Source organism: Dipodomys merriami, unplaced genomic scaffold (genome assembly GCF_024711535.1).
Source record: "Dipodomys merriami isolate MVZ:Mamm:240054 unplaced genomic scaffold, mDipMer1.0.p SCAF_71, whole genome shotgun sequence".
NCBI classification, from domain to species: Eukaryota; Metazoa; Chordata; class Mammalia; order Rodentia; family Heteromyidae; genus Dipodomys; species Dipodomys merriami.
In genome coordinates, this window is record NW_027206302.1 from 3,727,355 (window position 1) to 4,304,070 (window position 576,716).

Below are 576,716 nucleotides of genomic sequence, written 5' to 3' on the forward strand. Positions count from 1 at the left end.
GTATATTATGTATGGATGTTTTTGTACTGCAAGTGCAGAGTAGTGGCCACAATGGGGGGTGGGGGGGAATGAGGGCTGGGAAGGTGGCTCAGTGGTAGAGTGCTTGCCTTGCATGCATGAGGGCCTGGATTCGATTCCTCAGTACCACATAGGCAGACAAAGCTGGAAGTGGCGCTATGGCTCAAGTGGGTAGAGCGCTAGCCTTGAGCTGAAGAGCTGAGGGTCAGCGCAGTGCGCAGGCCCAGAGTTCAGACCCCAGGACAAACAAAAAACAAAACAAGTCTAAAATATTTACTATCTGGTCCTTTATGAAAAATTTTTGCCAAGTACTAGTCTAGCAGGTCTTCCTGGAAAGTCTCAAACATTTATGCTGTTTCCATCTGTGGGATGTCAGGGACTGGCGAGAGAATGAAATTCCCCTTCCCTCCTTGTGTGTGCCTGAAATGGGATTTGAACTCAGGGCCCGGTTGTTTGTTATCCCTTGGCTTTTTCACTCAAGGCTGGAGTTTTACCACTTAAGCCACACTGCCACTTCCAGCTTTTATTTATTTTACTGGGTAATTAGAGATAATCTCACAAGACTTTTCTGCCTAGGCTGTCTTTGAACTGGGATCTCCTAATCCCAGCCTCCTGAGTAGCTAGGATTACAGGCATGAGCCACCTGTGTCCAGCTTCCTATGTACTTTCTAAATGTACTGTTTAAACATCCAGGGGCTGGGAAGGTAGCTTAGTGGTAGAGTGCTTGCCTTGCATGCATGAGGCCCTGGTTTCGATTCCTCAGTACTACATAAGCAAAAAAGCCAGAAGTGTTGCTGTGGCTCAAGTGGTAGAGTGCTAGCCTTCAGCTGAAGAGTTGAGGGACAGCACCCAGGCCGAGTTCAGGCCCCACAACTGACCGAAAGAAAAAAAATCCAGGTAGGGCTATTACAAACTAGGTCTTTAATTACCTTCAATCTTGGTCATCAACCCAAGTTTATTAGCTAATATTAGCTAAATTTTCTACCTTGTATTAAAATTACACATAATTATGTATAAATGTACAATTACCAAGTCTCTACACAAAGAAAAATTATTAAAGTCTTTAATTATTGAAAACACAAATCCACACTAGGAAATTATATTGTAGGATACTTATACAAAATTTCACACAAAATTATAGACTCTAATGATAAGCAATATGCAGGTTGCTATTCTTTCTCCTTCACTAACTTTTCTACTCTTGGAATTAAGGATGTGACTGCCAGTCGTAGAGCAGGGCCAGAAATCAACAAGCTTCTCTGTTTTGACTCAGCCAAAGCTGAAAAGGTAGCATCACACAAGTAAACAGTAGAAAAGGGCAATAAAAATTTCATTGCCTTTTCATGGAGTTTTGGATAATCTGCCTTTGCATTTATCCAAAACTGAGTTACAGACACTGATTTAAATACTGATTGCAATCCTAAATCTGAAGATAACTTTGTCAGTTCTTCTTCTTCCACAACAGTAAAATTATTATTTTGGTGATTCATAAAAGGATTAACTATCCACAAATTTCCTGAACGCAAGTCTCTTTCTGGTGGGTAACAGTCATGGAACAGTTGAGAAAGTCCTTGCAGATGCTCAAAAATGACGCTTGTAATGCTTTTCACATTTAAGTCTGTTGATTTCACAAACTCAGATAATGAAGGAAGCATGTCATAATCACTCTCCTGTGTGTACTTCAAGCACAATTTTAACTTTTCCTTAAATATGTCCATTTTGTTATACAAACTGAAGAAAGTCGTCATGCTTCCTTGGAGACCTGAATGTAATTCGTTTATAAGCGAAAATATATCTGCTAAATAGGCCAACTTTGCAACCCATTCCTCATCATGAAAATAAGAAGCCAAATCTGAATGTTTCTGATTTAAAAATATTTCAACTTCATTTCTCAATTCAAACAATCTCGTTAAAACTCTCCCTCTTGATATCTGACGAACCTCAGCATGAAGTGGTAGATTCACATGCTCAGACCCTGGCTCTTCACACAATATCGTTAACATTCGTGAGTTTGATGCATTGCTTTTTATGAAACTTAAAATTTGTGCTGACTGTAAAAGAATTTCTTGTAAGCATGCAGATACCGTTGCAGCTGTCAGATGTTCCCGGTGAATAAAACAATGTGTGAATGCCATTGTATTCATGGCCACTTCCTCAATTTTTGACCTTAAACCAGAATACCTGCCAGTCATGCTGGTAGCTCCATCAGTACAGAGACCAACACAATATTTCCAACTCAGGGATTTGCTATCAATGTATTTATTTATTACTTCGAAGATCTCAGTACCAGAGACTGGAGAAGGCATTTCAATGCAAAATAATAATTCTTCTTTTACATCACTACAATCATAGTCAATGAAACGAATATAGCACAAGAGAAGGGTGACGTCTGAGATTTCGGATGACTCATCTATCTGAAGGGCAAACCACTTCGACTCTCTGACCTTCTGAATCAGCTGATCTTCAACATCTGCAGAGAGCTCTTCAATCCTATAGCCAATTGTATTATTAGAAAGAGGAATGGTTTTCATTTTGTCTCCTGCACTTGAACCCAAAACTTCTGAACACATTTCTACTAAATATGGTTTAATTAATTCTTCAGCAATGGAGAATGGCTTCTTGCTGGCAGCAATTTGGAAAGCAATTAAATAAGAAGCTTTCACAAGTGACTTTTCAACTAATAAACATTTTTTTAAAGAACTGTTTTGACGTTCCATTTCAAGAGATTTTTGTTCAAAAAAATCTATTGGCTTGTTTTCCAATTCTGAATGTTTTGTCTTCAAGTGATGAGAAAGGCTTGCTGGCCTCATGCTTTCACTGGGCAAGATCTCTCCACAAATGACACACTGTGGCCTTGGTGAACTCTCTTTTGATCCAGGACAGATGATAAAACCGACTTTTAAATATTCTGCATCATAAGTCTGGAAAAACCCTATTCTATTTTTCTTTGCAGGTGGAGAATCGGGTTGTGCATCATTTCTCTCATTAGGCATAGGTAAATCTGAAGGAAACATGTGAATCACTGTTACATTCAAGAACAAGTGAGCAATGTTTTTCACATCTACTATCTGTATTTTCAAAGAATACACTACTCAAGAGGCAGAAATAAAGATTCATGTTCTGAAGTTAGCCCAGGAAAAATTAACTCAAGATCTTTTTTTTTTTTTTTGGGGGGGGGGGGGTCGGGGGGTCCGGTCATGGGGCCTGAACTCTGGGCCTGGGCACTGTCCCTCAGCTCTTCAGCTCAAGGCTAGTGCTCTACCACTTGAGCCACAGCGCCACTTCTGGCTTTTTCTTTTTGCTTATGTGGTGCTGAGGAATCGAACCCAGGGCCTCAGGCATGCAAGGCAAGCGCTCTACCACTGAGCCACCTTCCCAGCCCCTAACTCAAGATCTTATCTTACACTAAAAGCAAAAGGACTGGAGGTATGGCTCAAATGGTAAAGTGCTTATCTAGCAAGCAAGCGAAGGGCCCTAAGTTCAATCACAAAAGTTTAAAAACAAATGATAATACCTTCAAGATGCCATTAATTTAGCTTAATGCTTAGTCAATAACAATACGTTATTTTATGTGTGTGGCTTTTTTTTAAAACAGCCTCTCACTATATGTGATATAGTTATATTATAGAGTTATGTTAGTTTTGAACCTGCAATCCTCTTGTTCTAGCCTCCCAAGTGCTAGGATTATAGGAATATGACATGATGTCCAGCCAATTATTATTTTACTTTATTTGACTCTGTGGTGGTACATAGGCTCAGAGCCTCATACTCTCAGTTACTTTCAAAGAGTTCAGAAAAAGGAAAAAGAGGAAAGAAACATTGGAAAGTTAACCCTTGGTAAACAGACATAAAAGATGTAGCCAGGCAGTGGTGGCTCATGCCTGCAATTTTAGCTCCTTGGGAGGTGAAGATCTGAGGATCAAGACTCAAAGTCAGCCCAGGAAGGAAAGGCCATGAGACTCATCTCTAATTAACCACCAGAAAAACCACAAGTGGTGCTGTGGCTCAAAGTGGTAGAGCACTAGCTTTGAGCAAAAAAGCTCAGGGACAGCACCCAGGTCCTGAGTTCAAGCCCCACAACTGACAAAAAAAAAAAGATGTACTGGAATTTGTTATGCTGCATTATTAACATATTTGAATCTTAAAATTTTTCATACTTAGGATTAGGAAAAATATGAGTAACTGATTTTAATAGCACCAGTGAGGGTGCAGAAAAATGGATCCTCTTGAACACTGATAGTTGAAATACAAACTCATAGAACTTTTCAGAAGAACACTACAGCAACAGATCTTCAAAAGCCTTAAAAATCTATAGTAGGGGCTAGGAATGTGGCTTAGTAGTACAGTGCTTGCCTAGCATGCACAAAGCTCTGGGTTTGATACCTAGTATCACCTAAACAGAAAAAGCTAGAAGCTCTGGCTCAAGTGGTAGAGTGCTAGCTTTGAACAAAAGTAGCTAGGGACAGTGCCTGAGCCCTGAGTTTGATCCCCAGTGCCAAAAAAAGTCAACAAAAACAAATAAGTAAATAAATATCTAAATATCCAATCTTAGGATGATGGTTATGTCACATATAACTGCAACCTATATGGGGTTTTGGGTTTTTTGTGTTTTTTTTTGTCGGTTGTGGGCCTGAACTCTGGGCCTGGGCACTTTCCCTTAGCTCTTCAGCTCAAGGCTAGAACTCTACCACTTGAGCCATAGCACCACTTCCAGCTTTTTCTGCTTATGAGCCTCATGCATGCAAGGCAAGCACTCTACCACTGAGCCACCTTCCCAGCCCCAACCTATTTGTTTTATGAACCCCGAATACATAAACTTATATTGATGCAAAATGTTTTCATTGTAACACCAAGTGACAAAGAAACTGACAATAGTACACAGAAAACAATCCAATGTTTAATCTAGAAATTTTTAAAAAATATATAAGCACACACATATCACACATATTGGTGTCCACAGACCCTTTACTATCTTGCATACAAGGTAGTATATACACAAATAGTATATAATTTCAACACGATTATAAAATAATCAAATTTCCTGTCAAAAATTAGATTCGCTTTGACTCCAACCAAAGGAAAGGCACCATATTTTATCAATAATTACTAACAAACTACGCTTTTTTTTGAGACAGGTTCTCACTATGTAACCCAAACTAACCTTAACTCAAGATCTTCCTGCCTCAGCCTTTCAATACCATGACACCACACCCAGGCTCCAGAGGTTTTGTTTTTTATCGTCACTCCTAGGGACTGAACTTAAGGGCTTCACCCATGCTAGACGGGTACTTCTAGTCAGGAGTTCTATAAGACTAAGATTTTCAGTCTAATACTTTTTTAAGACTAGGTTTACTCTAGGACGGAAAATTAATATTTTAAAAAAGAAAAAAAGACTGACACCAGTGATTACCACCTGTAAACCTAGCTATTCAGGATCTGGAAGATCAAATTTTGAGGCCAGCCAGAACAAAAAAGTTCACTAGATTTTATCTCTAAAATCAACAGCGAAAAGCAGAGCTAGAGGGAGGCCTGGCTCAATGATAGAGCACCAACTTAGCAAGCATGAGGCTTTGAGTTCAGTACCACCAAAAAACAAAGTGCAAGGCACCAGTGGCTCAAACCTGTAATCCTAGCTACTCAGGAGGCTGAGATCTGAGGATGGCAGTTCAAAGCTAGCCTGGGCAGGAAAGTCCATGAGACTCTTATCTCCAATAAACCACCAGAAAACCGAAGTGGTGCTGTAGCTCAAGTGGTAGGGCGCTAGCCTTGAGCTGAAGAGCTGAGGGACAGTGCTCAGGCCCAGAGTTCAAGCCCCACGAAAAGACAAAAAAAAAAAAAAAAAAAAGAGTAAAGGTTTGAACAGTAATTGCTTTAACTTTTTTTTTTTTTTGTCGTGGGGCTTAAACTCTGGGCCTGGGCGCTGTCCCTCAGCTCTTCAGCTCAAGGCTAGCACCCTACCACTTGAGCTACATCACCACTTCCGGTTTTCTGGTGGTTTATTGGAGATAAGAGTCTCACGGACTTTGCTGCCCAGGCTGCTTTGTACTGTGATCCTCAGATCTCAGCCTCCTGAGTAGTCAAGATTACAGGCCTGAGCCACCAGCACTTGGCTATTTTTATTTTTTTTTGGTCAGCCATGGGGCTTGAACTCTGGGTCTAGGCACTGTTTCTCAGCTCTTCACTCAAGGCTAGTGCTCTACCACTTCAGCCATAGCACCACTTCCTGCTTTAACTTTCTTACAAAAGCAAACCAAAAAACAAACTTTCTACAAGGGAAAGCACAAGGAAACATACCTGTCTGACATTCTATGTGCTGCAAATGTGGTTTGCAAGAGGTGGCCTTGGTCTGTGTGACCGGCTTACACAATATGCCTTTGTTCTTCTGAAGCTTGGGAGGCTGAGAACACTGGGGAGGCAGAAGTTTCAGGGTCATTGTTGGCGTAGATTCCTAGTTAAAAATAACAAAGAGTGGTTTTAGTACCTTACCACTAAGTATATTTGCTATCACTTGAAAGGTAGCACTCTGAAAATATACACTGATTCCTCCTTCTCTTGATCAGTATCAGTCCCATTTGATTTAAAAAATGTTCTGGGAGATCAGGGATGTGACATGATAATAAAGTGTGTTCTGGGAGATCAGGGATGTGACATGATAATAAAGTGTGTGCATGCCTGGCATGAGTGAGGCTTAGGCTCAATCCCCAGCAGAATGCACACACACACACACACACACACACACACACACACACACACACACACACACACACACACACACACACACACACACACACACACACACACACACACACACACACACACACACACACACACACACACACACCCCTGAGACCATACACAAAAAACATATTCGGTATCAATTAAACTGAGGCTTAGGCTCAATCCCCAGCAGAATGCGCACACACACACACACACACACACACACACACACACACACACACACACACACACACACACACACACACACACACACACACACACACACACACACACACACACACACACACACACACACACACACACACACCTGAGACCATACACAAAAAACATATTCGGTATCAATTAAACACCTCAATGTGGAAAAAAGAAAAAGTACTGTACAACTTCAAATGATGAAGAAAGAACTTTAATTGAAAAAGAGTAAAAGGAAAAGATGAACACATTGACTAGAACTTCAGACTTTTGAAATGAAGGTCTTTATAAAACCAAGCTAAAATATAAACAGAAGACTGTATTTAAAACAGATTTATTCATTCAGTACATATTTACTGAATGTTTACCATGAGTTATATACTGTTCTGGGAATACAGAAGAAAATAAAACAAGAGTCCTGCTCTAATGGACCTTGCATTCTATGGGGAGACAAAGAAAGCAAACAAAAAGGACAAACATAATGTATAATTCAGGTGGTGAATAGAGATGTGAAGAAAAAAAATCAAGCAGGAGCCGGGTGCTGCTGGCTTACACTTGATCTAAAGATCACGGTTCAAAGCCAGCCCAGGAAAGAAAGTCCATGAGACTCTAAGCTCCAATTAACCACCAGTAAACCAGAAATGGCGCTGTGGGTCAAGTGGTAGTTAGCTTGAACTGAAGAGCTCTGGGATAGCGCCCAGGCCCAGAGTTCAAGCCCCACAACTGACACACAAAACAAAAAACAAAAAAACTTTTCCATTTCTATATTAAAACTTTTTCGTGAGATATATTGGTGCTTTTATAAATTTCTTATATTATTTTCTTGTATTATATAAATATAAGAAATTATGGTGGGGAAGGTGGCTCAGTGGTAGAGTGCTTGCCTCGCATGCATGAGGCCCTCGGTTTGATTCCTCAGCACCACATAAGCAGAAAAAGCTGGAAGTGGCGCTGTGGCTCCAGTGGTAGAGCGCTAGCCTTGAGCTGAAGAGCTGAGGGACAGCGCCCAAGCCCAGAGTTCAGGCCCACTGACTGGCAAAAAAATAAAAATAAATTATGTTAAATATTTCTTTAAGTATTTTTTCCATCTGACCTACATTTTGGTCTAAATTAGCTGGAGAATTCCAACTAAATTTTCTTCCATTTGTTTACTCGGCTGTCATACTCTTTATTAATTATCCATGTTTCTCCTGTTGATCTAAAATGATAACTATCATTACTAGATTTATATACTACATATATAGTAACTATGTATGTGTGTCTTATTTCTGAGTTTCTGTTGTTTTAACAATGTACATGGTTTTATAATACCTGTAGTCTCCCTATAACTTTAATAAAACAGACACTCTTCTCCCCCCCCCACCCCAAACCTGCTTTTTTTTTTGCCAGGTCTGGAGCTTGAACTCAGGGCCTGGGCAATGTCCCTGAGCCTCTCTGTGCTCAAGGCTAATGCTCTAGCACTTGAGCCACAGTACCATTTCCAGCCTTTTCTGTGTATGTGGTACTGAGAAATTGAACCCAGGACTTCATGCATGCTAGGCAAGCACTTTACCACTGAGCCACATTACCAGTCCTCTTCTCCCCTTCTTTGTCTTCTTTCCCAGGAAGGAATTGAAGGTGTGTAAGCAGAGGAATAACATGATCTATTTTGTTTTTATCAAAGATCATTCTAGCAACAATGTAGAGAAAAAAATGTGAAGGGTAAGAATGGATACGGGAAGATAGGGAAGGGTAACAGCAATCCAGAAGAAAGACAAATGGTTTCTTACTATGAGGGTTAAGAAGCAGAAAAGAGCTAGACACTGGTATATCTTAACTGCTCAGAGGCTGAGATCTTGAGATCAAGGTTCAAAGCCAGTAAGGGAAGAAAAGTCCATCAGACTCTTATCCCAATTAACAAACAAAAAGATAAAAATGGAGGTGTGGTTCAGGTGGTTGAGCACTAAAGTTCAATGCCTGGAGTCCAAACCCTATAACCAGTACAAAAAAAAAAAAAAAAAGAAAGAAAGAAAGGAAAAGAAAAGGAAGAGAAGGAGAAAGAAGACAAAAGAGAGGAAGGAGCACTGGAGAGAAGTCTAGAGAGAATATAAACATTCTAGATATATTTGAGACAACTATTAAGCATCCAAGTATAAATGTTAAGTAGGCAGTTAGATACATGAATCTGGATTTCAAAGGTCAGGGCCAGAGAAATGTATCTGGGAATCAACCATCACCTAAGTAGTATTTAAAACTATCAGGCTGTTGGAAGTGGCGCTAGTAGAGCGCTCGCCTTGAGCTGAAGAGCTGAGGGACAGCGCCCAGGCCCAGAGTTCAAGCCCCCCAATCGACCAAAAAACAAACGACAAAAAAAACTATCAGGCTGGGAAGGTGGATCAGTGGTAGAGTGCTTGCCTTGCATGCATGAGGCCCTGGGTTCAATTCCTCAGCACCACCTAAGCAGAAAAAGCCAGAAGTGGCACTGTGGCTCAAGTGGTAGAGTGCTAGCCTTGAGGTGAAGAGCTCAGGGACAACATCCAGGCCCAGAATTCAGTCCCCACAATGAACAAAAAAAAAAAACCTATCTAAGGACATATGGGATTATGCAAGATTTTATAAATACTACTTAGAATGGTGTATGGTTTAAAATGTATGAATTATTTATTTATGGAATTTTCCATTTAATATATTTAAACTGCAGTTGATTGTGAATAACTGAAACTACAAAAACAAAAAATATGCCAGGAGCCAAGTACCAGTGGCTCACGTCTATAATTCTAGCTACTCAGGAGGCTGAGATCTGAAGGATCGCGGTTCAAAACCAGCTCAGACAGGAAAGTCCCTGAGATGCTTACTTCCAATTTACCACCTAAAAACTGGACGTGGAGCTGTGGTTCAAAGTGGCAGAGCACTACCTTAAGCAAAAAATCTTAGGGACAGAGTTTAGGCCCTGAATTCAAGCCCCAAGAGAAACAATCAACCAACAAACAAAAGCATCAGTGACAGTGGCTTGGAGTATATATAAGCCCCAGGACCAGCATTAAAAAATAAAACTGGAGCCGGGTGCTGGTGGCTCACGCCTGTAATCCTAGCTACTCAGGAGGCTGAGATCTGAGGATCACGGTTCAAAGCCAGCCCGGGCAGGAGAGACCGTGAGACTCCTATCTCCAATAAATCACCAGAAAACCGGAAGTGGCGCTGTAGCTCAAGTGGTAGAGTGCTCGCCTTGAGCTGAAGAGCTGAGGGACAGCGCCCAGGCCCAGAGTTCAAGCCCCATGACCGACAAAAAAAAAAATAAAAAAAATAAAAAAAATAAAAAATAAAACTGGGGCTGGGAAGGTGGCTCAGTGGTAGAGCACTTGCCTTGCATGCATTAGGCCCTGGGTTCAATTCCTCAGCACCACATAAGCACAAAGAAAAAAAGCCTGAAGTGGCGCCGTGGCTCAAGTGGTAGAGCACTAACCTTGAGCTGAAGAGCTGAGGGACAGCGCCCAAGCCCAGAATTCAGGCCCCATGACCGGACCCAAATAAATAAAAATAAAACTATGGATAAAAGCAAACTGCTTCATACAAGACATTGTAGAAACTAGGAAAAAAAATTCAACAGGAAAACAAAAGCAAATAAAAGCAGAAAAAAATTTCAAAGCAGGGGCTGGGAAGGTGGCTAAGTAGTAGAGTGCTTGCCTTGCATGCATGAGGCCCTCGGTTCGATTCATCAGCACCACATAAGCAAAAAGAAAAAAGCCGGAAGTGGCGCTGTGGCTCAAATGGTAGAGCGCTAGCCTTGAGCTGAAGAGCTGAAGGACAGCGCCCAGGCCCAGAGTTCAAGCCCCACAACCACACCCCAAAAAACCAAAAACAAAAACATTTCAAAGTAATGAAAATCCAAGATGGACAATGGTGGCTCACGCCTGTAATCCTAGCTACTCAGGAGGCTGAGATCTGAGGATCCAGGTTCAAAGCCAGACTGGGCAAAAAACTAAGTGAGACTTTTTTTTTTTGTCCGTCGTGGGGCTTGAACTCTGGGATTGGGCACTGTCCCAGCTCAAGGCAAGTGTTCTACTACTTGAGCTACAATGCTACTTCCGGTTTTCTAGTGGTTTATTGGAGACAAAAGTCTCACATACTTTCCTGCCCGGGCTGGCTTTGAACTGTGATCATCAGATCTCAGCCTCCTGAGTAGCTAGGATTACAGGCATGAGCCACCAGCACCCAGCTCCCTATTGGGTTCTTCCGTGAGACTCTTATGTCCAATAAACAACTCAGAAAACCCGAAGTGGCACTATGGCTCAAGTAGTAGAGTGCTTACCTTGAGCTGAAGAGCTGAGGGGCAATGCCTAGGCCCAGAGTTCAAGCCCTATGACCAACAACAAAAAATGTTCAAGCCTTATGACCAACAACAACAATAACAAAAGAAAATGAAAATCCAAATGACAAAATATATATATAAGTAAATTTACAAATAATCAGTGACATACAAATTAAGAAAATAGCCAGACCCTATCAAACAGAATGACAAAATAAAAAAATTTAAATATCACAGTATTAAATGATGGTGAGACTGCAGAAATGGGTAAAAACTAAAACAGCCAATATGTAAGGCAATTAAAAACCTAAATATCCAATTACTTTGACTCAACCATTCCAAACAAGAAATACCTGCATAGATACACAAATAATATACTTGTGTATATACATAAATATATCCTTCTAATAGTGAAAACCTAGAAAGAGTCTGGTGTTTAAATATGGTACCTACAGACAATACTATATACCAATCAATAGGAATGTACCCAAAATACTATGTCACATATTAACATAAATATAGGAAAGATAATATTAAAATTTTTTTCATGCAGGGCTGGGAAGGTAGCTCAGTGGTAGAGTGCTTGCCTTGCATGCATGAGGCCCTGGGTTCAATTTCTCAGCACCACAAAAGCAGAAAAATCTGGAAGTGGTGCTGTGGCTCAAGTGGTAGAGTGCTAGCCTTGAACTGAAGAGCTGAGGGACAGTGCCCAAGCCCAGAGTTCAGACCCCACCACCGACCAAAAAAAAAAAATAAACAACAACAACAAAAAATATTCGGTTGTGGGGATTGTGAAAGAAGGAGTGGAGTCCCTGCTGAGCAAGCCTGAGTAAAAACCCTAAATTAAACATTAATACCATGAAGAAAAATAAATAAATAACTTTGCCATAGGGGCTTGAGCATGGGGCCATCAAGCCTGAGGTGAGAAAAATGAAAAAAAGAAAAAAATAGAAAATGAGAACTGGAGGCTTGGTTCAAGTGGTACAATATGAATAAGAAAGCTGAATGAAAATTCAAGGCATGACTTCAAGCCCTAATCCTGCCAAAGCAAACAAACACACAAAAACATAAAGTAAAAGAGGGTTACATTCTCAGGGTTACATAAATCCACAACCAATGTTTTAGATTGTATAGGATGCTTACATAAACATGTTAATACCTAATAATATGTAACACATTAGTACCTTAATTGAATAATTGTGTAGTTAATACAATTATTAATGGTGTAGCAATTTACTAGCCATGTAATTTTAAAGTATAATTTAATGCACAACATATAATATGCAATTAAATACAAGTTAATTTAATGTCATTTCATTAACTTAATTTGCTCTGTTGCCTGAAAAAAGTTAAGCAGAAATTATCATTTCCATGACAAATAAAAGGAAAGTTAGGATATACTAAATTCAGGTAAGTAATCTTTCCACATTACAGTGAGAGCCAATCTAACTTGTGCAAGACTCTTACTGAAAAATAAATGTAATGTAGTTCAAGATTTTTCTCATTTTCCCCAGCTAAGCATTTCTTGATATGCAGCCATATTTTCCATCTTTTGCCTTGCTACCTTAGAACAGAAATCTACATGTAGATGCTCTTCAAAAATACTAAGTGCCAAGCCTGGCACTGGTGGCTCACGCCTGTAATCCTAGCTACTCAGGAGGCTGAGATATGAAGATCATGGTTCAAAGCTAGCCCGGGCAGGAAAGTCCATGAAACTCTTAAGTCCAATTAACCACCAGAAAACCAGAAGTGACACTGTAGCGCAAGTGGTAGAGCGCCAGCCTTGAGCTGAAGAGTTGAGGGACAGCACTCATGCCCAGAGTTCAAGCCCCAGGACCAACAAAAAAAAAATAAAATACTAAGTGCCACCAGGCACTAGTGGCTCGTGCCTATAATCCTAGCAACTCAGGAGGCTAAGATCTGAGGATCACAGTTCAAAGATAGCCTAAAGAGTAAAGTCAGTGAGACTCTAGTCTCCAATTAACGACCAAAAAGGTGGTATTGGAGCTGTGAACCAAATGAGAGAGCACTAGCCTTGAACAAAAAAGCTCAGCAACAGCACCCAGGCCCTGAGTTCAAGCCTAATGACTGGCACCAAGTCCTTCATCCCCACCCCCTCAAAAAACCTAACTGTTGCTAAAATGTGGTCAAAACTAAATCCCACGTTAGTGTTGGTTGTGTTGAAAGTCTAGGCTAATTAACCACTGTGTCCCACATCAAGCTGTTTTCCAATTCTAGCCCAAGAAATTTTCAATCCTTTCATCTGTGCAAAGCTGCATTTTGCATCACTTTCACAATTTTAATTTTTTTTGGTGGGTTGTGGGGCTTGAACTCTGGGCATAGGCACTGTTCCCTGCGCTCTTTAGCTCAGAGCGAGCGCTCTACTGCTTGAGCCACAACACCACTTCCAGTTTTCTAGTGGTTTATTGGAGATAGGAGTCTCATGCACTTTCCTGCCCAGGCTGGCTTTGAATCATGATCCTCAGATCTCAGCCTCCTGATTAGCTAGGATTACAGGTGTGAGTCACCAGTGCCTGGCTACTTTCACAAATTTCTTTTTTTTTTTTTTTTGGGTCCGGTTGTGGGGCCTGAACTCTGGGCTTGGGCACTGTCCCTCAGCTCTTCAGCTCAAGGCTAGCACTCTACCACTTGCGCCACAGCGCCACTTCCGGCTTTTTTCTTATGTGGTGCTGAGGAATCGAACCCAGGGCCTCATGCATGCAAGGCAAGTGCTCTACCACTGAGCCACCTTCCCAGCCCCATACTTTCACAAATTTCTTACAGCAAGCATTGTCTTCCCAGAGAAGTCTCTTTAAGTTAAAGCCTGGATAGCATCAGATGTAGCACACACAATTTCTTACTCTTTTTTTTTTGGTCAGTCATGGGTCTTCAACTCTGGGCCCGGGCACTGTGTCTGAGCTCTTCAGCTCAAGGTGAGCACTCTACCACCTGAGCCAGAGCCACTTGCAGTTTTCTGGTGTTTAATTGGAGATCAGAGTCTCACAGACGTTCCTGCCCAGGCTGGCTTTAAACCACAATCGTCAGATCTCCGCCTCCTGAATAGTTAGGACTACAGATGTGAGCCAGCCATCAGTGCCCAGCTCTTGCTCACGCGCACACACACACACACACACACACACAAATATATACTATATATATAATATACACACAATATAATAACATGTATAATATATATATAGCGTGTATGTGCGTGTATATGTGAAGGTGCACCTGCATACTAGTCTTACGGCTTGAACTCAGGGCCTGGGAACTGTCCCTGTGTTTTTCTTTTTCTTTCTTTCTTTTTTTTTTTTTGGTCAGTCATGGGGCTTGAACTCTGGCTTGGGCGGTGTCCCTGTGCTCTTCAGCTCAAGGTGAGCACTGTACTGCTTGAGCCACAGTGCCACCTCCAGTTTTCAGGTGTCTACCTACAAATAAGAGTGTCACAAAAGCTGGGCCCTGGTGGCTCACACCTGTAATCCTAGCTACTCAAGAGGTTGAGATCTGAGGACCTTGGTTCAAAACTAGCCCAGGCAGGAAAGTCTGTGAGACTCTTATCTCCAATAAAAAACACTAGAAAGGGGCTGGGAAGATGGCTCAGTGGTAGAGCGCTTGCCTTGCATGCCTGAGGCCCTGGGTTCGATTCCTCAGCACCACATAAGCAAAAAGAAAAAGCCAGAAGTGGCGCTGTGGCTCAAGTGGTAGAGTACTAGCCTTGAGCTGAAGAGCTGAAGGACAGAGCCCAGGCCCAGAGTTCAGGCCCTATAACCGGACCAAAAAACAAACAAACAAACAAAAAAAAAAAAACACTAGAAAAGTGGAAGTGGCGCTGTGGCTCAACGGTAAGCACTCGCCTTGGGCTGAAGAGCACAAGCACAGTGTCCAAGCCCAGAGTTCAAGCTACACGACCAACAAAAAAAATAAATAAAAAATAAAAATATAAAAAAAATAAAAACTCACGCTGGGCGCTGGTGGCTCACGCCTGTAATCCTAGCTACTCAGGAGGCTGAGATCTGAGGATCGCGGTTCAAAGCCAGCCCGGGCAGGAGAGACCGTGAGACTCCTATCTCCAATAAACCACCAGAAAACCGGAAGTGGCGCTGTAGCTCAAGTGGTAGAGCGCTCGCCTTGAGCTGAAGAGCTGAAGGACAGCGCCCAGGCCCAGAGTTCAAGCCCCACGACCGACAAAAAAAAAAAAAATAAAAAAATAAAAAAATAAAAAAATAAAAAAAAAAAAATAAAAAAATAAAAACTCTGGGGCTGGGAAGGTGGCTCAGTGGTAGAGTGCTTGTCTTGCATGCAAGAGGCCCTGGGTTTGATTCCTCAGCACCACATAACCAAAAAGAAAAAAAGCCGGAAGTGGCACTGTGGCTCAAGTGGTAGAGCGCTAGCCTTGAGCTGAAGAGCTGAGGGACAGTGCTCAGGCCCAGAGTTCAGGCCCCACAACGGGACCAAAAAAAAAAAAAAAAAAAAAACTCAGATGTGATTTTTAAAAAAAAAAGAGTATCTTTATGCTGGTAGTTTAAGAGTATACCCTAGCCAGGCGCCAGTGACTCACACCTGTAATCCTAGCTAATCAGGAGGCTGAGATCTGAGAATCAGGTTCAAAGCCAGCCGAGGCAGGAAAGTCTGTGAAACTCTTATCTCCAGAAAACCAGAAGTGGCGCTGTAGCTCAAGTGGTAGAGTGCTAGCCTTGAGCTGAAGAGGGCAGGGATAGTACTCAGGGCCAGAGTTGCAGCCCCACAACTGACTAAAAAATAAAAAAGAGTACACCCTGTCTGGGCACCAGTGGCTCACACCTATAATCCTAGCTATTCAGGAGGCTGAGATCTAAGGATCTCAGTTCAAAGCTAGCCTGGACAGGAAACTCTGTGAGACTCTTTGTTTGGGTTTTTTTTTTTTTTTTTTTTTTTTTTTTGTCGGCCGTGGGGCTTGAACTCTGGGCCTGGGCGCTGTCCCTCAGCTCTTCAGCTCAAGGCGAGCGCTCTACCACTTGAGCTACAGCGCCACTTCCGGTTTTCTGGTGGTTTATTGGAGATAGGAGTCTCACGGTCTCTCCTGCCCGGGCTGGCTTTGAACCGCGATCCTCAGATCTCAGCCTCCTGAGTAGCTAGGATTACAGGCGTGAGCCACCAGCGCCCGGCTTGGGTTTGTTTTTTTAACCGTATTTTTTTGTCTTTTCTTTTTTTTTGTTTTTTGGGTCCGGTTTGGGGCCTGAACTCTGGACCTGGGTGCTGTCCCTCAGCTCTTCAGCTCAAGGCTAGCGCTCTACCACTTGAGCTACAGGGTCACTTTCTGTGAGACTCTTATCTCCAATAAACCACTCAGAAAACCACAATTGGCGCTGTGGCTCAAGTGGTAGAGCACTAACCTTGAGCTGAAGAGCTGAGGGACAGCACTCAGGCCTAGAATTCAAGCCCCATAATCGACAAAAAAAGAAAGTTAAAGCCAGCCTGAGCAGGAAAATCTATGACTCTTGTTTTTTGTGTTTCTTTTTTTTTTTTTCAGTCGTGGGGTTTGAACTCTGGCCTGAGTGATGTCCCTCAGCTCTTGTTCTCAAGGCTAGCGCTCTACCACTTGAGCTACAGCGCCACTTCCGGTTTTCTGATGGTTTATTGGAGGTAAGAGTTTCACCGACTTTCCTGCCCAGGCTGGCTTTGAACCGCGATCCTCATATCTCAGCCTCCTGAGTAGCTCCAGTACCCGACTATTCTATGACTCTTATCTCCAACTAACCACCAAAAACTGAGAGGCAGACCTATAGCACAAGTAGTAGATCACCAGCCTTGAGTAAAAAAGCTAAGGAACAGTGCCCAGAACCTGAGTTCAATCTACAGTATTGGCTGGTACATACACACAGACACACATGCACACACTGACATGCACACACACATATACACATCAAAGACTTGAATGTAGATGTGAAAAATAAACAACCAGATAGAACTAGTAAGCACTAAAGAAACTAATAAATTTAGCTACTAGTGGCTTATACCTGTAATCCTAGCTAATCAGGAGGCTGAGATCTGAGGATCCCAGTTCAAAGCCAGCCCAGGTAGGAAAGTTTGTGAGACTCTTATCTCCAATAAACCACCAGAAAACCGGAAATGGCGCTGTAGCTCAAGTGGTAGAGGGCTCCTCTTGAGCTAAAGAGCTGAGGGACAGCGCCCAGGCCCAGAGTTCAAGCCCCACGACTGACAAAACACAAAAAGAAAAAGAAAAACTAAACTAATAAATTTAAACATAAACAGTAAAATAAATCAGGAATATATCCTTATTAATGACTTACAGTTAAATAGTAAAATTCAAAATAAAAAGTTACTACATATTACCACACATTTTGAAGGTAGGCTGCAAACAGCAAAGTATTCAGATATATTAAATACTATATCCAAATGAAAATAAACGCAGGTGGTATTATCAGCAAAAAAAATTAATAAAACTTACATCTTTAATTATCTTGGCTGCCTCACTGGTAGTAGTACCTGTTATAAATTAAAGCATACATTGTAAATCCCAGAAAATACTTAAGTGAAAACTGAAACCAAGAAGGTAATTTCCTTAGGTGGATTAGAGCCTACACCAGAACTTCTCAAAAAGATGGTACAAAGGAAGTTCATCGGTTCATCAGTTCATCAGTGCATCAGCTACAAGTCCTGGTAAAGGTCTAAGGCTCCCCATCCCCAGCCTATTCTACTGTATCCCAATCTCCAGTGGCAAGTATCTCCAGAACAAGCATATTGCTATCATTTGGGTTCTTTTTTTTTTTTTTGGGTCCGGTCGTGGGGCCTGAACTCTGGGCCTGGGTGCTGTCCCTCAGCTCTTCAGCTCAAGGCTAGGGCTCTACCACTTGAGCCACAGCGCCACTTCCCGCTTTTTTTCTTTTTGCTTATGTGGTGTTGGGGAATCGAACCCAGGGCCTCATGCATGCAAGGCAAGGGCTCTACCACTGAGCCACCTTCCCAGCCCCTCATCTGGGTTCTTAAAGAAGTGAACTTCAGCCGGATGCCAGTAATCCTACCTACTCAGGAGGCTGAGATCTGAGGATCACAGTTCAAAGCCAGCCCAGGCAAGAAAGTCCATGACACTCTTATCTCCAATAAACCACTAGAAAACTGGAAGTGGCGCTGTGGCTCAAGTGGTAGAGTGCTCACCTTGAGGTGAAGAGCGCAGGGACAGCACCCAAGCCCAGAGTTCAAGCCCCACAACCAACAAAAAAAAGAAGTGAACTTCACATACTCCCTCCTTTCCCACCCACATACCTTGCTTAATATCCACTCACTCTCCAGACGCAGAGGAGTATATTTCCCTATACAGTATAAGGTAGAGGAAGATACTACCAGTAAGAATAGTTAGGCAACACTTACCTTACCAGCTAGCTAATGCCTTTACACCAAATCATACCTTTTAAAACACGGTTAGTGTTTCCTGTGGGTTGGGTAGGAGGTATTTTTGCCAATGACACCACACTGGTTATAACTGGTATTGTAGCTTTCCTTGTAGAAGGGTGCTTGATCAACGCAGCTATTGTCTTGGGAGCACCCACTGGTTAAAATTTAAAAAAAGGTGAGACCTGATGTAAACAAAAGGGTCACTCTAACACACACAAACATCTATTTGACAACTAAATTTTCAAGAAGTGGTAGAAATATCTAACTGTATAATTACAGGTTGGGTGGTTTGGGCCAGATTAGTGCTTACTGGGTTTTAAAAAAGACTGCTTATGTAAAATTATAAACTTCAAATGACATTTAACAGGTTAATATAGTTACTAACTCTGGAATTAATTGGTTTGTTCTATAAGTTTCCTTTAAGCCGGGCGCCAGTGGCTCACACCTGTAATCCTAGCTACTCAGGAGGCTGAGATCTGAGGATCACGGTTCAAAGCCAGCCCGGGCAGGAAAGTCCATGAGACTCTTCTCTTCAATAAACCACTACTAAGCCAGAAGTAGCGCTGTGGCTCAAGCGGTAGAGCGCTCGCCTTGAGCTGAAGAGCGCAGGGACAGCGCCCCAGCCCAGAGTTCAAGCCCCATGACTGATTAAAAAAAAAAAAAGAAGCTTCCTTCAAATAAAAATTTAACAATTTTTATAAAATTTTTAAAAATCTGGCAATCTTATAAGTAAATTGATAAAAGAGCTATCCATCCATCTTACAACATGAATTGCCCACCACCACGACTGGTTCTAAAAACTACAAGGCTACACAAAGGCATAATGCCTTTGTGCTCTAAACACATAAAGTAATATTTATTGAATAAAAATAAATAAATAAATATTTATTGAAATGAACTCCAAGAAATGGAAACATCTTTGCTGCTTTTGTTTTCTTTTTTTCTTTCCTTTTATTTATTTTTTTTGCCGGTTGTGGGGCCTGAATTCTGGGCCTAGGCACTGTCCCTTAGCTCTTCAGCTCAAGGTTAGCACTCTACCACTTGAGCCACAGCGCCACTTCCAGCTTTTTCTGTTTATGTGGTGCTGAGGAATCGAACCCAGGGCCTCATGCATGCAAGGCAAGCACTCTACTACTGAGCCACCTTCCAGCCCAGTTTTTGTTTTCTTTTTGTCTTCTTTGTTTATCTGTGTTTGGGAAGGTAAGAGGGACAAACAAATGGAGGGACAGAAAGTAAACAAATGCATCAGTGGTACTCACCAGCCACTATGTTGAAAGTAAACTATACAATTTATAGATGAAATGGGAGGAAAAAACTGGGAGACAGCGAGGGAAGGGGACACTGTCAAAAAGACACTTGGGCATTACCTAACTTCTATAACTGTAACTCTTCTTTTTTTTTTGGTCCGGTTGTGGGGCCTGAACTCTGGGCCTGGGCTCTGTCCCTCAGCTCTTCAGCTCAAGGCTAGCACTCTACCACTTGAGCCACAGTGCCACTTCTGGCTTTTTTTCTTTTTGCTTATGTGGTGCTGGGGAATTGAACCCAGGGCCTCATGCATGCAAGGCAAGCGCTCTACCACTGAGCCACCTTCCCAGTCCAACTGTAACTCTTCTGCACATCACCTTTATAATAATAATTTGTAAAAAAATGGACAGCTAATACAAAAGTCAGCATGAGGCATGTGCAGTTATGAAATTGTTACGGTGGGCAAGAACATATTGCAAACAGCCATAGGTTCTGCCAGTTAAGTAGCATTCCAGGCAGGCTTTAATCAGATTATATCATCAGTGTTTTTTTTTAATCTAATACTTGAAATATACCACATATCTATCTATTTATTCTTTGGAGTGTTTTGACCACATTAACTGTCCTACTTGTAAAACTATTTTATTCTTAGCCAGGAAAAAACTTTGCTACCTATGAAGAATTGGTCTACTTTATTTTCTGAGATAATTAATGTGCTGTCCTTTCTTCCTTGGCTATGAGCAAGTCCTAGATCATATTTTACACCAGTCACAATTATATTAATAAACAAATCTCCCTTTTCTTTGCCCTAATTTTCTATTTTTATTTATAATTTATTAACTTATGTTCACATAAATTCAATGAAAAGCAATCACAATAGCTGGATGTGGTGGCTGACCCCTGTGGTTTCTGCTACTCAGGAGGCAGAGATCAAGAAGACTGCAGTTCAAGTATAGTTCTTGATAAAAAGTTCGTAAGACCCTATGTCAAAAGTTCACAGACAAGGCTGGGAAGATGGCTCAGTGGTGGAGTGCTTGCCTTGCATGCATGAGGCTCTGGGTTCAATTCCTCAGTACCACATAAGCAGAAAAAGCTGGAAGTGGAGCTGTAGCTCAAGTGGTAGAGCACTAGCCTTGAGCTGAATCGCTGAGGGACAGTGCCCAGGCCCAGAGTTCAGGCCCCACAACTGGCAAAAAAAAAAGTTCACAGACGCTAAGTTCAAAGATGGGCTGGGAAGGTGGCTCCAGATGGGTTGGGAAGGTGGCTCCGTGGTAGAGCGCTTGCCTTGCATGCCTGAGGCCCTGGGTTCGATTCCTCAGCACCACATAAGCAAAAAGAAAAAAGCCGGAAGTGGCGCTGTGGCTCAAGTGGTAGAGTGCTAGCCTTGAGCTGAATAGCTGAGGGACAGCACCCAGGCCCAGAGTTCAGGCCCCATGACCGGACCCAAAAAAAAAAAAGAAAATTCACAGTCCCTCACAGAGGTCACATCTATAATTCCAGCTACATATAAGGCCTAGGTAAGAGAACTTTGGCCTGAGGCTAGTCCAGGGCAAAATCATGAGGCCGTATCTAGGGGGGGAAAAAAAAGGGTTAGGGAAGAGGCTAAAATATTAGAGTACCTGCCTACCAAACAAACATGAATCCCTGAGTTCAAACCCCAATACTATAAAGTAAAAAAATTAAAGTTTAGTAGTTATATGTTTATTAATGTCCTGGTGTATTTAATTATGACATCAAAAAGCAATCAGAATTAATTTTCCAGGCTGGGAAGGTGGCTCAGTGGTAGAGTGCTTGCCTTGCATGCATGAGGCCCTGGGTTCGATTCCTCAGCACCACATAAGCAAAAAAAAAGAAAAAAAGCCCAAAGTGGCGCTATGGCTCAAGTGGTAGAGCTGAGGGACAGTGCCCAGGCGCAGAGTTCAGGACCCACGACCAGACCCCCCCCAAAAAAGAATTAATTTTCCTACAAGTGTCATTACAGATTCTTCAAAGAAATTTAGACTATTTAAATGCACTGAAATATGTTCTTAAATTCTTTAAAACTGTATGTTGCTGACATAAAAACCTCATTAGCCTAGTTTAATTTTACCTTTATTTTGTGGAATAGGTTCATTCATACTTTGCTGATGGCAGAACTTCAGGACACAGAACAGGTTACAGAAATGCTTGATGTTGCCTCGCCACTTGATGGACTCACTCAGCTTACCCTGTCGTTTACAACTATCACACTTGGCCATCTGTCAAAGAAATGTAAAGTAAGACAAGGTTGTAGCTATAAAATTAGGACAGCTGAGCATGGTGGTGATGCCTGTAATTCTAACACATGGGAAGTAAAGGCAAGAGGATCACACATTCAAGGAGAATATGGGCTACATAGGAGGTTCTAGGCCAAGCTGCATTATGATATTCTGACTTTAAAAAACCAAAAATTGAACTGGGAAGGTGGCTCGGTGGCAGAGTGCTTGCCTTGCATACATGAGGCCCTGGGTTCGCTTCCTCAGTATCACATACGCAGAAAAAGCTGGAAGTGGCACTGTGGCTCAAGTGGTAGAATGCTAGACTTGAGCTAAAGAGTTGAGGGACAGCACTTAGGCCCAGAGTTCAGGCCCCACGACCAACCAAAACCAAAACCAAAAACAAAAAAACGAAATTCAATTGTGGGGATTGTGAAAGGAGTGGAGTCGCTGCTGAGCAAGCCTGAGTAAAACCCTAAATTAAACATTAATACCATGAAGAAAAATAAATAAATAACTTTGTGATAGGGGCTTGAATATGGGCCAATCAAGTTAGAGGTGAGACCCTGAGTTAAACTCCAATACTATACATAAAAGAGATTTAAAGGGGCTGGGAAGGGCTGGGAAGGTGGCTCAGTGGAGGAGCGCTTGCTTTGCATGCCTGAGGCCCTGGGTTCGATTCCTCAGCACCACATAAGCAAAAAGAAAAAAAAAAGCTGGAAGTGGCGCTGTGGCTCAAATAGTAGAGCGCTAGCCTTGAGCTGAAGAGCTGAGGGACAGCGCCCAGGCCCAGAGTTCAGGCCCCACGACCGGAACCAAAAAAAATAAATAAATAAAGGGGCTGGGAAGGTGGCTCAGTGGTAGAATACTTGTCTTGCATGCATGAGGCCCTGGGTTCGATTCCTCAGCACCACATAAGCAGAAAAAGCTGGAAGTGGCGCTGTGGCTCAGGTGGTAGAGCACTAGCCTTGAGCTGAAGAGCTCAAGGACAGTCCCCAGGCCCAGAGTTCAGGCCCCACAAGTGACAGGAAAAAAAAAAAAGAGATTTAAAAATATTAAAAATCAACAAACAAAAGTATTATAAAGTTATGAAAAGATAGCAAAAATAAATCAGAGATATTTTGAAAAAAGATGAGACAGTTCAGACTACAAAATAAAGTTTCTACCTTAAAATACTGCAGTGAAAAATACATCTGCAGGGTGCCAATGGCTCCTACCTGTAATCTTAGTTCCCCTGGAAGCTAAGATCTGAGGATTGTGGTTCAAAGCAACCCAGGTAAGAAAATCTATGAGTCTCTTATCTCTAATTAACAACCAGAAGTGAAGCTGTGGCTCAAATGATGGAGCATTACTCATTGTTTTTGTTTTTGGTTTTTTGTTGGTTGTGGGGCTTGAACTCTGGGCCTGGGCGCTGTCCCTCAGCTCTTCAGCTCAAGGATAGCACTCTACCACTTGAGCCACTTGCGGCTTTTCCTGCTTATGTGGTGTTGAGGAATCAAACCCAGGGCCTCAGGCATGCGAGACAAGCACTCTACCACTGAGCCACCTTCCCAGCCCCCGGAGCACTACTCTTGAGCAAAAAATGCTCAGGGATGGTACCCAGATGCTAACACTCCTACCCCCCCCAAAAAAAATGAGGGGGTAAAAAAGAAGCTGCATATTATAATAGAAAGAATATGAGCTTGGAACTATAAGGACTTCAGTTCATTCAACAATTATCTAATCAGCCTCATTGGTCTTAAGCTATGTGATTGGACCTAGTCCTGTTCTGGTGATCAGAAGACACCACTTTCCTCACTAAGAATTACTTGTGGGTAGCCAGGCATCAGTGGCTGGCGCCTGTAATCCTACCTTCTTAGGAGGCTGAGATCTGAGGATCACAGTTCAAACCCAGCCTGGGCAGGGTTTGAACTTATCTCTAATAAACCACTAGAAAACCAGAAGTGGCGCTGTGGTTCAAGCAGTAGAGCACTCGCCTTCAGTTGAAGAGCTGAGGGACAGTGCCCAAGCCCAGAGTTCAAGCCCCACAACTGACAAAACAAAAAACAAGAATCATTTGTAGGTGATGCAGGCAAGTAAACATGAGTTCTCTAGAATGCCATAGGTACTGCCTAGTCATTCATCACCTACCAGAATGCTCAAGGGCACGTTAGTTAAGCTGCATAGACTTTCTTCCTCATCCTGAATTGAAACCTAGCAATAATGCACCCATCTGTTGACCCAGTGCTAAGCATTAAATGAAACCACACTTAGGGGGCACCACCTATGTATTACTGGTTCAATTAATTGTAGCTATCACACTGGCCTTTCAAAAATGTATATTTTGAAGCCGGGAGCGGGGGCTCACACCTGTAATCCTACCTACTCAGGAGGCTGAGATCTGAAGATCACAGTTCAAAGCCAGCCAGGGCAGGAAAGTCCATGAGACTCTCATTTTCAATAAACCACTAGAAAACCAGAAGTGGCGCTGTGGCTCAAGCGGTAGAGTACTCGCCCAGGCCCAGAGTTCAAGCTCCACAACCAACATAAAAAAATAAAAAAATAAAAAAGTAGGTAAGGTTGTCAGTTATTGTCATTTGCATCTATGAAGAGAGAACAGGGCCTGACTTCAAATTCCTCACAGAATTCTGAATGTGAGAGCCACATAAAGGCAACACTACCTCAAATTCATTCAAGAACATCCTCTCACCCAAAAAAAGCACATTCCTCAACAACAAAATCTCCAGAAATCCTAAACTTCATGTTAATATTAAACCAAATTTTCTTGTAGGACGCTCATAATTTTCTTAAGCAAGCTCTAAGCATTATTTTTTCACACAATATAACACTTTTTTTGTTGTTGTTGTTGTTCGTGGGGCTTGAACTCCGGGCCTGGGCACTGTCCCTCAGCTCTTCAGCTCAAGGCTAGAGCTCTACCACTTGAGCCATAGCGCCACTTCTGGTTTTCTGAGTGGTTTATTGGAGATAAGAGTCTCACACGGACTTTCCTGCATGAGCTGACTTTGAACTGGATCCTCAGATCTCAGCCTCGTGAGTAGCTACGATTACAGGCATGATCCACCAGCACTAGCCCCATATTTCTTTTTGTCGAATGTAGAACATTGCACTTGCTAAACTAGCACTTTGCCACTGCACTACATACCAGCCCATGACCTTATTTAAAATAGAATCTAATTTGCACCAACCTCAGAATCCAAAACAAAAAACATTATTTACCTGATAAAATAGAACTGTGAATTTGGACATGCACTCCTCACAACAAAACTCTTCTAACTTGCCCTCCAATCGATTTTCTACCAAATTTGGTGATACTTGTGAACAATAGCTGCACATCTTACAGTAGTTTCCCCATCGTTCTCCAAAGTCTCGAACAGACAGGAACTTGCAAACTGAGTATCAAAAAAGAGAAAGAAACATAAAATTTACATAGCTTCAAGGAGGTAGAATGACTTTTTGTAGACTTAGATAGAAACTTGAAGCTAATTTCTAAATATTTGATATACTTACTTGCTTTTAGGTTATAGGATAGTCTCTTTATATTCTAAACAAACACAGAACAACTTCTAAATATACTCTAAATACTTGATCTCTCATAAGATAGATTAACAAAATTTTTCTATGTTAGCCGGTGCCAATGGCTCACACCTGTAATCCTAGCTACTCAGGAGGCTAAGATCTGAGGATCACGTTCAAAGCCAGCCCAGGCAGGAAAAGTCCATAAGACTCTTATCTCCAATAAACCACTAGAAAACCAGAAGTGGTGCTGTGGCTCAAGCGGTAGAGCTAGAGCGCTCGCCTTGAGCTATAGAGCTGAGGGACAGCACCCAAGCCCAGAGTTGAAGCCCCACGACCGACCAAAAAAAAAAAATTTTTTTTCTATTCTAATACTACTGACTTAAGTTATTTTAATAGTTTTTCTTTGCTAAAATTATTCAAAACATTTAAAATACAGAATGTAACCAGGTACAGTGATTTATTGCTTTATTATTACAGTGGTTTATTGGTGATGATACAAAGGATCACAGTTCAGTCAGTGTCTGGCACTAGTAAAAAAGTAAAAACAACAACAAAATACCTGGAAAAAAAATTTTAAAAAACGTAGAGGCATGGCTCAAGTAGTGGAGTACCTGCCTACTAGGCAAAGGCCCTGAGACCACCAAAAAAAAAAAAAAAAAGGCCAGATGTTAGCGTGAACTAAATATAAATTCATTGAAGATCACACTATACATCATTAAAAAGAAATTACAGTTGAGCATGATCGTGCATGCCTGTAATCCTAGTATTTGGGAGCCTGAGGCAGAATATCAGTAAGGTCAAGGCCAGCCTAAGCCAGAAATTGAGATGCTGCCTCAAGTCCCACCCCTTAAGTGAAAAATTACTTGGATTAATTGCCCAACTTATAATGAATTATTTCACGATAACAGCACTGTGTGAACACGAGGCTTCATTACCTTCACTACAGAATGGCTTGTCAACTCCTGAGAATCGCACAGTTTCCTTTATGATTTTCTGCAGTTTACAGTAGTCACACATTGCCATGACTTTATTTCTTCTCTTGTATTCCTCAGAGCAAGTTGTGCCACAAAACAGAAACATTCTACCCTGCAAAGACATAGCAATCATTAAGATCAAACTAAGCAGTGGCTTTCTCTTTAAAGATATCCTTTACCTTGTCTTTTTTTTTCTTTTCTCTTAATCAGTCATGGGGCTTGAACTCAGGAACTGGGTGCTGTCCCTGAGCTTTTTCACTTAAGGCTAGTGCTCTACTACTTTGAGCCACAGCACCACTTCTGATTTTCTGGTAGTTATTTGGAGATAAGAGTCTCATGGACTTTCCTGCCCAGGCTGGCATCAAACCACAATCCTCAGATCTTCTGAGTAGCTAAGATTATAGGCATGAGTCATCAGTACCCAGCTTTCTTTGTCTTTTAAAAGCAAACCTAACACAACCATGGAAGATGAAAAGCCAGAAGGGCTTTAGTGGATGAGTTTATCTTCAACCCCTTTCACAATCTCTTTACCTTGTAGAAAAGCAGCTCTGGTTTTGTGGCAAATTGATGGGTACAGTAGTGGCATATGAGTTTCATAAATGTATTGGTTAAAGCAATCTGCTGGGATTGTTCAGCAAGAGTCTGGAGGGCAGCTGCAGCGGGGCCGCTGACTGGACTACTGAAGGGGTTGGTGGAGGCAGCTGTGGATACTGCTGACCCTGAAGGCACACTCACGACCACTTGGCCCTGGGACAGGGTTGCTACTGAAGAGTTTGTTCCCTTTGGCTTGTTAAATACATTCTGAATGAACACAAAACAAAGATTTCATCAACTGAGAAAATAACTTAGCAACTTTCATTTCCTCATTTTTAACAAATTAATTCCACTATATGGTTCTCTTTCAAATCTTACATCTCACCAAAAGTGCTTCACATGTATACTTCTAGAATAGGACTGAAAAACTGAAATGTCTCCAGGACATGCCTTTAATACATTACAGCAGGCTTGTCCTTTCCACAAAGGTACCCTCCACCCATACTATCACTGCTAACCAATTCTTGGTGGCTATTAAGACACAGAAACACCTAGTAGCTCATGCCTCTAACCCTAGCTACTAAAGAGGCTGAGATCTGAAAATTCAAACCCTGCCCAGGCAGGAATGTCCATGAGACTCTAATCTCCAATTAACACCAGAAAACTGGAAGTGGCACTGAGGCTCAAGTGGTAGAACACTATCCTTGAGCTGAAGAGCTGTGGGACAGCACCCAGGCCCAGACCACCACCACCACCAACAACAACAACAACAACAAAAAGTCACAGTAAAAACAAAGGCACAGGGGCTGGGAAGGTGGCTCCGTGGTAGAGCGCTTGCCTTGCATGCATGAGGCCCTGGGTTCGATTCCTCAGCACCACATAAGAAAAAAGAAAAACGCCGGAAGTGGCGCTGTGGCTCAAGTGGTAGAGCGCCAGCCTTGAGCTGAAAGACAGCGCCCTGGCCCAGAGTTCAGGCCCCACAACCAGACCCAAAACAAACAAACAAACAAAAACAAAGGCGCAGTAGCAACTAGCTGTCTTTCTTCTTGGAGCCAAGGATATCAAATCAGGCCTCCATTGAGGGATTAAAATATTACTCACTCTTCCTGCATTATGCTGAGTGTAGAGGGAATGGGACCATTGGCTTCTTCTCATTCCTTGACAGGAATTACTAGGCTTGACCCATGACAAGAAGGGGTACAGGAGCCTCCACAGGCTACAGTTCTTCACTATACAACCTCTCAAAACATGTGGGAAGCTTGAAAGGGAAAAGAGCCAAGGGAACAATGGGAGAAATGGGTAGGTTAGGCCCCTGAATAAGGAAGCCTCACATCTGGACTCAAAACATTTTATAAAAAAGCCAGGCGCCGGTGGCTCACGCTTGTAATCCTAGCTATTCAGGAGGCTGAGATCTGAGCCAGCCTGAGCAGGAAAGTCCATGAGACTCTTATCTCCAGTAAATCACTAAAAAACTGGAAGTGGTGCAGTAGCTCAAGCGGTAGAGCGCTAGCCTTGAGCTGAAGAGTGCAGGCACAGCGCCCAAGCCCAGAGTTCAAGCCCCACGACCAACAACAACAACAAAAAAAACATTTTATAAAAATGACATCTTGGGCTGGGAAGGTGGCTCAGTGGTAGAGCGCTTGCCTTGCATGCATGAGGCCCTGGGTTTGATTCCTCAGCACCACATAAGCAAAAAGAAAAAAGCCAGAAGTGGCGCTGTGGCTCAAGTGGTAGAGCCCTAGCCTTGAGCTGAAGAGCTGAGGGACAGCGCCCAGGCCCAGAGTTCAGGCCCCACAACTGGACCAAAAAACAATCAAACAAACAAACTTAAAAATAAAAATAAAAGCCGGGCGCTGGTGGCTCACGCCTGTAATCCTAGCTACTCAGGAGGCTGAGATCTGAGGATCGCGGTTCAAAGCCAGCCCAGGCAGGAGAGACCGTGAGACTCCTATCTCCAATAAACCACCAGAAAACCGGAAGTGGCGCTGTAGCTCAAGTGGTAGAGTGCTCGCCTTGAGCTGAAGAGCTGAGGGACAGCGCCCAGGCCCAGAGTTCAAGCCCCACGACCGACAAAAAAAAAAAAAAATAAAATAAAAATAAAAATAAAAATAAAAATAAAAATGACATTTTGGGGGCTGGGAAGGAGGCCCAGTGGTAGAGCACTTGCCTTGCATGCATGAGGCCCTGGGTTTGATTCCTCAGCACCACATTAGCAAAAAGAAAAAAGCCGGAAGTGGCGCTGTGGCTCAAGTAGTAGAGCGCTAGCCTTGAGCTGAACTGCTGAGGGAAAGCGCCCAGACCCAGAGTTCAGGCCCCAGGACCGGACCCAAAAAAAAAAAAAAGACACCTTGGGACTGGGAAGGTGGCTCAGTGGTAGAGTGCTTGCCTTGCATCCATGAGGCCCTGGGTTCTATTTCTCAGCACCACATAAGCAGAAAAAGCCAGAAGTGGTGCTGTGGCTCAAGTGGTAGAACACCAGCTTTGAGCTGAAGAGCTCAGGGACAGTTCCCAGGGCCCAGAGTTCAGGTCCTACAACCGACCAGGAAAAAAAAAAATGACATCTGGAACCCTACATGAGCCCAGCTTTGTTTTGTTTTTTCCTTTTTAGCTTAAACTTAAGACTGAACCTCTATAATCAACATACTGGCTTAGATAAGTACCTAAGAAGCACTGCTGGGATGAACTACCTTGGATCATACCTGGAAAGCCATCACACAGCTGGAGCTACAGAAGCTATATATGGTTCCATTTGACATGGCTAAGTGATACTGGGGGATTGCTGAGGTCTTACAACTGTGACAGGAAACCTTAAGACCTTATGACAGAAAATAAAAAACAATGAGTTTGTTATACAAATGAACAGTAATCTAGTATTAGGAAAAAGAAAGTAAAACACTCAGCTTCTGTTGGTATCCTCAGGGGACTGATATCCTCAGGACTCTCCAAGAACACCAAGTTTCTTACATAAAATGGTACAGTGCTTATATGTAATCATGTGCAGCCTCCCAAACGTCCTATCAGGTACTTTAAATCATCTCTACAGTACATATAATATATAACAAAATGTAAATATTACGTGAACAACTACTGTTGTTCTCTATTGTGACAATGCTTATACATATGCATATTATTTTCCTAAATAATTTTATTCATAGTTTATTGAAATGTATGGATATGAATCCACTGATGTGAAAAAAAAAAACTGTAATCTATGAAAAGTATCTAGGAGCTTTACAGCACTCTATGAATCTAATACAACTAACATTAACTCCCAATAATAAAAAAAAAACTAGCTTAAATTATAATTGTTCTTTCTTCTCACATATGAAATGATAAACTTGTGTTTCACAATTTGAAAACCAGTGAAAAACTATTGACACTTAAAAGTCAATTCATGGGTCTTTAACCATATAGGGAGAAATTCAGGTTATAACACAATGAAAGAAAAACAGTTATAGTCTTCCTCAACAGTCTTAAATTTGTAAATTTATCAAATGTAAGTATTACCTGAAGAAGTAACAGTCTTAACTCTGTAGGCAGATAAGCAGTTAACAGAGCAGAAAAGCTCAGTTTTCCCTGAGTCATTTGTAGTCTCAATCATTTCAGCAGAGGGCCTCAATGATTTCCCCAAGGCATAGGGAGGCTTCTGCACTGAATTCTATTAAGAAAATAAAATTACATTTAGATGTGTACAAGAATACATAATTACATTAGTGTTTCAAAAAGGAGACGAAAAGCTACCCACAACTTCTGCCTATGTTTGAAATCTGTGAGCATGATAAGCATGAAGGTACACTAAATAAACTTCTCTGAGAATTGGGATATGGGAAAAATAATTTCTTTCAGATAATAAAACATAAAATAAAAACTGAAAATACTGAGATATTTTAATAACCAAACACACTACAAGTAATAATTGTGTTAATAATAACTGTCTTCTCATCACAAATAACCAGAAAAGATCATGTAAACCCTGAACCAAAAGGTTACCTCTATATAGACCAGGATCTCGGACTAAGTGACTCTACCACATTTAAAGCTATCTAATTTGAAAGAGCCTTCAGCAAGAAACCAAAATGAAGCTTACTGAATATCAGGAGATCCAAAAGTACTGCATACTTTTCAAGCTGAGTTTTATACTCATGCTTTAAGAATTGTATATAAGGGCTGGGAAGGTGGCTCAGTGGAGTGGTAGAGCGCTTGCCTTGCATGCATGAGGCCCTGGGTTCGATTCTTCAGCACCACATAAGCAAAAAGAAAAAAGCCAGAAGTGGTGCTGTGGCTCAAGTGGTAGAGCGCTAGCCTTTAGCTGAAGAGCTGAGGGACAGCACCCAGTCCCAGAGTTCAGGCCCCACAACCGGACCCCCCCAAAAAAATTGTATATAATTCTTATATAACAGCATATAACTGTAATATGACAAAATGATCATAGTGGCTGCTATTACATCACTAATAGTATTAGTTATTGAATGTTTTCCATGACTTTCTAGAATTCATGCAAAGCCATGTTTATACACTGTATCAGAAGATTCTTTCAACAACATAGTGAAGTGCTTTCAAAAATTAAAACGGGGCTGGGAAGGTGGCTCAGTGGTAGAGCGCTTGCCTTGCATGCAAGAGGCCCTGGGTTCGCTTCCTCAGCACCACATAAGCAGAAAAAGCCAGAAGTGGCACTGTGGGCTCAAGTGGTAGAGCACTAACCTTGAGCTGAAGAGCTCAGGGACAGGGCCTAGGCCCAGAGTTCAAGCCCCACGACCAACCAAAAAAAATATATATATATATATAACGGAGTTAGGCACCAGTGGTTCATGTATTTAATCCTAGCTACTCAGGAAGCTGAGATATGAAGATCACAATTCAAAGCTACCAAGACAGGAAAGTCCATGAGACACTTATCTCCAATTAGCCACCAAAAAGCCCAAAGTAGAGCCGTATTTCTCAAGTGGTACAGCACTAGCCTTGAGCAAAAATGCTCAGGAACAGTGCCTAGGTCCTGAGTTTAAGCCCCATGACTGGACAAAAAAAAAAGTGGTCCATTTCAGCTGGGTATTGGTGGCACTTAGCTTTAATCCTAGCTATCTACGAAGTCAAGATAGGATCACAGTTCCCTAGAATAGATAAAAAGTTTGAGAGACCTAAGGCTGGTTGAAACCAAAGGCTGGATACATCCTATCTCAAAGTATAACCAGAGCAAAAGGGGCTAGAAGAGATAACTCAAGCAGTGGAGTGCTTGCCTACAAAGTGCAAAACCCTAGCACAACCTCCCCTTACCCCCTGCAGAAAACAAGTATCCTATTTCACTGTTACCATTTCATTCCACAATCATTCTGAATATATTTTTCTCAACAAGTAATTTCATATCAGGTTAAACATCAGCATGAACTCTTGTTTTGAACTTCATACCTTGTAGCCAGTTCAGGACTGAGCCTAACTATTTCCAACAGGTTGGTATTCATACCTGCTTGTATGCTGTGATGCTTGTTGAACTAAAAACCTTCTGTGATTGGTAAGAGCTACTATAGCAATAGCTCCCACAGTTTTCACAACAGTTCATGGTGAGGTTGTTGGTAGTGTGAAATTTTGAAAAACAGGCATCACTACAAAGACCATGTACCACATTTTGGTATTTAACTTCAAATCGAATCTAGGAAATAAAAACAGACATACACAAAGTGAAACAAAACCTGTTTTTAAAAGAGACTGGGATGCCAAGTACTGGTGGCTGACGCCTGTAATCCTAGCTACTCAGGAGGCTGAGATCTGAGGATAGTAGTTCAAAGCCAGCCCGGGCAGGAAAATCCATGAAACTCTTATCTCCAATAAACCACCAGAAAACTGAAAGTGGTGTTGTGGCTCAAGTGGTAGTGTTAGCCTTGAGCTGAAGAGCTGAGAGATAGCACCCAGGCCCAGAGTTCAAGCCCCACGACCAACAACAGCAACAACAAAATATATATGGGGGGGGGGGGGGCGGGGAGGAAGGGGAAGACAAAGAGAAAGAGAAAGAGAGACAGGGACTAGGAGGAGGGCACAGAATCAGAGGGAAACAGGAAAATATCCAACAAAGGGGCCAGCTGCACTGGACATTGGTGAAAACGAACTAAGCAACTCAAGGGCATCAATGGGAGGGAGAGAATGAGAGGGAAAGAAGAAACAGCTTACAGTAAATGGAAAGAAATGTACATATCACCTGATGTGGAAGAAATAGCTATATTGTCAAAGCTCATAGAATTCACAAACTTCATAGACCATGATTATGACAATGTGCCTCATGAAGATTAATCTGTGTTTGTGATTTAACCAAATATCACTATCCCACAATTAAAGAAAAAAATAGACTGGGACTGTGATTCAGTGGTACAGTGCCTGCCTACAACACATGAGGTCCCATGTTCATTTCTCAGCAACTACAACACCAAAACACAAAACTGATCTTTCAGCACAATCTCAATGAAAGTAAAATTTAACTTACATAAGCATTTTTCTGACACATACTACACTTAGTCGAAATCCCATTGGTATATATAGTTACAACAGGTTTTTTCTTCAGTTCATAAGAAGACAAGCATGATTGGCTGCAGAAATCTTTGCTAGAAGAGGAATTTTCAAACTGGGTTGTGATCACATTCTTTGGATTTAAAATGGCTCTAAAAAGAAATAACAAAAGCAAAATGAAATATATATAAATTGTAAATTCCCCCTTTTTTTTTTTGGTCATGAGGCTTGAACTGAGCCTGAGCACTATCCTTGAGCACTTTAGCTCAAGGCTAGCGCTCTACACTTGAGCCACAGTGCATTCCAGTTTTCAGGTGGTTAACTGGAGATAAGTCTCACAGACTTTCCTGCCCTGGCTGGCTTTGAACCAGGATCCTCAGATCTCAGCCTCCTGAGTAGCTAGGATTATAGGCATGAGTCACCAGGGCCAGTCCTAAATTCCTATTTTATGAGCAAAAATAACAATGACTAGAGGCAGTCCTTGTGCAGAAAAAGCTTTGGATAAAGCATCTGTAAACTTGGATTTGAGGATTACTTGTTACTGATCAATAAGTGATAATGAGTAAGATAACTACTATCTCAACTTCCTCATTCCTAAAATAGGATTTATAGCTGAGGCAGATGGCTTACAGTTCTAACCCTAGCTACTGAGGAGGCTGAGATCTGAAGGATCTCAGATAAAAGTTAGGTGGGACAGAAAAGCTTAAGAGACTCCTAAAAGCTTGGTTGGAGGTTTGGATCCAGTCAGTGCTTGAACACCATCTGAACAAATGTAGGCCCTGAGTTTAAACCCTGATACCAGAAAAAAAGAAAGGCAGCTGGGCACTGGTGGCTCACGCCTGTAATCCTAGCTACTCAGGAGGCTGAGATCTGGGCTGAGATCTGAGGACTGCGGTTCAAAGCCAGCCCAGGCAAGAAAGTTCGTGAGACTCTGATCTCCAATAAACCACTTAGTAAACCAGAAGTGGTGCTGAGGCTCAAGCAGTAAGCACTAGCCTTGAGCTGAAGAGCACAGGGACAGCACCCAAGCCCAGAGTTCAAGCCCCACGACCGGCAAAAAAAAAAAAAAAAAAACAAAGAAAGGCAAAAACGGAATTAGATACCTAATTCCTAGATATATAGAGGGAGAATTACAACAAAAGTAATGACTGAAAGAGAGTGAAGGAAGGAGTAATACTACCCAAAAAAATGTACTCATTACCTCACATTGCCTTAATAATTAACAATAAAAACTAAAAAAAAAAAAAAAAAAAAAAAACTAGTGAAATTTCCAACTCCAAGCAAGTTTCATCTGAGCCAGAGGAATCTGAGACTAGGTTTAATGGGCATTCCACAACTGTTCTCTCCAGGCTTTTTAGCTCAAGGCTGATACTCTACCATTTGAGCCATAGCACCACTTCCAGCGTTTTGCTGGTTAACTGGAGATAAGTCCCATGTACTTCTCTGCTTGGGGTGAACCACAATCCTCAGATCTCAGCCTACCAGGTAGCAGAATTAAAATCTTTCACTCAGGGTCATTCAGTAGTAACCAGGATAATTTTTTTTTCTTTGATAGGTTGTATGGCTTGAACTCTGGGCCTGAGCACTGTCCTTCAGCTCTTTAGCTCAAGGCTAGCACTCTACCACTTGAGCCACACTGCCACTTCTGGTTTCCTGAGTAGTTTATTGAAGACAAAAGTCTCATGAGGGGCTGGAAAGGTGGCTGAGTGGTAGAGCGCTTGCCTTGCATGCCTGAGACCCTGGGTTGGATTCCTCAGCACCACATAAGCAAAAAGAAAAAAGCCAGAAGTGGCACTGTGGCTCAAGTGGTAGAGCACTAGCCTTGAGCTGAAGAGCTGAGTGACAGCGCTCAAGCCCAGAGTTCAGGCCCCATGACCGGACCCAAAAAAAAAAAAAAAAAAAAGTCTCATGAACTTTCCCTCCCTGGCTGGCTTTGAGCCAGGATCCTCAGATCTCAGCCTCTTAAGCAGGATTACAGGTGTGATCACCAGTGCCCGGCATTTTTTTTTTTTTTTTGGTGGATCATGGGGCTTGAACTCTGGCCCTGGGCACTGTCCCTAAGCTCTAGTTCAAGGTGAGCACTCTACCACTAGAGCCACAGCGCCACTTCTGGTTTTCTGGTGGTTTATTGGAGATAAGAGTCTCACAGACTTTCCTGCCTGGGCTGGCTTTGAACCGTGATCCTCAGATCTCAGCCTCTTGAATAGCTAGGATTACAGACGTGAGCCACCATCACCCAACCAAGATAAGAAAAGTTTTTAGTGCTGGGATGGGATCCAGGATCTTGTACTTGCCAGGCAACCACTTCTCACTAAGCTACATTCCTAGCTTTAAAAATAAGCTTTTAACTGTTATTACTCTACATAAATAATAGCATACATTTTTAAAAATTTCATTTGCTGTCTCATTCATGTTTCTGTGGCAGCTTCTGGCTGTAAGAGGATATGAGGATATGTGTCTTGTGGTCTGGAGTTGTAGAGTGGCTGAATTTAATCCCACTAGCTCTAGTGGATGAAACACCATTGGAGATGGAAGTCTCACACTACATTCCTGGAAGTACTATCAGGAAAACAGGCAAAACACACCAAGTTTATCAAATGCAGTAAAGTAAGAGAAATGTTTATGTGACTTTGATATTTCTTCTTCTGTCTGAATCTAAACATTATTGTAAAGCAACAATAATCCCAGAAAAGCTTACAAGGATATTAGATGTACACAATTATTTTTGTAACAATTTATACATACTATTAAGAGTGCTATTAGCTGGGTATTGGTGGCTCATGTCTGTAATCCTAGATACTCAGAAGGCTGAGATCTGAAGATTATGTTTTGAAGCTAGCCTAGGTAGTAACGTTCCTGAGACTGTATCCAATTAACCACCAAAAAAGCCAGAAGTGGAAGTGTATCTCAGCTCAAGAGGTAGAGCTTTCAGATTTTTTTGTTTTTGTTTTTGTTTTTTTTTGGTCGGTCGTGGGGCTTGAACTCTGGGCTTGGGCGCTGTCCCCGAGCTCTTCAGCTCAAGGCGAGTGCTCGACCGCTTGTCAGCTTTGAGCTGAATGAAAAGCTCCAGGACAGTTCCCAGGACCTGAGGTCAAGCCCCAAGGACTCACACACACACAAGTATATATATATATATATATATATATATATATAGAGAGAGAGAGAGAGAGAGAGAGAGAGAGAGAGAGAGAGAGCATGATATTATTTTATCCCCCACTGTTTTTTTTTTGTTGTTGTTGTTTGTTTTTTTGTCGGTTGTGGGTCTTGAGCGCCACCAGAGCACTGTCACTGAGCTCTTCAGCTCAAAGCCAGCACTCTACCACTTGAGTTACAACACCACTTCCAGTTTTCTGGTGGTTAACTGGAGGTAAGAGTCTCACAGCCTTTCCTGCTCCGGTTGGCTTTGAACCATGATCCTCAGATCTCAGCCTCCTGAGTAGCTAGAATCCTAGCTACTCAGTTATGAGCCACTGACACCCGGCTTATCCCACACTTTAATAACTAAAAAAGCATTGTTAAGGCCAGTGGCAGAGGCTCATGCCCATAATATTAGCTACTCAGGAGGCTGAGATTTGAGGATGGCAGTTCAAAGACAGCCCAGGCAAGAGAGTCCCTCAGCTCTTATCTTCAATTAACTACCAGAAAACCAGAAGTGGTACAGTGGCTCAAGGAGATAAGAGTGTTAGCCTTGTGCATAAGAGCTCAGGGACAGTACCCAGGCCCTGTGTTCAAGCCCCACAACAGATCAAAAAACAAAACAAAACAAAAAAAACCCACATACACATACACCTAAAAGAATTATTAAATATCTTAAATAGTTTTGTCCACAATTTCAGGATACATGATTGGTCCTACAACCCCACAAATAATTTATTTCTTTCCATAGTAAAATTTAAACTAAGAAACAGATACTTCTAATAATGAGTCATTTGTTTCTTTAATGCTGCAAAATTTGTTCAGCATGTTTGAACTAAACTATATATAAACCTTAAAAACTAAAGTGACATGGATACCAGTAGGAATTTCATACTTTGAGCAGTTTGTGCAGGTTTTCTTGGGAGGAGGTGGTAGGCAGACAGATGAAGAATATTCAGTAATACATCGTGTAGAACAGAAGAACTGAGTAGATCCTGTCTTGTGATAGGCAGTTTGGCCCTTATAAAGCATTCTTTTACAAGCAGAACAATAAACCTGAGGAGCTACAGCTGGAACTGAAGGAAGAGATGTGTTTGGGCCAGACTGTGCAAGCTGAAAGCCCGGGGTCAACTGTTGGACTAGCAAAACAAAATAAGAAAAAAAAAATTGTAATATCAATACTAAAGCACATATATTCTTGATGACCAAAATTTTTGTTTCGAAATCCAACACCAAAGAGGTAATAAGCTCTCCAAAACAAGAAGTGTCAAGCTTTTTTTAAAAAAATCATGACCCATAGGCAACATTACATTTTAATTATAACCCAGGTCTCATAAATTTGTGTGTGTGTGTGCATGTACACACGCAACTTATAACTGAAACAGAAGTTTCATGAAACAAAGTTCTTTACTTACATATACCACCTTCTGATATAACTGCACTGTTTCCTTTATTTAAATGCTGGTGATGAACAGTTCCTGCAGTTTGAGCAACGTGCTCTAAAGAAGAAGAAAGGCTTACACGAGGAGATGCTCTCCCTTAAGTCCATTAGACAGAATAAATAAGTATTATTCATTGTAATTAACTTACACACTTTTATTTCTTACCAAGAGGACTGTCGCTAACTGAAAATACTGCACTAATTTTCAGTTCATTTTCTTCAGTTTTTGGCGGTGGAACCTGTTCATATTCCTTTTCAAACAGAGAGAAATAGAAATGGAGGGGAAAAGAGAGGAATGAGTACAGTATACTTAAGTAAACTAAAAATTCAAGCAAAATCTAATTGTTACTACATTCATCTTTTTTTTTTTTTTTGGGCTCCGGTCGCGGGGCCTGAACTCTGGGCCTGGGCACTGTCCCTCAGCTCTTCAGCTCAAGGCTAGCACTCTACCACTTGAGCCACAGCGCCACTTCCGGCATTTTTCTTTTTTGCTATGTGGTGCTGAGGAATCGAACCCAGGGCCTCAGGCATGCAAGGCAAGCGCTTTACCACTGAGCCACTTTCCCAGCCCCTACATTCATCTCTTGTATGTCCTAATTTCAATCACTTCACAAACATCTCAAATGTCCAAACTAACTTATCAGACTAAATTTAATGTTTACAAAGAACCTTTCAGAATTGGAGAACATTTCCTTTTTTTTTTTTTTTTTTTTGTCTCTCATGGGGCTTAAACTCTGGGCCTGGGTGCTGTCCCTGAGCTCTTCAGCTCAAGGCAAGTGAGCCACAGCGCCACTTCTGGTTTTCTGGTGTTAACTGGAAATAAGAATGGTGTCACGAAGCCAGCACCTGTGGCTCATGCCTATAATCCTAGCTACTCAGGAGGCTGAGATCTGAGGATCACGGTTCAAAGTCAGCCCGGGCAGAAAAGTCCGTAAGACTCTGATCTCCCATAAACCACTAGAAAACTGGAAGTGGTGCTGTGGCTCAAGAGGTAGAGCGCTTGCCTTGAGCTGAAGAGCGCAGGGACAGCACCCAGGCCCAGCTTTCAAGCCCCACAACCGACAAAAAAAAGTGTGTCACAGACATTCCGGCCCAGATTGGCTTTGAACCACAATCCTCAGATCTCAGATTACAGGCGTGACCCACCAGCTTCTGGCAGAACATAACTTTTTTTTTTTTTTTTTTGCCAGTCATGGAGCCTGAACTCTGGGCCTGGGCACTATCCCTCAGCTCTTCAGCTCAAGACTAGAGCTCTACTACTTGAGCCACAGCGCCACTTCTGGCTTTTTCTGTTTTTGTGGTACTGGGGAATTGAACCCAGGGCCTCATGCATGCAAGGCAAGCGCTCTACCACTGAGTCACCTTCCCAGCCCCTTAAAATATAATCTTGATATATGAGAATAATACATATCCATATCATCCCCACTTTTTTTTTTTTTTTGGTGCCAGTGTGGAGCTTGAACTCATGGCCTGAATGCTGTTCCTAAGCTCTTTTGCTCAAAGCTAGTACTCTACCATTTCAGCCACAGCTCCACTGCCTTTTTTGGGTACTTAGTTGGAGATAACATTCTTACTGATTTCCTGCTAGCTTCAAACCATGATCTTCAGATCTCAACCTCCCAAGTAGACAGGAGTAGATATGAGGCACCAGTGCTGACCCACTTCTTGTTCTCTAGGATGTATTTACAAGGGAATGATAAATAAAATTAAATCTGAAGGATGTAAAGTTTAAATCCAAATTAATACTTTTAAGATAATAGATTTACTAAACTGTCACATCTGTTATTGATATCACAGCTTAAATGAGACTTATCCTTAATGTACTATTTTAAGTGTTGTAAAAAGAAAATGTAATCATTAACATTTTTTTTTAATATTTGGAAAAGAATTGCTCTTGGGCTGGGGCCATCCTTCAACTAGTAGAGTACCTGCCTAGTAATTATGACACAGAGTTCAAACCCCAATAATACACTCCCTCCAAAACAAATTCTCAGAAAAAGAACTGCTCTTTATTCTTAAATCCCCTCCCTGGTATTACAATAGCTTTCCATGTTTCAAAAAGGAAGTTTTTTAGAAAGTCTTACTTCTCTGAAAAAAAAAAGATAATCAATTACAGCTGTTTACAGCTGTGCTTTTACCTTCCCTACATTTAGCAAAATAAAACTGACAAAAGCAGTTCCAAAATTAGTTTTGAATTTTCTTGGTTCCATCTCAACCAACAAGACAGGCATGCTAGTATGTACTTGTGATCCCAGCTATACATGAGGACTGTGGTCTAACACCAGCTGCAAACAAAAACATAAAACCCTACCTGAAAAACAACTGAAGAAGAAAGTGTTGTGGTTATGGTTGAAGTGGTAGAGCATCTGCCTAATAAGTTTTGAGTTCAAACTACAATACCACCAAAGGGACAGGGAAGATCAAGAGGAAGCTGAACTGTATAGAACAGTGACATGAATCCATTCATGAGAGAAGAGCCTTCATAACCTAACATATCTTATTAAGCCCTTCCCTCCAACAATGTTGAATTGGGAATTACATTTCCAACACATGAACTATGAGAACATATTCAAACCACCAGGCCCCTTTAACAGGAAAAAAAGTAATAGTTTGAGTTATTTTATCTTATAAGCAATAAACCGCTAAACTAATGTTTTCAATTCAACAGACTGAAAAGGTAACTTCAAAAAAAATCAGGAAGTGCTTACTTGAGCATCATGCGGTTCTTCTTTAATTTTGTCCAAAAGCCTCTGTGGTACTTTGGCTTTGTCACATCCACCATCCAAAGATTCTTTCATTCTAAGTTTTTATATGGAAAGTTTCCCTAGTTTAAACAGATTTCCTGGCAATGGATAGTTGGACTCCTAAAACATAACATAAAAGATTGGCATTCAATTATTTGTTACGTTTTCCTTCATATTTATAGTAGAAGCTTTAGGATTGAGCATTTGAAAAAGATCCCTTCTGGAACTATAACTAACTCTGTTCTTTCTTCCTACTTTCTGTTCCTTTAATAAGTTCGTTTACTTATGATACTTCAGCAAAAGCTCACACTTCCCTAGTACTTTTAAAGACAAGCACTGTAGCTCTAATATGGGGAAGGCTGTTGAGTGGAATTAGATTGACAGATCAAGCCAAAGGAGGAAGTTACCAAGCCTCAGTGGGACAGATGCCAGGTACAGTTCCGGATACCATGAGTTTTATGACTTGAAAGCTCATATCAGCTTTTGTTTTGTTTTGTTTTCTCTCTTTTCAGTTGGGAAATCTCTAGATAGCTCTGAAGTGCCGGGAGTACAGACAGGCATGAGCCCATCATGCTCAGCCTCCATGTCAGCTTTCATTTCCCAAAGTGGAATAAAGCAATCGCCATTCACATTTAAACTCACTCTTCTCTAGGATCCTGCAAAGGCACTGTTTTGAAGCCTGACACTAGATCGGAGCTCAAGATCCCATTCACAAGTTAATAGGTATGAGTTCTTAATTTTTGAAAACTGAAGTTTATTGTATTTATTTGTTCATTTATTTAGCAATTTTGAGGATTGATCTGTGCTCTATCACATGAGTCACACCTCACACACAAGTGAGTGACCTATACCTTCCAGGGTGTCGAAGGAGGTCTAAGCTCCTCTGAGTCCCAATTCCCAAATGACATTCTGTAAACAAGGCTTTAAGATGAGTAAACACACATGGGAAAGCTGAAGCAAAATAGGAAACTCTGCTCAAGCCATCAATCCAAACTGGCAAGCCGGGCATGGAAATGGACAACCAGATTAACAGTCCGTTCGGAAGAAGGGACAATTTCTGACTACGTGCCACAGCTGGAGCAATCTACCTGGGATCATCCCCGTGTCGCTCGCGTTCCGAAGTTCGCATTCCCACCAACTCCCAACACCAGTCACTTGAAGACTAAAGCCGAAGCGCAGGAGCGAACGCTGGTGACCACCGAGTCCCATTGGCAAACCCCGTCGTTCCCACTTCCCTAGCCTCCCAAGGCTTCACCGAAGCCGCAAAAGCGAGTGCAGCCGCCGCCACGCAGCCCGCCCGGAGTCTACGGGTCACGTGGCTCGGCCCACTCGTCCACCCCATCCCCCACAGCCGCCACCTCCGCCGCGGCCACCACCACCACCAAGCGCACTCCTGCTTACACCTCCCTCCCAGACGGGCGTGGACACAAAAAGTGCAATAGGACCTAGGCTCCCCGGCCACACCGGGGCAAGTTTTCTTCTCACACAGGAATTCCACCCGAAAGACCGCAACGCAATCCCCCGCCGGCCGAGCGGGTGGAACCTTAGTCTCCGCCCTCTTTTCCCGACATGCTCCAGACCTGAGAGTACTTGGCCTTCCCAGCTCTTTCCCGTCATGCCCTAGGCCTGATCTGATTGGCTATCCACGACCTACTCTCCGCCCTCTTCTCCCGTCATGCCTTAGTAATGGGGGAGGGAACTGGACCTTCCCAGCCTGCTCTCTGCCTCTCTTTCCCATCATGCCCCCTGCCTGAGTTCCGTGGACCTTCCCAGACAGCACTCTGCCCTCCTTTCCCATCATGCCCCAGGCTTGAACCTAGTGACTTCCCCGCCCCCCCCCATCCCTGTGACTTCCCAGTACCCCTGTCTCCTCAGTGATGATTGACTTCTTAAAGAGACCTAGACTCAAATATGAAAAAGTAGAAAGCAGCTTTGGGGAAGGGCTATGGGAGGTGTTAGATGTTGCTGTAAGTTCTCCGCTTCAGTTTGGCGGGAAGGCGTGGTGGAGCTGAAGGGCTCACCTTGGAGGAGGCAGCTGCCCACGCACTCTGCCCCATGTGTTCATGGCTGCTCCAAGAAATAGGGGCTGGGAAAGTGGCTCAGTGGTAGAGCGTTTGCCTTGCATGCATGAGGCCCTGGGTTCGAGTCCTCAGTACCACATAAGCAAAAAAAAAAGCCGGAAGTGGCGCTGTGGCTCAAGTGGCAGAGCGCTAGCCTTGAGCTGAAGAGCTGAGGAACAACGCCCAGGCCCAGAGTTCAGTTCAGGCCCCACGACCAGACCTCCCCCCCAAAAAAATGGGGGCTGCCGAGAGAATACGAGAAATGATCCTTATATTTGTGAGGCCATATTCTTTTTTTTTCCCTTGGAGGGGGAGGGTCCACTCGTGGGGCCTGAACTCTGGGCCTGGGCTCTGTCCCTCAGCTCTTCAGCTCAAGGTGAGCATTCTGCCACTTGAGCCACAGCGCCACTCCGGTTTTCTAGTGGTTTATTAGAGATAAGAGTCTCACGGACTTTCTGGCCCGGTCTGGCTTTGAACTTCTATCCTCAGATCTCAGTCTCCTGAGTAACTAGGATTACAGGCGTGAGCCACTGGCGCCTGGCTTATGGCCTTTTCTTCCTTCAATATCATTCCAGTATGCAATATAAATGTGGAGATGTTATAATGAAGACCCCCCCCTTGTAACTGATATAAGCAAAAATTTTTTTTGATCAGTCATGGGGCTTGAACTCTGGCTCTGGGCGCTGTCCCTCAGCTCTTCTGCTCAAGGCCAGCGCTCTACCACTTAAGCCACAGTGCCACTTCCGGTTTTCTAGTGGTTTATTGGAGATGAGTCTCAGAGTTTCCTGCCTGGATTGGCTTTGACCCATGATCTTCAGATCTCAGCCTCCTGAGTAGCTAGGATTACAGGTGTGAGGCACCAGCACCAGGCCCACTTCCAGCTTTTTCTGCTTATGTGGTGCTGAGGGAATCAACCCCAGGGCCTCATGCATGCAAGGCAAGCACTCTACCACTCAGCCATCTTCCCAGCCCTGGAATAAGCCCCTTTAAAAAGAGGCTTCACATAATACTTGCCTTCCTGTTTTGCTCTTTCTATCCATTTACCATATGGAAGATACAGCTTTATTCCCCATTTAGGAGAAACAACAAGGAGCCATTTGGAGCCATAGAGTGAGTCCTTACAAAACATCAACTCTGGGCTGGGAAGGTGGCTCAGTGGTAGAGCGCTTGCCTTGCATGCTTGAGACCCTGGGTTTGATTCCTCAGCACCACATAAGCAAAAAGCCAGATGTGGCGCTGTGGCTCAAGTGGTAGAGTGCTAGCCTTGAGCTGAAGAGCTGAGGGATAGTGCCCAGGCCCAGAGTTCAGGCCCACGAACTGGACCCAAAAAACAACAACAAAAAAAAATTAACTGTTGTCACCTGATCATGAACTACCTAGCCTCCAGTTCTGTGAGAAATAAATTTCTGTTATTCACTTGGTGGTATTTTGTTGTGGCAGCAGAACACAATTTTCTTAATATATGCATTATAAATATATTATCTCTGTGTTATGTTGTGTTTTGATGAACATAAAAAATCTTTTTGCTAGCCGGGCACTGGTGGCTCACGCCTGTAATCCTAGCTACTCAGGAGGCTGAGATCTGAGGATCACGGTTCAAAGCCAGCCTGGGCAGGAGAGACCATGAGACTCCTATCTCCAATAAACCACCAGAAAACCGGAAGTGGCGCTGTGGCTCAAGTGGTAAAGCACTTGCCTTGAGCTGAAGAGCTGAGGGACAGCGCCCAGGCCCAGAGTTCAAGCCCCACGACCGACAAAAAAAAAAAAAAAAAAAAAATCTTTTTGCCTACTGCTTCGGCTGTCTTGTTATTTTCCCACCAAGTGCTGGTAGCTCAAACTTGCAAACCTAGTTCCTCAGGACTCTGAGATCAGAGAATTGCAATTGAAAACCAAAAAAATGAACAAACAAAAAACACCAGAATACCTTTCTATCCGAAGTTGGAAATTCTTGGCAAGATATTTTGTCTTTCAATTTTAGATACATTAATCTCTTGGAGTTAGATTTTGTATATGGTGTAAGATATTTATCTTCTTTAAGCACTGTTTTTGTTTTTTGTTTTTTTATTTTTTTTGGGTCCGGTTGTGGGGCCTGAACTCTGGGCCTGGGCACTGTCCCTCAGCCCTTAAGCTCAAGGCTAGTTAAGCACTGTTTTTGAAAAGCCTGTCTTTTCCCACCTGCTGTATATTGTCATCATTGTCATATGTTAATTGTATGCACAGATTTGTTTCAAGACCATGTAGTCTGTTCTTTGTGTCTTTTCTTGTACAAAGAAAGACCACATTATATCAATTGCTGCAAAAGCTTTATAAATCATAATATTGGATATGAAAAACCTCCCCACTATGTTCCTGAAAATTGATTTAGCTTTTATATAAGTGCAAATTGTAGAGCTGGGTGCCGGTGACTCATGCTTGTAATCCTAGCTACTCAGGAGGCTGAGATCTGAGGATCGCAGTTCAAAGCCAGCCCGGGCAGGAAAGTCCGTCAGATTCTTTATTTAATAAACCACTCAAAAACCAGGAGTGGTGCTGTGGCTCAAGCGGTAGAGTGCTCACCTTGAGCTGAAGAGCTGAGGGACAGTGCCCAGGCCCAGAGTTCAAGCCCCACGACTGACCAAAAAAAAAAAAAAGTGAAAATTGTAGACTCCAACTCTGCTATTTATGACAAAATTTCTCTTAAAACTTTTAGAATCACTGTAATATTTCCTACTCATGAGGCTGAGCCTCTGGATCAAAGTTCTAAGCCAGCTCAGCAGAAAAGCACATGAAACTCCCTATCTCCAATTACCCTCACAAAATGCTGCTCTGGAGTTGTTGTTCAAGTGATGGAGCACCAGCCATGAGCAAGAAAGCTGAATGAGCACAAACCCTAAGTGTAAGATTAGTACCAGTGTGCAGACATACACACACACACACATACACACACACACAGAGTTGCAGTTTTGTTTACTATTACACTGAAGCTATATGCCTCATGCCTCATTTGGAAAACCAGTATTATTATTCATTATATTGAATTATGTTCCCCAAAATATGTTGGAGTCTGTCTGTCTGTCTGTCCCTCTCTCCCCCCCCCTTTATGTTGCCAGTACTAGAGCTTAAACTCATGCTATACCACTTGAGTCATAGCTCCACCTATGGCTTTTGATAGTTAATTAAAGATAAGAGTCTCACAGACTTTTCTGGCCAAGCTGGCTTCAAACGTGATCCTCAGCTATCAACCTCCTAAGTAGCTAGGATTACAGGAATGTACCACCAGTACCTTGCTCAATAATATTAATGAATCTCATGGGATTTGAGCAATCTTAATGACTTCGATACAAAAAGAAACAGTTTTAGACCAGAATCTGTGATATTAAGTAATTCTTTTTCCTTTTTTTGTAGTATTAGCCCTTTTTTGTTTGATTTTTTGTCATTTGTGGGTCTTGGACCATGGGCCTGGGCACTGTCCCTGAGCTCTTCAGTTCAAGGCAAGTGCTCTACCCCTTGAACCACATTGCCACATATGTTTTTTTGGTGATTAATTGGCGATAAGAGTATTACAGACTTTCCTGCCCAGTCTGACTTTAACCGGTGATCCTCAGATCTCAGCCCTCCTGATTAGATGGGATTACAGACATGAGCCACCAGCACTCAGCAAGACTTTTAAACAGTTACTCTACTACTTAAACCACACCTCCAATAATTCTTTTCTACATACACATTTGTTTTTGGCAGTTCTGAGGTCTGAACTCAGAGCTATATGCTGCTAAGGAAACATTCTACTGCTTATGCTATGCCCCCAGCCTGCAAGTAATTCCTTATTTTGCTGTGCAAGGTAATTTAGACTGGGAATATAAAATTTGTCTTGTTTAATGTTTTAAACCACAGGACTTATAAATCTTCGTGTGTGTGTGTGTGTGTGTGTGTGTGTGTGTGTGTGTGTGTGTGTGTGTATGTGTGTGTGCATCCTGGGGCTTGAACACCTACACGCTGTCCCTGAGTTTCTTTTTGCTTAAGGCTAGTACTCTACCACTTGAGCCACAGCACCACTTTCAGGTTTTTCTCTTTTTAATGAAGAATAAAACCCAGGGCTTCATGCATGCTAAGCAAGCATTCTACCACTAAGCCACATTCCCAGCCCTCCCCCTGAGCTTTTGTGCTCAAGACTAGTGTTCTACCATTTGATCCCCAACTCAACTTCCAGTTTTTTGTTTGTGGAGATAAGAGTCTTATGGGCTGGCTTTGAACCAAGATCCTCAGATCTCAGCCTCTTGAGTAGCTAAGATTATAGGTGTGAGCCACCAGCATCTGGCAATCTCCAGTTTCTTGTTTTGGGGTGGGTTTTTTTGTTTGTTTTTGTCAGTCATGGGGCTTGAACTCTGGGGCTGGGTACTGTCCCTGAGCTCCTTTTGCTCAAAGTTAGCACCCTACCACTTGAGTCACAGTGTCACTTCTAGCTTTTTCTGTGATTAATTGGCAATTTGAGTCTCATAGCCTTTTCAAACCTCAGTCCTCAGATTTCAGCATCTTGAATAGCTAGAATTACAGGTGGGAGCCACCAGCACCTGGCCAATCTCTGTCTTTTTTTTAAATAATCTTTTTGTCTTTTTTGGGGGGAGAATGTTACTGGGACTTGAACTCAAATCTCATGCTCAGTCAATTTACTTGCTCACAGCTGGCAATATATAACACTTGAACCATGCTTTGATGCTGAAATTTTCCTACTTAATTAGAGATGGAGTTTTTCTGACCAGGCTGGTTTTGAACTTTGATCTTCAGCTTCCTGAGACCTGAAGGTTCCCCATTTTCTGCCCTGGATCTTATTCTGGTAAAAATCACAGGGCCTAGCTAACAGGATAGATGAATGCCCTTGGGAGGGCTCTTCTCAGTAATCTTATCCACCCCCCCAAGGCAATCCCAGTCACTGAATCAGATTCCTGGGTATATCACCCTTGTGTCAAGAGCTAGAAACCTTCGGATGACCCAAAGATTTCCTCACCAGCTCCAGCCCAAGATTTCTCCCTCTCCTGAGAACCACTAGAAGACTTAAAACTATTATTGTTTGAAAGAAAATATAATCTAGGATAAATATATAGCAGACGTCTTTCTGGTCTTCTTGATACTTTTCTTAGTGGTGGACTTTGCAGAATGGTTCCCCTGCCAATGCTAATTTTCATCATTCTCCAGGCTTAGGTCATATTGCCCTGCCTGCACCAAGTACATCCCTGTATGCCTGGGTTTTTGCCTGATGTCCATAGGGTGGAGGTCACTGTTAGGTTTTTAAAAAGAGGTAGCTGAGTAAGAACAGCACCACGCACGTGGTATTTAGGTAAGGGGTAGGTTTATTTTGTAGACCTGCTGGAACCAGGCAAGGTTGGCACTCCACGTGGCTGGCAAAGACCTGGGAAAAAGAGCTGGAAAATAGCTGGGAAAGAGCTAGAAAAAAGAAGAGAGAGCTGGGAACGAGCTGGGAAAGAGAGGTGGGAAAGAGAGAGCTAGGAAAGAGGGCGTCTGGGCCTGGGCTAGGCCTTATCTAGGGTATGGGCAGAGAAAGGTGTGGCTACATCAAATTCAGAAGTGACCTCAGAGGATGCAGATGTGACCTCTTCCAGGTGTGCCAGTTGCCTAGGTAACGCAGGTACTGGGTGGAGACTTTGCTGTGAGGAGGGTGGAGTCTGCTCTCCATCCAGGAGAGTACCTTACAGTCAGTCCTTCAGGTATGGTCCTCAATAACTGACTCACTCTAGACTTCTGTTGGCAAAGCAAGAAGGAGTGTGTGCTATAACCAATACCTCTTGTTGCAGTTACAGGCCAAATGGTTACAGGAACAGTCTTTGCAGGTCTAGCTGAGCTCTGAGGTATGGAAATAAATTAAAACACAGCTCCCATCAACCACTCAGCTCCAGACATTATTGGGACCACTAATAGGGATCCTCATACTTCTCATGCTTGGACCCTATGTGTTGAAATTACTAACAAAGTTTGTGCTCTCTCACCTAGATCAATTAAAACTAGAAATGATCATGGATATAAAACTAATCACAACTGGGCACCAGTGGCTCACGCCTGTAATCCTAACTACTCAGGAGGCTGAGATCTGGGAATTGCAGTTCAAAGCCAGCCTGGGCAAGAAAATCCATGAGACTCTTATCTCCAGTAAGCCACCAGAAAACTGGAAGTGGCACTGTAGCTCAAGTGACACACTGCTAGCCTGATCTGAAGAGCTGAGGGACAGCACTTAGGCCAAGAGTTCAAGCCACATAACCGACAATAAAAAAAAAAAAGATACAGATACAAGCCAGGTGCCAGTGAGTCACCTGTAATTCTGGCTACTCAGGAGGCTGAGATCTGAGGATCACATTCCAAGCCAGCCAAGGGAGAAAAGTCTGTGAGACTCTTTTTGTTGTTGTTGTTGTTTGGTTGTGGGGCTTGAACTCGGGGCTTGGGCGCTGTCCCTCAGCTCTTCAGCTCAAGGTGAGCGCTCTACCACTTGAGCCACAGTGCCACTTCTGGTTTTTCTAGTGGTTTTATTTTTTTATTTTTTATTTGCCAATTGTGGGGCTTGAACTCTGGGCCTGAGCACTTTCCCTCAGCTCTTCAGCTCAAGGTGAGCACTCTACCACTTGAGCCACAGCACCACTTCCGGTTTTCTAGTGGTTTGTTTATTTGTTTATTTATTTATTTTATTTATTTGGATCCAGTTGTGGGGCCTAAACTCTGGGCCTGGGCGCTGTCCCTCAGCTCTTCAGCTCAAGGCTAGTGCTCTACCACTTGAGTCAAAGTGCCACTTCTGGCTTTTTTCTTTTTGCTTATTGTGGTGCTGAGGAATCGAACCCAGGGCCTCAGGCATGCAAGGCAAGCACTCTACCATTGAGCTACCTTCCCAGCCCCGTTTATTGGAGATAAGAGTCTCATGGAGTTTCCTGCCTGGGCTGGCTTTGAACCTTGATCCTCCTGAGTAAGTAGGATTACAGGCATAAACCATTGGTGCCAGGCCTTTTTTTTTTTTTTGCAAAAAGCTAGCACTCCACCACTTTGGGCCATGGGTAGACTTTTGTTTTGTTTGTTTGGTGGTTAATTAAAGATAAGAATCTCATAGATAGCTGGGCACGGGTGGCTCACGCCTGTAATCCTAGCTACTCAGGAGGCTGAGATCTGAGGATCTCGGTTCAAAGCCAGCCCAGGTAGGAAAGACCATGAGACTCCTATCTCCAATAAACCACCAGAAAACCGGAAGTGGCGCTGTAGCTCAAGTGGTAGAGCGCTGGCCTTGAGCTGAAGAGCTGAGGGACAGTGCCCAGACCCAGAGTTCAAACCCCACGACCGACAAAAAAAAAGAATCTCACAGACATTCTTTTTTAGGCTGGGTTTGAACTGCAATCCTCACATCTCAGCCTCCTCAATGGCTAGCATTACAGATCTAATGCTAAGCGCCCGGTTTATAATCAGAAACTTTCTTTTGTTTGTTTTTTTGCCAGTTATGGGGCCTGAACTCTGGGCCTGGGCGCTGTCCCTCAGCTCTTCAGCTCAAGGCTAGTGTTCTACCACTTGAGCCACAGTGCCACTTCTGGCTTTTTCTGCTTATGTGGTGCTGAGGAATCGAACCCAGGACCTCATGCATGCAAGGTAAGTGCTCTACCACTGAGCCACCTTCCCAGCCCCATCAGAAACTTTCTGATTGCAGAGTTGTCCACTCTAGAAGGCTCTGCCAAGGAGGAATTAACTACTTATGCTGAAAATGTGCAGACCAAGACTGCAAACTCTTCTTGAAATGTCACAGCAGGGATTAAAACAAGCAAATCCTCATACTGTAACCTCCAAGCTGTGCTCCAGCTGTAAAGGCTAAGAATATGGGAGGATATAAGACTGAACCTGAAAGGCCTACAGATTTCTTGTCATTCACACTTCACAGATACATGTTAAATCCTATGCTCAAGGCAGAAAAAAATAAAATAAAATTTACACACATCTCTAATTTCATCCACTACCCCCAGGCTCAAGGACTTGTGAAGATACTTCCTCTTGGAATTGGCCAGTCTCTAGAAAGGAGTACAAGGGAAGAAGACTCAGCCTGCCTGTGATGGATGGAATTAATCTACCAAGCTGGAGAGACTAAATAATTAAATTCCTAATCACTCCCTAAGCCAGTGAGGCCAATATGGTGGATAGTGGGAGAGGGAGCATAGGCCCAAACCAATAACCTTGAAAGCAAGAAAGGCATGAAAAGCAAAGCAGGAAAAGAATTCTTTAGAACAAGGAGACTTTATTCCATGAAGTCTGGTTGTAATACTTGAAAACTAACCAATATAAGTCATATAATAGTACCAAAGATTGGGGATGTAACTTAGGTAGAGCACTTACCTAGCATGCACGAGGACCTGTGTTCAATCTCCAACACAGGAAAAAAAATAGCTTAAAATAAAAAATCACATCATTGAGCTGGGAATGTGGCTTAGTGGTAGAGTACATGCCTAGCATTCATGAAGCCCTGGATTCAATTCTTTAGTACCACAGAAACAGAAAAAGCTGGAGGTGATGCTGTGGCTCAAGTGGTAGAGTGCTGGCCTTGAGCAAAAGGAGACTCAGGAACAGTTTCAAGACTTTGAGTTCAAGCCCCAGGACTGGCAAAAAATAAAAATTAAAAAAAAAAATCATATGAGCCAAGGGCTGGTGGCATATGCCTATAATCCTACTCAGGAGTTTGAGATCTGAGGATAGCAGTTCAAAGCCAGCCTAAGCAGGAAAGTCCATGAGATTCTATTTTTTTTTTTTTGGGGTCCACTTGTGGGGCCTGAACTCTGGGCCTGGGCGCTGTCCCTCAGCTCTTCAGTTCAAGGCTAGCATTCTACCACTTGAGCCACAGTGCCACTTCTGGCTTTTTTTTTCTTTTTTCTTATTTGGTGCTGGGGAATCAAACCCCAGGGCCTCATGCATGCAAGGCAAGCACTCTACCACTGAGCCACCTTCCCAGCCCGTCCATGAGATTCTTATCTCCATGAGATTCTTATCTCCAATAAACCACTAGAGAACGAGAAGTGGTCCTGGGGCTCAAGTGGTAGAGTGCTTGCCTTGAGCTGAAGAGCACTGGGACTGTGCCCAATTCCATTGTTCAAGCCCCACAACCAACAAAAACAACAACAACAAAGTCTATGAAGCCAAGGCACGCAGGTAGCTCACACTTGTAATCCTAGCTACTCAGGAGGCTGAGATCTGAGGATCACGGTTCAAAGCCAGCCCGGGCAGGAAAGTCCATGAGATTCTCATCTCCAATAAACCACTCAAAAACTGGAACTGGTGTTGTGGTTCAAGTGGTAGAGCGCTTGCCTTGAGCAGAAGAGCTAAGGGATAGCACCTAAGCCCAGAGTTCAAGCCCCACAGCCCACACACAAAAAAAAAGTCTATGAAACTCATATTAGTTAACCATCAAAAAATTTAGAAGTAGAGGTATGGCTCAAGTGGTAGAGCACCAGCCTTCATAGAAAAAACTAAGCCTGAGCTCAAGATCCCAAGTTTAAGCCCTAGTATTGGAACAATAAATAAACAAATAATTGTTTAGGCAAGCACCAGTGGCTTTTGTGTGTAATCCTATCTACTTAGAAAGTCGATATCTAAGGATCACAATTTGATGCCAGCTCAGGCAAGAAATTCCAAGTCCATGAAATTCGTTTGTTTTTTTTTTTTATGATACAGCTAAAACCTATATTTTAGTGCCCCCCCCCCCACGCATGCACGCCTTTGTACAGGTTAGGCAAGAGAGCTCTATTACTTGAGCCCTGCCCCCAGCCCTTTTGTGCTTTAGTGTGTTTTTCAGGTGGGAAGTTAGCGAAATGAGTCCCTTCCCATAGCTTAGTCCACTCCTTCCCTTCTTCTTCTTCTTCTTCTTTTTTTTTTTTTTTTGCCAGTCATAGGGCCTGAACTCTGGGCCTGGGCTCTGTCCCTCAGCTGAATAGCTGAGGGACACAGCACCATTTCTGGCTTTTTCTGCTTATGTGGTACTGAGGAATCAAACCCAGGGCCTCATGCATGCAAGGCAAGCACTCTACCACTGAGCCACCTCCCCAGCCCAGATATTTACAATTCTTAGAAGATCATAAATCCTCCTTTATCAACTCCCTAGGAAGTTAGTGATGGGAAGTTAGTGATAGGAAGTCCATTGATCCAGCACTCATTACTGGGCTCTAGTTTAATCCCAATCACCAAATCACTTTGTGGATCTGAGTAAATTACCTTTTGTTCTCTTAAACTTCCCTGATAATAAAGTGGCTGCAAGAGAAGAGATCACTTCAGTGAATAACCTTCTATTTCTTTTTGCTTATGTGGTGCTGAAGAATCGAACCCAGGGCCTCAGGCATGAAATGCAAGCGCTCTACCACTGAGCCACCTTCCCAGCCCAACCTTCTATTTCTAATAGTTCAAATAGATCATAATAAATATTAGAAAGTCATGGGGCTAAGAATGTGGATTAGTGGTATAGTGCTTGTTTCTATTTATTTATTTTTTTTTATTTTTTATTTTATTTATTTTTTTTTTTTGTCGGTCGTGGGGCTTGAACTCTGGGCCTGGACGCTGTCCCTCAGCTCTTCAGCTCAAGGCGAGCGCTCTACCACTTGAGCTACAGCGCCACTTCCGGTTTTCTGGTGGTTTATTGGAGATAGGAGTCTCACAGTCTCTCCTGCCCGGGCTGGCTTTGAACCGCGATCCTCAGATCTCAGCCTCCTGAGTAGCTAGGATTACAGGCGTGAGCCACCGGCGCCCGGCCGCTTGTTTCTATTCCTAAGTACCACATAAAGAGACAAAGCTGGAAGTGGTGCTGTGGCTCAACTGGTAGAGTGCTAGTCTTGAGCAAAAGTAGCTTAGGGACAGTACGCAGGACCTGAGTTCAAGCCCCAGAACTGGCAAAAAAAAAAAGCGTTAGCATTATACCACTTCAGCCACCACAGTGCCATTCCAGGGCTTCATGCATGCTAGCAAGCACTCTACCACTAAACCACATTCACACCCATTTCTTAATGCAAAATGACAGATAAACTGGACTGTACTCTACAGAATAAAGTACAAAAAGGCGTAATTAAAATTCAAAAGAAAAAGCCAGGTTCACCCCTACAATCCTAACTACACAGGAGGCTGAGATCTGAGGATCGTGGTTTAAAGCCAACCACCGCAGGAAAGTCCATGAGACTCTTATCTCCAATAAACCACCAGAAAACCAGAAGTGGCGCTGTGGTTCAGGGAGTAGAATGTGAGTCTCCAGCTGAAGAGCTGAGGGACAGCACTCAGACCCCTTGACTGACAAAATAATAATAATGCTTCTGAAACACCTTTTGGTCTGGACTTCATCTTCACAAAGGGCCTCAATTTATTATTATTTCAGGTTAGAGGTTGGGGAGTGCTTTGCATCACTCATGGTAGAACAAACGTATATCTTCTGCCCTGAAATTTAGCTTCTGAAATTAGTCTTTCCATCCAAAGAAGTGGAAAAAGAAACAAAGGAAAAAAGATACGGTGAAAAGCAAGACTGCAGTAAGATGCTTTTACCCCATATTTTTGTAATCCTATTGTGGTTTGAAAAATATCACAAGTCTTTATATGCTCTTTCTTTGCTCCTTTTCTGTGGATGCGAAAAGTCTCAATGTATTAAACATGAGCATTTTAAATATACTGTAATTTTTTTTTGGCCACACACTTTTAGGACTCTTTCACTGTATTCAAAAGGTGCCCAATGGTGCTGGGAAGGTGGCTCAGTGGTAGAGCACTTGCCTTGCATGCATGAGGCCCTGGGTTCGATTCCTCAGTACCACATAAGCAGAAAAAGCCAGAAGTGGCGCTGTGGCTGGAGTGGTAGAGCGCTCGCCTGGAGCACTGAGAGGCTCAAGGACAGTGCAGGGCCCTGACTTCAAGTTCCAGAACTGGCAAAAGAAAAAAAAAGGCGCCCAAACGGAAGAAGTTCCTAGTCAGCTGCGCCCTAGGACTATCTAGTCAGTACTGGACACACCTCTTAAATCCGTGAAATCGGATCGACCAGCAAAAGTGCTGAGTCACGATGGCGCGGCAGTTTTTTTTTTCCTTGCTGGAGTTAACCTCGGTGGGCAACTCCAGACCCAAGTCAATCTTGTGGGCCTTCACCGCTGAAAGCCTCAATCCTGCCCCCCTCCCACTTCAGCCAGCCAGAAATGCTGAGTCACGGTGACTCGGCACTTTCCTTGCCCGACTCAAAGTTGGCGGGCAATTCTAGACCACGTCAATCACGCCTCTTTCCCGCCCCCTCTTGCACATCGTAGCCTATCACAACTTAGGAAGGCGTCGTCGCTCCAGGTCTGCTGCTTTGTGCGCATGCTCCGTCGCAAAGGACGGTGGGAAAGGGGCGGGCCTCTAGGGCGGTTCCAAGCCGAAGAAGTTTGGAGCCTTTCCCTTTTGGCGAGCGTCCCGGAGAAGAGTCAGTAAGGTTTACGCAGCTCCCCCCACCCCCCCTTTTTTTTTCTTTTCTTTTTTTTCTTTCTCTTGGGCGCGTTACCGGGAGGGGCAGAGACCGGGTATCTTCTCTAGAAGAGAGGCTCAAGTGCCGGGTGGGGTGGAGCTTCCAGAAACCGAGTCCTGAGTACCGGTTCTGGTTCCTTGGCCTCGCTAGCGCCGCGGGAGGTCCGGCCTCGGTTGCTGGGCGCCTCCAGTCAGCCTGGGGGAGGGGGAAGTTATTTCCTTGTCGTTACTGGAGTTTGAAATCGGACTCTCTGGCCTACAGCTGGGGCTCTTCCTCTTGAGCAATACTTCCAGTCCAGCATTTTGTTGGTTAATTGGAAATGGAGCCTCGCGGGCTTTTCTACCCAGTCTCACTACATACCGCCATCCTCTAGGTCTCGGCCTCCAAAGCAGTTAGGAGTTTCAAAAGTGAGGCGGGGTAGGGGGGGGAGGTCTTGGATTTGTCACAGCTTCCCCACTCCCTCCAGCTGGTGTGGACTCAAGTTATTCCTGCGTCGTAACTGGGCTGCCTTTGATTGGGAAGGGGGTGTGTTTGTAAAGCATTTACTTGGTAACACCAGAGTCAGGAAGCAGTGGTATTTTGTGTTTTGTTTTCTTCAAACATGGAGGTGAGGACGAATTTGCATGGTAGTTCACACGGGTAATCCCAGTACCAGGCACATACACGTACACATATACACTATTATGTATACACACACATATATAAAATACAGTGGGTGTGTGTGAGCAAGAGCTGGGCACTGGTGGCTGTCTCACGCCTGTAATCTTAGCTACTCCAGAGGCTGAGATCTGAGGCTCAAGAGGTAGAGTGTGCTTGCCTTGAGCTGAAGAGTGCAGGGACAGCGCTCAAGCCCACAGTTCAAGCCCCACAACTGACCAAACAAAAGCATAATGAGGGCGCCAGTGGCTGATTTGTAATCCTAGCTGCTCAAGAGGCAGAGATCTAAAGATCAAGGTAGCAAGTCAGGCAGAAAAGTCTGAGGGTTTTGTATAATTAACCAGTAAAAAGTTGAGAAGAGGTGTAGTTCAAATGGTAGAGCACTGTCCTTAAATTGAAACTGCGCCTGTGGCTCATGCGTGCCTGTAATCCTACTTAGGATGCTTAGATCTGAGGATTGAGGTTTGAAGCCAGTCTGGTCAGACTCCCATTGCCCATCAAAACAGTGTACCCTTGAGGGCTGGGAATGTGGCTTAGTGGTAGAGTGCTTACCCAACATGCATGAAGCCCTGGGTTCTATTCCTCAGTTACCACATCAGGAGAAAAGCCAGAAGTGGTGCTGTGGTTCAAGTGGTATAGTGCACCCTTGAGCAAAATCAGCTCAGGTACAGTGCCCAGGCTGAGTTCAAGCCTAGAACTGTTTTAAAAAAAAAAAAAGAAAAGAAAAATAGTGTATCCTTGAGCACAGAACCTCAGGGAGAAGTATCCAGGCCTTCAATTTAAGCCCCAGGACCAGCACAAAAAAAAAAGTGTAAATTTGTTCACCAGTGTTCTAGGAACTCGGGAACTTTGCAGAAAGAAGATCATTAATTTGCAACTGGAGTATTACTTTGCATCAGATACTAAAATGAAAGAACCTCCACTGGAAGATGAGTGTGACAAAGCAATGGCACTACAGCTGGAGCAGCTGGATAAAATTGAGACAGAAAACAGCAATGCTCAGGTAAATATTTAACCTTATTCTAGAATAACACTTCATTACCCATTTAGTACAAAATAATTTATTGGTTAAAAAATATAAATCCTTATCTCCACAGACACACCCCATCCCACTACAAGGTATATGTTGGTTTAGTTTGTTTTTTGACACAGGGTAGTGAGACCCTGGCTTCACACTTTTCTTCCTGATGCTGATGCCTTGGATTTTAGGTATACACTATGGTGCCTTCCAGGTATATTTTTAAGTGCCCAGTGTCTGTAAGGAAGTTATTTGATGGAAGAGAATGTTTGGTAAATGAAATGATTGGTTAATGTTAATAGATATTATAGAGTTGACAATTATTTATAACTTGAAATACAACTAACTACAGCAAGTGCACCTTGTTTATGAATTTAATACATATGGTTTTGACCAGGCGTGGTATATAAAAATTTTAAAATTTTGTACTCCTTAGGCTACTCAGTTGATGCACAGAATTACAATAGTCTTTAAATTGTGTGTTCCTTTTGAATCTTGTATACTATAATTTTTGTTACTGCCTCTATGAAGTAGATGAGTATTTACTTTTTTTGGGGGGGGGGCGGTCCGGTCGTGGGGCCTGAACTCTGGGCCTGGGCGCTGTCCCTCAGCTCTTCAGCTTAAGGCTAATGCTCTACCACTTGAGCCACAGCGCCACTTCCGGCTTTTTTCTTTTTGCTTATGTGGTGCTGAGGAATTGAACCCAGGGCCTCAGGCATGCAAAGCAGGCCCTCAACCACTGAGCCATCTTCCCAGCCCTACTTTTTTTTTTTTTTTTTGCCAATTTTGGGGCTTGAACTCGGTGCCTAGGCACTGTCCCTGAGCTTTTTGTGCTCTAGGTTACCACTCTGCCACTTGAGCCACACCTCCACTTCCAGCTTTTGGGTTGATTAGAGATAAGAATTTCCTCCTGGGGCTGTCTTCAAACAACTGTCCTCAGATTTCATTCTCCTGAGTATAACTAGGATTACAGATGTGGCCTAGTTACTGTTTTTGTTTTTATTTTGGCAGGTCAAGGGGCCTGAACTCTGGGCCTGGGCACTGTCCCTCACCTCTTCAGCTCAAGGCTAGTGCTCTACCACTCGAGCCATAGCATCACTTGTGGCTTTTTCTGCTTATGTGAAGCTGAAGGATGGAACCCAGGGCCTCATGCATGCAAGGCTAGCACTCCACCACTGAGCCACCTTCCCAGCCTGCCTAGTTACTGTTTAAACTCTTAATATTCTTTTTCTTGATTCTTTTTATCCAAGTTAGGTCCCCTCTAGTATTGGGTATTGATTTTAGGGTGTTTTGTTTTGTTTTTGTTTTGTCGGTTGTGGGGTCTGAACTTGTCTTGGGCGCTATCCCTCAGCTCTTCAGCTCAAGGTGAGCTCTACCGCTTGAGCCACAGCACCACTTCTGGTTTTCTAGTGGTTTATTGGAGATAAGAGTCTCATGGACTTTCCTGCCTGGGCTGCCTCAGATCTCAGCCTCCTGAGTAGCTAGGATTACAGGCGTGCACCACTGGCACCCAGCTTTAGGGCGTTTTATTTGGAGGGGAGGAGGTTGGTCATAGGACTTGAACTAGTCCTGGACGGTGTGTGTCCCTGAGCTTTTCGGCTCAGTGTTAATCCTCTACCACTTTGAGTCACAGCTCCACTTCCTTCTCTGGTGATTAATTGAAGATGAGCCTCTTGGATAATCCCAGGCTGGCTTTGAACCAAGATCATCAGATCTCAGCCTCCTGAGTAGCTAGGGTTACAGGTATGGGCCAACAGTTCCCTGTGAATTTGGCCTTTACAAGTTTTTTTTTTTTTTTTTTTAACTGTATTTTTTTTGTCTTTTCTTTTTTGGTACTGGGGATCGAACCCAGGACGTTGCACTTGCTAGGCAAGTGCTTTGCCACTGAGCTACATCCCAGCCCTGGCCTTTACAAGTTTTGATTGATTGATTATTTATTTATTTATTTATTGTTGGTCCTGGGGCCTGAACTCTGGACCTGGGCACTGGCCCTCAGTTCTTCAGCTTAAGGCTAGCCTTCTACCACAGGGCCACTTCCGGCTTTTTCTGCTTATATGATGTTGAATCGAACCCAGGGCCTCATGCATGCAAGGCAAGCACTCTACCACTGAGCCACCTTCCCAGGCCCTCCCCCTTTTTTTATTATCTTGAAGTAGTTTTACATGTCAATTAAGTTTTGATTCTTTAGATACAGCACATACTAAAGAACCTGTTAAAAGTAAACAGCTATTTCTACTGAGGTTAAACCAGAAGCACTGGCATGTACTGGCGGATTAACTATTTGGGAGGATGAGAAACTGGCTTGAGCCCAGAAGTTCTGGACCAGACAAAGCAACATAGATCCCCATCTCTTATTTTGTGTGTGTGATTCACAGTAGAGCAATATAAAGTAGCGTGATTCCCATTGATTTGGAGACACTGGTGAATACTGTGTATCTAGCAGTTAACTTACATTCAAATATACATCAAATTTAGGGGCTGGGAAGGTGGCTCAGTGGTAGAGCGCTTGCCTTGCACGCCAGAGGCCCTGGGTTCGATTCCTCAGCACCACATAAGCAAAAAAAAAAAAACATTCTACAAATATACATCAAATTTAGACTTAGTTGCCATGAAATTGCCTACTGAATCATGTAGCACAATCCAGCAATTCTGAACTAAGGCCTTTTTTTTTTGTTGTTGGTCGTGGGGCTTGAACTCTGGGCTTGGGTGCTGTCCCTGTGCTCTTCAGCTCAAGGTGAGCGCTCTACCGCTTGAGCCACAGCGCCACTTCCGGCTTTTTTCTTTTTTGCATATGTGGTGCTGAGGAATCGAACCCAGGGCCTCATGCATGCAAGGCAAGCGCTCTACCACTGAGCCACCTTCCCAGCCCCCCCCCCCCCCAGGTGTTTTTGAACTGATACTCTTGCCCAGTTCTGGAATCATCACACCCAACTAAATAGCTATTAGTTATTTTTGATTAGAACAAGTAGTAAAAATAAGTATTTCTTATATCAATACTGGCATAAGTCAAGAGACTTTTTTTTTTCCTAATCTACAGCATTTGGCCCCAACAAACCAGACTAAAATTAAAAATAGTCACAAAAAAAACTACCTGACCACCTCAGAAATTGGATTAGATGGAAAACAGGTCAAATTTCCCCCAAATAGGCCAGGTCCAGTTAGCATGATAGCAAATTTCTCTTAATCTATACAGCAAAAGGTAACTTGAAATGGGGAGATATGATTAGCACATTTGTAATCCCACCTATTAAGGGTAATGTAGGAGGATGAGGCCAGTATTAGCTATGTAGCAAGCTTCTATCCTCAAATATAACTTGATGTTAACTCATCAGTTATTTTTCTGTTTGGTCTGCACTTTACAAGGAAAGTAATATTGATGATTATTCATTTGTTTGTTTTTGTTTTGGATTGCTTGATTTTTGTGCCAGTACTAGGGCTTGAACTTTGCTTCAGCTCTTAAGTGGGTTTTTCCACTTAAGACTGGTAATCTACCACTTGAGCTACTCCTCCTTGTTCATTTTTTTGGTTGGTCGTGGGGCTTGAACTAGGCTCCTCTTAAGCTGAAAAGGAGCACTCTACCTCTTGAGCAAGAGGAGCACCATTTCTGGTTTTCTGAGGGTTTATTGGAGATTGAGAGTATCACAGACTTTCCTACCGGGGCTAGCTTTGAACCATAATCCTCAGATCTAAGCCTCCTGAGTAGCTAGGATTACAGGCTTGAGCTACCAGTGCCCATCTTGTTCATTCTTTAACCCTTCTCCGTCTATAAACCCAACCTCTTTTTTACTCATTGAAATATTTTCATGGAATAAAATGTACCCAATTCTAGAATTAAACAGTGTGTGAGTGTGGAATGTTTTTGTGTCCAGCAGTATAGGAATAAAACCAGCACCGGAGCAGAGCTTATATAGTAAGCTAACATAGTTTATTTAACAAACATCATGTAAAGACCCATCAGAAAAATGAGTGGTCTCAGGACCAGAAAACTGATTTAGGTTACTCATTATACCCTTCCTCAGCTCCCTTCAGGAAGTTTGTCTGATCATGACTGGTGTATTTGTTACAGGCAAGACCCACTCTTGGGCAGTGACCACAGGATGGTGCGTTTGGCCTGGCTATCTTGCTTCTTTTTTCCCTCAGAAATATAAAGCTAATTTGCTAGGTGTCTGGGGTTTAAACCTATAATACTAGTTACATAGGAGGCTGAGACATGAGGATTGTGGTTTAAAGCTAGGCTAAGCAGAAAATTCCAGGAGACTTTTTTTTTTTTTTTTTTTTTTGGTGGTCGTGGGGCTTGAACTCTGGGCCTGGGCGCTGTCCCTCAGCTCTTCAGCTCAAGGCGAGCACTCTACCACTTGAGCTACAGCGCCACTTCCGGTTTTCTGGTGGTTTATTGGAGATAGGAGTCTCACGGTTTCTCCTGCCCGGGCTGGCTTTGAACCGCGATCCTCAGATCTCAGCCTCCTGAGTAGCTAGGATTACAGGCGTGAGCCACCAGCCCCCGGCTCCAGGAGACTTTTAACTACCAGAAAAAGCTGAAGTGGAGCTGTGGCTCAAGTAGTAGACTGCAAGCCTTCGGCAGAAAAGCTAAGGGACACCACCCAAAGACCTGAGTTCAAACCCTAGAACTGGCATAAAATGAAGCCAATTAAATGACTAGATTTGTCCTTTCTGACACAAAGTAACTTGATAAAGATCTAAAGTCACATTTTGGTAAATGTGCAAATTGGTGTAATCAGACACAGGACATAAGGAAATGGTAACATGGCTTAATTCATTCAGTTGTACAGTTTATGGAATAATTGCATTTATCACTTTCAATGGAATGACTCATATACTACATTAATCACTTTTTAATTTCTTTTAGGAATCTTGTCAAGCCCACCACCCCAAAACTCAGGAGAGTGAACTGAAAAACACTACATTTTCAGACAATGGTAATAACATTGTTATAGGCTTATCAATAGGATAGGCTTTTTTTTTTTTTTTTTGGTTGGTCGTGGCGCTTGAACTCTGGGCCTGAGCTCTGTCCCAGTGCTCTTCAGCTCAAGGGGAGGAGCACTCTACCACTTGAGCTACAGTGCCACTTCCCGTTTTCTAGTGGTTTATTGCAGATAAGAGTCTCAAGGACTGGCTTTAAACCTGGATCCTCAGATCTCAGCCTCCTGAGTAGCTAGGAGCCACCAGCTCCCGGCTTTTTGTTTTGTTTTGTTACATTTTGCATGTGTATATACTAGTTTTGCAGTTTGAACTCAGGGCCTGGGTGCTGTCCTTGAGATTTTTTGCTCCAGGCTCTACCATTTGAGCCATAGTTGGACTTCTGGCTTTTAGGGTAGTTAATTGGAGATCGGTGTGTCATGGGCTGACTTTGAACTGTCATCCTCAGGTCTCTGCTTCATGTGTAGCTAGGATTAAAGGCCTGAGCTAACAGCACCCAACATGTTCTGCATTTTAAAAGCATCTGTTAGCCAGATTCTATAGTTTATACCTGTAATCCTAGTTACTCAGAAAGCTGAATCCTGTTTTAGAATCAGCTGGGTTAGGAAATCTATGAGATTATTTTGTCCATCCAATCCCAGCAAAAAAAATTACAAGTGGGGGTATGGAACAATGATAGAGCATCAGCCTTGAGCAGAAATGCTAATGGACAGTACCCATGCCCTGAGTTCAAGCCCTAGTAGTGGTCCCCCCCAAAAAAAACAAGAAAATGAATCAATGCTTAGCTATAAGATGAAAATACAAATTTCTTGCACATTTGTTTGTTTGTTTGTTTGTTTATTTATTTGGGTCCGGTTATGGGGCCTGAACTCTGGGCCTGGGCGCTGTCCCTCAGCTCTTCAGCTCAAGGCTAGCTCTCTACCACTTGAGCCACAGTGCCACTTCCAGCTTTTTCTGCTTATGTGGTGCTGAGGAATCGAACCCAGGGCCTCATGCATGCAAGGCAAGCACTCTACCACTGAGCCACCTTCCCAGCCCTTCTTGCACTTTTAATACCTTCACAGTTAACTAAGCTATAAGGTTTCTCTAGCATAATTAAAATTTTGCTTTTTCAACTACAGCTATTCAAGCTTCCTGCTCTGGTTGTAAAAAAATCCTCCAGATGGGGCAAACTGCCTATCAGAGGAAAGGTTCTACTCAGCTTTTCTGTTCTACATTATGCATCACTGAATACATTACATCTGCCAATTCTTCACTTCCTACCAAGAGAACTTGCTCAAACTGCTCAAAGTATGTAATTTTAAATTGTTTTTATTTCATTACATACCTTTGCTTAAAGTCTTGGTTACAATATTCTGTATTTCCATTTTTTCTGAAGTTGTGTTACTTAGAAGCACCTTTGTCTTATTAAGAGGCTTGTAGACAACACAGAAGGAATCCTGTTTGTTTTTTAATGTGATTTCCAAAGTTTATGTTCCTACTCTAATCAAAATTCCCTATAAATGAGATTATTGGTATGATTGTTCTGTTTGCACTGTCACATCTGCCACAAAAATAAGCCTGTATTATGTTAATATGTCTTTCAAGATTACATTTCTTACAATTTATGTTTCTCTCTTTTTGGTCAGTTGTAGAGCCTGAACTCTCTGGGCCTGGGCGCTGTCCCTGAGCTCTTCAGCTCAAGGCTAGCGCACTAACACTTGAGCTACAGCACCACTTCCAATAGGGTTCCTTTTTTCCCACATCTTGCCAACATTCGTTGTTGGAATTTACCCATTGAGGGATTAGAGTCGGTGGCTCATGCCTGTAATCTTAGCTACTTAGGAGGCTGAGATCTGAGGATTGCTGTTCAAAGCCAGTCCAGGTAGTAAAGTGCATGAGACTCTTCAATTAACCACCAGAAAATCGGAAGTGGTAAAGTGGCTCTGTAGCTCAAGTGGTAGAGTGCTAGCCTTGAGCAGAAAAAACAAATCTTGGGGCTGGGAAGGTGGCTCAGTGGTAGAGCACTTGCCTTGCATGTATGAGGCCCTGGGTTCGATTCCTCAGCACCACATGTTCAGGCCCCACGACTGGACCCCCCCAAAAAAAAACAAAAAAAAAACCCCAAAAACTCAAGAATTGTTTGATTTGCTTTTTTTTTTCTTTTTGGTCAGTCATAGGACTTGAACTCTGAGCCTGGTGCTGTCTTTCAGCTCTTCAACTCCAGGCTAGCTTTCTATCACTTGAGCCACTGTGCTACTTTTGGTTTTCTTTTTCTTTTTTGGCCTGGGACTATCCCTCAGTTCTTCAGCTCAAGGCTTGAGCCCTACCACTTGAGCCACAGTGCCACTTCTGGCTTTTTTTTTTTGTTTATGTGGTGCTGAGGAATGGAACCCAGGGCTTCATGAATGCAAGGCAAGCACTCTACCACTGGGCCAACTTCCCAACACTTGTTTTTTGGTTAGTTGTGGGGACTGAACTCTGGGCCTGGGCACTGTCCCTCAGATCTTCAGCTCAAGGCTAGCGCTCTACCACTTGAGCCACTTCCGGCTTTTTCTGGATATGTAGTGCTGAGAAATGGAACCCAAGGCTTCATGCACTCTACCACTGAGCCACCTTCCCATCACCACTTCTGGTTTTCTCAGTGGTTAATTGGAGATAAGAGTCTCATGACCTTTTCTGTTTGGGCTGGCTTTGAACCAGGATCCTCAGGTCTCAGCCTCCTGAGTAACAGGATTAGGAGTGAGCCTTGGGCACCAGTCCTAATTTGTACTTTCTTTATGTCCTGGGATGATGAGCATTTCCTCATATGTTTCTTTTCGTTCTTTTCCTTCTGAGAAGTCTCTTCTTAGCCCCATTGTCCATTTGAGAGTGATTGGTTTATTAGCTTTGGGTGGGGTTGATTTTTTTTTTTTTCCTTTGGGCCTGTTGTGGGGCTTGAACTCTGGGCCATGGCGCTGTCCCTCAGCTCTTCAGCTCAAGGCTAACGCTGTACCACTTGAGCCTTAACACCACTTCCTCTTTTCTGGCGGTTTATTGGCGATAAGTTTCATGGACTTTCCTGCTGGGGCTGGCTTTTGAACCTTGATCATCCTTAGATCTTACTTAGCCTTCTGAGTAGCCAGGATTACAGGCATGAGCCACCAATGCCTGGCAAATTCCTTGTTCTTTTTAAGTCCAAGCTTTCCACTGTAATGTGTCTAGAGGTATTCTCATGTCCTGTCATACTAAGAGTCTGTATACCTCCTGTCAGTAGGTAAGCTTCTCATTTGAGATTGGGGAAGTTTTCTGTAATTCTGTTTTCAATGGTTGGTTTTGAAGTCTTCTCCCTCATCTGTCCCAATAAGGAGTAATTTGATCTTTTTGGCAGAATCTGCCAACTCTTGAATGCTCCTTTGGTATGTAGGTGTTTCAGCCCTGAGGGCTGAGCTCAAGGGCTGGACTCTAGTTTGGAGCACTGCCCATTCTTTGGTCCCACTCTGGATTCCTGGTGCTCCCTGTAGGGCTCAGCTGAAAACTCTTCCTCCCAGGCCAGCAGGAGGTTAAGGCTTCAGGCTTGAGTGTGAGCCTAGGCTGATGAAATGTTTGTGTTGAAGCCCGAGGTTTTGTCCTTTGTTCAAGGTTCACCCAAGCTCAATCTCTGAAATGATGCAATTGCCAGAGGCTAAATTTCCTTGTACAAGCTGAGACTTAGGTAGTCTCTGGGAACGGAGCTCAGAACTTTGTCTCAATTATGCTTCCTCCCCCATCTTTCTATGTCTCAGGCCTTCATCTTTTTTTTGTTTGTTTTGCCAATCCTAGGGCTTGAACTCAGTGCCCACTCACTGTCCTTGAACTTCATTTGCTCAAGGCTATCACTCTACCACTTGAGCCACAGTGCCACTTCTGACTTTTTCTGTTTATGTGGTACTGAGGAATTAAACCCAGGGCTTCATGCATGCTAGGCAAGCACTTTACCACTAGGCCACATCCCAGCCCCTGATACCTATTTTGATGCAAGTTATTATCCTTTAACCTCTTGGTCAATTGTCTATCCTTTCTTTGTTCTGGACTATGTCCTGACAAGGCTGGCCCCTCCGGCCTTTGTATATCAGTTAACAGGTCAATATTTTCTGTAAGGCAACATCTTAAATAGTATTTTTGGTAATTTTGATCTTAGAGTCCTCAGAGTATTTGTGAAATAACTTCTTCCCTAGAATTTACAAACCATACTTGGAAATGTTCTTTTTAAAAAAAATAGATTCCAGATGATGGGGGGGAGAGTGTATTTTTTGTTGTTGGGTCATGGGCTCAATCTGGACCTGGGCCCTATCCCTGAACTCTTCATCTCAAGGCAAGTGTTCCATCACTTGAACCATGTACCACTTCCGGTGGTTGATTGTAGATAAGAGTCTTATGGACTTTCCTGCCTGGGCTGGCTTTGAACCACGATCCTCAGATCTCAGCCTCCTGAGTAGCTAGGATTACAGGTGTGAGCCACCAGCACCCGGCTTTTATATATATATATATATATATATATATTTTTTTTTTTTTTTTTTTTTTTTTTTTTGGTCGGTCCTGGGGCTTGATCTCTAGGCTTGGGCCCTGTCCCTGCGCTCTTCAGCTAAAGGCAAGCACTCTACTGCTTGAGCCACAGTGCCACTTCCAGTTTTCTGGTGGTTAATTAGAGATAAGAGTTTCATGGACTTTCTTGCCTGAAGTGGCTTTGAACCATGATCCTCAGATCTCAGCCTCCTGAATAACTAGGATTACAGGCATGTGACACTGGTACCCGACTACACACACATACACACACACACATACACACACACACACGTACGTTATCTTTTTGTTATCACCATCAACAATTCGTAAAAGTTAGATTATGGGGCTGGGAAGGTGGCTTAGTGGTAGGGTGCTTGCCTTACATGCATGAGGCCCTGGGTTCGATTCCTCAGCACCACATAAGCAGAAAAAGCCAGAGTTGGCGCTGTGGCTCAAGTGGTAGAGCATTAGTCTTGAGCTGAAGAGCTGAGGGACAGCGCCCAGGCCCAGAGTTCAGGCCCCAAGACCAAAAAAAGAAAGTTACATTATCCTTGAAAGTACACATTCCAATATGTTTATAATTCCTATTACAGATAGGAATGGAAATTTTTTTAGGGAGTATGTTATCCAAAGTTACTTGATAGAAGTGATAGTACTGTATATTTAGTTTTCTCTTTCAGGGCTGATGATTTTAACTGTTATGTCAGTGAAACAGCAAGACAAAGTTTCTAGGGGTTAACTATGGTGAAAATGCTTAATGGTATCCTTTTATTTTTAGAGAAATTTTAAACCCAGAAGATGTGATCACTGTCCAGATAGAAGACAATGTTACTGCCAAAAATTACTGCAGCCAATCTTGTTTTTCATCATATGAAGAAAAAAGAAAGCCATGTGTTACCATGTGTACCAATAGAATTTTGGCCAAGTGCAGCATATGTCAAAAGACAGCTATTGTAAGTTATAATTTTTAACATTTACAAAGATTCTGATTATTAATTGCCAAAAAATTTTAATCATGTTTCTTTAATCTTAGATTAAATATGAACTAAAATACCAGAGCATGAAACACAGTCTTTGCAGTAACACCTGCTTTTCAAAGTTTCACTCTGTCAACAATTTCATCATGAACTGTTGTAAGAACTGTGGAGCTTATTGTTATACCAGTTCTAGTCTGTTGCGTCTGTTTCAAATGGAAGGACAGCCTCATAATTTGAGTAATTTGAAGAATATTTCAGCATTTAAGCAGCAGGTATGTTGAAAGATCCAGTTTTCTTTCATTAGTCTGTGAATGCTTCTTGGAAATGTGAGAGTACAGTTTTTAGTGCCATTGGGGAAATTTTTCAGTTGGTAACCTGATTGAATTGGAAGACTTTCTTCTCAACAGTTGTAGCTAGGAATTGATGATAAATGCTGTATGTTGGTTTTCCTAAAGGAAGAAGCCATTACAAACTACAGTTAAAAGCAAGTATAGCTGAGCGCTGGTGGCTCACTCCTGTAATCCTAGCTACTCAGGAGGCTGAGATCTGAGGATCGAGGTTCAAAGCCAGCCCGGGCAGGAAAGTCCATGAGACTCTTATCTCCAATAAACCACTAGAAAACCGAAAGTGGCACTGTGGCTCAAGTGGTAGAGTGCTCGCCTTTAGCTGAAGAGTGCAGGGGACAGCTCCGAAGCCCAGAGTTCAAGCCCCACTACCAACCCCCCCCCAAAAAAAAAGCAAGTATAAGCCAGATGCTGGTGGCTCATACCTGTAATCTTTTAATCTTTGTTATTCAGAAGGCTGAGAATCATAGTTTGCAGCTAACTGGGCCAGGAAACTCTATGAGACTCTTTCATCTCCATACTCGAGAAAGCTGGAAATGGCACTGTGGCTCATGTGTTAGAGCACTAGCCTTGAGCACAAAGAAGCTCAGGAACAACGCCCAGAGTTCAAACCCCAGGTCTGGCCAAAAAAATATAGACAGCAAGAATAATTATAATATACTGTTTATTAGTAAGACCCAAACAAAAAAATGCTATTTTGAATTCAGTAAATTCACTCCTTTGACCTATTTTGAAGATCATCTAGAGGATGGCATGCTTTCCTTGTAGTTGGTTATAGAAAGAAAATGACACAATGAAAAATCTGAAAGTGGAAAAGCTAGACAGGATAGGCAAAAAATTAATGAAAATCTCCATCTCAAAGAGTTGAGTATGCCTGTCATCACATCTGCCTAGGAAGTTATGATAAATAGGCTCAATGGCCCAGGTCCATCTTGACATAAATAGTACATAGTAAAGCTATGTTCGGGGCTCATGCCTATAATCACATCTGCCTAGGAAGTTATGATAAATAGGCTCAATGGCCCAGGTCCATCTTGACATAAATAGTACATAGTAAAGCTATGTTCGGGGCTCATGCCTATAATTCTAGCCACTCGGGAGGCTGAGATCTGAGAATCATAGTTCTAAGCCAGCCCAAGCAGGAAAATCTACGGGACTTTTTCCAATTAACTAGCAAAAAAAGCAGAAATGATACTGGCTTAAGTGGTAGAGTGCTAGACTTAAGTGAAAAAGACATGAGAGCAGCTGGCCCTGAGTTCAAATCCTAGGACCTACACCAAAAAAATAGTTTTAAAAACTTAGAAAAAAAAAGTCTAGGCTGGGAAGTTGGCTCAGTGGTAGAGTGCTTGCCTCACATACATTAGGCCCTAGGTTCGATTCCTCAGCACCACATAAGCAGAAAAAGCCGGAAGTGGCACTGTGGCTCAAGTGGTAGAGCACTAGCCTTGAGCTAAAGAGCTGAGGGACAGCGCCCAGGCCCAGAGTTCAGCCCCCACAACTGACCAAAAAAAAAAAAAAAAGCCTAAGCAGAAAGCTTGTCCCATAAATATAATAAGCCTCTGAGTTTGAACTCCATGGAGATTTCCTTTATCTTCCACAAAAAGGGTAAAATTTACTTCATTATTAATTGTGTTGTTTGGCCTCAGTCATACTTGAGTTTGTTACATGCTAGGACTTAAGAGTATCATTTTTAATCTCTTAAGCAGAAACCAGCCAAAACATTTTGTATGTCATCAAAACCATCTTATGAAGTAATTGAAATTACTAATCACTCCGGGGAGAAAGAGATATTCTGCTCTCTTAATTGTTTATCTGCACACAAAACTGTGGTGGAATCTTCTACAGGTATTGTTTTATTTATTAACTTCAGTTTTACTTAACTATTCATAATGCACGCAGTTCAAGCCCACAGTCATCTTGACTGTGGCTAAGAAGGTACAGAATAATTATGTAGTTTAAGCAAAAAAAAATATGTAAGATTCCCTCAAAGCCAGAAACAGTGTAAAATTTGGTGCTAATGACTTTTATGTCAAAGGAACGTTATTAAGCCACTAGAGATTAAATACTTACATTTAAGAATTATATTAGATTAACACAATCGGATCTACTTTTTTTTTTTTTTTTGGTTGGTCATGGGCTTGAAATCTGGGTCTTGTTGTCCCTCAGCTGTTCATCTCAAGGCATGTGCTCTACCACTTGAGCCACAGCGCACTTCCACATATTTCATTTTAATAGAAGATATATGAGGGGCTGGGAAGGTGGCTCAGTGGTAGAGCACTTGCCTTGCATGCATGAGGCCCTGGGTTCAATTCATCAGCACCACATAAACAAAAAGAAAAAAGCCGGAAGTGGTGCTGTGGCTCAAGTGGTAGAGCGCTAGCCTTGAGCTGAAGAGCTGAGGGATAGTGCCCAGGCCCAGAGTTCAGGCCCCACGACTGACAAAAAATAAAGTCTAAATAATAACATAAAAACATGTATCACTAATTTATTCATATATCTTCTATTTTTTTTTTGGGGGGGGTCCAGTCATGGGGCCTGAACTCTGGGCCTGGGCTCTGTCCCTCAGCTCTTCAGCTCAAGGCTAGTGCTCTACCACTTGAGCCACAGTGCCACTTCTGGCTTTTTCTGCATATGTGGTGCTAAGGAATTGAACTCAGGGCCGGCCTCATGCATGCAAGGCAAGCACTCTACCACTGAGCCACCTTTCCAGCTTATAGACTTAATTTTTTTGTGTATGCCAGTTGTGGGGTGTGAACTCAGGGTCTGGGTGGTATCCCTGAGCTTTTGTACTTAAGGCTAGCATTATTATCACTTTGAGCCACAGCTCCACTTCCAGCTTAAAAAGTTTTAATAGTTTATTGGAGACATAAGTCTCATGGATATTGCTCAGACCTCAGCCTCTTGAGTAGCTGGGATTACAGGCCTGAGCCACCAGCACCTGGCTTAGATTTTTTTTTATGCATTTTATTCTATCATTAGAAATGCTAGGGTTTGGGGCTGGGAAGGTGGCTCAGTGGTAGAGTGCTTGCCTTGCATGCATGAGGCCCTGGGTTTGATTCCTTAGTACCACATAAGCAGAAAAAGCCGGAATTGGCATTGTGGCTCAAGTGGTAGAGTGCTAGCCTTGAGCTGAAGAGCTTAGGGACAGCACCCAGGCCCAGAGTTCAGGCCCCATGACTGACCAAAAAAAAAAAAAGGACTAGGGTTTGAACTTAGTACTTCATACGATAAGTAGACACTTGAAGTCATAACTCCAGCCTACGTAAATATTTAGCTAAATACATTAGTACAGTTTTGTTTTCACTAGTATATATTAACAACCTATTTTAGGGCTTAGGAATCACTTGGTCCATGTTTAGCTTATTCAATACATTGTAATAAGAATGGTTTTGGTAAAAAGATATAATTATTCTGCTTTGTGAAAACAAGACTTTAATTTAGATTTTCATATAAAGTGTAGTATAGTTTGAAATATTTTAATAACAATGATGAAGGACTGAGAATTTAGCCCAGTATGACTATAGTTCTTACTAGTGTACAAGATTCAAATTCTAGTACCAAGTAGGTGTTCTGTCAAAGAGCCTGATAAAGGGTCAGCAGTGCTTACTATATAGACAACCTAGTGAATAATAGTTCCTTTACTGTTGATGTTTATGAACCCTGAAAGAGTTGAAAATGTTACCAAATAGTGTAAAACTACTGAGAAACTATGTGCAGAGACAAAAGTTAACCAATTTAATGTTATTGACTTATTAAGGAATCTTGCTATTTCTAAGCCCAAATAAAAATTTTACCCTTTAAATACCTTAAGATTGTTTATTTTGAAACAAAATAATCAGTGTTGGGGATCATATAACAGGTTTCATAAGAAGCAAGGGAGCCAGGTGCTGGTGGCTCACGCCTGTAGTCCTAGCTACTCAGGAGGCTGACATCTGAGGATTGTGGTTCAAAGCCAGCCCGGGCAGGAAAATACTTGGGACTTTTGTGTGTGTGTGTGTGTGTGTGTGTGTGTGTGTGTCCATTGTGGGCCTTGAACTCCAGGTTGGGCTCTGTCCCTGAGCTCTTCAGCTCAAGGCTTAGCGCTCAATCACTTGAGCCATAGCATTATTTTTGGCCTTTTCTGCTTATATGGTGCTGAGGAGTTGAACCCAGGGCCTCATGCATTCAAAGCGAGCACTCTACCACTGAGTCACCTTCCAAGCCCCTGTGAGACTTATAAGTGTCGCTGTGGATCAAGTTAGAACACTAGCCTTGAGCTGAAGAGCTCAGGGACAGCACCCAGGCCCAGAGTTCAAGCCCTATGACCAACCAAACAAAAAAAAACCAGTAAGGGCCCAATCACTGAATTATAACCGTAGCCCAGTCTAATTTTTAACGTGTTTTCCAATTGGTTCTACCTAGTTTTTAACAAATATTTTTGTTTTTAATCACAAAAGATGTTGCCATGGTGCAAGATGCTGCAACAGATCCTCTTTCTCCAAAGAAAGAATCTATTCCAGTTATAAGCAACATAGTGTCATTAGCAGATACTCCGGTTTCCCAGCCCATCATGAACAGTGATCTCTTAGAAGGTAAAGTTGACATGAAAACATTTGTCATAAACACTGTTTTGTCATACTTTATGAAGGTGTCTATAATAAAATTTCCTGTTCTTTTTTGATAAGGAATGAATTGTAGGGCTGGGAAGGTGGCTCATTGATAGAGTGCTTGCCTCGTATGCATAAGGCCCTGGGTTCAATTCCTCAGCACCACATAAGCAGAAAAAGCTGGAAGTGGTGCTGTGGCGTAGGTGGTAAAGTGCTAGCCTTGAGCTGAAGAGCTGAGGGACAGCGCCCAGGCCCAGAGTTCAAGCCCCAGGACTGGCAAAAAATACAGCAGTTTATAGATTGTAGTATGAGATCTTTAATATATGCTTTAATTTGTTTTGAAGGTACAGATTCTTCAGTTGGGACAAATGAGATCACAGATGTAAGTCTTAAAATTTTTGGCTTTGTTCGCTTTCATGAGTAAATTACATATGTCCATATATAAAAATACTAGCTTCTCAGGAGGTCAAGATCATAGAATCCAGGTTTAGCCAGCCTGGGCAGGAAAATCCATGAGACTCTTATCTCCGGTTAACTACTAAAAAGCCAGAAGTAGAGCTATGACTCAAGTGGTAGAGTGCTAGCCTCGAGCAAATAGGCTCAGAGACAGTGCCTAGGCCCTGAGTTCAAGCCCCAGGACCATTATGCACATTAAGCACAGAAAAGACATAGTCATATTTCTATCCTTCTTAGTGTACTTGTGTTTTAACCAGCAGTTCTAATCATCTATAAGTACTATTTTTCTATAATGTACTATAACATGTACTCATTTAAACATTTAATGCTGAATCTAGATCTAGATTACAAGTCAGTGATAATTAATTATTAATGTTTCACCTTAAAGAAAGCTCTCATATACTTTACTGTGTTAGAATACAGATTTTCAATGTTTCGATAATTTGAAAGCTTATTTTAAAAGCAAGTTTTATCCCTTTTTCCAAAGATCTGTAAGAACTCGCCCAATGAATCAAGTGATGGTGTTGGTAATAGTTTGGAACAGCCAAGCCTTTTACCGTCTTCATCAGTACTCAATCAGCATACAGTTGATTCCAGTACTGAAGTGCAGATAGACAAAGTTTCCAGCCAGGGTCCTACATACACTGGGAAATCTGTGAAAGGAAGTGATGGTCTCTGTCACCCAAAATTTACACCCAAAGTACAAAAAGTTGAAGATAAACCACAAGGTATTAAAAAATCCCGGCGTTTGGATTTCCAGCATTTGGAGAACAGTATTAAAAAAGATGTGCCGTTTTGTTATTTTTGCCATTTATTCTACCAGAAAAATTTTACCTGTAGGGAAGAATCATTTATAACGCAAAGAGCTTGTAATTTGAAAAGACCTCTGGAAAATTTCAGGAAGCATGAAGAAAGTGAAATGCATTTGAAAGCAGTTCAACTTTGGAGGCAATACCAGCTTTGTGATGAAGCTATCCATGATAATTCAAAACAAATTGAAGATAGTCATAAAAAGTACCTAAAGCTTATAATTGAAAATATTTTATTTCTTGGAAAGCAGTGTTTACCACTAAGAGGAAATAGCCAGTCTATTTCATCTGTAAATAAAGGCAATTTTTTAGAATTGTTAGAAATGAGAACGAAAGATAAAAAAGAAATGTTTCAACTTGGGAATTCAGAAGTTGACTTCTATAATAGTACACAGACACAAATAGATATCATTGAAATAATAAAGACTGAAATGTTGCAGGATATTGTGAATGAGATCAATGTCTCTCCTGCTTTTTCAGTAATATGTGATGAGACAACTGGCAGTTCCATTAAAGGACAATTTTCAGTTTGTGTAAGATACGCACAGAAAACATCAATGGCTGTCTTAATTAAGGAACGGTTTTTGGGTTTTGTTGATATTGAAGAGCTGACTGAGACCCACTTACATAAGAATATCAAAACATACCTACAGCAGCTTGGAGTTGACTTGAGTAAAATATCTGGCCAGGCCTATGAAAGTACTACTAATTTGAGGCTAAAATTTAATAAAATGGCTACAGAATTCAAGAAGGAAGAGCCAAGAGCTTTATACATGCATTGTTATGCACATTTTTTTGAGTTTGCAGTAACTGGGTTTTGTAAGGAAATAAAAGAACTTAGAGGTGCTCTAAATACTCTCAGTTCTTTGTTTAACATTATTCATGTATCTGGAGAAATGTTCACAAAGTTTCAAAACATTTGCAAACTTGGTCAAGATAAAACATGCAAGAAACATATGTCACAAACATGTTACATAGTTCATGATGATGTGTTACTATCTGTGATTGATGGTCTTCCAGAGATTATTGAAACACTGGCCTTTATATCATGCCATTCTAACAGAAGTCTGGCTGGTGAATTGAGCGACTTGCTGATATTGATTTCCAAATTTGAATTTATCTTTTGTTTGAAATTTCTTTATCGAGTCCTCAGTGTTACAAGAATTCTTTCCAGAGAGCTGCAAAGTGAAACCATGGACATTTTTTCTTTGTCTTCAAAAATAGAAACAGTTTTGGAATGTTTAACCTCTGAAAGAAGTGATGCATTTTTTAAAATAATCTGGGATGGAGCAGAGGAAATACGTAAAAAAGTAACCAATAAAGGTTTTGAAGTTGAAAAACCTTCACTTCAAAAAAGAAGAAAAATTCAAAAAACTGTAGATCCTGGCAATTCAGATAGTATGCTTTTTTCTACTTCAACAGACGAACAGTATAAAATTAGTATTTATTACCAAGGATTGGATACTGTATTACACAATTTAAAGTTATATTTTTCAGAGTTTGATTATTGCAAAATGAAGCAAATTTCACAGCTATTACTGAAGTGGAATGAGCCATTAAATGAAACAACAGCCAAATATGTTCAAGAATTTTGTAACCTTGATACAGACATTATCCCTGAACTTAGATTTTATCAGCAGTATGCAAAGCTTAACTTCGTCTCACATTCTGATTCCATCAACTTCATCAACTTGGGTTATCTGTTTATTCAGCATGGTCTTTACAATAATATTCCTTCAATCTCCAAGCTGTTACATATTGCTTTATCTTGGCCTATTACCTCACTGAGTGCTGAAAATTTATTTTCTACACTTCCTCGTCTTAAAAGATATTTATTTCATACCATCGGACAAGAGAAGCATAGTGGCCTAGCCCTGATGGCTGTTGAGCAGGAATTAGTAAGTAAATTGATAGAGTCTGAAGGACTCAGTGGAATTGTAGAAAAGTTTATCAGTCAGAAGAAAGGTACATAACACCTGAAGCTGAATTTGTGTTGTCCTAGTGAGGTTTGTAAGTTTGTTGCCTAGACTGGTGTGCATTTTGTGAGCTTAAATAATTATCCCACCTCAGCCTCCTATGTAGTTGAACTGTAGAGTCTCATCAATACTCTAGTCTTGAGATCCTAGTTTTTATTTCAAAATTACGTCTCCTTTTTATTTCCTGTTTTTATTATAATTTTACCTTTTATATTTTTATATCTTTTTTAAGAAAGTATCTTCCCTAGACAATATAGCACAAATTTAATTAAAAAATTCAAAAGTTACAGAATGACAGTGAATTCTCCATTCCTTCTTTAGTACTCAGTTCCACACCTTGAATTTGTATGTTTCTTAAATATATTTAGAGGTACTTGCAGTAATAAGGTAGATTATACAGGGTTTTTTTCTATGTAATGTATAATGGGTGTTACTAAACTTGAAGGTTTTTTGTTCTTGATATTAGGTCTCATGTGTTGCTGAGGCTGACCTTAAACTCAGACTCAATCAGTCTTGCTTCAGCCCCTTGAGTGCTAAGACTAGGCATGATGCACTACTGTGCCCAGATTGTGCTTTGTGTGTGTGTGAGTGAGTGTGTGAGTGTGAGACATGGCTTCATTACTATGTAAACCAGTCATGGACTTAAGCAGTCCTGCCCTAACCTGGAGTGCTGAAACTATAGTGGTACTACTGGGTATCTTTTTTTTCTTCATGTGTGAGACCAAAGTTTCATTTTGTACCTCTAATCTTAAACTTAGGGGCGCAGGCAGACCTTAAGCTCGAGTGCCAAGACTACAGCACTATCATGCCCAGATTGTGGGTTCTTTTTGTGTGTGTGTGTTTATGTGTGTGACAGGGACTTTCAGTATTGCTCAGGCTGACCCACAACTCACTATTACAATATACAAGTTGTGGGGCTTTTGTTTTTCATTTTTATGACAAGGTCTCATTTCCAGCCCAAGCTAGCCTTAAACTCTTAAGCTTAAGCAGTCCTTCCTTAAGCTTGAGTGCTGAGACTGCAGCACTATCGTGCCCAGGTGGTGGGGTTTTTTCTTTTTCTTTCTATGACAAGGCCTTTGTTTTGTGTATAGGCTGCCCTTAAATTCATAGGCTTAGACATGTGTACTATTGGGATGCCCAACTTGGGGGCTCAAGCAGTTCCAGAGGCCTCATATGTGGTGAGACTATATGCACATACTATTACTATTCCCAAATGGTGTGTGTGTGTGTGTTGGGGGGTGGCAGTAACAGGTGTTATTTTTATGACAAGGTCTTGTTTTGCAGCTCAGGCCACCTTTAAATTCCTGGGCTCAAACAGTCCAGCCTCAAGCTCAAGTGCTGAGATTACAGCACTACTATGCCCATATTGTGGGTGTTTTTTTTTCTTTTTCTTTTTCTTTTTGTGTATGACAGGGCCTTGTTATGTTGTCCAGGCTGCTCTCAAACTCACCGTTTAATAACACAGGCATGTATTATGGCCATACCCACTTAGTGTGTGTGATTTTTCTGTTATTTGTTTGTATGAAACAGGGTCTTCTGTTGTCTACACTGGCCTTAAACTAATGGGCTCAAGCAGTCCTACCTTAATCTCTTGGGTGCTGCAACTATAGGCATGTACTACCATACCCAGCTTTTGTACATTCATTGTGGGTAGGGGTTTTTTGGTTGTTGTTGTTAAGTTGGTAACAGGGTCTCATGTAGCCCAGACTGGCCTCAAACTCAGAATCATTAGCCCTGATCTTCCTAATTATCAACATGTACACTTTTCTTTCTGACACTGACAGATTGCTTTCTTTAAGGATTGGCCAATTTATATTCCCAACAAAAATGCAAGAATTAGTGTTTCCTCGTCTTCAGTCTCAGTAGAATTTGGATTGGATTAACTGTCCATTTGGGTCATTTGTATTTATTTGAACTGTTAAATTTCTCATTAATATTATATTTTGGGTGTTTATACTTTTCAACTGGATGATGTTCATGTTATGAAAACCTGACTACTTTTCAAATAACTACAACAGATGGGCCTCTTGTTAAATTTTGTAAAAAAGTTTAAATAAAGGAAATCTGTTCTTTAGAGATTCGTCTGGGCCTTTTTTTAAAAAAAAAAAAACAAAAAACATTTCTCTGGTAACCTTATCCTTTCTGTTTCTCTACCTTTAAGGTGATACAGAGGGATTACCATTTCATAAGTCAGGTAATAAGTTCATTGCACCCCACCCCTTTGCTTTCTCCATTTTTTAGGCCCTACCCATAAATGGTATAATTCTCTTCAATGTCTACTGAGTACCACTGCTGCATTTGTGGTAGCACAGCTCTCCTTTGCCCCCCCCCAACACATAAATGCGCAAATGGGGGAGGGGAGCAAAAATCCATCTCCATTGTTTTTCTTTTGGCTTGGGCACTATCCCTCCCTCAGCTCTTCAGCTCAAGGTGAGTGCTCTACCGCTTGAGCTACATTGCCACTTCCGGTTTTCTAGTGGTTTATTGAAGAGTCTCAGACTTTCCTGCCTGAGCTGGCTATGAACCTCAGCTCCTCAGATCTCAGCCTCCTGAGTAGCTAGGATTACAGCCGAGAGCCACCAGCACCTGGCTCCACCATTGTTTTGGGGCCATTCTTGAACGAGCAGTCCCTAAACTTTTTTCCCCAAAAGTAGTGCTTTGCCACTGAAATATATAGCTCTGCTTAGTTGGAGACGAGTCTCAGCCTACTGCCTGGATTGCCTTTGAACTTTGACCCTCATCTCAACCTTAGAAGCTAAGGTTTGAACCATATCTCTATACTGGTTAGAGCTTGAACAACAAATCCCTAGCCCTTTTTCAAGTAGGATATCCAGTTTGTGCCCAGCTGTAGTGTAGATCCTCATACTATACCTAGAATAATGGGAATGTACCACAATACCTAGCATTTTGTGATGGGATATTGGCCTTGCCATAGGCTGGCCTCACACCAGCATTCTGGTTTTTTTGTTGTTGTTGGCTGTGGGGCTTGAACTCTGGACCTAGGTGCTGTCCCTGAGCTCAAGACGCACTCTTGTCACTTAAGCCACAGCACCAATCCCCACACCAGCATTCTGATCTCTCCCAGGTACCTAGGATTATAGGCATCATCAGTGCCTGGCAGTTCTGTTTTTGTTGTTTGTGGGCTTGAATTCTGGGCTTGGGTGTTGTCCCTGCACTCTTCAGCTCAAGAGCACTCTACCACTTGAGCCACAGCACCACTTCTGTTTTCTAGTGGTTTATTGGAGATAAGTCTCACGGACTTTCCTGCCCAGGTTGGCTTTGAACCGTGATCCTCAGATCTCAGCCTCCTGAGTAGGATTATAGGCATGAGCCACTGGGGCCTGGTAATTTCCTAAGAGTTGTGGAGAGTATTGTAAGATGAGGTCGGTTATTACTATTAGGATAAATTGTAAATATTTGAACCATGGCCATTTAAACAGCCAACAATTCCCACATATTAACTTATTCCAGATTAAGGTTAATTGCTTTTCCCCTGATTTTTTTCAAGTAGAAGGCAGGACCTAGAATGGTTATTTTGAATTTACTTTTTTTTTGTAATTATCTGAAATCAGCTTTGTCTTTTGTTGTCCTCCCCAATCTGTGTGAATTTGAACTCTAAATCACATTTCTACTCTTGCTGGATCTTTGTAGAGCCTTTCCTGTTTGCCTCACTCCTGATTCGATTCTTGGGAGCATCATTTTTTTCTTTTTTGCTTTGCCCTGGCAGCAGTACTTTGTTCCTTAGCAGCAGCTGAATCCACAATGCACTTTGTAGCACTTTGCATCATGCTTTCTTCAGAAACAACAGCACCACATACATCATCCACACGTTTTTAAGTATTCTGGATCTTAAGCCAAGCCTGCAGATCAGCATGTTTGTGAGTGTAACAAGCTCAAGACCTGGGTTCTGCTCAAGGATAGCTCTCCACCACTTGAGCCACCTTTGTAGAGGAGTCTCACAGACTTAACTACCCAAAATGGCTTCAAACTACCATCCTCAGGTATCAGCCCTAGGAACAGGATAACAGGCAGGAGCCACTAAGGCCCAGCTCTAGAGCAGAGCCTTTCAAAGGTCTATTTAGCTCTGTAACACGCTCTAGCCGGGTTCTGGTGGTTCATGCCTGTAATCCTCAAGATGCTGAGATCTGAGGATCTCAGTTCAGGCAGGGAAGTGTGAGACTTTTCAGTTAACCACCAGAAAACAGGAAGTGGTGCTTGCCTTGAGCTGAAGAGCTCAGGATCAGCTCCCAGGGCAGTGTTCAAGCCCCCACGACCAACAACAAAGACCTAGATTACAATTCACTTGTCCTTTTGTTCAGTTTTGCATTGTCCTCAATGTAGTCAGTGACACCTAATTTGCATTTTCTCAATTCCAGTAGTAGGCTCTTGTAACTAATCACTACCTGGTGAGCTATATTTCAAAATAATTTCCTTGGAATTATCAAGACTTCATGTGTGGTTCAGAAGCAGTACATGTATTTATTTGTCCAGTGCAAGGCCTTCTGTCCAAAGACCAAGTACCCGCTGGGTGCTGGTGGCTTGCACCTGTAGTCCTAGCTACTCAGGAGGCTAGATATGTGGATCTTGGTTCAAAGCCAGCCCAGACCTATCTCTTGGCCTCAAAATAGTGGGTAGAAGATTCTCACAATGCTAACGTGCTCATCACCTGAGGCATGCCTCTACTTCCAGCTTCTTTTCTTTTTGCTGGTCATGGGGCCTGAACTCAGCCTGGGCACTGTCCCTCAGCACTTCAGCTCGACTAGTGCTCTACCACTTGAGCCACAGCAGCACTTCTGGCTTATTCTGCTTATGTAGTGATGGGGAATCGAACCCAGGGCCTCATGCATGCGAGGCAAGGCAGCCCATCCAACTTTTTAATAGAGTCCGATGGACTTTCCTGCCCAGGTTGGTTTTAAACTGCAACCCTCTGCTATCAGCCACCTGAGTAGCTAGGATTATAGACATAAGCCACTGGTGCTAGGCTCTTAATTTTTTGAGCCACAGCCCCACTTCCAGTTTTTGAGTGGTTAATTGGAGACGAGTTTCATTGAGACTTTTCTGTTAGGCTGCCTTTTAATTGTGATGCTCAGTATCTACGATCATCTTAATATAAGAAACAGTCTTTATTAGACTCATTCACTCAAAAGTATAATTTACCCATTGTTTTCAAACTTACTGTATAAAAACTTGTTCCTGGTTTCATATTCAAATTGGCTTTCAAATATAAAATCCACAAGCAAGTTATCAATAAAGTCATTGTAATACATTCTATGACCCCTACACCTCAGTAAATCTGTACCAAGAGAGAGAATACATAAACTATACTGACTGGAAAGGCATTAATCTACAGAATGATAAAAGTGCTTTATCTGTCTGGAAAGTTGCTCATACCTGTAAACCTAGCTGCTACATTTCACAGATCTGATGGAATATGAGGAAATCTTGGTTCAAAGCCAGCCCAAGCGGGCTGGGAAGGTAGCTCAGTGGTAGAGCGCTTGCATTGCATGCATGAGGCCCTGGGTCGATTCCTCAGTACTACATAAGCAAAAAAGCCAGAAGTGGTACTGTGGCTCAAGTGGCAGAGCACATGCCTTGAGATGAAGAGCTGAGGGACAGTACCCAAGCCCAGAGCCCAGGCCCCTGACTGGCAAAAAAAAAAAAAAGAAAAAAGAAAAAAAGGCAGCCCAGGCAATAAGTCTGTAAAATATTTATCTCCCAACTAGGCAGAACACCTGAAGTGGAGCAGTGGCTCAAATGGTATCTTCTAGTGTTAAAATCTAAGGGAGGGTGCCAGGCCAAGTTCGAGATCCAGTACTGGCACAGGTGCGCGCGCGTGCGTGCACATGCACGCACGCGCGCGCGCACACACACACACACCACCACCCTAAGTGAGCAACCCACAACCAATAAAGTACTCAGGGTCAAGGAATGCACTTACACACATTTTAGACTTTTCCTTTTTTTGACTTTGACTTTTTAAAGTAGTTGTACAAAGGGGTTATTCAACCTGTCAGCTTATGAGTGACACCATATTAATAAAAAAAAAAAAAACAGAACAAAAGGGATTAGCTACCCTGAGGTCCTGAATTCAAATCTTAGCATTGCCTCCAAGTCTTAAAGAGACATTCACATTGAGATTACCAATGGCTCACTCCTACAATAATCTGAAGATCCTGGTTCAATACCAGGTACACCAATTTGACTCTTCTCCCACCAGCAATAAACCAGTAGAGGTGTGGCTCCTAGTGGTAGGCCAGTCTTTTGTGAAAAAGCTAATAGAAAGCACCCAGGCTCCGAGTTCAAGGCCCAGTACTACATACACACAATGCTCACCTCATAGAAAACACTTCAAACTCTTTTTGAGTAAAAACTTCCAATCAAGAAATGGGTTCCATTTATCCTTTAAAAAAGTTGTTTGAGGGCTGGGAAGGTGGCTCAGTGGTAGAGCGCTTGCCTTGCATGCTCGAGGCCCTGGGTTCGATTCCTCAGCACCACATAAGCAAAAATAAAAAAGCCAGAAGTGGCACTGTGGCTCAAGTGGTAGAGCACTAGCCTTGAGCTGAAGAGCTGAGGGACAGCGCCCAGGCCCAGAGTTCAGGCCCCATGACCGGACCAAAAAAAAAAAAAAAAAAAGTTGTTTGGGGCCAGGTGTCTGTGGCTCACACCTGTAATCCTAACTACTCAGGAGGCTGAGATCTGAGGATTGCGGTTCAAAGCCAGCCCCGGAAGGAAAGTCTTTGAGACTTTTTTTTTCTTTGGGTCCGGTCGTGGGGCCTGAACTGTCCCTCAGCTCTTCAGCTCAAGGCTAGCGCTCTACAACTTGGGCCACAGCACCACTTCCGGCTTTTTTTCTTTTTGCTTATGTGGTGCTTGCTGGGGAATCAAACCCAGGGCGCCTCAGGCATGCAAGGTAAGCACTCTACCACTGAGCCAACTTCCCAGCCCCATCTTTTGAGACTCTTATCTCCAATAAATCTCTCAGAAAACCTCAAGTGGCGCAGTGGCTCAAGTGGTAGAGCGCTCAACCTTGAGCTGAAGAGCGCAAGGGAAGTGTCCAGGCGGAGTTCAAGCCCACGACCGACCAAAAAAAAAAAAAAAAAAAAGAATGGGGAAGCTTAAGTTGACTAGTTCAAGCCAAACTGCTATATAAGGTTCCCTTGTTTCCCATCCTACTTGAGCTCTTGGGGAGCTCAAGCTTAGGCAGAAAAATACTGGAGATTCAATAACCAGCAAAGCATTGGTAGAGTGAAGCTTCCATCAACCAAGCTGAGCAAATACTCAAACTGAAGCCCTGGTACTGGTATACACACAAAAAAACAGAATCTTGAGTCTCTCTCACACGGTACATGTGTAAAACAATACTTTAACCTAGAGTAATAAGGAAAATAAAGACTTGGTTATAAGCAAAAACAAAAGTTCAATCAAACTTTAAAATATTTATTAATTGAAGCATTATTTATTCCTTCTTTATAGTCATCTTCACTGGTTTTCTGGACAGCTCACCTGACCCTGCCAATTAAAAGGAAATCAACATTATGTAATATAATATTAACCACTATTTTTGTAACCACCAAAAGCAATTTCTGAAGACAGTTTCAAAGTATTCATTGAGATGAAGATTCAAAGCCAGTCTAGGCAGACTATCTCCAATTAACTCCCCCCAAATTAAGTGGAACGGTTGTATAGCACACAGGCCCCAGGACTGGCATAAAAAAAAAAAAAAAAAAAGAGAGAGAGAAAAGAAGTCCACAGCCATTGACTGCTTGCTCACGTCTATAATCCTAGCTACTCAGGAGGCTGAGATCTGAGGATGGGGGTGGCAAAGCCAGCCCAGGCAGGAAAGTTTGAGACTCTTAATTTCCACGTAATTGACAGAAAACTGGAAAGTGGCAGCACTGTGGCTCAAAGTGGTAAAGCACTAGCCTTGCGCAGTTCAGGGACAGCACCCAAACCCCACACCGACCCAAAGACAGAAAAAAAAAAAATTCACCTTACCTAGACTCTTATACTCAGTCTAGCAACTTGTGACTTTCTTTCACGGGTGGCCCATGCTGAGTGGCTTCTTGAAGAGTACCTTTATCCATCTGTAATTGGTATTAAAAATTACCTTAGTTTTATGTAGAACTGTATACTATTTTATTCCAACAGGTAATTTGATGTCCACATATATACACACATCCCTATAGAAACATTTTATATATAGCTGTAGTCAAGACCTAGAACATTGTTCCAAATATGGTTGATGCAGCACCAGTGGGAGTGAGGTGAACTGCCAAGGAGGATCTTTTTAGTCTTTTCCATCTTATCTATGGAACTGTCCTCCTCCTAACTCCTAGTTACTGTTCTATTTTCTGCATAAAACAAACTACAATTTTTTTTTTGTCGGTCATGAGGCTTGAACTCTGGGCCTGAGCGCTGTCCTCAGTTCAAGGCGAGTGCTCTACCACTTGAACTACAGGGCCACTTCCGGTTTTCTGGTGGTTTATTGGAGATAGGAGTCTCACAGTCTTTCCTGCCCAGGCTGGCTTTGAACCTTGATCCTCAGGTCTCAGCCTCCTGAGTAGATAGGATTACAGGAGTGAGCCACCAGCACCCAGCAACAAACTACAGTTTTATGGACTTACATCAGGAATAAAATACTGAAAATATAGGTTTTCTTATTTAACTCAAGCTTTCTTTCCTGCTAAGTTTCATATATATATATAAACCTGTTCAAGTTGCTTGAAGGGGATGTCTGGGTGAAGGAGTGATGATGGGTAGTTTGTTAGGAATACACTATATACAACGTATGAAAATTCACAAGGAATATATCCTTGGTCCCTGACAATTAAAGCAGTTTTAAAAAAGTTATTGTTGCCAGGTGCTGGATTGTGGTTTGGAGCCTAGAGCAAGCAGCTTGGGCAGGAAAGTCTGTCAGACTCTTATTTCCAATTAAGCACCAAAAAGTCAGAAGTAGAGCTGTTGCTTACTCAAGCACTAAGAGTGCTATCCTTGAGCACAAAAGCTCAGGGACTGTCTCTAGCCCCTGAGTTCAAGCCCCAGTTAGTTCTAGCACCAATTATAGTTCTTATTTTTTCAAATAATAAATATGCTCTACTTGCTGTATTGTCTGCTAGCTAGTCACTCTCTTCACTGAGCTACCCTACATGCCCAATCCTTGCACAACTTTCAAAAACAAAAAATAGGGTTTGGCAGGACAGTGGTGCCCCACACCTGCAATCCTTATCTCCAATTAACCATTAAAAAGCCAAGAGTGAAGGTGTGATCTCCAGTGGTAGAGTGCCAGCCCAAAGCAAAAAATGCTGAGACATTGCCCAGGCCTTGAGTTCAAGCCCCAGTACTAGCACAAAATAAATAAATAAATAAATGGGTTATTTTCTTAAGAAAAGTACATATCAACAACACACATTTCACTTTAGTTAACTCAAATTATTTTTACTGAATAGAAGAAAAATCAAGTCTAAAATGTGCTATCCTTTAGGATTTCTAAAGACACTTACTTGAAGTGAATGAGCACTCCTGTATCAGCCAACATCAATCATTCTCACCTAGAGAATAATAAGGAAAAGTTAAAATGAAAAGACAAAGGTAGAGAATAAAGGCCTGAAAATGCTACTTCAAAATTTAAAGAGTAAAATTCCAGAGACAAAGACTGGGATAAGTTACAGCATAAAAAAATAGAAAGAAACTTCACGGGGAAAAAAAATCTAAAATTATTCTTCATGTAAGTATTAAAGACACTAAAATGAGAATGAAAACTGTCTTCTTTAAAATGTAAAAGCCTAACTCCTATTTTCACCAATCTGAGCACGAGGAAGTTTGTCTGCAACTCAAAATATACTATCCCTTATGTGAAGGTGTGTGACAACGTTTACCTTTCTAAGTGAGTTTTATCAGCTCTTTTCATATGAAAGCACATATTCCCTACTCCCTTATTCAAGCATGTCTTCCATTCTCAGGTGGGCTAACCACCTTCAGCAGGAGTCTTCCAAGAGTTTCACCCCCTTCCCATAGCACACAGCACTGCAGTTCTTTCCCTGCAATCCTATGCATTTGCACCTTACCCTCCAAGTCCTGAGTTTTAAGCCTAGAGTAGGGAAGCTATACCTTACTGGAACAGCAAGGAACCCACGTGTTTACGTGTATATGAGGGAGAAGACATTTACTTTCACTATACACACCTGGCACAGTGCAAAAGAAACAGAAAGATCAGCCTTAAGAGTTCCAGGTTTCTCTTCCTCCCTATATCATTACTGCCACCAGTAAAAGTGAAATACAATTTCCTGTTGCACATGTACCATCCATAAGGGATACTATATCGTTTTGCATTTTCCCCCATTCTTCAGATTAAACCTATTCTATGTCCAGCCCCTTTTTCATCCTCAAAGGAAAAAAAAAAGAAAAAAGAGAACCACCCCCCAAACCCTCCTTTTCAGCACTGGTGTTCAAAAGCGACATTTTTATGGTTGATGCTTTATCAGCAACTGTGAAATTCTCACAGTTGAATCTTAAAAATTGCCAATCATTATCTAGCAGCAATGACAGATGATTAAGAGCAATCAAATCCTCGGAATTCTTTCCTTATAGGCAGCCATTTAAAAACTGCACTAAGCTGACAGCCCTGAATCATGATCAGATAAAGCCAAAACCAAGTGAAGGTCCAGAACAAACACCCCAGCTATCTACAAACCTGTCCAAAATCATTAAGAAGGCAGTGAATGCAGGACTGTGGATCATGTCACTGCAGCTGACAATGATTAACAATGAGACATGCACCCCCATTAAGGTTAAAAGTCCAAAACTAGTCACACGCATCTCTTTATTAGGGAAGTGAGACTCTTGTGCATACTTTGTAGGTTTGCAACCTTGCATGAATACCCATCGCATTTTTTAAATCTTTCATAAAGCACTGGTTTATGTTCCAAGGGCCTAACAGTACGAGAATACATTCTGGCATCACACCTCTGAACTTAAAGACTAATTCTCAATGAAAATTAATTGTTTATTTAACAAGAAAAATTATGAAATACAATGCAAGCACCTCAGCATATAGCATCATTACTGAAACCCACTTAATTCCCAGCTTTTTGATTGAGTGGTTTTTAAAAAAAAACCATTGTTACGCTAAGATTTACAATTTATAGCTACACACAAAAAAGTCAATGGTTTTCATCTTCATGTGCAAGCTTATAAGCTTAAAGCAGAACAAAAGCAAAATCACTCCCACACCCCAATTATGTTCCTTTTGTCCTTGTATTTATTGTGCCAAGTACATTCTCTAAAAAGAAATGAACCTGACTAGTAAGAAATAAACCTGAACTTTTATTTCTGAACACAAACTAAACCACGGAAGCAAGCACTAGCACCGATTTAATGGATTATACACAGGAAATCCCCACCCATCAGGGTCCTATGCAGGTTAGTGAATATTCATGTCACTAATACTGAGCATTGTTTGATCTACATTATATTTATGGAGAAGCTAGACTAGTCACCATTTGCTTCTTTCATCTATGAAAAGACAAAAGTTGTTTCCTTGAATGGACTACATAATCAAGTACAAATCTGCCCCCACCCTGTGACTTGGTTGCCAAAGAGCAAGCTACTTTTCTTGCACAGTGAAAGAAAAATCATATAGTCAGGAAGTTTTCACCAGCATTTATGCGAAGTAAAAGCAAACTTTCCAGCTATATAGAGAGCAGGAAGCATTGTAAGTGAATGTCATTTCTCATGCATGCTAACTAAAAAACAGTTCGAAGACCAAAGTTGAATTGAGGTCTGCAACAACAATTGATGCAAAGCTTAAAAGTTCTAAGCAACAAAAGATGCTTTTCAAGACTTGTTTTCCTGTCATTAAACATTCATTTTGGGACTGTAGTATCACATCCCTAAAGGTAAGGGAAGCAGTTTCAAAAGGCTACTCTCAACAAATGCAGTCACTACACAGTACGACGAAGTGTTGTTTGGGAATCATTCCCAACTGTTGGCCAAGTCCATGTTTCACACGACTTCCCCAAGTTTAGTGTATAAACATCTTTAGACAAGTCTTCCCATCTAATCCCAAGTTAGTAAGTAACCAAGATATTCCCATGAAGACCATGTTTGAAAAAAAAAATTTCCTATTACAAAAAAACCCTGTCAATTCACTCAACCTGACAATAAACCAAGTTTGTATAATAAAATTAGACATTGCTGACCTACATGAGGTCAGTTTGCTACACTAGGAACTAATTATCACATTATACATCCCATTATCAAGGTGTTAAGAGCACCCTAGTTCCAAGTATGGTTTGGTTCCCTTGCCCCCATACACCACTGGTGTATACCATGTTATTTTCACATACAATGCAACTGAAAGAAAACCACACAACTCAAGATATACCAAAGAATCAAGTTTGTACTTTGTCTCAGAACTGCAACAGCACCACATTCTACCTAATCAATTACAGCTCTACCCCAGACCCACACAGTTTTTGATAAGCTAAGCTTTATCATACAAGTGTTAGGTGCTGCACTGTAATTTCATGGTCAGAAGTGTGATGTCAGAATGCCCACGGAATAAAAGTACATAGCAAGTCACCAAGTTAGATTATATTGCTTGTTACCTACCTGTATGCAGTCGGCAATGAGAATCTTGGAGCAAGCAGGAATACTACATCCGGGTCCTAATGTCCATTGCCATTTGCGGTACTACGTTCCTCACAGTTACGCACTGCAGAAATGCTGGCTAAATGCAGTTATGTAGCAGGCCACTACTTTTAATAGTGCATTATTGCAGTCCAAGAACACCACAAAACATTCCGCCACAACTTTATGGCTTACCCAAGCCAAGTATCTACATTTTTATATGCCATAATATGCCACTTAAAAAAATTTCACAGGCGTAACATTACAATTTCCCAAAATTATCTTTATATTAGTGCTATAACACAACTTATTGTGGTGGATTTTATAGCACTTAGGCATTTAATTTTCTAGGCAGAATAAGACTATGGTTTTACTAATGTGAGCCAATAGATTAAGCTTGTAAGATACCTATTTAATACAATAGTTTCTTAGAGAATGCAATATGTAAAGATTAGGAGAAATGTTTTAAAAGTGTTCCTCTTAAATCAAAATTATGAGAGAAAGTAAAGAAGAGGAAATAGGGGCAGCTGGTTTCTTCAAATGAGAAAAGTAACTAAAACACTTCCAATTATTCCCTTCCCTTTCCCACCCTAAGTTTCATTATCAACTTTTAGGAAACTATGATTAAAATTCATATTACACTAAACACTATCATATGCAAAACTGTCATATATACATTGCGAGACTTGTTCAAAGCTTATCTGAATAGCTTACAACCCTTGGAATACTGTTTCAGTGATGAAGGTAAATGTTGTGTTGAAACTAAGCATTATTTGCTAAACAAAGTTTAGCATTTCTACAGCCCACAGTGAGGCTATCAAAAGCCACAACTTTTCAGTAGATTATCCATTAGCTTCCTTCACCTCTCTTCAAAGGTACAGTACTACCAAAAGAGCTTATTTTAGGGGTCTGTGCCAGCATCCCTTATAAAGAAAGGCATGTAATCTGAAAAATAAACTGAAACATTAATTTTATAGGCAGATTTTCCCATCTCCCCTCCAGCCCCCCACCCACATACATTCCAAGTTCACCCTGTGGGTGTCCCATGAACACCCATGGTCTCATCATTAGAGTCCCTATCATACAATTCAACCAAATTGTAATGGACTCCTTTCAAATCATGACCCTCGTTTCCATATAGAAAATGTATCACCAGTCGATAACTTGGGGCCAAACTTTTCTTATTGAAATACTTAGGGTAAAATTGACTTTTAAGTGTGTTGGTGAGTAGAAATGAGTGTACCTGATAAGGAAATTCTCTCCCTTACTTAGCACACCATGTACCTGCCAGTCATACAACTAGAATTTGGATATATGCTTTATATTCCACTAGTGTTTTACTTAAATGATCCTTTTCCTATTCAGAAAAGAACTCAATTATTTCCTTTTGTAGTCAGGCACAATACTAAACTTCAGCATGTTAGCAAAGATTTTAGAATTTTTCCATTTGCCAATTCGTACCACAAACAGGTGAAAAGGATGAAGTCATTCCATAGTCAACATTCTATAATGTACAGACTTGAATGGAAACGTAACTAAAAACAAAGCCAAAGCATTCAATTACTTTGCCTACTGAGGGAAGTTGTTTCTCTAACTGGGAAGGAAATCAAGCTCCCATTGCACTAACAGACCAACAGTAAGCAATCTAATGTTGAGTCAAAAAGTCTTTGTTCTAATGCAAGGATATTCAATGAGGTTGACAATTAACTGACAACACCATCGAAACATTCCAAAGCTTTATGGTGGGAAGAAAGGGTATTTGTACTACATACCATTAACAAATCTCCCCAGATTCAGCACTACATCTAAAAGAAATGATTTAAACAAGGGAACAAAAATTTTTAAGGATGATTACCTGCACTATTAAATCACCACTGCCTCTTAAGAATCATTTTCATAGTTCCACAGATTTTTGCCCAACAAAAGTAGCCTGAGTAAATATAAGTTAGAATACAAATGTGAAGAGCTAAACCTACTTTATAGGTATCTAAACCTTACTTTCAAGTTGAGTTTTTCACCGTCTTTTTATAAATCACTTGAATACATGAAAAGGCTTCCATGTTTAACAATCTTTAATTCAAATGCAAAAGTTCAGTACAAGCCATTTTGTAGGGCTTGGGAATTTGTTCTTTTAAAAACAAGAATAGGGGAAATGCAACAAAATGATATTTCTACTTTTCAAAAACTTTCAAAGAAAGGGTAGATCACAGGGCCATGAAAGATCCATTTAACCAAACCCACTTTCTCCCCCTACCAATAGCTTACACCCATTCCATACACATTCCTGAATGAAGATTTACAGTTCAGCTTTGCTTACATAACCATTAAAAAATTACTTAGCACCAGCTTGCTTCCTATAATGCCAAACAAATCGTGAACTACTTTGAGATGCATTTCTTTTTAAAACAAGAGGGCAGTTCTTTGTAGAAAGCAATGCTTACTTAAGCTTCCAGATACATTTCCCAGAAACGGCATATATGCCATTCAAAGGCCTAGACACTCTCATGCTTTCAAAGTGGAATACCTAGCCTAATGTGCATAGAAGCATGAATGGCAAAATTGAAGATCAGTATTAACTATGTTTTCTATTTATTTGAAGCACAGTAAAAAAAAAATTGGTACACTTTGGAAATTCAGTGGCACAAGGTACACTGCCATTAACTTGAGGAACATTATACAGTTTAAAAAAAGAAATAAAAGGAAAAAATTTTCTCCTGTTTTGAACACTGCATTACATAATTTTACCTGCCCAAACAGACCATTTACAAATTTCAGGTCAATAAACTGCTAACATCCATAAAAAGGTAGCTTTCTTACTAAAATGCAAGAATTTAAAAGTGGTATCTAAACAAGAAAAGACAAAAACAAACTGGAATGAAAGCCTAGATATCACATCTAAAATCGGGGCTTTTTGTTTGGACCTTCATACTCTTCTCTCCCTCTACCATATCCTGCTGGAGTTCCAGGACCCATTCCTCTAGGACCCTGTCCACCCACAGGCCCCGCACCTCCCTGCCCAAAGCGCTCAGTACGCTATTGGAACAGTAATGAACAGTTCATTATATGTAGTTGATGTCCATGTGTGTTAAGTAAATATTTTAGAAGGTTCCGTAGTCAACGTTCGTCGATACAATCACCAATGAGTCGATCCACAGGTACCGGGAACATAGAAAGGAAAAAAGGGTAATTTGAAAATTAGTTTACGATAATACATGCCTTGTGGTATGTTCCCACTTGAGCCATTCTCATACACCTGTTTCAAAGAATAGATCTTCCCTGTAGTGCTAAAAAATTTAAGAATTAGTGCAGATGTGAAAATCCATTCCAAAATGAGTTCTAAGAAATTTCACATCAGATTAATCCACTGAATCACTTGCAAACTCACTTTCAAGATCTCAACCAAAAATTTTAATCTCCAGATAAGCCTAACAAGCCCAACCAGACCAGTCAATTCACTGAAGTGACAAAGACCTACTCACCAGTTAGTGTCATGTGCTGCATAAGAAACCTTGTGCTTGTTCAAGAACTTAAGACACATCTGCAAAGTTGCAGCAACCTTAAAAGGTTCAAACTTTTTAGTAAAATGCTATTGACTACAAAAAAGAAAAGGTATAAAAATCTAATAGATTTCGGCACAGTAACTTTTGATCATAAAACTTGTACTGCCAAAGTATCTCACAAGTGTATCACACCTTCAGAGCCATCACTATAAAGCCAGAGACAATTTATGTTCACAGTACTATTCCTGCAAACTGACTGAATATACAGCCCATCTTTAACAGTCCAACTTTTTCTGATTTTAAAAAAGTGCACTAACAGTTCATTATGGTTCTATTTTTTAGGTATCTCCCCCAACGGCCTAATACCAAGCTGAAGTGACTGCAAATAAGCTGTGCACTTCATTATTCCAGCTAGTTTCAGTTATTTCTACATGTAAACTAGAAATACATTTACCTGAACAGAACCCTATAGATATACAAAAGCAGAGCAATCTACACTATCATTTCAATTTCCATTTAAAATAATCCAGCTACTTGAGTATGATTCCAAAGAAAAATCTAGAATGGCATCAAGATTTAACTGTTCCTATACATTATTTCAGCACTTTTTTGAACAAAATACTATAGGAATTACTGGGAGATTAAACTTCTATCTTAAAAATCCTCTGTTTTTGATATTATTTACATCTCAAAGAGCTAAAAATAGAAAATTCGAAGCCTTCAGGATTAACAGCTGAGAAAGGACTGTTAAGACTACAAACCTGTCTAGACAGATATAGAACCTAACTGTGTAGGAACATGTTAAACTAGTTTAGAAATCTGATATATACCTAACAATCTCTAATCTGCAGGAAGCACATAAACCATGTTACCCACATTAAAAATTCAATTTGATGAAGGCTAATCAATAGTACATTTAACCCAACCAGCTATTTACAACACTAAGTTTTAATACTCATAAGGCTTTAGGTCAATTTTAGTCTCATAGTAAACCCTCATGTTTCTATTGCTGCTCCTTTGAGCCAAAGCCTTTAGTTGAACTAATATTCAATTCAGCTGTAAAAATGCATTCAACCCACCAAAATTCAGTCCTAAAAAATTTTAAAGCTCTAATACAGCCACTCATAACAAAATTCACTCAATTGTTCCTATAGCACCTGACAGGCTATCTGTACAGCTAAAACACTATAGCATCAAGAAAGTTCAGATCAAATGCACACAATTAGTATGCTTTAAATTATTGTCTTTTGCTACACTGTAGCATAATACAGATGTCCATTTATTTTAGAAAGTGTACCTACAGACAGGCCCAACAGGTGGAAAACGACGGAGTCAAAACACTAACCAGTTCCCTTTTCATTGGATAGAAGCCACACCAAATATAGGTCAAAGTCCTTTACAGCACTAAAACATGCCTAAAGCTACAGATCTGATTCCTACTATGGCAAATACCAGCTTTAAAAAAAAAAAAGAGACAGTTTGCCATTTCATTACTTTCATTTGGGTGTAGAAAACTCATACAATATCTAACACCTCAAATTTGGATTTGCCATGCACTAGAGATTCAATAGTGCACAAGCAATAAAATGAAAAAAAAACTTCAATCTTCTTATTGCCCAAGATAACTCCACATACTAACAGCATTGACTCCTCACTGGTAACCAGGTCTGTTTAGGTTACCACACAGTTCTACATTGCCAAAGTATACCTCAGTCATTATGTTTACATGATAGGGGGAACCAAGAGGTCCAGTCACCTACTTAAAAAAAAAGAAAAAACAAACAAACAAAAAATAAGACGTGTGAGTCATGAAATTGAGAATTTCCTTTTGACTACGTCCCACAGGATACATTACCATGTCGCTTCCCATCATGGAACCACTCATGGTTGCTGGTGGAACGCCAGGGTTAGCTTCATAACCTATGCCACCACCACCACCTAGAGGTGGAAATTTCTGGCCTCCTGAACCATAGGGATCTAGAAAACAAAAGTGGTGGTTAAAATTCCAATTGAATATTGTTCTCTATGATGATACTGTTAATTTAATTTTCACACTCACCTCCCATGTTCATTGCTCCTCCACCACCCATTCTCATGTCTCTTTCTCTCTGGGAAAAACAAGAAATTCCTTTCGTTACCTTGTACAAGCCATATTATTTTTAAGACTTTAAAAGTTTTTTATAAGGCTTAAAGTAAACCTAATTAAGCTGGGCACTGATGTCTTACACCTGTAATCCTAGCTCCTCAGGAGGTTGAGGCCTGAGGATCGTGATTCCAAGCCAGCCCAAGAAGTCAAGAGCCATCGATTTCCAATACAGTACACCAAAAGAAGCTGGAAGTAGAGCTGTGGCTCAAGTAGTAGAGCACTACTAGCCTTGAGCACAAATGCTCAGCAACAGTACTCAGGACCTGAGGTCAAACCACAGGACTAGCACAAAATAAACCTTTAAAAAAAAATTTTTTTTTGGCCAGTCATGAGACCTGAACTCTGGGCCTGGGCACTGTCCCTCAGCTCTTCAGCTCAAGGCTACCGCTATACCACTGGAGCCACAGCGCCACCTCCGGCTTTTTCTGCTTAGGTGGTGCTGAGGAATCAAACCCAGGGCCCTCGTGAATGTGAGGTAATCACTCTACCACTGAGCCACCTTCCCAGCCCAACCTCTTAAATTTTTGATGCAATTAAATATCAACTCATATAGGAAAATAAAACCTACGGCAGTCAAATACAATACACTAAGGGAAAAAGTAATGACTGTGCTGGGGTTTGAACTCAAGAATTTTGAGCTTCCTTGCTCAGTTGGTATCAACCACTTGAGCAATACATTGGTCCTGAACTTTCCTGCCCAAATTGGCTCGCAACACTACGCAAGCCTCTAAAACCTTAGCCTGAGTAGCTAATAACAGGAGTGACACCCCTCCCGCTGCTAGTGTCTAGCAAGACTTTACAATTACCAGTAGAATTTCATTCTAGATACCTCCAAGTTCTGTAGGTAACTTGTTAAACTGCAATAAAACCTAACTTACTGGATCCATGTAGCCCATCCGGCTATAACTTTCCTCTCTTTGACGTCTCATTTGTTCTTCCATCTCACGTTGGCGAATCATCATCTCTTCTTCCCTTCTACGTCGTTCCTCCTCTTGCCTAGGAGTATTTATTAGGCATTTAAGTCAAACTTTCATTCACATCTTTTAAAATTTGTCTTGAAAAAAGAATCTTTGAAAGTCTAAGAACTTCTTGGCCCTGACAAAAGGCCTAAAGTCTAGAAACACAGTGCTGTAGAGTACATCTGGCAAATAAATTAATATCTACTACTGAAAATTACATGTGTATCTTTTTTCTGTACCCATACTGGGGCTTGAACTCAGGGCCTTGCATTCTAACTCAAGTCTTTTCACTGAAGGCCAGCAATCTACCATCTTCAGTTCCTACATTACATGGATACTAGCACACAGGTGTTTTGTTTTGTTTACCTTAATTGCATTTCTTTACGTTTCTGCATTTCTTGATTGTGAAGTTCTTCCATGCGTCTTAACTCTTCCTGGCGTCTCATCAGATCTGGAAATCATGTTGATTTTGTTAAGAGGTTCTGATGAATTCAAAAGCAACTGATCATAATTATGAAATTCAGTTTCTTTTACCTTGGCGCAAAAGATTTGCCTGATGTTCATGATAAGCATCTTCCATTTCACTTTCCAATTTGTCTTTTGCATCCTTCATGTTTTTTTCAACTTGTTCCCTTTGTTGCTTTTCCATCTCATCCAAAGACTTCCATCGCTGAGAATATTCATATTCAAATGTGCCATGCTGAGCAAATCGAGGAGGTGTTTCTCTCTCCCTGTCAACATACAAAATTTAAACGTAAACTACTATGTAGATGCAATACTACCTGATTCCACTGGGGGGAAAAGAGAAAACAAAATCCTAATCATTTTCCTGGTGGCCTAGGGTCTCACTATGTGGTTCACACAAGCCTTCAACTTCCTGTCCTCCTGCCTATGCCTCTAAACCCTGGGATTACAGATGTGTACTACTATGCTTGGGTTCTAGACTATAACTTGTTCATATAAAGAGCACAAAAGGTAAATAACCACCTTGGCTCACATGAAATAACTCCGTAGTAAAAACAATATTCCAAGAATGATTTATGAATTATGAACAAATCACACCCCTTGATTGTAGTCTCAGATTACCAGATTACCTCTGTAAACAACCCATATCTTGTCAATTTAAACACTTATTAGGGCTGGGAGGTTGGGTCAGTGGTAGAGTGCTTGCCTTGCATGCATGAGGCCCTAGGTTCGATTCCTCAGCACCACATAAGCAGAAAAAAAAAAAGCCAGAAGTGGTGCTGTGGCTCAAGTGGTATAGAGTGCTAGCCTTGAATTGAAGAGCTGAGGGACAGTGCCCAGTTCCAGAGTTCAGGCCCCACGACCGGACAAAAAAATAAATAAAAAAAATAAAAACCCACTTATGACCTCTTCAACCTCATCTGTCCACACTTTATAAGCCTTACACCTTTGTGCCTATTTTCCCATATTGTTCTTCCTACTTTTTAAATACATACAACCAAAAAAAATGTATGTAACCTAAACCACACCAACTTAAAAAGGAATATTCACTAAGAAGGAATGACATCTTCGTAAGAAATCAGGATGTAGTTTCAAATAAACAATACAGTGCTGGAGGGTTGGGCTCAAGGGGTACTTGCTTGCCCAGTAGCACCAAAATAAAAAACAAAATTAAGACACAGTGACAAACTAAGGGAGGATAAATTCTACCTTCTTTATTTTCTCTAACCCAACTCCCTACCGAGGCAAATCTCCGATCCATAAAAAGCACATCTCATGCAACTGTTAAAGCATTTAACGGGACACATGTGATATACCTGGCTCTATTTCAGAAAGTCCCTTGAATGATACCCATAAATTCTAACTTTCTGAGCTTGAGGCTTTTTCTTTGCTTTTGGTGGCAAAGTTGAAGCTTGACCTCAGGGCCTGGGTACATAATGTCATTGAATTTTGTGGGTTAATTTGGGGGGGGGGAGGTGGGGCCTCAAGATTAGCATTCTACCACTTGAGCTACAACTCCACTTCCAATTCATTTGGGGGGAGCGGGAAGGAATCTCAAGATTAGCATCCATCACGGTTGGTCAAAGAGCAAGAACTCAGAGCCTGGGTACTGTCCCTGAGCTCTTTGCTCAAGGGTAATACTTTACCATTAGAGGTACAGCACCACTTTCAGCTGAGTAATTCATTGGAAGAGTCTCTCTTAAGACTTTCCTGCCTGGGCTGGCTTTGAACCATGATCCTCACATCTCAGCCTCCTGTGTAGCTAGGATTGCAGGACCGTGCCAGCAGTGCCTGACATACTTGCTGCTTTTTTGGTAGTTAGAGATAATGGACTTTCCTGCCCAGGCTGGCTTCAAATTGTGATCCTCAGATCGCAACCTCTAAGCAGCTAGGCTATCACCATGAGCACCAGAGACAAGCTTAAGATTTTTACTAAGCATGTATAAAAATAAATTTTAAGGAATATTCATATAAAGAATTGCAGTAATATAAGCAAAATTGTACAACTACTACAGTGAGTTCTTTGCATGCACATTAAAAGCTACCAGAAAGTTTAATCAATCTTACTTCTGATACATTGGATTCTTCTGTGCAAGTTTTTCAGGAAGACCGTCTTCATCATCTAGTTGTTCAAGTGGTTCCACAATGACTGGACGAGGAGTTCTAATAACAAAAATGGTTCCAACCTTAACTTTGTTCTAGTTTTATTGCAACATCTTCAAATTAATAAGAAATTATTAGAATCAACTAAAGACAACTTACGTTGTCAGTAGGAAAACACCTTCACTGCATCTTTCAAATGCTTTTCTTGCTGCTGGCTTAGAAGCAAATTCAACAATGCCTTTCCCTGTAGATCTTCCGCGGTCATCCACAATTACAACAGCCCTTTCAATCGGACCAAATTGGCTAAAGGCTTCTTCCAACAGTTCATTGGAAACATAAGGTGAAAGATTTCGAACAGAAAGGGCAGCAGCATGAGTAGCAAAGCGAACCCGAAGCTGTCTACCTCTCATGGGTGTATCATCAAGTTCAGCTTTGGCAATTTCAGCCAAGGCTCTCGATTCCTGTAAACATTGGACACTCACATTAATTAACAACTCCAAAACTGCCTAATAGTATTATAAATTACCACCTCCTCCCCTATACTAGGTATATCAACTACCTCCCCCATCCCCACACAGTATAATCTCCTACCTCTACACTCACTCTCTTATTGGGTTATTTACAATTACAAACTATGTAGCAGGCATAATTTTCTCTAAGAATGACTAAAAGTTTGAATACCATTTTATCCTTCCTGGTTTAAAGCCAAGCCTTTGCAAAAGACAAAAAACCAGACTCTCGCTTTTTAGTTGTGTATAAAACCAAACAATTGCACTCACAAGTTTAATAAACCCGAATCCTTTGCCTTTATTGATAAAAACTTCTCCTGGTTCTCCGTATTTAGCAAACAGTCTTTTGAACTCATCCTCTGTGATATCAGCAGGTAGATTCCCAACAAACAATCGACAGCGCTGTGTGTACGTTTTTTCTCCAGGTCTCCTCAAGAGAGACAAGTTGGCTTTGAATCCCTAAAGGGAGGAAGAGAATTTTCAGACACCAACGACAAGTTCAAAACCCAAAACTCATTTTTGCCTTTCTAGAACATCGACTGCTTTTCTGTTCCATTTAAAGTCAAAAACCAGGTTTGCTGAGTTTGGGAAATTTCCATCATCACTAAGCCAATCACCAAAAAAGAAGCCTAATCGTCCAAAACGCTCTTGAAAATACACACAAATGACTACTCGGTAGAATTTATTACCATCGGCTATGAACTGTTTGCACGATCGAATTCCTCACAAGCACCAACAGGAGTCAAAAAAAAATAAGTAAATAAGGCCGGAATTACCCGGTCCTCTCGTACCAAACATCATCTCCACCGGCCCGAGTTCCGGTTTCCAAGGCCTTCCCCGAGGTTCGGCGCTCCGGACCCGCCAGCCGCCAGCCGCTAGCCCCAAAGCCCGGGGCGCCGGCGGCCAATCCCGGGCTGCCTGGAGGCCCCCGCCACCCGCCCCACCCCCGCAAGCACGCGAGCACGCGCAGCCGCCTTCCGGCCGCCGACAAAATGGAAGCCCGCGCGGCGCCCGGGGGGGATGGGGGCGCCGCCATCTTAGGGGAACGGACGACCGCGTCGCTCCGGGAGACACTCACCTCCGAGTCGGAGATCTTCTCTTCGCTGCGGCCGCCGGGCCCGCCGGGAGGGGGGCCCTGGTGGTGCTGCTGGTGGTAGGGGGGGTGGTGCTGGCGGCCGCCACGGGGCTCCCCGCCGCCTCGGTGCGGAGGCTTAGGGTGGCCGCCAGGCGTGCTCAGGCCCGGGCCACCGCCGGGCTTCGGCCCACCAGGCATTTTGCCGCCTTTGGGGCCGCCAGGTCCTGGACCCTGTTTAGGCACTGGGCCCGGACCCCCTGCGGGAGGCGGCGGCGGGCCCCCGGCCTGAGGAGGAGTGGTCGGGACCCCGCTGCTCGGCGGCGCGGGCGGAGGCGCCCCGGGAGGGGCCGAGGTGACCGCAGGCGGCGGGGTCGGGGTAGGGCCAGGCCCTGGCGGGGCGCCGGTAGTCGGAGGAGTGGCTGGCGGGGCCGAGCCCGCGGCCGGCGGGGCGCTGCTTACTCCCGGCGCGGGGCCGGGCCCCTGTGGACCGACCGGTTTAGAGGCGTCCGGTGGCGGCGGCGGCGGCTGGTGCGGCGGCGGCTGCTGGTGCGGCGGTGGCTGCTGGGGCGGCGGCTGCTGCTGGGGCGGCGGCTGCTGTTGCTGCTGGTGCGGAGGCGGCGGCGGGATCGGAGGTTTGGGGCCTCCTGGGCCCGGGCCCATTGGGCCGCGGTTCTTGTTCAGGCCCATGCCTGGCGGCGGGGAGCGGAAGTCGTGAAGGCCTCCACGACCGCCGCCTCCTCCGCGCCGGTGGAAGCCGCCACCGCCACCGCCGCGACTCCGGAACCGATCCCGAGACATGTCTGTGGTCAAGGGGCGGTCGAGGCAGAAGCGGAGAAGACGTGCAGGGAACGTGGAGGCCACCTTGTCTCACACAAAATGGCGGATGACACAAGCGGCGCGCCGCCTTTGTCCTCTCCTTATATAGGCCAGCTTGGTACGGTCCCGCCTACTACTCGATGGACAACTCCATGAGCCAATTGCAAGTACCGTACTTGATGACATTTAGTCACGAACTGCAAGCCTTTCCTATTGGCTCCCTAGTAAGAGGTGGGCGGTGAGGCGGAGCTGAAGTTTCCCGTTAACCAATGAGCGGAGAAGGAATTGAGTATAGGCCACTGTGATTTGCTGGGAGAAATTTGAATGGGCACACCAGGGCAATTTTTCCCGTGGGAGCAAATAGCCAAAACCCCATCAGCTCTGGGAGGCTAGAGGAGCTCTCCTACTTTTTTTTTTTAAGTTATTGTTTTGTTAATTGCCTTTGGGAGCATTATACTATTTCTGCCCAGATGTTCTCCATTTCAAAGGTACTTTTTTTTTTTTTTGGTCGGTTGTGGGGCTTGAACTCTGGGTCTGGGCGCTGTCCCTCAGCTCTTCAGCTCAAGGCCAGCGCTCTACCACTTGAGCCACAACACCACTTAGGGCTTTCTGAGTGGTTTATTGATTAGAGTCTCACGGAGTTTCCTGCCTGGGCGGTCCTTAGATGTCAGCTTCCTGAGTAGCTAGGATTACAGTCGAGAGCCACCGACGACCGGCCAAAGTTACAAATTTAACGCCTGACATTTTACCCTACTTCATGATAGGTCAATGAAATTAGAGAAAAGTTACTCCGCTTTCCCATACACTGGTACTGATTTTATTTAGAAAGCCCAAAGGAGCACATTTGTTGTACTAGTTGTATAAACTTAGTATTAGGCTTGAATGAGTACACTCTGTTGAAAACAAAAGAACTTTTTTTTTTTTTTTTGCCTGAGCTCAGACCTTGGGGCACTGTCCCTGAGCCTTTTCGCTCAAGGCTAGAGCTCTTCCACTTTGAGCTGTAGTGCCACTGGAGGTTTTCTAATGGCTAACTGGAAATAAGAGTCTCATGGAGTTTTCTGCTCCGGGCTGGCTTCGAACTGCTATCCTCGATCTCAGCCTCCTTTAGCTAGGATTAAAGTTATGAGTCATCTGTGCCTGGCTGAAAAATCTTTTTTTATATATTAAAACCTAAACCAAGCCAGGTGCCGGTGGCTCATGCCTGTAATCCTAGCTACTCAGAAGGCTGAGATCTGAGGAGCTCGGTTCAAAGCCAGCCCGGGCAGGAAACTCAGTGAGACTCTTATTTCCAATAAATCACTAGAAAACCAGAAGTGGCATCGTGGCTCAAATGGTAGAGTGCTCGCCTTGAGCTGAAGAGCACGGGGACAGTGCCCAGGCTCAGAGTTCAAGCCCCATGACGGACAACAACAACAACAAAAAAGAACAAAACAACAGCAACAAAACAACCTAAACCATGGGCTGGGAAGGTGGCTCAGTGGTAGAGCGCTTGCCTTGCATGCCTGAGGCCCTGAGTTCGATTCCTCAGCACCACATAAGCAAAGAGAAAAAAGCCGGAAGTGGCGCTGTGGCTCAAGTGGTAGAGCGCTAGCCTTGAGCTGAAGAGCTGAGGGACAGCGCCCAGGCCCAGAGTTCAGGCCCCACGACCGGACCCAAAAAAAAAAAAGAGGGAAGTGAAAAGACTAATTGGTCAATTATCAAATTATATGTATTTATGGGAAATCACAGGGAAACCCTTTTGTACAATTAATTTGCAATAGTAAAAACAGGAGGGGAAAAAGCCTACGCCATTAAATGTTATTACTTTTTCACTATTTCTCAATTTTTTTTTAACTTGAAGATCTTACTGTACAACCCAGGCTAGCTTCAGACTCAAGATCCTTGTCTCAGATCTGCTAGTGCTAATATTGCAGGTATGAGCCACCACATCCAGCTTATTTATCACATTCTTATATTCATACTTTGTCTCATTCATTTTATGTTACGATTGCTTACAAACACACACAAAATTAATTTTCTATTTCTTATTTCCCTAGCCTTTGTATCCTATTTTTAGTCTTCCTAACTAGTTAGATCCAACTTGGCTTTGCTTGAATCCAACAATTCACTATTGTTAATGGAGCCTGAAGACTCTGAATTTTTATTCATTCACTCATTCATTCACAAGTAGGTCCTGACTATGTAGCCTAGGCTGGCCTTGAACTCAGAATTCTCCTGCCTCAGATTCCCTGTAGGAGGCCTTAATAGTTGCTTTTATTGAGAAACACTGACTCCTTACTTGGAACTGTAATTTAACTAAAAACAGGATAAAATGCAGGCCTCGCCGGGCGCTGGTGGCTCACGCCTGTAATCCTAGCTACTCAGGAGGCTGAGATCTGAGGATCGCGGTTCAAAGCCAGCCCAGGCAGGAGAGACCGTGAGACTCCTATCTCCAATAAACCACCAGAAAACCGGAAGTGGCGCTGTAGCTCAAGTGGTAGAGCGCTCGCCTTGAGCTGAAGAGCTGAGGGACAGCGCCCAGGCCCAGAGTTCAAGCCCCACGACCGACAGAAGAAAAAAAAAAAATGCAAGCCTCACAGCCTCCTTGATTTTGTATTTATGTCCTTTAGCCTCAGCCGTCCTTTACCTCCAGCACTAAATAGCCATCTTGGAAGCCAGGAAGACCAGACCACCCGCCAAGTGCCAACGATGCTGATAACAAATGAGTGGAAAGTGGAGGAACACTCTTTTTTGTTCTGTTTGTTTGGTCGTGGAGCTTGAACTCTGCGCCTGGGCACTGTCCCTGAGCTTTTCAGCTTAAGGCTAGCGCTCTACCACATGAGCCACAGCACCACTTCCTTTTTCTGCTTATGTGGTGCTAAGGAATCAAACCCAGGGCCTCATGCATGCAAGGCAAGCACTCTACTGCTGAGCCACCTTCTCAGCCCATAAGAATGAAGGGCTTTTGTTGTTTTGTTTTTTTGTTTTGTTTGTCATGGGGCTTGAACTCTGGGCCTGAGCACTGTCCCTCAGCTCTTCAGCTCAAGGCTAGCGCTCTACCACTTGAGCCACAGTGCCACTTCCTGGAGGAACATTCTTATAACATGGCCCCACCTGACCAATCTTGAGGAGAGAGACTGTCAGACCACCTCTGATGCTACTCACCTAGTACACTCTCGAACCACCACTGAAAATACCGTGATTGTGACTATTTAACTATGCATTGCTTTCATCCCCTGCCCCTAATTTTTTGTGTATTTAAACCTGTAGCCCATGTCTGTACCAAAGGTGACTAAACTGAGTGCTCATAATCTCACACATAATAAATCTCCTTTTTCTGCCCTCCATGTCTCTTTAATTGTCCTAGATGATTGACTGGACAATGGATTTTGCCTGTCAATCCTAATAAATTTCCCTAGGAAGTTCACTTTTGCACTTCTAAAAAAAAGATTTTTCTTCATGCCTTTTCAAAACCCTGCTATAACTAATGAACTCTTCTCATAAGTGCATAAGGACATAGAAATTCTAGGGCTGGGGGATATCTCAATGTGAAGAGTATTTACCACAGTATGCACAAGGCTATACATTCAATCCCCAAAAACACAAAAGAAGAGTAGCTGGGCCTGTGGCTCACACCTGTAATCCTAGCTACTCAGGAAGCTGAGATCTGAGGATCACAGTTCAAAGCCAGCCCAGGCAGGAAAGTCCATGAGACTCTAATCTCCAATAAATCACCAGAAAACTGGAAGTGGCACTGTGGTTCAAGTGGTAGAGAGCTATCCTTGAGCTGAAGAGGTGAGGGGCAGTGCCCAGGCCCAGAGTTCAAGCCCCATGACCAACAACAACAAAACAGAGAGAGAGAGAAAGAGAGAGAGAGAGAGAGAGAGAGGGAAGGAAGGAAGGAAGGAAGGGAGGGAAGAAACTCAGAAATTTCCAGGGTTAGACTCTTACATTTTTCTATTTTCTCAAACTTCTTTCTGAATTTTGTGAAAGATTCGTCTCTGTCCCTATCAGAGCAAACCATATATTGTGCTGTGGATTATGCCCTCTCAAGCTTCTTCTTTTTTTTTTTTTTTTTTTTTTGTCTGAGACCAGCACTGGAATTCTGTACCTAATGTTTTCACTCATTGGCTAGCACTCTACCAACTGAGCCATGCCTTCAATCCTATTCTTTTTTTTTATTCTAGTACTGGGGCTTGACTCAGGCCCCCAAGATCTTGCTGTCAACTAATAAAAAAAAAATGTCTGGGGGGCTGGGAAGGTAGCTCAGTGGTAGAGTGCTTGCCTTGCATGCATGAGGCCCTGGGTTCAATTCGTCAGCACCACATAAGCAGAAAAAGCTGGAAGTGGCGCTGTGGCTCAAGTAGTAGAGCACTAGCCTTGAGCTGAAGAGCTGAGGGACAGTGCCCAGGCCCAGAGTTCAGGCCCTATGACCAACCAAAAAAAAAATAAGTTTGGATGCGGTGGTACATGTCTATCATCTTAGTAGCTACTCAATGAGTATAAATAGGATTGAGTCCAATCTGTCCTGAGCCTAAGTCAAGAACCTATTCAAAAAGTAAAGATAAAAGGTCTAGGGTCATGACTCAAGAGATAGGATGCCTCCTTAGCAAGCTAGAGGCCTTGAGTTCAAATTTCAGTGTTACTACACACACACACACACACACACACACACACACACACACACACACACACAACTGAGTTTTTAATGTATTTTAAATTTGGAATGGGAAGGTAATTCTTTTTTAGAAATTTTTATTGTTTTAGGGTATGATGGCTCCTGCCTGTAATCCCAGCACTCAGAAAGTAGAGCAGGGGAGGCAAGAGGATCTGGAGTTCAAGGCCAGTCTGGATTATATGTTGAGTTCAAGGTCAGCCTGAGCTATATATTGAACTCAAGGTCAGTCTGAGCTATAGAGAGAACTTGTATTAAAAAAACTAAGGGCTGCCGGGCGCTGGTGGCTCACGCCTGTAATCCTAGCTACTCAGGAGGCTGAGATCTGAGGATCGCGGTTCAAAGCCAGCCCGGGCAGGAGAGACCGTGAGACTCCTATCTCCAATAAACCACCAGAAAACCGGAAGTGGCGCTGTAGCTCAAGTGGTAGAGCACTCGCCTTGAGCTGAAGAGCTGAGGGACAGCGCCCAGGCCCGGAGTTCAAGCCCCATGACCGACAAAAAAAAAAAAAAAAAAAAAAAAAAAAACAAACTAAGGGCTGGGGATGTGTCTTAATTGTACAGCATGCTTGCCTAGCATATATAAGACCCTGGGTTAAATACTCAGCACTATAAACAAAGATTATTGTATTGAGTCAAAAATACTTATATTGGTGGAGTGTGGTGGTACCACTGCCTACTAGAATTACAATTCCAGTATTTGGGAGGCTGAGGCAGGAAGATCAAGAACATTTGAGGCCATCCTGGGCTACAACTTGGGACCCTTTGTCAAAAATAAACGTTCAGCCAGGTGTCAGTAGCTCACGCCTGTAATCCTAGCTACTCAGGAAGCTGAGATCTGAGGATCGCTGTTCAAAGCCAGCCCAGGCAGGAAAGAAAATCTGTGATACTCTTTTTGTTGTTGTTGTTCAGTCATGGGGCTTGAACTCCGGGCCTGGGCGTTGCCCCTCAGCTCTTCAGCTCAAGGCTAGCGCTGTACCACTTGAGCCACAGCACCACTTCCAGCTTTTTCTGCTTATGTGGTGCTGAGGAATAGAATCCAGGGCCTCATGCATGCAAGGCAAGCACTCTACCAATGAGCTATCTTCCCATCCCCTCTGTGAGACTCTTATCTCTGATTAACTACCAGAAAACCAGAAGTGGCAACTGACTCAAGTGGTAAAGTATTGACCTTGAGCTGAAGAGCCCAGGGACAATGCCCAGGCCCAGAGTTCAAGCCTCACAACTGACAAAAAAAACATAAATAAATAAAATAATAAATAAAATAAAAATAAACCCATGGTATAACCCCTGTTTTCACTGTATTTGATTCTGGTGCCCTGCATCTTGTATATAATATACATTTTTCTAATTTCAGGATGGGAAGGGAAAAACAAAATGCTTAAATAGGGACACAGGTTGACCCATTGTAACAATGAGATGTACAAGACACTATGTTGAAAATGAACTTTACAACTTTAGATGCGGGGTGGAGGGGGGTGGAGGGGTTGAGGAAGGAGGAGGTGGGAAGGGAAGAGAAAGTAGGGGATAAACAAAGGAGGGGGTAACAATGCTCAATAGGAAATGTACTTATTACCTTACTCATATAACTGTAACCCCTCTGTACAGTATCTTTACAATAAAAAATAATATATATATCATGTAATTGTAATCCCTTTGTACATCACCTTTGTAATAACAATTATAAATTAATAGAAGCTAATATAATATAAAAAATAAAAATAAAAATTAGGTTGTGCTAGCCCTTCAAGTCTTTGTGATGTTTGGTGCCAGGCTGCAGAAAAATGTGAGACATGCCAATTTGAGAGCAAATTCGATTTCAGGTCATGCAACATTACCACTAGTTAATTAATTAATTAGCTAATTAATTAGTTAAGTGAAATTTACATTGATTCAGCATGCCTTGCATGATTGCAGCTGTTTTATGAGGAAGCTACCATTGTAGAGATTTTTCTAGCCTTGCGTTCCAGAAAACCCAGAACAGCATCACAGCATAGGATCCTTAACCATGCCAGATAGCTACATAACGGATATGATGTAATCATAATCGATATGCATAGTCAGTGAAACTCAAGGTTATCATGGAGTTCCATGAGATGTTCTTATTTTTATTTATTTATTTGTTGGTCGTGGGGCTTGAACTCTGGGCTTGGGTGCTATCCCTGTGCTCTTCAGCTCAAGGGGAGCACTCTACTACTTGAGCCACAGCACCACTTTGGGTTTTCTAGTGGTTAATTGGAGATAAGAGTCTCACGGGCAGGCTGGGAATGTGGCTCAGTGGTAGAGCACTTGCCTTGCATGCCTGAGGCCCTGGGTTCGATTCCTCAGCACCACATAAGCAAAAAGAAAAAAGCCGGAAGTGGCACTGTGGCTCAAGTGGTAGAGCGCTAGCCTTGAGCTGAAGAGCTCAGGGACAGCACCCAGGCCCAGAGTTCAGGCTCCATGACCAGACCCCCAAAAAAAAAGAGTCTCACAGGCTTTTCTGCCCAGGCTGGCTTTGAACCGTGATCCTCAGATCTCAGCTTCCTGAGAGCTAGGATTACAGGTGTGAGCCATCAATGCCCGGCCTCTTATTTTATTAAAAAATAATAATAATAACTGAAACTAGGTATCAATGGTTCACACCTGTAATTCTAGCTACCTAAAGTCTCAAATTCAAGGATTGTGGATGGAGGCCGGACCAGAGAAGTTCACAAGGCCCTCTGCTCAACACAAATCTAGATGCAGCAGACATGCCTGTCATTCTAGCTACAACAGAAAGCCTAAAATAGGCAGATAAAGGCCCCAGTAGTTGAGACCCTACATGCAAAACAATCAGTTATAAAAGGTGGTGGAGGTGTGGCTCTGCAATAGAGCAATAGCCTAGCAAATACAAGTCCCTGAGTTCAAACCCCAGTAGTATGAGAAAGAATCAATAATGAAAGGAGAGGGCTGGGAAGATGGCTCAGTGGTAGAGCGCTTGCCTTGCATGCATGAGGCCCTGGGTTTGATTCCTTAGCACCACATAAGCAGAAAAAGCTGGAAGTGGCGCTGTGGCTCAAGTGGTAGAGCGCCAGCCTTGAGCTAAAGAGATGAGGAACAGTGCCCAGGCCCAGAGTTCAGGCCCCCCGCTACATCCCCCCCCAAAAAAAAAGAAAGGAGGAAGGAAAGAAAATGGAAGACACGAAGAAACACCAACAATGCTTTGGGTTTGGGGTTTGTACCAATGCATGTTCAGACCTATCCTGTACAATTTCAACTTGCTTCCTCTCCATCAGGCACTCAAACTGTTTCTCCTACCTTCCTATCCTGATGCTATTATACTCCTTAACATGCTCCAAATATCATACATTAATGAGCAGAGCCAGAGTGGACGTATAGGCTGCACATTTCAGCCACCAAGGTTCTGTGCATGAGGTTTGGGTACTGGACTACTTGCATCTGACAAAAATTTGTATTGTACCAGTGTATGCAGTAGAAAGACCTAAATAACACAAAAATTTATCCTTCTAATTTTTTTTGCCAGTCCTGGGGTTTGAACTTAGGGCCTGGACACTGTCCGTGAACTTCTTTCACTCACATCTAGCACTCTACCACTTGAGCCACAGTGCCCCTTCCAGCCTTTTCTGTTTATGTGGTACTAAAGAATTGAACCCAGGGCTTCATGCATGCTAGGCAAGCACTCTACAACTAAACCACATTCCCAGTTCCTGTCCTTCTTAGGGCTTGAACACTGGGCTTTGTGTTCTTGTTCAGTTTTTTTCTACTTATGACTGGCTCTTTACCACTAGAACCACTCCTCTAGTTCTGGGTTGTTTTTTTTTTTTATTGTAAAGATACTATACAGAGGGTTACAGTTAGATGAGTGAGGTAATGAGTACACTTGCTATTGAACATTGTTACCCCCTCCATTGTTTTCCCCTACCAACCCCTCCCTCCCTCCCTTCCCCAAGGTTCTTCTTTTTTTTTTTTATTGTGATTAAGTGATTACATAATTTCCCAAATTTCACAGTATTGTGGAATAATGATGCTCATTTAAAGTCACAAGTTCATTCTGACTTTCCTGGAGCAAATTGTCTATCACAGTCTATAACATATAACGATGTTCACATGTTATACACCGTACATGTGATCAGCAACATGGGGATATTTAGTAGTGGTTCGACCAGATGAGTGGGAGTTCTTTGTTTCTTAAGTCCTGTTAGTTTTGTCGTATCACCTAACATTTTGGATTTAGCATCCACTTATCAGAGAGACCATGTACCATTTGTCTCTTTGCTCTTGGCTTACCTCGCTCAACATGATTCCTTCTAGCTCCATCCATTTCCCTGCAAATGTCATTATTTTGTCATTTCTAATGGCTACATAATATTCCATTGTGTATAGATACCAAAATTTTTGGATCCATTCATCTGTGGTGGGACATCTGGATTGTTTCCATATCCTAGCTATTGTGTAGTTCTGGGTTTTCTTTTGCTGGGTAACAGGCAATAAGAGTCTTGAGGATTTGTCTGCCAGGGGTGGCTGGCTTTAAATTTTGATTCTCAGATCTCAGCCTCTTGAGTAGCTAGGATTCTGGTGTAAGCTATTGGCCTGGCTAATTTTTTTTTTTTGGCCGGTCATGGGGCCTGAACTCTGGGCCTGGACACTGTCCCTCAGCTCTTCAGCTCAAGGCTAGGGCTCTACCACTTGAGCCACAGCGCCACTCCCAGCTTTTTCTGCTTATGTAGTGCTGAGGAATCGAACTCAGGACCTCATGCATACAAGGCAAGCACTGAGCCACCTTTCCAGCCCCATGGGCTGGCAAATTTTTTTTTGGGGGGGGGGGTCTGGTCGTGGGACCTGAACTCTGGGCCTGGGCGCTGTCCCTCAGCTCTTCAGCTCAAGGCTAACGCTCTACCACTTGAGCCACAGTGCCATTTCCGGCTTTTTTCTTTTTGCTTATGTGGTGCTGAGGAATCGAACCCAGGGCCTCATGCATGCAAGGCAAGCGCTCTACCACTGAGCCAACTTCCCGGCCCCTGGCTAATTTTTTAATAGAAGTATCTAATTTTTTTTGCAGATTTTAGAAATGAAAAGGCTGCCACTGCTATAATTCAAGCTAACTTGGGTATCATTTCTTATCTAAACTAGTTACTACAAAAGCTTCCGCACTGGTCATTACAATTATTTACCTTTTTCTTTTCCAGGCAACCAAAAATCATGGCAAAAGGTGAATCTGATGTTTCCATCCCCCTTTTAAAACTCCTTATTGGTTGAACTTGTGCTTGTAATCCCAGTTACTCAAGAAGCTGAGTCAAGAGGATCATTAGGGTTTGGGAGTTCAAGGCCAACCTATCCAACATAGGAAGAAAAATAAGATTCCTAAAATTTACCTCTTGGGAGGCATTAAAAAGGTAAAATCAGGGGCTGGGAAGTTGGCTCAGTGGTAGAGCACTTGCCTTGCATGCATGAGGCCCTGGGTTCGATTCCTCAGCACCACATAAGCAAAAAGAAAAAAGCTGGAAGTGGTGCTGTGGCTCAAGTGGTAGAGCGCTAGCCTTGAGCTGAAGAGCTGAGGGACAGTGCTCAGGCCCAGAGTTCAGGCCCCACAACCGGACCAAAACAAAAAGGTAAAATCATTGTATTTCCATTTCCTTAATAGAAAATACAACCTGCTAAACTGAGATGATCCTCCACTCCCTGGCCACCTCCTTTCTTTCTTGCTTGCTTGCTTCCTTACTTGCTTGCTTGCTTGCCTGCCTGCCTGCCTGCCTTCTTCTTGTCAGTCATGGGGCTTGAACTCAGGGCCTAGACATTGTCCCTGAGCCTTTTTGCTCAAGGCTAGCACTCTACCACTTTGAGCCACAATGTCACTTCAGGTTTTCTGGTGGTTAATTGGAAGTAAGAGTCTCATGGTGACTTTTCAGCCAGGGCTATCTTTGAACTGCAATCCTCAGATCTCAGCCTCATAAGTAAAATAGGATTATAGATGTGAACCACCAGCTCCCTGCGTGACTGGATTTTAGTTCCTTTAACCTATCATTCTCACCTGAAAAGTTTCACTGTGACCACTGTCTTTGCTTTATTTTTTCCTTTTTTTTTTTTTAAAGTCATGGGGTTTGAACTCTGGGTCCCTCAGCTCTTCAGCTCAAGGTTAGTGTTCTACCAACTTGAGCCACAGCACCACTGCCTGTTTTCTGGGTTTATTGGAGATAAGAGTCTCATAGACTTTCCTGCCCAGGCTGGCTTTGAGCCGAGATTCTCAGATCTCAGCCTCCTGAGTAGCTAGGATTGCAGGAGTGAGCCACTAGCACCCACCTCCTTTTTTCTTTTTTAACCATTTTTATTTGTAATGTTTACATGTCTGACATTTTAGCAGAAAATAAATGCAACTTGAATAAATTGCATAAATATAGGTATGACAGATATCTTCAAAAGTTCCATTTTAATTGTTTGATTGTGTTTTGTGCTAGTACTGGGGTTCAATTCAAGGCTTGAGCACTATCCCTCAGCTTTTTTTTGCTAGTCCTGGGGCTTGAACTCAGGACCTGGGCACTGTCCCTTCTTTTGCTCAAGTCCAGCATTCTTCCACTTGAGCCACAGCGCCACTTCCAGCTTTTTCTGTTTATGTGGTACTGAGGAATGGAGTCCAGGGCTTCATGCCTGCTGGGCAAGCACTCTACCACTAAGCCACATTCACAGCCCTCCATCAGCTTTTTACTCAAGGCTGATGCGCTACCACTTGAGCCACAGCTCTACTTCTAGCCTTTTTGGTGGTTCACTGGAAATAAGAGTTTCAAGGACTTTCCTGCACAACATGGCTTTGAACTTTGATCCCCTGATCTCAGCCTTCTGGGTAACTAGGATTACAAGTGTGAGCCACCAGTGCTCACTGTCACTTGTTTTTGGTTAGCTCTTATTCATCTTTCAGGACTAAGGATCAAGTTCATTCAGAACTCAGATTCTTTTTTTTTGGGTCCGGTCGTGGGGCCTGAACTCTGGGCCTGGGCACTGTCCCTCAGCTCTTCAGCTCAAGGCTAGCGCTCTACCACTTGAGCCATAACACCACCTCCGGCTTTTTTCTTTTTGCTTATGTGGTGCTGAGGAATCGAACCCAGGGCCTCATGCATGCAAGGCAAGCACTCTACCACTGAGCCATCTTCCCAGCCCAGAACTCAGATTCTTATAACACTTATCCCAGTGATGAGTATTGTAGAAATTTGCTGAATTATATACTCAGCACTCTGCGATGATGAACACAAGATACATTCTCTTTTAATCACCAAGTCCCAGATCCCAAGGTCCCAAAGCTCAGTATGTACTTGAATGAATGAATGAATGAATGAATGAGTGAATCCATCAATCTTTTCTTTTCTGAATCATTGATTGATGTCCCCAAAAAGAAACAATTAATTTTAGTTATTAAAACACAACTCTGTAGTTCAAATGTGTGGTCAGTTATTATGCTTGAATGGCATGTAGAACAATCTTCACCTTGTAGTACTCTGAATGTGGCTGAACTAAACATTCAAATGCTGTAATTACAAGAAATGAAAGTTATAATTATCCTCTGGTTAGAGTTTTTATGAGGCCTAGAAGGGAAGGAATGAGGATAACATAGTTTAACCACATCACTGTTCCCTGATAAGTATTAATGGGCTTGACTACATCTACATCTTCAACTGTACACTCATGTGTAGTCAGCATGTGTTAATTTAGCTTTACACTTCTCCCTTCCAACTTTGCTGAGGCTGTTTTCAGGATGCTCATCTCTGTAGCTTCATTCACACAAGCAGACTTGAAATTATTTTGCCTTGAGACAGAAAAATGGAAATTGAAGGACATCTAAGTTCCCCAAACTTGCCCCCTTCTGTCACTTTCCAGGAAGAACTTCCTAGATGGGATCAACTGGCACCATCTCTTAATGATGCAGTGAAGATCCTCACCACTAGGTGGCTCAGTGGCGTGCCACTTCCTCTCCTTGGAAAGCAGCTCTCTGCACACAACTCCATTCCTCCATTGTTACTGAGCTACCAAGCAAATAACCTTTCTGAAGAGTTGATTTCAATGTCCAGGGTGGAGTGATAGTGGTAAATTTTTCCAAGAGATTTAATTAGTTTCTAATCAGTTTCTCTATTACTAACAGAAACATTAAATTAACAGCAGTCTTTCTCAAATTGCTTTCATTTAAGGATGAAATGCTGTGTGGATAGTACATTTATTTATTTAATTATTCCTCTATCTATATAATTCTTCATCATGGGAGAGGGGCTGGGAGAGGTCTTTATTATAGTCTTAGCCTGGGCTGATCACAATGAGCAACATGAGTTCTGTTTTCTCTTGCCAACAGTGAACTAAATGTCCTTCCAGGCTTTTTGCACACCATTATGGTACTTTAATCTTCAAGGCATTTACCACTCTTAAACTGCCACTAAGTTTACCACTTGCATTGATTTTAAAGGTTAAAAAAATAAGCTAAAGCATAACCCAACAATGATAAATAAATAAATAAATAAATAAAAGAAAAATAGCTATCGTATGGGAAAGTAAAAATCAGCAAATGCACTCAGAGGCAGATCCTATAGATATGCAGTTTTATTGTACGAGGACATCAGAAATAGTGAGAAGGGAAAGAAATATTAAATAATGTTAGATTGGTTGAATATATATTAGACACATATCATTCTAGATATATTAAAAAGATAGACATTTTTAAGTAATCCAGAAATAATGAGAAAATAGAAATACATGTTAGATGTTTGTCAGAAAAAGGATTTTCCAAGATTTAATGAAAGAGGGGCTAGGAAGGTGGCTGAGTGGTAGAGTGCTTGCCTTGCATGCATTAGACCCTGGGTTTGATTCCTCAGCACCACATAAGCAAAAAGAAAAAAACTGGAAGTGTTGTCGTGGCTCAAGTGGTAGAGCACTAGCCTTGAGCTGAAGAGCTGAGGGACAGTGCCCAGGCCCCAAGACCAACAAAAAAAGAAAAAAAAAAGAAAAAGATTTAATGAAAGAATAAATTACAACATATATTAAAATTTTATTTTATTAATTTTGTAAATTTTCCTGCATGAAGATTAGAAATCACCACACCAAAGGAAAGTAAGCTATAAGAAAAATAAAAGTCAAACTGAACACACAGTTACAAGGAAAAAATGAACTATTAATATCCTTAACATACAACAAATTCATACATATTTACAATAATAATAATAAAATTCCAATAAATGGCCAAAATACATGAGCAAACAGATGGACAATAATAACATCACTGAAAATTATAGAAACAAATTAAAATGAGACACTATCTTTTTTTCAAGCAAATTAAAACAGCCACTACTGATATAATGCTTAAGAGAAATAAATTTAGCACTCTTGTGAGCAAATTCATTGTCTCCTTGTTCCCCTACTCACTATCCTTCATTCATTATTCAGCAGATACCCTCCGTGTGCCTGTTAGGTCCTGGAATCTAGCCTAAATTCTAAGAACAGAAGAAATCTAATGGATAATTTGTCATTTCAACATGATTAGTAGCAGCCTGGAATTGAAAACAAACAGCGTTGTTCTCCATAGACAAAGTGATTAAATGTTTTGCCCTGTAGTGCAGGCTTGACCGGGACCTCTGATCCTCCTGCTTCAGCTCTCCAGGATGGGGATTTCAGACATGTGCTACCATACCAAGCTTTCCTGTTTTGCTCAGAACAATATGTGTTTAGACCTTATGTCTTTGTGTGATTACTTGAGTGTGCTCCCCTTTTAAGACAGTTTTGCGGCTGAGATAGAAAAACTTCTTGAGGACAGACCAGCTTTTCTAAATTATACAAAGGTGCATTAGAATTAGGCACTGTCTACAAGTTACTGAGGTTGACTAATTTCTGATTTCTGGGTCTGATTTTCAGATTGTTGTTGGGATTTATGATTATTTTTTGTTTGTGTTTGTTTTTTAAGGTAAAGCTTTACTATGAAACCCAGACTGGCCTTAAACTCTGAACCTCCTACTTCTTTAGTGCTAGGATTACAGGTAGGCACTACTTTACCTGGCTTTAGATTTTCTAAAATAGACTTTACATTCAGTGACTCATTTAATTTTCTTTTTTCTTTTCTTTCTTTTTTTTTTTTTGGTCAGTCTTGAGGCCTGAACTCTGTTTTGTTTTTGTTTTTTTGTCGGCCGTGGGGCTTGAACTCTGGGCCTGGGCGCTGTCCCTCTGCTCTTCAGCTCAAGGCGAGCGCTCTACCACTTGAGCTACAGCGCCACTTCCGGTTTTCTGGTGGTTTATTGGAGATAGGAGTCTCACGGTCTCTCCTGCCCGGGCTGGCTTTGAACCGCGATCCTCAGATCTCAGCCTCCTGAGTAGCTAGGATTACAGGCGTGAGCCACCAGCGCCCGGCTAGGGTTGTTTTTTTTTTTGTTTGGGTTTTTTTTTAACTGTGTTTTTTTTTGTCTTTTCTTTTTTGGTACTGGGGATCGAACCCAGGACGTTGCACTTGCTAAGCAAGCGCTTTGCCACTGAGCTACATCCCAGCCCGAGGCCTGAACTCTGGGCCTGGGCACTGTCCCTCAGCTCTTCAGCTCAAGGCTAACACTCTATCACTTGAGCCACAGTACACTTCTGGCTTTTTCTTTTTTGTTTGAGTTTTTTTTTTTTTTTAACTGTATTTTTTTTTTTGTCTTTTCTTTTTTTGGTACTGGGGATCCAACCCAGGACGTTGCACTTGCTAGGCAAGCGCTTTGCCACTGAGCTACATCCCAGCCCTGGTTTTTTTTTTTGTTTGTTTGAGTTTTTTTTTTTAAACTGTATTTTTTTTGTCTTTTCTTTTTTTGGTACTGGGGATCGAACCCAGGACGTTGCACTTGCTAGGCAAGCGACTTCTGGCTTTTTCTGCTTATGTGATGCTGAGGAATTGAACGGAGGGCCTCATGCTTGCAAGGCAAGCACTCTACTATCTTCTGAGCCATCTTCTCAGCCCCTCACTTAATTTTCATAACCCAATAATTGCTTACTTTTTTCTTATTTCACCTTTTTTTTTTTTTTTGTTGGTCGTGGGGCTTGAACTCTGGGCCTGGGCGCTGTCCCTCAGCTCTTCAGCTCAAGGCGAGCGCTCTACCACTTGAGCTACAGCGCCACTTCCGGTTTTCTGGTGGTTTATTGGAGATAGGAGTCTCACGGTTTCTCCTGCCCGGGCTGGCTTTGAACCGCGATCCTCAGATCTCAGCCTCCTGAGTAGCTAGGATTACAGGCGTGAGCCACCAGCGCCCGGCTACCTTTTTTTAAGGTAGAGAAATTGAAGGACTGAGAGATTAAGCAATACACTGGCTTATAGCTAGTAAGTGGTGGGGCCAGAATCAGTATCTACAACCTATATCCAGATCTGTAAATACTAAGTTATCCTGCACAACTATATTCAGTTGGGCTTTTTCTCTCTTTATGGGGAGTAAGGATTACCTGTGAGACTAAGGTATATCTCAGTGGTGCAGAACACGACTACATGCATTGGGTGCTGGGTTCCATCGGTAGCAGCACAAAAATTATATATGCATATATCTATATATAAACTATGCACACATTATTAAAGTATATACATAGATTTTTTTTGGTCCATTCGTGGGGCCTGAACTCTGGGCCTGGGCGCTGTCCCTCAGCTCTTCAGCTCAAGGGTAGCGCTCTACCACTTGAGTCACAGCTCCACTTCCGGCTTTTTTTCTTTTTGCTTATGTGGTGCTGAGGAATGGAACCCAGGGCCTCAGGCATGCAAGGCAAGTGCTCTACCACTGAGCCACCTTCCCAGCCCTATTAAAGTATATTATTTATTATTTGAAGCATGCATAGAAATTGGAGCTCAATTAGTCTATCACTTAGAAATAAAAGCTTAGGGGCTGGGCTCAAGTGGTAGAGTGCTAGCCTTGAGCTGAAGAGCTGAGGGACAGCACCCAGGCCCAGAGTTCAGGCCCCATGACCGGACCCCCCCCCCAAAAAAAATAAAAGCTTAGCCATGTGTGATATCACACACCTGTAATCCCAACTACTCTGGAGCTTGAGGCAAGAAAATCTAAAATTAAGGGGCTGGGAAGGTGGCTCAGTGGTAGAGAGCTTGCCTTGCATGCCTGAGGCCCTGGGTTCGATTCCTCAGCACCACATAAGCAAAGAGAAAAAAGCCGGAAGTGGCACTGTGGCTCAAGTGGTAGAGCACTAGCCTTGAGATGAAGAGCTCAGGGACAGCACCCAGGCCCAGAGTTCAGGCTCCATGACCTGACCCAAAAAAAAAAAAAAAGAAAAAAGAAAAAAGAAAATCTCAGGGACAGTGCCCAGGTCCTGAGTTCAAGGCCCAGGCCTGGCAGAAGGAGAAGAGGAGGAGGAGGAGAGGAAGAAGAATTTGTTGTTAACCTGGAGCTGGGTGCTGATGGCTCATGCCTATAATCCTAGCTACTGAGGAGGCTGAAATCTGAGGAGAATCATGGTTTGAAGCCAGCCTGGGCAGAAAAGTCCCTTTGAAACTCTTATCCCCAGGGCTGGGAAGGTGGCTCAGTGGTAGAGCGCTTGCCTTGCATGCATGAGGCCCTGGGTTTGATTCCTCAGTACCACATAAGCAAAAAGAAAAAAGCCGGAAGTGGCGCTGTGGCTCAAGTGGTAGAGTGCTAGCCTTGAGCTGAAGAGCTGAGGGACAGCACCCAGGCCCAGAGTTCAGGCCCCACAACTGGACCCAAAAAAAAAAAAAAAAAGAAAGAAAGAAACTCTTATCCCCAAAAACTGCTCAAAAAAGGCAGAAGTAGCACTATGGCTCAAGTGATAGTGCCCAGGCCAGAAGTTCAAGCATCAGGACCAGTATAAGAAAGAAAAAAAAAAGCCTGGGAGCCAAGAGCCAGTAGCTCATACTTGCAATCCTAGTTACTTGGAAGGCTGAGATCTGAGGATCAAGCCAAGGCAGGAAAATCCAAGAGACTCTTATCTCCAATGAATCACCAACAAATTGAAGTAGAGTTGTGGCTCGTAGAGCACTAGGCTTGGGTGAAAAAGCTCAGAGACCATGTCCAGGCTCTGAGTTCAAACCCTACGATCAGCACACACATACACACACACACACACACACACACACACACACACACACACACACACACGAAAAGTTAGAAGGGGTTACATAGTGAGAGTTTGGTACTTGCTTAGATAAAACAGTGAGACCTGGTCTCATTATAAATACAAAGGATGAACAAATGCAGCAGTGATACTGTCTAGACACTCTGCGAAGATGGGAGGGAAAAACTGGGGGGAACGAGAGAAAGGATGACATTGTCCAAAAAAAAAATGTACTCTTGGGGCTGGGAAGGTGGCTCAGTGGTAGAGTGCTTGCCTTGCATGCCTGAGGCCCTGGGTTCCATTCCTCAGTACCACATAAGCAAAAAGAAAAAAGCCGGAAGTGGCGCTGTGGCTCAAGTGGTAGAACGCTAGCCTTCAGCTGAAGAGCTGAGGGACAGCGCCCAGGCCCAGAGTTCAGGCCCCACGACCAGACCCCCCCAAAAAAAGAAATGTACTCTTGCTGGGTGCCGGTGGCTCATGCCTGTAATCCTAACTACTCAGGAGGCTGAGATCTGAGGATCATGGTTCAAAACCAGTGTGGGCAGGAAAATTCATGAGATTCTTTTTTTTTTTTTTAAAGCTTAAATGGTTTTTATTGCACTTCCATAGATTGTTCAGAAGAGGAAGATTGCAGTGTATATAACTCATTTGAACAACATACAGTTTATCAAAATGAACACTAGGAAGCTGAAGCATGTGTTGTCAAAGGGAAAAAGAAAGGGAGCGCAAGAAGAAGTGGGGCAGATAAATGGAGAGTAGAAGGGTGGGCAAATACAGTCATCATATATATATATATATATATATATATATATATATATATATATATATCTGTGAAAATGTAAACAAGTAACTTGAAGGGATGGATGAGGTTAGGAGAGATGAGAGATAATAACAGAAGGAGTGAGAGCTGGGAAGGTGGCTCAGTGGTAGAGCGCTTGCCTTGCATGCTCAAGGCCCTGGGTTCGATTCCTCAGCACCACATAAGCAAAAAGAAAAAAGCCGGAAGTGGCGCTGTGGCTCAAGTGGTAGAGCGCTAGCCTTGAGCTGAAGAGCTGAGGGACAGCACCCAGGCCCAGAGTTCTGGCCCCACGACTGGAAAAAAAAAAAAAAAGAAAAAGAAAAAAGCCGGAAGTGGCACTGTGGCTCAAGTGGTAGAGTGCTAGCCTTGAGCTGAAGAGCTGAGGGACAGCACCCAGGCCCAGAGTTCAGGCCCCACGACCGGACCCAAAAAAAAAACAAAAAAAAAACAGAAGGAGTGACATAGATCACGATGCATTACAGTCATAAACTGACATGTTGAATTGAAACCTCATTGTCCAACTACTTAAAAGTAATAAACATTTTTAAATTTTTTATTATTATCTTTAAGTAGTTGTACAAAGAAGTTCCCATTCTACAACACAGTATATGAATACAAGGTGTCTGACAACATTGTCACTCATGGCTCCTAACCCATCCCTTCTCTCACTTTTTTTTAAAAATTGAGATTAGGTGATTCCATAAATTTCACATATTTCACAGTATTGTAGAGTAGTGATACTTAAAGTCACAAACACATTTTAATTTTCACAAGGCAAATTATCATTGTCATGGTCTATACAGTTTGTGAATTCTATGAGCTTTGTCAATGCAAATTATTTTTTCCACATCAGGTGATGTTTACATTTCTTTCCTTTTGCTTAGAGTGGGCTGTTCCCTCTTTCCCTCTCATTCCTCCCTTCCTGTTGCTGTGTTTGGGTTGCTTAGTTCTTTTTCTTCTATGTCCAGTGCAGCTGATGGGCCCCTTTGTTGTGTGTTGTTCGTTTCCCACTTATTCTGTGTCTTCCTCCTGGCTTTCCTCCATTGTTCAGGAGGCTGAGATCTGAGGATCACGGTTCAAAACCAGCATAGCAGGAAAGTTCATGAGACTCTTATCTCCAATTAACCACCAGAAAACCGGAAGTGGTGCTGTGGCTCAAATGGTAGAGAGCTCACCTTGAACTGAAGAGCTCAGGGACAGCACCCAGGCCCAGAGTTCAAGCCCCACACCTACAAAAAAAAAAAAAGAAATGTACTCTTTACCTGACTTATGTACCTGTAACCCCTTTATACATAACCTTTATAATAATAAAAAAGCTAAATAAAAATTTTAAATGAATAGATCATAGATTGTAAGATAAAAATATAAATAATTTTTAAAGGTGAAAGAAAATTAAGTCTTTTAAGAGTTCACTAATTAGAATAAATGTGTAGTTAATTTTTCATAAAATAGTTAATTTTAATCATAACATGAAAGATTAATAAATAAAATTTAGGAATCACAAATACCAAGTTACAATTATCTCTTTTTGATAGCATTGTAGTTTGGTGTCAGTTTTAACATGTTACAAATATACAATAATAAATACCATCTTTTGTGTGTTGGTCTTGGAGCTTGAACACAGGGCCTAGGCGCTGACCTGAGCATTTTTGCTCAAGAATAGTGCTCTACCACTTAAGCCACAGCTCCACTTCCAGCTTTTTGATAGTTAAGGAGAGAGAAGAGTCTTATGTACTTTCCTGTCCATTCTGGCTTTGAGCTATAATCCTCAGATCCTAGCCGCTGAATAGCTAGGATTACAGGTTGAGCCACCAGTGTGCAGCCAGTTAAATGATTTTTTTTTTGTCAGTCTTGGGGCTTGAACTTAGGGCCTGGCACTGTCTCTGAGCTGCTTTTGCTCAAGGCTAACACTCTACCACCTGAGCCACAGCTCCATTTCTGGATTTTTCTGTTTATGTGGTACTGAGGAATCGAACCCAGGGCTTCATGTGTGGCTAGGCAAGTACTCTACCACTAATCCATAGTCTCAGTTCCAGTTAACTGATCTTAACTGAGCTGTGAATGTAGCTCAGAGGTAAAGCAGTATCTATCATGCTTGAAGCTCTGGGTCTAATCTCTAGCTCTACTAAAAATAAAATATATTAACTTAAATCACTGTATCATATACGAGAAAACATAAAGTAAGTTACCTAGAGATCTAGTGTGGGCAAGTATTTACTCACCTGTCTGAATTATATTTTGCTAGTACCAAGTAAGTTTCCTTTAAGGGAGTTAAGTATCCCAAGTCTCCCCAACTATAATGAGGCGAAGACTGTAAATGTCACATCCCATCCATTATGTCTAGATATTTCCTACTTTCATTCTCAGACACTGACTCAGCACAGGTTAATTGTGGTATGAAACATTCAGATTTCCATCCCAGCTCTAGTAGGCCATTTGTTCCTGGGAGTTTCTGAACTCTCCTGAGCTTCATTGTCCTTATTTGTAAAATGATGAAATAGTAATACCTCTTATGTTAGCTGGAGGATTAGGTAGGTAACCTAAAGTAATGGAAGATCTACTTTCTAAGTTCTCAATTAAAGTTTCTTATTATCACTGTATCATCCAACTTCTGGGAAACCCTAACTGGGCCTACTTGTAAGAAAAGAAAAAGAGAAATGGAGAACTCAACAGACTGATAGGTTTTACTTGGGAAGAAAGCTTGTGAAGGGCAACGAAGTCTCCTTCAGCCTGGCTGAAGGGGAAATGGCATACTGCCCCTAGGGTCTCTTTAAATATTAGGCAGAAAGAGTGGAGTTGGGGGTGGGAGAGGGGGCAGATGGAAAGGTGAGATGTAGGCAGGGTAGGTGAGTGATGTTATTTTGACTTAGGAGTTTCAAAGTCTCAACAGCATCTGTGTCCACCAGGGGCGTCAGCCTCAGACATGGCCTTAGTCTCAGGCTATCTTCCAAGACCGCAGGGTATGTTTGTTCAGGGGGAAGGGGAGAGGAGATAACTTAGTGGGGCCAGCAGCAAGGACAGTTCTAAGATACAGCCTTCTGGGAGAAGGTGAGTGCTTTCAGTTTAAGTCATTTTCTATCACTACTCATGTGGTATCAATATGAAATAAATGATATATTAAATGATATAAATATGAAATACCTCCTACCTACAGGCACCTGCATTGACAGTGCTATTTGCAGTGCTATTTGGTGCTATTTTGGGAGGAGGTAGAAAGTTTGGGATGAGATCTAGCTGAGGTAGTAGGACTGAGCTTGTGTGTGAATTTTTAGATTAGCTAACTGGTCCCAGAACCCTTCCCTCACTCGGCTTCCTATCTGCCATGAGGTAAACAGGCTCTTCCACAAGCTCCAGTCACAATGACTGCTCTGTTTACCACCAACCCAGAATGGAGAGCCATGGGCTATGGACTGAAACCCTTGAAAGCTGACCCAAAATAAACCATTCCTCCCTTTAGTCATACCTGCCAGGTAAGTAAGTGACAATAAACCCTAACACATATTATGAAGCTGATTGGACAGGGTCTGGTTTGAAAATAACACCACTGGAGCCGGGCGTTGGTGGCTCACGCCTGTAATCCTAGCTACTCAGGAGGCTGAGATCTGAGGATCGCGGTTCAAAGCCAGCCCGGGCAGGAGAGACCGTGAGACTCCTATCTCCAATAAATCACCAGAAAAGCGGAAGTGGCGCTGTAGCTCAAGTGGTAGAGCGCTCGCCTTGAGCTGAAGAGCTGAGGGACAGCTCCCAGGCCCAGAGTTCAAGCCTCATGACCGACAAAAAAAAAAAAAAAAAAAAAAGAAAATAACACCACTGGCTTGAGCATGAAAGAACACCACGGAAACTCCATTTGAGTGAAATTGCCTAAAAGAATGTAAAGGAACAACCAGGCACTGGTAGCTCATACCTGTAACGCTGCTGCTTGGAAAGCTGTGACCAGGAGGATCATGGTTCCAAACTAGTCCAGGCAAAAAGTTCCTGAGATCTCATCTCAATAGGAAAAGCTGGATAGGATGGTGTATGTTTATCTGTCATCCCAGCTATATTCAGCAACATAAAGGGTAGGATCTCAGTACAGGCTAACCAGGGGGAAAAATAAGATCCTATCTCAAAAATAGCCAGAGCAAAAGGTCTGGGTTCTGGTGGCTCGTACCTATAATCCTAGTCACCCAGAAGGCTGAGATCTAAGTATCCCAGTTCAAAGCCAGGCAGGAAAGTGTATGAGACTCTTATCTTCAATTAACTGCCAGAAAACCAAAATGGAGCTGTGGCTCAAAGTGATAGAGTACTAGCCTTGAGCAAAAAGGCTCAGGGACAGTGTCTAGGCCTTGAGTTCAAGCCCCACAACTGAAAAAGGTGTGTGTGGGGTGGCTGGAGGCTGGAGGCATGGCTCAAGGCCTAATCCCAGAAACCATCAAGCCTAGAGTTCAAATCCAAATCTCATTACTGAAGAGAGAGAGAGAGAGAGAGAGAGAGAGAGAGAGAAAGAAGAGAAGGAGGGGACAATCTGGAAGGGTAAGGCCAAGCCAACAAGATCATCAAGGCTAGTTGGTTTAGGGCAGGCAATCTTTGCACTGCTGGTTAGTTTGGGATAGGCAAAACTAACATTCAATATTTTTCAGAGAACAAATGTGATAAGGCCCTGTACTTCTGACAGTGTGAAAGCCTGGGCCCTGGCCCTCTTCTCCTTTTCACTGGACTATAGCAAGCACAGCAAGTTAACTTCTGTGTCACCTATCTCCTTCTCAGATCCAGAATCGTGGCCACAACTCCAGGCATAGTGACACTATTCAAGACTCTCTTTATCAGAATATAGTACCATACAGGGAGCTATAGTGCTGAAGCAGCATGCCTGGAAATCCCTTTAGCCTACTGGAAATCAAAGGTGTGAGAATTAGATAACACATATTAAATAGAGAACCCACCCAAAATGGTAGTTGTCATTCTTCTGCAGCCCCATGCTTCACATGGGCAGAAATGGAGTAGGTATTGATTGATTAAGGGCTACTTTCCCTCATCTTCCTCAATTAGGACCCATCATTTGACTCTTCTGGGCTCATATCTGCCCTGTTCCTGGATTTTCATTGTACTTTTCTCTTGTTCTTCAGTTGTCTACTAATTTCACATTTCCTCCAAAAGCCTTTGAGTTCTTCGATGGCAGAGGCCAGGCATGTGCATCCTTAAATTCAACCCATGCATCTCAGTTGCTTATGAATGTCTTGTGACTATTAAATAAAACAAAGCATGTTGGGGACAAAAAAATACTTTAGAATGTTTATAGGCCTTCATTTGATTCCCAACCTCCCTACAAGAGCTCTGAAGAGTTACTTCTCTCGGGAAAATAGGAGTGACAAACTCAGCAGTGCCTGTGAAGATTAAATACAATCATAAAGCCAAGGATGTGGACAATTTTAGGTGCTCAGTGAATGAGTTCCCTTCCTCTTCTAGGAGCTTATAGCAATAAGCAAAAGAAAGGAAAAGACAAATCTGAAGGCTAAGGTTCCTTCATCTGTAAAATCCTCATGTTGTTAAAAACACACGAGGGAGTGGGAAGGTGGCTCAGTGGTAGAGTGTTTGCCTTGCATGCATGAGGCCCTGGGTTCGATTCCTTAGCATCACATAAGCAGAAAAAGCCAGAAGTGGCGCTGTGGCTCAAGTGGTAGAGTGCTAGCCTTGAGCTGAAGAGCTGAGGGACAGCGCCCAGGCCCAGAGTTCAGACCCCATGACTGACAAAAACCAAAACCAAAAACATGAGAATAGCAGTGACTGTGATGTTTTTGGCCAAGGCAAAAGCTGTATTCTCTCAAGGAAAGCCTGATGTGATAATACTGGGCTTAATTAAGACCTTTCTGGTGATCTACCATTGTGGATGAAAATATGACCCCTTTGAGGTCATTCCAGGCTCACTATTCAGGGAAGGAAAGAGCTTCTGTGTCTCAGGCAGATGTGCTCTTCCTGAAACTTCCCCCTTCCCGCCTCCTTACCCCCACTTTTCTTGGTGCCAGTACTGGGCCTTGAACTCAGGGCTTGAGCATTGTCCCTTAGCTCCCCACCAATCCTAAGGCTGATTATCTTATACTTGAGCCACAGCTCCACTTCCAGCTTTTTAGTGATTAATTGGAGACAGGAGTCTCAGGGACTTTCCTGCCTGGTAGAATTTTTTTTTTAATAATTTTTGTTGGTTGTGGGGTCTTAACCTGGGTCTGGGCACTGTACCTTAGCTCTTCAGCTCAAGGCTAGTGCTCTACCACTTGAGCAGCGCCACTTCCATCTTTTTTCTGCTTATGTGGTGCTGAGGAATCAAACCCAGGGCCTCATACATGCAAGGCAAACACTATACCACTGAGCCACCTTCTGAGATCCTCAGATCTCAGCCTCCTGAACAAGGAAGGTCATAGGTGTGAGCTGCTGGCACTGGGCCTGTACTTGTCCTGGGACTGTTTTGTGACAACACCCCCTCCCCCATCTACCCATCCAGGCTAGAAACAGCCCTCAGGATTCATCAGACTTGGTTGGTGGGCAGACAGAGGAGGGCCTGAGTCCAAACGAACGGACAGAGGTGAAGATGATGAGAAGAAAAACGAACCAGAGCAATGGAGAGATTTTCCTAAGAATATTCCTGCAAGCCAGATCCCAAGGTTGCAAGTGCCTCCCTCTCCCTCCCTCCCCCATCCCCCCTCTCTTTCTGTCTCTCTCTGCCTCTCTCTCTCTGCCTCTCTCTGCCTGTCTCTCTGCCTCTCTCTGCAGTCCTGCCGTCCTTACCCTGTCCCTTCCCCCACTGCCTTCCACCTAGCTGAATTTAGACCCCGAGCCACGTGCCTGCTCCTCGGCAGAGCCCTCCTGGGACCGGGAATCTGATGCTGGGGAAGCAGGCAGGCAGCCAGCTGCACAAAGTCTAATCGCCTACTCATTCAGTTTCTCACAGTTGGCTTCCCTTTTTCTTTCATAGGAAAAAATACAAACAAGTCACACAAGAGATACCCCTAGGGGTCGATGGCCTAAAACTCAAAATAGCATATTCATAAAACTGGATCCAGTCTAGTCGCACCACCAGCCCTTTGTGTGACCATTTCCACACTGGTCCATCCTGCCCTGCCCCCTTCCCTTTCTCACTGCCTTCCTTTCCCACTGACCCCTCCCCCCCCAGGCCCACTCCTGTGCCTGATCAATAGAGAATGGCCTATCTCCTTGCTTGTTGTTGATGATGTTTTCGCAGAAAAATGACCTCAACAAATCTGAGCCCTTAACTCAGAAAAAGTTGGAAAAAAAATCCATTCCTAAAACATGAGCACTTACTTCCAACTCGTTTTTCTTGGGCTGTGTATTATCCAATTTCATAAGAAAATGGCTTTGGGCTATGTTTCTCATCCAGTTAGAATTCTCAAGGAATTACCCTAGATATCTGAAGTCAGTTTTTCATAATAGAAAAAAAATTGATGTTTTAAGAAATGGAAACAAACTCACTAGATCTCTCCTTTCCTTGTTCTTTCTTCCGTCCTTCCTTCTTTCCTTTTCCTTCCCTTCCTCCCTCCCACCCTCTCCCTCTCTATTTCTTTTTTCTTTTTTGAGATAGGGTCTTACTGTGTAGCCCAGGATCATCTTGCCTCTATCTCCCAAACGCTGGAATTACAAATGTGCATAACCAAGCCCAATTATAAATTCACCCTTTTTGTTTCTTTGGTTTTTGTCAGTCGTAGGGCTTGAACTGTGGGCCTGGGTGTGTCTCTGAGCTCTTCACCTCAAGACAAGTGTTCTACCACTTGAGGCACAGTACTACTTCTGGTTTTCTGGTATGCAATTGGAGATAAGAGACTCATACACTTTCCTGCCTGGGCTGGCTTTGAAGCACCATCCCCAGATCTAAGCCTTTTGAATAGCTAGGATTACAGGTGTGAGCCACCAGCGCCTGGCTCATATAATTCTTGGGTATACTGCTTCTTAAGAGTGAATTTACAGGGGCTGGGAAGGTGGCTCAGTGGTAGAGCACTTGCCTTGCATGCCTGAGACCCTGGGTTCGATTCCTCAGCACCACATAAGGAAAAAGCCGGAAGTGGCGCTGTGGCTCAAGTGGTAGAGTGCTATCTTTGAGCTGAAGAGCTGAGGGACAGCGCCCAGGCCCAGAGTTCAGGCCCCACAACTGGACCCCCCCCCCAAAAAAAAAAAAGAGTGAATTTACAGCCAAGCACCAGTGGCTCACCGCTATAATCCTAGCTACTCAGGAGGCTGAGCTCTCAGGATGGCGGTTCAAAGCCAGCCCAGGCAAGAAAGTCCATGAGACTCGTTTTTTTTTTTTTTTTTTTTTTTTTTTTTGTCGGTCCTGGGGCTTGAACTCTGGGCCTGGGCGCTGTCCCTCAGCTCTTCAGCTCAAGGCGAGCGCTCTACCACTTGAGCTACAGCGCCACTTCCGGTTTTCTGGTGGTTTATTGGAGATAGGAGTCTCACGGAGTTTCCTGCCCGGACTGGCTTTGAACCGTGATCCTCAGATCTCAGCCTCCTGAGTAGCTAGGATTACAGGCGTGAGCCACCAGCGCCCGGCTTCCGTGAGACTCTTATATCCAATAAACTACCAGAAAACCAGAAGTGGTGCTGTGGCTCAAGTGATACAGCACTAGCCTTGAGCTGAGAGCTGAGGGAAAGTGCTCAGGCCCAGAGTTCAAGCCCCACAACCGATTAAAAAAAAAAAAGTGAATTTACATAGTTGGGCACTGGTGGCTCACGCCTGTAATCCTAGCTATTCAAAAGGCTTAGATCTGGGGATCGTGATTCAAAGCCAGCCTGGGCAGGAAAGTCCGTGAGACTCTTATCTCCAATTAACCACCAGAAAACCAGAAGTGGTACTGTGGCTCAAGTGGTAGAGCACTGGCCTTGAGCTGAAGAGCTCAGGGACAGCACCCAGGCCCAGAGTTCAAGCCCCATGACCAAAAAAAAAAAAAAAAAAAGTGTATGAGCTATGTGCTGGTGGCTCAAGCCTATAATCCTAGCTACTCAGGAGACTGAGATATGAGGATCATGGTTCAAAGCAGCCAAGACAGAAAAGTCTGTAAGACCCATCTCCAATAAACTACTAAAAAGCCAGAAGTAGAGTTTATGTCTCAAATTTTGTAGAGTACTAGCCTTGAACAAAGTACAAAAAAGCTCAGGGACAACTCACAAAGCAAGTATATGAGGCTGAGAATGTAGCTCACTGATAAAGTATTTTCCTAATGCTCACAAGGCTAGATCCCAGGAGGCGGGAGGTGGGGAGAAGAAAATACTACTACTACTAACAATGGTGATGATGATAGTCCTAAGGGCTTTTTCTTTATTGCGCTATTTCTTAAAATTATTTTTATCTTTAAGTAGTTGTACAAAGAGGTTTCAATTCAACATGTTCAGTTTCTTGCTTTTTTTTAATTTTTTTTTTTTGGGGGGGGGTCCGGTTGTGGGGCCTGAACTCTGGGCCTGGGCGCTGTCCCTCAGCTCTTCAGCTTAAGGCTAGCACTCTACCACCTGAGCCACAGCGCCACTTCCGGCTTTTTTTTGTCTGCTCATGTGGTGCTGAAGAATCAAACCCAGGGCCTCATGCATGCAAGGCAAGCACTCTACCACTGAACTACCTTCCCAGCCCCAACATGTTCAGTTTCTATGTACAAAGAATCTTGACCAATGTCACCCCTCTCATTATTCTCTCCCATCTCTCTCCAGGCCTCTGTTTCCTCAAAATATACTATGGGAATGATAGTAATAGTACTTACCTCTAGCATCCATAAAATTTACTGAGTATATCAAGCAAGTATATAGACTAGCCCATGAGATATACCCTCAAAGTATTTGCTGTTTCACTAATAGATTGGAAATCATAGGTAGGTGGGTAGATAGATAGATAGATAGATAGATAGAAAGATAGATAGATAGATAGATAGATAGATAGATAGATAGATAGATAGATTGATAGATTGATAGATAGATAGATGACAACTAGTACTTATATCTCAGATCTGTAGCAGTTCAGCCACCCTGGTTTATGCTTATATGCCACCATTCCCAGGCTGTTCAAACCCTGTTGCCAGCTCGATACTTGAATGCTGATTCTTACCAGAATCAAAATATATAACCCTACTGCCATCCCAGAGAGAGGGGAAATGAATTCTCTGGTCAGAACTCTTCTTTGGTAAAGCTGTAGATGCTCTATGTCTTAAGGTTTTTTTTTTTTTTTTTTTTTTTTTTTTTAATTGGGCTTGAACCTAGGGCTTGGGTACTGTCTCTTGAGCTCTTTTGTTCAGGGCTAGAGCTCTAACCATGAGTCACAGCTCCACTTGCAGTTTTTTTTTTTTTTTTTTTTTTTTTTTTTGGTCGGTCGTGGGGCCTGAACTCTGGGTCTGGGCACCATCCCTGAGCTCTTCAGCTCAAGGTTAGCGCTCTACCACTTGAGACACAGTGCCACTTCCAGCTTTTTCTGCTTATGTGGTGCTGAGGAATCGAACCCAGGGCCTCATGCATGCAAGGCAAGCATTCTAACCACTGAGCCACCTTCCCAGCCCCTTTTGTTTGTTTTTTGTGGGTCATGGGGCCTGACCTCTGGGCCTGGGCGCTGTCCCTCAGGTCTTCAGCTCAAGGCTAGCACTCTACCACTTGAGCCACAGCACCACTTCCGGCTTTTTCTGCTTATGTGATACTGAGGAATCGAACCTAGGGCCTCATGCATACAAGGCAAGCACTCTACCACTGAGCCACCTTCCCAGCCTATGTCTTAACTTTGAAGAGATTTTAACTCATGGAAATCAGATTATGGAGTGGTTGGATGGAAGAATCTTAAAGAGTAAGTCAGTAGCTAAGTGCCTGTAATCCAAGCTACTTAGGAGGCTGAGATCTAAGAATGACAGTTCAAAGCTAGCCCAGGCAGGAAAGTCCCTGAGACTCTTTATTTCCAATTAACTACCAAAAAAGCAGGAAATGGGGCTATGGCTCAAGTAGTAGAACCCTAACCGTGAGCACAAAAACTCTGGGACAATGCCTAGGCCCTGAGTTCAGGTCCCAGGACTAGCACAAGAAAAATAAAGAAAAAAAAAATAAGTCCTAGGGCTGGGAAGGTGGCTCAGTGGTAGAGCGCTTGCCTTGCATGCCTGACGCCCTGGGTTCGATTCCCCAACACCACATAAGCAAAAAGGAAAAAGCCGGAAGTGGCGCTATGGCTCAAGTGGTAGAGTGCTAGCCTTGAGCTGAAGAGCTGAGGGACAGCGTGCAGGCCCAGAGTTCAGGTCCCACAACCGGACCAAAAAAAAAAAAAAAAAAAAGTCCTAGTGGCACATTCCTGAATCCCAGTACTCAGGAGCCTGAAGCAGGAGGTATCCAAGTTCCAGACCACCTAAGCTATTTGAGGAGATCCTTATCTCAACAATCAAAGGAGGGATATTTAGAAAACAAGGACAATTATTAGCACACTTGAAAGTGAGTCCCTACAGTGTCAGTATCCATTAATGTTAGTTTCCTTTGAAAAAAAGTGATCCTTCCGAGAGCCATGAAATCAAAACACATTTGCAGTGACAGGAAGATTGGCAGAGATCAGGAATAATAGCAGTTAGTGGTTTGGTCAGATAGAGTTTTTGTTGTTGTTATTGTTGTAAGCTACTTGATTTCCAATGACCTTATGTGGTATCTAAGTACAAAGGAGTTAAATTTGCAGCAATTTAAAACCATGTGCCAGTTAATATTTATAGAGGCCCATTAAATGTAATTACACAGCACATCAAATATAGAGGAGACAGCTAGATGAAAGACATTCCAGTGGGAAAAGCAAAGAATTCTTTTACCTCTGAGCTTGACCACTGTGGCCCTGGCTAGGCCTCTTGGGTTTCAGATCTTGACTGCTGGGCACCTGGCATGGCATCTTAGATTCCTAACCCCAGTAGTATTTGTCTCAGAAATAATTGTGTTTTGAAAAGTAATACACAAAAGCAAAGAGAATATTTAATCCCTGGGAAGAAATAACTGTTGATTTTGGTATATACCATTTCAGAGTTTTGTATATATGTGGTTGTTTTGTGTGTGTGTGTGTGTGTGTGTGTGTGTGTGTGTGTGTGTGTGTGTGTGTGTGTGTGTGTGCTCAAGGCTAGCACTCTACCACTTTGAGCCACAGCTCCACTTGCAGTTTTTTTTTGTTTTTGCCAATCTGGGGCTTGAACTCAGGACCTGGGCACTGTCCCTGAGATTTTCTGTTCAAGGCTAGCATTCTAACACTTGAGCCACATTGCCACTTCTGGCTTTTTCTGTTCATTTGGTACTGAGGAATCAAACCCAAGGCTTCATGCATGCTAGGCCAGCACTCTACCACTAAGCCATATTCCCAGCCTCCACTTCCAGTTTTCAGGTTGCTAATTGAAGAAAAATGTCTCATAGACTTTCCTGCCCAGGTTGACTTTGAACCAAACACAATCCTCAGATCTCAGCCTCCTGGTGTCTAGGATTAGAGGCATAAGCCACCAACACCTGGCTGGCTGTTATTTTTATTTATTTTTTTAAGTTAAAGATGAAGTTGCTCTGTATTTCACCTCTATAATAACTTTTTATTTTTTTTTTGTCGGTTGTAGGGCTTGAATTCTGGGCCTGGGTGCTGTCCCTGGTCTCTTCAGCTCAGACTAGCACTCTACCATTTGAGCCACAGCACCACTTCCATTTCTCTAGTGGCTTATTGGGGATAAGAGTCTCAGGGACTGGCTTTGAACCTCAATCCTTAGGTCTCAGCCTCCTGAGTAGCTAGGATTACAGGCGTGAGCCACCAGCGCCCGTCTATAACAATTTTTTAAAATTAAAAACATTTTTTTATTTAATTTTTTAAAATTGGTTGTGGGGCTTGAACTCTGGGCCTGGGCGTTGTCCCTCAGCTCTTCACCTCAAGGCAAGTGCTCTACCACTCGAGCCACAGCACTACTTCCAGCTTTATTTTTTTCCCTGCTTATGTGGTGCTAAGGAATTGAACCCAGGGCCTTGTGCATGCAAGACAAGCACTCTACCACTGAGCCACCTTCCCAGCCCCATAACAATTTTTTTTTTTTTTTTTTTGCTGGTCATGGGGCCTGAACTCTGGGTCTGGGCGCTGTCCCTTAGCTCTTCAGCTCAAGGCTAGCGCTCTACCACTGGAGCCACAGCGCCATTTCCGGTTTTTCTGTTTATGTGGTGCTGAGGAATAGAACCCAGGGCCTCCTGCTTGCAAGGCATGCACTCTACCACTGAGCTACCTTCCCGGCCCCCCCATAACAATTTTTTAAGGTGCAGTTTTAAATTTTTTTATTGTAAAGATACTGTACAGGGAGGTTACAGGTACATGAATAAGGTAAGGAGTACATTTCCTATAGAGCTACCCCCTCCTTCGTTTTTTCCCTTCCCACCTCTACAACTCCCCCCCTCTCCCCTTGCAAGTTGTAAAGTTCCTTTTCAACATAGTGTCTTGGAAGTCTCATTGTTACAGTGGGTCAACCTGTATCCTTGTTTCAGCATTTTGTTATTTCTCTTCCCCTAAAGGTTCAGTTTTCATTGGTTCCAGGTGAGAGTCTGTGAAATTTCCCTAAGTAGTAGGGACCTTTGCACCTACGGATTTAGTCTCAGGGCCTTGACTTCAATGACAATAAGAAGTTCAGGACAAGTCAAAATGGTAATATAACTTGGCAGAGCTTTATTGAGTAAGCAAGCAAACAAACAAGAAGAAAGAAAAAGGCACACTCTCACAGAGTTTGGGTGCTCAAAAGGAGTCACTCTGAGCTCTCTGACATCTGGGGTACATATGATAAAAAGTAGGGTTTGGGCCAGCCTCCAGTGGCTCATGCCTGTAATCTTAGCTATTTAGGAGGCTGAGATCTGAGGATACAAAGCCAGCCCAGGCAAGGAAAGTCCGTGAGTCTCTTATCTCCAGTAAACCACCAGAAAACCAGAAGTGGTGCTGTGGCTCAAGTGGTAGAGCTCTAGCCTTGAGCTGAAAAGATCAGGGATAGAGCCCAGGCCCAGAGTTCAAGCTCCATGACTGCCCCCACCCCCGAAAAAAAAAAGTAGGGTTTGACTTGAAGTTATTCTAGGATAAGTGCTTTTCTTTGTTTTCACTCTTGGCACATTTAATCACTCTTGGTCTTACACTGTCATCGCTTGGTCTCAGGGGCTCTACGACTTGCTTATTAAATTTTGATCATTGATGTTTGGGCTTCTCTTCAAAAAAGGATGTGTTCTGTCAGAGTTTTTTTCCCCCAAGGCAGATAAGTACTTCATACCAAGAGAAGTCATTTTCCCAACTCTTTGCTTTTCGAGGATACATGTCTTTCTTTATAATGTCCTTGCTAGTTTAAACAGCATATTAATTATTTGCGGCCAGTAGGCAAGGTCAGATAAGGAAAACTGCTCTTCCTGTGTGAAGACTACAGTTTCTGAAGGAATATAAATGTTAAAGCAAAGAAGATAGTGCTTCTGGGTTTCTAACAGAACTACTTGTTAAATATAATGTTCATTTCTGAATTCCTGGCTGCTGTGTACCATGTTTCTTTCTTTCTTCTCTTTTTTCTTTTTGTCGGTCATAGGGCTTGAACTCTGGGCCTGGGCGTCGTCCCTCGGCTCTTCAGCTGAAAGGCTAGGGCTCTACTACTTGAGCTATGGTGCCACTTCTGGTTTTCTGAGTGGTTTATTGGAGATAAGAGTCTCACAGACTTTGCTGCCCAGGCTGGCTTTGAACTTTGATCCTCAGATCTCAGCTTCCTGAGTAGCTAGGATTACAGGCGTGAGCCACCAGCGCCCAGCTTGTACCTTGTTTCATTTTCCCTACACTATCCTGCCTCAGAGTCAGAGTTGGGTGATAGAAGTGCACACCTCTAATCTTTTCTACTCTGTAGGCTAAGATCTGAGAGATCTGAGGACTCAGGTTCAAAGCCAGTCATTTGGGTAGAAAAGTCTGTAAGACTCTTATCTCCAACTTAACCAGCAAAAATTCAGAAGTAGAAGTATGGTTCAAGTGATAGAGCACCAGCCTTGAGGAAAAATCAGAAAAACAAAACAAAACCAAAACCAAAACCAAAAACAATCAAGCCAAATGAAAGCTTGAGGCCCTGAGTTCCAACCCCAGTAAAGGCACAAATTAGTTAATAAAGAAGCAAGGGAAAAGAAAATTTTCTGTCTAGCCAAACTGGGTCCCTTTGTGGTGAGTCTTAAGAAATAGAGAAATAGTCCACAATTAGAATCATCAGGGATCCTTAATTAAAAACAAAGCAAAAAAGAGAGAGAGCGAGAGAGTGAGATCTCTACAAGTATGAGGAGGTAAATCAATGGTAGTTTGCTTTTCAAGCAAGCAGAAGGAAGCTGGAAGCTCTGGTTTCTATCCCAAGCCCTGGGCAAGGGGGGGGGGGGGGGCGGGGAAGTAGCCTCCTGAATGCATTTCCAGATTACTGAATCTGACATTTGGAGGAGGCAGTCTATGAATTTGCATTCTAAATAAGACTCTGACAAGTATGCTAAGGTTTCGAATCACCGGATTAGTGAATAAACAGCAAAGAAGAGCTGTCATCCTCCTTCCTACGACTGCCCATATTTTTGTAATTTTTATAACTTGTTAGCACTTTTGTCAGAGGCTGGGAACCAGAAAGGCTAAAATTCATTCTTCTAAATTATTCATTTAACAATTATATATTGCATGCTGTCAAATGTGCCAGGCATAGGAAAGCAGATGCATTACTTCAGAAGGGAGGGCAATAGACTGGAAAGAGGATGATTTGAAAGCAGTAGTCAATAAAAAAATTTTTTTTGAATGGCTCTTCATACCACATAGACTCAAAGTGTCCCCAGAGCGATCACTGAAATAATCTGGAAGTGCACAGAAATTGCTGGTTATATGCGTACTATCATGTGACAGGATTAGAGCATGCCTGCCTAGATATTCTGATCAAAGATGAAGAGGCAAGAGACTAAATTCTTCTCTGCTAGCAACAAGATAAAACAGATCTCTATGTCTCCCTTCTTGGGAAAGGATGAAAATCAATGTATGGAGCAGTTTTAGGTTTTGTAGGGACTGAACTTTTGTAATTTTAGATGTACTCTTCTTCAAAAACTGAAAACAAAAAAAGATTGCAAATTATTATTACAGTAAAATATAGATGTGAATATTTGTGTAAAATGAGAACAGTAATCAAGACAGGAAGTGGAGCTGTGGCTCAAGTGGTGGAGCCCAGCCTTGAGCAGAAAGTACCAACTACGAGCAGGAGGCCCTGAGTTCAACCTCTTTACTGGCACTACACACAGAAAAAAAAAACAAAACTAAGCAAGTATAAGTAAGGGAACAGCTGCAGGAAATAATAACTAAACAAAAACTACATTGTAAATTGCAAGCATAATAATATTCATTAACATGCAAGCAGAACATGCTTATGAAATCATAATAAGACCAATACTGAGTTAACAATTAACAATTACTGATTTAACAATTAATTGTGATACTGGAAGAATGAGGAGAGGAAGTGGAAATGGGGGATGTTAGGAGCTAAATTCTCACTTAGCATAGTAAGTCAAATAATATCTGAAATCCAAGCAAATCAAGGAATCTCAGTATGTTTATGATTAAGATATGAAAGTAGCTGGGTTCCGGTGGCTCATGCCTGTAATTCTAGCTACTCAGGAGGCTGAGATCTGAGGATCTCAGTTCAACGCCTGCCTGGGAAAGACAATCTGAGAGACTCTTTTTTTTTTTTTTTCTTTTTTTGATCGGTTGTGGGGCTTGAACTCTGGGCCTGGGCGCTGTCCCTCAGCTCTTCAGCTCAAGGCGAGCGCTCTACCACTTGAGCTACAGCGCCACTTCCGGTTTCCTGGTGGTTTATTGGAGATAGGAGTCTCACGGCTCTCCTGCCCGGGCTGGCTTTGAACGGTGATCCTCAGATCTCAGCCTCCTGAGTAGCTAGGATTACAGGAGTGAGCCACCAGCGCCCGGCTTCTGAGAGACTCTTATCCTCAATAAACCACTAAGAAAGCTAGAAGTGGTACTGTGGCTCAAGTGGTAGAGCACTAGCCTTGAGCTGAAGAGCTGAGGGGCAGTGCCCAGGCCCAGAGTTCAAGCCCCATGACTGACAAAGTATAAAAAAATACAGTTCATGAATATAGCTGACAGTCTGAGGAATGAAACTGATGAAAGCTGGTAGGGAAAAAATTACTGGGGGAAAAAATTCCTGTCTCAACCTTCTGAGTGTTGGGATTAGAGGGATGTGCTGTTATGCCCAGTTTTTATTAAAAATTTTAATTAGAGGAGCTGGGAATGTGGCTTAGTGGTAGAGTGCTTGCCTAGTATGCATGAAGCCTTGGGTTCAATTCTTCAGTACCACATAAACAGAAAAATCCAGAAGTGGTGCTGTGGCTCAAGTGGTAGAGTACTAGCCTGGAGCAAAAGAAGCTCAGGGACAGTGCACAGGCCTAAGTTCAAGTGCCAGGACTGGCAAAAAATTTTTTTTTTCTTTTTAAAATTAGACATGATGGTGCAAAATTGGGTGCTGGTGGCTCATAACTGTAATCCTAACTACTCAGGAGGTTGAGATTTGAGGATTGTGGTTTGAAGCCAGCTCTGACGGAAGACTCTTATCTCTAATTAACCTCCTAAAAACTGGAAGTGAAGCTGTGGCTCAAGTCAGGGAGAACATCTAGCAATCCTCAGGTCTCAACCTCCTGAGTAGCTAAGATTACAGGTTTGAGCCACTGGTGCCCAGCTTTCTTCTAGCTTTTTTGCTGGTTAATTAGAGATAAAAGTCTCACAGACTTCTTTTCTGAGCTAACTTTAAACCTTGATCCTCTTGGTCTCAGCCTTTTGAGGAGCTAGGATTATAGTCATAAGCTACTGGTATCTTGCTATTTTTAATTTCTTTGAGGACCCATGACACTGTTTTCCATAGCAGCTGCACCATTTTCCATTCAGTTATTTGCCTTCTTCCCTGTGTTAACATTTGCATTGATGCTGCAAACAATAGAAGTTTAATCTGTTGACTCAGTACAGTGGTCCTCGAATGTCTCTGACTTTCATGCTTTTTTCCATCACCCGACCAAATATGCCTGATGGAGTAGTGAAAATTATTCATTTTAATTTGATTAAATCTCATCCCTCAAAGGTTATTCTTTTTAATATTCTGTATCACTAAATGAGATGAATGCATATAGCACTTCTGAACAGCCAAGTATAAAGATTATTTCAAGGAAGTGCCCTTGTGGGGTTGGCTGTAATCCAAAAAAGCAAGTAGTTGCTTTTTTTTTTTTTTTCATGGAACACTATTTGTATTTTTAAAAAAAAATGAGAAACTACGGCTATATAGACTTGGATATTTAGCAGACATGTCTTAATGCTGAAATGAGACTCTTACTACAAGGCAAACAATTGACAGGATTTGTTGCCAATAATAAAATCCAAATTTTCATGTGAAATTCATGTTTTGGGCAACTTGTATCAGCCAGGATGAGCTTGACAGCTTTTCAACACTGGATATACTTATGATATGATTGGGTGGTGACATTAATGAATGAGATTTTTAATATTTTACAATGAAACATCAACATCTAGAAGATTGGCATTAGTGTTTCTGTGTGTGTGTGTGTGTGTGTGTGTGTGTGTGAGAGAGAGAGAGAGAGAGAGAGAGAGAGAGAGAGAGAGAGAAGGAGAGAGAGAGAGAGAAAGAGAGAGAGAAAGAGAGAGAGATGGTCCTGGGGATTGAACTCAGGGCTTGGTTGCATTCCTTGAGCTTTTTTGCTCAAGACTAGTGCTCTAACACTTGAGCTACAGCTTCATTTTCAGTTTTTTTGATGGTTCTTTGGAGATAAGAGTCTTGGCCTGGACTTTCCTTCCCAGGATGACTTTCAACCTTGATCCTCAGATCTTAGCCTCCTGAATTGCTAGGATTACACATGTGAGCCACAGGTGCCCAACTTTTTATTTGTTTGTTTTTCAGTGTGAGGATTGAACCCAGACCCTTGTACCTTGTAGGCAAGTGCTTTAACAATGTAGCTATATAGCCATAATCCTAAACCAATGTGTGTGTGTGTGTGTGTGTGTGTGTGTGTGTGTGTGTGTGTGTGTGGTATTGGGGTAGGACTCAGCCTTGTGCATGTTGAGCAAGTACTTTACTACTGAGCTATAACTTCAGCTTTTTTTTTTTTTTTTTTTTTTTTTTTTGTGGGTCCGGTCGTGGGGCCTGAACTCTGGGCCTGGGCACTGTCCCTCAGCTCTTCAGCTCAAGGCTAGCACTCTACTACTTGAGCCATAGCGCCACTTCTGACTTCTTTTTTTTCTTTTTGCTTATGTGGTGCTGAGGAATCGAACCCAGGGCCTCAGGCATGCAAGGCAAGTGCTCTACCACTGAGCCATCTTCCCAGCCCCAGCTTTTTTTTTTTTTTTTTTTGCCAGTCCTGGAGTTTGAACTCAGGGCCTGAGCACTGTCCCTGAGCTTCTTTTGTACAAGGCTAGTGCTCTACCATTTGAGCCACAGCACCACTTCTGGCTTTTTCTTTTTCTTTTCTTTTAATTTGTCCATCATGGGGCTTGAACTCTGGGCCTGAATGCTGTCCCTCAGCTCTTCAGCTCAAAGCTAGTGCTCTACCACTGGAGCCACAGCGCCACTTCTGGTTTTCTAGTGGTTTATTGGAGATAAGAGTCTCACAGATTTTCATGCCCTGGCTGGCTTTGAACTGTAATCCTCAAATCTCAGCCTCCCGAGTAGCTAGGATTACAGGTGTGAGCCTGGCGCCCAGATTCTTCTGACTTTTTCTGTTTATATGGCACTGAGGAATCGAACCCAGAGCTTCATGCCTGCTAGGCAAGTACTCTACCACTAAGCTACATTCAGAACCCTAAACCAATGTTTTTTAAATGACCAATGCATAGTGTTACAAAATTATTCATGGGTAGAATACCCAATCAAATTACAAGATGAACCAATAGATTTTAGTTTAGTTTAGTCTCGATATTGATAATTTAATATCTAAATAATGTAGTGTCTGATTTCTTAATAAGCTGGGGGAGGTGGGAGGGGTGGAAATTATAATGTGCAAATGAATAGCAATCTCTACATTCATTTCCAACTTAACATAAAACTGCTAATCGTAATACATTGTTACTTTAATATATGTATAAAGAAGTATTACTGTTTGCAAAGCTGTTTGCTTAAAAAATCTTATCATGTAAGTATTTTCTGTACATTGTGCCAACAGATGAGGACACAAATCTGCTAAAAACAAAATATCATCTTTTTTATTTTAAATTTTTTCTCTAAATAATTTATTTACTGACATCTTCCTTCTCCCTGTCCTTACAACCTGTAACCTCACAGGAATCAGCCAGGCTGTTCACCTGTGAAATCTGAGCTCTTTAAATTTTTTTTTAATTTAATTTTTATTTATTTAATTTAATTTATTTTTTTCAAATTCTTTATTGTGATTAAGTGATTACATAATTTCCCAAATTTCACAGTATTGTGGGATAGTGATGCTTAGTTAAAGTCACAAACACATTCTAACTTTCATAGGGCGAATTGTCTATCGTGGTCTATAACATTTATGAGTTCTATGAGCTTTGCAATACAGTTACTTCTACCACATTGGGTGATATGTACATTTCTTTTGTTTTGCATAGCATCAGCTGTTCCCTCTTTCCCACTTGTTCCCTCCCTCCCATCACTGCCATTGAGTTGCTTAGTTCATTTTGATCAACGTCCAGTGTAGCTGATGGTTCCCGCTGTTGTATATTTTTCCCTGATTCCCTCTAGTTCTGTGTCATCCTCCTGGTTTCCCTCTGGTGTGTACATATATACCATATATGTGATCAGCATCATGGGGTTATTTAGGAACCAATAGATTTTAAATGTAACAGAATACAAAAAGTTCATTGAATTGGCTTTAATTTCTACATTAAAACCAATATTTACTAGGTACTGATGGCTCATGTCTGTAATACTAGCTACTCAAGAGGCTGAGATTTGAGGATTGCAGTTCAAAGCCAGCCCAGGCAGGAAAGTCTATGAGACTCTTATTTCCAATGAAATACCAGAAAACTAGAAGTGGAGTTGTGGCTCTAAGTGATAAAGTGCTAGCTTTGAGCAAAAAGAGCTCAGGGACAGCACCCAAACCTTGAGTCCAAGCCCCACGACCCACAAAAATAAATAAAACCAACCTTTAAGAACCTATTATTTTGGCTTGGGTTTGTGGTTCAGTGGTAGAGTGCTTACCTAGAATATGTGAGACTCTATATTCAATTCTCAGAACTTCTTGATATATTTTTTTAAAAAAAGAAGAAATTGTTATTTGTTGTTTGTTGGACCAAAGAAGAATATCTACAGTTATCAATAATCCATAAAAAATACTCTGTTAGGAGACACTTGAACTTAAAGGCATAAGCAGGAACTTCCTGAACAGAGTTCCAGGGTCACAACAAATTGGAGAGAGACTTGACAAATGGGACTACCATAAAATAAAAAGCTTCTGCACAGCTAAAGACATAGCAACCAGGGGGGTTGGGGGGAGGATGGGAAGGGATGGGAAGGGGAAACAAAGGAGGAGGCTACAATGCTTAATAAGAAATGTACTCATTATCTTGCCCATGTAATTGTAACCCCTCTGTACAGTATTTTCACAATAAAAAATAAATAAAAATTTAAAAAAGACACAGCAACCAAACTAGAAAGACAGCCAACTAACTGGGGGAAAATGTTTACCAGCAATATATCAGACAAGGGGCTAATATCCAGTATATACAGGGAACTCAAGAAACGAATCCCTCCCAAACCCAACAAACCAATTACTAAATGGGCAAGGGAACTAAAGAGAGACTTCTCAGAAGAAGAGATAAAAATGGCAAAGAAACACATGAGGAAATGTTCACCACCCCTGGTTATAAAGGAAATGCAAATAAAGACAACCCTGAGATACCACTTTACCCCAGTCAGAATGGTCCACATCCTAAATTCAGCCAATGACAAAGGCTGGAGGGGATGTGGAGAAAGAGGAACCCTACTGCATTGCTGGTGGGAATGTACACTAATATAACCACTTTGGAAAGCAATCTGGAGGGCCCTCAGAAAGCTAAATATAGACCTCTCCTATGACCCAGCCATACCACTCCTAGGTATCTATCCTGAACAACAGGAACCAGGATACAAGGACACATGCACCTCCATGTTTATTGCAGCACTGTTTACAATAGCCAGGATATGGAAACAACCCAGATGCTCCACTACAGATGCATGGATCCAAAAATTGTGATAAATATATACAATGGAATATTATGCAACCATTAGAAAGGATAAAACAATGGCATTCACAGGGAAATGGATGGAACTAGAAGAAATCATGTTGAGTGAAGTAAGCAAAGAGTAGAGACAAACGGCACATGTTCTCCCTGATAAGTGGATGTTAAATCCAAAACGTAAAGAGATACAACAAAGTAAACAAGACTCAAGAAACAAAGGACCTTCACTCATCTGGTTGAATCATTACTAAATGACCCCATGCTGCTGACCACATATATGGTATATCTGTGCACATCAGAAGGAAACTAGGAGGAGGACACAGAACTAGAGGGAAACGGGAAAACATACAACAGCAGGACCCATCAACTGCACTGGACATTGATCAGAATGAACTAAGCAACTCAATGACAGCAATGGGAGGGAGGGAATGAGCGGGAAAGAGGGAACGGCTGACATTAAGCAAAAGGAAAGAAATGTACATATCATCCAATGTGGAAGAAATAACTGTATTGTCAAAACTCATAGAACTCATAAACTTTGTAGACCATGATAAAGACTATTTGTCCCATGAAGGTTAGAATGTGTTTGTGACTTTAACTAAGTATCACTATCCCACAATACTGTGAAATTTGTGAAATTTATGTAATCACTTATCACAATTAAAAAAATTCTAAAAAAAAAAACACCAAAAAACTTTCTTAGCTGGGAGTTGATAGCTTATCCCAGTTATCCTAGCTATTTAGGAGCCTGAAACTAAGAGGATCATGGTTTTAGGCTAGCCCTAACAGAAACATTCAAGAGACCATTTCTCAGCAGAAAGTTGGACATGGTGACACACACCTGTTGTTACCCTCCCTATGACAAATAGCCTAACAGAAACAGATCAAGTGAGCTCCCATCTCACAAATAACTAGATGAAAACAAGATTGGCAGTGTGGCCCAGTGGTAAAAGCATTTGCATAGCATGAGTCCCAGAGTTCAAAACCCAATAGTTATTGAAGAAAAAAAAAAGATTAAGGCCACCAAAGTGGGAGATAGGCAGAGCAGAAAATTTTGCTTTTGTAACTTTGATAATCATGATATGATTGAGATATTGCTCAGAAATGCCACACTATTCACAGGTATAATTGTGGAATGATAAAAGGCCATTCATACTGGGTGCCAGTGACATACATGAGCCACCAGTGTTGAGGTTCAAGTCTAGCCCAGGCAGAAAGTACCACCAGTTACTTAGGAAATAAAAGCTAGATTGGAGGCATGGCTCAAGTGATATAGTAACACCTGAGAGCAAGAAAGCCAAGCAAGAAACTGTAAGATCCTGAGTTTAAGTCTCAGTATTGGTAAAAACAACAACAACAACAAAACAACAAAACAAAAAACAACTTATCCCAGCAATGAACAAGTGGACAAGGCCCTGAGTTCAAGTCCCAGTACCGTACAACAAAAAAGTAAGATACAATACCTCTTTTGCCCAGTCGTAGGTCCTAAAACATATTCTGTTTCCTGTATCTATCAAATTGGTCCAGCTTGGAAGCTTATTAACTGCAATCATAAAAAATTTTCTCCATTGTATGCATAGTTCTTTGAAGATTCGTCCATGTTGCAGTCAAAATTTCTTTCCTTTTTTTATGGTATTGGAGATCAATCCCAGGAGATTAAACCTAGAGCCTGCATAGCTTTACAACTGCTGTATTCTAGATAATACAGCCCATAAAATGCATAAATCCATGTTGTTTCTCTTAGCCATCCAAGGAACATGGAGTTAGGTCTACTTGTTGATTATTATAAACAATGGTGCTATTAGTAAGGTGTACCAATATTACTTTCATATTTGCACTTTTTTTTGGTGTGTACCCAGAAGTAATACACTGGATCACATAGTAATTCAAGGTAAACATTTTTGAGGAGTCATTATATACTATTCCATGATAACTGCATTGTTTTACATTCCCATAAGCATGGCACAAAGGTTTCAGTTTCTCTACATCCTTGTCCACATCTACTAGTTTTTCTTTTCTTTTGTTTTTTTGTTTTGCTTTAACAATAGCCATTGTAATGTGAAATGATATCTTTTTTTCTTTTTGAAGTGGTATCTCTTATGGTTTTGGTTTTCATTCCCATAGTTATTAATGAGGTTGACCATCTCTTTTTATTGGCCATGTTAATTTCTTTGGAGAAATGTCTATTATTTAGTCCTTTGTCCACTTTTTATCATTGTTTTTTGTTGTTCAGTTTTTTTTTAACAATTTATTTATTTTTTAATTTATTTTTGAAACAGTCTCCCAAGATGGCCTGGGACACAGTAATGTAGGCGAGGCTGGTCTCAAACTCTATATTTTCCTGCCTCTTACTAGTGAAAGGAGTTATATGTATCTCTCTATACCTCTTTCTCTCTAGATATGCACACATACATTCTTACTAGTCTTTATATATACATATAAATACACATGCATGCATGTGCATATACATATGCATATATATGTATATATGAATAAACACTATATATGGGGCTGGAGGAGGCTTAAGAGTGCCTGCTTGGTAAGCACATAGCCTAGTGTTCAAACACCAGTATTGCCAAAAAAGAATATATATTATATATATGTATATACATGTATACTATACATGCAATAAATATACACATATATACATATAATATTTACTATATACCAAAGTTTGAACACAATTCACACATTTTTTCCATTTTGTGATCTGCCTTTACAATTTATTGACAGGTATGTGCCATTTTACCTGGCTTATGGATAGTATTCTTTGATGTGCAAAAATTTTAATTTTGATAGAGTTCATCAAATTGGCCAGGCCAGCAGACACACACCACCACATCTAGCTATTGATTAAAGGGGGTTTTGTGAACTCAAGCTAGTCTTGAGCCTTATTCCTCACAATCTCAGGCTGTCTAGCTAAGATTTAGATGAATCAGTGGCACCTAGCTACCTAATTTTTATTGTCTTGTGTGTGTATATGTGTGTGTGTCCTAAGGTTTGAACTCAGGGCATTGTGATCTTGCTTGGCTTTTCTTGCTCATACCTGGTAGTTTACCACTTGAGCCATGGCTCAAGCACCTCATAGCATCATCATTTTAAAGTAAAATCTGAAATCAGCAAATATGAACGCTCCAACTTTGTTCTTCTGTTTCAAGGTTCTTTTTTTGTTCTTTCTCTCTCTTGTTTTTTATTTTATTGGTTGAGGGGCTTGAATTCAGGATGTGAGTGCTGTCTCTGATCTATTGTTCTCAAGGCTAGAGCACCACCACTTTGAGACACAGCTCCATTTCCAGTTTTCTAGTGGTTATTTGGAGATAAGAGTGTTACAGACTTTCCTTCTTTGGCTGGCTCTAATCACGATCCTCAGATCTCAGCCTCCCAACTACCTAGGTGTGAGCCACCAGCACCTAACCTTTCTCAAGGTTGTTTTTTTTGGGGGGGAAGGGTTATTTTGGTTCTTTGGAAATCATTTTGGGTTTTTAGGATATTTTTTTATTTTTTGCTTGAAGTTCTGGGGATTGAACACAGGGTCCATCTGCAAAGCAAGTACTCTACCACTAAGATATATCCCCAGACTATAAGATATCTGTCTATATTTCTGTAAAATGTTGTTGGAATATCTATAGGCATTGAATTAAATAAGTATATTACATTGGTAATGTTTCATATTCATGAGCATGTTATCTTCCCATTTACTTGCATTGTCTCGTTTCTTTTAGTATACCCTGGTGAAATATATTCCTAAGTAATTTCCTGCCTGCCTTCCTTCCCTTCCCTTCCCTTCCCTTCCCTTCCCTTCCCTTCCCTTCCCTTCCCTTCTCTTCTCCTTCCTTCCTTCCTTCCTTCCTTCCTTCCTTCCTTCCTTCCTTCCTTTCTTTTCTTTTCTTTCTTTCTTTCTTCTTTCTTTCTTTCTTTCTTTCTTTCTTTCTTTCTTTCTTTCTTTCTTTCTTTCTTTTCTTTCTTTTTCTTTTTTGTTGGTCCTGGGACTTGAACTCAGAGCCTAGGCACTGTCCCTGAGCTTCTTTTGCACTACCATTTCAGTCACAGTGCTACTTCTAACCTTTTTTGGATAGTTTCATTGGAGACAAGAGTCTTACAGACTTTCCTGCCCAGGATAGCTAGGCACAATCCTCAGATCACAGCCTCCTGAGTAGCTAGGATTACAAGTGTGAGCCAGTGGCACCTGGCTCATTTTATTGAATCAGATGATTGAGTCTGATTTTAATGAATCAGATGTTCATTAGAATTTTCCCCTTCATTCTATAGTAGATTAATTTTCAAACATAATTCTTTAAATATGCTGCCAAATTTGGTTGCTTAGTATCTTGTTGAGAACTTTGAGTCAATATTCAGAGGGAATATTTATTTATCGTTTTCTTGGATAGTATGTCTAGTGTAAGTATTAGGCTAATGCTTGCTTCATAGAAGGAATTTAGATGTAATCCTATTTTTTTGGAAGAGTTTGAGCAGGCTAGCTATTAATTTCTCTAAAAATGTTTTGTAAAATTCACCAATATAGACATCTGGTCCTGAGCTTTTCTTTGTTGGAAGGTTTTGATTATTGATTTAATTCCCATACTAGTTATATGTCTGTTCAAATTTTCTATTTGCTTATGATTCAGTCTTGCTAAGTTATGCATTTCTGGGAACTTGTCCAATTTCTCTAGGGTATCTAAATTATTGACATCTATATTACTTAGTTTCTCTTACTTTTTATTTATGTAAAACTGTTAATAGTGTCTCCTTCATTTAGGATTTTCCTTATTTTAATCATGTCTTTTTCATTTGGTCAATCTAGCCAATGTTAGTGAATTTTGTTTAAGTTTGTTTTTAGTACTGGGGCTTTAAACCGGGGCCTTGTGCATAATAAGTACAAACTTTACCACTGAGCTATTTCTCTAGCCTCTCAATTTTATTGATCTTTTTAAAGAAGCAGTCAAGTGTGGTGGCTCATGCCTATAATCCTTGTACTAGGGAGGCTGTGTTGGGAGACTCATTTGACTTCAGGTATTCAAAACCAGCCTACACAACATAGCAAGATGCTGTCTTTTTTATAAAAAGAAGGAAGGGCTGGGAAGGTGGCTCAGTGGTAGAGTGCTTGCCTTGCATTCATGAGGTCCTGGATTCAATTCCTCAGCACCACATAAACAGAAAAGCTGGAAGTGGTGCTGTGGCTCAAGTGGTAGAGCACTAGTCTTAAGCTGAAATGTTGAGGGACAGCACCCAGGCCCAGAGTTCAAGCACCTGGACCAACACCCCCTTCCCACCCCGCCCCTGCTAAAAAAAAAAAAAAAAAAAGAAATAAAAAAAGAAAGAAATTGGAAGCTGGTGGCTCACACCTGTAATCCCAGCTACTCAGGAGGCTGAGATCTAAGGATCACCATTCAAAGCCAGCTCAGGCAGGAAAGTCCATGAGACTCTTACCTCCAATAAACCACTAGAAAACTGGAAATGGTGTTGTGGCTCAGGCGGTAGAGTGCTTACCTTGAGCTGAAGGGTGCAGGGACAGCGCCCAAGCCCAGAGTTCAAGCCCCATGACTGACAAAATAAATAAATAAGAAAGAAAGAAACTCAGAGACATAAATATTGATTTAATTAATTTTCTTCCCCTCCAGGATTAAATATTAAATAAAATAATGAGATGTCACTTTGTAAAGAAGCTGAGTGCAGTGGTTCAATCACACAAAAATAGGAAAATTTGGGACTGGGAATGTGGCTTAGTGGTAGAGTGTTTGCCTAGCAGGCATGAAGTCCTGGGTTCGATTCCTCAGTACCACATAAACAGAAAAAGCCAGAAGTGGTACTGTGGCTTAAGTGGTAAGAGTGCTAGCCTTGAGTAAAAAGAAGTTTAGGGACAGTGCCCAGGCCCTGAGTTCAAGCCCCAGGACTGGCAAAACAAAACAAAAATAGGAAAATTTTGTGGCATATTATAAAATGAAGTATTATGAAACCACAACATGGAGTAAAGTACTGATTATGTTTATAACATGGCTAACCCTTGAAAATTGAACAACATGAAGGAAATCATTTACAAATCCATGTATCATGTATTTCCACCCACATCAAATGTTTGTAATGGGCAAGCTGCTATTGTCTCACACCCCTAACCCTACTTGGGAGGCTGAGGTCTGAGTGCTATACTTTGAAGCCAGTTTAGACAGACAAATCTGAGACTCTTCCCCCCACACTTTTCTTTTCTTTCTCTCACTCTTTCTTACTTTCTCTCTTTTTCTTTCTTACTTTCCCTCTCTGTTTCTCTCACCCTCCCTCTCTCTTTTTTCCTTTCTTTTTTTTTTGGGGGGGGGGTCTGGTCATGGGGCCTGAACTCTGGGCCTGGGCGCTGTCCCTCAGCTCTTCAGCTCAAGGCTAGCGCTCTACCACTTGAGCCACAGCGCCACTTCCAGCTTTTTTGTTTTTTCTGCTTATGTGGTGCTGAGGAATCAAACCCAGGGCCTCATGCATGCAAGGCAAGCGCTTTACCACTGAGCTACCTTCTCAGCCCCCTTTCTTCCTTTCTTTTGTTATTGAGAAACTTTTATCTTCAATTAACCACCACTTGAGCTGTGGCTCAAGTGCTAGAGCATCAACTATGAGCAAAAGAACCCAGTAAGAGCGTGAGGTCCTGAATTCTAGCCCCAGTACTGTGCATACACAAGTAAGAAGTCCAAAATAGGAAATTTATTGTGATAGAAAGTAATTAGTGATTGCTTAGGGCTGCAAGTTGGAGAAAAAAAGAACAATAGCTAATGGACAACTTTTTCCACTCCTCGTTCATGTTTCTTCCTCTCTCCTCTCCTCCCCTCTCTTCTCCTATCTTCTTTTCTTCTCTCCTTCCATACTCTTCCTTTCCTTTCCTGTCATCATATATCTTTCTCTTTTCTTCCTTTTTTTCCCTTAAGATACAGGGTCTTACTATGTTGTCCAGATTGGCCTCAAGTTCCTGGGATCTCCCTGCAATCTCCCTGTCTCAGCCTCTAAGTAATTGGGACTGCATATGCACATGCCTGTGTCTGGCTGAAAGGGCATCGATTTGTGGTAATGCAAGTGTTCTAAAAGTGGCCATGTAGATATGAAAGTCTGAACTGTACACTTTACATGAGCGAGCTGGGTGGTATATAAGTTATATTTCACCAAAGTTTTTCTTAAGTAAACTGGATTTTGGGTATTCAAAAGAAGTGAATAGCTAGGTTCCAGTGGCTCACACCTGTAATCCTAGCTCCACAGGAGGCTGAGATCTGAGGATTGATGTTTGAAGCCAGCCCGGGGAAGGAAAGTCTGTGAAACTCTTATCTTGAATTAAATCACAGAAAATGCTGGAAGTAGTGCTATGGCTTAGGTGGTAGAGTGGTAGCCTTGAGCAAAAGAAGCTCAGGGACAGAGCCCTGGTCCTGAGTTCAAGTCCCAGGATTGGGAAAAGAAATATCATTGTAAGAACTGAATTTGGGAAGGTGGCTGGGAAGTGGCTCAGTGGTAGAGCGCTTGTCTTGCATGCATCAGGCCCTGGGTTCGATTCCTCAGCATCACATAAACAAAAAAAAAAAAAAAAGAAAAAAGCCGGAAGTGGCGCTGTGGCTCAAGTAGTAGAGCACTAGCCTTGAGCTGAAGAGCTGAGGGACAGTGCCAGGCCCAGAGTTCAGGCCCCATGACTAGACCCAAAAACAAAACAAAACAAACAAACAAACAAAAAAACCCACTGAATTTTATCTTATCCAGTAGGACCTGAAAAACAGGGTTCATAGAAGTACAATGACATTCACCTTCTTCAGCACATAATTATGTGCCATAATTATGGCAATTCTAAGGAGCATTTTTCAGAGATTATATACTAGATGGAACATTGGCTTCTTAAATTGGCTCAATCCCAAGATGCATGGTTTCTTCTTCTTTTTTTTTTTTTTTTTTGCCAATTGTGGGGCCTGAACTCTGGGCCTGGGTGCTGTCCCTCAGCTCTTCAGCTCAAGGCTAGTACTCTACCACTTGAGCTACAGTGCCACTTTCGGCTTCTTCTGCTTATGTGGTGCTGAGGAATTGAACCGAGGGCCTCATGCATGCATGGCAAGCGCTCTACCACTGAGCTACCTTCCCTGCAGTTTCCTCTTTTTAAATTCACTCTTGTCATCTACTTCCTTGGTTTTTTTTTTTCTTACCCTTACAGATTCACACATAGCTTGTGCCAGCTTAGAGGTCTTTGAGGCCATGTCACCTTTGAGGCCATTTCACCTTTCCAATATATTTAGAGATACTTTATTATTTTTAATGTGCTTTAGTGATTTCCATCTTAAAAACAAAATAAAAGCAAAACAAAACAGAACCAAAAGAGTCAATAAACTTTTGAGCTACAGTCTCCTCAGTTATTTTTTTGTCAGTCCTGGGGCTTGAACTCTGGGTCTGGGCTCTGTACTTGAGCTTCTTTTGCTCAAGGCTAGTGTTGCATTACTTTAACCATGTTGCCACTTCCCGCTTTTCCTTCTTTCTTTTTTTCTCTCCCCCCCCATCCCCCCCCCCCCCCGTCTCTTTTTCTTTTTGTCGGTCGTGGGGCTTGAACTGTGGGCCTGGATGCTATCCCTCAGCTCTTCAGCTCAAGGCAAGCACTCTACAACTTGAGACACAGCTCCACTTCCTGGTTTTCTGAGTGGTTTATTGAAGACAAGAGTCTTGGGGGGGGGGGGGGAGGATGGGAAGGGATGCGAAGGGGAAACAAAGGAGGAGGCTACAATGCTTGATAAGAAATGTACTCATGATCTTGCCCATGTAATTGTAACCCCTCTGTACAGTATTTTCACAATAAAAGACAAAAAAAAAAGAGTCTTGCACTTTGAACCTCGATCCTCAGGTGCTGTACCACTTGAGCCACAGCGCCACGTCCGGCTTTTTTCTTTTTGCTTATGTGGTGCTGAGAAATCGAACCCAGGGCCTCATGCATGCAAGGCAAGCTCTCTACCACTGAGCCACCTTCCCAGCCCGCTACTTCCAGTTTTCTGCTGGTTAATTGGAGGTAAGTCTCACGGACTTTCCTGCCTGGGCTGGCTTTGTACCGTGATCCTCAGATCTCAGCCTCCTGAGTAGCTAGGATTAAAGGCATGCGCCACCGGTGCCCAGCTGCTTCCCACATTTTCTGAGTAGTTTATTGGAGATAAGAGTCTCAACGACTTTCCTGGCTAGACTGACTTCCAACCATGATCCTCAGATCTCAGCCTCCTGAGTAGCTAAGGGTTACAGGTATGAGCCACCAGCTCCTGGCTTTCTCCCTTTCCCTTTCCTTTTCTTTCTTTCTTTTTATTTATTTATTTATTTTTTATTGTTAAAATACTGTATAGAGGGGTTACAATTACATGGGCAAGATAATGAGTACATTTCTTATCAAGCATTGTAGCCTCCTCCTTTGTTTCCCCTTCCCTCCTTTCCTTTTCAATCGGAAAACGTCTTGAAGAATTTTCCATATTCTTTGTCTCTATTTCTTCATCCAATCCACTGAAATAGCTTCTCAATTATCTTTTTTTTTTTGGGTCCGGTTGTGGGGCCTGAACTCAGCCTGGGCGCTGTCCCTCAGCTCTTCAGCTCAAGGCTAGCGCTCTACCACCTGAGCCACAGTGCCACTTCTGACTTTTTTCTTTTTGCTTATGTGGTGCTGGGGAATCGAACCCAGGGCCTCAGGCATGCAAGGCAAGCGCTCTACCACTGAACCACCTTCCCAGCTCTCAATTATCTTTTGATTCTTGGACCTCATCTTACTTGTCCTCTCAGTGACATCTGACAAATTGGTAGTGATTCTCTTTCTTAAAACATTGTTTACTTGGTTTCTGAAACCATACACTTTCTTCCTTCCTTTCTCTTTCTTTCTTTATTTCTTTCCTTCCTTCTTTCTTTCTTTTCTCTTTTTCTTCTCTTTCCCTTCATTCCTTCTCTCTCTCCCTTCCTTCCTCCCTCCCTCCTCCCTTCCTTCCTCCTTCCTTCCTTCCTTTCTTTCTTTCTTTCTTTCTTTCTTTCTTTCTTTCTTTCTTTCTTTCTTTCTTTCTTTCTTTCTTTCTTTCTTTCTTTCTTTCTTTCTTTCTTTCTTTCTTTCTTGTCCTGGGGCTTGAACTCAGGACCTGGGCACTGTCTCTGAGCTTCTTTTGCTCAAGGCTAGCACTCTATCACTTGAGCCATAGTTCCACTTCTGGATTTTTCTGCTTATGTGGTCCTGAGGAATCAAACCCAGGGCTTCATGCCTGCTAGACAAGCACTCTACCACTAAGCCACATTCCCAACCCCTCTATTTCTATCTCTGTTATCTCTCCTGAGTGTTGAAATAGTATATCCAACTGTTTGACATTTCCACCTGGATGTTTACGAGGTGTGTGAAATTTAACATATCCCAGTTGTTACTCTTGCTTCTTTCTCTGTCCAGTCCCTTAAATCTTCTCAATTATTCTCCATTTCAGATACTAGCTAACAGCATTCATCATTATCCTGAAGTCAATTTTATCTACATCCCTCCTTCCTTCTCTCTCTCCCTTTTTTCTTCCCTCTCCCTTCCCAACCTGCAATTCATTCACAATTTTATTTGCTAAGCCTTGAAAACATGACTCTGGATTCAACTAGATATTTCATGATCTCCATTGCCAATGCCCTAGCTTTAGTCATTGTTCACCCTTGCTCTCTTAGGGAACATCCTGAACTTGCCATTTGAGAAAGTTCATATTGTTCCATCCTCCATCTCCTCAAACCTCCAATTGCTTTCCATCATACACAAAAGGGGAAAAAACAGCAACAACCCACAAATCGTTACCACGGCCTATAGGTTCTTCATTTGTCTTTGTTTTTCTCTGATTTCATCTTCCTCCCTTTCTGTTTTAGTGACATTGGCACTTGGCTGATTTTGCTTTTTGCAGTGCTAGGGATTGAACTCTGGCCTTAACACATTACTAGGCAAGGACTCTCCCACCAAGTTACAGCCCCATCTCACCCTTCTCTTCTTGAGCACTACAAATTTGCTCCTGCTTAGGGATTTTTCTTTGTACTCCCTTTGCTTAGAACCCTTCTTCCCCAGACATTTGCTACCGTATCTAAAGTAGCTTTACTCTGGAAATGTATATCTCAATGCTGTTTTACATTTTTCTTAACATTCTCCTAGTTTGTCTCTTCTATATACATGTCCAATTTGGACTAAAACATATTTGAATCTAATGAATGGTTAGGATTCTTTTAGGTAATAACCCCCTTTGGAAGGAAACACTAAGTCTTTTGTGTAACTATTCTATACCTCTTTGTGTGTCCCTAAAATGGTGTCTGGTGTAAGAAGTGCTACAGTTGGGAATGTTGGAGACCTTGTATCCATTTGGAGTCCCTGTATATTCCCTCTCTTCTCAGAAGCTCAGCAACCTACTTCTTCCTTTCAATTGGAAGAGCCAGGCCTTTCTCCTAGCCTGGCCTCTGTAAGCTTGCTCGGGGCCTGGAGGCAAACCAAAGTTCTTCCTGAGGTCTGACTGTTAATGCCTTTTTAGAGCTACTTCCACCCCCCACTTGCCAGTATTCTTGGCTACATCCCTTGTTCTGGATGCTTTATGAATCACATAGGAGTGAAGGGCCACTATTTGCAGAGCTCTTTCCAAGATTCTGTATCCAGTTTTGTTTCTATAACCCCTTGTTCTTTTTCCTTAAAAATCTCTCTCTGATTTCCTCAAATAAGCTACAAGATCCATAAAATCAGGTAATTCTGGAGAAGCTTAAGGCAGGCCTTTTCTCGTTATCCACCTATATACTAGGCAATCACTTTCAGTTATAGGTGGCTGACTGGCTGTTGGCTGGTATGACAAACTGTTATTATCCAGAATCCCAAACAGGAGCAGAGCAGGAATTAGGATTTCTACCAAGGGTTTCATGTCTCTCAACTAACTCTACTCTGACATCTTTCTATCTCGTTCCGTCTGCTTCACGTTACAAGTCAGGCTTTGCTTTACTTGCTCTGTGCCACAGACTCCTGGCTTAACTGTCCTGGATGGAAGACACATGTACTCTGGTGTGAGGTAGAACTCTGTGTGATTCTATTGAACGCTGACATTCACAGATAAAGTAGAATCAAGGAAACTTAGCAAATTTGCTTTCTACCCACTCTGTTAAGCCTATCCTCTCCTGACTAGAGTAAGATATTTCAATACTTCAAACAAGGGTCAATAATGGAGCATGATTTTAGACAATTAAAATAATATTTGCAAAATATTGCCCCAAATGTAGTTCAGTTCTATTTTTTTTTTAGTCAGAAAGCTGGAATTATAGGTGAGTTCTCCCATTTGAAATGTTGGCATTCAATCTAAAAATCACAAAGAAATAAAATGGTAATACTCTTGGTGCTAGTAACCAAAAGCATTTTGGGTACTTACATTTGTTAACTAATTAATTCTCCCATTAACTCAATTTCAGATGCAGAAACTGAATCATAAGTCAAGGAACTTGACCATGATCACATGGCTATACTCAGTACAATCCCAATACATATATCTGTAGGGCAGACTGGGCCACAAGCCCAATTTGCAACCAGCCTCTAATTTATGATTATTTCAAATAACCCAGGAAAATTATGTCTTTGAATTCTAGTTTGTCTTCTCTGTTTAATGATCTTGAACGAGTCACTGATCTCTATGAATCCCTCGGGGTAAAATTATGATTAACTTTGGAGTGCTCAATGAATTTTTTTTCTTTCTGCTTTCTCCATATGAAGGATTAATTTTGCTGAATATTCCTGTGTGCTTGAATATTTTCTGGAATGTAATATCCAACACAATCCTAAAACACATCTTTTAAAAGTCTATGTAGCCAGGTGCTGGTGGCTCATGCCTGTAATGCTACTAAGGAGGCTGAGATATGAGGATCATGGTTCAAAGCCAGCTTAGGCAGGAAAGTCTGTGAGACTCTCATCTGCAATAAACCACTCAGAAAGCCAGAAGTGGTGCTGTGGCTCAAGTGATAGAGCCCTAGCCTTGAGTTGAACAGCCAAGGGACAGTACCCAGGCCCAGAGTTCAAACCCCACGACCAAAAACAAAAAAAGCCTGATATGACAGCCCTAGTCTGAGTGTCAAGATGCTGGATCTAGGCTGATGCTGTTACTAATCCTTGGTATGATTTCAAGCATATCTCTGGGCCTGTGGTTCATCTTGTGTGTAAGTGTGTGAGTGCTGGTCCTGGGGCTTGGCACTGGGCTTTTTTGCTCAAGGCTAGTTTTTACAACCTGAACCCCAATTTCACTTCCAGCTTATTTGGCTATCATTGAAAAGTCTCATGGACTTTCCTGCTAAGGTTGGCTCTGAACTGAAGTCCTCAGACCTCAGCTCCTGAGTAGCTAAGATTACAGGCATGAGCCACTGGTGTTTGGCTCTATCTTTAGAAATGAGGCTGGGAGGGCTGGGATGTAGCTCAGTGGCAAAGCGCTTGCCTAGCAAGTGCAACATCATGGGTTCGATCCCCAGTACCAAAAAAGAAAAGACAAAAAAAAAAAAAAGAAAGAAAGAAATGAGGCTGGGAGTGTGGTAAGCACTCAGTAGTAGAGTGCTTTCCTAGAATGGGTGGGGCCTTGAGTTTGATACCCAGCATCATATAAAAGAAGAGTAACTGGACTAAATCAATGGCATTCATTATATTCTGAGAAGCTCACAGTTTTATTGGTAAGGAACACATGAAGGAAGAGGACAAGTTAGATTGGGGTTGGGTGAAGAAGTTTGATGGTTTCCCACTTTCAGTTTAAATTTTGCAGCTCCATTTCAAACTGTCATATTTTTTTTCTTTGTGAAAAGGTCTTTATTTTTTTATGGTGAAAATACTGTACAGAGGGGTTACAATTACATGGGCAAGATAATGAGTACATTTCTTATCAAGCATTGTAGCCTCCTCCTTTGTTTCCCCTTCCCATCCCTTCCCATCCTCCTCCCCCTACCCCCACCAAAGTTGTAAAGTTCGTTTTCAACATAACGACTTGTACATCTCATTGTTGCAATGGGTCCACCTGTATCCCTATTTAAATGATTTGTTTTTTCCCTTCCCCTCCACAAATTATACCGACATCAAATACAGTGAAAGCAGGGGTTATATGGTGGGGGAGGGACATACAAAGCAACAAAGAAATAATCTTATAAATGTCAAACTGTCATATTTTATTAGAAGGGATTATTTCATTGTCAGTAAAAACAGGTAGGAACTACTAGATATACTTTCATTTTTCTATACTTACTGGAAATACCTTTCTTTCTTTTTTGACAGTCCTGGGGCTTGAACTCAGGGCCTGGGCACTGTCCCTGAGCCTCTCTGTGCTCAAGGCTAGCACTCTACCACTTGAGCCACATTACTATTTCTGGTGTTTTCTGTGTGTGTTATACTGAGGAGTCAAACCCAGGGCTTCATGCATGGCTAAGCAAGCACTTACCAGTAAGCCACATTTCCAGCCCATATATATATATATATATATATATATATATTTTTTTTTTTTTTTTTAAAGGCATCTTTTTTTTTCTTCTCCTTGACATAGAACTAAAACTATAGGGATGATACACTTTAAAACATTCTGGCTGAAAATAGTTTTTCTTTCTTTTCTTCTACCCAGATAGTGCTTAGTGATCAGTGAAACATCACAGATTAAACAAACTTTGCAGGCTCAGAAAGCTACCAAGTGGCCCATAAGAGAAGTTACACCGCAGTACCTTGTGACTTTAAGAATCACTCAATCACATTTGACTTTGTCACATTATAGGGAAGGAATGATCTTCAAGAGGAAACTTCATTGGATTTCTTGCAGTTGTCACTAAACTATCATAAATGTTCCTCTACCTGAATAAAGAAGAATGAGTCAAGCTCTCATTCTCCTCAGTCACTGCAGTACAGAATCCAAGAATAGAATCTGAAGGCGAGCTAGATCTAAGTCTTTTTCTTTCTTCTTAGTACGATTCTGTCAGCTTCTTGAGCTCTATAGATAGATGGTGGTCAATGAGAACACTGAACAGTTGCAAGTCACTTGAAATATCATAGCACGTTGATTTTTAATGTTCTCTATTGCCTTGAAGACAGCTTGGTACATTGAAAATTCTGGAGGACTGTGCCTCAAATCTTGATTGTACTCAAGGGTAGGTTACTTCCTGTGGCCAGACTTGAAGTTACACCGTTGAGAACAATGGAGTAGACGACTCCTAAGATCCCTCTTTTTGATGCTTCAATGACAAACTACTATTGAGGAGACTATCTTCATCGTTGGTTCAGTCTTCAAAATCATCAGTGGCTCTGATTTTGGGGTTAGGCCATGGGAGTCGGTCCTTCACACTGCATGTGTTAGGCTGCGGAAAGGCAGAAGAGTTGGTTTTCCTTGAGATGACTGTCTTGTTCCCTTATTGGATGGGACGGTTTCATGTTCAGAGAGGTCCACTGAGAACTTCGGCTCATCACCATTTTCTTTTCAAAGGTTATCTTGGCAGTCAGGTGTAAGATGGTGGTGTAGACCCCCTCATTGACATTTCGCCCAGCCGTCCAGATTGTCTTTTTTATTCATTTCTTTCATCATTGTGTCATGGGCCCTTTAAGGAAGCGGCCATAGTTGAGTGGTGGGAGCAGCTGCTGGCAGCAGAGAGACTCACAGGATTTGGCCTACCCCGGGCCACTCACCGCGCACGCTCCGGCCGGGGGCTTGGTGGGAAAGAGGGGCGGGGCCTGCGGTGCGCCTGCGCACCAGGGGCGCGCGCAAGGGGCTGGTTTGGTGATCCCTTTAAGAAACCACAGGCGGAGGAATTTCTCTTAGAGAAAATAATCCTACTCACGGGGCCCCTTGGAGGCCATTAACCCCCCGAGTCCCGGCCCCCCCCTTTCCCGGGCAGGCCCTCCCGCCCACGCGCACGCCCGCGGGACCCCGGGAGCCGCGGCCGGCGCGCGGCATCCGCCCCCCTCGTCATTCCCGCGCCGAGGCCCGGCCGGGCTCCGGGGCCGCCGCCGCCACCGCGAGGCCGCCGTGTCTGCAGTGTGGGCGGGGGCCGGGGGCCGAGCGGGGCCGGGAGGGGCCGAGAGGGGCCGCGGCGGGGCCGTGCGGGGCCCAACATGGCGGAGAGAGAGGTGGAGTCCGGCCCCCGAAAGAGGGTAGGTGAGGTGAGGTGAGGCCGAAATCGGGCGGCGGCGGTAGCGGGTGGCGGGGGCGGGGCGCGGCCCGCGCGGAGCCCGGCCGGCGCGGCGGACCTCTAAGTGGAGGGCTGGGGGGAAGGGGTCTGGGGTGCGCCGGATCGAAGCCCACCTGGGGTCTGGGCGCTTTGGCGAGTGGTCCCTGGGCAGGTGGGACAAAGATTTGTTGTTGGTGGGGGGTGCTGAAGAGAGGGGGAAGGGCAGGGGCTGTGGGCTTCCTCCCCCTCCTCAGCCTTGGGGGTGTGCTCTGAAGCGGCCTGGGGAGTGAAGGTGTCACATTCCCAACTGTATCTTTAGTAAAGCGGAGTCTTTGGAAGTTTAACTGGGGTGAGGTCAGGAGGGGGGTTAAAGTGGTGGCGGGAACGACTCGAGGCGTGTGCGGGGGGTCTCCTGAGGAATAGCCTGGGGGTTCCTCTAGAAGGAACACCCGTGGGAATTCGTTTTCCTGCCTCTGCTGCCTCCCCCTCCCCCATAATCCTATAACTGTTATCCAGACCCAAATGGAGGTGGTACTCTTTTTACCTGGGAGGTTAAAAAAAAAAAAAAAAAAGGGAGGATCGTTGTCCTGATGGAGGAGGAAGATTTAGGCAATTGCAAATGGCCTGTTCTAGTCTGGCTTCTTTACCTGCTCTGAGGGACCTGGAAGACACGTTCTATCATACACAACAAGGATATGCGTATATAACAAGGATATGCCTGTCCTGCATGGGAGTTGTTAAATACCTTTAAAAGTTTGTCTTGAAACTTTTCTTATTTAATTCGGAGTGGTTTCCTTTAGTTGGGGAGCAATACTGTGAATTGAATAATGTTTTTTCAGACATTTCTTCTCCTCCCCCCAGATGTTAAGCAGTGAGTTTTCCTATTTGGAAGTGGTCTGAGAGGAAGGATCAGTTAGTATTAAGTTACCGGAGTAAAAAATTGCTAATCTTTACTGAGAATGCCCTTTGTTTTAGCATACATTCACAATCTCATAAAGATCATTGCCAACATTTTTAGTGCTTACTGGATGTCATACTTTGTGAGGGACTTTCATGTGAAGAATTTAACCGTACAGTGTACAGTGACTTTATAAATCACATTTGCTGATGAGGAAATGAAGGTATAGATTGGTTTGAGAACTAAGATGATTTGGCTTGAAGTCAAGAGGTTTGAGCTAGGATTTGAATCTGGTTTTGTCCCAACTAAAGTGTCTGTTTGGGTTCGGTTGTGGGGCTTGAACTCAGGACCTGGGCGCTGTCCCTGAGCTCTTTTGCTCAAGACTATAGCACTCTAGGTCTTTGAGCCATGTGCCACTTCCGGTTTCTGGTGGTTAACTGGAGGTAAGAGTTTCATGGGCTTGCTTACGCAGGCCGGCTTTGAACCTCAATTCTCAAATCTCAGCCTCCTGAATGGAATGACAGGCATCAGCCACCTGCACTCAGCACACATAGTGTTTTTTACAATTGGTTCTGGGCTTGAACTCAGGGCTTGGGCGCTGTCCCTGAGTTTTTTCACTGAAGCTAGCAGGCTACCACTTTGAGCCACTTGTGGTTTTCTCCTTGTTAATTGGAGATAAGAATCTCTAGGACTTTTCTGCCCAGGCTGTTTTCCTACAGTGTTCCTCAGATCTCAGCCACCTAAGGATTACAGGCGTGAGCCCCTGGCACCCTGCTCCCTTAGGAGTTTTTGTCTCTTCTTAAAAGTTTTAAGTGAGGAGCCAGGCGCAGGTGCCTTACGCCTGTAATCTGCCCAGGAGGCTGAGATCTGAGGATCACAGTTCAAAGCCAGCCCGGGCAGGAAAGTCCGTGAGACTCTTATCTCCAATAAACCATTAGAAAACTGAAAGTGGCGCTGTGGCTCAAGTGGTAGAAGCCCTAGCCTTGAGCTGAAGAGGCCAGGCTCAGAGTTCAGTCCCCACAACTGGAAAAAAAAAAAAAGAATAAGTGATAACCAAAGAAGTGTCAAATTATTTTTCCCCAACAATTCTAGATTCTACCATTTAAATATTACAAGACATTTGTTTCTGTCATATATTTATCCCTTCTATTCCTTCAGCATCATGTTTTAGTAAATTTTCATTGTATTTTTAAAATTTTTTTCTTTTTCGTTGTAGGGCTTGAACTCAGAGCCTGGGTGCTGTGCCTGAGCTTTTCACTGAAGGCTAGCACTTTACCACTTGAGCCACAGCTCCATTTCTGGCTTTTAATTGGAGGTAACAGTCTTACAGACTTTCCTTCCTGGGCTGGCTTTGAACCATGATCCTCATATCTCAGTTTTCTGCATATTTTAGGATTATAGATGTGAGCCACTGCCACTTGGCCTCAGCTTTTTTTTTTTTTTGGCCAGTCCTGGGGCTTGAACTCAGTGCCTGGGCACTGTCCCTAAGCTTCTTTTGCTCAAGGCTAGCACTCTACCACTTGAGCCACAGCACTACTTCCAGCCTTTTCAGTTTATGTGGTGCTGAGGAATTGAACCCAGGGCCTCATGCATGTGAGGCAAGCACTCTACCACTGAGCCACATTCCTAGCCCAAGCTTTTTTTTCTTTTTTAATTAAGAAAGATATATCTATAAGTAATGTACAAAGGTATGCTAGTCTATAAGTACAGTGCATCTTGATTAATGTCATCCTTTACATTGTTCACCATCTCTCAGCCCCAATCCTTTCAAGTTATCTGTTTCCATTTTCACGTATGTACATTGAATACATAATTCATCTTGTTGCTACTTGTTTAGAAGGCTTAGTAGATTTTGTGTGTGTGTGTGTGTGTGTGTGTGTGTGTGTGTGTGTGCGTGTGTGTGTGCGTGCACGCACGTGCTAGTACTGTGTCTTGAACTCAGGGCCTGGCACTCTAGCTTAGCTTTTTTTGTTTTGTCGGTTGTGGTAGGGCTAGAACTTTGGGCCTAGGCTCTGTCCTTCAGCTCTTCAGCTCAAGGAGATAGTGCTCTACCACTTGAGCCACAGCGCCACTTTTGGTTTTCTGAGTGGTTTATTGGAGATAAGAGTCTCATGGACTTTCTTGCCTGGGCTGGCTTTGAACCGCGATTCTCAGATCTCAGCCTCCTGAGTAACTAGGATTATAGGTGTGAGCCACCAGAGCCTGGCTTGCTTAGCTTTTTTGCTCAAGGCTGAGGTTGGAGGCATGGCTCAGGTGGTAGAGGGTCAGCCAATGAGTGAAAGTGTCACATGGCTTTGAACTGTGATCCTCAGATCAGGCTCCTGAGTAACTGCATTAGAGGCGTGAGCCACTGGTGCCTGACTTCAGTAGAATTATTTTACAAGGTTTTGTGTGTGTGTGTTTGCCAAGTTCCATGTGAGTTACATATGTGTAATCTCAGAAAATTAGTTATATTGTATTATTTTAAAATAATTTGTGGTTTGAAACAGTTAAGCTATTTACATAGACATGGATAATACATTGATGCTATTTTAATCTGAAATTACATTGATGATATGTTATTTATGATTATTGCCCTTGACCTATATCATGAGTATTGCTGGCTGGAGTGGTGAGGAGACTATATGCTTGCTTGCCCTTGTGCAGTGATATTTATGGACTTTTAGGGTCTACTTTGCTGGTTTTTCTGCTGAATTTAGTGTAGAGCTTATTTAAAACCTTTGGAATTTTTTTATTTTTATTTTTTTGTCAATCATGGGGCTTGAATTTGGGACTTGGGTGCAGTTCCTGAACTCTTTTTGCTCAGTGCTAGTGCTCTCCCACTTTGAGCCACAGTGCCACTTCTGGTTTTCTGGTGGTTAATTGGAGATAAGAGTCTCATGGAATTTCTTGCCTGGGCTGGCTTTGAACTGAGATCCTCAGATCTTAGCCTCCTGAGTAGTTAGGATTACAGGAGTGAGCCAACAACTTTTTATTGTTTTTATAAAGGAGATGTACAAAGTGGTTACAGTTGTATAAGTCAGGTATTACTACTACTACTATTGCTACTACTACTACTACTACTACTACTACTACTACTACTACTATCCATCTTGAGACATAAACTCAGGCACTGTCTTTGAGCTTTTTTGCTCAATGTTACCACTCAACCACTTGAGCCACAGCTCCACTTATAGATTTTTGGTGGTTAATTGGAAATATGAGTTTCTCAGACTTTCTAGCCTTGGCTGGCTTTGAACTGTGGTCCTCAGATTTCAGCCTCCTGAGTAGCTAGGATTACAGATGTGAGCCACTGGTACCCAGAAATCTTGTTTCTATTTATACCTCCAATTCTTAGGAGCTCCACATAATGGGAGTTCAGCTAGCTCTTATTGAGTTTTATAGCAAGAAAAGTTTACCTGTTAACAGTAGGTTATCTCTGGCTTGGGTAGCAAGTTATGTGGTTTGTAATTTTGTGGGGCTTCTGTAAATTTTCCACACCATAATCACTACAAAGTTCTCTCCTCTGGGTCTTTGTGTAGTTAAGTATGGAACATGAACCTAACTAAGGTATTCCTTAGGAGGAGAAGGGGAGGGGAGAGGGAAATGAAAGATAAGGATGAGAAAGTGGTACTGTGGCTCAAGTGGTAGAGCGCTAGCCTTGAGCTGAAGAGCTGAGGGATAGCGCCCAGGCCCAGAGTTCAAGCCCCACGACCAACCAAAAAAAAAAAAAAGATGAATGATTTTGAAGTACATTGTGTTTGTAGTATATGTGAAAATAGCATGAAGAATCTTAGTGAAAGTGGTTGACCAAAAGGGGGTTGAAGGGTGCGTAAAGAGAAACAGACTCTGTGAGAGGTGCTGTCTGAGGGAGTGGCTTGGGCTAACAAGGAGGATGAAAGGGGATGAATATGGTTGAAGTAGATGGTTTGCATCTATGAACATAGAACAGTGCAAACTTGATTTCAACCTCTGTGCTTCAGTATCTTCCCAGTACACTCACCCTAATGCAACATCTTTCATTCTTTTCCTCTCTCTCTCTTCCTTCTTCGCTGCTGAGAATGGAACTTGTGATCTCAGGCATGCTAAGCAAGCACTCAACCTCTTAGCTACGTTCCCATCCACGAACTCTCATTTTCTGGGGGCATTTAGAAAGTTTTTTGTTTTTTTTTTTGGGTCCGGTCATGGGGCCTGAACTCTGGGCCTGGGCGCTGTCCCTCAGCTCTTCAGCTCAAGGCTAGTGCTCTACCACTTGAGCCACAGTGCCACTTCCGGCTTTTTTCTTTTTGCTTATGTGGTGCTGAGGAATCGAACCCAGGGCCTCAGGCATGCAAGGCAAGCGCTCTACCACTGAGCCACCTTCCCAGCCCTAGAAAGTATTTTTGAGTTTTTTTTGTTTGTTTGTTTTTTGGTTAATCTTAGGGCTTCACCTCAGGGCCTGGGCTCGCTGTCTCTAGCTTTTCTGCTCAAGGCTAACACCTTACCACTTTGAGCGACAGTGTCACTCCTGGTGTTCTGGTGGTTAATTGGACATAAGAATCCCATGCTGGGTGCTGGTGGCTTATGCCTGTAATCCTAGCTACTAAGGAGGCTGAGATCTTAGGAACGTGGTTCAAAGCCAATCTGGGCAGGAAAGCCCATGAGACTCTTATTTCCAATAAACCACCAGAAAACTCGAAGTGGCTCAGTGGCTCAAGTGATAGAGTGCTTGCCTTGAGCTGAAGAGGTGAGGGACAGCGTCCAGGCCCAGAGTTCAGGCCCCACGACTGGACCCCTCCAAAAAAAAATTAGGTGCGTAATATTCTTTTTTTTTTTTGGATCCGGTCATGGGGCCTGAACTCTGGGCCTGGGCGCTGTCCCTCAGCTCTTCAGCTCAAGGCTAGCGCTCTACCACTTGAGCCACAGCACCACTTCTGGCTTTTTTCTTTTTGCTTATGTGGTGCTGAGGAATCGAACCCAGGGCCTCATGCATGCAAGGCAAGCACTCTACCACTGAGCCACCTTCCCAGCCCCATGGTGCATAATATTCTTAAAGAATGATATATCCTTTAACAATCCTGTTATACTATGAACTAAATATGCAAGTGACTTTGAAAAGGAAAGAGAAACAAAATATTATTGAATGGTATTAAATTTAATTACATAGATTTGGTCAGGCTTTTTTACATGTCTCTACCAACTAGTAAGCCTGGCTTTTCAGTTTATATACAGTCTGGTATTTAGCAATTGGGAAGTAGTAACAGGTTTAACAGTTATCTGCTTAGCCCATACCCCAACACACTTTCCTCTACTTAGACAGTACTTCTAATTTTATTTTAATACTATTCATTCTTTGCCTTTTTCTATCTACCCAGAAACTTTGACCAAAGATAGCACCTTTTCCCCCCCACATAGAAGGATGTAGTATATACTGTACTCTGAGATTAAGGATAATATATATTCATTTTTCTTCATATCTTCCAATATGTCTTACAAATTAGAAATAGAAGGGAATTTGTCAAGGTTACATACAAGAAATTGTAGCTAATGCTTAGTAATGGAAGACTGAAAACAAACCAATCAATCTTACCTTTTTTCTTTTCTTTTTTTTTTTTTTTGTCGGCCGTGGGGCTTGAACTCTGGGCCTGGGCGCTGTCCCTCAGCTCTTCAGCTCGAGGCGAGCGCTCTACCACTTGAGCTACAGCGCCACTTCCGGTTTTCTGGTGGTTTATTGGAGATAGGAGTCTCACGGTCTCTCCTGCCCGGGCTGGCTTTGAACCGCGATCCTCAGATCTCAGCCTCCAGAGTAGCTAGGATTACAGGCGTAAGCCACCAGCGCCCGGCTCAATCTTACCTTTTTTCTCTTCTCTTCTCCCTCCCTCCGTCCCTCCGTCCCTCCGTCCCTCCGTCCCTCCGTCCCTCCGTCCCTCCCTCCCTCCCTCCCTCCCTCCCTCCCTCCCTTCCTTCCTTCCTTCCTTCCTTCCTTCCTTCCTTCCTTGCTTTCTCCCTTCCTTCTTTTTGCCAGTCTGGGCTTAAACTCAGGGCCTGGGCACTGTCCCTGACTGAGCCTCTTTGTGCTCAAGGCTAGCGCTCTACCACTTGAACCACAGCACCACTTCCAGTTTTCTAAGTAGTTTATTGGAGATAAGAGTCTCATGGACTTTTCTGCTAAGGCTGGCTTTGAACTATGATCCTCATATCTCAACCTCTTGAGTATCTAGGATTACGGTGTGAACTCCTGGTGCCCAGCTGAGAATTTTTTCTTTTAGATTAGGAATAAGAGTGCTGAGGAGGCTAAGATAATGAAGATCATGGTTGGAATCCAGCCCTGGCAGGAAAGTGTGTGAGATTCTTATGTTTAATTAACTGGTAAAGAGTTGAAAGTGAAGCTGTGGCTTAAGTGATGAGTGTCTGTCTTGAGTGAAAAAGCTAAACCAGAGTACACCCCAAGTTCAAGCCCTAGTACTGGTACCAAAAAAAAAAAATCAATGTCTTTTGCCATTTTCACTCCATAAAGTAATTGAACTTCTAGTCAAAACAGAAAGAGTAAAAACGAAACATATCCAAATTGGAAAGAAATAAGTAAAATTATCTATCTTTAAAGATACTATGACCTTTTTTTTTGTCAGTCATAGGGCTTGAACTCTGGGCATGGGTGCTGTCCCTGAGCTCTTCAGTTCAAGGTGAGGCTGTACCACTTGAGCCACAGTGCCACTTCTGGTTTTCTGTTGGTTACTTGGAGATAGGAGTCTCAAGGACTTTCCTGCTGGTTTTGAACCAGGATCCTCAGATCTCAGCCTCCTGAGTAGCTAGGATTACTGGCGTGAGCCACCAGTGCCTTGTGATAATATGATCTTAGATGTGGCAACCCCTAAAAGTCCTCCTGCCTTCCCAGAGCTCAGCATATAGGAAAGAGACTTGACAATGTGATTACATCAAAATAAAGAGTTGTGGGGCTAGGAATGTGGCTTAGTGGTAGCTTGCTTGGCTAGTGTGCATGAAACCCTGGGTTCAATTCCTTAGTACCACATAAACAGAAAAAGCTGGAAGTGACGCTGTGACTCAAGTGGTAGAGTGCAAGCCTTGAGCAAAAAGAAGCTCAGGACAGTGCCCAGGCCCTGAGTTCAAGCCCCATAACTGGCAAAAAAAAGTTTCTGCACAGCAAAATACATAGCTACTGAACTAAAAAGACAGCCAACAGACTGGTAGATCTTTACTATCATTAAATCCAACAAGGGCCTAATATCCAAAATACATATGAAGGTCAAGAAATTACTCCCCTCCCCAAACTATTAAGCCAATCAATAAATGAGCAAAGGAGTTAGACTTCTCAGAAGACTCTCAGAAGACGTAAGAATGGTAAATAAGCACAGGAGGAAATATTTAACATCTCTGGCCATAAAGAAAATGCAAATCAAAACACCCCCCTCCCCCCCTTTTTTTTGGTCTGTTGTGGGGCTTGAACTCTAGGCCTGGGCACTGTCCCTGTGCTCTTCAGCTCAAGGCAAGCGCTCTACTAGCTTTGAGCACAAAAACTTAGGGATAGTGAGTGCCCAGGCCCTTAGTTCAAGCTCCAAGATTGGGAAAAATGTAGTACGTATACACAATGACATTTTATTCATCCACCAGAAAGAATAAAATTATATCATTTGCAGGGAAATGGAAGGACCTAGAACAAAGCATGTTAAGGGAGGTAAGCCAAGCTCAGAAAGACAAACAGCACATGTTTTCTCTCATATGGGAAAGCTACTTCTAAAATACAATGAACATGATAACTTATATAGGACTCTAGGCATAAAGGAGGATACCTTTAGGGGAGGGGAGGAGCTCAAATGCTTAAGTAACTCCTCTGAAGATTTAAAATACTATTTATTGAAACAAATTCCAGGAAATGGAAGTGTGGGTTTTTTGGTTGTTGCTGTTAGTGGTGGCATTTGTTTTTGCTTTGGGGCTTTTCTTTCTTTCTTTTTTTTTTTTTTTTTCTTTAGTGGGGATACAAAGGGAACACAGAAAGGGCAAGAGGAAGGGTAAACAAATGCAGTGATGGTATTCAATATACACTGTGTGGAAAATGAACTATGCAATTTGTGGGCAAGGATGGGAGGGGGAAACAGTGGGAGGGAGAAAAGAAGGGTGACAATGTCCAAAAAAGAAATGTACTCAGTTTCTGGACTTATGAAATGGCAACTCCTCTGTATAACACCTTACTAATTAAAATTATATTAAAAAGTAGCCAGAAAAAAAAAATCTCCCTGCCTGCATCTTCCTGCCTTCATGCATGTGAACAGTCCCAAGAGGAAATTGAGAAAGCCATTTTATTTATATTAGCCTCAAAAAGAATGAAATACTCAAGCACCTGGGCTCCTTTGATTTACTTTCATTACTTCTTGTATTACTAGTATTCTTTCCTTTCTGGACAAAAAGATGTTCCCAGGCTCATCTTATACATTAATATATCAGACTTGAAATTAACTAGTTCTTCAGGAAGCCTTGATATCTTTCAATGGGAAATAGTGTTTAGGGACCACAGTTGAACTCAAGCTTTTCAAGTTGGAGTTGATGAACTTTTGTTGCCCAAAGTTGGCACTCTGACGCACGCCACAGCTCTACTCTTTTTTTTTTTTTTTTTTTGGTAGTTTAATAAGACTTTCATGGGGCTGGGAAGGTGGCTCAGTGGTAGAGCGCTTACCTTGCATGCATGAGGCCCTGGGTTTGATTCCTCAGCACCACATAAGCGAAAAGAAAAAGCCGGAAGTGGTATTGTGGCTCAAGTGGCAGAGCGCTAGCCTTGAGCTGAAGAGTTGAGGGACAGCGTCCAGGCCCAGAGTTCAGGCCCCAGGACCGGACCCCCCCCAAAAAAAAAATTTCATGGACTTTCTTGTCCAGACTTGCTTCAAACCATGATCCTCAGATCTCAGCTTACTGAGTAGCTAACATTACAGGTGTGAGCCACCAGCACCCCGCTGAAGTCTTTTTTTCTTTTCTTTTTTGCTGGTCCTGGGTCTTGAATTTGATCTGGGTACTGTTGCTGAGCTTTTTTTGTGTTCAAGGCTAGCATTTTACCATTTGAGCCACATCTCCACTTCCACCTTTTTTTTTTTTTTTTTCCAGGGCTGAGGACCTTGCGCAAGCCGGGCAGGCACCCTGCCGCTGGGCTAAGCCCCTAGCCCCTTCCACCTTTTTTTGTAGTTTATTAGATATAGGGCTCTCACTGAACTTTACTGTCCCATGTGGCTTCAAACCAAGATCCTTAGTTCTCAGTCTCCTCTGAGTAGTTTAGGATTTCGGGCATGAACCACCAGTACCGGCTCAGACTAAAATCTTTGAGATAGTGTCAGTTGCTTCCAATGTACTTTTCAACCACTTCTGACTTCTTTTTCCCTTTTGTTATTGAAATTCTTCTCTTTAAGATTACCCAAAATCTGGGTGCTGTGGCTCACACTATAATCCTAGCTACTCATGAGGCTAAGATTTGTGGATCACTGTTCGAAGTCAGCCTGGAAAGGAAAGTATGTGAAAAATCTTTTTTCCAATTAACCACCAGAAAACCAGAAGTGGAGCTGTGTCTCAAAGTGGTAGAATGCTAGCTTTGGGCAAAGAAGCTCAGGGACAGCACCAGGCCCTGAGTTCAAGCCCCATGACCAATGAAGATTACTCAGATGACCTAATAATCACCAAATTTGTGGATCTTTTCCAGAGATACTCTTTGAAAAAAGTTTTGAACCTAACAAAAAGCAGTAGTATAGCCTACAGACTGATGTTAATTTTAGATGTTGGGCAGTACAAAACTATATTCCAATATAGTTGCCAGAGGAGAGAGCTCTTGTTGGTCTTATATCATCAGTCAGGCAAAAAAATGTTTTTCCCCCAAGTATTGGGCTTCAAGCTGTTAGGTGAGTGCTCTACCACTTGTGCCATACTCGCTGTTCAGAGACATTGTTATTTAATTTTTCTTAGACATCTGTCTCCATTGCTGTTTCTCTCTTTGAAATGTTTATATTTTTCATAAGATGTCATTCTCATGGCTCACAGCTGAGACCAGAGGCTCCTTGCTTTACTACTCTCTCTCTTCCTCCTTTCCTTTCCCTCCCCCCCCTCCTTCTTCCCCTTCCCTTCTTCCTCCTCTTTTTTGGCAATATTGAGGTTTAAACTCGAGCTTACAAGAGAGGTGCTCTACTGCTTAGCCAAGCCTACAGCTGTTTTTTTTTTACTGCTCTCTCTCTCTCTCTCTTTCGATAAGGTCTTATTTTCTGCCTGGGGTGACTTTGCAAACAAAATCCTTTTAGTGTTAGCCTACAGGTAGCTAGGATGAGGGCATGGTGGTACAGCCTTTAGGTAACTGGGATGACAGGCATGCGCCACCATGGTTGAAAAAGGGTCTTGTGCATTTTTCTGCCTGAGTTGGCCTCAGGGCCTGGGACAGTGATCCTCTCAGCTCCAAGTAGATACATTAACAGGTATGAGCCACCAGCACCTGGCTCTTTTTATCTCTTGCTGCATGCATATTTTCCCCAGCCTGTGTTTTTCTTTTCTTTTTCTTTTCTTGGTCCTGGGGCTTGAACTTTGGGCTTGGGCGCTATGAGCTCTTCAGGTCAAGGTGAGTGCTCTACCGCTTGAGCCACAGTGTCACTTCTGGTTTTCTAGTGGTTTATTGAAGATAAGAGTCTCACGGACTTTCCTGCCCAGGCTGGCTTTGAACTGTGAGGCTGGTTTTGAACTGTGATCCTCAGATCTTAGCCTCCTGAGTAGCTAGGATTACAGGCTTGAGCCACTGGCACCTGGCTCCCAACCTGTATTCTTCTTAGGCAATCTCTTTCTTTCTATATTAGTGTTTTTACCATCTACCCATTAAATTTACTAGGTGAGTTCCTTTTCATTTCTTTTGTTCTGTTTGTCTTAGTCTCTAAAGTTTTATTTCCACATTATGCTTTGAGCTCTTTTGGTGTCTTACAAATATTGAATATTAACTGCCTGAAGTTGAATTCCTATTCCCTTTTCTCTACCAATTACTTCTTTTTCTCATTAGAGCTTTCTTATTTGCAACCTATTGTGCCGCCTCCCCCCCGCCCCCCATGGGTTTGAATACATGACTTTCTGTTTGCTAGACAGACCCTTTGCCTTTTGAGCCATACCTCTCCACACCTCTATCCCTCTCAACTTGCTTTTCTTTATTGATTTCCTCTTTTTTTAAATTGGCTTATAGTCACCCAAGTTAGAAAAACTTCTTGATTCACCTTTGCTTCTAACTTTCAGTCTAGTTTAAATTGCTAAGTCTTGTTGAAACTCTAAGACTTGGTTTTAGATTTTTTTTTTTGTGTGTGTGTGTGTCAATCGTGGGGTTTGAACTCTGGACCTGGGTGCTGTCTCTGAGTTCTTCAGCTTAAGGTGAGCACTCTACCACTTGAGGCACATCACCACTTCTGGTTTTCTGGTGGTTAATTGGAGATAAGTCTCACGGACTTTCTTGCTTGGGCTAGCTTTGAACCGAGATCCTCAGATCTCAGCCTCCTGAGTAGCTAGGATTACAGGTATGAGCCACCAGTGCCTGGCAATTTTAGAAATATTTTTATATGTTTATGACTATTGCCCTACTTTGAATACTCATGTGTTTTTTCTTTCAGCTTTCTTTGCCCTTAGAACTCACTGACTGACTCTCACTCGTTCAGTCCTACTCTGTCTCTGTCTGCACATGTGTTTTCCCGTCCCACCATGAATGGTTTTATCAGACATATCTCCTTGGCCTTATAACTTTTTCTTTTCTTTTCTTTTTTTTCTTAGTCCAGGGTTGAACTCAAGGTCTGGGCACTGTTACTGAGCTTCTTTTGTTCAAGGCTAGCACTCTACCACTTGAGCCACAGCGCCACGTCAGGCTTTTTCTGTTTATGTGGAACTGAGGAATCAAACCCAGGGCTTCATACATGCGAGGCAAGCACTCTGCCACTAAGCCACATTCCCAGCCTGATTTCTTTTTTCTTTTGAAAAGACTTGCCTTACTAAAACTTAGTGTAACAGGGATAGAACAAATGTGACTGGCTCTTACATATGGCTCACCTGTGAGAACAGGCATCAGCTGCACCTTCATTCTGTTTCTTGGTGAGCATAGGGCAGTTTTCCTATGCAACTTGGAAGCAAGTTGAAAACTAGGGGAAAGAATCATTTGTTACCATTTTTCCAATAACCTTATTTCCTACCTGACTCCTGACTAACATTGATAGTATAAGCTAATGTTTGGAGGTTCAGTCTCTTTCCTGCAGAGATAGATTGTTACTCTGGCTCCAGTAGAGCAAATCCATCAGACTGGACAGATCCTTTCATTCAACAAATATTTAGGACATGGGTCAGGCTTGATTCCAAGCTCTGGACAAATAGTAATGAACAAGAAAGACAGGTTGTGTTAGTGGTGGGAGCAAGATAGTAAACAAAGGAAAGGATTTTAGGTAGTGAAGTAAAGAATATTATGTAGAATAATATGATAGTGGTTGGGGTAGAGAGATATGTCTCTTAGAAGCCTGTTGGTGAATGTATCTTGTTGTTGTTGTTGGTGGTGGTGGTGGTGGGGCTGAACTCTGGGCCTGGGCGCTGTCCCTCAGCTCTTCATCTCAAAGGAACCTCTGGTTCCTTTGCAGGAAATGAACTTCAGAAAGCAAGATGGGACATTAATAATACCATTGTGGTAATCTGAAAGTAATCAGAGTAGGATGGAGATGATGGTTGGGATATTTTATGTTTTTTTTTTTTTGTCAGTTGTGGGGCCTGAACTCTGGGCCTGGGCGCTGTCCCTCAGCTCTTCAGCTCAAGGCTAGCGCTCACCACTTGAGCCACAGCTCCACTACTGGCTTTTTCTGCTTATGTGGTGCTGAGGAATTGAACCCAGGGCCTCATGCATGGAAGGCAAGCGCTCTACCACTGAGCCACCTTCCCAGCCCCATATAGTTGGGATATTTTAGAGACTCACTAGCACTTGTGGATGAATAGTAAAATGAAGACCACTGATGGCTAGGTTTTCAGCTTGAAGAACTTTGCCCCTTCTATACTTGTCCTTCCCAGTCAGTGCTAAGGGTAGAGCCCCACGTTACGCCCATGCTCTGACACTGAGCTGTGGCTCCTCATACCTGAAAAACTAGATAGTTGATGGTACCATAACCAAGATAGCAAGATAGGGGATAGGAATATGCGCAATAATGGGTGAAGGACAGAACTTTACAAGCCCCTGTCTTGGAGCTTGAACTCATGGCTTGGGCACTATCACTGAGCTTCTTTTTGCTTAAGGCTAGCACTCTGCTAGTTGAGCCACAGGTCCACTTCTGGCTTTTTAGTAGTTTATTGTCTCATGGACTTTTCCTGCCTGGGCTGGCTTCAAACTGAAACCCTCAGATCTCAGCTTCCTGAGGAGTTACAACTACAGGTGTGAGCCACTGTCACTGGCTTAAATAGTTTTGCTTACTTAAAAATTGCTAATATCGGGGGCTGGGAAAGTGGCTAGGGTTAGGCCCTGGGTTCGATTCCTCAGCATCACATAAACAGAAAAAGCTGGAAGTGGCACTGTGGCTCATGTCATAGAGCACTAGCCTTGAGCTGAAGACCTAAGCGACAGTGCCCAGGCCCAGAGTCAGGACTTATGACCACTAAAAAAAAGAAAAAAAGAAAAAAATCGCTAATAATGTAGGGTGCTAGCATCATGTGGCATCATGCTTATAATCCTAGCTACTCAGGAGGTTTAGATCTGAGGATTATGGTTTAAAGCCAGCTTAGGCAGGAAATTCAGTAACTCTTACCTCCATTGAACTTTTCAGAAAAAGCCCAGAAGTAGCACTATGGCTTAAGTGGCAGAGCGCTAGCCTTGAGCACATAGAGGCTCAAGGACAGCACCCAGGCCCTGAGTTCAAGCCTCAGGACTGACCCCCCAAAATTGCTAATGAATACTTAACACCTACAGTGTAGTCTATGTCATTTTAGATTGAAATCTTGACATTTAGTATCATTTTGGATGAGGTAATTTTTGTTGTTGTTGTTGTTGGTCGTGGGGCTTGAACTCTGGGCCTGGGCACTGTCCCTCAGCTCTTCAGCTCAAGGCTAGTGCTCTACCACTTGAGCCACAGCTTTTTGTGCTTATGTGCTAACAGGAATCAAACCAGGGCCTTATGCATGCGAGACAAACAATCTACCACAGCCACCTTCCCAGCCCCAAGGATGAGGTAATTCTTTTTGGGGGTTCTATGTGCTTTGGGATAAAGAGCAGCATACTTGCCTTCTATCAACTAAGATATGTTAGTAATACTGTAACTTCACCTTTTTAAGTTTTGGCAACTGAAATCTAAGTATCTTCTTGGTGGCAAAAGTGCTCCTGTGTAACTATTACTAAATTTTTTTTTTTTTTTTTTGGTCCCATCATGGGGCCTGAACTCAGCCTGGGTGCTGTCCCTCAGCTCTTCAGCTCAAGGCTAGCACTCTACCACTTGAGCCACAGTGCCACTTCTGACTTTTTCTGCTTATGTGGTGCTGAGGAATTGAACCCAGCGCCTCAAGCATGCAAGGCGAGTGCTCTACCACTGAGCCACCTTCCCAGCCCCCTAGATTTTTTTTTTTTAACCATATACCTTTAAGTCTTTTCCAAGTGTTCTGTTCTGTTTGGCTGATTTCCATACCATTTTCTTAAGTAGATTCTGATAATATAGCATGTTGACTGACTTGTTAGTTTTCTTTGTGCCTTTTAAAAATTCATAATAGAAGCTGGGATTGGGCTTAGTGGTAGAGTGCTTGCCTTGCATTCATGAAGCCCTGGGTTTGATTCTTCAGTACCACATATACAGAAAAAGCTGTGGCTCAAGTGGTAGAGTGCTAGCCTTGAGCAAAAGGAGCTCAAGGACAATGGCCAGGCCCTGAGTTCAAGCCCCAGGACTGGCAAAAAAATAAATAAAAATTCATAGTTTCAGTTGTAACTATTACTTATTATTTTATTCATTCATTCATTCTTTCATTCTATTTGTGCCAGTCTTGGTGCTTTAAGTGAGGGCCTGGGTGCTGTCCTTGAGCTTGAGCTTTTGTGCTCAAGGCTACCACTTGAGTCACAGCTCCATTTCTGGCTTTTTGGTGGTTAATTACAGATAATAGTCTCATGCACTTTCCTGCTGGGCTGGCTTTGAACTGTAGTCCTCAGACCTGAGCCTCTGCAGTAGCTAGGATGGATTATAGGGATGAGGTACTAGAGCCTGGCTTTACTGTTTATATTGAGCATATTTAGTTTCAGGATATTTCTGTGTGCAATGTATCTCTATATATATGTGTTGTATGCTCTGTATTTGTATATGAATATATTGTAACATGATTGATACCATGCAGTGTTTTGGCTTTTTTTTTTTTTTTTTTTGCCAATTCTGAGGCTTGAACTCTGACCTAGGTACTGTCCTTGAGCTTTTGTGTTCAAGATAAATGCTCTCCCGCTTGAGTCACAGCTCCACTTTGGGCTTCTTGATGGACTTTGCCTGAACTGGTTTTGAATTGCTATCCTCAGATCTCAGCCTCCTGAGTAGCTAGGATTACAGATATGAGCCACCAGCACTTGGCAATCTTTCCCTCCCTCACTTCCTCCCTCCCTTCCTTCTTCCATCCCTCCCTCCCTCTTCTGGTTTTTTAGTGGTTTATTGGAGATAAGAGTCTCAGATTTTCCTGTCTCGGCTGGCTTTGAACTGTGATTCTCAGATCTCAGCCTCCTGATTAGCTAGAATTACAGGCGTGAGCCACTGGTGCTCCGCAGTTCTAGACTTTTTGATGGAGTCTGTAAGATCTGTTAAGAATAAGATTGTATCATCAGCAAATAGGAATTATTTGACTTCTTTGTTTGATGCCTTTTGTTTCCTTCTCCTGTCTTATTGCTCTGGCTAGCAATTGGAGTGGAAGATTGTTTCTGATTTTAGGGAAAATGATTTTAGTTTTTCTCTATTGTCATATATAGTCTTTATAAAGTGCAGGTACATTCCTTCTACTACTGTTTTCTTGGAGCTTTTGACATAAAAGAATGCTGGATTTTGTTGAGCTTTTTGTGAATCTCCATTTGAGATGATAATGTGATTTTTGCTTTTGGTTCTGTTTATGTGATTTATTGTGTTTATTGATATATACATATATGTATATATATCTTTTTGTCGGTCGTGGGGCTTGAACTCTGGGCTTGGGCACTATCCCTGCACTCTTCAGCTCAAGGCAAGCACTGTACCGCTTGAGCCATAGCACCACTTCCGGTTTTCTAGTGGTTAATGGGAGATAAGAGTCTCACTGACTTTTCTGCCCAGGCTGGTTTTGAATCGTGATCCTCAGATCTCAGCCTCCTGAGTAGCTAGGATTACAGATGTGAGCCACTGGCAGCCAGCCTGATTTATATATTCATTGATTTACATGTCAAACCATCCTTGCATGCCTATGATGAAACCAACTTGATCCTGGTGTGATGATATTTTTGATGTGTTGTTGAATTTGGTTTCTAGGGATTTTATTGAGAATTTTTGCTCAGTTTTTTTTTTTTTTTTTTTGGGTCCGGTCGTGGGTCTGAACTCTGGGCCTGGGCGCTGTCCCTCAGCTCTTCAGCTCAAGGCTAGTGCTCTACCACTTGAGCCACAATGCCACTTCCGGCTTTTTTTTTCTGCTTATGTGGTGCTGAGGAATCAAACCAGGGCCTCATGCATGCAAGGCAAGCGCTCTACCACTGACCCACCTTCTCAGCCCCTTTTTGCCTCAGTGTTTATCAGTGAGATTGGGTTATAATTTCTTGTTAATATTAGTGTATGTATCCTAGTATACTCTTTTGGAGAAAGTTTCATGGGCTATTGAGAAGAATATGTGTTGTACAACTACTGGATGAAATCCTCTAGCTGTCTGTTGACTCCATTTGTTCTACAGTGTTACTTAATTCTGGGATTTTTTTTTGTTGTTGATTTTTCTGTTTAGATGATTTATCTATTGGTGAGAGTGCTGTATTGAAGTCTCCCACTATTATTGTGCTGGGATCTGACAGTGCTTATAAGTCCAGAAGTGTTTGTTTAACGTGAGTATAAACCTATTGTGTATACTTGTTAATCACTATAATTTCTTCTTCATGCATCATTACTTAATTAATATGAAGTGTTCTTTGTCTTTTCTGACTCATTTTAATTTGAAATCTATTTTATAATGTGTAAGTATAGACTCTTGCTTTTGGGATTCATTTGGTTAGAAGTTTTGTTTTCATTCTTTGATTCTAAACCTACATCTTTGTTGTATTTGTTGGTGACTTGTTTCTCTTAAGGAGCAAATGATTGGTTCTCCCCCCCCCCCCCCCCCCCCCCCCCGCCCCATGTGGCTTGAATTCAGGGTTTGGGCATGGTCCTTGAGCTTCTTTTGCTCAAAGCTAGCACTCTATGAGCCACAGCGCCACTTAAGGCTTTTTTGTTTATGTGGGCTGAGGAATGGAACCTAGTGCTTCAGGCATGCTAGACAGGCACTCTACCACTAAGCACATCCTGGTGTCTTTTTTGTAATACAGGTGTCTATGTCTTTATTTTTTGTGCTGGTACTAAGGCTTGAGTTGAGGGTTTGCATACTGTCCCTTAGCTTTTTTTGTTCAAGGTTAGCGCTCTACCACTTTGAGCCACAGTGCCACTTCTGGTCTTCTAGTGGTTAATTGGAGATAAGAGTCTCATAGACTTTCCTGCCCAGGCTGGCTTTGAGCCACAATCTTCGGATCTCAGCCTCCTGAGTAGCTAGGATTACAAGTGTGAGACACTGGTAACTAGCAACAGTTGTTATAATAATAATTATAATTATTTTTGTGCTGTTCTGGGGCTTGAACTCAGGGCCAGAATTTTGTCCCTGAGCTTTTTTGCTCAAGATTAGTGCTCTGTCATTAGAGCCACACCTCTACTTCCCCCGTTTTTGATGGTTAATAGGAGATGAGTCTTTTTTTTTTTTTTTTTGCCAGTCATGGTGCCTGAACTCTGGGCCTGGGCACTGTCCCTCAGCTCTTCAGCTCAAGGCTAGTGCTCTACCACTTGAGCCACAGCACCACTTCCAGCTTTTTGTGCTTATGTGGTGCTGAGAAATTGAACCCAGGGCCTCATGCATGCAAGGCAAGCATTCTACCACTGAGCCACCTTCCCAGCCCCTCCTTTTTTTTTTTTTTTGCCAGTCCTGTGGCTTGATCTCAGGGCCTGAGCTTCTTTTGCTCAAGGCTAGTACTCTACCACTTGAGACACAGCCCCACTTATGGCTTTTTCTGTTTATGTGTTACTGAGGAATTGAACCCAGGGCTTCATGAATGCTAGGTGAGCCCTCAAATACTGAACCACATTCCTAGCTCCCTCTCCTGTCTCCCTTCTTATTCAGATCTTCATTGAGTTTTCTTTCTTTTGGGTCCCGTCATGGGGCCTGAACTCTGGGCCTGGGCGCTGTCCCTCAGCTCTTCAGCTGAAGGCTAGCACTCTTACCACTTGAGCCACAGTGCCACTTCCGGCTTTTTTTTCTGTTTGCTTATGTGGTGCTGAGGAATCAAACCCAGGGCCTCATGCATGCAAGGCAAGCGATCTACCACTGAGCCACCTTCCCAGCTCCTCATTGAGTTTTCTTTTTTGTTTTTTTTTTTTTTTTGAGTTGTGTCATGGGGTCTGAACTCTGGGCCTGGGCGCTGTCCCTCAGCTCCTCAGCTCAAGGCTAGCGCTCTACCACTTGAGCCACAGCGCCACGTCCGGCTTTTTTCTTTTTGCTTATGTGGTGCTGGGGAATCGAACCCAGGGCCTCATGCATGCAAGCCAAGAGCTCTACCACTGAGCCACCTTCCCAGCCCTCATTGAGTTTTCTTATGCCATCTTGGTACACATATACAACATAGTTTGATAATTTTTTCTTACTGTCATCCGTCTCTTTTTCTCTCCCTTTTCTCTCTAATTCCCTCTTTACCACAATTACAAACGTGTTCTATACATAGATGATCCTATATATATTTATGATGTATTTATCTTCTGGATCTAGCTTTACATATATGAGGAAAAGTGATCCCTGTTTTTCTGAACTTTGCTTATTTTGCTTAAAATGATGACTTGCAGTTTCATCTAGTTGCAAATGATATAATTTAGTTAATCTTTTTTGGAAGAATAATACTCCATGTGTGTATATACCACATTTTCTTTTTTTTTTTTTCCTTTCTCTTTTTTGGAGTGTGCTGGGGTTTGAACTCAGGGGCTTGTGCTTGCTTGCTTGACTTGTCTCTTAGTTTGTGCTCTGGCACTCTTCCAATAAGGCCTTTAAAAGTATACATTTTATTTTTTGTTATTATAAAGGTGATGTAGAGAGTCGTTGTAATTTCATAAGTCAGGTAATGAGTACATTTCTTTTTGGAACGGTGTCCCCTTTTGTCTCCCAGTTTTCCCTCCCATTCCCACTTACAAGTTGTATAGTTCATTTCCAACATAGTATATAGTCAGTACCACTGCTGCATTTGTTCACCCTTTGTCCCTCTGTTTCTGTGACCCCCTTTCCTCCTAAAGACAGATAAATGAACAAATAAGGCAAAATAAAACAAAAACAACAAACCTCTTATTTCCATTTCCTGAAGTTTATCTTGGTAAATATGTGATCAGAGGCACAGAGGCATTGCACCTTTGTGTTCTTCCCTTAAGAGTATTCTTCTTTCTGTGAATGTGTAGTCTTGTATAATTTATCATGTCCTTTTGTATTTTAGATCTAGCTTCCATATATGAGAGAAAATATGTACCATTTGTCTCTGTGCTTGATTTGTTCTAGGTCCATCCAGCTCCCTGCAAATGATACAATTATATTCTTTCTGATGGCTGTGTAAAATTCCACTGTGTATGGGTACCACATTTGTTTGGATCCACTTATGTATTGTAGGGCATCTGGACCATTTCCATAACTTGGCTGTTGTGAATAGTGCAGCAGTGAACATGGATGTGCAAGTGTCTTTACAGTACACTGGCTCATGTTGTTCTGGGTAGAAGCCCAGTAGGGGTATGGGTGGGTTGTAAGGAAGATCTATGTTTAGTTTTTTGAGGAACCTCCAGATTACTGTCCAGAATGCCAACTAGGCTTTTTGTTGCTTATTTTACAGATAGTTTTGTAGACTTTGCTGCACAGGCCATTTTTGAACTACAGTTCTCTGGATCTCAGCCTTATGAGTAGCTAGGATTAATGGTGTGAGCAATTGGCATTCATCTTCTACCACATTTTCATAATCTATGGGTTGCGAATAATGCTGCAAAACATGCAGTGCATACAGGTGTTTCTATTTTATCCTGACTTATGTTCCCTTGGATACATGCTCATGAGTAGATGGCTAGATCATATCAAAATTCATTTTTAGGCTTTTTTTTGGTCCGGTCATGGGGCCTGAACTCTGGGCCTGGGTGCTGTCCCTCAGCTCTTCAGCTTAAGGCTAGTGTTTTACCTCTTGGGCCACAGCGCCACTTCTGGCTTTTTTCTTTTTGCTTATGTGGTACTGAGGAATCGAACCCAGGGCCTCATGCATGCAAGGCAAGCGCTCTACCACTGAGCCACCTTCCCAGCCCTCATTTTTAGGATTTTGTTTGGAACCTCCACACTACCTTCCATAATGGTTGCAAACATTTACATTTCCTTCAGTGGTTTATAAGGATTCCTTTTTCTTTGTTACCTCACCAGCATTTGTTATTTGTGTTCTTAATGATGGGCATTCTTACTGAAGTGAGATTTCTTTTTGTTTGTGCATTTCTTCCTCTATTTGTTGGTCCATGTACATCTTTTGAGAATTGTCTGGAATGATTAGAAGATGATTTATTGAGAGATTTTGGAGTTCCTATATATTCTTTCATCATTCTCTTTGTTAGATGTGTAACTACTGGAGAGTCTCCCATTAAAAGACTCTATTAAAAGATCTTTGATCCAGTTTCACTTGGTATTAGTACATATAAATGGGTATCTAGTTTCAGTCTTTTACATGTAGATGGCTAGTTTTCTGAGCACCATTTGTTGAAGACACTAGATTGTCTGTTCTCCAATATAAGTTTTGAAGTACTTTATTCAAAAGTCAGGTGGCTCTACATGATTCATTTCTCAATGTTATGTTCCATTGCTTTGTTCTTTGTGTCTATGCTTTTCTGTGTCTGTATAATGTTGTTTCTTTCTGTAGTATTGTTTGAAACACGGTTAGAGGTTGGCATTGCTTTTTTTTTTTTTTTTTTTTGTCGGCCCTGGGCTTGAACTCTGGGCCTGGGTACTGTCTCTCAGCTAAAGGCAAGCACTCTACCACTTGAGCCACAGCACCACTTAAGGTTTTCTAGTGGTTTATTGAAGATGAGAGTCTCATGGATTTTCCTGCCTGGGCTGGCTTTGAACCGTGATCCTTAGATCTTAGCCTCCTGAGTAGCTAGGATTACAGGTGTGAGCCACTGGCACCCAGATATACATTTTTTAAATCTTCTTGTTTTAGAATTTAAATTTTTAAATTTCACCAGAATGTATTCCCCTGTTCCCATTACTTCTTTGGTATTGAGTGGGCTCATTCAATCTAAAATATTCATATTTTTATTTTTAGAGAATTTGTTTTTCTATTTCATTTTCTCCCCTCCCCCGTCTTTTTTTGGTGCAGGTTATTGGGCTTAAACTCAAGGCCTTGTGCTCTTGTTTAGCATTTTTCTGCTCAAGGTTGGTATTCTACTATTGAGCCACATCTTCATATCTAGCTTTTGATAGTTAATGGAGATAAGAATCTCCCAGATTTGTCTGCTTTCTTTGCCTTGCTTCCAACTGGCATCTTCAGATTTTCATCCTCCTGAGTAGTTAGGAGTGAGCCACCAGTACCTGCCATTGTTTTCTTCTTTTAAGGTACTTTTGAGGTTGCTATTACACCTTTTGTTTCATTCTTTTATGTCACATAAATTATCTTTTTATCTTTTTGCTTAGTTTTCACATTGGTCAAGAATTTTGTCATTATCCTAGTTAATACTTTTGTTTTCAAATACTTTCTCATATCCCCCTTTCATGGCCACATGTACTTTCTTTTCATCTGTACCTGTCACATTTCTCAGATATGTTTAAATACTTTCCTTGAAATTTCTTTTCTGTAAATTACCTGTTTATTTCTGGGATGGTTTGTTGTTTGTTCATCTTAAACTTTCTCTTTCATAACATTGGTTTATTTCAGAAACCTGGGATTTGGGATTTAGTGTTAATATTTGTATCAGATACTGTTGATCACTAAAAGTCACTTTTGTTTCCTCTGAAGATCAGTAGATAACTAATTTTTCCCTTAAAACTTTCTCTCTTGCTTAGAGAGACTGACTGTGTCATAGTCATAGTAAGCAGTGTCTGGATCAAGAAGCCGTAGTTCTGTGTTTTTGTGTCATTAGTGTGTAGTAGGCATGGAAGCAAGAGGCTAGAATATTTAGACATGTATTCTGAGGTTTGTAAGGGTAGATAGAGTTCTTTGATAGAGTTGCCTGTGCTTTACTGTATATCTCCATTCTTGGTTCTGTTTCTCTGTTAGGCCCTAACTTAGTAGGAACCTTCCCTGTAATACAGCTTTAAAGAAGGGCAAATTACTCGCAGTAGCCTAAGCTATCACTGTCAAATGTTCTGCTAATTTTGATGAAAAACTTTACATAGTAGTTTTTCATTAATGTTGTTAGTCACTGGTTAAGCATTGGCTGTATTTTATTTTTACAAATGTTTGTGGTCACCCTTTTGTCATGTAAGAATGACAAAAAAGGATGAAATTTATCTCATAGATGTATTTGTTGGAAGGCTTTGATCTGTGTAGTTTTTACTTATCTAAAGTTTGTATTTTATTCTGTTTGGAAGTATTTTTGTTGATCTTGTACATGTGCATAATTTGACTTGAAAATTATAGCTCCTTGGGGAACAGGGTGGGACACCAAAAATTAAGATTAAGAATTTGAGAGTGACATTACTTTTCTCTTTCTTTTTTTTGCCTTTTCAGTTTGAAAAGAAAAATGGTGCAGGTTTTGATGAAATTGTAGAGAACTGTAAGTACTATTTGAGAAAAAAAAAATCATGTCTTTAGGTAGATGTAATTCTGGATAAAGCATGTAATTGTTAGACTGCTTAGTTAGGGCTGACTTACATGATAATTAGTTCAGTTTGATAGTTTAGATCTCATTATTTGTATTAGTACTAATAGGTTCATTTGAATTGTGAATCTTAGTATTTTTCAGTAAATGTTTTCTTCTCAGCTATTAGTGTATTAAATACAGTAAAACTTTGTGATAGTATTAATCATATAGAAAGTTATGTTTATCATTTCCAAAGGTTTCTGCTTCATTTACCGTCTCTTTTCTCCTTGGAGTCTATGTTATAGCAGTTAAAAAGTAACTTTTGTTTCTATGATTATAAAAGTAATACATTTAATTTACAGTATAGAAATGAATAAAGTAGAAAGTTAAAGTCTTTGCTATTATCCTTCTTCAGAAATAACCAGTTATAACAACAGATTAATATATATCTTTCCAGACTTTTTTTCTATGAGTATACAGAGTTGTATGGTATATGGGATTTACATGTCTGTGGATGAATCATGTGAATATTATTACTGCATAGATATCTTTCTGTGCCAATGAATATTGACCTATTATATTCTTTTTAATGGTCATTGAGTTATTTTATAGTACGATTGTAATTTAACCAGCCTCTTATATGCAAGGGTAAACTATTTACAGATTTTTATTACTATAAACAACACTAAATGTTTATATCTTTTTATGCTTGTTGAAATATTTGTGGAGAGTTAAGTTCAACGAATAACACTGATAAATTATTAAAGCTTTTTTTTTTTTTTTTTGGTTGTGGGGCTTGAACTCTGGGCCTGGGCGCTGTCTCTCAGCTCTTCAGCTCAAGGCGAGTGCTCTACTGCTTGAGCCACAGCGTCACTTCTGGTTTTCTAATGGTTTATTGGATATGAGTCACATGGACTTTTCTGCCCGGGCTGGCTTTGAAATCATCAGATCTCAGCCTCCTGAATAGTTAGGATTACAGGCGTGAGCCACTGGTGCCCAGTCTTAAAGGAGGTTTATGTGCTTGGTTAAAAAGGGTACAGTTTGTCAGCTGAATTTAAGGGAAAATCAATCCCTACCCTTCCCCTTTCCCTCTTCTTTCCATCTCTGTCTCTGTCTCCCTCTGCCCCTCTCTCTGCCTTCCCCACCAATAAGATCTGTGAATACCTCCTTTTTTTTGGAATTAGGTTGGTAATATTTTTGAATGCTAACAAGTTTTTTAGACTACATTCTAACCTGTTACTTGATGTATTGAAAAATGTTCAGTGGATTTAGTTATTCAGTGCCCTTTCAGTAGAAGGCTACAAAATAAGAGTCTAGCTAGCTTATCCAAAAGAAACACTTTAACAGAAATTAGGGTAGAGATGAAAAACCTTACTTCTTTCATATACTCAGCAAAAGCTTGTGGATGGACCTGTTTCCTACTGTGCTTACAGAAAACAGTTCTAGTTGGGCACTGGTGGTTTATGTCTGTAATCCTGACTACTTAGTAGGCTGAGATCTGAGGGTCAAGGTTCAAAGCCAAGCTGGCGCTGGTAGCTCATGCCTGTAATTCTAGCCACTCAGGAGGCTGAGATCTGAGGATCATGGTTCAAAGCCAGCCTGGCCAGGAAAGTGTGAGACTCTTATCTCCAATTAACTACCGGATAACCAGATGTGGTGCTGTGGCTCCAAAAGGTAGAACACTAACCTTCAGCTCAAGGACAGTGCTCAGGCCCAGAGTTCAAGCCCCATGACTGACCCCCCCCAAAAAAAAAAAAAGCTTCAAAGCCAGCCCAGCTAGGAAAGACCGTGAGACTCTTAATCTTCAATAAACTACTAAAAAAGCTGCAAATGTCACTGTGGCTCAAGTGGTAGAACACTAGCTTGAGCAAAAGAAGCTCAGGGACAGCACCCAGAAAAAAAGCAGTTCTGTTCCAGTGGTTTTCAGTTTTTCTGAGTACTATTTTTAAATTTCAAGTTCTTAGGAGAAAAGTTTCAAGTAACTTGATGATCTATGTACTGGAATATATCCTTCTGCCATTGCTTCTTGTTTTCATGAAATAATTTTTGAGTACTTACTCTGTACATACCTTTGCTCAAGTTTCTATTTCTTCTTTTTCTTTTTTATGGTTGGTTGTGGGGCCTGATCTCTGGGCCTGGGCGCTGTCTCTCAGCTCCTCAGCTCAAGGCTATTACTCTACCACTTTGAGCCACAGTGCCACTTCCGGCTTTTAGTGCATATGTGGTGCTGAGGAATCGAACCCGGGGTCTCATCCATGCAAGGCAAGCACTCTACCACTGAGCCACCTTCCCAGCCCCTCAAATCTGAATATTAGTAATAAAAAATGAACTAAATGACTTCTTACAAAGTTTTTAGTCTGACACTTTAAGTTGACTTGGTCCTTTTATCTTATTTTTTGCTTTTGTAGAAACAATTTTAAAAAGCAATCAGGAATCTGAAGGCTTTAAGTTATTGTAGTTGTGCTCTGTTCCTAATATTGGGTTCTTTCTTTCTTTCTTTCTTTCTTTCTTTCTTTCTTTCTTTCTTTCTTTCTTTCTTTCTTTCTTTCTTTCTTTCTTTCTCTTTTCCTTTTTCTTTTTCTTTTTTCTTTCTTTTTTGTTGGTCGTGGAGCTTGAACTCTGGGCCCGGGCACTGTTCTGAGCTCAAGGCTAGCGCTCTACCACTTGAGCCATAGCACCCACTTCCAGCTTTTTCTGTGTATGTGGTGCTCAGCTTTTTTCTGTGTATGGGGTGCTGAGGAATCGAACCCAGGGCCTCATGCATGCAAGGCAAGCACTCTACCACTGAGCCACCTTCCCAGCCCCGGGATTTATATTTCTGATACACTGTGGGGTTTTGCTCTACTCTCTCAACTGCTATTAAGCTGGAAAAAGAAGCTCAGTGGTAAACTGCTTTCTTAGCAAGTGGGAGGCCCTGGGCTTGATTCCTACCACCACAGGACAAAGAGAAGGAAAAAAAATGCTGGAGGTTAATAAAGGTTTTTATATCAAATGTTGTATGCAAATAGTCTGATAAAGATTACCCTTTACTTCTCCTTTTCTTATATCTTAAAACATGAAAGGAATATTGAAAGCTTTGGAGGTAAAGAAGTGACTAGTTTGGCCATTTTCCAGGGAAGGATTTCAGTATCTATCCAGGAATGATAAGGCAGACTACTGTGTACCTAATGTTTACAATGTCTTGGTGGTTATTCAGGGCCTTTGATTTTGTCTTAGAATTCATGTCCAGGAAAAAAAAATGGTTACATTTCTCTTCAGTATTTCAAACTGACCATTGTAGTGATAGACTTAGGAAGTATCCAGAAGCATACCATGGTAAGGGCTGTAGTTACAACTTAGATCCTTGCACTTGTTAGGCAGATACTCTTATCACTTGAGTCACACTCCCATCCCTTTTTGCTTTAGTTATTTTTGGGATTGGGTTTCCTATTTATGCCCCTGCTGGCTTGGACTGTGATTCTTCTTTTTTTTACGTCTGGCATAGCTGTGATGATAGCTACACAGAGCAGTTGCATCAGGCAGGGGTTTGCTAATATTGATCTTGAATTATGATCCTTTGCCTCCCTAGTAGCTAGGATTACAAGTGTGAGGCATCATACCCAATTTAAAGACAGCTTTTTTCATAGGTGGAGGGATGAGTATAGCCTAACCTCAGCCTTCTGAACTTTTTCATTCTCCCTTTTAGTCTACATTGACCTTTTTTGGAGATAGCATTAGCTAATAAAAATGGTATATCTTATGTTTGATGAACTCATGAGAATAACAAAATGCTGTTATAAATAAAAATAAATTTACAATGACTATTGTGTGAAAATACAATTATGCAACCTTTTTTAAAAAATATATTTTGTTACGGGTCCTGAGGCTTGGACTTAGGTCCTGGGCATTCTTCTTGAGCTGCTTTGCTCAAGGGGATAGCACTCTTAACACTTAAGCCACATCTCCACTTCTGGCTTTTTTAGTGCTTAATTGGAAATAGGAGTCTCACTGGATTTTCCTGCCCTGGCTGGCTTTGAACCACAATCCTCAGATCTCAAGTCTCCTGAATAGCTAGGATTATAGTCATGAGACACTGGCGGCTGGCTACAAAGATACTTTAACAGTACTTGTTTTCTGGATTATATAAAGTATGAAATTAAAAATTAGATTGATGATTTGAAGACGAACCTGTTTATTTGAATAGGCTTTTTTTTTTTTTCTTTTGGTCCGATCGTGGGGTCTGAACTCCGGGCCTGGGCACTGTCCCTCAGCTCTTCAGCTCAAGGCTAGCGCTCTACCACTTGAGCCACAGCGCCACTTCTGGCTTTTTTCATTTTGCTTATGTGGTGCTGAGGAATTGAACCCTGGGCCTCATGCATGCAAGGCAAGCGCTCTACCACTGAGCCACCTTCCCAGCCCCAATGCAACGTACAGTAGGCGCTGTATTGCTCACCAGCAGTGCACCAAAAAAAAAGGATAGGTCTTATTCCACAAAGTTTATGATTCTGTATTGTACATGCTCTAATGTGTTTCAGTTTGAACAGGACAGTGAAGGTTTTTAGGTACATGCTGAGTATTTGTGAGTATAAGCATCATTAATCTTGCTCATTGCTTCTGTAGTGCTACAATTTTCAAAAAACTGAAGTCTGTTGTCTTGTTAAAAAATGAAGAACAGGGGCTGGAAATGTGGCTTAGAGGTAGAGTGCTTGCCTAGCATGCATGGAGCTCTGGGTTTGATTCCTCAGTACCATATAAACAGAAAAGCCAGAAATGGCACTGTGGCTCAAGTGGTAGAGTGTTAGACTTGAGCAAAAGAAGCTCAGGGACAGTGCCCAGGCCCTGAGTAAAAAAAAAACCCAAAAAATAAAAAACAAAAAAATAAAAATGAAGGAACAAATGGTTGGTTTCTAGAGTTTTTTGTTTTTTGTTTTTTTTTGGTATTTGGGTCTGAAATTACATATATATTTTTTCTGTAGTGAGGCTTAAACTTTGGGCTTTGAACTTGCTCAGTTTGCTTGCTCATGGCTAGCACCCTATCACTTGAGCTACTGCAGTCCTTTGTTGGTTAACTGGAAATGGAGTCTCTTAGACTTTCTGCTTAGGCTGTGTTGTTGACAGCTGCAATTTGAAAGAAGACTGAGATGTATTCTAGGTATAACCTAATTTTTATGAAAAGTTGTTCTATGGATATTAGCCTTTTCAGTTTAGGATTATAAATAGGAATTAGTGTTCTTTTTATCGCAGTTAATGTTCATTGATGGGAATCAGAATTTTAGAGTAGTTCTAGAAGAGTATCTTTTTTTTTTTAAGACACAGAATTTGATATGATTACCAAGAAGAGTCAGTTATGTTTGTTCCCAAATTTGTTTGTTCTAGTAGTGTTTGTCATTGTGAGTATGTAATTTTAATTTTGCCCTCTTAAACTAGTGGAGTCTTTCTTTGAAAAGTAAGCTGTTGTGTGAAAATTGGAATGGTTCAGAAAGAGTAGGTAAGCCAACGTGCTTATATGTGTCTAACTTTTATTCTACTTTAAAGAAACCACTTTCATTTGTGAAAATGGCTTCAACATTTATGATCTATTCAAGAAAGAAATGAAATTAGCATAGCCATTAGTTTTGACCAATCATCACATGATTGACAGATGTACTTCTGTGAAACTCAAGTAAAAACAAATGTTTAAAGCATGTTTAGATGTTTAATGGTTTCTAGCTTCATTTGAGTATTGATTAACAAACTACATTTGTGGTTCTATCATTTAAAGTAGCTTTTATTATTTAGGAAGTTGTATTATATAGAATAGCAATAAGAAATTATCGTAAATATTTCTGTGACAAAATACGCTTTTATTTAAAATGTGCAATTTCACTTCATTTTGTGTATATCATTTGTTTTTAGATTCTAAGGAGTTTGCTTGTACTTTTATTTCTCTGTTCCTTTATATAACAGGGAAAAGTAACAACTGCAGGAAATTTTTATAGACCCATGATCTCTAAAGTTAAAATCACAATTGATACTACTTTATTTCTGAGAAATCATAGTTTGATAACAAGAGTGTAAAGAAGAAATTAAATAACATGTTACAAATAAAAAGAATAGCTCTTTCACAGTGTTCATTTATGTGGTAGTTGGATTCTTAATTGATGGTTTTACCTTAAAATGAAGTGATTCTTAGATGTAATTTAGAAATGTTAGTATGCCAGTAGAGTAAGAGCCAAGCATAAAAAACTGGAGTAAAAGTCAATTTTATTTGGCATAGTGAAATTTGCTGTTATTACCAAACATTGTACTTAAATTATTAAAGAATCCTTTTACAAAATCTTAACCATCTAAGCTTAGCTCACACCTGTAATCTCAGCTGTTTACGAAGCTGAGATCTGAGGATCAATAATTGAAGCTATCCTGGGCTGACAAATCCATGAGACAAATGAGAAATAAAAATACTGTTCTTACCAAAAAAAAAAAAAATCCCAAAAAACAAAACAAACAAAACACAAAGTGAAAATGCCTGTATTGACTTTGGATTTTAGTTTCTGTGTATTTTCTTTATTTTTTTTGCTAGTCATGGGGCTTGAACTCAGGCCTAGGCACTATCCCTGAGCTGCTTTTGCTCAAGGCTAGCACTCTACTACTTGAGCCACAGTGCCACATCTAGTCTTTTCTGTTTATGTGGTACTGAGGAATTGAATCTAGGGCTTCATGTGTGCTAGGCAAGTACTCTACCACTGAGCTACATTGCCAGTCCCTATTTTCTTTAATTTTGATAATTTCTTGAAGAATTATCTGTACTTATGGTTTCAAAGCTAACTCTTCTCAACTTCTTTTTTTTTTTTTTTGGTGGTCGTGGGGCTTGAACTCTGGGCCTGGGTGCTGTCCCTCAGCTCTTCAGTTCAAGGCGAGCGCTCTACCACTTGAGCTACAGCGCCACTTCCGGTTTTCTGGTGGTTTATTGGAGATAGGAGTCTCACGGTCTCTCCTGCCCGGGCTGGCTTTGAACCGCGATCCTCAGATCTCAGCCTCCTGAGTAGCTAGGATTACAGGCGTGAGACACCGGCGCCCTGCTTCTTCTCAACTTCTATTGCGATTACTCCACTGGTTTGTACCCTCATTTTCCAATGGTAAATAGCTCTTTGTCAAATTAGAAGTATGTTAGTATTCATTATCATTAGTCACTCCTTTTTCTCTCTTCTTTTTTTTTGGTTGTGGGCTTGAACTCTGGGCCTGGGCTCAGCTCTTCAGCTCAGCTCTTCAGTCCCTCAGCTCCTCAGCTCTAGGTGAGCATTCTATCACTTGAGCCATAGTGCCACTTCCCGTTTACTGGTGGTTAATTAGAGATAAGATTCTCAAGGATTTTTCTGCCCAGGCTGGCTTTGAACTAACTGCAATCATCAGATCTCAGTCTTCTGAGTAGCAAGGATCACAGGTGTGAGCCCTCAGAGCCCAGCTTAAAAGGAAAAAAAACCCCAAAACATATATTATTTTGTTTTGTTTCGTTTTTTTCAGAGTTGGGGACTGAACTCAGGGTCTTGCACTTACCAGGCACGTGTTCCTGAATTGAGCTACCCAACCCCTCTTTATTCTTCATTCTCTATTTGTAGTAAATAAACTTAATATGTAATCTTATCTAGTCTTTATGATTTTTGTTTTGGTCTTTTTTGGACATGGGGCTTGAACTCTGGGCTTGGATGCTGTCCCTGAGTTCTTCAACTCAAGGCTACCACTCTACTGCTTGAGCTACAGTGCACTTCGGTTTTCTGGTGGTTAATTGGAGATAAGAGTCTCGTGAACTTTCCTGCCAGGGCTGGCTTTGAACCGCTATCCTCAGAACTCAGCTGAGTAGCTAGGATTATAGATAGGATTATAGATGTGAGCCACTGGTGCCCGTGTCTTCATGAGTATTAGGTATCAGCTCTTCATTGATAAACCTAAATTTCTTTAACAGTATCATCTTCACCTATAGACTAATATATCCAACTGTCTTCTGAGATCTTGATTCAGAAATTTAATGGTGATACCAAAATGAAAGGTCTAAAAACAAAGTGTGTGTTCTACTCTTTACAATTTGGTTTTCCTTTAACTTTCCTGTCTCATGAAATGGCATATTATTGTGTATTCCTTGATTCCTTTTGTACCTAGCACTTCAGCGTATTGGAAAATGACATGCAAATCTAACCATTTCTCATACTTAGTTTTTACTGCTCTATCCTACTCTACTAGTTTTTTTTTCTTGGATTATAACAAATGGATTTCTAACTGGGCTTTCTGGTTCTATTCTTTGCCTTAAATGCAACACATTTATAGTATACAGAAATTTTATGGAAAATACATGATCCTTGTAAGGCATAAATCACATTAATCCATACCCAGGATCTTTTAATTACTTCCTTTCATATTTAAATGCATAAAAATTGTCTATTGCTTTCAAATACTTGATAGATCAATTTTTTTCTTTCTGCCTTTTTTTCCTCCCTGGTGGTTGTGGGGCTTGAACTTAAGGCCCAGGTCCTGTCCCTAAGCTTTTTCACTTAAGGCTAATGCTCTACCACTTTGAGCCACAGCGCCACTTCCAGTTTTCTGGTGGTTAATTGGAGATAAGAGTCTCATGGACTTTCCTGCCAGGGCTAGCTTTGAACTGAGATCCTCAGATCTCAGCCTCCTGAGTGGCTAGGATTACAGGCGTGAGCCACTGGTGCACTACTTGAAGCCTATATATATATATTTTTTTTGGTCGGTCGTGGGGCTTGAACTCTGGGCCTGGGTGCTGTCCCACGGCTCTTCTTCTCAAGCTTAGTGCTCTACCACTTGAACTACAGTGCCATTTCTGGTTTTCTAGTGGTTTATTGGAGATAAGAGTTCCATGGACTTTCCTGCCCTGGCTGGCTTTGAACCGCCGTCCTCAGATCTCAGCCTCCTGAGTAGCTAGGATTACAGGCGTGAGCCTCCGGCGCCTGGCTGAAGCATATAATTTTTAATAATTTTTCATGTACCCTGGGGACATTCACAAGAGAATGAAGTCTGAGTAATCAAAGCAGAGCATCGTGTAATGCACACCTATAATTTAGGATTGCCATTGAGGTCATCACTGTGACACCTCATCTGAAGCAGATTGAAAGCAACACTGTTGTAGGGGTGGAAGGAGTTTCAGCTCAAGTAATATAGCACTTGCCTAGTAAGTGTATGACCTGAATTCAACTTGCAGTACCATAAAGAAGGGAAGTTTGACAAGAGGGGAGGGGGGATAGAGAGGGAGGAAGCCAAACCAAAGTGCTTTTATAATAACTGTGAACATGGAACAATGTATTTGTGAAGGAATGTCAGATTAAATGTTTTTTTGGACAATGGTAGTGAGTTCCAGAAATATCAGTCGGAGATACATAGGAAGAGTGTAATGGTAGTGGAACATTCAGGGTTAGTCCAGAGAGTTTACTTCAGTGGTTTGTGGAGCCCCATTTTCTAGTCCTGATGAGTCTTTTATCCTGGTCCTTTTGATACAGTGAGGCTGTCCCCTCACCTTCACATGCATACAAAAGAATCTTTACATGTTTTATTAGAAATCAACATCTCTAAGACAGATTTTAGATCTCCAATGTGTTTTCAAGTTGACTTAAATTTTTTTTTAGTAGACATTAGTACTTGTGCTTGAAACTCAAAGAAAAGAATGGTTATTTGGGAAGTATTTTTGTCTTCCAGCCACCTGATTTTGCTGTTGGTAGCAAATTAATGTAAAGTTTCTTAAATGTAGTGATAGTTCTTATATTGTATTTGTAATATTTTTTTTTTTTTTTGGTCCAGTCGTGGGGACTGAACTCTGGGCCTGGGTGCTGTCCCTCAGCTCTTCAGCTCAAGGCTAGCGCTCTACCACTTGAGCCAGAGCGCCACTTCCGGCTTTTTTCTTTTTTTGCTTATGTGGTGCTGAGGAATCGAACCCAGGGCCTCGAGCATGCAAGGCAAGCGCTCTACCACTGAGCCACCTTCCCAGCCCTGTATTTGTAATATTATGCATGTATATTCGTATTTTCCCTGAATAAATCTTGAAAGCTAATATAATACTGCCTCATTTTCTTTATAACTATAATGTGCTATGGTAGGTAAATTAGTAATAAACTTACCTCATTGTTAACAGAGTTCCCAATAATTTGCTCATATACATACTCCCTTTCATAGATTGTGTGTGTGTGTGCACATGTGTGTGCATATGCCTCTTTGGTGGTTATTTGAAGATATGAGTCTCACAGACTTTCCTGCCCCAGCTGGCTTTGATCCCCGATCCTCAGGTCTCAGCCTCCTCAGTAGCTAAGATTACAGATGTGAACCACCAGTGCTCAGTTTTAGATCTCTTTTGAGATTATACCTGCATTATTCTTTTTTTTCTTTCCTTCTCTCCTTCCTTCCTTCCCTTTCTTTCCTTTCTCTCTCCTTTCTTTCTGCTTTTCTTTTCTTTCTCTGGGGCTTGAACTCAGGGCCTGAGAGCTGTCCATAAGCTTCTTCGGCTCAAGGCTAGAGCTCTACCACTGAGTCACAGCACCACTTCCGGCTTTTTTCTTTTTTGCTTATGTGGTGCTGAGGAATCGAACCCAGAGCCTCAACCATGCAAGGCAAGCGCTCTACCACTGGGCCACCTTCCCAGCCCCCTTTTCTGAATAGTTTATTGGAGATAAGAGTCTCATAGACTTCCCTGCCCAGGCTGACTTTGAACTGCTATCCTCAGGTCTCAGCCTCCTGAGTTGCTAGGATTATAGGTGTGGGCCATCACACCTGCCCAGCTGGAATAAATTCTTTTTTTTGGGGTGGGGGGTCCGGTTGTGGGGCCTGAACTCTGGGCCTGGGTGCTGTCCCTCAGCTCTTCAGCTCAAGGCTAGCGCTCTACCACTTGAGCCACAGCGCCACTTCCGGCTTTTTTTCTTTTTGCTTATGTGGTGCTGAGGAATCGAACCCAGGGCCTCGTGCATGCAAGGCAAGCGCTTTACCACTGAGCCATCTTCCCAGCCCCCGGAATAAATTCTTAATAAATTCTTAACAGTAATGTTGTGTCAAGAAAGCTTATATAGGGCTGGGAAGGTGGCTCAGTGGTAGAGTGCTTGCCTTGCATGCATGAGGCCCTGGGTTCGATTCCTCAGCACAACATAAATAGAAAAGGCCAGAAGTGGCACTGTGGCTCAAGTGGTAGAGCGCTAGCCTTGAGCTTAGGGACAGGGCCCAGGCCCAGAGTTCAGGCCCCACGACCGACCCCGAAAAAAAAAAAAAAAAAAAAAAAAGGAAGCTTATATATTTCTGGCTTCATTGGGTCACACCTGTAATCCCAGCCACTCAGGAGGCTGAGATCTGAGGGTCACAGTTCAAAGCCAGCCTGGCAGGAAAATTTATGAGACTTTTATCTCAATTTAACTACCAGGTATGTCTGGTAGGCTCAAGGTGTGGCTCAAGTGGTAAAGCTCTAGCTTTGAGAATATGAAAGCTCAGGGTCAGCACCAATTCCCTTGAGTTCAAGCCCCAAGACTGGCAAAAGAGATAAAGAGGAAGGAAGACAGGAAGGTAGGAAGATTTTTTTTATTCTGGATTTTGTGTTATCATTAAAAAGTCTTATTCTTACCTTAAGACTTAATAATCCTACCATCATAGTTACTTTATCTCCCTCCCTCCCTCCTTTGTTCCTTCCCTGAGGTTTGAACTTTGAGCTTGCTTGGCTAGTGTTCTGTTATTTGGGCCATGCCTCAAGCCCCCTCTTTGATGGTTATTTTAGAGATGGAATCTTGTGGATCTTTCTGCCTAGGCTGGCCTTGATCATCTTGATCTCAGCTTCCTAAGTAGCTAGGAATATAGGCATGAACCATCAGTGCCTGACTTAATTTTCTTACACCACTGGGACTTATTTTGGTGTGAGTTAAAGATATGGTTTCCACCAGCCCCACTACCGTGAGAGATACTGGTTCTGGTAAAGTTAAGCCCCTTCACCCCAGCTGGCATTCGTTCCTCCACTGTGCTGTCCCAAGCTGCCACCAACATTGCCCTCTTGTTCTTTTCAGTAAAGAGAAATGCAGTGAAGATTAAGTCCTATCTATTGAGCTTTGGGATTTTATGTTGTTTTCTACACTTATTTCAGTAGAGAAACTGGCTTTATCACCAGGTTTTTTTTTACACATATTTTAAATTCCCACATGAGCATACGGTCCAACTTGTGTTTTTCATAAAATCAAACATTTCTTTCTTTCTTTTTTTTTTTTTTTTTTTTTGTCGGTAGTAGGGCTTGGCGCTATCCCTGTGCTCTTCAGCTTGAGGGGAGCGCTCTATCACTTGAACTACAGTGCCACTTCTGGTTTTCTAGTGGTTTAATGGAGATAAGAGTCTCACGGACTTTCCTGCCTGGGCTGGCTTTGAACTGTGATCCTCAGATCTCAGCCTCCTGAATAGCTAGAATTACAGGTGTGAGCCACTGGCGCCTGGCTTAAAAATCAAATATTTCTTAAGGTCAAATTTGTCTTGTAGTGATGTGGTAAGTTGCCAAATAATCGAGATTATTTTAAAATGTTTTGTTCAAACTCTTGTTTTTTAATTAAAATTTACTTTCAGTGTATATAGGGTTGGTTTTTTTTGTGGGGGGTATTTTTTGTTTTTATTTGGCTTTTAATGTAAGATGGATATTCCTGTCATTTTACATGATTTCATACTGAGATTTTATATATAAATTATAAAATGTTTCCCTAAAAAAAAAAATCTGGTTTTTCCCAGGGGCTGCCTCTTTCTCAATATACTATATCCTGAAATTAAATGTAAAGATGTTGAAAGTTGCTTTCAACATTACTTTTCAGTATTGATTGCTCATCTGGAACTTAAACTGCTGGCCCTTTAAAATGCACTTGATTCATGAAAACAGTTACAGAACACATGCTATGTGGCTTGCTAGTAAAGATTAAGTATTGAATAGAAAAGGTTCTTAATTTTTACCTTTAGGTGCTTACTGTGTAGGCAGTAGATCTGTTCATCAGTACACTTTGACAACCTGTTTCTTTAACAGGTGTTTAAAAACTGCTTTTGTTGAAAAGCACTGACTCCCTACTTTTATCCTTTGCCATGAACAGTTCTCTCCTCCAATCACTTTGAAGCCAACTTGAAAGCCAGAGGAATAGACTTATTCTTATGAGAATTTTCAAATAAAGGGAAAACTGAAAGAATAGTATATTAAGACCAGTCCCAGTAGCTCACTCCTGTAATCCTAGCTACTCAGGAGGCTGAGATCTGAGGATTGTGGTTCAAAACCAGCCCTGTCAGGAAAGTCCATGAGACTCTTATCTTCAGTTAACCACCAGAAAACTGGAAGAATGCTGTGGCTCAAAATAGTCATTGCTTTGAGCTAAAGAGCTCAGAGCCAGCGCCCAGGCCCAGCGTTTAAGGCCTATGACTGACCAAAAAAAAAAGAATAGTATATGAAATAATTGTAATACTCCCTGTCTCCCGTTTGTCATGCTTTTTTCTCTGTGTCATGCTAGCAGGGAGTAAGTATCAGGCATGTTGATAACTCACCTGTAAATGTGCGTGTGTGCATATGTGTTCGTGCGAGCGCGCTGCTATTGGGCCTTGAACTTTGAGCCTACGCAGGGACCTTGAGCATATTCAGTAGCTCTGCTACTTGAGCCACAGTTTCACTTCTGGTTTTTGCTGGTTAATTGGTGATAAGAGTCTCATGGACTTTCCTTCCTGGGCTGGCTTTGAACCTTGTTCCTCACATCTTAACCTTCTGAGAGGCTAGAATGACAAGCATGACATACCAGTGCTGGGCCAGTAAATTTTGTAGTGTGTATTTCCCCAAGATTTTAGCATCTGTTTTACCATCTGTTGTCTTAATTTATTTTAGGAAATATAAGTGATTTTATAATAAAATCATAAATTATTAAGTAATTTAAAAATAAATTTTATTAAAATAAAGTTATTGTTAAAAATAGTAACATAAATGATCTATAATATCAAGCATGTTCCTTAATATTAAGAAAAGCTTTTTTTCCTATATATAACATCACCATGAACTCAAATTTTTATTTACCATAATACTATTTCTGATTTTCTTTTACTTTTATATCATCTTTACAACCTAGCACAGTACTTTCTAACTATAGAACATGTGCTGGATGAATGACTCTATATTTTATGCACTGAGAGCTATTGAAGGATCTTTTTTATTTTATTTTTTGTCCATCATAGGGCTTGAACTCTGGGCCTGGGTGCTGTCCCTGAGCTCTTCAGCTCAAGGCTAGCGCTCTACCACTTGAGCCACAGCGCCACTTCCAGCTTTTTCTGTGCATATGGTACTGAGGAATCAAACCCAGCCCTATTGAAGGATCTTAAGAGAGGGTTTTAATATGGAACGATTTATGTTGTAGAAAGACACTTCTAGTGTCTATGGAGAGGGCAACTTGAGGTCAACTTTCATTTGGGTTCTGGACAGTTTGGACTTAGTTACAAATAGGGAATTTATAGGATCATGGAGTCCAGGTAAGGGTTGAAAAATCAAACAAATGGGCTTCAAGAATAGATAAAAACAAAGATGCTATTTTCAGTCTTTGGTTTGTGTCCCTCTAATTTTTACCAGTTTTTGTTTGCCTTCTTTAGAACATTAAACTTGGTTTGAGCATGGTGTTTGTAAGAATATAGTTGCTTCCTGGATATTTATGTGACTTGAGTTAGTGTATTATATGATATATAAGGTGGTGTGTGTGTGTGTGTGTGTGTGTGTGTGTGTGTGTGTGTGTGTGTGTGTGTGTGTGTGTGTGTGTGTGTGTGTGTGTGTGTGTGTGTGTGTGTGTGTGTGTGTGTGTGTGTGTTTTACAGGCTATTGAACTCAGGGCTTTGTTAATATACTATTGAGAATGTTACTATAGTAAGGAAGAAATTCAGAGTATTAGAACTAGGTGCTGAGTGGAAGAAATAGATTTGAGAATTATAATGGATAGAATTTGTCAGCAGAAAGGAAAATTGGAGCAGTTTCTTTCCTCTTGAATGACTGCTGGTTTGGTATGTCTATTATTGAAGTGTAGGAAACAGTATTTTCTTTGAGTGAATACATGATATGTTGAATTAGAAGTGGATTTAGAGATCTGAATTTTGAAGAATAGGTAAGCTAAAGTGACTAGAGTCAGTGGGAAAATTCAAGGTTTTACAGGTAAATAAAATAGTTTGAGTTTATGAAATGAGAGATCTGGAATCCTAAAAAAAAAGCATGAACAGAGAAGGAAGAGTCCAAAATAAATCAATAGGCTAATTAGAAAGGCAAGAAGAAGTATAGTGTCAAAAGAAGTCAAAAAAAAATTTTTTTATCCAGGATAAAATAAAACAACTAAGGGGGCTGGGAAGGTGGCTCAGTGGTAGAGCGCTTGCCTTACATGCCTGAGGCCCTGGGTTGGATTCCTCAGCACCACATAAGCAAAAAGAAAAAAGCCGGAAGTGGTATTGTGGCTCAGGTGGTAGAGCGCTAGCCTTGAGCTGAATTGCTGAGGGACAGCACCCAGGCCCAGAGTTAAGGCCCCACGACCGGACCCAAAAAATAAATAAATAAAAATAAATAAATAAATAAAACAACTAAAAGAACATAAGATCTGAAAAAATGTGCACTAGATTTGGCAATGACATTAGTGAGATTAGTTGCGGGGAAAGTTGGGAGCAAATTACATTGAGTTCAAAGGACTGATTATTGAGAGAGGAAATAGAAACAAACTAATGTAGAGATTGTACAAGCTTGTGATAAAAAGCTGGCAAATGATGGCAGTGTAAGGTGGGCAGTTTTGGAATGCAAAGATAGTAACATTTGGTTATGAACAGTGAACAGGTCCTTAAAAATTTAGGGTAGCTAAATTTTATTTTTGTATAAATACTTATCATTTTAAACTTCAGCTGCATCAAGTCTGTATAAGTGTTAGTGCAGAGAAAATGGGAATCTGAAACCAAAGATCTGGCTTCTATTAGAAATATTCAGGGTCCAACTTCCCTACATGAACTATAAAAATCATAATTACGACTTTCATTTTCCTTTCTCTGTTCTAGTCACTGTGCTAGTAATCCTCACCACAAATTATTTTTCAAGGTGAGTATTAAGCTATTTTGTACAGATTCAGAGTTTACTTCTGAGGACCACAGCTTTTCAGGATCCTACTAGATCCTGAAACACAAATGTGTCTTGATTCTGAACTTGGTGGTCTTTCCTCTAAATCAAATTGTTTCTAAAGTTTTCTTATTTTTTTAAACTCTCAGGTAGGGATAGTAAAATTTTTTATACCTATATCAAAATGTTAAATTAATACCATGATAATAATAGTATCTATAGTGTCTGAAAAGAAAAATATTGGTTACATACCAGAAAGACCTTATAATTGTGGCCATTTTTAGCATTGTCACTTGTCTAAACAGTATTTTACTTTTTAAGGTGGTGGTATCATGGATACAGAAATGTCTGAAGATATAGATCACAACCTAACTCCTACCCTTGACAGCATGTCTTATGGAATGCCGAATCAAACGGGATCTGAAAATTCATTGCTGGATGAAGATGATTATTTTTTGAACTCTGGGGATCTTGCAGGAATTCCAGTCGTTGGTAGTGACAATGAGGATGAACAGGATTTTAGTTCAAAGGACAATCTTGTTTCTTCAGTTCATACTGATGATAGCTTGGAAGTAGAGAGAAGAGCTACACAGCATGAATCAGACAATGAAAATGAAATACAAATTCAAAATAAATTAAAAAAAGACTTTCCTAAACAGTTTGATCAGGTTTCTGTCTTTAAATCAATACGGAAAGATTTTAGTTTAGTAAGAGAAAACAGCAAAGAGACATTTTCTGGGAAGGAGAAAAATAGAGACCTAACTTATCATGAACGTGAAAAACGGTTGGATAAATCCCATAAAGATTTGGATTCAAGGTTGAAAAGCAGTTTTTTTGATAAAGCAGGTAATAATTGTTGGCATAGAACCATAAAACATAATAAAAAGTACTGGTAATACAGCTTTTATTACTTTTGATATTAAGCGAAATGTGAACAGTTAATTCACTTATGTAAGCCTGTCTTTTTCATTTATCATTGTTTTCTGTAGAATGATTGAATCCCACCCACCCCCAGTAACTTTTGATAACAGTATAAATGGTTGAAAATAGCTCTAAACCTCATTTCTCTTTGGTTGTAATATTTTGATTAGAAGGCAAGATATTTTAATCATTAGTTTATTTTCTTTGGTTGACTATTGGAACCTGAAGTTGGATTTGTTTGTGCTGTAAGCCCTAATTTAAACTATTATACCTCTAATTGATCTAAATTAGGGGAATTTACTTTTTTTGTTCCTTCTATTTCATTTTTTGAAGCTTCTTTTAGCCTGTTTATCCAGTGTACCCTTATGCTTTAACTCTAGTTCCATTTAGTGTGTGTTTAAATGTATATATATATATATATATATATATATGTATATATGTATATATATATATATATATTTCTCTGCCCTACTCTCCTATTCTATTTGCCTGTATGCTATTCTCTCTCTTAGTATATATGCTTATAAAAGTACTTCATATTCAGCGATGCCTAGTTCCTAAATCTCTTGCATTCTGTAGTCTTCATCACCACTGTACATTAAGAATTGTTTTCTTCATTGTATTTCCACAGCATTTTGTCTTTGCCTCATTATTTATGGTACTTATTACATAATAAAGCTCTGATTTGTTTTGTTTCTTTCTGCCTTACTGCTAGTACAGGAATTTCTTGAGGACCAGATTGTTTCTTACTCATCTTTGTGTTCTTGGGACTTAACCTGGTGCAGCGAAAATTGTAATCCTTCCACAAATCTCAGTGATGTGGAGGAGAATAAGTGCACTATACCAATCACTGTAATTCTTTCCTTTCTCCCTCCCTTCCTTCCATCCTTCTTTTCCCTCCTTTTCCCTGCCCCCACTGCCAATCCTAGGGCTTGAACTCAGGTCCTAAGCATTGTCCCTGAGCTTCTTTTGCTCAAGGCTAGCACTCTGTCACTTGAGCCACAGAGCCACTTCCGACTTTTTCTGTTTATGTGGTACTGAGGAATCGAACCCAAGGCTTCATGCATGCTAGGCAAGCACTCTACCACCAAGCTGCATTCCCAGCCCTTATTGTAATTCTTCTGACAGAATATAATAGATATAATAATTATACCTGAAAGATAATAATAGAACAAACCAGTGCTATGAAAAACAACAGTTATTTTGAGTGTTCATTATATGCAAGGCTATGTGAAGGTATACTATGTTTTTCAATATACATAATTTAGTGTCCATTTTCAGTATCCTTTTAGAGGATATGGAAAATTAGATTTTTTTTTTTTTTGGTCGGCCGTGGGGCTTGAACTCTGGGGCTGGGTGCTGTCCCTCAGCTCTTCAGCTCAAGGCAAGTGCTCTACCACTTGAGCTACAGCGCCACTTCCAGTTTTCTGGTGGTTTATTGGAGACAGGAATCTCACGGTCTCTCCTGCCTGGGCTGGCTTTGAACCGCGATCCTCAGCTCTCAGCCTCCTGAGTAGCTAGGATTACAGGCGTGAGCCACCAGCGCCCGGCGAAAATTAGATTTTTTGTTTTGTTTTGTTTTTGGGTCCAGTCGTGGGGCCTGAACTCTGGGCCTGGGCGCTGTCCCTCAGCAATTCAGCTCAAGGCTAGCGCTCTACCACTTGAGCCACAGCGCCACTTCCGGCTTTTTTCTTTTTGCTTATGTGGTGCTGAGGAATCGAACCCAGGGCCTCATGCATGCAAGGCTAGCACTCTACCTCTGAGCCACCTTCCCAGCCGGAAAATTAGACTTTTTGAAGGAGCATAATTTCTACTAGTAGAAGGGACAGATAAGACAAATAGAAATATCAGTGCCCAATTGAATAACGTGAGATTTAGTTTATAATTAAAAACAATGATAGAAGAGTTTACCACAGGGAGTACTAGCTTTCTTTCAAGTAACTGAAACAGTATGTTTTAGTGACTTTTTAATAGAGAGATATTTTTTAACTTTTATAGAGATGAGATGAATTTTGAACTGAGCAGAGTCTGGAAAAGTATAAACATTAAGATAGGGAAGATTTGGAAAGGGATTAGCAGAAGTAAGGGGTCAGCAAACAGTTTCATAGCATGATGTTTGAGCAAGGGAAAGGTTTTAGGTAAGAATGAAAGGTAGGTGAGTAGGTGAGGCTAGGTTGTGCAGAACTTGAGGAACACTATCTTCTTGGGGTGGTTTTGGGATCTAGTTCACTTTGATGAATCTCTTTGGAGAAGAGTGGTAATGATTAAAATGATAGTTTTTTAGATCATTCTTATATAAGATTTGTTATTCATATACATGTGTTTGTTTGTTTGTTTTCTTTCAATAGCTAATCAAGTTGAAGAAACATTACATACTCATTTACCACAAACCCCAGAAACAAACTTTAGGGTAAGTTTTCAGTGTATATGTAGATTGCTGTCAAAGTTTTCTTTATGTCTTTAACTATATGTTAGGTAGAGCACTGGTTATTTTTAAAATTTACTTATTATTTGGTTAAGGACATCTTTGGAGACAGTCTAAGAAGCCTGAGCTCCTAGGTTCTTTATCTGTATTTGATAATTTTAACTGGTAACACATTTACTTTTAGGCATAGGAACGCTAATGTATGTCCATAAAATTCTTCATTTCCCTTGAGCTTTTCTTTGGGCGTTGGACCTGAAGAGGAATAGTATTAAAATTTGAATATTTATTAATCCTTTATATTGTGTTTTAGGATTCCAGCTACCCATTTGCCAATAAAGAACCCATTGGTTCCGAACTGGGGAATTCCTTTGCATCAAATATTAGAATTAAAGAAGAACCTTTGGATGATGAGTATGACAAAGCAATGGCACCACAGCAGGGACTTCTAGACAAAATTAAAGATGAACCTGAAAATGCTCAAGTAATCATTTCATCTTTTTAATCCTCTTTCTTTTAATCCACACATTACATTATTTATTTGAGAGAGGAAATTCTTAAAAAGTGAAGTAGAATAGGCACACATCTGAGAATGGCCCATCTCTGTAATCCTAGGTATTCAGGAGGCTGAGATCTGGAGAATTGTGGTTCAAAGCCAGCTCAGGCAGAGAAGTCTTTGAGGCTACATCTCCAAAGTAACGAGCAAAAAGCTGGGGTAGAGGCCTTGTTCAAGTGGTAGAGCAGCAGCTAAGCAAACATGAGACCCAAATGGGGATTTGGGAAGTGGTTGGTTGACAGGGATGAAAAGAGACTTATGGAGGTTGAGGCAGTTCGAGTTATCTTGTAAGGCAATTACATGAAAATTTTCTTGAATAGTAATTAAGGCTTTTATCATCTTTGTTCTTTAATACTACTCTCATTTTTGCAATGCATTCCAGTACAAGATTAGGGAACCAGTGAGTTTGAAGGTGAGTCTCAGAAGAACCAGTGAGTTTCAGAAGGTGAAAAGTAAAGACAGCCTGAATTAGCTATTTTTTAGAATTATTTGATCTGAAGAAAGCTTAACTTTTCTATCTTTCTGTTAGATTAGGGAGTCTGAGAATATAAGATTTGTGTGAAAGAGAACTTTTTGTTCAGATTTTTAAAAATTTCTCACCACCACCACTGACAAGATGTCTACCCTGTATATCACAGGATCTTTAGCAAGATTCTTTGCCTCTTATCTTCTAGATGTCATTAGCATCCCCTTTCCCTCCAACTTGTAACAAGCAGAAATGTCTTCAGATGTTACCAAATGTTTCCTGTAGAGTTGGGCACTGGTGGATCACAGCTATAATCCTAGCTGCTAAGGAGGCTGAGATCTGAGGATTGGAGTCAAAGCCAGTCCAGGCAAAAATATCCTTACCTCCAATTAACCACCAGAAAACTGGAAGTGGAGCTGTGTCGAAAAGTGGTAGAGGGCTGGGAAGGTGGCTCAGTGGTAGAGCACTTGCCTTGGATGCATGAGGCCCTGGGTTCGATTCCTCAGCACCACATATGCAAAAAGAAAAAAAAGCCGGAAGTGGCGCTGTAGCTCAAGTGGTAGAGTGCTAGCCTTGAGCTGAAGAGCTGAAGGACAGCACCCAGGCCCAGAAGAGTTCAGGCCCCACGACTGGACCCAAAAAAAAAAAAAAAAAAAAAAAAAAGTGGTAGAGTGCTAGCCTTGAGCACAAAAGCTTAGGTACAGTGCCCAGACCGAGAGTTCAAGCCACATGATGGACAAAAAGAAAAAGTCCTCTGGGAGGCAAAATTATCTGTTGAGAACAGCAATTTTAGAATATAGAAGTAGAAGAATAGGTGATTATAGAGGTGAGTGATTAGTATGAATCAGATTGATACTCATTTAAGCAAGAATTATTTGGTGCTTAGGAGGAGGTAAATAGGATAGTGATGGTAAAGCTATAGGAATTGGATGGATATGTGTAGTCATTACCTCATTGAAAGCATGTTTGTGAGAATAGTTAAAATTAGAGAGCTCAGATACCTGATTAGTGATTAGGGTTCTAACACTCAGGAAGAGTTCATGTGACAGTACATGCCTTAGAAGACTACAACCAGGCTGTATGCAGGGCAGCTCTTGAATCTTTACATGCCCTAATGTGAACATAAGAAATGATAATGCTGGCAGGGTACCAAAAGCATCTCTTTCTTTTGTATATGACCCATTGACATGTCTTTGGGCATTGGGAAGGTAATTTAATATTACTTTTTAAAACAGGTTTAAATAACTAGAGAATTAAATATATTTATACATATGAATATATTCAAAATTTAAATAAAAATAAATATTAAATGTATTCAGAATTATAAAATGTTGAATATCGTTTTATTATGATTATGAAGGAGAACTTTCCTTAACGTCTACCTCTTAATTTTCTAGATTTTTGGAAATGAAGCAATAAGATGAGTAGGTCCTAGGTATAAGCTCCAAAAGCATTCTTTGTGCTTTATTCTTTATGTTGGTCCACACTAAAGCTGTCCCAGTATGCAGTTTTCCTGAGCAATTCTTTCTTTAGTCAGTCATGTGATTCTATAGGAATTAAACCTTTGATGATTCTTCTATAAAATGCTCCAGGGGAATTTATATTATCTACTGTAGGTACTTATTCTTTTCTTCTTGTCTTTTGCTCTCTTCTCTCCTTTTCCTCTGCTTTATTTATTTATTTATTTTTTGTTGGTTGTGGGGCTTGAACTCTGGGCCTGGGTGCTGTCCCTCAGCTCAAGGCGAGCATTCTACACTTGAGCCACAGCGCCAGTTCCAGTTTTCTGGTGGTTAACTGGAGATAAGAGTCTCATGGACTTTCCTCCTGAGGTTGGCTTTGAACCTTGATCCTCACATCTCAGCCTCCTGATTAGCTAGGATTATAGGCATAAGCCACCGGTGCCTGGCTTTTTTTTTTTTTTTTTTTTTTTTTGGTATGTTGTCCAGGATGGTCTTGAACTTGCTATCTGTCTGCCTCTGCTGGTGTGTAACGATGCATACATAACAATGCACCTGGCCTCACACTACTTTTTTGGATACAGAAAGCTACTGGGCTTTGAACTCAGGACCTCTCACTTGCTAAGGTGGTACTTGAGCCACTGGAACAGTCCTTTAGTGTGTTTTTTGTTTTTTGTTTTTTTTTGGTTGTTCATGGGGCCTGACTGAACCTCAGGGCTTGTGCATTGTCCCTGAGCTTTCCTGCTCAAGGGTAGTTCTCTACCATGTTGAGCCACAGCTACATTTTTTGGTTTTCTAGTAGTTATTTAGACATAAGTGTCTGACAGGCTTGCCTGACTGGGCTGGCTTTGAACTTCAATCCTCAGAACTGAGCCTCCTGAATAGTATTACAGGTGTGAACCACCAGCACTTTCTTGTTGGCTATTCTTGTAATAGGATTTGACTTTATGCCTGGGCCAACCTAGATTGAAGTTTTCTTCTTCTTTTTTTTTTTTTTTTTTTAATTTTGTCAGTCCTGGGGCTTGAACTCAGGACCTGGGCATTATTCCTGAGCTTCTCTTTGCTCAAGGCTAGCACTCTTATCACTTGAGCCATAGCACCACTTCCAGCTTTTTCTGTGTATGTGCTATTGAGGAATTGAACCCAGGGCTTCATGCATGCTGGGCAAGTACTCTGCCACTAAGCCACATTCCTAGCCCCTGCAGTCCTCTTATTTATTCTTCCCTTTGACATGCATGTGCTGCTGTGTCTAGCCATTGTGCTTCCCACATAGCTTAGAATTACAGGCATGCACCACTAGACCCAGCCATTGCTTAAGGTGGAGTATCTATCCCACAATCTTTATGCTCAGGTTGCCCTTAAACCATAATCTTCCAAACTTTGAGGATAAGATTATAGGCTTGAGCCACCATCCTTTATTCACTCTTACCTTTACTTTTGACCCTCAGTTAGTTACTAGTAAGTTTCTCATGGTTTAATAAAATCGTAGTTTTAGTTCTTGGTGTCTTTCCAAAACTTCCCTTGGGTTTTCTCTGTGCTTAGTTTTGTAGTTTTGTTTACTTGTTCCCCTTTTAATATAGTTCATTTTGGTATTAATTTCTTTACCATGTAAGTTACTCAGGTGCTAAAATGTATATGTATACTTACCTTCTACCCATTTGCTCCTGGTGGTTTCTTCAGTTATAAGTTTGCAAAGTGTGTCAGTTGTCTTCTTCTGAGGTTACTGCTTAACATGTGGTTTCCAGTTTTATTTCTCTACTCTGTTCTCAGTGTATGCTACTATAATATTTTCTATAGGCTTATAAAATACATATTTACAGTTACAGAAGCTTTTGTTTGCAATACTGTATTGTTTTATCTTCCCATCAGCCTTATGACCAGAGTACAGTTTACATTTGTAAGTGAGGGTGCTGAATTTCAAAGAGATGATATTTACCCAAGGCCATTATGTCCAGAAAGAGGCAGTCTGGGGTTATAATCAGAATCTTATTTTTGTTAGTCTATCAGTTTTTCTATAAGAAACAAAATGATACAAACAAGAAAGGTCATTTAATTTTTTTTTAAATGCCTGGAGAGGTTTTTAAAATAGAAAATTTGAAGAGAGCCAGAGTCCTTATTCTTCCTTTCTCTCATAGGTTCTAAAAGCGAGATGCTAAACAATACTATATTAAAATCATGATTATTTTCTCTTCTGTCCAAAATAATAAAGAGTGAACTAATATATCCGTCTTTTCATTGATATAAATGTGAAGATGGAAAAGCAAATTACTTGTTAAAATAGCGATTAGTTACCCACTTAGAAAGTAGAACACATTCATTCCAATATTAGGATTTTATATTAGCAAGGTTGAGTTAATTTGACTATAGAAACTGTGTTCTTAATTTCTAAAATATGTATGTATCTTTCCCTACAAGGCAAAAACATTGGTAAATGAAGGTTTTGTTTTTTTTTGTTTTTGTTTTTTTTGGTCCTGGGGTCCTGGGAGCTGTCCCTCAGCTCTTCAGCTCAAGGCTAGCACCTACACTTGAGCCACAGTGTCACTTCCGGCTTTTTTCTACTTATGTGGTGCTGAGGAATTGAACCCGGGGCCTCATGCATTCGAGGCAAGCACTCTACCATTAAGCCAATTTCCCAGCCCTTCTCCCTGTCCCTCCTTTTTTTTTTTTTTTTTTTTTTTTTGGTCGGTCGTGGGGCTTGAACTCTGGGCCTGGGCGCTGTCCCTCAGCTCTTCAGCTCAAGGCGAGCACTCTACCACTTGAGCTACAGTGCCACTTCTGGTTTTCTGGTGGTTTATTGGAGATAGGAGTCTCACAGTCTCTCCTGCCCGGGCTGGCTTTGAACCGCGATCCTCAGATCTCAGCCTCCTGAGTGGCTAGGATTACAGGCTTGAGCCACCAGCACCCGGCCTGTCCCTCCTTTTTTAAAAACACCTTTTCTCCTAAAAGTTTATGTCTCATCGATCACATACTTACTTTTGGAAATACATTTGTTATTTGTTAGTCATTGATTTGTTTGTCAAATATTTGTAAAGTTAGTCCTTATTAGGAATTCAGATTAACTGAATTGTACTGAAGGCATTGTGGTACATTCAAACACAATACTTTATGTACTTATTTTGTTACACATAATATATAAAAGCTTGTCAGGATGTTGAAATTGTCCTCATACAAAGTAAAAAATACTGACGGAGACCATTACTGTGAGCTTATGAGCACCGACTATTTCTGGAGTTTTCTGAGATGAATAGTTTATTTGGTAATCAGGAGGATCATGAATTGGAGCTAGCCTGGGTGAAAAGTTAACTGGACTCCATCTCAAAAATTTAGTAGAGCTTGGTGGTGAGCACCTGTTATCTCAGCTACACTGGAAGCAAAGATAGGAGGGGATCATAGGCTGAGATTGGTGAGGCAAAAAAATAAACAAGAAATCATGAGTCCTTACCAAAAATTAACTAAAGCAAAAACAGAAAGAGGGCTTGTTTGAAGTTGTGGATTCAAACCCCCTTACCACAAAAAATAAAATTTTAACTGGAAATTTGCTTTAATATACTATATAACATAATTTCAGGCAAACATATTAGGAAAATTTAATACATACTTAATCAGAGCACAACTATGAACATCTTTTTTCAAATGATGTCTCAACTAATTCATTAAGCATTTCTTATAAATGATACTCTTGATCACCTACAAGGCAGTACCTATTTCAGATGTATAAGTATCACTGAACTTTAACATGATGGAAACCTTCTATAAGTAATTGCTAAAAGAACACAAATTATTGATATTAGCATTATTATTTAATTCTGTTGGATTTTTTTTTTTGGGGGGGGTCTGGTCGTGGGGCCTGAACTCTGGGCCTGGGCGCTGTCCCTCAGCTCTTCAGTCAAGGCTAGCACTCTACCACTTGAGCCACAGCGCCACTTCTGGCTTTTTTTCTTTTTGCTTATGTGGTGCTGAGGAATCGAAGCCAGGGCCTCAGGCATGCAAGGCAAGCGCTCTACCACTGAGCCACCTCCCTAGCCCCTCCTGTTGGATTTTTGATCTACTACATCTTAAGAAAATTAAGAGAAAAGATCATGGAAAGAGAGAGATAAAATGATCATTACTTGCTGGTGAGAACATTTATTAGAAAATTAATAGAACGCAGCTGGGCGCCAGTGACTCACGCCTGTAATCCTAGCTACTCAGGAGGCTGAAATCTGAGGATCACAGTTCAAAGACAGTCCAAGCAGGAAAGTTTGTTAATAATTTGTTTGGAAATTGGGAGGATCATGGATTATTTCCAATTAATTACAGAAAAAGCCAGAAGTGGTGCTCTGCCTCAAGTGGTGGAGCGCTAGCCTTGAGCAAAAGAAGTTCAACCCCAGGATCTACAAAAGAAACAAACAAAACCTAAAAAGAAAATTAATAGAACTCATGAAAACTTAATGGAATGCCTAATTGCATTATATCTATATAAAAGATTGCATTGTTTGTATAAATACTTCCCAGTTAGATGACATAATCAACAAGGTATATTATTCTGAGCAAAAACTAAAAGTACTATGTGAGATAAAAGATACCTGAGTGGAGAGACTTTTTTCAAATGTAAGAAATATGATGTCAGTTGTTCCTAAAATAAGGTATAGATTTGATGTGGTCAAATCAGTATGTCAGTAATTAGATTTTGAAGTTATGAAGGAAATAGGCATGCATTTACACATTTATATATATGTTGTGAAAAATACTTGTAGTAATTGAATGGCAAACCATGTTAAATATCTTGTCATTAGTTTCATTAGGATAGTAACATGGTAAGATTAGTCATGCTGATAATGATTTGTGTAGATTTCCCCTTCATATTGATATTCATATTTTGTGTATTAATCAATGGCAAGTGGAACAATTTCACTTATTAGATAGTGGATGAAAAATGCCCAATCACACATGTACTAAAGCCAATGTTGGCAAGTTATCGATAGCTGGCCAAATCTACCCTACCTGTTGTTTTCCTACTTTGTTTTTCTGCCCACTCTCTTGTACACAAAGTTTTATGGAACATTGCCATGTTCAATTATTTATATATTGTCTTGTGAGTGCTTTTGCTCTACTATGGCAGAGTTGAGTAGTTGTGACAGAGACCATATGGCCTGCAGAGTCAAAAATATTTACTATCTGGCCCTTTGCAGATAAAGTTTGCTGACCCCTGGATTAAAGGACTGTATTATAAACAATGAAACCACTTTCTTATTATTTTATTATGGAAGTAAATCTTTGTAAGAGATAGAAGAAATCACAAAGGTAAAGATTGTCAGATTTTTGGCATAAAAATGGATCAGTACATAAAAATTTTAAGTCAAAGTACATATTGAGGAAATGTTGATAAGAAATGCTATGAAGGATGAATGTTGCATTATAATGCAAATAGGAGCAAAGTGTGGAAAGACTTATTTGTTGTTTTTTCATAAATTGCTGGAATAAGAATTTTTGTTGGGAAAATAATCTGTCATTATGTATAGCAAACCTTTATGCCTTTTTAGTTAGGAATTCTTTTTAAGAATTAAAGTAGACTCATGGCATTACTGATTATGTTAAATATGTAAAAACATTGGGTTTTAGTTACATAATGTCAGTGCAAGACCATCTGGATGCCAGAATCAAAAGATAAATATAATAATACTGATCCTGTCTTTATTGAAAATTTTTTATGACTTTATTTAAAATTTTATTACAGATTTTTGCACAAATTTTCACTTAAAAATACTGCCTTAAAATACTACCTTTATTGGAGTTTCGGTTTTTTAAAATTTTATGTCTGAGACAAGTATACTCACTTCAATCACCTCTTTGTGTAATCTGATATGTGGGATAAACAATATATATTGGTACTTTTCAAACTTGAGTAGTAGTGACATTCCCCACCACAAATGTTCCAGGAATAATGAGTATTGCAATATTTTGTAAGCTTTCGTGTGAAAAAAAGTACATTAAAATTTAAAAAAATTGTCACTAAATGTAGTACGATGCAACATTATAGTTGTAAGAATAGACAACAGCACTGAGTGATGATCATTCATGGCTTAAAATATGTATATGTGCCCTTAAAAGCCATTGAAAGGACACAGTTTAAAATGGGATTTTAGAATTTTCAGACTATCTAGACCTCAGGGGTTCTTGGACTCAAATTTTAGAAACACTAGTATTTAGTTCTTAGAAATTATTTTGGGGGTTGAGGGCATGCCTCAAGTACTATAGCATTTGCCTGGCATATGTGAAACCCTGGGTTCAATCCCAGGACTGGAATATAAAATTTCTTTTTTTTTTTTTTTTTTTTTTTTGGGTCCGGTTGTAGGGCCTGAACTCTGGGCCTGGGCACTGTCCCTCAGCTCTTAAGCTCAAGGCGAGTGCTCTACCACTTAAGCCACAGCACCACTTCGAGCCTTTTTTATTTTTTGCTTATGTGGTGCTGAGGAATCGAACCCAGGGCCTCATGCATGCAAGGCAAGTGCTCTACCACTGAGCCACCTTCCCAGCCCTGGAAAATAAAATTTTAAGTTATTTTGAAGTAATATGCAAATATTCAAACAATTCAAGTGAGCACAACATGAGTTTATAAGAAATACTCTAGACTAATTATAGTTGTGTAAAGAAACAAAACCTATCTTTGAGTAGAAGAGGGGAAAAGACTGGAAAGAAATATACCAAAAAAAAGAATAAAAGTGGTTCTTTTTGGGTGATGGAAATTTATCAGAAGTTTTTTCTTCTTTCTACTTACCTAAATTTTCTATAGTGATTGTGTATTACTTTTATAATAAACAATTACTTAAAATACTGTAATATTTAAGAAATTTCAGAACTGATTTGTAAATGTTTGGTAGTACTTCAGGCTAATTAAAGAGCTAACATTCCTTTTTTCCTTTTACCCTCCCAGAATATGCAAGCATGTTACACTAATCTTGTTGTTTATTATAGCTTGCTGTTGTGTATTTCATTAAGTTAATATTGTAAATGTTTTCCACCTCTATATAACAATAGTACAATGCCTTGAATATTTGGATTTCTTTATATGTTGTTTTCTCTGTACTTATTTACTTATTTTTTCCTTTTTAAAGGAGTATAGTCATGGCCAACAGCAAAAAACTCAAGAGGGGGAACTGAAAATTAGTGCTGTATTTTCAGTCAGTGGCAGTCCTCTTGGTAAGAAACAACTGAATAAATGAATTGTATTAATTCTGAGCAACATGAATGAGAGGAAGTTTGTACTTGTATTGATAAACTAGGCAGTTCTCTTTGTCCATTTAGAATGCCTTTAAATTGTATACTACATAATTATTGTTGTGTTTCGAGACTAGCTATAGTCAAAAAAGAAAGGATGGATACTTAAAATGCATGGTAAAAAGTAAAATTTTTATTTCTTTTAATTTTTTTTTTTAAGCTCCTCAGTTGACTACTGGCTTTCAGCCTTCACTGGCATCATCTGGCATGAATAAAATGCTTCCTTCAGTTCCAGCCCCAGCTGTTCGAGTTTCCTGTTCTGGTTGTAAAAAAATCCTCCAGAAGGGGCAAACTGCCTATCAGAGGAAAGGGTCTACTCAGCTTTTCTGCTCTACACTGTGCCTCACTGGATACACAGTTCCACCTGCCCGCCCACCGCCTCCTCTCACCAAGAAAACTTGTTCAAGTTGTTCAAAGTATAGCAGAATTCTAAATTATTTTTTTGCTTCTTTCTTTTATCAACCTTTATTCTTAGCTTGGTATTATATTTGAATGTCTGAATTTCTGACTTCGGTTTTGTTTTGTTAGAAATACCACATTATGGGGGCTGGGAAGGTGGCTCAGTGGTAGAGCGGTTGCCTTGCATGCATGAGGCCCTGGGTTCGATTCCTCAGCACCACATAAGCAAAAAGAAAAAAGCCTGAAGTGGCGCTATGGCTCAAGTGGTAGAGCGCTAGCCTTGAGCTGAAGAGCTGAGGGACAGCGCCCAGGCCCAGAGTTCAGGCCCTACAACCGGACCCCCCCCCCCAAAAAAAATAATAAAAAATAAATACCACATTATGGCTGGGGAATGTGGCTCAGTGGTAGACTGCTTGCCTAGCATGAATGAGACCCTGGGTTGGAGTCCTCAATACCACAGAAGCAGAAAAAGCTGGAAGTAGCACTGTAGTTTAAGAGGTAGAGTGCTAGCCTGAGCAGAAAGCAGCTTAGGACAGTGCCTAGCCCCTCAGTTCAAGCCCCAGGACTGGCAAAAAATAAGAAATACTACACTATTTAGTGCCAAATAGTGTTGCTGCTTTTAGTTTTACTGGGTGCTAAGGGTTCCACGTATTTTCTCCTTTAGCTATTAAGAAGTGATTTTTTTTTCTTTTGTTAGTCATGGGGCTTGAACTCAGTGTGGGTGCTATCCCTGAGCTTTTTTGCTCAAGGCTACTCCTACCGTTTTGAGCCACAGCTCCCCTTCTAGTTTTCTGGTGGTTAATTCGAGGTAAGAGTCTCATGGACTTTTCCTGCCCTGGGTGGCTTTGAACTACAGTCTTCAGATCTTAGCCTCTTCAGTAGCTAGTATTAAAGACCTGAGCCACCAGCGACTGGCTTAAGAAGTAATATTTAAATCAACTCATCTTTGTTAGTGGAGATGTCTTATATAACAAAAACTACACATTTAAATAGTGTTACAGTGCATTTTTTGGGGGGGGACTATAGATAACAGATACTTGAAGTCCAATAAAATTTTATGTTTCTTGTTCTTTTTTTTTGGTCAGCCGTGGGATATAAACTCTGGACCTGGGTGCTGTCCCTCAGCTCTTCATCTCAAGGCTAGCACTCTACCACTTGAGCCACAGCACCACTTCTGGTTTTCTGGAAGTTTATTGGAGATAAGAGTCTCATGGACTTTCCTGCCCCAACTGGCTTTGAACTACTATCCTCAGATCTCAGCCTCCTGAGTAGCTAGGATTACAGATGTGAGCCACCGGTGCCAGGCTTTGTATCTTGTTCTAATATAACTGGAATTTAATTTTTTTTTTACTTTAATGTATATTTTTTCACCTTAGTATCTCTGAATACTAAAGAGTGTCCATTGCAATTTTTGTTGTTGTTGTCAGTTACGGGGCTTGAACTTGGCCTAGGCACTGTCCCTTTTGCTCAAGGCTAATACTCTACCACTTGGAGCTACAGCACCACTTGCAGTTTTTGAGTAGTTAAGTGGAGGTAAGAGTCTCATGTGGACTTTCTACCTAGGCTGGCTTCAAACTGCAATCCTCAGATCTCAGCCACCTGAGTAGCTAGGTTTACAGGTATGAGCACTGGTGCCTGGCTTCCACTGTAATTTTACTAGCCAAAAAGGAGTCTGGGCACTGATGCCTCATATCTGTAATCCTGGCTACTCAAGAGGCTGAGATCTGAGGATAACAGTTTAAAGCCACCCCATGTAGCAAAGTCTGTGAGACTCTTTGTCTCCTAATAAACCACCAAAAACTTGGAAGTTGGGCTATGCCTCAAATGGTAGAGTACTAGACTTGAGTGAAAAAGACTAAAGGACAGCAACCAGGCTCTGAGTATGAGCCCCAAAAAGTCAATGAAGAGTTAAACCTGACAAAGTAGAATCATTTTGATATATTTGAGGGATATCAAGTACATTCTTAAATAATTTTATACAGTTATTGTTAAAAATTACTTGTCTAACTTTATAAATCGGAAAACAAGGAGTGATTCTTATTTTGTTTTGAAACATGTTGGCTTCTCTATTCAAACCATGATTTATTATTTTAACTCTTAGTATTTATAGTTCCTATGCAATGCTACTCTTTCTTTGTCTGGAAAGTAAAAAAGATTTTCCCTCTTCTACTTTAGTTAGGCAGGAGACTGAAAATTAAGACATGTTCCCTACAAGTTGGTTGGTTATATGCACATCCTTCTGTAGCTTATTTCATTTAAATTGTTTAAGGAGTAATATTCTTATATTGTATAATAGTTTAAATTGATTTTATAATTCATATATCCAAGTGTAGATTGGAAGTTCTACTTTTTTTGGTCACAGTGCTACTATTTAAAAAACAACAACAACAAAAAACACAAAAAGCCAAACCTAGCAATAGAGCAACTGCATAGCTTTGCAAGCCAGGATCTGAGATAATTCATTTCCATGACAGCCAAACAACCACCACCACAACAAAAAACCCACAACAGAAATTCTGCAACTAGGATTATATCTTTCAAGGTTTTTATATATTTTTATATATTTAGCATCCTTAATCCAAAAACCTGAATACAAAGAGCTCCAAAACTTGAACCTTTTTTTTTTTGGTCTTAAGTATTCTTTGGCAGTGCTACCGAATTTTATCTCTTGGGTGTGTGTGTGTGCATGCGTGCGTGCGTGCGTGCGTGCGTGCGTGCGTGTGTGTGTGTGTGTAATAATGTTCATATGTTGTTGAAAGTTACCTAGAAAGTTGATCAGAGGTGAAATTTGATTATATCATATTGTTGGGTTGTTTTTTTTTTTTTTGAGGGTATCACAATAGCTTGAAGACTAAATTCAAGTAGTCTATTACATGGTGACAAGATTTTATATTCTTGAAAAATTCAGAGAGTGCAAGTAAAGTGTTCTCACAACAAAGATGTTTATGTAAATTGTCTAGTTTAGTCCTTCCATGATATCTGTGTACTCTAAAATAGCATGTTGTACTTGATCAATACAGTATTACCTGTCATTGTAAATAAAAGAAAGCAAACCTAAAGGTAGGCCCAGTATATAGTAGATACTTAGTATTTGTTGAACGTATTATTTAAAGAACCTTTTTTTTTTTTTCTTTTTTGTCAGTGATGGGCTTGAACTCTGGCCCTGGGTGCTGTCAGCTCTTCAGCTCAAGGCTAGTGCTCTACCACTTGAGCCATAGCGCTACTTCCAGTTTTCTGAGTAGTTTATTGGAGATAAGAGTCGGCTTTAAACTTCAATCCTCAGATCTCGACTTCCTAAGTAGCTAGGATTACAGGCGTGAGCCACATACCCAGCTAGAACCTAACTTTTTTTATTTTGTCTGTTATGGACTTGAATACAGGGCCTCGGTGTTGTCTCTGAGATTTTTTAGCTCAAGACTAGCACTCATCACTTTGAGCCATAACACCTCTTTGGTTTTCTGGTGGTTATTTGAAGTAAAGAGTTTCACAGACTTTTCTGCCTGGGCTGGCTTTGAACTGCATTTCTTTTTTTTTTTGGGGGGGGGGGTCTGGTCGTGGGGCCTGAACTCTGGGCCTGGGTGCCTTCCCTCAGCTCTTCAGCTCAAGGCTAGCGCTCTATCACTTGAGCCACAGCACCACTTCTGGCTTTTTTCTTTTTGCTTGTGTGGTGCTGAGGAATCGAACCCAGGGCCTCATGCATACAAGGCAAGCACTCTACCACCGAGCCACCTTCCCAGCCCCTAAACTGCATTTCTTATATCTCCTAAGTAGCTAGGATTAGAAACATGAGCCACGGACACCTGGCTAGGACCCTTTTGAGAAAATCTGTTATTACTGATTTTTGTTAGAATTTTTAAAATTACGGTTGTAAAGGTGATGAGTTGACAGTGTCACCCTTCTTTTACCCACTCCCAGTTTTTCTTTCCTGTCCCTGCCCACAAGTTGTATAGTTCATTTTCTTTCTTTCTTTTTTGTTTTGGTCTGTCATGGGGCTTGAACTCTGGGCCTGGGTGCTGTCCCTCAGCTCTTCAGCTCAAGGCTAGCGTGCTACCACTTGAGCCACAGGCTCACTTACAGTTTTCTGGTGGTTTATTGGAGATTAGAATCGCATGTACTTTCCTATCTGGGCTGGCTTTGAACCACAATCCTCAGATCTCAGCCTCCTGAGTAGCTAGTATTAACAGGTGTGAGCCACCGGTACCCAGCTAGGCTAGTTCATTTTCTTTAATTTTTTTTTTTTTTTTTGCTTTTTTATTGTTACTATAAAGATGATGCACAGAGGGTTACAGTTACATAAGTAAGGTAGTGAGTATATATATATATATATATATATATATATATATTTTTTTTTTTTTTTTTGGACAATGTCACCCTTTCCCTTACTCTCTCCTAGTTTTTCTCTTCCAGTTTTTTCTTCCCTACCTACAAGTTGTATAGTTCATTTTCAACATCATGTCTAGTGAGTACCCCTGCTGCATTTGTTCACCCTCTCTCCTATTTCTGTGCTCCCCTCTCACCTTCCTGAAGACAGATAAATGAGCAAACAAGACCACAGGAAAAATGCTTTTGTTTTCATTTCCTGGAGTTCATTTTGATAAATGTCATTTGAATGATTAGAAGCACAGAGGCCTTGTACCTTTGTGTTCCTTCCCTAAGAGTATCCTCCTTTGGCCTCACTGTATGTCAGTGTCTAGAGTCCTGTATAATTTATCATGTCCTGTTGTACTTTAGATCCAGATTCAGCTTCTGCATATGAGAGAAAATGTGCCATTTGTTTCTCTGAGTTTGGTTTACCTTACTTAACATTATTTGTTCTATTCCATTTCTTTCTCTGCAAATGACATATTAGAGAAATGCTCTTATTTTTTAGCTACAGTTTATATGATATAATTGTTATATGATTTCTACATAATTAATTGTTATATGATTTCTACATAATGTTTTTGGTATTTATACTCTTTGGATACATAGCTTTAAAGATGAATACTTAAATATATGTTCTATCTTTAATTTCTATATTTTAGTATACACATTCTTTGATTATAAATTGAGTTAGACTGAAAATTGTTATTTTAATATTTTTCCTGCTTTCTAAAATTTTGCCATGAAATACTAAGGAAGACTTACATACATTTTAAACTGTATACTCCCTCTTAAACCATTTTTATTCTTGTTCATATATGTTATTGTCACCTAAGTTTATCTTACCCCTCTGGCCTCTAGTATTGCCACAGCTAAGATGTTACCTTCTGGTTTTTTACTTCTGCTCTGTATGGTACTAGGGATTGAATCTGGCTCTTATGAATGCCAGACAAGTGCTTTTCCTGTGGACTTACATCCTCAACTCTCATGTTTTCTCCTTCCCTCTCTCCCTGTGTCAGTACTTTTTTTTTTTTTTAAACTGAGGCTCTCACACTTGCATATGAGCATTTTTACTATATTTTTTACTAGTCCCTTTTACATCTTTTTTTTTTTTTTTTTTCTTTTGAACCCAGGACTTCACACTTGCTTGGTGATTGCTGTTACTGCTGAGTCATGTCTCTTGCCTTGTTTTTGCTGGTTATTTTTGAAATAAGGATTTGCCTTGGCCTGGGACCCATGCCTAGGAGCACCCTGACCATGTTAGACTTTTGCTTATAGCTAGGATTTTAAGTGTGTATTACCACATCTAGCTAGCTTTTCATTGATAAGGAATCTTGAAAACTTTTTTACCTGGGCTGCCCTCAAACTACTATCCTCTCAATCTCACTTTCCCAGTAGGCAGTGTTTCAAGTCATTTGGTTTGTTTCAGCTATTTTTAAGATCTTGTACTTTCTGCGCTGGCTGGCATTGGTAGCTTTTCAGGTAGCTTGTATTACAAATAGCAGTTACTATACCAAACTTGTTTGTTTGTTTGTTTTTTTTGGTCGGTTGTTGGGCTTGAACTCTGGTCCTGGGTACTGTCCCTCTCAGCTCTTCAGCTCAAGGCTAGTGCTCTACAACATGAGCCACAGTGCCACTTCCGGTTTTCTGGTGGTTTATTGAGTCTCATGGACTTTCCTGCCTGGGCTGTCTTTGAACTGCAATCCTCAGATCTCAGCCTCCTGAGTAGCTAGGATTACAAGAGTGAGCCACAAGTGCCTGGCTCCAAACTTGTTCTTTATGATAGAATCTTGTTAACTTTTTGCTCAAACTTGATTCTGGTCTCCCAACTTCCAAGTAGTTTTTTTTTGGGAGGGGGGCGGTCCTGGTCATGGGGCCTGAACTCTGGGCCTGGGCGCTGTACCTCAGCTCTTCAGCTCAAGGCTAGTGCTCTACTACTTGAGCCACAGCGCCACTTCCGGCTTTTTTCTTTTTGCTTATGTGGTGCTGAGGAATCGAACCCAGGGCCTCATGCATGCAAGATAAGCGCTCTACCACTGAGCCACCTTCCCAGCCCCCTTCCAAGTAGTTTTGATTGTAGTTATGAGCCACTATGCCCAGCTTTCAGTAAAATTTCTATAGAAGTTTACATATATTTGTTTGAAAATTATTCACACTATACATTCAAGAGTGCTTCTATGATAGTGTTTTATAAATCGTTAGTCTATTTGTTCCAATAACTGTGAGCTCTTTGAACACATACAAGGACTGTGTTTTGACTCAGGTCTCAGCTAGTATCTGGTTCAATATAACTTCAGCAAATACTCCTGTGAAATACTTTAAAATATATGTTGTTTAGAATATTAGAAAGGGAAAAAATGCAGGAGGCAGCACAGTCTAGAACTACTAAATAGGAAAGGTATAATATATATATATATATATATAATACATATTACAGAAGAATATGGTATGAGGTGTTTATTTGCTATTATGTTTACTATTTTCTTTTTCTTTTTCTTTTTTTTGGTCTGTGGTGTGCCTGAACTCTGGGCCTGGGCGCTGTCCCTCAGGTCTTCAGCTCAAGGTTAGCGCTCTAACACTTGAGCCACAGCGCCACTTCCTTTTTTTTTTCTTTTCTTTGCCAGCCCTAAGGCTAGAACCAGGGCCTGAGCACTGACCTTGAGTTTCTTTTTGCTCAAGGCTAACACTCTACCACTTGAACCACAGTGCCACTTCTGGCCTTTTCTGTTTATGTGGTACTGAGGAGTACAACCCAGGGCTTCATGCATACCAGGCAAGCACTCTAACACTAAGCCACATTCTCAGCTTACTATTATCTTTTATTGAGATATGTTATTTTTTCTAAAGGAGATATTTTGTTAATGTAATCTGTTTATGGTGCATGACTGAGTATAACCATAATATTAACTTTTGTGGGTGTGTACTTGTGAGGAAAAATGTTTACAACATTGTATGAATTTGAAATTTTGAGTTTTACTTTAGAAAAATTTACTTTAGAAAAACTGATTTGGTGGTAGAATTAGGACTGGAATAGTGGTAAGGAGCCTTAGTCATTAAGAATTTTAGTCTAGGGGCTGGGAAGGTGGCTCAGTGGTAGAGCACTTGCCTTGCATGCATGAGGCCCTGGGTTCGATTCCTCAGCACCACATAAGCAGAAAAAAAAAGCCGGAAGTGGTGCTATGGCTCAAGTAGTAGCGTGCTAGCCTTGAGCTGAAGAGCTGAGGGACAGTGCCCAGGCCCAGAGTTCAGGCCCCACGACCGGACCAAAAAAAAAAGAATTTTAGTCTTAATTGCCTTATAGTATAGTATTAACATAGGGCAATGTTAGACTTTATATAATAATCATGCTAGAATATATAGTATATAATTGAAAATATGTTTATTTTCTTAAAGATAATAGTTCTGGTAGTTTGCTAGATGTGGTAGTGTGTACTGTAATCTTAGCACTCTGGAGGTAGAGACAAGAGTATCGAAAGTAGAGGCTATCCCTGAGCTCCTTAGCAAGATTCTATCTCATATAATCCAAGGCCTGGGGAAGTGACTTGGTAGAGTGTTTGTCTAGTATGTCCAAAGCCTCAGTTTCCATTCCCAGCATGATGAGGGAAGAAGAACATCTAATAATGGCTTGGAAGAATTTTAAATGTAATATTTTTTATTAGCTTACAGGGGAACATTTCATTGTTACCTTTCCACACGTTTACATTGTATTCCAATTACTTTTATTCCCTCTTTCTTTTCCCTTCTCCTCTTCCCCAACCAATTTCAACACTTTTCTTTGTTCTATTTTCATAGTTAAAAATAATCTGTTTCGACTTTATTTGCCTTCCTCGTTTGCCTCATTCCTCGAGTGTAATACCATTTTAAAGAATTTTTGGGAAATAAGACAATTCTAAAGAAGAAAGTTTTAACTATATAATCCAACATATAATGAGTACAAATGATACAGATACTTCTTTTTAATCTTTGAGGCATAGTAAAATCTCACAACAGTTCTATGAAATAGTTGGCATATTAGTTCTACTTTATTAAAAAGTAATTAAAGATCAAATTAAGACAACCGATTTTTCAAAATTTAAATTTCAATGCCCTTTCATTATATTTTATTTGGTTACTTTAAAACCATATACATACACAAAAGGATTATACTGTGGCTTATTTTATCTCTTATTATTTTTAGAGACATTTTAAATCCAAAGGATGTGATCAGTGCCCAGTTTGAAAATACCACCACCAGTAAAGATTTTTGTAGTCAGTCATGTTTGTCAACATATGAACTGAAAAAAAAACCTATTGTTACCATAAATACAAACAGCATTTCCACCAAATGCAGCATGTGTCAGAAGAATGCCGTTGTAAGTTGCCTTTTTATTTTATTGGGGGAGGAGGTGCGTGAATCCAGTGCTGTGCTCAAAGAACAGCCTTTGATGGTCTCTGCTTACTGCTTGTATGTTGCTTTTTAATTCCTAGATTCGACATGAAGTTAATTACCAGAATGTGGTACATAAACTTTGCAGTGATGCCTGCTTCTCTAAGTTTCGCTCGGCTAACAACCTCACTATGAACTGTTGTGAGAATTGTGGGGGTTACTGTTACAGTGGCTCCGGACAGTGCCACATGCTTCAGATAGAGGGACAGTCTAAGAAGTTTTGTAGTTCAATGTGTGTCACAGCGTACAAGCAGGTACTTGACCGTATTTAACCCTAGTATTCATCTTTGAGAGGTATCTGTAAGCTTTCTGGTGGAAATAATTTTTGAAATAATTGTTAAAAATATTGAGATTATTGCTTGGTTCTTTACATATAAGTAGCGTTTCCCAAATGAATATGTGCCAATTTTTCTGTAATAATTTTTTATAAGTGCCAGTTTCTGTTCATTTATTAGAAATTCATGTTTTTAGGATGTAACTTTATTTCAGATTTGATTCATACTTTAGTGTGCTTTTTTTTTAAAGAGAAGGTCTTGCAATGTAACCTAGATTGACCTTGAACTTGAGATTCTAATGCCTAAGGTGCCTGAGGGCTAAGATTACAGGTGTGTATCACCATCGCCAGCCTTTGGCTCATTATTTTTATTAATAATTTCCAAATAAAAAAAACTATGAAGAAATGTAATACATTTTCCAGATAACCAATCTTATCCTTTGGTATTACAGCTTTCTAAGTTTGGAACATGTTGGAATTTGCATATATACTTTTTATCTGACAAAGAAAAGTCCAAGGGCTGGGAAGGTGGCTCAGTGGTAGAGTGCTTGCCTTGCATGCATGAGGCCCTGGGTTCGATTCCTCAGCACCACATAAACAAAAAGAAAAAAAGCCAGAAGTGGCGCTGTGGCTCAAGTGGTAGAGTGCTAGCCTTGAGCTGAAGAGCTGAGGGACAGCGCCCAGGCCCAGAGTTCAGGCCCCACGACCGGACCCAAAAAAAAAAACACACAAAAAAACACAACTTTGGGCTTGGAAGGTGGCTCAGTGGTAGAGTGCTTGCCTTGTATGCAAGAGGTCCTGGGTTCAATTCCTCAGCACCACATAAGCAGAAAAAGCCAGAAGTGGCACTGTGGCTCAAGTGGTAGAGTGCTAACCTTGAGCTGAAGAGCTGAGGGACAGCATCCAGGCCCAGAGCTCAGGCCCCATGACTGGCAAAAAAAAAAAAAAAAAAAAAAAAAGAAAAGTCCAAATTGAATATGTATTCTTGTAGTAATTTAAATTGCAAATCAGAAAATAAAAGTTTGGCTTAGGGAGTGGTTCTGTTAGCAGAATGCTTCCCTCAAAAGCATGACACTTCAGATTCTCCAGTACCATACAAAAAAGGGAGAAAAATTATTTTTAAAAAATGTTAATATTACTTTTTAAAGGGATTTTCCTTTTCTTCATAAACTAGGAAAAATAGATGAGTGTTAAACACCATTTTATGCGTTGATGAGTTTTGCAGAGGGTAATTTGAGTTAACTGTGTTGGTTGTCTTTAAATAGTTGGCTGGCCCTTAGGCTTATGTTTTGTTAGTAAGTGATCAGATGTTAATTTTGAAATTGGTAAACCTAACTTGGGCAGGGTTGGGAGAGATAGGGGAGAGCAATGGAAGAGGTGACATTGATGAAGATGCATGGTACTCACAAATGGGTATGTTGAATTGAAAGAAACCTCTTTGTGCAATTACTTAAGGAAAATGAAAAGTAAATTAAAAATTGTTAAACTGTAAGCAATAGCAAGTACCTTTTACATTTAAGATTTTACAGTGGCTCCATATTTGAGTGCAATTGTGTATCCTTTTTAAAAAGTGAATTTTTAGTGGCCAAGAGCTGTTGGCTCACACCTGTAATCCTAGCTACTCAGGAAGCTGAGTGAGATCTGAGGATCAAAGCCATCTTGGGCAGGGAAGTGTGACATTCTTCTTGTCCAATAAAAAGCCAGAAGTAGAGCTGTAACTCAAGTGGTAGAATGCTAGCCTTGAGCAAAAATCCTAAGGAACAGTGCGTAGGCCCTGAATTCAAGCCCCTGTATCAGCACACACAAATACACTGTAATGGTTCAGAAACCATGCTTTAAACCAATTAATAAATCCTGAAATTAATTGCTAGATTATAGCAAGTATTATTTGGTAATATAGTATAGCGCAAACTGTTAAAGTATGTCACACTATATCATCAGCTATATTTTCCTATGAAACTTTTCAAGTTAATACATATTGTAATACAGAAATTCAAAATCTCATGTGAATACAGGGTCACTTTGTAAAATTTGTAACAGAGGACTATAACTATGAAATCTCGAAAACCACTGATTTAAAATATTTCATGAATAAGAAAAAAATTAGTATTTCATGCATGGCTCTGGAATTTGTCCCCAGCACTGTAGATAATAACAAACAATATTTCAGCAGTGTTAAATATACACACTTCACAGAATTATGCATTTACTATGAATTTAATAAAAACATATGATGTTTTATTCTCTTAACAGAAATCAGCCAAAATTACACCTTGTGCACTTTGCAAATCATTGAGATCTTCTGCAGAAATGATTGAAAATACCAATAGCTTGGGGAAGACAGAACTTTTTTGTTCTGTTAATTGCTTATCTGCTTACAGAGTTAAAATGGTTACTTCTGCAGGTAGTACTACTTTCATAAACTATAAAATGTATAGGATGGCACAGCTTTTTGTAAAATTTAATTTATTTCCAGGAAAAAGTTAGGATACTTCAAATTTTTGTTATAAAATATCACATTAAAGTGGTTACTTGTTTCTTTGCTTGCTTATATATTGTGAATTTTTCCCTTACCAAAATAATTTCATACAGTTTCTTTAATGTGTTTTCTTTATCTATACCTTATTTATTTAAGATTTATTTATTTTATAGTTTCAGGTAAATTGTGACTACTTTTAATTTTTTCAATAATGTTATTTTTTGTTTTATGTATAATGATTGAGTTTAGTTTCAGTCCTGTAACTTAACCTGGCCTTTGAACTTTGTATATTATAAAATATTTAAATCATTATGGGATTGTATGCATAACTCATTACATGTTGTTTTCATTTGCTAAGGTGTACAAGTTCAGTGTAACAGCTGTAAGACGTCAGCAATCCCTCAGTATCATCTAGCCATGTCAGATGGAAGCATACGAAACTTCTGTAGCTATAGCTGTGTGGCTGCTTTCCAGGTATGGCTTTAGGTGACTTCGTGTTCTTCAGTGAGTTACTCTAGTGTAGTAAGTAAGCCTGGTGTTTGCTAGTTCCTGGATTGCCTTAGCTTCTGTTTCAGTCCTTAGTATCTTAGTTCATCCTGTATTTGGAGGCATGTCAGGTAACTGCTTTCTATAAATAAAATAGTACTATTAGAACCCAGATTATCTATTAGGAGAACATTAGTTTTAAACTTTTTTTTTTGGACATAAACCCCATTCATTTATAAGCTACTGAAAGGCAGAAAATTTAACCTGCTCATTAATGTTTGCCTAGCACTATGTGGGCACACAGTTCTCATTTGTTTAAACAAATGACTGAATTTTGTTTTGTTGTTGTTTCATTTTTTTTCAGAATTTGTTCAATAAACCAACTGGTATGAATTCTTCAGTAGTGCCCTTGTCTCAAGGCCAAGTAATTGTGAGCATCCCCTCAGGTTCAACGGTGTCGGCAGGAGGCAGTAACAACACCTCTGCTGTCTCTCCCTCCTCCCTCAGCAGCTCTGCAGCCGCTGGCCTCCAGCGCCTTGCTGCCCAATCCCAGCATGTTGGGTTTGCACGGAGTGTTGTGAAACTCAGGTGTCAACACTGTAACCGTCTTTTTGCTACAAAGCCAGAACTTCTTGATTATAAGGTAAAGTATAGATTTATTATAAAGGGTTTAAGTGTCTGTTTTAGCTTTCTGTCTCTGAAAATGATACTATTTGTTTTGAAAGTAAGAAGGATGGGCTGGGAAGGTAGCTCAGCGGTAGAGTGCATGCCTTGCAAGCATGAGGCCCTGGGTTCGATTCCTCAGTACCACATAAACAGAAAAAGCCGGAAGTGGTGCTGTGGCTCCAGTGGTAGAGCCCTAGCCTTGAGCTGAAGAGCTGAGGGACAGCGCCCAGGCCCAGAGTTAATGCCCATGACCAGCAAAAAAAAGAAAGTAAGAAGGATAAAATTTCATTAAGGTAAATGAGATGTTTAATTAATACTTGATATTTCTTTGCAGGGTAAAATGTTTCAGTTCTGTGGCAAGAATTGTTCTGATGAATATAAGAAAATAAATAATGTAATGGCAATGTGTGAATATTGTAAAATTGAGAAAATTGTAAAGGAGACTGTGCGATTCTCAGGTGCTGACAAGTCATTCTGTAGTGAAGGTAAAAAGAGAGAAGATAATCTAACCTACTGAGCATGTTGGTTGTTTTAAAAGTAGTTGATGTTTTAAGTTACATTACTATATGAGTGTATCTAATTTATTCCTATTTGTTTTCCCAAAGTCTTTAATTTGTTCACACACAATTCTTTTGTTATCTATTCCTTCATATTTAAATAGATAAATGAAGTAAAAGATTTTCAAAGTATAATGGAAAGATATGAAAAGCATTTAACATTCAATTGGTGGAGAAGGAAAAGATCTTAGGTCCTGTATTTAATTCTAGATATAAGTCCTTAAGTTCTAGTGGCACCCTAAGTTTATACTTCTGTTGTTTGAAGCAGCATATTTCTGATTGTAAAATGGTTTGACTGTGCACATCAACATGAAGTAGATTATTTTTTAAATACGTTTTTTATTGTAAAAATAGTGTACAGAGGGGTGTTTTATTTACTTAGATAAGTATTTTATGTTTTAAATGCTCTGTTTGATTCTAAAACTGCCCAATATTATCCTTCCAGACCAGTGGTTTTCAAACCTTTTGATGATACAAGGAATTTTAATATATTAGGACTGGAGGTGTGATTCAAGTTGTAGCTGCTTATCTAGCAAGCACAGGGCCCTGAGTTGAGACATGAGTACATCTCCCTCCCAATTCATTTTACATTGTGACTCAACATATTTTCACATACCTAAATAAAAATTTGATGAAGTTAGGATACTTATATATGATAGTACAATATTTTATATTTTGTTTTTATTATTAAAAACAATCCTAGGTTTGATCCTCTATATTGATCTCTTGACCTGGTATTATCAGGAAATAGGTGTGAAAACCTTGTTCTAGACCAATTAAATAAAAAATATAGGTAATGTTCCTCAAACGTTAATTTCATTTTTTCTGATTTTTAGGTTGCAAATTGCTTTATAAACATGACTTGGGAAAACGTTGGGGAACTCATTGTAAAATGTGCAGTTACTGTTTACAGACTTCTCCCAAATTAATACAGAATAACTTGGGAGGAAAGCTGGAAGACTTCTGTGGTGAAGAATGCATGTCCAAATACACAGTTTTGTTCTATCAGGTGAATAAAATTCACACTTCTAAGATTTTGGAGATGCAGCCAAAATTACTGTCTTTTTAAATTTCATATACCATGAAAGCAATGATTTCAAATTTTTAAATATTAAGTATTTTATGTTCTCTAGCAGTTACATAGATTTAGGAAGCTTTTAATGACATTGAAGTTTTAGTCCTTTTGCCTTTAATTTTCATAAGAGACATCAAGTTGGTTGTTTTTGATGTTGTTGTTGGTCATTTGTGGGGTTTGAATTCAGGACCTCTGTGCTGTCCCTGAGCTCTTTTGCTGAAAGTTAGTGCTCTACCACTTTGAGCCATACCTCTACTTCCTGTTTTCTGATGATTAATTGGAGATGAGAGTCTCATGGATGGCTTTGAACTTCAATCATCATTTCAGCTTCCTGAGTAGCTAGGATTATAGATGTGAGCCACCAGTGCCCAGCCACATACCAGGTTAAAGACATTAAAATACCTTAAATTACCATTTTACTGGTTTATTTAAATAAGATGAATTTGTCTAGTGAAGAATGAGGGATTGGGGCTGGGAGTGTAGCTTAATGGTAGAGTGCTTGCCTAGCATGCATGAAGTCCTAGATTTGATTCCTCAGTATCACATAAACAGAAAAAGCCAGAAGTGGCACTGTGTCTCAAGCGGTAGAGTGATAGCTTTGAGCAAAAGAAGCTCAGGAAAAATGCCCAGGCTCTTGAGCTCAAACCCCAGGACTGGCAAAAAAAAAAAAAAAAAAAGAGGGATGTTTGATATTAAGCAAACTTCACTTTGGTATTTGCCATTAATTGGAGTATCTAAAATATGTCTTGGTCTGTAATGATTTAGAATAAAATCATTAGTAGTAAATAAATAGGATAAACTAAAGGGTAGTCAGCCTTTCATTTTTAAATTTCTGTTTTAAAATTTAATCTCCTCTATTGTTACATGTGCTCCCTTTTATTCTGCCATTCCCAAGACAGATAATTAGTTTCTTCTTCACTATGTCCTGTTTCTGTTATAGATGGCCAAATGTGATGGTTGTAAACGACAAGGTAAACTCAGTGAATCCTTGAAATGGCGAGGAGAAATAAAACATTTCTGTAATCTGCTTTGTATCTTGATGTTCTGCCATCAGCAAACTGTATGTGACCCACCTTCACAGAGCAACAATGCGGGTAAGATTTAAACCACGTAGTGAAATGTAGTCACTGGTCAATGCCAGGAACTACTTTTCTTCTACATATTAGAATATTTGAATAATTGTCAATTTTATAAAATTTTATAAAATTTTATAAAGCCCATTAGGTTCAAATGGCATTTCATTTAGATGCTTTTGTTAAACACCTTAATAGTAGGTAAATGGGTCACATTTTTATAGCTTTCTGTGCATATTGAATCAACCAAACTAGGGATGTTTTCTTTGGGATGACACTACTTTGTATTTATGTATTCATCTTTTTTAGTTTTGTTGATAATGGGACTTGAACTCAGGGACAAGGCACGGTCCCTGAGCTTATCTGGTCAAGGGAGGTTACCACTTTGAGCCACAGTTCCATTTCTGGTTTTCTGGTGGTTAATTGGAGATAAGAGTCTCACAGCCATTCCTGCCTGGGCAGGCTTTGAACTGCTACCATCAGATCTAAGCCTCCTGAGTGGCTAGGGTTACAGGCGTGAGCCACCATTGCCCAGCTGTATTACACTGTTTTGTAACTACACAAACACCCATGCACCGTGGGTTCCTTTAAAAAAGATCTCAAACTTCTTATATCAAAAGTCAAACAGTAGGACCCATTGCAACAGTGAAGTTTACAAATTGTTATATCGAAAAACGAACTTTACAACTTTGGTGGGGTGTGGGGGGAGGATCTGTTGCGGGAAGTGGGAGAGTATGGGAAGGGATGGGAAGGGGAAACAAAGAGGAGGCAACTATGCTTAATAAGAAATATACTCATTATCTTGCGCATGTAATTGTAACTCCTTTGTACTGTATTCTCACAATAAAAAAAAAAGATTTCCAAAAGTCAAACAGTAGGGCTGGGGGAAGGGGGGGGGAAAGGAGAAGGATTGGGATTGGGGGGTAGGGGGGAGGCTGGGAAGGGATGTGAAGGGTAAACCAAAGGAGGAGGCTGCAATGCTTGGTAAGAAATGTACGCATTATCCTGCCCATGTAATTGTAACCCCTCTGTACAGTATGTTCACAAATAAAATAAAATTCAATTAAAAAAATGTCAAACAGTAAATCATGTGGCTTTTTAAATCTACCAATACAGACAGGTGGGATGACTAGCATATCTGTAATCCTACTGTGGTAGGAGGGTGGCAAGGTGGAGGCTGGTCTAGGCAATGGATGGATAGATGGATGGATGCATAGCTGGATGAAATTTAATATCAGAAACTTAGCAAATATAAATCTAGTACTATCTTAAAAGTTAGAATAATTTTAGTATCTTTATAAATAGAAGTAAGAACTATAAGAGCTTATTTTAGAAACTTAAATCCTTTAAAATGTCAAGGCATGTTAAGAAACACCTTTTAAAAGTCCATTAAATCTACTCTTTGATTTTTATTTTTTATTTTTTGGAGGCGGGGAGTAGTCCTGAAGCTCAAATTCAGGATCTGGTTGTCGTCTCTGAGCTTCTTTTGCTCAAGGCTAGTGCTCTACCACTTGAGCCACAGTTCCACTTCTGGTTTTATTTTGGTAGTTTATTGAAGATAAGAGTGTCATGGACTTTCCTGCCCATCTGGCTTCAAACTGAGATCCTTAAATATCAGCCTCCTGAGTAGCTAGGATTTATTTACAGGCGAGACTCACTGAGACCTGGCTACTCTTTTATTTTTTTGCGGGTTATGGGGCTTGAACTCAGGGCCTTGGCACTGTCCCTGAGCTCTTACACTCAAGGCTAGTGCTCTACCACTTTGTGCCACAGCACCACTTCTGGCTTTTTCTATGTATGTGGTACTAAGGAATTGAACCCCGGGCTTCATGCATGCTAGGCAAGCACTCTACCACCAAGCCACCTCCTAGTTCCTATCTGATTTTTATTGGTGCATATTATGTTGGTATTTTTGTTAGCTTTAAGCGAGACTGTAGCATTTTTATGCAAAGATAAAGAACATGGAAGATTAACAAATTAAAAGCTAATAATTAGCTGGGCATCAGCAGCTCATTAATGTAGTCTTAGCTACTCAGTAGGCTGAAATCTGTGGATTGCAGTTTGAAGTCAGTCCTGGCAGAAGAGTCTGAGCCTCTTCAATTAACAAGCAAAAAAGGCACAAATAGAGTTATTGGCTCAACTGGTAGAGTTGAGAAAAAACTAAGGGACAACATTCAAGCTGTGAGTTCAGTACCTGTATCAAAAACAAAAATGAAAACAACCCCCCCAAAACTCAAGTGACTACGCTTCTACAGAAATTAAAATCATTTTTGAAAGGATTGCTTAACCCTCTGGAGACACTGGTTTCTATACAAAATGTCAATTATATGAGGTTTCTTTATTTTTGTTTTTTAATCAGCAAATATTTCCATGGCTCAAGCTGCTTCTGCAGGACCCCCATCTCTCAGAAAAGATTCTACACCAGTCATAGCTAATGTGGTGTCATTGGCAAGTGCTCCTGCTGCTCAGCCCACAGCAAATTCTAACAGTGTCTTACAAGGTACAGTATAATTTGGAAGTGTTCATCTTGCCTTTTTGAGTTAGATACTGTGAGTTAAATATTGTGAATTAAATACTGTACCTTTTTGCCATGGATGGCCATTTTCATGTTTGAGACATTCATGTTAGGTATGGTATGCCATACCTAACTGTGGTATGCCATGGCTTTGAAGAGTCATCTCCTTTATTCTTCCTATATTCTGCTAGTTTATTTCATTGAATTGATGAAAATAGAACATTTAAGATAGTAGGAAACATTGTGATTTTAGATTGAGGATCAGCTTTAATACCAATGTTTAGATAACTTTAAAAGATACTAAATTTACCTTTTCATTTATATCAAGGTGCAGTTCCAACAGTAACAGCAAAAATCATTGGGGATGTAAGTTTTTACTATTTTTATTGGTATTGACTCTGTATTTTCTGTATTTTTATGTACTGCATGTCATCTGAGCTAATTTGCTCTCCTTTATTATAAAAAATAAACTTCATAAGCTTGTTGCTCTTTATTCAAAAATAGGATTTCTTTTTTTTGTTATTTGTTTTTTGCCAGTCCTGGGGCTTGAACTCTGGGCCTGTGCACTGTCCCTGAGCTTCTTTTGCTTAAGGTGAGCACTCTAACACCTGAGTCACAGTGTCGCTTCTGGCTTTTTTGAGTAGTTTATTAGGGATAAGGGTCTCATGGACTTTCCTATCCAGATGGCTTTGAACCACCATCATCAGATCTCAGCCTCCTGAGTAGTTAGGATTGTAGGTATGAGCCATCAGCACCAGCTAGGATTTCTTAATTAGGTCTCATATACTTTAATTTCTATAAGTACTTGGGTACCTATTTGTAGTTATTGAAGGTGTTTTCAAAATTATATAGAATTATATTGTACAGGCTGGGCGCTGGTGGCTCATGCCTGTAATCCTAGCTGCAGGAGGCTGAGATCTGAGGATCATGGTTCAAAGCCAGCCCTGGCAAGTCCGTGAGACTCTTATCTCCAATTAACCACCAGAAAACTGAAAGTGGCGCTGTGGCTCAAGTACTAGCCTTGAGCTGAAGATCTGAGGGACAACGCCCAAGCCCAGAATTCAAGTCCCACAACCAACCAAAAAAACAAAGAATTGAATTGTACAGAACTTAGGCATTTTACCTTTTCAACTTTTTGTATAATTTATAATATATTTAAATTGTGAATGAAATTCTAAAATGTGATTTCAGTGGATATTGTGAATAAAATATTTGTAAAACTTTCTTTAATGCAGATCATGGTATAATAACCAGTGTATTTTTTCATTTCTTAATAATTTTCTTTTTTTTTTTTTTTTTTTTTTTGTCGGTCGTGGGGCTTGAACTCTGGGCCTGGGCGCTGTCCCTCAGCTCTTCAGCTCAAAGCAAGCGCTCTACCACTTGAGCTACAGCGCCACTTCCAATAATTTTCATTATTAAATAAATAAAAAAATAAGTAATGAACAAAACTCCTGACTAGAATAATGACATTTCTAAGATGTTTCCTGGTCTCTAGGATAACTTTTGCATTGTGTGTGTGTGTGTTTTCCTGGTGATTGCACGCAGCACTTTGCATGTTAGGCAAGTGCTCTATACTGGTCATATCCTGGCCCTTCAAATTACTTAAATAATCTCAAATGATTCTATTATTTCTAGGTCTCTATTACTGATTCTGTTACTTCTTTATTTCAATCAAAAAATAATAGTTCTCATTTTAAACTCAGTCACTATTGTTACTGATCAACAATGTGTTAAAATAAGATTAACGTTTTTCCTGATAAACAGAAGTGATACCTAAATATATTGTCAGTAAATGGTTATGAAAATACTCCTTTATCAGGAAGTGGCGCTGTAGCTCAAGTGGTAGAGCGCTCGCCTTGAGCTGAAGAACTGAGGGACAGCACTCAGGCCCAGAGTTCAAGCCCCACGACTGACAAAAAATAAAAAAGAAAATACTCCTTTATCAATCACCATTAATATTTCAGGAGTACTATATTTCTTACATGTTTGTTTCATCTGTGAGATTCCAATGCAGTATTTCTTTTAAAAGTATACTGTTTCTTATAATTAATGATATATTTTGAAAAACTCTTAGGATTCTGACTTAATTTTTTTACTAGGCAAGTACCCAAACAGATGCCTTGAAATTGCCACCTTCCCAAACGCCAAGGCTTTTGAAGAATAAAGCTTTATTATGCAAGCCCATCACACAGACTAAAGCCACTTCATGTAAACCACATACCCAAAACAAAGAATGTCAGACAGGTATGTTCCTTGGGCTTGCTTTTGGGGGGGGGGTGGAAGAGGGGAGGAATGTGGGATCTGCTTACATTGAGCACACATTGTTTACTTTATGTTTGGTTGTTTCTTTGCATGGTTCAATTTAGTTCCTGTAGCATCTATATGAGTAAGGTATTCTACTTATCTGAGACCTAACAAGGTAGACCAAAGAGAAGAAAGTTAATTAATAGTACCATATTGTGAGCAGATTTAATTCCCTTATTAATGACTGCAATCGTGTGGACTAGGCAGAAGCTTTAGTGTAATGGAAGCAGGCTGTTAATTAAGAGGTGCTATTTTCCAAAGGGCCCTTAAATTTGAACAACTCAACATTTTGTCCCCGCTCCTTAGCTCTCTGCATTCTCTTGCCTGTGTCCAAATTAGGACTTCACACATGCTATATCCCTATACCTTCACATTGTCTAAAAAAAAAATCTTTTGCCTTAGGGAGCATTTCAGAACTTATGAATTGCTTTCACTTTGCTAGATGTTGGGGAGGATGATAACCTTTTGTCTTCTTAGCTGGCCTTTCTTGGTGTGGAAATTCTATACCACAAATGAGCTGGCCTGCCTTTTCTAGGGTAGAGCTTCCATTCTGTTGTGGTAGCTAGGTGGTAGGTTGTTCCTAGCCTCTTAGTCACATTCTCCAGAAGTTTAACTTCTGGTAAAAAATTTTCGTGTTCGTTATCCTTGATTGTCAGTGGAGAGGAGAGAGGCCCATTTTCCCCTGCTACAACTACTCAGAGTGAAGCTTTTGTCAGGTGAAGCTGAGCTAAGCTTGGGTGTTAGAGCAGGTAGTGGCTGAAATGCCATAGACAATACTACTCATAAAACATCGATTGAGTTTGCAGTGTTCTTTATTTGCTATGTATATTTAGGAAAATTCCAAATTCTTTTTTTTTTTTTTTTAGTAGTTTTTGACTATTTTGTTTGTTTCATTTGGAAATGGCTCTGGATAGCTCCTCATGCTTTCCATCCATAGGTCTCAAAAGTTTAGACAGAAGAGAATCCTAGATCCCTAGATTTATAGGGTTATCCTGTAGGCTAGTGCTTCTCAAGCATAATAGACATATGAATTATTTGGGAGTCATACTGAGTTATTTTTTGTTAATAGCTGGTGTTCTAACACTTCAGCCACACCTTGAGGACTTTCTGGTGGTTATTTTGGATATGGAATCTAGTGGACTTTACTGCCTAGGCTTCACACTGTGATCCTACAGATTTCAGCCTCCTGTGTAGCTAGGATTGCAAGCATACACCCCTTGGCACCTGGCTCATTTTTACCATTTATGTTGGGAATTTTCAAAATTCTTTCTTTCTTTCTTTTTTGTTTTTGTTTTTTGGGTCCGGTCGTGGGGCCTTAACTCTGGGCCTGGGCGCTGTCCCTCAGCTCTTCAGCTCAAGGCTAGCACTCTACCACTTGAGCCACAGCGCCACTTCCAGCTTTTTTCTTTTTGCTTATATGGTGCTGAGGAATCGAACCCAGGGCCTCAGGCATGCAAGGCAAGCGCTCTACCACTGAGCCACCTTCCCAGCCCTCAAAATTCTTTCTAGCACCTTTGAAATACACAATTAATTGTACCCTACTATGTTGTTAACACGACTATGTTGTAGAGCACTGGAAGTGATTTCTCTAGTTGCAGGGAATCTTGTATTCATTAATTTTTTTCTCTCCATGTCCCCTTTTCCCAGTCTCCTCTAGCCACTATTCCATACTCTGCTTCTATGAGGTCAACATTTAAACTTACGTAATCGAGGATATGCATCAGTGACTTGATTTGACAGGATTTCCTTTAGATTTGTTCATGTTGCTATAATAACAGAATTTCATCATTTTTTATGGCTAATTGATTGTGTGCATGCACTCACATACATTATATATTACATTTCAGTTATCCATTTGTTGATGGATATATAAATAAATTGCATCTGGGCACCAGTGGCTCAAGCCTATAATCCTAGCTTCTAAGGAGGCTGAGATCTGAGGATCTTGGTTCAAAGCCAGCCCAGGCAGGAAAGTCCGTGAGACTCTTTTTTTTTTGGGGGGGGGGGTCTGGTCGTGGGGCCTGAACTCTGGTCCTGGGTGCTGTCCCTCAGCTCTTCAGCTCAAGGCTAGTGCTCTACCTCTTGAGCCACAGTGCCACTTCCAACATTTTTCTTTTTTTGCTTATGTGGTGCTGAGGAATCAAACCCAGGGCCTCATGCATGCAAGGCAAGCATTCTACCACTGAGCCACCTTCCCAGCCCCAGTGAGACTCTTATCTCCCATAAACTACCTGAAAACTGGAAGTAGACCTGTGGTTCAAGTGGTAGAGCACTAGCCTTGAGCTGAAGAGCTGAGGGACAGCACCCAGGCCCAGAGTTCAAGCCCAATAAATGACAAAAAACAAAAACAAAAATAAATAAATAAATTCCATATCTTGGCCATTGTGAATAGTTTTACAATAAACATACTGATTCATATTGATTTTTCTCATCTGTCATTTGTATTCTGTTGACTATGTTCTTGAGATCATATTAAAAAAATCGTATTGCTGGGGCTCTGGTTGTTCACATCTGTAATCCTAGCTGTTCTGGAGCCTGAGAGCTTAGGATTGCATTTCAAAGCCAGCCTGGGTAGGAAAGTCGATGAGACTCTTTTTTTTTTTGGATCCGGTCGTGGGGCCTGAACTCTGGGCCTGGGCGCTGTCCCTCAGCTCTTCAGCTCAAGGCTAGAGCTCTACCACTTGAGCCACAGTGTCACTTCTGGCTTTTTTCTTTTTGCTTATGTGGTGCTGAGGAATCGAACCCAGGGCCTCAGGCATGCAAGGCAAGCGCTCTACCACTGAGCCACCTTCCCAGCCCTCGATGAGACTCTTATCTCCAGTTAATCACTAGAAAACCAGGAATGGTGGTAGAGCACTAGCCTTGATCAAAAATGCTCAGGGACAGTGCCAGGCCCTGGCTTGAAGCCCTACAACTGACCAAAGAAAAACCCCTAAACAAAAAACATCCCACATGAGTGCCCTAAATGCTTTGCCTCTTTTTTTCTTATAGTATTTTCATAGTTGGGGGTCTTGACCTTTAAGTCTTCAGTCTGTTTTGAGTTTGTTTATTTCTTTTTGCCAGTACTTGGGCTGAACTCTGAGCCTGGGCACTGTCCCTGAGCTTTTTGTGCTCATGGCTAGTGCTCTGCCCACTTGAGCCACAGCTCTGCTGGCTTTTTGTGCTTAATTAGAGATTTTGTGCTTAATTGGAGTCTCACAGTCTTTTTCTGCTCTAGCTGGCTTCAAATTGCGATCCTCAAATTTCAGCCTCTTGAGTAGCTAGGGTTATAGGCATGAACCAATGGTGCCTGGCTTAGTTTGAATTTTTTTAGATATATGATGACTAATAGGGGGTCTAATTTCATTCTTAAGCATATGGATATTCAGTGTTCTCAGAACCATTTATTGAAGGTACTGTCCTTCTCCAATGATTCTCTTATGGGGTATAGGTTTTTTTGTTTATGTAGGCCAGTCCTGGGGCTTGAACGCAGGGCCTGGAGGCTATCCATGAGCTTTTTCCCTCAAGGTTTGTGCTCTACCACTGTTGGAGATGAGAGTCTCATGGACTTTCCTGACCAGGTTGATTTGGAATCATTCATGATCCTCAGATCTTAGCCTTGAGTAGCTAGGATTAGAGACCTGAGCCATCAGTGCCCAGCCAATGACAGTTATTTTTAAGTATTTCCATACCCTTGTTTTATGAAACTGGGTCATATAATTCAGTTAAATAACTCATGTTGGCCTTGAGCTTGTGATATTTTACTGCTACCTCCCATGCCTGGTTTGTTTGTTTATCCCTTCTGCCTATTTAATATTAAATATTAAAAATATTTTAACCTATCTTTTTTCCCCCTAGAAGACACTCCAAGTGAGCCTCAGATTGTTGTGGTGCCAGTTCCAGTACCAGTGTTTGTACCCATACCTCTTCATCTTTATACCCAGTATGCTCCAGTCCCATTTGGAATTCCAGTTCCAGTAAGTAGTCACCTAAGAGAGTAATACTAATTAAGTATTTTCTTCAGTTAAGATTTTATAAATGTGCTCAGAACGTTTCTCTTGTTTCTAAAATTATCATGTTACTATTTTTAATAAATATGTATTGACTATTGAGAAATCTACTTGTTTGTATTCTACCTTCTCAAAGTGAGTTATGATGTGGTTGGGCACCAGGGTGGCTCACATCTGTAATTTTAGCTGATATTCAGGAGTTTGAGATCTGAGAACTGAGGTTCTAAGGTTTATAGCCAGCCAGGCAGAAAAGTCTATGAGATTCCATCTCTAATTAACCAGCAAAAATCTGGCTATACATGTAACTCAAGTGATTGAATGCCATCTATGAGCAAAAAAGCTGAGAAGCAACAGAAATCTCAAGTTCAAGCCCTGGTACTGGTGCCTAATTCCAATTGTGCACACTCTCTCTCCCTCCTTCCATACACACACAGACACACACACACAGACACACACACATAGACACACACACGTTATATGTATTAAATGTGCATGTGCATATATAGGTATGTTTATATTCCTGTATGAAATATTTAAGCTCAACAGTTGTGACAGGATTAAGCAGAAATATAAGCAAAGCAGTTTTGAAAACAAAATGCAGCTGTTTTATAGGATTATTCTTTGGAAGGATTCAGAAACATTTTCTTGAGTTTTACAAGCTGTAGTATTACAAAAATGAATGGCAAGGGATATACCTGTAAGCATCAAGAATCTCACCAGTTTGATCAGTATTCTGGTACTAAAATCATGGTTTTGACCTAGTATTTAAGAAACTCTTCATTTTGTCCTTTCCTTCCAGATCCCTGTCCCCATGCTTATTCCATCCTCAGTGGGTAATGAAGACAAAGTCACTGAGAGTATTGAAGACATGAAGGAAAAGCTTTCTACACATCCATTTGAAGCTGATCTCCTTGAGATGGCAGAAATGATTGCAGAGGATGAAGAGAAAGAGAAGACCCTGTCCCAAGGAGGTTGGTACACTCTTTAAACAAGGAGAGACACAGCTAAATTTGTCAGAAACTCAAGTCACTTTAAACTTCATGATTATTTTGTGGTTTTGTCCTTACATTCAAAAATCCCTGGTCTATATGTAATAATTCCAGATATATCACCAGCATTGGATAAACAGAACTGTAACCAAAGTAACACAGCTAATTTCCTGTGTTAGTTGAGTGATGGTGTATATGCGTGCATGTGTGTATGCCAGAAGAGGAGCTATGGCTCAAGTGGTAGAATACCAGCCTTGAAAAAAAGCTAAGGGATGGTGCCCTGAGTTCAAGACCCAGTAGAGGCACAGAAAAAATAAAGAATAAAAGAAATGAAATCTGTGATCAAATTCTCTTCTTTTGTTTTTTGTTTTTTTTTGGTCGGCCATGGGTTGAACTCTGGGCCTGGGTGTTGTCCCTCAGCTCTTCAGCTCAAGGCTAAGTGTTCTACCATTTGAGCCACAGCGCCACTTCTGATATTCTGGTGGTTAATTGGACATAAGAGTCTCATGGACTTTCTTTCCCTGGGTGGCTTTGAACCTCGATTCTCAGGTCTCAGCCTCCTGAGCAGCTAGGATTATAGGTGTGAGCTACTGGCAGCTCAAGTTCTCTTTGATTTTTATTTTTATTTTTTTGTGCCAGTGTTGGGGCTTGAACTCAAGGTCTGGGTGTTGTCCCTGAGCTTTTTTTGCTGAAGGCTAGTCTTCTGGACTTTTTTATTTTTTGCTGGTCTGGGGACTTGAACTTGGGGCCTAGGCACTGTCCCTGAGCTTTTTTATGCTCAAAGCTAGTACTTTGTCACTTGAACCACAGCTCCACTTCTGACTTTTTGGTAATTAATTGAAGATATGAGTTTCACAGACTTTCCTGTGTGGGCTGGCATTGAGCAGTATCCTTATATCTCAGCCTCATGAGTAACTAGGATTACAGGAGTGAGCCACTGGCGCCCAGCAGTTCTCTTTGATTTTATGAGAGAAACAAAAGCAATTTCATTAGTAACCTGGTAAAAGAACCTTTTCCTAGCGGGGCGCTGGTGGCTCACCCCTGTAATCCTAGCTACTCAGGAGGCTGAGATCTGAGGATTGCGGTTCAAAGCCAGCCCGGGCAAGAAAGTCCATGAAACTCTTATCTCCAATAAACCACCAGAAAACCGGAAGTGGCGCTGTAGCTCAGGTGATAGAGAGCTCGCCTTGAGCTGAAGAGCTGAGGGACAGCGCTCAGGCCCAGAGTTCAAGCCCCACAACCGACCAAAAAAAAAAAAAAAAAACCTTTTCCTATTTTCAGTCTTTGAGCTTCTTTTTTTTCCCCTCCTGGTCCTGGGGCTAGAACTGTGGGCCTGAACTCTATCCCTGAGCTTCTTTTGTTCAAGGCTAATGCTGTAGTGGAGCCACAGCTCCACTTCCAGCCTTTTCTGTGTAGTTTATTGAAGATAAGAATCTCATGTTTGCTGTTTGGGCTGGATCCTTAGATTCCAGCTTCCTGAGTAGCTAGGATTACAGATGTGAGGCACTGGTGCCTGACTTTTTTGAGCTTTTTCTTTTTCTTTTTTCTTGTCATGGGGCTTGAACTCTGGGCCTAGGTACTGTCCCTTAGCTCTTCAGCTAAAGGCAAGCACTCTACCACTTAAGCCACAATGCCACTTAAGGTTTTCTGGTGGTTTATTGGAGATAAGAGTCTCATAGATTTTCCTGCCCGAGTTGCCTTTGAACTGTGATTCTCAGATCTCAGCCTCCTGAGTAGCTAGAATTACAAGTGTGAGCCACCTGGGCCCGGTTTTCTTTGAGCATCTTAATGTGCACTTATTTTATTATTGATAAAACTGTATTGTTTGTTCTATGTGTTGAATGCTCATATAACTTAGATAAGTTATATATAACTTAGATATTGATCTAATACTTGCATCTGCTGGTCTTTTAGTACTGGGATAAAGATTATTATATTTGGGCAGGGCAATTTAAAGCAGATTTGTTAGTCTTAAAATGAGAGAGATAGAGAACAGTTTCAAATAGTACAAATATGTAAAATTAGACGTATAAATTTTTTCATAATATTACCTACATGTGTAAGCACTGTTAACAATAGTAATTTATTTAATTGCTTTCATTGTATTAATGAATCATCCTTTATATGTATGAATTCTTTTTCCTTAGAATTCCATGGTATGATTCATGTATGTGTATGTGTATATATATATATATTTGCATGAATACTTATATATGGTCATATACATATGAATCAATCACTTTACTTGAAATGCACTTTTTTTCGTTATATGCTTTTCTTTTTTACTTTAGGATCTCAAACTTCTGAACAGGAGCTCTTTCTAGACACCAAAATATTTGAGAAAGGTTTGTAATTGTAAATATATTTTAGTTTTTATAAGTCTTTGTTAGTAATAGAAACCTATAGAAAATTATTGATCTAATATTTGCGATTTTAATTTCTAAGAGACATCAGTTATCTGTCATATATACTAATTTGTGTAATAACTTCCTCATCTTAATTGCTTTAAGTTAATTCTTTAAAGTACATATTAAAAGTATAAAACCAATTCTGTGAGGCTCATGAATGAACACAGATTATTTTATTGTTGAGTATACCTAGGTAATCGTCCATATCTCAGTTTTTCTGTTAGAGTTCGGGAAAGTTTCTAAACATGTTGAGAATATATTTGTTTTCTTTATCAGACCAAGGAAGTACATACAGTGGTGATCTTGAATCAGAGGCTGTATCCACACCACACAGCTGGGAGGAAGAGCTAAATCATTACGCCTTAAAGTCAAATGCTGTGCAAGAAGCTGATTCAGAACTAAAGCAGTTCTCAAAAGGGGAAACTGAACAGGATCTGGAAGCAGATTTTCCCTCAGGTTTGTGGAACACAGCCTGTCCCTTGAAAGTCCTTTGTTTAGAACATCAACGGGACTGCAAATTGGGGAGAGGGGTGACGGGGAGGAGGGTGGGAGATGGGAAGGGATGGTAAGGGGAAACAAAGGAGGAGGCAACAATGCTTGATGAAAAATGTACTTATTACCTTTCTCATGTAATTGTAACCCCTCTGTATGGTATTTTCACAATTAAAAAAAATCTTAAAACAAAAATAAAAATATAAAGACTCCAAGTTGTGATCAAGCAGCTATGAGGTACTGATAACAGTCTCTGCCAGTAGCATAATGTTCCCAGAAGTGGTTAATTTGACCTTTTTTAACCTTCCCTGTAGTACTTATTTACAAAAGATTTTCCTGACTGTTGATGAAGATTTTATTTAAGGGCTACATTCTTTGTTTCTCTTTTAAGTATATGTGAAGTTCTTATTTTATCACAAAATAAAAAATACAGTGATTACCCAATATTTCTTTTCTCAGTAAATAATTCTGTGAGTTATTTACCTCACACTTTGCTTTCTGATGATTATTATAGAATCCTTTGACCCACTTAATAAAGGACAGGGAGTCCAGGCACGTTCTCGAACAAGGCGACGACACAGAGATGGCTTCCCTCAGCCCAGACGAAGAGTAAGTAGCAGCTTAATTATTATTTCTTTTCTTCCATTTTACCAGACTTTATTCTTAAGATAAAACTCATAACAGGTAGAGTCAGGTAAATTTCATTATTCTGCAACCTCTTATATTTGTACTTTTGTTTTTATTTCTTAAAGTCAGAACCATTTTTGTTTTACATTTCTTTAGCCAGGACTTTTTCTTTTGTTTCTGTAACTGAGGGTTTTGTTTTGTCACATTAAAAACCTATTTATAGTCCTTTTTTGTTATCTCTTACTTAAGTCTAAATGTAGCTATTTTTGTATGCTTTAATTCTGAAGTTCATTGTTATATATAGCCAAGTTATAAGAGTGAAGTTCATATAGGTTGTTTTTTCATGTCAAAAGGCCTTTCTTATACCAAAGTTCTTAGAGAATAATAGTCTTATCTTTAAAAACTGTTCTGTTGAGCTGGGCCCTGATGGCTCACGCCTGTAATCCTAGCTACTCAGGAGGCTGAGATCTGAGGATCGTGGTTCAAAGCCAGCCTAGACAGGGAACTACCTCAGACTCTTACCTCCATTTAACCACCAGAAAACTGGAAGTGGTACTGTGGCTCAAGTGGTAGAGCACTTGCCTTGAGCTGAAGAGCTGAGGGGCAGTGCCCAGGCCCAGAGTTCAAGCCCCACAACCAACAAAAAACAAAAACAAAACAAAAACTGCTCTGTTGAGTTAACTACCATTTCCTGTGTGGGGAGCAGGAACTGTTTCTCTCTCTTTTCCACTTCTACCTATTTTTGTTATGCTAAAATAAATCCTTGCTAAAGCTTTCAAAAATAAATAAGTAAAATGAATTATGATTTGAGCAATTAATTTAACAAAATGAATATCAAGAAGCTGAAATATGTCTTCTCTGAGAGGAGAAAGAGTTCAAGGAAGGGAGGCCTGACAAATGGAAAGAGGAATGGTGGGTGAATACAGTCATAATAATGTACATATGGGGCTGAGAAGGTAGCTCAGTGGTAGAGTGCTTGCCTTGCATGCATGAGGTCCTGGGTTCAATTCCTCAGCGCCACATAAGCAGAAAAAGCTGGAAGTGGCTCTGTGGCTCAAGTGGTAGATCTCTAGCCTTGAGGTGAAAAGCTGAGGGACAGTGCCCCAGGCCCCATAGTTCAGGCCCCACAACCGGCAACAACAACAACAAAAAAGAACATATGTAAAAATAGAACTATGAAACTTGAGATTCAGAGTTTGGGATAGATGGGGGTGGATGGACATGACACTGATGAAGATGCATTGTACATGTTGTAATAATACAATGATTAAAAGATAAAAAGATAAAATATTCATAAATTCTAGTTGTAGTTTTGATGGTCTTCACAAGTATACATAGTATGTAAACCGCTACCATAGTCAACAGTTCTGTTGTATCAAGAAGTTTTCTCTGGCCACCTTTTGCAGTTAGCCTTAATTCCTGGTACAGAATGGTACTTAATTTTCTTTTCTAAAATTCCCTATCAACAGTATCACATATTATGCTGTCTTGTACACCGTGGTATCTCCTTAGCCTAGTGTTTTGAGCACCATCTCTGTTGTTTCATGTCTTGGTGGTTTCCTTTTTTTGTGATGGGACCGTTGGGTGGGGGAGAGGGTTCAGGACCAGGTTTTGAACTTGAAACCTGATGTTTTTTTGCTCATTGCCTAGCACTTTGTCAACTGAGCCATTCCTCCAACCCCAGTTTGTTTTATTTCTGAGAACCATTTCATTATAAAAGCCCAAAATTTGTGCAGCTGTGTAACAGTTAATTGAAAATGTATGTTTCCAGTTTGGGGCTACTTTTGGATACGTGAAGGATATTCTTGAATAAATCTTTGTGAGAACGTATGTTTTAATTTCTCTCAAAGAATGGAATTGCTAGGCTTTATAGTTAAGTATATTTCTAAGGTTACAAAAAGTTGATGTATTATTTTACATTCCCGTCAGAAATGTATAAAAGTCCATAAACTTCATGACTGCCTATTACTAAACTTGGGTATTTGCCAGTTTAGTTGTTGTGTAGTGAGATCTTGTGATGTACATTTTTTTCCTGATAACTGATGTAACTGATGCTGTTGAGCTGCTGCTGCTGCTCCTCCTCCTCTTCTTCTTTCTTTCTTTCTTTCATTCTTTCTTTCTTTCTTTCTTTCTTTCTTTCTTTCTTTCTTTCTTTCTTTCTTTCTTTCTTTCTTTTCCTTCCTTCCTTCCTTCCTTCCCTTCTCCTCCTCCTCCTCCTCCTTCTTCTTCTTCGTTCTTCTTCTTCTTTCTTCTTTCTTTTTCTTCTTTCTTCTTTCTTCTTTTTTTGCCAGTCCTGGGGCTTGAACTCAGGGCCTAGGCACTAGTTTCTTCTGCTCAAGGCTAGCACTCTACCACTTGAGCCACAGTACCACTTCTGGCCTTTTCTGTTTTTCTGTCTATGTGGTTCTGAGGAATTGAACCCAGGGCTTGCTACTAGGCAAGCACTCTACCACTAAGCCACATTCCCAGCCCTTGTTGAGCATCTTCTTATGTGCATATTTGCAGTTTGTGTTTTCCTTGGTAGAATATTCCAATCTTTTATATTCTTTGTGTGGGAGGGTTGTCAATGAACTGTAGGTGCCTTTTTTTGTGTTTTTGTTTGTTTATTTTTTGAGACAGTCTCACTGAATAGCCCAGGCTGGCCTATAATGAGGCTGGCTTCAACTTCAATCATCAGTCTCCCAAGTGCTAGTTACAGGAATGCATGACCTTGCCTGCCATAAATACTCTTATGGATATAGTTCTTTTAGCAGCAGAATTTTGCTACTCTCTTATCACCTCCTTTTTTTGGTTGTTAAATATAAGAGTCTCACCAACTTTACTGCTTGGTTTGGCTTGGAAAAGCAATCCTCAGATCTCAGCCTCTTGACTAGCTAGGATTATAGTCATGAGCCACTGTTACCCAGTTGTTCCTTTTTTTTTTTCTTAATGGAAAATAGAAAATTTTAATTTTAAGAAAGTTAATCAATTTTTATTCTTTTTTTTTGTTTTTGTTTTTGGGTCTGGTGGTGGGGCCTCAAGTCTGGGCCTGGGCACTGTCCCTCAGCTCTTCAGCTCAGGGCTAGCGCTCTACCACTTGAGCCACAGCACCACTTCCGGCTTTTTTTCTTTTTGCTTATGTGGTGCTGGGGAATCAAACCCAGGGCCTCATGCATGCAAGGCAAGCGCACTGTACCACTGAGCCACCTTCCCAGCCCCCTCAATTTTTATTCTTTATGGTTCATACTTTGTACTAGTCCATGTAACAATGTTTAATCATGCACCTGAGCTTTTCTTATTTTCTTCTGGAAGGTTTATAGTTTTAACTTTTATTTTGGTGGTCCATTTTGGCTGAAATTTTAATTAATTATTCAATCAATTAATTAATTATATAACTTATGCCAGTCCTTGGGCTTGAACTCAGGGCCTGGGCACTGTCCCTGAGCTTCATTTGCTCTAGGCTAGCACTTTATCACTTGAGCCACAGTGCCACTTTTTCTGTTTATGTGGTACTGAGAAATCCAACTGAGGGCTTCATGCATGCTAGGCAAGCACTCTATCCCTAGGTCACATTCCCAGCCCCTGGCTGAATATTTACATATGGATTTAGGTGCAGTAGTCAGGGGCCATTTTCATATGGATATCCAGTTCTAGCAGCACTCTTGGAAATAAGGTTGTTCTTCCCATTGAATTACATTGGCACTTGAATTAGGGCAACTGACTATACCTGTGTGGGCCTATTTCCAGAATTTGTTCTATTCCATTGATTTACGTGCCCATTTTTACACCAGCACCAACTTCCTTGATTAATTCTGCTTTGCAATAAGTCTTGAAATTGGGAGTATAATTTCAATTTCTTTTCTTTCTTTTTTTTTTGGCGGTCCGGTCGTGGGGCCTGAACTCTGGGCCTGGGCGCTGTCCCTCAGCTCTTCAGCTCAAGGCTAGCACGCTACCACTTGAGCCACAGCACCACTTCCTGCTTTTTTCTTTTTGCTTATGTGGTGCTGAGGAATCAAACCCAGGGCCTCAGGCATGCAAGGCAAGCGTTCTACCACTGAGCCATCTTCCCAGCTCCTATAATTTCAATTTCTAAACTTGCATTTGTGCATCTATATACATTTTAGAGTAATCTTGTTGATTTTTATAAATAGACAGCTAGAATTTTAATTTGGGTTGCCCTGAATGTATAGATCATAGAACTGGCATTTTAGCAATTATGAATAATCTGTGAACTTGGTACCATCCTCATTTATTCATTTAGCTCATCTTTCATTTCCCTCAACAATATGTTGTATGTTTTATTTTATATGTCCTTATATTCTTTCAGATTTATTTCATAGCTATATATGTTTGGGGCCAGGCTCTAGAGTTTGAACTCAGGGCTTCTTGTTTTACAAGCCAGGTGCTCTCCCACTTTAACCAGACCTCCAGCATTTTCTTTGGTTTAGTTTTTTTTTTTCCCCTCTCATTGGCCTCTCATATAGTAGTAATGGAGTATATGATCACACCCAGCTTATTGGTTAAAATAGAGTCTTTAAAATAGAGTCTTTTTGCTTAGGCTGGCCTCAAAAAACTGTGATCCTCCCAATATCTGCCTCCTGAGTAACTGGGATTACAGGTATGAGCCACTGCTCCTGGCTTAATGTTTTTATTCTAGAATTTTTTTTTGTTTTGTTTTGTTTTGTTTCTGATTGCAGTATTGGAGATTGAAGCCAAGACCTTGTGATTGCTAGGCAAGCACATTATTGCTTGAGCCATACTCTCAGTTCGTTTGTATTTTATTTAATTTATTTTTGCCAGTCCTGTACTTAAACTCAGGGCCTATGCACTGAGCTTTTTTTACTCAAGACTAGTACTCTACTACTTGAGCCACAGCACCACTTCTGGCTTTTTCTGTTTATGTGGTACTGAGAATCTACCACTAAGCCATATTTTTAGCCCTGTCTTTTATTTTTGAGATAGAGTCTTGCTACCTTTGCTGGTACTGGCCTCAAGACTGAAAATCCTACCTCTCCCCGAATATCTGGAATTACAGGCATATGCCATCATCATCCTATCTAAAAATTTTATTTTTCCATGTTCCATATTAGTATATAGAAATGCACAATATTTGTGTATATAACTTTGTCTAACTAAACTCCTTAGAGTTTTCTGCCTGCACAATTACATTACAATGGAAGAGGCAGTTTTACATTTTCCTTATTAATCTGAATGCATTTTCTTTTCTTACTGTATTGGACACATTAGGATCTTTGTTACTTTGCTAAATACTAGTAGTGAAAAGGAACCTTTTGCTTTGTTCCCAATCTTAAGGCAAAAGGATTCAATCTTACAACATTAAGTGTGTTATCTTCTGTAGGTTTCCCATGGATGGCCTCTATCAGGATGAGGAAGTTCTCTTCTACTCCTAATTTGCTGGAAGTTTTTATCATGATTGGATATTGAACTTTGTCAGGTGGATTTCTTACATCTGTTGAGATAGTATCTGGTTTTCTTTTTTAAAGTCTATTAATATGACAAAAATATATTATTTTCTTCAAAAAGACTAACTTTGTATTCCTAAGATAAATCCTACTTTTTAAATAACATATTCTTTTCATATATTAGTTTGTTAATATTTTAAGGCTTAAAGTGTCTCAAGAAAAGATATTCACTTGTTTTCTTGTAATGACTATTAGTTTTGGTATTGGAATAATAGTGATGCTAGAGAATGACTTAGCATTTCCTTTTCTCCTTTTTAAAAAATAAAATGCTAGTATTAAGACTTGAACTTAGTTCTTGCTGGGCTTTTGCATTCACAGCTAGTACTTTACCACTTGAGCGACATACTCCAATTCTGGCTTTTGCTTGTTAATTGGAAATAAAACTTTCAGGGATTTGTCTGTACTCAAGGCTTGATTTGAACTGAGATCCTATGATTTCATCTTCATGAGTAGATAGGATTACAGATGTGAGCTCCCAGTGCCCAATCTCATTTTCTACTCTTTTATGAAATATAATTTGGTGAATTCCTTTTAACTGTGTTGGGATTTGACAGTAAGACCATGGATCCGAAGTCTTTTTGTGAAGTTTTAAATAAAAACATCTGACTTTTGGGGGGTACTCATGTTATCTCCCTGCCCCCCAAATAAGCTTTTTGTCTTCCCAGAAACTTTTTCAGCTTTTTTGTTTGTTTCATTTCATGTAGTTTGTTAATTTTATTGGTTACAATATGTCCAATTCCCCCCCCCCCTTTTTTAAATGTTTACTTCTAAATCAGGTATTGGTAGTTTATACTTTCTCTTTTTCTTGGTCATTCTTACTAGAAAGTTACCAAATTTTTTAACCTTTTAAAAGAACAAATCTTTTATTTTGTTACTTTTCTTTTTTTTCCCCATTGGCTTTTGCTTATTTCCCTTTTCAAAAAAACCTCTTTAATATGAATTTGATTCTGTTCCTCTTTTTCTAGATCCCCCACATCCCTGCACTGGAGTTTTAACTCTGGGTATTTGTGCTTGCCAGCCAGCCACAACAAAGGTTCTTAAGATAGAAGCCTCATTGATGGATTTTGTATATTGTTAATACTAGTAGTAAAAACGGACCTTTCTCCTCCTTCCTCTTTCTCCCTTTCTTGTCACCAACATCTATTTCATTGTTTTCATAAAAGCATTTCAGTATTACAGTTGCTTCTCTAATCATTGCCTTAGCTCTCCATCGCAGAATTTTTGATAAGTATTAAAGTTTTCACTTAAAGTCATGATATTTTATAATTGAATTTGTAATTTCTCCTGTGATCCATAATTGTTTATGAATGTATTGTTAGTAGGTGATTTTAGAGGCTTTTTCTTGACATCTATTGAACTAGCAGTGTTCATTATTGGTTTCTAGTTTAATTCCTTTGTAGTTAGAGGGTTTATTATAGCCTATTTTATAGCTTAGAATAGGATCAATTTATGTAGCCCATTAACTAGATCAGAATGATAATGAAGGCTACTCATATCTCAGTGGGTGGGTCCAATGTCTGAAAAATAGTAAGCAGCCACATGTTGGTAATTAATTCAAGTGTGATTCACATTTAATGATTTTTCCTTCTGTCTCATGTGGATTGGATTAGATAGTTCCTTTCTAGCTCTAAGAATCCTGAATCTTTAGGGTATAAAACTAAATTCCATATTATTTATCCCAGCTTTGAGAACTCTTATTTTAAAGATCCCAAACTAAGTTTTATATTCTGTAAATTTTTGGAATTCTCACAGGGACGGAAGAAGTCTATAGTAGCTGTGGAACCCAGGAGTCTTATTCAAGGAGCCTTTCAAGGGTGTTCAGTGTCTGGGATGACATTGAAATATATGTATGGGGTAAATGCCTGGAAGAACTGGGTTCAGTGGAAAAATGCCAAGGAAGAACAGGGGGATCTAAAGTGCGGAGGTAAATACACAGCATGAATTTGTGTCTTGGTTTAGGTGGGGAGATACAAATTAGTAAAGCCATAGTCAACTCTTAGGTCAGAACCTTATAAAACGTTAGCTTTATTTAGTTCTTACTGCTATTTAAACTTCTCTTTGTCTCTCTTGGTCAGGAGGTGAACAGGCCTCATCCAGCCCATGTTCTGAGCCCTTAGGAAGTACTCAAGACCAGACACTCTCTCAAGAATCCTCAGAGCCAGGTTGCAGAGGTAAAATTTGCTTTTTCCATTTGTTATGAATTCCTTACGATATCATTGATTTAAACTTTGGAATTTTGAGGTGTTTGCTTTTTTTTTTTAATGCTGGTTCTGGGGCTTGAACTTGGGGCTTGGGCAGAGTCGCTGAGCTTTTTTGCACAAGGCTCTACTAGTTGAACCACAGCTCCACTTTTGGCTTTGGGGTGGCTAATTGAAGAAGAGTCTCATGGACTTTCCTACATAGGATGTTTTTAAATCGAGATCCTCAGATCTCAACTTCCTGGACTGCTAGGATTATTACTGTGAGCCACTGGTGTCCTTGAGTAGTTTTAAGATAAGAAAGAGCAATTAATATCCTACCTTCACTGTTACTTATATAGATAAGGCTGTATCTTTTGAAGGTGAATTTATTCTGCAAACCTAAGAGATTCATTGTAGTTTCTTAACACTGAAAGTGGTATAAAATGTGTTCTTGAGTCTTACATCAATAGTAACTGATATAGAATCCACTATGAGGTTTTTTTTTAGAATACTTGGAAAATTTTGCTGCTTTTATAGGAATATTTCTTAATGACATTTATATAATTAGCAGTGTTCATTAGTTTTAGCTATTAAACTTGACAGAAACAATTTAAACATAGTTATTGTGTATAATTTTATGGCCTATATAGTTTTCATTTTTCACTATTTTTAACATTTTTTTTTATGTTTTGCTTTTAGTGATTTTTTTTCTTTTTTCTTTTTTTTGCCAGTCCTGGGGCTTGAACTCAGGTCCTGCGCACTGTCCCTGGGCTTCTTTTGCTCACTCTACCACTTGAGCCATAGCACCACTTCTGTCCTTTTCTATTTATGTGGTACTGAGGAATTGAACCTAGGGTTTCATGCATGCTAGGCAAGTACTCTACCACTAAGCCACATTCCCAGCCCTGATTATCATGGTTTATAATTATATATACTATAAAATTTCTTCTAGCAGTAATTACTTAAATCTTTCACATCCAGGGCTAATGTTGCATTGGCCAAATCATGTTTCAGTTTCACATCTATTTTAAAAATAAAAGTTATATAATAAAGTTTTTATGGAATGATATAGAGAAAAGTGGATGAGTATATCCATTATACTAGGTTTTTTTTTGGTCACTTTTCAGCTATACACTATAAACTCTCTTACACCTGGGTAATTATTACTGCTCTTAGCTTCACCTGCTGCTAGACTATGCTGCTGGTATTGGAGCACATGCAGCCCTACTTATTGGAGGCATGTTTCTGAGATGTAGCTGACTGACTGAGTTCCTATAGATTAAATGTAATCTCTTTGCTCGAAGGTTAGGGAATATCCTCCTATTAGGGTAATCTAGGAGGTCTGCAATCCCACACTTAGAACCATAAAAGACAGTGGCCTGGACTGGGAAGGTAGCTCAGTGGTAGAGTGCTTGCCTTGGCATGCATGAGGCACTGGGTTCAATTCCTCAGAAGAAAAATAAGCAGAAAAAGCCAGAAGTGGCACTGTGACTCCAGTGGTAGAGTGTTAGCCTTGAGCTGAAGAGCTGAGGGACAGTGCCCAGGCCCAGTATACAGGCCCCATGACCAACACACACTCAAAAAGACAGTGGCCTGTAATTTAACTGTGAAGATCATTTGAGCACACAAATCCAGACCAGCTTGGACAGCATTGTGAAACCCCAGATTATAGTGACAGTGAAGTAATACTGTTTTAGACTTCATCTAAATTCAGTAGCTCTAGGAGATGCCAACCCATTTCTATTACTCATTCACTCAGAAAATAAATGTCTTTTATTTATCAGGCATGGTGTTAAGTACTGAAAAGATCAAACATGGTCCTTGCCCTCATGAGCCCATACTCATCTTCTATATAACCAATACAAGAGATCCCAAGTGTATCTTTGGAAATGTGCAATCCTGTCTGAATGAAGAATAGCAATGAATATAAAGTGTGTTTTCATTCTTATTGCACAACATGGGGCAGTCTGTTGGAGTAGGATCTCTACAAACTGGATAAATCCTCTGATTAAAATTAAATCAGGAAGTGGTGCTGTGGCTCAAGCGGTAGGTCACTCACATTGAGCTGAAGAGCGCAGGGATAGCGCCCAAGCCGAGTTCATGCCCTGCATGTCTGAGGCCCTGGATTCGATTCCTCCACACCACATAAGCAAAATAGAAAAAAGCCGGAAGTGGCACTATGGCTCAAGTGGTAGAGTGCGCTAGCCTTGAGCTGAAGAGCTGAGGGACAGTGCCCAGGCCCAGAGTTCAGGCCCCACGACCGGACCCAAAATAAAAATAAAAATAAATTAAATTAAATCAGTCCTAATTATCTACAAATCTTAACATGATATATGGTCATAATCTGCCCTTCTTAATTTTTTCTTGTACACCTAAATCCTTAGAACCTTTACATCCTTATGGTCTAGCAACTGGAACTGTTTTGTATTGTAATAATATTTCTTTTTTATTTATTTTATTTTTTGTCAGTTGTGGGGCTTAACTCTGGGCTTGGGCGCTGTCCCTGTACTCTTCAGCTCAAGGTGAGCGCTCTACTACTTGAGCTACAGTGCCACTTCCTGTTTTCTAGTGGTTTATTGGAGATAAGAGTCTCTCAGACTTTCCTGCCTGGGCTGGCTTTGAACTGTGATCTCAGCCTCCTGAGTAGCTAGGATTACAGGCATGAGTCACCGGTGCCTGGCTGCATTATAATATTTCTAAGGGCAGAGAGATGTTCTATGTTATTTGAAGTATTATGTAGTCAGTTCTGAAGTTAGTAGAATTCCTTCTGTAGGTATTCTCTGTAGGTATTCTTTAGTGTACTTCCAGGAAATAGCAATTGTTTAGAGATAATTAGATCTTAGAAAGCCAGTTTTTTTTTTTTTCTCTTATACAGGATTAGTGCTTTGGGAAATGTATTTGGGAAATCTTTCTGTGTCCTCAACTTAGACTTCTTTGCCCATCTACCATTCTAACTCTTAGCTCTTCTGGGGAGCCCCAGTGTCACTTCTCTGCACTCTAATTTGACTCTTCTTTAGTAGAACTTTTTAAAATTTCACGCTACCTTATTTAAACAAAACCTTTGTTATTGTACCATGTGTACTATGCTAAGCTTTTTTTCTCCTACTTGAAAAGCCTTGAGGTCAGGACCTTTCTGTCTGTTTGTGTGTGTGTGTTTGATGTTGAGATAGGCTCTCACTGTTTACTCCAGGTTGCCATGCAACTCATAGTCCTGCCTCACCCTGTCAAGTGCTGTGATTACAGGTATGCACTATGCTTAGCTTAGAATCTGTTTTTAATCACAGTGTGTACCACAGAGCCTAGAGCACAGAAGTGCTCAGTGCTTATTCAGCCACTCAATGTTATTTTATGTGTTTTGAGTTAATATTTCAGATGCTTTATACCTTTCCACAGTCCGTCCTATCAAGCTGAAGGAAGATATTCTGTCCTGTACTTTTGCTGAGTTGAGTTTGGGCTTATGCCAGTTTATCCAAGAGGTGCGGAGACCAAATGGTGAAAAATATGATCCAGACAGTATCTTATACTTGTGCCTTGGAATTCAGCAGGTACCAATTTAAATTTTTTAATTGATCGCATTTTTAATAAATCTGAATTTGTAAAATAAGCAATCTACTACTGCTCCTATACTTTTTTTCTCTCTTTCTGAGATGGCCTCAGATTCACAATCCTCCCATCTTATCCTCCTGAGTAGCTGGGATTACAGTGCAGGTTGTCATGCCCTGCTTCTTAAGACTTTCTGCTTTTTATGATTTTCAGCAAGTCAACTTAAGTGAAACTTCCTCTAGCCTTCCTGGCAAAATGGCCCCCTTCAGATGCAGGAGCGTCAAAAACTCCCTGGCCATCAACTGAGAGGGGTTTCATGTTGCTGGCACATGCATACAGAGTCACAAGGCACCGGCATGTGTCAGGCTAAATCACGCAAATGTTCATGGGTTAAAACCCTGAGTGTAGATGGCCTCTCTCCTCTCTGCTACCTACTGACACAAATGTGACTGAACTCTTCTCAGTGAACAATTGCCCTTGCTGTTAAAATATAACCCTTTAATAAGCTAAACTAAGATGATGTTATTATTACAAAAATTAAGGATGGTGGGGGCTGAGAAGGTGGCTCAGTGGTAGAACGCTTGCCTTGCATGTCTGAGACCCTGGGTTCGATTCCTCAGCACCACATAAGCAAAAAGAAAAAAGCTGGAAGTGGCGCTGTGGCTCAAGTGGTAGAGCGCTAGCCTTGAGCTGAAGAGCTGAGGGACAGTGCCCAGGCCCAGAGTTCAGGCCCCAGGACCAGACCCCCCCCCCAAAAAAAAAAAAATTGAGGATGGTGTATTTTATATGTTAATGAACAGAAAATGCATTAATAGCAATTTACAAAGGAAGCAACAGAGATACGTATGTATGTAAATTATGTAGTTTCATTTAGTTTTATTTTAAGATAAATATATCATTGTTATCACATTAACAGTGGGCACAGTGACTCATATGTAATTGTACCTACTCAGGGGGCTGAGCTCATGAAGATCATGGTTCAAGACCAGTTTAGGCAATATCTCAGCCATTCAAAAGATGGGCATAGCTGGTTGCTGGTGGCCCATGTCTAGCTACTCAGGAGGCTTCGATCAGAAGATCGTGGTTCAAAGCTAGCCTGGTCAGGAAGGCATATGAGACTCTTATCTCCAGTTAATCACCAGAAAACTGAAAGTGGAGCTGTGGCTCAAAGTGGTAGAGCACTAGCCTTGAGCAAAAAGAACTTGGGGACAGTGCCCAGGCTCTTAGTTCAAGCCCCACAATTGATTAAAAAAAACAAAAAACACCAAGATGGGCATACTGTGTTTTTGTAATCTCAGCTGTGTAGAAAGGTTTCTGTCTAGGCTGGGACAAGCACCCTATTAGGAAAAATAACAGAAGGAAGAAGAACTGAGGGAGTGGCCCAAGCTGTAGAACACTTGACTAACATGTAGAAGGCCCTGGGTTTAAACCTTAGTACTGACCCCAAGGAAGACCCATTATAACATTTATTGTTCATATGAATGGTGTGAGATCAGGGGTTTCTTTTTTTCTATTTCTTTGTGTATTTATTTTGCCAGTAATTCAGTTTTTGTAAGTCTCTTCAAAACTCATACTCTGAAGATCAGGAATCATTGCAAAAATATTGGCTATAACGTCATTGATCACCAAAGTGCAGTGGTTAAGTAAATTAGCATATTAATGAAGTAGTATATAATTTATTAAGTTTATTTACAAATTATACAGTTGTGCATACTTGTAATCCCAGCTTCTCTGGAGGATGAGGTGAAAGGATCTGAATTCCTGGCCAACCCGGGCAACATAGTGAGACCCCAGCTCAAAAAGTACATCTGGTAGCATGTACAAATATTGTTAAAGCAGTAGATAAGTAGAATGGGAGCATAAACTATGTGTGTATCACTGTATGTTGACACAGTCATATAAATAGATAATACATGAAGTAAACTAAAAATGTTTACAATGGTTATTATCTCCATATAGTAGAAATATGGATGTTGTTGATTCTCTTTTTTCCCTTGCCAAGTTTTCTTCTATCTGTATGTGGGATTTTGTATTTGAGGCATTTATTTATTCTAAATGGTTTGTTGAAAATGGTAGAGGTATGTCAAACACTATTTCTCTCCATTCTCAACCCTAGGGGTAACTAGTGCCCCAGCAGCAGTGAGGGGCTCTCTGCCTTCTGTGATAGAGCTTTGCCGTGACTTTATGTGTCCGTTAAGAATGTTTGCTTTGCTAGTTTTTTTTGGGGGGGAGGAGGAGGGGTCCGGTCATGGGGACTTGAACTCTGGGCCTGGGCGCTGTCCCTCAGCTCTTCAGCTCAAGGCTAGCACTCTACCACTTGAGCCACAGCGCCACTTCTGGCTTTTTTCTTTTTGCTTATGTGGTGCTGAGGAATTGAACCCAGGGCCCCATGCATGCAAGGCAAGTGCTCCACCACTGAGCCACCTTCCCAGCCCCTACTTTACTAGTTTTTAGTCAAATGGGACCTATATTCTACACGTGTTTTTAGAGCTTGTTTATCTAAATGGGAATATTTCTCTAGATCAGTATATAAAGCAGGATCCTTCCTAAGAAAAAACTCATCATTATGTGAATGTGTTACTCAGTGATTCTTTTAGACACGCAGGTTTGTTTTACTCCCTTTGTGTTCCTGCTCCTCCTGTCTAAGGAGCATTTAACTACATACTAAACCAAGATTTATTTCAATAATTAGACTTCTTTTTTGTTGTTGTTGTTGTTGTTGTTGATCATGGGGCCTGAACTCTGGGCCTGGGTGCCATCCCTCAGCTCTTCAGCTCAAGGCTAGTGCTCTATCACTTGAGCCACTGCGCCATTTCTGGTTTTCTGGTGGTTCATTGGAGATCAGAATCTCGGATATTCCTGCCCTGTCTGGCTTTGAACCGTGGTCCTCAGATATCAGCCTCCTGAGTAGCTTGGATTACAGGCATGAACCACCAGTGCCCGAACTTATTTATTCTTTTCTGTGAATAAGACATTTTGTTTCAATACACTAGTATCTATATTCCTTTTTTCCCCTTTCCTTTTTTCCCTTCCTTTCTCTTTTTCTTTCCTTCACTTTCCTTCTTTCTGTTCTTTCTTCTTCTCTTAAAAGGTTGAGTAGTATTTCATTGTGTATAGGCACATTTTTTTATCCATTCATCTATCTGTTTGTGGACACTTAGGTTGACTTTAATGGGGCTATTGTGAATAGTGCTGAATGAACATGGAAATACAGCCTCCCAAGTGCTGGGATTGAAGGTGTCTACTACCACACCCTGCTATAAATATTTTTAATTTTGATGAAGTGCATTCTTTCCTTTTCTTTTCTTTCTTTCTTTCTTTCTTTTGGCCGGTTGTAGGACTTGAACTCTGGGCTTGGGCACTATCCCTCAGCTCATCAGCTCAAGGCAAGCATTCTTCCACTTGAGCTACAACACCACTTCTTGTTTTCTAGTGATTTTGGAGATAAGAGTGTCACAGACTTTCCTTCCTGGGCTGGTTTTGAACTGTGATCCTCAGATCTCAGCCTCCTAAGTAGCTAGGATTACAGGTGTGAGCCACTGGCGCCTGGCTCCTTTTCTTTTCTTTTCTTTTTTTTCTTTTTTTTTGGTCTGTATTTTTGTTGTCCATGAGTCCACTGTTTTAATTCATTTAAGTTAAATTCAAAATCATGAAGATATATCCTTTGTTTTCTTCTCCATGATTTTTGTGGTGTTAGACCTTAAATTTAGGTTATTGGTATATTTTGTATTCATCTTTGTATCTAAAGGCAGGATCTGTGTGGATATGCAGCTCTCCAGCAAAGACCCACTAAAATGGCCTTTAGATCTTTGTAGGAAATAACCAACTATGTATGGGCTTATTGTGGATCATCAAGTCTGATATTTGTGTGACTATTCTTGTGACAGTAGACTTGGTGTGTATACTGAGGCTTGAACTCATGGCCTTGTGCTTGTTTTTTTTACCCAAGGCTGGCATTCTGCCACTTGAACCCAGCCTCCAGTTTTTGCTTATTGCTGGTTATTGAAGATCAGAATTTCTTACATTTGTTTGCTCAGGGTGATTGTGAACCTGAAACTTCAAATCACAGCCTCATGGGTGGCTAGGATTATAGGTGTGAGCTGCTAGTGCCCAGCTACACAATTTTTTGGTTTGGGCAGTGCTAGAGGTTGAACCCTGGGAAATTTGTTTTGTTTTGCTCTTTTTTTTTTTTTTTTTCCTTGGTTGGGTATAGGGCTTGAACTCTGGGCCTGGGCGCTGTCCCTCAGCTCTTCAGCTCAAGGCCAGTGCTCTACCACTTGAGCCACAGCACCACTTCCGGTTTTCTGGTGCTTAATTGGAGATAGGAGTCTCTGAGACTTTCCTGCCTGAACTGGCTTTGAACCATGATCTTCAGATCTCAGCCTCCTGAGTACCTAGGATTACATGCATGAGCCACCAGCTCCTGGCTGCTTTACTTTTTTAAGTTATGAAATTTTAAAAAAAGTGGCTAACTCAAGATTCTTTTAAGTATTCAAATTCTATATGAATTTGGGGATTCACTTTACTATTTCTGAACCCCCTTCCCTCAAAGAAAAAAGCCTTTGGGAATTTAATAGAATTACATTCAGTGCTTGTTTTGGAGAATATTGCTGTCTTACTATTAAATTGTACAATCCATGAAATATGGGATATTTCCATTAGATCTTTCCATATGTTCTTTAGTCTTTAATTTTTACTTTGAGTAGCGTCTTATATATGCCTTCTATCTCCTCGGTTAAGCTTTTTTTTTTCTGTAGTATTCTCTGTAGTACTTTCTTTTCTTTGATGCTATCGTGACAAATGATCCTGTTATCTTAGTTTCTTGTTTGGATTGCTCAGTGCTAGTTTATAGAAATGCGGCTGATTTTTGCATATTGTTTGTATCCTGCAACTTTACTGAGTTCTCTCATTAGTTTTAACAGCTAGGTTTTTTTTTTTTTTCTTTAATGTGTGGATTTTTTAGGATCTTCTGTGTATAAGTTCTTACCATATGCAATTTCTTCTTTTCCTATATGAATGCTTTGTATTTTTCTCTTGTTAGTTCTGGTTAAGACCTGCAGAGCAATGTTGAATAGGAGTGGCAAGAATAGACATATTCTTGTTTCATCCTTGATCTAAAGGGAAACAAAATACTGTTTTTAAATGACTTCTTAAAGATAAATTATTCTACATATTAATGGCAGTTGGCTTTATTAGCTGAGGTGCTTGTTTTGTTTGCTTGTTTGTTTTGGTAACACTTAAGATCAGGCACTTTTCTACTGGAGCCCTACTCCCACCCTTCTCCGTGTGTGTGTGTGTGTGTGTGTGTGTGTGTGTGTGTGTGTGTGTGTGTGTGTGTGTGTGTGTGTGTGTGTGTGTGTGTGTGTGTGTGTGTGTGTGTGTGTGTGTGTGTGTGTGTGTGTGTGTGTGTGTGTGTGTGTGTGTGTGTGTGTGTGTGTGTTCCTGGGGCTTGAACTCAAGGGCCTGGGAGCTGTCTCTGATTTTGTGCTCAAAACTACTACTCTAGGGGCTGAGAAGGTGGCTCAGTGGTAGAGTGCTTGTCTTGCATGCATGAGGCCCTGGTTCGATTCCTCAGTACCACATAAGCAGAAAAAGCCAGAAGTGGTGCTGTGGCTCAAGTGGTAGAACCCTAGCTGAAGAGCTGAGGGACAGTGCCCAGGCCCAGAGTTCAGGCCCCATGACCGACCAAAAACAAAAAACTCTAAACCTACTACTCTATCGCTTGAGCTATACCCCCATTTCCAGCTTAATTAGAGACAAGAGTCTCACAGATTGCTGCTGGCATGGCTTTGAACCTAGATCCTCACTCTGATCTCAGCCTCTTGAATAGGTAGGCATGAGCCACCAGCACCTTGTCTAGCCCATGTTTTTTTATTTTATTTACTTATTTATGTATGTTGGTTGTAGAGCTTGAACTCTGGGCCTGGGCTCTGTCCCTGAGCTCTTCAGCACTCTACCACTTGAGCCACAGCACCACTTCCAGTTATTTCTCTGGTGTATAATTGGAGATAAGAATCTCACAGACTTTCCTGCCTGGACTGGCTTTGAACGGAGATCCTTAGATCTCAGCCTCCTGAGTAGCTAGTATTACAGGTGTGAGCCACAGGCACCTGGCTCTTTTTTTTTTTAACTTTAAGTAATTGCTATTATGAAGGTAATTTGCAGAGGTATTACAATTACATGCATGAGGTAATGAGTACACTCCTTTTTGGACAATGTCACCCCTTCTCTCATTATGATTTCTTTTTAAAGAAAGTGAAAAGCTTTATCTTATCAGTTCAGTGTTAAGGGTAGTGACAGTTAATGTAAAGGAGACCTTCAACTTGAATTCTTGTATTTTATTCTTAAAATACTTTGAATTGAACATTGTTCGTAATATTGAAGACAAAATTTAAGGGGAAACTATATTCTTTGAGTTACTGTTTTTAAGCTTATGCTTTCTTTTCCTTTTCCTTTTAGTACCTGTTTGAAAATGGTAGAATAGATAACATTTTTACTGAGCCCTATTCCAGATTTATGATTGAACTTACCAAACTCTTGAAAATATGGGAACCTACAATACTTCCTAATGGTAAGGTGATTGTTTTTATTTTGATTGTTTTTATGATAAACTTTAAAAATTTGTTTTGTGATCATCTTTTTATAAATTATATATATATATATATCTGTTCTGATTTATAATTATGCTTTTCAGAAGATATCTTTAGATGTATTGTTGAATATTTTACTAAGATTGCAACAGTTAATAAAGTCACTGTATATAACTTCTACAAAGTACATGTGTAGATACTCATTGCTGAAAATAAAAAATAGAAGCTATATTTTCCTTTTTAGAAATTTTTGTAGTTGCCACATATTCTACCTGCAAGAATGATAGTTTCATATATGCTCACCTAGATCCTCTTTGAATTATCTTTGGCCTTGTGTCATTAGAGAAGTCCATAGGCTACTGTTGATCCTAGGCTCCTAGCTGTGAATAGTGTTATGCCCAGGATGACTGTCCTTTCTTTGGAGCTGCTGAGCACTTTTAAAGCATTCTGAGTCACATCATGAGTTGATGCATTTAGCATTCAGAGGTGGGGCTCAGGACATAGATTTGGAAGTCAAAGTCATGTGTGTGGATAATCTCCTGGGAATAGAAATGCAGAACAGACACAAAGAGGATTGAAGGGATGTTAGGGAAGACTTACTAAAATAGCCCCGAAAGAAAGATGCAAAAAAGAATACATTCACTTCATTCTTTGTAAAACTTCTTTGTTTCAAGAAAAACCCCAGACAAGTCATCAGGACTCTCTCTCCATTTTTATTAGCATCAGTTAGTGCCCAGGAGGATTTCATTTTGGTCTCTGCATGTATGCATATAATCTACCCTTATCTGACTTATTCCGTGCAATTACTATTAGCATAAATTTAAAATAAGAGGGATTTGAAGGAAGGTACCTACCCCCTAATGACCTTGGCTAAAGCAGAGTGATCTGACAGGAGTGAGCCAAGTCTGGCTCATTCCCTGTTGTTGTTTTGCCAGGCCTAGGTCTTTAACTCTGGGCCTGGGTGCTGTCCTTGAGCCTCTTTGTGCTCAAGGCTAGCACTCTACCACTTGAGCCACAGTGCCATTTCCAGAAGTATTAGTCTGATATGAAAATTATATGAAATTCAGATGTTTCTTTTTCTTTTTCTTTTTTTTTTTTTTTTTTGTGGGGAGGTCCGGTCGTGGGGCCTGAACTCTGGGCCTGGGTGCTGTCCCTCAGCTCTTCAGCTCAAGGCTAGCACTCTACCACTTGAGCCACAGCGCCACTTCCGGCTTTTTTCTTTTTGCTTATGTGGTGCTAAGGAATCGAACCCAGGGCCTCATGCATGCAAGGCAAGCACTCTACCACTGTGTCAACTTCCCAGCCCGAAATTCAGATGTTTCTACAAATAAATCTTAGTGTCATATAGTCACATTTCTTAGTTTTTTGCATTGACCATGGCTCCTTATTTTCTAGAACAAAATAGTTGTACAGTGCCTTCCGGGACCACAGAGCCAAAAGTATTTACTTTCTCACTCTTTGTAGGGAAATATCACCACCTCCTGATCTAAAACAATAATAGTTTATTAGAACTATTACTGAGGAAGTAGAGTGTTCATAGCATCTACGTAGTTGGAATCCTGTACCCTTCTCTTTATAGTGCTGCTCCTGTTTTTCTCTACAGCAGAGAGAGGGAAAGAGGAGAACAATCAGTTTCTCCTTCATATCTTCCTGTCCTAGAAAGCGGGCAGTTCATTCACTCAGTACCATTTCTTCCGCTCCTCTGTCTAGGTTACATGTTCTCTCGCATCGAAGAAGAACATTTATGGGAGTGTAAACAGCTGGGCGCTTACTCGCCAATCGTCCTCTTAAACACCCTCCTTTTTTTCAATACCAAATACTTTCAACTAAAGAATGTTACAGAGCACTTGAGGCTTTCCTTTGCCCACGTGATGAGACGGACCAGGACTCTGAAGTACAGCACCAAGATGACATATCTGAGGTTCTTCCCACCTTTACAGAAGCCGGAGTCAGAGCCAGGTGAGTGCTTCTGAAATTTCTATTGGTACTAAAACAGGGCTGTGACAGAGGGGTCATTGTGAATTCTACACTTGTAAAGGGAAACTTTGATTTTTTTTCTGTATTATTGGGCAGGTTAAAGACTTGTCAAAATGAGAAGGATCATTTGCTTCAGTATACTTTTGTTAGCTTTTAAATTAGGAATATTAATTTAATTGGACAAAGCCCAAATAATCTACACTTAAAGCTTCTCACAGAGCCAGATACTAGTGGCTCACACCTGTAATCCTAGCTAATCAAGGGGCTGAAATCTGAGGATTGAAGTTTGAAGCCAGCCCAGGCTGGAAAGCCCCTGAGACTCTTATCTCCAATTGTTTACCAAAAAGCTAGAACCAGAGCTGTGGCTCGAGTGATAGAGCACTAGCCTTTTGACCAGAAAAAAAGCTAAAGAACAGTGTCCAGGCCCTTAATTCAAACCCCAGGACTAGCATGTGTGTGTTTGTGTGTGTGTGTGTGTACATGTGCATGTGTGTATGCACACACAACCAAAGGAAATAGTAGTGCCTTACCCCATTATGTTGTTAAGAAAGAGTTTGTCCTTTTCTTGTAAAATGATCAACTCTCCTGAGCACTTCTTTTCCTGACAAAGATGGAATTTTTCACAATATAGCACAAAGCAAACAAAATTGAACAGCTGGGTGCTGATGCCCCACAGTAGAAATACTTTCGGAAGAGATGACAGTGTCCATCTTAATCTCTGTGTAAGAGATCATGCGAACCTTTTTCTCTGCTGTCCTTGCTGTGGCTTGAGAACTGTACCTCTAGTCAAGGCCAGCAGGGCTGGCCTGTGGTGCCTTTGCCAGGGTGACTCCACGTTGTTGAACAGGGGACATAACTGTCACAGAGCAGATACTTGGTTTCCTGTCATGCTATAAACTCAGCACTTAGAATAATGTCTGGCACTTCACTTTCATGAGATCCCAGTGAATACCTGTTGATTTCCCTGAATCAAAGAGAAGGAGTGGAACAAAGATCTGGTTGTGAATAAGACTTTACGTGTCCTGACTTGAAGAGTAGCCTCTTTTACACATGATTATTGTTTCCTATCTTAAGATAAACTAACGGTTGGCAAGAGGAAACGGAATGAAGATGATGATGTCCCAGTGGGTGTGGAGATGGCCGAGAATACTGACAACCCACTGAGGTGCCCTGTTCGACTGTATGAGTTTTACCTGTCAAAATGGTAAGAAATCACCCTTTGTGTCGGTGTGGCTGCCCTTCATGACTCAGTTAACCTGGTTTGCATGCCAGATGCTTGAATATCAGAAATGTCGCTGGTTTCTCTCTGTTGACAGAGACTTACCTATAACTTCAGTTTTTCTTCATGCTCTTACCTGCCTGTATTTTGAACCAAGAAGCAACTTGTTTTATCTTGATACTTTCTTCTTCCAAAATTTCAAGAGCAAAAATACAGACTGTTGTTATGCAATCTTCATAAAAATTGCTCAGCCTTTTTGTGATATCCAATCTATGGTAACTTACTTGTATGGAAAAGTTCTGAGAAGACACATCACTAAACTTATAGGCAGAAAAACAACGTTCAGAGAATTGTTTTTGTTGTTGTTGTTGTTGTTTTATTTCTTTGGTAGAGATGGGATCAAACCCAGGACTTTTGCATATGCTAGGCAAGTACTCACTCCTTCTGAGCTACATTCACAGCTGAGAATTGAATTTTTTTTCTTTTCTTTTGATTGTCCTGGGGTTTGAACCCAGGGCCTGGGCATTGTCCCTGAGCTTCTTTTGCTCAAGGCTAGCACTCTACTACTTGAGCCACAGCACCACTTATGTCTTTTTCTGTTTATGTGGTACTGAGAAATCAAACCTAAGGCTTCATGCAGGCTAGGCAAACACTACTACTAAGCCACATTCCCAGCTGAGGACTGAATTTTTTTTTTCTTCTGTCGGTTGTGGGGCTTGAACTCTGGGCCTGGGCGCTGTCCCTCAGCTCTTCAGTTTCAAGGTGAGCACTCTACCACTTGAGCCACAGCGCCACTTCTGGTTTTCTGGTGGTTTATTGGAGATAAGAATTTCACAGACTTTCCTGCCAGAGCTGGCTTGGGGCTGGCTTGGAACACTAATCCTCAGATCTCATCCTCCTGAGTAGCTAGGATTACAGGTCTGAGCCACCAGCTCTGGTGAGAATTGAATTTTTTTTTTTTTTGGTTGGTCGTGGGACTTGAACTCTGGGCCTGGGCGCTGTCCCTATGCCCTTCAGCTAAGGCTAGTGCTCCACTTGAGCTACAGTGCCACTTCCAGTTTTCTGGATAAGAGTTTCACGGACTTTCTTCCCCAGGCTGGCTTTGAACTGCGATCCTCAGAGATCAGTCTCCTGAGTAGCTAGGATTACAGATGTGAGCCACTGGTGCCCAGCTCGAGAATTGAAATTTTTTAACTGCCCCTTTTCCTTGAGAAGCATTATTTCAAAAAACAACATTTCAAAGAAAGTTGGTGGCTGTGTTGCTTTTGTGATATTAAGTGACCTTGGGGCTCAGTTTAGAGTACAGCCTTTTAGGAGATGCTGTTCTCAGCCTGTTTGACTTTTGTTTCTTCTGATAGTTTTTTGTTTTGTTTTGTTTTGTTTTTAAATAGGGATGGCCCGGCACTGGTGGCTCACGCCTATAATCCTAGCTACTCTGGAGGCTGAGATCTGAGGATCACAGTTCAAAGCCAGCCCGGGCAGGAAAGTCTGTGAAACTCTTATCTCCAATAAATCACCAGAAAACAGGAAGTGACTCTGTGGCTTAATTGGTAGAGGGCTTGCCTTAAGCTGAAGAGCTGAGGGACAGTGCCCAGGCCCAGAGTTCAAGCCCCATGACTGATAAAAATATAAAGTAAAATAAAAAAATGAATGTCACCACATTTAAAGCTTTTATTTTTCTTTTGCCCTTATTTACTTTGATTACATTCTGAGAAGTGGAATTACTATGTTGAAGTGCAGGGACTGTTTTTTTCTCCAGTACTGGGGATTGAATCTTGAGGCATACCCCTGGTGTGTTCCGTGTGTGTGTGTGTGTGTGTGTGTGTGTGTGTGTGTGTGTGTGTGTGTGTGTGTGTGTGTGTGTGTGTGTGTGTGTGTGTGTGTGTGTGTGTGTGTGTGTGTGTGTGTGTGTGTGTGTGTGTGTGTACCTCTAGGTCTGGACTCAAGGCTAGCACTCTATCACTTAAGCCACAGCTCTATTTCTGGCCTTTTTGGGGATAGTTAATTGGATGGCCTGTGCTGACTTTGAACCTCAAGCCATAGATCTCAGCCTCCCAATGATTAAGATTACCAGTGGGAGCCACCACACCCAGCCATGTTCCTGTTGTTTTCAGGACTAAAATGTGACTTACACTTGTCTTTTATTAATATTCTCATCACCAATTCAGTGTGATTTTCTGAGTGTGAAAAGATATGGAACTGTAGATTACTCCCTGGAGGAGAATGCTGAAACCATTGGTTTCACTGCGGTTATGTAAGTGGAAGCGGGGGAAAGTTGAAAGTTCATATTTCCTGTACTTTCTGATCCCAATTTTCCTTTTTTTTGTATGTTTCCTCTCCTTCTGTGGCTAGTTCCGAAAGTGTGAAGCAGAGGAATGATGTGTTTTACCTTCAACCTGAGCGCTCCTGTGTCCCGAATAGCCCCATGTGGTACTCCACATTCCCGATAGACCCTGGGACCCTGGACACCATGTTAACACGTATCCTCATGGTGAGGGAGGTGCACGAAGAACTTGCCAAAGCCAAATCTGAAGACTCTGATGTTGAATTATCAGATTAATATGGATGGATGTGCGGTTCCTATTTTCATACACATTGGTATGCACCAAACTGTGAATGCATCTAGCTGATGGGAAGCGATGTATAGCTCCAAGTCCTCTTGACTTGATTATGAGACGGTGGAAGACAGATGACTCGTGAACCACAGTGTGGATGTACAAATGAAAACTGAAGGAAAGAATATGAATTGAGAATTGTTATTTGGCAGTGATAGTTCTTAGACATCTTCAGAATGACTAACAGTTTCTCTGAGTGGTGCATCATCTTATTTTGTTGGGAATAACAAATTGTGGAATATTTTTAAGGAAGACTGTTGTATAAAACTCTACCATAGTAACCTTAGAGCTTAGAGAGGTAGCTTTGGCTGTAGCAGGCCACGTGAGCAGGCCCTCCAGAAAAGCAGGGAGAAAATCAGTGCTGAGCTGAGATGACATCAAATGAAGCGGTGGGGTCCAGGCTTGAAGCCCAATAAAATACTAGCTCTTTTTACAAAGATAGTAAAGTGGTATTGATTTTGATTTTCACTGCCAAGCCATTTACATGAAGGATAGAAACCTCTAGAGCTTTCCCTACAGGCCCCTCACACCAGGGAAAACTGCATCACTGCTATTGAGGAAATAATAATGTGTCCAGAAACATTCACTCTCTGGTCTGGCCTTTTCAGCACTGGGTCTGGATGTGGGTAAATTAAAGGGGATGGTATTCCACAAACTCAATTATGCACAGAAGATGTGGAGCCCAGTAGTCTCCTAGTGTCCTGAAATGTTTGTAGAAAACCTACTGAAAAGCCCGCTTGGCTGGGTACTGGCCCTTATTGCACTGTCTCATGGCTTGAGCTGTAGGACACGGAAATGGGGGCTCTAGATTTACTTCTCCCCCATGGCAGCTTTCTCCCATTGTTTTACCTTCCTTGTTCCCAAAGTGATTCTGAATAGTCTTTTGCACCAATTTCTAGAGGCTCTTGCCATTTCAAAAAGATTCATCTATCTCCTTGACTCTGGCAAAACTGTGGGTGATTCCACAAAAACACAGTATTACTTAGCTAACGGAATTATGTTAGAAAAGGTCTAAATATGTTCCTGTGTAAAACATTTGGAAGATGACCTTGTTGCCCTAAGAAATTTGCAAATAGGGATTCTGGTGTTAGGTACAGAGACATGGACTGTTTTGCATATTCACAAGCAGGTCTCTTATAGCATTATTCCAGACTCTAGCTCTTTCAGTAGTTCTGCAAGTCACAGGTGTGTGTGGCACAGCAGTCCGTCTCCCTCATCTCCATCCTCAGTTTCTTCCCAACAAACCTTTGAATCAAAGCTTTCATGATGTTGATCAATCATAGAACTTCTTAGGTGAGGTTAATTTGACTTTGTGATAAAATTCAGAGAAGTCAAAAAGCTTCCTAGGAAGTTTTATCTTAAAAGGCTTTTCAGTATGTCCCATGTTAGGTGTGGATGACAGGTGTATTTTGTTTAAAGTGAGCCTTTTGACATTGTATACTTGATGGTTCTGTCTCTGCCTGTAACAAATCTCATGTTTGTTACCAAGAACTGCGTGAAAGAAGTAAATCTTCCCGGTTCTATATGATGAATTCCATCTGTGTTTGTCATTTCTGATGGGGAAACCTCTTACTTCTAGACCTGTTTTGGAGGAAAAGCAGTGGATTGTCTGATAAATCTGCCAATAAACCATCCAGGAACATCAGGTGTAATGGACCCATCATGCCAGTTTTATGGTTTGTATAAACACTAATATTGTCCCATCTGCAGTTCTTAAAAAACAAATATTATATAAAAGGCCAGAAAGACAAAATAATCTGTATCTTTTAGTGGAGAATCATGAGGACTCAGATAAAATGTGACTAAATCAGGATTTCAACTGCATGTTAGTATACAGAGTTGCCCAGACCCTGAGCTAATTCCTAGGAGAAAATACTGATTAATTATTGGTCATTCTTCATCAGTGTAGCTGTTGATGTTGTGTCCAATTATTTGCCTTTTGAAATTTTATTAAATTATGTAAGATTACAGTTTTTTCCAGGAAAGAGAAAAAAGAGAAACATCTAAATCATTATTGCTAATCTTTTGGTTTTTAACCACATTTGGGTTTCCCTTTGCAGAAACCACAGAAATTTTCCCTTAGAATAAAATATATTTGTATTTGATGGGTGAGTGCTTTTCTTTATGACTTAGAAGGACTTTAAATATCTTTTTTTTTCTATTTGACCCTATTGGTATGACCCAACAGATAGTAAAATTGCAAAGAAAAATAGCAGTTTTTGGAAAAGAAATTATTTACCTTTTATTAAGCCCAGTAAATATTTCACAGCAGTTTATCTATCAAAAAACCTTGTTCCCATTTCTAGGTAATTAACTATCCAAAGCCTTGAAAGCTATTCATATACGTATTTTAGGCTTTCGTTTTATTTATAAAGCTTGCATCAGTTAACATTAACAAGATAAGAACATACATATATTTAAGTTCAGTCTGTATGACTATATGGCATTTTGCTTAGCATCAAAGTCAAGGTATTGTGCAAATATATTTCCAAATTCCTGTAGACCATTTCTATCTGCCTTGTAGCATTCCTAATTTTTTTTTTTCTTCTGTCGGTCGTGGGGCTTGAACTCTGGGCCTGGGCGCTGTCCCTCAGCTCTTCAGCTCAAGGCGAGCGCTCTACCACTTGAGCTACAGTGCCACTTCCGGTTTTCTGGTGGTTTATTGGAGATAGGAGTCTCACGGTCTCTCCTGCCCGGGCTGGCTTTGAACCGAGATCCTCAGATCTCAGCCTCCTGAGTAGCTAGGATTACAGGCATGAGCCACCAGCGCCTGGCACATTCCTAATTTTGTAAAACAAGAATATTCTAACAAAAAAAGCACCAGTCTACAGTAAAGATGAATTTCTGTAAATGAATTTGCTTTCTATTAAACTCATGATGTAGATTTTCATGTAATCATCAGGCAACAACACCTTTTTTTTTTTTTTTTTTTTTCTTTTGGTCCAGTTGTGGAGCCTGAACTCTGGGCCTGAGCACTGTCCCTCAGCTCTTCAGCTCAAGGCTAGTGCCCTACCACTTGAGCCACAGCGCCACTTCCGGCTTTTTTCTTTTTGCTTATGTGGTGCTGAGGAATTGAACCCAGGGCCTCATGCATGCAAAGCAAGCACTCTACCACTGAGCCACCTTCCCAGCCCCGCAACAACACCTTTGTTCCTCTCTGCTTCAAGTGTCTCCTCAGATGTTGCTATTCTTATCCAGGAAGGTCTACTTACTACATACTACAAAGACCAAAGGCTTGAGAGCCTTGTTTTTCTGCTTACTGGTTATTTATAACCTAATGTAAGTTACTAAACCTCTGTGCCTCAGTGTTAGCATCTACAACGTGAAAATAGTAATCCTTAGTGTGTCTGGCATATGGTAGTCTTTCACATATCAGATTTTTTTTTTTAATGACATACACAGATTGCCTGGCACGACTAAGTCTTTGAAGAAATCAATTCCCAGACCATGGTCTAGATTTTTCACTAGGTTCAGCAGTGTGGATTCTCCAAACCTAGTCCTCTACATGATCAGTTCTATATATATCACATACTAAGTACTATGGTATAATAAAATCATAAAAATCCCAATGAACTTCTCTGCATTGAGAAAAGGAAATACTGCATAGTGCACTCATAAATATAAAAGGAATATGCCATACAGTTTATTGAGGTACTGGGGATCAAACCCAGGGCCTTGTGCATGGTAGGCAGGTACCAGACCACTGGAGCTACATTCCCTAATCCTGCATACTTTTTACTTGGGGAAAAAAAATTCTCTAAAGCTTCTTTCACTTGGTAATGGTTTTATATCAGCACTTTGGGGTCAAGACCACTACACAGCAATGGCCATCTTCCTACTTTACCTCACTAACAGTACACTGTATTCTTAGGAACAGTCTATTTTCCAGGATATCCTTCAGCTAAGAGTGGGACTAAGTTTTGTTGAATGAGTTTACAGTTACCAGGCTACCTCCTCTGATGTTTTCCTTCCTCATTTACTATGGCAAAGTGGTTTTGTCCCTAAGGGAGAGGACAACACCCTAGAGCACATTGGCTTCATGGACAGAGCCATCTATCTCCTGGATTGAATGGCCCCAGAGCGGAGCATCAGAAAGCTGCTCGGAGTTGTTGTTACTGTACTTTGTTTCCATTAAAGTAACCAAACAAGTGTCCTCATTAATACACCTACTACATTCACGGTCCCATTACTGCTTTGCAGAATGGTAAGTTGAATCACATTATGGGGGTGGGGGGTGAGATTATCAGCATTGGAAGGTGATAACTTTTTAAGAGTCAGTATTTTCATGTTATGTTGTATTTTCAGATACTCAGGAACACCTGGGTATGAGCTAGTGAAACATTAGGTTCAAATTAAGCTTGTTAAATAAGAAACAAAAAACACTGATAAGGCATTCAGCCATTTCTTCTCCATGAGCTGTAACTTACAGGGCAAGCAATATAATTGAAATTTCACAGTAGTAGCAAAACTGTAAAGTACTTAGTCACTGTAATACAATACTTCCAGTTTTAGTAGACGATGTTGGGAAACTGGCATTTTACATGAAAGTAAAACTAGATCCCTAGCTAGCATCCTGTCCAAAAGTGGACTCAGGATGAATTAAAGTCTGAAAGATGAAAGGTAAATATTATAAAGTTAATAGGAACTACAGAACAGTCTCATGATCTAGGTATGTGATGCTTCCTTGAAATCTCCAAGGCACAAACCATATAAGGAAAATAACAAAAGATGATTATTATACCCAAATTAAAGTTTATTCAATAGAGAATTGAAGCTGGGCACCGGTAGCACATTCCTGTAGTCTTAACTTAGATTTGAAGATTGTGGTTGGAAGCCAGCACAGGCAGGAGAATTTATAAGATTCTTCTCTACAGTTTGCCACCAAAAAACTGGATGTGGAATTGTGGGTTAAGTGGTAGAGCACTAGCCTTGAGCAAAAAGAGCCCTAGGACTAGTATACACACGGTAAGAGGATAGAGATAATAAATGACAAGCTCAGGACAATATTTGCAATGCTTGAAAGCCTCCAAGAAATTATATGTAGGATATATGTAAAACTACTGAGCCATAAAGAAATCTGATGATGAATCAACAGCTCATAGAAACCCAAAATAAAGATGTTCAACTCCATAATGAAAGTGTTTATTTTTAAACTTAAAATTAAGATTGGCCAAAACTGGAAACATTGGTAATACCAAGTATTGGTGATGATTTAGGGAAACTAAAGTCTTACACTAAATGCAGACCTGTGTATCTATTCTAGAAGGCAATCTTAAACTGTGTAGCAAAAGAAGGTTGATTGTTTACTAGGTCTCGAGACACCCAACCCAACCCCACTGAATAAAAGATTGACATCATTTTTTTTTCTGTGTCTGTATAATTTTATTCATTCAGTGAATTTTACTAATGGATTTTTCCGTTTCTTTTAAAAATTATATCCTAAGTGGCCATATTCTTCCTGTATGTACCTAGGCATATATGCATAGTAATATACTAGATACATAGTCTATATCAACTTGAGGGTTCATAGTTCCAAGTTAGGTTTTTCTTTTCTTTTGTTGTTTTTGGCTTTGGGGCTTGAACTCAGGGTATAGGCACTGCCCCTGAGCCTGTGTTCAAGGCTAGTTCCTGACCACTTGAACCACGGCACCATTTCTGGTTTTTGAGTGGTTTATTGAAGATAAGTGTCTCATGGACTTTCCTTCTTGGGCTGGTTTTGAACTGTGATCCTCAGATTTCAGCCTCCTGAGTAGCTTGGATTACAGGTGTAAGCCACCAGCACTGGTTTGGGTTTTTCTAATTATAAACAAGTTTTATCAAATGCTTTATGGGGGGCATTTGTCACAGTTACATTTTCCTGCCTTAATATGAAGCACTGTGATAGATTTCTTAATGTTGAGTGAGCAACAAGCTGGGCTAAATTTTTTTGTTTAAATAAATGTATTTTTTGTTAAATAGGTCTTGTGCTTTTTTTATGTCTGTAATCATAAGTACTTTTTTCTTTTGAAACAGTCTGGATATGTCGCCCAGGCTGACCTTGAACTTACTATGTATAGCCAGACTGGCCTTGGGCTCAGCTTATGATCTAATATTCCAACTTTTTTTTTTTTTTTTTTTTTGGTTGTGAGGCCTTAACTCTGGGCCTGGGTGCTGTCCCTCAGCTCTTCAGCTCAAGACTAGTGCTCTAGGAGCAGTTGAGCCTTTTCTGCTTATGTGGTGCTGAGGAATCGAACCCAGGGCCTCATGCATGCAAGGCAAGCACTCTACCACTGAGCCACCTTCCCAGCCCCTATTCCAACTTTTAATCTTGATACTCCTTCTAGCTGTATGTTTCTAACCGTTCACTTAAAAAAATTTTTTTTCTCTCAGCAATGTATTTCAAACCCTTAGTCTTATAATCAGTTTGAAATTGCTTCTGTTCCCTTTGAGTGTTTAAAGGTAGACAAACTACTGTTTGTTTATAAAACTATACATGCATAGGCCTGTGTGTGTGTGTGTGTGTGTTAAACCTGTAGATTCATAACAATTCTTGCAATTTTAGTTACTACCTCAGGATTCTTTCTATCCTTCCCCCTTTTCCCTATACATAAATCCTGTCTCAAAAGTCAGAAAACAGGCTCCACAAATCCTGTTTGTGTACTTCTTTCCCATGGTGTGCCACCGCGTGACTGTTAGAGGTAACAGTGCCAACATGGGACTCAAATGCATGCATCTCCTCCCGACTTCAAATTAATTCAGAACATGAGAAGTGGGGAGATCTCTGGCAATGGTAAAGTGTTTAGGAAACCTAAATAGTCACAGCAGAGGTGAGCAGAAATTCAGCCCAGCTTCAGAAGGACCTAAGCAACTGCCCCTAGTAGACCAGCATGGAGATATCAAACCTAGCTCGAGACCCGAAGCCTGAAGAGCAGCATTGCTGTCTGTTTTTTTTAGGGGGAGGGAGGCCTAGAGAAGCAGAGGATTGTGGGCCAAGGAAGCCTCCCTGCTATGCTAGGAAGCCACTGGGTCTGTTAGTACTGTCCTGAATCACAGCTATTCCCACACATCACTTGATCACTTCTGTTCATCTGTCTATGACAGGCCACTGCCGTGGCAACCCATCACTCCCACTAGACCTTGGGAAATTTGAGTTCACCTCTGTAATTTCCTGCACCAGCATGGGACAGACATTGGCAATTTCCTGTCCTGGTGGCTTTGAGAATATGCTTCCCACCTGGATGTCCTGGGTGGTGGACCTGGGAAGAACAGCATCAGGATGTCATGGGTCATTAGAACAATAGTTTTCATGCTCTATCCCAGAACCACTGAGGCAGAACTCCAGCAGTGTATTTTTATTTTTATTTATTTTTACTTTTTATTTTTATTTTTTTGGGGGGGGGGTCCAGTCATGGGGCCTGAACTCTGGGCCTGGGCGCTGTCCCTCAGCTCTTCAGCTCAAGGCTAGTGCTCTATCACTTGAGCCACAGCACCACTTCCGGCTTTTTTCTTTTTGCTTATGTAGTGCTGAGGAATGGAACCCAGGGCCTCATGCATGCAAGGCAAGCGCTCTACCACTGAGCCACCTTCCCAGCCCCAGCAGCAGTGTATTTTTTAAAACCCTCTATTGCACTTGAGTCCTGTCCCCATCTGTGTGGACTGCATCACCTTGTGCCTCTGCTTCTGGTCCCACCCAGTGCTACTGCCCACTTAAAGCTAGGTTTTGTGCAGTCTTGGAAAGAGTAAGTCCGGTGGCTCTTCTGCCTTTTGCCATATTGCACATGGCAGGAAAGTGAGCAGCACAGAATGAGTACACTTGGGAACAAGGCCAACCTCAATTTGAGAACCCAAAAGGGAAGAGCACTGGCCCGAAATTCTTAAGGGCATATTCTGGATCTTAGAGTGGCATGTCTTCCATAGGGATGAGAAGAAAGACAGTGGTGGGCCAGCCAGAACCCAGGATGTGCCATGGCAGGTGGCAGCCCAGCACTCTGGCGGGTGTTGACAGCAGGCCGCAGACAGCTTACCAGAGGCAATCACTTTGCACCGGCGGTGAATTTCACAACAGGTCAGTAACAGAGTGTGACATAGGAAGGCTCACAATTAAATAGCATGTTTAATCAACTCACAACAGACAGTAGTGCAGTAGTAGAAATTGTAAATGTTTTTTAAAAAGTTGCTCCCCCCAAATTCCCATTAAGCCCAGCCACCGTGGCTGAGAGGCCAGTGACAGGGCTGGAGTTCAGAAGTCTTGCCCAGAGTCAGTCTCTTCCTGGCAAAGTTGCCTTGAGCAGCGAAGAGCCCTAAGAGGAGGTGATGCCCATGCACTCACTGACACGGGTGCAAGGGACACAGGAATGATGGAGGGACTGGGAAGGGTCACAGTGGGGCAGTCACACACATGCGCTCATGCCACAACATTCCAGTCTTGTCTGTGGCTGTCTCTGGGGACATGGAGTGTTGGCCTCAGCCAAAAAGCAGCAGATGCTGGTCAGGAAGAAAAGGGGGAGAAGCCTGGCTGCTGGGCACATGTCCTCAACAGCCAGAGGCCCCTGGCATCCCTAAAACGGCTAGTCCTGCAGGGCTCCAGTGCTTCAGGTCTGGACAGCTTTCATCAAGTACCATTCTAGCATCAGTGGGCTGGGATGCTACTTCCTCTTGGCCTGACCAGGGGGTACATACTCTTCCCAGAAAAGGGGCAAGCGCATTCCCACAGCCAGGCCCCTGGAGCCAGGAGGCTGGTGGTGCTCACTGGGTGTACTCTGGGCTCTGTAGCAAGGCAACAGTGCAGCTGAGAAGAGCCCAGGGGCTGTTTGCCCTCAGGTGGGAGTCAGGGGGAGATGGAAAAGAGGAGGCCCTGAGGTTAGGATATTAGGGGGGCCTACCATATAGTAAAGAGGAAACCTCTTCGTTCACAGCTTCATTCAGGGGTTCCTGGAGTCTGTGGATTCAAGTACCAGCAGTTTGGGGTGGGGTACTGGGGTAGAGTGGCCAGCAGCACTGGGAGAGCAGTCACCCGCAGACTAGGGAGGGAGGAAACCAACCTGGCAGTGCTCTAGGCCCAGGCACTGCCAACTCCTACCCAGAAGAGACAGCCCGAGTGACTACAAGATCTCCTCTCGTGGGCTCCTGGCCTTCAGTGGGGTCTGCCCGTTAGGTACAGAGCCGTTCTGACCATGTAGGAGTTTGCCCTTCTCCCGGTCTGGCCAGGTGAAGATGGCATCATCACTGTCCAGCTCTGACTCAGAGTGCATAAGGCTGCTGTTCAGCATGGGGCCTTTCTGTTTGATGCCTGCAAGGAAGACATGGAACCCTGGGTCAGATGACAAACCTTCCACACTGAGCCACAGATCCTTCTCCAGGTGGAATCTAGTGCATTCGTCATGCTCCCATGCTGGCTGGGGGGTGGGACAGCAGTCCGCATGTGAAATTACAGAAAGTACAGTCTTGGAATCAGTACAGAGCTACACTGCTGGGTCCTGAGTGGTGGTCAGTACCACTCAGTGGCACTCTCCTTTTAGATTTGGAGTTTCATGGTGAAGTAAGAGAAAGAAAGCAGAATTGAGACTTTGAGCCTCCCTTGGCTTGGCCTGGACAGTGACCTGACAGTGAGGCCACAGTCTCGATGCATGTAGGCACTTGCCCCACGAGCTCTTGATCTGCTCTGGCTTTACTGGATGGGCACTGGGGACAGGGGAGCAGGGAGGCTGCAGGGAGTGCCTGACAGAGATCACAACACAAACCAAGGACCATAAGCATCATCAGAGGCAGAAAAGATCTCTGTATTTCTGCAAGCCACAGCAGACATCTCTACTACTTATCCCTCTGGCTGCAGACAGACTGTAGCTCTGTGCTCTGGTAATAGCTTTGGGCAGATCCCACTCAGCAGCAGTTAAACAGATGTCTACTCTCTGGCTGGTGCAAAATACTCCAGAGAAAGCAAAGGAAGGCCACAAGAGGGAATTGCCAACAGTGAGGTCCCAGTGTTCTGGACCAATGCACTGACCAGCCCAAGAGCGGACTCAGAGCCTCACACTTGCTAAGCAAACACTCTACTATTTGAACCATATTCCTAGCCTTTTTTTCTTTGCTAGCTATCTATCTGACTGTCTGTCTGTTTTGTTGTACAGTACTATGGCTTTAACTTTGGGCCTTGTGTTCACTAGGCAGGTGCTCTTAACACTTGAGCTACACCGCCAGCCCTTTTTACTTTCATTATTTTTCAAATTGGACCTTTCTTTTTGCCTGGGGCTGACCTGGACTGCAATCCCCTGTGGTATCCCCTTCCCACTTTTTTTTGTTAGCTGTGGGGCTTGATCTCAGGGCCTGGGGACTGTCCCTGAGCTTTTGCTCAAACCTAGTGCTCTACCACTCTGAGCCATAGCTCCATTTCTGGTTTTCTGGTGATTAACTGAGATAAAAGAGTCTCATAGCCTTTCCTGCCCAGGCAGGCTTTGAAACAATCTTCAGATCTCAGCCTCCTGTGTATCTAGGATTACAATCATGAGCCACTGGTGTCCAGCAAGCCCAGCTTTTTATTAGTTACGATTAGGTCTTGCAATTTTTTTGCCTGGGCTGGCAATGAACAGTGATCCTCCATTCTCAGCTTCCCACTGCTACTGATGGGAGAACATAATAATACATCTCCTTGGATGCAGTAATTAACAGAAATCCAAAAATATGTCCACCAGAAGACAAAAGAATGTTCACAGTTTTCCTGAAAGCAAAAAGTGTAAATTCAGTGCCCATCAAGAATACAGTCAAGGGCTGGGAAGGTGGCCCAGTGGTAGAGCTCTTGCCTTGCATGCATGAGGCCCTGGGTTCGATTCCTCAGCACCACATAAGCAAAAAGAAAAAAGCCGGAAGTGGCGCTGTGGCTCAAGTGATAGAGCACTAGCCTTGAGCTGAGGAGCTGAGGGACAGCACCCAGGCCCAGAGTTCAGGCCCCATGACCGGACCCAAAAAAAAAAGAAAAAAAGAAAAAAGAAAAGAAAAGAATACAGTCAATAAATTGATGTAATGAGAATTGGTACTATGAATCTGTGAGCACTGCTGTGCAGAGCAACATGGATGGATCCTTCTGCCCTTGTCCTGCCCTACTGCTGGCCTTGCATGCTGGGTCCCAGCTGTCCCAGCGCTCTGCCCACACAGAAGTGTGTGTGACAAGAGTTTGGGCTCACCGCTCCACTGAGTACCAGCATCATACAAATCTCATTGGCCACTCTGTGAAGGTAGCTGTGCTCTTTGGCGCTCTTCTATTCCTGAGGGAAGTACTTTGCCCACTTCTCTGGTATCTTGGGCTCATTCAAGGCCTTTCCCTCAGTGCTTACCTGGCTTGCACAGAGTACAACCCAAGCTGCTTATGAAAACCTGGTCTTTGCAGGGGAGTTTCTTCCTCCACCAGAATGAACTTCTTAGGGTAGAGCCCACCTTAGGTCTCTCTCTTCCCATAGACTCCCCTAAACATGAAGCTTTAAGCACAACGGTGTATAGAATAAGCATTTTCTATAAATGTGGTGTGCTTGCAAGTTTAGAAAGGGAGACTACATGGAGAGATATGCTGTGGCATTCACCGTGAAGGGAACTTCACCAAACGGCTAAGCACAGAGAAGATGGGAGACCCATGAGCCACCCTAATTCTCCCAGTGCCTCCACTCAGTCATCCCAGGCCTAGTGTAATAGGAAATCCTTCTAGTGGGAGGCACCTGAAAGCCCGGCATGACTGCAGCTAGTAGGAAGGCGACCCAAACACTACGCAGACAATGGTGGACCTGCCAGATGATGGAGAAAGTGGGTGAGGGGTGGCTGGAGAGGCAGGAAGCTGGCAGAAACTGCTCTGGTCCTATCCTAGAGTCAAGTATAAGGACCCAAGGCCCCTAACCCTGCCCAGACAGGCAGCTTGAGATACTGAGCTTCAGGCAGCAAACCTGGGGATGAACAAGCAAAGATGCAGGAGCCTAGATCTTTGGCAAAGTGAAAGCACTGAGAGGTGAGCTCCTCCCTCAGACATTCAGGCCAGGGCCCTGCCAGCTTCAGGGCAGGAGGACAAAGTACTTGCATAACATACACATGTGAAAGAGCTGGTGATGGTGGCCACCCACCCACAGACCCAGGGCCCTACCTGCTCGGGAGGCGGGCTTCAGCTCCAGGCTTTCCTGATCCGTGGCATCCAGGATCTTGTACCTGCTTTTCCTCTTGTGTTTTCCTTTTTGCCTAAAAAATATAACCCCCACCCCATGCCTGCTCAGAAAGGATGCTTTCTGTCAGGGCCAGGGCTGCAGGAGACTGCTCAATGGTAGGGAGGAGAAGTGTCGCCTTAGTTTTAGCTGGAAAGTTAACAACTGTGATTCTGTCCTCAAAAAACAGTTCTTCACCAGTTCTGGGAAGGGCAAGGGAAGCTGTCCATTTTTGTGTGGACTCCCACTCCGGATGGCAATGAAGACAGGGCAGTTAAAACGTTCAGAAGACAAAGAGGGTCTATTGAGAGTATAGGAGGGGCAAGCACCACACCACCAGAGTTGTTGACAGGGGCTGTATCAGGCTGGTGGGCAATTTTTAAAAATTCTTTTGATTTTCTAAGGTTTATAGGAGGTAATGTTGAAGGTTAAATCCCAGCCCTGTCCCAGATCGGTGAAGGAATTTTCCTAACTTTGATATATATTCCTTGTTCACAAGATGGGATAAGGCTGTTGTGGTATAAGAAAGATATAATCTACCAAATGTCACACACACACACACACACACACACACACACACACACACACGCATGCACATACACAGAGTTAACACAGGAATCACACCAAGTATGTGATACAGTCTACTAGATCCAGGGCCTGTGTGTGCAGATGAGCATTCTACCACTGCGCTACGGCCCAGCTCTAAAGTCACATTTATTAATGTAAAACATTCAGTAAATACAACCACAAATGTGACATGAATACACAGGAAGCTTAAGTGAAAATACCTAGAACAGTTATCTATAATTGTGCAAAAACATACATGCACACGTTTCCTAACTAGAAAGGAAGGAATAAAGCTAAGTCAGGCTAAAGTGTGCAACATCGAGGGACACACACCTGGATGCAGCCAGACCTGGACTCCTTCCCGCCCCCCATGGCTCTCAGCCTGCTCATCTCCCAGTGATGCCACTTGACAAGAAAGGGGTGCTTCTGCCCTCAGGCGTGTCTGAGGGTGAGGAAGCCTTCCTATATGGGGCTGTGGTGGACCAACCAGTCTAGTCAGACTGAGGACCTAGCAAAGTCCTTCCGTGGGGAAAATGCTAGCTACCTCCCAGGAAAGATTCTGTGACAAGAAGCCCAGGTGCATTTCAAAGGAGATCCATCTTACCTCTTACAGCAGCAGATCGCAGTCCAAGACAGGATTCCCAAGGCCACAACAATGACAAAGGTAGCGATGATGACATACAGCACACTCCACTCTGCCAAGAAGATCAGAATGGTGGAGGGGGAAGGTTAGAAGGCAGCTGCGCCCTGTTCTACCTGACATCACACTGCAGACAAGAACATGTATGCCCAGGCTCCCAGGAAGGGTGAGGCTTTGGAGGACGGGGTCAGCTAGCAAGGGTCTGCAGTGCCCCACCCCCCAGGCCCTGCCCCGGGAGGTTGCTAAGGCCCTGTGGCACAGCGCAGGGGCACAGAGCTGTAAAGGAGGGATGCAGGCCTCCCTTAGGCTCCATCCAACAGACACTCCCTAATGACAGGAGGCAAAGGAGGCTTCGTGGCAGGTGGACTTTAGGCAGCAGTGTGCAGTGGTCTGATTTAAGCCCAAATCTGACTGTCTCAGCACCCTCCTCTAACCTTGGGCTAGTGTGGAAGAGGGAAAGAAAAGTCTTCTGCAAACAGAAAATACAGAGTTCTCTTAGCTGCTCATCTGCCTCAAACGCTAACACCCGCCCCCACAGCACACGTCCACATCCCAACCACCCAGCTGGCACAGGACCATGCACACTCACCACAGTTGCTGTCACCATCCCTCAGCTGCACCTTGATGAAATTCTCCATCCAAAATGGGTCACAGATACAGCGCTTGGTGAAGGAGTCACAGTGGCCATGGTCAGAACAGTTCAGCTGACAGGCTAAAGGTGGCAGAGAGGAACAAGACGTCACAAGAGCCAGGGCCACAGGGACAACCAGCTCCCAGAACCTGGGGCCCATGAAGACACGGAGCCTTGCGTCAGGCTTTCCTGAAGTAAAGCTTCCTGGAGTGCTGGCCCTAGTCACCGAAGTCAGGCTGGCGCTGTGATCACCATGGCCGAAGCAGTGAGCCAGGCATGGGAAAATTAACCTGCCTTTGGTGTCTGTGTCAGCCATCCTCAGGCTATTCTGTCCTCCATATCTCCTTATCAGAATAATAGAACGGAGAAGGAGAATCACAAAAGAAGCGGTTATAGTGAGCATGGTTTTGAAATATTAATGAGCACACATTTTGAATTAACAATCTGTATGCTTTATTAAAAGAGTAAATAAGATCTATTAGTGGATCTATTATAATTTTGAACTAGTGGGGCATAAAAACAATAGCTCATCACGTGATACAAAATTATGTGTGATTTTCTGCTGCCTTGAAGTCAGATGGATTCTGTTAATACTACTGACCTTCATCCTTGAGGGAAATCACAAAGTTCAGTCTGCATTAAAATAAAGATGTCATTTTTTCCCACTCAAGCCCACTGTCCTGAGTCCTACCTCAGGGGCTCATGCCTTCCAGGCTCTTCCTGCTATTGGTAGTCAGAGGAATAAGACTGTCTGCCTGTTCCCAGGAGAGGATGCCCAGCCTGGGACAGCAGGTCTGGATGCCACATGAGGGCACTAGTAGCTTCTCCCAACTTCCCAGAATTACTCACTGACAGTATTAATTTCCAATGCTCCAAATATCAAGAAGTCTGCCTTTTGCTTCTGCAGCTCACTCTTGAGCATCGATGCCACCTCATGGCCTTTGAAGATCTGGTGGGGAGGCTCGTTCTGAACGAAAAACACCATCTTGGTGCTGCAGAGACATGGACAGTGTGTGTGAGCCAAGTGGGGCACTGCGGCAGCAGCCTTTATCTACCAAGTACCTTCTGTGTGCACTGTCAGCAAGCCCAAGAGAAAGGTGCTATCCATGTCTTCATTTTACAGAGAACTACAATGGGACTCAGAGGAGCTAAGTAACTTGCCCAAGGTCACACAGTTAATTATGACAGAGCCAGATCTCCACCCGTTTACATCTGACTGCAAAGCCTGCCCTAGCTACCCGTGGCTCCACTCCACAGTGTGAGCTGGAAGAGAAGGATGGCAACACTTTGGCTGTCAGCCTTTTCAGAGCTGAGGTGGAGAGGCTGCTGAGTTTGTGTCTGGCTTCCTTGTAAAACAAACCACAGAGCTGTGTAGAATATGAACTATTAGAAAACATCGAAGAGTATCCAGAAGCCAAAACAACAGGTACTGTGACAGCAGAAAGACCCTACCACAATTGTGTGGCTATAGTGAAATTACTCCATGCCCATAATCTGGTTTTTTGACTCTCAATTTCGACCCACATCTGGGCACAAAACATGTTTATGCCCGATCCTTGATTTCTGACAGTCTGCTTTTTAAGCCCATATTAATCTCATGAATTGAATGGGTTTATTGGTGTGCCCAGGATGTTCATTCCCTCAGTGTGCAAGGAGGCTGAGGGGACCCAGCTCCCCAGGGGCCTGGACCAGCTGTTTCCAGGACAAGCAGCCTTCCTTGTCTATTTGTTTCAAGGTTCTATATAATATAATGTTATCTCTGTTGCATGACATACAAATTTTGGAAACACATTCACTGGCTGAAAGCTTGCTGAGTGTGAGTAGCTCATGCCTCTAATCCTAGCTACTCAGAAGGCTAAAATTTGAGGATCAGTTTGAAGCTGGTCTAAGCAGGAGAATCCACAAGACACTTATCTCCAAATAGCCACCAAAAAGCCAGAAGTGGAGCTGTGGCTCAAGAGGCAGAGAATTCACTTTAAGCAAAAAAGCTAAGGGACAGTGTCTAGGCCCTGAGTTCAAGCCCCAGTACTGGCACAAAAAGAAATAAAAGCTTGCTGAGCAGTGAAGCCAACAATGGAGCTCTACCAACTCCATATCATGAAACAAATCTTTACCCATCAAAGATGTATAGTCCATTTCCCATTATTTCCTCCCTATAAGCCAGGCTTATAGTAGTCCTTTCTGTCTGTGTATCAAACCCTCAAGTATTTGTCTCCTTTCCCCATCGGATTAGTCAATAGGAATCAATCTATGCCTGAAAATGCTTGCAACCCCACGCCTTCTACAGATGCTTCAAACCTGACATGTCTCAAGATGCTCTCATGGCAATAACCACTAATTGAGCATATGTGTTGGGGATTTACACAAACATTATCTTATTTAATCCTCAACATCAATGCTATACATAACCACTAGAATCTGTACAGATTCAGATTCATAGAGGTAGAGAGCTTGCTACTTCCTAAGGCTCACACAGGGACCGTGGGCTCAGGGGACAGGTTCCTACTTTGTCTACTACAGTGTCCTTCCTTCCCCCAAGTACATACTGTTCCCAAATCCTCAGCTATGTTAATTCAGTTCCAGCCAGGAGCCAAGAGAAGTTCAGATGCTTCTTTCTTCCTCATGCCCCACAAGGCTCTCCTTGCCTTCTTGCTAACATCTTTCCACTTTCTACCCAGTCAATTCCCATCAAGCTGGATCAATCTAAGCAGCCATTTGCCTTGTGCCTTCTCCCAGGATGCTAAAGAAACAAGTGTGTCAGGCATGTTACTGTATAGCTGTAGTCCCAACTACTCAGAAGGTTAAGGTAGCAGGATGGCAGTCCAAGGTTGGCCCCAGTCAAAACCAAGAAACCCTATCTAAAAAGAGAAATACCAAAAGCAAAACAGGACTGGGCCTGTAGCTCAAATGATAATACACTTGGTTAGCAAGATGAGGTCCTAAGCCCAAGCCCCAGTATTATAAAATTTAAGGAAAAAAAGGAGGGGGGATTGTCCATGATCCACCTTATCTGGCTGCAAACTCCCTGGGGAGAGCCTACATTTTTTAGGTCCCCCATCCTACTCCGCTGAATTGTAATCTCTAGGGATGAGGCTCAGGCAATGGTAATGGCAACAGAAGCTCCAGGTGACTACTGAGTAGAGTTGGGAGCCATATTGTCCTTGAGCTTCACCTTGGCTTGACCTCAAGATTGTTCTGCAAGTCAGCACCCTCCCTGCAGTGGCTCCTGGCAGACACTCCTACCTCAAACTTCCCTCCTCACTTCCACCTCCAGGCAGCCAGCCTTCCCCACTCACAGACAGGGCACAGAAGCCAGACCCTGCATTCCAAGTTCTGAACCTGTGCCACTGCCAGTCCCCCAGACCTGCTCCCACCAAACTCTCGCCTCTACACCTCCCTTCCCTCAGCCATACAGGTGCATCTTCGTCTATCCCCCGTGCCACTTCTGTGTCATTAGACCATGAAACTCCGCCTCAGCTCCCTGTGGTCTTGGTGATTTTCAGGACACATTCCTTAGGGCCCATTCTGCATTCTCATAGCCATGCAGCCTACCACCACCAGCTGTCTTCCACCTCCCCGATATTCTTGCCAATTTCCCTTGCCACTGCTTCAGGCCTCTTCCTTAATACTGGTATTCACCAAAGTTTGTCCTAACCACTTTGGACATGATCAGTGTCATTCCATCCTCTTAGCTTTCACTACTGTACAGACGCTGTTGACTCTATGTGTCTCATTCTTCCTTTTACCCCACGTTCCTACTTTAGGTTTGTGGCTATTTAGGGGACACATACCCATGTAGCTCATAAGACATCCCAAATTCAATAGTTGAACGGGTTCTTTCTTCTTCCCTGATCTCCGTTCCTGTCCAGAACCACCTGTTCACGCCTTCAGAGTGAAGCCTCATTTCCCTTAATTCCCCGAAGACTATCACATTCTTTCATTTCTTCTCCTCTTCTGTAATGACTTTAATTCAGTATTATCATGTTCTTACTGGACTTGTCCAGAAATTTCCTGATTGTCTCAGTCTCTAGTCTCTTCCTACTTTTATTTAATAGGGTTTTGTTTGTTTGTTTGTTTGTTTTTGCCAGTCCTGGGGCTTGAACCCAGGGCCTGGGAACTATCTTTGAGCTTATGTTGCTCAAAGCTAGCATTCTACCACTTGAGCCACAGTGCCACTTCTGGCTTTTTCTGTATATGTGGTTTTGAGGAATCAAATCCAGGACTTCATGCATGTGAGGCAAGCACTCTACCACTAAGCCACATTCCCAGACCCTTATTTAACCTTTAAATTAGTGGTCTCCCTTAAAAAAAATTTAACTATGAAATCTCCTTGCTTTGAAAATTTAAAAAAAAACTACATATAGCAACTTAGTTTGGGTCCTCCCACCCAAAATACAATAATTAAACTCCTAGCTTGCATTTTACTGTTCTCAATCTCCACTGCCTGATCTCTGGCCATATCCTGAGACTGCCACAATCTTAAATAGAAGCCTTCTTCAGAAGACAGCCTGTCTTCTCTCAGGTCCCCTCCTCTGAGTGTCCTCCAAGCTCTCTGATCCTGGTGGAGACAAACTGTACTTGTTTGTTGGCCTCCTACCCTTGACCTCCAGAAAGAACTGACTTCTTTGGCCCCACATTTCCCTAGTGCCACACTATGCCAGATGTACCCTGTACCGAGGTGACATGTTTACTTGACTATCTACCCTACCATACCATGGCCTGAAAAAAAAAATGGGACTTCATCACCTTGTACCCCAGGACCAATTAAATGTCTAGTACAGAGTACATGAGCTGCACTGGAATATCAAGGGCACTGAAGTGGTGAGCACTAAGAGTGGGTCCCACTCAGAGAGCCTACCCATCTCCATCTCTCCCCACGATTTCTCGGCTCAGCTGAAAAGCACAGGGGGCCCCTGGTCTTTCCTTTTCTCCCCCCATTGATTGCCCAGCTACCTCTGCTCCGTGTACGGCTGAATCTTTTGCACAATGATGTCGGAATCCAGCACCCCCAGGAGGACCCCAATCTGGCGGATGAACATCCCCTTCAGCCTCTCAGTGAGCTGACTGACGTTGACATCCAAGATGATCTCCACCAGGTTGTTTTTCCTGGGATCTGGAAAGTATGTGGATCAGTCATGGCTTTACAAAGTTGGAGGGTTAAAACAGACCTGCTACTGCATTTGCCTGAGAGGAAGAGTAGCAAGGGCATTCAGACCACCTTCAAGGGGGAAAGCCCTATCGTGAATTCCTGATAAGGCAATCTGGGGTTGGCTTGAAAAGCTTTATGCCAACCTGAGAACTGCCACCCATGCGCAAGGGATACGGTGGAGCCATGGGGCACAGAGTTTCTCCTTAGAGGAGAAACACTGAAGCTTTTGTTCTAAAAGCTCTGCCCTGTAGGTACTGTGGAGCTCTCCAGGCCAATGGGGATGTCACAGCAGCTTCACTTGATCCCATCTGACGTTCAGAGACTTGCTGTACTTCGCAACAATAGGAAGGAAAAGGCCAACCAAATCATCTTATCAGTGATGTGCATGTACCTGTTCCTAAAGGTGTAAAATAATAAGCACAAAGAAAGCCTGGACAACCAGGATGTAAGGATTTCCTTACTGTAGCCTCACAGCCACACTGTGTGTTCACAAGTCTGGAAATGGGATGTGATTGTGCTTACTTTTGAACATGTCCTATAGACTGTTCCACACCTGAAAGTTCAGAAACTGTTATTCACACATTGGCAGCACCATCTGCCTGTTCTGGTAGAAGAGCACTATCCATGATCCGATTCTGAACACAGAAGAGACTCTGTGGTGTCTTGGCTGCTGTCCTCCCTAGTAGGACCAGGACTAGAAATCTCGCAGAATCTCTCCCATCTAACGTATCCATGCCTACGCCTGGCCTAGTCCATAAAGGGCAGGCTTGGAGCTAAAGCTTCTTAGCAGGAGCTCTACCCCCCTCTACAATGAGTTCCTCCCTATTACCAAATTTGCCTCAAAGCAAAACAAAAACATGGTTCTATTTAAGAAAGAAATTTTATTTCTGAAAATCTGAAAAAAAAATGTACAGGGTATCAATTACTTTACCTTCCCTGGGTTGTCAGATAGAGCCTGAGGCTCAACTTATAAAAATAAATTGTTTTCTGCATCTGGGCGCTGATGAGACATCGTGACTCAAGCTATTCCTGTGCTCACATTCCCAAGGCGCCCCGAGCCCTCACTCCTCAGTCACATGCAGAGGAGAAAGTGCTGGCCTGAGAACACACAGGCCTGGCTCTGACACAACTGCTGTGTGACGCTGAGCAAGCCCTGCCCTCTCTGAGGATCCTTTCTCCATCTGAGAAGGGGTGAGGGGTGAGGGGTGAGGGGCACTCTTTGAACAGTCAAGCTCCAAGGAATTTTCAGCATAGCATTTCTAGGGTTTGTTTTACATTTGGACATGTCCATGCTGGAGAGGAAGGCGTCTCAGGATGGAGACCTGGATGGGCTGGTCTGGCAGCTGCACTCTGTCTTTATCACCACACACACTCACCAGGTTTTACCTCCACAGTGGTCCGCTCGGTGTCACTCTCACCCTTTGCATCAATCACTTTGAGGTGAAATGTGTATGTTCCCTCCACCAAGTTGGAAAGAAAGAGGACAGGATGATGGTCGGAGTGATTCAACACCTCCTGCAGAATGAACATGGCAAGGCTGCAGAACAAAATCCCTTCTCTTGGGAGTCAGCTGCTGCTTCTGTCCTAATGACGCTCTGTCGGGCTGGGTTCTTTCAACCCTGAGCATCTCCTGACCTGTGACAACACTGCCACCCACAGCAGCCAGGACCAGGGGACAGCAACCCATTCTGTGCCACACCAGCTTGGAGAATGACCCAGAGCAAGTAATTTAACCTCCTTGGATTTCATAGCACAATCCGGGTTTGATACCAGGAGCTTCTTGGTTAAAGCACGTTATGGGATGTTCGCTCCCCTCTTCACTGGCCTGCTACTTAGACCTTATGCTGCTGCTCTCCCACTCCTGGTCTACTCACCCCTGCTGCTGGACTCCCCTCATCTCGAGTCCAGAGGTAGCTGACGATGCCTTTGTCATCTGAGGACTTGGATCCATCCAGCTCGGCTGTGTTCGTGGGCAAGGTAATTACCACATTCCCCGTTATCTTGGCTATTGGTGGTTCATTCATTTCTAGCCAAAGAAGAACCATTGAAATAATGAAACATTTGGGAAAAGCAGGAATGCTGCTTCCTGATAGTTACAGGGACATTAAAAATCAAGACCATCTTAAGTGGAGAGTTGTTTCTATGCCTGTCTATGCCAACAGCACAGATAGAAAGCCCCCAGAGCTGCAGTGCTGGTACCAAAAAAAAAAATCTTAAATGTTACTCTATGGATTGTTTTTTTATTCCTCTCTTGGCACTTCATCAAAGAAAAGAAAGACTCTGAGCCTGGGCCTCTTTAGAGGCCTTGTTTGCTCAGTAAAGCAGTATTTACTCAGCACAATAGATTATTAGGATATTACCAGCACAGTAGATGTTTTTCCTACTATCAGGTTATGGCCCTCTTCAAGACTCCCAGCCATTATGCCCGTAGATCAGGACAAGGCCAATCAACCCCTGTGAGTTGGTTGCAGCCTACAGGCTGAGGAAAAGCACAGAAAGCTGCAGTACAGCACAGTCATTCTATGGCCTGACAGCAGGTGTCACTGTAGCTAGCAAGAATGTCATAGAAACCCAGGTCTCAGTCAGCACAGAGGCAAAATCAAAATGCAAAAGAAAAAAATCTTTAGTTCCTTTCCTACAGATGGAGGGAGGGAGGGAGGGAGGGAGGGAAGGAAGGATGGAAGGAAGGAAGGAAGGAAGGAAGGAAGGAAGGAAGGAAGGAAGGAAGGAAGGGAGGAAGGAAGAGAGGAAGGGAGGGCAGGCAGGTAGGTAGGTAGGGGAGGAAAAGAGGGTAGTTAAAATTCACCTTATAGTCACTGTCAATTAAAAGTTGTTTTGGAAAAATAAAAATAAAAGCCAGGGCTATGAATGTGGCATAGTGGCAGAGTGCTTACCTATCCCTAGGTTCAATTCCTTAGTACTACATAAACAAAAAAAATATTAAAAAATAAAATAAAATAAAAGCTGCCCCTTCAACCTTCTTCCCATGTGGATTCCTCAGCTAGCAGGGAGGTAGGTACCTTCTTTGACAATGACATTCACAGAGCTCTGGCTTTGCAGGTTCCTTTCATCTTTGACGGTCAAGGTGAACACATAGGTCCCCACTTGCAGCCCAGTCACGGTGGCAACACTGCTATTAGCATTCTCTAGCTGTACCCCGTCAGGTCCTCTGAAAGAAGAGAGGTGGAGTTGTACCTGTCTGCTGTTCTCCCACCCCTGACACAGCAGAAAGCAAAAATGATTACTGCTTTAGTTAAGATGTGAACAATTCCTTCCCAGACTTTGACAGGACATGTTTAAAAATATTTCATTTGGACAAAGTGTCATTTAGCCCCAAAATATAGGCTACCTGCTGATGAGAAAATACTGCTCAGGAGCTTTCAAACACATCTAGGTTTATCCTTTATATAAGCTTCTAGAACATTCAAACTCTTTACTGTTCCAGTTTGTAAAAGGATAAAGTTCTTTGAACGGATCTGTGATTTAAAATTTTTTTAAAGAGATTTAAGATGATGTTTCTGAAAAGCATCTCTGGCCCAGTAATTGATTCCAGTTCTTGTCAGCCAAAGAAGCAAAGTGTATTTCTTTTTTTTTTTGGTCGGTCGTGGGACTTGAACTCTGGGCCTGGGCGCTGTCCCTCAGCTCTTCAGCTCAAGGCGAGCGCTCTACCACTTGAGCTACAGCGCCACTTCCGGTTTTCTGGTGGTTTATTGGAGATAGGAGTCTCACGGTCTTTCCTGCCCGGGCTGGCTTTGAACCGCGATCCTCAGATCTCAGCCTCCTGAGTAGCTAGGATTACAGGCGTGAGCCACCAGCGCCCGGCGCAAAGTGTATTTCTTAATCACATACCCAAATTCTCCTGATGAAAGTCAAGAACAAGAAATGGGCCAAGGCTGCAGAGGAGTTCTCGGGACAAAGCCATCTTCTCAGCAGCTCTATGGGCAAAACTCCTGGACAGCAGAGCATCAGGAGACCAATTACCCTGCCTCCTCCTCTGCAGTGGGGTGGTGAGCTGAGTGCCTGCATCCAGGCAGGGCTGTGCACAGAGCCCCAAGTGCTGGAGCCTCTTCCCAACAAGGACAATGCGAGAGACCTGAAGATGGCTTTGTTTTATTTTGCTTTTGAAACTTATTACCTCTGGCCCTAATAACCCTCCACTGAAGTAGATTCTCCTCCAAGAAGCTCTGCTAAGCATTATCTCTGCTGCAACCACTAATAAAACCCAGCTCCAAAGTGCATGAGGTCTAGCTCAACAAAGAACAACAGTAAAAACATAATGAGCTGAGGACGATTGTGTTTCCTCAAAAGACAGAAAAACAAGAGCTGAGGGAAATAATTTCTAGCACCTCACTCAGTAATCACAAGTCAAGTCATTTCGACAGAGCAATTAAAACTCTTCTACTCATCTCCAATACCCTAGTCAGAGAAAAGAAAATAAAGAAAAAAGACATGAAAATACATGTGTGTGTGCATACATACACAAATATGAAGCAAAACACTGATCTGTCCAATGGCTATCTTCTTTGGAAGCTGAGAATACTTTTAACTTGTCCTTGGAATTCTTTTTTTGCTTCCTATGGGACCCTACGTAGAGTCTAACTTCTATTTACTATGGTTTAACGTTGAAAGAAACTGAGAACTGTGAATAGGTAAATTAGGTAATTTCAGTTTAAGTAGTGTTATTTTGGATATAGCTTGTGGTCTCTGGCTAACTTAACTGGCAAATTCTATCTTCTAGAAAATATTAACAGAGCAATATTCGTGTGTGTGTGTGTGTGTGTGTGCGTGCGTGCGTGCGTGCGTGCGTGCATGCGTGCGTGTGTGTGTGTGTGTGTGTGTGTGTGTGTGTGTGTGTGTGATGGGGCTTGAACTCTGGGCCTGGGTGCTGTCCCTCAACAATTCAGCTCAAAGCAAGTGCTTACCACTTGAGCCACGGTACCACTTCTGGTTTTCTGGAGGTTAATTGGAGATAAGAGCCTCATGGCCTTTCCTGTTCAGGCTGGCTTTGAACCATGATCCTCTGATCTCAGCCTCCTGAGTAGCTAGGATTATAGGCATGAGCCACCGGCACCCAGCTAGAGCAATACTTTTATAGATGGCTTGTCAATTACCCTTAGTAGCTGCTTGCCCATCCCCCTGCCAGCCATACCCAGTGGATTGTGAGGCATGGTATTTTCTGCTCCATTATCCCTTCCAGTCTGTCTCTCAAGTATAATTAAACTGCATTTCAGCAGATGGATTGTACAAGCAAAAGCACCAGGGCTACATAAAACTACCTGGGGGCTAAGTGATAGAAACCATTCATTTTTTTCGTATAAATGTTATTTACAATATCATTTTCTTGAAGTTGAAATTCAGGATTATAAACTCCTTTCTCTCCTGGATAAGCCAATGAGAGTGTGTCAACTCTTAAAAGCAAATAAAACCTTGCTCTTCCACAGTCTAGAACCTTTGCATAGTTGGGGATCTGTGTTACCACTCACTGGGTTTTTTCCCAGAGGTAGGAGACGATTCTCTGGTCGTCTGAGCTCTTGCTGCCATCCAAGGTTGTGCTGTCCACTGGCAGGGTCAGCTCTTTGTCTGGGCCCGCATCTGCCTGAGGAGGCTTGTTGTTCTCTAGGAGACAGACATGGGGGTCAAAAGCAGCAAGTCCAGGTGGGAAAGAAGAGGAAGCAATGGGACATTTGTTCTGGTAGCCATGGGAACTCTGCCTCTTTAGCCCACATCACAGAACTCTCAGATACGTGGGAGAGATGGATACCATGAGGGAGCTCACAATGAAGAATCAAGACTAAAACATATCAAATAATTCTGAAAGAAACAGAACATGGTATGTATGTGAGATTTAAGATAAGAGCTGAAATGGCAAAGGCTCTATCCCCTATATCTACACCAGGCCAAGGCATAATAACTAGCCAGGAGAGGATACAAGCTGAGTGGTTCAAAGAAAACACAAGGTGAATGGAAGGATATTGCTCTCAGAGGCTCTGTGGATTGATGCCTTCTGCTTCTATTTTCAACCAGCTCAGAACCTAAACCATTCTCTCCCTCAAAGTTAGAGGGAGAAACCATTAGAAGAGCTCTAATGAACTCCCACGACAGAACTTACCAGGCTGTACAATAACGGTTACTTGAGCAGTGGCCTGTTGTCCTACTGTGTCAGTTACTGTGAGTTGATAAGTGTAGTCTCCTTCTTGCATAGCAGAGAGCTGCAGGGTTGGTGTCCTAACACCCTACATAGAATAGAAATTTAGGAGTGGGAAAAGTGGATTTCCAGGATCACAACATTCTACCACAATTCTTACTCTGGTAGAAGTGACTTAGCCAATTTCTAAACCTACATTGTTATTGGGCAATTATGTCCCAGTTCAGCATAATGAATGACTGTGGAGTCAGATATCATGGTATCCTTTAGTTTGTACAGACTCTGCAAGAGCAGATAAACCTAACATAATATGTGAACTAAAGCCAGGTAAAATGTACACTTTAAGTTATTCCTCAACTCTAGAAATACAGAATGCTGAGTATCAAAAGAAACATTATAAATAATTTAAGGTAAGATTCCAATGAAGGAGCTTCCTGCAGAATAGGAGGCCAAAAACTGGCAGCCGAATCTAGTCTTGCAGACATTTTGTTTAGCCTGCACTGTCTTCAAAGTTGAAAATGTTCACACAGAGGTCTCAACTGTTGTCTGCTCTTATGCAACAGAACTATCAAGCATCGGTGGGACCACACCTGTACCTGGTAAGAGCCAGCTGTACCCCGAGGGAAAAGTGCCCCTCCAGTCATGGCTTCAGCTCTTTTTACTCATGTACCAATCTAGTCTCTTCTTAAGTATCTCAGGAGAGAAGATACCTTCTAACTAAACAATCTACTCTGATGGGAACTAAATAGTATTCAAGATTTGTACCCTGTGACTGCTAAGTAGTTAGACTTTCTTAGGGGAACACTACCACCCCAACAGGAACATTTTTCATCTAGCTTAAATCTAAAAATTTAATGTATGGGGCTGGGAAGTTGGTTCAGTGGTAGAGCGCTTGCCTTGCATGCATGAGGCCCTGGGTTCGATTCCTCAGCACCACATAAGCAAAAAGAAAAAAGCCAGAAGTGGCGCTGTGGCTCAAGTGGTAGAGTGCTAGCTTTGAGCTGAAGAGCTGAGGGACAGCGCCCAGGCCCAGAGTTCAGGCCCCATGACCGGACCCCAAAAAAATAAATAAATAAATAAAAATTTAATGTAACAACTATTGCTAACTTGTTCATCAAAGGCCCCTAAAACTTCCTGAATTTTGAAAAGTCTAAATGTATAAGTATGATTTTGGTAATTTTAAAAAGGGAACATGACCAAAAAGAAATGTACTTATCATCTGACTTATGTAACTGTAGCCCCTTTATAATAACAATAAAAATAAGTTTAAAAAATAAAAGGGGATATGAATAGAGTAGTAAATTTGATCAAAGTATATTATATGCATGTATGAAGATACCATAATGAGATCAATTCATACCAACCTGGGCGCTGGTGGCTCAAGCCTATAGTCCTAAATACTCAGGAGGCTGAGATCTGAGGATTGCGGTTCAAAGCCAGCTGGGACAGGAAAGTCCCTGAGATTCTTTTTTTTTTTTTCCCGGTCCGGTCTTGAGGCCTGAACTCTGGGCCTGGGCGCTGTCCCTCAGCTCTTCAGCTCAAGGCTAGCACTCTACCATTTGAGCCACAGCGCTACTTCCGGCTTTTTTATTTTTGTTTATGTGGTGCTGAGGAATCGAACCCAGGGCCTCAGGCATACAAAGCAAGCGCTCTACCACTGAACTACCTTCCCAGCCCATCCCTGAGACTCTTATTTCCAATTAACCACCAGAAAACCGGAAGTGGCGTTGTGACTCAAGTGATAGAGCACTAGCCTTGAGCTGAAGAGCTGAGGTACAGCCCCCAGGCCCAGAGTTCAAGACCCATGACCAACAAAAAAAAGGGGGGGGGGACTGGGAAGGTGCCTCAGTGGTAGAGTGCTTGCCTTGAATGCATGAGGCTCTGGGTTCGATTCCTCAGCACCACATAAGCGGGAAAAGCCAGAGGTGGCATTGGGGCTCAAGTAGTAGAGCTCTAGCCTTGAGCTGAAGAGCTGAGGGACAGTGCCCAGTCCCAGAGTTCAAGCCCCACAACCGACCAAAAGAAAAAAGAAAAGAAATTAATGCACACTAATTGAGAGTGGGGAGAATGGGGCAGAAATAAATCAATACAGTGGCTCTATGACTCTGGGGGAAAAGGCCAGGACCAGTCCCTCTTACCTGCATTTCCACCACTTTTCCTTTGCTGCTTGGGCTGAGTGACCACTCATAGCTGGTGATGCCATGGTCATCAGTGCTCTGGTTCCCAAAGAGAGTGATAGAGTTCTGAGGCAGAGTGATCACTTGGTTGGGGCCTGCATTGGCCACAGGGGGGTAATCCACAGCTTTGTTCACTGTCAGGCTTGCAGTGGTAGAGCTGGTAGCTCCATCAGAGTCTACCACTGTCAAGCTATCGAGGCAGGGAAAATGCAATAGAGGATGAGCTTAAGGGAGGAGGCATAAGAAAACTAGAAGATTGAACATCAAAACTAAGAAATACCAAGTTGGCAAAAATATCTATTGCTACCCATTCCTTTGGAAGCACAGAAAGAAGCTAGGTACTTCTTTCTGGTAGCTCATACCTGGAATCCTAGCTACTTAGGAGCTCTCATTGGGAGGATCATGGTTGGAAGCCAGACCATGCATATATGTGAAACCCCTTCTCAACCAATAACTGGGCACAGTGGTGTACTTCTGTCATCTTAGCTACATGAAAGGCTGAGATCAGGAAAACCATAGATCAAAGACCAGCCTGAACAGCAAAGTCCATGCGATAGTATCTTTGCAGAAGAAGCTGGGTATGATGGTACAACGCTGTGAGCTGAGCTACAATGAGAAACTGAAAATAGAAGGATCGTGGTCCTTTCTGCCTGAGCAGAAAAGCAAGATCCTATCTTAAAAATAACCAGTACAAGCCGGGCACCGGAGGCTCACACCTGTAATCCTAGCTACTCCGGAGGCTGAGATCTGAGGATCTCAGTTCAAAGCCAGCCTGGGCAGGGAAGTCCGGAGACTCTTATCTCCAATAAACCACTAGAAAACTGGAAATGGCACTGTGGCTCAAGCGGTAGAGCACTCACCTTGAGCTGAAGAGTGCAGGGACAGTGCCCAAGCCCAGGGTTCAAGCCCCATGACCAACCAAAAAATAAATAAATAAATAACCAGTACAAAAAGGAAAGCAAAAAAGGTTACTGATGTGGCCCTGTTTAATAAGCACAAGGCTGAGTTCAAACCCTAGTACTGAAACTTCTTTAAAAAAGTAGAAAGTAACACTAGAAGTTAATATTGACTAAGGGTTTCCTATTTACCAGATGCCAGGTACTAGAAGTTAATAATGACTAAGGGTTTCCTATTTACCACATGCCAGGTACTGCTCCAAGAGCTTTGTATTTCATTGCACCCATTCAAAAGCTCTATCCAGTATATCATATTTTTCTATAAATATATGGGGAAACCAAAGCAAAGAGAGGTAAAGTAACTTGCCCAAGACCCTACAGCTTGACAGGCAATATGTGTCCAACACCAGTTTTCTCTGCTGCCTGTGCACACCTATGCTGAGAGCTCATAAGCATTGTCTGATACAGTCCAACCATATAGAGCAGCTAAGCATCAATCCAACTCTACAGAAGGCTCAGAGAGCAAGTAATCTGCCCAGGGCTACAAAGTGAGCCAAAATGCAAGTCTAGTTCTCTGATTCTAATCCTCAGAGACTCATTTGTTTTGTTTTGTATTTGTTTTAAGACAGAGTTTTGCTATGTAGGTGAGGTGTGTCTCAAACTTGCAAACTAACTATCTCAGCCTCCCGAATGCTGAGATCACAGGCATGTTCCACCATGCCCATCTTAGAACCCTATTCTTTTTTTTTTTTTTTTTCCACTTCCAGAATTTTATTGGTTAACTAAAGATAAGGATTTCAGGGACTTTTCTGTCCTATGGAGGCTGGCTTTGAACCATGATGTTCAGCCCCGAGTGGCTAGGATTACAGGCGTAAGCCACTGTTACCCGAACCCTCCCTCCTTTTATCATATGAACATATTCATAACTTCACAGATTACTGTGTTCTCCATAAAAGCCAGGCCATCTTTTTTTAACTTCATTTGCACTTATTTGATGCTTAATGTATTCACGAGCCATTAAAGGGTGTTTTGCTTTCCTGGGATCCTGGGTTTTTGTTTGTTGGTCATGGGGCTTGAAATCTGGACCTGCACGTTGTCGAGTACTCTATCACTTGAGCCATAGAACCACTTCCAGTTTTCTAGTGGTTAATTGGAGATAAGGCTCACAGATTTCCTTGCCCGGGATGGCTTTGAACCTTGATCCTCAGATCTCAGCCCTGAGTAGCTAGGATTACAGGCGTGAGCCACTGGCACTCGGCCCTGGGATCTTTTTCTATATGGTTTTTTTTTTTTTTTTTTTTTTTGTCGGTCGTGGGGCTTGAACTCTGGGCCTGGGCGTTGTCCCTCAGCTCTTCAACTCAAGGCGAGCACTCTACCACTTGAGCTACAGCGCCACTTCCTGGGATCTTTTTCTTCTGTGCCTCATCTTCTGGTTCAGGAGTAAATTTCGTTTCAGTGTGACAACTTAACCATGAGCTTTGTAAGCTCAGGGGCACATCTTGGATGCTTAGTAAACCTGGGTGGGACATTTAATTTAAGTTACTTACCCTATAGAGTCAGAGCCTAGCTTAAATGTCTGCTAAATGTATGAGTTTTACTGAGCACCAGAACTCAAGAGATCCTAAGTTACAAATGGTCTTAGTGTAAGGGAAGCTGGCTCCTGGAATGGAAACAGGAGTTTCATGAAGTTAAGAATCATGCGCTCCGAGCTGTTTCTATTTAGAACCCTATTCTTAAGAAGAGATGATCTGTGGACACCATTACTCTGGAGTTTAAAGATGCCACGCTACATAGAACATTCTGTCTACATCAGGTTGCCCCTCGTTAGCCTGCTTCGACTGTGTGCACATCACAAGAATGGACACCCTGGGCATAGAGCCTCTGGGACCGACTAGGAAGGCTGGCTCCAGCAAAGACAGGAGCTTGAGATGGAAATGAATTCTCCTACGCAACAGGCCCACAGTGTGTGCCAGTGAGAAACAGGATCTGCAAGGGGAAAAATGTTCTTTTATAAAAAAGCAGGCTTTTACCTAAATGATGCCTTCCAGCTGAACAGTCTAAAGCTTCTCATGCCACCTCAAAATGTGAGCATAAGCAAGCAAGGAGGTTTGGGATCCTTCCATTTTGCTGACAGAAAGAGGAAAAGCATAAAAAAGACATGCGGTTTGTTGAACTCTCGCCACAAGCCTCAGACACAGCGAGGTGTCTGTGAAACCTTCCTCCTGTAATCTCCCCTATCACCTGTGGCCCGCAGGGGATTTGGGTACTACAGCCTTTAGGAGAAAAGCAGGAAAACTGGGACATATAGACATGTACAAATCAGCCAGCCCTGGAAAGGGGGAGGGGGGAGAATCACAGATGTTCTGCCTCTTCTCTCAATTTCCCTGTTGTTTTCACAAGTTTGTTGTTATTGTTAACAGACCCCACTCCTGTGTCAGAGCAGAAGTGAATTACAGACAGATGGCAAAACGGCAGCTGTCCATTCTTCTAACTTTCACCCCAAACAGACCCTGGCTTGCCTGCAGCACTCTGGAGCAAACAACAGCTGACTCCAAGGCTAGACAGAGAGACTAATGCCAAATAAAAGTAGGAGAGAGGGGAAAGTAAGTAAATACCAACCAAACTGAACCTTAATGCTAATCAAGTCTAATTCCAGCATCTCACAATAAAATAAAAAAATAGGGCTAGTAATAAAATCACTGTTGGTACCTCATTGACCCAACAAACTATAAGCTACCATTATGTTTAAAAGCATATTCACTGAAGTTAGAATGTTATGTGCTCTTTTTTTTGTGTGTGTGGGTTATGGTCTGGGTCTGGGCACTGTCCCTGAGCTCTTCAGCTCAACTACCACTTGAGCCACAGCACCACTTTTGGTCTTCTGGAGATAAGAGTCTCACACTTTCCTGCTTGGGCTGGCTTTTAACTGCGACCCTCAGATCTCAGCCTCCAGAGTAGCTAGGATTACAGGTGTGAGTCGCTGGCACCCAGCTACTATGTGCTCTTGAGTAAATTACTTAACCTCTTTGTTCCAAAATGTCCTAACCTGTAAAATGAGAGAAGCCACAATGCATGTTAAAGGATTAAATAAAACACTACAAGCTAAGAGATCAGAAAAGTTTTTTGCATATATTAAATATTCAGAAAACTAAGTTATTCTTGTCACTGTGTGTGTGTGTGTGTGTGTGTGTGTGTGTGCGTGTGCGTGCGCATACATGCATACTCCATTAGTAGGACTTTAGGACCTTTTGCTCTCACTCAGCTTTTTCTGCTCACAGTTGGCACTCTACCAATTGAATCACACCTCTAGCTTGGGCTTTTGGCTGGTTAACTAAGAATCAGAGTCTCTCAGATTAGTATGCCGGGCTGGCTCTTAAGCATGATCCTCAGATCTCAACTTCTTCAGTAGCTAAGATTATAGGAGTAAACCACTGGATCCATCTGGGTTTTTGTTTGTTTGCTTGCTTGCTTTGGGATAAAATCTTATGATGTATGGCATGAAACTCTTTATGTGGCCCAGGATGGCCTCAAACCCATGTTTCTCCTGTCTCAGCTGCCTGAGTGCTGAATACAGGTATCTCCCACCAACTGCACTTTGTTACTATTTTTTTTAAGTGCTCAACATGGTCCAAGCTAAATTCTATAAATGGGAAATTTCCTATTCTAGAAATCTAAGGTAAAAAACAATTCAAATTTCCATTTTAAGCCAATGAGAAGGAAATAATCTTGCTGTACTAGCGGCTGCCTTCCATTCATCTGCAATCATGAGCCAAGAGAGAGTGCTACTAAATCAGAACCTGCATATTGGTATATGTGGTAAGGACTGTGTATGTGGCATTCTGTTTCCAGAATGCCAAAAACTTGATATACCCCAGACCCCCAGGTACCAGACACCAATGCATATGCTGTTACATTATGGTAGAAACCTATGAGGCATCCTCTCGTTGGAGGGACTACAGAGGCTTCATAGGAAATTAAGCAAGAGCTTTAATGGTAAGCAGCACTTCAACAGATTAATAAAAGAATAAATAAAATATATGGATCAAATCAAGGAGAAAACAGAAACTGCTTTCTAGTGTGTGACCTCAGAGAAGTTACTAAACACAAGCAACTTCATTTTTCTCAGCTCAGTGAGTACAGTGTCATCTAAACATGGCATTTACATGATACTTATGTACAAATACTTCAGAACGTAAAAGGAATTGTGTTCATTATAAGAACTACATTCATATAAGAATTAAACTACACAAAGCCTTATAAAATACATTCTAAAATGTCCACACCAATTTCTCAAAGGTCTTTCTGTGATTCAGATTCTCCAAAAAGTCACAATAAAGAAAGATCCTAGGGCTGGGAATATAGCTCAGGACAAAGCGCTTACCTAGTAAGTGCAGTGTCCTGGGTTTGATCCCCAATACCAAAAAGAAAAAGAAAAAGAAAGTTAAAAAAATACAGTTAAAAAAAAAAAAGAGAAAGATCCTAAAAATCATATTCAAACAAACCACAAGCAAAAAGTAAAGATTCTGAGATATCCCAAACCAAGGGAGCTTTATCCAATGTCCTTCAAAATTTTGCCAGTGAGGAGAAAAGAAACAAGGAAGATGGGCCCTTACAGTTAATGGCAGAAATCCTAGATGTTTGGATCTTCCAGAAAAAGTTTTGAGAGGATAAACTGTGGTCTTGTTTATTATGCAAGGACTGTGCTCTATGCAGTTACCACTAGGATGCTCAGAGAACTAATAGAACCAAAGGCTGCATTATCAATCAATCTGACAGTGAACTGATATTTATCAAGTCACTCCCTTAAAAATGTAAAACCCAGGGGGCTGGGAAGTTGCCTCAGTGGTAGAGTGCTTGCCTCACATGCACGAGGCCCTGGGTTTGATTCCTCAGCACCACATAAGCAGAAAAAAAGCTAGAAGTGGCACTGTGGTTCAAGTGGTAGGGCACTAGCCTTGAGCTGAAGAGCTGAGGGAGAGTGCCCAGGCCCAGAGTTCAGCCCCCATGACCAACAACAACAACAACCAAAAAAACTAAAATAAAATAAAATAAAAAATAACAAAAAGCCAAAACCCTCAGTGGGAAAAAAAGACTTATGATCAACTTGAATCTGAGTCCCAACTTACCTGAAGGTGTAGTTCCCAGGGACAAGCTTACTTAGTTTCAAAATAGCTTTATCTTCAGAAATTTTCTCTTCTCTCAGAGGCCCTTTAAGTTCTTCCCAATGGTACTGGACAATTTTATCATCATCAGTGCTTTCTGGACCATAAAGAAAACCAGTTACAAGGTAAGAATATTAGGTCTCAGCACTTATCCAGTTTTCACAAACCAGGGCAACAACTTAAAAAGATTCGATGTAGGAAAACCTCATGAGAATACATACTTCCTCTCTGAAGTGTTTCTTCTCTAGGTATATTTGGTCATTTGGCCTATATGAGTATTCCATTGCATAGCTTCCCCAAGACTCCAACATAGGAAATCTCTGCTTAAAATGCTACTTACTATATGAAGATAAGGGAAATCAGTAATTTTTTTGGGGGGAGGGGTCCGGTCGTAGGGTCTGAACTCTGGGCCTGGGTGCTGTCCCTCAGCTCTTCAGCTCAAGGCTAGCGCTCTACCACTTGAGCCACAGCACCACTTCCGGCTTTTTTCGTTTTGCTTATGTGGTGCTGAGGAATCGAACCCAGGGCCTCAGGCATGCAAGGCAAGCGTTCTACCTCTGAGCCACCTTCCCAGCCCATGAAATCAGTAATTCTTAAACATAGGAAAATACTCAACCTCACTAAGAAGAAATGAACATTAATATTACTTTTGAGCCAGGCATTGGTGGCTCATGCTTGTAATTTTAAGTTTCTTGAAGGATAAGAAAATAAGGAAACAGGAAAGCAAGACCTTCTCTCAAAAAATAAATAGCATAAAAAGAACAGGAGTCATGGCTCAGTAGTACAGCACCTGCCTAGCAAACTCTAGGCCAATTTCAATCCTCAGGACTGCAAGCACACATACACCACAAAAAATACATTGGCAGTATTGAAATTTAAATTCAAGACCTCATGCTTGCTAAGCAGGTACTCTACCACTTGAATAACACTTTCAGCCCTCAAAAAATTAGTTCTGAGATACCACATTTTAACCTATCAGAATGGCTTAAAATCTTTCACAGGACAGTATTTGGGTAAATAAGGAGAGAAAGTGGCCCTTTCAATTATAATGGTAGGGGCTGGGAAGGTGGCTCAGTGGTAGAGCGCTTGCCTTGCATGCCTGAGGCCCTGGGTTCGATTCCTCAGCACCACATAAGCAAAACGAAAAAAGCCAGAAGTGGCGCTGTGCCTCAAGTGGTAGAGCACTAGCCTTGAGCTGAAGAGCTGGGACAGCGCCCAGGCCCAGAGTTCAGGCCCCACCACCGGGCCCCCCCCCCCAAAAAAAAAATCAATTATCATGGTAGAAGCATAGGCTGATATAACTCATTACTGTATAATAAGTGCTTTGGCAACATTTATCTTTGCTTCTGCAATTCTTCTATGAATTTATCCTGAAGATAAACTTGCACATATTTTAGAAATCATACTGATAAGTTTGTTCAGATAATATTGTTTATAATATTAATTTAAAGAAATAAAGAATCTAAGAATTAATGTAATCTAAATGGTCATCAATAGAGATTAAAAACAAGCACATATTTTCACAATGAAATTATACATTAATATGATACGGTGTTCTCTATTACAAGGATGAATAAGTAGTTCATGCATTGTTTCAGAAAATTCTCTAATACAGAAACAAACTTCATATATAAAAATTACTTATAATGTGTCATGTATATAAACAAGGATGGATGAATACTATATGCATATTTTCTTATATATGCATAAAAGACCTATGGAAGAAAGGTCTTTCTTTCCAGAAAGCTGGAAGAAACTGGATAGTTAGGATACAGGCATGCCATCATTCTGTTCAATGAATACCTTTATATATTAGTCAACTTTCAGTTGAGTATTTCTATCCAAAACAAGAAAAGAATCCAGTGCTATGAAAAAAGCCAGAAGTGGTGCTGTAGCTCAAATGGTAGAGCGCTAGCCTTGAGCTGAAGAGCTGAGGGACAGCGCCCTGGCCCAGAGTACAGGCCCTACGACCGGACCCCCCCCAAAAAATAAAAGAACCTCTCATATCACATATGGACTCTGCATAAAAAAAAACAACAACAAAAGAAGAAAGAAAGAAAAGAAAAAAGAATCAACTAAAGTAATTGCAAATATATGCGCAATCTTACTGTCTTACCACCTCAAATCAAAGATATTACTTCAAGCAAGCCACATGGGATTTTAAGTAGAGCCTGGCAAGCTGGCTACTATCTTATCAGTTGCTTCAATACTTGGTATTCTTATAACACAGTCTAAGACAGAGCTGGCCCCAAATCGTCTAAGAGTACACTGTGAATGCTCTTTTACATCACGCTTAGACAAGGACTCACGGCTGCCATCAATGACCGTAGAAGTGGTTGGCAGCGAGATCTCCTGGAACTGAGGTGACACGATAGCAACAGGAGGCTGATTCTTCCGGGGCTCTGTAAGAAATGATCCAGAAGAAGTTGGAAAGGAGTGTTATAAACTACAGGAGGTAAGGCAGGCACGGTGGAACAAACCTATCATCCCAGCACTTGGGAAGCAGAGGCAGGAGGATCCTAAATTCAAGTCCAGCCAGGATTATCTAGTGAGACCCTGTCTCAAAATAAATAAATTAGCCAGTTATTTAAAGGTGAGGTTATATCTGAGGGATTTAGAAGTCAGTATCCATTACATAACAGATGGCTGAAGCATCAAAACCAAGTGGCCATTCTTAACCTAAGACACTTAAAACTGTATTATAGCATCTTCCAAACCTAAGCCTGTGCTTTTTTCCTACTTAAGACAGGGTCTTGCTATGTAGCCCAGGCTAGTCTCAAAATTGTGATTTATGTCTCAGCCTCCTGCATTCTGGGATTACAGGAAGTGCTACCACATGTCCCTGTGCATTCTTTCAATGCTGATGTATGTCCAACTCATGAACAGTATAATAGCCACCAATGACTGCCTTCAGGATATTCTGATTAGAGGTAGACAATGAAAAAGCTTGCGCATTAAGAACCTAGGCAAGTAAACCATCTTAACCATCTCTGATTTGAGTTTGTGTGTGAGGTAACTGGCTGAGTGAAAGGAAGGTCACAAACCATTCCGGTCCACCTAAATGACTGAGCTACAAAACTTCCATCATTTTCTTTGAGAAAAAGATATTGCTATGATCAGCATGACCATTTGATCCCACTCCTTCTCCCCACTTTCACCATGCTGAGGATTTAACCCAGAGCTTCATTCATGCTAGATAAGTGCTCTACAACTGAGCTACACCCACAACCCACTTTTTAAAAGGTGAAAAGGCAGCCAGGCACCACTGGTTCATGCCTGTGAACTGAGATTTGAGAGTTGAAGTTAGCACAGGCAGTTAAATCCATGACTCTTCTCTCCAAGTAACCACCAAAAAGCCAGATAGAGAGCTGTGGCTTAAGTAATACAACACTAGCCTTGAGCATAAAAGCTCAGGGACAGTGCCCAGGCCCTGATTTCAAGCCCCAGGACCAGCATCCAAGAAAAAAAAAAAGTAAAAAGACTTGGGTTCAAAGCCCAAGAAATGAAAAGATCAATTACCAACAAAGACAGAAAGCTGCATTAGTGATAATACATGTACCACTCTTCAATGTCTTTAAAATTTCTCTGAAAATACCAAACAGGATACCTTGTAACTGCATTGTGATCTACCAACAGTGACTCATTTAAAAAGCATGACTGAATGGATTTGGTTTCCAAGGTGAAAGAACTAGATTTAAATGAGGAACTCTGTGTTCAAAGAACTACATCTCTAGAAAGCAACCAGACAGAACTAGTCACTTGACTGGTTTACCTTCCGGAGCAGTGGTACTGGCTTTCTTGGGTTTCTTAATTACAACATATGGTCTTTTCTCAGCAGGGCCTACTTGGAGAAGTAGTTCTGTGGTAGACAGGTAGATCAGGCAATACTGCACTATGGACCTGAAGACTAATATCTCCCTGCCCAGCCCAGTGTTCCAACTATTACTCTTAGAACAAATATGTACTGTGCTGCTATAATCTTATACTACACTGAACCAGGAACTGCCCAGTAAATACATAAAAAAATAATAATAATGTGAATTGTAAATCCCAAAGTCTAATCTCCTTGTCCTTACAAGTCCTGCAGAGGGAGCAATGGGACATGGCCAGGGATTGAAACACATACCTGGCTTTACTGTCACATTCACATAGCCTTCCCCATGGGCATTCTGACCATCTACAATCACTTTGAATTCATACAGGCCTGGAGTCAGCTGCAGAAGTGAGAGAAGATCTTTTAGACAACCACAAAGAGCAGCAATTGTTTTTTTTTTTGGGTCTGGCCGTGGGGCCCGAACTCTGGGCTTGGGCGCTGTCCCTCAGCTCTTCAGCTCAAGGCTAGCGTTCTACCACTTGAGCCACAGCGCCACTTCCGGCTTTTTTCTTTTTGCTTATGTGGTGCTGAGGAATCAAACCCAGGGCCTCGAGCATGCAAGGCAAGCACTCTACCACTGAGCCACCTTCCCAGCCCAAAGAGCAGCAATTGTATTAGATACTATATGGATCTGAGCTTTCCCATGCTGAATTTTGTACTCTTTTCTGCCCTATTTCCAAAATGGAAGTAACTAGCCATAGCTATTACAGAATGAGCTAAACTATTAAAAAATAAGAGTTTTTACTGTGAGTCTTATTTGTAGCTACCTCTAGAACAACAGAAGGGATTACAATCTCTCTGTACTCTCATTTTCTTCTCAGAAGAACATTAAGGGCCCAACCATCCTACTTCACAGTTATGAAATAAAATAATCATCTCTTGAAAGAAAAACATCTTATAAAAATACCAAATAGTTGCCAAGTATGTGAAAATTTTTCCTCCCAATTTCCACTAACAGTATGAAGATAATAAAAAGGGGGGAAACAATAAACTCGTCTACCATCTCACTAACATACTTATACTTCCTACCTTAACATGCCAATACTTCCTATTTCTCTATTTCCATCTCTGACCACATACCAAAAAAAAAATAGTTTTATCCAGTTCATTGATTCAAACACTTCTTGAGAGACAATTGCATATGAGTCACTGTTCCAGGCTTGAGGTTTAGAGATGAACAAGTAAGACCCCTACTTTCCAGGAGCTCAAATTTCAAAAGTATCCAGGGTCTAATTTTACAAAATCAAGGTAGGGGCTGGGGAGGTGGCTCAGTGGTAGAGTGCTTTCCTTGCATGCATGTGGCCCTGGGTTTGATTCCTCAGCACCACATAAGCAGAAAAGCCAGAAGTGGGGCTGAGGTTCAAGTGGTAGAATGCTAGTCTACAGCTGAAGAGCTGAGGGATAGCGCCCAGACCCAGAGTTCAGGCCCCCAACCCAACCAACAAAAACAAAAACAAAAAAAAATCAAGGTATAGAACTTTTTATTGTTCTTTCTTCCTTTCATTTAGCATGAATCCCTTTCCCATTATGATATAATTTTTTAAATATCCATTTGAATGACTATGGCATAATATATGGAAAAATGTATCATAATTCATGTAAACATTCTACATTGTTGGAAATTTAGGTTGTTTCCAACTTTTTGTCATTATATACTACTATAATAAACATCTTTGAGGAAAATAAAGCTTTTGTTTCTTTTAAATTATCTTTTTTTGGTAACTGGCCAAAGTAGTGTTTTATACTACCTTTTTTCTTCCTGGGCTGTCACCTCATTTCTTCCCTCAATGTCAGCATGCCCAGGACTACTACCTTAGCCCACTTATTTCTTCCCTCCACATACTCGATCTGCTCTTAGCTATGACTATGGCTTCAATTATCATCTATTTGACATTGATGTGCAAATTTATCTCTTTAGCCCAGACCAGTCTCCTGGTATGTCTAACTCCTTTCCCCTACCTACTAACAGGACAATTCCACTCAATGTCTCAAAGGTACTTCAAATTCACTCTGCCCCAAAAAAGATTAATCATCTTCTCCCAACCTGTTTCTCCTTCTGTGCTCCTCATTTTAGTGAACATCCACCCACATGCCTAAGCCAAAAAGCTAGACTATCCTAGCTAGGCTTCGCTTCCCCAACACCTCCATCGAATTCACTGATCATCAGTTTCATGAAGATGTCTTCCAAATTTTTTCTCCATACACACCCATCACCTTAGGTCTTAACCATTCCTCACAGCAAGTATGAAAGTTTGGGCTTAGAAATAGAGGCTCCAGTTCAAACCCACCATTAAGAGCTTTGTGAATTTTTTCTGAGTTTTAGTTTTATTATTTGTAAAATGAATAGTAATGCCTATGTTATGGAAATTAAGAGAAATAAGTGAGTAAAACAACAAGCATCATGTCTGACATGTGGTATGAGCTCAAGAAGTAGTTTCTTTCCTTCCTTCCTTCTTTCCCTCCCTTCCTTTCTCTCTTTCTTTCTTTCTTTTCTCTCTTTCTTCTCTCTCCCTCCCTCTCTAACCCCTTTCTTTCCTTCCCCACCCTTTCTTTTTGCTTTATTGGATACAGGGTCTCACTATGTAGCCCAGATTGGCCTCAAAAATTACACCCTCCTGCCTCTGCTTCCCAAGTGCTGGAATTATAGACAAACACTATCACACCTCACTATTTAGTTGTTATTTTTGTTTTATTTTACTCAAAAAAAACATAACTTCCACCTAAGTTTTTAAATAGATTATTCAGGGGTATCCCTACTTTGAGTCTTATATTCTTCCACTTGTGGACATGATGATCTTTCTACACTGAAAACCTAAACATGTCTTTCAAAGGCCCCCTATCTCCTCTAAGTAAGAGTCCAAGACCTTAATTGGACATACAAGGTTCTGTGTGACCTGGCCCTGCATCCTTGGCCTATCTTAGAGTCCAGTAGGGCCAGTCAGTCAGTCCTTTTCCACACTTCCTATCTCATGTCTGTTTCAGTAGACAAACTGCTTCTTTTACTTAGGGTACTCTCCCTCTACTCTTTACCCACCTTTCATGACCCAAGTAGGTAAAATCTAAATAGTCTACTCTAAACCTTAGGTCTTCAGTCTTCTCTGCACTGACCTAGTGTATCATCTGTTATAATGATCTACTTCCTATCAATGTCACCTAAACTCTATTGTCCTTCAACATTAAGATTATGAATAATTCACTGGATAATCACAAATTTATATCATAACCAGGGCACAATGAACAGCTATTGAAACAATAAATCAGTGGGATTGCTGAACCAAAGAATATGAACATTTTTATGGCTCTCACTAACAATACTGAATCCCAAAGGGATTGAGTCAATGTACACAGTTATGTGGCCACAATAATCTAGCTCATGTTCTAAATTCTAATTTAGTTATATTAAGCCTTCAAAGCTGCTTGGTATATAATATTTGTAGTGATCAATCACTACCATGCTAGTAGTATTCTCATGAGAAGTGAACATTTGAGAGTTGTACACCAACCAACACTAGATGACCTCCAGTCTGACTTTTGATGGATTCACTTCTGAAAGACTGGTCCTACCCTAAGTATAGAAAGGGAATTCTACCCTATCCATTTTAAATAGCCCTGAGAGTAAAAGGAGGCAAATTCACCTTGGACAGTTTCAGGACCTTGGAATGTTCTCCTTCCATTTCTCCACTGTAGTCTTTAGGATGAGTAATCAGCTGCCAGTCGTAGGTGTAGGTTTCTCCTATAGAAGGGCAGTTACAAAAATCATGAAAACACACACCTACACACAAAGAAGCTGCCAATAACAAATCTTTGCTAAAGTCTGCCAATAACAAACCCTTCTAAGTCTTGACAAAGCCTTCGTTTTTAAGATTGTACTCCACGGTCTATAAGGAAACCATTCCAGAAGCTGACAGGGAGGGTGGATTCTGCTGACTCAGTCACTATCTCAGCTTCTTCCACTCTCTCTCATCTGTGCTCATTCTTACCCCTAATACCCATCCTCAGGCCAACACTCCCCCCCCACAAAACAAAAACAAAAACAAAAAAAACAAAAAAAACAGGATGCTCATGGTATGGCATCTCACTGAAAATACATGTCCTACCAACCACTATAGATGAACTCATTGGGAACAAAGGCCATTTTCTTACAAAACTTCTTTTGCAACAAAGAACAGCAATGACTTCTAAATAACATGGTTCAAAAATAGCTGTTTTACAGAGAGCTAACAATGCTCCTCTCACTGAGGTCATCACACCCTGGTGAGTTAAAAGAGCTACTTCATTCCTGCTGAGCTAAATAACACACTGCAGAAGATGGTAGGGCATGGCCCATTTAAAACAGGCCCCACTGAAATTAATTAAGATCAAATGGAGCATTAAATGGTCCGCATTTGCAGCTCAGACTGTATCACTGGATAGTACAGGGTAGAATTCTGCTATCTAAATGGAATCTCTCCTCAGTAAAAGTTACCATTTTTTGAAAAAAAAAAAAAATTCTGTCAAGGAAAGGATACGATTTAGTAGGGAGGTTTGGTTTATGCTATTGGGGAAAAAAAGAAACCAGAAACCTCAAATGCTTAGTAGAGTACAATCATGTTTTTATTTCATGAGTTCAAATGTTAAAAGTTAGCAAGCAGAACCTAATTCTAAGACATCCTTCACCTGAAGACCAGATTTTATTTTTTAAGCTTAGAATTCAAGATCTTCTTTCCTCTACTAAACTAGTATTCTGAGAGCCACTGACAACAAATAATCAAGTCAGGTCAGGAGGGGCAAGCATCTGATTAAGGCTAATAAACTGGGCAAAAGAAAGTTGAAAGAAATCTGTTCCTGAACTGATTTATTTTGAAATAGAGATCTACAAGATGATAGCAACACAGTGAAATGCATATGCAAATACAGGTTTGACATGGCTCTGTGACATTGTGCTTGCCTAGCATGCATATGGCTGGCCACAGGCCTAATCCCCAGTACTGGAAAATAAAACAACCCAGTGAGCCCAGTATATCTTTCACACAAAAAGCAGAAGTAGGGGCTGGGAAGGTGGCTCAGTGGTAGAGCGCTTGCCTCGCATGCATGAGGCCCTGGGTTCCATTCCTCAGCACCACATAAGCAGAAAAAAAAAAAAGCAGGAAGTGGCTCTGTGGCTCAAGTGGTAGAGAGCCTTGAGCTGAAGAGCTGAGGGATAGTGCCCAGGCACAGAGTTCAAGCCCCACAACTGGCAAAAAAAAAAAAAAAAAAGAAAAGAAAAGAAAGGGGGGGAAGGGGGAGGATTGGGTGGGGAGGGGGAAGGCTGGGAAGGGATGTGAGGGGTAAACAAAGGAGGAGGCTGCAATGCTTGATAAGAAATGTACGGCCGGCCGGCCGGGCGCTGGTGGCTCACGCCTGTAATCCTAGCTACTCAGGAGGCTGAGATCTGAGGATCGCGGTTCAAAGCCAGCCCGGGCAGGAGAGACTGTGAGACTCCTCTCTCCAATAAACCACCAGAAAACCGGAAGCGGTGCTGTAGCTCAAGTGGTAGAGCGATCGCCTTGAGCTGAAGAGCTGAGGGACAGCGCCCAGGCCCAGAGTTCAAGCCCCACGACCGACCCAAAAAAAAAAAAAAAATGTACGCATTATCCTGCCCATGTATTTGTAACCCCTCTGTATAGTATGTTCACAAAAAATAAAAATTAAAGAAAAGAAAGAGGGGGGAGGGGGGTATAATTGGGTGGGGGGAGGGGGGTAAAATTGGGTGGGGGGAGGGGGGAGGCGGGGAAGGGAAGTGAAGGGTAAACAAAGGAGGAGGCTGCAATGCTTGGTAAGAAATGTATGCATTATCCTGCCCATGTAATTGTAGCCCCCCTGTACAGTATGTTCTCAAATAAAATAAAATACAATTAAAAAAAAATAAATAAACTTAATTAAAAAAAAAAAAAAAAGAAAAGAAAGAAAAAGAAAAAAAGAAAAAGCAGAAGTATTCAGTTTAAGGACAATCTTTCCTCACCTAAATCTTTAAGGGCAATCAAATCAATTTATTATAACTTACACTTATAACTCACAACTTACAGGGGCTGGAAAGGTGGCTCAGTGGTAGAGTGCTTGCCTTGCATGCCTGAGGCCCTGGGTTCGATTCCTTAGCACCACATAAACAAAAAGAAAAAAGCTGGAAGTGACACTATGGCTCAAGTGGTAGAGCGCTAGCCTTGAGCTGAAGAGCTGAGGGACAGCACCCAGGCCCAGAGTTCAGTCCTCATGACCAGACCCAAAAATAAATAAATAAATAAATAACTTACAACTTACAGCGCCCAGGCCCAGAGTTCAGGCCCCAAAACAAACAAACAAACAAAAAAGAAAACATCTGAGGAAGAAAAGATAGTTGGATACACAATAGAATTCTATGCCTCCATCAGAAAGAATGACATTGCGCCATTTGTTAGGAAATGGAAAGACTTGGAAAAAATAATACTAAGTGAAGTAAGGCAGGCTCAAAGAAACATAGGTCCCATGGTTTCTCTTATTTGCAATAACTAGTATATGTCTGAGACAAGCAGACATGGTCAGGTAAGTTGATGTTAGGCGAAATGAACCCCAAGATAAGCACTCAAATGGTTTTTCTTTCTTGCTATTGTTTCTAACATATTTATAAGGTATTTATAAGATATTTCTTTGTTGTTTTTATGTCCCTCCCCCAACATATAACCCCTGTTTTCACTGTATTTGATGTTGATATTATTTGTGGAGGGGAAGGGAAAAAACAAATTGTTTAAATAGGGATACAGGTGGACCCATTGTAATAATGAGATGTACAAGACATTATGTCGAAAACCGAACTTCAAGCCGGGCGCCAGTGGCTCACGCCTGTAATCCTAGCTACTCAGGAGACTGAGATCTGAGGATCGCAGTTCAAAGCCAGCCCAGGCAGGAAAGTCTGTGAAACTCTTATCTCCAATAAACCACCAGAAAACTGGAAGTGGCATTGTAGCTCAAATGGCAGAGTGCTAGCCTTGAGCTGAAGAGCTGAGGGACAGTGCTCAGGCCCAGAGTACAAGCCCTACAACCGACAAAAAAAAAAAAAAAGAAAAGAAAAAAAACTGAACTTTACAACTTTGGTGCAATTGGGGGTGGGGGGGGGGAAATGTGCAGATGGGAAGAGATGGGAAGGGGAAACAAAGGAGGAGGCTACAATGCTTGATAAGAAATGTACTCATTACCTTGCTCATGTAACCCCTCTGTATGGTGTTTTCACAAAAAAAAAAAAAAAAAAAAAAAAAAAAAAAAAAAAGGTCTAGAAGGTGGCTCAGTGGTAGAGCGCTTAGGTCTAGAAGGTGGCTCAGTGGTAGAGCGCTTGCCTTGCATGCTTGAGGCCCTGGGTTCAATTCCTCAGCACCACATAAGCAGGGGGGAAAAAGCCGGAAGTGGCGCTGTGGCTCAAGTGGTAGAGTGCTAGCCTTGAGCTGAAGAGCTGAGGGACAGCACCCAGGCCCAGAGTTCAGGCCCCACAACCGGACCCCTACCCCCCAAAAAAAGATAGATTGAGGTGTCAGATTCAGTGGTTTATGTCTGCAATCCTAAATTATTGGGAGGATTGTGGTTCAAAGCCAATTGTCAACCAATTTAGTCAGGTATGGTATTATGTGCCTATAATCCCAGATATACAGGATTACAGAGACAAAAATTCAAGATCCTAGCTACTCAGGAGGATGAGATCTGAGGATCACAGTTCAAAGCCAGCCCAGGCAGGAAAGTCCCTCACTCTTATCTCCAATTAACCATCAGAAAACTTGAAGTGGTGCTATGGCTCAAAGTGGTAGAGCACTAGCCTTCAGCAAATGAGCTCAGGGACACAACTGACAGCCTACTTTTCTTCCCCTTTAACTGTATAACACAATCTAATATATACAACCTATATTAATGAGCATTAGCTATATGCTAGGCACTGAACTAAGCCACGTTATACTATCTCATTACTCTTAAAATAACCCTATAAATTAGGAATTATTACTCACATTTTATTTTTAAAAAAATAGAAACTCAGAAAAGTCTCTTGCTTAAATCATTGAGTAAAGTCTGGCTGAGCTGAGATTTCAATCCAGGCTTGATATTAAGACCTCTATCCTAGGGACAGGGCTCAGAGACAAAGTACTTGCTTAGGAAAGACTTGGGTTCTATCATCAGCACTGGTTCCTCAAAAAACAAACAAAAACAAAAAGCCTGTACTCTCAAGTCCTATATTATATTGTCTCTTATATTACAAGAATGTTTGTATATCTGCATGCTACATCCAATAATCACAGAACTGTTTTAAAGAATTAACCACTTGGTTACTCATTATCTTGCCCATGTAATTGTAACCCCTCCGTACAGTATGTTCACAAAAAATAAAAATAAAATAAATAAATAAATAAATAAAAAGAACCACTTGGGCTGGGAAGGTGACTCAGTGGTAGAGCTCTTGCCTTACATGCCTGAGGCCCTGGGTTCGATTTCTCAGCACCACATAAGCAAAAAGAAAAAAAGCCAGAAGTGGTGCTGTGGCTCAAGTGGTAGAGCGCTAGCCTTGAGCTAAAGAGCTGAGGGACAGCACCCAGGCCCAGAGTTCAGGCCCCACGACCGGACCCCCCCCCAAAAAAAAGAATAAACCACTTGCACTTGATGTATATGGATGTCACTGTAAACTGAAACATTCTCTAAGTGTAAAGGGATTTTTACCTTCCTGTGGTTCTTGAAGAACATACGCATTTAACTGAACTTCATTCTTAGGCAGGGTCATCTGTACACTTTTTCCAGCAGATACCACCAGTTCCTTTACAACTAAAAAAAAAGTAAATAACCAGAGATAAACAGATCCAGTTGTGCCATTTCTCTCTTTTCTTTATGATCCCAATTCTTTTCCCAAATGATATTTAGCGACAGCCATGATTTGCTAATTATTTCTCTACTCTAATCCCCTGACAGTTGATTCTGTACCTTTTTTTTCCCCCTCAAATGAAAAGAACCTCTCAAGGTCATTGATGAGCTGCTTCTTCACAAAGCTAAGAACTCAATCTCCTTCTGGCACTTTGTTGGCATCTACTGTTGACTGCCTCTACCTTAAACCTTTTGGTTATCATGACACTAGATTTAACTTTTCCTCCTTTTCCTCAGGCTTTTCCTCCATTATATTTTAACTAAGCTCTGTCACTAAATTATATATATATATATACTTTCAAAAGAGTTCAAGTTCTATTTCAAGGACAACCTTCATATAGATAAATAACTTTTGAATACAACACACAAGAAAGGCAAATGCCAGTCACAAGGCTTGCCTTACTCTTTTCAACTTAATTGCTACAACTATTGACTCATTGTTCAAATTTAGATGATTCCAATAATCTTAATTGGCCTCCCTTTTCTGAGCTCTCCCTATTCCAGGGTATTGTCTTCCTATAATACCTATCACCACTAGTCTTCTAAAATACTCACCATGTTATTCTCCTACTTAAGACTCCCACTTCTGCACCATGTTTAAGGCCAAGTTCCTACACCATCACTTGCTCTCATCCTCTCACATTTTCCACCCAATTCTGCTTCTAGTTGAATTAACTTTCACTCTTGCATTCCACAGAGACCAGGAACCACTCTTAGGGCTTCTGTTAGAGTGATTTTTCTTTCAATTGGGACCCTTGCCTTTCTGTATTCTAAATACAGCATTTTGTTTCCAGCTTCAATGCTCCAGGAAATTATACCAGACGATTTTAGTACAAATTAATACACTTTTGGGCAACAAGAACTTTTGGAACACTCAAGTCAGCAAATAGCTATATAATGTCCTTCATCAGATTTCTCATTTACCAGGGTTTCTCCCTTGGCATTATTAACATTTTCAACTAGATAGTTCTTTGTTGGGAATTTACTGATAATTTGGAGCAAGAGACTGTCCTGAACACTGCAAGACAGGCAGCAGTATTCCTGGCCTCTACCCACTGGATGTCACTTGTAGCAAGTAAAAGCATCTGCAGACCACTGAGAACCACTGATTACATAAACCTTATTTCTCTGAAAATAACTGTCAACTTGGTACATGAGCTCAGTATTAGGAGAACTTAAAGCAAACAACAGACTGGCAAACTCATATTTCAAGATGGAGGTGAAGAGGGCTCCTAGACAAATAAGAAATGTGAGATTTATCTGTCTCTGCTTGGGAACATTGCAACTGGAGAAAAATGAAACCATCCTTTATGAAAGCCACAGCCACTGGATTTCCCAAGAGATAGAACAAGAGACTGTTGAAGTAACTTTCATTAAAAAAAAAAAAGAAAAAGAAAAAGAAAAAAAAGAAATCATTATATTCAGAGAAAATACAATGGACTAAAAAGTGGCTAAGAAACACAGTACAACCCAGCCTCTACAATTTTACAAAAATATACAGATATTCTAGCCGGGCGCCGGTGGCTCACGCCTGTAATCCTAGCTACTCAGGGGGCTGAGATCTGGGAATCGAGGTTCAAAGCCAGCCTAGGCAGGAAAGACAGTGAGACTCCTATCTCCAATAAACCACTAGAAAACCGGAAGTGGCGCTATAGCTCAAGTGGTAGAGCGCTCACCTTGAGCTGAAGAGCTGAGGGACAGCGCCCAGGCCCAGAGTTCAAGCCCATGACCGACAAAAAAAAAAAAAAAAACAGATATTCTGTGCAAATACAAAAATTACTTTGGTGACTGAGGACTGAAACCCTAAAATTTCATGTCAGATTGTCACCAAAGGAAACTCTGTAAAATTTTAAGAAATTTAAATTTGTTTTTGATGGATTTGTGTCACCTTCCTAGCTTTCTCTGGGTTACCTATTAGCCAACAATGAATCATTTCCCCCCAATACCTAAATGCTGCACCCATAAGGCCCAGACTTCTTTTTTTTTCGTTGGTCATGGGGCTTGAATTCTGGGCCACTTCAGGTTTTCCGTGTGGCTTATTGGAGATAAGAGTTTCATGAACTTTCCTGCTCGCTTTGAACCTTGATCCTCAGATCTCAGCCTCCTGAGTAGGTAGGATTACAGGCATGAGCCACCAGCGCCTAGCTAGGCCCAGACTTCTTAAAGCAATATACTAGGTATAAATCTCCTTATAAGGAGAAAAGAAAGATGCTCAGGCAAGCACAGTGATGGATCCCTGTAATACAAGCTATTCAAAAGGCAGAGGTAGGATCACAAGTTGAAGGCCAGAGCAGGCAGGCAAGGAGGCTCTATCTCAAAAACAAAATACAATACAAAACAATTGGGGGTGTGGCTGGATCATGTTCAAGTTCCTAGGTTCAATCCCTACATAGATACCTGACCGGGCTGGGAAGGTGGCTCAGTGGTAGAGTGCTTGCCTTGCACGCCTGAGGCCCTGGGTTTGATTCCTCAGCACCACATAAGCAAAAAGAAAAAAGCCGGAAGTGGCACTGTGGCTCAAGTGGTAGAGCGCTAGCCTTGAGCTGAAGAGCTGAGGGACAGTGCCCAGGCCCAGAGTTCAGGCCCCACAACCTGACCCAAAAACAAAAAAACAAAAACAAAAAAGATAGATACCTGACCTACAACCATCCTTTTCACAGGCAAACAGGTATTCTTATCCAATCCTTCCTTCCCAGAAACTTCTGTTTGACTCCTGCCATCACTTAGTTGAATCTTGTGCCTTAAGTTACAATAGAATCTGGCTCTGAGAAAATGAGCCTCATTAAATTCCATAGGCCAGAAACCTACTAAGGACAAGGTCAAGAATCTCCACTACCATGATCACAGGGGACTAAAATGTGATTATTTCTTTCTCTAATATACATATAGCATTCAAGTCAAGACTCTCTTTGTTCTTTCCTCTTAAGAGGGAACGCTCTGATCAAATGCTTCACTTTTCCATCCTGTCTCCAAGGGCGTAAGTTAAGGACCTCACCTGGGTTTGGTGTGGTGCTCTGCAAAGGGGCCTGAGGTGTGGGGGTGACATAACTGTAAGAAGGAGCCACTGGAAGAGGCACAGCAGTTTGGATCTTCCCATGACTTGTTACTTGCTGAGTGCTGGGTTTAGGCCCAGGTTCCTCTGATATTTCGGGATGAACTGAAACAGGAATCTCTGCCGTGTTTATGTTTAAGAGACTGGAAACTGTAACTGCCCCGTGGACCTAAAAAATGCAAATAATTAATTTGAACAAAAGAAAAAAATAAAGTTATAGCAGGTTATGTTTCATGATTAAATGATTAATCACATTAAATGATTTCATGAAGTACAAAAAATTTTATAGAAATTAATCTCACCACCCAAAGAAAAATTTTGTTAAATTTTTAATATATAAAAGGCTGGAGAGTTAACTCAGTGGTAAAAGTGCCTGCCTAGCATGTGTAAGGCTCTGTGTTCAATCCCTAGAACTGCAAAAACAAAAAAGCTGATCAAGATCCTCTGTATTTTTTTTTCTATATGAAAAGTTTTGTTTAGGGGGGTGAACTTGTTCAAAGTACACTATAAAAGCCTTTCCTATCACAAATGTATGCCAGCTCAAACATATAAGTTTTGTTTATGGCTGGAAGCATGGCTCAACTGGCAAAGTGCTTCCTCTAGCAAGCATAAAGCCCTGAGTTCAAACCCCAGTACCACAAAAAATTTAGTTTAAATGAAATAGTACTAACCATACCACATTTACTTTTATTTAAAAAAATATTTTCAATCTTTCTACAAATACTGAGATCCAACTATGGAATAGGCCTTGTGAAGTCTAAAACATAAATCAGATTAATCATTGAGCTCAACTAGTCAGAGAGAGAGAATTAAGAATATAACAAGTAGACCTTAACATTAAACCTGAATCTCTGAAACTACTGCAGGACAGAGTAGGAGAGACACTTGAACTAATAGGCACAGGAAGGAACTTCCTGAACAGAGTCCCAGGGTCACAACAAATTGGAGAGAGACTCGACAAATGGGACTACCTTAAAATAAAAAGCTTCTGCACAGATAAAGCTATCGCAACCAAGCTAGAAAGACAACCAACTAATTGGGAAAAAATATTTACCAGCAATATATCAGACAAGGGGTTAACATCCTGTATATACAGGGAACTCAAGAAACTAATCCCTCCCAAACCCAACAAACCAATTACTAAATGGGCAAGGGAACTAAAGAGGGACTTCTCAAATGAAGAAATAAAAATGGCAAAGAAACACATGAGGAAATGTTCATCATCCCTGGTGGTGAAGGAAATGCAAATAAAGACAACCCTGAGATACCACCTTACCCCAGTCAGAATGTCCCACATCCACAAATCAGCCAACGACAAATGCTGGAGGGGATGTGGAGAACGAGGAACGCTATTACACTGCTGGTGGGAATGTACACTCATACAACCACTTTGGAAAGCAGTCTGGAGGGTCCTTAGAAAGCTAAAGATTGACCTCCCTTACGACCCAGTCATACCACTTCTAGGCATCTATCCTGAACAACAGGAACCAATATACAAGGACACGTGCACCTCCATGTTTATTGCAGCACTGTTCACAATAGCTAGGATATGGAAACAACCTAGATGCCCCACCACAGATGAATGGATCCAAAAATTGTGGTATCTATACACAATGGAATATTATGCAGCCATTAGAAATGACAAAATAATGGCATTTGCAGGGAAATGGATGGAGCTAGAAGGAATCATGTTGAGCGAGGTAAGCCAAGAACGAAGAGACAAACAGTACATGGTCTCCCTGATAAGCGGATGATAAATCCAAAATGTTAGGTGATATGACAAAACTAACAGGACTTAAGAAACAAAGAACTCCCACTCATCTGGTTGAACCACTACTAAATATCCCCATGCTGCTGATCACGTGTATGGTATATAACATATGAACACCGTTATATATTACAGACTGTGATAGACAATTTGCTCCAGGAAAGTTAGAATGAACGTGTGACTTTAAATGAGCATCATTATTCCACAATACTGTGAATTTCCGGAAATTAAGTAATCACTTAATCACAATCAAAAAAAAAAAAAAAAAGAACCTTGGGGAAGGGAGGGAGGGAGGGGATGGTAGGGAGAAAACAATGGAGGAGGTAACAATGTTCAAGAGGAAGTGTACTCATTACCCCACTCATGTAACTGTAACCCTCTGTATAGAATCTTTACAATAAAAAAATAAAAAAATAAAAAAAAAAAAAGAATATAACAAGTAAAAATGGCAAATACCTGTAAAGACAATAAACCAAAGAAACAACCTGAGAGTATTTCACCCCTTTCTCTAGGTGACAGAGATGGTAGGGAGAAGGGCCATTTTAAAAGCAAAAAAAAAAAAAAAAAGAATATAGGTCAAGATGGTAGATTTGAAGCATCCGTCATTGTCTTTCCATGAGTAAGAACAACCTGGTATCATAGAAAAGACTAGATTCTGAAGAGAGAAAGGGAGCCAGAAACCTTGAAAGAGGTAATGGGGAAGGGGAAAAAAAACTGCAGAGAAATTATCCCAGCAGAAGGAAAGCAGCAAGAAGTTCAGAAGCAGCCTCTAGCTCTCCCAATTGGGGGAGAAGAAATCAAAGACTGAAATACATGGCAATATCAGATGGTCCTGCCCATGCTCTGCCAACATTAGCCCAAACAAGCTGCAAGCCTAAATCCTACTACAGGGATTTGATAGGCATCCCACACCATAAGTCTGACAGACTGGCCTTGGTTTAAAAAAGGGCATTCCATGGTGCCCTGTAGTCCACAGGGCAAAGGGCAGGTTACCATCTTGAGAGTGAGTCTGTTGTTGGGGCTAAGTCTTCCTGAAGACTGAGGGGATAGGGAGCAATCATGGCTCAACAACTCACAGGACATTTTGTCCTGGAAGTCAGTCATAAGAGATAACTTTACAGTTAGTCCTAAGAGGTAGTGGAGGAGAGGGAAGTGTCTGGCAGGACCCCACAGAGAATCTCAACTGGCAGGAAGTCATACTATGGGCTTGGGAAACTTGGCTGTACCAGCTAACCAAGGCTTGCTATTGCCTACCACTGAAGAGGCACTGGCCTGGCAGCCATTGCTTTTGATCCAGGAGAGCTGCAGTGGTGACTCCTAATATCCAATAGAGGCCACCATCAGAGGCACTGAGACCCCAAAAGGCAGAGCTACAGATGTTTACCAGGCCACAAAGCAGAGGTACCATAACAGGCAACTTGAGCACATTTTCCACAGCTTTACCTCCAACTTAGGCATTTTCCATAGTTCCCCCTCCGAGTTAGACGTGAACTGCATAGCCTGAGGCCAGGGCAGCAATGGATCTTTGAATGGGAGGTCTATGAAGAGGCCCATCCACTGGCTCTATCTGTTGACTGCTAAGGGAGACAGAGCAATCTCCCCATACTCTCAAGAATATGATTTCCACTGGTGGCTCACACCTGTAATCTAGTACTCAGGAAGCTGAGATCTGAGGATCATGGGTTGAAGTCAGCCTCGGCAGTAAAGTCCATGAGACTCTTATCTCCAATTAATCACCAAAAAGACAGAAGTGGAGCAGTGGCTTAAGTACAAAAAAGCCCAGGGACAGTGCCTAGACCCTGAGTTCAAGCCCCAGCTATCCCCCCAGCCCCTCAAAAAGGGTATGATTTCTATCCTGGGTACTGGTAGCTCAATTCCCTAATCCTAGCTACACAGGAGGCTGAGATCTGAGGATAATGATTTGATGTCAGCTTGGGCAGACAAAACCTTAGGACTTTTTTTTTGGGGGGTCCAGTAGTGAGACCTGAACTCTGGGCCTGGGCGCTATCTCTCATCTCTTCAGGCTTTTTTCTTTTTGCTTATGTGGTGCTGAGGAATCGAACCCAGGGCCTCATGCATGCAAGACAAGCACTCTACCACTGAGCTACCTTCCCAACCCAAGACTCTTTTTTTTTTTTTCCTTGGGTCCGGTCGTGGGGCCTGAACTCTGGGCCTGGGCGCTGTCCCTCAGCTCTTCAGCTCAAGGCTAGTGCTCTACCACTTGGGCCACAGCACCACTTCTGGCTTTTTTCTTATGTGGTGCTGAGGAATCGAACCCACTTCCGGCTTTTTTGCTTATGTGGTGCTGAGGAATCGAACCCAAGGCCTCGAGCATGCAAGGCAAGTGCTCTACACTGAGCTACCTTCCCAGCCCCCCAAGACTCTTATCTCTAATTAACCAACAAAAAGCTGAAATAGAGGCATTATTCAAGTGGTAAAGTGCCAGCCTTGAGTGAAACAGTCAAGTGAGAATTTTAATTTCTCTTGGGTAAATAAATACAAAATGTACTTTATGTTCACCCACCATCAATCTCTCCTCTTCCTCCAACTGGTTCCCCACCTGAAGCAGTTTTATTTTTCCCTATTTATTTTTGGTGGTACTGGAGTTTGAACTCACAGTCTCATGTTTGCTAGGCAGGTGTTCTATCTCTTAAGCCACACCTCCCAACTCTGTTTTACTTTTGGTTGTTTTTCAGATGCTTTGCTTCCCGTGTAGCTGCCATTACAGGAGCAAACCACCAGCAGAAGTCTTGATAAGTTTCTAATACATTTGACCTTGAACTAGGATCCTGCTAATTTCTGACTCCCAGATCACTGTGATTAAAGCGTACACTACCACAACATTATTTGGTTATTCATCCATGTTCTGTATATCAAATTTATTCCTTATTAGTGCTGAGTACTGTTCTACTATATGAACATACCATGATTTGTTTATTAATTAACCTATTCATGAACATTTGGGTTGATTACAACTTTTAGATATTACAAATTGAGTTGCTAAGTCTTTGCTCTACAAGTTTTTGTACAAATATATTCTTTCATTTATCTTAAATACTTATGAATGGAATGTCTGGTCATACAGAAGGTCTACCTTTAGCTTCCTAAAAAATATTCCTGCTGGGCACAAGGGCTCATGCCTGTAAACCTAAGTACACAGTAGGCTGAGATCTGAATCAGCCAGGCAGGAAAGTCTATGAGACTCTTATCTCCAATTAATCTCCAAAAAAGCTGGAAGTGTAGAGTGATAGCCTTGAGCACAAAAGCTTAGGGACAGTACCTAGGCCCTGAGTTCCAGACCTAGGACTGTTGCAAAATAAATACATAAACACTACCAAACAAAATTTTAAAAATATTTCCAGGGGCTGGGATGGTGGCTCAGTGGTACAGTGCTTGCCTTGCATGCATGAGGCCCTGGGTTTAATTCCTCAGCACCACATAGGCAGAAAAAGCCGAAAGTAGCACTGTGGCTCAAGTGGTAGAGCACTAGCCTCTAGATGAAGAGCTGAGGGACAGTGCCAAGGCCCATAGTTCTGACCCCACTACCGACAGAAACTAAATAAATAAATAAATTATAGATATAGATATAGATATATTTCCAAACAGTTCTCCAAGTTATTGTAACATGACACAGTACCAGTGCGGGACTTCCAGTTATTTTACAGCCTTGCCAATTCGGTGGGGTATCTTCTAAATTTAGTCATTCTAAAAGATGTAGTGGCGTCTCGGTGTGATTTTCCACTTGTGTTTTCCTAATGATTACTCATCTTGAACATCTCATGTACTTAAGTGCCACTTGAACCAAGCACCTGGGCCTTTGTTTTTACTTTGTTTTTAAGATAGGGTCTCATATTGACTGCCTCTTTGATCTCTGCCTGTTTTTGTTCTAGGCCTCTAGGAATCCCCATGAAAGTATATTATTGAGATATAATCAGGGATTTTTTTAAACAAAAAGGTAATTTATTTCCCTATTTGTACATTTTAAACACTAAATAATTGACCTTGTCCATATCTGTAATGTTTTTATATGAAGTTACATTTATATGATGGCTTTGGTTTCAGGCAGTACTTAGAGGAAGAGTTTGTTCTTCGAGTGACGACTCAGATGACACTGGCTCTGAAGGAGTGTCATCAACGAAGTGATGGCAGCCATACTGGTTGCATCGGGATCTGAAACCAGCCAATGTCTTCCTGGATGGCAAGCAGAATGTCAAGCTTGGAGACTTTGGGCTAGCGAGGATATCAAATCATGATACAAGTTTTGCAGAAACATTTGTTGGCACGCCTTACTGCATGTCTCCTGTAAGTACTCCAGGATTTATATGCTTTTTTTTTTTTTTTTGGGGGGGGGGGGGTCCAGTTGTGAGGCCTGAACTCTGGGCCTGGGCGCTGTCCCTCAGCTCTTCAGCTCAAGGCTAGTGCTCTACCACTTGAGCCACAGCGCCACTTCTGGCTTTTTTCTTTTTGCTTATGTGGTGCTGAGGAATCAAACCCAGGGCCTCAGGCATGCAAGGCAAGCACTCTACCACTCAGCCACCTTCCCAGCCTCACATGCTTTTTTTTATTGTGAAAATACTGTATAGAGGGGTTACAATTACATGGGTAAGATAATGAGCATATTTCTTATAAGCATTGTAGCCTTGATCAGGGATTTTTGAGCATATTCCAGTTATGGGATTCACCCTCATCTGTGATTTTCTTGCTTTCAAGGCTCTCCTAGTAAATTTTTAGAGACTTTTTATATTGTGAACTCTATGCTTAACTACCAAAAGAAAGTAAGGCTGGACTTCCCATTGCCACTCTCCAATGCTGTGAGGTTGTTGAATGCCCTCAGGCAAAAATAATAATAATAAAAATGCACAATAATTTTTTATCACTTCTAGTTGCCACTTTTTAAATTAAGCTTTTCTCTAGCTTATCTACCTTTAGATACTTTCCAATTCCTTTAAATATTTTTAAAACAGATTTTATCATTATTATCGTGGAGGTTCAGGAGCCCAGTTCATTCTACCATCATTACTGGAAACGCCTTCTGTGAGATAGATTATTAAATATTAAGGATGCAATATCCGTGAGGCTAAAATGGATGTGGGGTTTGGGGAAAAGAGTCTGAAATAACACCCATGTTTCTAGCCTAAGTGAGAGGCTGATTATAGCGGCAGCAAAAATAAGGACAGACTACAGAAGAACAACTATAAGGAAAAAGCAAGAGCGTTATGCTATAGACATATTGAGTCAAAAATACCTCTCAAACTTGAATTTAAGTTCCCAGTAACAGTAGCTGGAGCCATAGGAAAGGACAAACTACAATAAAAGTGTACTTAAACACAGAGGTTCAAATATAGAATACTTGGGGCTGGGAATATGGCCTAGTGGTAGGGTACTTATCTAATATGCATGAAGCCCTGGGTTCAATTCCTCAGTACCACATAAACAGAAAAAGCTGGAAGTAGCACTGTGGCTCAAGTGGTAGAGTACTAGCCCTGAGCAAATGAAGCTCAGGGACAGTGCCCAGGCCCTGAGTTCAAGCCCTAGGACTGGCAAAAAAAAGGGAGTACTTGGGAATAAAGGCTTAAGAAGTGAATAGGAGGGCTGGGAAGGTGACTCAGTGGTAAAGTACTTGTCTTATATGCATTCTATTCCTCATTACATAAACAGAAGAAGCTGGAAGTGGTGCTGTGGCTCAAGTGGTAGAGCACTAGAGCTGAGGGACAGTGCACAGGCCCAGAGTTCAGGCCCCACGACCGACAAAAAAAAAAAAAAAAAGTAGTGAATAGGAGAAATGACCTACAAAATGGACTAGGAAGTTAGAATGAGAAGAAGGAAAAGTGTGCTATGACAAGAAATGAGAAAACTGCAAACAGTTCAAAACAAAGCAGAAGTCCAAGCAAATCAGGGCTGAGAGGCAGAGAGAGTTACAGTAGGCAACTGTGAATTTACTGATGAAGCAAGCAAGAATAGCTTCAGTAGAACCCAAATTTCACAGAACTGAGGACTAAATGTGAATGAAGGGAAGAAAACAAGTATACACCTCCCTTGATACTTAGAGGATGGTACAGCAGCTATTGATGATGGTAGACTAGACCCAAGACATACCTCGAAGTACTGAGTTTACATAACAAGCATCATGTTATTGGACTGGAAATACAATGACAATGTTAGCACACTGTGGGAACACTTAGGAACATCCAAGCCCTGCCTGGGGAAGTGAAGGCTTTATAGAAAAAGTGAAGCCTACAGTGAATCTTGAACAAGTAGTAGGTGTACAGGTGAGTTTTTAAAAGAAATGGGGAGAATCTAGCTATTCAGGAGGCTGAGATCTGAGGACCAAGGTCCAAAGTCAACCCAGGCAGGAAGGTCCTTGAGACTCTTATTTCCAATTAACCACCAGAAAACTGGAAGTGGCACTGTGGCTCAAGTGGTAGCGTGCTGGCCTTGAGCTGAAGAGCTCAGGCCCAGAGTTCAAGTCTCACAACCACCACCAACAACAACAAAAAAGGAATGGGGAGAGACAAATAAAACAAATATGTGGTGGACTTCTGCTTCCAGTTATGATAGAATAAGCAATAGAAAGTATATTTATTCTCCTACCTGAAACAATTTTAAAAAAAGACAAAATATATGAAATTATGTTAAGATACAGAACATCAGAAGATGAAAAGCAGCAATTCCTAGGAGAAATGAGGTGAAGTCTATGGTTGTCCCAACTGAGTGGTAGGAAGGCGCACAGGAAGGAGCACTCCAGGCAAAAATTGGCAATCTGCTGAGCTAAAGAGATCTAGCCAGGAGTCTTGCAGAGGAGACAGGACTCTGAAGGTCTGCAGAAGACATCACAGCTATTCAATCAAGTACTGAACTTCTCTGTATGAGAGGAAACTACTGAAGGCCAAGGAAAGAGCTACCCAAAAGGATTATAAGACAGTACTCAAGGTCTGGGAAGGTGGCTCAGTGCACTTGCCTTGCATGCTCGAGGCCCTGGGTTCGATTCCTCAGCACCACATAAGCAAAAAATAAAATGCTGAAAGTGGCGTTGTAGCTCAAGTGGTAGAGCGCTAGCCTTGAGCTGAAGAGCTGAGGGACAGCGCCCAGGCCCAGAGTTCTGGCCCCATGACTGCCCCCCCCCCCAAAAAAAAAGACAGTACTCAAATTTACATGGACTATGAATAGCAACCATTCCAAAAAGTCAGAATAAAAAACTTTATAGTTCATGGCACCTCAATTTGGGTACCAATAAAGGTCTTTCCTCAGTAGTGTGGAAAAACTAATCCTCAATTCATATGACAAAACTTAAAAGCAAAATTTGAAAGGATCAGTTTATTTTTAAACAGTTTAGCCACATACCAAAACAAAGCTCAAGAACACCCATGGTAACACAAAAATATCTAGCATCCTATCATAAAATTAATAATATCTGACATCTCACCGAAAATAACCTGACAAGGTTACCAGGTACCAGTGGATTATGTCTTTAACCCTATATTCAGGAGGCTGAAAATCTGAGGATTTCAGAAGCCAGCCCAGGCAGGAAAGTCTGTGAGACTCTTATCTCCAATTAACTGTCACCAAGAAGTTAGAAGTGGAAGTATGGCTCAAGTGGTGAAGCACAAACAAACAAGCAAACAACAACAACAAAAACCTCAGAGATAGCACCCAGCCTCTGAGTTCAAGAACCGTCACAAAGAGAAATAGAGAGAGAGAGACAGAGACAGAAAGACAGAAAGACAGACCTGACATACAATAAGTAGGAAAATAAATACTGTTACAAGAAAAAAAAATCGCTTTTTTCTTTTTTTATCGGTCGTGGGGCTTGAACTCTGGGTCTGGGCACTGTCCCTCAGCTCTTCAGCTCAAGGCTAACACTACTACTTGAGCCACAGCACCACTTCCAGCTTTTTTTCTGCTTATGTAGTGCTGAGGAATCGAACCCAGGGCCTCATGCATGCAAGGCAAGCACTCTACCACTGAGCCACCTTCCCAGCCCAGAAAAAAATCTCAACTAAAATTGATTCAGGGCTATGGTGGAGTTCAGTGGAAGAGTACTTGCCTAATATGCATGAGACCTTGGGCTTAATCCACAGTACCACGCCAAACAAACAAACAAATCCAAACCATCAATAAAACAGATACCACAACTACTAGACAGTGATATTAAAATAATTATTATAATTATATTCCATATATTTTCCTCCATGGTAGCTCAGTGCCTGGCATACATGAGGCCATGCATTTAATCTCCAGCACCATAAAAGTAGGAGATATATGGAAAGTTAAGTGTATCTGTATCATACTTCCTCCTAAACCATGTTTCCTTTCTGTGGATTCAGTTTTCCAACATCAGTGTAGTCTGAAAATATTAAATGGAAAATTCCAGAAATAAATAGTTGATTAGGTTTTAAACTGAAGCATGATGAAATTCCATGCCATCCCACTTCATCCTATCTGGAACATGAATGGTCCCTTGGCGCAGTATAGCCTCCTTATATTTGCTACCTACCCATAGTCACTTAGCAGGCATTTCCAGTATCAAATATGCTCAGGAAGCCCTTGCTATACTTAACACAGAAACTATCCTACATTGTTAGCTACCTCTATTAGTCCCTGTGACAGTTTGCATCTGGAAAGTCTCCCAAAGGTCAAATGATGACAGGTAGAACCTTTAAGAGGTAGGGTCTGGTTGGAGAAAGTTAGAGGGTGTACCCTTAAAGGGGATATTGGAACTCCAGCCTCTTCTTTTCCTGACTGCCATGAGGTGAACTGTCCTACTGTGCCACAAGCTCCTACCATGGCCCAAGAAAACCGAGCCAATTGACTGTGGCCTGAAACCTTCAAAACTGTGATCCAAAGTAAACAAACAATTCCTTCATACAAGGTGATTGTCTCAGATATTTTGTTAGTGTTAGAAATGTGCCTAAAAAAGTCTCTTAGTGTGCCTAATTTATAAATTAAACTTTATCACAGAGTTGAGTAGCACTTGCATTTTTATGTATCCACTAGGAATTTTGGAAGATACTCCTCATTGATACTACTACTGTAGTAACCATAGTAGGGACATAGAAGATATTAAAAAGACCAAAACAAAGTTGTGGACATAGGGCTGGGAAGATGGCTCAGTGGTAGAGCACTTGCCTTGCATGCCTGAGGCCCTGGGTTCGATTCCTCAGCACCACATAAGCAAAAAGAAAAAAAGCCAGAAGTGGCGCTGTGGCTCAGGTGGTAGAGCACAGCCTTGAGCTGAAGAGCTGAGGGACAGCGCCCAGGCCCAGAGTTCAGGCCCCATGACTGGACCAAAAAAAAAAAAAAAAGTTGTGGACATAAACCCTACAATGTCTGAGATTCTAAGTTGTGGACATAAACCCTACAATGTCTGAGATTCTACCTACCTACCTACCTACCTATCTATCTATCTATCTATCTACCTATCTACCTATCTATCTATCTATCTATCTGGTAGATATAGACCGTATAAAATAAAAGACCAGTAAATTTCAAAAAAGTTAATAAAACTATTCAACATGAAACAGTGGGGAAAATGACTGGGAAGAAATGAACAGAACATAGCAAACTGTGATGGGTAGCTTAATGTCTGAATAAAAATGGTCAATTTTCCAATTTGATGAAAATATAAACATTCTCGTTGTAACACAGATTAATGGTATACAGTAAGCCCCAAAGCAGATGAAGCAAAAAGAAAACTACACTGAAGAATAATATAATGGAATTGCTGAGGGTGGAGAAAATGGCAAGGTTCTATTTGTAATAGTTAGTTACAAATGTATGTCTTCTTAGTCTTCTGAGAGAAATTCAGACCATCTTTGAAGTAGGGAATGGGAAGGACCATAGCTGTGGTGTTAAATGAGAATGACTAGTTCTGAGACTGTTTTCCCATGGCTGAAGTTCTACAGTTATCAAGGATCTATTAAGAGACCCACTGAAATTGTTAATACCTCTTGCTTCCTAAGTGCTATGACCGAATGTTTGCATTCTTCTCCAAATTCATATGTTGCAATCCTAATCCCTAACATGATGCTCTGAGTAGGCAAGGCCTTTGGGGGGTGATTGGCACCTTTACAGAAAGGCCCAAGAGTCTGTTTACCTCTTCCCCTATGAGGGGACACGGCTAGAAGGTACTAGCTATGAGGAACAGGCTCACCAGACACTAAGCCACTGAGGTCTTTACTTTAAACTTCCCAGCCTCCAGAATTGAAAAATAAATTTGTGGTTTATGGGTTTTTTTTTTTCTTAGAGCAGTCCACATGGATCAAGACAATAAGTTAACTTACAAAATAGTTTATTAGTAAAATGTACATGATAAAAAAAAAAAAAGGAGTGAAGCCAGGCACCAGTGGCTCACATCTGTAATTCTAGCTACTCAGGAGGCTGAGATCTGAGGATCAAGGTTCAAAGCCAGCCCAGGCAGGAAAGTCCTTGAGACTCTTATCTCTAATAAACCACTCAGAAAACCTGAAGTGGCACAGTGGCTCAAGTGGTAGAGTGCTAGCCTTGGGCTGAAGAGCTGAGAGACAGTGTTCAGGCCCAGATTTCAAACCCCATGACAGACAAAAAAAAAAGAAAGAAAGAAAGAAAGAAAAAAAGTGGGTAAAGAACGGGAACGGTAGTTGCTAAGTGCTGGTAGCTCACGCTTAAAATCCTAGCTACTCAGGAGACTGAGATTCCAAGGATCATAACTTGAGGTTAGCTCAGGGAGAAAAGTCCATGAGATTCTGTGTCTAAAATAACCAGCAAAAAGCAAAATGGAAAGTATGACTTACAAGCCTAGCAAGTGTGAGGCCCTGAGTTGAAATTCTAGTACCATCAACAAAAAGAACCACGGTGATGGAGGGAAGGGATAGTAGGAGAAAAACAAAGGAAGGAATAACAATGTTCAACAAGAAATGTACTCATTACCTTACTCATATAACTGTAACCCCTCTGTACAGCATCTTTACAATAAAATAAAAATTTAAAAAAAGAAAAACCAGGGGGCTGGGAAGGTGGCTCAGTGATACAGTGCTTGCCTTGCATGCATGAGGTCCTGGGTTTGATTCCTCAGCACCACATAAGCAGAAAAAGCCGCAAGTGGCCCTGTGGCTCAAGTGGTAGAGTGCTAGCCTTAAGCTAAAGAGCTGAGGGAACACCCAGGCCCAGAGTTCAGCCCCACAACTGACAAAACAAAAAACAAAAAAAACAAAAACCCAGAACTCTGATTAGACAAAACAATAGATAATTATGGTAGAGGAATAAAAAAAAAGTTAAAGGTATTGTGGTTCAGAAATACTTTTATAAAAAAGGAATTATAATTGTAGGGACTTCTGTCAGATCCACATACAACAAGGAAACAGGCTGCCAGGTTTTTTTTATGATGCAACAAGCAACTTTGTAAGATTAGAATGTGAGGTGCTTAATATCTTTTGTTGGTGTTTTCTTTTTGAGATACAGTACCTTTACCTAGGCTGGCTTCAAACTGCTCAGTGTTGTTTTTAACACATTCACAGACAGTAGTATAAGTTACTTTTGAGGGGTGTCTTACAAATAATCAAAGCCAGAGGTCTGGAAGGGGGACCCAATGCTAAAAAAATTTTTTTATGGTAAAGAGTTTTAATTTGTTGGTCAGATAACTGAGAGTGAGAATCTGGGAAAAACAAGGCTCTGCAGTTACAGATTTTTCAAGAAGTAATAACCAAAATAAATAATAAATACATTATTGGCAACAATTTCACAATCTCAAAGGATTTAGAGGAAGTTTTAAAACAAAACAGAAGCAAGCAAGGAAGAAAAAAACTGCAAAACAAAAACAAAATCATGAAAGGAACTGCTTACAAAGCTGTCCCTGTTATGTAAGGTGTTCTCTGTCTCTGCCTACAACCCACACCTTCAGATAAACAGATAAGCTCAGGCTTACAAGGAGTACACTGGAGTGCTCATTGACAAAGGCAGCAAAAAGGTGTGCCTGGGGCTACTTCTGTGGACCTTCCTTTCTGGCCTCAAAAGAAGCGGGGCTGACAGTAATTAATTTCTAGGGGCCAGACTGCTTGTACTGTGCACATTCCAGAACCCAATTAACAAGCATCCATGCCCCATCTGCCAACAATTCAGAGAGTGGTGGTACAGAAAGGGTGCAGTACTTAAACCAAGCAGGACAAGCTTCTCCTTCTCTGAGTGCAGAAAAGGGAATAAATGACACTCCTGTCCACTTCTGGAAATGTAACAAGTCCACAATACCTGTTCTTGGATACAATATACTTATATACCCAAAAGAATGAAAAATGCATCATGACAACCCAACGCTTTTGCAGCTCTGCATGCATTTCAGGCAAGACAAGAGCAATTTAAGATACAACTTCTCCCAACAGTTATTTGACCTACCTTTGTGTGAACAGAATAAACTAGAAACTAGAGATGCTAGCTTGTCACCTCTAATTAGAAGATCTGCATTGCATACATTTCCTTCTTTTCCCTAGTGCATTAAGCAGAAGTTTGAATTCCATTTCTCTGCCAAAAAGAAATGCCTACAAGTTAACAATCTGAATGCACAAGGCAATCTTACCACTTTCCAGAGCTACCCAGGGCCTTCAAGTTAAGAATTAAGCTCCTAAGCACAGCGTATAGGGTCTAATATAACTTGAATGGATTTTAAAACTTCATTTTGTCCTTTTTTTAAAAAAGTTATGCTACAATCCTCACCATGTGATGTCAAACGACGTAAATCTTTGGGTAACATTACCTACAGCAAAAGCCCACTCCTCAAGTTCACAGTTCAAATTCAATATTCCTCTACTCTCCATGTCAGACCACAAAGCTCTTGAAATGCTATTCACTGGCAATTTATTGCCACTGCCTACCACTGGTAAACAAGAAGGAACAGGACTCTGCAGCCAACACCATGTCAGGGTCTTCTTCCAAAAACACAAGTGAAATTTGAACGTTCACTTTGAGCAGACTATCAGGTCCAACTCTACTGTATTTTCAGTTATTGCTCCGTTTCTAATTTCATTGCTAATTATACTATCGTATGCTGAAGCTATCGCCTTTGCTTTTCTTTCCCAATGCCCTTTGCAAACCTTTACTCCCTTACCTTTCAAGAACAATGTCTTAAGGAGCCAAAGACATACAATGGAAGAAACACAGCCTCTTCAACCGCTGGTGCTGGGAAAACTGGGCAGCCACATGCAGAAAACTAAAAGTGGACCCCAGCCTATCACCATGCACCAACATCAACTCAAAATGGATTAAAGACCTTAACATTAAACCTGAATCTCTGAAACTACTGCAGGACAGAGTAGGAGAGACACTTGAACTAATAGGCACAGGAAGGAACTTCCTGAACAGAGTCCCAGGGTCACAACAAATTGGAGAGAGACTCGACAAATGGGACTACCTTAAAATAAAAAGCTTCTGCACAGATAAAGCTATCGCAACCAAGCTAGAAAGACAACCAACTAATTGGGAAAAAATATTTACCAGCAATATATCAGACAAGGGGTTAACATCCTGTATATACAGGGAACTCAAGAAACTAATCCCTCCCAAACCCAACAAACCAATTACTAAATGGGCAAGGGAACTAAAGAGGGACTTCTCAAATGAAGAAATAAAAATGGCAAAGAAACACATGAGGAAATGTTCATCATCCCTGGTGGTGAAGGAAATGCAAATAAAGACAACCCTGAGATACCACCTTACCCCAGTCAGAATGTCCCACATCCACAAATCAGCCAACGACAAATGCTGGAGGGGATGTGGAGAACGAGGAACGCTATTACACTGCTGGTGGGAATGTACACTCATACAACCACTTTGGAAAGCAGTCTGGAGGGTCCTTAGAAAGCTAAAGATTGACCTCCCTTACGACCCAGTCATACCACTTCTAGGCATCTACCCTGAAAAACAGGAACCAATATACAAGGACACGTGCACCTCCATGTTTATTGCAGCACTGTTCGCAATAGCTAGGATATGGAAACAACCTAGATGCCCCACCACAGATGAATGGATCCAAAAATTGTGGTATCTATACACAATGGAATATTATGCAGCCATTAGAAATGACAAAATAATGGCATTTGCAGGGAAATGGATGGAGCTAGAAGGAATCATGTTGAGCGAGGTAAGCCAAGAACGAAGAGACAAACAGTACATGGTCTCCCTGATAAGTGGATGATGAATCCAAAATGTTAGGTGATATGACAAAACTAACAGGACTTAAGAAACAAAGAACTCCCACTCATCTGGTTGAACCACTACTAAATATCCCCATGCTGCTGATCACATATATGGTATATAACATATGAGCACCGTTATATATTACAGACTGTGATAGACAATTTGCTCCAGGAAAGTTAGAATGAACTTGTGACTTTAAATGAGCATCATTATTCCACAATACTGTGAATTTCCGGAAATTAAGTAATCACTTAATCACAATCAAAAAAAAAAAAAAAAAAAAAAAAGAACCTTGGGGAAGGGAGGGAGGGAGGGGATGGTAGGGGGAAAACAATGGAGGGGGTAACAATGTTCAAGAGGAAGTGGAAGTGTACTCATTACCTCACTCATGTAACTGTAACCCTCTGTATAGTATCTTTACAATAAAAAAAAAAAAAAAAGTAAAAAAAAAACAATGTCTTGGGCTGGGAAGGTGGCTCAGTGGTAGAGCGCTTGCCTTGCATGCCTGAGGCCCTGGGTTCGATTCCTCAGCACCACATAAGCAAAAAGAAAAAAAGCCGGAAGTGGCGCTGTGGCTCAAGTGGTAGAGTGCTAGCCTTGAGCTGAAGAGCTGAGGGACAGCACCCAGGCCCAGAGTACAGGCCTCACGACCGGACCCAAAAAAAAAAAAGAACAATGTCTTCTCCTCTGCCATCTTGCTCTAGCACGCTTTAACTGTCAGCTATTATCTCCCAAGCTAGTCATCACTCCCCTACTTTATAGATGCAGTTGACATCTAGCTTTCAAAATTCCTCCTCATTCTAAGTCCTGCCTGTTGAGAAAGAGGGCGAAGAAGATAAACTCTGAATAGATTCACACCACCCAGGTTCAAGGTCTTGGCCAAGTACCTTTCTTTTACTGAGGTTCCTCATTTCCAAAATAGTAATAGTAGGGGCTAATATGGTAATGGAGAGTAATGAGGGAAAGGGATTGAATGAAATACATTGTATACATATGTGGAAATGGTATAATGAAATCTTCCCTTGTATAGCTATTGGTATATACCAATAAGAATATAAATTAAAAGTTAAAATAAAATAAATAAAATGGAAACAATAGTAGTACTTTGTAGGATATGTTTTATTGATTAGTAGTTAATACATGTGAAGGACTCAGAGTGGTACCTGGCATATAGTATGGTGATTCATGCCTGTAATCCCAGCTATTTAGGAGGAGGAGATTGGGAGTAGGTGAGTCTTGACACCACTGGCCAACGGTTAGGGTAATGGTAATCCAATTTCCGTAAAGAAGTAAGCATGGTGGTATGCTTCTGAAATTCCAGCTATGAAGGAAGGAGGCTAAGGTAGGAGGATCATGGTCTGAAGCCAGCTTGGCCAAAATGAAAACCTATCTGAAAAATACCTGAAGCAAAAAGGACTAGTAGTATCTCTCAAGTGATAGAGTGTCTGCCTAGCAAGGGTGAAGTTCTAAATTTAATCCCCAGTACCATCAAGAAAAAAAGAAAAGAGAAGGGTGAGAAGGAAGAGAAGTGAAGAGAAAAGGCTGATAGTTTGACTTATCCAAGATAGAAAATTTGCTAGGTGCTTTGTACAGAAGGCATGGAAAGTGAGGTTTTGTCAAGAGAGTGAGTGGATAAAAGAATAATAAGATAGAGTTGCTGAACGCTACCAAGGAGTCTCGCTGAGATCACTGGGCGCCACTACCCTAAGCACATAGTCTCCATCTTCAAGACTACCCAGCAATCTTTCTATAACCTCACTTAGTCTGCCATCTTTCACAATGGCTATTTTGGACCCTTACTACTCCTCAAACTTGATTTTCCTTGATATTGCCAACCTACACCCACCCCTCCTACTTATGCTTCCAGTCTCTATAAATAACCTAGCACACTGAAGAAGAAACAGTAATGAGATTAAAATTACCATGATTTTCTTCTACCCAACCTATAAACCTACCTTAGCTGCTCCCACCCAGTCTTTCCTTCATGTTACAATGAAGAAGGTATCCTGCTGAAGCTAATCTTGTGCTCCAAACTTTATATTCTAACCCCTTCTGCAAACCCAAAAAGGCAGCGATTCTCCAACTGTGGTCCCTAGGACTCTCCAAGAACTTGAAAAAAGCAAAATCTCAGGTTCCATTCTTTTTTTTTTTTTTTTTGCTGGTTGTGGGGCCTGAACTCTGGGCCCTGTCCCCAAGCTATTCAGCTCAAGGCTAGCACTCTACCACTTGAGCCACAGCGCCACTTCCAGCTTTTTCTGCTTATGTGGTGCTGAGGAATCAAACCCAGGGCCTCATGCATGCAAGGCAAGCACTACCATTGAGCCACCTTCCAAGTCCCTCAGATTTCATTCTAATTCTACTAAAGCAGAAACTCTGAAGTTGGAGCTTAGTAATTTGTTTTATTTATTTTTTATTTTTTGGGTCCGGTCGTTGGGCTTAAACTCTGGGCCTGGGCACTGTCTCTCAGCTCTTCAGCTCAAGGCTAGCGCTCTACCACTTGAGCCACAGCGCCACTTCTGGCTTTTTTCTTTTTGCTTATGTGGTGCTGAGGAATCAAACCCAGGGCCTCAGGCATGCAAGGCAAGCGCTCTACCACTGAGCCACCTTCCCAGCCCTAGTACTCTGTTTTTAACCATGCCTCCAGGTGAGTTTGATGCATGCTAAAGTTTGAGGAAAAGATTTCTTATTTATCCCCTTTTCTGCATCTTTAGCTTCTTTTGATAGTACAGTGTTTCTTTAGCCTGAAGATGGTATTGGGCCATATACATTTTTTTCCCTTTTCCAAACTACTTACCACATCAGTAATATATCTGATCATAGCTGTTCCCCTTACCTGTGCGTGCTCATGCTCTCTCTCTCTCTCTCTCTCTCTCTCTCTCTCTCTCGCTCTCTCTCTCTCTCGCTCTCTCCTCTCTCTCTCTTTCTCTTCTCTCTCTCTCTCTCTCTCTCTCTCTCTCTCTCTCTCTCTCTCTCTCTCTCTCTCTCTCTCTCTCTCTCTCTCTCTCTCTCTGCTGTGTCAGGGGCCTGAACTCTGGGCCTGGGCATTATCCCTGAGCTAGTTTTGCTCAAGCCTACCACTTTACCACCTGAGACACAGCACCACTTCTGACTTTTTCTGAATAGTATGCTGGAGATAGGAATCTCACAGACTTTTCTGCCTGGGCTGGCTTTGAATAGTGATCCTCAGATCTCAGCCTCTTAAGTAGTTAGTATTATAGATGTAAGCCACCTCCAGTGCCTGGCTGTGGTTTCTCTTTCTGATTCAAGTAACTTGTGGCCATTGTAACTCAAAAATACTACGTGGAGGGCTGGGAAGGTGGCTCAGTGGTAGAGACCCTGGATTCGATTCCTCAGCACCACATGAAGCAGAAAAATCTGGAAGTGGTGCTGTGGCTCTAATGGTAGAGTGCTAGCCTTGAGCTGAAAGACCTGAGGGACAGCGCCCAGGCCCAGAGTTCAGGCTCCACACCGGCAAAAAAAAAACCTACGTGGAAATTTCCAGGAATAAATAATTCATAAGTTTTTTTTTTCCTTTTAGGTCCAAGACAGGAACTCAAACTTGCTACCTGCCACTTTTGCTCATCGGCTAGTGCTCTACCAACTGAGCCACACCTCCAACCCAACATTCATACACTTTAAGTCACATGCACTTTATGAATAGTATGAGTAAATCTCACACTCTCCAACCTTCATCTGGCCCAGACAAGAATCATTACTTTCTCTAATTTATCTATGCTGTGTATACTATCTGCCTAAGAATCCATATCCTACTTAACAATGGCCCAAAGCCTATGATAGATATGCTAGCAAAAACCAGAGCTCCTTTTTAAGTGAAAAGGTAAGCTGGAGGTATGACTCAAGCGGCAGAGTGCCTGCCTCCAAGTGCAAGGCCCTGAGTTCAAACCTTAGTAGTGAAAAAATTCTGTATCTCTTTAAGTGAAAAGGTGAAAGTTATCAATTTAATAATAATAAAAAATAGATTCAGGTTGCTAAGATCTGTAAGCTCATGCCTGTAGTCCTAGCTACTTAGGAGGCTGAGAGCTGAGGATTCTGGTTGAAAGCCAGCCTGGGCAGGAAAACCTGTGAGATTCTTATCTCTAATTAATTACCAAAAAAGACAGAAGTGGAGCTGTGGCTTAAGTGGTAAAATGCTAGCTTTAGAGCACAAAAGCTCAGGGACAGCGTCCAGGCCCTGACTTCAAGTCCCAGGATCAGAACGCAAATCTGCACAAATGAAATTGTATATGTATCTGCAATTTTTTTTTTTTTTTTGGCCAGTCTTGGAGATTGAACTCAGGGCCTGGGTACTGTCACTCAGTTTCTTTTTTTTTTTTTTTTTTTTTTTTTTTGTCGGTCGTGGGGCTTGAACTCTGGGCCTGGGCACTGTCCCTCAGCTCTTCAGCTCAAGGCGAGCGCTCTACCACTTGAGCTACAGCTCCACTCCCGGTTTTCTGGTGGTTTATTGGAGATAGGAGTCTCACGGTCTCTCCTGCCAGGGCTGGCTTTGAACCGCGATCCTCAGATCTCAGCCTCCTGAGTAGCTAGGATTACAGGCGTGAGCCACCAGCGCCCGGCCATCGTGTCACTCAGTTTCTTTTGCTCAAGGCTAGTAGTCTACCACTTGAGCCACAGCACTACCTCTGTTTTTTCTGTTTATGTGGTACTAAGGAATCAAACCCAGGGCTTCATGCATGCTAGGCAAGCAATCTACCACTAAGCCACTTTCCCAGCTGTGTGTCTGTAGTTTATTTATTGATATATATTTCTCTGTATAGGGAATACTCCCAGTTTCAAGCACCCACTAGAAGAAGTATTAGAATATATTTGCCATGGATAAGGGAGAGTTGTTCTGTCATTCCCTACTTAAACTTCTTTAATAAGGCCTCCAGTCAAGAAGAGATCTGATCTTAGGAGAAGGATCATTGCAAGGTGTTTGTGGGTCATGCCTGAAATTCTAGCTACTTAGGAAACTGATATTATTGGGATTGTGATTAGAGGCCAGCCTTGCAAAAAAAAAAAAAAAAAAAAAGTTCTTGAGATCTCAACAAAGAGCTGGTCATGGTGGTGTGCTCCTATTATCCTAGCTACCAGGAAACCCAACATAGGTGGAACACAACCAGTTCTCTTTCTCTATTTGTGCAAAAAGATTAATCACTCTCAATTTCTTAATCTTGCCATGCTCTAGGATACCTAACAACTCTACCACTGATATTGCATTTTGTCTGAAATAGTCCTTCCTTCTTACGTCTTTTCTTAGGGTGGCCAAACTTTACACCAGAGTTATTATTAGATGCTACTACATTATTCTGTCCTTATCCTCTCAGAACCCATATAATTACTTATTAGAAATGTAAAGTCTGATTTATTTGGCAGTGTATAAGCTTTATTGTGGCAGTAGTCATGTGTGTGTCTGTGTGTATATGTGTATACTGCACTAACAGGATTTTTTCCTTAATAATAAAGCTCTATTTGTGTTATTCATTAGCTACGTGATCACAGCCAAATTGTTTAACTGCTTTGAGCTTCAGATTCCTCACTAGTAAAAAAGGGCTAATAGTACCTACTTGGAGATGTTGCTATGGGAATTAAAGAAAATGACATAGTACAATGATTAGCACACACAAGGCTTGGCATGTAATAGCCTCCTCACACTGGCTTCAACTTGACAGAGACAACTAGAACAAAACAAATATAAAAATAAGTCAGTAATCAAGGAAGACTGAGCACAAAGTGAGTCATTCCTTTTAATCAGTTGCCCAAGAAGATCAACAATGAAGAAACATAATAAACAGAATAAACTCTACTTGGTGGTTTGTCCTTTGGTATATGCAGCTTGGTGAGAAGTCACCCCAGAAACCTTTTGGCTAATGGCCACATCTGGCTTCCCAGCACAGCAGGTCAGATCTTAGTCTATAGTACACCAGGCATAGTTAATTTGGATTGGAATAGAAACTACCTCATAAGGAATGTGTTTACAGGCAGGAGTTGGAGGAGGACAACTTGACTGCAACCACATACATCAATTGGTTTGCAACCTGGCAGAAAACACTGCAGAACCATTGGTAGAAACTAACACCCACACAACTGCACATTACCTGTAGCCCCAAACCAGCTTAGCTAAGGAGCAGCTTTCTACTTTTACCAAAACAATGACCAGACCTGCATGAAGTAAACATTTCTAAAGTCAAACTGTCATTGTACATCTGGGCAGCAACAAGAAAGATGATGTTAAGCAATAAATGCATTCAGCCTGTGAGCACTGTTCACAACCATCAGTAGTTGCTCATGCATGGAAGTAAAAGAATAGCTTTACGTTTCTCTACTCTTTTTTTTTTTTGTTGGTCGGTCATGGGGCCTGAACTCTGGGCCTGGGTGCTGTCCCTCAGCTCTTCAGCTCAAGGCTCTACCATTTGAGCCACAGCATCACTTCTGGCTTTTTCTGCTCATGTGGTGCTGAGGAATCAAACCCAGGGCCTCATATGCATGCAAGTCAAGCACTCTACCACTTAGCCACCTTCCCAGCCCTCTCTACTCCTTTTTTTGTAACATGCTTACCTCTGGAGAGCCACTTGTATTCAGAGCACTTAGTTGTTTGGAGTCATTCACTTGAGAAAGCAGTGTCACTGTGTTTGGAACTGCTTCCCTGGGACTCTCTCTCTTCTGATGCTTCCTGATTAAGCTCTGCAAGTCACTGAAAGATGTGGCAGGTCTGAGTTGAGCGCTGGGTGGGCTCTGTCTCCTCAAAGATGCCCTATTCCAACTGAGCCCCAGAAGATATGGCATATCATCTTCAGGAATAAAGCCCAAATCACGTGCAGTTTGGATTTTCTTAAAAAACACCAGCATGGAATTGGAAGAGTCTGTCCTAAAAGGCTGGCAGCTCTGGGGCATGCTGCAATCTGCCTGAAAGCACAGCCCTTCTAGCCACCAAAGGGCATGGCAGGCAGAGTTCCGGCAGCAGGCATCCCAGCATGACTGGAAAGTGGGGGATCCTTTAAGAAGCTGGAGGTGATTTCCTCTCTCAGTTCTTAGGCCAACTCCAAATTGTGTCTTCCCTTGCTGGCACTTGCTCTCAGTGGCATCTAAAACAAAGAATAAAAACATTGTAAGATAAAACTAAACCGGGACTACTGTTCCATGAAGAGCCCTAAACATCAACATTTGAGGCTATTTTGAAGGCATGTTTTTAAGAGGGTGAGAAAACTGTCTAGTGAGTGGAAGAAAGACAGCAAAAGATAGTGTTTTTTTGGCTCCGGATATTTTAGCTTATAAGAGAATTGCTCTACATTCATCAATGGTTTCCCTTCTCAATGAGTTGTGCCACTAGCCTTGAGCTGAAGAGCTGAGGGACAGAGCCCAGGCCCAGAGTTCAGGCCCTACAACCAACAAATTAAAAAAAAAAATTGTTGTTATTATAAAGGTGAAGTACAGAGGGGTTACAGAAATCAGAGAGTATACTTCTTTTGGGACAATGTCATCCCTTCTCTCCCTACCTACCGACTCTTGCCTCCGATCCCAATCCACAAGTTGTATAGCTCATTTTCAACATAGTGTCTATTGAGTACCACTTCTTCATTTGTTCACTTTCTCCCTCCATTTCTGTGGCCTCCCTTGCCCTCCCCCAAACAGATAAATGAATAAACAAGACCAAAAAAGAGAAAACAAAAACAGCAACAAAGAAAACTTCAAGCTCATTTTTAAGGTCCCAGTAACCACAGTGGTGAGGTTACATAGGAATTGGACCAGAGTGAGGCAGTAGAGACACTCTAGGCACAAATTCAAGGAGTTTTCATTCTGAGTCACATTAGTTCAAGGTGGGCTTCCACAATCTTGATGGGGAGGTCATTTAAATTTCATGCTAGAGTTGGGTACCAGAGGCTTACCCTTGATAGCTTAACTGCTCAGGCAGCTGAGATCTAGGGACCAAGGTTTAAAGCCAATCCAGAGAGACAAATTTGAGACTCTATCTCCAACTAAACAGCAAAAAAGCTAAGCTAGATGTGTGGCTCAAGTGACAGAATATTAACCGTGAGTAAAAAAGCAAAGCAAGAGCAAGAGGCCCTGAGTTCAAGCCTGGGTACCAGCATGAAAAATAAAAAACAAAATAGAATTTAAAATGTCATTCCTCTTGTTTTTCACTCTAGTCCTACTCCTGCAATTATAGTGTAGTAAATATATTTGAATTATAGACAGAAGACATGCAATAGAATTAAACTTTTGAAGAGATGGATAATTTTATCTGCATGTACACATAACTAAAAATGGGCTCTAACTAAAGCAGCCACCATAGCCAGCCAAAGCCATCTAGAATAAGCCAACAGAATTAACGTGGACACTAATCAACTTGGAAATAAAAGGAAGATCATGGCAGGCTTCTAGACTATTCAGTCAGAAGTATTATTATGGATGCCAGCCTGCCATTGCTCTCTAAAAGAAATGAGAGATCCATTGGCACCCACCTAATACCAGCCAGGCAATTTAGAAGGCTAGGAAAAAAAACAAAGAAACTTCCTTAAGATGAAGAGCTACAGAAATATCCTTCATTTTTTTAAACTACTTCCCACACAGTCACCAGTAACATGAATTTTGTATATAGAATTTTGTTGGAATCAATAAGCTGTTAACAATAACTACTGTCAGTTACCTTTATGACAACTTTCCTTCATTCTTCTCATAAGATTTCTCTCATATTTAATACAGTGAAAAGATAAACTTTATAAGAATAATTTGTACTTTTCTGCAAGTTACTATTTTTTTTTTTAATACACTATAACTGCTACTTCTATCCGTGAGGAATGCTTTGCTATTGGACTTGCATTCCCACCATGGGTAGCTAGAAAATGAGACAATTTGACAATTTATTTATTTATTTATTTATTTTGCCAGTATTGGGGCTTGATGTCAGGGCCTGGGCACTGTCCCTGAGCTTCTTTTGCTCAAGACTAGCACTCTACCACTTGAGCCACAGCACCACTTCTGGCTTTTTCTGTATACGTGATACTGAGGAATCAAACCCAGGGCTTCATGCAGGGAGGCAAGCGCTCTACCACTAAGCCACATTCCCAGCCTAAAGAAAAATACCATGTTTATATCAAATTATTTTATTTTTTTGTTGGTCATGGGGCTTGAACTCAGGGCCTAGGCACTGTCCCTGAGATCTTTTGCTCAAGGCTAAACACTCTATCACTTGAGCCACAGCACCACTTCCAGCTTTTTCTATGTATGTGGTACTAAGGAATTGAACCCAGGCTTCAAGGATGCTAGGCAAGCACTCTACCACATTCCCAGCCTCAAGACAAAATTTTTTAAGCAACTGTTTTTAAACATTGACAATAGGCACTACAGGACTGTGATCCCTAGAAGGCAAGCCAAGTAAGCCCTCTAATCACTCTAGCTTTCTGCTAGAGGAATCCTCCAGACTGTAACCCAGGTTAAGGTGAATCTAAGCAGAAAAATATGATCTTGCTGAGTTGAGGAGGCAAAAAAGGACAAAAAAAAGGCAGTTGTTTTACAGAGAAAGAACTTCAGAAATCAGGGTGGTATACTCTTCAGTCTTGGTTGAATACTAATATAATAATCATAGGTTGAAACTTCATGAGGGAAATTAGAAAAGATTTCAAATTGAATAAAAATAAAAATATACCAAAATTTGTGAGATGCAGTTAAAGCAATGCTTAAAGGGATGTACACAGCTTTAAATGCTTACTTCAAAAAACAAGAGGAGGGCTGGGAATGTGGCTTAGTGTAGAGTGCTAGCTTTAAGCACAGAGAGGCTCAGAGACAGTGCCCAGACCCTGAGTTCAAGCTCCAGGATTGACAAAACAACAATAACAACAACCAGAGGAGTCCGCAATCGATGTTTAAAGATACATACAGGAACAATGCATTTTGATGACATGGGTAGAAGTTAGAGTGATAGAGCCAAAGAATGCCAAAGATTAAAAGGGACCACCTAAAGCTACAAGGAAACAAGTGAAGATTCTACTTACAGTCTCAGAAGGAACCAATCATAATTATTGCCTTGATTTCAGATTTCTAGCTTCCAGAACTATTTGCTTTCACAAGATTCTCTTCACCTAAGGAAAATAGTTCAGGAGACAAATGTCTCTAAAGCTGCTTAAAGCCCAGATCCTGGGATCACTGACATTTAGGGATGTGGCTATGGCCTTTACCCAGATTGAAGGGAAATACCTGATATTATTCAAGAGACCTTCTATAAGATATGATGCTAGAAATCTATATGAATCTCAAGACTGTGGGCTTCTCTCTTTCAAACCAAAACTAATCACCCAACTGGAGCAAAGTAGATCCCTAGATTTAGTTATGAGAAGTTCCAGGAGCAACAGTTTGAAAGAAAGATACCAGCCTTAAAATAAAATATCTGTTCTAAAAAATCAAACAAATATCATGATGGAAAGAGGTCTGGATTGGTAGAACCTTTGTAGAGAAGCAGTACTATAAATGAAAAGAAAGTCGGTTGTCTGTGACTCACTTCTGCAATCCTAGCTACTTAGGAAGCTGAGTACTAGAAGATTGTGGTTCAAAGCCAGCAGAAAGTCTATTAGACTTCATCTCTAATTAACTAAAAAATATGCAAGACTGGATGTGTGGCTCATGAGCAAGATAATCAAGCAAGAGCATGAAGCCCTGAGTGCAACTTTGTTAAAACACAAAACCAGGGCTGGGAAGGTGGCTCAGAGGTAAAGTGCTTGCCTTGCATGCCAGAGGCCCTGGGTTCGATTCCTTAGCACCACATAAGCAAAAAGCAAAAAAAAAAAAAAAACACAAAACCAAATGCAAGTAATGTGGGAAAGTTTTCAGATGTACTCCCCTTTCAGTCAACTGAATAATCACATCATTGAGAATTCATAAAAGTAAAGACTGGCATAATCATCTCTTTTAAACCATCTCTTTTAAACCATCTCTTTTAAACCATCATATATTTACATAGGCAAGCAACTGTATACATGTATTAGATATAAGACATTCCTCAAGAAGTACTCATCAATACTTGCTTATTCATCATCAGAGAATTCACTCTAGAAAGTAGCTCCATAAATACAATGAATGTGAAGCAGAAAGACCCCTGTCCTTTCAAAGTCATCAGAGAAGTGACAGCAGTCAGAAACCCTAAGAACATCACAATGGGGAGAGACTCTGTTAAAAAAGCAATTTAGGCTCAATATGGAAGTATGCATGGTGAAGAGAAGCCTTACATGAATGAAATGTGGGGAAACATTCAGGGATAACAACTGTTTTGGACCATCCAAAAATTCACCCTGGTGAGAAAACAGATGAGTAAAATAAACGTTAAAAAAAAAAAAGCCAGGCGCTGGTGGCTCATGCCTATAATCCTAGCTACACAGGTGGCTGAGAACTTAGGATCGTGGTTCAAAGCCATCCCAAGCAGGAAAGTCCATGAGACTCTTATTTCCAATTAACTACCAGAAAACCAAAGTGGTGCTGTGGCTCAAGAGTGCTAGCCTTGAGCTGAAGAGCTGAGAGACAGCACCCAGGCCCAGAGTTCAAGCTCCACAACCGACAATAAAAAAAAGCTTCAGCAGAGTTAAATTTCTATTTTTTATGTGGTATGGCCAGACCTCTCTCCCCTGACTCATTTGTTGCCTCATTTCAGGCCTTCCTTCCATTTCTGAAAACAAAACAACAAAACAGAATAACCCACAGAGTATCATGAATGTGGATGCTTAAGATTCTTCTCCATCTCACTCCTTATCCGGCTAGGATTCTACAGTCCATCACTGTAACCTCTTCCCCAGCTATTTGGGAAAAAGGCAATCAAGGATGAATCTGGAAAAAGATGGAAACTAGGGGGAAAAATCCCTCTAGTGTACTGACTTCTTCCATTATAACAAAAGAGTCTCCAATTCTTATCAGCATTGGGCTTTCTAGCTATCCTGAGTGTTCATTCATTCTTACCTTCCTTTACTTCATTTCCAATAGTAGACATTTCAAATAGCCTCTATTCATTTCAAAATCCAGCACCTTTACTTCTCAGATCACCATTATCCTTTATCTCTTTACTCACTTATTCTTTCAACAAATGCTACTAAGCAACTGTTTCATAAAAGGCACTACTTGAGTAGTCTTATATTTATTATATAATAATATATATAATAATATATAAATATAATAACATAAGACTATAATATCATAAATATAAGACTACAAGCTAAGCAAGTGCTCTGAAGAATAGAAATTCAGCCTTTACAAAATAAAAGTAACAAAACTCATAATTTATTGCAGAGATATACTAGCTCTATGAGCTATAGATATGAGATAGACACTGAGTACATACTGAAATAAAAATACTCTTAGAAGTAACTTACACGTCTATTAATTGAGAACTCTTAATCAATTATGGAAGATACAGGCAGCTACAGGAATAACAAGGTCACTCTATATAGTTTTGATATGGAGTGATATTTAGGATACATTATATAAAGCAAAAGGTGCAGAGAGTATGCTATAATTTGTGCAAGAGTAGAGAATATAGTATTTTTATGCATATATATACACATATGCATTCTTGGAAGAATAATCAAGAAATTAACATGGTTGCCTTTAGGGAGTGAAACTAGGGACTAAAAGACTGAATAGACTGGTTTATTCATTGAATATCTTTTTATACTTTTTGAATCTGTATAGTTTACATACATTACCTGTTGAAAATAAATGTTAAACTCAAAATTTCCAGTAGATTTCTAGGGCTCTAAATAGGACTAGGGGCATAGCTTAATGGTAACCCACTTGGTTATTAGCATTCACCAGGCCCTAACTTTGAACACCTGCACTACCAAAAAAAAAAAAAAAAATCCTTCATAACCTAATAAGATCCTGCATTGTCTAGATACTGCCTATGTGTCTGGTCCTACCTTGTATCATGACCTCTCTCCTCTGTCTGTTGCAACCCATCAGGTCATGGGGCGCTGTTCCTCAGCTCTTCAGCTCAAGGCTAGCGCTCTACCACTTGAGCCACAGTGCCACTTCCAGCTTTTTCTGTTTATGTGGTGCTGAGGAATCAAACCCAGGGCCTCATGCAAGCAAGGCAAGCACTCTACCACTGAGCCACCTTCCCAGCCCTAATGGATTTTTTTCTACTTGGGTTTGAACTCAGGACCTCCTACTTACTAGGCTGTGCTCTACCATTTGAGCCATATCGTTAGTCCTGTTTTTTGCTGGTTATTTTCCAGATAAGTGTCTCTGGAATTTTCCTGCCTGGGCTGGCTTTGAACTGTGATCCTTCCACTCTTGGCCTCCTAAGCAGTTAGAATTACTGGTGTCCTACAGGCACCCAACTCCTTCAGTGGAGTTTCTTTAAGTTTATAAATTGGGTGGGAAGGGAGGGTGAGTGGCAATGAGTCAAAAAGCACATATTATACAGGAATGTCAAATCAGAGTCACACAACTCATAATGGCTCAGGTACTTTATCACACACAAAAAAGGATGGGAAAATGTAAGGCACTGATGACAAGACAGCTGCCTATTCTTCCCTCATAGAAAACAGCAAAAGCTTTGAGGAAAATCATGAGGATTGTATTACCAATAAAATATGAAGGAAACAGATTTAGTCTTAGGGAAAATGGTCAAGGGGACCTATGAGAATTTTAAGGTCAAGATTATTTTTAAAAATTCTATTCTTTAGCAGCATGGTAAAAATCCAAACCTTTCAGAGAGAAGACATAAAAGCTGGGAGTGAGGGCCTACAAAGGCCTTCCTTTGCTTCCATAGCCCCTTGAAAAATGTCAGGTAAGCTACATAACAATATGGATACAAAAAGAAAATGCTTCATAACCCAAAAAGTATCTGTACTTTCTGAGGTGACCTAGAAACTTCTGTTAGAGACTTTGCCATGACACAAGGCTACAGTGAGCATATTCAATGAGGGAAGGATGAGCTGGGGAGTTACACAGAATGTCCTAGACTCTCCCCACTCCACTGTACCCCTTGATTACTTGCTGTATTCTTAAAATTATTACTAAAGCTTAGTAATGAGTAAGATCTCTGATTCAAGTGAGTCTTTCTGACATTTGAATCTTTTGTCTTATCTCAAAGGAACAGAACTTGGGAGGGGGCAGATGATCAAAATCATTTGTATCTTTGACAGTGACAGGAGTAAAGAAAATAGGAGGAAACTAGGCATGGTAGTACAAGTGTATAGTCCTAGCATTTGGGAGGTAGAAGCAGGAAACAAACAAAAAGAAACAGGAAAGCCAGATGCCAGTAGCTCACGCTTGTAATCCTAGCTACTCAGGGGGCTGAGATCTGAGGATTATGGTTCAAAGCCAGTCAGGGCAGGAAAGACCATGAGACTTTTTTTTTTTTTGGTCAGTTGTGGGGCCTGAACTCTGGTCCTGGGTGCTGTCCCTCAGCTCTTCAGCTAAAGGTTAGCACTCTACCACTTGAGTGTCAGCCCCACTTCCGGCTTTTTCTTTTTATGTAGTGCTGAGGAATTGACCCCAGGGCCTCATGCATGCAAGGCAAGCACTCTACCACTGAGCACCTTCCCAGCCCCACCATGAGACTCTTATCTCCAGTTAACCACCAGAAAACTAGAAGTAGTGCTATGGCTCAAGGGGTAGAGCACTCGCTTTGAGCAGAAGAGCTCAGGGACAGCAACCAGGCCCAGAGTTCAAGCGCCCCCCCCCTCCACCCACCCCCCCCTACTGACCAAAAAAAAGAAAAAGAGGGCTGGGAAGGTGGCTCAGTGGTAGAGCACTTGCCTTGCATGCCTGAGGCCCTGGGTTCGATTCCTCAGCACCACATAAGCAAAAAGAAAAAAGCCAGAAGGGGTGCTGTGGCTCAAGTGGTAGAGTGCTAGCCTTGAGCTGAAGAGCTGAGGGACAGTGCCCAGGCCCAAAGTTCAGGCCCCACGACCGGACCAAAAAAAAATAATAATAATAAAAATAAAATAAATAAATAAATAAAAAGAAAATGAAGAGAAAGAAAAAAAGGAAGTTAGCTGCCTATTATGTAGCTGAGGAAATTAATCTCAATAGTTTTTAATCAAAGGAAGAAGTACCCTGATCTCTCAGTTCATATGTTAGTAGTTTTCCCTTATTTTTTTAAATGTAATTTAATGTTGCTTTTTCAAGTGTCCAACAATGCTTTAGAAAGAAAAAATTTCCATCCACTCACTGGATCATAGTTCTTCCTCTTACATGGCTAACAACCTAGTTAAAAAGACAGATTCTAATTTCATATCTAGGATCATCATTTACTAAAAAACAACCTTTGAAAAGATAATTTAACCTTTCCAAGATTCAATTGTCATTGTTGCTACTCTTAGAAAACAGAGTTTCATGAGAGGGAGCAGGAAAACATTGGTAATCAATATTGGATTCTAGAAGAAACTTGAATGAAAGGTCAGATGAAAATAAACTCTGATTTTAGATAAGACCCTCTTCTGGCCTATGCCACCATAGCCTGGCTCTGTTCCCAGGGCCCAAGCAAAAGTCTTAATAAATGCTTACCAAAAAAAAAAAAAGGTGGGGGGGGGGGGCTTACAGTTGGTAGACCTTAGACTGAAAACATTCTGAGAATGTCTGGAACTCACTACTTATAGGAACATGTAAAAAACTTAGCAAGAGTAAGAACAATAGGGCAAAGATAATTGCAGGCTCTTCACTTTCTAAAACCATGGCACAGCAAAGAAGACAGGGCTGCATGTGTATGATCCAGAGGATCCTCAAAACAAGAGTCTCTGGAACTAGAAATGTTTATTACATCATCAGTTCTTAAAAGACAGAAATCGTTGTTTGGGTTTTTTTTACATTGAGCGCAGGACCTTGTACTTAGTAGGCAGGCACTCTACCACTTGAGTAACACCTTTAGCTCTCAAAGACAGAATTCTAATAAATCTGGCACAAAATCTAGACCAAGTTTCATAATTCCAAGTAGCAGAATGGGAAAGTCTGCAGAATGTATGAATTATTGCCAGGAGGAAATTCATTAAATACTTTTAGAAAGCTGCGAACAACTCTAGAAATATTCAGAGACAGTGTTGTTGCCTGTGGCATTCTTAAAACTCAGGTAACAAGCTCAACTTCATAAGCAAACTTGGAAGCTGTACTGGCTGGCAACCACAGGGAGCAGAGACAGAACACCCACTCTCTTAGAAGCCATACTGTTACAGCAGCCAGGAATTTAACCAAATGCATCATATGTATCCCAATAGAAGAGTTATGATAGTGGAAATGGGAGTAAAGACTGAAGCAATTGATAAATTCTTCCCTTTGGGAAGAGGGTTCTTTGCAGAAAATAGTATAAGATTAGTGGTTTTTGTTTGTTTGTTTGTTGTTGTTGTTTTGCTGGTCGTGTGGCCAGAACTCAGGGCCTGGGTGCTGTCCCTCAGCTCTTCAGCTCCAGGCTAGCATTCTACCACTTGAGTCACAGCGCCACTTCCGGCTTTTTCTGCTTATGTGGTGCTGAGGAATCGAACCCAGGGCCTCATGCATGCAAGGCAAGCACTCTACCACTGAGCCACCTTCCCAGCCCCAGTGTTTTTTTGTTTGTTTGTTTTGTTTTGTTTTGTCAGTTGTGGGGCTTGAACTCTGGGCCTGGGCGTTATCCCTTAGCTCTTCAGCTCAATGCAAGGACTCTACCACTTGAGCCACAGTGCCACTTCCAGTTCTTCTGGTGGTTTATTGGAGATAATAGTCTCATAGACTTTCCTGTCCAGGCTGGCTTTGAACCAAGATCCTCAGACCTCAGCCTGAGTAGCTAGGATTACAGGCATGAGCCACCAGCACTTGGCATGATTAGTGTATTTTATAGGCAAAATTTACACTGACAGACATTAAAGCTGAAATTATTTTCTTGAAATCTTACAATTTCAATATACTGTCAAGAATTCATCAGAAGTTTTTTTTATTAATTATACCTATAATAAACTATTACCAAGTAGTAAGGCAGAAGCGTTAGATTTGGTGCTATAAGCAGTGAACTATAGCGCTACACCCTCTGTCTTCTTGTAGTGATCATCAAAATTATGTAGTGGGTCTCAGCCAAGATGGCTGCCATATAAAAATGGAACAAACAGGGCTGGGATGTAGCTCAGTGGCAAAGTACTTGCCTAGCAAATGCAACTTATTGGATTCAATCCCCAGTACCAAAAAAGAAAAGACAAAAAAATAAAAATAAAAATGGGGTAAACAAGCACACTGTTCATAAACAACCCACCTTAGGGGGCACTCTCCACCTTTCTTTTAACTGTCAGCATGTCTGTCACCCGCATACCTACCTATAAACAAATACAAAAGAGGTTCTGTGTTCCTCTCCACAACAGTGGTTTCCTGCAGGGTTAGCATACTCAGAAAGCAAGGCAGAGGGGGTAACTAAATCCTTTGATGGGTACAATAAGGTATTATGAAGTTTGGAAAAGACCAGGGTAATAACCATTGCCCCCTTTCCTCCTTTTCAAAAGGGCCACCACTTTTTTCCTCAACTGCACACAGGTTGGACTGAAGGTGGCAGCTGCCTCACAAAGCAGTTCTTTGAAAAGAAAGTAATTACTGTGCACTGCCTTTGCTGTGCACCTAAATTGTTAAGAGCACAGTTTGTTAAATGTTATGGTGTAGGTGATTTGCTGAAACTAAACTCACTGCTAAACAAGAATTATTAGCTTTGTATCCATATTCTGACTCTATTTCTCCTTTCTCTTTTCTCCAAAGGCCATTCCGTCCAAGAAATATATCTTAGCTACTAGTGACATTAATTCCTTTTTTTTTTTTTTTGGTCGGTTGTGGGGCTTGAACTCTGAGCCTGGGAGCTGTCCCTCAGCTCTTCAGCTCAAGGCTAGCACTCTACCACTAAAGCCACAGTGCCACTTCCCGTTTTCTGAGTGGTTTATTGGAGATAAGAGTCACATGGACTTCCCTGCCTGGGCTGGCTTTGAACAGTGATCCTCAGATCTCAGCCTTCTGGGTAGCTAGGATTATAGGTGTGAGCCACCAGCATCTGGTGTGACATTAACTCTTAACAGTCATCTAGATAGAAAGCAGGCTTTCAAAGATTTAGTCATAAATCATGTCTTGTAGCACTTTGCTAGTCAAACATGCTCAGAAGATCAAGTTTTCTCTTTCAAGACAGTCACTAAAGAAGCCTCAAAGATACTGACTTTATGGCAAATTGCTACAGAGAAGGAAAAGTACCATAACATGCCAGCTGGGGGGCAATTTATAAGCAAAAACAGTGATGGTCCTTTAAATCTACTTAAGTTAGCATAACTATATTTCACAGGTTAAGGAAAAGATGAAAGACACTTTCATTCAATCTAGGTTTAATGAGAAAATGTGTATGGTCCCAACATGATGTTCACACTGAACCCTTAGAAAATTGAGTTGAAGCTGGGCGCTAGTGGCTCACACCTGTAATCCTAGCTACTCAGGAGGCTAAGATCTGAGGATCATGGTTCAAAGTCAGCCCATACAGGAAAGGCCATAAGATTCTTATTTCCAATAACCAGAAGTGGCACTGTGGCCCAAGTGGTAGAGCGCTAGCCTTGAGCTGAAGAGCTCAGGGACAGCGGGTAGGCCCAGAGTTCAAGCCCCATGACCCCCCCCCCAAAAAAAAAAATTGAGTTGAAATTTGTTTTCAGAGAAAATTCCATACCAGATAAATACCTCTGCTCCATAACTGCTCTTAAACTCCAAAACTGTGCTTAAGCCTTTGGTTACTGAAATAAGACTGCCTGTATTTGAATGTCAACCCAGTCCATTTCTAACTGGGTCATCTTGGGTCACATTCTTTAGTTTCTTCACGTGTTTAAAACAAGTATTGTGGGCTCAGTGGTAGGGTGCTTGTCCCTCATGCATGAGCTCAGCCCTGGGTTTGATTCCTCAGCACCACATAAGCAGAAAAAAAGCCCGAAGTAGCATTGTGGCTCAGGTGGTAGAGCACTAGCCTTGAGCTGAAGAGCTCAGGGACAGCCCGCAGGCCCAGAGTTCAGGCCCTACAACTGACAAAAATAATATAAACAAATAAATAAACAAGCGTTGTGGTAGCAGTACTTAGATCAGAGTTGTTAAAGATATTGAAGGAGATGATCTGTTGCATGGTACTCAACATTTGGTTAGTACTTGACATTTGCTAAAAGCTTAGTAAAAATTAGCTGTCCTTATTTTTGTAGGTGTTATACTTCATTGCAGTTCAGCCACCACCATTTCTGAGAAATGCTTCCTTGATGCAACTCTCAGCTCCAGAAGCCTCTCTTTTGGGCATTTTTCATTTACCTCTATCATATCATTTCTCCCCTGAATTTTAGTACTGGAGCTATATCTTATATCTTTGCATTCACAGGCCAAGAAAGAAGCATTAGTAGGAATTCAAAGACTATTAATTTTTAAAGTTCACCCAATACTTAAACAAATTTGTTATTTTAGCTAACAAAATTAAGCAAAAGATGTCAGCTTCAGTATGAAATCACTTGAGTTTTAGCCATTTGAGTCAGATCCTTAATGTTAATTAATTTCTTTGGCAGAAAGAAGAAGCAGGAGGGAAAAGTAAAGTTCCCAATTCACTAAAAAATTAAGAGCTTTTGAAATTAAGTTGGGGGGGGGGGCAGGTGTGGTCATACAGGCCTGTAATTCTACACTTAGGAGGCTGAGGCACCGGGATCAGGAGTTTGAGGCCATCCTAGACTAAATAGAAAGACATTGTCTCAAAAAAAAAAGAAAACAGCCAGATACCACTGGCTCATGCCTGTGATCCTAGCTACTCAGAAGGCTGAGATCTGAGGATTACAGTTCAAAGCATGAGGCAGGAAAGTATGAGACTCTTATCTCCAATTAACCAGAAAAAAAAAAGCCAGAAGTAGAGTTCAAGCCCCAGTACACACACACACACACACACACACACACACGCACACACGCACACACACACACACACACACACACACACACACACACACACACACACACACACACACAGAGGATGGGGGGAGCATGTTCTTCTTCACTGAATATGAAGTATGGTGAGAGATACGCAGAGAAAAAGTGAAGAAAAACTAAGGAGATGAAAACAGCAGGGAAACAATCTGTTCTACTTAAACCATAAATTGGAAAATCCCTTTAAATATTTCCTCATGAGAAGACCAACCAAATTTCAATTCCCCAAACTGTATTTTAGGCCACACTACTTCATTTAAAGGTGAGAGAAATTTTCACCATGGCGATTTCTGAACAAAACAACAGTGGCAATGGGCCTCTCAGCTCACCTAGGTAAAGAGCCATCCATCACTGCTGACATTCAGATCCACTCATCTGCCCTTAGTTCTAAGTGATGACAAGAAGGAAAGGAAAAAAATGCCTCAAAGTAAGTTCTAGTCACCTAGGTGAATGCAGAAACCATTCTATCACAATTCTAATACCTCAGCTCCCTGATATTTATTAATGAATACAAGCTTCACATTAATTAGATATAGTTGCTTTTACATTTCAAAGGACCTATCTGTCAATGTTTAGCCCAGAGCCATTTTTCACAACCAAGCATTAATGGAATCACTGGTAGAGCTGAAAATAGTTCTCCTACCATAAAGTCACCTGCTCAGAAACAATTCAGTCATCAAGAGATAATATTTAAAGGCAGATTGAAGACAAATGATTAAAACATGTACTTAAAAAAAAAAAAACCTGTAACTAGGGGGTTACATTGCTGCATATGATGTACTCAGAATCCTGCTCTGCTTTTTCTCCCACCACCTTATGACTAAAAGACTCAGGAGAATGCTGTCAGCAAGAAGAGCACGCCTCCAAGCCACAGCGTGAAGGAAGCCCACACCTCTCTATGTAATACTGTCTTTGTACTTCAAAAAGCATAGGTATTAAATGGTAAAAGATAAACTTTGGCCTGTACATAAAAGTAGTTCTAAGAAGACAATTTTCTAAAAAGAAAAGTACCTAGATATGATGTCATGAATCTAGCAAATTCCCTGTATAGCCCACCTGTAGATGTTATTGTTAAGAGCCTGCAGTTGATTGCCATCTCTGACTGCAGTTATTATGGGTTGATAAATTATTTGCATTTACCACAATCACACCAACCTCCTTCTGAAACCCACACAGAGAACCTTGAATCAGAGCACTGTTTTGTTCTGAGGATGTTTTTCCCCACTTTTTTTTCTTTCTCTCTCTCTCTTGTTTTTTTAAAAACTGGTTTGTTTTCTTGTTTTTTAAAAAAGGTCATTTAGAAGGCTGCAGCAGAGATGTATAAATAAAATTAGCAGTAAAGCTTGAAAGGAAATAGGAAAAAAAAATACCTAGCCATGAAATGTTATTTCTGCAAATATGGCCAACAGAAGAAAAGTTTATGTCAATTTATCCATTGAAAGTCTCTCTTTTTGGAGCATTATGTAAGTGTCATAAAAAAATTAAAAAGTAAAAAAATCTGCAGTGGGCTGAACTGGGACATGTGAGGACTCAATACAACTGAGCTTCAAAAACTTAAATATCTCAAACCATTTTTTGCTTATAGCAAATAAAATGCAAAGCTACAGATGCTTTCTCATCTGTGTGTAAATGAAAGTGAAACTGTGTGAGTAGTTAGTATTCTTAGAATTTCTGAGAGCCAGTTTATTTAAATTAAATCAAAGCCAATCTGTATCTGTACAGAAATAATTTTCTCAGGGCTCTTACTCTCTAGACGCTACAGAGCTGTAGATCTTTTCTTCCCTCCATGCCTCCCTCTGAGATAAAGTAGAGAGAGCTTTGCAGGTTGAAACCACTTCAGATGAATCTGAGAGAGGGAGCTTCAAAGGACTCAAAATATCCTGTCTTAACATCTTGCTATAGAGCAGGGTTCAGCTCTTCCTTGCCCCATTCTTTGTGCTCTCACAGCACTCCATATGGTGAATTTACTGATAGCAGGAACTGAGTTTAATTTAGCTTGGTTCAGTAGTTGTTGACCTGAAATGTATGTGTCTATAGGATGTACATAACTTCTAGATATTTATTATCACTGATGCTCTAAAGTAAGAGAAGACATCAAAACTGCAGTTAGCATATTTTAAGTCTCTGAATGTGAGACAACATTTACAAAAAGCCAAGGAACCACAAATATTATAAAAGGGGAATCCAATTTAATGCCCTGAAGCAGCACAGACATTCAGAGTATTTGGTATTTACTTTCCTGTCTGCTTATTTACTGCAGACATGTGGCTTTCAACAGACTTTATTTATTTTTTCTTTTGGCAGGACTGGGGTTTGAACTTAAGGCCTCAAGCTTTCTAGGTAGGCAGCTTTCCACTTGAGTCATGTTATAGCCCCTGGACTTTATTTTTTCAAAAGTCTATTTTCTATTTATAATCCTATACCCCCATTTTCAAACTGATCATAATGTATATTTCTACTGACAGAAAAAAAATCTGGGCAAACTGGTCAAGACCAATCAAGTTATCTAGTATAGACCCACTAAACACCAAGAAAGTGACCTTTTCATATCTCTATGTATGAAATGGCACCACTTCTCTGTTGATTCTTTTTTTATTTTTTCGGCTTATGTGGTGCTGAGGAATCGAACCCAGGGCCTCATGCAGGCAAGGCAAGCGCTCTACCACTGAGCCACCTTCCCAGCCCTATTCTCTGTTGATTCTTAAGTGACCTTAGTTCTAAGCAGGGTAATAATGACACCAAGTGTGTTTGTCTCAGTGTCTGTCTGTCTCTATCTTTCCCACCCTCACCCCCTAGGCGTGCGCACGCGCGCATGCACACACACACACACACACACACACACACACACACACACACACTCCTGAAAACACTGTGTACACTGAAGCCTTTCACTCTCTACCGCTTCCTCCCCACTGACAAACGCAGCCATGCTGCCAAGGCAGCAACCCCCACGTGAAATATGAAGGAGTGGAGGCGAAACAGCTCAATCAAAACAGCCTGGGAAAGGGAAGGAGGGTATGCTTGTCAGAAAAGGTCTCCAGAGACAGGCCAGAAACTTTGGCTTCTTTTGGCCATTCTTGACAGATAATCCTACTCAAGGTCCTGTTGAAGGTCAAGCCCTCCCTTTAATAATATTAAGAACACTATTAAAAATCCACACTGTTATTTGAAAAGTGCATGGTGAAAAATGTCAGAGTGCAGTACATAAGCACACTCTGAGGAGCAGAATGAAGAGCAGTTTTGAAAGCCAAGCAGAAACTGATGAGCACAGAGGTGGGGGGGAGCTTCCAGGCGCTGCAGCACATGCACAGAGCTGTTGCACTCCAGGCAAGGTGCTACAGATGACCCAGCAGGATACAGATTAATCAGCTTTCTGAAATGGAATATGGCTCTTCAGATTCCCTCCACAAGACTCCTTCATTTAAAACTCATGCACTCTGGCCAGTCAATTTCCATAAATCTCCAGTTGACTAAATTGCTCTCAATATTAACACTAAAATTCTGTGGGGGGCCGGGAGGACACGTGAGTGCGTGCATGCTATTCCTAAAAGCCCTATCATGTTCTGGGAAAGTTTAAAAAGGAGAAATGGAGTGAGATCCATCTTCAGGGAGAATCTACAGTGAGAAGAGCTTGAGATATTAGCCAACTTTTGTTTCCTCTGCTTTTATTTGTCCTTGGGGAAAAACAAAAAAGGACACTTAAAAAAAGTATCTGTGAAATGGAGAGACAAAGGGTGAACAAATGAAGCAGTGGTACTCACTAGACAGTATGTTGAAAATCATCTATATAACTTGTAGATGGGAATGGGAGGGAAAAACTGGGAGAGCGCCAGGGAAGGAATGACACTGTTCAAAAAGAAATGTACTCATTATCTGACTTATGTAACTATAACCACTCTGTACATCACCTTTATAAAAACAATACAAAAATGGGGGGGGATTAATGTCTGTAATGGTTGTTAGGAAAATAGAGGAAAAGGGAACAGGCCAAACATTCAAGGACATTCATAATTCCTTCTTCTCGTAGGATATTTTACAGTTTCCCTTTGTGATTTTCCAGGGAAATTCAGGGTTTATATAATTTGGTAGTTGCTTGATGCTAGACATTGGAATTGTCTGGCAGAGGGCCTGAATAACAAACGATGCCAAAAGACAGAAGCGCCTGATACAGATAAGACCTTAAGTGCTGACAGGCCAGGTATATCTAATACCCACAAAATCACCAGAGGATACACACTTCCAAATTGGGGGCAAAGGCTACAGCTTCAGTGCTATTTCTACATCTCCAGATAACTACCTTCACTGCTTATTCAGGAGTATGGATTATTAAAGGTGAGAGAGCAAGCTGGATTAAAAGCCAGACACATACCATATTGCAGACAGAGACTAAATTCCAGACCTACATGATTCTTAGAAGAAGGTTACTCTAATGTGACCAGTTGGAGACACCAAATTGCTTTGTCTCCTACTTTCTAGAATTATGCAAGGAAAAACTGCATCTCTGCTGTCATTACTTTACCATGGGACCCAAGGGAGACCTCAGTCTCTTTGGAAGGACTCTTGATACCAATAACATCACTCTCTGGAAGAGAGTTTCTGTTCCCTAGGAATGGCAAAGATACCAACAAAAAAACAAGCTCCAAGAGGGCCAAGACCCTATCTATCTATCTGCTCCCCACTGCATTTATAATGCCTATAAACAGTATGCACTGGAGGTAGGGAGGTAGGGAGAAAGGGAGGGAAGGAAGAAAGGAGGGAGGAAGGGAGGAAGAAGGAACTAAATCTGTAAAACTTCTGACACAAAATCCAAAAGTACTATCTCTGACTATACCTAGTCAGAGATACTGACACACACCTACAATCCCAGCATTCAGAAGGCTGAAGCAGGAAGAACAGGAGTTCTAAGCCAGTATGGGCTACAGAGAGGGCTCAAGGTCATTCTGAGATATAAGAGATCCTTTCTTCAACAACAACAACCACAAAGAACACTATGCTTACCAAAAGTCAGAGACAACTTGGACTGACACAGGCCTTAACAAGTATGATCACATCATTAGTGCTCAGGGAAGTAAGCCAGGGCAGAGGGCAAGGTGGGTCACAGGAGCAGAATAGAGTTCTCTTCCAGAGCAAAGTTTCCTTAACTGGAAGAGGAAAGCTGGGAGTGAGGGAGGGGATAACTATCCAAAAAAGAAATGTATTCTTTAGTTGACTTACGTAACTGTAACACCTTTGTACATCACTTTTATAATAACAAAAAAATTTTTTAAAGAATTGATGTCTAGGGCTGGAAAGGTGGCTCAGTGGCAGAGTGCTTGCCTTACATGCATGAGGCCCTGGGTTCGATTTCTCAGCACCACATAAGCAGAAAAAGCTGGAAGTGGCGCTGTGGCTCAAGTAGTAGAGCACTAGTCCTGAGCTGAAGAGCTGAGGGACAGCACCAGACCCAGAGTTCAGGCCCCACGATGGACCAAAAAAAAAAAAAAGAATTGATGTCTAAACACTAATTCTTCCCAGTTCTTAACTATGTTCCTGACAACTCTACACAATGCCTTAAATTAGAAACATAACTAAGCGTAATCAAGACTACAATTTTACTCTGCAATTGTTTCTTTGTTTTTATAAATTCCTCTGCTATCTCATTATTCCCTTCTTGAGGAATTCCAAAGGAAGGTCAACTTGAAACTGCTTTTTAAATGAGTTGTATTGACTGTCAAATATGTCATTTTTTATCTTCACTTTGTCACACAAATTAGAAAATAAGCTCATGTTTGCACAGATTTTCCATAGGGCAAAAAGAACTCACTGTTTTCAAAGAGAGGACTTGAGATGATTTTCTTTTACTAACAAATGTTTAAGCAGGACACAGTGATTTTTTTTTGGGGGGGGGTGAGAGGCTAACTGTAGAAGTTGAGTGGTCCATGTCAATTAAGTTATGACAAAACAAGATCACATAGCCTTGCTCCATGCTAGCTGACTTTTAGAATCAAAAGCTTCTGTATAGTTTGTGTGTAACAGCCAGAATATTCTACCTTTCTCCAGCTGCCATGTACTCAAGTCATTATTCTTCAATCTGAGGAGATAGACTTAGGATTAATAATTTATTACCTTCCTGTACTGCAATGTAGTTAAGAATGTAGGCCAGTTTGGCAGGAGAAAGTTCCTGCTGTAGACTTAATGCTGTAAGATACAATCCATTAGTCATCTACCTTAAATTAGGTGCCCAGCATCTAGATAGAATATGAGCAAAGATAGAATGCCACTGAGAAAGTCTCCCCAAAATGCCTTTCTCCCGAAGACCAATGTATTTTCAAAATATAAAATCTTCTTAAAGAATAAAGATACCACTTCATCTGAGAGGCCTAACAAGGGCTACAGCCCTCAAATATACCTAAAGACAGAGGATAAAGGGGGAAAGTCAGAACCCACAGTTGCTTTCTGTTTACCAGGGACACTTACCTGGGCTCATGAATTCAAGTAGGAATGAAAATAAAAGAGAATGGCAACTAGTAAGGAAGAAAGCTCTTGCTGAGCTAAGCCAGCAGCTCTCTCTGCCCTATCTGTAATCAGAGTGATAATTAATTTCTCCATCTAGAGTTTTGGCTAATTAAAATATGCAAAATAACAGGACAGATGAAGATCAAAGTATCTTCTTTGCCCAGTGCTGGTTGCTCATGCTTATAATCCTAGCTACTCAGAAGGCTGAGATCTGAGGATCACGGTTCAAAGCCAGACTAGCAGGAAAGCCCAGAAAACCAGAAGTGGGGCTGTGGCTCAAGTGGTAGAGTTGAGTATTGAGCTGAAGAGCTCAGTGACAGCTCCCAGGCCCAGATTTCAAGCCCCACACACAAAGTCATCTTTAAGCTGGGTGCCAGTGGCTCGTGCTTGTCATCCTAGCTACTCAGGAGGCTAAGATCTGAGGATCACAGTTTGAAGCCAGACCAGGAAGGAAAGTCCCTGAGACTCTTATTTCCACTTCCAGAAAAAGCTGGAAGTGGAGCTGTGGCTCAAGTGGTAGAATGGTTGACTTGAGGGAAAAAAAAAAAAAACCTCAAGGACAGACGAGGCCGTGAGTTCAAATCCTAGGACTGGCACACACACACAAAAAATCTTTATAGTAAGTGATACTGATAAGGGTGAATAGAGAACATGACAGAGCTATGTAATCACAAATGGTCTTTCTTATACTTTCCTATACTGAACTAACCCTACCCTAATTGGACAAATATAGGCTACCCTGGTATAGGCAGATCAGCTATAGTATAATAATCCTAAAAACTGGCCACTATGTACAATAGGATTCTTTTTGTAACTTCGTCAATCAGAAAATCCTTAGACCATTTGTAGAGTAAATTAAAGAAAAAGTGAGGAAAGGAACATAAGTTATCCACTAAACATTGTTGCCTTATTGGACATGAAATGCCCACATAATGGACTAAGATTGAAAAACAGAGCAGAAAAGGCCAATTCTCCCTAACATACACATAGTGCTGTTTCCAACATTATCCTTAGATTACTCCAACACGAACTTTATTGTCAGCTACTATGTACTTGACGCTAGGGATGCAATTCTGAGTAAGACAACTTTGTGAGCAGAGACATACAGCAGGTAATCATATAGACTTCTGCTTGCAGTTATGATAGAGGAACTCACCATCCCGACATAAACACTATACATCTGGACTGAACACACAAAACAAGGTTTGTTTTTTTTTTTGGGGGGGTCCGGTCATGGGGCCTGAACTCTGGGCTTGGGTGCTGTCCCTCAGCTCTTCAGCTCAAGGCTAGCGCTCTACCACTTGAGCCACAGCGCCACTTCCAGCTTTTTTATTTTTGCTTATGTGGTACTAAGGAATCGAACCCAGGGTCTCAGGCATGCAAGGCAAGCACTCTACAACTGAGCCACCTTCCCAGCCCCGACAAAACAAGATTTTTAGTGCAATGATAACAGGTAGTACAAAGCTGCAATCGTGAGAGAAATGAAGATAGTAAGACTCCAAACCACCCAGTTCTCTGTTAAGGGATAATTTCCCAACTATTTGGGAACCTAAAGACTTAACAGTGGGGTCTCACTAAGCCCAAGAAACAGGGATCTGCTTTTGGCTGAGATTTGAGTGTATTGCATTGCAAGTAAGGACTTATAAAGAAAGGAGACCCCCCCACCCCGAAGTCCAGTGGTAGGGTGTTCTGTCAGTCTGTGGGTAAGAACAGAACAAAGCACAGGACAAGACTAGTCTGATGTTTATTAGATGGTAGATGCTACATGGCCATGACGAAAACTGAATCATTAGAAGTCAAGTAGTGCTAGTAGCAGGTGGATGAGCATGTTAAAGAAATCATATTAGGGCTGGGATGTAGCTCAGTGGCAAAGTGCTTGCCTAGCAAGTGCAACATCCTGGGTTCGATCCCCAGTACCAAAAAGGAAAAGACAAAAAAAAATACAGTTAAAAGAAATCATATTAGGGGCTGGGAAGGTGGCTCAGTGGTAGAGCGCTTGCCTTGCATGCCTGAGGCCCTGGGTTCGATTCCTCAGCACCCATAAGAAAAAAGAAAAAAGCCGGAAGTGGCGCTGTGGCTCAAGTGGTAGAGCGCTAGCCTTGAGCTGAAGAGCTGAGGTACAGTGCCCAGGCCCAGAGTTCAGGCCCCACGACCGGACCCCCCCCCCAAAAAAAAACAACCAAAAAAAAAAAAAAAAGAAAGAAATCATATTAGCAAGGTGCCTGTTGCTCACACCTGTAATCCTAGCTATGCAGGCGGCTAAGATCTGAGGAGCATGGCTTGAAGCCAACTGGGGCAGGAAAGTCCACAAGCATCTTATCTCCAATTAGCGACCAGAAAACCGAAGTGACACTATGGCTCAAAGTGGTAGAGCACTAGCTTTATATGTAAAAGCTCAGAGACAGTGCTCAGGCCCTGAGTTCAAGACCCACAACCAAAAAAAAAAAAGTTTAAAATTGAGGCTTCTGGGCTGGGAAGGTGGCTCAGTGGTAGAATGCTTGGATGTATGAGACCCTGGGTTGGATTCCTCAGCACCACATAAGCAGAAAAAAACAGAAGTGGTGGAGCTGGGAAGGTGGCTCAGTGATAGAGCGCTTGCCTTGCATGCCTGAGGCCAGGGGTTTGATTCCTCAGCACCACATAAGCAAAAAGAAAAAAGCTGGAAGTGGTGCTGTGGCTCAAGTGTAGAGTGCTAGCCTTGAGCTGAAGAGCTGAGGGACAGTGCCCAGGCCCAGAGTTCAGGCACCATGACCCACCAAAATAAATAAATAAATAAATAAATAAATTAATTAATTAATTGAGGCTTCTTAGCATAGTCTGACCACTACTAAAACTGCCATTCCAGCTTGACTCTTGTTAATCTGTTCCAGTTCATGAAAATTTATTTGCATTCCTATTGCCTGGTAATAGTTTTTGAATCTTTCAATTCAACATTCAGAACTGTCCAGATGGGAGGGAAGGGATAAAATGTACTCATTACCTTACTGATGTAACTGGAACCTCTCTGTACAGCATCTTTACAAGAAAATAAAATTAAAAAAAAAAAACACAAAAAAACTGCCTAGATATCAACTTCTCTGGAAAGGATTCCTCAGATCTTCCTTTTACCTCAAGCTAAATGCTTCTTCTCTGATTCCAGTAGCACTCTCCTTGGCTTCCCTCCATCTTCTCACTTACTGTATCCCAGTGCTTATATCTATGTCCCCATCAAATTGAACCTTCTCTCAGCAGGGGCTGTGTTATACTCATCTTTATTGTTCCAGTGCCCAGTGTGGGACCAGACTTCTAATAAGTTCTCAGAGAATGGCTTATAATTGAATAATTTTTCTCTGTGCCAAAAACATAGTGTAATTTCTTTCCTGGAAGCAGGTCAGAAAATGTTTTCATAGTCAATTGTTTGTTTTAGGCCTGTATTAGCCTCCTTGTTTTAGATTTCCAAGCCCAATTAAGTTTTTTCATCTCCCACAAACCTACACATATAACTCTCAGGATGTATACACTGAGTATACTAATATATTTGTTAAGATTTTAGTCTCATCTTAGTAGTTGAAAAAGCATTGTACCTCCTTAATGTGCCTTTGTATACACCTGCTCTGATTATGCTGATTTCAGTTTAATTCTGAAAACATAATTTCCTTATTGCTAATTTATTAATTTATTCAGTCAACAAATATTTTTATGGTGCATCTATTATGTGCTTGGAATACTTAGCATAAATAAAAGAGGTAAGATCCCAGCTCTCTTTTTTAAGTTATACAAAAACACTGAGAAAAGATCTGGAAACACACAAGAATATAGACAGAATAATTCCAGTAGCTCACAACTATAATCCTAGCTACTCAGGAAGCTGAGCTCTAAAACTGTGGTTTGAAGCCAGCACAGGTAGAAAAGTCTGTGAGACTCTTATCTCCAATTAACCACCAAAAAGTAAGAAGTGGAACTGTGGCTCAAATGGTAAAGTGCTAGCCTTGAGTAAAAAAACTCAGGGATAGGGCCTAGATCCGGAGTTGAAGCCCTAGTACCAACGTGCGTGCGTGCGTGCGTGCGTGCATGTGTGTGTGTGTATTTATATCTTACTTCAGATTGTTTTCTATTATATAACCTTGTTTTCACTGCACAGAACTGATACTATAGCAAATATAGAATTGTGTACCTTGCTTTTATCATTTAACATTTCCTTCCCCCATGTATTTATTATTCTAAAATATGAATGTTGGGGTGGGATAATATTCTACCAAGTAACTATACAAAAAATTTACCACTGTATTGTAGGACAGGTTACAGCAATACTTTGTCAGCATAGAATGAGTACTTTAATTCACAGTATATAAATGCATCCTTAAACTTGTAAAAGAGAATTAAAAGGTATTAAGTCAAAGGATATGAACTTCATTAGGTCTTGTGATAGCTATGCCAAAGAGTTCTCTATTTTAATTTCCCAAAACCATATGAAGGCAATCACATCACCCTTTAGCAGCACTAGATGTTTTTAATTTTTATAATGTTGAAAACTGAACCTAGAACACTGCATAAATGTTTTGCCACTAAGCTATATCCCAAGCCCTTAGACATTTTTTGCTTTAATTTTTATCAATATGATAGATTATAAAGCTGAGAGTTCTCAGTCAGGTACTGGCAGCTCATGCCTGTAATCCTAGCTACTCAGGAAGCTTAGATCTAAGGATCAGGTCTTGAAACCAATTTGAGCAAACATTTCTAAGAGACTCTCTAATTAATGAGCAAAAAAGCCAAAAGTAGAAGAGTGGCTCAAGTGGTAGAGAGCCAGCCTTAACTGAAAAAGCCAAGTGAGAGCATGAGGCACTGAATGTAAGCCTAAGTACCAGAAAAAAAAAAAAAAAAAAGGTGGCATTGGAGGAGTGGTTCACTTGGTAGAGCACTAGCTTATGAGCAAAAGTCTCAGCTACCAAGATTTAGTCCTGATCTCAGACCTTTTAAAAAAAAAGAAAGAAAGAAAGAAAAAAGGGCTTTCTCAGGTAGGTGTCAGTGACTCATGTCCATAATCCTAAGTTCTCAGAAGGCTGAGACTCAAAGATCAAAGCAGAAAAGTCTGCAAGACCTCATCTCCAATTAACAAGCAAAAAAGTAAAGCTAGAGAGACCTTGTTCAAGTAACAGAGTTCCAGCAAATGAAGCCCAGCAAGTGTGAGGCTTTAGATACTAAATAAACAAATAAACAAATAAATAAATAAATAAAGCCGCCTCATTTCAACCTGGGGCTCTCTGATTACAAATAAAAATATACCTTTTAAATAGTTCTAATTTCTTATGACACTCTTAATATCCCTTATTCAATTTTTAATTAAAATATTATACCTTTAAAGAAAAATGTTATAAAAATAAAATTTAAAAATAAAAAAGTTTTGGGCTGGGAAGGTGGCTCAGTGATAGAGCACTTGCCTTGCATGCATGAGGCCCTGGGTTCAATACCTCAGCACCACATAAGCAAAAAGAAAAAAGCCAGAAGTGATGCTGTGGCTCAAGTGGTAGAGCGCTAGCCTTGAGCTGAAGAGCTGAGGGACAGCGCCCAAGCCCAGAGTTCGGGCCCCACGACCGGATCCAAAAAATAAAAAACAAACAAACAAACAAATAAATAAATAAGTTGCAGGATGCCAGTGGCTACAATCCTAGCTACTCAGGAGATTCTGAGGATCTTAGTTTCAAGCCAGCCTGGGCAGGAAAGTCTGTGAGACTCTTAACTCCAATTTATCACAGAAAAATCTGGAAGTAGTACTATAGTGCAAATGGTAGAGTGCTAGCCTTAAGCAAAAGGAGCTTAGGGACAGTGCCCAGGCCTAGAGTTCAAGGCCCAGAATTAGCAAAAAAAAAAAAAAATTGATGTGAAAGAGCTCCAATAAATTTAAAATATTAGGCAGGCACTGGTAGCTCTCGCCTATAATCCTAGCTACTCAGGAAGCTGAGATCTGAGGATCACAGTTCAAAGCCAGCCCAAGCAGGAAAAGTCCATGAGACTCTTATCTCAAATTAACCACCAGAAAACAGGAAGTGGCACTGTGGCTCAAGTGGTACAGTGCTCACCTTGAGCTGAATGGCTCATGGATTGCTCCCGGGCCCAGAGGTTAAGCTCCAGGACTGATAAAAATAAATAAATATATTCAACAAACATGTCTGTCACATGTTGCTGGCATGTTCACATAGTAAAAATGTATATGGCTGTTGATCCTGTATTTCCATAGTAAAAGCTTTTCTAAATGGGATAGATGCAAGTACTCCTAACAACACATCTTTGCTCTGTGCACTCACACTGCTCACTGGGGTCCTGTTTTTTGTTTTTTTTTTTTGGTTCAGTCGTGGGGCCTGAACTCTGGGCCTGGGCGCTGTCCCTCAGCTCTTCAGCTCAAGGCTAGCACTCTACCACTTGAGCCAGAGCGCCACTTCCGGCTTTTTTCTTTTTTTGCTTATGTGGTGCTGAGGAATCGAACCCAGGGCCTTGAGCATGCAAGGCAAGCGCTCTACCACTGAGCCACCTTCCCAGCCCACTGGGGTCCTGTTTTTAAGTACCAATTTCAAGGAGTACTAAACACTTGCCCAAGGAGCCCGTAAGGCTATATTTAGCCAAATGTGATTGAAAAACACACAAAGACTCCAAATTGTGTTTTTCCTCCCTTATATTTTGAATCCTTCAAATGCAAACTTGTATCATAATTCTGGACAAGAAAAATAAAAGTTGTCTTTGGTTCTCCAAAAGATTATCTGTGGTCTGAAAGAACATGAGGCTGGGTTAGGCTCCTGCTCTGCCATTTCTTGCTGTGTGACCTTGGTCAAGTTATTTTACCTTTCTGCGTCTCAATTTACTCATATATAAAATGAGCACAAAACTACTTGTTTTAGGGTTATCATGAACATCAAATGATAAAATCATGGTAATATGCAATGTTTTTAGTCTGAAACCTATTATATAGTTGGTACACTATCCAAAAAGATTTTCCCAATTTCCTGGCATTACATCTATTACTTAATTCAAATAATCTTATATAAAATGTTGACGGGAACTAGTCAACATAGCATCATTTGAGGCAAAAACATTTAGGTCAGCTTTCTATCAACTGAAATTTCCACTGCTGTAATTATGTAATCATCATCCACCACTGCAAAACAACAAAAACCCCAAAGCTGATGTTACTAAAATTGCTAAACACAGTAATTACTTCATTCTACAGACCATGATGATCAATTACTTTAGGGAAGCACTAGAAATCTTTGTAACTGTCAAAGCAAAAGGCTGATTAGTTATCCCCAATATCAGACATGCTTCTCGACAGCAGAAGGTTTGGTCATTGTCCAGAACGGCAGCATACTAAAGTCTTTCTCAAATTGCTGTTTTGTCACATGTCATAGCCTGAAGGGAACCATGTTTTAAAAAAAAATTAAGACAGAAATGGCATTGGCCTTTGAAATTTAGCCTTCTTATCACTGATTGCTGACAAGAGGCTCTAGTAGGGTAAAATCATCTCAAAGATGAAAGCACAGTCTATGAAATCTACCAAATAGCCCCTTTCTAGACAAAAAGCAGTATATTCTCCCTGTAAGTGAAGATTCCTCTAGGAAAGGAAGAAAACTATTATTTTCTAAGTATCTATGTTCAGAGTGCTATACTACATGCTATAATTATATTACTCCTCAAATCAAGCTGAGGTAGATTATATCCTTCCCCAAAGATTAGGTAAACTGGGTACAGTGATGTAAGCCTGTATCCCCAGCACTTAAGAGAAGGAGGAGATATACAAATTAAAGGCAAACCTTTAAGACTCTGTGAGAGAAGGGGGGAAGGGAGGAGAGAAGGAAGAGGATAGAGAGAGAGAGAGAAAGAAAATTAGGAAATTTGCTAGGTGTAACTCATGAAGTGAAAACACTCAGTTCCAGGATCCAGATCTGTCCAATGCTGAAAGCTTTTTCTTCTCAATACATCTTTTGATTTTTGGGCCTCATGCTTACAAAGCAGGCACTCCACCACTTGAGCCACACCTCTAAACCCTTTACTTTTCTGCATATTGCAATGTTAATTTTGAAGTACAGACTTGCTTTATGCCTAGGCTGTAATTATCCCACTTGTGTTTCCCCATGTTAATGGGGATGACAGGTACATACCAAAGTGTCCAGACATTGTGCTGGTCCTGTAGTTGAGATAACAGGTGCGTGCTACTACATCTAGCCATTGATTGAAATGGAGTCTTGGAAACTTTTATGCCTGGACTGACTGAAAAACACAGTCTCCTGATCTCTACCTCACAAGTAGCTGGATTACAGGCTTAAGCTTGGCTTCAATACATCCTTTTCAAATCTCAAAATGACTGTGCTATGTTCCTTATGAAAAATAATAGAATTTAAATCTTGAGTCAAAACAGAGTAAAACCAACAAACCAAAAGGATGACAGCTTTTTTTGTTTTTTGTTTTTGGCCAGTCATGGGGCTTGAACTCAGGGCCTAGGCTCTGTCCCTGAGAGTCTTTTGCTCAAGGCTAGTACTCTACCACTAGAGCCACAGCGCCACTTCCAGTTTTTTCTGTGTATGTGGTACTGAGGAATTGAACCCAGGGCCTCATCCATGCAAGGCAAGCACTCTACCACTGAGCCACCTTCCCAGCCCAAGGATGACAGTTTGATAGTTTCTGCCACCCAGTAGTCTTCAAAATGAATGGAGGGACTCACAGATTCCACATGCCCCCCCACCCACCCCCCCGCTGCCTTTTTTTTTTTTTTTTTTTTTTTGGTGCCATTCCTGGTACTTGAACTCAGGGACTGGGTGTTATCCCCGGGCTTTTTGCTCAAGGCTAGTGTTCTACCACTTGAACTACAGATCCATTTCTGGATTTTTTGGTAGTTAATTGGAGATTAGAGTCTCATGGACTTTCATGCCCAGCTGGCTTTGAACCTTGATCCTCAGATCTCAGCCTCCTGAGTAGCTAGATTATAGCTGTACCCAGTCAGAGTGCCCTTGTTAAATTTTATATCTATCAAGAAAATAGTACCTGTTGACAACCACAGAGCACTGAAACAGAAGCAAGTATAAAGCAGGTACAGGCTTTTCAACCACTTCACAGATGTCTGCCAACAATATCCTGATAAAATCCAGGAAGCAAGACTTGGCTTGACTCCCAGCTTCTTCTCCATGGCCTTCCAGACAGGCAGAACCAGCACACTAGAAAAATAGAAAGAGAAGAATTATATGCCAAGTAATTAATAATTGATTCCTGGAAATGTGGACTCAGAGAATGTGACAGATTAGGAGAAAGAAATATTTCCAGATTGTCTTTCATTGCTCATTCCTGCCAGTAAATTCTAAACCTGATCTTTGACATAGCCTATAATTATCAGTGTGGCAACACAGCAAGGGATTTTAAATGAATCCACTGCAAAAGTGAAGTATTTTATGCTTCATTAGTGTCTAATCTAACAGTAAATTGTCTATGTAACAGAATGGAAAAGCTATCAGCCCTAGGGTTGGAGGAGTAGTTCAGTTGGTAGAGTGAGGCCTAAAATGTCAGGTACAGAGTCTGAGTACAGCTCTCAGGCCAAGATAATAATAATAACAACGACGACTCTCAGCCTGGAAAAAAAAAAAGCTTTTGACTTTCCAGTCCTAGTTATACAAACAGTTTTATGACTTTGACCAAACACACTGAAAAGAAGTTGGACTTGTTCTAACTAACCTAACCTAAAGGTGTTGTCTGGCCCACTGTTGCTGAAATATTTTCAACCCCATCTTTAAACTCTATCCAACATACACTTCCGTTATCTCCAATACCTAAGCTTCACTTGGAATTCCTACCTTAAATTCATGTACACATTCAGCAAATACGTATGTCAAACACTGTACTAGCTACTCTAGAATCTAGTAACTATATTATTTAGGTCATCTCCAGAAGAAGAAAAAAAAACAGATTTTCCAAAAGTCTCTTTCTTCTTGTACAACGCTGCTATATTGTATATATCATAGTATATATATATATGTATATATATATATATATAATGTACATATATCATGTATCATATATATGATAAACACATATATACATATATAAATATAAATATATATATATTTGGTTGTGGGGCTTGAACTCTGGGCCTGTGTGCTGTCCCTGAGCTCTTTAGCTCAGGGCTAGTGCTCTATCACTTGAGCCACAGTACCACTTCTAGTTTTCTGGTGGTTAGATGGAGATGAGTCTTACACTTTCCTGCCCAGGCTGGATTTGAACCACAATCCTCAGAACTCAGCCTCCTAAATAGCTAGGATTACAGGTGTGAGCCACCAGCTCCTGGCTTACATCATAAATTTTGACATTGTGAAGACGGACAGAGTTCTGAAGATCAGTTTTAAAAATCTGTTGGTGGGGAATGGTGAATCTCAGCTGTAGTCCCAGCTATGTGGAGCTGAGGTAAGTTTGCTTGAGCCCAAGAGTTCAAGGCCAGTCTGAGCAACATGAGAGCCCATCTGGGAACGATAATCATTTGTCCTAAACATGTCACTAACATCTGGAAAATGAGAGCCCTTACCTCTTACCCACTACCAGCCTACAGAAAAATCAGCATCGCATGAAGTGGATTTCAGGGCTAATGCCAGGAAATGAGCACACCACTGAAAAACTGAGGCAGGTGACCTAAGAAAAGGCTTTCACTGAGCCACTGGCACCAGGGAGACTTCATCTCTCATTTCTTTCCAGCTCTTCCTATTTCTAGTTATTGTTGTTTTTTTTTTAAATACATGTTATGAAGCAAAGGACAGAAAGGAAGTATGTGAGCCAGAGACATGTTCAAAAGATTATGAATAAAAAAAAAAAGATTATGAATAAATCCTTGCAGGAAAGAAGGAAGGAAATCGCAGAAACTTCTCTAAATTCTCAAGATGGAATGTGTGTGTCACACACCCGTGTGCACACTTAGAACTTACCCAACATTATTTCTGCCTACCCCAAAAGGATTTAAAACTCAAGGTGACTCAACACCTGTCATCAATATCCTGGCAGGTAGGCGGAAAAAGCAAGAAAGAAATGAATAGGCTTTGAAAACAGGAGTAATAAACACCATAGGAATAGCAAGCTGATTAGAAGTGCAATGTCTTACAAACCGTGCACAAGAGTGGCAAAGCTAATTTCATTTAACTCCCAGCCAGTCATTCTGCTGAAACCTACAATTGCCTAGTGGCACAAATCACTGCTAGGATCCAGTTAAAGGCTTGCTGACCAGAGGCAAGAACACCACCACATCACCAAGATCCAAATAGTCTGTTATTGAATCAAAGGGTAACAACCCAGGGAGAGAACACACACCCCCACAATACTTGACAAATGAAAATCTAGAAAAGCTCCCAATAGTTCTGGCATTTAGGGCGTTACAAGTACACCCGAAATAAAAGCACTTTCTGTTGCAGCAGCTGTTCAGACAGAGCAGGGGGTAATGTTTACTTAATACTTCAGGTTGATGGGGGATGTATCATAGTTCAGTCTGTCAGCTACATACGTGGAACTCCATTTATGTACACAGCGATAAGATATGTTTGAGTAACGACAAAGCACGTCTGAAACAGCCTATTCATCGGGTGTGAGTAATCAAGAAGAAAGCTTTAAAGAGAAAAAAAAAGTCTTATATTTGGGAAAGTTACAGAACAGACTGCCATGAATAGCTTTTGCTTATATTTGCAGACACTGTTTTCCAAATAGCTGGAAAAATGAACAGATTGTTCTGGGAGGTCGTCTTTCCAACTTGTTCCTAGTTTCCAGTCTGTTAATCACATGAAAGCACCAGGAGAGTCAGCTAATGCTCTTCACTGACAACACCCATTGTCAGTTGGGCACAACCACCATGAGGTAAGAGAAGGCAAAGCATTCCTGAAACCCCCGTCTGGGTTTGCTATTACTTTTCTATCTTCTACGTTGACTTTCTCCACTTCATCTTTGTGGTGCTCACTGCAGCCACAGCAGGACCCTCTGCAGAGCATAATTTTCAAAATCCTGCATGAGGCAGGTTTTGAATCCTAATTTACACATCGCGCCCAAAACCCGCCCCCCTTATTCGGCATTAACTTTCTCAGTGGGGAGATCAAATATCAGAGGCAGCAACTCAAGACGAGGTTGCAAGAGATGAGGTCGAGGGTATCAAAAGGACAGCAGCAGTCCCTGCAGACTGACAGGCTGGGCCCCAGTATGCCAGGGAGCTGGAAGACCAGACCCGGACTCGAAAGAAGCGGGGTTCGGCCTGGAACTCTAGCTCCGCACCTGCAAGGCCAGAAGCAGCTGCCTGCCCCGGCCGAGTCCCCACACCCCGGGCATCGCCCGTCCCGCCTGCCCCTCCCCTGAGCTCCTGGTACTCGGCCTGGCAGCCAGCCGTCCCGGCCACCTACCGGGGCTCAGGGCCATATAGCTGGGCCCCGGCTCTCGGCGGCCTCCGCCTCCTCCCGGTCCATGGGCTAGGGGGCCCCGACTTTCTCTGCCCTCACGCAGAGGAGGAGGAAGAGGAAGAAGGTAGCGCCGGCTCCAACCGGGACAGCTCCCTCTTGCCTCAGCCTCCCTGGACAGCGACGGCGGCCGGAAACGCCGCCTCCTCCCACCACCCAGGGCTCAACCCGGAAACACATTCTCCCTGCCAATCAAACACTCCCGCCCACCACTCTCCGGAAGCGCAATTCCAGCCGCGAGCCCGTGGGGGAGGAGGGGCAATGCTGAGGGTAGAACACTACACCCAACGAGGGTGTCTGCACCCCGCCGGCTTCTCGCCTCCCGCCTCCAAGGGCAGTCTGCACCTTGTCTCTTTCACAAGACTCCCCAGCCCCACGTTCGGGCAATACCCACAAGAAAGATGGCGGCAACGGCGCCAACCCCCTACGGTTTAGCGCCCTGCCGTGCCATTGGCTACAGCCAGGAGTGAAGTTGCCGCTGATTGGTCGAGAGTAATGCGGGGGTGGGGGTGGAGCTGCACTAGCCCGGAGCCCGGAGTGGGCAACGCGGCGTGAGCAGCGGCCCCAGGCTCCCACAGCATCGCGCCCGGAGAAGACTTCGCCGCTCGGGGCCGCAGCCTGGTGAGCTCAGCCCCCCTACAGGTCCTCCCCTGCATCCCAGCCCGGGCCTCTTGGAGCCGCCGCCGATCGGTGCCGACTTTCCCGGGGGACCCTATCGCGACTCCATCGAGCCATATCGCGACATCACCGTGCCCTGTCGAGACTCCATTTTGTTACAGCCCCTTTTCAATATATATCTTTATTTTTTTTTAATTTGCCCTGTCATCTTTGGGGGCTGTTCCTCTTCATGTCGTGATTTCGCTGTGATCTCTCCGTGACATCACCGCGCCATCGTGAAGTGTGATCTCATCGCTGCCCTGTCGTGACTTCATCAATGTCGTGTTGTGACCTGGCTGCGGCGGGACAGGTGGTGACCGCCGGGACCCTCTTCCCTTTCTCATCTCCCCATCTCAGCAGCCCTACTTCGATTATCCGGCTTTTGGATTCCCTGTTGTCCCGTGACTCTCTGACCCCTCTTGCTTCTCCAGCCCCAGCCTGTAGCGGGACTCGGTGGGCGAAGACCGGGAGGGAGCACAAGGGGTTAATTCTGCTGCTGCTCCAGATGCTGTCCTCCTGCAGCCCTTGCCCAAGAGAAGGAAAGGAGAGAAAGCTAGGAGCTGGTGGGGGTAACGGGTGAGAGCCCTGGCTGGAGGGGTGGGGTCCCCATAGAAGTCTGCAAGCCTTCCCTTGTGAGATTATATTCACTTCTGGTCAAGCTTATCTCCTGCCTCCTCTGAAGAAGAGGGGTGAAAGGAAGCTGAAATGATGCCCTTTTTCTTCCTTGTCAACCTGAGTCCGGATAATCGAACTTCACCCATGTATGTCTCCATTCCTCTCTGTCTGTCCTTACTACTCATTCATTCCCTGTGTGCCTCCTGGAGAGAGAAAAACTGGTTTCTGGTGCCAGGGGCTGCTGAGCAGTGGAGATAACCCCCTCCCTCCCCCAGGAGATTGGTGAGAGCTGTCCAGCTGAGCATCAGGATGCATGGTCCTCCCTTCCCACTTTCTGGAGGTGACCTTGGAGCAGGGTCCCTTCTTCATCCCAAAGGATTCACAGGTCCAGCCTTTTAAAGGGGCTCCCCCAAGGGAGGTCAGTCCTGAGGAAGACACCCTTCCAAATGTTCCCTCCTCCCTCTGTGCTAATCCCTCCCTCCATCCTCCACTTCCACCCCCGCCCTCGCCCCCGCCCCTCCTCTGCAGAGGGATGCTCAGTCCCTCTTGTGTTCACAGTTGGGCAAGGCGGGCATCATGGCCTCGGATTGCGAGCCAGCTCTGAACCAGGCAGAGAGCCGAAACCCCACCCTGGAGCGCTACCTGGGAGCCCTCCGTGAGGCCAAGAATGACAGCGAGCAGTTTGCAGCCCTGCTGCTAGTAAGGAACTTGCCGATGCTTGGGAGGTGGGAGGGCTTTGGTGGTCACTCACCTAAGAAATGGGGTCAGCAACTCCCCAAAGATACGTAGGTACTGCTGGAAACCCTAGAGGCACCATAGAAGGCCTTTATACTCTCTTATTGCTCCCCAAGAACAGAGGCAAAGGGGTGCTTAAGGCCATGGCACTGAGGCCTTGGAGGAGGTTGCCAGGGTTTGCTTTCTGGGGCGTCCCAGAGCAGATGGGAGCTGACTCATAGGATAACAGCAGCAGGTAGTAACTAGTGCAGAGTACTTAAGGGCTGGGGATGGTTTTTCTGGGACCCAAGAGAGTAGCAGCATTAGAAGTGACTGGGGAGGGGGTCCTAGAGGATGGCCAGGGTGGCAGTAGGTAGATTGAAGGTAAGGGAGCTGGTTCAGGTCTTAGCTTTGTTAAAGGAACCCTGGCTGGGGACAGCAGAGCAGGAACTGCAGTGCTAGGAAGGGGGGGGGGTGTTGTGTGTGGGGGGTGAAGGGAGGAGGGAGTACAGCCGCCGCTTGTTTGCCATGGCAACAGGGAGAAGGCTCTGGAGTCAAGGGCTCACACTGCAGCAGAGGAGGTGTTTAGGTGAAATGTAAGGGGAAATGTTTTGACATGCAAAGTGGCAAGACATAGGAGCCATTTCCCCTGAGAAGGTGGCGGAAATGGATCAGAGTCTTCTATGGAGACAAGCATTTAGGAAAGGACCCTAAATCCTTGAGAGATTTTTAAACACTGAGTTCCAAGCCCCTTCTAACCCAGGTGGTAGGCATCTAGATTAGACATCAGGAAGAATTTCTCAAATGGCCAGGTTGCAGCCCAAATGAGAGGTTGCATAGGCCTGGATGCCCCTTCCATGGGATTATCCTAGGTGAGAAGGACCCCAGAGATCACACCTGTCTTTGTCCAAGGAGAAAGAAAAAGCTGGATGAAATGACCCCAGAGTGAGTCCTGTTGCATAACCCCTTCCTGCTGGTGCTTAATGCCTAGGGTACAAGGAAAGGGATAGTCCTTGCCACCTCTTCCTTTCATCCTGCTGATGGCACATACCCCCTACAGGTGACCAAGGCAGTCAAAGCAGGTGATATTGATGCCAAAACTCGGCGGCGGATCTTTGATGCCGTTGGCTTCACCTTCCCCAACCGTCTCCTGACCAGCAAGGAGGCACCGGATGGGTGCCCCGACCATGTTCTCCGGGCCCTGGGCGTGGCCCTGCTGGCTTGTTTCTGCAGTGACCCTGAACTAGCCACCCATCCCCAGGTCCTGAACAAGATCCCTATCCTTAGCACCTTCCTCACAGCCCGGGGAGACCCCGATGACGCTGCCCGCCGCTCCATGATCGATGATACCTACCAGTGCCTAACAGCTGTAGCAGGCACACCTCGAGGGCCCCGGCACCTCATTGCCGGTGGCACAGTGTCTGCCCTGTGTCAGGCATACCTGGGGCATGGCTATGGCTTTGACCAGGCCCTGGCACTCCTCGTGGGGCTCCTGGCTGCTGCTGAGACACAGTGCTGGAAGGAGGCGGAGCCTGACTTGCTGGCAGTATTGCGGGGCCTCAGTGAGGATTTCCAGAAAGCCGAGGATGCCAGCAAGTTCGAGCTCTGCCAGCTGCTGCCCCTTTTTCTGCCCCCAACAACCGTGCCCTCCGAATGCCACCGGGATCTGCAGGCCGGGCTGGCACGCATCCTGGGAAGCAAGCTGAGCTCCTGGCAGCGCAACCCTGCACTGAAGCTGGCAGCCCGCCTGGCGCACGCCTGCGGCTCCGACTGGATCCCAGTGGGCAGCTCTGGGAGCAAGTTTCTTGCTCTACTGGTGAATCTGGCCTGCGTAGAGGTCCGGCTGGCTCTGGAGGAGACAGGCACAGAGGTGAAAGAGGATGTGGTGACGGCCTGCTATGCCCTCATGGAGTTGGGGATCCAGGAATGCACGCGCTGTGAGCAGTCCCTGCTTAAGGAGCCACAGAAGGTGCAGCTCGTGAGCATCATGAAGGAGGCTATTGGAGCTGTCATACACTACCTGCTGCAAGTAAGGATACAATACGTTAACCCACAAAGGGAGTCCAGTGGGGGTGGGGAGTCAGTGCTGGCTGGAACCAGAAGGCAAGGGAAGGGGTGGGATGGGGAGGCGGCAGAGCTACGTGAACATGCAGTCAAGCACTCTGGGAGTAGTGTGTGGCCGAGTCTCCCTCCCTCTCCTTCTCGTGGGCCTCCACACAGGCACCATACCACACACCATATGTGCACGCCCATCACAGCACACACACACACACACAACACAGTATTCTCCCACTCATAAAACACTCTCCAGTACACATACTACACAACACACCACACAAAATCAAAGTAGCCTGTTCTGCTCACTCCATACTGGTGTTTGACGCAGACACACATACATACTTGAAGAGCTCAGGAAAAAGCAGGACCTCCTGGTTCCTAGTTTCTGTAGTGTTTTACATAACTCCTATTTGTCTCATCCCTCCTTCCCTCCCCCTTCCCACCCCTCCAGTCTCCTCTTCCTTCTCTGAGAGGCTCACTCTCTTGTCCCACAGGGATTCATGCATGACTCTGGTCTCTTTAATGGCCCCGCTCTAGCAACTGAATGAGTATGACCATCCATGTTAAAACTCTGCCCCAAAGAAGGCATTCCGCTTCCCACCCTTGAGGGGCATTTACATGGCAGGATGTGTCTTCCTATCCCAGATCACAGCCTCTATAGAGTGCTGCTTAGCTGTAGATCTGTATGTTTCAGCTCTCTTAGAGGTGGAAAGTGGGATCGTGTAACTTAAGTCTCAGTGAGTGTGGGGCGTGATATCTGCGATCCAGTAGACTTACCATGAGGGTCTGTGCAGTGCCTGGCTCTTGTGGAGTGTGTCCCTCGTACGTGCTAGAAGTCTTGGTATCCACTTCTAAAGAACTCACAGGCCAGAATTCCCTTCTAGGAGTGTTATTCCTAGATTGGCCTTAAGCTGGGGAGACCTAGAGGGTATCTCATACTGCTCCATCTCAGTGGGGTCCTGTGGCAACAGGTGGGGCCGGAGAAACAGAAGGAACCCTTTGTGTTTGCCTCGGTGCGGATCCTGGGTGCCTGGCTGGCGGAGGAGACCTCGTCCCTGCGTAAGGAGGTGTGCCAGCTTCTGCCCTTCCTTGTCCGCTATGCCAAGACCCTCTACGAGGAAGCCGAGGAAGCCAATGACCTTTCGCAGCAGGTGGCCAACTTGGCCATCTCCCCCACCACCCCAGGGCCCACCTGGCCAGGGGACGCTCTCCGGTGAGTTTAGTTACAATCTATCCAGCCAGAGTCTTCTAAAGAAAAGAACAGAACCAGGCACTAGTGGCTCATGCCTGTAATCCAAGCTACTTAGGAGGCTGAGATGTAAGGATCACAGTTCACAGCTAGCCTGGGCAGGAAAGTCTGTGAGACTCTTATCTGCAATTAACCACCAGAAAACTGGAAGTAATTGCTGTGGGCTCAAGTGGTAGAGCGCTTGCCTTGAGCTGAAGAGCTGAGGGACAGTGCCCAGGCCCAGAGTTCAAGCCCCATGAGTGACCAAAAAAGAAAAGAACCATAGGGGCATACCCTATCTCTCCCAAACTGGGCTGTTCTTAATGAGGCCATTATAAGAGCTCCTCCTTTGGGATCATTTCTACGTATTTCAGGTGCTTGTTCCCACAGGACTCCTGAGCTGGTATATGTCACTTGTCATCAGATTTCCCAATAAAAAAAGGTAGCTGTGTTTATTAAACATCTGTTATACAGCAGGTATACCCTTCAACATAAAAATCTCATTTATTCTACACAACAAAAGTCTCATCCAGGAAGTGGTGCTGTGGCTCAAGCGGTATAGCGCTCTCCTTGAGCTGAAGAGCACAAGGACAGCGCCCAGGCCCAGAGTTCAAGCCCCACGACTAACAAAAAAAAAAAGTCTCATCGATATCTTAAAGGTGAGGAAATGAAGCTCACAGAGGTTAGAGTACTTGTCCTGGCAGAACCCCAGTTGGTTCCTGGGCCTGTGTGATTCTGAAACTTGTGCTTTTTTGACGCCTGTGAAGCATCCTTCTTCTCTCCTACTCCTGCTTTTCTTAGGAAGGGTGCTGTGAAAGAAATAACATCTTTGTACCTCCGTCTCTTAACCCCACACATGTCTGTCTTTTCCACACTTCTAGGCTCCTTCTGCCTGGCTGGTGCCACCTGACAGTCGAAGATGGGCCCCGAGAGATCCTGATCAAGGAAGGGGCCCCCTCCCTTCTGTGCAAATACTTCCTGCAACAGTGGGAGCTCACATCCCCCGGCCATGACACCTCAGTTCTGCCTGACAGTGTGGAGATTGGTCTGCAAACCTGCTGCCACATCTTTCTCAACCTCGTGGTCACTGCACCAGGGCTGATCAAGTGAGGGCCTTGGGAGACACTGGGAGGAGATCTAAGGAAGCAAAGGGGACTACCCATCCACCTCCCATCTCAACCTCCTACTTTGCTTCACTGTGTCTGTAGATTTCTTTTAGTATTAGAATGAAAGGGACTCAGAATAGACAAAGACAAAGCTGGGCATAGTGGTGCATGTCCATAGTTCTAGCCACTTGGGAGGCAGAGGCAAGGAGGATCACAAGTTCAAGGCCAGTTCTGACAAAGTTAGAGGAAAAAAAAAAATTCCAAAAGCCACACACAAAAGGTCTGAGGTTGGCTAGGCACCAGTGGCTCACACCTGTAATCCTAGCTATTCAGGAGGCTAAGATCTGAGGATCGCGGTTCAAAGCCAGTCCTGGCAGGAAAGTCCATGAGACTCTTATCTCCAATAAACCACTCAGAAAACTAGAAGTGGTGCTGTGGCTCAAGTGTTAGAGCACTCACCTTGAGCTGAAGAGCTGAGGGACAGTGCCCATGCATAGAGTTCAAGCCCCAGGACAAACAAAAAAAGTGGGAGGGGCCTGAGGTTGAGGCTTAAGTGGTAGAGTGCTTGCCTAGCATGCACAAGACCCTGGGATCAATCCTTAACACTGAGAGAAGAAAAACAAAAAAGGAATAACAGTCCTACCTAAGGATTTGGCATATCTAGACCCTCAGGGTTGACCCAGGGCACATGAGTCTCTTCGAGCTATATATAACCCAGCCTCTGTTAGAAGGCATCTAGTCCAAGCCATCTACCATGGTTGAAGCTTACAGTTAACTCTTCACCCTGCTGCCTAATTTCCTGCCCGACCCTGAGCTGGTGAACCTAGAAGCCCTAGATCTCAGGTTTTCCAAAGGGCTCCATGTGGCTTACTAACCCCCTGCCTGCCCCTTTTCCCCCTGCCTCTTTCCCCAGGCGTGATGCCTGCTTCACATCTCTCATGAACACCCTGATGACGTCGCTGCCTGCACTAGTGCAGCAACAAGGGCGGCTGCTGCTGGCTGCCAACGTGGCCACCCTGGGCCTCCTCATGGCCCGGCTCCTTAGCACTTCTCCAGGTAAGACCTGGGTAGATCTGCTGTATCCAAAGAATTGTCTCCATTTTCGTGGGGAGGGGAGGGCGGTAATTTTTTTTTTGCAAAATTTTCCCATAGAAGAGAAATCACTACAGTATTAACTCCACTTGCCACCCCCATCCTCCTTCCCAGTGGTAATGTTCTCTTCCTTCTGAAGACTTTTAAGGCAAGGTCGGGTGGGTGTGAGGTACAGGCCTGCTCAGAGGCACAGGCACCTGGAAGCCCTAGCAGCCAAGGGACTCTGAATCCAGTGTTTTTAAGGTAGAGCCGCCCCCATCTGGGCCTTGAGTCAGAAACCTAACTTCCCTCCATTGAGGTTTTCCACTGCTCAGCACCTCACCCGCCTCAGTAAAAGCAGTCAGCACTGCCCACTGTGTGCAGGGGGAAGGGCATCCCCTCCAGGCCCTGGCAGCCCTCAGTGTCTCCCACTTTGGCCGTGGGTGTCTGCTTGGGTCCCTCTGTCCCCGCCTGTTCCCTGTGCCCCATCTGTCAGGTTGGAGGAGCTGAGCAGATGCCCAGGAACAGGGTGTAATGTGCCCATACCCTCAGCTGCCTCTGTGCTTTCTGAGTGGGGGATCCCAGCAGGGTACCCAGCAGTGGGAAGGGGAGCATGTCTTTGTGGATCCAATCTGTCATGACCCCCACACGTTGGCTGACCCACAAATGTCACCACACTAGGTGAGCAGCCTCCTAGGGGACACCTGCAAGGGGTGGGGAGGGATCTTGGGCCCCTTTTAAAAGAAGGCACCCAAAAAAAGCTGGTTGCTGCTTACCTCCTCCCCCTCTGCCTCCCCCCCGCCCGCCCTGACCTCTGGCGCCCCCTTCTGGCATAGGAGTCAAATAGAGAATCTGAGGGAGGTTTGGAGTCTTACCTCCACCTCCTGTGCCTATGGAAGTCTTGGTGATGGAGTTTTGCCAAGATCACATTTCATGCTCAGGACAAAATGCGAAGACTGGTGTCAGTGCTAACAGCCCCAGAAAAATTAGCTGCCCCAAACCATCTAGTTTTAAGTGTCAGAGATAGAGTTTGACCCCAGCAGTCTTGATTCTAGGCCCTTGCCTCCACTCCTACAGCGTCCATAGGATGGATGGTGAGGGGCGGGCGCAGCCCTGATCCATCCGTCTCATGCACTCTTTTCTTGCCTTCCAGCTCTTCAAGGAACCCCAGCATCCCGAGGTTTTTTTGCAGCTGCCATCCTCTTCCTGTCCCAGTCCCATGTGGCTCGGGCCACACCTGGCTCAGACCAGGCTGTGTTGGCCCTGTCCCCTGACTATGAGGGCATCTGGGCTGACCTGCAGGAGCTCTGGTTCCTTGGCATGCAAGCCTTCACAGGCTGCGTGCCCCTGCTGCCCTGGCTGGCCCCTGCTGCTCTGCGTTCCCGCTGGCCACAGGAGCTGCTCCAGCTGCTAGGCAGTGTCAGCCCCAACTCTGTCAAGCCTGAGATGGTGGCCGCTTATCAGGGCGTCCTAGTGGAGTTGGCACGGGCCAACCGGCTGTGCCGGGAAGCCATGAGGCTGCAGGCAGGCGAGGAGACAGCCAGCCACTACCGCATGGCTGCCTTGGAGCAGTGTCTGTCAGAGCCCTGAGGGGCATCGACTGGGGACAGACCCGGGGGCGGGTAGCGAGGGAAGGAGGGAGGAGGCATCTTCCCTGAAGCCCCCAACTGGACCCCCCTCCCCAGACTTTCCCCCCCAAACACCCCAGCTTTCTGGCTTTTCGGAGGGCAAAGGGCATGGTGCCCACCCCTCAGGTGTAAGGAGCTGCGTCCCGCCCCCTGGGCCCCCATGGGGGCAGGAATCGGCTTGGGAATGATGAGGTTGTCCCCGCCAGGCCGGGGAAGGTTGGAGCAGCCCCCAGGGAGGGGGCACTAGGTATCATTGTGCTCAATGTCTGGCTTCTCACAGGAGGGAGGTCCCAGGGTAGGCCAGGGCTGGCAGGAGCTGACTGGCTTAGCCCAAGTGCCCTGCCGGCCAGGGCGTGGCCTCCCCTAAGCTGCGGTGCCCCTTCTGGCTCCCCAGGTCCACGCCCTTTAAATTGGCCATTTGTCTCTTGCCTTTGGGCAGAGAGTAGGCTCAGGCCATACATAGCAGTTTCTTCCTTCCAACTTCAGTGACCCAGGGTCTGACCTGCCTTCCAGGGCAACCTGGGGCAGACAGGCCAGTGGGGGGGTGGGTAACCTCCTTCTACCTGAGCTTCCTTGAAGGGATCCAAGAGTCCTTGGGCCCGGGTCTCAAGCTTTTGTGTCATGTTGCAGCAGAGCGACGATGGGGGTTGGGGGTTATTTATTTTGCTTGTCCTTATCCCCTGCTTGGATTCCTGAGCATCTGATCCCTGTCCCCCCTGGTGCCATTTGGTCTGGCTGGAGCCAGGAACAGGAGGGACATCTCCCCAGAGTCTGCATGTTTCCCCAGTGATTGCACCCTATTGCCAACGTGGTGCCTGGCTTCAGCTCCCACCCCTCCTATGACTCCTCTCTGCAGAGAGACGCGACTGGCGGCTCCAGCAGGGAATGTCTTTATTATGAACCCAGAGGGGGGACACCCCCCCATACCTGATCCTTTACTTTTCCCCACCCGACCACCCCCGCCGGTGCGTTCTGTGATCACCAAGTTCAAAGCTGTGCACATGTGAACACTCAATAAATGTTCATGGATGACAAGAGCCTTCCTACGTGGTCCTTCGGTTGCCTGGTCTCCCTCCTTCAGACTCAGTTCACAACTGGTTGCTGAATGTGTTCTGCTAACCATTTCCCAAGTGGTACCTCATTTGGCCCTCCCAAGAGTCCTGGAAAGAAGGGACCATGATCTCATTGTTACTGATAGTGGCTCTTAGGCACTGATAACTGATTTGTTCACTACTCGAGCCAGGGCCAGGCATTCATTTACACAGGCCCTCAAGCCCCTAACTTGCCACAGCAGGTTCACAAACCCAGATTATGTGGCTAGGACTGTTGGAGGCTCTTGGACAAATTGAGCACTCCCTCCTCGTTGCCAAGAGAACCTCCGATTTTTAGAAAAGAAAGAAATCCTTGCTGGGCACCAGTGGGTCACTCTGTAACCCTAGCTATTCAGAAGGCTGAGATCTGAAGATTGCAGTTTGAAGCAAGCCAAAGCAGAAAAGTTCAGAGACTCATCTCCAATTAACCACCAAAGACTTGGTGGCTCAAGTGGTAGAGTGCCAGCCTTGAATTTAAAAAAAAAAAAAAAAAAAAGTCTAAGGGACAATGCCCAGGCCTTGAGTTCAAGCCCAAGTACTGACACCAAAAATAAATCCTAATCTTTATGTGAAGTCCAATATTTGAATATGGATAACTTTGCTTTTTCAGTCTAAATACGACTAGTGTAACAATATGCAGACCAAATGTGGTTTTCATGCTACCAGCTGTTAACCTGTGTTCAACAGGAAACAAGCCAAGCACTGCCTGAGTCAAAGCTGTGAGGTTGGAGTCAGACCAGCACCAGGCCCACACCATCTTCAGACTCTGACTTAAACCTTCAAACCAGCATTTTCTGAGCATATTCTGTTGCCTACCTGTGGTTAGCTATGCATAGCAAGAACGCTCACTTACTTGACTGCATCAATGGAAAAGTCACTTTGGCATAGGTTCTCTGGCAAACATGAAAAGATACATCCTTCACCCAAGCAGCTTAAAATCTAGAGGGAGACAGATAAAGCAACGCGAAGGTGTAAGTAGTGACTTCTATGGATGTCTGAACAAATGGAGCACAAAACTCCTTAGCCTCACTAAACAAGTCTAGGAAACCTCAAGGTAAGTATTTGCTCTGAGATAAGGATTAAGAGAGGTTTGACAGGTAGACAATTAGAGGACTGGTAGATGTAAAGGCATGAACAGTTTATTGTTGCCACATTGAGGTGGTGGGAGATGAGGTAGCACCAGATTGTACCAGTCTGAGTGTACAGTGCTCAGAAGCATTGAGAAATCATGCTGAGGACCAAGAATGCAGATTTCTGCGCAGTTAAATTTTAGAAAGGTAATTGCTTCAAGAGGGAGAACTGTAGCCAGGCAAGATGAAACATACCTTGTAATCACAGCCCTTAGAAGGCTGAAGGCAGGTGGATGGCAAGTTTGGGACCATCTTGGGCTCTCCAAATTGAAAATCTATTCAAGAAAAGAAGAAAAGGAGAGACAGCAAGGGAGATAGAAACAGAAGAAAAAAGGGAAGGGAAAGCCAAGGAAGACTCCAAACTCATGTTCAGTGCCGCTGAGTGGAAAATGGAGCAATTCACTGTCCTAGAGAACAGTGGGAGAGAAACAGTTTCTAAGAGGTATAAGCTGAGTTTGGCAAACAGTAAATTTGTGCCTCTGTGAAACATCCAAAGGGGATAGTTGATTTCTATAGTCTGGAACTTCAAAAGAAGTCTGAGTGGGTGACAGACTTGGGAGCTGCCAGTATAAAGGTTCCTTAGGTCCACGAGAGTGACAGAGATCATGTCAAGAAATAGAAAGAAGGGAAGGCTCCGAAGCAAGAGACGCCTCATCATCCCTGCTTTGAAGATGCTTTCCTGCATGCAGTAAGAGAGGCCAAAGAGAGGCCAAAGCTCAATCCTGACTGAGTTCTGTGCTTTCATGAAGTATGGTCCAAGAGTTCTGGGTTACGGAGTGGGGAGGTCTCTGTGGGGAGGTCTCTGGGCTCCACTTGCTTGTAGTGATTCCTCCAGGAGAGAAAGGAGGAAGCTCTGATATGTGATTGCAAGCTATAACCACAGGGTGGAGCCTCAGCATCTCTCCTAGTGCCAGATTTCCAGACAAGCCTAGTCCGTAATGGAAACAAGTCTGAATTTTTCTTAAAGTAGGAATGCAAGCTCCTATTTTGGAAGGAGAGAGGAAAAAGATGAGCCTAGGAAAAGAGCAATGTGCCAAGTATGCCAAGTGGAGGAGACCATGTATGTTTGAGCATGCACACCAATGTGTTTCCATGAGCACATGTGTCTCGGAACATAATGTCCCTGTGCATGTCATGTCTCCTCATTTCCTAGAGGTGTCGCTGTGAGTATCCCTGTAATATCCTAAGTCTCCACACATGCCTCAGAGAGTGAGGAATCCCTTGTCCCTGGAACAAAAAGACCCCAGCGTCTGAAACTTGAGACAATGTGGGAGAACCCCAAAGCAACATCAAACCATGGGGAGCACTGTCCCCAACAGACAGGAGCAAAGTCAGATGATCTCAGATAATGCCTGGGAGCAATGTCTAGCTTACCCAGGGTCATAACCACAAACAGCCTTCCTCAAGAATCCCTTAATAGGATAAGGAAATCATGAAGTTATCCATTCATTCACTTATCATTTATTTAGTAGTCATTCACTGACTACTTTTCTTCAGGAATCCTTCGTGATTTATGAAGTCAGAGAGGAATTCTTTTTTTTTTAATTTTTTTATTATTGTGAAAATACCGTACAGAGGGGTTACAATTACACGGGCACTGTTGCCTCCTCCGTTGTTTCCCCATACCATCCCTTCCCTCAGAGAGGAATTCTAGCCACCCAGGGGGCCCAGGAGATTGTGATTCAAAGCCAGCTGGGGAAGTTTCAAGACTCCATTACCAAGCAAATCAGCAAAATAGCTAGCTGAAGGTATGGCTAAATTGTAGAGTACCAGCCAAACAAGTACAAGGCCTTGCCCTGAGTTCAAAGTCTGGGAGGATGAGGAAGAAAGGTTTGCAAATTTCAAACTTCTTTTTTTTGGGGGGAGGGGCAGTCTTAGGGGTTGAACTCGGGGCCTGGGTACTGTCCTTGAAACCTCTTTGGCTCAAGGCTAGCACTCTACCATTTGAGCTACAGCGCCACTTCTGGCTTTTTCTATTTATATGGTTCTAAGGAATTGAACCCAGGGCTTCATGCACTCTACCACTAAGCCACATTCCCAGCCCCAAATTTCAAACTATTAAGGATAATTGTGTCATTTATGGGAGTATAGAACCAAAAGAAGAGGATGAGGGTGGAAGAGACATTGAGTCCAGTTTTGACTTGGAAACTCAAATGGCTACAAGGAAACATCCAGATGACAGGGTCTCTAGGAAGATTTACAGACTGGAGATAATACAGTTTGACTTTAACAAGAAGAAGGAAGATGCTCCTCTGAGAAGGAATAGCTTGCATTAGGATGGGAATGAAAAGAAAGGAGACAGAGAGAAAGAGAGAGAGGAAGGAAGGAAGGAAGGAAGGAAGGAAGGAAGGAAGGAAGGAAGGAAGGAAGGAAGGATGTAGGAGGAGAATAAGACAGAGTGGGGATCTGAAACTGCAGAGAAGCAGAGTAAAGAAACCTAAGCTAGTAGAGAGATTCCCAGAACTGGACTGTCTCACAATTCCTGGACTTCTCTCAAAAGGGCCCAGTAACTTGCATGCCACGCACTGCTATCTATCCGAGAGTTTGATTTCTTTTCTGTGTGTGTGTGTGTGTGTGTGCACGTGCGTGCATGTACACACTAATACTGGAACTTAAACTCAGGGTCTCACGCTCTCACTCAGCTTTCTGCTCGGGGTTGTCCTCTACCATTTAAACCATATCTCCAGTTCTGCCCTTTTGCTGGTTAATCGGAGATAAGAATCTCTCAGATTTGTCTGTCAAGGCTGGCTTCATACCTCAATCCTCAAATCTAAGCCTCCTAATGTGATTCTAAACTAGGATTATAGATGTGAGGCAATCGCACCCCATTGGGAGCTTAATTTCTGGTATCCTGTGGCTCAAGTTGAGGGTAAAAGGATGTGGTCTGTTGCCACAGATTCACACACCCATCTGTATGAGCACACACACACACATACACACACACAGACAAACCCACTCCAGACCACAAATCTGTCCTGAATAGAAAAGATACAGAGGTATCTGATTCTGCTTTATCCACCAGCCTTAGAAAGTTCTAGAAATGAACCACAGGCTACTAGCCGCCTTCTTTCCCTCATGTCTCCCACCAGGCCTCAGCTCCACATCTGGAATATTCACCTGAACCATATATTCCATGGGTAAGTGTGTCACCGTCGTATCCTCTGTTCTTCTAGTCGACTTCAATATTGTTACCATTATCTCCTCATTTACTACATCCCTAAGATAAAATATAAGAAAACAAGTAGGCTACCCCCACACTCTCCTTTGTTTCGAAAGTTGCAGAAGCCAAGATCAGAGAGGAAAAGGGTCTCACTCAGGGTCATGTCATCTTGTAGAGACAGGATTAAATTGTAGTCCTGAATCCAAGGCATAACAGTATAATATCCTCAGACGAGATTGGGACTGGACGCAGACTAACCCAGATGCTTGACCTTAGGCAGATCATTTCAACTCTCTGTGCCTAGTTCCTTACTTGAACATGGGTATCTAGTTGGGCATCATTGGCTCACGCCTGTAATCCTAGCTATTCAGGAGACTGAGATCTGACGATCATGGTTCAAAGCCAGCCCAGGCAGGAAAGTTCATGAGATTCTTTTTTTTCTTTTTTCTTTTTTTGGCTGGTTGTGGGGCTTGAACTCTGGGCCTGGGCGCTGTTCCTCAGCTCTTCAGCTCAAGGCTAGTACTCTACCACTTGAGCCACAGCACCACTTCCAGCTTTTTTCTGCTTATGTGGTGCTGAGGAATCAAACCCAGGGCCTCATGCATGCAAGGCAAGCACTCTACCACTAAGCCACCTTCCCAGCCCCAGTTCATGAGATTCTTATCTTCAATTAAGTACCAGAAAACTGGAAGTGGAGCTGTGACTCAAAGTGGTAGAATGCTAGCCTTAAGTGAAAAGGATCAGGGACAGAGCCCAGCCCTGAGTTCAAGCCCCAAGATTAACAAGAAAAGATTAAAAAAAAAATGGGTACCTACCTCAAAAGTCAGATAACTCAATATTCATAGCACAGAGGCTAACATTCTATAATAAATGCTTCCTGTGTTTAAGCCCTGTTGTCTTTTTTTTCTTTTTCAAATATCTTCCTTCTGCTTTTGTGTGTGTGTGTGTGTGTGTGTGTGTGTGCTTGTGTGCGTGTACTGGTACTGGGGTATGAACCCAGAGTTCTGTCCTTTAGCCTTTCACTCAGAGACTCATGGACTTTTCTGCCTGAGCTGGCTTTGGATTGTAGATTGTGATCCTTAGATCTCAGCCTTCTGAGTAGCAAGATTACAGGCTACCAGCAGCCAGTCACAGGTGCCCATCTCCTTCTGCTTTCTTAATTCCCATTCTCCTTAGCATTCCTCTTATTTGTCTTTCTTTAATCCCTACCTGTTTCTCAGGAGAGGAGGGGTGAGTTTGGGAAGAAAAGAAGGGTTCATTGTAGAGACTGAGACAGTTTGACAGAGAGCCAGTGCTTGCTATAATAACACAGAAACACACAACACGTGCATTGTGAGTGTAACAATCACACCCCATCCACGTGAGTCACTTACACACAGATTCATCCAATAACTTCTAAGGGTCACACGCACATACTCAAATCAGTCCACGTTCCTGTGGCTTCAGAAATATCTTGTCCCTTTCCTGGATGGAGACCACTATGCCAAACCCCAGCCCAGGCAATATATGTCACCAACTTCCTCAGACCTTAGTTTTGGCATAGGGAGGTAGCAATCTGGGAAATCATTGTGAAGTAGGATCCTTCAGAGGGCTTTTTTTGTTTTGGTTTGATTTTTTGTTGTTGTTGTTGTTCCAGTACTGAGGCTTGAACTCAGGGCCTACACATTGTCCTTAGCTTTTTCACTCAAGCTTAGCACTCTACCACTTGAACCACAGCTCTCTTTCAGGCTCATTGGTGGTTAATTGGGAGGTAAGAGTCTCACAGACCTTCTTGCCCCCGGTGGCTCTGAACTACCATTATCAGATGATTTTTCTTTCTTTCTTTTTTTAATCCAAAAACCATTTAGGAGATTGTAAATGCACACTAACACATGGATGCTCACAAACTGATGATGGCTTTGAGTGTGCAGCTCACAGAAGTCTTCCACATTTCATGATTGCCCATCTCATCCGAGCCCGGGGAGGTGGTTAGAGAAAGGGCTGGTGTATCCCATTTTGCAGAGGAAGAAGCTGATTTCAAAGAAGAAGTACTTTATTCCAAGGCAAGGACAGGACAGAGTCCAGCAAACAAGGAGCTCCCTTCTCCGGCCCTGAGCCCTACCTTCTCTGGTTTCACAGCTGCAGCAGGCTTTCAGCCCACCAGTCTGGCTCAGATCAGCCAGGGTCGAATTCACGCCCCTCTACTCATCCCACCCTGCCCTATCAGAGCCACGCCTCCCTTTGGGCGGCCCTCTGGGGGAAAGCCAGAGAAAGGCCACAGCTTGTCTCTTTAATGCGCGCCCCCGAGGCCCGGCGCGCCCTCGCCACTATAACTGGAGTGCATGGAGCGGGCTGCGCTCACAGCCAGGAGGGCGGGCGCTGGGCACCCGTTGGCCGACTTTTCCAAGTGCCCATCCGCGCCCGTCCGTTCCGCTTCCATGGACCAGCCCCGGGGCGCCCGTCGCTGAGACCCTCACGTCTACGGGGGATCCGGGCTGGGATACGTCCATCTGCGGTAACCCGTGGGCTGTGCGGGTTTCCCGCGTCCTTCCCGCCTCCCCCCAACCCGCGCAGCGCTCGCCGTCGAGCGAGGGCTCCCCGCCGCCGCGCCTCGCGCCCCGCACTGCCGGCCCCATGCTGGTGCACACTTACTCCGCCATGGTGAGTGGTCTCCGATCCCGCGGCTCCCGGGACGCCCTTGGCGGGGGATGGGGTGGGGAGGAGATCGGGTGCCAACGAGATCTCTTCCGACGGAGGATGGGCGTCGCGGGGGAAACGGGGGTCCTGCCCGCCGAGCCCCAGCCCGTGGCTCCCGCGCCCGCCGCCGGTCATTCAGTAACAGTCAGTGTAGGGTCCCCCAAAGCGAGATTGATAGACGGCAGCTGGACCCTCGCGAGTTCAGGCGGATCCTTTGGGGGCTGGGGTGCTGTGGGCCGCGGGTGTTTCGTCTAACGCGCCGCCTTCTCCTTCCTCCAGGAGCGCCCCGACGGGCTGGGCGCAGCGGCCGGCGGGGCCCGCTTGTCGTCTCTGCCCCAGGCGGCCTACGGGCCGGCGCCGCCGCTGTGCCACACGCCGGCCGCGGCCGACTTCCAGCCGCCCTACTTCCCGCCGCCCTACCCGCAGCCGCAGCTGTCCTACGGCCAGGCGCCCGACGCCGCGTCCGCCTTCCCCCACCTGGCCGCGGACCCCTACGGCGGCCTGGCGCCTCTGGCGCAGCCGCAGCCTCCGCAGGCCGCCTGGGCCGCGCCCCGCTCGGCCGCCCGCGCCCACGACGAGCCGCCCGGTTTGCTAGCGCCGCCCGCCCGCGCTCTGGGCCTCGATCCGCGCCGCGACTACGCGGCCGCTGTGCCCCGGCTCCTGCACAGCCTGGCCGACGGTGCGCACGGCCTGACCGAGGCGCCCCTCGGCCTTCCCGGGCTGGCAGCGCCGCCGGGCCTGGAGGACCTGCAGGTGAGATCCAGGGGGTCCAGGATGGGTGGGGGCCAAAAAAAAAAAAAAAAAAAGGACAAGCACAAGCCGGGTCTGTAATCCCAGCCGAAATCAGGAGGCTGAGATCTGAGGATCTCGGCTCGAAGCCAACCTGAGCAGGAAATTGCATGAGACTCTGATATCCGATTAAGTTCCACGAGGCTCATATCCGATTAGAAGTTGAGCTGTGGTTCAAAGGACAACACCCAGGCCTTGAGTTCAAGCCCCCAGTATATATATATATATATATATATATATATATATATATATATATATATATATATATATATATATATATATATATATATACACACACACACACACACACATACACACACACACACAAAATCTAGTGACAAGTGCACTTCTTCCCAGCCTGTCACTTCCCTTATCTGATTCCAAGGATGCGTCTGGAGTCCGGGTTAGACACAGCCAGGCGCATAAAGCGACCCGGCCCTGAATCCGGGCCCGGTGTCTGGATGTCAGCCCCCCTCCGCCGACACTAATGGCTCCTCTCCCTCCCGGCTTGTGCAGTCGAGTCACGTTGGGCCTGCGTGTCCCGTCCCAGTCTGCTGGGGCGGCCCGCGCCTGGAGCGAAGGAAGGGAGGCGCGGTAGACGCCTGTCTAACGCGTGGTAAGGACCCAGGTCTCCAGCTTGGCTACAGATGGTGCGGAGCCAAGACGATTCTGGGTCCCGCCCGTCGCCGCCCCAGGCAGCGGTGCAGCGCGGCGCGTAGGGCGGAGCAGATGGGAACCTGGGGTAGCTGGGGCTGGGGCTGGGGACGCGCCAGACAACTAAATAACCACGACACCTCACCTCACCTCACCGCCACTCTCTCCTATTTGCAGGCAATGGATGAGCCGGGAATGAGCCTCTTAGACCAGTCCGTGATCAAGAAAGGTAAGGAACGGGGTGCCACTGCCTGGGCAGAGCCAGACGAGACGGTGCAGGCCCAGGGCTCACGGCCTCCTCTTCTTCACTTCCCGGGGCCTCCTGTGCGTCACCAGCCTCGGTGGCCCTGGAACACTCTTCCTGGCCCAGTAGAGCAGCCGCGGAATCTGTGGGCCAGGCCCGATGCTGGGCAGTGGCAGTGGCACGGGCTAGGTGACTGCTGCCGCAGTGGCAGAAGCTGGTCTGCACCCCCTGGCTACTAGCGCGAGCCGGTGGCCTGGGGAGAGGAGGATCTGGAGTTAATTAGCAGAACGAGTTAAACCACTTTCCTGTTTTCCTACAAAGTAGGATGAAATGTTGTTCTCATAGGTTTTGATGAATGATTCCCACTTTACGGAGCTTTAGCATTTAGGACCCTGGCTAGCGCTTTCTGCTCCTTCCTTCCTTCCTTCCTTCCTTCCTTCTTTCCTTCCTTCTTTCCTTCCTAAGCTTTGGGGGCCTTGCACTCCTCTAGGGGAATTTTCTTTCAGCCATGGCCTACTATGGCATTTAGGATTAGAGGAACTGGTGTGTGAATGTTGTATATGAGGCTGTGTCCCCGTATCTCTGAGTTTAGGGTCCTGTACCTGTCTGTGTGTTCCCTTCCTTTCTTGGTGTGTGTCTTTGTTGCTGTGGGTGTATCTATGATTTGCAACTGTGTATGTTGGGATACATTGTGTGTGTGTGTGTGTGTGTGTGTGTGTGTGTGTGTGTGGTGTGGGGGGGGGTTCTCTGTGTGCTCTATTGTATCTTTGAATTGGTTCTTCTGTCTGATGAGTTCTAAGCGTGTGGGGGTCACTCCCTGTGAATTTTTAGGGGCACTTGGGGTTTTTTTGTTTGTTGGGTTTTTGTTTTGCATTAGTAAAAGGAAAGAGAATCATCACTTTCAAGGACCAAGTTCTGCCCATGACAGGGAAATGTGAGGGAAACAAAAAACAGACTGAGAAGCCTTGGGCAAGCTCCTTAGGTTTGAACTGGGTGCCTAAAACACTTCTGAGGCACATGGGAGTGGATGGTGGTCCAGGATTTGGCTGCAGTTGTTTATCAAACAAGTAAATTCAAATCCAGGCTCTGTTTGCCATGTTAGGTTCTCGGGATTTTTGCAGTGGCAGAAGGGATGGCGCACATGGGCAGGACTTCCAGGAATCAGGGCTAGAAGACCAGGAGCTGAGAGTTGGTTGATGACCTAGTGTTGGGGGGTGGGGGGGGGAGAGAACCAGCCTCTCAGAATTTCCTGGAGGGGTGCTTCCAGGAATTGGGGCTGGGTCACCAGAAGCTGGGGAGGGGAGGGTGCAGGGAATACTCAGTGTGCTGAACTCAGCTCTTCACCAGCAGAGCTTTTCTGGTTTTGTGAGTGGTGCCTGGCTCCACCCAGGGGGGGAAGAGAGAGTCACTGGGCTGCCTACTGGAGGTGGGACCAACCTTGCAAGCCTCCAGTTCCCGACTCCTGTTGGGACTTCCTAGGTCAGCCACAACGCTCAGCCCTGGGGAAGAATCTGATACTGCCCTTGAACCTTAACCCAACCCAGGCCAGAAGAGAGGATGCCAGGAGAGACTGGAAATCACCCAGACTTGGTTGCTTTCAAGGGTCCTCAGCTTCCCAACCTCCCACTTGTTAGACGTGTCCCAGGAAACAGGGGATTTGGGCTGATGTGGCTTGTGCATTGCCGGAGTGGGGTTGGGAGGGAGTGGGGAAGGGGGAAAAGGCAGGAATGGAGGCCTTTGTGAAGCAGGTGGACCGATGGCAACCTGAGCAGGGGAAGTGGAGTCACGGCTCCAGGCGCCTCAGCAACCCGTGAAGCAAAGGGATCAGAGCCCCGGGCTTCCAGCGGAAAGCAGCTTCCGGTTCTCACCCAGGCCCGACCTTTGAGGAAGGGAGGGAAGTCGGTGCCAGCGCTCGAGGGCTTCGCAAACACCCGGCACAGCTGGCTCTGGAGGCGGCCGGGCGGCCGGGCGGCAGGGACGAGCCCTGCTCCCCGCAGGCGGTGGGTTGGCACCTGGCACCTTCTTCATCCCCAGTCCATCGGCATCGTTCCCCCCTCCCCGCACCTCGCACCGGGAGCGCTGGATTACCCGAAGTCTCTCCGGGCTTGCGAAAGCGTCCCATTACCGCAGCAACTCCAGGCCTGAGCCGGGTGGCATCGGGGTCTCGCAGTTTTCCTACCCGAGGCTGGGGGCGGGGGGGCAGAGGGGTGGCTTGGTCTCACCCAGGAGCAAAGCCTGACCCCAGGCACTTGTCCGGGGGGGGGGGAGGGCGGCGGGGAGGCCAAGGGGCCCAGCGCCACCATACACTTGACCGTCATCCCCCATGAGGGGAAATGGGGAGCCCTCCACTCCGCGCGTGCGTTTGTCTCCTCCGTTTTAGTTGTTATCCCGGAGAAGCCGAAAAGGGCAGGACTGAGGGGGGAGAGGTAGCTGCACCCCGCAGGGGCGGGCGGGCCTGGGATGTCTGCGGCGATCGCGGAGGAGGGTGCGCACGGCGGAGGAGGGTGCGCGAGGCGGGCAGTGAGCGCCGGAGGTTGGGAGGGCTCCTGGAGAGGACCCGGGTCCGCGGTGTGTGTTCCATCAGTGTCTTGAGTTTTAAAGTCTGTGTACTTGCAGGGAGAGGGTGGGGTACTTTTCACCCAAGCTGGGCAAATGTCTTCCCTGTGGAAAACCCAGGTAGGAGAAAATGATTGAGAGTCTGTTACACAGTCACAGCTGCAGGGGAGTGGTTGGGGAAGAGACTTGGGATGTGTGCCACCCTCCTTCTCTCTAGGGGACCCTGGGGTGGGTGTCTGCCTGGGGCAGGGAACTCCCTCTGGGCAGACTCAGGGTAGTCAGATCTCAGGGGGTCTCCTGGACAGTGACAGATGTAAACACTTTTCCCTGCTCTTTTTCACTCTGCCAAAAAGGTTCAGAAGGGAAGTGGGGAGTTCAGCAAGCCTGAGCCTCCAAATGTATCTAGCAGTTCAGGCCTCGGGAGAGGTCACTGAAGTCCTGGGGCAGAATTCAAGAGGGTGCAAAAGGCCTTAAGATCAATTTTGTGTGTGTGTGTGTGTGTATGTGTGTGTGTGTGTGTGTGTCTGTCTGTCTGTCTGTCTGTCTGTCTGTCTGTCTGTCTGCTTGCCCTGGGACTTGAACTTAGGGCCTGGGCACTGTCCCTGAGCTTTTGTGTTCAAGATTAGTGTTCTACCACTTTGAGCCACAGCTCCACTTCCAGTTTTCTGGTGGTTAATTGGAGGTAAGGGTCTCATAGACTTTCCTGCCTTGGCTGACTTTGAACTGAGATCCTAGTTAGCATTACAGGTGTGAGCCACTAGTGCTTGGCTAAGATCAATACCTTACTGGTGTGTATGTGTGTGAGAGAGAGAGAGGAGGGGAGCAGTTTTCTGGGACTTAAACTTAGGGCTTGACTTTCTGTCCAGACTAGTTTCAAACTTTGATCATCTATCCTCACATCTCAACCTCCTGAGTGGCTAGGATTACAAGCAAGAACCAATGTTCTGAGGACTCTTAATGTGTTCTTTTACAACTAAAAATAATGCCCTCCCCCCAACCCATAATGAACCACTAGAATTTTACATCCAGGCAGCATCTTATCAGGCACTTTTACAGTCCTTCCTTCCTTGGCTCCCAGGCAACTGGAAGAACAGTGTCCTGCAGAGTTGGATAGGGAGCCACCGGAGAGCATGGAGCAGGGGAAAGGAATATAGTTTTAAAAAATCTTTAAAAGAAACCCTCTGGCAGTAGATAAGAAAGCAACTTAACCAGCAGGTCCCAAGAGGAGGAATGAGACTCAAGAGGGGCGTGGGAACGTGGCTGCCTCTCCTATTTGCCTGCCTTCTTCTGCTCACCTCCATCTTTGGCCTTGAAGGAAACACTTTGGATTCTCTTGATAGTGCTGATGGAAATGTACACAGCCCTTCCCAGCACCTCACTGCTTCTGCTGAATAGAACCCCGGAAAGTACATTTGGAATTTGAATTTTATGTTTATTTTTGTTTTATGGGTTTGTTGTTGTTGGGGGCTTTTTGTTGTTGTTCTTTTTTATTGTTATTATAAAGGTGATGTGCAGAGGGGTGACAGTTATTTGTCAGATTAATAATGTCACCCTTTCCCTGGCTCTCTCCCAGTTTTTCCGTCCTGCCCCCACCCACAAGTTGTAGAGTTTATTTTGAACATAGTATCTAGTGAGTACCACTTCCCCATTTGTTCACCCTTTGTTGTTCTTTTGTTTTGTGACAAACTATCATTAGACTGCCCTCCAACTCCTGTCTCTGCATCTTGAGTGCTGGGATTATAGGCATGTACCATCAGTGACTGCTGAATACTTGCATTTATTAATTGAGATGTTGAGGTTAAATTTACACTCATGAGAAGAATACAATTTATGATTTTCTTTTGTAGCAAGTGTATGTGCTTTTATAACCACCACCACAAACTATTGGAGACATTTCTGTCACCCCTCAAAATTTCCTCATTCCCATCTGTACTTGGTCCTCATTCTCACCCAAGCCTTAAGCAACTGCTGATCTGCTTTCGTCTATAAATTTGCATATTTTGGAGCACTGTATAAATAGAATAAATATGCAGACTTTTGCATCTCACTTCTTTTACTTAGCATATTGTTGGTTTTGTTTGTTTTTTGTTTTGTTTTTGTGTGCAGGTACTGGGTTTGAACTAAGGACCTAGGCAATCTCTTGGAAGTTTGTTTGTTTGTTTTTGTTGTTGTTCAAAGCTAGTGCTCTGTCAGTTGAGCCACAGTTTCACTTCTGACTTTTTGGTGGTTAATTGGAAATAATAGTCTCATGGTCTTTCCTCCTTGGGCTGACTTCACACTATGATCCTCATATCTCAGTCTCCTAAGTAGCTAGGATTATAGGCATGAGCCACCAGTGCCTGGCTTCTTATTTTTCTTTCTAAAGAATGGACACCATTGATTAAAAGTTTTGAAAATTAAGCATAGGGCTGAGAATGTGGCTTAGTGGTAGAGTGCTCACCTAGCATGCACGAAGCCCTGGGTTCCATTCTTCAGTACCACATAAATAGAAAAAGCCAGAAGTGGTGCTGTAGGCTCAAGTGGTAGAGTGCTAGTCTTGCACAAAAGAAGCCAAGGGGCATTGCCCCAGGACTGGCAAAAGCAAAAAGAAGAAAAAGAAAAGTAAGCACATATTTACCACCCAATTCCACAATTCCACTCCTAGGAATTTCCACAAGAGCAATGAAAAATCTGTGTCATTGGGCTGGGAAGGTGGCTCCGTGGGTAAAGGGCATGCCTCGCATGCATGAGGCCCTGGGTTTGATTCCTCAGCACCACATAAACAGAAAAAGCCAGAAGCAGCAGCGCTGTAGCTCAAGTGGTAGAGTGCTCACCTTGAGCTGAAGAGCTGCGGGACAGTGCCCAGCCCCAGGGACAGTGCCCAGCCCCAGAGTTCAAGCCCTACAACTGATAAAAAACAAAAACAAAAACCTGTGTCTTCCCAAAGGCCAACATATATATCCATGACATTAACCATAATAGATGAAAGGTGGAAATAGCTCAAATACACACCAATTGACCAAATGATAAAATGTGCATTACATCCATGAAGAGGAATACTACTCAGTAACAAAAAGGGAAAGAATTACTGAGATATGCTACACTAGGAATGAAGCTCAATACAAACACACACACACACACTATTGCGACCCACTAAACCACTAGAAAACCAGAAGTGGCACTGTGGCTCAAGCTATAGAGCGCTTGCCTTGTGCTGAAGAGCCAAGGAATAGTGTCCAAGCCCAGAGTTCAAGCCCCATAACCGACAAAAAAAAAAAAAGGAAAATAAGAAATTGCCTACCTGTTTTCTAAAGCAACAGCACATTTCGACTAGCAGTGTATGCCAGCTTCTCTGCACGCTCAATTGCACTCAGTATTATCTGTTATAAACACTAGTGACATCTCAATATTGTTTTAATTTACATTTCCCTGATGACTAATGATATTGAGCACTTTTAAAAGTGTATTTTAGCCATTAATTTTTTTTTTATTCCAGTCCTGAGGCTTGAACTCAGGACCAGGGTTCTATCTCTGATTTTTTTTTTTTTTTGGTCGGTTGTGGAGTTTGAACTCTGGGCCTGGGTGCTGTCTCTCAGCAATTCGCTCAAGGCTAGAGCTCTACCACTTGAGTCACAGTGCCACTTCTGATTTTCTGGTGGTTTTATTGGAAATAAGAGTCTCACAGACTTTTCCTGCCCAGGCTGGCTTTGAACTGTGATCCTCAGACCTCAGCCTCCTATTTAGCTAGGATTACAGATGTTAGCCACCAGTGCCCGGCTTTCCTGAGTTTTTTTGCTCAAGACTAGAGCTCTGTCACCTGGGCCACAGCTCCACTTCTGGCTTCTTTGGTGTTTAACTGGAGATGAGAGTCTCGCAGGTTTTCCTTTCAGGATCCTCAGATCTCAGCCTCCTAAATACGATTGTAGGCATACGCCACAGGCACCCGCCCTACCTTATTGTTTGTTATTGAAGGATCTTCATGTGTTTTCTATTATTACCTAGTAATTATTATACATTAGCTTATTATCTTCTTTTTCCCCCTTTTTATTGTAAAAATGATATACAGAGAGATTACAGTTATATAAGTCAAGTAATGAGTACATTTCTTTTTGGACAATGTCATCTCATCCCTCATTTTCTCCCAATTTTTCTTCTATTATTATCTTCTTATAAGACTTCTCTTATTATTTTACTTTATTTTTGGTAAGTGTTCTTTTTTTTTTTTTTTTGGGTCCGGTTGTGGGGCCTGAACTCGGCCTAGGCGCTGTCCCTCAGCTCTTTAGCTCAAGGCTAGAACTCTACCACTTGAGCCACAGCACCACTTCCGGCTTTTTTCTTTTTGTTTATGTGATGCTGAGGAATCGAACCCAGGGCCTCAGGCATGCAAGGCTAGCGCTCTACCACTGAGCCACCTTCCCAGCCCAGTAAATGTTCTTGAAACATATCCTTTATCCCTTCTTCTCTCTTTTTCCCTCCCTCTCTCCATTCTTTCCTGGCAAGCATTCTACCATTAAGCTACATCCCAGTCCTTGATTTGGGAGAAAAAAAAATTTTGCTCTATAGATCAGACTAACTTCAAACTCACCATCTTTCTGTTTCCCAAATGCTAGGATTATAAGCATATCTACCACATCTTTAAGACAGAATCTTGTTATCAAGACTGGCCTACAACTCAATCTTCTCGCTTCAGCCTCTTTGGGTGATGAGATACAGGCTTGTAACACCATGCTCAGACATCTTCTAATTTTCTTAATTTGAGGTTTAAAGTTTTGAATTTTCTCTTTTTTGGGGGGGAGGGGGAGTCTGGTCATGGGGCCTGAAATCTGGGCCTGGGCGCTGTCCCTCCGCTCTTCAGCTCAAGGCTAACGCTCTACCACTTGAGCCATAGCGCACTTCTGGCGTTTTTCTTTTTTCTTATGTGGTGCTGAGGAATCAAACCCAGGGCCTCAGACATGTAAGTTTGCTCTACCACTGAGCCACCTTCCCAGCCCCCAAAAGTTTTGAATTTTGATGAAATCTAACTTATCATTTTATTTAGTTGTATATTTATTTATTTATTTATTTTTATCGGTTGTGGGACTTGGGCCTGGACACTGTCTCTGAGCTCTTCAGCTCAAGGCTCTACCATTTGAGTCACAGCTCCACTTCTGGTTTTCTGGTAGTTAATTGGAGATAAGAGTCTCATGGATTTTCCTGCTTGGGCTGGCTTTGAACTACAATCCTCGGACCTCAGCCCCCTGAGTAGTTAGGATTACAGGCTACCAGTGCCCGCTCATTTTCTTTTGTGGTTGTATTTTTGATGTTGTAACCCTGTCCAGCCCATGGTCCTGAATCTTCTATATTTCTCTCTCTCTCTCTCTCTCTCTCTCTCTCTCTCTCTCTCTCTCTCTCTCTCTCTCTCTCTCTCTCTCTCTCTCTCTCTCTCTCTCTCTCTCTCTCTCCCCCTCCCTCCCCCCCCCTCTCTCTCTCTTTATGCTGGTCCTGGAGCTTTTACTTAGGGCCTGCATACTATCCTTGTGCTAGCACTCTACCACTTGAGAGGCACAGCTTTACTTTTGGCTTTTTTAGTGGGTAATTGGAATCCAGTCTCATGGACTTTCCTGACTAAGCTGGCTTCAAACTGAAATCTTCAGGTCTCTGACTCCTGAGTAGCATGAGCCACCATGCCTGGCTTTTATATTCTCTTCTAGAAGGATTTGTGGAGCGTATGTGGGGTGTGTGTGTGTATGTGTATATGTATGTGTGTACTTGGCCTAGACACTGCTCAAGATTAGCACTCTACTATTCAATTGAGGCATAGCTCCACTTTTGTCTTTTTGTGCTGGTTTTAATTGGAGGTAAGAGTCTCATTGACTTTCCTGCTGGGTCTGGCTTTTAACTGCTATCCTCAGCTCTCATCCTCCTGAGTAGCTAGGATTACAGGCGTGAACCACCAGAGCCCATTGAGAATTATAACTCTAACATTTACTGGAAGAATTTGTTGCACCCTCAGATTTAGTAGCCAGATGGTACCTAATACCTGTGGCTATAGATTTGGGACAGGGTACTTAGTCTGACCAGCTAGGAGCTTTGTGTCTAGTCAGTATGTGAATGGGTTCTGCATGTGTCACCAGGGGGACATGATGGATGGACCATTTCTGCTAGGGTTTATTTTGGCAAAGGCTAGCCTGTGGATGTGGAGGACAAATGGCAGTGGTTTTTCATTGCAGTCTGTGCTAGTTGAATTCCCACCTTTCTGACAAACCCTTCCTTGGCCCTCCTACTTCCCTAACCTTGCTTTCTATTCTTCTTGCTGTTTTTTTTTTTTTTTTTTGCTGGTGGTGTGGAGTTATTCATTGTTTTTTTTTTTTTGGTTTTGTTTTGTTTTGTTTTGTCAGTTGTGGGGCTTGAACTCGGGGCCTGGGTCCTGTCTCTCAGCTCTTCAGCTCAAAGCTAGCACTCTACCACTTGAGCCACAGTGCCATTTCCAGCCTTTTCTGCTTATGTGGTGCTGAGGAATTGAACCCAGAACCTCATGCATACAAGGCAAGCACTCCACCATCGATCCACCTTCCCAGCCTTGTCCAGTCACTTTTATGACACATGTTCATGTTTGCAGAAACAGAAACCACCTCACATACAGCTTAGCTCTTTCTCCTTCTCAGAAAGCTAGCCCTCAGGAGACCCTCTTGAATAGAAGTTGAATGGAATTAAGAATGTCCTGTTCCTCTATCCCCTCCTCTAGCTAGGAGAGATGGGAGAGAGGAGAGTCACTTTGTTCCTCTTGTATATCTATAAGATATACAGGGGGTGTCGTAATTTATTTTTTTGGTCTGAGACAGTGTCTCGAACTTGGTATCTGTTATGTTCACTCATTAGCTAGAACTCTGCCAACTGAGCCATACCTCTAGCCACTGTAGTGTATCCTTTAAGTCAAGCCTGAGGTATAAAACATATACAGTACAGCTGATGTCAGACCAAAAAGCTCAAGTGGTAGAGCACAGAGCACTAGCTTTGAGCAACAAAAGCTCAGGGAAAGTACCCAAGCCCTGAGTTCAAGCCCCAATACCGGCACAAAAACCAAAACCAAAATAGACACAGTACAGCATGAGAGATTTGGCCCAAAGCCTTGAGTTCAAACTCCAGGACTAACAAATATATATTACAGTATACCTTTTCAGGTGTCTATTTCTATGAATTTTTATCAATTATATACATAAAGTCATGGCACCACTGAAACCATCAAAGTATAGGTAATTCTGTTGCTTCAAGTCTTGTTAAGATTGAGGGGCTCAAGTGAATAGAGAGTGGGGAATGATGCTCCCAAGCATACACACACAGGTTGGGAGATATGGTGGGAATGGGGGTGGGAGTGGACTGGAGGGATTCTAAGGATTCTACTGCTGACAGATTTGATTTTGTGTGTGTGTGTGTGGGGGGGGGGGGTCCTAGGGCTTCAACTCAGGGCCTGATTACTATCCCTGAGCTTCTTTTGCTTGAAGCTAGCACTCTACCACGTGAACCATAGCTAAACTTCTAGGTTCGTGGGGGTTTTATTTTTGTAGTTTAGTAGAGATAAGAGTCTCACAGACTTTTCTGCCTATGCTGACTTTGAACCTCAATCCTCAGATCTCAGCCTCCTGAGTAGCTAGGATTTCAGGCATGAGCCACCAAGGCCCAGCAGCCTTTTTATTTATTTTATTTTATTTTATTTTTTTTGGTCGGTCGTGGGCTTGAACTCTGGGCCTGGGCGCTGTCCCTCAGCTTTTCAGCTCAAGGCGAGCGCTCTACCACTTGAGCTACAGCGCCACTTCCGGTTTTCTGGTGGTTTATTGGAGATAGGAGTCTCACGGTCTCTCCTGCCCAGGCTGGTTTTGAACCGCGATCCTCAGATCTCAGCCTCCTGAGTAGCTAGGATTACAGGCGTGAGCCACCAGCACCCAGCTAGCCTTTTTATTTTTAACAAAAGGAACATGTAGCCAGGTGCAAGTAGAGCACTAGCCTTGATCAAAAAAAAAATCTCAGGGACAATGCCCTGACCCAAAGTTCAAGCCCCAGTACTGGCCAAAATATATAAATAAATGGACTATTAGGAAGTTTCCAGATGTGACTCCGATTGTTTTTGTTTTTGTTTTTGTTTTTTTGGTTGGTTGTGGGGCTTGAACTCTGGGCCTGGGCACTGTCCCTCAGCTCTTCAGCTCAAGGCTAGCACTCTACCACTTAAGCCACAGCGCCACTTCCAGCTTTTTCTGCTTACGGGGTGCTGAGGAATCGAATCCAGGACTTCATGCATACAAAGCATTGGTTGTTTTTTGTTTTTTGTTTTTTTTTGGTTGGTCGTGGGGCTTGAAGTCTGGGCTTGAGCACTGTCCCTGTTCTCTGCAGCTCAAGGGGATCGCTCTACTGCTTGAGCCACAGAGCCACTTCCAAGACATTGTTTTTTTGTTTTTTGTTTTTGTCAGTCGTGGGGCTTGAACTCTGGGCCTGGGCGCTGTCCCTCAGCCCTTCAGCTCAAGGCGAGCGCTCTACCACTTGAGCTACAGCGCCACTTCCGGTTTTCTGGTGGTTTATTGGAGATAGGAGTCTCATGGTCTTTCCTGCCCGGGCTGGCTTTGAACCGTGATCCTCAGATCTCAGCCTCCTGAGTAGCTAGGATTACAGGCGTGAGCCACCAGCGCCCGGCCCAAGGCATTGTTTTTTATGGTTAGAACCTACACAACAAATTGGGATCAGGTAAGAGCAGTAGGGAGGAGCTAGAACAGCAAGGAGAACAAAAAAGGTTGTTACACATAATGGTTAGGCACATGAACTTGAGAGTCAGAGGCCAGAGTTCAAGACCTACTTCTGCTCCTTACTTGCTGCTCCTTACTAGGTTCTTTGAACTTTCAGCTTCCTCACTGGGACATGGGGATGTGGCTAGCAGCACTTGGGGAGGGGGCGGGGGAGTGTGGCTGGCACTCACTGACAGATGGTGGCATCATGCCATCCAGCTTGTGATTCTCAGGGAACTGAGTAGGCACTAATGGGGTTTTAACCTGCTGAATGAGGCATGGCTTCTTTTTTTTCCTTCCTTCCTTCCTTCCTTCCTTCCTTCCTTCCTTCCTTCCTTCCTTCCTTCCTTCCTTCCTTCCTTTCTTTTTTTCATTCTTTCATTCTTTCTTTTTTGCTGGTCCTGAGGCTTGAACTCTGGGCATGAGTGTTATCCCTGGGCTTTAGAATGCTCAAGATTAGCACTCTACTACTTGAGCCACTGCTCTACTTCCAGCTCTTTGTGGTTAATTGGAGATAGGAGTCTCATAGACTTTCCTGCTTGGGCTGGCTTTGAGCCAGGATCCTCTGATCTCATTCTCTTGAGTAGCTAGGATTACAGGTGTGAGCCACTGGCACCTGGCCCATGGCTTTCTTTCAGGAAGATCCCTCTGGATCAGGACAGGAGGTTCAGAGCAGGGGCTGTGCAGAAATTGGTGGGAAGTGAGCAAGTGTCTGTGTGCATGCAGAGAAGCGGCACTAAAGGCAAGTTGAGACTTAAATGCTATAGGACAAGGTGACAGGTGAGATGTGGCCAATAAGAGAAGAGGGTCACAAAATGTTCTGGCTGGATGGGCAGATATGGATGGGGAAGCTTATCCAGAGAGGGGAAAAGGTGTGGCGGGGCGGGGGGGTGTGAGGGGGGCGAGGGGGGCACCTCTGGTTGCTAAGGACTGGGTTGGCTTTGTTTACCACTGTGCTCCTGAAGCCTAGCACAATTCGTAGGACATAGTAGGTGCTCAGCAAGTATTTTCCAGCAGCTGGAAGGCTAAGAGCACTGCCTCTGGGACCACAGCCTGGATCTACCTTGGTTATGAGTCTACCAGATGTGTGATCTCAGACCTACTACTTTACCTCTCTGGGTCTGAGTCTTTTCATCTGGACAATGGGAATAATAAGGAGACTCCCCTGTGGGTTGTTCTGAGGGTTCAGGGGGTAATCTGTGAGAACACAAAGTATAGTGAGTGCTCAACAATTGTTACCTGATTCCCACCTGGATCCCCACTCCTAGAGCACATTCAGGCCTTGTCTATAAGGGCTCCTACTTCCTTGAAAGAAGAGACTTCAAGGGTTCCTCTGAAGAAGCAAGTACCTCAATATCACCTCTCCTCCTGGCAAAACAGGAAGATGAAGACTAGATTGTGAGAACAACTCACTCACTTTACTTCTTTCCCTCCCTCTCCCCTTTCCTCCCTCCCTCCTTCAGACCCTTTCTCCCCTACTCTTTCCTTTCCTTCCTTCTTTCCTTCCTTCTTGCAGTTACTAGGGATTGAACCCAGGGCCTTGTATATGCTAAGTAAGTGCTCTGTCAGTTAATTATTCCTTCCTTCTTCTCTCTCACTCTTTCTTCCTCTCTCTCTCTCTCTGTCTCACTTACTTTCTTTCTTCTCTTTTTCTTTTTGTGCTGGTACTGAGGCTTGAACTCAACTACCATTTGAGCCACAGTTCTACTTCTTTTTGGCGACTAATTGGAGTTAAGAGTCTCATTTTTTTTTTTTTTTTTTTTTTTTTTTTTTTTGTTGGTGGTGGGCCTTGACTCTGGGCCTGGATACTGTCCTAAGCTCTTCAGCTCAAAGTGAGCCCTCTACTACTTGAGCCACAGCGCCACTTCCAGTTTTCTGGTGGTTAATTGGAGGTAAAGAGTCTCATGGACTTACTTTCCCAGCTGTCTGTAAACCATGATCCTCAGATCTCAGCTTCCTGAGTAGCTAGGATTATAGGTATGAGCCACTGGTACCCAGCTCTCTTAAACTTTTGTTCTCTGGGCTGGCTTTGAACCTCCATCCTCAGATCTCAACCATCTGAGTAGCTAGGATTACAGGCATGAGCTACCAGTGCCCTGCTTTTTGAGTCAGAATCTTGCCATTACCTTTACCTGGGCTGTCCTCAAACTCAAAATCCTCCTGCCTCAACTTCCCTGGCATATGAGATTACAGATATGTGCCATTACTCCTGGCAAGAACTCTTTTTCTTTCTTTCTTTCTTTCTTTCTTTCTTTCTTTCTTTCTTTCTTTCTTTCTTTCTTTCTTTCTTTCTTTCTCTCTCTCTCTTTCTTTCTCTCTCTCTTTCTCTCTCTTTCTCTCTTTCTTTCTTTCTCTCTCTTTCTCCCTCCCTCCCTCCCTTCCTTCCTTCCTTCCTTCCCTCCTTCCTTTCCTTCCTTCCTTCCTTCCCTCCCTCCCTCCTTCCCTTCCTTCCCTTCCTTCCTTCCTTCCTTCCTTCCTTCCTTCCTTCCTTCCTTCCTTCCTTCCTTCCTTCCTTCCTTCCTTCCTTCCTTCCTTCCTTCCTTCCTTCCTGTTTCTTGGTCTGATACCAGAACTCAAATTCAGCAGTACCTGATGGTTTTCTTCATTGACTAGTGCTCTATCAACCGAGCCACTCCTCCAACCTAAAAATTTTCTTTTAGTGTCAATAGTTCAGGAAATTAACTTCTCTGACTCCCTTCGCTGGCCCTTATAGATAATTGTGGAAGGCACTGTAGGATCTGTCTTTTTATTCCCTGTCTCCTGGAACCTCGCAGGGTGGCCAACAGGAATGAAAACAGGGCTTGGAGGCCTTGCATGACTATAACCTGTGGAAGTCCAAAGCCCCAGGGCCTCTCACTGATCCCATGAAGACTTGAGATCATAGTAGGAAGAGGGGGTTGGGGGACTCCCTTTGAGGGCTGGAGCCTGTTGCACGGACCCAAGAATCTCCAGCTCAGACTCCCCTTCCCTCCCCTTCTATTTCTCCTCCCCTCCACTTCCCTCCACCCCCTCCCCTCTCCTTCCTTTCTTTTTTGTTGTCATGGAGCTTGAACTCAGGTCCTGAGTGCTGTTCCTGAGCTTTTTCACTCAAGGCTAGTGTTCTAACACTTTGAGCCACAGTGCCACTTCTGGCTTTTTCTGAGTAATTTATTGGAGTTAAAAGCATCGTGGACTTTCTTGCCCAGGCTGGTTTTGAACCATGATCCTCAGATATCAGCCTCCTGAGTAGCTAGGATTACAAGTATGAACCATTGGTACCCAGCAAAGACTCCATTTCTTCATGCCCAACTCCCTCTCTGATGGCCCAATTAGAATGCCAACACTCTGCTGCAGCTGCATTTTTAGATGTAATCAGGAGCCTAGTTTGGTGGGATACACCTGTGGTCACACCACTTAGTAAGCAGGAGGATCAGGAGTTTGAGATTAGTCTTGGTTACATAGTGAGACCCAGTTAAAAAAAGAAAACCAACCAACTAAACAAAACCAAAAAATGTGAATCAGCATGTCATCGGGGAGCGAACATGAAGTTCAGAGCCAGTCAGCTAGGGCTGGGATGTAGCTCAGTGGCAACGCACTTGCCTAGCAAGTACAATGTCTTGGGTTTGATCCCCAGTACCAAAAAACCTAAAACAAAAAGACAAAAACCCAACAAAGCCAGTTAGCTCTGGGTTCAGGGTCAATGACCATCAGCTGAGTGGGCTTGGGTATATCACTGTCATCTCAGCATGCCTCAGTTTCTCCCTTGTAAAGCAGGGATAACAAGACCTCCTTCAGAAGGTATTGAGATCTTTCAACATACATGGTTGATGTATCATCAGTGTGCCTGCTGTACAGCTGGCCAGTCGCTGGCTCAGCATCCTCATCTCTCTCCTTCCTTGCTTCTGCTCCACAGTCCCCATGCCTTCCAAAGCCAGCAGCCTCTCGGCCCTCTCATTGGCCAAAGACAGCCTGGTTGGCGGCATTACCAACCCCAGTGAGGTCTTCTGCTCCGTGCCTGGCCGCCTCTCCTTGCTCAGCTCCACATCCAAGTACAAGGTGACCGTGGGGGAGGTACAGCGGCGACTCTCGCCTCCCGAGTGCCTCAACGCCTCCCTCCTGGGGGGTGTCCTCCGCAGGTAGGAAGGCTAGCCCACAATTCCCCCCCCCACAGCACCCCAGCCAACGTCTTCGGTCTCTCATGACTAAGGCATCAGAGAAGGGACAAGCTTCCTCCTATGCCCTAATGTCATCTCTGCCTTGGTCTCCTTGTTAGACAAAGAGCCCAGGCACTCTAGGGACAGGCCCAGGTTCCCAGCGACTCCCACAGGTCTTAGGGCCTTAGGGGTGGGGAAAATGACAGAGAAAGAAGCCTAGGCACAGAGAAGGGCTGGAGGATCACAGTGGGCAGGATGGGTAAGGCTGGCTCCTGGAAGTACCATCTTCTCCTTCCTGCACTTCTTGTTTTGAGGGTAGAGAACATGGTTTGTCTTTGTCATTGTGTGTGTTTCTCTCTTTGCATGCCTTTGTGTCTGGGAAGGGTATTTCTGCTTTAGGAGACGGCCTTGTTAACTGTTACTGGGAATGTGTGTGTGTGTGTGTGTGTGTGTGTGTGTGTGTGTGTGTGTGTGTGTGTGTGTGTGTGTGTGTGTGTGTGTGTGTGCACGCGTGCATCTGCAGCTAGTTGTGTGTATATTTATATGCCTATCCCTTTGTGGGGCTGTCTCTGTGTGACTGTGCTATCTCCTCATTCTAGCATCCCAGAGGGATCTGTATGAGTCTTGAGTGCCTGTACTGCAAGGAGTTGGTTATTTATTTAGTCTGAGTCTAGGACTTGGTATTTGATGCTTTTGCTCCTTGACTGGTGCTTTACCACTTCAGTCACACCTCTAACCCCACCCCTCCTGCCCCTGAGTGTCTGTAGGTGTCTCTGGCACCTGAATTGGTGCCAATATGTCTGTGTCCATGGATGATGTCTGTCAGTTGTACGTCTCTGCATGTGTGTTCTCTACTAGTGTGTATATGTCTCTATAGCCTTGATCATCAGTGTGTGTTCATCTGTTGTGTCTGTAAGTGTGTGTGTGTGTGTGTGTGTGTACCTTCTGGTTCTCTGAATGTCAGTATAAGAGCCTATGTAGCCCCAATAAATGTGTTCAGGTGGGGAAGGAGCCTAAGATACTGCTTTGTTTTGCCTCACTCTGTTAAGAAGCCTGGGAAGGAATGACTCTTGGAGCTGAGTGGAGAAGACTGAAAAACCAGAGCGAGGTTAGAGAGATGTTGAGATAGTGCTCAAAGAGACCCCAGAGAATCTCTAAGAACAGACACAAACCTCAATAGGGGTTGATAGAGTCAACAAGGCCCTTGGGGTCACTTAGCCTGTAGGCTTCTTTGTTGTCTTCATAGTTGTGTGTGTATGTGTGTGTCTCTCTGCATGTCAAGGGCCAAGTCCAAGAATGGTGGCCGGTGTCTACGGGAACGGCTGGAAAAGATTGGGCTTAATCTGCCAGCTGGCCGTCGGAAGGCTGCCAATGTGACCCTGCTGACTTCACTGGTGGAGGGTGAGTGCGGCTTGGATCTTGAGGGACAGCTGTAGTTTGTGTGTGTGTCCCTGTGTGTCTGTGCACATGCAGTAGAGAGCTGCTTGTGGTGTGTGCCTGTGTGTGTGTGCCTGTGTGTGTGTGTGTGTGTGTGTGTGTGTGTGTGTGTGTGTGTAGGGAGGGGACTGGCCAATATTTGGATATAGTAAATAGATCAGAGGGATCATTGCCTGCTTCCCTAGAGGTTGGTGACTCGGAGTTTTGGTTCTTGGATACATGATGGGCCCAGTTCCCATCTTTGAGCTCAGAGCTCAGCCCTAGTAGTCTCAAGGGAGGACAATGAATGGATTTGAGGCTGGAGCTATTCTGTAGAGGGGACAGGATGACTTAAGGGATCAAAGGTTCATAACTGGGCTCCAGGCTTAGAGGTATACCCTGCAGTAGTGACATCTCTCCTTCCCCCAGGAGAGGCTATGCACCTGGCCCGAGACTTCGGCTATGTCTGCGAGACTGAGTTCCCGGCCAAGGCAGCTGCTGAGTACCTGTGCCGCCAGCATGCTGACCCCGGGGAACTGCACAGCCGCAAGAGCATGCTGCTAGCTGCCAAGTGAGTGAAGAAACATGGCAGCAAGGCTCAGACGCTGGCCCTGGGCACCAGGACCCCCGCTCAGGAGCACACATGGACACGCTGGCAGATGATACAGCTCTCTGCTTAGGTTCACATGGCCACCACATTCATCCCATGCAGATCTCCATGAGCATGCCACATGTCAACATATCTGGGTCCCATGTATCACAATAAATAGTGTCACAGGCCTACAGCCCACACTAGACTGCACCTACACTAGCCCATGACTTGGGCAGCCCAGTTCCCATCATGGGCCTGGGCCCCTCCTGACAGCTTCTCAGGTCTATTGGTGCCTCCCTCGCCAACATTCACATGCTGCCACTTCAACTCAGGTCTCCACATCCCATCCTGGACCTCCATTCAGACCCCCTCTCCATTCCCTCAGCCACCCTGTTTAGGCACCCCAAATCTTAGATGGCTTGCATTGTCACTGCACTCATTTTCAATCTAGTTCTGGTGGGAATGCCGAGGGAAGGTTCAACCAACAGTATTCCAACTAAGAATGTGCTTTGTAAAGAGTCCCTTTCTTAGTCCATTTGAACAAGTACAAGATACCATAAACTGAGTAGCAGTTTAATTATTCCCTGCAGTTCTGGAGACTGGTAAGCCCACTGCCTGGCAAGGGCCCACTTTCTTGAATATAGACAACACTTTGTTGCTCTGTCCTGACATGGTAGAGGAACAAGGAATCTCTTTGGCCTCTTCCATCAGGGAGCTCATCCCATTCATAAGGGTTCTACCTGCCCTACCCCATGGTGAACTTGCCTTCCAAAGACTTCATCTGCATCTCCTCGAGGAGGATTTTAACACATGCACGTTGGAGGAACACAAACATTTATTCATGCCACAGTAGTCTCAATGAAGGGGAAGAACAGAGGGAAGGAACAGGAGAGAGGCAAAATTGAAATCTAATCTAAATCTAATCTGTAGGCTAAATGCAAACTTTAAAAAATTATTGTAAAGATGCTGTACAGAGGGATTACAGTTACAAGAGTAAGGCAATAGGTACATTACTTGTCAATCACTGTTACCTCTTCCCTTGTAGTTGCCCCACTATCCCTTCCCACCCCCACTTTCCACACTCCTCCCCACTGCTCTGCCCTCCCCCCTGAAGTTGTAAACTTCGTTTCCAATATACTGTTAAATGCAAACTTTTAAGGGCCCCACAGTCAGGCCTGCATAAATTCCACTCAGTCCAGCTGACTGGAATTCATGTCCTTCTCCTGCTTATCAGCCTGTCCAGTCCCCCAGCCTGAGGTAGACCTTCCAACCACAATCCCATTCTTTCTGTTCTTGGAGGCTTTCTTCCAATCCCCAAGGCTGAAGAGGACTCAGACTCATGGGACTACCAAATGGGAGTCTGGTTGCTCATGCTGTGTCTAGAGAAGCCTCATTCATGAATCAGCTCTCACATTGAGCATTTCTAGGTCCCAGTCTTGTTTACCTACAATCCTGGCCGGGTTCCAGGGTAACACAAAGATGAATGAGGACTGATCCTTTTGCCTGAGCTACATACAGGATGCATAAGGGAATAGGTAATGGCCACAGGAAGGGGCTGGATTCAAACCCTAGCTTAATCACTTTGGCAGATTACTTAACCCTATCTAAAACCAGTTTCCTTATCCACATGATGGGCATAGCAGCAGAGATTTTGGGGGAGGACTGAGATGATGTACACGGTGTACTTGGCACAGCAAGTAGGCCTCAGTTAACATTTGCTGCTATTTCAATGATGCGAGGCCAATTTTGGGCTGTTCCTAATAAATGTGGCAAGGTTCTATGAAGCACTGGGTATTTGAGGGTAGAAAAGGGATCAAAGAAAGTTTCTGTGACAGGGTAGCAAATGGCTGGGCTTCATTTTGTTTGCAGGCAGGACATCCACAGGGAAAGAAGCCATAGCGGGAGACCACAGAGAAATTATGAAAATAAATTTACTAGTGATTGGTTGTATGATATTGAACTACTCAGTTAACTTTCTTGAACCTTAGTCTCCTTTCCAGTAAAATGGGTACAACCACTATTTGTAGTTGGGAGGGTTATTTCTTGGGAGGGCTAAGAAATAGTATAATGTAGATATATACGCTAACATGTTGTGGGTCTGTCTCTGGTCTCAGAGTCTTATTCTTTAACCTCTGACCCTCCTTTCCCCCACCAGGCAGATCTGCAAGGAGTTTTCTGACTTGATGGCTCAGGACCGCTCCCCATTGGGCAACAGCCGCCCAGCACTCATCCTGGAGCCAGGGGTGCAGAGCTGCTTGACACACTTCAGCCTCATCACGCATGGCTTTGGTGGGCCCGCCATCTGTGCTGCCCTCACTGCCTTCCAGAACTATCTGTTGGAGTCACTCAAGGGGCTGGACAAGATGTTTCTAAGCAGTGCAGGCAATGGACACAGTGAAACCAAGGCTTCAGAGAAAGACGCCAAGCATCGGAAATAACTGCATCTCTCACCCAGTCATTAAGGGACTCCCACGGATTCTTTTAGTTCCTGGGAATGGGGTGGGGTATGACCCTGAAAGGACCAAAAGGTGGGATTCCAGTCAGGTCAGAATGAGAACATTCATCTAGAAACCTCAGAATTGAGGGTCTGGGTTGGAGTCAGGGAGGGTGGCTTTTCTGTGGAGATTTGCTGGTAAGTCAAGGGTCCAGGTTGCACATGTGCCATTTTCTGACTTTTGCTGAGAAGGGCTTGGGCACGACATTGGTTTGGAAAAATGAGGGCTCATAGGGCAGCAAGAGAGCCCACTGTGAATACATCAGAGGTGCTACTGGAGTTAATAATGCTCATCCTTAAATCTCCTACCACCAGAAAAGGGGTGCTGACAGGTCCCAGTGGGCTCTTTAGACCCTTCCCATTCTTGGAGGAAAGTTGGCAAGAGGGGTCCCTGAGGAACAAAGGAGAGAAGCACAAATTACAGAACTGAATCCAGGCTGCCTGTCACAGTCCTGTTGCTGTCTGTCCTATTTATATACGTTTTAATTAAACTTGAAAGTTAAAACAATGTCAAGTTCAACTTATTTATCCTAATAATTTGGGGGTTCACTTTTTTTCTGCTTGTGCACTGAGATGTCTACTTGGGCCAGAATGGAGAGGGTGTTTTTTTTTTTTTTTTTTTGGGTTCTGTCGTGGGGCCTGAACTCTGGGCCTGAGCGCTGTCCCTCAGCTCTTCAGCTCAAGGCTAGCGCTCTACCACTGAGCCAACTTCCCAGCCCCTGGAGAGGGTGTTTTTGCAAAGGGTTATTAGTAGGCTGGTTGGGAGGAAAAGTGTATCAGGACCCCCAAGGTCATCACCAGTTTCTATTTGCTGTTTCTTTTTTTTTTTTTTTTGGTTGGTTGTGGGGCTTGAACTCTGGGCTTGGGTGCTGTCTCTGCGCTCTTCAGCTCAAGGCAAGCACTCTATTGATTGAGCCACAGCGCCACTTCCAGTTTTCTAGTGGTTTATTGGAGATAAGAGTCTCATGGACTTTCCTGCCTGGGCTGGCTGTGAACTGCGATCCTCAGATCTCAGCCTCCTAAGTAGCTAGGATTATAGGCATGATCCATCAGCATGAGCCTCCCTATCTCAAGCTGCTTTCTCATCCTCTTAATAAAACCTTTTTTCTTTTTGCCAGTCCTAGGGCTTGAACTCAGGGCCTGGGCACTGTTCCTAAGCTTCTTTTGTCAAGGCTAGTACTCTACCACTTGAACCACAGAGCCACCTCTGGCTTTTTCTATGTGGTACTGAGGAATGGAACCCAGGGCTTCATGCATACTAGGCAAGCACTCTACCACTAAGTCACATTCTTAGACTAATAAAACCTTTTCATATAAACCATCCCTATTGTTCAGCCCAGGCCTAGATTTGCCTCCTAGGACAAGGTCACCAGGGAGAGGCAAGGAAGGCCTGAGATTAGAGTGGTCTCTAAGTTGGAACACATTAGAAAAGATTATTGGCATGTACCTCTAAGAGGAGTACAGAAGTCGGGAGTCTATGTTTGTCAGTGTGGCCATTTATGTATCTGTAAAGCAAATAGCATATGTGTATGGTTAACTTGCTGGGCCCGTTAGTGAACATGTCAGTGTGACAGTTAGGTCTATATACTGTGTCAACATGGTTGTAGGCAATGGTTCTCTTCAGTGTGAATGTGGTGACTGTATACATGAATTCATCCGGCAAATGTTAATTCAGCTTTCCTGTCTTAAGGATTTTACACTTTATAGATTTTTCCTGCATTACCTATCTCTCCCTATCTACTAAATCACTCACCAAGTCACAAATACTCTAGGATTCCTTTTTCTTTTTGGTGCCAGTACTAGGGCTCTACTTTTTTGGTTCATGGCTAGCACTGTTAACATTTGAGCCATGTCTCTAGTTCTGGCTTTTTTGCTGGTTAATAGGAGATTTGTTGAGCTACCTGTGTCTAGCTAGGATTTTTCTTTTTTTTTTTTTGTTGGTTATGGGGCTTGAATTCCAGGCCTGGGCACTTGTCCCTCAGCTCTTCAGCTCAAGGCTAGCACTCTACTTGAGCCACAGCGCCACTTCTAGTTTTCTAAGTGGTTTATTGAAGTCTCATAGACTTTCCTGCCCAGGCTGGCTTTGAACCGGGACCCTCAGATCTCAGCCTCCTGAGTAGCTAGGATTACAGGCATGAGCCACCAGCACTAATTTTATCTTCTAAAACATACATCCTTTCCCCACCTCTTATTTCCTTTGCATTTAAAGCTTTTTTGAAAGATCACTACATCATCTCTGGCTCCTCAGTTCTCTTCAAAATCATTCCCAGTCAAACTGTTTGAATGTACTTAGTATGGTCATCACTAACCACAATGCCAAATCTAAAGGTTCTTCAGGATATATTCACAGTATTTGATGCAGTTGACTACCTGCTGTTTTCTGACTCTGGTTTCCTCTGACCTGACTGATTCTTTTCTACTTGACCTTTTAATCAGTCTATCTATCTGCTTGCCTACCTACCTACCTCTGATGGCAGTACTAGGGTTTAAGCTCTTGCTTAGCTTTCTTGCTCACAGCTGGCACTCTACCACTTGAGCCATGCTTCTAGTTCTACTTCTAGTGTTTAGGACCTTCTTTTCTCTAGATGAGCTCATTTAGTCCCCTGGCTTTGCTTATAATCTTGAATGTTATGATCTCTGAATTTCTTTTTTTTTTTTGGGTCCGGCCATGGGGCCTGAACTCTGGGCCTGGGCGCTGTCCCTCAGCTCTTCAGCTCAAGGCTAGCACTCTACCACTTGAGCCACAGCACCACTTCCGGCTTTTTTTTTTTTGCTTTATGTGGTGCTGAGGAATTGAACCCAGGGCCTCAGGCATGCAAGGCAAGCACTCTACCACTGAGCCACCTTCCCAGCCCCTGATCTCTGAATTTCTATCTTCATATGTTCCTAAACTCATGGACAACTGTCTGCCTGTTTTCTCTGCCTTATTGTTGGTAACTGGCATCTCAAACCCATGCACGTATCAGCGCACTTGAGAGTATGCAAATTGTGACTTCCTCTACACGACTTCATCACAAATGGTAGCACAATCTTCCCAGATGCTCAGGCCAGGCACTCAGGAGTCACACTTGATTCTTCACCTGTACTGTCTCCCAGCAAATTCTCTTGACTCAGAGCCCATCTTATTTCCATCTCCATGGCTGCCAGCCTAGCTCTTTGGTCTATTACAGAAGCCTCCCAACTAGTCTGTTTTCACTGGTGTACTTTATTGTACAACCTTGCAAATATCTGGACTTACTCTTTATCACTCACTTTGCTCTGACTATACTGGCTTCCCTCTCATTTCTCTAACTTTATATCTCAGGCCATTGGACTCCTGGAATGCTCTTTCCTGCCCCCATGTCTTTGCAGGTGTGCGATTAGGCACAGATGTTGGTGCTCTATAAAAGAGTGGGTTTGTGGGGTTTCCTATGACTATCTTAGGGACAGTTACATTCAAATGCAGAGAACTTCCTATTCTGGGAGAGGCCTGAATGTAAGAACAAGTTTAGCAATGCTTATATACTTACTGAGCACTTCTCATGCCAGACCCTGATCTACATGCTCACATATATTACTCAAGAGATTTTCATGACCACTACTCTGGACGGGGCTCTCTTCAAACTGTTTTACAGATAGGAAAACCACAAAGCAGGGATGCCAATGCTTCAGTGGCCCACAAGGAAGAGGGCAATGGAAGCACCTGTGGAGCTCGTAAGCCGATGCTTTGGTGAAGTAAGCCAGACCCAAAGAAACCCAAACCCAAACATGCTTTCCCTTATTTGTAATAATTAATATACATCTAGGATAATCTTAGCAGATAAGCAGAATGGCTCAATAGCTATGTACATATGACTATTAAGATGAGGCTAAGTGAAATGAACTCCAAGACATGGACACAAGAGGTTTTTCTTTGTTTTTAATGTAGTACATGATTTCTTTTTTCATCTGTCTTTCCCCCCTGTGGTTTATCTCCTGTTGTCACTATTTGATTTTGGTACCCTGGGTATTATATATATGTTTATCCGAATCCAGGAAGGGAAAGGGAACAACAAAATGGTGAGAGAAAGGACAAAAGGGGAACTAATGCAACAGCAACACGCACACAACAATATGTTGGAAATGATCTGTATAATTTGGGGAGGGAGGGGAGTGGGAGGAAAATGAGGGAGGAGGTAACAAAATGGACAAGAAATGTATTCACTACCTTACTTACGTAACTGTAACCCCTCTGTACATCACCTTGACAATCAAAACAAAAGGGCTAAAAATACCCAGCCAAGAGTCTGAACATATGCACACTCATAGTGATAGGGAGGATGAATAAATGGTGATTTCAATCATCTACTGCCACATCCCCCATTTACTCAACAATTAACTCTTTTTATTGGGGGGGGGGCGGTCCGGTGGTGGGGCCTGAACTCTGGGGCCTGGGTGCTGTCCCTCAGCTCTTCAGCTCAAGGCTAGCGCTCTACCACCTGAGCCACAGCACCACTTCCGGCTTTTTTCTTTTTTGCTTATGTGGTGCTGAGGAATTGAACCCAGGGCCTCAGGCATGCAAGGCAAGCGCTTCACCACTGAGCCACCTTCCCAGCCCCTCAACAATTAGCTCTTATCACTAATGTAGTAAAAAGTATGTATGACATTCAAACATTATCTCAATGACTGTTGTATATGTGATAGTAAGAGTAGTACAGATGCCAAGGATGCAAAAGCATGCTTGTAATTGAAGCAGGAGCAGATTTTTTTTTTTTTTTTGATTGGTCATGTGGCTTGAACTCTGGGCCTGGGTGCTGTCCCTTAGCTCTTCCACTCAAGGCTAGTGCTCTACTGCTTGAGCCACAGTGGCACTTCTGGTTTTCTAGTGGTTTATTGGAGATAAGAATTTCACGGACTTGGGGAGAGGGAAATTAAAAAAAAAAGAATTTCACGGACTTTCCTGCCCAGGCTGGCTTTGAAATGTGATCCTTAGCTCTCAGCCTCCTGAGTAGCTAAGATTACAGGCGTGAGCCACCAGCGCCTGGCAGACTAGCCTAGGCTGTACAGCAAGATCCTGGATTTAAAAAAAAAGTCCTGAATTATAGAATTGGATAAAGTGGGATTTAGCCAATGTAAAAATAGAATTTAACCAAGTGCTGTCCAAAATGTGATTCCCACTGACAGGATCAACAATGGAAAATATTAGAAATGAACATTCTTAGGCTCTATACAAGCAGGCACAAACTGTAACAGAAGGACACAGTAATCTGTGTGTCAGTAAGTCCAAAAGGTGGTTAGGACACATATTAGATTGTGAACCACAACTCCAAAGAAACCTCAATCCAGTGGTTTTGACTTAATGGAGAATAAGAATTATTTGGGAAACTTAAAAAATTCCCACTGGGCACCAGTGGCTCATACTTGTAATCCTAGCTACTGGGAGGCTGAGATCTGAGGATCACAGTTCAAAGCAGACACGTCTATGAGACCCTAATGAACTACTCAGAAAAAGCTGGAAGCAGTGCTGTGTTCAAGTGTCAGAGCGCTAGCCTTGAGTACAAACAGACTTGTGGACAGCACCAGGCCCAGAGTTCAAGTCCCAGGACTGGTCAAAATAATTTAAAAAAAAATTCCAGTGTATGCTCCAAAGCATCTTAGAATACATCTAGTTGTGCAGCCTAATTAAATGCACTAAAAAAATCTGCTTAAGTACTGTCTATCCTGACTGGTGGCTTACAACTGTAATTCTAGCTACTCAGGAGGCTGAGATCTGAGGATAGCAGTTTGAAGCCAACTGGGCAGGAAAGGTTGTGATTCTTATTGCCAACCATCAAAAAGCCAGAGGTATAGCTATGGCGCAAGTGGTAGAGCACTAACCTTGAGCAAAAAAGCTCAGGGACAGCACTGAAGCCCTGAGTTTGAGCTCCATGATCGACAAAATAAATAAAGGGGATATACCTGCATGTTTTTTTGTTTGTTTGTTTTAAACAATGCTGGGGAAGTGGAGCTGTGGCTCAAGTGGTAGAGCGCTTGCTTGCCTTGAGCTGAAGAGCTCAGGGATAGCGCCCATGCCCAGAGTTCAAGTCCCACGACCAACCCTTCCCCCTCCCCCCTGCAAAAAAGAAACAAAACTTGATGGGGCTGGGAAGGTGGCTCAGTGGTAGAGCGCTTGCCTTGCATGCCTGAGGCCCTGGGTTCGATTCCTCAGCACCACATAAGCAAAAAGAAAAAAGCCGGAAGTGGCGCTGTGGCTCAAGTGGTAGAGTGCTAGCCTTGAGCTGAAGAGCTGAGGGACAGCGCCCAGACCCAGAGTTCAGGCCCCATGATCGGACCCCCCCCCCAAAAAAATTAAAAACAACAACAACAAAAAAAACCCAATGCTGGACATTAAGGGCATTCTACGTGGTAGGCAAAACACTCAAGTTCTGCATCATATCCTAGTTCTTATATATCTAAGAACAAAATGTACTTTTTATATAAGAACAGAAGTATCTCTTTAAAAAGGTAAGAAATTACTAGTTGAAGCTTCCTCTGAGAAGGGGAGCAGGTGATCAAATTTTAACTTGAGAGGAATATTGTTTTTACACTGTTTTCTCTGTGTGTGTGTGTGTGTGTGTGTGTGTGTGTGTGTGTGTGTGTGTGTGTGTGTGTGTGTGTGTGTGTGTGTGTGTGTGTGTGTGTGTGTGTGTGTGTGTGTGTGTGTGTGTGTGTGTGTGTGTGTGTGTGTGTGTGTGTGTGTGTGTGTGTGTGTGTGTGTGTGTGTGTGTGTGTGTGTGTGTCTCCTAGGGCTTGAACACAGGGTGGTCTAGGCGCTGTCCCTGAGTGTTAGTGCTCAAGGCTAGTGCTCTACTACTTGAAACACTAAGGCTTTTTGGTGGTTTACTGAGGATAAAGTGTCTCATGGACCTTCCAGTCCATGCTGGCTTTGAACTTAGATCATCAGATCTCAGCCTCTTGAGTAGCTAGGATAACAGGTGTGAGCCACTGGTGCTAGCTAGCTATGTTTGACTATTCTTACTAAGTGCACATAATAACTATTCAAAGTAATTAATTAAGAAAAGTTACCTTAAGGGTAAAAAGAACCACTGCTTCAGAGAGAAGCAAAATAAATTAAAGAGCTGATGGATAAGAATCTGAGCAGTGAAGCTAAACATGAGGGAATGGGGCAAGAAAGAGTCCTGGCAAAATTGTAACCCCTCTGTACGGTATTTTCACAATAAAAAAAATGCAAATAAAAACCAATGAATGCAAAAAAAAAAAGTGTCAAAACACATTAAAATTATCTGTACATGGGCTGGGAAGGTGGCTCAGTGGTAGAGCGCTTGCCTTGCATGCCTGAGGCCCTGGGTTCGATTCCTCAGCACCACATAAGCAAAAAGAAAAAAGCCGGAAGTGGCGCTGTGGCTTAAGTGGTAGAGCGCTAGCTAGCCTTGAGCTGAAGAGCTGAGGGAGAGCGCCCAGCCCAGAGTTCAGGCCCCATGACCAGACCTCAAAAAAAAAAAATTATTTGTACATATAAACAAGTTGAAAAAATTAAATTTTAGATGACATTTGATAATAGATGGTTATAAACACAGTTCATAGAAAAAGAATTACAAAGTTTCTAATTATTTGAAGCTGTCTAATTTTCTAAGTAAAATAATAAAAGCTACAAGATCAGAAAAAAAAGATAATCTTCCTTCCAGTTCCTTTTTGAAGTAATGTTAGATAAACAGACTCAAACCAGAAAACTCAATTTATCCACATTCAGCTTTATTCTGAATTAAACATCTATCAATTATGTACACCAAAAGTGTAGAAAAAAATTAAAGGAGCCATTCAAAAAAGTTCTGTGGCAAGTGGAAGAAAGGACATGATGTTAGGAGACCTGTTTAGGGAAGGAGATATTATCCAGGTCATGGATGCCATTTCTGTCAATGATTCGAACACTGAAAGTTGGCAGATTCAAGATGAAGCGCTTCTGGAGCTGTAGAAACATGAGGGATATCAGTCAACACATGTTTTCTGAGCAAAGCTCTATTCTAGGCCCAATAAAAATAATTGCTTTTGTGGAACTGATATTCTATTAGTAAGTCGAGGCTGGCTGGAAGATACTGAGTAGGACCTGGGGGATGCAGCTGGGAGCCTGTCTGGTCAGTCAGCTGACCAGAAAAGAAACAATCCAATGTTTTTATGTAGACAGTCTGCTACCAATCAGTTTGGTATTTCTCTTGAAATGTTTCCAGGTAGAGTGATTTAGGAACAAGCGCTGAACCAAAGCAGTACATTACTAGGTCCCAACTCTGCTCCAGACATCTACCCATATTAGATAGAGTAGTTAGTGTGAGTATGTTTGTATGTTTGTGTGAAGGTAGGAAGGATATCATCAGAACAATTCTTAGAACAAGCTCTTCTATCTCTCTTCCAGTCTGGGCTGAGGCTGCCCCAAAGGAGCAATCTATATGCCTAAAAACAGAAAGCATAGCTTTAATGTCTTCACTTCTGTGGATATCCTTCCTGAACACCTTACTGAAACAGGACACAATCCTGGTTCCCTCAGGAACCTATCCTGGAACTAGCCATCTCCCTAGACTTAAGCCCTCCTCCATTTCACGTTTCCATCTTCTTTGCAGCTGAGAATAGGGCAGCAACAACCCATCCATTTCCAGAATCCTTTCTGGTTGATGACTCATGTCCAGAATCAAACTCCAAGATAAAGAAAAAATGACAATAAGGAAATAAAATTAAAAAATGACTATCTTCATGATCATGGGTAATAAAACTCTCAAGAGCATTTGCTATTTCAGTAACTTCTTCCTGGAAGCCCCTCTAATAGTTAGGGCTGGCTAGCTTCTCAGTTGAATGGTTAAGACAAATACATGAGCTAGTTCTATGTCTGCTTTGGAAAAGGGATTTATACATATGAAGAAGGGAGAGGGGTACTATGGTCTTAAAAAGATGGCTTGTATAAGAGGCAAACTACATGATTGCCAGGGCTCTCATCTTCCTATTCTCTCACTAGACCATGACTTCAAGTTTATGGGCCACAGGAGAGCAAAAAAAAAGCCTAATGGAATTATTTTCTACCACCTCATCCTTTTATTTACATCCAACTTAAATTCTTAGTAGTAATGAAAAAGTTGCCCTATGCTTTTTTTTTTTTTTTTTTTTTGCCAGTCCTAGGGCCTAGGCACTGTCCCTGAGCTTCTTTTTGCTCAAGGCTAACATTCTACCACTTGAACCACAGTGCTACTTCCAGCTTTTTCTGTTTATGTGGTACTGAGGAATCAAACGTAGGGCTTCATGAATGCTAGGCAAGCACTTTACTACTAAACCACAGTCCCAGCCCAAATTGCCCTATATTTCTTTTTTTTTTTTTTTTGGTCGGTTGTGGGACTTGAACTCTGGGCCTGGGCACTGTCCCTCAGCTCTTCAGCTCAAGGCGAGCGCTCTACCACTTGAGCTACAGCGCCACTTCCGGTTTTCTGGTGGTTTATTGGAGATAGGAGTCTCACGGTCTCTCCTGCCCGGGCTGGCTTTGAACCGCGATCCTCAGATCTCAGCCTCCTGAGTAGCTAGGATTACAGGCTTGAGCCACCAGCGCCCGGCATTGCCCTATATTTCTGCCCAAAGCTTCCTTTTGCTTTCTACAGCTTCCTGAATGCTTGGGGAAAGACTACAGACTACAAGGGCTTATGCACTGTTGAGTGAGTACACAATAGGGTATTTAATGGAGGCCTCAGAACAGAGCCAGTATCAAGTCCAGGACAACAGCTCTCATAGTTAAGTATTGGGCCCAGTTCTCATCTATAGAAAAATCACTGGGGACTGTCAGTTAAAATAGAGTCTCAGGTTCTACCTCTGGACAGCAGAATCAGAACTGGAGGCAGAGATGGGGGACAGTAAAATCTGCTTTTTAAACAAATTCTCCAGATGATTCTAATACACACTGAATTTTTAGAACCACTAGTCTGTCTGGATAGACCACAAAGAAAGGAAATTAAATTACAAAATTGACATTGATGAGGAGATGACCCATGAGAAGTAAGTCTGCTACCCACACTGAACTCATCCCTGGTAGCAACTTTACATCTGGTCAGTGAGTATTTATTACACCTTCTGGCAAGGACTAGAAAGAAAAGCAACCAGGGAAAAGGAACACTGGCAAACAGAGAGAAAACATTCCTTTCAGGGTCCCATGGGAGCTACTTACCTCCTCCAGACATTTCCTAAGAAGCTCCACTGCCCTTTCACGGGAGATAGCTGAAAAGAGAACAGGGAAGCCAAGTACGGTAGATGCTGTCATTAAATGCAATCTTGGCAGATTTTGATTAAATTTCAAATTTCTTCAGATCCAAGTGCCACAGAAACAAAAAAGGCAAAAAATGTTTAGGCTTCAAGCCTGCAATGAACTCATTCCATATGCAACTGAGGGTGCCCCAGACCAGTGCTCCAGCAGCCACGAGCCATTGCAAATTGATTTGCTACAGAGAGGGGTAAGCATGATGGAATCTGTCTCCTCTGGCCAGAGCCAGTGGTCTGCCTCTCTTTTTCACAGCCCACCTTCCACTCTACTGCCCTTTAGTCTATGGCTAAAATCAATTTCATCTGCCCTAGCCAGCTGCAAATCAGAAACTGGTAGGACAAGGCCAGAGTTTTAGCCTCACCCTCCCAGTTAGGTCTTAGTTTAGCAATGGGGAGAGAATTTGGAGGATGAAACTGAACCTCTCCCTAAAACAAGACCCAAAGGAATTGACCGTCAGTATAGCAAACTGGGTCAACACATAAAAGCACTTAGGCTTAGGATGCTTGTAGTTATTTTGGAGGGCATAGCAGCTATATTACTGACATGTGCCAAATCAAGACATAATCATCAGAGGCTACACTAATTCTTTTCAGGATGTGGCCTAAAGCTCTAGCATGACTGAAGTCAAGCAAGAGGGTAGCACCAAAAAGGAAGGAATATGCCAGATTCTTATGATACTGTCAGAGACAAATAGAAATACAAGGAGAAAAGTGATAGCCAGGCGCCGGTGGCTCATGCCTGTAATCCTAGCTACTCAGGAGGCTGAGATCTGAGGATTGCAGTTCAAAGCCAGCCCAGGCAGGAAAGTCTGTGAGACTCTTATCTCCAATAAACCACTAGAAAACCGGAAGTGGCGCTGTGGCTCAAGTGGAATGGCGCTAGCCTTGAGCTGAAGAGCTGAGGGACAGCACAGGTCCAGAGTTCAAGTCCCATGACCGACAAAAAAACAAACAAACAAAAAAAGAGAAAAGTAATTATCTGTGCTACATCCAGTCTGTAAAACCTAAGAATTCCAAATGCCAATTGTCTTTAGTGCTATGGCAGAGGTGAGCATCAGGGTCAAAAGAAAGAACTTAATACAAAAGCAACCCTGGTCTAAACCTTTGTCAAGATGACAATGCACGAACAGGCAAAGAGATAGTTTTCTCTTACAAGAGGGAGCTACCCTTACAGGATAAGGACCAAGGCCATGGCCAAGGCCCAGATTTATGGCCTTAAAAAGCTTTGATGTTTAAACAAAAATCCCTCGGTTGACATCCTCACAAGTTCAAAACCTTATACACAAACCATTTGGCTTACTTGCTCATTCTCTATAACTGAGATGTCAATAATCAGTCAACAATGAATAAAACAAAACTCTTGTAAGCTACCCAACTCTAATTTGTTAAAACAAAACAAAACATAGCAAAATCTCATTTGGCTGACAAAAGAGCGACTTTTATCAACAAGTTCTTTTTTTTTTTTTTTTAAAGTGCCAGTACTGGGGCTTAAACTCAGGGCCTGGATGCTGTCCCTGAGCTTTTTAATTTTTTACTCCAGACTAGCACTCTACCACTTGAGACGCAGCCCACTTCTGGCCTTTTGGTAGTTAATTGGAAATGAGAGTCTCACAGACTTTCCTGCTTGAGTTGGCTTCAAACCTGATCTTCAGATCTCAGCCTCCTGAATAGCTAAGATTACAGGTATGAGCCACTAGTGCCTGGATTCATCAAGTTTTTTTTTGTTTTTTTTTTGGGTCCGGTCGTGGGGCCTGAACTCTGGGCCTGGGCGCTGTCCCTCAGCTCTTCAGCTCAAGGCGAGCACTCTACCACTTGAGCCACAGCGCCACTTCCAGCTTTTTTCTTTTTGCTTATGTGGTACTGAGGAATCGAACCCAGGGCCTTGAGCATGCAAGGCAAGCGCTCTACCACTGAGCCACCTTCTCAGCCCCCTCATCAAGTTTTTTGAGAACCCTTGACCACAAGAAACAGTAGCTTCGAGAGAAGATCCCTTTCTACCTAAGATCCAGCTATATAATTCTTAGGGTGGACATTACTGAGAAGGGGCTAAGACAGGGATCTGCTACTGCTCCTTTCTTAAGGGCTGGTACTTACTTGGTGTGTAGTATCGGTCCAGGATACTGAGAGTCAGAAAGGCACCATAGCCATGGGCTGCAAAAGGGGCCTTAGCCAAGGCTGCCAGGTAGTCCATGTAGTAGAGTGCAGGCCCCTCATGCTCATCATAGCCAGCCAGGAGGAGGTTCACATGATATGGGGTCTGCAAAGGTAAGACATGGCAAAGAGAACACTATAGCTCTTCTCACAGAAAACAGAAATATCCTGGCTCTTGATGAACAAGGAAATATTAGTAACAACTAAGTAAATCACAGTGAAAATAAAACTGTATATGTGAAGATATAACAATAAGCCTCCCTTTATAACTGATATAAGGCAATAAACAACTTAAAAAAATTTTTTTAAAGGAAACTAAAGAAATCTAGAGGACTTGAAATATGGGTATAGATAAAGAGGCAAACTTGTTTGTTTTTTTTTTTTTTTTTAACATCTGGAGCACTGGTGGTATAAGAAAAGCTGCTTTTGGGGGCTGGGAAGGTAGCTCAGCGGTAGAATGCATTGCATGCCTTGCAAGCATGAGGCCCTGGGTTCGATTCCTCAGCACCACATAAACAGAAAAAACTGGAAGTGGTGCTGTGGCTCAAGTCGTAGAGCACTAGCCTTGAGCTGAAGAGCTGAGGAACAGCACCTAGACCCAGAGTTCAGACCCCATGACCGGCAAAAAAAAAAAAAAAAAAAAGAAAGAAAAGAAAAGCTGCTTTTTAAAAACAAATTATTTTTATTTTTTGCTGGTCCCGGGGTTTGAACTCAGGGCTTAGGGTCTATCCCTGAGCCTCTCTGTGATCAAGGCTAATGCTCTACAACTTGAGCCACAGTGCCACTTCCAGCTTTTTATGTCTATCTGGTACAGAGGAATAGAACCCAGGTCTTCATGCATATTAAGCAAACATTCTACCACCAAGCCATATTCTCCGACCTGCTTTTTTCTTAAACCCTAAAGACAAGAAGTTGATACAAAATTCTGCACTTCAAAGGCAAAGCATGGAGCTCTTGTGTCATTGCTAGCTACTAAAAGCAGCAAATATAACTCTGAATGCCTGGTCACAGACAAAGTAGCAGCTTATACCAATTTATAATTTGATAGGCTCATGAGCTCAGGAGTTCAAGGCCAGCCTGGGCAAAATAGGCTTGTCTCAAAAAAGAAAAACAAGTTCAGTCTGGATATCTGAACAAAAATGTCAAATAATAAACTCTTCTACAACTTTTAACTCATAGCCTTTCCTACCTGAACTGGCTCTGAACTGTGATCCTCAGAACTCAGCCTCCTGTACTCAGGTTATAGGCATGAGCCACTTGTGCCTGGCCCAAATCACTAGACTTTTATAAAGTCTAGAAGGAAAGTAATAAATGTCCACAAACACACGAAAAATGGCAATGTAAGAATTGTAGCTTTGGCTGAAATGCTCACCCTTTTCTGACACAGTAAAGTCTGACAAAATAGCTAAAAATTACTTTTTTGTTGTTGGCTGTGAGGCTTGAACTCAGGGCCAGGGTGCTGTCCCTGAGCACTTTGGCTCAAGGCTAGTCCACTATCACTTTGATCCACAGCCCCACTTCTGGTTTTTGAGTGGTTAATTGGAGATAAGAGTCTCGTGGAGATTTTTCTGCCCCGGCTGGCTTTAAACTGTGAATCTCAGATCTGAGTAGTTAGGAATATAGGTACGTGCCACTGGTACCCAGCTTAAAACTACTTTATCTATGAGACAAAAAGTTGCTAATAATTTGGATTTGTTCATGTCCTTTCTCTGTAGTATCTACAAGTCTAAAAACAGAAATCTTGAACCAAGTCAACTTTCTCCTTTAATTTGCAAATGGATAGTAATTATTCTTTCTACATTAGCTATGTTAAATTCAGCCTATCTATGGCCCCCAGGCACCAGAGGTACAACTCCTATTTGACATGGTTTCCTTTATGCCCACTAGATGCATTTTTTCTTGAATTTGCTTCACTAAGTAGTAAGCAGGGGTTGTTTGTGGTTTTTGTGTAGGTATGCCTGTATTCAATTTAATGAGACACCTATTATGGAACATAAGTAAAAATAGCTAGCTAATGGTTCTAGGAACATTCTTTGAACACTGATGAACATAGGCACTTGGTAGCCCGAAGACACTCATGTTAGAACACATGAAAGTATTTTCTGTTTACTTGGAATTCTACTAAGCCAGCTGTGTGTGAGGTAGGAAGCATTTGTAATATTTTTCCAAAACTGCAGAGAATTCCTAATCTCCAAACAAGTTTCTGCCTATGGGGTAAGATGGTAGACATCTGGAAAAAGTAAGAACTGGCTGGGCACTGGTGGTTCACACCTGTAATCCTGGTTACTCATGAGGTTGAGATCTGAAGATTGTGGTTCAAAGCCAGCCTAAGCAGAAAAGTCCATGAGAGTTTTTTTGTTGTTGTTGTTGGTCGTGGGGCTTGAACTCTGGGCCTGGGTGCTGTCCCTCAGCTCTTCAGCTCAAGGCGAGCGCTCTACCACTTGAGCTACAGCGCCACTTCCGGTTTTCTGGTGGTTTATTGGAGATAAGAGTCTCACGGTCTCTCCTGCCCGGGCTGGCTTTGAACCGCGGTCCTCAGATCTCAGCCTCCTGAGTAGCTAGGATTACAGGCATGAGCCACCAGCGCCCGGCTGTCCATGAGAGTTTTATCTCCAATTAACCACCAAAAACTAGAAGTAGAGCTGTGGTTTAGTAGAGTACCAGCCTTAAAGTGAAAAAGCTAGGGGACAGAGCCCAGGCTCCAAGTTCACGCCCAATTACACACACACACACACACACACACACACACACACACACACACACGCTCCAAGTTCAAGCCCAATTACACACACACACACACACACACACACACACACACACACACACACACACACACACACACACACACACACACACACACACACACACACACACACGCTGGTAAGGAGAGCAAAAGGGAGAGGGAGAAGATTGAAGATTAGTAACACGCTTTTCCTCCCCTCAGAAAAATGCTGTAGTTTCTGACCTATCACAAATAAATTAATCATTTTGCTAAGAGGATAACTTGACTCCTCCCCACTCACTAGCCAGAACACCCAATTGCATGATTAACTAAAACATTTTTACAAAGTTACAATGATTATATCATCCATCTAGACACAGAAACCTTAATCAGCAGAACCCAAATACATTCTATTTCTAATAAGGATCCTGGCCCATGCTGTTGAGATGAACTAATGTTTAGAACAATTAATGTCACTTAAAAGTCACTATCAAGCCAGGTGCTGGTGGCTCCTGCTACTTAGCAGGATGAGATCTGAGGATCACAGTTCAAAGCCAGCTGGGGCAGGAAAGTCCATGAGACTAAACGGGAAGTGGAGCTGTGGCTCAAAGTGGTAGAACACCAGACTTGAGCTAAAAGCTCAGGGACAGAGCCCAGGCCTTGAGTTCAAACCCGATAACCGATTTTAAAAAAAAGTCACTATCAAGAGATTTTATGTGAAACTTGGTCAACAGAATTCCAGTTGTAAACTGTATGAACTACTGGTATCATTCATTGTTATGATTAAGCATCTGATGCACACACTCACCAAAGCTGGTATTCATAAACTACAACTCATGGAATAGAAGATAATTCACAAATATTGTGTGACTCCGAATTACCAACTTTCGCATGTGTGAGATGCTTAAGCATAAATAAATGGTGTTATCTAGACTAATTAAATCAATACATCTGTGTAACAATTTGAAGTTTTCTGAAATTCTTCTGACAATACTCCATCAAAGATCTCTTGCTCATACTAGCTTTTTGTCATTGGCTTGCTCCTCTACAAATTGTGGTGTTCAAAGCCATAGTTACAAAGTAATAATTACAGGTGTCTTTACTTGTCTATCTATACTAGATTTATTAAGTGTTTTCCTAGAATGAAATTCTATCTAAGCCATTCAATTCTGTACTATTCTTACAGCATAAACAAATGTGAGGGCTGGGAAGGTGGCTCAGTGGTAGAGCGCTTGTCTTGCATGCCTGAGGCCCTGGGTTCCATTCCTCAGCACCACATATGGAAAAAGCCAGAAGTGGCGCTGTGGCTCGAGTGGTAGAGCGCTAGCCTTGAGCTGAAGAGCTGAGGGACAGCGCCCAGGCCCAGAGTTCAAGGCCCCACGACTGGACCAAAAAAAAAAAAAACTACAAATGTGACTATTTGTGGTATGTTCAAGGAAAAACAGTATACATGAAATACATCTCATTCAATATTTATGCAACAATAAACTTGATAAAGGCAAGCTTGTCTAGTGATAAGCAAGCATATAGTATATGCTCAATAAATGAGTACCAATAACCACATGGTTGAGTACATATGTGGCTAAAGCCTAGTATCTATTATTACAAGACAAGGTAAAGAGAACCACTAACTAATGCAGAAAATGTTAAGTCCTATTTTTTAAGAACTAGTTCAAGTTTAAGACAACCGACACCATCTCTTTGAATGTATATATTTGTTGCTTAGCTATCAGTTCTCTCTTTCAAATTCCATTTAGACTGGAGTTGCTAAGCAGAGAAAAGCTTAAAATGCAGGTTAGGCATTCAAACTAAATCAAGAAAAGGCCAACAGCATAAATAAGTGTCTCTGGAAGAAACAGTGAAGACACGAAACAAAGGGCTAAATCTGAGTTTGAATTATGGCTCTATTATCTTAAGTATGACTTTTGAAAAGTTGTCGCTTTTCTAAATTTTAGTATTCTCATTTAAAATAAGGATAATGCCTACTACAAAAGAGCTGTAGTGAGAATTCACAGGCAATCATATAAATGATAAGTATATAACCTAAAATATTGCAAAGACTGAATAAACAGCAACTATTATTACTAGGGAAATAGAATAATCTATGAAATAAACAGTGCCAGTAACTGAGAGAAGCCAACTACCACTGACAACTGATATAAGCAAATTCTTTTTGTACTTGTTCTGGGGCTTGAACTCAGGGCTTGTACACCATCCCTGAGCTTTTCTGCTCAAGGCTAGTCTCTACCACTTCAGCCACAGCTCTATTTCTGGCTTTTTTTAATAGTACTAAATTGGTGGTGAGGTTCTCACAGACTTTCCTGCCCAGGTGGCTTCAAACTGCAATCCTCACATGAATTTTGTGCTGGTACTGGGGCTTGCACTCAGGGCCTGGGAGCTGTTCCTGAGCTTTTTTGCTCAAGGCTGGTACTCTACCACTTGCATCTCTACTTCTAAGTATGTATAGGAGGAATCAGACAAATGTATTTTTTCTTCCCTCATCAAGTACAGGATATCTGCTTATTTATAACATGAAGAGCTCTGGGCCACTTTGAGGTTTCTTTGGATTTAAATAAATGTATGTAAAGTATACAGTATAATGCCTTATATATATAATCATAATACAGACTCGCTAACCACCACTTTTAAGATTTGATTACATTGTTAGCAGATGTGACTAGATAATAAAATCAAGATGTTACCACAGAAAGTTACCACCTTTTTATGGTTGCCAAAGGGGCAAAACTTAAACTGGGGTTAGTAGTCAATAAGCATCTTTCTTATGTACTTCTTCCTAAGACTGAAATGGACAATTATCTCTGGGTGTCTGATCCCTGCAAAGCTGAGGAACACACAGTACATGGCACACACAGAAACTTTCCTTAAGTTGGATGGAATATTTCCCTACCTCCAATGTTTGTGCACACAATTTCTTCTACATCCCTGCTACCATGAAAAAGGAATACTGTAGTGATTGAGAATGAAATTCCATAAATTTTACAGCTAAAGAGAACAGTTGTGACAAATACACTGAAACAACAAAATCAGAGTCTGGGTGGTGACAAGCAGCGGTGTGACATCTGGCGGAAGCCAAAGTCACAGCAAGGGGGAGAGAGGTGGGCGTGAGGAAGCATCCTGCCGAGCGTGGACACAGAAAACGAGAGGAATTGACAGTCTTCTTTTGGAGCCAGGCCAGCCTTTGCCACCTCTAATTGAATGGGACGACATCACTATGAGGGAGGTGCCTTGAAGAACGGTGCAGTTTCTTAAGCACTGTACCCTACCTTGGAATGCCAACCCGTATGGAAGGCATAACTGCCATTCCTATAGGAGGAGACAGAGAACCAGGAACAGGACAAATGAGTTTATCTAAAGATGACTGGATTTTGAAACAAATAGTGTGCATGCCTTCCTTTCTGTGGTCCTGGAAATTGAACCAAGGGCCTTGCTCATGATAAGTGTATGCTTTATCAACTGAGCTATAACCCCAGTCCCAAACTTATTCCTTTTTGTCTGATTGTCAAAACTGCCTAAGATTCCATTTTGGCATTGAGAATACTCTACAGAAACACAGTTTATAGAGTTAAGAGGGACCTATGAATTCAACTAGTTTATCTAGCATACCTCTTATACATGTGAAGAATAAAGTTCAAAAGGAGATAGTGACTTGCTCTAAATGACACATGTAATTAACATCAGAATCAGATCCAGAACTCAGACTTTTCAACTGCAAATCTTGTGTGCTTTTCCAGGAAATCATGCTGCCTCCACAAAATGGAAATTAGTGTAAAAATGATTCAATATGTAAATGTCACTTTCACACTCAAGTATTTCAGAATGTACTATTTTGAACACCACATCTATTGTTCTCCGTTTCACTTATCACATATATAACATATATAACATATATTTTAGGCTTTAAATGGCAAGTTTAATGTTACAATTATAACTCTTCTACAGGGTCTAAATCTTTACACATATATACATGTGATGATAGATATCAACATTTTAACTGCTTTGTCAGTGTCCCTTTTTTAACCTTATTAATAAATAAAATAGATGAATTATTTTCCTGTACTGATGCTATGTATTCTCAATTAGGAGCTTTTTTTAAAAAAATTAACCAACAGGATTTAGTTGTTTTGGTATAACTTTTAAAATTCCAATTTTGTCATTTTAATTAAAGAAAGATTTGGTACCTGAAAGAAAATTTCATTATAAAATTCTAGAACTTTCAATTATTGTGACCTAAGTACATTTTAGCTCAAAAACATTATGGTTATGTGGATAAGAAAAGGGATGAAGGAGAACTATAAAGTCAAAGAAAAATGAATCATTTATACCCTGAACTTAATCCTCTTGGATATATTCTTTTTTAAGAAACCTTGTGCAGATTCAATCTCTTCTGGCCTTTAGTATAAAACATACAGTTTATAAAAGGATTCAACCAAATCCTACAAGAATTCCCTAGTATTACCAGAGAGCATAATTATGAAACAGGCAAATGCTCCAACCAGCTTCACTTCTGTGTTTAGAACATGAATAAATTCAATAAATATTTAGTTAGCATTTGCTGTGGGAGAAGCATTGTGCTAGGAGATGGAAGATGAGGCCTGGATCTGGAAGAAGCTCCCAAGAGACATGGGTGGGTAGAAAGGACCAGGCAGAGGAAACAGCAGTATGAAGGTAAATAAACAGGGAGGACCAGGAAGGTTTGGGTAATGAAGGAATTTAGGATACATATAATACCATAAAAGAACTGGAATGGTAATACCTTTGGCATCCTAAAGATAATGAACTTCCAGTATATAAACCACTGAGGAGCCAATGAAAATTGCTGCTTCCATATCTCTGCCCATTCATGTCTTCCACTAGTTCCAGCATTTCTTTTCTCTTAAACAGAAGATTTGTAGACAGGAAGTACAAATAAATTGTCATTTTAAGATAGTAATTATAGTTGCATGACAATAAAACTAGGATGGGCCCAAAAGAACAGTTAGTAATACAGATGGAAGATAATGAGGGCCAATTGTGACAAAAGCAGAAGGGAATGGAGGAGGAGATATAAAATATATAATGCATTTAAAAGGCAGAACTGAACAACTAGTATAACAGAAAAGGAGCCAGGTGCTGGTGGCTCACACCTGTAATCCTAGTTACCCAGGGGGCTGAGATGTGAGGATTGTGGTTCAAAGCCAGCCTAAGCAGGAATGTCTGTGAGACTCTTATCTCCAATAAACAACCAGAAAACCGAAGTGGCGCTGTGGCTCAAGTGGTAGAGCACTAGCCTTGAGCTGAAGAGCTGAGGGACAACACCCAGACCCAGAGTTCAAGACTCATGACTGACCAAAAAACAAAGAAAAAGAAAGAAAAAAAACAAACAAACAGAAAAGGGGAGAGAAAGAGGAGTTGAGATTTTCAAGAAAGGATATAACCCAGTTACAATGGCCAACACTGAATTTGAACAACAACAAATGTTGGCAGGGATGGGAGAGGATGGGGAAGGAACCCTACTGTACTGTTGGTGGGAGTATAAACTAGCACACTCTGGACAGCAGTTTGGCAGTTCCTCATAAAACTAAACATAGACCTTCCCTACGATCCAGTCATACCACCCCTAGGCATTTATCCTGAACATCATGAGCCAAGATATAAGGACATCTGCACATCCATGTTCATTGCAGCAATATTCACAACAGCCAAGATATGGAAAACAGCCCAGATGCCCCACAATAGATGAGTGGATCCAAAAAATGTGGTACCTATATACAATGGAATTTTACACAGCCCTCAGAAAGAATAAAATTATGTCATTTGCAGGGAAATGGATGGAACTAGAGCAAATCATGTTAAGTGAGGTAAGCCACGATCAGATAGATAAATGGTGCACATTCTCTCTGATATGAAGAAGTTAGATCCAAAACATACTGAGAAATGATGAATTATACAGGATTCTAGATACTCACATACAGTGAGACCCAAAAAGGATACTCTTGGGGAATAGAGAATCACAAAGGTGTAGTGTGTAAGCCTCTTCATATTTATATAAAGTAATATACATACTGAAACAAACTCCTAAGATATGGAAACAAAAGACTTTTCTCTCTTTTTTAGTTTTGATGATTCTTCTTTTATTATTTTTTGTTGTTGTTGGTCATGGGGCTTGAACTCTGGGCCTGGGCGCTGTCCCTCAGCTCTTCAGCTCAAGGCTAGCACTCTACCACTTGAGGCACAGCGCCACTTCTGGTTTTCTAAGTGGTTTATTTCCTGCCCAAGCTGGCTTTGAACAGTGATCCTCAGATCTCAGCCTCCTGAGTAGCTAGGATTATAGGCGTGAGCCACAGGTGGCTGGCTTGATGATTCTTCTTTACCTTATAAATATTGTATACACATGTATATCTTTGGAAAGGTGGGAGGGAGGGCACAGAACTCGAGGGGAAAAGGGTGAAAAAGTACAGCAGTGGAGCTCACTGGACATTGATGAAAGTGAAATGTACAACTTGTGGGTAGAGAAAGGAGGGACTGGGACAGAATGAAGGAACAGATGACACAGATACTGAGTCATTACCTGACTCACGTATATGTAATCCCTCTACACATCACCTCTATAATAACAATAAAGTAATTTTTTTTTAAAAAAGGTGTACCCTGGGTTCAATTCCTCAGCATCACATAAGCAAAAAGAAAAAAGCCGGAAGTGGTGCTGTGGCTCAAGGGGTAGAGTGCTAGCCTTGAGCTGAAGAGCTGAGGGACAGCGCCCAGGCCCAGAGTTCAGGCCCCACGACCGGACCCAAAAAAATAAATAAATAAAATAAAAATAAAGCTGGGAAGGTGGCTCAGTGGTAGAGCGCTTGCCTTGCATGCATGAGGCTCTGGGTTCGATTCCTCAGCACCACATAAGCAAAAAGAAAAAAGCCGGAAGTGGTGCTGTGGCTCAAGTGGTAGAGTGCTAGCCTTGAACTGAAGACCTGAGGGACAGTGCCCAGGCCCAGAGTTCAGGTCTCTCGACTGGACCCCCCCCCCCAAAAAAAAAAAAAAACCAAACAAATAAAATAAAAATTAAAAAAAGGTGTAAAAGGGCTAAATTTGGACCAAGGACTTTGTTGGTTGTTGTTGTTATCTATGAGGCTTGAACACAGGGCCTAGATGCTGTCCTTGAGATCTTTTGCTCAAGGCTAGAGCTCTATCACTTTGACCACAACACCACTTTCAGTTTTCTTCTGGTGCTTAATTGGAGATAAGAATCTCATGGACTTCCCTGCCTAGGCTGGCTTTGAACTTAGATCCTCAGATCTCAGCCTCCTGAGTAGCTAGGATTACAGGCCTGATCTTAAAGAGCTGTTCCAAGGCAGCTGGAAAGAGAAAACAGAGTATAGTCAAAAGTCAGTGAGCCTCAGTGAAAATGCAGCCTTCTGGAGGTTTTATTGACATGAACATAACTTTCTCACTCATATTGTGGAAGTCAGTAAACAATTCTAAAAGGACACATGGGAGAGGTATATGTAGGTTGCTGTACCAGTAAAAGAAGTTGAGGGTGTCATAAACTTGGTGGAATGGGGAGAAGGTAAGTACAGAGAAAATTTTCCTGATAAATATGGAAGTGAGTCAGTCAGCAATTAACAACTAGCCATAAGAGCACACAGGTACATACTAGAGAGAATATTAGCAAACGCTTAGATACAAGAAAGAACAAGTTCCTATTATCTTCTAGTACTGTTAGATGAAAAAAAAAGGTACAGAATTAGATCTGAAGAGAGTTTTCTATTAATGCTATGTCTGAAAAGAAGCTGAAAGTGAACAGAACCAGAGCCAGGCAGCAGTGGCTCACACTATAATCCTAGCTACTCAGGAGGCTGAGATCTGAGGATAGCAGTTAAAAGCCAGCCTGGGCAGGAAAGTCTGTGAGACTCTTATCTCCAATTATGCACTAAAAAAGCCAGAAGTGAAGCTGTGATAGAATGCCAGCCTTAACCAAAAAAGCTCAGGGATACCATTCAGGCACTAGGTTCAAGCCTCCCGAACTGGACGACAACAACAACAACAAAAAGAATAACTTTCTGAACAGGGAGATAAAAGCAACTGCTTGACTTTCTTCTGTTCTCTTCTGTTACTAAAAACCAATCACACTTATGTTTATAAATCATCATACTACATTGAGGAGAAGGCAAGCAAACCTTTGACTTTTTTGTTGTTGGTGGTGGTGGTCGTAGGGCTTGAACTCTGGGCCTGGGCGCTTTCCCTGTGCTCTTCAGCTCAAAGCGAGCGCTCTACCACTTGAGCCACAGCCATCACTTCCGTATTTCTAGTGGTTTGCTGGAGATAAAGAGTCTCACTGAGTTTCCTGCCAGGGCTGGCTTTGAACTGTGATCCTCAGATCTCAGCCTCCTAAGTAGCTAGGATTATAGGCATGAGCCACTGGCACAGCTTAAACCTTTGACTTTTAAGAGCACAAAATGAGACAAAAAAAAACATGGTTCAGATAACAAGATTAGTTTTTCCTCTCTCCTTTTCCTCTCTACTCCCTCTCTCAGTCCTGAAGTCAGTCTTGAGTTTGCTAAGCAGATACTCAATCACCTGAGTTCCTCATATCTAGCCCTTTTTTGCTTTGGCTATTTTTGAAATAGGATCTCATGTTTATGCCCAAAGCTGGCCTGGATTCTCCTATTCATGTTTCCCACATAGCTGGGATGACAGGTGTGTGCACACATCTTCTGTTTCTTTTCTCTGTCTTAGACAATTCTCTAAAAGTACATTTAGTATAAATTAAATAGTCCAGTTGGAGCCTTAAGTGCTCTATATGTAAGGGAGGGATAATATTGCTGGTCTGAGAGTTACAAAGAATTAAATTTCTCACCTGCATTCAAGTGCCTAGAAAAATGTCTGGTAACAGCAGAAATTCAACGATTTTCAATCTTAAGATTCAAATATTATATATGCTTCACTTTTAAGTAAGACTGGATTTTAAAGTGCCTTCTCAATCATTCCAAAAATTCTACAAATCTTATTCTTCTAAAGCCATCATGAATCCCAAATTTGATTGGTTCTCCTGTTAAATTGTAGCCTTACGTATTTAATCGAAGTTTAGAGATTTAATGAGTTGAAATGCAACATGGCACAGATGCCTTATTATACCAACTAGTTAACACAGTATTTGCTTTCTACATTAATTTTACTTGCTAATCAAAAATACTGCTTTCTCCCAAATAACATCAAAATAAAATTGCTGATTATGCAATGGCAAAACCAACACCATGTTAACAACAAGGCCACTTGAATTCTTTTTTTCATGAGCTAGCAGTTTCCAGGGAAAATTCAAGATTCCATATATCTTTAACTCCTTAAAAAACTCAAATGCAGGGGCTGGGAAGGTGGCTCAGTGGTAGAGTGCTTGCCTTGCATGCCTGATGCCCTAGGTTCGATTCCTCAGCACCACATAAGCAAAAAGAAGTGGCACTGTGGCTCAAGTGGTAGAGCGCTAGCCTTGAGCTGAAGAGCTGAGGGACAGTGCCCAGGCCCAGAGTTCAGGCCCCATGACCAGACCCAAAAAAAAATAGAGACTAAAAAACTCAAATGCAGAAGCCATGTTTTCCTACAGACCAACACATCCAGGAATATATTAAGTTGACAATGAAGAACAGCCTCCTGAGTATGAATGCTGAACATTACAAGTAATCCATCTCTGATTTTGTGTGTGGAGGGGTTTGAACTCAGGGTTTGGGCACTGTCCCTGAGCTTTTGTGCTCAAGGGTAGTGTTCTACCACTTGACCACCACTTCACTTCTGGCTTTTTGATAGTTAATTGGAGCTAAGAGTCTCATGGACTTTGCTGCTCGGGCTGGCTTCCAACCAAGATCCTCATATCTCAGCCTCCTGAGTAGCTAGGATTACAGGTGTGAGCCATTGGCACCTGGCTTCCTCTCTCTGATTTAATAAATAAAATGGTCTTCTGGAAATGAACAAGGACCAGGCTGGGTGACAGTGGCTCACATCTATAATCCTAGCTACTCTGGAAAGTAAAAGATATGAGATATGAAGACAGAGGTTCAAAGCCAGCCTGGGCTAACAAATCTAAAAGACTATTATCTCCAATTAACAAGTTAAAAAAATTGAAGTGAAGATGTGGTAGAGCAGCAACCTTGAGCAAAAAGAGCTTAGCAAAAGGCTAGGTAGGCACAGTAGCTCACGCTTATAATCCTGTTCAGATCTGAAATTGCAGTTTGGTCAGGCACAAAAAAGAAGAGGGGGAAAAATTTTTTTTTTTCATTAAAAGTCTTCATAACATGGACTACACCTCCAGAGTTTCCATTTATATTCTTATCTCCAAACTCTCGGCCTTCCTTATAAATGGTATATGCCATATATTGATATTTACTTTTTAATTAGAGCTTTATTTGATTAAAACTCTAGTTAATAACTAGACTCTAGTTAATTTGAATTTTCTAATAACTCTCTAGTTACCTGTTTTAACTAATGGATTACAATATGATTTGTATGCTATGTCTCATTAGTTAAAACAGATTAAAAAATTAGGGCCAGAGGCTCTGAGAACTAATGGACCTGCCCTAAAAATCATTTGCAAACACTGTGCCTACTCTAACATGCTCTCATATATCCTGATGTGTGCTTCCAGTTTTCCCTTTTGCTTCAGCTTCGTCTTAGCAACAACTAGTCTTTCGAGGATCAGGTAAAGCTCTGTGATCCCAACAGCACCCTGTGTACATGGGAATCTTAGCACTTATCACTCTCCAGTCAAAGTGATTGTTTACTTTTCCATTCCCCATCTGAAGGCACTCACTAAGCTTTGCACCTGTTTCCTCAGCCCTAAGAACAATAGCAGGCTGGAGATTTGCTAAATAAATAGCAGTTACAGAACATCTTGGCTATAAGAAGCCGTACTATTCAAAGGCAACAGAAAGGGAAGTGAAGAATTTTGGTAGAACACTTCAGCCATTCAGATATTATTATTCCTTACTCTTTTTTCCTTTTCAATATGATTAATCCTATTTTCTTTATTGTCTATACTCAAAGGTAATGGTAAATCTGAATTTTTTTTCATTTATTACTTTAAAAAATGTGTTGTGCTGGGGCTGGGAATGTAGCTTAGTTAGAGTGCTTGCCTAGCATGCATGAAGCCCTCGGTTCGATTGCTCAGTACTACATAAACACAAAAACCCAGAAGTGGCTCAAGTGGTAGAGTGCTAGCCCTGAACAAAAAGAATCTCAGGGACAGTGCCTAAGCCCTGCGTTCAAGGCCCAGGACTGGCAAAAAAAAAAAAAAAAAGATGTGTTGTGCTTTCTTGCCACTTTAGCCTTCCTTTTTTTAACATCATAAACCTTTTATAAAGTAACACATATAAAAGTACATAAAATATACACGTACAGCTTAATGTATATGATGAATACACATGGTAGGTAGCACAGTCAATACTATATTCCCCCCAAAGCCCTTCTTGTTGCCTACATATATCTATTTTAGGGAGAAAGTAAAGAAAAACTCACAGGATTTTTTAGATCAGACTATAAATTCATATGGGTAATCCTAGGCAGGTAAAAAGAAGCACTAAGATGTGTATATTTCTGTCTATGAGTATGTATTAGGGCATGTCCACATCTGTGCCTACCCAGGCCACAGCACTGTTTTCAAACAATCTTAAAAGGTGGTGTAAAGCTAAGTACTGGTGGCTCATACCTGTAATTCTAGCTATCTAACTCAGGCTCAGAACCGAGGAACATAGTTCAAAGCTAGCTTAGGCAGGAAAGTCTGTGAGACTCTTATCTCCAATTAACCACCAAAAAGCTACAAGTGGAGCTTAACTCAAGTGGGAGAGCTTTCGCCTGTGACAAAAACACTTAGGGGAAAAGCCCAGGTCCTGAGGTCAAGCCCCAGAACCAGCAAAAAGAACCACAAAAACAAAGTGTAAATCTGTATTTCTAATGGTAAACATCTTAAAAAATAATAGGCATGTTTTTACTAAACAGACACAGTACCCTGCTACTCTAGGCTTAAATCAAACCAAATAGGAAATCACATGATTTGTATAAAAAATGATACAAATCATACAAATGCTTCATCACCATTGTGGACAGAAAAGATATTTTAAGTGAAAAGTTGGCATTATGGGATTGCACAATTCCAGCCATCCAATAAGCTTATTCCACTCAACCAGAATAGGGGTTCTCTCTGCTCACAGCAGGCATCCAACAGGGTAGCACATATATGCTCTCTGAGTGAGAAAGCAACACCTTCTCACATACAACCCCCTGGAGAGAGATGGGGAAGGGGAGGGGGAGGACTTTACACCTGCAAACTCCTAGCTATCAGCACTAGGGTTGGGAAAAACAGCACATAATTTTTTAAAAAGAAGAGGGTAAAAAAGGTTTCTTGATGAAGCTAGTAGCTTCAAATAATCTTCTCAAGCCATGTCCCTGGACTTCCTTAGGAGAATAGTTAAGTACAATAATTCAATAGCTACTCTTGTCTTCCTGATGGACTTTTCTCAAGCCCTAATGACTGCCTAAGTAAACTGCTCAAAAGGGCAGCTGTCAGAATTTTTATTCCTCTTGGTAGAAAAATAGTATTAAGCACCAAGTGTTGTCATATTAATTAAGGCATCTCAACTTCAAGGCACATCTGTCTCTGGGCCTTTGGATAATCAAAATGACCACTAAAAATAGAACAGCAGTATCTCTAGTGGGGCAGATCTAAGCCACCCTGATCCTAGGAGATTCCTCTAAGATGTGACCTGGGATACATTTGTGTTTTGCAGCACTATTGAATATCCATCTGAATGCAGCCATATGTTTTCAGTTTTTACTTCATGTCCCACTGAGGTTAGGAGGCAAAAGTAATAAACATAAGTCTTGGCCCACAGTAAAAACATATAGTTAACTAACCAACTGACAGGTATGGTGGGAATGAAAATGGCTCCTGAGTCTAAAAGGGATGGATCCAGAAAATTAAAGAGTTAATTATATCTTAAGTTTCTTTTTTTCTAATTTCCCCATTACCAGAAGTCGGCCAGTTCTGTCAAGATGCCCAGGCTATGTGGCAGTGGTGTCAAAGGCTGGCATTTGCTCCAAGGCACCACCATCTGCAGTAGCACAACATTTTGTCTCCGGAAAATAAACACATCTGCCTTTGTCAGTATCCTCCCACTGTGCCACCCATCTGGAGCAGGTGAGCTGGAAGGCAAGCCTGGGCATGGACAGGATGGGGTGAGCAAGGAAGATGAGGCCTCAAGGGAGATGGCACATAGAGGAAGAAGGCAATGAGTGCTGTGTCATGTCATATCCTGCTAACCACTTTGATAAAAAGCCTATGAAATGACACCTCTTGTGGATATTTTAATCCCATATATCAAATGGCTGGTCATGTTTAGGGGACAAGATCTGCAACGTCAAGATTTCACTTGGGGCATCAGCTAACAAGGTCATATGGCCCCAATGATATCAATAAACAGATAATATTTTTTGTGACAACCATCTAAAGCATGAAGAAAATAACTATAGTGCAGAATACAACAGTCAAAGCAACAGGATCTTTTTATAAGACAGGTATGCACTATTACATATGCACACCACTATCAATATCAAAAATAGGATAATTTTTGATTCAGGGCTAGGACAATTCAATGCTAGGACAAGCCATGTCCACTTCTAGAAATAACTAATACCTGAAGTTCTTTCCTGTTTCTCTCACTGAAAAAATAAATCCAAGTCTAGTTATGGTCATGTCAGCAGGTCTTTATTTTTGTTTTTCATGATGTTGAAGACTGAAACTAGGCATTGTGTATGTTAAGCCCCTGTTCAAGGGACCTAAACCATTGGGTAATACCTCCTTTGGTCACCACTGGGTGCTATCTGAGGACTGAAAGAAACCATAAAATCCTGTAGTCAAGCTGGGCACCGGTAGCTCACGCCTCTAATCCTAGATATTCAGGAGGCTGAGATCTGAGGATCTTGGTTCAAAGCCAGTCTGGGCAGGAAAAGTCCGTGAAACTTTTTTAAAAATTTTGTTTGTTTGTTTGTTTGTGCCAGCACTGGGGCTTAAACTCAGGGTCTCCTGCTCTTGCTTGGCTTTTTATTTTTTATTTTTTTTGGGTCTAGTCGTGGGCCTGAACTCTGGGCCTGGGCACTCTCCCTTAGCTCTTCACCTCAAGGCTAGCGCTCTACCATTGAGCCACCTTCCCAGGCCCCGTGAAACTCTTATCTCCAATAAACCACCAGAAAACTGGAACTGGCACTGTGGCTCAAATGATAGAACACTAGCCTTGTGTTGAAGAGCTCAGGGACATTGCCCAGGCCAAGAGTTCAAGCCCCACCAAAAAAAAAAAAAAAATTCTGCAGTCAGCCAGACACCAGTGCTTCACATTTGTAATCCTAGCTATTTAGGAGACTTGAGATTCAAGGATGGAGGCCCAAAGCCAGCCCAGGTAGATAAATCTGAGAGATTCTTATCTCAATTAACCAGCAGAGAGCCAGAAGTGCAAGTGTAGCTCAAGTGGTAGAACACCAGCCTTGAGTGATAAGCAAGAGAGAGGTCCAGAGTACAAGCCCCAGTACTGGCATGAAAATAAATAAATAAAATCCTACAGTCAATTACTTTCTTCCTCTGAGTTTGTTTCTTTCTTTCTTTTTTTTTTTTTTGTGGGTAGTGGGGTTTGAACTCGGGGCTTGGGCGCTATCTCTGAACCTTTTCACTCAAGGCTAGTGCTCTATCACTTTGAGCCACAGTGCCATTTCCAGTTCTCTAGTGGTTAATTGGAAATAAGAGTCTCATGGACGCTGTCTGGGCTGGCTTTGAACTGTGATCTCAGCCTCCTGAGTAGCTAGGATTACAGGCATGAGCCACTGTTGCTCAGTTTTCTGAGTTTTTCAACTAACTCACAGCAGAGTTAATACGAAACATCCTAGAGCAAGGCATTCAATTATTTGTAGTTTTAAGGTATGATAGTTTTTAAGCTACCATTTGAGATGGTGAATCTACCTTTACAAATAAAATATTACATGCAATTCCTGAATATAAAAGATAAAAGCAGGGTGGGAGGGTGGCTCAGTGGTAGAGTACTTGCCTTGCATGCATGAGGCCCTGGGTTCGATTCCTCAGCACCACATAAAAAGAAAAAGCCGGAAGTGGCGCTGTGGCTCAAGTGGTAGCACTAGCCTTGAGCTGCAAAGCTGAGGGACAGCGCCTAGGCCCAGAGTTCAGGACTCAAGACAGTAAAAAAAAAAAAAAAAAGATAAAAGCACAGTTGATATACATGAAGTAGAGCTAAAGCTTCACTATACTGGTCTTTCTAGGTGAGAATCTAAAGACAGCTTTGAAGTATAAGGTGTGAAAACCACTATATAAGCTGGGTATTTTTTCCAATTCATTATTTCTACTGCTTCTTTGCAAAGCATTTGGATGGCCTTATTAACAAACTAAGTTACCAATAGCTCATAAAGCATTTCAGAAAAGGTTCTATGAAAACACTTTGGCCAACGAGTAGTAGTAAAGCCTTAAAGATGCTATATTGTAGAGTTTAGCACCCTACCTACACCCTGGCACAGAATTCCACATTCCCTAAGGACTTCAGAGTTGGCTGGTTTCCACCTCAGTCTTCATATATATAAAATGGAAATGGTGAATGTGTAATAGATCATTTCAAATGGGCTACGCCAAAATTGCCACAATTAACTCCAAGAAATAGACCCATTATTCATTATGCTCCCTCTTTTTCCCATTAACCAAACAAGAATTTAAGCACATAGGCTTTGAGCAGTTTCTAAGTCATTACAAAGTTTTCAAAATAATCCTGTTGAAGCTCAAAAAACAGTTCTTAATAATAGGAGAAGTTATGCCACTTAAATACTATTTTCCAGGGAGGTATCATTTATTCACTCCAACTATTATTTTCTGCAAAATTACACAAACATTAGGTACCGACAGAGGGATACTGAAACCAAGCTTTTGCTTAAAGGAATCTCACAAATACTTGGAAAATGGGGAGTTGAACACATAACAGAAGTTGAACTAACCCCTTTTCTGTTTCTGGAGGCCTAACTCAATCAACTTCAATGTACACAAACACTTAAATAAAAAACTAACATGAAGGATTTTGAACATTTTCACTTTTTAAAACCTTAATAACATTCCCTTCCAGTGTACAAAAGCATGGTAATATTCTCTATGGTATATGTGGTACTAACTGGATATTTATTCAGTAAATATTGGCTGAAAATCAACAATGGACATATATTCATAGCTCATTTATATAATTCTATGTCTGAATCTTAAGTTTAATAGAAATGGACATGTCACCTGGGTGCTGGTGGCTCAACCTATAATCCTAGCTACTCAGGAGGCTGAGATCTGAGGATCATGGTTCAAAGCCAGCCCAGGCAAGGAAAGTCCCTGAGACTCTTGTCTCCAATCTCCAATAAACCACTAGAAAACCGGAAGTGGCACTGTGGCTCAAGCGGTAGAGCGCTCGCCTTGAGTCAAAGAGCTGAAGGATAGTACCCAAGTCCAGAGTTCAAGCCCCACGACCGATGAAAAAAGAAAAAAGAAATGAACATTTTCAGGATCCTCTAAGGGCACAAACATACTTGTATATCAGTTGAGTAACTGAAGAACAAAACAGCATTAAAGTATTTGAAGTCAGAATCTTAGCTTTATGTGTTAGCGCATGCCAGTAATTGGTCTGGAACTCAAGGCTTTTGTTTTTGCTTAGCTTTTTCACTCAAGGCTCGAACTCCACTACATAATCCATACCTCTACTTTCTGCTTATTAAAATTGGAAATAAAAGTCTCTCAGATTTATCTGCATAGAAGGTTTTAAACCTTGATCTTCTTTTAGATCTTAGCCTACTGAATTGCTAAGGACTACAGATGTGACCCATTCATGCCTTTTATAATTTATTCACCTATGCCTTTGGATACATTTACTTGGATACATTAATAGGAAAAAGTAACTTCTCTATGAACCAGCTTATAACTCAAATGGTTAAATACATATGTGTCTACTTAGGTAGAGACATATGTAAATGTTTAGAATAACACTAAGAAAACTTTCTGTGACAGTGAAAATATACTATGTTTGTGGATGTCCAGTATTATAGCTGCTGAGCACTTAAAATGTGACTGGGTATAGTGATATATATCTGTAATATCAGCACTCAAAAGGCTAAGTCAGAAAGGTTCCAAGTTTGAGACCAGACTGGGCTACAATAGACAAACAGTCTCAAAACCCTAAAATAAGAATCTAAACAGTAGATGGGGGCTGGTACTGGGAGAATAGTAGCTTAGTGTAAGACTATATGCTTATCATATCATGTGTGACTTTTGGTTCACATCTCAACATGGAAAAGAAAAGAAATGCAGGTTTCTCATTCAAGAAAGTCTAGGAGACCTTTTTGGACTTTAATTCAAATTAAATCTGACCTTAAATAGCCCTATATGCTAGTGACTACCATATGGACTGTAGATAAATCCTAACAACATAAAAAATGTTCAGTGTTAATTTATTTTCCTCTTACTGGTACTAATTTTTAAAATTTTTCAATTTACTAGGAGCTCAGCTCAACTAAAACAGAACAGAGTACCAGTGGCTCCCACCTGTAATCCTAGCTACTCAAGAGGCTGAGATCTGAGGAGCACGATTCAAAGCCAGCCCCAACAGTAAAGTCTGTGAGACTCATCTCCAATTAACTACCAGAAAACCAGAAATGGAGCTGTGGTTTAAAGTGGCAGAGCACTAGCCTTGAGTATAAAAGCTCAGGGACAGCATCCGTATTCTGAGTTCAAGCCTCATGACCAACAATAAATACATACATAAACACAACAAAATAGGACAACAGAGAGTCTAATACGAAGCTAACCTGTAACCATTAAATTACTTCTTTAATCAAACTATAGCAATAGCATCATAAAAACAAACACCATTTTTTAATTTTTATTTTGTCTGTCATGAGTCCTGAACTGTGGATCTGGGCACTGTCCCTCAGCTCTTCAGCTCAAGGCTAGTGCTCTACAACTTGAGCCACAGTGCCACTTCTGGCTTTTTCTGCTTATGTGGTGCTGAGGAATTGAACCCAGGGCCTCGTGCATGCAAGGCAAGCATTCTACTACTAAGCCACCTTCCCAGTTCCTCAAACACCATTTATTAATCATTAGAATTTGTCCAACGACATATAGCTGGCAAATATTAGCAAATATCCGATCCTCACAATGCTCTCAACCACAATTGCCTGCATCTTAATAAATCAGTTTCTGTAAGATTCTTCACATACAAGCTGGGCGCTGGTGGCTCACGCCTGTAATCCTAGCTACTCAGGAGGCTGAGATCTGAGGATCGCGGTTCAAAGCCAGCCCGGGCAGGAGAGACCGTGAGACTCCTCTCTCCAATAAACCACCAGAAAACCGGAAGTGGCGCTGTAGCTCAAGTGGTAGAGTGCTCGCCTTGAGCTGAAGAGCTGAGGGACAGCGCTCAGGCCCAGAGTTCAAGCCCCACGACCGACAAAAAAAAAAAAAAAAGATTCTTCACATACTCAGTGGTAAGTAAATGTTCACTCAACCCTAAAACATACATACAGCAGTTGGAAATCAGACAAAAGTTATGCATGGTCACCAGCTAACCCAAAGTAAGTCACATCTACCAACTGATAGAACCATGTAAATACACCAAAATTAATGCCTGTAATTGTTAGGAAGACAAAAGTATCATAACCCTTTTTCCCAGAATAAAATAATGCAAGAATAAATTCATATTTTAGAACTAAATATATTTTGATAAGAGAGTAGAAGAACAAAGACTGGATCTTTACTAGAAGCAAGGAGAGGAAGTCAGTGTTCACTAGAGCCCTATGTCACTGTCTAGAGGGATATTTACTTGTTAAAACATCAAACATTTCTGCTAGAAGATTAACGGGATTCACTGCATTTGCATCAAGCGCACTGCAACTCTTATCTCAATTCTAAAAGGAGCTTAATTAATTCTCTTAATGTCTGCAGCATTTAGTGAAATGTCTTATTGTGCCCAAAGCTGAAATTCAGTTTGGTCTGGTAAGGCAGAAGAATATTTTATACAAGGAGCCATGACATACTCCTTACTATCATGGAAACTTTTGGGTGGCAGGAAAACCAATTATCTGACCTATTTTCCTCTCAAGAAGGAGTAGACATGAAAAGACCAAAGATTTTTCATTCAGATCAAAACATGTATAAATTTGTCTCAATCTGTCACATCTGTAGCTTCTATAGTCCTAAAAGATAATTTACTGAGAAGTCTAGAATTAGGCACTGGAAAACAAACTGCTTTAAAGACTTGTGGTAAAGCTTGGCACTATAATTCTCATTGTTCAAGGGCTTAAATCTGAGGATTGCGATTCGAAGCCAGCCCTGAGACTCTTATCTCCAATTCATCATCAAAAAACCTGGAAGTAGAGCTGTGGTTCAAGTGGTAAGAGTAACTAGCCTTGAGCAAAATAGCTCAGGGACAGTGCCCAGGCCCCGAGTTCAAGCCCAGGACCAGAATAGCCACACACAATTTTTTTGTAGTAATGAGCTGGGAACATGGCTCAAGTGGTAGTCTGAGTTCAAACTCCAATACCACCACCATCAAAAAAGAAAATCTAGGGGCTGGGAAGATAGCTCAGTGGTAGAGTGCTTGCCTTGCATGCATGAAGGTTCGATTCCTCAGAACCACATAAGCAGAAAAAGCCAGAAGTGGCGCTGTGGCTCCAGTGGTAGAACACTAGCCTTGAGCTGAAGAGCTGAGGGACAGTGCCCAGGCCCAGAGTTGAGGCCCCACAACTGACAAAAATAAAAATAAAAAAAATAAAAAATCTTTTGAGGTGCTTATCTCCAATTAACCAGCAAGAAGTGGACATATGACTCAAGTGGTAAAGCACCAGCCATGAGTGAAAAAGATAAGTTTAAGAAAGTGAGGCACTGAACTCAAACCTTATACTGGCATGTCGTACATGCATGTGTGCACACACACAACCCTCACAAATTACATATAACTCAGATTTGCTTTATTTTTCTTTGGGAGGGGGTAGTACTTGGGGTTTGAACTCAGGACTTGGTGCTTGCTAGGCAAGTAATCCTACATACTGAGTCATGCTGTCTACCCTATAACTCAGTTTAAGCAAGAGATGAAATAAAAAAAGAGCACTACCGAAGAACCAAGGAGCTGATAGAACGCAAAACAGTCAAATAATTATGGTTTCGTTATTGCAGGTTTGTCTGACCTGATGTATGCCCTCAACTAGTCTCTTTACCACCTTCTGCCTTTCATTATATGAGCGATAGAGAATTAACTTCTATCTGTCTCAGTGGAATATTGAGTAGATTAAATCATTACACAAAATGCTTTGGGCAAAAGTCATATGAATGTTAAATATTATGATTTACAAGCATTCATTTTCCTAGCACTCCTGTGGGGTTGGGAAGTTACCTAGATTTCATAGATGAGTAAACATGCACAGAGGGTAAGGTCATATGGTAAGGCTCTATTTACTTAGTCCCTATGGGAAAGGAATAATTCATACCCTTAGCAATCATTTGAACTTTCTTAGCATATCCTATACAATCTTTAATAATTCCAATCTTTTTTTAACATGCTGTCAATGTAACTGAATTCTATGATAAAATAAGCTTAGAATAAGTGAAAGTAATCCTTGTGTGGGGGCAAAAATAGTCATAAAAAAACACAAATAATTTTAGGATAAAAATTGTATTATTTGCCTCTACTACCATGTAGGGATAATCAACCATAGGAATTATGAAAAAGCAGTTCACTATGAGAAACTTTCAAAACATTTTTGGCTGTTTCCTACAAAATTAAAAATACTCTAATATATGGACTAGCAATCATACTCCGTTGTTATTTTACCCAGAGATGCTGAAGAAATATTTTCAAACAAAAACTTAAATATGGATGTTTACACACTTCTAGTTGGAAGCAACCAAGATGACCTTCAGTAGGTGAATAGATAAAGAAACTAACCACAGTGCCTCTAGAGGTATTATTCAGCAATAAAAATAAATGAATTGTTAAGCCATAAGTAACACGGAGGCAGTGGATGTGTGGCTTGGCTGACTATGTATTTAGTTATATATAATTATATATTGTTTATAAAGTCATTCCTGGTAGTTTCTTCTTAACTTTTGTGAGCCTAAAGTTGTTCTTAAAAGACTTAATAATTTTTAAAGTCACAAACTTTCATCTTAAAATATGTCTCAACCAATAAAAGAAAATTTTTTTGAGACTGGGTCTCACTGAATGGCTCATGGCTCAGGATGACCTGGAACCTACTATGTAGGCCCAGATATCCCTGAATTCTCAATTCTCCTGCTTCCGCTTCCTAAGTGCTGGTACTATAGGCATGTAGCATCCAGTCCAGCTCCTAACCAAATTCTTTGGGAAAATAGATTTGCCTTCTGGGCTTTAATTAACTACAGTGCCAAGCAGAAAACAAATCTAAAGAGACTAAAAATGGCATAAATAGCAATGAGAACGGTTCAGGAAAGTCCCACAGGGCAAAAATATTGCTCATGACTAATAGAACTATAAAAGAAGCACAAAAAACCTTTCTGCTCATATCTAAGACTGATAGATATATTGCTTACCCGACTCCGGAGATAGTCAGCCAGATTTCGACGTGTGAAATTAGCTGCCGCTGTAGGAGATAATTCATACCCTGGCATAAGAGATACAAGAATGAAACTTAAAATGAAGAAGAAATAAAGTACCCAAATCTTTTCCCCCCCACAGGATCTCTCTGTACAATATAGGATATCCTTGAACTTGAAATTATCTTGCCTTGGTTGTCTGAGTACTGTATTAAAAGTATGCATCAATAGCCAGTATCACTATGCTTTTGTGTGGGCGAGAGGGGCAGTACTGGAGTTTGAACTCGGGACCTCATATTTGCTAGGCAGACACTCTGAATTACACTTTCAAACCTTTTTTTTTTTGGTTGGTCGTGGGGCCTGAACTCTGGGCCTGGGCGCTGTCCCTCAGCTCTTCAGCTCAAGGCTAGTGTTCTACCACTTGAGCCACAGCGCCACTTCTGGCTTTTTTCTGCTTATGTGGAGGAATTGAACCCAGGGCCTCATGCATGTGAGGCAATAACACAACTGAGCTAACTTCCCAGACCCCAAACTTTTTTTTCTTGCTGGCCATTTTTGAGATAAAGCCTTGTTTTCTGCCCTGGTGTGTACCTGGGTTGCAATCTACCTAGTTTAGGTTTCTTGTTATAGCTAGGGTAACAGGCATGTGCTACCATGCTCAACTCTTAGTTCAGAAAGTGTCTTACTAATTTTTCTTCCACGCATGGCTTTGAAAAATGATCCTCCTAGTCTGATTCCCAAGTAGATTTAAGTAGATTTATAGATGTGAGCCATCAGCACCTGGCTCCTTATGGCTCTTAAAGTCCATTATCTTTTGTGATATATGTCCAGTTTGAAGGGGTACAATCCTACTTCTAGTCCCTATCTTCATGCAACAGCTATGAAATAGTTTATTAGTCCTGACCACAGATAGAATCAGGATGACTGTTCTATGGTTGCATCAAATTCAGAGACTTAGTTAGGCTATTCATTCACTAACACAATGAGGTTTCCTTTCAAAGAGATACAAACACACAGGTGTTGAAAAAAAGAAAGAAATATTAAGATGCCAATTGCTGTAAGTTTATTTTAAAAGGATGTTAGAAGAGAGACTGGAAGTTAGGATAGTCTCAGAGTTATACTTTATATAAAATATAACTTAAGTATAATATGATTTTCAAAAGTCCAAGACACAGAGAAAGTTTTCCATCACTGTACTTTTTTTTTTGGTCATGGGGCTCGAACTCCGGGCCTGGGCATTGTCCCTCAGCTCATCAGCTCAAGGCTAGTGCTCTACCACTTCAGCCACAGCACCACTTCCACATCTACAAGTCAGTAGATTTACATGGAAAATGACACAAAGCCTTGTCATTAAGTTATTCCCTGCAACATTTCAAGCCCTATCGTCAGAGTGAAACTTAAGTTTAACAGGGTCAATGCTGGATGTTTTCACGCTTATTAGGGCATATTAAATCATAATGAGAGCAACCCTAAACACCATGAATATTGCTCAGTCCTCCATCTAATCTCCCAAATGTTACTAAGGATTTGATAGTTATCTTAAAGGCAGAAAGTCTGAAGCCTGATTATCTGTATAAACACTTTTCTCCTTCATGCCCTTATTTATACTCACATTATTGTCTGACTGTGATAGTAGGAATTGAATCCAGGACCTGGTACACGCAAATATTTTACTGCTTGGGGCTGGGAAGGTGGCTCAGTGGTAGAGCGTTTACCTTGCATGCATGAGGCCCTGGGTTCGATTCCTCAGCACCACATAAGCAAAAAGAAAAAAGCCAGAAGTGGCGCTGTGGCTCAAGTGGTAGAGCGCTTGCCTTGTGCTGAAGAGCTGAGAGACAGCACCCAGGCCCAAAGTTCAGGCCCCACAACCGGACCCCCCCCAAAAAATACTTTACTGCTGAGCCATATCCATACCCATTGTTTAGTTCCTTAATATGCATAAGAATTACTATAGAGGACCTTACAGTTAACTTAAAGGCCATTAAGGGCAATTTTAAACTAACACAATTTTACTTTTAGGCACTGACCTTAAACCTAAACCCCCCCCTTTTTTTTTTGGGTCCAGTCGTGGGGCCTGAACTCTGGGCCTGGGCACTGTCCCTCAGCTCTTTTAACTCAAGGCTAGCGCTCTACCACTTGAGCCACAGCGCCACTTCCGGCTTTTTTCTTTTTGCTTATGTGGTGCTGGGGAATTGATCCCAGGGCCTCATGCATCCAAGGCAAGCGCTCTACCACTGAGCCACCTCCCCAGCCCTGTAAAACCCCTTTAACAATCAAATTTTGTTAGTCTTGTTTATTCATCTTTTTCAGGACAGCTAGTAAATTATTACTGTAACTACTATACTTCAGAAACATTATCAGTCCCCTTCACCCTAAACTTGCTAAAATCTTTTTTTGTTGTTGTTGTTGGTCATGTGGCCTGAACTCGGCCTGGGCACTGTCCCTCAGCTCTTCAGTTGAAAGCTAGTGCTCTACCACTTGAGCCTCAGCCCCACTTCCAGCTTTTTCTGTTATGTAGTGCTGAGGAATTGAACCCAGAACCTCATGCATGCAAGACAAGCCCTTTACCACTGAGCCACCTTCCCAGCCCAACTTGCTAAAATCTAAGTACCCTGTGCCTCAGGGTATGCTGCCTCAGTGAATGGTAGTAAATGACTGTTATTTATCTTTGCATCTCTGCAGCACAGTATTTAACATAGATGAAAACTACAAAAATATTTATGCAAGGGCTGGGAAGGTGACTCAGTGGTAGAGTGCTTGCCCTGCATGGATGAGGCCCTGGGTTCCATTCCTCAGCAAAAAAAGCCGGAAGTGGCACTGTGGCTCAAGTGGTAGAGTGCTAGCCTTGAGCCAAAGGCTCAGAGTACCCAGGCCCAGGCCCAGAGTTCAGGCCCCATGACCGACAAAAAAAAAAAAAAAATGTTGCAACTGAATGTATACTAAATGTACTACAAAAAAAAAAAACATGGAGCCGGGCGCTGGTGGCTCACGCCTGTAATCCTAGCTACTCAGGAGGCTGAGATCTGAGGATCACGGTTCAAAGCCAGCCCGGGCAGGAAAGACCGTGAGACTCCTATCTCCAATAAACCACCAGAAAACCGGAAGTGGCGCTGTAGCTCAAGTGGTAGAGCGCTCGCCTTGAGCTGAAGAGCTGAGGGACAGCGCCCAGGCCCAGAGTTCAAGCCTCACGACCGACAAAAAAAAAAAAAAAAAAAAATGGAAACAAAACTTACCTAATCATTTTGCATATGTAATTTTATTCAAATTAATTTAAGCCAAAGCTACACTCTTTAAGTTTTGGGTTTTCTTTTTTGCTGGTCCTGGAGCTTGAACTCAGGGCCTGGGTGATGTCCCTGAACTCTTTTGCTCAAAGCTTGTGCTCTACTATTTAAGTTAAGGCTCCACTCTTGGCATTTTGATGGTTAATTGGAGGTAAGAATCTCATGGATGGGGCTGGGAAGATGGCTCAGTGGTAGAGGCCCTGGGTTCAATGCCTCAGCACCACATAAGCAGAAAAAGCCAGAAGTGGTGCTGTGGCTTAAGTGGTAGGGCACTAGTCTGAGCTGAAGAGCTGAGGGACAGTGCCCAGGTCCAGAGTTTAGGCATCATGACCGACAAAAAAAAAAATCTCACAGATTTTCCTGCCTGGCTTCAAACTGTGATCCTCAGATCTCAACCTCCTGAGTAGCTAGGCATGAGCCACCAGGGCCAAATTTAAGTCTAATCTGAATATAATATATATGAAAAAACATGTACATTTTGACAGTACAAAGGGAAGATCATGTGAAAGATCTATAAGCCAAGAAGAATGACCTCAGAAATGTCAACTTTGACACTTTAATCTCAGTCAAGATTTTTTGAGCCTATAGAACTATGACAAAAGTTCAGCTTAAGCCAGTCTGTGGCATTCTGTTATGGTAGCCTCAGCAAACTGAGGCACCAACAATGCTTACCCACCATTTCTCATTTTATAAAGCTGCACATTTTTCTGAATGTATTCTGCAAACTGCACAGTGTCTCCAGCCTGTCCAACACATAGGAGTAAGATTTTTTCACTCATCTTAAACATCTTGTCATGATCTGCTCAAAGAAAAAAAAAAAAATCATGTTAGAAACTGCTTTCCCAGAAATTGACAGCTACTATATATGCAACCATAAATAGGTTTTAAGTAACTACTATAATAATTTATTAACTACTGTCTTTAGAAGATATTAGTAGGCAACATTATTAATATCTTTCACTCTACAAGTTAAATCATCAACATATTTTATTACTTTCTCTTTGGTGCCACTTCTAGGGCTTGAATTCAGGGCCTAGACACTGTCCTTGAGCTTTTGTGCTCAAGGCTTATGCTCTATCACTTGAGTCACAGCTCTACTTCTGGATTTTTGGTAGTTAACCAGAAGTGAGTCCCCAGCTGGCTTTAAACTGTGATCCTCAGATCTGAGCCTCCTGAGTAGCTAGGATTACAGATGTGAGCCACCTGTACCCACTGGTACTCACAGATTAATTTCAATTTCAATAGAAAACTATATATGAAAGCTGACAATTTAAAATACTATTTGAGGGGCTGGGAAGGTGGCTTAGTGGTAGAGCACTTGCCTTGCATGCACGAGGCCCTGGGTTCGATTCCTCAGTACCACATAAGCAAAAAGAAAAAAGCCGGAAGTGGCGCTGTGGTTCAAGTGGTAGAGCGCTAGCCTTCAGCTGAAGAGCTGAGGCACAGAGCCCAGGCCCAGAGTTCAGGCCCCACAACCGGACCCAAAAAATAAAATAAAATAAAATACTATTTGAGGCCAGTGGTACAGCATGTGCTTAGCAGTGTGAAGCTTTGGGTTTGATCACTAGTAGCTAAACAAATTGAACATATTTTTGCCATCTTACAACATTTGGAATTTAAGAAATAGAACAAAGAAGGAAACTAAAGGAATCTTTAAGTTTAGTTTAAGGCTCTTGATTATAAGGCTCTAAAATGTTTCTATAAACACAAAACCACACATAAAAACAACTGGTGCTACAGTTAAAATTAAGGAACCATTTCAAGAAGGAGAAAAATTAGCTGGAAATATAAATCACTTTATAAAGTAAATCAACTTGCTTCCAAAGCAAAAGAAAAAAAATTGGTTGCCAAAGCAAAAGTTCTAATGCATATTCTAACAGTAAGCTATCTAAAATACCTCAAAAAATCAAAAACATTCTAACCTTATCTAGCAGAACCAGACTCACTCAGATTAGATAAATACTCAGATTATAATTATTGCCTAAGGGAAAAAACTCCATATTCAGACTGCAGCTTCAGAGAAAAAAAAAAACTCAAATCTTTCTATCTTACCCCTACTTTCGCTTTTCATTTTTCAAATAGTGCTGAATAATCTTCCCTGGGAGACATGTTTCCTGTATGAAAGCTTTTGAAATGTTAAAATCCCTTAATAGGATTTAAAGAACAAATGCCACTATCAACTTCTTTATAACTGTTGGAGACTTGTCAATACTAGTAATATAGATTCTTAGACTTTGGGGGGAAAAAAAAACATATAACATGTCTGTAGATAATTCTGAATTGCCTTAATACTCCCACATAAACACATTTTTATTTGTTACACAGGCTACAGGAAATTTAAAGACTGTTAAGTTTGTAAAGCTGTTTATAAAACTTTTCACTAACAGATATATAAAGAAAAAGGACCAGAAGAGTATATTATAAGTTCTTGCCAATAGAAAAGGCTATTTTGGGTTTTTTTGTAGGTTATAGGGCTTGATGGGCCTGGGTACTGACCTTGAGCTTTTTCATTCAAAGCTAGAGCACCTTATTACTTTGAACCACAATGCCAATTCCAAGTTTTCTGGTGGTTAACTGGAGGTAAGAGTCTCCAGACATTCCTGCCCAGGCTGGCTCTGAACAGCTATCCTCAGAGCACAGCCTCCTGAGTAGCTAGAATTACAGGTGTGAACCAACAGTGTCTGACATAAAGGCAATTTTTATTTTCTTTTTTTTGCTTATCAGTGTTTCCTAGCTTTTTGTATTTACTATGTAAGAAAAAATTATTAATATATTCATGTCACTTTTTTTGTTTTTGTTTTTTGTCGGTCATGGGGCTTAAACTCTGGGCCTAGGCGTTATCCCTCAGCTCTTCAGCTCAAGGCAAGTGCTCTACCACTTAAGCCACAGTGCCACTTTCGGTTTTTCTGGTAGCTGATTGGAGATAAAAGTCTCATAAATTTCCTGCGCAGGCTGGCTTTGAACTGTGATCCTCAGATCTCAGCTTCCTGAGTAGTTAGGATTAGGATTACAGGTGTGAGCCACTGGGGCCTGACTCCTGTCACTTCTTTTTGTTTTTTGTTGGTCTTGGGACCCGAACTCTGGTCCTGGGCACTGTCTCTCAGCTCTTCAGCTCAAAGCTAACAAGTGGTAGAGCACTAGCCCTGAGCTGAAGAGCTGAGGGACAGCGCTCAGGTCCAGAGTTCAGGCCCCATGACCGGACCCAAAAAAAAAGCTAACACTACCACTTGAGCCACAGCGCCACTTCCGGCTTTTTTTGTTTGTTTGTTTAAGTGGTGCTGAGGAATTGAACCCAGGGCCTCATGCATGCAAGGCAAGCACTCTACCACTAAGCCACCTTCCCAGCCCATCATGTCACTTCTTGAGTAAGAAAAAAAAATCTGTCTTTTCTGGAGGACAGGCTTACAAATTTAACAAGTTTATATCATAGTTGGAAGAAACACTAAAGTTCTAGGCAATAAATTTCAGTTTTGAAATATTCAATACAGGCCAAAATTTATATTTATTTTGGTGGGACTGAAGTCTGAACTCAGAGGTAGTCAGGCAACCTACCATTTGCCATGTCCCCAATCCTTCCTATTTTAATTTTTTTCAGATAAGGTCTCAGATTTTGCCTAGCCTGGCCCCCAAACCTGCTTATACCTCTGGTTTAGCTGGGGTTATGTGAAACACCATGCCCAATTTATTTTTATTCTTATTTTTGGTTGAGATGGGGGGAGGGAGAATGTTTTGCTAACTTGCCCTGGCTGGCCTCAACCTACAGTCATTTTGATTTCTACCTCCACAGTAAGTTGAGATCATAGGTCTGAGTTATCGGCATCAACTACCAAAAAGTTGTTTTCTCTTCTTCTTCCTTTTTTTTTTTTTTTTGGGTCCGGTCGTGGGTCCTGAACTCTGGGTCTGGGCGCTGTCCCTCAGCTCTTCAGCTCAAGGCTAGCGTAGGTACCACTTGAGCCAAGGTGCCATGGCTTTTTTCTTTTTGCTTATGTGGTGCTGAGGAATCAAACCCAGGGCTTCAGACATGCAAGGCAAGCACTCTACCACTGAGCCACTTTTCCAGCCCCCACCTTTTTTTTTTTTGGTCAGTTCTAGGTCTTGAACTCAGAGCCTGGGCATTGTCCCTGAGCTTCTTTTGCTCAAGGCTAGCACTCTACCCCTTAAGCCACAGGGCCACTTCCAGCTTTTTCTGTACATGTGGTACTAAGGAATCAAACCAAGGGCTTCATGCATGTGAGGCCAGCACTCTACCACTAAGCCACATTCCCAGCCCTTGTTTTTGTTTTTTAAACTGAGAGCTTGCCCAGTAAGCAGTAAAAAAAAAAAAAAAAAAAAACGCTGTAAAAACACAGGTGATAGATTGTCGGGCACCAGTGACTCATGCCTGTAATCCTAGCTACTTCAGGAGGCTGAGATCTTAGGATCCAGTTCAAAGCCAGCCCAGGCAGGAAAGTCCTTGAGACTTATCTCCAGTTAACCACCAGAAAACCAGAAGTGGTGCTGTAGCTCAAGTGGTAGATCACTAGCCTTGAGCTGAAGAGCTCAAGGACAGCGCCCAGGCCCACAGTTCAAACCCTACCACTGACAACAAAACAAAACAAAACAAAAACAAAACATCACAAGTGACAGATACTAATATCCTTGAGTGATAAAGAAACTGCCAGGGCCAGGCTACTCAGGAGGCTGAAGAGATCTCAAGATTGCAGTTTCTTAACTCCAATCAATCACCAGCCCCCCCCCCTCCAAAAAAGAAGGGAAAAAAAAAGCTGGAAGTGGAGCTATGGCTCAAGTGGTAAAGCACTAGCCCTAAGCAAAAAACTCAGGGACAATGCCCAGGCCCTAAGTTCAAGGCCAGGAGTGGCACCAAAAAAAGAAAAAAGAGGGGGGGTGGGGGAGGGATGGGAAAGGGGGGGGATGGGAAGAGATGGAAAGGGGAAACAAAGGAGGAGGCAGCAATGCTTGATAAGAATGTACTCATTACTTTGCCCATGTAATTGTAACCCCTCTGTATGGTATTTTCACAATAAAAAGATAAAAAGAAAAAAGAAGGAAAGGGAAAAGGAAAAAAGCCAGGCCTGGCATAAATGGCTCACACCTATAATCCTAGCTACTCACAAGGCTGAGATATGAAGATCTCAGTTTATAGCCTGCCTAAACAGACAAATATAAGAGACTCCTATCTCCAACTAACCAGCAAAAAGCCATAAATGGAGGCATAGTTCAAGTAGTAGACTGGAAGCATGAGCAGAGCAAGATTAGGATACCCTGAGTTCAAGTCCTAGTGCTGACACTCACAGGCACGCGCGTGCGCACACACACACACACACACACACACACACTCTCTCTCTCTCTCTCTCTCCCCCATACAGCTCTAGGGAAGTTGTAGTTATTCACAAAGCATCTGCAAAATCCACAAACATAAACACATGGACAACTGAACATTAGTGTGGACTAATGTATAAATCCCAATGGACTAGAACCCACTAAACCTCAGCTGTGGTCTGGACCTAGTTCTCTGAACCTGGGCAAATTACTTGCCTAAGTATGTAAAATGCAAATGGTGATAAACATCCATGCCGAGCTCACAACTGAGAAAAAAATGTAATAAATTCATACATGCACACTTCTATTATACTCAGTATTAGATAATGTAGTTCATTCTACAGGAATTCATAACAAAGAGGTCTGCAAGGGCTAGAGTATTTGGAGTAACTTAATTTACACAGTGATATGCTAAAAAACTGTTTAGAAGTATTGTTTTCATTTTATACCTGCAGAAAATAAATCTCCCCAAATTATTATATTTTAGTATTTTTTCCCATTCTATTAAAGTTCCTTCATGAAATAGAGGGGAAAATCCTTAGACTACTCTAAAATTTCTGCCATAAAATATTTTATACCAAAAAGACTACATGAAACATGAAAGTTGAGTACAACTGTCTCCAACTATTTCTCAAAAAAACCTCAAATTCATTTTTCTTCTATATCATAATGATCTTTTTTTCTCTGTGGATTCTCTTTAAGATTTACTCCTAAAATCACTAATTTAAAAAAAACTATAACTAGTAATGCTTTTATCACACAAAATCACCTTGTTTTTATTTCTTTGGGATGTTTTTGCATTTGATTTTTGAGACAGGGTCTCACAATGTGGCACCAAACTGGCCTTAAACTTGCTATGTAGCCTTCGATGGTCTTGAATTTGTGATCTTCCTGTCTCTACCTGGCCTCCCTCCTTTGCTTAAAGTTTTCCTTCCTTCTATGGATTATATCTAATAGGCTGCAACTCCCATAACAACAATAAGTACTATGTGTGTGAAAGGCCTAAAGCACACTCTACTTTTCCAAGTAGTTTCACAAACAGTATTGAGATGAAACAAAGAACCTTGTAAAGGTATTGATTTGATTATTGTTCCCTAGACATTATGCTAAAATCAGCTTCTCCAAGGCCTTTGTTTTCAAATAGGCAAATTTATTCTCAAAGCAAATTTATTCCTTTGGAGACTAGTTCACCAATAGAACTTCTAAAAACTAATAATGGAACTTCATAAAAATAATCTAGCTTAAAGAACAATGGATACTACAGATGTTTGAAACCTATATTTCAAGTCCCTCTAATTTCCTTCAGAAAGAACAGAACTTTAGTGGTCTCTAAGTTCTGGATGGAAGCCACAGAATGACAAATCAGACAGATGCCTATCTCCTTATAAAAACAGTAATGGATTTTCTTTTTTCCTTTTCTTTTTTCCTTTCTTTTTTCCTTTCCTTTCTTTTTTCCAAATTTAATCATTCTTTCCCTAAACCCAGGTTCAACTGTCATCTCAAAGCTTTCTCTAATCTCTTCAATCATGATTCCCCTCACCCCCTTTTTGGTGCTGGTACCAGAGCTTGAACTCAGGGCCTTGCACTATTATCTTGTCTTTCTTGCTCTCTGCTCTCACTCTACCACTTAAATCACATTTCCAGTCCAGCAATTTGCTAATTAATTGGAGGTGGAGTATCCCAGATTTTTCTGCCCAAGCTGGCTGAGTAGCTAGGATTATAAGTGTAAACTACCAGCATCCAATTTCCTCTTCATTACCCACAAACAGAACAATCTCCTCTTCCTCTGCATTAAGTCATAAGTTAGCTGTTTTTGTCACAACTCACATGACACATTACTTTTCAGCTTATGTTATCATTGTTTCTACATATAGCTAAATCTCTTGCTGGACTGCAACTACTTTTAAAATAGGGGCTATATCTTACTCTTCTTTGCATCCTTTCAATAATGCCAAACTTGTCAAGTGCATACAGATGCTCAAAACCCATCAAATGATCTTTAAATAATCTGGGCCAAAGCATACGTTTCTTTTTGTTGTTGTTGTATTTGTTTTTTTTTTTGTTTTGTTTTTTGTTTTTGTCTGTTGTAGGACTTGAACTCTGGCCCTGGGCACAGTCCCTTAGCTCTTCAGCTCAAGACAAGCACTCTACCATTTTAAGCCACAGTGTCACTTCCGGTTTTCTGGTAGTTAACTGGATAAGTCTCAAGGACTTTCCTGCCCAGGCTGGCTTTGAACTTCAATCAGAGCCTCCTGAGTAGCTAGGATTAAAGGTTGAGCCACCAGTGCCCGGCCAAAGCATACTTTTCAACAAGATCTTGTCTATGATCAGTCATAATATTCTTAAGACTCTGAAGATTGACAACCAAAATCTTTTAAATTATGGACTGAGTATCTACTATACAGAGACACTAAAGCAGCTATAGGTAAAAGACTGCACAGGCTCGAACCCAGCTTCTACCATTAATAATGTTTGGCATATTTCTTAACCTCTGTGCCTCAAACTAAAACCTGCAAAGCGGACAGCTTATTGCAAAAGTTTAACGAATTCACATAAGTTGCTTAACATGTACTTAATACATAAAAAAGTGCTTAACATGATTTCTAATAAGCACTTGTCAAGTTACTAAAAATGTGCATAATCCATTCACTCAATTCTTCCAACATCTTTTTTTTTTGGGGGGGGGGGTCCGGTTGTGGGGCCTGAACCTCTGGGCCTGGGCACTGTTATCTCAGCTCTTCAGCTCAAGGCTAGTGCTCTACCACTTGAGCCACAGCGCCACTTCCGGCTTTTTTCTTTTTGCTTATGTGGTGCTGAGGAATCGAACTCAGGGCCTCAGACATGCAAAGCAAGCCCTCTGCCACTGAGCCACTTTCCCAGCCCCTCTTCCAACATTTTGATTTGTATTACTAAAATAACCTATGAGAAAAACTGAGCACTGCAAAATCACTTGTGCAAAGCCATAAAACAAGTGGACTGCATTTACTATAAGCAAAGCCTAGCAACGCTGGGGAGGGGCGGGGGAGGAGAGGATCCGAGGTGAGCAAAAGCAAGATATGGAGGGTGCAAAGGAAATGCCAGCCAAGCTGCCAAGCTTCTGTCCTCGGTCTCACTGTCCTCAGAATCTCACCGTGGGCCGCCCTCAGCCTAACCTCAGTACTAGCTACGACGAAGCATCACAGATTGAGAGCTCTACACAGCCTGGTGCAGAGAAGGGGCTTCAATCCTTACCAATTCAGTTTTCTTAAGCAGCTCTAATCTAGCCCAAAAATACATTAAGCAGTGGCCAGAGCGGGTCCTAGGTTTGTCTGCCACCCTCCTCAAAACTTGAAGATACCGGGTGCTTCCTCCCAGGGGCTCACCCACAAACTCTCCCTCCCGGGTCCTCCACACCCAGGCCCGGCGGGGCCTCTCCACCCAGGCCCGGCGGGGCCGCCCCTGCCTTCCTCTCACCGTCCTTCATTTGGACAATATTGCTGGCAGCCACCCGGTCGGAGGCGACAAGGACATAGTCGGGGCCCTGGATGCCAATGAGGTACTCCATGGCGGCGGGAAGCCGGAAGCTGAAGGTTCCACGGAGAGGAGGACCCGTCGGCCTCTTGGCCTCACGAGTGAGACAGCACAGCACAGACCAGCTAAGCTTGGCGCGACACAGGCCGCGGGACTGCGCGGCCCCTGTCGCTCTCGGATGACGTCCAACTAACGCGAGAAGTTGGAGGGCGGTGTGGGTGGAGCTGGGGCCTTCGCGCCGGGCTGTGGGCGGGCCCCGGGCGGCCCTGGGTTGGCTCTGGAGGTCGCTCTCCTAGCGGAGGCCTGGTTTCTAGCTCTGCATTTAAAAAATTCGCTCTAAGGCCCTCTCCCCGCAAACCAGATTGGAGAAAAAAGTAATTTGAGAGGAGCCCTACTTACATCCTCCACAAAAATATATACGACAAGGTGGAAGATCAAAACCAGTAAGACAGTGGAAGAAAATCGCTTTTTTTCCTTGTGTTAGTATGGGGCTTGCACTCGACCTTGCGATGCACTTACTGGGCTTTTTCACTCATGGCTGGCACTCTACCTCTTGAGCCTCTAATCTAGCTTTTTGCTGATTAATTGTGAAAGCAGTCTCATAGACTTTTCTGCAGGAGCTGGATCTAACTGTGATTCTCTAGGTCTCAGCCTTTTGAGTAATTAGGTTTACAGGTGTAAGCCAGCAGCACCCTGCAAGAAAAGTATTTTGACAGTAATTGGAAGAGATGTATTTCTGAGCATGACAACAAACCCAGAAGCAATACAGGAAAAGATAGATTTCAGATTTAACTACATAAAATCAGACATGTCTAACTTTAACATCTGAATTAGTACTGAAATGCGAATATAAACAATGTTTGTACACATGAAATAGTTAATGGCTAATTTAAAAGGCATTTCCTGTGCTACCAGGGAAGCTGAGGCAAAAAGATGGTTTGAGCCCAGGAACTGGAGACTAGTCTGGATGATCAGAGAGCACTACCTCAAGGGAAAAATATCAAAGGCTGAGAAAAGCAATTCAAGTAAGAGGCAACATGAATGGCCAAAATTATAACCTGGATAGTAATTATGAAAATGAGAAATAAGGAAAAATATAAATTGTGTGCTTTTTTTTTTCTTTTTGAGACAGTCTGTTATGTACCACTTGTTGGCCTCAATGATTCTCAGCATCAGTGCTAGGAATATAGGCTGAGGCCAAGCCACCACATCAAGTTTAGATAACCTCCTTAGTAGGGACAATTTGATACCTTAAAATTTAGAAGCTGGTGCGTGTCGCCAGTAGCTCACGCCTGTAATCCTAGCTACCCAGGAGGCTGAGATCCAACGATCATGGTTCAAAGCTAACCAGGGCAGGAAAATCCGTGAGACTCTTATCTCCAATAAACCACTAGAAAAACGAAAGTGGCGCTGTGGCTCAAGTTGTAGAGTGCTTACATTGAGCTGAAGAGCTCAGGTACAGTGTCCAGACTCAGAGTTCAAGCCCCACTACTGACAAAAAAAAAAAATTAGAAGCTGGGCACCATGGAAAAGATTATGGAGGTTTCTTCAAAATATTAAAAATTCGGCCGGGCGCTGGTGGCTCACGCCTGTAATCCTAGCTACTCAGGAGGCTGAGATCTGAGGATCGCGTTTCAAAGCCAGCCCGGGCAGGAGAGACCGTGAGACTCCTATCTCCAATAAACCACCAGAAAACCGGAAGTGGCGCTGTAGCTCAAGTGGTAGAGCGCTCGCCTTGAGCTGAAGAGCTGAGGGACAGTGCCCAGGCCCAGAGTTCAAGCCCCACGACCGACAAAAAAATATATATATATTAAAAATAGAGCTAGGCATTGGCAACACACATCTGTAATCCTACCTCCTCAGAATCTGAGAATTGCAATTTGAAGCCAGCCGGGAAAGGGATGTCTGTGAGACTCTTATTTCCAATTACATGCCAAAAAACTGGAAGTGAAACTGTGCCTCAACAGTAAAGCACCAGCTTGGAGCAAAAAGCTAAAGGACAGCACCCAGACCCTGAGTTTAAGAATATTTCATCTTTTAAATGTATTTAAAGAAATATTGGCAGAAACTCAAATATTTGCATACAGAGATATTCAGTGTTTCAGCACTGCAACAGCAACAAAAATGGGACTTACATGTCTTACCAGTGATATTGTTATATAAATGATGATATACTTATGCAGTGGAATATTATGCAGTCATTAAAAATGATAGGAATTAGCTGGGCACTGGTGGCCCACACCTGTAATCCTAGTTGCTCAGGAGGTTGAAATTTTAGGATTGAATTTCAAAGCCAGCCTGGGCAGATAACTCTGTGAGACTCCCATGTCCAGTTAATCACCATAAAAATCAGAGGTGGAGCTTAAGTGGTACAGAGATAGTTTTGAACGCAAAAGCTCAGAAATAGCAGCCAGACCCTGAGTTTAAGCCCCATGAACAGCACCAAAAAGAAAAAATTGATAGGAGGCCGGGTGCCGGTGGCTCATGCCTGTAATCCTAGCTACTCAGAAGGCTGAGATCTGAGGATGGGGTTCAAAGCCAGCCCGGGCAGGAAAGTCTGTGAGACTCTTATTTCCCCTCTGTACATCACCTTTATAATAATAATTTTTTTTCAAAAATTGAGTAAATATAAATGGAAAATCTCTGTTTACAGTTGTTCCAGTGTCAGATTATGCAAAGTCATTTTGTGTGATTTAAAGGAAAGACTTTTCATTCTATTCAATATACATCGTATAAAAATTTTATGTAACTTGTGGGTAGGGATGGGATGGGGAAAATAGGGGAAAGTGAAGGAAGGGGTGATATTGTCCAAGAAGCACTATGTTCATGACCTGAATTATACAACTTATAGAATTACTTGACTTTGTACAACTCCTAATAAATAAATAAAGGAAGGACTTGCACTTTTTATGTTACATGCATCTGTTTTGTTTGAGTATTTTACCATGCTATGAATTACTTACATGTATGTCTGTACACTAGAAATTGCACCCAGAACTTTGCTTATGCTAAGCACACACTTTACCACTGAGTTATACTTTCAACCTATTATCTTAATTTTTTATTTAAATAAAAACTGTTAAGTTATTCAATCCTAAGAAAAAGGGTAATATTCCATGACGAGCATCTGAGACCCACAACTGAGTTTTCGTACTAGCTTATTGAGAAATGGAAAATGAGTTGTAATTATATCTCTAAGCAGGACTATGAAAATCATTTGCTCCAGTAGAAAATGTAGCTTGTAGTACTCATTTCATCCTGATGTTTCTCCAGCTCTCTTCCCATAGAGGAACAGAGCCTCAGGAGTATGGGACAGCCTATCTATCATGGGATGGATGCCAGAGGCAAGTGAGGTCATTAAGTCAGCCATCTCTCTACGAACATAGCTGCATCCATCATTCGAGAAATAATTTTTTTCTTAAACACTGCTGGGGAAAGTCAGTACACTTCTCCTCCTCCCCTTTCTCCTCCTCTTCCTCCTCCTCCTTGTTCTTTGCTCTCTCCTTTCCTCTCTCACATACTTTAACACAGTATAAATGTTTTTTATGTGTCTTTAATTGTAAAAATAGTTATACCAATACACATGTACACAAATGATGCAGAACTGAAGTTAAATACCTTTTCTCACCCAAGATAACCACCCAACAAATTTCTGCATCCTTCCAGACTTTTTCCTCTGTAAGTACTGATATTCATTCACTCATTCATTTATTCATAAAAGCTGCAGAACTCTGGCCAGGCACCAGTGGCTCGTGCTTGTAGTCCTAACAACTCAAGAGAATGAAATGAGGAAGACTGAGATTTGAGGCCTACCCAAGCATACATGTGAGATTCCTTCTCAAGTACATAATGCGTGCTTGTCACCCAGTGACATGAGAGGCTGAGGTTAGGAGAATCATGGTTCCAAGCCAGGCTGAGCAGAAAAATTCTTGAAACTTTGTTGCAATGGAGAGAAACTGGGGGGGGGGGGCTGGGAAGGTGGCTCAGTGGTGCAGTGCTTGCCTCCATGCATGAGACCCTCGGTTCCATTCCTCAGCACCATATGCACAAAAAGTCAGAAGTGGTGCTGTGGCTCAAGTGGTAGAGTGCTCATCTTGAGCTGAAGAGCTGAGTGCCCAGGCCCAGAGTTCAGGCCCCACAACCCACCCCCAAACCCCCAAAAAAGAAAAAAAAACATAAAAAATTTTTTTTAAAGAAGGAAACTGTGTATGATAGTGCATACTGGTTTGTTCAGTGGTTCACACCTGTAATCCTTGCTACTCAGGAAGCTGAGATATAAGGATTACAGTTCAAAGCCAGCCAGGGCAAGGTCTGTGAGACTCTTCAACTATCAAAAAGCCAGAAGTGGAGAAGTGGCTCAAGTAGTAGACCACTATCCTTGAGCAAAAAAGCTCAGTGACAGCACCCAGGCCCTGGGTTCAAACCCAGGACCAGCACACACACACACACACACACACACACACACACACACACACACACACACACACACACACACACACACACACACATTTAGCTAGGCATTGGTTGGTATGCCTGTAATCCCAGATAGTGAGGAGGCTAAGATTGAGAATCATGGTTCAAAGCCAGCCCAGCAGGAGAGTCCATGAGACTCATATCTCCAATTAATCACCAAAAAGCTGGAAGTAGAGCTGTGGTTCAAGTGATGAAAGTGCTGGCCTTAAGCAAAAACTCTCAAGGATAATATCTAGGCCCAAGTTCAAGCTCCAGGACTGGAGCTTGCCGGTCCTGGGGCTTGAACTCAGGGTCTGGGCACTGTTCCAGAGCTGCTTTTTTCTTAAGGCTAGCACTCTACCACTTGAGTCACAGCACCACTTCTGGCTTTTTCTGTGTATGTGGTGCTGAGGAATTGAACCCAGGGCTTCATGCATGCTAGGCAAGTACTCTACCAATAAGTCACATTCCCAGCCTCCCCCCCAAAAAAAATTTTTAAAGGGCATGGTTCAGTGGTTGAGTACATACCTAGGAGCAAGTTCTAGGCCCTGAGTTCAAACCCAATTACCAAAAAAATATTAGTCAGCTTTTAATTACAAGCTCATGCTTGTAATCCCAGCTATTCAGAATACTGGCATCTGAGGATCTTTATTCAGACTTCAGGAAAGTCCATGAGATCCTTATCCCCAATTAAAAAGCAAAATGATGTAAGTGAAGCTATGGATCAGTGGTAGAGTACAAGCCTTGAATAAAAAAGCCAAGTGAAGCCTGGCACCAGTGGCTCACACCTGTAATCCTAGCTACTCAGGAGGCTGAGATCTGAGGATAGCGGTTCAAAGCTAGCCTAAGCAGGAAAGTCCATGAGACTCTTATCTCCAATAAACCACCAGAAACTGGAAGTGGTACTGTGGTTCAAGTGGTAAAACGCTAGCCTTGAGCTGAAGAGCTGAGGAACAGTGCCCAGGCCCAGAGTTCAAGCCCCACACTGACCAAAAATAAATAAACAAAAAGATCCAAGTAGAAGCACAGGGCCCTGAACCCCAGTACCGTCACAAAACAAAGAACCTGTAGAACGTTGAATGGGAAGATGAACTTTTTGTTGTTGTTCTTTTGGTACCAGTCTTAGGGCTTGAACTCAGGGCCTGGGTGCTGTCCCTGAGCTTTTGTGCTCAAGGCTAGTGCTTTACCATTTGAGCCAGAGCTCAAATGGTAGTTAATTGGAGATAAGGGTCTTACAGATTTTCCTGCTTGGGTTGGCTTCAAACTTCAGACTTCACATTTCAGCTCTCAACCTCCGGAGTAGCTACGATTACAGGCATGAGCCAGTGGTGGTACTAGGATTTGAACTCAAGACCTTGCATTTGCTAGACATGTATTCTACCACTTGAGTCATTCCCCACCCCCACCCCGCCCCACCCCACCCCCTTTTTGTCTTTATTTTTCAGGTTCTTGACTTTTTGCTTGGAGCAGGCCTCAGACTGCAATCCTTCTACCTGTGCATACCTACATGCTAAGTTTATAAGTTGAGATAGGGTCTCACTAACTTATTCTCCAGACTGACCTCAAACTTTGATCCTTCCAATTTCTACCTCGTTGGTAGCTGGGATTATAGACAGGCACCACCTTGCCCGCCAGGATCTGACAGTGTTTTAAGCTGGCTCCTCCCTCTCCCTCTCTAGGAGTCATTAAAATTCCTTCCATTTCCTTAATCAGAGGCCAAGTCAATTCGAATGAAAATATTTTTTTTTCTGAAGCCATGGTTTCAAGCCAGAAAATGTTTTTTAATCTGTCTAATGAAAAAAGTGAGTTCTACATCCTTACTGACAATTACAAGAACCAGCTTTAAAACCTTACTTCAATCAACACCACACATCAGTGAATATGCTTCGGCAAACCCACCTCACATTGATAACTGCTTGTCAGCCAATCAGGGCACATTCCACTGAATGCCAGCAAACACTCTCACCTAAGTAAGATTCTATCAACCCATTCATGTCTCTGAAGAACCACTGATCTTTGAATTTCATGCTTTAAGATACATTCCAAAATACTAAACTCAGTAGTATGCTCTTCTTGGAGAAAACTGTGTCTGACTAATGTATTTAAGTAAGCAATCAATTAAGCTTTATAGTTTTCCGGTTTGATATTGAGTGGTGGCCTCATCTATTGACAAGTGCAAGATTGCTGGCTTTGAGTATGCCTACAGCAAGAAAGGGCTGTGCAGTAGCAGCAGGATACAGTATTAGTAGACATGCCACTTGGGCCATTTGACCCAGCTGATTACGTGTTACCAGAAGTATCTTTGGTAGAGAAAAATGTCATATGGAATGTCTGCTAATCTGTGATGAAACAGTTGTTTTTTTCCATCCTGGTATAAACTGAGTACCTAACCACAGGGCTAGTAGATAAACAGGTAGCTTGCCAAGTGCTGGTGGCTCATGCCTCGTAATCCTAGCTATTCTGGAGGCTGAGATGTGAGGATCACATTTCAAAGCCAGCCTAGGCAGGAAAGTCTTTGAGACTCTTATCTCCAATTAACCAACAGAAAGCCAGAAGTGGAGCTGTGGCTCAAAGTGGTAGAGCACTAGCCTTAAGTAGAAATGCTCAGGGACAGCTTCCAGGCCCTGAACTCAAGCTCCAGGACAGACAAAAACAAAAACCAGGTAGCTTGACCTCATTTAAGACTGGATTCTGTTAAAACTACCAAGCTATAAAGTCAAGTGGATCCATCACTAATCCATAACAGACTGGAAGTGGAATATTTGAAATCAAATCTGACTCTCAAGGCCCAAATTAACTGCATGAATAATTTTAATTATTTGTTATTTATTCATTTACTTATATGAACTCAGGGCCTGTAGCTTGCTTGTCAGAAAACTCCGCTACTTCAACCACATTTTCACCCTGCATGATCATTAATTACTCCTGTAATTAATCGTAATCAGCATGGAGAGGCAGGACCACAACTATACAATGTGGGCAGGGGGGAATATGTTTAGAGGTCACATGATCTACTGAAATGTCTCTTAATATATCTATGCCAGGTTGAACGGTAAGTTTCACAATCGTGGCCTGATAAAAAGTCTGGTGATTTGGAAACCAGCCTCCTTTAAAATGAGTTTGGTCAAACCATCAAGGACGTCAAAGGGGAAAAGGCTCAGAATGGGAGGTATAAGAAAGAGATGAAGAGAAGATCATCAGTTACAGCTTGGAAGCAATACTCTCTCAATTTTCTTGAACATGTCTCAGAGTCTACTTCTGGAAACCCAGTCCAGGGCAGTGCACATTGTTCAGAGTTTTTGTGTGACCTTGGGGAGAAGGGTGCCCCTCTTTTCCCCCCTGAAATTGAATACCTTGTTAACCAGAGCAAGCGAGGACTTAACTAATATTTACATAATGTAGAAAAACATGCCACATCTTAAACATAAGATCTGTAAAGTAACATTCACCCACTATAGGGAGATATTTCCTTGTGATATGTGTTACGCCTCACACTTTCTAGTTAAAGTATTCTGAATAAGGTAAGTCTTTCCACTGACAGGTGTAAGACAGTTCCTCTGATGTGGTCCATGTTCCAGAAAACACCTCTTTCATCTTTCATAGACAATACAATATGGTGGTTTGGGGGCTGGGAATGTGGCTTAGTGGTAGAGTGCTTGCCTAGGATGCATGAAGCCATGGGTTTGATTCCTCAGTACTACATAAACAGAAAAAGCCAGAAATGGCGCTGTGGCTCAAGCGGTAGAGTGCTATCCTTGAGCAGAAGAAGCTCAGGGACAGTGCCCAGGCACAAGCCCAAGCCCCAGGACTGGCCTATACATATGGTGGTTCATACGTTTATATGCTATCTGGAAAAAAAAAAGCAATCTTGAATTTCAATACTGGCTCTACTATTTACTAGCTGAGAGGTCAGCAAATCTTTTAGGTCCATTTCATTTTATAGAAAATGGATCAGGTGATTGGGACTGTTTAACCTCATAGAGTGGATATGAAGATTAAATAGGATTTTAAAAAACAATGTATTTATCGTAGTGCTTGGTGTGTAGTAGACACTTAATATCACTCTCTATCTGAGGTCACTGTTCAAGTTCCAGAGCTGACCCAACAGTTAGGTAAAGGGCCAAAAGATTCCCAGTAAGAACCATCCATAAGAGTCATCTATGATTGAGGGAAGTCCCAGAGATGCATTAGAAGGAAGTCTACTACAGGAGAGGTTGAGCCAGAGTGAGGTCAAACCAGATGGAAGGAAGAATAGCAAACAAAAGCAGGGAAGGTAGAAGCTAGCCCATCATGCTGAAACAAAAGAGGCAGAGTAAGGGAAAAGGCCAGGGATTGGTGAGGGTGTATTTAGAGTAGCTGGAGAAAGATAAAAGTACAAAGTATGCAGATTTGGAATCAAGGTTCTGGAAGGCAGTCTCCACCTAGCCCTCAGTATCTCCAAATGATACAAGAAAACTTAAAGAAACATAGCACACAACAGATAAAAACTTCTCTTTAATTTCAAATTTTCTCTTTTTTTTTTTTGGTCCAGTCGTGGGGCCTGAACTCTGGGCCTGGGCACTGTCCCTCAGCTCTTCAGCTCAAGGCTAGCACTCTACCACTTGAGCCACAGTGCCACTTCTGGCTTTTTTCTTTTTGCTTATGTGGTGCTGAGAAATCGAACTCAGGGCCTCTGGCATGCAAGGCAAGTGCTCTACCACTGAGCCACCTTCCCAGCCCTTTGCTCTTCCACGACTCACCCAATAAGAAATTTGACTTTAAGTTAGAAGATACGGGAATGAAGCCAGCCCTGGAGAAGAGGTCAAAATCGGAGGCCCAGAGATAGGATTAAACTGTTACTGGGTCCTGTGCTCTAGGGCTTCAACTTCTGAACTTGCAAAGGTGGCCCTCGCTAGAAAATCTTGTTGCCCTCCATCACCACTGGGACATGTGGTTGGCTTAGAATACAAACACTAGAGTTGGCCAGCATCTTCCACAACTGGCTCTGGCATCCCAGAGGTCTTCAGGCAAATGATACCTCCCTAATCCTTGTATTATCTCCAGGGAGGAGAGAAGTCACATCTGCTGATGGCCAAAACACAACACTCTTCTTAGGGGTCCCAGAGGAACAGACATGGCCTCAGGAGAACTTATCTAGTGCTTGATCAGAGGCCTGTTGCCCTCTGAAACTGCACAAAACACATCCCTGACAAACAATGATTATTTATCATCTGTAATTGTTTCAACCTCTTGCCAAGGGGCAGAGAAATTGACCTAATGACTTTAAGAGCATTCCATTCACCTAGGAATGATTCCATACAGAGATTCTGACATCTTAGGAAAAGTTGCAGATGCTTTGTAAGGATTCTACACAAACATCAAAAGTGTCGTTTGTGCCATCTGACTTCTGATCCTCAAGATTAAAAAGAATCACGAGCCTGGTGCCGATAACTCATGCCTGTATTCCTAGCTACTCGGGAGGCTGAGCTCTCAGGATCATAGTTTGAAACTAGTCTAGGCTGGCTGTGAGACTCCTATCTCCAATTAACTACAGGAAAAGGAGGGAGAGGAGGAAGAGATAGCAGCCACCAGAAGTGGAGCTATGACACAAGTGTTAGAGCTCAGGGATAGCACCCAGACTCAAACCCCAGACCCCAGAGTTCAAACCCCAAGACCAACACACACACACACACACACACACACACACACACACACACACTGTTAATCATGAAACCTAGGTTTATCTTCTCCCATAATCTAAATTACAAAGGAACCTCAAGGTCACATTAATTCCTGCTTTACCTGTCCTCTATCATTTTCAATCTAAATTCAACTCCTATCTGGAATTCACCCCTAACTATCCCATCTTCTACTCAGTCTCTGTCTGATCCAGTGAAAGGTGATACACTCTCTTGCTTAGGTCCTATAACACACCAACTCTTGTCCTATAGCACTCCACTACTGTGTACTGGTTCCTAATGTATTAACAGCTTTGGACTGTGGTGACAGGAACAAGATGTAAATATGCCCAGGCCCTAGCAACCCAAAACTGATGTTTGGACGGCTGAGGCTCTGGGCTGGAAGCCCAGCCTAAGTCTGAACCTCCTCACTGCTCGCCCTTGAGGAGCATTTGCTTCCCTGATGCTTCTGCCATGAGGAAGTGTGGCAAGCCAGCTTGCTGCTGGCACCTGCCACCCTGTAGCATAACACCAGCACTAATGGCAGAAATAATCACAGTGACAATGATGGCATGGTGAACATGCCGAAATCACTTGTCATCTCCCCAGGAGCCTCCAGCCTAGGGCTCCGCTTTGACAATGTTCCTGGCCCTTGGCCCACGGCACCGTCACAGTCATATACTAGGCTCATCAGAATGGTTGATGTTATCATTACTGTCATCACAATTCAGGATAACTATTCACTTATTTTTGCAAAAGACAGTTAATGAGGGCAGACTATGTGCCAGGTACCATGAAAAATGCTAACAAAGTTATAGAAAATTAACACCTTTCAAAAAGTTAGTGTAAGCCAAGAGTGCAGATTATTCCTGTAATCCTAGCATTTGGAAGGCTAAGGTTAAGCAACTGAATGTTCAAGACTAGCCTGGGCAACAAAGGGAATCTCACACAGCCTAGGTTACAGGGTAATACCATGTCTCTATAAAGGAAAAAAGAGGGGGGAAGAAGGGAGGGAGGGAGAGAGGAAAGAAGAGATAGACAGGAGAAGGAAAGTAGGAAGGAAGGAAGAAAGGAAGGAAGGAAGGAAGGAAGGAAGGAAGGAAAGAAAGAAGGGAGGGAGGGAGGGAGGGAGGGAGGGAAGGTAAGGATAGGAAAGAGGGAAAGAAGGAAGGCTAGAAACATAAGTGATAAAGTGCTTATCTATTTCAGTGTTCAAATACTGGATATAATCCTGAAAAGAAAAAAGAGGAGGAGGAGGAGAAGGACATATTAGATAGGCCATTGTGGGTAGATGGATTTGTAGTGCTTAGAAAAAAAAGATATAGAGAACGCTAAATAAACAAGTTTTGATGAATAGTAATGAATTAGCAGACAAATAACTGAATAAATAGGTAAGGGGATCTGAGAGATAGAAGAGAGTAACTTTGTCAAAAAGGATAAGGAAGACTTTCAGTGGGGGTGGCATTGAGCTGAGCTCTGAGAGCTGAAAAGGCAGCACCATGTACTTCTTAAGAGCGCAGTCAGGATCCAAACGCTTGGGTCTGAAGATGAACTGTGTGATTTGGAGCATGTTACTAGATTTCTCTGTTCTCTGTGTCAGTCCTCCCATCTGTAAAATGGGTTAACAACAATAGCTTCCATATAGGGTTATTTTAAAGAAAACATGGACTTTACACTTGTAAGATGTCCAGTTCATAGTTAAGTATTACATAAATGTCTGATAAACTAAATGGATAAAAACCCCTCAGGCTAACAATGTAGAAAGTGAAGGAGGTGAAGAATGGCCTTCCAAATAGTGTAATGGAATGGGAGTTTCCAGAAGATGATGTCTCAAATCATGGAAATGCAGTGAGAAGCAAGTTTGGCAGGGTATCTTGAATTATCAGGGTATGGGGTGAGCCACTGCTTTTTTTTTTTTTCTTTTTTGGTCAGTCGTGGGGATTGAACTCTGGGCCTGGGCACTGTTCTTGAGCTGAAGCTCAAGGCTAATGCTCTACCGCTTGAGCCACAGCACCACTTCCGGTTTTCTGGTGGTTAATTGTAGATAAGAGTGTCATGGACTTTCCTGCCCCAGCTGGGTTGGACTGCAGTCCTCAGATCTTAGCCTCCTTAGTAGCTAGGATTACAGGTGAGAGCCACCGGTGCCTGGCAGCCATTGCTTTTTTAAACAACTTTTCTTTTTGATAGTAGTTTTAGATTCACAGAAAACTTGCAGAGCAGTTCTGATCATTCCAATATATTTTTCATCCTGTTTTCCCAAATGGCAGCATCTTTGCCAGCATCATCCCAGTGAGCACCAAAGCTGATTGAACTATACACACACACACACACACACACACACACACACACGTGCGCACGCATGCATGTGCGTGTGACTTGCTCTAGAACCAAAAAAATTATCATGGTAGGTTCTCTACCCTATGGTTCTATCTTGGATTCTCATGAGTTCTTGCCTCCACATCTTTCTGCAGTTCGATTTCAGACTCTTTTCACCTTCCTCTGTCTGTTTTTACCTACACTATTACGGCTAGCTTCCCTCCGCAATGTACATGGAATTGGAAAGAGTGTGATTCTGACTCCATCTAATCATTAGTGGCTAAGGGGTTGAGTAGAGGGACTGAGGGATTCAGAGACTCTGCCCTTAGGAAGAGAATATTCATGGGAAGAAACTGAAAAGCATCCCTAGGGCACAGTCCTCTTGCCTGAAATTAAATAAAACTTAGAAGTAGTATCAAAATATCTGTCAACTTGGCATGGGCTATCGTTTTGGAGAGTAGGAGATTTATCAATCTAGAAATGTACCCAGAGCCTGAGAAACATCTTTTTCATATTCCCCCTGGATTGTCTGTATTTGGGTGCTGCCTGCTTGGTTTCTGCTACCTCTATGCTCACTTTGTGCCCCACCAGGGTGTCAGACCATGACAGGAAAACAAAGGATCAATCTTTGGTAATTCAGCATAACCTGAGAAAGTAGAAAATCTCTCCTAGATTTATGTCAGCAGAAAGGCCCTTCCAATGTGGTCAGACCTCAAAGAGAGGACTTGGGGTAAAGGGGGAGGGGAAGGCTAAGGGGAAGAACCTGTGCGTGTGTGTGTGTGTGTGTGAGCGCGCGTGTGTGTGTGTGTGTGTGTGTGTGTGTGTGTGTGTGTGTGTGTGTGTGTGTTTTCTAAGAGCAGCCACCTGTGCTTTACATTTATTACATGGTGCAGTATGTCCCAGCTTTGCATCCACTTAGAATAGCTGGGACCTCATAGAAACCCCGAAGAGCTGCCATGTTTATCCCCATTACACAGCTGATAAGACTGTGGTTAGAAGAGATGATATGATTGGTCCAAGGCCATGCAGCTAGCTGTTGATCTATGCATGGAACCCAGGCGTGTTGGACTTACAGCCCAGAGTTCCACTGTACTATTCTGCCTAGCAATGGTTTGGAGAATGAGATTGTACCTGGAGGAGAATATAGAGAACAGCAAAGCTCACAGGTGGTCAGAGACATAGAGAGTTAACCAGCTTCTCAGTTCCTCAGGGACAGATGGCCTGATGAGACTGGTTGGGGACTGTAGAGAATGAGGAATCGATCTGCCGGCCCATGTGAAAATGGATTGTAGCCCCAGCTTGCGTGTGTCAATGGAGCTGATTAGCACTTACGTGAGTCTCCAGCCATCGATTGACAGGTGAGAATCGTTCTGGGAACAGCAGGGAACCAGTTCCTCTCCCACCACTATTCCCACCAGTTTCCTTCCTTCACAGAGATTTCTTCCCGCAACCTCCCCCCACTCCCCAGCCCCTTCCACCTGAAGTCTCTAGACTCTTCCACGCTGCAGGCCTAATGCGTGGCCAAAGCTTCTCTAGCTGCAGCTGACTAAAGGAGGATGGCATGCGTGGCACCCACCTCAATTCATCCATGCCAGCTGCATCTGGGAGAAAGTTGGATGGCCTTCACAATCGCATGGCCTGCTTGGAGGATCTGATGAGGGTGTCTAGGTTCAGCTTGGAGTTTACACCATACAAAGAAAAAAGCAAGGATTCTTTGCTCTATTTACTATGTAACCTTGAGCAAGCCATTTCCCTCTCTGGCCTTCAGTTCCTCTATGTGTATAGGGTTAAAAATGGCTTTCTCATTAGAATGTTTGAGTTAAATAAGGAAATGTAAGTAAAACTCCTTTGCAGTTGCTGACACATAGTAGGGATGTAAAGGTTAGTGAGAGAATGACTAACTCTCCACTCTCCTCAAATGGCGATTACTCTGGGAAGAACTCTAATTAGCTGATCACATGTCTACCTGTTTGCATCATTGGAATTTCAAGTACAAGTGAGGACTGAGTTTTGCCTGACCTGGAGCACTTCTGCCTTCAAGAAAGCTCAGAACAGTATTAGGTTGTCTTTAAGGAAGTAAACTGTCAAGTTCCAGCAAAGGAACCAGACAGGTTCAAGTCCATCAGATCCCCAAGGCCTATCTGGACCTAGAGTTTGTACCCTACTTGGCACATGAGGGCATGTTCTAGGCATTGTTGTATTTTTAAGTTGATGGCTATTTTCATTATTCCCAGTTGTACCAAATCCATGTGACAATTTTGATTCCTTCTCCTACCCTCCCAACTCTGGGAGTTCTTCCCAGTTAACTGTAATCCTGATTTTTGCCCTGATCTTGCCAGACTTCCCCCTGGGGGCCTGGAATTGTCTCCTGATGGCTAGTCTTCTGCTCAAAGACAGGTCTGTTCACAAGCACTCATCCTCAGCCTTGCCTTAATTAGGCATTGAAGGACCAGTGAAGTCTGATGCTATGGCAAGAGGGGATCTATTTGAATTTCCATATATGCAGTCTTTTTTTTTTTTTTTTTTGGGTCCGGTCATGGGGCCTGAACTCTGGGCATGGGCGATGTCCCTCAGCTCTTCAACTCAAGGCTAGCACTCTACCACTTGAGCCACAGTGCCACTTCCGGCTTTTTTCTTTTTGCTTATGTGGTGCTGAGGAATGGAACCCAGGGCCTCAGGTATGTAAGGCAAGCGCTCTACCACTGAGCCACCTTCCCAGCCCCCATATATGCAGTCTTAAAAAGCTCTAATGCAGACCCTCAGACTGAGGGATCAATGAGAAGTGTGCTGAGTACCAATAATAGATGGCATGGATGAAGACCAGGTAGGGTGGAGGATAAACTTGGTGGTCCCAGCCCTATACCACTATCAGCACCATGGACAGACACTACAGGCTGCAAATAGGAAGTCTGATTCCCCCTCTTCTGCTTCCTGTCTGTCTGCCATGAAGAAACTCTTCTACTACACACTTCCACTGTTCTGACATTTAGCCCAAGGCCTGAGGGCCAAACAACTGTGGACTAAACCTTCTGGAACCATGAGCCAAAATAAATCTGTCCTTTCTTTAAAAAATTCTTCTGATTGTAAGTAATGGAAATCTGTTTTATACTATTCTGAACTATTCTTTGCATGAGCTGGATGATTGAGGTGTGGCCTGTGGTGGTAATGAATGTTAAGTTTTGTTGCAACAAGCAGTGTGAAGGTGTAGGCACACCTCCTTCGAAACAAGATGTGGTTTATTTAACAGATATAATGCTATTCAAGTTATCTATCTCTTCTTGAATCAGCTTGAATCATCAGGGAAAGTGCATTTTTAAAAAATCCAAGTTGTATATGGAGAAAGACCTTGTCAAGTTTGTTTTTGTCTTTGTATTAAACATATAGCAAGTACTTAAGAAATGGTTAATTGAGGAAGCCCATCAGGCCAGCACCCACATGACAAATGATTTTATACTCCTTCGGGTCCTCATGTTTAGCATTGTGTTAGAAACATATGGTAAGGGACTTGTGAGATAAACTAATACTGCCCTCTCAACCTATTATGATGAAATAATTAGAAAGTAAAGTAGATTTGTTTTTACTTTAAAAAATCCAAGTTGTAAAATATATTGGCATAAAGTTGCTCATAGTAGCTCCTTATTATCGTTTAAATTTTTGTCAGTTCTGTGTTGATAACCCTTCTCTGGGTCATGAAAATGATTTTGGCAATTTGCATGTACTCCTTTTTTTCTGATTATTATGTATAGTGGTAAATTTTGTTGATTTTAATTATTTATTTAGAGCTGGGTGCTGGGGACTCATGCCTGAAATCCCAGCTACTCAGGAGGCTGAGATCTGAGGATTGTGGTTCAAAGTAACCTGAGCACACTAAGCAAAAGGAAAGAAATGTATATATCACCTGATGTGGAAGAAATAGTTGTATTGTCAAAGCTCATAGAATTCACAAACTTTATAGACCATGATAATGACAACTTGCCTTGGGAAGGTTAAAATGTGTTTGGGACTTTAACTAAGTATCACTATCCCACAATACTGTGAAATTTATGTAATCACTTAATCTCAATTAAAAATATTTTAAAAAAACAACAACAACCAAGTAACCTGAACAGGAAAGCTATTTGTGGCCTCCTGAGAAGACAATACTTAAGACCTTGTATTCCAGAAAATTATTTATTCTATCCTTGATTGATTTATAACTTGGATGGTACATGAATTCACCAAATTGTGTGTGTGTGTGTGTGTGTGTGTGTGTGTGTGTGTGTGTGTGTGTGTGTGTACATGCATGTATGTGTATACACTGGTCTTGGAGTTTAAACTCAGGGCCTGGGCACTGTCTCTGAGCTTAAGGTTAACACTCTACCACTGGAGCCACAGCTCTACTTCTGGCTTTTGGGTGGTTAAATGAGAGGTAAGAGTCTCTTGGGTTTATCTGCCTGGGCTGCTTTGAACAGTGATCCTAAGATCTCAGTCTTCTGAGTACTAGGATTACAGGTGTGGCCACTAGGACCCAGCGCATCTGAATTTTTAAGGAATCTTTGAAGTGTAGCAGTTGAAAAGTCCTTTGTTATTCCTGTTGGCATACTTTTGTATGTATCATATGCTTTGTCACAATGAAACTCTTTAATATTTTATGCCGGGCACTGGTGGCTCACACCTGTAATCCTAGCTACTCAGGAGGCTGAGATCTGAGGATCATGGTTCAAAGCCAGCCCGGGCAGGAAAGACCGGGAGACTCCTATCTCCAATAAACCACCAGAAAACCGGAAGTGGCGCTGTAGCTCAAGTGGTAGAGCGCTCGCCTTGAGCTGAAGAGCTGAGGGACAGCGCCCAGGCCCAGAGTTCAAGCCCCACAACCAACAACAACAACAAAAAAAAATATTTTATTTGTATCATTTTCATATAAAAGTCAATTTTAGCCGGGCGCTGGTGGCTCACGCCTGTAATCCTAGCTACTCAGGAGGCTGAGATCTGAGGATCGCGGTTCAAAGCCAGCCCGGGCAGGAGAGACCGTGAGACTCCTATCTCCAATAAACCACCACAAAACCGGAAGTGGCACTGTAGCCCAAGTGGTAGAGCGCTCGCCTTGAGCTGAAGAGCTGAGGGACAGCGCCCAGGCCCAGAGTTCAAGCCCCACGACCGACAAAAAAAAAAAAAAAGTCAATTTTAAGAAGACAGTGTGAGATTTATTATATTGTCATACCTTTGTTACATCTTTTTGTCCTGGAAATTTACTTTTCTTCTATTATTTTTGAGATCATTCCTCTCTTCATCTCTGATCTCTTAGTACATGAAGGTCTCTTCTTTTTCTTTTTTTCTGCTCAGTGTCTTCAGTGAAATACCAATCAGTGTCCACCAAGAGGATACACACATGACTACAAGCATTCTGGAAGCTGTGTATCCTGATCCCTTAGGTTTTACTCTTCAGGCTGTCCCCTAAAAGCCTTCTTTCCATCATGCCACCTTTTACTTCTTTCCACTTGCCCAGTGCTCTTGGATGGATTGGAAACTAGATCCCTCCTGGTTTCTCTCTCTCTCTCTCTCTCTCTCTCTCTCTCTCTCTCTCTCTCTCTCTCTCTCTCTCTCTCTCTCTCTCTCTCCTCTCTCCCTCTCTCTTTCTTCCTCCCACCCTCCCTCCCTTTCTTCCTTCCTTCCTTCCTTCCTTCCTTCCTTCCTTCTTTTTTTTATCAGTTGTGGGGCCTGAACTCAGGGCCTGGGTGCTGTCCCTGATCTTTTTTGCTGAAGACCAGCACTCTACTACTTTGAGCCACAGTGCTACTTATAGTTTTCTGGGGTTTAGTTGGAGATAACGGCCTCATGGACTTTGCTGCCCGAGCTGGTTTTGAACCATGATCTTTATATCTCAGCCTCCTGAGTAGCTGGGATTACAGGCATGAACCACTGGAGCTCAACCTCTTCCTGTTTTTTCCTCCCTCTCTCCTCCTTCCCTCCCTCCAGATTGAACCAGAAACTCATGCATGCTGGGCAAATGCTCCATCAATAGACTACATCCTCAGCCCACTCCCTGGTTCATTTATGGGGATGGGGGTAAGGGGTGGTCTTGGGGCTTGAACTCAGGGCCTGGGTTCTTTCTCTGACCTTCTTTTTCCTTAAGGCTAGCACTCTACCACTTGAGCTACAACTCCACTTCCAGCTTTTTTTGGTAGTTTAATGGAGCTGAGAGTCTTACAAACTTTCCTACCTGGGTTGACTTCAAACCACAATCCCAGATCTCAACCTCCTGAATAGTTAGGATTACAGGAGTGAGCCACCAACACCCACTTGTGTGTGTGTGTGTGTGTGTGTGTGTGTGTGTGTGTGTGTGTGTGTGTTGGTCATGGGGGATGAACTCTGGGCCTGGGTGCTGTCCCTCAGCTCTTCAGCTCAAGGCTAGCGCCCTACCACTTGAGCCACAGCGCTACTTCCAGCTTTTTTCTGCTTATGTGGTGCCGAGGAATGGAACCCAGGACCTCATGCATGTGAGGCAAGCACTCTACCACTGAGCCAACTTCCAAGCCCTCCCAGCTCATTTTGTAAACTAAATACAATTTCTGATCCCTGCCAGTGTATGGAGGAAAAAAAGTAGCTGTTTGTGTGTAGCAGGAAGGAAAACTGCATCTTAAGTAGACTTTCAATCCTTTCCCTTGTTCTTATTCCATACCTTTCTCCTACTTTCTGCAATAACTGATGTCTATAATATCTTGATCTTTTCCTGCTCCATGGTCTTCAATTGGATGATTCCTCTTTGGCATTCCTTGTTATGGCACTTAGTACACAGCAGTCTCATCTCTTCTAATTATTCCATTCACTTGACATCTTCCAAAAATTTGTAAAAGTCTATGGTCTACCACTTGCTTCTTTATATTCTTTGTTTGTATTTTTGTGATGTTTGTTGAGTGAACCAATATAAATGAATTTATTCCATCTGCCATATTTAACCAGATTAAAAATTATTCTTGGGAATGGAGGCATGGCTCAGTTGACAAAGGCCTAGCCAATGAGTGAAAGCATCAGGTACGGAGTTCAAGTCCCATTCTTAATTACTATATTACATCATCTCTCAAATGAGACAGTACCTCTGGGATCCTCCAACCCAATGAAGATTAAATGAGATTACACGTGTGAGCATACATTTTAATTCTAAAGAGATACATGAATGTGAGTCTAGACTGAATTCTCCTGCCAAAATGCCTTCCTTCATTCTCTCTGTTCACTGATTTCTCCCCCTCTGCAACCTTTCATATTTTTTGGAGGCAATTTTTTCCATTTAAAAATTTTTTTTATTTTTTATTGTAAAGATACTATACAGAGGGTTACAGTTACATGAGTAAGGTAATGAGTACACTTCCTATTGAACATTGTTACCCCCTCCATTGTTTTCCCCCTACCATCCCTTCCCTTCCTACCTTCCCCGAGGTTCTTTTTTTTTTTTATTGTGATTAAGTGATTACATAATTTCCCAAATTTCACAGTATTGTGGAATAATGCTGCTCATTTAAAGTCACAAGTTCATTCTAACTTTCCTGGAGCAAATTGTCTATCACAGTCTATAACATATAATGGTGTACACATATACACCATACATGTGATCAGCAGCATGGGGATATTTAGTAGTGGTTCGACCAGATGAGTGTGAGTTCTTTGTTTCTTAAGTCCTGTTAGTTTTGTATCACCTAACATTTTGGATTTAGCATCCACTTATCAGGGAGACCATGTACCGTTTGTCTCTTTGCTCTTGGCTTACCTCGCTCAACATGATTCCTTCTAGCTCCATCCATTTCCCTGCAAATGCCATTATTTTGTCATTTCTAATGGCTGCATAATATTCCATTGTGTATAGATACCACAATTTTTGGATCCATTCATCTGTGGTGGGGCATCTGGGTTGTTTCCATATCCTAGCTATTGTGAACAGTGCTGCAATAAACATGGAGGTGCACGTGTCCTTGTATATTGGTTTGGAAGCATTTTTTGATCAATCTAGCTCCCAGGAATTGCCCAGAGGCCTGAACCATCAAAGATTCTCTTTGTCCCTCCCTTGGCCCTTAAGAAATACTGCTTTATTCTGCTGTGGGCACATAGCTAAGATGCGTAATCAAATATTGGTCTTCCAGGGCCCCAGAAAAAGAGCTTTCCTCCTTCATCCTACAGGAGGAGACATGGAGTTGGCTAAAGAATGAGGTTTAGAGGCTTCTTAGTGGTGTGAAGTCTGAGCTATGGCTATGGACTTCAGAGCCCACCGTTTCCTTCTTGCCTTCTCTCCTTTCCCAGCTCTTCTCTTCTGGGCAGTGGGGTCAAGGGCAGTGGCTGTTCTAGACTCTTTATTTTTAGAGAGACTTGAAGGCTGGATACAGCCATTAGTAGGCGCTGACCAAGGACAGACATGTTACTCTGGTCACTTTTTTTCTGTTATAGATCATCCCAGGACTTAGTATTCCTTTCTTCCACCTCTCTTCTCTCTCCCACTACTAGTCCTGTGTGACTATTGAGCACTTGAAATATAGTTAATTAGATGGGCTGTAAGTATAACATATATACCAGAATTTAAAGACTTTTTGTTAAATGAACAAAAAAATCTCATGGAAAAAGTAGTTTCATACTAACCAATCATAGAATGAAATGATAACATTTTGGGAATGCAGGCTTAAATAAAATACATTATTAAAAAGTAGTATCATCTTCCACTTCATTTAACAACATTTATGACTTGCATTGGGAGACAGGGCTGATGGCTTGCATTTTATTTCTATCTAGAACCTGTCCTGATCCAAGACTTCCTGACGGGGCCCTCACCCATTTAAACTTGTCATTCTTTTCCATGGAAACAGAACCCTTCCTTGTCATTACTGAGGTCTCTTGCCAAATGGACAAATGCTATTTTCACCTCATATAGACATCATCTTCTACCTGAGCTCCTTTCCACTGATTTTGAGGTCAAAAATACAGACAACCCTGTTCTTCTCTCCAGGATGCTTTTTGGTTGCAGTCTCAGCAGGTGCTGGTTCTCTAACCCAGACACAAGCCTAGAACTCCCTAGGACGCCTCAGACAGGCTAAGCCGCTACTGTGTGGGTGGGTAAAGCCAGGTGGTCACAAATGCCATGTCTCTTTATTAACACCTTCTCTCTTTTCGTCCCTTTCCTCCTCACCACCCCATCCTTCTCATCTTTTTTGAAAGTCTAATTCTGAGCAGCCGGCTCTGTTCAGCCTCACTGGTTTGTTATGGCTTATAATCTGCGCCAGGATTAATTAGCTAATTACTAACAAATGTCCGCTGGCAAGATTCTGCTCCAGCTTGTCAGCTTGAAGTGTTTAATTATTTTAATCATTTACTTTCATCTTCAAAATTTATGCTGCCAAGGGGGTTGCAGGGCATCTTTTAATTATGATTTGGGATTTCTGCTGGGCTGTGTTCTGTTCCTGGGGATCGTTTTTTGTTTTTTTTTTTTCTATTCTTCCTCCAAACCTCGACTACTTTTCTCTTACCAGGACCTCACTGTATGTTCCAAGGGTCAGAGATGGGGAGAAAATCCGAGGCCACCTCTGGACACCATTCCTGCATGCCCTGATGCATGTATGACAAGCAGAAGAACCTATTATACGCTTGACACCATGTTAGACACTTATCTAACATTTGTTGAGTATGAAGAATATTGAAACTTCTGACAACTGGACAGAGCAGCCTGTGTTGATCAATAGGGACAAGGAAAAGAAAGAAGGGGAGCCAGGTGCCAGTGGCTCACGCCTGTAATCCTAGCTACTCAGGAAGCTGAGATCTGAGGATCACAGTTCAAAGCCAGAGGTAGAGCACTCGCCTTGAGCTGAAGAGCTCAGGGAAAGCACCCAGGCCCAGAGTTCAAGCCCCACGACTGCCAAAAAAAGAAAGAAAGGAGTCCTTTTACATATATGTTATGATATAATTTAGATACTATCAAATGAGGTTGTCCTAAGTTTAAATCTCTGTGACTTGTCACACACACACACACACACACACACACACACACACACACACACACACACACACACACACGTGTACAAGCCTCTTAGATCAATGAACCCTGGAGATTCAACTCTGCCTTATCCAGTAGGGCCTCCTAACAGTAACCAATTCTAACTTGGACCACCAGAGATTTAGTTAGTTCTCTATCTCAGAAGTGGAACTGCATGGTTTGTCTTCTTTTGGGTGAGTCTTACTCTAGACAGAATTTCATCTGAGAGAAGATAGGCTCTTTCACAGAAATCAATATTCCCATAAAAGAATATTCAAGGATCAAGATGAGAGAATCACCCCAAGTTCTTAATAGAGATTATCCCATGGCTTCTTCCCTTATAAACTCTGTCCTTAAAAATGAAGTAAATGTTATCCTCTCCCCTCTTTCTTCTCTCTTTTCTCCTCTTCCTTTCTCCTTCCTCTCTTTTCTTTCCCCTAGTCATATACTCCACAATCTATTAGTATTAGAAAGTCCTTTATGAGATGATTCCAGAAGCAAAACTCATGATTTTCCTAAATACACATGGTTTTCAGAAGAATGAGGTAAAGTAAGAACAAACTAATCCCCAATTCTAAGTTGAATTATATCCCTCAAAAAAGATATGTTAGAGTGAGGTTAAATGCCAACTTGGGCAGACAAATTTGAGAGATTCTTAATGCCAAATACCCATCAAAAAGCCATAAGTGAGCTGGGCACTGGTGGCTCACACCTGTAATCCTAGCTACTCAGGAGGCTGAGATCTGAGGATCATGGTTCAAAGCCATCCAGGGAAGAAAAATCTATGAAACTCTTATCTCAAATAATCTACTCAGAAAAAGGCAGAACTGGCACTGCAGCTCAAGTGGTAGAGCACTCACTAGCCTTGAGTGCAAAGAGGCTCAGAGACAGCACCCAGGCCCTGAGTTCAAGCCCCAGGACTTGCACACACACATACACACATCCACATATACAAAGGTGGGGGGAGACATGCACACACATACACACATACACACAAACGAGCAACTCCATGTAAAGATGCGCTGGGAAGGTGGCTCAGTGGTAGAGTGCTTGTCTTGTGTGCATGAGACCCTGGGTTCGGTTCCTCAGCACCACATAAGCAGAAAAAAGCCGGAAGTGGTGCTGGGGCTCAAGTGGTAGAGCACTAGCCTTGAGCTGAAAAGCTGAGGGACAGCACCCAGGCCCAAAGTTCAGGTCCCACAACTGACAAAAAAAATAAAAAATAAAAAATAAAACAGATGCAGGCAGAGATAGAGTGATACAGCTCTATGCCCAAAACACCCGAGATTGCCAGCAAACAGAAGAAGCACAATATAGGGCCCCCAAGGATCCTACCCACACCTGATTTCACATTTCACACTTCCAGAATTTGAGAGGACACATTTCTGGTTTTTGGGGGGTTGTTGTTTGGTTGGTTTTTGTCATCCTTGTTGGTGTCTCTCTATAAGAGAAGCCCTGGGAAATGAATGTACACCTCTCAAAGGGAATTCTGGTCAGTCTTTCTCAATCTGTGTCATGGGATCCTGCGTACTGCAGGATCTTTGGTGCACAAACCAGCAAGAGTTTACCCAGCCCAGGGCTGAGAGTGAATAAGGTGACAGTTTAGAGCTGGGGGACTAAAGAAGAGAGAAAGATCAACTTAATGAGCTCAGTGATGCTATTAATGAGGCAACATCCAGGGGCTTCTGGGATGCCCTGTGTGAGGGCAAGCCAGGCCAAAGGGTGCCAGAAGCCAGGCCATGCCAAGTTCTGATATGATGTGATCTGTGCTCTGGGTGATCACCTCCATTCAGAGGCCACAGGATGAGCATAGCACTGGACATAAAGAGCCCTTGGCGAATGGCCAAGCCAGATGGAAATTCCATCTCCACCTTTCCCTGCACAGGGGCCTGCTCTTGTAAATGGCATCAATTTCCAGTGCACTTAGGTTCATATCTGAGTCTACTGATGTTACACCTGCACCGAATTGTGCCAGGCTCAGCACTGCGCCAAGCTTAGGGAGGCATTCTATGTGTGCTTCCCTCCTCCTACTCCTAGACACCTTTGAAGTTCCATCTGGAACAGTCTGCTTTGTGGGCGTACCACTGAACATCTTACTAGCCTGTCTGACAAAGCCATAGGGAACCTCCTGCACAATCCCTATAAAAACCCTCTTTGGGCTCCTTGCTGTTCCCTGCTAGAAATCCCTCCACCTCTCATCCCACCTCCTCAGGTCTCATATCCTTAAGGTAATAATCAGGTCAGCTAGAGCTCTGAGGCCTTGCCTAACAAGCCCCCTCCAACACGCCAGCCACCAGCTCTCCTTGTCAGAGCCTGGAGGTCTGTGTGGAGTCTGGATTCCTAAGTTAGGCTCTTGTCTTCTGTAGCTAAGACGAGCTTTTGATGACTTTTATGATGAAGGGCCTGGGTAGGTCCCCTACGCTGAGCTGTCTGAGGAACCCCAATCACAGGTGAGGAGGGCTTGTGCCTGGGAGGCTTTATAACAAAGAACAAGGAGAGAAACAAGACTGGATTTAGGTCTAACCCTTTAGATTTCAACTTCCTCGTCTAAAGAGTAGGGTGTAAACTTTATAAAACTACACAGAATAGTCAGGTATGGTGACACATGCCTATAGTCATTGTACTTAGTAAGAGGCTGAGGCTATTTGAAGATTGTAGATTCAAGGCCTGGGTTACCTAGCAAGAACTTGCCTTAAAAAACAGAACAATCAAACTAGACATAGATTAAGTAATTATATGAAATAAAAATACGTATGACATACATGCATTGGAACTCTATTTAGCTCTGAAAAGGAAGGAAGCTTTTACATGCTATATGGATGGGTCTGAAGGGCCATTGGGCTAGTAAAATAAAAGTCAAAGGTGTACCATATGAGAGATAATGGTAGTTGCTAGAGCTGGAAGGAGTGAGGAATGAAGAGTTGCTGTTTAACAAGTAGAGTTTGCTTTGCAACATGAAGAGTGTTGTGGAAATGGATGGTAGTGACAGTGAATGTATTAAATGTATCATGGTTCAAAGCCAACCCCAGGCAAAAAAGTCTATGAGAATCTTATCTCCAATTATGCACCAAAAAAGCCATAAGTGGAGTTGTGGTTCAAGTGGTAGAGCACTAGCCTTGAGTAAAAAAGCTCAGGGACAGTGCCCAGGCCCTGAATTCAAGCCCCAGGACCAGCACGCATCCATGCTTGTTCACATGTACACCCATGCACATGTGCGCACACACGCACACATGCGCGCGCGCGCACACACACACACACAGTCACTGAACTATACAATTAAAATGTTGGGGCTGAAATGTGAGTTAGTGGTAGAATGCTTGTCTAGCATGCATGAAGCCCTGGGTTCGATTCTTCAATACCATATAAGCAGAAAAAGCTGGAAGTAGTGCTATGGCTTAAGTGGTAGAGTGCTAGCCTTGAGCCAAAGAAGCTCAGGGACAGTGTCCATGCCCTGAGTTCAAGCCCTAGACTGGCAAAAAATGGTTAAAATGCTATAGTTTATTCTATATATCACCACAAATTTTTAAAAATAAACCAAAGGAATCGTGGTATAGCTCAGTGATTACAATGTGTGTTTAGCATGCATGAGGCCCTGGACTCAATCCCCAGCATACACACAGAAATAAAGTTAAAATGTGAATTGCAAAGCTCTGAACAAATGGTGTTATTGGCATTACAGACACTTATGTTTGGCCCTGGGGACCTCAGTAGACCTCCTCCATAATAAAATCTCTGCCTTTCTCACTTGTCATCATTTTCAAATACTAACACGAAAATGAAGGTGTCTAATTGCCTCAGTGTCTAGAAGGGGAAACATGGAGGTTAGAGTCATAGTCTAAGTCTGGTTTTAATCTTGGCTTTGTGGTAATTGGCTACACCAGTTTCTGAACTTCTCTAGGCCTGTTTCCTCATGAGGACAGAATAATACTGACTATGAGACATGTAATGATCATGTAATGATCATGAACAATGATGCAATGGGGTCTGGACAGAGCGACTAGCATAGCTGGCGCCCACCTGTGAGACAATGTGGGCACTAGTTCCAAAGATCCTAAATAAGGATATTGTCCGAGTCAATTTTCCTATTTTGCGCCCTCTCTCTCTCTCTCTCTCTCTCTCTCTCTCTCTCTCTCTCTCTCTCTCTCTCTCTCTCTCTCTCTCTCTCTCTCTCTCTCTCTCTCTCTCCTTCCCCCACACCTGTCGGTGTCAAATAAGGAGCATCAAAGCAAAAGAAGAAGGGTTGGAGTAAAGATAGATTTAGGCACTTTCTTTTCTCCTTTTCTCCTTTTCCCTTTCTCTTTCCTTCCTCCTTCCCTCAATCCCTTCTTGCTTCCTTTCTTTTTTCCTTCCTTCCCTTCTTTTTCCTTCCTTCCTTCCCTCCTTCCTTCTTTCTTTCAGCTATATCCTGAAACAATAATACAGGGACTTCCTTATTTTCTGCAGGATAGATGTCCTTGAAATTATTCTGTTCTCTTCCTCTTCACACTTATATTTTCAAAAACTACGTGCAGAATGTTCTAGGAACATAATATCCTGAGATAGATAAGAACTGGATAGAACAGCCAGCCTCTGGTATACTCCTCCTAGAAACAGGATGTCATTCGAAAGTTTACCCAGTAGCTCACCAGAAGTAGAAAGCCCAGGGTGGGTAGGTTTTGGGGGTTCTCAGCTGCCATGTTATTGGACCACTCTCAGTTGAGATTCCATCTGCTCTTGGCACCTTTCCTGAGTCCTGCAACACTGGCTAACAACAAATCCTCGGTTTTTGTTGTCTCTTGCTGCCTGTCTATAAGTAATAAATCTTTTTAATATAACATGCTGTATATGTGTGGTTGGGAGGATCCTGTTCTTTCTCTTTGGAGTGACTAATGCAGAGTAAAACCTGCTTGAAGTCCATCCATTCACCCATCCATCGACCCATCAACCTACCCACTTATCCACCAATCCACCCATCCATTCATTCATCATTCATCCATTCTATCCTTCTTTCCTTTCCTCTTTCTATCAATGACCCCTCAGTAAATTTCCACAGGGTTCTAGACAGTTCTCCAGGACAGTGGGGAATAGCCCAGTTCCTGATCTCAAAGAACTCTTGACCTTGTTTGGGAAACATAGTGGCATTAAAATGGCTTTGGGAGTATAGAAAAGAGCACATTCTATTTTTTTTGTGTGCAAGTCTGAGTTTTCACTCATTGATTGACACTCTACCACTCTACCAACTAACGGAGCCATGCCTCCAACTCTGAGGACATTCAAGGATGCATACATGTCTCAATTCCTTCATCTATTAAATGTGGATAATAAGACTTGACTCATGGGATTGTCTGAGGATACTATATAGGATTTTGTGGAGATTCAATTGGTATAGAATAATCAAGGCTCAATGGCTAAGGGTCGGGAGATGAGACTCAGTGGATGATTCCTGGGCTCCTGGCTTAGGCAACACCTGGATTGGTGCTGGGCAGGGTCAGAAGAAGAATTGGGGAAGGATGTTTGGGGCAAGATAATAAAACCAATGTTAAACATACTGAATTGTGAGAAAGGCAAGAGGATATATCAAGGCTAAAAGAGACTAGATTCCAGAAGAGACCTGGGCTGGAGACTAGTGAGTTGGAAGAAAATGACTTGGGTGTATGTGAAACTTCTAGATCAAAAAGAAGAGGACTGAGGGTTCACATCAGCATTTAAGAGTGGCTAGAAGCTGGGTGCCAATGGCTCACGCCTATAATCCACTCAGGAGGCTGAGATCTGAGGATTGCAATTCAAAGCCAGCCCAGGCAGGTAAGTCTGTGAGACTCTTATCTCTAATTAATCACTAAAAGAAACCAGAAGTAGAGCTGTGGCTCAAATGGTAGAGGACTAACCTTGAGGGGGTAAAAAATCTCAGAGACAGTATGTAAGCCCTGAGTTTAAGCCCCAGGACCAGCACACACACACACACACACACACACACACACACACACACACACACACACACACGTAGGTAGAGATAGAAGAACATAGACAAGAAGGGAGAGTTGGGTCAGGCTCTGGTACACGGCTGTAACCCTAGCTACACAGGAAGCTGAGATCTGAGGATCACCGGTCAAAACCAGCCTGGGCAGCAAAAGCCATGAGGCTCTCATCTCCAATAGAAAACCAGAAGTGGAGCTGTGGTTCAAAGTGGTAGAGCACTAACCTACCACTAGCCAAAAGAAAATAAGAGAAAGAGAAAAAAAGAAGGAAGATCAGGAGCTGAGAGTGCTTCTCCAGGGACCATCATGCCAAGTTGCTGTGACAGATGTTGAAAAAGACCATCGAGATTAGACCTGGTGTTGGCATTTGCTTGTGTGTGATGATACTAGGGCTTTTTCTGCTCAAGGTGGTTAATCAGAGATAGTTTCATGGACATTCCTTCCTGGGGCTGGTTTTGAACTGAGATCCTCAGATCTCAGCATTCTGTGTAGCTAGGATTACAGGCTTGAACACTGTTGAGCACCGGCTCTGCATTTGCATTTATTGCCTGCTCTGTCCAGACCGCAGTGTGTTGGGGGGACGGTAGAAGAGGAAGGAAATAAATCCATTGACTGCAACTTTCTTCTAAGAACACTGGCAGAGAAAGAACGGAGGGAAGTTGAATGCTAATTTGAAGAAAGGCAAGACCCTTTTGGATTGGAGCAATCCTAAACAAGTTTTTTTTGTTGTTGTGGGGCTTGAACTCAGCACCTTGGCATTGTCCCTGAGCCTCTTTGTGCTCGAGGCCAGCATTCTACCACAAAGACACTTCCGGATTTTGAGTGGTTAATTGGAGATAAGAGTCTCACGGGGACTCTGCCCGGACACTGGCTTTGAGACATGATCCTCAGATCTCAACCTCCTGAGTAGCTAGGATTACAGGCCTGAGCCACTGGCACCCAGCCCTAAACAAGTGTTTTAGGCTTAAGAAGAAGCCAGGAGATCAGAAGTGTGAAGAAAGAGGAGGATGGGATGGAAAATGAAGATCTGACTAAGGGCTAGTTGTGTCTAGCATCCTTTTTGACACAGAGAGTTCAGATCAACTGAGGCCCCACTTGTACTGAGAAGAAAGGACCTCTTTGCCATCTCACATGGCAAAATTGGCCATGAGGACTACACTTTGGTGTCTGAGTCTATCTCATCCATACATTAACCTTGTCCCCACCCCCCAGACTCACCCACACCCTTTGCAACACACAATCTGGAGCATAATAGATATCACTAATTTATATGGGATTTTTTTGTGCATGTGCCATTCCAGGGGCTTGAGTTCAGGGTCTGGGCCCTGTTCCTGAGTTTTTGTGCTCAAGGCTAGTACTCTATCACTTGAGCCACAGCTCTACTTCTGGCTTTTTGATGGGTAATTGGAGATAAGAGTTTCACAGAATTTCCTGCTTGGGCTGGCTTTGAACTGTGACCCTTAGATCTCAGCCTCCTGAGAGGCAAGGATTACGGGTGTGAGCCACGGGAGCCTGGCTATGTGAAATTTTTATTGAATATTCCATCTTAAATTAAAGTTATGAGGATTCAATGAGAAACATTGATATGTTCTGCAAAAATACAAGTGGTGCAAATAAAAGAATATTTATTAGGAATTGAGAATTACTATCATGATTACTGACCATAAAGCTCATATTCATGTAAGCCTACAGTCCAAGCTCTCATATATCAACCATGAACACACAGACTCACACTGAAGCCCCCACTATTTGGCCAGGGTTTATATGTTTATATAGGTGCATGAATCTACTAAGACACCTACCCACACAGAATGAAGCTGCAAGTCTTCCAGCACTTGGATGGCAGAGTTGACTTAACATCAAGAGCCAGGGAAAACAATGGCTTACCAAATGATTTCGACAACCTGCACCTTTGTTTTTCAGAAGAATCCATCTGTGTAGGGCGAAGGCAGACAGGGAAGGTGAAGGGGGAGCAGAGAGGGGAGGGGGGGGGAGAGAGAGAGAGAGAGAGAGAGAGAGAGAGAGAGAGAGAGAGAGAGAGAGAGAGAGAGAGAGAGAGAGAGACAGGCAGTGAGAGATAGGGAGAGAGAGACAGAAAGATTGAGACAGAGACAGAAACAGACTGCTGATCTCCTCTTCCCAAATACTCAGGAGCCCACACTGCATCCACCATAGCAGAAGTTGAGTCCTACCTGCCACCATCCCTAATCTTAAAGAGCTGGCCTCCCCCAGGCCAAAACCCATCATCAAATGCATCTCCCAGGAGGTCTGCACAACCTCAGCTGCCTCAGGCCCTTTCTTCCCTCTGTCTGGTTTCCCTGCTACATCCCAAGCAGGTGAGCAGTGTGCAGATGGGTCCCCACTTGGGTGATGAAAACATTGAGTTCAGAGAAAAGAAGAGTTTCATTCAAGGAACAGAATATCATTATTTTTCTTTCAGGAGAGACTCAGTGCTTCAGCAGCCCCCAGACAGGTCCCTGCCATTCCCCATGACTGCTTCAAACCCTCTTGTCACTCACTTCTCCATGCCTCCTGCCTTTACCATCATGTTTTTCTACCTTCCCCCCCTCCTTCCTTCTTTCTTTCCTTCCTTCCTTCCTTCCTTCCTTCCTTCCTTCCTTCCTTCCTTCCTTCCTTCCTTTCTTCCTTCCTTCCTTCCTTTCTTCTTCCCTCTTCCCTTTATTGTCTCTCTTTCTTTCTCTTCCTTATTCTTTTTAATGGTATCAGATTTAAATTTAGGACCAGGAGCTTGTGAGGCAGGTGCTCTACAACCCAAGCCACACATCCAGGTTGTTGTTCTTGCTTTACTTTTGCTTTAGTCTTTTTTAAAAAAATAAAATCTTAGGGCTGGGAAGGTGGCTCAGTGGTAGAGCACTTGCCTTGCATGCGTGAGGCCCTGGGTTTGATTCCTCAGCACCACATAAGCAGAAAATTTTTTTTAAAAAGCTGGAAGTGGTGCTGTGGCTCAAGTGGTAGAGTGCTAGCCTTGAGCTGAAGAGCTGAGGGACAGTACCCAGGCCCAGGGTTCAGGCCCCACGACCGTATGCAAAAAAAAAATAAAATCTTGAACTTTTACTTGGAACTGGTCTCAGACTGTGATCCTCTTATTAATATCTAGGATTACAGGCAGGTATGTGCTACCACACCCAACTTGCTGGTTAAGATAAAGGTCTCAAGAACTTTTTGCTCAGACTAATCTCCTCTGGAGTGGCTAAGAATACAGATATAAACTGCCATCCCTGACCCTTCTTTCTTTACAGAGACTATAACAGATTAGGGACCATCATAATCAGAACCATTTAACTGATCCCCTAACTCATATTTGTTCTTATCCTTACCTTCTCTTCCTCCCATCTAAGAAGGATTTAAGGATAATTGCTCATTCAAGTACACACTCCTTTCCCCAGCACCACCCCCTTCTTCTAGAAACTGTTTCCACCCTCCTCTTGCATTTGCTGTCTCTTGCTCTCTACTAGAATCTTCCCTTCTTGTACAAATATGCTTCAATTTCTTCCACCTTAAAAAATAAACTCAGCCAGGGACTGATGGCGCATGCCTGTATCTTAGTTACTCAGGAGGCTGAGATCTGAAAATCAGGTTTCAAAGCCAGACTGAGCTGGCTAACTAACTACCAAAAAAGTCATAAGTAGAATTGTGACTCAAGTGGTAGAGTGCTAGTCTTGAGCAAAAAAGGTCAGAAACAGAGCCCAGGGCCTGAGTGAAAGCCCAGAACTTGCACAAAACAAAGATACACACACACACACACACACACACACACACACACACACACACACACACACACACACACACACACACGGAGGGAATTTTTTTGTGTGTATACACTTGAAAACCTCAGCCTTTTTTTTCTGAGTAGTTTATTGGAGATAAGAGTCTCTATTTCCTTTCTGGCTTGGCTTTGAACCATGATCTCAAATCTCAGCCTTCTAAGTAACTAGGATTACAGGTGTGAGCCACCAGCTCTGGGCTGAGAATCTCAGCATTAACCTGAACACAAGTGACATCTCCTACCTGGGTTCCCTGAGTTCACTCCTTCCTCACTTACTATTTATACCTCATGTCAATGACCCCTTTAAAATATATATTTGAGGGCTGGGAAGGTGGCTCAGTGGTAGAGCGCTTGCCTTGCATGCATGAGGCCCTGGGTTCGATTCCTCAGCACCACATAAGCAGAAAAAAAAAGCCGGAAGTGTCACTGTGGCTCAAGTGGTAGAGCACTAGCCTTGAGCTGAAGAGCTGGACAGTGCCCAGGCCCAGAGTTCAAGACCCATGACCAACAAAAAAAAAATATTTGAAAGGAGGAGGAAGGAAGAAGAAGAATAAAGGAGTGACTGTGACCAAGATACATACATGAACGTGTTCAAAATGCATGTTCAAATACAAGTAATTGATGCTAATTAAAAAGAAAAGGAGAGTGAGAAGAGAGAGCAGGAGAGGAAAGAATACAGATTTGAGTATGTCCTTTGTCTACAAAAAACTCATCAGCTTCTTGTTGCCTATAAGATGAAGTCCTAACTCTGAAAAGATGGTGCAGAAGGCCCTCTGAGAATAGCCATACCTTCCCCTCTAGCCTCATCTCATACCTACTCCCTTAGCCTCTGTACATCCCTTCAGCTCCTCAAATATATCATGATAGCTCTTGGCCCTGGGCATTGGAACCTGTTATTGTTGCCTGGGACATCGTCTTTTACTCTCATCCACTGTCTTTACCCAAGTCCTAGTTGTTCTTCACAGATAAATTCAAACCATGTCCTACTTCTTAAAGCCTTGCCCAATCATCCATTCTTCTCTCCATTTCTTGTGTTCCCAGTGAGGAAAGTTGGACATAAACTTTAAGAGCCTCACAGAGAATGCTTGATCCTCCCAGGAACCTGATAGGGAAGGGAAGAAACTAAGAAAGATGCGTGTAAGGTCCTTCCTAATGTTAGAAGAGTTGGATCTGAGAGGCAAGAGGCAAGAGTTCATTGAATACAGAGGGATAATGTCTAGAAAAGAGAAAGTCAATAGTGAGAACTAATGGATTTCTCCCATGTTGTTGTTGCTTTTCTTTCAGGGGCTGGAGGAGGGAGTAGAATCCAGGTCCATGTTCATAGGCAAGCATTCTACCTATGAGGTTCATCCCCAGTCCTCCCATGTATGTTTTGGTTAAAGGATCTTCACAGGCTGTAATGAACTTGCAAGGGCCAGTCAGGAAGTGTCTAGAATACACGACTTAACCGTAAATCATATTTATCAGGTGCTGAAGGCTTAGCAAAGCATGTTATGTATATCATCATCAACTACAATCCTTATGACAAGATAGGGATTCTTATCCCCATTTTGCTGATGAGGAAAACTCAGGGAAGTTAAATATCTGCCTGAAGTCTCACAGTAAATTACTAATTACTGGGAGAGTCATCATTCAGAACTAACTTGGTCTAAACTCTAAGCCTCCTGACATTCTTTTTATTTATTTTTTTGTGCCAACCCAGGGGCTTGAACTCTGGGCCTAGACACTGTCCCTGAGATTTTGTGCTCAAGAAAAATGCTCTGCCAAGTGAGCCACACCTCCACTTCCAGCATTTTTAGTAGATTAGGGGAAATAAGGGTCTCACAGACTTTCTGGCCTGGGTTGACTTCAAACTGTGATCCTCAGATTCTAGCCTCCTGAGTAGCTAGGATTGTATGTGTGAGCCACCACTACCCAGCTGAGCCCTGCACTTTTAGCTTTACGCTCAAGGTTGGTGGTTCTACCACTTGAGCCACACTTCCACTTCTAGATTTTGCTGATTAATTTGAGCTAAGTCTTAAGGACTTTCCCGCCAGGGCTGGCTTCAAACCACGGTTTTCAAATCTCAGCCCCCTGAGAAGCTGAGAGGCATGAGCTATCTGCACCCAGCTTGATCCTGTCAATTTTTTATGGAGATTAAGTGATTACATAAATTTCACAGTTTTGTAGGAGAGTGATACTTAAAATCACAAGCACATTTTAACCTTCACAAGGCAAATCTTGACAACTTTTTAAATTTTACTTTATTGTTATTATAAAGGTGATGTACAGAGGGGTAATAATTACATGAGTCAGGTAATGAGTACATTTCCTTTTGTCCAGTGTCATCTGTTCTCTCATTCTCTCCCAGTCCCTCCCTCCCATCTCCACCCACAAGTTGTATAGTCCACTTTCATCAATGTCCCGTGACCTCCACTGCTATACTTTTTCACCTTCTTTCCCTCAAGTTCTGTGCCCTTGATCCCGACATTCTTGTGCCCAAATGGATTTGGGAGGGGGCCATTTCCAATGTGCCAAGGAAATAGGGGACCCACTGGTAGGTCCCACACTTAGTGTCCCCATGGTACCCATCCTGTGTGTGCTGACAGTTTGACAACTTACACAGCAGCTGGTTTGCTCGGAGGAGATCTTTGTTAATTAAAATAACACGAAAGAAGAGCATTGCAAACCATGTTGGTGGGTAATTAATGCAAAGGGGGCCAGGCATGCAGGAATGCTCAGCCACTACTTGCCAGAGCCCAGTGCCGCTCACAGCCCCCAGCCCAAAGCTGCTCTTTCATCCCCCTGGCTATGTGCTGTTGCCAGTCTACATTTCTCCATGTTAGGGGAAGAACAAACCATTCTCTGGAGACAGACCCTAGGTCACTAGTCTTACGGGGTTATCTCTTGTACTGTCCATCTTTCCTAGGAGATGCAGAAGACTGGCAAGACCAGCTAATGATAATCCATTCCAACCCCAGAGCTTTGAGGATTCACTTCTAAGGGAGTATGAGGCCTTGACCACCTGCCCTGCTCAAACAGGTTAACTCTCAAGAGTTGCTGCCTCATGTCCCAGGCCAGGGGCTCAAAACATCCCACTCCAGATCCAGTGTGATGAGAACCCCAACTACCACATCTTCCCAAGCCTGCCTTGCACTTACTTATCATCTGGATCTTCAGCCTGGTCCTGCCGTGTGTGTGTGTGTGTGTGTGTGTGTGTGTGTGTGTGTGTGTGTGTGTGTGTGTTGTGTGTCCCTGTTAATGTGTTTAGACTCAGGGCCTAAGTGCTGTCCCTTAGCTTCCCCACCCCCCGCCCTGTTCTGAGACTTGACCTCAGGGTCTGGACACTGTCCCTGAGCTTCTTTGGCTCAAGGCCAGCACTCTACCAGTGAGCCACAGTGCCACTTATGGCTTTTTTCTGCTTATGTGGTACTGAGGAATCAAACCCAGGGCTTCATGCATGCTAGGCAAGCACTCTACCATTAAGCTACCTTCCCAGCCTCTCCCTTATCTTTAAAAAAAATTATTGTTATTATAAAAGTGATGTACAGAGGGATTACAGTTATATAAGTCAGGTAAGGAGTATATTTCTTTTTGGATACTGCTACCCTTTTCCTTATTCTCTTCAGTTTTTCCCTCCCATTCCCCCCCACCCACAAGTTATAGAGCTCATTTTCAACATAGTGACCAGTAAGTATCATTGCTACATTTGTTTACCTTTTGTCCCTCCATTTCTGTGCTTCCCCTTACACTCCCAAAGACATGTAGATGAACAAACAGGACAAAAGGAAAAGAAAACCAAAACAGCTGTCTCTTAGCTTTTTTGCTCAAGGCTAGCACTCTACCACTTTCCTGCCTGAGATGACTTTGAACCAGGATCCTCATATCTCAGCCTTCTAAGTCGCTAGGATTATAGGTATGAGCTGATCCTGGCTCTTGATGGTTTATTGAAATGCTAATTTCCTCCTTGTCCTTCTCTCATTTCTTTACTGAAAAAGGATGGATCTCCACTTTGCAGATGAAAAATAAAATCTCCAATACTCTTCGTAAATAAAAAGAACTTGATATGGTCAATCAGAAAGGTCTATGACCTTGGGTAGGTGACATTAATTTCCATGAGCATTAGTTTTTATTATTTGTATTTACCTCAAAATTCACCCGTTAAATTTTATAATTACGACCCGTTTCTCTTGTGTATTTTGTTATCTTCATTTTCTTTTTCACATTTATTTTTCAGTGGTAGGGTTTGAATTCAAGGCCTTACACAGCTAAGCCTGTGGTTTACCTCTTGTGCTGTACCTCTAGCCTTTTGGCTTTTTAAAAAAAATCTTTTTGGTTATGACTTGAACTCAGGGCCTGGTCACTGTCCCTGAAATTTTTCTGCTCAGATCTAGCACTCTATCACTTTGAGCTACGGCTCCACTTCCAGTTTTCTAGTGGTTAATTGGAGATAAGAGTCTCAGGGACTTTTCTGCCCAGAATGGCTTCAAACCATGGTCCTCAGATCTCAGCCTCCTGAGTAGCTAAGATTACAGGTGTGAGCCACCAGCGCCCAGCAGCTCTTTTTCTTTTTTTTCTTTTTTAAAAAATGATTTCCAGATAAGATCTCATGCTTTTTGCCCAAAGCCTCAAACTATGATTCCTACTTTCTACATAGCTAGGATTACAGGCACAAACCACCTCACCCCTGCTTCTTCTTTAAACATTTTAAACGATATGAGGATCTTCAACAAAATACTAGAAAACCGAATCCAATGCCTTCTTAAAATTGTTAAAAAAAAATTTCCCCTAGAATCCAAGGATGTTTCAACATACAAAAATCAATGTATCTAGGCATGGTGATATATATCTGGAATCCCAGCACATGAAAGACAGTAACAGGAGGATTATGCATCCTGGAATGCATAATGAGCCCCTATCTCAAAAGTTAGGGGGAGGGGCTGGGAAGGTGGCTCAGTGGTAGAGCACTTGCCTTGCATGCTCGAGGCCCTGGGTTCGATTCCTCAGCACCACATAGGAAAAAAGCTGGAAGTGGCGCTGTGGCTCAGGTGGTAGAGTGCTAGCCTTGAGCTGAAGAGCTGAGGGACAGCGCCCAGGCCCAGAGTTCAGGCCCCATGACTGGACCCAAAAAAAAAAAAAAAAAAAAAAAAAAAGTTAGGGGGAAAAGAAAGGATTAAAAAAATCACAATTGCTTCAATAGATATTAAAAATATTTTTGATGAAGTTCAGCACCTCTTCCTGATAAAAACTCTCAACAAACTAGGAATAAAAAGAAATTACCTCAGCAGGATGTCAGTGGCTCTCGCCTATAATTCTAGCAACTTAGGAAGCTGATATCTGGAAGATCACAGTTTAAAGTCACCTTGGGCAGAAAATCTCCAAATTAGTAGTTTTTTATGGGTTCATTTGTTTGTTTGTTTTTGCTGGTCCTAGGACTTGAACTCAGAGCCTGGGTATTATCATTCAGCTTCTTTTATTCAAAGTTGTCACTCCACCTCTTGAACCACAGTTCTACTTCCAGCTTTTTGGTGGTTAGTTGGAGATAAGAGTCTGTTAGATTTGTCTGCTTGGGCTGGCTTCAAATCTGGATCCTTAGAGCTCAGCCTCCTGAGTAGCTAGGAGTACAGAAGGAAGTGATAGTGTCCAAATTAATAGTTTCAAGCCAATAGCCAAGGTGGAGGAATGTGACTTGAGTGATAGGATGCTAATCAAGAAAGCAAGCTGAGCAAACATGAGGTCCTGAGTTCAAATGACAGTATCACAAAAGGCATGGAGGAGGAACAAGAGAAAAGTAGACACAAGAAGAGAAAGGGTGGGCTGGGATTGTGACTTAGTGGTGGAGTGCTTGCCTAGCATGCATGAAGCCCTGAGTTCGATTTCTCAGTACCACATGAACAGAAAAGGCCAGAAGTAGCACTATGGCTCAAGTGGTAGAGTGCTAGCCTTGAGCAAAAGAAGCTCAGGGACAGTGCCCAGGCTCTGCATTGAAGCCCCAGAACTACAGGAGGGCGGGGGGGGGGAGAGAGGGAGAGAGGGAGAGAGGGAGAGCGGGAGGAGAGGAGAGAGGGTTCCAAGATCCCTGGCAAAGATTGCATTATGGACAAGTAAAATGAGAACCTAATGGACATTATTGGATTGGAAGACATGTAAGTGGATGAGAGCTGGTTTGTAGAGCAACGGGGGACAGGAACCTATTCCTAGAGACCAGAGGTGATAAAGAGAGGGAGGAAGGAGGTGTACCTTCCTTGTGACTTTGTGGAGAGGAGGCAAGGCTAAGGAAGCACTGTATGCGGGCTTTGGGTGGGAGCAGAGGAGTCAGAGGATACAAGAAGGAAGAGCTGTCCCACACAGGGAAGATACTGGTCTTTCCCACAGGTTAAGTCAGAACCCAGGGGAAAGAAGGATGAGAAGGCGCAGAGATCATTTGAGTTGGGGCAGCAGCTGTTAGTGAGGGCATGTCACATCCACGGCTAGGTGAGGTGAGTGTGCCCCTAATTTAAGAGAGGAACTGAAACCAAGTAGATCGCAACTTGGGGTGGGAGAGTTGAGGAAAGTGAAAAGAGAGCATTGCTGGATACCCCATGTGGGCAGAAGGGTCAGTGGGGATCCCTCCCACATCCCTCAGTGAGCCTGGTGTGGATAACAGTCAAGTGTACTGTAGGAGGCCCAGGTGAGAGAATCTGGGGACCAATGAGAAGGCTGAGCCCATACAGGGAGGGCAGCATAGAGAACTGGAGTGGAAGACCATAGATCCGAACCATCCCTGAGCAAGATGTTAGTACAGGGTGAAATTAAGTTTCTAAAACCAGAGCTTTGGCAGTTTTGCTTATAAGTAAATTGTTTTATAGCCCTATTTGTGTGGGGCTTGATCTGTGAATGAAGAATAGATGAATGATAAACAAAACAGAACAAAGAAAAGCACAGAAATCTAAGGTGCTAGTGGCTCACACCTATTATCCTAGCTACTTATCTGAGGAACAAGGTTTGAAGCCAGCCCAGGCAGACAAATTTAATACTCTGATCTCCAATTAACCAGCAAAAAGCTAAAAGTGGAAGTGTGGCTCAAGTGGTAGAACACTAGTTCTTAGGAAAAATGCCAAGGAAAAGCAGAAGGCCCTGAGTTCTAGCCCCAGCAAACACACACACACACACACACACACACACACACACACACACACACACACACACACACACACACAAGCATAGAAAGAAGGATGTGCAGCAGAGAGACTGGCAGATGGTCAGGTTGAAATGGACAGTTTAAGAACACTGGCCATGGGGCTGGGAAAGTGGCTCAGTGGTAGAGGGCTTGCCTTGCATGCCTGAGGCCCTGGGTTTGATTCCTCAGCACCACATAAGCAAAAAGAAAAAAGCCGGAAGTGGTGCTGTGGCTCAAGGGTAGAGTGCTAGCCTTGAGCTGAAGAGCTGAGGGACAGTGCCCAGGCCCAGAGTCCAGGCCCCACAACCGGACCCAAAAAAAAAAAAAAAAAAAAAAACCCACTGGCCAGTGATACATCTCTCCTGTTAGACTCCATGTATTTTCTGCATTTCTCCTGTCTTCCCTTCCTCTGTTTTTCTTATAATCTAGGAGCTCAGGGTGGGGTTGGAAAAGGGCAGGGGGTTGTTTGGTGAAGCACTGATTGCTGATTCTCAGAGCCAGTGCTGGGGTGGGAGGGAGCAGCTTCAGGGGTGCTGCGCAGTTGCACGAAGCTGCAAGGGGGAGGGAAGGCAGAGGCTGAGCGCCTGGGGCTTGGAGGCTGCAGAGGTGTCAGAGACGGAGACTTAATGACAAGCCCTGGGTCCACCTGCACAGATGAGCAGGCCTGGGAGGTGGGAGTAATGGGGAAATTGGAAAAGAGACACATTCATTTTTCAATGCACTTCTCTCTTACACACACACACACACACACACACACACACACACACACACACACACACACACACACACACACCTTTAATAAAATGCCACAGGCTTCCTCTATTCGGGCTCCCACTCCATTTCTCCAGAAAAAACTTTTATAAACACAAAGAGGAGAAAGGAAGGAGTTGTTTTCTCCTCTCTGGCCTTTGCTACTGTCTATGTACTTGCCTGGGAGTACCTGGTCAGCTCTGTTGGCCCTGGTAATCTAGTTCTGGAGGAGTATTGGAGAACCAACAAGAAGACTGGAAGGCCCTGCATTCTAGTATGGACTTGCCTAGAGCTCTGGGCCTCTGGACTTCCAGCTCAGCCCCCCCCCCCCCCCGACACACACACACCACATAGGCTTATAAGAAACTCTGGACTGTGTGTGATGGTATGTACCTGTAATCCTATTAGGGAGTTGGAAGAAGGAAGATCATGAATTTGAGTCCAGCCTTGGAAATTTAGTGGGACTCTCAAAATAAAATTTAAAAAGGACTAGGGTTGTAGTAGCTCAGTGGTAGAATACTTGCCTAGCACACATGAGGCCCTGAGTTCAACTCCTAGTATGGTAGTATGGTACTGGGGGAGGCATGGTAGAGAGCAAAGAAAAGAAGGAAACACAGATACCCACTAAGCTCAGAACCATTGACTCTTGAACTAGGTCTTCCTTCCCTGATTCCTGAACTGAGACCTTAGGAGGACTAGCACTGAGGTGAACCACTGAGGGGTTCTGTCTCAAGACCCAATTCCAGCCCCCAAATCCCACCAAAAATTCATACCTGTCTGGAAAAGCAAATACATCTATTTAGTGTTATATAACTGTCTTTTTTTTTGGTGCTGGTCCTGGAGCTTGAACTCAGGGCCTGTGCACTGTCCCTTGAACTTTTTTGCTCAAGTCTAGCTAACACTCTACCACTTGAACCATAGCTCCACTTCCAGCTTTTTGATAGTTAATTGGAAATTAGATTCTCAAAGACTTTCTTGCCCTGAGCTGGCTTCCAAGCTTGAACCTCAGATCTCAGCCTCCTGAGTAGCAAGGATTAAAGGCATAAGCCACCACAACCAGCGGTGTCATCCCAGCTCTTAGCCTAGGGAGAAAGCCTATCTTTCTACTCTCATTTACTTAAGGAGGGGGTGGCCATTGTGTCCAGTAAATGCACAGCTGTCCATACATAAACCAGAGCCCCTATATGTAACTACTTATGCCTTCAAGTCTATATTCAAGTAACAGTAATCTAAACCTTCCACCCTGGGTGATCACAGAAGTCCATCCTACTCCTACTTAATTTGGAATATTCTGCAAGATGTTTATACTTTCCTTTAATCCACTGACTGTCACTAAAAGTGCTCAGTATGGCTGTGTGGGTCGTAGACTGCACAACATTAGAGCGCTGCATAGAACATGGTAGAACCATCTTTTCACTAGCTATTAATTGAATGCTTCCCAGATTATTTGTAACACTTGATTCAAGCTGTCCACACTTGTTACTTGTGGGCTTAGTTTTTACAGTGCGACTAAGCTCATTTTCTTAGCCATCCATCACAAATGGCTCACTTTCCAATTTTGAGTTCAACAGCACCACCTCATCTAGATATAATCTGATGCCTTTCTGAGAATTGGTGGCCAGTGTGATCAACCTCACATGACACTCACTGTACAGATGATACTTCTGAATTTTGATCAGTGTACCCACTCAGGTCTCACTGGTTCGGCAGCCACCAGTGACACACAATCACAAGAGCAGAAGCTGTGGCAGTTACCTCTTTGTTACGTGTGTGTTAGAGTTTAGAACCTACCTGGTTCATACCTATGATCCTAGCTACTCAGGAAGTGGAGATCTGAGGATCAGGTTTGACAAATCTGAGAGACTCATGACTCCAATTAATCAGCCCAAAGCAGGAAGTCAGGTTGTGGCTCAAATTGTAGATTACCAGTCTTGAGAAAAAGGTCAAGCTAGAGTTCAAGGCCCTAAATTCAAGACAAACCCCATATATTCTCTCTCTGTGTGTATGTCTATCGGTCTCTCAGTCGCTCTGCCTCTCTGTCTCTCTGTCTCTGTCGCTCTCTTTCCTCTCTGTCTCTGTCTCTGTCTCTCTCTTTCCTCTCTCTCTCTGTCTCTGTCTCTCTCTTTCCTCTCTCTCTCTGTCCTCTCTCTCTCTGTGTCTCTCTCTTTCCTCTCTCTCTCTCTCTCTCTCTCTCTCTCTCTCTCTCTCTCTCTCTCTCTCTCTCTCTCTCTCTCTCTCTCACAGTGTCAGTACTACAAAGTGTGGTTTTTTTTTTTTTGGGTCCGGTCGTGGGGCCTGAACTCTGGGCCTGGGCGCTGTCCCTCAGCTCTTCAGCTCAAGGCTATCGCTCTACCACTTGAGCCACAGCGCCACTTCCGGCTTTTTTCTTTTTGCTTATGTGGTGCTGAGGAATCGAACCCAGGGCCTCGAGCATGCAAGGCAAGCGCTCTACCACTGAGCCACCTTCCCAGCCCAGTACTACAAAGTGTTTTATGTACAGTACTATATACTTCAAGGTACTTGCTAATAAAACCCATTTGACTTACCTTTTTTTTCCCCTGTTGAAGTGGAAAGCAGGTTAGTCAGTGCTCCACCATTCAGCCACACACCTAGCCCAATGCCATTCGAGAGCCAAGATCTGATCCAATGTTTCCAGTTATAAAAGTAAATATATAAGTAAATCAAGGTTCTGAGAAAATAAGTACCTTACCTAAACTCACAAAGCCTCGTTAAAATGGCTTTAGTCTGAGCTCTGCAAAATTAACAATCCAGATGTTTCCCTTTTTGTCATTTATGAACTTCATAAACAAGACTGATTGTATGACTAAAGTTTGAGGGGCAAGAGAAAACTCAAGGGCAATTTCCAAGTTTCTGGGTGGGTGAGTGATGGATTGTGGCACTCAACAAAAATTGACAATACAGATTGCTAATTCCAAATACAGACTCACGTTAGCTGGGCACAAGTTTATGTATAGAATAAAAGGTTTCCTGAGGATAGGAGAAACGAAGAGTTGTTGGTCAATGGCATAGCGTTTCAGTTTGCTGCATAGCAACGTCTGTGTACTGATTACTACTGAACCCTATATTTGAAAATGCTTAAGGCTGGGGGTATAGTTCAGAGGTAGAGCATGTATTAAGCATATACTAGTCCCCAATTTCCGTTGGCTCACACCTGTAAGCCTAGCTACTCAGGAGACTGAAAACAGGCTTGTGGTTCAAAGCCAGCCAAGCATAAAAGTTCATGAAACAACCAGCAAAAAACTAGAAATGAGCTGTGGCTCAAATGATAGAATATCAACCTTGAGCAATAAAGCTAAGCAACAGTGCCCAGGCCTTGAGTTCAAGCACCAGTAATGGCACAAAAGAAGATAAATTTCATGCTATGAATATTTTACCACAATAAAAGGTGGATTAAAGTTTCATTTTCCTAGCTCACCCCATTTAATCACTGCTAAAATATGATCTTTCTTTCTTTTTTTCTTTTTTTTTTTTGCCAGTCCTGGAGCTTGCATTCAGGGCCTGGGCACTGTCACTGAGCTTCTTTTTCTCAAGGCTAGCACTCTACCACTTGAGCCATAATGCCACTTCTGGTTTTTTCTCTTTATGTGGTACTGAGGAATTGAACCTAGGGCTTCATGCATGCTAGGTGACCACTCTACCACTAAGCCACATTCCCAGCCTGATCTTAGATTTTTTTTTTCACTTGTGGGGCTTGAACTCTGGGCCTGGGTGCTGTCCCTCAGCTCTTCAGCTCAAGGCTAGTGCTCTACCACTTGAGCAATCTCGCCACTTCTGGTTTTCTGGTGGTTTATTGGAGATAAGAATCTCACAGATTTTCCTGCCTGGGCTGACTTTGAACCATGATCCCCAGATCTCAGCCTCCTTAGTAACTAGGATTACAGGCATGAGCCACTGGTGCCTGGCTCAATCTTGGATTCTTAACTTCTCTGATGAGTGAAGAACAGTTCCCCCAAAGATATCTGAAAATAATAATGTAAGGAATACTTCATTTATTCAATTTTTGAAGGAATTCAAGAAGAACAATATAGTTGTCAAGTAGATGAATTAATTCAGTCAGCAGATATTTATCCATTTTCCTATCTAGGTCATTCCAAGCCCTTAGTTGTCAACATACGATCTCCAAATGAGTACCACTTAAATTACCTGGGAACTTTTAAGAAATACACTTCAAACAATCCAGGCACCTGTGGCTCATGTCTATAATCCTAGCTACTCAGGAGGTTGAGATTTGAGGATCACAGATCCAGCTAGGGCAGGAAAGTCTGTGAGACTCTTATCTTCAATTAACCACTGGAAAACCAGAAGTGGTGCTGTGGCTCAAAGTGGTGGAGTTCTAGCCTTGAGCAATAAAGCTCAAAGACAGTGCTCAGGCCCCGAGTACAAGCCCACAACTGACAGGAGAAAAAAAGAAAAAGAAAAGAAAAAGAAATACCCTTCAATTATACCAAGTCAGAAACAATGGAGCTAGGCTCCATAAGGTTGAATTTTTATCAGTCTTTCAGAGCATTCTGGTGCATACTCAAGTTTGAACATAGTGAGAATGCAGTGATTGAAGAAAAAAGAAAAAAAACCCACACTCCCAAGCCACCAGAGTGGTGAATTACTCCCGTAATCCAGGAGTCTAAGATCTGAGGACTGCAGTTGGAAGCCAGCCTGGGTAAGAAAGTCCATGAGACTCTTTATCTCCAGTTAATAACCAGAAAACGAAGTGGAGTTGTGGAACAGCACTAGTCGTGAGCAAAAGAGTTCAAGGACAGTCCCCAGGCCCTGAGTTCAAGCCCCACGACCAATAAAACAAAACAGAAAACACTCAAGTCAGAAAAACCAAACAGCTCGATGGCGAAGGGAGCATCATCCTTTGGAAAGCGGTGCAGGAAGACGCGCACTTTGCGCCACTGCGGCGGTTCTAAGGCCTACCACCTTCAGAAGTCGACGTGTGGCAAATGTGGCCACCCTGCAAAACGCAAGAGAAAGGATAACTGGAGTGCCAAGGCTAAGAGACAAAACAGTACCGGGACAGGTCGGATGAGGCACCTAAAAACTGTCTATCGCAGATTCAGGCATGGATTCCATGAACAAACAACACCCAAACCCAAGAGAGCAGCTCTTGCAGCATCCAGAGAGTTTAAAAGATTAGCCATACAATAAATGTTCTGGTGAAGAAGGAGAAGGAGAAGGAGAAGCAGCACCAGGGCTTGGAATGTGGCTTAGTGGTACAGTTCTTGCCTAGCATGCATGAAGCCCTGGTTTTCATTCCTCAGTACACATACACAGAAGTGCCCTGTGGCTCAAGTGGTAGAGTGCTAGCCTTGAGTTGAAGAGCTGAGGAACAGCGCCCAGGCCCAGAGTTCAGGCCTCACGACTGAACCCTGCCCCCGCCAAATAATAATAATAATAGGGGCTGGGAAGGTGGCTCAGTGGTAGAGTGCTTGCTTTGCATGCATGAGGCCCTGGGTTCAATTCCTCAGCACCACATAAGCAAAAAGAAAAAAGCTGGAAGTGGTGCTGTGGTCAAGTGGTAGAGCACTAGCCTTGAGCTGAAGAGCTGAGGGACAGCACCCAGGCCCAGAGTTCAGGCCCCACGACTGGACCCAATAATAATAATAATAATAGGAGGGGGCTGGGTAGGTGGCTTAGTGGTAGAGTGCTTGCCTAGCATGCATGATGCCCTGGGTTCAGTACCACATACACAGAAAAAGTTGGAAGTAGCTCTGTGGCTCAAGTGGTAGAGGGCTAGCCCTGAGCAAAAGAAGCTCAGGGACAGTGCCCAGGCCCTGAGTTCAAACCCCAGGACTTGAAAATAAACAAATACACACACACATACGAAGAACCTATCTTTTGGAACAACAAGAGACAAATAGATAAAGTTTTAGGTAGAGGTGTTATTGGGATAATCAGAACAGAGGAGGAAGGAAGGTTTCAGAGGGTTCTCAGCCAGTCTTTGCGAGCTAATGCGTGACACAGAACAGAGTGTGAAATGGACTCACCCATTACTAGCCTTTTTGGTCTTGTTTCCTTATGTACTAAAATAAATAATCATATCATCTTAGGTAGTACCAAGTTTGAACTCAGAATCTCACTCCTGCTAAGCAGGGACTTTGCTTCTAAGTCATACCACTGCCCCTATTTTTTTGCTTGCTATTTTTAAGATAGGATCTTCTTCTCCAGGCACATGCTTGGACTCCATTCTTCCAATTTTAGGTTTCCCATCTTTGCTGGGATGACAGGTGCTCACTACCACACCCAGCTTCAACCACTGAGATGGAATCTCATGGACTTTTCTGTCCAGCTGTCCTGGAACTACAGTCTTCCCATTCTCAGCCTCCAAGAAGCTAAGATTACAGGCATGCAACATTATACTCAGCTAACATTGTGGTATAATTTTTATTTTCCTGATAGCTAATAATGTTCACCATTATTCATTTTTAACAAAAAGCAATAGTTTTCAAATAACAAAATTGGACTTAAACTTTCCTATTCCAAAAGTTATTCATGCACATTATGAAATTGAATTTCTTTTAAATCACACCCAAATAGCACCATCTAGAGGTAAATACTATAAATATGTTTTACTTCCTTGAATTTTTTTGTCTCTTCTAAAACAGTTGTTTCTATAACATTTGCAATTTTATTTTTAGCTTTTTCACCTAACATGATAAAATGAGAATGTTCCCAACCTTTATATAAACAGTACTGCATGTAACAGTCTTTTTAACCATCCTTTATTGAAAGATACTTGGTTATTTTCAGCTGTATTTAAAGTTGTAACACGTATAGTATTTTGATGATAGTCCTTCTGTTCTGTGTTCCATCTGCTTCATAAAGCTCAAATCTTTTTTTTTTGGGGGGGGGTCTGGTTGTGGGGCCTGAACTCTGGGCCTAGGCACTGTCCCTCAGCAATGCAGCTCAAGGCTAGCACTCTACCACCTGAGCCACAGCGCCACTTCCGGCTTTTTTCTTTTTGCTTATGTGGTGCTGAGGAATTGAACTCAGGGCCTCAGTCATGCAAGGCAAGTGCTCTACCACTGAGCCATCTTCCCCGCCCAAAGCTCAAATCTTTGAAGGCAAAATCTAGTCTTCTATCCCATAAATATGTACAATTATGTGCCAGTTAAAAATAATAAACAGGCAGGGCACCAGTAGCTCACACCTGTAATCCTAGCTTCTTGGGAGGCTAAGATCTAAGGATTGTAGTTCAAAGCCAGCCCAGGCAGCAAACTCTATGAGACTCTTATCTCCCATTAACCACCAGAAAACTGGAAGTGGCTCTGTGGCTCAAGAAGTAGAACACTTGCCTTGAGCTGAAGAGCTGAGGGATAGACCTCAGGCACAGAGTTCAAGCCCTATAACTGACTAATAATAATAATAATAATAATAATAATAATAATAATAATAATAAAAAAAAAACACCAGGCACTTGCGTCTCACACCTGTAATCCTAGCTACTCAGGAGGCTGAGATCTGAGGATAGTAGTTTGAAGCCAGTCCAGGCAGAAAAGTCTCCAATTAAACACACACACACACACACACACACAGCTGTGGCTTAGCATTAGCCTTGAGCAAAAGTCAGGGACAGCCAGGCACTGGTTTCTCACGCCTGTATTCCTAGCTACTCAGGAGGCTGATATCTGAGGATCACGATTCAAAGCCAGCCTGGGTAAGAAAAGTCCATGAGTCTCTTTTCTCCAATTAACCACCAGAAAACCAGAAATGGTGTGGTGGCTCAAGTGGTAGAGAGCTAGCCTTGAGCTGAAGAGCCCAGAGTTCAAACCCCACAACCAAAAAAAAAAAAAAAAAAAAAAGCCAGGAATAGTGCCTAGGCCCTGAGTTCAACCCCAGGGCCAGCATTAATAATTATAATAATAATAGAAAGCTGAGTGCCAGTGGCTCACATCTATCCTAGCTACTTAAGAAGCTGAAATCTAGCCGGGCGCTGGTGGCTCACGCCTGTAATCCTAGCTACTCAGGAGGCTGAGATCTGAGGATCGCGGTTCAAAGCCAGCCCGGGCAGGAGAGACCATGAGACTCCTATCTCCAATAAACCACCAGAAAACCGGAAGTGGCGCTGTAGCTCAAGGGGTAGAGCGCTCGCCTTGAGCTGAAGAGCTGAGGGACAGCGCTCAGGCCCAGAGTTCAAGCCCCACGACCTACAAAAAAAAAAAAAAAAAAGAAGCTGAAATCTGATAATCACAGTTCAGGCAGCCCAAGCAGAAAAAAAACCCATGAGACTCTTATTTCCTGTTCACCAGCAAAAAAAATGGAAGTGGAGGCATGACTCAACTGGTAGAGCTCCAGCAGTAAACAGGGGGAAAAGTGAGAGTACTAATAATGGTGTTGATGATGATGATGATGATAAAAGAGTGTTATTAATGGAAGAGGAGAAGCAAGAGGATGAAAAGAAGAAGGAGACAGAGCAGCAGAGCTTCTCTTCCCTTTCAATCTCTCGGCAGTATCTTTCCAGGCCAGTACTCAGTACATAGTAAAACTATTAAATCCTTAACTATAGGCCAGACATTGTTCTAAGCACCTAACACACATCAATGGTTTTTTGTTTGTTTGTTGTGTGTGTGTTTTGTTGTTTGGTTTGTTTGGTTTGTTTTTTGCCGTCATGGGCTTGAACTCAGTGCCTGGGCACTGTCCCTCAGCTCTTTAGCTCAAGGCTAGTACTCTACCACTTGGCCACAGTGCCACTTCTGGCTTTTTCTGCTTATGCGATATTGAGGAATCAAACCCAGGCCTTCATGCATGGGAGGCAAGCACTCTACCACTGAGCCACCTTCCCAGTCTGACACATTGCAAAGTATTTTATCCTCACAACTTCCCTGTGAGGTCAGGAATATTTTATAGATGAGAAATTCAAAGTAGAGAAATTTGCTCAAGGTTATTAACTTTAAGGGACAGAGCAAAATTTGAATCTAGGTCACCTTACTTATTCCAGAATCTGAACTCTTAACCAGTGTGACTGCTTTCCCATCATCACACTGGTGACAAGATGATACAGATGGTTACAGCAAAGCCATCAGCACAACCATGTTAATTGCAGTACTATTCACCACAGCCAAAATATGGAATCAGTCTAGATGACCTTCAATGGATGAATGAATCAAGAAAATGTGGCATATATACCCAATGGAATTTTCCTCATCTATTAGAATGATATTGTACCATTCATAAGGAAATAGAAAGACTTGGAAAGAATTAAAGTGAAGTAAGCCAGGTCCAGAGAAAATAAGGTTGCATGGTTTCCTTTGTTTGTGTAGCTTGAATGTGCCTGTAAATCTATATAAGTAAACATTTTGGGTGGTATACAAGTGGTTACAAATGAACTAACTTAAGTATAATAGACTCTATGGAGAGCTCAAATAGTATAATCTTTTAAAAAGACGAGGTCAAGGTCTAACAAAATCAACACCAAGAAATGGGTACATCCAAGGGGGATGGCAAGGAGAGAGGGGAAAAAGAGTGAGGAGGGGAGGAAGTGAATGAAGTCAAGAATTTATTGTATATACCACAAAACTAAGAAAAGTAAGGGAAGTGGTGGATCAAAGGGGGAGAATGCTGAAAGGGTGACACTGATAATTCATAAACTGTGTTGTTATATAGCACTTTCTTTATATAACTACTCAAATATAATTTTTTTTGCTAGTCCTGGGACTTGAACTCAGGGCCTGGGCACTGTCTCTGAGCTTCTTTTGGTCAAGGCTAGCATTCTACTACTTGAGCTACAGTTCCACTTCCGGCTTTTTCTGTTTATGTGGTACTGAGGAATAGAACCCAGAGCTTCATGCATGCTAAGCAAGCACTCTACCACTAAGCCAAATTCCCAGCCCTCAAAGATAATTTTTTAAATAAGTAAATAAATAAAAAGTAGCCATGTGCCGGTGGCTTATGCCTGTAATACTGGTTACTGAAGAGGCTGAGATCTGAGGATTGTGGTTCAAAGCCAGCCCAGGCAGGAAAGTTTATGAGACTCTTATCTACAATTAGCCACCTGAAAGCCAGAAGTGGCGCTATGGCTCAAAGTGGAAAAGTGCTAGCCTTGAGAAAAAGAGCTCAAGGAGAGGGCTAGGCCCTGAGCTCCCCATGACCAACAAAAAGTGAAAATAAAAAAGATGGGATGAGCAGCTACCAAAGCTTTGCAGTTGGTTGGGCATCTAGTTGGAAACCTGGCATCTAAACTTCACCCTTTATTTGGGATGGTTAAGGGTGTTTGGAGATGGAAGGTAAGAAAAGCTAGTGAAAGGAAAGGGATTCCAATCCATTTCCCACAATTGGTGCTTCTAGCTGTCCCCAAGTTCGTCACTCCTCTGCCCACACTGCCCAATGTGTTTTCTCAAATCCTGCCCTTTCTTGCTTAAAGCTCTCTACTGCCCAGAAGAGGTATGCAAGCTTAGGTCTAGCCCCAACTCTTTCTTTTTTTTTTTTTTTTTTTTTTTTTTTTTTGCTTATGTGGTACTGAGGAATCGAACCCAGGGCCTCAGGCATGCAAGGCAAGAGTTCTACCACAGAGCCACCTTCTCAGTCCCTAGCCCCAACTCTTTCTATCCTCTGCCTGACTTCTCTCCACTTCTCTTCTTTAGAGTCTACAAGCCCCACCACTGTCTCACCTGTATCTGTTGGATCTTTAGCATAGAGAGCTTATGCCTATCTCATTCCTGATCACTCTAGGTTGACCCTGCCCATTGAGCCTCTGCTTAAACATGCCTCTCTTCTAGAAACTTGTTTCAAACCACTCCACTGGATTTGTGCTCCCCTGCTGGACACATACTCTTCTCCTGACACACACTATATTTCTTCCTTCCTTCCTTCCTTCCTTCCTTCCTTCCTTCCTTCCTTCCTTCCTTCCTTCCTTCCTTCTCTCTCTCTCTCTCTCTCTCTCTCTCTCTCTCTCTCTCTCTCTCTCTCTCTCTCTCTCTCTCTCTCTCTCTCTCTCTCTCTTTTTCTTTTTCTTTTTTGTTGGTCATGGGACTTGAACTCTGGGCTTGATGCTGTCCCTGTGCTCTTCAGCTCAAGGCAAGTGCTCTACTGCTTGAGCCACAGCACCACTTCTGGTTTTCTGGTGATTTACTGAAGATAAGAGTGTAACGGACTTTTCTGCCCAGGCTGGCTTTGAACTGTGATCCTCAGATCTCAGCCTCCTGAGTAGCTAGGATTACAGGCATGAGCCACCGGCCCCCAGCCTTCTTTTTTTAATTTTTTTGTGTGACAGCACTGGAGCTTGAACTCAAGCCCTTGGATTCACTTGATTTTTTCACTCAAGGCTGATGCTCTACCACTTGAGTCACAGCTGGTTAATTGGAGATAAAAGTGTCATGGAGTTTTCTCCTTGGGCTGTCTTTAAACCTGGATCCTTGGATATCAGGCTCCTGAGTAGCTAGGATTATAAGCATGAGCCACCAATGTCTAGCCATTACATTTCTTATCATTTGCTTTTCTTAAAAAACAAAACAAAACAGGAAGAAGGGCAGGAGTTGGTGGCTCACACCTGTAATCCTATCTACTCCCGATATTGAGATCTGAGGATCACAGTTCAAAGCAAACCCAGGTAGAAAAGTCTTTGTGAGACTCTTATCTCCAAGTAACCACTCAAAACCTGAAAATGGAACTGTGGTTCCATCTGGTAGAGCTCTAGCCTTGAGCAAAAGAGTTCAGAGACAGTGCCTAAGCTCTGAATTCAAGCCTCACTGCTGACAAAACAAACGAACAAACAAAAAACAGGAAGAGGATTCATCCAGGTGCACCATAGGCAACACAGCCATCAAGATGTTCAACTGAGTAGTCTGCCAAAAAGCCAGTCATGCCTCAGGACTACAGCTGAATGCACAACAAGAAGGTTGACTTTCACAAGTACAATCTACAAAAAGACCAGCTAGAGCCATTATTTCACCCCATGCAGGATACATGTAACTGTGGATCTTGCGCTCCCCATGCAAGTAGATCCATCTGTTACATGGAGAGCTTTGGCCTTGGGCCTTCTCATCCTGTGCCCCTCTCTTGATGTGCACTTTCCAGTGTGGACATATGTAGGACCCCCTCTATGACCTCTGTATTGATCAAAAGATTCATGGAGAGCTATGGAAGACAGGGATGTTTGAACACATGTCCCCACAGACCGATGAAGATGAACACAGTATTGAAATGCATTTGCCTTACACAGCTAAAGCCATGGAAAGCCATAAGGATGAGTTGACCATTATTCCTATACTGATTTGAGCTCAAGTGAGTCAAAAGAATAGGAATTCAGAAAACTCTTTAATAAATATCTAGTGAGGGGCTGGGAAGATGGCTCAGTGGTAGAGCGCGTGCCTTGCATGCCTGAGGCTCTGGGTTCGATTCCTCAGCACCACATAAGCAAAAAAAGAAAAAAGCCGGAAGTGGCACTGTGGCTCAAGTGGTAGAGCACTAGCCTTGAGCTGAAGAGCTGAGGGACAGCGCCCAGGCCCAGAGTTCAGGCCCCACGACCGGACCAAAAAATAAATAAATATCTAGTGATCCTAGTAATCTCTTTGTGGTTTCTTCTGATTTCTGCCATCGAAGTCAAAGGTTCTGTTAGTTACTACGATGAATCCCTGGAGGAGATTTATAGATCTATTGAACATCTACACAAAATTGGTATGAATACTATAGAACAATTAGATCCTGTATCTTTTAGCAATTAATTGAAAAAATATAATATTATATGTGGAAGACATCCCATGAGGGTGTTATTAAATGCTGTCACCGAATTCCAGAAGAATGGGATGAATATGAGCTTTTCCTTTTTTGAATTACACCCTGTCCAGCATAGAAACTGGCAAGATAGTTCAGTGAGTTATGGGGCTGAAGCATCACGAGCCACTGAAACTCTGATTCCTAAGGAATGCCACCTGCACATACTCACATCTGTCTGGGTCCCAGCCCAGCCTTTACCAAAACACTGGTTTTGGTTTGGGGAGATTCTGAAACCTCAAACCAGTAGAACTTTCTTTTCTTCTTTTCTAGTAAGTATAGTCCTTCTTAATTTTAACTCATTAAATAAATGCTTTGTAGTTTGGAGCAGTGGAATGAAGGCTGACATCAGCCTTTATATGTCGCCTCTTTTAATTAAAAGAGGCGACATATAAAGGCCAAGATATGGCAGTTTTCTTGGAAATGACTTGTAAAGCATTTACCATATCCTAAATTTGCACTCTTTGCAGACTTGTGCATATATATTCCACTTTCAACTCGTTTTGCAAATTGTACACAAATAAAAGAAAGGTGGAAGCTTTTTAATAAAGAATTGCATTTATGCCGGGCGCTGGTGGCTCACGCCTATAATCCTAGCTACTCAGGAGGCTGAGATCTGAGGATCGCAGTTCAAAGCCAGCCCCTGCAGGAGAGACCGTGAGACTCCTATCTCCAATAAACCACCAGAAAACTGGAAGTGGTGCTGGTAGAGCGCTCACCTTGAGCTGAAGAGCTGAGGGACAGCGCCCAGGCCCAGAGTTCAAGCCCCACGACCAACAACAAAAAAAAAAGAATTGCATTTATAAATTATCTGTATTAGAACACAATTAACCCCAGTTAATAGACAATTACTACCCATGTTGTACAACAGATACCTTCTATTTTAGTTGCTAATAAAGGGTCTATACAACTCAAAAAAAATAAAAGAAAGAGGAAAACTTTCTTATTATGGAAAATTTCAAACAAGAAAAAAGTATTTCATCACCCATTTTCAACAATTACCAACCCACAGCCAATCTGGTTTCTCCTACCTCTCTAAGTACTTTCCTCCTCTTCCATTATTTTTAAGCAAATAATACCAATCTTCTTATTTCCTCTGGAAATTTTTGACTCAGAAAGTGTCTCTAAAAGATAATGACTTTACAAATCATAGATATTGGCTGGGAATGTATGAAGCCCTGGTTTTGATTCCTCAGTACCCCATAAAAAGAAAAAGCTGAAAGTGGTGCTGTGGCTCAAGAGGCAGAGTGCTAACTTTGAGCAAAAAAAGCTCAGCGACAGTGCCCAGGCCTTGAGTTTAAACCCCAGTTCTGGCAAAATAAATTTAAAAAATAAAAATCATAGCTATCATTATCATGCTTTTTTGCAGGCTCATTAGAATTGCTTTCCCTTCTTTCAACTTTTTATTTTGAAAAAAAATGGTAATAATACAGAAAAGTTGCAAGACTACGTCAAATAAAATCCCAGCTCAGGAGGCTGAAATCTGAGGATTGTAGTTCAAAGCCAGCAGAGGCAAGAAAGTCCATGAGATTCTTATCTCCAATTTACCAGCAAAAAACAGAGCTGGCTCAAGTGGTAGAACACCTGAGTAAAAATGCAAAGGGACAGTGCCAAGGTCCTGAGTTTAAGCTCTAGTACCAGAATCAAAACCAAACCAAATCAAACAAAAAACAAGGAGATGCTTCTTTTTTTTTTTTTTTTTTTTTGTCGGTTGTGGGGCTTGAACTCTGGGCCTGGGCGCTGTCCCTCAGCTCTTCAGCTCAAGGTGAGATAGGAGTCTCACGGTCTCTCTGCCCAGGCTGGCTTTGAACCTCGATCCTCAGACCTCAGCCTCCTGAGTAGCTAGGATTACAGGCCTGAGCCACCAGCACCCGGCTACAAGGAGATACTTCTAAATAACCACAATATAATAATGATACTCGGAACATTCCAGATGGATACAGGCAAGTATCTAGACTATAATTCAGATTCAAATTTTGACAGATTTTTCCCCCAGTGCAGCATCCACTCCAGAACCTCACACTATATGTTGTTGTCTTGTCTCTCTGTCCCCTTTAATTTCTGGAGAAGGCCCACCAGCTGTTCGATAGCCTAGCCATAAATTTAGGCTACCCGAGTGGTAACCTCCTCCACATTCTCCATCTTTGGCAGGAGAGGTGATGGTGCATCCTCAGGGCTTCACCTCTGGAGGCAGGTGCCAATTTGTCTCATTATAAAGATACTGGATTTGATTGCTCAATTAAGATATTCTGTAATTGCTTTTTAAGTTTTAATGATCTGGGAAATTTTTTGTGTTTTTTTCCTGCTAGAGTGTGAATTTGATAAAGACACAAGAGAAATCTGTTTCTCCATGTCTATATCCTGCCCAAGATAGCAGTAGCTTTATACCAGAGAAGTGCCTACCATGTGTGTGTGGGTCACTAATGCAATGACTAACCTCCATCCAGCCTGGCAGAAGCATTGGAAAGAACGGAGATCTCAGCTTGCCTCAAAGGCTGATGGGGACAGCAATCTGATGCCAGTGTTTCTGTAATCCTAGCTACTCAAGAGGCTGAGCATTGAGGATGCTGGTTAGAATCCTTCTTGGGCAGGAAGATTCATAAGACTCTAATAAATAACCGAAAAGCCAAAAGTGGAGCTGTAGCTCAAGTGGTAGAGCACCAGCTCAGAATGAACAAAACTAAGGGACGGTGTCCAGGCCTTGAGTTCAAGCCCCAGTACTGGCACAAGAGAGGGGGGCTTGATAGGCCTCACAACCATGCAGTTTTCTCAAACCTGTTTTGCCAGGTCTTCTCTCCCTTCTAAGGTTTGCTTTTGGATAGCTCTTGAGAAAAGCCCTTGCAATCCCCTACCCTCCAAATAATGGTTTCAATAGAAACAGACATTCCCAGAAAGAAAGAAAGCAAAACTGTATTAGCTGCCCAGAGCCTAAGGGCTGGGGGAAAGGAGTGGGAAGCCTATTTGCATTTTTCCCATTAACAAGCTGAAGTTGAGCTCGCTTGCCTGAGGAGATAATTTGAGAGGGAAATCTTTGCATATTTTATTTAAAAGCACGCTGCATTAGGCGGGTAATAATGCAGAGTGTGGCGATTAGGTGAGGCCTGGAGGGAGTAGAATGGAGTCCTTTCTCCTCCCCTCTTTCTATAAAAAATACCCCATCTCCTCCCCTATTTCCCCCACAGTCCCCTTAGGCCTGAGAGACAGGTTGAGTGAAACTGAGGTCTCAAGAACCTGGGATTCTCTCTCTATCTCTGTCTCTGTCTCTGTCTCTGTCTGCCTCTCTCTCTCTCTCTCTCTCTCTCTCTCTCTCTCTCTCTCTCTCTCTCTCTCTCTCTCTCTCTCTCTCTCTCTCTCTCTCTCTCTCTCTCTCTCTCCCCACCCCTGTATCATTATGCAGCTTAGGCTGGCATGGAACTGCCTGGGTTAATCTTAAACTCAAGATCCTCTTGAGTCCTGGGATCATAGGCATGAACTGCCACTCCCATCTGTTTTTACCCTTTCTTGGTTGTTGAAATTACAGTGCTGGTACTGGAATTGCATGTCTAGGGGACAGGGAAGCTAACTGGGTCATTGCTGCCTAGCACAATACCACTCAAAGAATCATCCAAATGCCAGTCACTCACATGTGTGTAGACATGTGCATGCATGCACGCACATGTACAAATCAGATCTTCCCTTGGGCTTCAATAGATGCCTGGGTGGTCATGTAGTTGGATGAGCAGGATCCTTTCTCCATCACATGACTTCTGAGCCTCTTTCCTCATCTACAAAATAGACTTGCATGCTTGCCTCTCAGGGTGGGATCATGAAGGGACAGAGTTCTATAAACTGTCCAACCATGAAGATGTGTAAGGGGATGTTATTACAATAGGGAGCAGAACCTTAGGCCACTAATTTAGTGGGGGACCACCCCTGAGGACAGTTACCTTTCTCTAGGAGAGACTTAGGAAGCTAGGACAACCCTAGCCATTCTAGACTCACTGGGTAAGGGAGAAAGCCAGCTTGCATAGTTAATGCCTGGCCTTAGTTGTAGTTTCTCCAGTAAAACTAAGTGGGACGCACCTGCTGAATAGCCACATAACAGAAGTGGAAGCTGGGTGCTGGTGGCTCACATCTGTAATCCTACCTACTCTGGAGGCTAACATCTGAGGATCATGGTCCAAAGCCAGCCCAGGAAGGCCAGTGTGTGTTACTCTTTATCTTCAATTGACCAACCAGAAAACTGGAAGTGGAGCTATGGCTCAAAGTGGTAGAGCAGGGCTGGGAATGTGGCTCAGTGGTAGAGTGCTTGCCTTGCATGCATGAGGCCCTAGGTTTGATTCCTCAGCACCACATAAGCAGAAAAAGCCAGAAGTGGGCCTGAGGCTCAAGTGGTAGAGCGCTGGTCTACAGCGGAAGAGCTGGGGGACAGCGCCCAGGCCCAGAGTTCAGGCCCCACAATTGGCATTTAAAAAAAAAAAGTGGTAGAAGCCGGGCGCTGGTGGCTCACGCCTGTAATCCTAGCTACACAGGAGGCTGAGATCTGAGGATCACAGTTCAAAGCCAGCCCGGGCAGGAAAGACTGTGAGACTCCTATCTCCAATAACCACCAGAAAACCGGAAGTGGCACTGTAGCTCAAGTGGTAGAGCGCTCGCCTTGAGCTGAAGAGCTGAGGGACAGCGCCCAGGCCCAGAGTTCAAGCCCCACGACCGACAAAAAAAAAAAAAAAAAAAAAAAAAAAAAGTGGTAGAGCATTAGCTTTGAACAAAATGCTCATGGACTGTGGTGACCAGGCCCTGAGTTCAAGCCCTATAACCAACAAAAAAAACAAACAAACAAAAACCACAGAAATGGAAGCAATTTGAAAAATAGTGAATGTTATGAAGAGACAAAGTATTAGAAGACTCCATGGGAGTATCAGCCAATGAATAGATAGAACAAAAGTGATGTACATACATCATGGAGTATTATTGAGCCATAAGGGATGAAATAATGACATTTGCAGGAAAATGGATTGAACTGAAGATGATCATGTTAAGGGAAATAAAACAGACTCATAAAGACAAATATCACATGGTATCTTTAATATATAAAATCTAAAACATGTGGGGCTGGGAAGGTGGCTCAGTGGTAGAGTGCTTGCCTTGCATGCATGAGGCCCTGGGTTCAATTCCTCAACACCACATAAGCAGGAAAAGCCAGAAGTGGTGCTGTGGCTCAAGTGGTAGGGCTCTAGGCTTGAGCTGAAGAGCTGAGGGACAGCGCCCAGGCCCAGAGTTCAGGCCCCATGACCAAAAAAAAAAAAATTCTAAAACATGAAAAAGAAAACAATGGCATGATATAAAAGGGGGAACTCTTTGGGAGGACGAAGGAGGAGGGAGGTTAATGGTAAAGGTGATGAGGATAACCATGACTTAAGTTATAGCATGTATGAAAATAGATAATTTAAATTATTTTTTAAAGAATAGGAAATTCAAATAAAAGTGAAGGAAATAGTAGGGTGCTGGTGGCCTATACCTGTAATCCTAGCAATCCAGGAAGCTGAGATCTAAGGATCATGGCTCAAAGCCAGCCTGGGCAGGAAAGTCCATGTGTCTTTGTACTGGCACAAATAAAAAGTTCAAAGGATAAGAAAGAGTAATAGAGGTATAAATTTGATCAACGCACATTAGATTCATGCATAGATAGATCACAATGAAACACCTTTATATAATTTAATATACACCAATTTTTTAAATTTTCTAAAGAAATGGCATATTCAGGACAGGGAAAAAAATTGAAACGAGACTGGCATAAGTCTGGGTAGCAGAAAAGGAAGATAGTTCTTGAGATGTGGAGGGTAGATGTGGAATCTCAGATGGCAAGAGTCCAGATTCTGTAACCAGACACTTTGGGCTTGAGTCCTGTCTCTGCCTCTTGCCAACAATAGGATTGTAGGCAATTTGCCCAACCCTCTTGGACCTCGGTTTCTTCATCCATAAATGGGGATGACAATAGTATCTATCTCCTAGGGTTTTATGAGTATCAAATGAGTTAATACAAGAATAGTGCCTGTAGGCTCTCGTTTTTCCCCCTCCAAATACTCATCTATAGACAAAGCTTGGGATTTTGTCTATAGACCAAGTTTGGGATGCAGAGAGTTGGGAAACATGATGCTGAGAATGGCATGAGTAACACAGGAACGAGACGGGCGAGCATGGCACTGCACGTGGCCTGAGATGAACTTGAGAATTCCTGGAGGAAATAGAAGGGCTGCATAGGGTTGGGATGCCATGAGGAGGGGCAAGAAAACGTTATCTTAATGGTGCAGAGGACTGAGGATGTGACTGGCCTGAGGAGGAGGCACAGGAAGGGATGGGTCCTGGAAAAGACATGGTGTTGGGATGGAGGTAAGGTTAGGTGCAAGGCAATCATGAAAATGGAGGAAGGAATCTGGTAGCCTACCTCATAGGCTTCCTACAAGAACTTTCTACCTCAGGATAAGCCATAAACCAGGAAATAAACCATAAAGGGGGAAATTCTTAGAGCCCTTTCCTAATATTCTCCCCAACTCCAGGAAATCCAAACCCAGCAGGATCTGGATCTATACACAAACACCTGCATGTATCTGCATGTTTTAGACCTGGGCCCGTGTTAGTGGGATACAGACTCCTCCAGAACCAAATTCAACACACATTAAATGGGAAGGTCTTTTGAGAGAACCTTGGTGACTCCCATAATGAAGCCAAACCAACCTGGCATAGAACCTAGGCCTACCTCCATATGCACCTGAACTGTGAAGGCCCTGGTGTACCTGAAGACGTGTGTGTATGTGGCTCATAGACAAGCATATTATTTCATTGCCCTTATTACAATGCCTAGTATCCTACAAAATGCAAATCCATAGTTTAGCTTGCAAGACTAAACATCTGTAACCACTACTAAGTACTATGCTAGGCTGCAATTGCTAGACTGGCATATAGCTCAGTAGTGTAGCATTTGCCTAGCATATACAAGACTCTGGGTTTGATTTCTACTGAGGTAAAATCCTATTGTTAGGTTTTAAAGAGAGGTTGCCATGTAAGAACAATACCACGCACGTGGTATTCAGGTAAGGGGAAGGTTTATTCATCGTTCCTGCTGGCACCAGGCCATGTTGGCACTACACAAGGCTGGGAAAGACAGCGACAGCGTCTGGCCCTGGGCTAGGCCTTATCTAAGGTGTGGTCACATGGAATCCAGATGTGACCTCAGTGGATGCAGATGTGGCCTCTTCCAGGTATGCCAGTTGCCTAGGTACTGGGTGGAGACTTGGCTGAGAGGAGGGTGGAATCTGCTTGCCATCCAGGAGTGGACCTTACACCTATTGCTGAGAAAAATCCTGTTTCTGAAGTCCTGAGAGCCCCAGGTTCCTGCTTCTCCAGGGAAAGTCCCCTTCACTTTTTCTAGAATGCTCTATTCCCCACTTATTTGTACTTTAAGTCACTATGAGCTCCGCTATGAACTCTTTCTTGACTGCCCCTCACCTCCATTCTCCCTTTCCAAACACAGAATTAAGTCTCTCCATTCCTTAGGTTCTCACACATGTACGTTTCCCAAATGTGGTGTGTACAACACTAAATCCATAAGATGATCCCTGGGAAAAGGTTCCAAGCTCAAACAAATTTGAGAAATCATCTGTATACACTACCCCCTCAGCCCCACCACACAAATAAGAACTCATACCACACAGTAAGGTCATTGAAGAGTCTCAGGAAAGATGCCCAGTAGGCCTTGTTTAATCAGGCTTCCCAAGCCCCTTTGATGATAAAAACCTTTTCCTTCGCACTGTGGGAATGTGCTATGAAACATGCTTGTAAGAGTGCGAGTACGCGATCACACTGCACTCTCATTATCTTCGTCTGGATCTTTGTCTCTATCCTGCTAGACTGCAAAGTCCCTGAAGGCTGGGTTTGTATCTGAGTCATCTGGGTCCCCAGTGCCTAGCAGAGAGTCTGGCACATGATAGATAGTTATAAATATTGTATATTGTAGGAATCTCCTGTCTACTATGAAGAGAAAAATGCAAAGAGCACCTCAGAGACAGGTGTCTGGCAATGCCAGGAAAGAGGAGTCTGCCGACAAAGGAGATGGGAACAGAGGGACACAGACATGTTTACAGACTGGTAGGGTCTAAGTCTCTAGGGATGTAGCACATCCTGAAGAGTCTGGAACAAACAGGCCAGGTGACAGTATTAACTGGTAGTTCAGGCCCCATGAAGCCTGTGTGGGGATTTTACAGAGTGGGGTGGCTTCCAGAGCCACAGTGGCTGAGGAAGGGCAGAGCCTCTCAGCCTGGAGGAGCCCACCTGTTCCAGGCTGGTCTGAGCTTGAATGATGGACATCAGGACCTTCATGGAGGTTCTGATTCCATGCACCCTCCATAGCTCTGTAGTCCCCTAGAACTTGGGACCCTGAAAGATGGTTCAGTCAGAAGCAAGGCTAACCAGCAATATTTTACACCCTTTTGTTTTTTGTTTTTTTGTCAGTTCTGGGTCTTAAACTGAGTACTGTCGCCGAGCTTCTTTTTGCCCAAGGCTAGCATTCTACCACTTGAGCCACAGAGCCACTTCTGGTTTTCTCTCTTTATGTGGTACTGGGGAATTGAACCCAGGGCTTCATGCACGCTAGATAAGCCCTCTACCACTAAGCCACATTCCCAGTCCTATTTTACACCCTTTGCTGAGTGGGAAAAGTCCCCATGAAGGCTCTTGTAGAGGTAGATTGTTATGGATGTGTGGGAGACCAGACCCTAGCGAAGTTTAGACAAGAAGTGCAGGAACCAAGCCACTTCAAGCAACTGGAGCCCCCAGGAGAGCCTTGGAAAAATCTGCGGAGGGATTCAGCCTTGGAAAAATCTGCGGAGGGATTCGACCCTATCTGTTCTACAGAGGCCAGCGTTAGAGTCTGGTGGTTCCTGAAAAGAGAAGGCTGGCCAGACCTAAAGTTGTCCAGGTGAGGGATGACAGTGGCCTGCCCCCATGCAACGGAAGTGGAACGGAAGAGGGGGGGTGTAGAACGCAGGGGGTGCTGGGACCGAACTCACGACTGGCAGGCACGCGGAGGGAGGGAAGGAGGAGGGCCTGAGCCCCCCCCCCCCCATGCAGATAAACCCGAGACTTGAGCTACTTTGGGTACAAACAGAAAACAGGCTCGGTTTCCGACTTGGACAGCCTGAGGAGCTGCCGGCCAGCGGGGCTGGGTGCTCGGGGAGCGGACAGATAGGCCCAGCTTTGGGGAGAGAGGTGCGGGCGTCCCGAGGGTTGGTGAGCACCGAGGGATGCATCCCAGGCCGGCGCAGGGATGCGCCCGGCCCGGAGTCGGGACCCCCTCCCAAGGCGGGCCGGCCCCCGCCCCGCAGCCTCCTCTCCTCCTTCCTGCAGGGTGCCACCCACCCCTGCAGACCCCGGGGTTAATCCTGCCCTCCCGTCCAGGGGAGCGCGCCCGGCCCGCCCCCGCCCCTGCCAGCCTGCGCCCCAGGCGCAAACCGGGGGACTGTTCCCGGGTTTCCCGGCAGCTGAGGGGAGGAGGGCGGCGGGGGCCGCGGGGCAGGGGCACCGAGCGGGGAGGGGACCCCGGCTGCAGCTGTCCCACCCGGGGCCGGGACAAAGGGCCTGCGGGCGGGCCGGCCCGAGCCGTTTTCATGCTTGTTGGGATTAGGCGCCGCCAGGAACGCGCTCCGAAGGCTGCGGATCAACCGTCGGGTGCGGGGTGCTCGGGAGGGGGGGCGGTGGCAGCTCGGCGTCGCCCGCCGCCGCTCCCCGCTTTGTGTGCGCCCCTCCAGGCGCCGCGGGCTCGGAGGAGGCCGCCCCTTTTGTCTGCGCGTTTCGGGGGACGACGGAACACCAGCTGAACACCCCCCCCCCCCCGCCAGCCCCGCCAACCCCTCCTCCCGCCCGGGCCCGGGCGCGCCCGCCGCCCCCCGCCCGCCCCCGGGCCCGGGCGCGCCCCCCAACATGCCTAAGCCCCTGGGACCTTTCTCACCGCCGAGCCCCCCCTCATCCCCAATCAGGGGGTCCCGGCCCCTCCCCAGGCCCTGCCGAGGGAGACGTGAGTCCCACAAACCTCCCACTTTCTCCAGTGCTTCCCCCTCACACACACACACAACCAGTCGTTCAACCAAAACCACACTCAACTCCTCAGATCCACGGATGATCAACCAAAAGAGAAAGATGGGGCGATCCCCGGGTTCTGGGCCGAGGGGAGGGTCTGCGCGGAGGAGCGGGCCGGGCGGCGGGCCGCGGGCCGGCCGCAGCCGTGCTGGGGGAGGGGCACGCGCCAAGGGCTGGCGTGCACGCGTGCATTTGGGGATGTGGGCAGGAGTGTGTGTGTGTGCACACTGCGTCTGGAGGTGACCGGTGGATGTGAGCATGCATACCAGCTCTGATTGGAGGTCTAGCTCAGATCCCAGGACGTCCCCAGCTTTTGCCTTCTCATCCAACAGTAGCTACTAAACTCATAGCACTGGGATTTAAGGCTCTTCAGCAATGCTACCACTATTATTATTCATCAACACAGGGTCTCACAATCTTGCTTTTTCTGCTCAGTGGTCGAAATCTACCTCTAGAGCCAAACCTCCATTTCCCATGCTGGTTCATTAGAGATAAGAGTCTTGAATTTGTTTGCCTGGGCTGGTTTAGGACTCTCATCCTCATCCTCAGATCTCAGCCTCTTGAGTAGCTAGGATTACAAACATAGCCACCTGTGCCAGGCTGCTGCTGCTGCCTCCTCCTCCTCCTCCTCCTCCTCCTCCTCCTCCTCCTCCTCCTCCTCCTCCTCCTCCTCCTCCTCCTCCTCCTCCTCCTCCTCCTCCTCCTCCTCCTCCTCCTCCTCCTCCTCCTCCTCCTCCTCCCCTACCCCTCCTCCTCCTCCTCCCCCTCCCATTTTCTCTCCGGTTCCTCTCTCCTTGTTTTCCCTCTTTCTCTTCCTCCTCCTTTATCTTCTTCTCTTAAAAAAGCTGTACGAAGCAGTTTCAATTTAACATGACCATTTATGTACAATTCATCTTGATCAGTGTCGCCTCTTCTATAATTCTCCCTCCCACCTATCCCATCCCCACCCAGCAAAGTTACAAAGTTCCACCCAGCAAGGGTACAATACAAACTGCACCTCCTACCTCTGACAGCCTTCCTGTCTCCTCCTAGTCAGATAATAACAGCATTTACAGACTGCCTCCAAGGGCTAGGCTCCTGACTCAGTCCTCTTCATGTGTTCATCCATACACATATGACCTACTGCTGTTGCCCCTGTTTTACAGTTGAGGCACAGGTACTAAGTGGAGACATCTGGGTCCAGTCTGCAGTAAGCCAGAATCAACTTCTTCCTGTGCTCTTCTTCCTCCAGCAAGCCCTCACAGATCTTGCCTCTCTCTTGTTCCCGTCACCTGTTCCTGCCATAAATAGGAAGCACTAACACTGGGATTTGAGTGAGGCTGGAATGACAGAGAACCACAGAGCTACCACCAAGGAGGCATTCACACGCCTTAGATAGAACTTACACTGGAGTCCTGAAGTGTAGTGCCTGGGCCTGGGCTTCCCACCTATTATATTTGGAAACCTTTCCACCCCCCCCCAACTCTGCACCATTCCTAAGTTCCTAGTTCATTTCCAGCTTCCTTACACCCCAGGTTTTAAACTCATCCCCTGTGGCCATATGTGATGGGGTTGACCTATTTGGAGTCTCTGAAGAGAAAGATCTCAACTAACCCAGCCACCCCTTTGCTAGTGGCCTCAGCCTTGCTCTACCCCCTTGCCAGATGCTTCCATGCTTCAGCCCTGTGCCTGTGGCCTGCTTAGATCTCAGTTGTTTCTTAACCTGGTCTCTGGATCTTGGCCCCAACTTCATCCCTCACTCCCCCTAAGCAACACTGTCCATTAACACCCAGAGCCTGGGTTAGACTTCCTGCCTGAAGGGGTAGAGAGTAGAGATGGCTGACTGGCCAAATCCCTCTCAAGTTCAGTGACCTTCCCTATTCCCTGCACTATTCTGGGGACTAAGAAATCCTCACCCTGGTGATTTCAGCACAATCTCCCAAACGCAGAAGTCTCAGGCTGACCTGCACAGCCCTGACTTCTGTTCTACTCAGCTTGGAGTAACTTATGTATTAGGCTTCTGGACCCAAGTCTCATCTACCTGTGCACACAAGGGTTATACAAGGACGAGGAAAGAGGCTTCAATCTTAATGCATACAGAGCATCTTCAGGTCCTTTTGCTCAGTCTTACTACTGCCACAAGTAGAAACTGAACAGCAATTGCCCCAGTTCTTCCTACCATCCGTAGCCAATATACTTGATGGGGAACAACCATTGAGATTCTATCTCATTTTTTCTGCCCCAAACTCTACTGTACTGGCTCTCTCTCTAGTCTCCTTTCCAAATCCACCTTTGGGCCTAGTCCTCTCCCTAGACCCCAAATGATAACAGAATTCCAGTAATACAATCAACCGTAGTTTCCTAGTTTTGGCTTTCATCTTTTTCTCAGCTGAGAGAAACTTCTTCCCCCTCCCCCCCCACATACAAGAGATGAAACCCAAGGCCTGTAGCATGCTAAGCAAGAATCCACTGTGGAGCTACATACTTAGACTTCAGATTGGGCCTGGGCACTGTCCCTCAGCTCTTCAGCTCAAGGCTAGCACTCTACCACTTGAGCCACAGCGCCACTTCTGGCTTTTTTCTTCTTTTTGCTTATGTGGTGCTGAGGAATCGAACCCAGGGCCTCAGGCATGCAAGGCAAGCGCTCTACCACTGAGCCACCTTCCCAGCCCGACTTCAGATTTTAAGTATTGGCATTTGAACTTACAGCTACACACTTGATAGTAGAACACTAATCACTTGAGCCATGCCTCCAACCCTGTTTTTCACTATTTTTTGCCAGTCCTGGGGCTTGAACTCAGGGCCTGGGCACCGTCCCTGAGATTCTTTTGCTCAAGGCTAGCACTCTACCACTTGAGCCCCAGAATCACTTCCAGCTTTTTCTGTTTATGTGGCACTGAGGAATTGAACCCAGGGCTTTATGCATGCTAGGCAAGCATTCTACCACTAAGCCAAACTCCTAGCCCCTCACTAGTTTTTGTTTTTGGTGAGTCGTGGGGCTTGAACTCTCAGCTTGGGCGCTGTCCCTGCGCTCTTCAGCTCAAGGCGAGTGCTCTATTGCTTGAGCCACAGCGCCACTTTCAGTTTTCTAGTGGTCTATTGGAGATAAGAGTCTCACGGACTTTCCTGCCAGAGCTGGCTTTGAAGTGTGATCCTCAGATCTCACCCTCCTGAGTAGCTAGGATTATAGGCATGAGCCACGGGCGCCCGGCTCCTCACTAGTTTTTAATAGATTTTTGTTTTTTTTGGTAGATTGTGGGGCTTGAATTTGGAGTCAGGGCATTGTCCATGAGCCTCTGTGCTCAAGACTAGTGCTCAACCTCTTGAGCCACAGCTCTACTTCCTGGTTTCAACTGGTTTATTGGAGATTAGAATCTCACGGGGACTTTTCTGCCTGGACTGGCTTCAAACCTCCATCCTCAGATCTCAGCTTCCTAAGTAACTAGGATATAGGTATGAGGAACTAGCGCCTGGCTTTACATAGGCTCTTACTTCCCACCTGGACCTTTACCTGAACTATAATTGACCTACTTTAGACTTTCTGTCATACTGGGATTACAGGTGCATGCCACCACATCCAGCTTCCCTTTGTGGAGAGATTTTTTTTTTCAGTCATGGGGTCTGAACTCTGGGCCTGGGCGCTGTCCCTCAGCTATTCAGCTTAAGGCTAGCACTCTACCACTTGAGCCACAGTGCCACTTCTGGCTTTTTCTGCTTATGTGGTGCTGAGGAATCAAACCCAGGGCCTCATGCATGCAAGGCAAGCAAGCATTCTACCACTGAGCCACCTTCCCAGCCCCCTAAATTAATTTTTAATAGCAATTTTTTATTGTGTTTACATAAATTTCACAATTTCACAGTATTGTGGGATAGTGATACTTAAAGTCACACATTCTAACCTTCATAGGACAAATTAATTTTTATTGTCTTTTAAGTTGTACTTTTTTAAAAGATGGAATCTTGTGGAATTTTCTATCTGGGATGGCCTGGAACCTTAATTCTTCCAGTCTCAGCCTCCCACACAGTTTAAGATGTCAAGTGTATGCCACCCAGCTATGGGTTAAAAAGGAGTCTCATGAACTTTTCTGCCCTGACTGTCCTTGAGCCAGTCTTAACCTCCAAGTAATAGGGGTCTGATTTCCCAAGTGTCTCCCCCAACTTCCCAAGACTATGCTCAAAAGAGGAATTCAGATGGGGAATTCAGGTCACAGATAGCAAACACTCAAGAAATTTAATTCTCTGCATGTGTTTATTTGTCCTAGGTTGGTCCAGAAGCCAGGTTCACATTCAACATGCAGGATCTACAGACATTCCCCAGGGTCCATGCTTCACCCTCTCTCCCTGTCCATACACCAGTCCATACAATGGGGTAGAATTAGAGGTAGAAAGATACCCATATGTTTTAGATAGAGGTTCTGAGGGCCAGAGGCAGCATTACTGGTTCCCAGGCCACTGTTTGGCTGCAAGCATTCAGTGCTCACCATCAGGACCTTACATGCTCTTGGCATCCAAATCTTGGTTCTCCCTAAGACTTGACCACTCTCCAACTCATAGAGCCTCTGCTAGTCTGCCACTCCCTGTTTAAAGGGTCATGTAGTAATGGAAAGGGGTATGAGCCAGAACTCTAGAAGCTCCTACAGGTTGGGCTGCCCTGCCTGCCCCATTCAACTAGAGAGCTGAGCGCTGGTTCACAGAAATGAACCAAAACAACTGGATATTCAACGTTTTTTTTTTTTTTTTTTTTTTTTTTTAGTCAGTCGTGAGCCACAGCCCCACTTCTGGCTTTTTTTGCTTATGTGGTGCTGAGGAATTGAACCCAGGGCCTCATGCATGCAAAGCAAACACTCTACCACTGAGCCACCTTCCCAGCCCTGGATATTCAACGTTGTAAAGTCAGAGAGGAACCTAGGAAATGTGGCTTTTCCTAATAGCCTGAGAACACCATCTCTTAGAAACTCAAATCAATATGGACTTGAACATCTTTTCCCAGTGGAAAGGTGTGGCTTGTTTGGGAACTCCATTTTCCTACTCCTTAAAGGATTACACCATTGTCTTCCCATGGCGAAAGGCAGCATTCAAGAGGATAGTCTTCTACATCCTTCTCTGTTCCCATGTCACAATTCCCAGTTCCCTCCCTGATACCAATTCTCATCTATCCAGACAAAACTAGACAAAATGTGAAGGCAGGCCAGAGCAGCTCAATGTAGCTCATCAGTTAAAGGACTTGCCTGGCCTTCACAAAGACTTGGAGATCCCCAGCACTGAAAAAAAAAAAAAAACAAAAAAAAACCTCTTACAGACAAAACAAGAGGGGCACAGCCTTAGCAGAGCAAAGTCTGGGTTAAATGAGGGGAAGAGAGAAGGAAATGTAGTGTGGGAAGTACCAGAAGAATGGATCAGCCACAACCCTCAGATAAATGACAGGCTAGTATTCTCTTGCTAGGAAGCAATGGGACCCAGTGGAGAAAAATGGCTGGGGTAGATTTGGGTGACACAGAGTATGGGTAGATGCCCTCCAGGTGTAATGAATGTATACTGGCACATACCTGCTTATGAGACTGTCATAAATACACATGCTTTCAACAAACACTTCCTACACATACACACACACACACACACATACACACCCTTTCATAAATAACTGAACACACAAAGATTCACTCATGTATGCCTGACATAAGCCAGAATAATCAAACTCCCACCTAAGTACACACACATTCTGCATGTATAATCTCCCTTGTGAACCTAATAAACACAATTCTAGGTACATAGCTATACATGAATATACACATTTACTGACACATACATACATGCTACACACACACATTCATTCTCACACACTGATAGTCTGTATGTACATGTGCTGTATGTACACAAAGCTCATTCACACACGCCTGAATATTCCTGCCCGTGTCGGCATCACACATGTACACCTATACTTACATGCACTCATGCCAACAGGCAATCATGCACTTACTTGTGCACAACCACACATTTGTCTGCAGATACACACTAAGACTTTTGCACACTTGTGGAGGCAGTTAACCCTGGTCCTGGGGCCTGGATGGTGCTGCCCTCTGCTGGAGACAGCGAATAAGCTCCTTTCTGTTGTCTAGTATAGTGTCGAAACTCTCCTGCAGCCGGGCCTGCTGGTCAACCAACTGATGCTGCAGGGCCCGGATCCACTGCAGCAGTGCCAGGCGACGGTACATCACCAAGTGCACGTGGTGCTTCTCCTTCTCCTGCTCTTTGTAGCGCTCCTGAGCCTGCAGTTGCTGCACAGCTTGGGCCACAGAGGGAAGAAAGGGATCTGGAGGACTAGGGTCCCCAGGGGTCCCACAGGTGGGCTCTGGACTGCTGCTAAGGCTGTCAATGCTCAGGGAGCTGCTGGCATAGCCAATGTCCTCCAGAGGGGAGCAGACATTGCTGACACCACCCAACTTCTCAGGCTCAGCACCAGTAATCTCTGCACCCTCTGGGGGACTGCGGACCACCTCGTCAAGGAGTCTAGTGGTCTGGAAGGCCTGGTTGTCAGAGGGTGACTCAGAGGAGCTCCTCATCAGGATAGGCTCCACTTTGCTTTGCATCTCATGCCAATTCTCATTGGCATCCTTGGCACTCTCCATGAAGTTGGAATTGCTGTCTGGTTGGAGTTCGGGCTGACATACTGCAGGAGGCAGGCCCCCCAGGAACTGGGCTCCTTCTGCTAGCCCTGGTTGGATGGTGAACATCTGGTCTGTCAAGGGAAAACAGAAGAATGCATCACAACAGGACAGCACAAGGTACCCCAAATCATGGCAGCCGGGCTGCAAAATAGTCCCTTTCCCTTAGTCCTGGAACACTTTCCCTCAAGGTTTTCCTCTTCTCCTTCTGACCATTTGTTCTCAGTCTCTTGCATAGGGTTCCCTTCAGCCCTCGGAGGCAGGCTATCTTCTCATTCTATCACTTTTCCCCAGATGACTCCCTTCTCTACTTTGCTTCAAGAACTACCACGTATTGGTTACCCTCTGATCTAGTCCAGCCCAGATTTAACTGCTATCCATCCTGCAATGAACCATAGGCTCCTCAAATTCTACACATCCAAACAGCAAAAGATAACTCTACTCTCTTCAGTCCCTCCAGCTAGGAGGCTAGGGGCATACTATTGTACTCTTCTTCCTTGCTCCATCTCATTGGTCACTACATTCTGACAATTCTTCGTTTCCACTTTCACTTGGTTCTGGCCATTCTGATCTGGATGCTGGCCACAACTTTTTCATAAATCTAACGCCAACTCTAAAAGTATAGATCTGATTTGTCACAGCTCTGAATGCCATCCCTAAACTCTGGCTAAATCTCTACAGGGCCTTCCAGGCCCTGCTTGACCCTGGGCACTCCTCCAGTCTTGCATCGTGCCTCTCTGCCTCCCACCACACCAAACTGCTCAGAGACCTCAGAACACACTATCATTCTCCCATACTCTTCCTTTGGCCTACAATATCCTGCCTTACCTTTCCCTTCTTAGTTCACCCTTTTCCACCCAGCACATTTCTTCCTTGTACTTCAAAGTTCAGCTCTACTTCTCTGATGCCTTTCTAATACTCTCTGGTTGCCCTAATATGCAGCAACCAACACAATTAATCCTTCCTTCCTCTGGCTCCTCACTGCCCTGGGCCCACATCCTCTTATCCGTGTATGTTTTCAATCCCTGTCATACAGAGTTGATGGTCAGTAGGTATTCAACCGCAAGTCTTCGTTTAAACAAGCTCAAGATAGTTTATAGTCTGGCCCTCTGAGGGGACTCCATCATATCCCCAGGATCCTGCATGACACCAGCAGGTATCATGACACTTACTGAATGAGTGAACTGGAAGAGAGAACTCTAGTGGGATTTCAGTGCTCTGGAAAACACAGCAGTAATGGCAGCTGGCCATGGCTGATGCCCAGGACTGGCTGAGCTGGCTTCAGTTTCCTCTGTGCCCTAGGGAGCTCCCTCTGCTCTAGGAACAGGTTTACTACCTTGTGTCTCTGCCCCTAGCTTGTCCCCAGGGCTCTCACTCTTCCCTAATAACCATCTTCTACCAAAAAATGGGTTTAGAATTTCCAGAGGTTTGGATTTCGGATCCTATAAAGTAGCAGGGACCCTGAACACATTCAGTGCCAGGCCTAGTCCTGGAGGAAATGGCTGTAGGGACACTGACTTTGTATCCTGGCATGGAGGACAGACCCTGGAGATCTTCTCCTTGCTCCATTTTTTTTTTTCCTTTTCCTCAACTTAGGGCCACGAAAGTATGGGGGGGGGTGAGGGTTCTTCGAAAACGGAGATTTCCACCCTCCCCCTCCCCCAGCAAGTTAATCCACAAACTGCGCAAAGTGGGGGGGGGGGTGAGGCTGTAAGATGGGGATTGGTGGTCCCCCACTCTGCACCTGGCAGAAGGCAACCTCAGCAGACAGCACAGTGACCATCCTCCCCCAATCTCCGCGGAGGCCACAGGGTGGAGGCTGAGACTCTCGCCTCCCTCCCTCTCACCCGCCTGGGCCCCACGTCCCCCCCCAACCTCCGCCCGGACTCACGGCCTAGCGGCTCCCGCTCCTTGCGGGGGGTAGGGGGGAAGGCTGGCTCTGGTTCCGACCAGTCCGGCTCGCTGGGAACCCGTCACTGCGGCCCGAGCGTCGCTGGTCGGGGGCGTCCACGCGGCCCGGGGGTCGTGCGGGATGGATGCGGGGCCCCGCGCGGCGCGCCCAGCCCCAGGCCCCGACCGACTGCGGAGTCCGGCGGCGCCGGCGTCTACGCAGCGCGGTGCGGCGCGGCGCGCGCTGGGGCGGGGCGGCGCGGGGCGGCCGGGCCCACGTGGCCCGGTTCGGTTCTCCGCACAGGAACCGCCTCCCGGGGCCCGGCCCAGACCTTCCCGGCCCGCTGCCATCACCTCCCGGGGCTCGGTTCGCCTCCCTGCAGACCCGGCGGCCCGGCATCGTTTTCCGGCTTAAAACCCCGCTGCGGCTCCCCCAGGGCGCGCTGCGCCCGCCCTGCGCCCCGGCTTTACCCGGCCCTGCAGGGCTTTTCCCTCGGCCTGCAGTACCGCTGCTTCCCAGACCAAATCAGTTTTCTCTTTTACGCTGCCTCGGGGCGCGCGCGAGGGCAACGTTTATCACAATTCGGAATTATCTACTCCTAAGCCTCGTTAATCATTTAGTGGAAGCTAGGTTTTACGGGAAGACGGTCGGTCTGCGGCTGGGCTGGGTGGCTTCCTCCACGCAGGGCAGGGAACCCCTCTATGGCACCTGTGCTTTTGCCTAGCAGAGGAGGAGGAGAAGCTATAGGGAAGGGTCTGGGGTTTCCAATTCTAGTGGATTCTGCCCAGAGTTCTACTCATTGCAGCCTGATGCCCCTCCCACTCTCCCTACCTTCCTGGGAACACAAAAATCAGTCTTTGCTTAGTTGTCAGAATGATACAGGGTCTTCTTTGATTCCACCTTACTATTCTGCAACCCAGAGACTAAATGACACGTTAAATCTCACCACGTCTTTTTATTTTTTCGTCCTTGGGGGTGGGACAGGACTAGAGATTGAATTCAGGCCTTGTGGTTGAGTTCTGGTCTTATATTTGCTAGGCAGGAACTCTACCACTTGAGACCTTTTTCCAGGCCCTTTGGTTTTGGATATTGGGGGGGAAAGGGGGGTCTGGTCATTTTATACCACTGGCCTGGGCTGTGATCCTCCTATTTGTGCTTCTGGGTATTGTTGGGGATGACAGACCAGTGCCTTCCCCTCTAACTGTGATAATAGCTGCCTCCCAAGTAGCTAGGGTTTACAGGATTGAACCACAGTACCCAGCCCAGACCCAACAAATCTTATCTACTGAAACAGGTGCACTGTATTATATAGTCAGTGCGCCATAGTTTTCACAGAGTTGAGAGCTTGGCGAACAAAAAAGCCCAGAAAGTCAGGGGGAGCCATGTCTTCAGGAAGACAGAAACAGATGTATGGTGGTCATTCTTGAGAGGCTTCTCCAATCATCAGAATCAATCACTCTGACTAACGAGATATCTATAGTTATGTCCAACCCTCTACACCAGGGACTTCATTGGCAGGGACAGAGAAACCCCCAGGTCACTAGTACCAGCCTGAATAGGGCTCTACTGCAAGCTAAGTCATCATGAAAATCCAGCAGTGGACAATGAATAAAAATATTAGCAAACAGATGCCAGAGCCAAGAGAAGCTACCAGTGAGTAGCCAGATCCAGGACCCAGGGGCCAGGAGTCTCAGACAAGGAGACAAGGGATAAATGTGAGGAATTCCTACTCCAGGAAATAGGACAGGCATGAGGGAGGATTCCTAATAAGTGGATAATTTCTCCAGGTCAATATTTCCTAGGAAGAGAGGGCTTGGAAAGGATCATCAAAGTGTTTGAACCATGTCCCTTCTCATCCATTCCTTTCCAGGCAGCAGACAACACAAAGTACTTTGTGCCAGGTACTGCAATAGGGGAATCAGAGCACAAATGAACTGATTTAAGTCTAATTTCCTTATTTAGAAAGGAACATAGATACACTATGATAACCTCCTGCAGCAGAGCTAATAGGCAAATGTTATGAGCACAAAAGAACACAAGACTTCATAAAGGTGATATTTGAGCCAGGATTTGAGGGATGAATGAAAGTTCACCACAGAGAAAGCAGAAAGCTTAGGAATCCACATAATAAGTCCAGGAAACAGTAGATCAGAGGATCTGGAGCTGGTGCTAGGGGATAAATAGAGGTAGGAGATTAGGCTGGAGATAATGTTAGGCCAGTTGTACAAGGTCTTAGCCACCATTCAAAGGAGCTTAGATGTCTTCTTGTGTGCAACAGAAAAATGACTGGGGAAATCTTCAGAGGGTTCACATCACAAGAGTCTAGTCCTGGTATAGACAGTACATTGCTGCATTTCTCTCTCATCCTGAGTTCACCTCACCTATCATTTTCCTAATACAGCTTTAGGAATTTAACACAAGTCTTTACAATCTAGTTGAGTTAAAGTAAAATATTCCTGAAAATTGGTGAGTAGGATTTTAGTTGTGAGCATTTGTTTCATGGGCCTCTAAGGTCAGTCTCAGTTGAAGAGGACCTTTAACATACCAGGGAACCCTTAAGGCAAATTATAAGGAAGATTACTCCCTGAGAACTAGCTCCTCTTTAGAAACCAGGCTTAAAAAAAAAAATCTGTCACCCAATTTATTTGTTCATCCATTTTCTCCATTGCCTCTTAAAGGTAAAGTGCCAATCTAGTCTAATGTTAGCGCCTTCTACAAAAATGTGGCTACCCATCAGCTTCAACATGGCTGTGAAATGAGGGCCAGGTACTCCTAAGCCAAAGTTTTTGTTTTGTGTTGGGTTTTGGTACTGGGGCTTGAACTCAGGGTCTCACTATCTTGTTTGGCTTTTTCACTCAAGGCTGATGTTTGTAATCATTTGAACTATACCTCTGCTTCCAGCTTTTTGGTGGTCAATTAGAAATAGAGTCTCATAGATTTGTCTTCCTGGGCTGGCTTTAAATTGAAATCTTAAAATCTCAGCCTCCTGAGTAGCTAGCATGAACCACCAGTGCCTGGCTTAATCAAAAAAAATTTTTGTCAGTCCTGGGTGCTGTCCCTGCGCTCTTCAGCTCAAGATGAGCACTCTACCACTTGAGCCACAGCACCACTTCCATTTTTCTAGTGGTTTATTGGAGATAAGACTCTCACGAACTTTCCTGCCTGGGCTGGCTTTGAACTGTGATCCTCCGATCTCAGCCTACTGAGTAGCTAGGATTATAGGTGTGGGCCACGGTGCCGGGCCTTAATCCAAAAATTTAAAGTTCTCCCCCTCAGGGGGAAAAAAAATTACAGTCCTGAGAATTGGATCAGGGCCTCTCATATGCTAGCAAACTCTCTACCACTGAGCTATACCCCCAGCCCTGGAAGCATCTTCATTCAAACAAAATCTTTGCAATTCATCCACTTGGAAGTTTTCTCTTCTAGTCTGGTCCCTCCTGAGGGGACTGACTAGCAGGGAGTTTTTTTTGTTTGTGTTTGTTCTAGTGCTGGAGATGGAACCCAGGGCCTCTTGCACTAGCCACACAATTCTGATAAAGTTTCAATGCTTTTGTGGGGTATAGTGTCCAAACCCATTGTACCAGAGGAACCTAGAAAATGAGTCATGGTCTAAATTCTCCTGTGCTTCCCCAAAGGAAAAAGAATGAACTTTTGGGATTTCTAGAAGTGCACCCACGTGAAAAACGGCCTCTTCTAACCCTCTTCCACCAAGAGATAAGAAAAACCAGATCCAGGGACTGGGAATATGGCTTAGTGGTAGAGTGCTTGTCTGGCATGCATGAAGCACTGGGTACCACATGAACAGAAAAAGCCAGAAGGGGTGCTGTGGCTCAAGTGGTAGAGTACTAGCCTTGAGCACAGAGTGGTTCAGGGACTGAGTCTAGGCCCTGAGTTCAAGCCCCAGCACTGGCAAAAAAAAAAAAAAAAAAAAAAGATATGCCGGGCGCTGGTGGCTCACGCCTGTAATCCTAGCTACTCAGGAGGCTGAGATCTGAGGATTGCGGTTCAAAGCCACCCCGGGCAGGAAAGACCGTGAGACTCCTATCTCCAATAAACCACCATAAAACCGGAAGTGGCGCTGTAGCTCAAGTGGTAGAGTGCTCGCTTTGAGCTGAAGAGCTGAGGGACAGGGCCCAGGCCCAGAGTTCAAGCCCCACGACCGACAAAAAAAAAAAAAAAAAAAGATAAAGAAAAACCAGATCCAAAGTCCTGAGGTCCTGAACATCCCAGAGCCCACAATGGAGGGAGGGAGTTAGGAGAAGCTAAAGAAACAACAAGAGAAGGGGGTGGGATGGGGTGGGGTGGGGGTGCTTGTTCTACCAGCTTCTTGCAGCTGCCTCTGTGGGCTCCATAATCCCTTTTCCCTCTCCCCTGCCCCACCCTGTGGCCGCCCACCTTCTTCTCTACCCACCCATTCATCAGTAGGAGGGCACTTTATCAGCATAGCCTTTCAGGACCTGACAGGTCCTTTCTGGGTGCCCCCCACATGTAACCACTTAACCCCCAGCACAAAGGGCCAAGCTGAATGAGCCTGGAGCCTGTGGCTCGTGCAGAGGGGAAGATCTCAATAGGATTTGGGGAGCTGGGTGTATAAACCGATCTGCTCCAGCAGCCCTCAATGCAAGAGCTGGAGTTGGGGCATGTGCCGAGGGGAGGCGCCCGGCAGCTGCATCCCGCCCCTGAACAATGATTTATTCATTCTCTTGGCAAGCACAGAGAAAACAGGCTGGGGAAAATACGGCCCCTCAAATGGCCTTCAGCCTCAACTGATTCCCAGGGCAATCAATGTAGTCTAGAGCGCCCCTCCCACTTGAAATTTATGGCCTAAAGCTTGCTCTTCCTCTTCCTTGTAAAGAAGTAGAGTACATGGCAGAGGATCTGTAGAAGCTTGAGGGTCAAGCAGGCATTTCTCTTTGACCTGAAGGCTTCTTAGCCCTTCTCAAACCCATCTTACAATCATAGAAACACGCCCAGACAAATATAAACAAATAAAAAAACATCAATAGCACATGTAGCAAGATGTTTCAGGGCTTTCCCAAGAGGGCAGGGAAGAGAATGATGCAGGAAGTTGGGGGGGCGGGTTTAGGATTTATTAAAATAGGTCAATTCCAGGTAAGTATAATATTTTATTCCTATAATCCCAGCTACTTAGAACTCAAGTAGCAGGAGGATCTTTCTTCAGACCTCCAGTTTTAGACCAGACTGGGCAATATATCAAGATCTTGAAAAGGAGAGAGAATGAGAACAATTGAGGGGGGGGGGGGGAAGCATGAGAGAGTGGTGGGGATTAGGGAGGTGGAGAATAAGTTAAAAAATTAAGGAAGGAGCCAGGCACCACACCTGTAATCCTAACTTCTCAGGAGGCTGAGATTTCAGGATTTCAGTTCAAAGACAGCCAGGGTGGAAAAGACCGTGAGACTTTTATCTCCAATAAACTACTCAGAAAAAGGCGGAAGTGGCATTGTGGCTCAAGTGATAGAGTGCTAGCCTTGAGTACAAAGAGGCTCAGGGACAGCACCAGGTTCTGAGTTCCAGTCTCAGGACTAGAAAAAAAAAATTAAAGAAGGAAATAAAAAAAAATCTAAAGATGCTAAAACCACTGGATTAAAAAAGTCAAGTGGGTGTTTTAAGAGGATAAATTATCGACCTGGGAAGGTGGCTTAGTGGTAGAGTGCTTGCCTTGCATGCATGAGGCCCTGGGGTTCGATTCCTCAGCACCACATAAGCAGAAAAAGCTGGAAGTAGTGCTGTGGCTCAAGTGGCTCAAGCTGAAAAGCTCAGGGACAGCGCCCAAGCTGAATTTAGGCCCCACAACTGACCAAAAAAAAAAAAAAAAAAGAGGCTAAATATGACAAGATAAATTTGCTTTGGCCACTTACCTCCATACCTCATGTCACCAGGGCCAGATCACAAAAATAAAATAAATCATCGTAGTAAATAAAACTAAAAATCAATAATGTTAGTAAAATAGAAAGAGCCAGATTGAAATGACCATCCTCAGACTGGCCCCTGGGCTTCCTGGCACCAAGTTCATAATTACCTTGTCATACAGAAAACAAATCTATTGTTGTGGGCAGTGAGAGGTGGGAGGTGGTCCCCGCTGAGGAGGGGGAAGAGAGCACTTCAGTGCTGGCTGGGGAGACATTTGAGATGGACAAAACTAAGGCTTAGAATTTCAGAAAGTTTTCTTTTCTCAGGCAGGAGGGAGTTCAGACTAAGGGAGATGATACTGCCTGATACTGGAGGAGCTCAATGAAAATCCTGGGAGCCTCAGGAGGGCAGGTTTCTGTGTGGTTGCTGCCCTCTGGTGGGCATACAGAGATATCAATGCCTCGGAAGAGAGAAATACTAAAGTAGTCTGTCCTTTCCTATCCTGCAGCCTTGGCCTACGGACAGCTTAGACCCTCCAGGAAGCTGTCTCTGAGACAGTTTATCCTTCAGAGTGTTTATTAATAACTGCTGAATCAATGTCTATAGAAAGAAGAATGGACAGAGGGAGAAACTGAGCCTTAATACAGGTCTAAGATAGTCTGAGCTCTCTGCTGACACCTGTCATCAGGGATGTGGGATGTACTGGAAAAAGGTCTGATCTTGTAAGGATCTCTGCAACTGAGGCAATTCCCACTGAGGCAATTCCCAAAGGGACTAATGTGGAAGGTATGTCTGTCTAATGTTCTTTGCAGCTGGGTCAATAAGGCCTTCAACATAGGGTCCATATCATAAGCATAGATGATCATGTATGTCATCAAACATTTTAAATGGCTCACAGGTTTAGATCAAGCCTCACACTCCAAGCTCAGTGGGTCTTGACTATTCAGCTTGTTATATACACTGATCCTGGAGAGGGAGTTTTAATACTCAGATTTTTGATCCATTCATTTCACAAGCATTCATTGAGATTTACTATGTGCCAGGCTCTGAGGCAGACACTTTATACTTTTTTTTCAAAAATTTAATCCTTACAAACTGTGGAGCTAGTATTAAATCAGATTATTCAGATGAGATCAAGTTATTAAGTGGCTTTCACAGTCCAATGACACTTAAAAATGACATTCACAATGGGACAAGTGCTATTGCTGCTGCCAATGAGTCTTCAAGGCCACAAAAGGTCTTGGCTCTGTCCTGCATGTGTGCATGTATATGAATGGGAAGTGTCTCTGCAACCAGAACATTTCCTCAATTGCAGCCAAAAATTGTGCCTCCACAGCCTCCTGCTTCAATTCCTACTTAATAATGTTGCTCTCCAAAGTTATCTCAACCACAAGTTTTAAAAGTTCCTGGTGGTATTGGAAATGAACTTTACAACTTGGGAGGGGGGAAACAAGGGGAGAAGGGAAAGTAGGAGAAAATGAGGAAGAAGGTAAAAATGTTTGACAAGAAATGAACTCATTACCTTACTTATGTAGCTGTAATTCCTCGATCACCTTTACAATAAAATAAAATTTTAAAAAAAGTTCCTGGTGGGAGCTACAGAGCAAGCTACTATTAGCCAGAAGGAAGCTAGGATAACTCTTTCCCTGGATATTCAATGGGTAGACAATTTATAATTCCCAGTGTTACTTAGCAAGTGACAAGAGAAAGCTCTTCCCTAATGTCTAATTTCCATATTTGTAATTGTTTGGGAATAGGAACAGTGAAGGGACAAGAAGGGAAAGTTGCTGTTGTAGAAACCTCTTGGTACCATGTAGCTCTATGGGAGAGGCCATGAACTGTAGATAGATAGATAGATAGATAGATAGATAGATAGATAGATAGATAGATAGATAGATAGAACTATCAACAGTTGTTATACAATAGCTATTACTCATCCTCATTCAGGGCTGATTAAAACTTACGGAACTGGGTGTTGTGGCTAATGCCTGGAGAGCTACTCAGGAGGCTTAAATCTAAGGATCACAGTTGAAGATAGCCTGGAAAGGAAAGTCCCTGAAACTCTTGTCTCCAATTAACTAGTAAAAAGGCAGAAGTGGGGCTGGGAAGGTGGCTCAGTGGTAGAGCACTTGCCTTGCATGCCTGAGGCCCTGGGTTTGATTCCTCAGCACCACATAAGCAAAAAAAAGAAAAAAGCTGGAAGTGGCATTGTGTCTCAAGAGGTAGAGCGCTAGCCTTGAGCTGAAGAGCTGAGGGACAGCGCCCAGGCCCAGAATTCAGGCCCCACAACCGGACCCAAAAAAAGGCAGAAGTGGAGCCATGGCTCAAGTGGTAGAGCACCAGCTTTGTACAAAAGAGCTCAGGGATAGCACGTACTCCCCAAGTTCAAGTTCCACAACTGACCAAAAAAAAGACTTTGAAGGCAAAAGAGGCAGAAGAGATGCTGAATACCATTGAAAATTTTCTGGATCTGTACACAGACATTCTCTCAATGCCCTGGTCTGCTTTCTCAGAGCATGTGTACCATGTGCCGTGCATGCGTGCGCGCGCGCGCGCGCACACACACACACACACACACCCCTTCCCTCCTGGGCTCTCAAAACCTAATTTTTCATGCTTGGAAAATACAGATGATTTTTGCCTGGGTCCATCTGGCTTTCCAAATAACCTGTCTTTTTGATAAATAACATAAGTTAAATTAGACAAGACAAACAAAGAGAGGGGTGAGCAGTCAGCCTTTTTCCTTCCCCCAGTCTCTAAGAAAAAGAGGAGCTGAAAAACCTAACTACAGCTCATTCCCAACCCTGCCCTGGCACTTCATACCCCTCAGACTAGGCCCCATGATTCTTCAGTGCAGAGCCGGGACCTGCCTCTTCACCCTTGTCAGCCACCAAAAATGCCACAGTTCATCTAAATAAAAGGAAAGAATTCTGTGTCCCCCTGGCTGCCTTTAACCACCCTTAGGCAGTAGCTACTTCAAACCCTCTCTTCCCATTATGTATACCACCACAGGGAAGAACTGAATCAATAAACTGAAAATGAAAAACCTTTAAGGTGAGAGAAGAGAGGACCAAAAAAGGGAATGGAAAGGATGAAGATGATACAACAAAGGGGCAGAAAGATCGGATACCTAGGTCTCAAGGTAAACATTTGAGGTTGATACCTGCCATGCACAAAGCCATGCCAATTTCTCCAGTTCACTATGAGATGCCAGGTATGCCCACAGTCCTCCATTGCTATCACTGTCTTAGCACAGGGCTAGCAACTGCTGGTTACAGGGCTGGCTGCATATGGAGCTTCGTTGAGACTCAACTGCAATCATTCTTTAACAGTGGGTCAGCCTGCATTACCCTTGCGCACTTGTGGAATCACCGTTAGCCCTGGTCTTCACTTTTCAGTTTGTAAGAATCTCATTTCTTTCTTTTTTTTTCAGTACTATGTTTGCCAGGCAAGTGCTCTACCACTTGAGCCACACCCTGAGATTTTTTTTTTGGCCAGTCTGGGGCTTGAACTCAGGGCCTGTGCACTGTCCCCGAGCTTCTTTTATATTCTACTACTTGAGCCACAGCATCACTTGCAGCTTTTTCTGTGTATGTGATACTGAGGAATCAAACCCAGGGCTTTATGCATGCTAGGCAAGCACTCCACCACTAAGCCACATTCCCAGCCCTAGTGTTTTATTTTTCTGTTAAGGTCTTGAGCTTTTACTGGTGCAACTTCAGACTGAGAGCTTCCTATCTCTGCCTCCCAAGTAGCTGGGACTGCAGGTTTGAAGTCTTATTCTCAGCCTCCCAAGCTTCATTTGACAGTTGAGGGAAAAAATTCAGAGACAAATGGCTTACATAAGGTCAGGCCACTTGTAAGTTTCACATAGAACAAGGACTCACAAAGATCTCAAGAGCTCACAAAAGAATCACCTCAATCCTATATACTGACACCAGAAAACCTTGTTTGCCAACTCAGCTCCAAGCTCTTCACCATTAACTCTTCCAGGCTTCCAACACTTGTTGGATAATTTATATTTATTTTGTCAGTTGTGGGACTTAAACTCAGAGACATTGTCCCTGAACCTTTGTTCCCAAGGATAGCGCTCTACAATTTGAGCCACAGTGCCACTTCTGGCTTTTTCTGAATTTACTGGAGATAAGAGTCTCACAGGGCCTTTTCGGCTCCAGTTGGCTTCAAACCACCATCCTCCAATCTCAGCCTCCTGAGTAGCTAGGATTACAGACATGAGCCTATATGTGCCAAGCATAGTAGCCCCAAAGTATGCATGCATTCATTCCTTTCATTTTTAAATTGGTGTCAGTACTGGAGCTGAGCTGAGGGCCTGAGCTTTCTCTTAGATTTTCACTCAGGGCTGGAGCTCTACCACTTGAGCCACATTTCTATTTCCAGCTTTTTTGTTGGCTAGAGATAAATATCTTGAAGTTGTCTGGGCTTCCTTTAAACTGTAAACCTTAGATCTCAAGTCTCCTGAGTAGCTAGGATTACAGGTGTGAACTGGCTTATTCCTTTGTCCTGTGTGTGTGTGTGTGTGTGTGTGTGTGTGTGTGTGTGTGTGTGTGTGTGTGTGTGTGTGTGTGTGTGTGTGTGTGTGTGTGTGTGTGTGTGTGTGTGTGTGTGTGTGTGTGTGTGTGTGTGTGTGTGTGTGTGTGTGTGTGTGTTGGTCCTGGGGGATGGAACTCAGAGCCTGGGCGTTGTCCCTTAGCTTTTTTGCTCAAGGCTAGCACTCTACGTGTGTGTGTGTGTGTGTGTGTGTGTGTGTGTGTGTGTGTTGGTCCTGGGGGATGGAACTCAGAGCCTGGGCGTTGTCCCTTAGCTTTTTTGCTCAAGGCTAGCACTCTACCTCTTGAGCCACAGCTCCACTTCCAACTTTTTGGTGGTTAATTGGAGACTACTCTCATGGACTTTCCTATCCAGGCTGACTGAACTGTGATCCTCAGATGTCAGCCTCCTGAGTAGCTAGGATTATAAGCGTGAGCCGTGCCTACCTCATTTCTTCTTCTAAACAAATTAGACATAGTTTAGGATATAGCATGTTTAGGATATAGCAGACAAATCATGATGAAAAAGCCCAAGAGTAGTAAATGTTTACAATAGTTACTAAATACAAGAGTAGAATGGGTCAGAAGTACCTCTGAGAAATTAGACGTAAGCTAACATTTTGAGAATTATACATTAGCCAGATAAAAAGGGAGGTTGGAAAGAAGGCAATCTGGGAATGGGGAGGAAACTTTAGAAGGCCCTGAAACCCAAATGTAAAGGGAGTGGACTGGTGATAAGAGGCAGAATTTTATCATGCAAGGCTTTCTAGGCGACAAGCTTTGTTCTGAGCGTGATGGAAGACATTGAAAGGTTTAAAGAAACCTGATGCCGGTGACTGAGCCAAGGACCTGTGCATGCTAAGCACACTCTACCATGGAGCTATAACTCATATACTTTTTTTTTTTTTTTTTTTGGGTCCAGTCGTGGGCCTGAACTCTGGGCCTGGGCACTGTCCCTCAGCTCTTCAGCTCAAGGCTAGCGCTCTACCATTTGAGCCACAGCGCCACTTCCGGCTTTTTTCTTTTTGCTTATGTGGTGCTGAGGAATCGAACCCAGGGCCTCATGCATGCAAGGCAAGCGCTCTACCACTGAGCCACCTTCCCAGCCCTAACTCATATACTTTGAGGCTTTATAGAAGAGACTTTCATCTAGCTTGTGCAAGATGTAAAAAACCCTACTGAAAGGATTTTTGTGTGTGTGTGTGTGTGTGTGTGAGAGAGAGAGAGAGAGAGAGAGAGAGAGAGAGAGAGAGAGAGATACAGAGATACAGAGATACAGAGATACAGAGAGAGACAGAGACAGAGAACTGAGGATTGAACTCAGGGCTGTGCTCTTGCTCAGCTTTTTCACATATGGTTGGTACTCTATCACTTGAGCCATACCTGCAACTCAGCTTTTTGTTGGGTAATTAGAGATAGTCTAATGTCATGGACTTCTCTTGCCTGGGCTGGCTCTGAATCACAATCCACAGATCTCAGCTTCCTGAGTAAAGATTATAGGTGTGAGCCACTGTCACCCACCCCCTACTGAAAGGCTTTAAGTAGAGCAGTGCATCCTCCAAATTACGTGTATATAAAGGTTACCTTCTGGCTGCTGTGCAGATTGGAGGAAAGAGAAGCAAAAGCAGAAGTGGGGACATCAGGAGGCTACTGCTCTACCTTGGTAAATTACTGTGGCATTTTGGGGTAGAATGACTGTAGAGCTGGAATATGTGAGCTGGTTCAAGCTGCAATTAGAAAAGAACTAACAGGACCTGGATATTGTCCAATTATGGAAGTTAAGAAGGAGGTATCAAGAATGCTCTTCAGTTTTCCTGACTGCCTGTAGTTATGGAGGTTGTGTGACAGGCTGAGTCAGATACAAAGAAAGAAGATAAATACTATCTCAGGGATAATATAATCCAATAGAATTATGTCAGCTTTGCTCTAAGAATTATCTCCCCTTAGGTGCACAAATCCCAGGAAAGGAAGCTGCAGTTATCAGGTAAAACATGGGGAGATAAAAACAGAAAACACCCATTAAGAAGTTCTTATGGCCAAATGACCAGAAACAGTGACTCATACCTGTAATGCCAGCTACTCAGAAGGTAGAGATTAGGTGAGACCTCATTTCAATCAGTAAACCAGGAATGATGGTATTCACCCATGATCCCAACTACCAGGGGAGTCATAAGTAGGAGCATTCATTGTGGTCTGACAAGAGCCCAGGCAAAAGAGAGACTCTATCTAATAAATAAATAAAGTGGTCAGGCACTGGTGGCTCACGCCTGTAATCCTAACTACTCATGAGGCTGAAGATTTGAGGATCCTGGTTCAAAGCCAGCTGGGGCAGGAAAGTCCATGAGACTCTTATCTCCAATTACCCACCAGAAAACAGGAAGTGATGCTGTGGCTCAAAGTGGTAGACCACTAGACTTGAGCTGAAGAGCTCAGGGACAGTGCCCAAGCTCTTGAGTTCAAGCCCCATAACTGATAGTAAACAAGCTAAACTAAAGCGGGGGTGAGGTAGGAAGGGTTATGGGAAAGCACTTGCTTTCAAATCCCAATACTGACTGCCAAAAAATGTCTTCTGGCCTGACCATTAGTAATTCTCAAAGTGGGGAGAAGTTTGTAGAGAAGAAGTTGATAAAATGAGGGAATCCCACAGAGATCTGAGTTGGTACCATACCTCTAGAGCTTTGGTGAATATAATCTGATGCTTTATAGAAGAGACTTTCATTTAGTTTCTGCTAGATGTAAACTGAAAACAAAATGAATAAGACGAAGTGAAAAGGCCTGTTTAAGGGACAATACCACATATCCCGACTCAAACAGGAACCAAGGGGATGAAAGGATTGACTCTGGGGCTGGGAAGGTGGCTCAGTGGTAGAGCACTTGCCTTGCACGCATGAGGCCCTGGGTTCGATTCCTCAGCACCACGTAAGCAGGAAAAATAAAAAAAATAAAAAAAATTAAAAAAAAAGAAAGGATTGACTCTGAGCACACTCTACTCCCAAACTGTTGGCCTATCATCTGTCCAAATAGTAATTTTCAAGCTAGTAGAGCTGAGTCCTACTAGAAGCCATAATGGTAGGCCCTGGGGCTCTGTAATTTCATTACAACACAACAGATGCTGATAGTTTGGTGCTTTGGACAGAGTATGTGTGTCAGGTCAGAACTCTTCGATCCAATCCTATTACCAAGGTGAGGCTTAGCTGCTTGTGGCAGCTGTACTGACATGAGGAAAAGTGCCTTGGAGTTAAGTACTATTTTTCTTTCTCCCAAAAGTACAGTTTTTACTGGAGCCTCAAAGAAAAATCATTTGCTCCTCAAATTCTTCAGGCACTGATGATTTAATTCCAATCTTCTCCATTTCCCCCAACAAGGCATATGGATGTATGTGGGTGGGTGGGAGACAGAGGTTAAGAGCTCAGTGGTAGAGTGCTTGCTTAGCTTGATCAAGATCCTGAGTTTAATGCCCAGCGGCACCCTATATTCTTCCAAAAAAAAGAAGGTAGAGAAGCAAAAGGATCTGCGTAGCCTATTTAGAGAGCTGAAGGAAAGAGGCAAGAATCTTTACGTTGAGTCCACAGCTAACATGAAGTACACATAAAGAAAACTAAGAGAAAGGGCTGTACCACAGGTACCACTTATGTAAACTCTTCTCCTTACCTGCACTGAACCAACCACTATGTCAGCATGGTCAATCCACAGTGACTAAGAAGCCAGTGCAGGGACAACTGCAGCAGCCTCTCACTCCAGATGCCAAGGCCCTTCTTGGGAAAAGGACATCTTTTAACATCAGATAGGCATTCAAGCTGGACAGCAAGTCAGCCTTCAAGACCTTGAGATTTATTGAAAATCTACACACATATTAAAATAGCTTTATACACATTTCCCCACTATAAGATTACAAATATACAAACATGAGTTCTGTCAAAGTCAGCATCTTGAATATTAGAAAACTTTATGTCCTTTGGTCCTCCCCATCTTCCAGTGAAAAACAGAAATCTCATCAAATTTCTCAAGTCCAATCCTGATTTTAAAAAATTAGCAAACAAATAACTAAAATGTTCTGACTGGTCAGGTCAACATACTTAACCCAGGAGATGGAATAAATAATGGTTATGGCTCTTCCTGTTAGAATGACAAGGGTAGGTCCTGGAATGTTTCAAATTGAGAATTCAGTCTCAGGAAAGGTTTGTGTTCCACAGATTACTTAATGAGGACAGACACTGCTCCCTGGCTTTTTTTGTCAGTTGTGGGGCGCCACTTCTGGTTTTCTAGTGGTTTATTGGAGATAAAGAGAGAGTCTCACAGACTTTCCTGCCTGGGCTGGCTTTGCACTGTGATCCTCAGATCTCAGACTAGGTGTGAGCCACTGGCGCCCAGTTCAGACACTACCCTTTTTCTTTATCTCTTAATTCTAGAAAATTAGGGCTAACATTTTTCCAAACTGAATGCTAGTCCAGAAAACTGTTAATCCTAATTTAAGGACTTATTATTAGAAAGTCCTTATGATAAAAGCAGAAAAGCTAACTAGAAATTTCAGACTACCTTGGAAAGTATACAGGCAAATGAAAGGGACAAAACTAATACAACAGCCCTGGTCCCGAGGCCCTCTATCTGAGTTTTTTCTATGAATCTTTTGGATATAAAAAGGTCATGTTGGTGTTGGTTTTCGCTGTTTTCTGTAATTTTTTTCTTTTTTGGGGGGTTGGTTGTAGGGCTTGAAATCTGGGCCTGGGGGCTGACCCTGAGCTCTTCAGCTCAAGGCTAGCACTCTATCGTTTGAGCTACAGCTGGTGGCTAAATGGAGATAAGAGTCTCATGGACTTTCCTGTCTGGGCTGGCTTTGAACTGTGATCCTCAGATCTCAGCCTCTCAAGTAGCTAGGATTACCGGCTCCTGGCTCTGTAATTATTTGTAATGCCACGTTTTCCTTCTCTTCGTCCTCATCCTCAACTATTTCTATCTCAAAGAGGTATCAACCCAGGAAACTGTTAGGGAAAAATGTCAAATGCTTCATGGAGTAAGTGAGACTTCACTTAAATATTTCATGAGCCAATGCTGGAAATACCATAGAACTGAGTGGCCAACCTATGAAATAATACAAGGAAAGGAAAAAGATGTCCAGACCCATATAGTTGAAAGAACTGGAGTCTCTTCATAATCTTAATGCATTGATTATGAAGAAAGGAGATCACTGGTTCCAATCTTCAGTACCAGAAACCTCTCAAAGCAATCTGAGCAGAGATTCTGTTATTCTTGATGCTGTTAGCTTTCCAAGTACTTGAAGATGCTTTGCTTTGATCTTGAAGTGCTATCATCTGTTTTGAGGCGTTTAGGAGAAGGAGATGGCATTAATGATGGACCCCTTCTCCTCACCTAGAAAGCAAAGAGGGAGAAAGATTCATACAGGTACTAACCTTCAATTAGTAAGTAAGCAACTCATAGTTAAAATTATGATTGGTTAACAACAATACAAACAACAACAACAACAAAAATCCCAGAATTTTTATTGTCTTGTTTTGCTTTTTTATTATTATTTTTTTAATGCTGGTCCTAGGACTTGAACTCAGGCACTAGGCTCTGTCCCTGACTTTCTTTTTGCTCAAGGCTAGTGCTGTACCACTTGAGCCAGAGCTCCACTTCTGGTTTTGGTATTTTTAGCTGGAGACAGGAGTCTCCATAGACTTTTCTACCTCAGATCTCAACCTCCTGAGTAGCTAGAATTACAGGTGTGCCTGGCTCTCTGATTGTTCTTTTTAACTAAAATAAATTCTGCTTTGTGGAGGTACCACATTATTTATTAAATTTCCTACCTGAGACTTAGATGGTTCCTTTGCCACCTCAGCCTTCACAGGAGAAACTGTATGAAAGACAAAGTTTCTTGAATTTCGGGGAACACTGGGATTGAGGTCGGAGAGGGCAGCTAGTTTCTGAAGCACAGCTTTGGGCTGGTTTAGCAGTGAGCCTGTTTTTGGCTGAAGAAAGAAGAATCATTAGTATTAAATCCCAAGTGCCAAGCAAGGAATAAAAAGTTGGTCCTTCCGTCTTCCTTTGGGTATTGAGGGGACACATCGCCACGCTATTCAAGTAGAAAAGAAATAGCAGGCTTCTTTGATACCTACTTCCATTTTCTGAGGCTACCGCCCTCTTCTAATGACAGAGACTAATACCTTAGCTTGACCTGGGCCTTATTCTTGACCATAAAGTCAGACTAACATGGTCAACTAACCTGATGAGCACGTCCTGGTCTGATGGCTTCAAAAGGATTACTGGGAAGAGACTTTGTTTCCTGAATAACCACAGGCCGACTGGCTGGAAAGAAAAGACAGAAGGCTGTTCTGGGCAAATCTGGGTAGAATTGATTTTACATTTAAACAGCTAAGAAACCTTGGGATAAAATCAATGACTAAAGACACAAGAATTTTTTTTTTTTTGGGGGGGGGGGGGGTCCAGTCATGGGGCCTGAACTCTGGGCCTGGGCGCTGTCCCTCAGCTCTTCAACTCAAGGCTAGCGCTCTACCACTTGAGCCACAGCGCCACTTCCGGCTTTTTTCTTTTTGCTTATGTGGTGCTGAGGAATCGAACCCAGGGCCTCATGCATGCAAGGCAAGCACTCTACCACTGAGCCACCATCCCAGCCCCAAGAATTTTTTTTTTATAATGGCCTCTTTGCAACTATAGTGGCTTTTTATAATCAGTGCATTAAGATTATCAAGAAATGACTAGTTCTTTCTACTATATGGATCTGAACATATTTTTCCTTTCCTAGTATTATTTCCTAGGTTGGCTACTAACCTCAGTTCTGTGATGTTTTCAGCATTGGCTTATAGACTACTCACTTCTTCCATTAAACTTTTTTTTTTTTTTCTGTCATAGGCCTGAATTCAGGGCCTGGGCTATCCATGAACTCTTTTGTTCAAATACAGCACGTTATCACTTTCAGCCACAGCTCCACTTCTGGTTTTCTAGTAGTTTATTAGAGATGAGAGTCTCAGACTTTCCTGCCCAGCTAGCTTTTTTTTTTTTTTATTATGAAAATGCCGTACAGAGTTACAATTACATGGGCAGCCCAGCTGGCTTTGAACCCCAATCCTCAGATCTCAGCCTCCTGAGTAGCTAGGTTTAAAGGCGTGAGCCAACAGTACCTGGCTCCACTAAAACATTTATTTTTTTCCTAAGCAAAGATACAACTATGTTGAACTTAATCATTAACAAGAATAGTTTAAGAGTGTGCAGTAGTGATCAAGAAATTCATTTCTGGAGATAAGTATACCTGTGCTCAAATCCCAGCTCTATATAGTTCTGGCCAACCAATTAGAGAAGCCAGAATTCACTACTATTGAGTTTGAATAGAAAGCAAAACAAGCTACACTATACAACCACTTGCTCAATAGTTTAAGATCTAAATTCACCATATCTACTCACCTCTGTGGGGCCTCTTTAAGACAGTATTAGACAAAGCTTATGCTGAAACAGCCCCTAAAGTTAGTCGTTCCAAGGCTCCAACACTAATAACCTGAACAGCTAGACTCTGAGAACAAGAACTCACCATTGGGAGGGCGGGGGTGCGGAGGGGAGGATGGGATGGGAAGGGGAAACAAAGGAGGAGGCTACAATGCTTGATAAGAAATGTACTCCCATGTAATTGTAACCCCTCTGTACAGTATTTTCACAATAAAAAAAGAACTCACCATTCTTTTGCAGTGCTTTGGCTGTGACTTTCTTGGCTAGCATCATAAATTGACTATCTTCCCCAATTTCTTCTTCTTCTTCAACTGTAATTTTCCCCTGTTGGGCCTGAAAATAAAAATCATAGAGCATCAACTGAAAACTTTACCTTCTGTAAAAATTTACCTTCTGTAAATTGTTAACATAACCTGGGTGGTAAAGTTGGTTATGGGGATATTGTCTGTTTGGTTTTTTACAAACTTTGCTCATTGTAAGGAAAAAAAAAAAAAAAAGATTTTGAACAAACACTAAAAGAAGTGTCCATGGTAATCTCAATGCAAAAAGCAAACACAATTATTAAAAGGATTAGTAGTAATATTATGCTTAAGATTTTGAAACTCTTCTTATAAGATAGTTGACTGGCACCTCTCATCTTCATAACTGGGGTCAGAATAGGCAATTCTCTGAAACTTTCTACCTGGTCCCGAAGCCACTGCTCTCTTTCAATTCTCTCTTTCCTCCATCTGGCTTCTGTCTCATCAATCTGTTCTTCAATCTGGTCATCATCAGAGTCTCTGTGGAACAAGTCCATCTGAGAAGCATCATCTAAAGTAAAGAAAGATAAGGGTTTTGGCATTCTATAGTCTCATAGGAGAGGGTGATCAGACATAAAATATACTATTATAATTTACTATACATTGACATTCCCATCCTGTTCCCACCCACTATCAGAAAACAATGGTTACAGTGAACCACAGTGCTTGTTTTCTTTTTGACTGCCATTTATCATCTTTTTTTTTTGCGGGGGGGCAGTCATGGGGCCTGAACTCTGGGCCTGGGCGCTGTCCCTCAGCTCTTCAGCTCAGAGCTAGCACCCTACCACTTGAGCCACAGTGCCACTTCTGGCTTTTTCTGCTTATGTGGTGCTGAGGAATTAAACCCAGGGCCTCATGCATGCAAGGCAAGCACTCTACCACTGAGCCACCTTCCCAGCCTCCATTTATCATCTTAAATTGGACAAATATGTACAATGGAACCATTTGTTTCTGAAAGCAGTAATCAAGATACCTATGTTTTTCCATCGAAATTTCCTCATTCTCCCAGGACCATCGCTGTGTAGATCCCCATCAGCAAGGTACCTCTCTTGATATAAACGTAGTTGACGTTTATCATCATCCAACATGGTTTTCCTACAAGAGAAATAAAGTGCTCAAAACCAGGACCATTGTGGCAGGATAGGCACTGGCTTAATAAACACCATATTACTTAGATGGACTTGTTAGGATACAAACATGTGTATTTTCTTGATTTGGCTTTGCAGTTCCTCGTCAGAAGGAAGTACTTCATCATTTATATCCTCTTCATACTCATCAATCTCTTGTCCATCATACTCATCTTCACTTCCCACATCACTTCCTGATACCTCTGCCTCATCCTCCAGGTATTTCTTCAATCTCCTAGAAAACAATTTTGAAGAATAGAAGATAATGGATACAATGAGAAAAAACAGTGTTAAGATACTGGGCACCAGTAGCTCATGTCTGTAATCCTAGCTACTCAGGAAGCTGAGATCTAGAAAATTGTGGTTCAAAACCAGCTCAGGCAGAAAAGTTGGTGAGACAGATCTTATCTCCAATTAACCGGCAAAATGCAGGGCTAGAGACCTGACTTTTTAGCCGTCAAAGAATGGATATAAAAACACCTACATTTAAGCCGGGTGCCGGTGGCTCACACCTGTAATCCTAGCTAATCAGGAGGCTGAGATCTGAGGATCACAGTTCGAAGCTAGCCCGGGCAGGAAAGTCCGTGAGACTCCTATCTCTAATAAACCACTAGAAAACCGGAAGTGGTGCTGTGGCTCAAGCGGCAGAGCGCTTGCTTTGAGCAGAAGAGCACAGGGACAGTGCCCAAGCCCAGAGTTCAAGCCCCACGACTGACCAAAAAAAAAAAAAAACAAAAAACCACCTACATTTGCCTTTTCAACCTCTCAGATTGTTTAAGGAGCTCTTCTTCATCATCATCTTCATGGTCTTCCAATGCCATATCTTCATTACCAGAGTCACTGTGTTCATCCTGTAAAACCATAGTATCATACCCAGAGTTAAGTAGAATAAAATATGCCCTTAATTCAAACAGAATTGTTTTTGTTGTTGTTTTTGTGAGATCCTGACTCAAACTCAGTTCCTGATGCTTTTGCTCATTTGGCTGGCACCACGCCAGGGGTTGAGCCACAACTCCAACCCCTCAAATAGCATTTATTGATTGATTGATTGATTGATTGTGGGTCATGGGGCTTGAACTATAGGCCTGGACGCTGTCCCTCAGCTCTTCAGCTCAAGGCTAGTACTCTACCACTTGAGCCACAGCACCATTTCTAGTTTTCTAGTGGATTATGGGAGATAAGAGTCTCAGGGACTTTCCTGCTGGGGGCTGGCTTTGAACCTTGATCCTCAGATCTCAGCCTCCTTAATATCTAGGATTACAGGCATGAGCCACCGGCACCTGGTTTCAAATAGCATTTATAAGAGGCTAATACTCCCTTGTCTTAGTCATATAATAGCCTTTGTTTTTTCCTGTTTTTATTTTTATTTTTTGCTTTTTTGAGACAGAGTCTCATTAGAGACCAGGCTACATTCAAATTTTCAATCCTCCTCCCTCAGCCTTCAGAGAACTGAGATTACAATTTATAAACATCTACCTACGTTTCATTATAGAATATTACTTATCAAATGCCAAATTTAGAATTCCTAAGAACTCAAACAAAGAGCCTGAGAGTAGTAACACACAGAGTTCAATTACTTTCTCTTCATACTCACCTCGTCACTACCAAACTCACTATCATTTGGGACTAGCCGAAAGTCTCCAACTTCCTCCTCTTCACCTTCTTCCTCTCTAAAATACAAATCAATGAACCAATAAATAAGTTGTTGAAAGCATCTGGCTAAGTTAAAAACTTAAAAGTACTTTATTAATATCAATAAACTCTTTAAGAAATAAAAGATAAAGATATTTTGCTTATTTAAATGTTTTTTTTTTTTTGTCGGCCATGGGGCTTGAACTCCAGGCTTGGGCACTGTCCGTGGGCACTTCAGCTCAAGACTAGCACTATACCACTTGAGCCACAGTGTCATTTTCAGTTTTCTTAAGGTTAATTGGAGATAAGAGTGTCACGGACTTTCCTGCCTGCCAGGCTGGCTTTGAACCGTGACCCTCAGATCTCAGCCTCCTGAGTAGCTAGGATTACAGGTGTGACTACTGGTGCCCAGCAAAAATTTGTTTTAACTGTGGTGCAAAACATCACATAAAATTTACCATAGTAGGGGCTGGGAAGGTGGCTCAGTGGTAGAGTGCTTGCCTTGCATGCATGAGGCCCTGGGTTCGATTCCTCAGCACCACATAAGCAGAAAAAAAAGCCAGAAGTGGCGCTGTGGCTCAAGTGGTAGAGCGCTAGCCTTGAGCTGAAGAGCTGAGGGACAGCACCCAGGCCCAGAGTTCAGGCCCACGACCGGACCCCCCCCCCAAAAAAAAAATTTACCATAGTACCTAGTTCAGTATAAATTAACATTGTTGTATAAGCAACTTCTAAAACTCTCTCCATCTTGTAAACTGAAAGTCCATACCCATCAAATCACCACCCCCCCTTCTTTTCCTTCTCCTTCTCCTTTTTTCTTGCTAGTACAGGGATAAACACAGGCCAGGGTATTAGTTAGGTTGAAACTCTACCACTTGAGCCACATCCCTAGCTCTTTTTGCTTAAGCCAGCATGCACCTCAATTCTATTTATGTTTCGCAGGGAAACAAACTGACAGGCCATACTGTATTCAGCTTTTTATTGGTGGAAATTAGGTCTTTCAAAGTTTTTGCCTTGGCTGTCCTTGAACTCCAATCTTCCTGATCTCAGCCCAGCCTCCCAAGTAGCTAGGATTACAGGCATGAGCCATCATGCCTGGCTATATTCTACTTTTGATGTGTATGAATTTGACAATTCAAAATACCATATAAAGGGGACTCATATAATATTTGTCTCTTTGTGACTGGCTTCATATTCTCATAACATCCTCAAGGTTCATCCATATTGTGATATGTGGCAGGATTTCCTTCCTCTAGGTCTAAGTGATTGATGTGGCACACATCTGAAATCCTAGCACTCAGGAGGGTGAGGCAGGAGGCTCTTGTATGAGGGTAGCAAGAGTATGTTTCACAAAAAAAAAAAAAAAGAATGCCCTTTCTTGAAAAGTTAACTTTGCCATTATATGAATATACTAAATTTTGTTCATGTATTTGTCAGCAGACTGTTGGATTTCTTCCACAATTTGGTTATTGTAAGGAATGCTTTGAATATGAGTATACAAATTGTCTGGGTCTTTATTTACACTTACTTTGAGTTTGTATTAAAATGTGAAGTTGTTGGATTGCTGGATCAGATGGTAATTTTAAAAATACCCTAGATGATTTATTTTTTCATCTATTATGCCACAAATCCATAGGAAATTGGTTCCAGTGGTTCAGGGTCTTTTCCGTTGATTGTCACAAAGTGTGACCAAAAAAAAAAAGGGGTGGTGGTGGTGATTCTATTTTAAATTTCAGGAACTCTCATACTGTTTTCTGCTTTTTTTTTTTCTCCTTCCTTTTGGTCCTTTGTGGGGCCTGAACTCTGGGCTTGGGCGCGATCCCTGCACTCTTCAGCTCAAGGTGAGTGCTCTACCACTTGAGCCACAGCACCACTTCCAGTTTTCGAGTGGTTTATTGGAGATAAGAGTCTCACTTGGACTTTCCTGCTCAGGCTGGCTTTGAACCACGATCCTCAGATCTCAGCCTCCAGAGTAGCTAGGATTACAGGCATGAGCCACCAGCGCCTGGCTTGTTTTCTACTTTTTTTTTTTTTTTTTTTTTTTGTGGGTCTGGTCGTGGGGCCTGAACTCTGGTCCCTCAGCTCTTCAGCTCAAGGCTAGCGCTCTACCACTTAAGCCACAGTGCCATTTCTGGCTTTTTTCTTTTTGCTTATGTGGTGCTGAGGAATCGAACCCAGGGCCTCATGCATGCAAGGCAAGCACTCTACCACTGAATCACCTTCTCAGCCCTTGTTTTCTACTTTTTATTCTAACTATACATAAGGTTTCTAATTTCTCCACACCTTCACGAACGTTTATTTTTACTTTTTAAAAATTTATTTACTTGTCTTATTTTATCTTTTTCAGAGCTGAACACCAAACTTACCAAAGGGTGCTCTTCCACTGAGCTAAATCCCCAACCTGTTATTTATTTTTATCATGGTCCTCCTGATTTGAGGCAGTATATCATTGTGGTTCTGATCTGCATTTTCATCATGATTAGTGATAATAAGCACTTTTTTATGTCTCTTTTTTTTTTTTTTGTCGGTCATGGGGCTTGAACTCTGGACTTGGGCTCTATCCCTGAGCTCTTAGGCTCAAAGCGAGTACTCTACCTACCGCTTAAGTCACAACACCACTTCCAGTTTTCTAGTGGTTAATTGGAGATAAGAGTCTCACAGACTTTTCTGCCTGGGCTGGCTTTGAACTGTCATCCTCAGATCTCAGCCTCCTCAGTAGCTAGGATTACTGGTGTGAGCCACCGGGACCCGGCTTATGTGTTTATTTCTTGCCCCCACTTTTTGTCAGTTGTGGGGTTTGAACTCAGGGTGTGGGTGCTGTCACCTGACCTTTTGTGCTCAAGGCTAATGCTCTACCACTTTAAGCTACTGCATTACTTCTGGTTTTCTGGTGATTCAATGGAGATAAGAGTCTCACAGACTTTCCTGCCCAGGCTGGCTTTGAACCTCGATCCTGAAATCTTAGCCTCCTGGGTAGCTAGGATTACAGGTGTGAGCCACTGGTGCCCAGCTTTCTTGCCTCCTTATTAAAAAGCTATTCTTAGCTGGGTGCTGGTGGAGGTTGAGATCTGAGGATCACAGTTCAGAGCCCAGCCTGGGCAGGAGCATCAATGAAACTCTTATCCCCAAGTAACCACTGGAAAACCGGAAGCGGCACTGGGTGTTAGCAGGGTGGCAGAGTGTTAGCCTTGAGCCTTGAGCTGAGGGACAGCGCCCAGGCCCAGAGTTCAAGCCCCACAACGGGTGGGGGGGGGGGGGGATGGAAGGGAAGGAGGGGGAGGGGAGGGAAAGGAAAGGAAAAGAAACAAAGAAGGAAGGAAGGGAGGAAGGGCAAAGCTATTCTTCACTAAAGTATTATTTACTATACAAATATGAGAATCAAATACTTTCTGCCAAGTCTCTGACAAGATGTTAACCTTCAAGATGACCAGTCATTGTTTCACTCACAGAACCTAATACTAAAAGATTAGATTCTCAAGTTCTCATCAATCTCTAAGACTCACCTGTCTGTTGGGAAAGAACCTGAGCAAAGAGCAAGTGCTTCTTCCATTGGATCACTAATGCTATTCTCCTTCTCCTGCTTAGTCAGTTCTGATGAAGCCATAGGGGAGGTATCTATATCAACAAGCAAAAGATTCATCACTGAGGAATAACAACTTTATCCTCTCTTCCCAGTCACCAAAAGATACTCAGGTTAATAGCATTTTACAGTAAACTTGCCAAAAAGCTCTCTACCTATTCATTCAACAAATCCTTATTTACTAGGGAGATGGGAGTGAATTAAGATCCTAATTCTCTCACAGGACTCATATTCTAGAAGGTACGTGTGTGCTGTGTGTGTGTGTGTGTGTGTGTGTTGGGGGAGCAGGAAGAAGGGGAGAAGATTGGTAGAAAAATAAGTTAACATTTATGTGAAATTTGTTATACACAGACACTGTTCTAAACTTTGTACATAGATTAACGATAAATGATGTATCATTTTGACAAAGCTAAAGCTTTGGTAAGTTGACATTTTACCATTCCAAGAACATTAGAGTTCTCAAAGTCAGAAGCTAAGTGGTGAATTCTATCAACATGCAAGATTCCATCACTGTCTGGTTTTCTGTTAACTTTTCACCCAAGAGGACATAGGCCTCCTTCTCAAAAATAATGACTTATAATTTGGCTATGGTAAACCAGTTACCTTGAGAAGTGAATTTTCCTGAGCAAAGATTCAAAAGTTCCTCCATGTTCTCTTTCTTATCACTTTTTGTGGGCTGACATTTTTCAGTCTGAGATGTAAACTTCCCAGAACACAAATCCAACAGTTCATCCATGTTCGCATCCATGGCATTCTCATCCATACTGGCCAATGGCAACTGAGGCTTCAAAGCTTGGTACTGATTCCTGTGGTTTCTAACATTTAAGAATCTAAAAGTATAATGAATAGTGTTAAGAATTGCTACAGGAAAAATGCAAAGTAAAAAAAGAAAAGAAAATGCAAAATAGTAGGTAAAAAAACTCTAAATTCATTTCTAACACCAGAGTTAGAAGCTGAATCTAAACCAGACCACTGAAGGTTTGAACTTTACCCTCATACAAACCTAAAGAGGGAGAAAAGAGTCTGTGGGGGCTGGGAAGGTGGCTCAGTGGTAGAGCCCTTGCCTTGCATGCCTGAGGCCCTGGGTTCGATTCCTCAGCACCACATAAGCAAAAAGAAAAAAGCCGGAAGTGGCGCTGTGGCTCAAGTGGTAGAGCGCTAGCCTTGAGCTGAAGAGCTGAGGGACAGGGCCCAGGCCCAGAGTTCAGGCCCCACGACCGGACCCAAAAAAAAAAAAAAGTCTGTGGAAGAGTAAGGTGGCATTCAAAAGGTAAAGTGTAAAGGATAATCACTGGCTTCCAATGATACTAGAGCAGACTGTAATGTCCTATAATGTGCCAGCAGTGTGTGACTTGTAAAATCTTACAATCATAGCATAGGAAAATGCACATAGAAAAATTCCATGCCCTTTTAATACAAGATGCATATATTTCATGAATTTTCTTTTCTTTCTTGTGTCTCTTTTTTGGGGGGTTCGGGGAAAGATAGTAAGGACTCTTAAGAAGTACTCTACCCGCTAGCCTAAGATTTATATATTTCAAATAAGAGATCAAAGAATACAAATGTTAATAAGAGTTATTTACATTTTATTTTCTGGAGAGACTTTGTTCAAACTTATAGGATACAGTATTAATGGTCTGTACAATTTCTCTTTCTCAGAAGAGAAAGCACAGATGGAGTGACAGAAGCACAATTTATTTTTAAACAAAAATTAAACAGTACCCAGCACCATTCCCACCCACAGAAACACAAAACTACCTACCCATCTGCATCCAACAGTTGGCTCTGAGTGTCATCTTCTAAACAGAACTGGAAGTCTTCTGCTCCTAGGAAAAGTGTCTTGGGCTCTGGGGAGGCGTTATACAGATCCTGGGAATCCTCTATGGGAAGTGAAGGCTCAGACAGCTTCCCTGAACTCTGGCACCAAAACAAAAACAAACAATAACAAAACGTTTTGCAAATGTCATTCAGTGTCATGACAACAACAGAAGTTGCTATTTGCAATAATTCATTTGTTCTCAGGCAACAGTAATGAGGACAATGAATAGCCAAGAGAGGCCTAAAGAAAAATACCTCCAAGAAAGTAAGAATGCTAGATGAAGCTTGTTTTTAATACACAAAGGCAATGGATTTTTAAAGCTGAACATACACGTAAGCTCAGCATTAAGGTGGTAGGTGTTAGTTGCCTGGGACATACTTTATTTAGCAACGTGGGAAGCAAAAGGAGGAGGAGATTAGAAAAATTTACCACCTTACCTTAGAAGCTGAGCTGACCAAACTGGTTCGAAATAACCCAGGGGAAGGGGATCTGAACCCTCCCACTGTCGGGTAAAAACTGGTCCCTCGGCCAGTTTGTCTGTTGCAAGGCTGATAGGATGGAATTGTGGAGCCAATCAGCTCAAAGCTGCTATTGTGGCTGCTTTCTTTTGTTAGCAATGAACACGAATCATCTTCATCTAAACAAAGAGAAGTACCTTTTAAGTGTATGATTATAGAAATTAAGTGGATTTGTTTAGGGAGAAGAGCTGAGGATGAAACTATCAGGTAAAATTCACAGGCAAACTCTTCAAGTTATGGGTTTCAAATCAGTAAGTTAAAGGTAAGTTGCCTTCAATTTACTATAACATTCCATAGTCAGGGTTCATTACTTTGAACTAAGCAACATTTGAAAGTTCTTTTCCCCCTGCCCAGCTATCCCTCGTTTTTTCATTATCTAGTCAATTATATACCTTCCTTTAATCTATCTATAGAATATTCATGTCTCATTCAATTAACAAATCAACACACAATAAAGTATACTGTAAATGAAATACTTCTAAGTTTTAAAAAAAAATGGGCCAAGAAAAATACTTTAATTCATAAGTCCCTCTCAGAAGGAGTCAAAATTACAAAATAGATTACAGAAATGGGATTATAGCCCTTGTATATCGAAGTTGGAGGAATAAAGAAAAAAATAAGCTCTACAGAAGAACTACTACTTACACAATTTGCTAGGCTGTTTTCCTAAGCTTTCATTTGTTTCTGATTTTTCTTCAGCAGGAAAGTAACTATAAAATAAGAAGGTAAGTTGCTTTAGTATCTGTTCCTACTTCTTACTAGAAGAGAAGAAATCCAAGGTAATTTTATACTTCCTTAGGGAGAATTACTTACCCCATCTTGGAAGAGTTGTCCTTAAACAGAAGTAAGGTAGAATCTGATGAGAGAGGCTTAGGAACAGAGAGATCAACTGACTGGCCAATTTCACTATTGCCATCATTATTTTCTTTATCCATTTCTTTCTCATCTTTAGTTTCTATGTCTTCACTTCCAAGAAGGAATTCTGCACTCTTTACCAATCATGCAATCCAAAAATAAAATTTAAAAAATACAAGTTAAAAAGTTTAAAAGCAAATTGATGTTTAGCTGAATTGCAGCAGCTTGGTTACACCTTAATCTGAAAAGGTAAATTTGAAGAAAGAATCTGACCATTAAAATAAAAAAAACTTTCCCTGATGCTTGGGAGCATGACTTAAATAGTAGAGCAGCTGTCTAACAAGTACAAGACTGTGTTCAAACTCTAGTACTGCAAACAAAACAAAACAAAAAACCAAAAAAAAACCCTTTCCTCCAATACTTTAAGAGCCCTTTATACTCATTTTATCTGGTACTCTACCTAAATTGCTACAAGATTATGAAGGAAAACTGGATTTTTATTTTATTGAGGCCATAAGGGTTGTAGTATAACTATTAATTTCAAACCAAACATAGAATATGATATGCTGCTCAGCTCAGCCACTTCTTTTTCTTTTACCGAAGCCTAAATGCTAACCTAATCTTTCAAGTGATCCTAGTACATAAAAACAAGAAAGCTTTCTTTCTTTCTTTTTTTTTTTGTCAGTCATGGGGCCTGAACTCTGGGCCTGGGTGCTGTCCCTCAGCCTTTCAGCTCAAGGTTAGCGCTCTACCACTTGAGCCACAGTGCTTCTTCCAGCTTTTTCTGTTTATGTGGTGCTGAGGAATCGAACCCAGGGCCTCATGCATGCAAGACAAGCACTCTATCACTGAGCCACCTTCCCAGCCCCCAAGAAAACTTTTACCTAATCACCTAACAGTCATATGCTCACTTGTCTTCTTTGGGCAGAAACAACTCTGCACAAAGGCAACAGGCCCTTCTATAAATACCTTCATTAACAAAGAATGAGACTGATTTAGCAAGGATTTGCTTGCCTAAGAATTTGTTACAGATCTCAAACTATCCAAAATTAAGATTAAAAAAAATCTAAATAGGGAAAACTAAATAAGGATAAAGCCATTTTAATTATTAGTATTATATTAAAATATGTAAACTAACAGGAAGAAACTGAGGATCCAGCTCTGTGAACTGCAAATGTTCAACAGTGTTGACAATAAATATCAATTTCCCTGGTAGCTGGGAGATAACTCAAGTAGTAAAGCACCTTCATTAGTTGCTCTAACCACTAAGCATTAGGCACAAACAAGATAGCTATCTTCATTATCCTCTTAAAATCTCATACATTTGAACATGCTTATACTTTTCTTTTTTTTTGGGGGGAGGGTCCGGTTGTGGGGCCTGAACTCTGGGCTTGGGCCCTGTCCCTCAGCTCTTCTGCTCAAGGCTAGCGCTCTACCACTTGAGCCACAGTGCCACTTCCGGCTTTTTTCCTTTTGCTTATGTGGTGCTAAGGAATCAAACCCAGGGCCTCAGGCATGCAAGGCAAGGGCTCTACCACTGAGCCACTTTGCCAGCCTTTTTTTTTTTTTTGTCCATTGTGGGCTTGAACTCAGGGCCTGGGTGCTATCCCTGAATTCTTGCTCAAGGCTTTAGTGCTCTACCATCTTGAGTCACAGCTCCACTTCCAGTTTTTTAGTGGTTAATTGGAGATATGAGTATCACCGGGACTTTTTGGCCCAGACTGGCTTTGAACTATGATCCTCAGATCTCAGCCTCATAAATAGAAGGATTGCAGACATGAGCCACCAGGGCCCAGCTATACTTATATTCTTATTTAAAACCAATTTTCTCTCTTACACGTGACCAAGTAACAAGATTAGATAATGGTCAGAAACCTCCTGATTGCCTTCCTCCTCTTCTGGTTCTTCTTTCTCTTCCTCTTCCTCAAGTTCCTCGTCTTTTTCTACTTCTTCTTCTCCATCTTCTTCAGACTCATCTGTCATCTCCTCTTCTTCTTCCTCCTCTTCAAACCCATCTTCATTGTCTAATTTAAATAATGCTTGGCGCTTTTGACGTTCCTCAAACCTTCGGAGTTTCATTGCCTCTTGCAGTTTAGCTTTTAACATCTGTAGCTTTTCACCTGAGCAGAAATATGTTGACATGATGTTTAAAAAAACAACTGACTACATATTATTAGAATCATACAGTATGTACTTTAGACACCTCTAAAAATATTCTTTAAGCCGGGCGCTGGTGGCTCACGCCTGTAATCCTAGCTACTCAGGAGGCTGAGATCTGAGGATCGCGGTTCAAAGCCACCCCGGGCAGGAAAGACCGTGAGACTCCTATCTCCAATAAACCACCAGAAAACCGGAAGTGGCCCTGTAGCTCAAGTGGTAGAGTGCTCGCCTTGAGCTGAAGAGCTGAGGGACAACGCCCAGGCCCAGAGTTCAAGCCCCACGACCGACAAAAAAAAAAAAAAATAAATTCTTTAAGCAGAGATGGAAGCAATTCTCAAAACTGTTTTCTGATTTTACAATAATTAATAATAAGTATAATTTTTTTTTGTGGGACCCGAACTCTGGGACTGAGCGCTGTCCCTCAGAGCTCTTCAGCTCAAGAATAGCACTCTACCACTTGAGCCACAGCGCCACTTCCAGCTTTTTCTGCTTATGTGGTGCTGAGGAATCAAACCCAGGGCCTCATGCATGCAAGGCAAGCACTCTACCCCTGAACCACCTTCCCAGCCCCAATGTGTATAACTTTACATAAAGAATATAAAATATAAAATATATATCTATACAATAATTATTGTACAATGTTAGTTGTACAATATACAAATAATATAGGATATTATTTTTAAATGTTCTTGCTATAGCCCAAAAGGAAAATCAAAGACTTTAGGAAGTCTTTTTTATTTGGGGGGGGGGGGCCTGAACTCTGGGCCTGGGCACTGTCCCTCAGCTCTTCAGCTCAAGGCTAGCACTCTACCACTTGAGCCACAGTGCCACTTCCAGCTTTTTTTTTTTCTGCTTATGTGGTGCTGAGGAATAGAACTCAGGGCCTTATGCATACAAGGCAAGCGCTCTACCACTGAGCCACCTTCCCAGCCCCAAGAATTTATTTTATTGTAACAGGTTAAAGGAGGGAGAAAAAGAAAGCATTTCTTATTCCCCATTCAGGGAATAGGAGTTAAAGACTTCCTAAAGGGCTGGGAAGCTGGCTCAGTGGTAGAGCACTTGCCTTGCATGCATAAGGCCCTGGGTTCAATTCCTCAGCACCACATAATCAAAAAGAATAAAGCCGGAAGTGGCGCTGTGGCTCAAGTGGTAGAGTGCTAGCCTTGAGCTGAAGAACTGAGGGACAGCGTCCAGGCCCAGAGTTCAGGCACCATGACTGGCAAAAAAAAAAAAAAAAAAAGAAGCTCAGGGACAGCCCAAAGTTCAAGACCCAGGCTGGCAAAATATAAAAAATATAGTAATTAAAGTAAAAATAAGGTATTATTTTTTACACTGGCTTGGCAAATATTAGATTTTACACTACCCACTATTAATAGGAGAAAACAGGAATTCTTTTTTGTTTTTTGGGTCCGGTCGTGGCGCCTGAACTCTGGGCCTGGGCGCTGTCCCTCAGCTCTTCAGCTCAAGGCTAGCGCTCTACCTCTTGAGCCACAGCACCACTTCCGGCTTTTTTCTTATGTGGTGCTGAGGAATTGAACCCAGGGCCTCAGGCATGCAAGGCAGCCTGAAAACAGGAATTCTTATACACTGATTCTGAATACAAATTGGTATAACCACTTTAAAGGACAAATAGGTGATATACATCAAACTTTGACTCAATAATTCCACTAGCAAGAATTCTGTATCCAGCTACATCAATACCTATGTGGTACTAGGAAACAACATTGGATGCAACCACCCAAAACTGGAACAAGATATCTATCAAAAGGACTGTATTTAAACAACTCATGTTGAATATACTCAATAGAGTATAATCTTGATGTTTTAAAAAGTTTTGTAAAGGGCTGGGAAGGTGGCTCAGTGATAGAGTGCTTGCCTTGCATGCATATGAGGCTCCTGATTTGATTCCTCAGCACCACATAAGCAGAAAAAGCTGGAAGTGGGCGCTATTGCTCAAATGGTAGAGTGCTAACCTTGAGCTGTAGAGCTGAGGGACAGTGCCCAGGCCCAGAGTTCAGGCCCCATGACTGACAAAAAAAAAAAAAGCTTTGAAAACAATAATGAGCAGGACACTGGTGGCTCTTACCTGTAATCTTAGTTATTCAGGATGCTGAGAGCTGAGGATCATAGTTCAAACCCAGTTTGGGTAGCAAAGTCTTTGAGATTCATCTCCAATTAACTACTAAAAAGCTAGAGGTGAAGCTGTGGCTCAACTGGTAGAGTGCTAGCCTTGAGGACAAAAGCTCAGTGACCTCACTCAGGCTCTGAGTTTAAGCCCATGACTGGCACAAACAACAAGCAAGCAATGTGTATCTAAGTCCCACCACTTAGCAGCTGTGTAAACTCAAACAGCTGGTTCAACTGCTCTTCATATGGGTTTCCCTGAGTATAAAATAAGGACACTAATTTACAAGATTTGCCAGATGTAAGATCTCATTTTAATTAATAAGATGGGTGTGTACCTATGATTCCAACCATGTAAAAAGTTACCAATAGAGGAATAACAGCCTGAGACTGACTCTAGGCAAGAGCTAAAACCTGAAAAATACTAAAGCAAAAGGGCTGGGAGCATGGCTCAAATGGCAGACCACATGCCTACCAAGCATGAGCCCCAGAGGTCAAACTCTAGTAGTATCACCAAGGGAGGAAAAAAAGATTCTATAACTTTTTAATATAGTCTTCAATAACCAGAAAAACAAATACCTGGTTTTGTGTGGCTAACTTCATCCAGCTTCTCAGCTACCAAAGTCACAGGTACCATACCTGCCTTTAGCTCTTCCTTTCCATCAGTGCCCACGTCCTTCACAATGATATTCACATTCACTGTCTGACCAGCCCTGGGTTTGGCTGCTGGATTAGCATGCTTCCAGAAACGCTGCTTCAAAGCTTCCAGTTCTAAAACCAAATGCCAACCAATTTATCAGTTTGCAAAACACAGTTAAGAATTGTAACTAAGTTTCCTAGTACAGAGAAACAAAACATAACTCTTTATTTCTAATATATTGTCAAATTCATATAATTTAACCCAAACTAATGCAACCATTCTTCAACATATTTCAAACATCAGACTTTCTTTATTTTGGTGCTGAACCTGGGCCTTTAACTCAGGGCCTGGGCATTTTTGCTTCAGGCTAGCAAGCATTCTACCACTTTAGCTACACCTCCAGTTCCAAAAATCAGACTTTTTCCAGGCGCCAGTGGCTAATGCACGAAATCCTAACTAGCTACTCAAGAGACAGAGATCTGAGGATCACAGTTCAAAACCAGCCTGGGCAGGAAAGTCCATGAGACTCTTAGCTCCAGTTAATCTCCAGAAAACTAGAAGTAGAGCTATGATTCCAAGTGGTAGAGTGCTAATCTTTTTTTTTTTTTTTTTTTTATTCGGCTGTGGGCTTGACCTCTGGGCCTGGGCGCTGTCCCTCAGCTCTTCAGCTCAAGGCTAGTGCTCTACCACTTGAGCCACAGTGCCACTTCTGGTTTCCTGGTGGTTAATTGGAGATAAGAGTCTCACAGAATTTCCTGCCCAGGCTGGCTTTAAACCGTGATCCTCAGATTTCAGCCTCCTGAGTAGCTAGGATTACAGACGTGCCTGGCTAGAGTGCTAATCTTGAGCAAGAAAAGTTCAGAGATAGCGCTAAGGCCCTGAGTTTAAATTCCAGGACTAACAACAACCAAAAAAAAAAAAAAAGGAAGGAAAAAAGGCTATTTTGGGGGCTGGGAAGGTGGCTCAGTGGTAGAGTGCTTGCCTTGCATGCATGAGGCCCTGGGTTCCATTCCTCAGCACAACACAAGCAGAAAAAGCTGGAAGTGGCATTTTGGCTAAAGTGGTAGGATGCTAGCCTTGAGCTGAAGAGCTGAGGGACAGTGCTCAGGCCAAGTTCAGGCCCCATGACCGACCAAAAAAAAAAAAAAAAAAAGCTACTTTGGATTAAGGGAAAATATCTCTGGATATTTTCTTTTTCTTTTTTTTTTTTTAATTTTTTTTTGGTCCCGTTGTGGGGCCTGAACTCTGGGCCTGGGCGCTGTCCCTCAGCTCTTCAGCTCAAGGCTAGCGCTCTACCACTTGAGCCACAGCGCCACAGCCGGCTTTTTTTCTTTTTGCTTATGTGGTGCTGAAGAATCAAACCCAGGTCCTCATGCATGCAAGGCAAGCACTCTACCACTGAGCCACCTTCCCAGCCCCTCTCTGGATATTTTCATGTAGCCTTTTCTCTTCTATGATAAAAGACCTAAGATCTCTGCCAGGCGCTGGTGGCTCACGCCTGTAATCCTAGCTACTCAGGAGGCTGAGATCTGAGGATTGCGGTTCAAAGCCAGCCCGGGCAGGAGAGACCGTGAGACTCCTATCTCCAATAAACCACCAGAAAACCGGAAGTGGCGCTGTAGCTCAAGTGGTAGAGCGCTCGCCTTGAGCTGAAGAGCTGAGAGACAGTGCCCAGGCCCAGAGTTCAAGCCCCACAGCCGACAAAAAAAAAAAAAAAAAAAAGACCTAAGATCTCTAAGTTGAGTTAATTTTTTAAAATGCACTCATATTATACTTTAGTAGCTTTGGAACTAGTATCCATGTTTTTATTTGTTCCTAGAAGATCTTAGCTGAAAGAACTGAAAGGAAATCCTTTTTTTTTTTTTTTTAAAGGTTGGTTGTGGGCTTGAACTCTGGGCCTGGGTGCTATCCCTCAGCTCTTCAGCTCAAGGTGAGTGCTCTACCACTTGAGCCACAGTGCCACTTCCAGTTTTCTGAGTGGTTTATTGGAGATAAGAGTCTTACTGACTTTTCCTTCCCGGGGCTGGCTTTGAACCACAATCTTCAGATCTCAGCCTCCCAAGTAGCTAGGATTACAGGCGTGAGCCACCGGCACCCAGCTGAAAGGAAATCTTTTTTTTTTTTTTTTTTTTTGTCGGTCATGGGGCTTGAACTCTGGGCCTGGGCGCTGTCCCTCAGCTCTTCAGCTCAAGGCGAGCGCTCTACCACTTGAGCTACAGCGCCACTTCTGGTTTTCTGGTGATTATTGGAGATAGGAGTCTCACAGTCTTTCCTGCCCGGGCTGGCTTTGAACCGTGATCCTCAGATCTCAGCCTCCTGAGTAGCTAGGATTACAGGCGTGAGCCACCAGCGCCCGGCTTGAAAGGAAATCTTTATGTCCAGAGTCTCTAACATTATTAGCAGCAAATCCAAACTCCAAAGAACAGCATGTTTGCATAACAAATGAAAAAATAAAGAGAGAAGCTTTAAGTATGTCTTCTATTTGTGGTGGTTCAGTCAAGTTGGAAGCTACAAGTGGTAGCAGTGGAAAGGGAATACCATAAAGAAATGGACCTAGAATAACAGTTAATAAGAGTGTCTTCATTATAACTAGCTAAAGAAAAGATCCCCAAAATTCTATCCTCAAAATCCATGGGAACAACTAGGTTCTCTGCGCTTTATTGCATACACTCAACTGTCACTTCCTTTCCCCCAATCAGTCTTTTCCTAACATTCTCTTCTCCAATTGAGAAATCTCTGCACTATATCAAGTCTCTACCAATAGCTTGGGTTTATAACAAACAGTAAAACATTACCAAAAAAAATCACCTCAGGAAGATTCCCCACAATTTAGAGGATTACCTCTGTTGGTTTCAGGTTCATCAAGTATCACAAAGGAGTCTTCATCAGCACCCAGCCGAGGTTTAATGGAAACATCTATTCCCAGTTGTTTAAGTCTATCAAGAGTGAACTTTCTTACTTTTTCAGGTGGCACAACTACTGATGATTCAGTTTTCTTCAGGGATTCTTCCACTTTCTCATCTATTTCTTCTGTATTTTTCAGTCTGTCTTCTCCCTCCATGGCATGACCCTCAGATGACAGAAGCCCTCCAGTTTGATGCTCCTCACTGGCCTCTTTCCTGGGGATGCTGGATTCTTCTTGCAATACTGACTTGACTCCAGGTGAAAGGCTATCAGCACAATACTTTTGATTCTCCTGAATTTCCAGCTCTTCCTTTCTTACCAGATTCTCACTGCCACCCTCATTTGATCCAGTAGCTATCTGAAGTCCCGGTGAAACCACAGGAAGTATATTAATTTCCGTTTCACATTCTGTACCAGTTGTCTGCTCAGAACTTTTGCTATGGTGGTGACCATTCATCTCAGTTGTATTTGCAGTGCTTATGTTTTCTTTGAAATGGTTTGACTGATATTTAGATGATCTAGAGAAAGGGAAGTGAACTAGAGTTGAAAAGTATCCAAAACGTGAAACATTCTTATCCCTTACCACCTAATGAATCAGTACAATAAGTTTTTAAGGGAGTAAGCAATCTGAATGTTTTATGCCAGACTTGCGCTACAAAACTGAATGCCCAAATTGATAAGTTTTGAGAAAGCATTTTAATATTATGTATTTGATTGATTTTAAAGGGTTGCATTGTAGCATGAAGAACACATTTAAATAAAATGAAATTCTAAATAAAAAAACAAAAAACAAAAAAACAAAAAAACTGAATGCTCATGAAGATTATAATCACATGGAAAGAAAGTTCTTACTTCAGTAGTGCCATGGCATTTCCCTGGCAAGTGGGCCGGGGTTTACGTTTGAAGAAATCATGAATGGTTTTATTTTCAGGAATATGATATGGAAGATTAAGTGCAGATTCTAAAAAAACAAACAAAACAAATAAATACACATACTGTATATTCTGAAATGACATCTCATTTTCAGTTAACTAGATAATATAAGCAAGCTAGTACCAGTAAGAAACCAGTCCTGCCATTAGAAAGCATAAAAGCTAAGTACAAAAGAGCTTTCAGAGGAAGGGCACTGTGTGTGTGTGTGTGTGTGTGTGTGTCTCTATCTCCTAGGGCTTGTGTGTGTGTGTGTGTGTGTGTGTGTGTGTGTGTGTATGTGTGTGTGTGTGTCTCTCTCTCCTAGGGCTTAAACTCAGGACCTGGGCCCTGTCCATAAGCTTTTTTGCTCAAGGCTAGTGTTCTACACTTGAGCCACATCTCAATGTCTGGCTTTTGGGCAGTTAATTAGACATTAAGTTAGCCTACCCAGAGTGGCTTCAAACTGTGATCCTCAGACTTTAGTTAGATTCCTGAGTAGCTAGGATTACAGGCATGAGCCACCGGCACCCAACTAAAAGTAGCTTTTAAATCTTCCTGTAAAATCAAAATAATCCAGAAGTTTTAAAAAAAAACATAGATTCGTGGATCCCATTTCAAATCTACTGAACCTGAATTTTTGTGGGTCTAAAATTCTATATATGGGGCTGGGAAGGTGGCTCAGTGGTAGAGCGCTTGCCTTGCATGCATGAGGCCCTGGGTTCAATTCCTCAGCACCACATAATAAAAAAAAAAAAAAGCCGGAAGTGGCGCTGGGGCTCAAGTGGTAGAGTGCTAGCCTTGAGCTGAAGAGCTAAGGGACAGCACCCAGGCCCAGAGTTCAGGCCCCATGACTGGACCCCAAAAAAAATAAAAAATAAAATAAAATAAAATTCTATATATTTGAAACTTCCTAAAAGCATCCTGATGTAATCAATCCACGAGCATTTTTTTTTTAAGTTTCCTCTTGCCAGTGCTGGTGGCTGGTGCCTGTATCCTCGCTACTCAGGAGACTGAGATCTAAGGATCATTGTTCAAAGCTAGCCTGGGCAGAAAAGTCCCTGTGAGACTCTGATCTCCAATTAACCACCAGAAAGCCAGAATTACAGCTGTGGCTCAAAGTGGTAGAGATCTCACCTTGAGCAAAAAGAGCTCAAGGCCTGGGACAGTGCCCAGGCCCTGAGTTCAAGCCCCATTACTGACAAAAATAAATAAATAAATAAATAAATTTCCTTTTACCTTTCATAGAACTCTGGAAATTTGTTTATATTAATGCTCCAAGAGCTTAGGAACAATGATCATTTACCAAGATCAATTTAAAATTCCTTATTACTATCTGAGCTTATATTAGGGGTATCAGAACACCAAAAACCTCAATATCCAAGTTCAGCTTACTAAAAAATATTGTGATTCACCTCAAAGTTTACTGTACTGATGTACATTACCTCGGATAAGGCGTTGAGTCTCACTATGCAGGTTTTTTAATGCTTCCTTACTTAATTTGGCTGCCTTTCTTTCCTTAAAGAAAATAAAAAGTAAAATTTATTAATATTAATCCAGAAAGATAGATATTCATCCCTCAAAAGTTGGTTTTCTTATAAGTACCGCGCGCTAACCGATTGCGCCACTGGAGCTCCGTAAAGTTGGTTTTCTCCAAGAAAAGAAAACTTAAGCACTACTTAACAAAATGTAAGCTTAAGGATCTCATTTACAACTCTCAGAAAATGAATTCAGCAGGCACTAGTAGATCACACCTGTAATCCTAGCAACTCAGGAGGCTAAGATCTGAAGATCATGGTTCAAAGCCAACCTGGGCAGGAAAGTCCATGAGACTCTTATCTGCAATTAACCACCAGAAAACTGGAAGTCGCACTGTGGCTCAAGTGATAGAGCGCTCTTGCTTTGAGCTGAAGAGCTCAGGGACAGCTCCCAGGCCTAGAGTTCAAGCTCCACGACCAACAAAAAAGGAAAAGAAGAAAATGAATTCAATACAGATCAAGTTTGTGTTCCTACTATGTACAAAATAATATAAATATGTTAAGTAGCAGGTAAACAGGATGAACAAATATATTTATTTCTTAAAAAACCAGTCTCCTGTGGAAAGAGATCAATGTAAATACTGCATTGGGCTCTACCTTACCTTCCTCACAGTGCCTTTGGATAACTCATTTTCTTTTTCAAAGGTCCCACTATCCACAGATGGTTTCTTTTTCTAAAAGAGATTACAAATTGATTGTTAAGAATAAAACAAAACTTAAATAAAAGTAGGCTTCTTAGAACATCAAACCATCTTACTAATAAATTGGTCATTGTCAATTACTAATTGAAATTTTTAGACACCCATCATACTATCTGACACTTAGGGAAAAAATTAAGATGGAATTTCAAATAGAATTTGGACTCTCACTTCTTATGTTTCTGCTTATGTATTTCTCTAAGGAGGGACAATGATTTCTAGGACCCCTACATTCTTTAATACTCTTCCTATAAAACTCTATAGGGGGGCTGGGAAGGTGGCTCAGTGGTAGAGTGCTTGCCTTGCATGCATGAGGCCCTGGGTTCGATTCTTCAGCACCACATAAGCAAAAAAAGCTGGAAGTGGCACTGTGGCTCAAGTGGTAGAGGGCTAACCTTGAGCTGAAGAGCTGAGGGACAGTGCCCAGGCCCAGAGTTCAGGCCCACAACCGACAACCCCCCCCCAAAAAAAAACTCTATAGGGTTTACATCTCTGTCCCATTATTTACCTGCTTCTCACCACAACATAAAGTATCTTACTCCCACCCCACCAACATTCCTAAAAGAGCAACAATAAAGCACTAGTTTTAATGAAGTTAACATGTCTATCACTTGTACTGCAAGTTTCCAAAATTAACAGCTGAAAAACTTAAATCAATCAACGTATAGCTTATTTTTTTTCAGTTAAAAAAATTAAGGTTGCGCCGGGTGCCAGTGGCTCATGCCTAAAATCCTTGCTACTCAGGAAGCTGAGAACTGAGGGTCCCGGTTCAAAGCCAGCCCAGGCATTAAAGACCGAGAGACTCTTATCTCCAATAAACCACTAGAAAACCAGAAGTGGTGCTGTGGCTCAAGTGGTAGGGCGCTCCGTCATGAGCTAAAGAGCACAGGGACAGTGCCCAGGTCCAGAGTTCAAGCCCAACGACCGACAAAAATAAATAAATAAAATAAACAATACAAATAAAAAAATTAAGTTTGCAACAGTCAATAAAATAAACCATAAGCCAGGCCTCGGTGGCTCACGCCTATAATCCTAGCTACTCAGGAGGCTGAGATCTGAGGATCACAGTTCAAAGCCAGCCCGGGCAAGAGCCAGCCTGGGCAAGAATGTTGTGAGACTCTGATATCCAATAAACCACTCAGAAAACCAGAATTGGCACTGTGGCTCAAGTGGTAGAGCGCTCGTCTTGAGCTGAAGAGCTGAGGGACAGCACCCAGGCCCAGAGTTCAAGCCCCATGGCTGACATAATAAATAAATAAATAAACCATAAAGTTGTGTTAGTTGTTTAGCTCTTAATGTCATCGAGCTTGACTTGCCTTGTAATTTTTTACTTTGTTTTTCACAGCTGCCCTTATTGATTCTAATGATTCTTCATCTTCCAATAGTGAGTTATTTTCCTCTTCCAAACCAGTTTCAAAAAGGTCTTTATCCGCAAGAAGACAGCCACTGTCATTAAATGGCTGTTCCACATCATTTTCCTAGACAATATATAAAGAAAAAGCACAATCCAATCATTTTAAAGACTAACATTTCACATTATGTAGCAATTTAGATTAGGCAAGAAAAAGGCCATCATTCATTAACAGACAAATATATGGCATCTAGAACATTCTTGCAGAGTTCTAACCTAGTTATTCTTTGAAAATCAAGCTGAATTTTTACATAATTCCCCAGAGCAGGAAATAATTTTTAAAAATTAAGTCAGCTAACAGCCGGGCACTGGTGGCTCATGCCTGAAATCCTAACCACTCGGGGAAATCCTAACCACTCAGGGGTCTGAGATCTGAGGATCGCCGTTTGAAGCCAGCCTGGGCAAGAAATTCTGTGAGACTCTTATCTCCAATAAACTACTCAAACTAGACATGGCACTGTGGCTCAAGTGGTAGAGTGCTTGCCTTTAGCAAAAGAAGCTCAGAGACAGTGTGCAGGACCAAAGTTCAAGCCCCAAGATTGACAAAAAAATAAGTAAAAATTTTCAGCTAAATACTAGTTATAAAATTTTAAACGAGTATGATTTCTCAAGCTAGCAGACAAACTTTTGATTGATGTTTGCACTGAAATCCCTCTTTCACACTAGATCCAGCATTCCTCAGGAAGAGGCAGATGGTAGGCATCAGAGTCTCTAGTAAAGAGCTGGTTTGGGCTGGGAAGGTGGCTCAGTGGTAGAGCGCTTGCCTTGCATGCCTGAGGCCCTGGGTTCGATTCCTGAGCACCACATAAGCAAAAAGAAAAAAAAAAAAAAAGAGCTGGTTTGGAACTCCCCCCTCATACACATACACACAATAGCTATGCTAGAAGCACGGGGGCAGCCATAGTGGCATCTGCCTTGTGGGCAGATAATACCATGATGGGACTACCCCTCTAAGCCAGTCTAAGCCAGAGCAATCATCTTATGATGAGAAGGAACTGGATCACCCCCTCAAGCAACACTGGTTTTCCTAGAGGCAGCAGAATTTCATAGAACAAGACCTGAGATAAAGTCACTCAAACTGTGGCTTAACCACAATTGCTTAACTACACATACATTTTTCTCCTATATAATTCCTAGGACTCTTGTCAGTATCCATACAGACAAAGCTGAAAATGCTTGGTTCCCCTTGTTTTACCAGTATGTTTTAAAGTAAGAAATAAATTTTTTCGGGGCTGGGAAGGTGGCTCAGTGGTAGAGCGCTTGCCTTGCATGCCTGAGGCCCTGGGTTCAATTCCTCAGCATCACATAAGCAAAAAGAAAAAAAGCTGGAAGTGGCACTGTGGCTCAAGTGGTAGAGCGCTAGCCTTGAGCTGAAGAGCTGAGGGACAGCGCCCAGGCCCAGAGTTCAGGCCCCACAACCAGACCCCAAAAAAAAAAACACAAAAAAAAAAAAAGAAAAAAAAGAAATAAATTTTTTCCTGCTTCTTTTTTTTCCCTAGGTCCGAGACTGGGACTTGAACTGCATACCTACGGCCCCTTTTGCTAGCTCTCTACCAACTTAGCCACACCTCTATGCCTCCAACTCCTTTTCCTGCTTTAAAAAAAAAATCCTCCTTTCAAAATTCCTTCCTTGGGGCTGAGAAGGTGGCTCAGTGGTAGAGCGCTTGCCTTGCATGCCTGAGGCCCTGGGTTCGATTCTTCAGCACCACATAATCAAAAAGAAAAAAGCCGGAAGTGGCGCTGTGGCTCAAGTGGTAGAGTGCTAGCCTTGAGCTGAAGAGCTGAGGGACAGCACCCAGGCCCAGAGTTCAGGCCCCACGACCAGACCCAAAAAAAAAAAAAAAAAACCCAAAAAACAAAGTTCCTTCCTTTCTGTGTACCAGTATTGGGGCTTGATTTCAGGGCCTATACTGGAGTTTGGCTTTTTCATTTATAGTTGGTGCTCCACTATTTAAGCCATACATATGTCCATTTCCAGCTTTTTGCTCATTAAGTGGAGATAAGAGTTTCAAGGAGCTGGGCGACAGTGGTGGCTCTCACCTGTAATCCTAGCTACTCAGGAGGCTGAGATCTGAGGATCGCAGTTCAAAGCCAGCCCAGGCAGAAAAGCCTGTTAGACTCTCATCTTCAATAAATCATTAGAAAACCAGAAGTGGTGCTGTGGCTAAAGCGATAGAGGGCTTGCCTTGAGCTGAAGAGCTGAGGGATAGCACCCAAGCCTAGAGTTTTTGTGTAGTCTGGCATTAAACTGAGATCCTTAAATCGCAGCTTCCTACATAGCTAGATTATAGGTATGAGCAACTAGTTAATTTTAAAGTTGTTTCTTTTTCTTTGTTTTTTGTTGGTTGTGGGTCTTGAACTCAGGGCCTGGGAGCTGTCCCTGAGCTCTTTTATTCAAGACTAACATTCTACCACTTTGAGCCACAGTGCTGCTTCCAGTTTTTGAGTGGTTAACTGGAGATAAGGGTCTCATGGGGACTTTTCTGTCCAGGCTGGCTTTGAACTGTGATCCTCAGCTCTCAGCCTCATGAGTAGGTAGGATTACAGGCGTGAAGGACTGGCACCAGGTTAAAGTTAATTTCCATCATATCAGAAGCAGCAAAGATTACACCAGGGCCGGGCGCTGGTGGCTCACGCCTGTAATCCTAGCTACTCAGGAGGCTGAGATCTGAGGATCGCGGTTCAAAGCCAGCCCGGGCAGGAGAGACCGTGAGACTCCTATCTCCAATAAACCACCAGAAAACCGGAAGTGGCGCTGTAGCTCAAGTGGTAGAGCGCTCGCCTTGAGCTGAAGAGCTGAGGGACAACGCCCAGGCCCAGAGTTCAAGCCCCACAACTGACAAAAAAAAAAAAAAAAAGATTACACCAGGCATTCACCAAGTATACTAAAACCCATTAAAGTGTTTTCTGCATATTCACAATGCCACATAAGACCAGTACACTGTAAATTACTTACCCATTATTCTACACCAAGCTATTACTTCAAAACTATTTGGAATATAGAAACAATCTCAAAGAACTGCCAGCATTAGTGGCTCATAACAACTGAAGGCTAGCTATTCAGAAGGCTGAGATCTTACAATGCTTGAAAAGAAATGTACTCATTATCTTGCCCATGTAATTGTAACCCCTCTGTACAGTATTTTCACAATAAAAAAAAAAAGAAGGCTGAAATCTAGAAAATCAAGATTTGAAGCCAGAACAAGAGTAGTCTAAAAGACTTCATATCCAAAATAACCAGCACAAAGCAGAGCTGGAGGTGTGACTAAAATGGTAGACTGCTAGCTGAATAAGTGAGCCAAGCTAGCATGAGGCCCAAATTCAAGCCCTGATATCTCAAAAACAAAACAAAAAACCCTAAAAGCCCTTTTTCTAAAACACAAATCTACCTGAGAAAGGCAATTTTTTTTTATTTTTTTGTTGGTCGTGTGGCTTGAACTCTGGCCCTGAGCTCTTCAGCTCAAGGCGAGCATTCTACCACTTGAGCCACAGTTCCACTCCAGTTTTCTGGTAGTTAATTGGAGATAAGAGTCTCATGGACTTTCTTGACCAGGCTAGCTTTGAACCATGACCCTCAAATCTCAGCTTCCTGAGTAGCTAGGATTATAGGTGTCAGCCACTGATGCTTAGCACAAATCATTCTTTAAATTATACTTCTATAAGTAGATAAAGTGTGGCAACCAAGTATGGGGGTTCAAACCTGTAATCTTAGCCACTTAGAATGCTGAGATTAGGAAGATCATGGTTCCAGGTAAGCCTATTAAAAAAAAAAAAAAAGTACAGCCAGGCACTGGTGGCTCACACCTGTAATTCTAGCTACTCAGGAGGCTGAGATCTGAGGATCATGGTTCAAAGCCAGTTTGGGCAGGAAACTCATGAGACTCTTATCTCTAATTAACCACCAGAAAACTGAAAGTGGCTCTGTGGGCTCAAGTGGTAGAGCACTAGCCTTGAGCTGAAGAGCTTAGGGACAGTGCCCAGGCCCAGAGTTCAAGACCCATGACCAACCAAAAAAAAAAAAAGTATACAAGATTCCATCTTGAAGGAAGCAAGGTGTAGTGAGGTGTGTCTGTACCCCAGCCATTGGAAAAAGAATAAAATAAACTGTACCTGAGAAAAGGCAAGAAAGGCTCCAACCCAAAATAACAGGTGTTAGCCCAGAAGCCTCCTCTCTCATAGCTTGCTCTTTCCCTAGGCAACACTAGGCCTGTGTAGTAAAGGCAGTAAATAATCAGCCTCCAACCCCCTTTTACCTTGAGATGGCACTCCTCTGGGGCAGCTACCACCATATAAGGCATCAAGAGCTCCTTGGAGTGACCTTCAGGTCTGAGCAGCTGCAGGGGCCCCTCATCTACTACTTGGGCAGCAGCCATAAATCCTAGTTTGCATGGCAGAGACAGGGTCTCTGTCTCCTAGCCCCTTCTAGCCCCTTCCTAAACTTCCTAGGTTATAGAGATCATCTCAGACAATAGCCGGCACTCCTCACTCATCTTTTGTGGGAAGGGGTCTTGCCAGCACTCCTCACTCATCTTTTGTGGGAAGGGGTCTTGCCAGACGCTTTACCAACAATAAACCTTTTCTTTGTTCTTTTTTTGTTTGTTTGTTTGTTTGTTTGTTTTTTTGTCGGCCGTGGGGCTTGAACTCTGGGCCTGGGCGCTGTCCCTCAGCTCTTCAGCTCAAGGCGAGCGCTCTACCACTTGAGCTACAGCGCCACTTCCGGTTTTCTGGTGGTTTATTGGAGATAGGAGTCTCACGGTCTCTCCTGCCCAGGCTGGCTTTGAACCTCGATCCTCAGATCTCAGCCTCCTGAGTAGCTAGGATTACAGGCGTGAGCCACCAGCGCCCAGCCTTTTCTTTGTTCTTTATACCTGGATGTCTGCATGGTTTTCTGGCAAAGTCTAAACTCTCTAACAACAGGGGCAAAAAAGTCTGGAGGCATGGCTCAGTGGTAGTGCCTGCCTACACACACACACCAATACACACACACACCAACACACACACACACACACACACACACACACACACACACACACACACACACGCTGTACTTCATAAATAGGTACAAAATAATTGTCAGCGCCAAGCTGTAATCCTAGCTACTCAGAAGGCTGAGCTGAGGATCACAGTTCAAAACCAGCCTGGCAGAAAAGTCCATAAACTACTCAGAAAAAGCTGCAAATGGTAGAGCATAAGCCTTGGGCAAAAAAAAAAAACTGAACCTGAGGGACAGCACCCAAGCCCGGAGTTCAAGCCACAGGAGCATCCTCCTGCCTCCCCAGGCCCAGAATTCAAGCCAACCAGAACAGCCCCCCACCACCACCAAAAAAAAAAGAACCTTGAATATAGACTGAATTACAGAATTTTAAAAAATTTAAATTACCTCAGTTTTTGTTTCCTTCTTTTTTAGACACCTAATTTTCTCCATCTTTTTCTCCTCTTTCTCAAGTCTTCTCTTTGATTTTACTTTTGTTTTTCCTTCAATTCTTTCTTTACGACGTCGGGGTTTTTTGAAACACTTTCTGTCAGTAGTTGTGAAGTCCACAGAGTTTCCAGATTGAGGACTCGGCTCTAAACTAAGTGACCCTTGTTCTTCAAGACTTTCCTGATACAAAGACTTCTCCATGTTACTTTCATCACTGCTTGCCAGCGTTTTGTAAATCCTTTTGATTTTTCCGCTTTTTCTAGCATGTAAGTTCTCTTTGTTTTCCTCAGCACTGTCATAGGTAGTTTGCTCTGCAGAGGCACCTGTGTCCTCTATGTCAGAATCACTATCTTGTAGTACCTTTCTGCTCTTCAACTTCTTACTCACAAATAGCTCTTCATCTGAATCTGAAGGAAACAAAAAACATTTTTAAAGGAACACAATTATTTGGCCTTCCTCCTAGTCTTATTACCCTTCACAGATACAGTCAATTATACATACAGAAATATATGCCACCTTGTGAAATTATGTAACTACCATTAAGAACTACCATTGTAGCAAAGCATATCTCAAAATATATTTTGAAAATCCTCTTCCCTGGAAAATGTCTCTTGCTGAGAAATGTAATTATATATATTTACAATGTGTAAAATTGTTCTAATCCATCTGGCAGGTGTTAAAAATCTTTTTATTACAGAATAAATGCATTTTTACCATGCAATGTCGTAGCTATTAGATACTTTATACATTCATTATAATAAAAATGGATATTTTTTAAAACGTATAAGCACATTAATTTTGCTTTTATAATAAAATAAGCAATAAGACTAGGACATTCTATAATTTAATAAATTAAAAAAACAACAACAACAATGAAATCCAATCCACTCCAATCTGGGTTCCTATGGTCTATTCTTATAAGTACTGAATATTACAAACCATTTTTAAGTCCATAATATTATATTTATTTTATATAGCTGTTAAAACCCATATCTTCAATTGACATAAACTACTTTTTATGGTAAATCTACAAGTTCTTTCACTTTAGTTTTTGCTCTGTAGTTGTGTGTGTGTGTGTGTGTGTATGTGTGTGTGTGTGTGAGAGAGAGAGAGAGACTGTGTAACTTCCTGTTCCACCATTATCATACTTGAAGTTATATGATTTTTGCATAGTAGCAACCTACACTATCTACCAAAGAGGACAGATAAATCCAAATTCATCTGAAGTCCTCCTTGCCCCTTGCCATGTGGCTTTTTTTTTCCCCCAAGCCTCTGGCAAATTCATTTGAGCACAGGGGCTTTATTTAGGCAAATTAAATCCAAAAACAACTCTTTTAGGATTCCTGAAGTGTGGTTGACTTAACAGCAAGTTAAAGATGTAGTATAGCACAGTGCACTTTACAAACCTTTATCACTCAAGGGTTCAATTGATTCAAAGCTGCCTTGTCCACTGTCGGAAGGGCTGTCTACTTCTTGTGAAACTAGTTTTACATCATCAATTTCTAAGTGAACCTAAAAAAAATATGAATAAGCTTTGCATTAACCAGAAAGGAACAGAGGGCTAGCTTAATTTAAGTACATACTGATAGACAAGTCATCATGGGATCATCAGGCTGAATTAGGGAAAGAATTACTACAATGGTTGAAGGATGACATTTAAAATTACAGGATGAAAAAAAAGAAACTACTTGCTACAGGCTGCTAGATGAAGGGCTGGAATTGTGGCTTGGTGGTACGACACAATATAGGAAACACAAAACTCTGAGTTCAAACCCCAGTACAACATAAAATCTTCTACCCAGGCTGGCTACTCAGCTTTCTGAGTAGCTAGGATTACTGGCATAAGCTACAAGCTCCCTGTGCATTCATCTGCTGACAGGTACTCAGGTTGATTACATATCTTAGCTATTGTGAATAGTGCCACAATAAACACAGGTATTCTAGTATGTCTTTCGTATGCTCTTATCATTTCCAAGAATGCTTTCCTTGATTAAACAACAAATTACAAGGAAATAGCAGAAGGGACTCTATAGATTAGAGAGAATGCAAGAGATACATAATATAAGGGTAGATGGATCAACAATTATAATATGCAGACTGAATCCTTTTTTTTGTTTTTGTTTTTTGGTGGGAGATTGGTGCTTGAACTGGATTCCTGCCAGGGCTGGCTTCAAACCATGATTCAGCTAGAATAACAGGTATGACATGCCACTGTCAGGCTTGAGATTTTCTTCCAATGTAAGGAAAAAGGAAGAGGTACAAATGAAACAGGATCAGCCATAACAGTCAAAGTAAGGCCATGGGTTCATCATAAATATCTTTTATATTTGTACCAATTAGAAAATTTCTAATAAAATTTAAATGTCCCAAAAGCTGAGTGTGATATTGCAAGTCTAGCTGAGGCAAGAGGCCAGCCTGATCTAAATAGTGAGATCATGTTTTGAAAATAAGTCATTTTACCCAGTGCCAATGGCACACACCTGTAATCCTATAATTACTCAGGAGGCTGAGATCTGAGGATTATGGTTCAATGCCAGCCCAATGAGACTCTTCTTTTTATTTATTTTTGCAAATCCTGGCCTGTTTACTGACTATGAGCCACTTTGTCTCAAGACAAGCACTCTACCACTTGAGCCACAGTACCACTTCCTGTTTTTTCTGAGTAGTTTATTGGAGATGAGTCTCACAGACTTTCCTGCTGGCTTTGAATTGCGATCCTCAGATCTCAGCCTTCTGAGTAGCTAGAATTACAGGCTTGAGTCGCCATTGCCTGGCTTCATGAGACTTACCTCCAATTAACCATCAGAAAACCAGAAGTGGTGCTGTGGCTCAAATGGTAGAGAACTAGTCTAGAGTGAAAAAGCTCAGGGACAGTGCCCAGGCCCTGAGTTCAAGCTCCATGACTGACAAAGAAAAGGAAAGGAAAGGAAAAAGAAGAGAAGAGAAAGAAAATAAATAATTCTAGTGAGGGAAGGGGCAGGATGGGGGGGGGGAGAGAGAGAGAATGCTGAAAGCAGTGATATTCATCAAGATGTAATATGTTTATAAACTGCTTTGGGAAATAGTTTCTTTCCTACTAGAGCTTCGTGAATTAGGGTGAGGTCTGATAGGACGCAAGGTCAAATCTTGTCTCTAGAAGTCTGATATTTTAAATGAAGCAATAGTAACTCACTAGACACTATGTTGAAAATGAACTATACAACTTGTGGGTGGTAATTGGAGGGAAAAACTGGGGGAGGGCTGGGAAAGTGGCTCAGTGGTAGAGTGCTTGCCTTGCATGCATGAGGCCCTAGGTTCCATTCCTCAGTACCCCATAAGCAGAAAAAAACTGAAGTGGCGCTGTGGCTCAAGTGGTAGATGCTCACCTTGAGCTGAAGTGCTGAGCGACAGCGCCCAGGCCTAGAGTTCAGGCTTCCGACTGACAAAAAAGAAAAAAAAAAAAAAAAACTGGGGGAGAGACAGAGAGATGAGGTAACATTGTCCATAAAGAAATGTGCTCTTACCTAACTTATGTAACTATAGCTCCTTCGTACATCACCTTTATAACAAAAATAAAAAATGTCTGATATTTTGCTCATTATCAAACCATGCTATTTTTTGCACTAAAATATTATTTCCTGGGGAATATATGGGAGTGACAGAGGGTGTAAGGTTGATACATCGTAAACAAGCATTGCAAATGTCACAGTGGAACTTCTCATACAACTACGTAGGTAGGTAGGTAGGTAGGTAGGTAGGTAGCTAGCTAGCTAGCTAGCTAGCTAGCTAGCAGAGATAGATAGATAGATAGATAGATAGATAGATAGATAGATAGATAGATAGATAGATAGATAGATAGATAGATAGATAGATAGCTAGATAGATAGATAGATAGATAGATAGATAGATAGATAGATAGATAGATAGATAGATAGATAGAGGCAGATAGATGAAAAAAAAAATGATTTCCATTTGATGACTGAGTTTTTTCGATGCCCTTTAAATTCTGCTCCTTGTCCAGCCTGGAAACAGATAGGATTTTTATGACCAGTTCAGCCAGTGAGCCGTCAGCTACCAGACGGGAGCTTTGAGTGTTACTTCCCCAACCAGGTGAGGCAATGCAGAGGGCCAGCGCGGGAGAACCCTAAAGGCCAAGGGACCCTCCTGGGCCCAGCTGCCAGGAAACAGCCTCGCTCGGCATCGGTGCAGCCGGGTGGACCAAGGCCTGCTCTTTTGGGGGAGTGGAGGAGCTAGAATAAGGAGGACCCACGGGACGGGACGGGCCAAAGAGGAGGGCAGGCTGCAGGGACCCGCGGAGCGCGCGCCACTCCACCCAAGAGCACTCAGGGCCCGCAGGGACCGGGCGCGGGAAGCCGGGCGGCGGGACCGCAGAAACATCAGCAACCGCCCGTGCCTCGGAGCAGTGCATGACGGGAGCTGTAGTTCTCCGGGCCGGCGCCTCCCGGTTCTGCCCAGTGCTATCCGGCCCCGCTCCACTCCTCAGCGCGCGCGGCCTCTACGGTCTCGATAAGTGCCTAAACTCACCTCAGAAGTCAACTCGCCCGTCATGATTCCGACCCTTCCTAGCGCTCTCTCCCTCGAAGGAAGCCGTCTCCAGTTCCCTCAATGCCGAAGGAAGCAGGTCCTTGTATCTTCGGTCCAGCAAAGCAGCTCGAGCTTTCGCGCCCAGAAGTAGCAAAAGGCCCAACCTCGATGACTTTCTCCAATCCAGAGGCGGTTTTCAAGCGGAGTCCCCGCCCACATCCGGCCCTCCAATCAGAAAGTGCCCGGGGCTGGCTCTATAAATACATTCTGGGTTGGTTTGGCGGGTCGTGTTCGCTCTTGTCGGCCACCCTGGAGGCGGCTGGACTTGTCCAGTTCGTGGAGGTCTGACGCTTTGGCCCAGCAAGAAGGTATCTTACGAGCGCTGGTCTTTGACTTTTTCTCACCAAGCGTAATTTGAGGAATGAGCGCGCCAGGCAGGAAGTGAACTGGGATAGGTCCCCAGGCATCTGGGGGTGGGGATGGATAAATGTGCTGTACCTGAATCTTTTCTGAGGGAGCCCTAGGCCCCCATGGAATTTTCTCCACCAACTTCCCCCCTGGAGCAGATATTCCTGGCTGCCTCTCATACATGACATACAGCCTTGAACATTAAAACAAAGTTTTGCAGTATTCTCAAATACCAAAGAATATCTTCAATGATCTTTTTGTTAATTTCATTTTATTGTAAAGATGCTGAGTAAGGTAATGGGTACATTTCTGGTTGAGCATTGTTACCCCCTCCTTTGTTTTTCTCCTACTGTCCCTTCTCCCCCCCCCAAGTTTTTTTTTTTTTTTTTTTTTTTGTCGGTCCTGGGGCTTGAACTCTGGGCCTGGGCACTGTCCCTGCGCTCCAGCTCAAGGCGAGCGCTCTACCACTTGAGCCACAGCACTGCTTCCGGTTTTCTAGTGGTTTATTGGGCGTAAGAGTCTCACAGAGTTTCCTGCCCAGGCTGACTTTGGACTGTGATCCTCAGATCTCAGTCTCGTGAGTAGCTAGGATTACAGGTATGAGCCACCAGCACCCGGCTCCCCCCATCTCAAAGTTGTAAAGTTCATTTCCAACATAGTATCTTGTGAGTATCATTGTATCCCCTCCCCAAATTAGATAAATGTATATACAAAATTCAAGGTATCAAAATCAAATACAGTGACAACA

General features: G+C 42.5%; 10 protein-coding genes, 1 non-coding gene and 1 pseudogene across 35 annotated transcripts; 5 read left to right on the top strand and 7 right to left on the bottom strand.

Moving 5' to 3' along the window:
* Positions 1–1,065: 1,065 nt before the first annotated feature.
* Zmym6 (zinc finger MYM-type containing 6) lies at positions 1,066–42,491 on the bottom strand. 6 transcript variants are annotated; one of them, XM_070008905.1, is made up of 18 exons: positions 42,386–42,491; positions 40,905–41,060; positions 38,363–38,447; positions 38,171–38,254; positions 37,651–37,894; positions 33,598–33,772; positions 32,587–32,772; positions 30,636–30,786; positions 29,828–29,943; positions 27,126–27,395; positions 26,556–26,706; positions 25,321–25,493; positions 21,960–22,107; positions 18,639–18,779; positions 17,682–17,719; positions 11,237–11,284; positions 6,313–6,466; positions 1,066–3,019 (listed from the first exon to the last, which is right to left on the bottom strand). In XM_070008905.1, exons 2-18 carry the CDS (start codon positions 40,992–40,994, stop codon positions 1,188–1,190), a joined length of 4,086 nt encoding a protein of 1,361 aa, XP_069865006.1. In that variant the 5' UTR covers positions 40,995–41,060; positions 42,386–42,491; the 3' UTR covers positions 1,066–1,187. The 6 variants fall into 6 exon arrangements, with proteins under 6 accessions (XP_069865006.1, XP_069865005.1, XP_069865008.1 ...); XM_070008904.1 differs by having other exon boundaries at positions 42,344–42,491; XM_070008907.1 differs by having other exon boundaries at positions 42,426–42,445.
* A 12,849-nt stretch (positions 42,492–55,340) lies between these two features.
* Positions 55,341–77,802, top strand: Zmym1 (zinc finger MYM-type containing 1). Of its 4 annotated transcripts, none has more exons than XM_070008856.1 (10): positions 55,341–55,419; positions 56,943–57,117; positions 62,000–62,069; positions 63,192–63,360; positions 67,352–67,526; positions 67,607–67,822; positions 69,598–69,739; positions 72,331–72,465; positions 72,825–72,862; positions 73,424–77,802. In XM_070008856.1, the coding sequence occupies exons 2-10, from the start codon at positions 57,022–57,024 to the stop codon at positions 75,716–75,718; spliced, it is 3,336 nt and encodes a 1,111-aa protein (XP_069864957.1). In that variant the 5' UTR covers positions 55,341–55,419; positions 56,943–57,021; the 3' UTR covers positions 75,719–77,802. The 4 variants fall into 4 exon arrangements, with proteins under 4 accessions (XP_069864957.1, XP_069864960.1, XP_069864959.1 ...); XM_070008859.1 differs by having other exon boundaries at positions 55,344–55,424; XM_070008858.1 differs by having other exon boundaries at positions 55,348–55,415.
* A 5,340-nt stretch (positions 77,803–83,142) lies between these two features.
* Positions 83,143–100,019, bottom strand: Sfpq (splicing factor proline and glutamine rich). Of its 2 annotated transcripts, XM_070008755.1 has the most exons (13): positions 99,109–100,005; positions 98,301–98,489; positions 97,681–97,982; positions 97,486–97,581; positions 95,488–95,684; positions 95,320–95,404; positions 94,873–94,990; positions 93,908–93,956; positions 93,704–93,825; positions 88,331–91,381; positions 85,222–85,269; positions 83,717–83,805; positions 83,143–83,230 (listed from the first exon to the last, which is right to left on the bottom strand). In XM_070008755.1, exons 1-10 carry the CDS (start codon positions 99,901–99,903, stop codon positions 91,244–91,246), a joined length of 2,091 nt encoding a protein of 696 aa, XP_069864856.1. In that variant the 5' UTR covers positions 99,904–100,005; the 3' UTR covers positions 83,143–83,230; positions 83,717–83,805; positions 85,222–85,269; positions 88,331–91,243. The 2 variants fall into 2 exon arrangements, with proteins under 2 accessions (XP_069864856.1, XP_069864857.1); XM_070008756.1 differs by lacking the exon at positions 88,331–91,381 and having other exon boundaries at positions 99,109–100,019.
* Positions 100,020–156,283: 56,264 nt separating this feature from the next.
* Positions 156,284–262,396, top strand: Zmym4 (zinc finger MYM-type containing 4). Of its 9 annotated transcripts, XM_070008875.1 has the most exons (32): positions 156,617–156,699; positions 174,514–174,610; positions 180,530–180,575; positions 196,608–196,647; positions 196,987–197,511; positions 199,935–199,996; positions 200,322–200,492; positions 209,582–209,666; positions 209,905–210,160; positions 218,683–218,857; positions 218,973–219,185; positions 221,459–221,609; positions 222,043–222,158; positions 222,535–222,813; positions 223,171–223,321; positions 224,230–224,402; positions 225,409–225,562; positions 227,901–228,041; positions 228,385–228,422; positions 230,156–230,300; positions 234,198–234,316; positions 235,149–235,320; positions 237,630–237,683; positions 238,023–238,202; positions 238,753–238,847; positions 246,080–246,251; positions 246,403–246,498; positions 249,901–250,052; positions 256,510–256,621; positions 258,351–258,599; positions 259,692–259,821; positions 262,189–262,396. In XM_070008875.1, the coding sequence occupies exons 5-32, from the start codon at positions 196,998–197,000 to the stop codon at positions 262,394–262,396; spliced, it is 4,563 nt and encodes a 1,520-aa protein (XP_069864976.1). In that variant the 5' UTR covers positions 156,617–156,699; positions 174,514–174,610; positions 180,530–180,575; positions 196,608–196,647; positions 196,987–196,997. The 9 variants fall into 9 exon arrangements, with proteins under 9 accessions (XP_069864972.1, XP_069864977.1, XP_069864971.1 ...); XM_070008874.1 differs by lacking the exon at positions 196,608–196,647; XM_070008871.1 differs by lacking the exons at positions 174,514–174,610; positions 196,608–196,647 and having other exon boundaries at positions 156,284–156,699; positions 234,201–234,316.
* LOC138818093 (small nucleolar RNA SNORA17) lies at positions 250,408–250,522 on the bottom strand. The gene has a single exon (XR_011368974.1). It is a non-coding gene; the product is annotated as a small nucleolar RNA SNORA17 (small nucleolar RNA).
* A 91-nt stretch (positions 262,397–262,487) lies between the features above and the next one.
* On the bottom strand, positions 262,488–366,673 carry Kiaa0319l (KIAA0319 like). Of its 2 annotated transcripts, none has more exons than XM_070008881.1 (21): positions 366,482–366,673; positions 363,114–363,283; positions 334,263–334,789; positions 311,723–311,948; positions 308,530–308,631; positions 303,480–303,577; positions 300,097–300,184; positions 298,280–298,372; positions 295,935–296,067; positions 289,874–290,102; positions 287,700–287,823; positions 287,074–287,206; positions 284,611–284,759; positions 283,465–283,616; positions 282,967–283,105; positions 281,395–281,554; positions 277,291–277,433; positions 276,400–276,522; positions 275,775–275,865; positions 274,549–274,640; positions 262,488–262,563 (listed from the first exon to the last, which is right to left on the bottom strand). In XM_070008881.1, exons 2-21 carry the CDS (start codon positions 363,253–363,255, stop codon positions 262,505–262,507), a joined length of 3,003 nt encoding a protein of 1,000 aa, XP_069864982.1. In that variant the 5' UTR covers positions 363,256–363,283; positions 366,482–366,673; the 3' UTR covers positions 262,488–262,504. The 2 variants fall into 2 exon arrangements, with proteins under 2 accessions (XP_069864982.1, XP_069864981.1); XM_070008880.1 differs by lacking the exon at positions 262,488–262,563 and adding an exon at positions 270,525–271,719 and having other exon boundaries at positions 366,482–366,672.
* A 374-nt stretch (positions 366,674–367,047) lies between these two features.
* Positions 367,048–376,649, top strand: Ncdn (neurochondrin). 6 transcript variants are annotated; one of them, XM_070008897.1, is made up of 8 exons: positions 367,054–367,156; positions 367,435–367,502; positions 368,366–368,506; positions 369,582–370,550; positions 371,551–371,792; positions 372,689–372,913; positions 373,827–373,969; positions 375,138–376,649. In XM_070008897.1, the coding sequence occupies exons 2-8, from the start codon at positions 367,470–367,472 to the stop codon at positions 375,572–375,574; spliced, it is 2,190 nt and encodes a 729-aa protein (XP_069864998.1). In that variant the 5' UTR covers positions 367,054–367,156; positions 367,435–367,469; the 3' UTR covers positions 375,575–376,649. The 6 variants fall into 6 exon arrangements, with proteins under 6 accessions (XP_069864999.1, XP_069864998.1, XP_069864996.1 ...); XM_070008895.1 differs by lacking the exon at positions 367,435–367,502 and adding an exon at positions 368,083–368,225 and having other exon boundaries at positions 367,063–367,156; XM_070008894.1 differs by lacking the exon at positions 367,054–367,156 and adding an exon at positions 368,083–368,225 and having other exon boundaries at positions 367,165–367,502.
* A 6,957-nt stretch (positions 376,650–383,606) lies between these two features.
* Tfap2e (transcription factor AP-2 epsilon) lies at positions 383,607–405,677 on the top strand. Its single transcript, XM_070008707.1, has 7 exons — positions 383,607–383,633; positions 383,949–384,422; positions 385,290–385,341; positions 400,534–400,756; positions 402,057–402,175; positions 402,620–402,761; positions 404,938–405,677. Exons 1-7 carry the CDS (start codon positions 383,607–383,609, stop codon positions 405,218–405,220), a joined length of 1,320 nt encoding a protein of 439 aa, XP_069864808.1. The 3' UTR covers positions 405,221–405,677.
* Positions 405,678–412,965: 7,288 nt separating this feature from the next.
* Positions 412,966–454,270, bottom strand: Psmb2 (proteasome 20S subunit beta 2). The gene is made up of 6 exons (XM_070009011.1): positions 454,064–454,270; positions 445,968–446,090; positions 442,008–442,078; positions 417,613–417,775; positions 415,427–415,476; positions 412,966–413,200 (listed from the first exon to the last, which is right to left on the bottom strand). Exons 1-6 carry the CDS (start codon positions 454,152–454,154, stop codon positions 413,093–413,095), a joined length of 606 nt encoding a protein of 201 aa, XP_069865112.1. The 5' UTR covers positions 454,155–454,270; the 3' UTR covers positions 412,966–413,092.
* A 44,746-nt stretch (positions 454,271–499,016) lies between these two features.
* On the top strand, positions 499,017–499,328 carry LOC138817990 (large ribosomal subunit protein eL37 pseudogene; annotated as a pseudogene).
* Positions 499,329–521,030: 21,702 nt separating this feature from the next.
* On the bottom strand, positions 521,031–525,727 carry CUNH1orf216 (chromosome unknown C1orf216 homolog). The gene is made up of 2 exons (XM_070008729.1): positions 525,531–525,727; positions 521,031–523,713 (listed from the first exon to the last, which is right to left on the bottom strand). The coding sequence occupies exon 2, from the start codon at positions 523,706–523,708 to the stop codon at positions 523,019–523,021; it is 690 nt and encodes a 229-aa protein (XP_069864830.1). The 5' UTR covers positions 523,709–523,713; positions 525,531–525,727; the 3' UTR covers positions 521,031–523,018.
* A 14,039-nt stretch (positions 525,728–539,766) lies between these two features.
* Positions 539,767–575,934, bottom strand: Clspn (claspin). Of its 2 annotated transcripts, none has more exons than XM_070008993.1 (25): positions 575,561–575,934; positions 572,443–572,548; positions 570,995–571,443; positions 565,520–565,681; positions 564,108–564,179; positions 563,413–563,485; positions 561,911–562,019; positions 560,996–561,576; positions 558,154–558,285; positions 555,106–555,350; positions 553,189–553,364; positions 553,021–553,085; positions 552,295–552,494; positions 551,801–551,955; positions 550,642–550,868; positions 549,962–550,073; positions 546,424–546,499; positions 545,577–545,680; positions 544,900–545,064; positions 544,676–544,797; positions 544,086–544,213; positions 543,631–543,736; positions 542,169–542,251; positions 541,753–541,914; positions 539,767–541,315 (listed from the first exon to the last, which is right to left on the bottom strand). In XM_070008993.1, the coding sequence occupies exons 1-25, from the start codon at positions 575,582–575,584 to the stop codon at positions 541,205–541,207; spliced, it is 3,945 nt and encodes a 1,314-aa protein (XP_069865094.1). In that variant the 5' UTR covers positions 575,585–575,934; the 3' UTR covers positions 539,767–541,204. The 2 variants fall into 2 exon arrangements, with proteins under 2 accessions (XP_069865094.1, XP_069865093.1); XM_070008992.1 differs by having other exon boundaries at positions 558,094–558,285.
* Between the last annotated feature and the right edge of the window lie 782 nt (positions 575,935–576,716).

Coding starts and splice junctions, on each gene's coding strand:
- Zmym1 (XM_070008856.1), top strand. CDS start 57,022: ATGAAAGAACCTCCACTGGAAGATGAGTGTGACAAAGCAATGGCACTA. Junction 57,118..61,999: donor CAGAAAACAGCAATGCTCAG/GTAAATATTTAA, acceptor AATTTCTTTTAG/GAATCTTGTCAAGCCCACCA. Junction 63,361..67,351: donor ACTTGCTCAAACTGCTCAAA/GTATGTAATTTT, acceptor TTTTATTTTTAG/AGAAATTTTAAACCCAGAAG.
- Zmym4 (XM_070008870.1), top strand. CDS start 156,661: ATGGCGGAGAGAGAGGTGGAGTCCGGCCCCCGAAAGAGG. Junction 223,322..224,229: donor CAAGTCATTCTGTAGTGAAG/GTAAAAAGAGAG, acceptor TCTGATTTTTAG/GTTGCAAATTGCTTTATAAA. Junction 224,403..225,408: donor ACACAGTTTTGTTCTATCAG/GTGAATAAAATT, acceptor TTTCTGTTATAG/ATGGCCAAATGTGATGGTTG.
- Kiaa0319l (XM_070008880.1), bottom strand. CDS start 363,255: ATGGAGAAGAAGCTGGGAGTCAAGCCAAGTCTTGCTTCCTGGATTTTA. Junction 334,790..363,113: donor TGCTCTGTGGTTGTCAACAG/GTACTATTTTCT, acceptor TCTTTGTTTTAG/ATGCCACTGAGAGCAAGTGC. Junction 298,373..300,096: donor GAATGTGACAGTAAAGCCAG/GTATGTGTTTCA, acceptor CATTTCTTACAG/AGCCCCGGAAGAATCAGCCT.
- Tfap2e (XM_070008707.1), top strand. CDS start 383,607: ATGCTGGTGCACACTTACTCCGCCATG. Junction 400,757..402,056: donor CTGGGGGGTGTCCTCCGCAG/GTAGGAAGGCTA, acceptor CTGCATGTCAAG/GGCCAAGTCCAAGAATGGTG. Junction 402,176..402,619: donor GCTGACTTCACTGGTGGAGG/GTGAGTGCGGCT, acceptor TCCTTCCCCCAG/GAGAGGCTATGCACCTGGCC.
- Ncdn (XM_070008895.1), top strand. CDS start 368,121: ATGGTCCTCCCTTCCCACTTTCTGGAGGTGACCTTGGAGCAGGGTCCC. Junction 368,226..368,365: donor AAGGGGCTCCCCCAAGGGAG/GTCAGTCCTGAG, acceptor TTGTGTTCACAG/TTGGGCAAGGCGGGCATCAT. Junction 372,914..373,826: donor ACTGCACCAGGGCTGATCAA/GTGAGGGCCTTG, acceptor CTCTTTCCCCAG/GCGTGATGCCTGCTTCACAT.
- Sfpq (XM_070008755.1), bottom strand. CDS start 99,903: ATGTCTCGGGATCGGTTCCGGAGTCGCGGCGGTGGCGGTGGCGGCTTC. Junction 97,983..98,300: donor GATTCGGGTTTATTAAACTT/GTGAGTGCAATT, acceptor CAATGTTTACAG/GAATCGAGAGCCTTGGCTGA. Junction 95,685..97,485: donor AAGAATCCAATGTATCAGAA/GTAAGATTGATT, acceptor GTATGTTGACAG/GGAGAGAGAAACACCTCCTC.
- CUNH1orf216 (XM_070008729.1), bottom strand. CDS start 523,708: ATGTTCACCATCCAACCAGGGCTAGCAGAAGGAGCCCAGTTCCTGGGG.
- Clspn (XM_070008992.1), bottom strand. CDS start 575,584: ATGACGGGCGAGTTGACTTCTGAG. Junction 572,549..575,560: donor CGGGCGAGTTGACTTCTGAG/GTGAGTTTAGGC, acceptor TATTTTTTTTAG/GTTCACTTAGAAATTGATGA. Junction 550,074..550,641: donor AGGAAAATTCACTTCTCAAG/GTAACTGGTTTA, acceptor TTGTTGATATAG/ATACCTCCCCTATGGCTTCA.
- Zmym6 (XM_070008905.1), bottom strand. CDS start 40,994: ATGAAAGAATCTTTGGATGGTGGATGTGACAAAGCCAAAGTACCACAG. Junction 38,448..40,904: donor AAGAACCGCATGATGCTCAA/GTAAGCACTTCC, acceptor CTGTTTGAAAAG/GAATATGAACAGGTTCCACC. Junction 6,467..11,236: donor CCTCAGCTCTTCAGCTCAAG/GTAAGCACTCTA, acceptor ATTTTTAACTAG/GAATCTACGCCAACAATGAC.
- Psmb2 (XM_070009011.1), bottom strand. CDS start 454,154: ATGGAGTACCTCATTGGCATCCAGGGCCCCGACTATGTCCTTGTCGCC. Junction 417,776..442,007: donor CTGACTATCTCCGGAGTCGG/GTAAGCAATATA, acceptor TTACCTTTGCAG/ACCCCATATCATGTGAACCT. Junction 413,201..415,426: donor TTAGGAAATGTCTGGAGGAG/GTAAGTAGCTCC, acceptor ATGTTTCTACAG/CTCCAGAAGCGCTTCATCTT.